This window comes from Apus apus, chromosome 12 (assembly GCF_020740795.1).
Source record: "Apus apus isolate bApuApu2 chromosome 12, bApuApu2.pri.cur, whole genome shotgun sequence".
Classification (NCBI taxonomy): Eukaryota; Metazoa; Chordata; class Aves; order Apodiformes; family Apodidae; genus Apus; species Apus apus.
In genome coordinates, this window is record NC_067293.1 from 6,852,759 (window position 1) to 7,429,474 (window position 576,716).

The window sequence follows — 576,716 nt, forward strand, 5'->3', positions numbered from 1 at the left end:
CAACTTTGGTGATTCCCTCTGGACCCATGTCCATGATTCTGGCTTTTGCACATTCTTTCCAACACCAAAAAACAGTTTGGTTGAAAATGTCATAGACAGCTCTAGTGTCATCCCCTACATGTATGTTCACACAACTTGCAGATGGCATGTTTCCTTATTCTAATCATGAGTGTTGGTATATATATATATATTTATATATATATACACACATATATATATACAAGGAAAGTCTGGCTCTGCTTTCTGAAAAGTGGGGACATAGCTGTTTTCAAGTGGTTTTTATTTCAAGACAGAGAATCAGAAGACAGAACTGGGTTTCAGCTGTTTTTATAAAGCCTGCTACAGATAAATGGTTTATGGTAGCGAAGGAATGGCATCTTTGTCCTGCTGAGAGAAAGTGATCACAAATAGTCTCTATGGTGAAACGGATTCTAAAAACCTTTTCCCACTCTCCCCCTTCCCTTGTACCCTCCCCCCGGATTTAAGTCCGAAAACCTCATAGAAATTAAAGACAGCAATGATGTCCATGCAGGTCAGATCATGTTCAGCCCTCTCTGGAGAGTTCTTGTCCTCATGTTTGCCTGATGAGTTTAGGAGTTTGGTTACCTTAAAAAAATAAAAATAAAAAATAAATCTGCTCTTGAAAGGTTATGTTACTTATGCTGAACTAAGCATTAGTTACACTGAATGAGTTATATTGAATTAAGCCAATTTAGGCAGGTTTTTTTATTGAGCTTCTGGATGTCTCTGCTCATTTATAGGGAACGTACTGTAATTCTCAGCCTTGGTTTCTGGTGACTTTTGAACAGTTCATCTGCACTAATGTAGTCAGTCATACAAGGTCTTGGCTTTAAGCCCTTCTTCAGTGATGATTAACTGTTCTGTTGTGAAGCTTTTGCAAGATCTCTTATCAACACTTTAGTGTAAGTGAGAATTGTGGCTTGTTCTGTGTGCTTCCTGGGTTGTTTGTCTTGTCATGCTCCTCAATGCAAAGTTTATTACTTCACCTTAAGGACAGTTGAGAGCCTAGTGTTACAGAATTTGTATACAGCAAAAAATACCTATGAACTGGTAACTTTTTCTTTTAACTGTGATCCAGATTCATTCTGCAGGTAGGAAACTTTTCTATTTCTACCAGTAATACTACTGGTATTCCAAGTTAGAATCCACATTAAGCTTCATATTGAAGATAAGTATTCAGGAGAAAAAGTAGAGGGACATTTTTTTATTATTATTCTTTTTATTTTCAGATCTTAACTTGTAGGTGACCAGTTTTGAGAATACTGATGGATGCTTAGATGGGAGAGATTGAAAGAAAAGAATTTAATTGCACCTAAATGTATGTTATAAGCAACGGCTTACAATTTATTCTTTTGTCTGAAGGAATGGCCAAGAGTCAATCCTAATCACAGGAGAAAGGATATTTGACTTGGACAGAGTAGTAGACTCAAGCACATTTTTGCTAAAGTTTTACAGGATCTTAGTTTGCAAACTCCTTACTACTAATTTTTTTAGATCTATGAAGAATATGCAGAAGAAACTCAACTTAGGTAAAAAATGATTTTACTTTTCTGAAATATCTATGGATATTAAAACATTATGAATACAAGTACTGGTGCATAAATACCATCTCCTAAAAGCTGATCGACAGGCCTTCCCTTCATGAATCGATAAAAATCCTTCTATGATCATGTCCTTTAAAAAAGTTCCAAGGAAAAAAAAAGCATCAACAAATTAACCAGTTGTTTTCCTTCCCTCTGCCCTCTGTTGCTAGGTTGTACCTCTTAGTGCTTGTGAGACATCCAGACCTGGAACGGAAATAACAAAGGGAATGGCAGGCACTGCAGCTCCAGGGACTGGTGTTTCACAGCAGGCCTGCCCCCCACAGCCAGCTTTACAGACAAGATCGGTAGGTTTTCAACTGCATAGTGTGATGTTATCAAATATTTTGAACTGTAATCTTGCAATTACTATTAATGTTGCATTAAAAGATTATTTAATGAAGGAGATCATGCAGAGAACAAGCAATATAATGGCTCCAAGCAGCTTGCCTCCCACATACCTGGAAAAATTCCCTACTGCTACAGAGAGAGGAAGAACAGTTAGTGCCAGTTCTAAACAATAGGTTTCACACTGTATCTGTTAAGACCTGTTGCTTTTGGCAACAAAAACTGACTCAAAGGCACGAATTTAAATTTTAAAAAGTGGTGCTCAGTGATTAAAGACAAACACGGAACATTCTAGGTTCTGGTGTGAATTGTTTAGTATTCAAAGGCAGTTGTGGAGGTGTTGGCTGGCTGGGAGCTCCTTTCCACCGTGTATTGTTCAGCTTCTCTAGGCATTTCAGGACTGGATCGTATCCTGACAAAAAATGTGGGTAATTCTGAAGCAGATGCAGTTGCTCTGGTGTAAAACTTGTTGGAGTAAAAGTAGAGCTAAGGCTTTAATTCTGCCTTAGAACTGAAATGTATTTCATGTTGTACATTTATGTGTCTGTTGCTTTAGTGCTCGGTTGGCAGGACCCGAATGTAACGTATCTCGCTTTGGTATCTATGACGATGGCTGCCTGGTGTGTCCTTAAGCCTTCCCTTCATCTATCTGGTTTTCTCTTTGCAGCACACTGAAAACTGAGTAAAGTGTGATGATGTTAATGAGTGACTAAATCCAGGCAAGCCAGCAGTTGCACAGGGTGTTCTAGATTACAGCTGCTCTCAGAAATTGGTCCACATTAAAAGACATGTGAAAACAAGCACCTTATAAACAAAGTAACGCTCCTGCACCAATTAATAAAATAATAATAAAAATTAAAAGTTAGTAGATCTGGTAAAATTACAGCTATGAAGGTCAAATAACACAGGCAGGGCAAGCTTTGTAGGAAGATGACTCTTTCTTTGTTTTAAAATATTTTTTTTTTAATCCTCCAGTAGAGCAAAGCTGGACAAATTCTCCATGCCAACTCTTTCTTGTGTCATGCTTTGTGGATGTACTTAAGGAAAATGCTCCGTGCAGTTCCCTCCTCCAATGAAACGGGTGTTAAAGCACGACACTGTTTCTGGCTGAGCAGTAGACTTACAGAGGCTTGCACTGAAACAGTGTCGTGCTCTAACACCAGGTGTCAGGTTTTTTTTCCTGTAACCTGAAAGAACATCACCAGGCTGTGACAATGTGAACGTTTTCAGATATTGATTGAATTCCTACTGTCTTGATTGTCAGTACCTCACTGATGTTTTACATCAGGTAGGTTTTGGGTAATTAATATCTGGAGTTTCTCCAGATACGGCTCCAACTCAAGATGGAGTTTCTCCATCTTGACAATTTAGGTTACTCTGTCCTGACTTTGTCTTTTCCTTACATCATGGAATCTAGGCACAGGATGTCTGAAAAAATGCATTTCAATCTATAGACAGGAAAAGCCAGGGATTTAACTAGCCTTTACTTCTTCACATAGAGGGAAGCTGGACCTGCTCTCCTGGTGCTCAAATACCCGGTAGTAGTTGTAACCCAAGACCTGAATTTCACCCTCACAGATCTCAGTGGGGTTGCTGGTGAGCACTCGTCCTTTAGTTAGTAGGAAAACTCAGTTCAGTTAATAGGAAAACTCAATAAAAATATGAGCTACTTCACATCTATTTTTCACAGTATTTTTTTTTCTTGTATTCTGCTCACTGTGAATCCAGACACTGTGTGTAAAGCTATTTACACAAATTTACTACGAAGCAAAAGAAAATCCTACCTCTGACAAAAATCTAATTGTTAGACTGAAGATATGAGTGTTTATATCAGTTTCTCTACATATTTTAAGTTCAGTGTTCCCATCCAATTCATTAAACATTAAGCCTGCTTTCCTCTCATCTTTATTTGTGATTGCATTTACACACCATGAATAATTAGAAATAATATTTGAAACAAAGGCCTTTGGGTCTATATTAATCAAGTGTTACTCATGAAATTTATGGGATAAGCACAACTATCAATAGAAGATTATTCCTGCTGTACTCTTCTCTTTTTCTAGGACTCCTAGTCACATTAGAAATGCAATATTTTCAGGAAAAGTACAATATTTTCTCAATGCATGATGTATTTTTAAAATGAAAATAAAATTGTGTTTAACCTCACAATGCCTTTGGGGGAAAGACTGGATTAATTTAACCCCTTTTACATATGAGAAAATTGCCTAAGTGATTTTCAGGGCATATGGCCTAGAAATGGAACTGCATGTCTTGAATGAGTTCCAGCAAATTTCATGTGCTCTTCTTTCACTGCATCTTTGTTGATACAGAGGACAAATGAATTCAGTCTTCCAAGTAAGTAACCCTGAGCAGATTGAGAGGGTGTCTGTTTCTTCCTCTATAGTAATGATTTGCTGTGATATCTGTGTTCCATGGAGCATTGAAATCTTAAAAAATAACCATAAATTCATGAGTACTTGAGGGAGTTTTTATAAGAACTGGCCAAACCTTTGGAATACTTGCTAGAGGGAAAAAAACACTGCTGGCCATGTGTTGTCTCTCCTCAATCCTTCCCTCACCTTTCTAGGCTAAACAAATGGAACAGGAGAAATAAGTGGAAGAGAGCAGCACACTGTAGAAAAAAAACCACCATAGAAATATGTAGAAAAGATTGCAGAAGAAACCTGTTGCAAAATGGGTTGCACCATGTGTTTTATCAGTTCTTAAACTTAAGTGGAACACAAAGTACATAGCAAAGAGCAGAGTAGTCCATTGTGGGAGGTGCTACAGAACTTACTCAACATCCTCTTTCTTTTCTTCACCAGCTTTGGAAGGTAGCTTTTGGGTTTACAGACCTATAACAATTGAGCTTTATGAGTCTATGATCCAGCAGTATTTCTTTCTCTTATCAACTCAACTAGGAGGAAGAGTTGGGCTTTTAAAATTACTGTCTACAATGCATTCAGCTTCCAGACACTGATCTGTTTTTCCTTTGTTTCTAAGCACCATCCAGTCTCTTAAATGCTTTTACAAACTCAGCTGAATGCTAGCATTCACTGTTACCTGAAGTGCAACTTATTATTTCTAACCATCCCTCCTCCTCTTTGAAATGCCACTCATCTTCTCTTTACTGCAACTGTTAAATATAGCTAAACAAAAATAAATGAGAAGACTATTTTCTATGCATGCCTTGACAAATTTATCAGTTATAATTCAATAATTTTTCGGTTGGTAATGAAATACTCATCACTGTTTTCTTTATGGTACTGTGCTGTATTTTGTGATGAAACTTCAGGAAGTTTCTTTTAACACTGCTGGTGGTGATGTTGCTGGGACTCTGTTAACTAATGAATGTTATATTTATAATGGTTTCTAAGCAATCTAAACATTTGTGGGAAATAGTGCCTCCTGAAACTTTATGGCTATAATTGCAGGTATATTAGTAATTTGTAATTATGTATTCACTGAGTAGACAAAAGTAATGGAAGTCTTGATACTAGTTCTTAATGGAGTGATATTTGTTAAAAACATCACTTAAAAAAAAAACAAACTAATTGTGATATAGATATTATTTTTTCCATCAGTGTTCAACAGAAATCCTGCTTCATAGTGAAGTGTCACTCATCCAAATTCAAAAGAAGCGAAACAACCTTTCTTCCCTTCCTTAAAAAAAATATGCTAATCATATGTTAAATAATTGCATTAAAAATTAAGAAGAAATATGCAATTATAGTACACACAGGTACAAAATTATTAACCAAAATTTCAGTACAACTTGCAAACTGAACCTCTCATCATTATTTATTATTGGCAACCATGTGCTACTTGGATGCTTACAGTTTGCTTAATGTAGTAATGAATAAGGAAAAGCTTTACATTCTGTTGCTAGTCTAATCACTTGTCTTTATCTTAATCTGTGATCTGGCTGTGTCTTCTGTTTTACACAGAGGTTTTGTTGTCAATTTTTATTCTCCAGAGTTGTGGAGCTGAGATGCATAACTTCCAGCTATTACTGAGAAGCATAGCTTGGAAAGTGGGTTTCTCAATGTCCTGCACAGTGTTGTTGTGTCAAAAGCAAATATTTAGCACCATTTCAGTTCAGGCACCGTTCAGCAGGAATCTGATAGTTGTACAGGAGTTTGCATATACAGATTCAATGGATGCTGCTCTCACCTCTACATTGAGATTAAATGTGAGCAGCACAAATGCTACACTCAGATTACCAGTCTAACAGTGAGATGGTTTGGAGTAGGAAAGTTTTATGAATGATATAAAACCTAAGAGCCAGTGAAGTTTAGGTACACATGTTGTCATTTTTGCCCTCTCCCCGTGTCTATAGAGGATTTAAGTAGGTAAGAGGACCTGAATGGCATAGAAAGCTATGCAGTTTCATCACCTTCTTACTTGCTTTTAGCATTCTCTGAAATCCACAGATAGGGTTCTTTTGCAAACAGTTGGAATTAATTCAGGTAGAGTCATTAAAAATAATGACTGTAAAACAGGTTTGTGCCAAAAAACAAGTCTACTGGAACTCAGACTGGTCTTGCCATAGCAAGTTATGTTATTTCTTCAGGTTCTGAGGATTTTGTACTCAGGCAGCAGAGTGGAGAATCAAGCTTGTTTTTCTTGGCTTAGCATGTCTTGCACCTTTCTGTGAAAGAGTATCTGGACAATTGCTGGCTCTAAGCATGGGGAAGTTTGCAAATGTGCATGTTTAAACTGCAAGCTGAAACTTTTGTTTCTTCCAATATGACTTTTGGGAAGATTTACACACTTCTAAGTGGAGTTTCTTGTAATCTTTGTTTTGGTAGAGCCATTGCTTTTCCCTTTGTGAAGGGGTCAATAGCTGGAATGGTCAGGCACTCCTGCTCGTGGCTCCTTTTTCCATTGGAATGCTCTGTGCAGCTTTTGCTCTCTGTGGACTCTTGCAACCTTTCCTGTCAGTATTTGAGGTTTACAGGAGGGAGTACAGATCTGAGTGCTGTCCAACCACAGTCCCCTCTAAATAGACTTTTGGTATGAAATATTTTGTTTTCCAGAGAAAGTGAGTTAAATTTTGCATGAAAATAGTTGTTACAATATCAGCCTAAAACTGGGCTTTGGCATCTTCTCACTGGTCCTAGAGGAAACTGTTAATGCAGTTTATGCTTTTGGAAACACCATTGACCAGTCTGTTTGCTGGTGTTTAACCCATTGCCTTACTCCTCCCAAACCTGAGGTCTGCAAGGTGTCTGTGCTTTCTGATCTGCCTTGTTATGTCTGTCATAAAACATTAAAAGCTGCTTTTTTGCCCCTCTTGCAGCTCACTTGTAGGATTTATGTTTCTCCTACTACTTCGCATTACTTCAGTAGTCTAAGGTGCATGTAATTGCAACTTAAGTAACTTGCATTCCACTTGCATACACTGAAGAGTAAACTCTGAATGATTGGACATAACTAGTACTTGCCACATTAAATAGCATATTAATCTCTTCCACAGTCAGTTTCGTACTGTGCAACTTTTCTGCTTTTGGAAATGTCACCATTTAAATCGTGTCATGATTTTCCCATGAGGACACACTGAAAAGGCCTTTCCTGAAACAGCTTGGAAATGTAACCTGCATGTTATATTTAAACCAATTTAATAGCACTCACAAAATGGATTAACACATACAGTGACCATATAGTACAGACAGTGTACTTTTTTGTTTTAGTTTATCCCCTAGGAACTGGTCTTGGGTTTAATGAGTTTCTTCGGTTTTGAATTTGATTTTTATTTTGAAGTTTCTTGCCTGTTTCGTGTGAACATTTTTCTATTATTAGACTTCACAACTGCAGAAGTGGTTTCTGTCAGTTATTTCTCTTAGGTGATCTGCATCACAGCAGAAACTGCACATATCTTTTCCTAGCCTGGAACAAAATGGCACCAAAACTGTTCTGTAGTTCAGCAGTTTCTTGGATCATGACTATGCAGGAGAAAACTCTTCTTTTACTGGTGAAAAGTGGTGGATTTTTCTTAGGAAGAACTCAGTGAATATGGAAAAAGGGGAAAAAGAATAATTACATTTAATCTGAAGTGTGTTTGAGGTATTTGTTTCAGTTCTTACATGTACCACAGAGCAATATGTCTGCAGGTAGACACGTGCACTGTCATACCAGCAGAGATGTCCTGAAAAGCTTCCTTCCATTCTTAGAGCAGTATTTCATAAATTCCAGAGAAACTGCTGGAAAGAGTTTTGCAAAACTCACCAGAAGGAAAAAAAAATAAAATAAATAAAAATTAATTAATTAAAAAGCACAGATTGAATTAAAAATACGGATTGGACAATTTCTGTCAGCTTCAACTGTAGCCATTAGAAGGATCAGCACCAGACTCCCCAGCACAGCCACTGCCTTTCCTCGGGGATGCCTGGGGATAAGCTGGCACAGCTTGGACAAGACATGACAGCCACTGCCAAGTTAGGCCAGCAGGGGGTTTCTCTTGAAATGCCTAGTGAATGTCAGATCATGACAATAAAGAATTTCTGTCCAGAACTACCCGTCATATGCAATGATTTTTTATGCGTTTGAGTATATTTCTCCTGTGTAATTAAATACAGAAAGTACACACTTTTCAATCATTTTTGTTTGTAAATAATGGAATTAAGCTACCATATTATTTTTATATAACACTAAAATGGAGGACTGATCCTGCTTTCTCTGTGGTAGTTATAAACTTTCAACTAGATTAATGGCTAGCAAGCAATTGTTGCACACAAGTATGACTCACTTTGAACTGATGTGTCAGCTTCTTGGTTTGGGTTCTGGTTTGGTTTGGGGGGAAGGTGTCAGACAAAGGAGAAGTGTTATTTTATAAAACCATATATGAAGTTGCTGTTGTTCTGTATTTGAAGATGAGTAATTGTGTTACACACAAGCAAGAAGGAAACAAATTGTGCACTTGTATTGTGTATAAACTACAAAAGCATGGTTAAATAAGTGATGGTCTTTTATTAAGGAGAAGTTCTACCTAACATTTGGAGACATGCAAAGGACAAGACTTGTTTGTATGTTGTTTAGATTAACAGTATTTCTAAACTGCTGCAGGTCAATATGCTAAAAGTGTCTGCTGGCTTGTACCTCTGAACCCAGCGCTGCACAGGGAAGGCAGCACTGATGCAGGGCTGTGAGCTGGGGACACTGAAAGACCCTTTCAGTCCCTGAAAGACCACCACAGTGTCACCTGGGGGTGTAGTTTGCATCATGCCACGTGCAGGGTGATTTGTGTCCCTGGACAGGGGCTGGCTTGGCTAGAGGAGAGCCAGGCTGCAGCACTCTGCATCTGCTGGAGCCAGCTCTTTTGCCTGTTTGCTTGGGCAGCTTGGAGTCCTTCACACTTGAACTCTGATGTTAAGTTTCTATCTCCTCGGTTAAACCCAGGAAGAAGTCAGATTAATGACTTTTGCTTGTTTGTCCATTTTTACAGGAAGCAATTATAGCTGGTGAATAATACGTGGTGTCCTATGTGTGCTTTTACTCTGTGTTTATGGTAACCAAAGGACATTTCCTCTCAGCACACTTCCTTTCACTAAAGGAAGAACAATCTGATGTGCAGTTAGTCCTTGCTGGTTTAGTCATTTAACCACTGCAATATAGCACTTATTCATTCTACCTGGATTTATTTCTTCTCTCCTTTGTGCCGATAGCTCCAGTTTTGTGGTTATGTGGTTCTGTTTCATTAACCTGAGTTCAAACTGTTAGTGTTCATGGCTTTAATGGAGAATCCAGTACTGAAAACAAGGAAGCCTATGATCTCCTTAGGAGCCTGGGGCTGGGAGAATTCAGAAGTAGCAATGAGCTTCGAGAAGGAATTTGTAGGATTTGTTGTCAAGTCACAGGGTTGTCAGCAGGTCTGTACTCCCATGAAGCAGAAATTAGGGAATGAGATTCCAGAAATACTAAATCCTAGTCAAAGAAAAAGATATGTGTACTTTTAAGAGTGCCATGAAAACCGTGTGGTTATTGCCAGCATGACACTGAATCACTGTGCTTTGGGCTGACACTGTACACCCACAGCTCTACTGCTTCTAAGCACCCATGAGTGGTTTGTCTGCGAGGGATTGTGATGATGCATGGTGTGTTGTCTTGCACCCTTGGGAATCCTACAATCTTAAAATTTCTTGTAAAGTCCACAGAAACTTTGCAACCCAACATTTCCAAAGATTCCTAAAACTGCCAAAGCCTCCATCTCAGAGAACAGGCAGTCCAAGGAGAAGAGGTTGGCACTGTATTAATTTTGGTTATTAACCACAGTACTCACCCAATAATGTCAATAAACATCTTAGAAACAGACAGCCCAGCCAGAGTTTCAGCAACACCATCAGTAGCTCTAATCTAAGCAACAGGCTCAACTCCTTCAGTCTCCACTGTAGTTTTGTTTCTCTGCCTATCCATGGGTCATCTAACGTGTGATACAAGTAGTAACTTCTTAATTAAAATTACTTTTTCCCCCACTGTCTTGCCTGAATGCTATCAACAGTGCTGGAAACAGTGAGTTCTAGTTTACTCTGGTTGCAAATCCACTTCTGAAAATTACTGGGAGTCTTTAAACAGAAAAAACAACATTACTCCTAAGAGTAATGTGCTCTTGGGCGACAGAAAGAAAGAGGGTGGGAACATACGGGCCTGATTCTGCTTTCAGTGTCACCCTTAGCAAAATCTCTGTGACAAAATACTAAAGGAGCTTGATGCCAACAGCCTGCAGAAAGTGCAAAGTGTTTCAAGCAATTGAGTTAATGTTTGAGGCTCTGACAATTGGAAAAGTAGATTGGCATAATTATATTAAGATATCTCAGAGTGTCATGTACTTTGCAAGACTGAATTTTAAACTGTTGATTTAAATTAATAAAGATTCAAGAGTTTATAATTTGTTTATTTATTGAAATCAAATGCAGTCCATGTTTCTAACTAATTGAAAAGTATACTTATGATAGAGAAAGTATTTAATTTGGGCAGGCAAGCTACCAGACTTCCAAATAAAGATGATGAATTGCAAATTCTCAATCTTAATCCCTGTAGGCTGACAGTTACCCCTTTAAAAGCAGCATTTGAGTGATATACTATAGCTGGTAATAGCACACAGCTGCAGAGTAGGAAATCCCATTGCTATTTTGAAAAGCTTTTATTTTGCCTCATTTATTTTTCAAAATGATACTTATTTAGAATAAAAAACTTCTTGCCAGTGCGAGTGGCCAGGACCTTTAACAAACAATTGCTCATTTGTTTACTATATGTAAAAATGCCTGGAGATCAATTCAAAATTTACTTCACATGCATGTAGCTTTTTCATGAGAATAAATCATTCTGTGATTTTGCAACCTCTTCCCCCTGCAAGTGTAAAGATCACATTTCTGTTCTGTATCCTAACAGTCAGCATACAAGATCAAATGCAAAGAGCTTTTTTTCTGTCTTTATATATAAAGCATGTGTCCAACAACAGCAACAAAATCGGTGCCAGAAGAAGCAGTCCATAGGGAAGCAGTAATTTGTGTGTCTGCACATTATTCTGTGTCTATGCACATATTAACCTTGGTATACAGTAAATTGTGTTACCATGGCAGCCCTCACATGGAAAGTTATATACTGGTAGGGTATCTCTAACAACCACCAACAGGGAATACGCATGTTCTGGCAAAAGCAGGAGGGTGTAGGGTTTTTTTCTGGGAGGAAACAATGCACTATAATTAAGGATGGGAAAAAACTGGTTGCAGAAAGCAATAGACAACTCAGTATTTGCCCCAAATGTAGGAGGAGAAAAAAAACCTTCTGAACTCCCTCTCTCCCTTTTCCCATGCATCAGCACCACCATGACTCCCAAGGGCTGGAATGCTGTTGCCTTTATTCAGACAAAGCTGCCATTAAAATCCTGTCTTATGGTTTTCATTCTCTATGGTTTTCATTGAGGCTTTTACAGGCACTTTGCTTACATTAGCTTTTGTGTCCAATTTTGAGATTGAACTTCTTTCTTTATGATGAAGCTAGCTTGTCAAGGGTGAGCTGTTATCAGTGATGCTTACAGTTCCTCAACGCTGCATGTTATCATATGCTGTGTTATATTTATAGTTGTATATACAACTTTGCCAAACTTCAGCTCAAGGGCTGACATTTTGAAATAGATGCTATTTGCCCGAGTTATTTCTCTCTTTTTATGTTTAAACAAAAAAGGTTCAACCATTCAGAGGAAAAAATATTTTTTAACCCCATTAGGAATTTTTTTGACAGTTCTCCTGGAATGTTTAGCACCTGCTGGTTTGAATTGGAGCCTTAACATCAGTGATACAGAAGATATAGCATCACTCAAAGAGAAAGTACAATAGAAATGAGTGACCATGTCAGTGCTTTACAATGCAAAACCCAACACAGAGCAGAGTGAATTCAGAGTCAGCACTTTGGGTGAGTCATCAGTGCTTTAGAAAGAAGAAGAAAAGAAAAAAGATATGACAAGATAGACACTCCCAAGAGCTACAGGCTTGTTGTATTGGCTGAAGTTTAATGGAAAAGCTGTACTCCTGTCAGCTGGTGCTCTACATAATAATGTTAACACCATTACAAACAGGTTGTGGTTTATTGCTTCAATTTCTTATGTACTGGCAAGAAAATTAACAAGATTGATGCATTAGGATCTTAGATCTCAGTCAAATTAGGTGACTAAGAGGGTGATGAAAAAAATGCTTGTTCTTTGAAGGAGCACAACTCCATCAGAAACTTGTTACATCCTAGCATCAGACCATTTGATGAGCTGCTGATTTAACAGCACACTTAGCAGGCAGTAGTTACATTGATAGGGGCAACTACTTAATCAGTGCTTTAAAGATATTATGTTCAGAGTGATTTAAAGGGATATTGTGCTTTAGCAAGTGTGCCGTGAGTATGAATATGTTCTGCATGAAGCGAATACAAAAATGAGGTTGCAAGTGTCATTTATACTGTCAGCTTCTTTATTTGGGCATATGTTAAAAAAAGAACAAGCCAATAAATATAAAACAAATACTAGCATTTTTAAAATGTTATTTACTGGAAGCAAAAAATGACTCGTGAAGGAGAACAGGGAAAGAAAATAGCACCTATCACATTCTATGGATTCGCAGTGTAGAAAAAGAGAAAATAATGAAGTGCTGTAAAATATAAGAGAGGAGATTTTTGAAGATGCAACAGTGAGTAAAGTGCTTGATTTTCACCATCTGCCTTCTATGACTTGGAGGGTTTCCCTCATCATCATGAATATATCCAGGAGTGCTGACTGTGTTTTAATACCTGCCTTGTATAGCAAGTGGCTGAAGGAATAAATCTTGCACGCCTTACTAAACAAGGGCAAACCAGCTTGGGATGGAGGGATCTGTCAGTGCTTGTAATCTGGTGCTACGTTTTGTATCTGATAAATATCTGTGGAGAATCAGCACGAGAATTTTTTCCTCAAGTCTCATAGGCAACATTTAAAATAACAAACAGCAAAAAAAGTGAGGAGGCAGTGTAAGGGTATTTGAAAACTCTGATGCTGGATGATGGCAGAGGTAGAGGGTGTTTTATGACAAGTCACTGATCCAAGTCTGACATAGCTGTAGCTCTTTCATGGTCTTTGTCTTTAGTTTTGGGCTGGTCACTGTACTCTGTAGTTCACCTGCTTCAGTTTACAGGGGTCTACATATTACACCCCTCTTTGCCCTGGGGTCCACGTGTCTGATGTTCTGCTTAAAATCCCCCTGACATGCTGAAATTAGGCAAAGGAGCCAGAAATTAGTCACCTTCATGCTGGCTATTCTTCCCAGTAATATCCAGTTATTGCTGGGGCAATGCAGAGCAGGCAGCTGAGCTGGAGCCCAGCACTAGGGTCCTGTGGAGTTGCAGCATCCCAGACTGATGGTGTGGAGCTTTTCCTCAGCACTGAATTAATTAATTTTTGAAAATGGTCTGAACTGTAGGGTCCATCACAGCAAGCACAAAAATAAAGGAGGGAAAATAAAAACAGGCTTTGCTCAGGGCAGGGGAGCTATTCGTTTTGTTGAGGAGAAAATGAGGCAAGGCAGAGTCATTAGGAGGGCTCCTTGTGAAAGCAGGAGTTGCTTGGGAAATTACAGTGCCATTGACTAGAATACATTGAGTACAAAAGGGAGATATAATAAGAGGAAAGCAGTTATGCACCTAAGCCCTGAAATGTAGCATTACATCCATTCTGAGAGGTAATCATTCCTGTCATTACTAAGCTGTAAGATCACTCAGTCCTAGCATGGTAGAAATCCAAGAGCTCAACACATTAGTCAGGTAGCTTTTCATAGCCCTCTGCTTCTGTAGCTCAGATGAAGTTAAAAAAACCCAACACATAGTGCCAGTCATTTTTGTTGTTGCTAGCAAACATTGTAAGTAATAACTCATAAGCCTATTTAATTGAAATACATTAAATTTTCTCTTAATTACTGCCTTGCAGAGTCATTTGAAAGTGCAGTGGTTCTTGATCAGGAACTGATCCATTGGTATTTGCAATTGTGGCTTTTTTTTTTTGGGATGAATGATACATGTTATAAGGGGTTTCCATCTTATAAGTCACCACTGGTGTTACCCTTATTTGCTACAGTTGTGATTTGTTTGTGTATAGGATTTGTATCACATAACTGAACAGAAGTGGCAGGTATCACTACCAGGATTGTGCTAAAAGTAGCCAGGGGTGGTGGCTGGCTGAGCAGGGCACAGAGATGTGACACTGTCTACACTAGACACTGGCAGTACAATAGAAATCCTGAGCACAGAGCAACTGTTCGACCACCATACTACCTGTGTGCAGCCACTAATGACTTTACCACTCTTACTCATTGAAATTATGTCTTGTTGAGTGCCATAGAAACCGTTCAGATTGTTCCTGGGACTGCCTTACAGATCCAGGACATGATATACTGGCTTGGGGAAAAGGTCCTGCACTCTATCTGTGAAGCAGCCAGAGAAAGAGGAAAGTAAATGTTTGAGTAACTTACCACGAAGTTTGACAAAATACAGAACCTTTTGACATCCTTAGAGAATAAAAAACTCTTAAGATCCCTGCCAAAAAGACAGTCTTGGAGAACGAGATGGAAAATCATATGTTTCATAGAAAGATTCGAAGTAAAACTGTGACAGAAAAAATGCTGCATAGTGGTGGAAATAATTGAGGATTTCTCCTAGAAAATGCATGGGTTCTTAAAAACAGCTTGAACCATTCTAATTACCTTAAGACTACCAGCAGCAGAGTCATAGACTTGCCCCCATTCATTCAGAGTCCAGTCTTTGCTCTCAAATGTCCCGAGAGCATATCCCAGAGAACAGACATTCTCTATTTAAATAATTTAAGAGCTGAGGAATTCATTCCATTGTGCATACATAGTCGTATCACTCCATCGTTGTCACTATTTATTAAAAAAAAATAATAAAAGCTTCTTTCCTCACTACATAAAAAATATGGTTTCTCTAATGCCTCTCTCCTAACAAACACCATGAGTGAATCACCCATTGACTTTCTCTGGAATAACCTAAATAGCCGGAGTTTCTGGAGTCTTCAACTGCATGATGGGTTCAGCATTCTTGAAATCTCTGCAAAAGTGTCCTGGATAATTTCCAGCTTGTCAACAAGCTCCTAAAATGTGTGGATTTAATACGTAGGACTTAATGCTGTGTCAGAGGACAATTTACCAATTTCCTATTTTAAGTCTTATTCTCAGGGTGAGCATTAATGAATATCCTGGCTGTATCTGTCCTTATCTGCAGGAATGCAGACAGTATAGTTCAGTTTCCCACTCAACAGAACATACAAATCAAGCAGTCATCTGCTCAAAATGTGTTGGAGTTTCTGTTCAGTCAGTGCATCCCAAAGCACCCATACTAGGGAACCAGACCTTCCTGTACATCTGGTGAGAGACACACAGTGCCTCTTGTTTTTGAGTGAGACACCTGTCCATCTTATGCCACAAGCTAGGGAGAGAGAGCATCTTCATTTTGTTTTCTGCTTTGTAGACTGAAAACACTAAAAGGACTGCTCACCTGCAGAAGGAAACCATAATGAAGCTTAGCTCTATCAATGGTGTCAGTCTTGGATACTTGTCATCACTGCACCTAGATATTATGGGTCTGACTATGTGAAAGTTGTGAACCTGAGTTAAAGGCTTTGAACTGTTTTGTATGGACAAAGACAGGCACCTCAAAGGGGTGTTCAGTGAACAAATGCTACCTATGTCAGCCCTCAACCAAGCCTGTGAATAATTTGTCTTGTTTCCACAAGGTGATGGGAAGCACTTGGTTCATCAAGCAAGTCCTATATAATTTTTTCTCTATCTTCTCCAAAGATTATCAAATGTAGAATGTATGAAAAATTTGGGAGTGAAGACTAAAGGCTCTACCCCACTTTGGGGTATCTAAGTCATGCATGTTGTAGTTTTCTTCCTCTGGAACAGGGAACTGAAAATGTTTTCCAACACAGGGCTGTGACTCCACTTCTAAGAGTGAAGAGTCCAGAGCTCAGAAGACCAACTGGTACAAGATGGGAGAGAGGGTTTCCTGAAAGGCTGTTTAGCCCAGACCTCCTACATACCAAGCAAAGCCAGTAGAGAGGAGGAGGACTCCACCTCCCAGCTGAAGGAAAGCTGCCCTCACTGCTATGCTTCTGTCTCCAGCTCATTCACACGCTAAGCTTGGTTTGGGTGGTGGCTCTGGCCCCTGCAGGGATCTGAACTGTGGTTTGACAAATTGAAGAGCCCCTGAGCAGGTGAGGCACTAAGTTTGTGTGCTGTTCTGGGAGGGCAACACTTATTGACAGGCAAGTTAAATGCCTATAGACTTCAGAAATGCAAATTCAGATATCTTTGGACTCCAGCTAGTTTTTATGTAGGACATTTTAGGAATTATGCTCTTCTACATTAAGCACTTAAATTCCACCCATATTCCACTTCAGACTTATTAGTCTCTCTGTGGATTTAGGCCTGGGAAAATAAAAGGCTGAAGGCAAGAACCACTAGACTATACTTAATAATGAATCTCTGAACAGAAAACACACAGGCTTTGGTTTGATGCCCAGCCAAAACTGGAGTCAAATAAGAAGTGAAAACACATCTTTGGGGATTGCAGATCAGTAAATTGGTGCTGAACAGAAAGAGAGCAATAGAAGAAGAAGCTGAGAGGGAAGAGAAACCTGGGACTTCAAGAAATTTTTCCATTACCTCAAAAATATTGCCAACATTTTCTACAACTGTGGGCTATTGAAATAAACACACACGAAGATGCTCTGTTTGGTTTGGTAGCCATCTCAAAATTGCAAATTTTATGCATGATGAATGCTGAGTTAGAAACTGCCATATAACATGGAAGTCTTTCACACCTGAATTTCATGGATATTTCTTTACACAGCTTATTTTCACCAAAATGGCTAATGAGGTGAAAACTTTGAACCTTCTCTCAGGTTAGTTTTATATTGTGCTAGGAAGAGAGGTTCCCACTTCAATGGAAAGAGCAGGCCCTGGTCACAGTAAGGGCACAGGCAATGTTAACCAACTGGTTTGGGCATGAAGCACATATAGGCCAACCACAGATGCCCAGCTGCAGTTTTGCAGCTGGAAATTACTATCCAGGGTGTACTTCTACCCACCTTCTACTACTTCTGGACACTGCTGCCACCAATTATGGCAGTAGCCTGTTTGTGCTGAATTGGGGCTGGGAACATCTCGATCGAGAGTGATCTTCCCACCAGTCCCCATCTCCTTTAGCCTTTTTAATCTAATGAAAAATAATAACAATAACAATATTATTAATAATGTAATCATCAAACTAAGAACTCTGTTCATCACCACATGGAAGTTCAGACTGATGTTCTAGTTCACACTGAACAATGCTTTAAACTACAAATGAACTCGAATGAGGGTAATTGTACAGAAAGCGATTACTCAGACTGTAAACCCTGAGGGACAGCCACCATCTCTGTTCTGTGTTTGCATAACACTTAGATGCACCAGTGTCCACGAGTCCTCTGGGGGAATCACCATCTGTGCTGAGATAAACTCTAACTAATCTCTGAGGCTCTGTGCCATCAGCACTATAGAGTCTGTTTTCTCTCTTGATTTCTCCTCCATCATTTATTCAAAGACCTTAACCAGAAGAAGTAAGAGTAAAAAGCATATAAGGTTATGCAGAAGAACTCTAGGTTTTTTGAAGGGGGCTGACTCAAAAAGGGGAACCATTTTTAGGACTATGTTTTCCATCCTCATTGACTTCCTTTTGCTGGCAGAAACCCAAGAGAACTTAGGATAGCTGGGCAACTCTTTCCCTCCATGACTTTGAAACTAAACAGATCAGTAAAAAATATTGGAGAAATCATTTCATAGCTAAGTTCTTAAAAACAAGCAGAAATGTCAAAAGTGTTTCAGGAAATAAAATGTTAATTGTCTTGGTCACTGGAGAGTAGTTTAAAATCTATTCTGTTTTATGATGGCTGACTGTCATACGTTTTTCAGTGACTGAAAGAATGACTGTGAGAAAGACTGCATTTTTTTCCGACAACATTGCCATATTTTATTCCATTTAACCAAAGAAGAGGAGTATGGATATTGGAGTTTTTGGTGTCCTTCTACTTTTTGCTTTGGAACTCTTCTATTATGGTCATAGATACATGCCATAATGCCAGGATACTGTGGAATTCAAATTCATAGCAGTTTCCCAGTTGTCCTCATAAATCCGAGTTATGGCAGCGTGTACATGTTCTGGGGAGAATTGGAACTAAATTGCTCTGGGTGCTGAACAAACATAAGAAAGGTGATTCCTCATCCTCAGGATGAGTCTATCTAAAGAGGGGACAGAAATACCTTCCAATGATTAAAATGACCAATGGACCAACAGAGTTTAAATCTCAGATATTATGTTTTGCATCTGATCCTCACAATAAAAGAATGTAAACAAGTTAATATATATACAAATTGTCAAGTTAATTTAATTGAATAATTGGAGAAAATCACAACCTGTTTATATATACTCTGTGAACAGAAAGTGAAGCTATATTAAATCATGTAAATTATTCTCTGTGAACTGTTTACTCTTTTCCAGTAATGATGTTATTTGTCACCTCAAGCCCCTGTATGAGGATGTAAACCAAAGCACACGCTAGGAAAAAGAAATAACTATTATACAACAGGAGCTTTTTCTCTCTAGAGAAGTCTAGTGCTGCCCATTTACATTGTGGCCTTAATTAAGCAGGGATTGATGCTTATTTGGAAAGCTAAAGATAATGACTGGCTATCCATTTGATGTTGGTAGTTTAGCCAAAGAATGCTGTGGGGACTACAGTTCTTTTTAATGCAAAACAAAAAGAGCTCTTTTCTGCTCTTTTGTTTGGGAAGTTTTGCTCCTCAGAGCAAGACTCCTTCACCTTGCCAGATGGGATTCCTGGTTTCTATGAGACACAACAGGAGGAAAAGGTGCTTCAGAATGATACCTCCTTAAGATCTGCGCTAGAGCCTGCTCCCCTTTCAAGGAAGGAGAGAAGGAACATTCAAGTTATTGCCTTTTGCTTCTGCCATGTGTTCAGGTGGTTACAGGGGCAGAGACTGCCCATGTAATTTCTTCACAAGTGGCTTTCAAATTTTATAATAGTTAGAACATCGTCACCATTTCATTCAAAGGAATCTTGAAAAGCCTCTTTACCATTGCTGGATTTTTTCCTTTGCATTAATACACAATCATGTTAATGGCCCAATTTTATGGCTAAAAGGAATGAGGAAAAGTTTTAGAGCAGGCTTTCTGCCATTCTTTGTTCATCTCTTTGCTTGCTGTCATCAAGGAAGCAAACTCCTCCCAAATGCATGCTTTTCCTTTTTCTTCATCCTCTTCCTTGGTTGTTTTCCATGTTGACATGATGTGAGACCCTACAATGGCAGTCTTCAAACCTGTTGAGCTCCCCCCAGCTTATCTTGATCTGCATTCCATGCAGCCAGGTGGGCTTTATTTTAAAACAGCCATCTGGAGAGATTTCCCCACCTCCAGCAGGCTTCATGCTTCACATAAAATATGGCAGATACCTGGGCCAATGATCTGATGACACATTTTATCATTCCAATGGGGATTTCCCATTCTGATAACAACAGCTTCACAGGTGCCTTCATGCCACTGAGACTGAAGAAAAAATTAATTTCCATTCTGCCCAAGACAATGGATGGGGTTTTTGTACAACAAGCTATAAGCAGGTTAATTGACTTCTGGGTATCTTACAGAGACAAGAGAAATTTTTGTGCTGGGTATTTTACCCCAGTGTGCGGTTTGCACGCTCCTCTCCACAGCAGCACCTGCTTGCTCTTCTGAAGTGCTGCACTGGCAACCTAAGAAAAACACCTCCTTTCAAAACCACCTTGGGAGATCTCAAATGGTGTGATAAAACAACTGTGTGATAGAAATTAGAAATCATACAGTAAGTACTCAACTGGGGGTGTTTAAAAAGCCATGAAAGTGTGTGTGTATGTATATGGCACCATCAGGAACTGAGTCCCTTTCTGATTTTCCTAATATTGTTTTAAAGTTCCACATTCCTCCTTGTATTCCTGAAACAAACAAATGGGAGCAAGCACAGCATCCCATCCACAGTGAGGGAAATACCAGTTGTGGCCCCATCTCATGTAAGTAGAGGATGGCAATTGCATTTTACAAGCAATTAGAGAAACTTCTGGAGTTTCCACATGCACTTTGTGATTTGGCAGCATGGCAGAATCAGAGAGATTTTAATGTTAGTGCTGAAAGATTGTAAAATCATGCCTTGCAATGTAGAAAATGGAAGTTCCTTTGAAAGCTGCATTAATGAGCTCATTCTACTAAACTTCATTAAACCAGCCATATAATCTGTGCAAACTTAGTCTGCTTCTCAATTACATGGAAATGGAGTGTGCTCTGATGAGTCAGGAGCCAGTGGCCATTACTGATTGTGTCATGCCAGGAAGACTAAACTATTGCAGATGTCTTCCTTTGTGATTTTTTGAAGCTCTAGGTGAAGAAGAATTTGGCTGAGAAATGCAGCACATGGCTGTGTGTTGGTAAAAGACCTGTGGGACATAGGTTTGTTGGGCATATGGGCTGTGGAGACACCTCCCACTAGACCAGGTTGCTCCAAGCCCCATACAACCAGGTCTTGAACACTTCCAGAGGTGGGACATCCACAACTTCTCTGGGCAACCTGTGCCAGTCTCACCACCCTCACATTAAAGAATTTTTCCTTAATGTCCAATCTAAATCTCCTCTCTTCCAGTTTAAATCCATTATCCCTTGTCCTATCACTACAAGCCCTTGTATAAAGTCCCTCTCCAGCTTTCCTGTTGGCCCCCTCCAGGTACTGGAAGGCTGCTAAGAGGTCTCCCAGGAGCCTTCTCTTTCCAGGCTGACTCTACTATTGTCTCCTGTTGTGTTGGACAGGGATGGGGCAGTTCCTGTGCTGTGTATTCCTATGCAGGAGAATTGTGTTCCAGAGAGACACTTTTCTCTGCTTTGTGGGAGACTGTATGGTATAGGTGTTTTCCATAAAGTGTTTTGTTTCATTTCACATCCTCGAGAGATGTCAGTTGCTCAAATCCAAAACGTTTTGGAAAGAAATTCAGTTTTCTGAAATTTTGGAACTCAGAACATTCCTGTCAAAAATAAGGTCTTTTCCTCTGCTTCTAAGGATCTTCTATTGGAAAATCTGGGGGATTAACTTAACCTTAGAAGTTGAATGGAGGAAAGGAAAAGAAAGGACCGAAATCAAAGTGTTGAATTAACCTGAACCAGCTTCATGGATTTCTGTTTTCAGTTAGCAAACAATTATGTCAATTTAACGTTTTATCCCATTTCAGTGATATATTTGAAGCCAGTGACATGGAAAACATTGGAAAGAAAACATTGGAAAGATCAGATGCCTTATGATGTATTGCAGCCCTGTCCCCTTGTATGAGGCAGACTAAATTTGTGCCTTGCACCTTCTGATGGACTTTTGTTTAATTGTCTGTTTATTCAAACTCTATTCCAAACCTACAGTATCTGAGTTGCTACTCATAAGAGTCCAGTTGTCAATAGCAGATGTAGCTCACTTGCCTCTTTCCCTTTTATTGTATCAACCTGTCCTTCAAGTGTCCTGGTGTTTTTCTTTTCATTATGAACCAGTTGTGCCATATTCTGTCTTGTGGGACACAATTTGCTCTAACAAGACCAGAACATTCAAGCTGACTCAGCTTTTACTGATGAGGGGAAAGTATAGTAAGAGGTAAAGCAGCACATCAAGGATACTACAGTCCTCCCCCAACCACAGCCAGTGAAACCAGAGGATATAAAGGAGAGCTGGCAACTTGGTCTTTTTCTCAATGTTTTTTTTAATGTGACTCAAATAAAAAAAAAAAAATCTGATACAATTGCTTCAAAATATATACAGATTTTAAAATTGCACAATGTGTGTAAACCACCTATTGGTTTATAGATCCTAACCTGAGACACCCAAAAGGAAGGCATTTCTCAGAAAGTGTTAAGTATCTGTCCATCAAGAAACTTGCTGTCACTACAGTGCTGGAAGGATTTGTGCCCTGACTGTGGTTAGAAACACTGAAGAGCAGCAGAGGCTTCACAGTACTGGTGGCCACTGCTCCACCAACCCGTGGGCAGATTTACCAGAACGCCACCAGCCAAAACAAAATACATCTTTGAACTGGCCATGGTACCTGGATAATGTATTTAGAACCACCCTATTAAGACTTGTAGTTCCTATGCTGTGTATGGTCCTCATTATATCATAAAAACATGTAGCAAATGCAGTTTGATCTGATGCAAACATCTGAAAGAGGCTTTTGATGAGGTTATGTAGATGAACTGGCTCTGCCTGTTTTGCCTGCATGTGGGATGGTTGGCTCAGGGCATTGCTATTTCCAGAGGAAAGGTCATATCTTACAGAAAGTCTGCAAGCAAGGATGTGTTTCAGGCCTATCTGCAAAATTCTGTGTGTTGTTCCACAAGCCCAGGAGATGCATAATATTATAGTTTGATGTTGTGGCATTAATGACAATATTAACGTCGGGAGAGTGACAGCAAAACCGACTTTGGGAACAACATGGAGCTTCCCAGGACAAGAGAAACCACATAACGTATGGAAAGGACCATTTTCAAATCCTTATTGAACTGGGTTCTTGCATGAGGCTCTGTGCACAGAGGAGGTTTAGGAAGACTGTTTTGGGAAAGAGGTGGAACAGAAAGCCTAGAGCAGCTCTCAGGGTAGGGTGGCAGAAATGAGGCAATAGCGACTCTTCCCTAAATCATTCCAAGGTTTGCTCTGGGCCTGGCACAGACTGGTGTGTGAAATGGGGAAACTGTAACTGGTGGCTGCTATTCCCTCAGGCCTCCAGGCTGAGCAGATCCTGCTCAGAAAAGGTTCTCATTGAAGGCAGTAATTATCTGGTAATTAAATTATGCTGTTTCATATGGTAGTTTTCCAAAGTGGGATTGCCCTGGATTAATACAAGCCCGCATATGAAGATGGTGAGCAAAAGCTTGCCCTAAGACTTCTCTTATTTTTTTTTATTGTGTGCTTTCTGTAACATAAAGAATATAAATGAAACTATAAATTGAAACTATCAGCTATTTGGCAGTGGTTCAGGCAAGAAATACTTTTTAAAAACAAATTATAAGCATGAAACATCTTTTCGGAGTGGCTGTGTTCAAGGAAAAGCAATAGTTGTAAAGCTAATAGCAATTGTGTAAGAGGCAGAACAGCATGTACAGCTAAGGGTTCAGGGTGAGTAAACTTTGGAAGCTGATATGCTAGGTCTAGTTGTTGAGGAGTGTTAATAAGATATTGAGAACCATCAGAAACTACTTCTCCATCTGTAATTCTCCCATTGCCTTCCTGGAATAATTTATTTTTTTTCCCAGCAGCACTTGCACAGGTTGGTCTGCAGACCAAGACATGTTAAGATTCAGGCTAGCAATTATTTTTGAACACAGAATGTGAATTTTCTCAAGGCAGTGGGATGTTCAAAGGCTGGCCAAAACCTGCCATTAGTGCATCTTTGGGTGGTTTCTAATTTTTACTTATTGTAGCAAGCAAGTAAAATTTACATTAAGGATCCATATTATGTCTCCTTTTGTGTCCTTTTTGTATAAATAGTGCACCTAATTAAATCTTCCAAAAATTCCTTTTTATAAAAAAAAAAAACAAAACATTTTTGTCTATGGTTCTTTCGTCACCCTGAAATAATGACAGGATTTCCATCACTGTTGGATCATTTTTTTATCTTTGACAAAATCTGCGTGTACAGTGGGGGGCAGGATGTGATCAGGAGATTTAAAGTACTATCCTGGTGGGGTCTGAATCAGTGTGTGGAGAATTCTGTCCCAGTCCAAAGATTTGGGTGAAATGTTTTCCCTGAGACCAGAAGCTTTTCAGTGGTGGGTCAGTTCAAAGATGAGTCACTGGGGCTGAGAAAAGGCTGACCAAGGAGCAGCCAAATCACACTGCTGATTCAAAAGTGATGACAATTTGGGTTAAGAAATGAAGAAGAAATTTTTCTTCGATCCAATTTTATTCCCAAAAAGCTACACTAAAAATAAAGCAAAGATCTCTCGAGAGATTTATTCTGCTGTTCCTATCCAAAACAAAGTAGATATGTTGCTACTGAATAAACCCTCTCTTTTTCCTACATTCTCCAGTGCAGTTTTAGTTTCCTAATCACTACAGCCCACATTCAGAAAAGGTATCTTTTCTTCAGGTGTTGGCCATAGTTGCTTTGTTCCTTATCATCTGTGGAGCACAATCCTACTTCAAAGAGACAAAAACAGTCCTCTGCAAGCCATGGGGTGCATTCCTGCAGTTTCCTCTCTGTTGTCATGCAGAATTTATGAAGGCCTGGTTTTTTGTACTCTGATGTGATAGGATATGGAATATAGCCATGTCTTCAGATTATTCTGCCCATGCCCCTCAGTCTGTGAGGTGCCTGTTGATGATCCATGTTGGCTGCACCAAAGGGGAAATGAGGTGAGAGCAGGAGGAGGCCTGAGCTCTCTTCCCTAGTCACAACAAAACTCTAAAATCAAATTAAATACATCTCCAGTTTATATTCAAATTGTTATTCACTTGGATTGCAATGGCAATTGATTGGTTCTCACTGAAAGCCTTCATTTCACTCAACCTTCTTGTTAAAAGTCAAAATGCCTGTCTTATGCTTCAGGAAAGCTTGAAGCTGGAGACTCACCAAAGCATACCTGTACAGCTCTGGTAGGAGCAGAGGTCAGAGGACTCCAGAAGTGCTTCCCTGACCTTCCAGAGGGGTGGATAGGAGAGGGTGGGTTGTGGATTTTAAAGAGGAGGGAGGAGTGAGTTGTGTTCAACCCTCTGTCAGGAAAATGATAGTTTCCCTGGAGATTAAGGAAAATGAATTAAACTCTCTGTATTCTGAACTCAATTTTAAATCTGCTTCCTGATAGTCTATTTTTGCTTGAAGAGTGAATCTGTACAATTAATTCTGGTGCAATATTTTTTGTTGGTCTATTTTCACTAGTGTAGCTTAAAAATCTAGCCCTGTAATAAATAACAGCTCAGTAGGCCCTGAGCTCCCTGTCAGTGAATCTCTTTTAGTGCCATCTGATTCATTTCTAAGGCTCCAGTTTCTCATTGTGGCTTATTATTACATTGTACTGTTCTGAAAGATGATGTAGGTAATTGCACTGATCCCCTAGCTAACTATAGATTCTTTTTAGTTTCTTAATAATAATGAAATTGCCTTAGATGCCTTATAATATTTTTCTTCAGAAATAAACATTTAAGTAGAGGTTCACACAACGTAATCTTGGGCTGCCCTGTGGCAACAATTATAATTAAAATATAACTGTTTGATTATATAATTTAAATTACTTCCATTTGATTAGCTCGGATCCTTTCCATGGCCATACCCTTCTTTTTTAATAACTTGGCCTTTGTACTCTGTGCTACAGGAACATTAATGCAGATGCAGCCATGGGCTGAAAAATACCTGCCTGTTTCAGTCCGCAAGTAAAGAAAACACCTGACTGTTAATGCTGACTCAAAAAAATCTGGTTTGTGTGTAATTAGATGGCTCCACATTCCTGCCAGAAACATGGGGCTAGTGCTTAAAAAATCCAAACCAGACACTGAAGAGCAGAGCTCAAGTCTCTCTGCTCCACTAATGATCAGTCTAACAACACGCTCATGGAGCCACGCTCAGCCTTGCTCACGGGTGTTTTTTACTCTTGTGCATATTGATCATCAAAATAGGTCTGGTGATGATCCTGAAAGCTCATCTTGTCCATTACTCTGTCCAAATGGCAGAAAACGTGGGCTGCCTCGATTTCTTTCAGTACAGCATGGGATGGCATGGGATGACATGGGGTGTGCTCTGTAAGGTCGTCAGAGGCAGACATCTGCTTTGTGCACCCCAGGGAGATGTAGGGGTGAGAGAAACACAAACATATTCACTTTGAGGAAGGCTGAGGCCTTGCTGACAGTGGAGTGCTTTCCTGCTGAAGGCCAAGTGGACTTTTTGCTCCTCCTCAACAGTTATGTGGTGAAATGTGGTGGGGAAAGCACATAAGTTTCAGATATAGGTACCTGAAATGGCAATTTGGCACATATAACTCACCCAAAATCTTCCCTTGGAATAGCACCAAAGGGTAATTGGTTTCTTTTACCATGATACAAGTGAGCTCAGAAGCCGTGAAAGGGAATGACATGTAGAGACTAATTGTTTATTTAATTTACACAGTTTGCAATCAAGTTGGGTTTATCTGGTAACGAAAACATGAAGTAGCTCTAAATATTGCTCAAAATGCCAGAAGAAGTAAAATAAATGTGACAGTATAATTGTAGCTTCCTTTTATGATTCCTTCAACAACATTTAAGTGCACATGAACCTTTGCTTTTACAAAAAAGCTTCATGAAAATCCCAAATTGTAATGAAATTTGGGAGAACAAGGAAAAAAAAGTCAAATTCCATGTTTTGATTGTTTTATAGTGAATCTACACAGAGCCAAAATGCAGTGTACTGCATACAAAGCATGACATTCAATTACAGTGTTGGTTAATGATTTCTTCATTTAGTGACAATCATGTAAACAGCAAAGTTGGAACATAATAAATTAAGAAAAGGACTGTGGAATAAATTTCAATTTGGGTTGAACACTAATGAATTGAAATGTCAAGTCAATCATTTAAAAAATTAGAATTCAATAGTTTAAAATAATTCAATCATTTTTATAATTATTTTGTGACATGGAAGGAGCAAAGGGTCAGAATACAAAACTGCAAGCATATTTTGGCTAATGTGACTGTTGGAATGAATGGTTTAGTTGCATTTCACCTGGAGTACATTAGCAACTTTCACAATGATTATTTTTCTTGCTTTCAAGGAAATTAAATAATCAACCAGCCAAGACAGTTCTAAAATAAGCAATTGACCTGTCACAGGCTAGAGGGATTGATTGTTCTATAGTCTTCATTTCACTTTACTAAATACACATCAGAACAGACTTTCAGAGATGTCTAACTGTTAGCTCAGCCATTTCGAGCCCCAGCCTCAAGGCTGTGAGCATATTCAGTTCCCACTGAACTTTATAAAAGCGAACCATGGTTGATTAAGCATCAACCCTTAATCACCTTCAGACAGTGGATGCTGTGTAGCACAGCTGTCTGTGTTGAGGTGGGATGGGAAGAATATGTCAGGAGCACTCAAGTCCTTTGCTTTAGAAACACAAATATTAACAGTTTACAGCCATGCTGTGAGGCACGAAGATGCTGAACTCCTACAAGAGTCACTGGGATGCTTATTTCATGGTCACTGTCTTCTAAATACGACAGGTGACTAATGGAGGAATGAAAGGGTTGGCTAATCTTCAGTGCGAGAGTATGGGAGAACCACCATGTCAGCAGGTTGAACAATGATAACATGATGATGGTTTCCTGATGGTATGCTCAGTAAGAGCTGAAGCTCTATTTTTAGAGAGAACATTGATACCACTGCAAAACTTCTAGAAGCTTATTTGTGCTTTGTCAAAAGCACGGGGAGAATTTATTTTTGGTAGGTGCCTCTACAAGAAGAGAAGGTCAGCCACAGTGGGATTTGCTTGGGCTGTGCTCTGTATGCCAGACTTCCAGGGAATCCAGAGGGAGCTCTGGGAGGGGCTGATTGTCCAGCTGAGCTTTTTCCCTGTTAGGGCTGTCTGTGTCCTACAATATTCACAGAATAAACACCAGAGAACATCTAAACCATGCTTTGGTTTTGTTCTGTTTGGCTTTTTTAGGAAAAAGAAAATGAGATTGTTTTCTAAGTAATATGATTTCTGACTACAGTATTTAGTGCTGGTGGTGATACTGGGATTTTGTTAATAGTGGACAGCAGGGAAGAGTCAGCTTGCTTCCTGGCTACTGTATCATATAATTAAGGATATAACCACACAAAATAATTGTCCTTTAGGACAACTGGGTAAAGCTAGACTGGTAGCAGCAGTACCCAAGCATGGGAAAGCAGAAATGACCACCTGAGACAGCAAATAAGATAAACAAACTGAATAAGTCTGTCAGATATTACTCCACGTGCCATCCCTCAGCTCAAGACAGTCTCCAGTGTCCCTGAAGAAAATTAAAATCTATTACACAAACCCTCACTGACCAATAGTCCTAGAATGGTTTGTATTTGTCTTGCTGTGGTCAGCTTTTGGTAATTCACGTATCTTCCACAAATGCTTGTGACATGTGACAGTCTACAGACAGCACCCAGGAATGACAGGAATTACAGATGGAAAGAAACTGCTAACATTGGCCCCATGGGACTGCTCTGCACTTCATATTTTAATGCAATGTGCAATTGGCCCATTCCAGATGATCTGATATAGATGTTACTGTCACTTTCTCTCTTAGTCAAAAGAGCTCATCAGTGACAATGGAATAGATTATGTTGCTGCCAATAGGAGAAATGCCTGCTGAAAATCTGAGCCACAACTCTATAGGTTCTTTTGAAGGAAAACGACTTAATTATAAGGCTAGAAAATTACCATGGAATAATTAATATGCTTGGTATTTACACTTAGGAAAGTGATTGTAACGCATAAAATACAGATTAAATTGGAATTAGCTACACTTATTTCAGTTACTAATATAGTCGCCCTCCACACCACCTCTTGTGGGACCTCTCCAACATCTGTTTGAAAAAATGAAACCAAATCAGCCCATGGTTTCTGCATGATCTAATTGTAAATCTCCAGTAACTTCTTGGGCTCTATTCAAAACAACATGAGTTCAAATTTTTCCAGCTTTTCCTTATGCTGGGAAGTCAACCACCCATATTATTACTGGGAAACATGACCCTGTGTTATGTTCCCTCACTGAGGTCCTTGAGTCAATAATCCCAGCAGTTCCTCAGCTTTTTTAAAAGTCCTGTTCTCTTCTTTCAACATGCTTTACTCTCAACACAGTGCCAAATGTTACAACAAGTTTGTAGAGGTGCCACAGTTATGATAATTAATGCTAAGAGAGTTGTAGAAAAGATGTAAAAGCTCATACCTCAGGGTTTCAAACACTTTCCTGCTCTTAGAGATTAAGATTAACCCCTCAAGGAAGGTAGATTACCTCCCTTTTGCCAAAACTGAGATTTCTTGTGCTTTGGTCCAAGGCATCTGGTTCTGGCTACTATTTGCCAGTTCAGATGCTGGAAACAAAAAGGGGGACAGGTTTGTGATTTTTATATACACTAGCACAGAGATGACCCTGGCAGCTGCTTCCATGGAAAGGAAACAGGGCAGAGCAGGGCTACCAGGCCATCGAGATTTCCAAATCGAAACTTTTGGTTTCACTTCAAAGTGTGCAGACCAGTACTTCTAAATTCCTGTTTTAGCCACACATTTTGCATGTTTAAAAAGTTTCACTCAAAAGACAGCAACCAGAAGTAATTCTGTGAGAAAATAAACCCCGGCTGGATTTTGCACAAGATCCTGTACTCCTTTTCCTCACTGTAGCCATGATGCTCTTTTTCTGAAACCCTGGTGCCTGTCTGCACACGAGTCAGGGCAATATTCTCTCCCCAGCTGTTTGTGGCCTTCAGAAACAGAGGTAACACACATTTCTTCTTTGCATTTTCACTGTCTGTCTGGCCCCAGAGCAGGTCCTGGTGAGAAATGTGGCCCTTCACAGGGTTTTGATGAGGAAGCATCCAAAAGTGCCAGGCTGCCCAGCCCACTCTCACCCCAGCCCGGGCAGTATGCAGGGACTCTCTGTTGTGGGCCAGCGGGGGGTTAATCTCTTTGGAAGACTTTCATTTTTATTAGAGGGTGAGTTCCAACAGTTTTTCAGCATTGAGAAAGAGGTTGTGACCCTCTGACAAAATTTTGGCTGCAAAATGAAATTTCCTTTCCATGCAGGAAACCACTGGAGAGAATATTTCTATAATACTTCCATTCAAATAAACCCAGGTATTCCAGTAATTGTATGGTCTCCAGTAAAAATATCAAATAAACCTGTCAGAGTCTTTTCTCTCAGATGCTTAGATACTGTCTCCTTTGACTGCTTACCCATGTAACAGCCTGGAACGCTAACGGACATCCAAGGTTACGCTCCTGCGGTTCAGGCTCGGTGGCTTGTCCTGGAAGGAGACAATGGTTTCACTATGCTCTGGGGTCTGTGGCTCAGCAGTGCTCCTCCTTGCCCAGTAAATGAGGTCAGAGCAGTGCTCTCTGCTAATATCTTGGGTAACACAACCACTCGGCAAGAGCAGTTTGAACATGATGCAATCAAAGCTCGTAACTATATAATTTATTAACTTGCTTTGTAAGGGAAAAGTGGCATGGCACAGCAAAGATGTACTCTGTGAGGAACACACAGCAGCCACAACTGTGTAACTGTCTAATAAAATGTTTGTGCTGTTGGAAAGGTTTGCTGCAGAGGAAGATAAAAGACCAAGATCAATAAAACGTAAAAACCTTTACTTGGAAACCTTCTGCCTTAAGAGGAGACAGCTCTGCTTAGTTAGGCTATGTGAGGAGGTGTCCTCATGGCTGCCTCTGTACTGAGCATCAGATCTCACTGCTTCTGCTCCCTTCAGGTATGCAAAAGCTTGTCTTCACCCATGCCAAGGCCTTCCAGTGCTACCCCTTGACAGAGCTGTCTTTTGATGCAGAGACATTTAAACAACTGTTGGTCACCTCCCCACTTTGCTGCCACAGCAGAGCTCCCCGCTCCGCCGCCCAGCTCCAGAAAGGTACTTTCAGCCCTTTGCATGCAGCTCACAGCCTCAGCACAGCACCAGAGACTCAAGCCCCCTGAACATTTTAAACAAACCAGAGATGAAACACTAACACAAGTAGTAAATCTCAAAGACAGCTCAGTGATAGCATGTGCTGCTTTAGCTATGACATACAGTAGCTTAAAAAATTAGAATTAGTTATGAATAGTAGATTTCTCACACTGCCAGACTGTATCATTTATCTTACATAATTTACTATATCATTTTGTCTTATAAACAGCTCAGAAGCCCAAGACTCGGTTAAAAACAAAACAAAACAAAAACCAGAAATGGATTTAATATTTAACTGTTCCCAGGAGACCAGACTTGTTCCTGGTAGAAGTGAATGAGTTTGACCCACTCTGGGCAATTCCCATCAGCTTTAATAGACTTTCCTCAGGGCTGGGCTCCACCCAATCTGATTTTTAGCTCTTCTCTGGTTGACACTCTATTAAAATTAGAGTACCTTGACCTCCACTGGCAAGAGACAAAAGCCCAATGTATTTTTCTTACTAATTGCCACATCCATAATGACTTTCATTTCAATGCAAGCACTTTGGAAATATGAATTGACGGGTAGTAAAGTTCATTGATTAGAGCCTGTGTACTGGCACCTTCCCTCCTGGTATGGTTTTTGCACATAATCACTCACTGGTAGCCAGCACTCGCTTATCAAACAGAAATCCAGAAATGTAGGGCTGCACATCTACATGCAGGAAACATTTATCCAACCACATACTTGAGCATTAATTTTACATACAGGAAGAGGAATTTCCCTTTTGATGGTGATAGTTCCTGTAACAAAGAGATGGAATGATCTGAATAGTTTATACTATTTATTATTAAGAAATGGGCAGGAGAAATTGAGTGACCTTCTGGGTTAATAAGAATTTTGAGCAATGGTTTCATTGAGATATAATTCAGTGTTCAGGAGGCATAAGTCTTATATCTCAATTAATAATATATAGATATTTTAAAATAACATTTTAGGAGTATTAAATCTATTATCACAATAAGGCACTTCAGTGTGTGAAATAGTGTGAATTAATTCACACCTAGTTGTATGGATGGCTCTTAGCCCTTTGGCCCCATACTTGACAATATGCTAGGCTTGAATTAATGCACTGTAATTCACAGCTTGTCATGTCTTACTGCTGAAGCATATCCCTGAAGTGGTTTCACCAATGTATAGGCTGCCTTCACACTTTCTCATAGAAGAATGGCTTCAGCTCTTCCCAGTCACAGCCACTCTCCAGCACTGTGACCTCTGAGAAAGGTGTCACACCTCCCACTGCCAGCAGCTGCCGTTCCCCGTTCACAGAACTATTACTACTACCTGTTCTGGTTTTGCTGGGACAGAATTATAAAGTAATTTTTCTGTTCAGAGAAACTGTTGTTTTAAGAGGCTGCAGAATCCAATTCTGTGAGAACAAAGGAGATCAGATGCATTGTTCCATTTATCTCCAGCTCCAGGGTGGGGGTTCCCATAGTGACCAAGGTCAAGGGTAGCTCTGAACCGTGCAGGTGCAGTTGGCCAGGAGGGGCAAAGCCCAGAGCAGCTGACACAAGCTGGCCAACTGAAGAATTCCATGCCATAAATGTCACTTTAGCCACATATTGGGAACTTTAGGAGATTTCTTTTTCTTCTACTATGGCTGCCTCCCTGAGAGGATCCTGTCCTTGCTGGCTGTCCCTCGTCCTCTCTTTGCTGTGGACCATCACATTCTCACTGCTAGTGTCATGCTTGCAGGGTTGGGCATTCAGCCTCCACTGCTAGAAGCTTGCACCTAAGTAGCTGGAGCCAACTGCAACTTGGTCTCTTATAGTTAGTATTGGGGTTAATGTTATTCATAATTATGATTCTACTAAACCTGTCTTTATTTCAACCCATGGGTCTCCTTTCCTCTTCCCAATTCCCCTTCTTGGGTAGGGTCAGGTGATAGAACAACTGTCCAAACTTAGACACTACCTTTATAGCCTCCATGCCTGATGTGCAACACACAGCTCAGAAGCAGAACTTCCTGCAAAATACTCACATAGTGTAGAGAATAAGATTTCTCCTCCATTCTTGCTGAAGAGAAATAATTCTGAATAAACCATCTAAGGCAGACAGTGACTCACCCACTGTAGGAATTGCTCAAGAGAACTTCATTTCAGTGTGTGGGAAAATACTACCCCTGTAATATTGCTACAGACTGCATCATCTTGATTTATTCCCATTCTAGAAGTGCAAGCATTATTTGTTGCATCCACCTGGATGGTGGCCTCACATAACCTGCTTAGTTTTTCGCTTGTTCATTTGTTTGGTCAGCTGGCTGGTTGTTTGTCAGATGCATTTGATCCCATTTGACATTCCTGATTTGGAGCTTTATGTCAGAATACCAGAGCTGCTCCAGCACTGCAACAGGGTAGAGAGAGCCCCAGTTTCATAGTGAGCCTTCTGAAAAACAGTGGAGGTGATGAAGTTAGGGAAGTAAAAAAAAAACACCAAAAAACCAAAAACAAACCCAAACATGTAAAAGCTAAGAGCTTGATAGGTGTGGTGATACATCTGAATAAATAAATGAGAGTTGCTGCAAGACACGGAGGTAGCAGTTTTGCTGAGCTATGTTGGATGAAAGCCCTGATTGTGTGCCAAAGCAGAAGAGCAGCTGTGAAAGGCTGGGTGTGGGTACTCAGCAGTAATCTGCTTTAACCCTGTACATAATGATACAATGCAATGTCCAGCCCATGCTCAGTAAGTGATAAAACACACTAAGTAGGTGCCACACAGGCATAAAATATGCATAACCTGTTTCTTTTGTTCTGCAATAATCCACATGAAGACAGTACTCATTCTCCTGTCCTTCTCAGGAACCATGAAAACATGAGGTTACAGCCTTGGTGTGATCAAAACCTCTCTCCAGACCAGGGCACTGGGATGTATTCTTTCCTGGTGTCATCTCAGTGCTCTTCTCAACATTTCCCTTGCATGAATCACCAAAGCTACCCTTCAGTGTCAGAGTGAAGACTGCTAGAAAGTTGTAAAATACAACAACAACAACAACAGAATTTATTGAGCTGCAAATTCTACTGAAAAAAAAAATAAAAAAATCTCAGTGGAATTATTCAAGTACAAGGGCATTCTAAAGTTTGTCAGCTCTGGGTTTTTTTCCCAGTTGTTATGATCTGTTTTCAAGTGGAAATCCACAAAATAATTTATAGGAACCTTAATATTGGTAGCATTTTTTTACCTCACCTGCAATAGATGCTGCCTATTGAGAAAACAAAGACTATTTTGTTAACAAAATTTAAAACATATTTAGGAAGGTGGTATCAAGTATTTTATTTTGAAAATGTTGTCAACATTGTTTTTGTTTCAAGGCACACCCCTGGTAATACAGCATGCATATACAAAAGCTGGTAAGTGCCTATATGCATCATGTCTGAATATATACAGAAGTTCAATATTTCTATTTACAGGATAAAGTAATGGAGTTCGTCTGATCTGAGAGAGGTTCTGCATGCAATTTGAGGGAATCTATGTTTAATTTAATAGGTCATGTATCTGTCTCAAGTGGGGATTACACTATCTGGTTTAAAGTGATCTACAGTATCAGGCTTATTATGTAGCTTTTATTTTTAGCAAGAAATGGATTTAACAGTTGACACTCCTACTTAAGTATGAAATACATTAAATTTACAATCCAGGCCAGCCTGCTGGCTGTACTAGACATACCAGTTTACAGACAACCTTGGGAGTTCCGCTCATTGGGTAGTTAGGGGCAGTGTGAAGTGGCAGGTTGGAGGCATAAAATCCTCATGATCCTGCAGCAACCTGGGCTGATCTACGGAGCAGTATTCTTGAGGAGTTTGTAAAGCTGATTAGAGCACGGCTTGATCACTGCACTGGGAAAAGTTATGGAGCAAAACAGGATAGAGGGAATCCAAAGTGAAGAATAGTTCATGCTTGAATGCCCTGAAAACTTGTATCGCACACTCTGCCTTGTACTTGGTGGGTGCTAATACAGCCAGACGGTGGGACCAGCAGAACTAGTCTGCAGTGAAGGAGAGAAAAACTAACAAGCAACAAAGAAATAACACAAGCATAATATTTCTGAGGGCTGGAGGGGAATATATAAATGGTTGCAATGCACTCTGAAGACAGAATGAGGGTTTTCATGTGATACTGTTGTTGCCGGTTTCAATGTTTAAATGATTTGGATACAGCAAGAGATCAAAAGATTATCCTATTTCCTGTGGTGATCGGTAGCTCCCTTCATCTCTCCTTGTCTGTACCTGCCTGTTCTTCACTACATCCATCACTGTAGCTGGTTTCCAGCTAGAAACCAGTAGCAGGAAGCTGAGTGCTGGTACCGTTTCTAGCATAATGAGATGACTTTCATTTCACTTGTGTAATAAGAGTGGCAAAACAGAGGTAAGTCATAAAGAGCTTATCTGTATTCTAATTAACTCAACTTTTGCTTCTGGCCTGGTCTGTAGGTTTTCTTGGCACAGGAATGAATCCTCTCAGGTGCAGAGAAAGAGGAGTGTAATATCTAGTCATCATAATTGCACCAGTGAAAGCTGCTATATAAACAGAATTATTCTGCTAAAATTGCACTTCTCCTAGGAAGCCTATTCTGCTTCTGCTAGTGGCTTTATTGAAGTGATACAAAACTTTCCTTGTATGGCCTGGCTACGCAAAGACTGCTGTGCCAAGATTAAGCAATACTAGCATGCCTATATGAGCAAAAGGCTTCTATAGCAGACATCACCTCGGTCACTAAGATAAAGCTTAGGATTTCCCCCCCCTTTATTTTAACTCATATCTAGCTGTAAAATCAATATTTCCTGATCAGAAGTAGAGCTATAGAAATTTCAATAAATCCATTTTCAAGTGCAAGTTTTGCTCCTGAAAAAGATGCTGTAACAGACTCATCACACAATTCCATGTCCACCACTGAACAAATCTGATTAATTTGCATTTAAAAGTCAGCTTTTCTAATTTCCAGCTCCAGTAGCTCTCTACCTGAGCTCTGGCAGCCCAGCTAGGGTCAGCCTTCCTCACAAATCCTCACCAGCCACAGTGACTTTGCAAGCTGTTTGCCCTGCCCAGCACTGGATTCTCACATGAGTGCATTGAAACAGCAAGAATGGATAGGGACATAACTTCACCTATAACTTAGTTTTGTAAAAAAGGGAGGGAATCTGGTTCAGGTGACAGAACATGTTGAGTTCACTTCTCTGTCCTTTAAGGTTTATTCACTTAAATACTTAATTGGGCACAGTCTCTCCCTTGCATTGACTCTTTGGGATAGCACAAACAAGGAGGCCAGGCTATTTCCACAGGGTGATAATTTTGAAACAACTTCTTGTCTTCCTCATCTGCTCTCCTAAAGGATAGAGCCCTGAAGGAAACTCAACTTTCCCAGTCACTGCACTGCACTAGCTATTACTGTAGGCAAGGTGGCAGGTTAGTGGCAGGAGGACACTGCCAAGCAGATGATGTCCAGGAAACTTTAATTGGCTCCCCACAGGTCCCATATTTCCAATATCATTTTGTAATAAATCCAAAACGTCACTTGTTAAATAACCCAAGACCTTTCTTGTAATCACACAGGGTTACATTAGATCATTAAATCAGACATAATTGGACTGTCCCATTTAGACATAATTTTAAGGTTAAAAAAAAAATTAAAAAATTAGACAGTAGTGTATTATATGTAATGAGGAATTTATTGGAATTCCAAAAATATCTTCACTGAAAGTAAAAAAGAATTTAAGGGATATATTTTTTTTCCTGAATATAGAAAGGACTAACTAGTGTGTTTTAATCTGCAGCCACTGAAGTAAGCACTCTTTCTGACACAAAGGGTTTGCTTTTACTAACAGTAATTAGATCTTTAGTCACCTATAGAAGGAAATATTCAAATGTTCTGCTCTTCACTGGTCTTATCTCTTCAAATTACACTTCCTACTTGCTCTTGAAATAGCGTCAACGTAACTTCATTGGCTTGGATATTTTGACATATAATCAGCCTCAAAACTGATTTCTCATATGAAGGGCTTAGAATTAAACTGGAGTCTGTTGAACAGAGATGTATAAAAATATTCATTTCCTTTCTCTAGAGTTTATTATTATTTATAGTTAGATTTATTCACTATCAGAATGCTTTGCTGCAAGAGAGGTTGAGAAAAGGCAGAACTACTACCAGCATTGCCACTTTCCTGGAAATTTATGTTCTGCAGGTTATTTATGTTCAGAGAAGTTTTTTACAGAGATTTCCCACCCCAGAAAGTGAGGAAAATTATCAGGCAGCAGGAAAACACCCTGGCTGCAGAGATGTCCTGCCCACAGGGCAACCTCCGCGGCCCACGTGTGCTCGCACAGGACATGAGTGAGCAAAGAAACACCCACAGGATGCACGCAGCCCCCTCACACCAGGGATGCCTCGTCACACCAGGGATACCTCCTTGCAAGGCTGGTAGGAAGTAGCAAAGCTCTCCTCTGCCACACAGCCTGGCGTCAGAGCTGGGTGGGCAACAGGTTCCCGAGGTGGCTCACGCTCCTTCCCAGCATGTCTCTGTGCCCTGCTGTGGTTATGCCTTTTTACAGCTGTAAAACTAATGCATGTGCAGGAGGTTTTGCTTAAGATCTGATGGAAATTAAACACAATCTTGGCATTTTTGTATATTGGCCAGTCTCTGCCTTTGAACAATTTTGTGCTAATATTACTCTCAGAGAAAATGTGCTCAGGAAGGGTTCAGTCTTTATTTCTCATGCTCTTTTTGGTGTGCTTTGCACGTGTTTTAAATGAGATGGTTTGAAACTTAGGGATGGTGTGCTTCCATCTGTGTTTTATAGTCTTAAGGTTCCTAAATGCATACATTTCATATTTATACCACAGAGCACTCTAATAACCTTGTGTTATTATCATTTATTTCAGTTTGACATAAATCAGGAGCCAAACGAAAGGGAGGACAGGTTTTTCTGTGTTTAACTAGGTTGCTTCATGTTGCTTGACATTCTCCATGACTTTATTTAAAAGCTTCCCTCCAGGTTCATTAAACCACCTTTGACAGGCAGCAGCTTAATATACATGTGCACACACACATATGTATATATGTATTCATCTGAATTTAAGCTCTTTCCCTCTAGTCTCTGGTAATTATGATTTGTGTCTGGAGGGATGAACTGTCTAAAAAACAATAAATAAGAGGCCATAAGAACTGAAAGCCAGTGTTCAGGTTCATCTAGAAAGAAATTAAGCAAATCAAGTTCAGGTTTGGAAAGAGAAGCAAATTACCCTGGGGTCTCCACACACTGGATCAGAACTGACTCGACATATTTAATTATATTGCAGGTTCCTGCCCTTCTAAAGAAAATTGCAGCACTTTTACTACAGCCACCTAGGGAGGTGACAACGAGGTTATCAGGCAGCCTAGAACTGCTGCAACAGCTCCTTAAATACACCCAGCCAGGGAGGGCTCCTGGTGCTAATGACACCTCCTTATACCAACACATTAATGCCCAGCTGGCCACTAATCACCACATGGGCTGACCCAAAGCTTTGGCCCTTCCAGCTGTGGGTGGGAGGAAACTGCTTCCTAAGGAGATAAAGGAGGAGGAGCTGGCTGGGAAACAAGTTGTTGATCATACAAAATGTACCTTTGAAGTATCTGTGAAGGCTACCTCTGCTGGGTGGCAGCAGTTGCTGGAGTTGCAGCACTGCTGGTGGCTGCAGCTTCTGGTATGCTGAGAAGGCTGTGCCACAGAGGTATGCAGGAGAGATGACTCAATGCCACTCCAACCATGATCCTACAAGCAGCTTGGGGATTTGGTCTTGATGGTGAGCTGATTATTATTTTATCTCTTACCAAACCACGTAATTCACAGCAGTCTGATGTTTGCATGTTTTCTTTGTAAGCCACTCTTGCTATTTCATTAGTAGCTGTTTAAAAGAGAAAAAATGCCTTTCCCCCATAAAACTACTTGCTCTTTTTCATGCAGGCCATTCCCAGCCTTTCTACCTCTCCACAGAACCCTGAGCCCACTTGAAGGGCTGTATTTTTGTAATGACCAAACAATCAATTTAAGCTGGAAGCAGAAAACCATCTTTGATTTCAATTTCCCCTCAAGTGATTTCACCAGGCTCCTGGTTGAGAACAGACTTTGAAATGGGTCTGGAGTGGTTTCTGAATTCAGCCAGATGAGTGAGCCAAATTTCTAGATGTTTGAGTGTGAACAGTGCATCCTTGCACACCTGCAGCCACTGGTTGCAAGGAACAGTTGGTTGCCAGCCTGTGCACATGTGTGAGGCTGCTGGGGGCTCGGGGGTTCTGCAGTGTCTCCACCACCCACTGCTGAGGTTTTTACCTTGCTTTGCCAACCACTTGACCAAAGTAAATACATAAGTAAATATGTAAGTTATTGATACACTAGGCTTTTGCACAGTTATGTGGAGTGAAGTCCAGATTCTGATTACTTAAGGCTTTGATACTTTTTAGATTTTTTGGTGGTATTCTCAAATTATGAGCTAATGTGTTACTTGAAACAATGCAAATATGGCTACTCAGCTAATGACTATCTTGTCTAGCCTCAAGAAGAGGAAAGGGTCAGACAAGGTATGAACCTGCATATTCTTAGGCCTTCTGGGCTGTCTTATTGTGGTTCTCCTTCCTTAAGTTAGCGATTCTGCTAATCTGATGACACCTTCTTTAGGTTGTGAATGTCCACATTGATAAATAGTAAGTAAATGGCAATAACTGGTAGTTGTTTTGGCAGTGTTTACAAGCAGGCTCCATCACTGAACAGAAGCTGCCTTCAGCTCAGGGCTTGGGTCTTGGAGAGCTATGCGGTTTGCTGTTGAGCTCAACTGAAGGCTGTGGTTTGAAGAAACTACCCCAAGTGTGCAGAGTGAGGCTGCACAGGTGCAACAGGCTCAAAAAATCTTGAGCAGGAACACCAGATCAGCCAACCTGCATACAAGAGGATGAATAAATAGATTCAATAGGGATAATCACTTTAGGCTGTAAACACAAGGTGCAGCAAAACCAGGAATCTTGGCCTACAGAACATATCTCATTATTATTAATGATAACCCATTATACTGGTAGTGTTGGAGCACTCATACCTTTGGAAGTATGAACAGATGCCTCTACAGATTAATCTAGAAACGTGAGTTTATGTTGCCTCCACAACCCTTGCAGTCTATTCCTGTGGCAACATGCAGCCCCAAAGATGGTTCCCACAATGGGGCAATGAATGAAACAACAAAGTACTAAGCAGTAGGTGATACTGATGGTGTCTTGGATAAGAGGTTGGAGGGAAAAAGGAAAGGGGAGAACTCTGCTTGAGTGGAGCTTATATGATGTGGTCCTGAGGAGAGGCCAAATCCTGCTTACCCTCATCCTGTGATTAAAAGCAATAAGTGCCAGCAGAGGAAAAGGCTTAGCCTGGTATGTGTTGCTTTCTTAATGGGAACATAATTTGGCTGAATGACACTCAGCTGCTACCAAAGGATTTGGAAAGCAATGCTGTGAATGCACCAAATGCCAGGGAGAGGGGAAGTGGGAAGCTCCTTCTGAAAACTGGCCTGCTCTTCTTCTGTTCCCTTATAAAATGTTTTGCAGGGTTTTTTGTTTTGAACATTGCACATTTTTGCATCCCCAGCTTTTGACAGTTACTAGGCATTCCTGTCTTACTAACAAACAAGACTTTCACTTTCAAAATCTTTACCAAACTGTGCAATACACATTGTTTATGAGAGTTAGCATTTAAAAAAATAAATTCTGGCAGTGAAAATACTGTTATAGTTATGTGAAAAAAATTCAGACTGGAAGGAAATAGCTCACAAAAGCATGAATTAAACATCTAATTAAAAGTGTTAAGTCTAATTTTAATTTTCTTTAAAACACCAAAGACAGAAGAGCAGCTGTGCGCCCAAGGAATGCAGTATGATAGGATCCAGTTGAGTGTGAACATAGAACTGATACAGAGAGCTCAAGGAAACATATTTATGGAAAATGTGAATTTTTGGCATCCACAGGGACATGATTTATCTTAGAGTAGGTGTTTGTAAGAACTGCCTATAAAATGGGATCTGAACGGGGAGTGGCAGAATGTTTTTTCCTAATTTGTGCTGAGAAAATATATGTTCAATTAGTTTTGTTTTTTCAATTAGCAGACAATACTCCTACAAGTAACCTTGCACTATGTCTGGTTTTGGACTAATGGGTTCACAGGGGTCTGACATAAATGGGGTCATATTTTTAAGTGACTGCTTCGAAGATACACAGTTGTCTCAGCTCAGGGTTGCAGTGTCCTGCAAACTGTGGCTTGAAAATATTAAGAAATAATTTGGCTCCTTCTCCAGCTAGAATTACAATTCTAAGCCAGAGAAATTTTATACAAAAAGACCCTGTAATTTTAGAAGAATGCCTTTTTAGTCTTTGATATTACATATCTACTTAAAAGCAACACACAGTGTGACCTAGGATTGCTATATATTGTTCAATAATGTAACTGGACAGTCTAATATTTGCTCTATGAATATGAAAATTGGAAAGCTAAATTGCTTGGGCCATTTTATGTGATTATGGGGAATAAAGCTCCTTGCCTAATTACAATTGTAATTCAAAATGTATTTTAAAATATTAAAAAGTTATCTGTACTTGAAAAACTCAATCTAACCAGAAAGAAAAGTGTTGTACTTGTATCCCTCCCTGTGGGCTGTATTGTCTCAGATACTGTGTGGAGAAGTCAGGTTCAGACAGATGAGCAGTGGAACTCTGGCAAATGTAACTTTTCTTGTTTCAGCTTCAAGCCTTGCAAAAAGCCTACCTGCCCAGCCAGAGCCCAGGTGCTTCTGTAAGTTGAAGGACTAGACTTGGATCTTCCCTCTCAATTAGAGTGTTTTTTACACTGGAGCAATTGGAATGGAGCTCCTGATTCATATCAGTTGCCAAGAGTTAAGAAATGGGCTTTTGGAATCAAAGCACTTTTCTTTCTAAGTCTGCCCTGATGTTGGGATGGCCCCTGTGCAGAGCTTCCTGCTGAAATCACTGATGCTTCTGAGGAAGCAACACCAGCACAGGGCTCTGCGCCGCTGCGGTGAGAGCCAAACTATGTGTGCAGACTTACATGGGTGCTGCTGCAGTTGTGTGCGGTGTTCCTGTGCGGTGGGAAGTTTCTTCTTATGATTTGAAAATGCTCGTGTTTTGCTGTGTCTGTTCTTAGAGAGACTATAGAAGCTTGTCACTAACATGCTGGGCAGGTTGTTGGGCACATCTGGGGGATGCAGGTTGATCTCAGCTTGGAAGGACGCAACAGCTTAATTTGCTTTTATATGATGAGAAATGATAAGGCTTTGTTTTATCTTCAGAAAATATCTGAGGTCCGACTAAATGCACGTAAATCGGTACACAAGTACCACGGTAGCTCTAGGTGTGTTTTATTCTGGGTTTGAATGGCACTGAAACCCAAGGGGTGAGGTTCCTGTGTTTATGCCTTGCATGTATGAAAAGCTGCAACCAAGAGTGAAACCACACAGTGGAACAGTTCTGCCCCAGTTCTTCCCAAGACAGGGATGCAGCAGCCTATGGCTGAGTGTTCCTGCCTGCGGCTTGGGGAATCAAGCAGAGCAATACATGAATTTCAATCAGAAAGCCCCCTCTCCATGTACAGTCCCACATGCCTTTCTCAATTTTGTTTCTGGACGGAACAATTAGTTTGCAGGGGCTGTGTGAAGCCATGGGCAGCTACAATGTGGGTGTAATTTAGCACTGCAGAGTCAGTACTTGCAGATAGATGTGTTGAGCAGAGAGAGGCAAATTCAGTTCTTTCATTACAAAGTTCCTGGGCTCTAGTCTATACACGTAGAATTTGTGTGTTAAAACGTGTTTAACTTGGTTGTGGGGCTTTCTTTATAAATACTCTGATCAAGTCTAGATCTATAAAAAAATGCCTTATGGAACAGCCAGGAATCATTGAACACACCTTGGATTGAGAGGAGGGAGTTAGGACAGTGTTCCAAGAAAAATCCATGAAATATTTAAGCAGAAAAAAGTAATTTTGTTTCTTTGATTTCATCTGCTAGCAACTGAAAATACATTTTTAGGAGCCTTTGAAGGATATATAATTTTTCATTCACTGCCAGAAAAAAAGAAATTTATCTAGTTATTCATAAATATAAGAACAGTGTGAAGTGGTTACTCATATATTCAATATATTACTGCACAGCCGTGTTCAAAAGTAAGACATTTAAAGGGGTTGGAAATACAAAGCATTGAAGCATAACAATTGTAGTATTAATTTGCAGATAGCAGCTGTAGATGACTGTAACAACAGAAAGACTGGACAGAGGGAAAAGGTTGTATAACAAGATCAGGAACCCAAATTGAACATTCCTCACCCTGCCTCCCCAAATAAAACCAAACCAAAACCACCAACAAAACAAAGAAATTGGAGGACTATATAAAATCAATCAAAATATCAAACCATAACCAGGAGAGGGGTGGGAGAGGAGAATTGGCTGTCATAACTGGAGAAAGGGAGATGAGCTCCGAGACAGCGGCTGGAACTCTGCAGTGGGAAGAGCTTTCAGACTAAGATGGAGTTGCAGTCACTAAAAGACTCAAGCCTCCAGCCTAAAACTGAGAAATATTTCTCTGCGTAGAGAAGGATACTTGTGTGCACATGCTGCATCCTCTGCCCACACAAGATACTCACAAAGCTTTGTTGACTACTGCAGCTGGTGCTGAGGACCTGGGCTGTGTTGCCTGGGCTTCAGATGAGCTCTAGCCTGGTCAGGCTTCATGCCTTGGCTTGCACTGTGGAGCCAGCCTGGACTAGGCCAACAGGCTTGCTTTTGGTGGAAACTAAACTGAGATGTGGCCCAATTTGATCCAGAGTCACTTCAAAAGAGGTGTCTTGACCTGAGCTGCCAGCACAGAGACCTCCAGCTCTGGAGCATGGGTGCATTACAGAAGCTCTTCTGCCCAGTTGTAGTTGTTTGAGGTTTTGGCACTTGTAAGTTTGTCCACAGTTGTTCAATAAGACCAGTGCTTGCTTCTGATGTGAGTTCTGCACATCTTGTGTTTTGAGTCATGCTTATTTTGATCAGAATGATCCTCTACTGCCTCTCCCCCTCTCTATCCACAACACAAATAAAGGGCTGATCAACATGAGATTGCTGCAGCAGTTCATAAACTGATGATTGCTGATGACTGCTTGTACTTGACGGGGAGTTTACCTGTATATTTTTATGTTGATGAAGTTGCATGACCCGGATAATCCTGTCTTACCTGCCCATGTTTATACAAAGAGCAGTGACTATTCCCAGTTATTAAATACCACACGGTTGACAACAGAACTGATTTTAGACCAATCTGCTTTAACTTGTGCATCTGTACCTCTGTGTTTTGTCTTGGTCAGGAGTACAGTACTCATAAATGGCATGGCATTTGTGAGCAAGGTATTCGTTTTGTTAAGAGTTGCATCAGAATTTTAATTTGTTCTGTTTAAAATCCCATTTGTGATTGAGAAAAACAGAAGCAAACCAAAATGTACTGGAAATGGTTAGTATCAGTGCATTTAATATTGTATACAAAACACCCGGATCTTTATAGTGCTCTTCAGGCACTTTATCTCTGTTCAGAAAAGGCAGCATAGGAGTCTATGTACCATTTGGCACTCTTTGTATGTAAATAAGCACAGCTGAGGACTGTGGCTATTAATATATTTTTAATTGAGAATTCATTGGCTAGGCAAGAAGAGAGGTGTTTACTCTACAGAAATGCTACTGGCAGTCTTCTTTCTACAGAGCATCAACCAGAGGAAAAAAAATATGTTGGCATAATGGTTTTGTAACTTACAGATACGTTTTGAAGTAGACAATAAAATTCAGGGCAGGATAATAGAAGAAAAAGTTCCTATTGCATTGTCTTGCTCAAGCTGTCCCAAAGAGAATAGTGTAGACTTTGGCCTGGCATGGAGAGCAAAGGTGCCCAGAAGAATATCCCAGCACTCCAAAGGACTTACTCCCATTTCCACCAGTAAAAACACCAGCACTATGAGGCTGTGCTGGAAGAGTGCTTTATCCAGCCATCAAACCTTGGTCAGTGTGGCTGAGCCACCTCACACACGTGGCCAGACCCACAGGGTCTGGCTTCCTTGAGCCGGTCTGGGCTCCTTTGCTTTGCCAAGTGTATCATGGCACATGTACATCTGAGGTCAGGCTTCATGACTGTGGATAAAATTGAGAAGGGTAGTAGGTTTTCCCTGTCTCAGGTGGGTAGGGAGCAGATTGCTAGTGGAAAGCGTTCTACAAGATCTGCAAGTGTAAGCACAGAAGTACTCTCATTTTCCATTGAACAATTAGGCTTCAAGTGTGGAAAGAAAGGGTAAGTGCTCATAAGCTTCAAGGACACCATTTGACAGGTACACTGCAGGAGCTTAGAAAACAATAGAAATCAGGACTAAAAAAAATAAGTTTATCTTTAAAAATGTATTATGTTTATTCCTGAAACCTCCCACAATGCTACTAGGGCAATCCTATCTTGGTTTAGATCCCTAGATGGATAGACTTTTTGTTCCAGATAATATAGTGACAAAATCCATTTCAAACTAGAGGTGCTCCTGTGATCCTTGGGAGATGAAACTACCTACAATGCAAATGAGGCCCTGTACTAAACCTCTGTGTACATGAAAAACCCTCCTGCCTTCAAAATGTTTCAAGTTTTGGGCACAGTTTGATCTAGGAAATGAGTGCTAACTCTGTAGGAGGAGACAAGGGTAGTAAATCAGACCATATAATTCTTCTAAAGAAAGTGTTTATCTGATGATGCTGGAGACGTGTTGAGCTACCTACAAAGCAGTACAGGACAGAGTGTTTGGTACAATGTTCAACACTGAATATCTGATAAAACTGGAAACTAATGCTTTGCTATGAATCACGTGGCCCAAAATTAAAGTAGCATGAAATAGTGGTACTCAAGGGATACTGAAGTGGGACTTGAAGGAAGTAAAAAACTCCAGCAATGGAATAAAATATTATCAAGTAGGAGAGTTTTTGCATCAATGTAAGAATAATTTATAAATTGCCACAATATTTTATTTAAGTGATAACAGGCCCATTTAAACAAGGGAAGAAAAAAATCCTGAGTTGGACAATTCCCAAACTGTGGGATTTTTAAGAGGGGGAGGGGGGATGGGGCAAAGAAAAAGGACCAAACTTGAAGGAGGGAGTGGGATAAAGAAGGAAAGTATTTCAACCATTCTGGGACTGTTCTGTATCTACAGCAGAAGATTAGTCTCAGTTTTAAATAATTTGTCATTTGTTGTCTGGTTGGAGGTGGTTTAAAATATGGTTATATTTGCACTTCTTTGGTCTTTTATAAAGTGCTGTCATTTCAGTTTGCACTTTGGTTTTTAAAAAAGTCTTGTTATTTTTTTCTCAGTTACAACCCTTAGTACTCCTGAAACTCCTGTCCCCTTTGATTCTGTTATTGTCAGCAATGAGTTTCCTGTGTATCTTTTGTGGCCTTTACCTTTGGGTTAATCTGCCTTCTTACAGGTTAGGTTACCCAAACCAGTTCCCAGGGAGCAGAAGGCCCTGTTGGGGTGAGCCCCCCTCGGGGCTCTGCTGGCAGGAGGTGTGTTGGCAGCGCTGGTGAGGGGCTCTCCTGAGGGACACGGGAGCTCACGGCAGCACCGCTGCCCTGCTCACCCCGCTGACTCTCCTAGTGAGATGCATCCCCATGCACTGTCACCCATCATCACCACAGGTATTTTAACTACATTCTGGTCTAAACTGGCAGAAGGCAAGGTAAATGAGTTGTTAATTTTATCCAGTGTTATGTGGCTGTGCAGATAAAGAAATTATTCACTGGAGATGCCATGAGCTAAAGGTCCTTTTTGGCTTGTTCTTTCCCATGAGCTGAACTTTAACACTCTGCTCAGTTTGTGGTTCTGGATAAGGCTGTATGGGGAGAAGCCATTTGCAATTAAAAAGGGTTCAAGATGTTGAATAGGCTGTGATGGAATCAAGTTGCCTTGTAAAGGACTGGTTCTCTTCCACATCATTCCAATCTGGAAAACATTACCTGGGATTGATTTTCATATATTTATCCTCTATTTTTAAAGGGAATCATTTCCTGAAGCCAAAAACGGTAATTACAATTAAAAATAGGAACAAAGGAAATGACCTGGCAGTGCTTGTCTGAATGGTTAAATGGAATTTGGCATCCCTGATGTGTACCTTATGACATATAAAAAAGTAAGCATGACATGAGGAAAACAATAAGCTGATTTGCACTTTGTCACAAAAGCTTTTTGAGTAGTAGTAGTAAAGCATCTCAAAAGTATAGTGGAATTATGTAAACTACTCGCTTCATACAGTGAAAATGGTCACTGTGACTTTGCAGTAGCACCAGTCATGTCAGTAGCTTCATGTCCCTAGAAACAAAGAATTAAGTCAAGAAGCAAGATACTTGAAAAGTCAAAATGAAGAAATTACAAATCAATCAATAATATAAAAAAGTCTTCTTATGACCTCAGATACTTGTTTAAGCATAAACAAGATAATCAGCTAAATTTCCTGTCTAGAAATAAGATCATTGCCAATTAACTTAGGATTTAATTAACTCTCTAAGGTACTGAACTTTAGATGTATCATAGACTGTCTCAGCATTATTATTAGTTATTGCAGTGACTCTACTGCATTCTTGATTTATTGTTATTATAACTATTACATTTACACTTATGATGCTATTAAAAACAAAGCCCTCAATATTACATTAAAGTTAATGCCACATAAAGGACAGAGGCATTAAATAAAAGGAGAATTAAACAGACAATAAAAGTTTACATTGGAAACTCACCAGTCCAGCTTCTGTTCTTTGCTGGTAGGCATCAGCAAAAGAGTTTATACATTTAGAGGTATCAATTTTCCATTGCCCAGCTATAATTGCTCTTTATTTCTGGTCATGAGCTATTGGATTTGCCAGCCCTTTGGCAGCTCAGTGAAGTCACAGTATAACACTGTAATGTAATCCCTGCCTTCTTTTGAAGATCCTGCTCGACTCTTCTATAACAAAACTCAGAACAATCTAGATTTATTTTATTTTTCCCTTTTCCTTCTCTCATGACATCCCAGCAATTTCTTGTTTTTCCTGACACATCAGTGACCCAGTTTTCTTCTTTTGCTTCTCTTTCTGTTTTAATAACTACAAGCTGCTCTTTTTCCAAGACTGAGAAGAATTTTTTCTGTGTTTGCCAGGAATAAACAGTCCAGCAGAACAAGTGTTCTGTCTGCTGAACAGAGGAGTGAAGAGAGAAAAAGTTGGATCAGTGCAGACATGTAATGCTGTTCCTTTGCTCAAAGTGGATGTTAGTGTTAGTTGCTTGGTGGCATATGATAAATGCCTCCAGAACACCAAGTGTCTGGAAATAAACCTACACTATAAGTAATATGCAAGTGCAGCTATTGCCTTGCGAGCTGGCAGTAACAACCCCAGCACACAGCTTTTGTAAATGGGTATTTTGTCTCTTTTTACAACACTAAAAAAGTCACTGGGAAAAGTATTCCAATCTTTTACTTCAGAAATACTCTCACCTTGTCTATAAGTCAGATCTTTTTGGGTGCCTTTGTGTGCCCTTTCCAGCAGCAGGTAGAACCGTGCAATCTAGTCTTCACCTTTGGCTTTACCACAGTTTTAGCTGGCATCTGGGCTTTGGCTTCTTTACCATTTTATGACTGAGCTGGACAAATGGGGCTAGGAAACCTGATGTACCTTTTTGGCACTGATTATATTTACAGCAAGAGTGGGCTAATAGCAATATTTTGTTTAATGAAAGAATCGTTTCAGCTTTAAGAAAAGCTCATAGCTCCCATGTGTGTCATCTTGTGGTTTTGGGTTTGTTTTGGGTTTTATTTTTGTTTGTTTACTATGTCCAAATTTAGGAAGTAAAACAATGTGGTATCTGCTTCAAATCTGGCAACGTAGACATAGGTGGATTTAGGATTTGTAGGGCTTGTTTTGAGAAAGAAACAGGTTCACAGATAACCCTTTAATAGGACTGACCCCATACTTTACTGTGTCTGAAGATTGGGAGCTTCCTTGTCCAAAACACTCCTGGGCATCAGTTTTGCGACCAACTTGATAATGACATTTGCATATGCATGGTGGTCTTGCTACAAGCTAAAGTGAAGCTTCTACACCTCTTCAACCACTGGTCCTAGGTTGAGACTGCAGTTAAGATCTCCAACTCCACATCATCTCTGACAGGTGCTATATACAATCAGTAGTTCATGCACGTATTTTCTTCCAATTCATGTCTAGATTGCACACATAACATGTTACCCGAATCTTAGAAGAAGTCCCTTACAATAAAGACAGTGTCTATCCAAGGAGGTGGATTTGGCAGAGTCTGTCAAATGTAACATGAGCTATTTTTTTTTTAAAAAGGCTAAGGATAAAGCCCCATGAGGGCTCACCCCTTTCTGTTTTCTTGTGGACTTTTTCCTTCAAAGCAGTCAACACAAAAACCTAGTGTTACATACAGATATGTGCTTGGTTGTCTTAGCATGTAATTTTTTTCTCAGTTGCAGCTGGATTTGCTTATGAACACTGTTTCACAAAACTTCTGGTGTTATCCAAATTAATTTCTTGAGCGCATTTCCTACTGAAGCCATGTTATTTCTTTGTGGGAAAAGGGCAAGCAATGAAGAATGCCTCCTTCCAGATGTAATCCTGGCTGCCAAGAATATATGGCTAATTAGAGTAATGTTATCATAGGACAAATGGATTGCTTCTTGCATAGGTGTCTGCCTTCATTTGTGTGCATGGGCTTGCTAGCAGAGACGGGGCTGGGAGGAGATAGAAGAGAACTCCTGCAGACTCATTTCTTCAGTATTATGACTTGCTCTGGTGCCTTGCTTCTAGGTTCTTTGCCCCTTCCTTGCCATTCTTCATTTCTCAGGGTAAAACCAAATTAACTCTGGTGTAACTGTGGCCATTGCTAATATCAGGGATCACGTCAGGCTCTGTTCTTGTGCCCTGTAGTTCAGCTGCTGCTTTACCCCTGCTTGGTCCCAGAGCTGCTTCTGCAGTGCACTTCTGCAGGTTGGCCTGTCAGTGGCTTCCGATGAACAAGGAGAAAATGATGTTATTGCTATTGCTGGGTAGTGCAGAAGGACTAATATCTTTACAGACATTAAAGAATTGAGTTATGCCTGGGCATTTGCTAGTTATATACTTGCTCACAGTCATGCAAAGAGCCTGTTCAGAGATGGAATAGGGCACATCTACTCTGTCTCCCTTTCCTGTGATTTAAAGGACACTCCTAATCACAGCTTTATTATGCCTGCCACATACTGCTTATATTTCTGAAAGGAGTTTGACTGAGAGTACTGACATTTCTTAATGATATTTTGATCATTTCCCTGCAAATTATACTGTTAGGAAATGTGCCGTGAGGAATAGAGGAAGCAATGGAAAATTTTACTTTTATCTAGACTCAGATGAGTAAACCTTGCCACAGCCCTGGGTGCTCAAGGTCTTTCTAAGATGCACTTAGGATATTAGGGGTCACATTTGAAACTTTTACTGCATTTAAATAGGCTTTGGTTAGACCCTTGAACACTTAACAATTTTTTATATGTATACAGAATGTCACCATACTGCTTTTGTAGTCTTCAGCTCATCAAGTCCTTACAGCCTGATGAGCAAAAGAGTGTTGCTCAGGAGTGATTATTGCACGGGTACAGCAGCACAGAGTTAGGAGATTAACCTGCCCATGCTGAGGGGGAGGGTGGAGGGAACCTGTGACGGGAGGTCAAGCTGGTGGCAGTTAATGGCCTTTTCATCATATTCAAGTACATTGCTCTGTTCTGGTAGCTGGTGGCTTAGGCAAGAGAGATTAAACTTCTGGGAGATAAAATACAAAGGAGGTAAAAGGAAAAGGGAGGAAAAGTGAGGTGTGTGACACATTGCAATGATGCAGTTATCTTGGCAGTTCACGAGTGACACAGCAAATCCCAGACACTACAAACAGCGCTAGTTCTGCGGCTGCGCTACAGACTCCTCATGTTCAGCCTACCCAAATCAGAGGATCTGTCATTGGTAATTGTCACAGACAGAAGCCTGTGCTGTTAGAAGCAATCTGATGTCAATGGCAGGTGGGACTGGAGCTTGCAGCAGCTTTGGAAGGTTTTTTTTAGTTATGTTTTATTCCATGATGTGTGGCACTGTGCATGGACCAGAACCTGGGGGTCCATTCACAGTTTACCACCTCCCTTACCCAGAAGTCTTTAATCCTGGTGCAAAGGGGCTTCTCATCTAGAAGGGAGACAAATCCCCGCTGACAAAAACGACACTGCATATTGGAGGGCAAGAGCTAAGAGGGTTCGTTATCAGTAACATGTCCAGGTTGTTAGCAAAACCACGAGCCTATCTGAAATAAGTCAAGATAATCTTTTCCAAAACCTCCTTGAGCATCACCCTGAGATTGGGATTTTATTGTTAAGTGAAAATGGTATTTTGTTTTCATTACAAGATTTACAGGACAGATGGCACAAGCTCACTGGGCTTTTGGTTACAGCCTGCATGGCCAAGTTTTCATTGCTTCCAGCCCTTGAGTAACCAGGCCAAATCTGATCAAACTTGTTGACCCAGACTGCACTTCTGATTACACTATGGGTCAGCACTTAGAGTATGAAATTGTTTGTTTTACCTGGTGAATTCTTAAGAGAAGCAGCAACAACTTCAACCTTGACATTTCAGTTCTACTTCCAGATGCTTCTGTAGAAACAACCAGGCCAGGCAACCCTCTGAAGGTCGTGTCCAGTAAATGGCATTTAATTCAGTCACTCTGTGTTGGGTTTTTTTTTCCTTCCAAAAGCAAGCACTAAAGCTCTCTGTTTCTTCCATAAGCATGTTCTTGCAGAGCTCAATTCTGAACCACAAAAAGCTACAGACAACTGCAAATCTATGAAGCAGCTGGAAAATACAAAATGGAACTTCCCAGCTTGGTAATGGATAACGTAAGAATGTCACACCTGTGATTGCTTCATTTCTAGCCAATGTACCTATTGCCATCCGCAAGTAGTAGTTTAGCCCTTCTGCTTCAATGTTCTTCATTCAAGCAGGCCATGCACTCATATGTTGAGGCTATCTGAAACAAATATTGCCTCTCCATTTTTTCCTCTCTAAAATCTTTAAAGATTCTACACACATGTAAAAGAGATCTTAGCAGAATACGTTCTGTTATTGGTGACTAGAGCCAAGCAATCAATCTTAGAATCATCCCTGGAGTGCACTAGCATTTTCTTGCACATGGGTGCTTTCAGAAAGCAAGTAAATTACCTGTTTAGAGAGATTAAGTGAGTTGGTGTATTAACCTGCAAACTATAATTTAAGGAGTCTAAAGCCTTTCTCTCCCCACCCCCTTCCACAAAAATTAACAACTCCAGTAGCATAATGTTTTTTTGTACTGCCGCGCTCTCTACAGTAAAATATACTTTATTACTATTTGGAGGCTTTATCCCTTTATGACAACCAGTATCAAGAGTAATATTACACCAATAACTTGGTTTGATAAGTATTAATACAAGGGAAATTATGCTAAGAGCACTGTGTGAGTTTAATTGCAATTCACACTTTAATATTTTGATGCAGCTGTAAAAATGTAGAATGAGAAACATTACAATTCTATTAGATACTAATAAATTGTGTTGTGGAGGAGGATATGAGCTGTACTTGCCATAATGAAGCACATTCTACTTCCCATCTCTGTTTTGATCTTGCATATGTACAATTTCATAGAAAGGTTCAGCAAAGGTGCTAGAGAACAAGTAAGAAATGAATACAGGGTTATATTTTTTATTTAAAATAATCAGAAACAAAGTGAAAATAAATCATGTAAATCATCTTGCTCATGAAGTGTTTATGTCAAACACTTCGTTTTCTTTATGTAAAATGGGATATTGTTTAGAATGGATCCTATCGTGTTTAATTACTTTTTTCTAGGCTTAAGCTTTCCAGGTTTGGATGCATCTAATAAAATGGCAATCTGAGAAATATGCAGAGATTCATCCCCTTTTATTTTCTCCTAATAGAAATGAAATTTTCAAACTGCTATGCTTTTCTCTGCTATTTCTATCCATAAATGAGAGATGCACTGTGGCAGCAATGCTTTCACGGAGCCAAATCTTGCTGGCCTGCTCAGTTAGTCCTGTTGCATTTCTCTAGATAACCATTTGCTGAAGACAAATATATATTTGGCCCTGGACTAGTAACTTCAGTGCATAGTATCTGAGGCTGTCCTGTAAGAGCCCTCAGAAGGAAAATGTAATCTGTGGTGCATATAGCACAAAATTACATGCAAACTGTTTGAGCTGTTGTCCCACTTATGGTGTTTCCAAGTACCTCTTTTTGGCTTTGTGTGTGTGTGTGTGACAGTAACTAGTTATGCTTCTGTAACTCGCTTGCTTTTAATCAGCTGTCTGTGTCCTGGATCAGTTGCTACAAAAGACACTAGTTCTCATGGTCAGTAATTACAGCTCTCTGAGAATACAGCCAGGAACAAGGACTCTAATGCTGGACACTGTAGATAGCTACACAAAGATATGGGGTAAAGACTGAAGGTAAAGATCTTTCAGGTAAGGCAAGTAAATGACTGAAGAAGGTAGACTGCTCTCAACAGTCCCCAACTTCCATGTCTGGTGTGTTCTGAAGTAAGTTGTGGGTGTTAAAAGCATAAATCCTGTGGGGTTCTTTGATACCAGTAGCAACTGAAAGGAGACTCAGCTAACAGTTTATGATCTGACATCCACACTAAAATACATAGAACTGTGTGACTTCAGGCATATCACTCAAGCTCTTCTTGGCTTCAGTTTCAGTACTTGGGAAGCAGAAAGAAAAATGTCTCTCTCCATCCCCAGTGTATTTTTCTGATTAAATAAAAATGTTACTTGCATCTATTTTCCTCTTAGATTACTCTGTTGTCAGAGAAGTGCATGTACAGGTGGGAATGACCTCACTTCTATGCTGCTGATACAGAGGAAACAGTGTCCTCTAGGAACACCTTCCTTAATTTATCAGTAACAAGGAAAAGATTAGCCACAAAATATTTCGGTATCAGTGCTTTGGTGTCACACTACTGACAGCAACACACGACTTCATAGAAAAGCTGATAAAGACCCATCTCACATCCTCAGGGAGGACAGCAGAGCACCACTTGAACAGATCTGCTGACCCTCTACATGTAGCTGATATTAAATAGTGGTTTACTGTAATTTTTCCTTTGAATGTATGTGAATCACTGTGTGCAGGTTGGGGATGATGCAAGATTGCTGGTTAGTTTGTTCTCCTTTATAAAGCAGATACTTGGAGTGAAACTAAGACTTGTAATAGCAACATTTTCCTTATCTTATCAGGCTTGATTCTCTAAGGTCAGTGTAGTTTTCCACTACTATTAGTGGATTTTTTTGGGGGTGAGAATGATTTAGGTGAACAGGTGTTTGTACACCAAATTGCGAGCCCAGGTATTCTCCCAGCAAGTTATATCCTCCTGTCTCCAAGCCTGTAACACCTTGCCTTTTCCCCTTTCAGTCCTTCTGCCCCTCCTGATCTGGGTATTTTGTTGTATCTGGTTCTCTGCCTTCTGCCTGCTCTCTCAGACTGAGCACAGCCCACTGCACGTTTCTCTCGTTCCCAAGTCTAAACCCATCCATGTGTCTTGAATGAGCAACTTACACAGGGCTCTTCTCAATTAAAATGTTCACGGAGTCATTAAACTAACTAATGGTGGAAACTTCAGTAGAAATAAAGCTATAATGAGACAAGCTTTCATCATCTTTCTGAGGAAAACATATTTCACTTGATTCAAATAAATTATATGCCCTACATATTATGATCAATATTTTAGCAAGACTTAGCATTTAACTATGTCATTTTTGAGTAATGAATAATCACATTGAGTATATGAAAAATGAGTAATGACAGATATCACTGGACTGGTACGTTTTCTACTTCTCAAAATGATGTTTAAATTTTTACAGAAATGTTGTATAAAGGATTCAATGACTCAAAGTTGTTCCTTCTAATGGGTATCTATCATTTAATACTGTGACTGCTTTCGAAGCACAAGTTAACACAACTAATTCTAAATTACACTCAAATAGTTCTGTATTTTGACCAAGGAAAATGGAAGCCAGTTGTAAGGAAATGTATGAGATAAAACTGGATTTTGGAAATTGAAGGCCTGAGCAGACCACTAAAATTACCCTCTCATGTTGCATAATGGCAGTAGTACTTAGTAGTTCATGGCTTTGATAATCTAGGAAATGTGAGAGGTGTAAAGTACTTTTATCAGAAAGAATGTCTAAAAATAATAATTTTAGAATAACATGCGAAAAACTACAGCAGCCATCCTGACCTAGGCACACTTTGTGTATTTAATTATCTCTGCTTACTGTATTACATTTCTCTTGTGTACAGCTTTCCCAAAGGCTCCTCCCCTGATCTTTAAAATGTTTATGCTTGAAACTACATTCTTAAAAGCACAAACCAGGACCAAAGGAATTGTTTTGATTTTCCTCTAAAAATGCCAATGCAATTTCAAGCACCTACTTAAGAAAATCTTTGCCTCTTCTAAGGCCTGTTGAATGAACCATCAGTAAATGCATGCAGGACTTAGAAAGATCAGGAAGCATTTGTCACTGTAATCCAAAAATAAATCTCTCTATGCATAGGATACTAATTTTTTCTTAGTAAAGTAATCAGTCACTTGATTACATTGATCTGTGGTTGACTTTTTTCCTTCCAACAACTTATCTGTCATGCAGTTTTAAGGCTGCAATTTGGGTGATAGATATTGTTCTATATTTTCAACATCCTTAGGCTGTAGTTAGCAGTTTTGCTGTTGATTGACTTCTTTTTTTTATGATGTCTAGCAGGTGTCTAAAACTAATTTGCAAGTACAACCACTGACATGGTGTCTTGCTCTTTAGTGGTGCAGTATTTTACTTCTCCCTTTACAAATAAATAAATATGGTATTAATGAGTATATCATATTTCAATTGCATTTAGGAGGAGCATCATTGACTTCAATTGTCACTTCTGGACCTCTTAAAAACAGAGTGAACAAGCAACAGAAGGCTCCAAGATCGATTAGGTCAACACTTGCATCAAGCACCTCCACATGGAGGTTTGCACTGTTGTCTATAACAAGCACCATTTGGTTTTAGTCACCTATAATGTACAAAGAGGTTTCTATTCCTAACAGAGTGGAAAAAAGGCTTTTCAGGTGTCCCCTCAACATAGCTGGCTGTACGGTTTCCTTTCAATATTTAGTTATTTTAGTGTAGTTCAGATAAATGTCCAATGTTTCTGTCATTTTATGGAAGAATAACATAAAGGAGATCAGCTATAATCTCATTATATTTACACAAATACTACTCTGCTTTTAAACTCCTTGCCAAGTGTGGCTTTTTCACTCAAAGTTAAATTCTCCCTTTGTCAATATCAGTGTTTTCCTTAGGGATGAAACAGCTAATAATGTATACTGTATAACAGGAAAATTCACATTAATACTATCACAAGGATGATGATTACTGACTCTTACAGGACTAGTTTTCTACAGTGACAAAAAGGCATTTTAAAATGCATTTTCATAAATTAGGTCATATAAATCAGTTCAATATGTAAGTCACGGTAGCAGATTTTTCATTTGGCAGCTCTTCATTATGTAGCTTGGATTAATTCTGATTTAAGAATTCTTTTCAGTTACTAACTTTCTTCCTTGAAAAATTCATTTTCAGTAAATGTGGTGACATCACAAAAATGGTGTAACATCATTTAGTGTCACCTGCCTTGTCTAGCTTTGGAGATGACTTCACAAGGCACAGTTACTGTAAATGGTAGAATCACAAATGAACCCAATAAGGGACAAGGCAGCAGTTTTTCACTGGGGATAAAAAAAGAAAGTGTGAGCAGAATTGCACCCCAGGCCCAATGATGGGAGTAAATGGAATTCATACTACTTGATTTTTGGAAATAGAATTTAAGAGCATAAGTCATTTAACTACTTTTAAAGAATTTAGTCTGAGTAGAGCTGTACAGACACATGGTAAAAGTCCATGCCCCAGTGAGCTTAACAGCCCTCTTGGTTTCCCCCTGGCAATGCCATTATGCTCTGACCCTCTTGTGTAGGATGAAGGCCTCTGCCTCCTCCTCCTAATTATTTTAACAGACCTCTGGTTAGCACACAGAGCAAACCCTCTAGACTTTGCTGTCAGCACTACAATCTTTTCAAAGCTCACCTGGCAGGTTTCCCAGAAAAGCAAGACACAGTCGTTTAAGTTGGTTGCCAGGAAAAGGCTGAATAATGCTCATTCTAGCTATTTGTTTGGGATACTGGTTCTCACTTTATGAAATAAATATGCCAGACATTCATCTCTTGAATGAAAAGAAATTGCTGTAATGGTCTTGCACTGTTGTCGGCACAACCTTTCTGAGACCTCTCAAAGACCTTTGATGGACCATCTCAGATGCTCTAATCCTCATGCTATTTTTCCACGGACCATCAGTGTCGCTTGGTCTTCCAGGACTCAAAAGGAGGCATCTCTATCACTGTCTTGTAGGTGGGCCTAGATACCTTTTTCTGAAGGCAAAACTGTTTTCTGTTTCTTGTAAAAAGCTGAAGGGGTGGGAACACTCAAACCCACTAAGGTTCATGCAGTATTCTGTGCTTGCCAAAGAATGGCTGTGTGGGCTGGGGCTCTGAAGGTATATTGTGTATCATAGCATTTGTTACACCACAGCAGACTAGGATGTAATAAGCTTATAGGATCCACCCATGAATGGCCAAAGTGTCTGGATGATTTGCTGTGTCTGCCCACGGAAAACAGATGCTTCTGTTTTTGTCACAAGGCAGCCAGGAAGAAGCCTACTGACTCAAGTCTATCAGCCTCCCCTTTTACCAACAAAATGCTCCCCAAATCCAGTGAAATTAATCAAATTTGTGAACAAAAACTCCAGGTACCTTCAGCTGGGTACGCATTTGTGAAAATAGTGATCCTGCAGTTAAGTTGGCATAATTTATTAATGTTTTTTACGAGAAGAGAAAAAAATTGTCCCTCTTTATCAATCTCCTCTTGGGGGAGGTTGTCCTCTGACCTCTTCATTGCATATATGGAATATCTCATATATGTGGACACTATTTGCACTTTTTCATGCTTTGCATTTATCATCAAATTCCTTCGTTTGGTACTGGACATGTAGACAAATTCTCAAGCTGTTGCTTGGATTATATTTTCTTGGAATTAATCCGGAATGGCTACAAGATCTGCTCTCAACATACTTGTTAGAGATACCATGCTTGGATATTTGCAGATGACAGGAAAGACTGTTTTCCTAACATAGGTTGACCAGACAGTTGAGTTTGAAAGGGATGAACATAACAGAGTGATCTTGTAAGAATAACAAAAGAAAGGGGGAGAAAGAGAGAAGGAAGAAGAGTTCAACTCTTCTTGTCTGATGTTCCACCTCTGTGCTAATGCTACCTGCCATGTATTATTCTTTTTGTTTCCTTCATAAAAAGGAAGCTTTGCCTAGTCCTACATTTCTGCAAAGTGCATTAGAGAATATCATCATAAAAATCCCTGAAGAAAAGGCAGTACTTCAGCAGCTTATATATAGACATCATTGCTGTAAAGTGCCTCTGTCTTTTGAAAGCATCATGGCAGAGAGAAAGAAACTTGATGTGAAAGGCCTTTTTACCATGCTTTTGCACTTCAGTTTTCTGGCTGTGTTTGTGTTTCAAAGTTGGCATGGTAGTTTTGTTTTACACTGTGCATTTAGCTTTGGTTCCACTCATAAGGAACATAGATATTGTCATGCAATTGGTTAAAAAGCTACTACAGGGATTGCTTCTGTGTGCCAGGCTAGGAGAGGGGATGAGCCACGCTAAGGCTGTAAGCCTGGTTTGGTTAAAGGAAAGGGATTGCAACAGGTGGCCTCCTCTTTACCTGCTCACTTTGGCCCATCGTTTACAATCAGTTGGTAAGGAGGAAATAAAATTTTGTTCCTTAAATCTTAGAAAAAGATAGCCAGCTGCTCAAAGACCTGTAAAACAAAGTATTGGTCATAAACTTTAAAATGAGGAGGAAAAAAAAAAAAGAGGGGGAAAAAAAGGGAGGCTGATGGGATAAGAGCAAATGGTGATGATTCTAATTAATTAATTAAACATCTATTTGAATGTAAAATATTTTTTGTTCTTCATAGAGTCTTTGTACTTTTGATCACTGATGCTCTCCAAATTCCTAGCTGAGTGACCCTCCTTCTTGCTTTTTGCAATTGATTTGTGTCTGTTCTCTAATAGATCTCCTTTGATTACTTGTTTCTGAAAAGTGACTTTCATGGCTCTTGAATCTGGTGTCTGTCTTGCCTAGTTTTGGAGACATTTGGATATTTGATAGTGTTTCAAGAGTTGCATGGCTAATGTGCAGAGTGGCAGTAATAAATAGGCATCTCATTGTTATTGCCTTTTTTTACCTTGTGGGGGTTTTGTGTGTGTGTGTGTTTTCTGACAACAGCAAAACACGATGGTCAAGCTGTGCCTGGGTCAGGTCGGGTGGAGCAGTGTCACAGACTAAGCACTGCAACACTTCTAACATGATTGCTGGGTTAGCTGCCTTCTTCTCCTGAAATCATTAGTTTGTAACGTGTGTTAGGGAGGACTTTCTCACCACCCAAATAGCAGCCCTGGGGTGTTTGCTGACCTGTGGTGAGCACAGGGAGAGGTGCCAAGAGAGGGAGCTGGAATCCCCCATGACCAATCCACATCTGACTGTTGTGGACCCTTATGACAACCACTGGGAATCTTATATGAGCAGACTGTGATTGAACGTGGTGTGTCCGTGCAAGTAGCTGTGGACATGTGCTAACATGATATGTAAGAGCCTTGCCATTGTCAACTCTGATATAAAAAAAATACCAAATTACCATGTTAGCTAAAGAAGTCTAGAAGGACCTACTGAAGGCAGGATTACTCGGGAGTATGTGAAAACACTTTCCCTTCTCACAGGAAGAAAAATTTATCAATATATTTGAAAAAGTTATTATGGCATTAAATTATTCTTGTTTCATAAAATAGGAGTAACAACACTAATGAGAGAATAGCTCTGCACAGTTAAATAAATCACTCAGGCAGCACAGAGATGATAATTATAATTAAGATGGCAGGAAAATAAAGATTACCTATACATATGCACTTGAAACTGAGTAACAACATACTTTCAGCAACTAAAATTCTTAGGTAATTCCAAATGGAAAATTTATATGCACATTTCAATGGTGACTTTCTTCTGATACAGCAGCTTTAGGATACATAAGATTTATGTACTAATGCCCATGGCCTGTTCTCTTGGAGTTGTGCTAAATGTTTTTGTGTTACCTTCAAACAGATGCTAATGCTAACTTAATTTTCAATGTATTAATGTAATCTGTGGGCTTTATCTAGGGTTTGTTCTTTATACATGTTTAGTGTGGTATGAATGAGACACAGAAAGAAAAATCAATCATTGCTTCACAGAGAAATATGAACTCTGTTAGCTTCATTTTTCACACTGTGAAAATGACTTGACCTTCCTTTCCTCAGAAATCCAAACATCTCCAATCTGTATTCAACAGCATAGCTGGGCAAAAATTTTCCATTAACATTTTCTGGATAGAAAACTGTGATTTCTTTCTTGTTGTTTTGTGGAAAAATAGGGTTTTCTTTGGATCAAATGAAGTATTCTCAGCATAAAAGGTTTCAGTGCTGTCTCAAGGGTTGCAGTTAGTCACTTTTTGCTTCTGCAGCTATGCACTGCTGGCCTCAGTCTCTCTTGGCTTACCCACCATGGCCACTGTCCTGTCACTTCTCCTTCAGGAACAGGGACAACAGGGAGGCATGTGGTGACTGCACCTAGCTGCTGAGCCCTGCAGAGCACTGAAAGGGCCCTCATTTCCACTTCTTCACATCTTCCTCGCTGCCTTTGTGTCTTGCTTTCTGTATATGGCACATGTGTGCAAAGCCCTTAGGTAACAAAGCATGGGATGTATGTAGGTTTGAAAAGATGAGGCTAAGATGCCCCTTCCCTGCTTCAAACTTTGTACCCAGCCGTTTGCTGCTGAACTTGAATGAGCAGGTGGGAAATGCAACCCTTTTGGTGCAACCTCAGCAGCTCCCTTGGTGGTTCAGCCTTGTGCTTCCACCCATGGCTGCTCAGTCTCGACCGCAGCTGCAGCACCTGCCCCAGGGGGCCAGAGGCATTTGTGCCCTCATCAGAGGGGCACTGTGGCAGGCAGCCTCTTTCTCTAACCCTAAACAGCGACAACTGCCAAAGCCACCCACCAAGAACATCTGGCCAGAAAGCCACCTCTGGGGTTGTAGAGCAGGATGGGCAGGGAAAGGGCTGGCTGGCAGAGGGCGGGGGTGGGTAAAATGGCAACAGGACTCGTAGCCTGCAGCCTCGTCGGCAAAACTGGAGCCTGACTCGTGCTGAGCCAGCGTTCCCCTTTGTAGCAGGCTGTGGGGCCAGGCAGTGGTGAACAGGGCCAGGAGGCCTTGCTGATCTTGTTATCCCCGTCCTGAGCTGTTGCAGGTGCTGGGAACGGCAGTTGTATTTTCCACTGTAACTGCAAAACAGGTCACACCGAGGGCAGCTGAACTTTCTGTTCTGGCAGTTCGGGTAAATGAACCCTTTGCTATTTGAAGCCAGAGCTAGGACAGTCTCATGCTTGCACTTGCCCTTGAGCTGGATGTTTGCAGGGGCTGCTTGCTGCTGGCAGCCACGGGCTCGTACGGCCCGACGTGCTCCCCACAGCCCTCCCATCCTGTAGTCCCGGGCAGCTGGTAGCAGGCAGGGAGCTCAGCCAGCTCTTGCTCCAGCTAGTGTGCATTGGGGCCGTTTGGGGCCAAACGTGGCTGCTGACAGTGGCATGTCCTGCATCCCTGGGGACATGGGTGGGGAAGGCCCCCTCCCGCCAGCCCCCATGGCAGCTGACAGTGTGTCCAGGGCTGGGCCCCGATGGAGCCTTGGCTGGGTGTCTGCAGCTGTGTCTCTCAGGAGTGTTCTTGGTCATTTTGACACCTGACTGCAAAAAGCCAGTTCATGCAAAAAACTTTCTCATGCAGCTGAGGGCATGGGGGTTTGGGGAGAGCTCCAGGTGCCAAACATGTAACTTCTGAAGAGAGGGATGGTTGCTACTACTGCCTTTCATGGGAACAGCAGGTTTGCTGGCTCATACAGGATCTCCCACCCCTTATCTTTGCTAGAATGAGCTCTGTAAACCTTTTCAGGAACCATCTTGTGCAGTTTTGTTAATTAGTGAAGAACTGAAGAGTTTGCTTTAAGAGGAGCTTAGGCACTAATACATGGGGAGTGATTTTTCATTTTTTCTGCTGGGCAAGAGCAACTGCTGTTGCAGATGCTTTTGGTGCTGGGCTGGCCGGCTGGTGGCCACCAGACCTCACTCTGGAAACAGGAGAAGCAGAACTGCCAGCTCCTGCAAGTCCCAGCACAGAGTACTGTTAGTATGTTGTTAGTTGAGTTTAATGGGTCAAGCTCAAGATACCTAAAACAGGTGAGTTACTGAATGTAAGTGATTAGGTGACAGGCTAGGCTTTATTAATAGTAATTTAAAGAAAAAACAACCTCTGTACCTATTTCTGGAGAAAAGTTCTGAAAATGTGATCCCACCTCTCATGTTGGTTACAAGCATTGGCCACAAACTGTGATTTTGAAAGGGGCTTTTAAAGCCAACAACAACACGAAAATAACAAACAAGAGAGAGAGGGACCTGACTCACAGTATTTTAAAGCTTGAGGCCCAGTGCGTTTTGAATCTGCTTGTGGAGAAAACAGATGCTGGGGAGGAAATGCTGCGTGCACCTGCCTGCCCGCACCTGCCCGCCCGCACGGGCGCGGAGCGGCGGGGTCTGCCGGTGCCAGAGCAGCCCGGCCTGGGCCCCCTCCCTCCTGGGGGCCCACAAGACACACGATGCAAATGCAAATCTTGCAGTGGAGCCCAAGCTTAGATGAAGTCTGTCACGTTTGACTTGCGCTGGTAACGGTTTTACAGTTTTTCCTCAGGAATATTTTTAACCCAGTAGCATTTAGAAACCACTGTGTACTTCTTAGGAAGGAAAAAAAACGTGGCTTACATTAGCTGCTCTGCCACCGATCTACTTTATACTCTTGGATTTGTCTCTTAATTTTTAGGAATCTCTTAAAGATGCTTCTTTAGAGGGTTCACTGGAGCCTGGTTTCTGTGGTGGCAGACCTGGCTGCTGTGACCAGCTGCATGATGGGGCACGGCTGTAGAGATGGGACCTCAACAAAGCAAGGGTTGTTTCCATCTTCACCAACAAGTCCCTGAGATCCGATGTCGAGCAGGGAATTTCAGGGCGACTGGTCCTGTGGAAAACTCGAGTAAAAATTAACATAGCTTTGGTCTCGCCTTTGCGTTACTGGTGTCCACACTTGTTTGCTGAGAGGGTATGTGTATTTGGAAGTTTATATTTATAAAATGGATGTCCGTGCCCTGTCTCCGTGTCAGTGGGAGTCAGGTGTGTTCACGCGCAGGAGCTGGCTTTAGCAATTAAATTGTAGGTGCCTATTTTTTTTTCCCTACGCCCATCTCCTTCTCCCCATCCCCGAGCCCAACCAGGACGCTCTCAGATCACCCCGGGGCGCGGAGCCGCGCTGCCCCCCGCCCCATCCCCGCCGTTCCTCCTTTTTGGCAAAACTTCCCCGCGCACCCCCGGCGGGGGCCGCGAGGCTCCGCCGGATCCCGGCGCTGCTGCCGCGGCGGCTCCATGCCGCGGCTTCGGGCCGCCCCGGCTCCTCCCCTCGCGGTGTGCGAGTGTGTGTGTGAGTGTGTGTGCGTGCAGGGCCGCCGCCGCCGCCGTGCCCGCCTCTCCCAGCCAGGCAGCCGCGCCGCGCTGCTGGCGGCGGCCGGAGCGGGCGGCGGCGGCGGCGCTGGGCGAGCCCCGGGCGGCTCCGCGCGGCCCCGCGGCGGCCGCCGCTCCCCGCCGCTCCCCGCCGCTGCCCGTGCCGGCCGGGCAGCCCTCGCCGCGCCGGCTCGGCTCGGCTCTCCTCGGCTCGGCGCGGGGCGGGGAGGGGGCACCACTTCTCTGAGTCTCCCCACCAGATCGTTATGGACCTATTCGACTTTTTCAGGGACTGGGACTTAGAGCAGCAGTGGTAGGTTTTTTTGGGTGATGGGTTGTTTTTTTTTTTTTGGTTTGTTTGTTTTGGGTATTTTTTTCCCCCCTTGTCTCTCCACCCCTCTCCTAACAGCTGCCTCGTTCCTCTCCTCCCTGCTCGCTCCGCCGGTGCTTTAGCCTTTGTTGCGGGGCGAAGCGCCCGGTGCCCGCCGGGCGCCGCAGCCGGGGCGGCTCGGGCCACGCTCCGCGGCCGCGCTGCGGGCTCCGGCTGGCGGGGAGCACCCCGCGCTCCGCCGGCTGCGGGGGGCGAAGTTGGCCGGAGGGGGAGGAGAGGCAGGGGAAACGCTGAAATGTGCCGGGGTGCCGGCTGAAATAGCAAGAGCAAGCCTCCCTCCCCGAGCAGGGAAGCGGTGCGGAGAGGCGATGTGTTCCCCGGGATCGCGGCTTTGCTAATGTTGTGTTTACTGCTGTCACTGACAATATTCCTTTCACGGGGGGAAACGCAACTATAGTTTTGCTGTGTGGCACAGTTCAGCTGTAGCTCTGTTCGGTGCGGGGGCTTCTCTTGCTGTTTTCACTGGTTTCCAATTCTGGATGAAGCTTTATTGAAGTTAGTTTTGAAAGTGGGACGATCAGTCCCCTTGATACTGTAACAAGTCTTTTCCTCTCTGTTTCTTTCTTCCTTTTTTTGTGAGTAGGATTTTAGGTTTATGTTGCTCTGCAAATAGGTGCACACCTTAAAAAGGTCGGTGCATCCGTTTAAGTGTATTATAAACTTGTTACCAAAGTAAATGTTAAGGAATTTTCGGTGGATGACAAGTAGCTGGGAAAGTTAGATTTGGATAGGTATTAAGTAACTTCCCCGGCTGGTTAACGACCTTATGCTTATTCTTTGACTATTTCTATTCTGTGTTGTTTGTTTTTTTTTTTTTCTTTAATTTTCAACTTACCAAATAGAGTCACAATTCTTTAACTCTGCACGATGAAATTCAGTGGTTGGTTAATGCTTTGTTAAATGCTTTTAGTCTGGAACGCACTTTGCCAAGAAAGAAAAAGACTAAAATACTGTATTTTGTGATACTAATCTCTAAATGTCACATAGATGATATGTGTGTGTGCATGTGCGTTTGGACCTCGCGTTTTGCAAAGGGTTCACTGTACTTTGTTGATAATACAAAGGCATGTCTACCAAACAGATAATGTATTTAGTTAATAACTATAATTTTGCTAAACGGGGTCTAACAGCTATGGTTGCAAATCCAAGATAACCAGAATCAAATACCTGTCATGTTCTATTTTACAGCAATTTGGAGTAAATCCTTGGAACTGTAAATTACACGATATCAATATTAATCTCTAAGCAGGCGTTTTGGATCCTGTGCGTTCTTTATCAGCTCTGCATAAACCATCCTATTACATCTTTGAATAACAATGCTGTTGTTATTTAAAAGTAATAATCTCAATAAAATTAGTGCTCAATTAAATATTATGCTTCTACCACGCTATCTTTACTCTGCTACACTAATTTATTTTGCAGACAGCTGATAACCACCGTATTGCTAATCAAATAATATTTGCATACAATTTGCCTAATTTATAGTGTGGGTAACATCATTAGTTTAAAAAAAAGCTCTTAGAACCCAGTATGTGGGTGCAGTTCAAATACTAAGCACACTATAGGTATTGAGTTCTAATATTTGCTTAATAACTTACTTTCATTTGACTCTGGTTTAATGTGCATTTAGAAGTGTGCATCAGAAAGAAGGAAACTCTTGTGCCTCTGTTTTTCCATAAAATATGGACATATTGCTACTTGTTCTAGAAATTCCATTTGCTTGCCTTTGTACAGTGAAATTTGTTGGTTCTAGTGTTTTCAGGGTCCCTGACAAAAGAAGATACTTTGGCAGTTTCAAAGTGTTTGATACCTACACAAACTCTCTACATGGCATAGGCGTTCACACGCAATTGCTTATTGCAGAGGTCATGTTAGATATAGCTTTTAAGAATCAATTTAGTATATGCAAGTGCACATATATATATAATGTAGGTACATAATCTGTATGCATACACAAACATTGTATGTGTTTTACTGTACCTGTGAAGATTTCTGTCTCTGACAAGTTGTTGTGTTGCTTAAGGAGAGCTGAATTTAGCTCATCTTTCTATAAAAACTTGCACGTGTATGTATGAAATATTTTATACATGCATCATCTCTACCGACCCAGAAGTATGCAGGCTCACCCATTAGGATTTGTTAATTTTGGTCCATGTATACAATCTGGTATGGTTATGTCATATTATTTATCTGTAAGTATGTATATAACATGATGCGTGAGTTGCTGCTTCTTATTTTCAAACTGTCCTTCCTTCCGTCTATAAGCTGGCCTTTGTAAAACGTGTTTCACAAGCATTTATAGGGCAATTAGAGACCCTCTTCTGCATTCCTTGCAAACCCCAAACTTCTGCTAATCTGTGCTGCAATCATCAAGAAGGCAAGCTCAGGCCTACAGCGTCTGTGTGGGTGTTTGTATGTATTATCTGTGTGCAAAGTACAACAGAAACATAGCTGGAGAAACATACATATAAAAATAGTTATAGCTTGGGCAGAGATTGTTTATTTTTTTAGCTGACAAAAAGGTAGCACTTTCCTTGCATTGGCATTATGTCAGGAAATGGCTCCACAAAAGTCTTGGGCTAATGGGAAGGATACAGTTAATTTTATCTCTCCTCCAATGGAGATACGTCTGTGTCAACTTGAAACTTATTTTGTCAAGAACTGTCAGAGTTACAGCATGTGTTGCCACTACATGTGATCTTAAATTCTCACCTGGTGTTCTGGATGATTAGTGGGGGCTTTGTCTTGATAGAAATTGGAGAATCAGCCCTTTAGCTTCTCATATTAGGGGATATCACAGTGATATAAGAATGAGGTGTTTCACTGAGCCTTCATCAACAGTATGATTGGGAGGGTAGCTGAGGGTTGGTGTGGGAATTTTTGTTAGCGCTGGGGAAAATGTGTAAAATAAGGCCACAGATATCCTAGTGGCTGTTTTGCCAGACTTGAAAATCTGAAAAAACCCCACTCATACAATTTAAATGAATCTAAACTCTGGCTGAGGTGACAGGGCCAAAGCTAAAGTCTGCTATGATTCCTGGATGAATAAAAAACGTTCACCTGGGTTTGCATTTGATATGAGCTATTCTATGAGGAAAAAAGGAAGGGAGATGGATATAATGAAAAGCTTGAATGCCTGTGTGCACCAAGGGGACCACTTGCTGTTAAAAATCAAATTTCATCTTTTAAATCACTTTCCACGCTTGTCTGTGGTAACCAAGTAAATGAAATCTTGAAGTGTCCTGGGACCATGTGGCTAGATTTGAACCTGCTTACAGAGTAAGGTGGTGCCATTAATCAGCAGCTAGGAAACAACAAAACCCAACAGAAACTCAACCACCCCAGAACACACAGCTCTTCACTAACACAAAGGTGGAGAGAGATTAATTGTTTATGTTACATTTATTGTTGTTGGTATTGATAGCTTTTAAGACCTGCAATCTTTAAAAAAGTGGAAGTCGAGAAAATGCTTAGCAGGAAACTGCATATTGAGGCTTACAAGATAAAACCTGGCAGAGGGAAGCAAGATCAGCAGGTAAGAGTATTGTTGTAGCTGTGTGGTTGAGGTGGGGAAGACTGCTCGCTGCAGAGAAACCAGCCTCTTGGGTTTTTTTATTTTTTTATACTATGTATCACAAGTAGCCTAATTACAGCAAAACCAGCAAACAGCCAGTTATACAGGAAGAGGCTTAAACTCACTAAACTGTTATATAAATAGAAAGTTCAAAGGTCTGTTTGTGGCTGACAGAGCTGAGAACAGGCCATCTGTGGGCCAGGTTCCTCTCCTGTGTGAATGCAAAAGCACACTATGTGCCACAGCAGCATGTTCTTTCCCTGTAGTCCTCAACCTGGAGGGAGTGATCCTGCTCTCCAGACAAAGGTGAACTGTTTCAGTTCCAGCCTTGGGTATTTGCACCCCTTCACCCACCTTCCCCCTTCCCTCTTTGCCTTTGTGCCTCTGCTGAAGACCTCAGTCACTGTTCTTTCACCAAGATCTGTAATAGCTTGCTAAATGAAAAGTCTTCTGAATGTGGAAGCAGTGTTGTTTCTGATGGGAACGTGTTAAATAGAGTAGATAGGCTCTTTGGGAATTAGATTGATTTTGTTTTGTTTGTTTTGTGGGGTTTTTTGATGGTGAGAACATTAGTGTAGGAGAAAGTCACATCTTGAATGGATTTCTGTAAGATTTTTCTCCCGCTCCCTTTCTTTTCCTGAAGAAATATTACAGTTGAATTGCAGTTACTTTTTGGATTTATATTACAGGCATCCCCGAGTAATTATTTGAAAACGTTTCATTTTCAATTTGCTTTGAAAGTGTAAATGGATGGATTGTGTGGCTGCTGGTGGGTGGGTGAGAGGGATTAGACGTTGTCAAAACAAGCAGCTGAATGTGACCAAAAATAGTCTTGGGCCAAAACCTGTACTTGAAGAACATCCTGATTTAGTAATTCCTCCCTGGCTGATATTGAACTCCATGGAGTGTAAATCTTAAAAGAATTTGGCCATTTGCAAACATTAAGCTCACATCTATCCTGTGAGGCAAAATTACTATCAGTTTAACAGCATTCAAATTGTTTTCCTAATGATTCATTCAAGAATTTAATGACTTTTAAAATATACAAATTGGGATGAAGAGTAGATACTTCAGATACTGTTCAGCTGTTCTGAACCCAGGCAGAACTTCAGAGCATTTAAGCACTTTGTATGTGGATGCCAATTACATTGTTTGGAATTTTCTTTTTCAGTAAAAAATGGTGTTATGTTGCAGGTTCTTCAGTCAAACAGAATTATTTCTTTTGTCTGACAAGACTGTCACTGCAACCTGGAATTTGACTAAATAAGGGGAAAATGTCACTCTCTATAAAGTGTTAAGTTAAATAAATATACTAAATTATCTGTGAAAAAAATGGATGGACACCCCTGGTCTTTTTGAGCTTTTTAGGACTGAGATCGTATGCTTTGCTGTTGTGGGAGGTGTGTTGTGATTCTGCTTGTGTTATGAGCACCAAATTCTGTTTTTAACCAAGTTAAGCAAAAATTCCCATCAAGCAAGATGGGGCGAAATTGGCTTTAAGACTTAGAAAAAGCATGTGGGCCTTAATATAGCAGGGCTAATAGGCAGGTATGTAGTTTTAAGCACACAAGCAGCCCTATTGAATCAACTTGGATTTCAAGTTAATTTTTTTTGAACTGGGTTCTTGATCACTCTGAAAATGCTCAGTGTATTTTACTGATGACTAAACCCCAGTTCTCCATGTATTTGGTAATGGAAACTGATGTTATTTCTGACTGTGTAGCACACACCATTTGCCTGAAATCCATCAGCAGTTTTACACAATTGCACAAATAACTGGGCAGCCAGAAAGAATGCAAATATTAAATCTCATTAAAAAAACTAAATCTAGAAGAATTGCAGGAAGCATTTAATACACCGAACCCATGAAGTATGTGGAATAAGCATGTAAACAGATAGATCCCATCCTGTATTTCTCTGATGCTTTTAGTCTGAGTTAATGGAGTTTTTCTTGTGTAGAGGACTTGAAGGATTGGGCTCCTGAATGCTTGTTAAATGTATGTAATCAATAAATGCCATAAAGTACCTCTGAAAGTCTTCCTCCAGCTTGGACCTGAGCCACTAGCCAGTGATGTCAGTGGAGGTGCTCCCAATTGACTTCAGAGACTACTGAATTTGACCGTGTTTTGGCCAAAACAGTCTTCATGAAACGTGAAGCAACTCTCTAATGACCAGGATCAGCAAGGTACTTTGGACACACCTATTACTGTGCATGTGGAAGAACTCCACAGAACCCAGTTCTGAACCTAATTCAAATTTACTGCCTTTCTTTTGACAAGAAAGACAAGAAAAATGGAGAGGAAAGCTTGAATCTTTTATCTTGGTTGCAGTTAACAGAATGGACTTTATAAAGCCATCAAACAACTACTAACACTGAAAACTGAAATTGTGCCACAACTTTGGGTTTTGCAATGTTATGAATTCTTCCTTAAGCCTTGAAAAAGAAGACAGTAAATCCAGTAATATGTCAAGTTAGTATAACCTTCCAGGCCACTCATAAGATAATGTAGTCAGGAAGTCACAACAGTGACTCCAAATTACAGCTCTTTCTTCCGTTTATTGTTACTCAATGTTCTATATCGATGCTTTGTAATCAAAATATTTGTTTAAGTTGCTCTAATAGCTTTGGTCAGAGGTCAAAAGGTGCCTTACTCCAGACTAATAGACAACTGTAGAGATAAAAAATGAGAGTAAGGATGACAATGTGCATGTCAGTAGCTTTCAAACTCCATTTTAAATAATTTCGAATGATACAGTTGTTTGACCAAAGATCCTCACACAGAGCATGTGATACTTAATCTGCATTTGTGAGTGAAGATTTTTGGGAAAATGAGCTGGGGATTTTGTTTTCAATAACTCTGTACTGGAGCCAAGTCTCTCAAAACTTGAAAATAATTGCATATTGCTTCTGATTTTCAAAACTGCTGTTGAATGTGGTCAGTGCATTGGGTTTACAAGGTTGGGCTTGTAGTGCTGAAAAAATAAGATGAAACTAGAGATCTGAGGTAAGAGAATAAATCAAAACTTCCTGCTGTAAACTTCCCAGCTGTTACAAGCTGTTTTATCATGAAAGGACAGTTTTTCAACTTGTACGTAGCAGATCCACACCATAAATTATTATGACTTTTAAACAAAGGTCTACTCTAGTCAGTAGTCTCTTCTTCTGTAAAACTTTATATCACATTTTAATGACATTTTATGAATGTGTTCAAATGAAGTCACCAAGAGAAAAAACCTTTTGCTTATGTAATTTTTCCTTTATGTGACCTTAACAGTTACTGTGTCTTTTTAGTGGAGATTATCCGTGAGTCCTTATTCCAGATGATTTGAGATGGTTAGGTTTAAGGGGAGTTGGAGATGATACCACAACTGGAAGCTGATTTTCCTTGTAGGTGACAGAGTGTGGGGGAGTGCCATTTACTACGTACAATGCGTAAGTCTTGTTTAGTGAGGAGCTGTAGTCAGCAGTTCAGTTTCCTGACTCAGATGGTGCTACCAGTTATAGTAAGACATGAATAGCCCACTCATAATTCTATGTTTTTATAGGGATGGGGTATTAACAACCAGCAAAGAAGAAAACGAGAGAGCACCAAGTTAAAAATCTCTCAGTTGTTCCTTTGACAAGTATTGTAATAGCTATTTTTGTATCTCTGTGGGTGTACTTGGTGGTGTGGATTAAGTAAATTCTGTAGCTCTGCATAGCTTTCAGTGCCTGGGGCTCAAACCTGCAGATGTCTTAGTACTGAAACTAGTGCTTTTTCCTCATGGTACTTTTTATAGACTGTCAGGATAAACTACAGTCAGGATTTGACTGTAGTTTAAAGGTTTTCTTCGTGGTCATTCAAGTGTAGGCTCTTACGGATAAGTGATAGTATCTGCATCCTACAAAGCAGTAGACACCTAAAAGTAAGATGAGGTAAAAATGGAGCAGTACTTGGTGGCATGAGATCTGTGCTGAGAAGCTTGCTTCACAACAGAATGTTTTTAATTTTAAAATATTTTTAGGCCTGAAGGTAACAATCCATTATGTAAGTCTGCTTGTTCTTTTTTCATCCTTTACTGTATCACTGGTTTAGGTCAAGATTTCACTTGTGAGGGGAAAAAAGCAAACAACTGTCAGTAGAGAAAGCAAATGCAAAGCTTTAAATATAAAATCAGGAAATATGAAAGGTCATTATGTTTGCCAGTTCCCATTTATCTTCAGCCTCATATCTTGAGGGAAGCTGTGGTCCTGCAGTAATACTGTGCTTAGGTGAGTCTGTTTCTCTGCTGCTGTCAGTTGCTATGCTTATGTTTGAGAATGTAATGTTAGACTTGGAAAAATATATACCTGTTGTTTATGGACCTCTTTGCATAGATGCCAGTGTGAGAGATTATTTCAGGGGGCTTAGTTTCAGAAGGTTGCCCACTTTTTCAGTCACTGTCCTGAACTCCCAGGTGAGACATCCATAGCTTGGGGTAGCCAATTCATGTATAAAAACTTGGAGCTGCTCTTTCAAATGTGTGGGTGATTTTTCTTCCAGTTTCTTTCCTGTAGAACAATAGAGTGACATTCTTCCTGGTGTTTTCTATGAAGAGTAATGATGAGGAATTATCTTCTCTGTCTACAAGTGTTTAAAAACTCATTAGTTAGGGTCTATGAAAGAATTCCAATAGAAGTCACTGGGTGTGGTGAAGTTGATTGTAATGGGAAGCGGACTGGGCCTTGGGGCTGGTGGTCAGCAGGGAGGCAGAGCTGTAAAGAATGCTGTGCATATGCTATAGTAAGCATTTTCATAGATGATCTCTGTGGGAGAGGACAATGGCTTTGGAGCTCATATTTACTCAAAAAGCAGCCCTTTGATTTTCATGGCTTTATGCTTCATTTGACATTGGAAGGCCCATTTGTCTTCACCAAGCCTTTGAAGAGGGATAGGTGAAGGGATTGAGGCATTGGCCAGTGGCTGAGGGTAGCAGTTGCTTGGAGAAGAAGCTAAGTTGCCTTGCTTTTTGGGGTAATGCTTGGCAGAGTTGCTGCCATCCTTTTAAGTTTGCTGAGTCAAGGTGCATATATATTTAGGAATAGAGCATGGATTCTCTTACTGGCTCTGCCACTGGCTGCTTTACTGCCTTTGGAAAGCCACTGTGTGTTAGAGTGGGATAATGATATGTACGTCTTTGATAATTTACCTTTTTTTTTTTTCCTCTCAAGTGGAGATCATGAGACAGAGGGCCAGCTGGGTAGTTACCTTTAGCTGGTGTTTCTGTTCAAATTTTTGTACTCCTAGGGGTCAGCTGGGTACTGCTTTTGACATTTTCTCTGCTCTGAACTTCAGTCTAGCTATATAGTTCTCCACTAGCTTGCTTGCACTGCATTACCTACAGGAAGGGCAGAGCTGACGCAGATGGTCTGTGGCATAGTTTAGGCATCGAGATCCTGTGTTGGATGCACCTTTTGTTCTGATGATATCAGACACGTTTAGAAAAATAGGGTGATATTTCTGGCCACAGACCTTATCAAGCAACGCTGATTTATGTCTCTCTGCTTTACTACCTTTTGTAAAGTGAGAAGAATAACATCTCAACATTTTTATTGGTAGACTGAGGCGTTTTGCAAAGAGGTAATTGTCATTACCCCTTCTCATACACAGCGGAACAGGAGAGGAGCAGAGTGACTTGCAGAAGGACTTGGTGTTGGTCAGGACTGCTGGCAGCTGAGTTCCAGTTCACTGCTTGCCCACTCTGATGGGTATATTTTCCTATTCCACAGGGGTGTGATGAGGTTAAATCCTGTAATGTTTATGAATGTTTATGGTGATAGAGCAAGACAGGAACCTCGGCAGATATATTAGTAGGGGAAAGGCAAGCCCATAAAGCAAAATGGTAGGATTTGGGCAGAACGTATCTGCAAGAAAAGGTGATCAAAGCAGAGAAACTCTTTCCAAGGGGAGAGTTTATTTACAGTGTGCATATTTGATATAATTTACAGCAGTACAGTGATGGCCATGGACCCTTTGGAGAAAGAATCGTCTTGTTACTCCAGAAGACTTGTCATTCCCTGGGTCTCACAGCAAAGCTTTGTAGCTTTTTTAAGCTGTAGCTTAAGTAAGTGTCACGTCTCGGATGCTTCACTGAATAGTACATCCACACTTTTTCAGAAGAATTGTTGCTCTTTGAGCCAGCTGCCTTTGTTTCTAGCAGACCACTGCTTTGTTGGTTAACCCTGGGCATGAGTTTTCTTCCCATATGTTATTAGACCGAACATATTTTCTGTTTATACCACTTGAGGATACAAATTACTGCACTGGGTTTAGCAAGCACTGGGAAGAGTGCATCTTTGTCATGTTAAAAAAAAAATAAAATAGAGGCCAGATTTTATTTGAAGGTCCTTTCTTTCAAGGTTCAAAAAGAAAAAAAAAAGCAAAAAATGTGTTGGCTCAAATGTGGTTTACTCTAGATTATGTTGGAATTTGGTTCTGAAATTAACAATTTGCTTTTGAAGAAGGGAATAAATTTTGATGAAGTACTGTGTATAATTTTAAGGCAATGAGGGAGATTATTAGTAGCATCCATACCTAGAAATACTGTCTTTGTGACTTTGGTAGTTGTCTGTGGTCCAGTGAAGTTGCGCTAGAGGGCTGAGCCAAAGGCTACTGCAGCTGGTTGAAGCTTTTAATTGCCTTAGTAAACTCTAAAACATACTTAACCAGAACATCCTTTGCTTTCTCACTCAATTTCTGGAGAAGATGACCTTTACCTACTCAGTGGTAGAGTGCCAGAAACGTTATGCAATCTGTTGGAATATTTTTGTTACTGCTCAGTCTTTCCTTCTCTTTAAAGAGCCCTTGCCCAAACTCACTGTTCTTTAATGTGCACATGGAGGGGTCACAAGCAAGGGAACATAATTAAAGAGGGTTTTGATATTTGTGTAGGAAAACACCTGTGTGCTTGTTCAAAATCATACAGCCCCATCAAAAGGACATTGGGCACATTTGGATTGTAGACCATGACTAGGTGTTACCCTCATCAGGGTAATAAATAATACACTTTCCTGTCACTTCACTCTGCCTGGTTCTTTCCCCATTATCCAAGTCAAGCTGTTGTGTGAGAATTTTGCCTGGTTGTTGACTGCTCATGAATCTTGCAGCACATGACATGCAGACATGTAACAAACATGACTAGAAACTGCATAAAATACACAGAGAGAACACAGAAGTCATATGTTTGAAACCATATGAGAGCCTCACACATAACCTGATATCTAGAAGGCTTTCTTTTATCCTGCATGTGCTTAACCAAGGGTATTCTGCTAGCTCCAGTTGAACCAGATCAGGGTTATTTTAGATTTTGTAATGGTTCCTTCTTGTGTAAACTCGCACAATCTGCCTGCAAATTCAACTGCAGTGATAAAAAGTCTCATCAAAAAACAGAGGCAGACGATAATGTTTGGCTAAGATTTAGTATCTTTCTAACTAATTATAACACAGTGTCAATATATTCTCTAATATCTGTTGAAAGAAAAGGAACATAAATTATACAGTTTCATTGTACCAGGTCTTTTGTAAACAATTAATGGGTTAGGTGGATGTCTGAAGGCAAGGGCAAGAGAATTTATAAACCTATTCCAAAGGGCTTGAAAAGTTGAAGTGAATTCTAAATGTAGATTAGGAGCAAATGATGACAGCCAAGCCAGCATTACCTCAGTTGATTAATTTATAAGGATACTGGTCAATGATTTTAACCAACAGCTATGCATAGTAGAATCCTAATGGGATCTGTCTGTTAAGATTACATAAAATAGAGCATTTGATTTATTTCATAGCTTTCCAACGCTCCACTTTAACTTCATACAAATAATGCATTAGTCACACTGGATAAAATGGCGTATTGAATAAAGTTGTGATTTTGTCTGCTCCTTATAATCTGATTTTTATAAAGGATTAAATCTGTTTTAGTAGTTTATTCATATCATAAAAGAGATTGTCAGTTGAATGAAATCTTTACATCTGCCACTTTCTATCTCATTAGGAAAGACAGTAACATAAAGTTCCTCATTTCCTCCCAGTCTGTTTTATCCCCTAGTGTGTCTGAGTGTGTATATCTTCTCTACATGTTTGTATATTATAATGTCAGTGTGTTTTCAAAGTTGTGGTTAAGACTTTGTCACAGCTTTGGGGGGTAATACCAGGGGTTATAAATGTTCTGGCAAAGAAAATACCCAGCCAGGAACAAATGGGAGAAGTGTCAAGGGGTTACTGTCAAAAATCTGAAAATGATGGCTTTTAGCAGCGTGGCATGTGTGTGCATTGCCAGCTTCAGCAAGGTAGTTAAGTACACATAGTTCCTTGCTGTGCCTACGTCAGGGGAAGCAAGTGCCTGCTTAATGATAAGCACATGTTGACTTACGGCTGATTTAAGAAGACATGAAGGTTGGACATTCCTCTGAACTTAAAGGTGAATTGTCTGTTGTGATCAAACTGTCCACTGTCATTCATCTGTCACCATTCCAGTGATTTTTAAAACATTCTTCTAGTTCAACGCATGATGGTGTTGGTTTTTTTAAGCTAAATATTTAATGCAAAATTACAAATTTAGGTGTTTTTAGAATGTTGGCTTATTGTTTGTTTTATTCTCTTTGTTTAAATGTATGTCATTGACAGGATGCTGCTGTTAAAACTGGCAGTTGTTTTCACGTAGACCTTTGAAGTCAGAGCAGCAGATGATCTTTCCATAGATGTTTTCTTATTTGAATTTAAGGTTCTTGACATTTCTATTAAATCACATTAAGTTTTTAGGGCTAAACTGGGTGGTCTTATAATGATGTTATCTTGGTTTCTGATGTTGAGCAAAGACTTAGTATCCAGCTCTTTTATTTGGCTTTTTAGCCAGAAAAGCAGATTCTGGGGACCTCTGTTCTCACTTCTGAGGACTTACTGAGGATGAAGCTTCTTCATTCACGTTTTCAGTTGTTGATACATGTTGCCGTTTTTACTGGCTCTGGCATTTCAGTTTTGGCTCCTTTTCCCATGTGCTATGAATCAGTAGGAGTATTTTGATATAAAATGTGTAGTGAGCCTCTTCATTAGAGCAGGGAGCCAGCCGCTTGCAGGCTTCGGTTGCAAATGTAGTGGGAGCAGCTGTAGGGCTGGGTGGGCAGGGAGGCTTGTGCTGGGTTTTGCCCTTGCAGAGTGCCTTGGTTTGCCAAAGCTCTAGTCCAGGGTTCTGCCCATTTGTCTCCCAGCACAGGATTCAGCAAGCTTCTTGAACAAGACTTAAAGAATTGCATATAATTCATGAGCCCACTTTGTTTCAGGAGGAATGACAGTGGGACATAACTTTTTGCTCTGCTGCAGCCATGTTCTCTGCAGCAGGTGGTGCACTCACTGGCCTTGCAGTCATAGCTGAGTCATTTTTTGCTTAAATTGCATTCATTACTGAAATTGAGGGGGAAAAAAAAACCAAGCTTGTCATGAAGATGGTTTTGCTCGTGAGTACATTCCCATGATGCAGAATGCCCCTCAAAAGGGCAATAAAGTTTGCTGAGGTGGAGAGATACCCCCCTGTGTTGTAGTTTTCAGGACCAAGTCCAGGGAGTCTGTACAGGTTTGTTTGCTAAGGGCAAGTGGTTTCCATCTAGTGTTGCTGAATGAAGGGTGCACTCTTTCTCAGCTAAATCTCAGTATCCTCTGCAGCAGTGTTACCTACAGGTAGATGAAATAAGCAGACCCAGCTCCTATGCTCTGGTGTGTGGCTCCAGTGGCACTGGGGCAAGTGGGGATTGCAAGTGTCTTGGGAGCCTTCCCCAGCAAACCTGTCCTTTTAGAGGGGTCATCCTGGAGCTGCAGGTGGCTGGAGCACACGTTCATCATTGTTATTGGAGAATGTCCAAACCTGACACCTCCTGTATGCACAATTCTTTACATGGAAGTATTTGTCAGCTTTCTCATATATGTAGTAGCATAATTTCAGGGGTGGAAAACACGTGCTGGGTACATGTGGTTTTAGTTGCTATTCAAGAACTTGAGCTGGACCCACAGTTTCATAATACACTGCAACCTTCCAGCGCTCAGTTAACATCCTGATGGTTACAGCAATAAGACACAGCATAAGTATTTAAATATGAAAGAGCAGTGCCACAGTATTTGTTTTCTTTGAGGAGTACTGACTATGTCTCTGAATAAACAGACGAGCCTTTGGTGGGATATTTTTGTTGTATTTTATTTGGCAGCTGTCTGTCTTAATAGGAATTCTTCAATAGTATTTATTGTATTTTGTGCTGGTAGGGGGGAGAGCCAAAGCAGAATCTGAGCAGTTTTACTTGCTTGTGAACAATAAGAAAATATTGCTGTATTAATTACTGTTGTGCTTTATTGGCAAAAATAAAGAGATCCTATAATATGAAATTGCTAATATAAGAAAGGCTTTGATTTTCTCATTAGCACGGGATAGTTTGCATCTGTTCTGGTTCACGAGTGCATTGTCGGCGCTTAAATAATAATAATGACTCAGTAATGAATAAGAATAACGACAAATAGGCATGTGAGTATGCAGGCAGTCAGGCACCCTCCGGTGTTTATCAGTAGGTTGGTTTTGGAGGTCTTGCAAAATGAGCTGTTCCCATATGCCCATTCAGATTTTCTTAGATCATTGCACAACCCGGAGATTCATTTAACTGCTGGCATAGCTGGGTTATATACGAGCACTTTTTTTCATTTTGTGTCAGGAATGAAGTGTTAAAGTTCTCACTTGAGATACAAAATGTGTATTTCTTCCACTTAGAAACATTTCAGTCTCAATTTTTCTTCTGTTCTATTTTTTTCTTTTTCCGTGAATAAAGTCTTAAGTACTCATTGTTTTGAATTTGTGAAAATATCAGAGCTCTGGATTGTTCTGCCAGTCTTTCAAGTATGTTTTTTAAAATGTAGCCTGGAAACCCTTCACTGTAATTCAACTCAGTTTGTATCAAATTGTCCCAGCGCCTGTAGTAACTACTACAAAACCAGAAAATGTTAAACTAGCGTTAGCAGCCTGTCTTTATCACTGAAAAGCCGAGGAATATAAAATATTAATATCCAAATTCTGATTTGACTCTTAGTTTACAGCAGTGTCTCACCAATTATGGTAACCTGCCTGCCTGTATAAAATGCCACACAGTACAATTTATGGATTTCATTTTTTTCCAGGTCTTATCTAATGCTGAGTAGTTAAGATAAGTGAAGGATAGCACAAAACTCCCTTTATTGTTAAATCAGTGGCTAATTTAATCAAATAATGTTAGCTTTTTAGGCTTATTCTTAAAATAGTTTGGACTAATTATGTGATTTAATGGTTCTGAGTTTAAGAGGAAGGGACAATGCTTAGTTCAAATTGTGCAAATAAATCAGCAATTATATTTCTATTTCCTTAAAACATTACTCTGCATTTTAAATTATATCCTTATGACCCTGCAGCTCAAGGGAAAGTCACAAAAAAGTGTGTGTGTGTGTATAAACAGTGATCTGGAATTCGACAATTCTGGTCAAAATACTCAAAGTTCTGGGCTGTCAGGGTGTCTCATATGAAGAATCTAAATTGTGCCTGCCATATAATGCCATAAAAGATTACCAAAAATTGGCCTTATTGATTGCTCCAAGTGATGCTTTCTTTAAGAAATCTGTGTGTTAATGTGCACTTTAACAATATCTGTGAAGCAAATAATAATAATAGCTGGAAAGCAAAATTGGATATTTTTTTTTCCTTATTGATAAATTTTTTTGCCCAACAGCCCTAAACTCTAATTCCCCAATTACAATACGTGCATGTTTACAATAAAACGGCAAGGGATGAATAAAATAAAAAAGAAACACACAAAAAAACCCAACCTTCCCCTCCAAGTAAAACAGTTTAGCCCTGGATAAGCCAAAAGAAATTGGTAAAGCAAGTAGTTTATCAGTACATGACCTGTAAAGTACTTAAAGTGATCTGTGAATGGAAGCTACCCTTAGCCTGCTTCTTGTCACAGTAATTTGTCTGGCTTAAGGGCAAAGTAAGTGGGTCTCCTTGGCAGTACAAGAGCAAGTAGATCACCGGGTAAGATCAGATAGGAGTCTCTGGTGGTAACAAGAGAACGACAACAAAGCTTTTCTTTTGACACCATTTTTGCTGCTGCTACTGCTGTTAATAAGTGTGCTAATTATAATGAACCTGATAAAGCTTATATTAATTGACTGAACTAAATGTAAATTCTGGCTAAATAGAGAATAGTTTCAGTAGACTTCACAGGTGCTGGTTTGCTTAGCTACTGTGTTCAGAGTAAAAGCATGTTTCAGAACAAAATAAAATATATCTGAATATTAACCGTTAGATTTGAGGAGGCTTAAAATACTCAGATTTGACTCCTAAAATAGAGAAGCTTAAGGTTTTCAGAATGTCTTCTGCCCTTCTCCCCTGTCCTGTCATGCTTCATGCAAGACCAATTAATTCTTACTTTTTTTTGTATTGCAGTAAAGTCCCTATTTAATAATTTGTCACGTATTTGTACAGCACAGAGTAGTGTGGCCTGTTTAGTCTCTAGAGACTTTTACAGTAGTAAATGTTGAATAATAAATAGCAACAACAGCCCATCTGATGGCCATAGACTGGAAGTGGAGTTCCAGTTAGAGGACACTGTATTGGGCTTTAGGGCAGATTCTCTCTCTCTCTCTACCTCACCCTGCATGTTTGCAGAATGGACACTGTACTAAACACTTGGCTTTGCAGGCAGCTTAGGGCATGCCTAGTTGTGAAGACACTTTGGTCTTTCAAATGTCTTTAATATGTCCCTGAAAAACAGTGTAAATATTGAAGCACTCTTGCCTGGGAGGAGGACATTTCTTCACTTTGAGAAATTTTTAAGTGTTCGCTACTGTAAGTGCAGACATGGAAAAGCAAAAAATGATACTTCTGGTGGTAAATGTCACAGACATTCTTTGGGAACGCTGAAGTTTTTGTAGGTATATTTTATGTACTCCATTATGAAGCATTGCCATTAGTGCACACAACCTCTTCATTTTCATTGTCAGGAGAGATGTCACACCCTAACACATGCTGCAAGAGCAGTCAGCTTTTATCATTTCTCGGCTACAATTTATTATTTTTTAAAATGTTCTAATTCTTCCCGCTATCCCCTTCTCCCTCGAGTAAACAAAATGTTCATGTGTAAGGCAGACAACTCTGGAAACCGGTGTCCTCTGCCTCTCAAGAGGCCTTGGCAGAATGAGGTTCTTCCTCTGTGCACAGGTTGGCCACTTCCAGAAGGAGGGAGGTTATTTCAGTCTCCCTTGTTCCTGTACTTGATGCCCACTGTAATCTGAATCATGCTTGCGAAGGGTTGACTTTTGTATTCATTCTTGCTGTGTAATACTCTCCCTCAGAAAACATTCCCAAAGCAATGGGATAAAGGCAAACCTGTTGTGATGCTTGTTGCAGAGTTTCAAGACTCTAATCTCACTGTGAATGGGGCTGGAGTGATACCTCAGAGTTAGTTTTGATGCACGCAGGATAAAAATAGCTGTGCTTTCTGTCCTATGCAAGCCACCTGTTCCAGTGAAAAGGGGAAGCTGTAGTTGCTTATAACAGTCAAGAAACTAGATGCATTTTACTGAGACATACAGGTGCAAATAACCCTCTATTTTAAAATATATAAGGTAATAAATTGGCAGTTGAGAGATTAGAATGCAGCTGAACTCATTTGCAGGGTGAGGGTGGCTTATTACTCTGGCTGCACCCTTTTCTATCCATGCCTGGTAATTACCAGACATTACGCTTTATTTTGGATTACAAGATCATCACATGCTTTTACTTTATGCAGTGCTTTATTGAAGCTATCCTGCATTATGTCTGCAAAGTTAAAAAAAAAAAGAAAATGAAAAAGGAAAAAATTACAATTACTTCCTGCCTGAGGAACATGCTGCAGGGCTTTTTTTTTTTGCTTTTTTTTTTGAGTTTTGTATTCACTAATTTACTGTTTGTTCTGGAGCAGCAGTGAGTGGGAGTTAAACTTTAAGTGCACATTTGGCTCTTTAAAAAGACATTTGGTGTACAATTACTGCTGTTTACCATCTTATAATTGTTGTGTGTTTAGGCTTAGTCAGGCTTAGGAAGATGGGTATCTGTAATCTTTGAGGGCTACAACACCCTGTCCTAGTTTTTACAAAAGAGAAAGTAATTATTGATATTGAGATAGCTACAGAGATAACACAACACTCTGTGCTGTGATGTTTTAGTGATTAGTATAAAATAAACACACAGACAAAGAGAGAGGTTGTGGTAAAAGAAGCTGTATGTGGCTACAGTTTCAATGATACTCAATGTGATGCCCAAAACGGATCCGTGTGTCAAGGCTCCTCTTCCTGAACTCCTCAGATTTGCTGGTCTGTTGTAACACAGGTGCACAGTTTGCAAAACACTGGGTTTAAGTAAGGGGCTGTATTTGTAGTAACAACTACATGTTACACATCAGAGTAAAAGTGACCAACGGCAGTTGGACCTCAGTTGGCAGCCTTATGAACAGGGTTGTCAGCACACCCAGTGACATAGAGTAGAAATGTCTCCTTGAACCTGTTTTGGTGGACATCCTTGTTGGATAGGACATAGTAGAAAGGTGGATGAGTAGGTATTTGGAAACACCCAGATCTGTATCAGGATCTGGACAGTCTTGTAGTGCTGTTTATGGTAGCTACCAAAGGTTGGAAGCTGCAGGTTTCCCAGTTTGAGGTCCTTCAGAGGAAAAGGACAATTGCATATTCCAACCTGCCGTGGAGCCTGTTGCTCAGTAGAACCTTTTGTCTTTTCAATAATGCATGGACAAAGCACTTGAGAAATATGACTCAATCCAAGTGCAAACTACATAGTGGTATTTCTGTTTTACAGGCACTGAAATGTGGTCTTTGCGATGACAAATATTATTCTACTAATCTGTGTTGTCTGGGTTTTCTTCACAAAGGAAGCCGATCTCTCAGGAAGGACTGAGACTGGGATGTGATGTCTACAGTGAAAATGTAAATTAAGTTGTATGGGTTGCTTTTGCTTTGAACTTGGGTTGAAGAGATGATTGTGTGAAAACAAAATGTAACAAAGATGTAACTGAAAATGCCATAGTACTTGAAAGGTATGAGGATAGCTAGTTAAAAGGCATTGTTAGCTAAAAATGTATTTTCTTCCTTTAATTCAGTTTTATGAGCCACTGTAATTGGGAGACATAGCTCCACTGTTTTTCTTTAGATAGGAGAATATTACTGGATTTCAGGCCAGTCATCTGAAAGTTTTCACTTATAAACATAATGAATGCTTTCAGTTGTATTTATAAGAAATGTTTTTGGATTACAGCTGCTTTGGAGAAGCAAATCTGAGGGCTATTTCTTAACTGAAAGCCTTTGAGAAAATGCTCCTATCATTCAAAAAAGATCTGAAGCTCTTGAGTATCTATTGTGGCTGTCATACTGACTTTCATACTCAGAATGCAAAGGACAACTAATCCTTCCCTCCTTGGTAGGAGTCATGTGCTGCTTTTTAGCTTTTTTCACCATGTTTTATTTTTAACGTAATTTTAATGAAAAGGTGGATCTGTCGTTATAAAGTGGTTGTTTGTATCTTTTCTTGGGATGTCACATTGATAGGAGTTCCAGCAGTGTTTCTTTTTTTTGGAATAATATTATATATATTCTGCATTTAAACTTTGATCTTGCGTTTAGTCCTACGGGTTGAAATCCATGGCACTTTCTTCAGGCTTTATCTGTAGCCTTTTAAAATCAACTGATATTTTTTTAAGAGGCTGTAATAGTCTCTGGATTGAAACCATAGAGCTTGAGTATTTGGGTGTTAACAAAGGTGGAATATGGGGAGTGAGGTGGTGAAGATCAAATCCACCCTCCTATTTAAAGGGTGGAAATAAAGCCTGATATACTACCCCACCTCTCCTTGATACAGCTGCTCTGTCTGTGTTAATGCTGTTCCTCCTCGCCGTGGTGAACTTCACCCACTGACATTAAATCCTCTCTCATAAGTGATTGGTGTACAAGACTACTCTGTGATTTCCAGGCGTGTCAAGGGATTTAGCTGTACAAGCTTTTTCTTGTATTTGAAATGCAACTTTTGATAATAAGAGGAAGCATGGATCAAAATGTGTGATTCATCCTTTTTTTGTACCCATAAAATGTTGTAACAATAGCCATGCTAATTAATATAGTTAATTAATTTGTTCAGACTACTAAATAGTAGATGAAAAAAAACACCCACCACAAACCAGGGATTCTAAAGCCTATCTACTTTAAAAGAGAAAAAAAAAAGCTTATTTAAATGTGAATTCCAATTTATTATTTTTTTTTTTAAGACCCAACTTTTATGTAGGAAAATATATTTTCCCATAAAGTATAAAATTTCAGAAATTTTATGTCGGCATTGGCGGAAAAAAATTTAATTTAGAAAAGGAGTGGAGGAGGAAAATTGTTTTGCTCTAAGAAATAAATCTGAGCTTCTCTTAATAAACACTAGCATTACTGTGTTTTTTATCTGTATGTGCTTTCATAAAAGGTTCTTTTTAGTGCAATACACATTTGGTTAAATCCTGCAATACCTTAATGCCTTTCATGCTAGTGCATCCCAAGGCACTTTACAATCTGTAAAGTTAGCATTAGAAATGCAGCACATAAAATTCTCTAAGACAATCCTTTTTAAAATGCTGAATAAAACATCTAAACTGTTAAGTTTGGATTAAATGACCCAGCAGTTGGTGCATTTTTTCTTTCTGTGGAAAATATGTTTGAAACAAATGACTGAAATGAATAAAGGCTCCGTAAATAATATGACTTCAAATGATATTCATGAAGGCCAAAATCTGCCATTCTGCAGGAGGAAGTCTAGACATGTACAAAGTTCAGCTCTGTTAATTAAGAGGGAGCAATACGCTGCAGTGAGTCAGAGCAATTTTATAATCCAAATGCTGCTAAAAGGGACTCTTGTCAACCTCAAAATCCTAGTTGTTTTGTAATCACTGGGTAAGGAGACTTGCTGGCTGAGGAGATGCGTGTGGCTCTTCAGTTTGAATACAATCCAGCCTGGTAGTGACCAAAAGCTGTTACCATCTGATAACTGTTTGTTAGGCTGTGCAAAATAAGTGTAGTCTCCAAACAGTTCCCGATGTACACGTCAAAAAAAACCCCACCCCCACGCTTGGCACTAATTATTACCCTCACTGGCAGCCCCAGCGAGGAGGCCAAGGTTTGACTGTTATTTCCCCTTTCAGTGCTTGCAGTGGTCCTGCTGAGAGTATGTGTCTGGTTTGTGGTTAAACGGTGTGTGCTCTGTTCTCTGCAGGGCTGTCAGCCTGGCATCTTCTGTAAGTACTGATTTTTATCATTAAGAAAACAAGACCCTCCATCATTTTCTCACTCCACCTTTAGGTTTGCCGAGAGCTGATTTTTTTACATTGTAGTTTTTAAAAATAAACCCAACAAACCAGCAGAACAAAACGAAAGCAGTGGCAGGTATGAGGCCAGAAAGAATCGGTGCTTTTAAAGGTTTTGGTTTGTTGTTTTTTTTTTTCAAATTTAAAGAAATAAAATGTATGCTGAAAAATCAAACCAAGAAAAACAGCCAGCTGATAGCAGTGGAATACATAAGAGGAAAAAAAACAAACCAGGATTATGCAGCCTTGGAAAGAGCCAACAGATGTTCAGGGCGGGTTAGAAAAACAACATGATCAACGGTATGAAAGCTGCAACAGATCTAAACAAAACCCCAAAATAGATGCAATTCTAGAATAAGCCTGAAAAAGAAAATCATTATAGGCTTTCCTCAGCACAGCCGCTGGTCTCTGATAAAACAAGATTGAAACTTCTCAAAAAGGAAATTTATACCGATGTGTGTTTGCAACTTCATTGCTAGAGACTTCTCTTGTGCTTCTGCCAGCAGGTAAATTGGAAACAGGATAAAAAATGAGCAGTCTGTTCCTCAGGCAGGAAAGGTACCTGAAGTAAAGGCTAATTGCTGACCCTGTAACGGAGTGCACTTTCTTAGGAATTGGGAGTGTAGTTGTTATGTCACTTAAAATATTTTTTTTCATTTTACTGGACAATTTGAGCTGGAAGGAAGTCCACACAGACCACATGGTTGTATAAAATCACCTCTCTCCTCCTTGATGCGGTGGTGTGTGTTCCCATAAAACGCAGGAAATGTGAAGTGTGGTTGAAATCCCGTCAGCGTGTGGCAGTGTCAGGGATGCTGGTGCGGACCGTGGCTGCTGTGCCAAGGCTCAGGTCAGCGCTATTGCCAGACTTAACTGTCCTCCCTCAGCACTGGAGAAATGGCTTGTTGGAGCAAACGTGAGGGAAAGGCCATTTCAGGGAGTTCGGGTGGTATGAGCCTGGTTGTGCTCTTGTTGAGGTCCATAGCAGCTTTTCCTCAGACACTGGCAAGACTTTAAATTGGTCCTCGCCTGAAGTGCCTCGGATGTTCAGGAGGAGTAAAGCCAGAGACGTCTGCCAGTGCCTTGGAGAAGCGGGGACGCCTGGCTGGGGCAGGAGGGCGCAGGCCAGGGCAGTTGCCTGCGGCCCTGCAGGCGTGACGGGGCCTCGTGGATTAGGGGCTTGGAGCAGACCTTGGCCCAGCACCACAGCGAGGAGCTGAACTTGGGGGCGAACTTGGAGACTTGAGTGGCTTTTTTTTCCAGGAAACCTCCTTTATTGTAGTGTTGTCTGCTGCTTACCCCAAAGTGAGACCGCAACAGCTGGAACCAGCCCAGGCCTCTTAGCTGTGACTAAAAAGTTCAGTTTGAAAAGGCAAGTATGTCCATACCTGGTTAAGTTACTCTAAATTTTAATAAGACAGAATATTGCTCTGTTTTTATCATAACATTGGAGAAGCACAAGGATGAAATATCTTGACTTGGAGTTACGGGAAGGGTGTGATGCCCAGGTGGGTGCCTGCTGCCCGGCTCCCAAGGCATGGGTGTCATGTTAGACAAGGTGTGCTCGGGCTGCTGGGCTCACACCAGCTTTCTCTGGGCTCCAGGAAACCTCAAAATGCTAATTATTGAGTCTCCATTAATTTGTATAAATTACGGCAACCAACTAGCATTTGTGCACTGCTGTTGTTTAGGTGGGTCTAGTGCTGTGCTTACAACTTCACACAGGAGTGACAGGTTTTATTCACTACAATAAGTGGCTTTCTTTAGAATGTTTGGAAAGCAGCTGGTAGTGGTAATTGGTTGTAGGTGACACTGGTGCACTTCCTTAAGGTTTATTTAATAATATTTAATGGAGAAATCCAGAAGGTCAATGAGCTTAACTTACTGATGTACATAGTTCGAACCCGCCATTTTGTTGTAGGGGGGATGTTTGTGGAAGCATTAAAGTGATCGTGTGCTCTATTAAAAACAGGTAATTTATTTGTTCTGTCTCAGGTTTAGGAAACTGTGAAATTAGCTTTGAATTGTATAGAAGTGGGGCAGTTTTCAGTAGTTGCCTTTGAACCTTGATTTTCAGTGTTTCCTTACTCTGCAGCCCTGTGGCACTGGCTGCTCTCCCCTCTTGTCGTCTGGTGACATCCAGTCTTCCTGCAGCAGCATGGTGAGCAGAGCTCTGGGCATGCGTTTCCAGAAGGAATCCAGCTCTAGCTTTTCAGATTAAAAGGTTAAAGACTTTGACATGAGATAATTATAAAAGGAAAATGAATCTTTTCTTGGATCAAAATTATTGTGTAAAAGAGTGTGTAAATTATCACGTGCAAGTTAAGTAATGGCTTTTATACTGAAATCTGGAATTACTGTGACGAAGGAGATGGTGTCAAACTGTGGTAATTTATTTCATTCTGGTTTCTCAGATCTGCAATGAATTTTGGAAATACAAATTTATGGCAAGTGGGGCTTTGTAAGCATTTCTCTGCAAGAATGAGGATACTTTATGGAACTTCCATCGGGGTCATATTCATATGATTATTCTAGCTAGGACTTCCAGTTAGAAAGTTCCTACATATGATTAGTTCCACTGGCTTCTGTAAGTGGATTTTTCAAACTTTAAACGTTATTTCCATTTTCTCATTTAACTTGTATCGCTGCTCTTCGGTGTTTGAAAAGGGATATGGTGATGTGCATAATGCAGTATTTTGCTAATGAACCATAAAACCTTCCAAGCACTGTTTACCTTTTGGTGGATTTTTTTTAATTATTTTTTGTCCTGAAAGGTTTGGAAGTTGGTGGATTTCAAACCATGCATAAATGTAGTTTTTGTTATTACACTAGAGTGCTGAGCACCTGGTTTGAGATTTCCTTGGAAAGAAAATTAAAGTTCTTAAAGTTGTATATTTGAGAGATTAAGTCAGGTTAACTCAATCTTATTCCCAATTGGAGGATGGTTATGAATGGATCAGAAGCATAATTCACCTTTGATGCTGCACTTCACACAGAAAAGTATTGTTGATGCTGCAGAGCACATAGTCTGCCTTGCACTAAATCAAAACCCAGGGTAGAGAGTCTTTCTGTGTGTGTTTAAAGAAAGAAATAAGCAAGCTATATATCCTCTGTATCTAAACTGCGCTCTTTTGTAAACAGAATAGCTCTTTACCTCTAGCAGTGTGTTCCTGGTGAAGGGCTAATGCAGATGGATCCTTGCATGCACACAGGTGGGCACCCATGTTTGTCACTCGGTGTGTATCGTTTGTTTAACTGGCAATTCTTTTGTGGTGTCAGTATAATTTCCTAGCAAAATTGGCTAAAGGAATTGTTGCAAACACAAAAGATATTTTGAACTCGCCTAATTACTTGCTCAGCAGCCAATAACTTTGGGAATTACTTTCTGTGTGCATTCTAGATACAAATTGGGATATCTTTCCATTTATTTGAAAAAGATTAGGCCAATAGGAGAAAAAAGGATCTTCACTCATTTTCACTGAGCAGTGAAGTTTGAGTATACAGCTTGGAATTGAAACTTATTTTTTCCGAAAGCCTTTGAGGGCTGTTTCTCAGTCTAGTGTAAACAATTTGTTGTTAAAGTCCTAGAATATTTGCATTTTAATTAAAGACATTTTTAATTAAATACAAAACTTTAATCAGAAAGGCAGAGTTTAGGCAGATAGTGTAGTTGCATGCTAAGCAAGCTTACTCTGAGGGGACTTGGACTCTATGTAAAACTCGTTTGTGTGGTAGTTTAAGCGGAAGAGTTGTAAATGCATCTTTCTTGCCTAACTTACCTACAAACAGTAATGTCCCTCCTGCATCTTCTACATTGCAATAAGGTATCCTTCCTACAGGCAATTAAGTGAAAGAAGATGGAGAAACCTTAAAAGGGCAGTAAGCAGAAAAAAGTTTACTTTGAACTCAAAACGATGCCTATAAAAGTAAATGTTAAATTTACTGTTGCATTTTTAAATGCTCCATTTCAATGATTTGTTCAAAGTTTTACGAAAACTTTTTACAATTTTAAAAGTTTTAAAAGTTTGTGTTTTTTTTTGTTTTTGTTTTGTTGTTTTTTTTTTTTAAACCACAGGCAGTACTGTGACCATTTGATGTAAAAAAATAAATGTCACATCTGGATTTGTCTGTGCTTGGTAATGCTATAAGGCAGATGCTCAAACAGCATCTGCTATTATGAACTGTTGGTTTTATCCTATTTGTAGATGCAATTCTCTGTGCCTAGCCATAGAATTAATTAGGGCCCTAATGGGCACATGTGTAATAGAAAGTTGGGGTCTGCCATGATTTTCTTCAAGTAAATTCTGAGGTCTAACAGGCAAATGTATTTGTGGAGCTTTCCTCCTTCATTCTGATGGGAATTTGCTTAGGCCAAGATTGCATACCTGGACATTAGGAGCTAGTGTTCTGAGAAATACAATGGTAGCCCAACTCTGAGATGTTTTGATCTGTGGTTGTTACATGAGTTTATTTTTAAATGTAAGGTTTTAGTGCCCTTTCTATATGTTTGTTGGAATGGACTTAATCCTTTGTAAAATAACAGCTAAGAACTAAAATTCTAAACAGTCATAATGTGAAAGGAGAATATTTCATGTTTACCCATAGCTGTGTATTTTGAAAGCACTGCTTCTCATTAAGGTCTCATAATTGACAAACTGCTCATAAAAATTAGAATGGAGGCGTCAATCAAGATCTGTTTAAGACTGAGACTTCAGCTGTGATTTAATATAATATCAGAATTGTGTTTTAATTCACAATGGATATATAGCATGTATACAAAAAATATTTTCTCTTAGGTCTAAAGTTCCTTGTGGTAATGGCAAAGCAGTTAATATACTACCTTTGCTAACAGGAAAAGTGCTGCATATAAATATTTTTAGTCAATAATGTATTTTTAAAAAGGTTTCTCAGTGGGATTAGATTTATGTTGTCAGAAAAATTTATTCAGCTGACAAGTGCAGATGCCCGGCATGTCATGTATTCTAAGATTTACAAAGCAGTTTCTTCCTGGACGTCAGTTGGATGTGGTTATGTGAGGGTTATGTAGAGACCAGGGAAATCAGTCCAGGAAGCCTTTTGTGCAAAATCCTGCCTTAGATTGGTATGATCCAGTAAATCTCTGCCTCTGCATGTCCGTAGCAGCTTCTGGTAGCGTTAGATACTCAGGTCAAGAAGGGGCAGAGCACTGGAGTCAGAATCTGTGGTATGGATCTGAGAACAGAATTTTGCCTGAAGCATTTCAGATTTTTCCTTCTGTATTAAATGGGCCATTTTCTTTCCTGTATTGCTGGTGTGTTGCTGCCAGCTGCAGTTCAGCTAGGTAAAAGTTGGAGCTTGTTCCTTTTGTTTCCACAGATAAAAAGTAGAGGATAATAATAGTGCCTGTGCATTAGATTTTGCCAAGTGTGCATGTTTCAACCACTGTTGTTAATGAGCTTGAATATTGTTTGTTGTACAAAATATGTATGTAACAAGAAAAATATGCTTGAATAGAGATTTCATGTTGCATAGAGTAGCTGAACTGTTGAAGTGAAACAGAACAATGCTGCTTAGATCCATTTAAAAACTAATAATCACAAAATAATTAAAAGTCAACTCCTTTGAAAATAAAAAGCTTTTAAAGTATTTAAAAAGTTGTAATTCTTATTTGTTTTTATGGTTCTAAGATCAGTTTGTGAACTTGTTTATCCATCTTCATACCTTTTGATGGTACTATATTCAGTTAGATTGAATTTGTTCCAAAAATTCTAATTGATTGAATGGAATCTCTTCTCCCAAGATAGAGGTATCTAAAACAAAGGAGGTTTTTAGCTGCTTAATTAGCCTGATTTATGCAATGATTGGGTATAGGGGATGTCAGGAAGAATGTGACATCATCTATACTGACTTTGAGGTAATCCATCAATTTTCTCAAATAAAGAACTGGAATTTTGGGGTTTTGTTTGGTCAATAGGTATAAAGTATGTGGATTTTTTCTCCTTCGTTGTATGTCCTTTCTAAGCAATTCTATTTATCTGATCAGCATAAAATTTGCACATCAGTTAAATAGCAATGTATGATTATACCTGAAGATACACTTCTTTTAAAAAAGAAAAAGAATTTAATAGCAGGATTCTGTATCGATTGTGCTGCTAATTTTGCCTCCTAGCACAGACTGGCAGAAGGCAGGTAGCTGAATTGTATTTAACGGTTTTATTGTGATGTGACTAAGATGGATGTGACATGGTCCTCTATTATTCGTTTGAGAGTGTGGACACTAATGAAGCCATTAGCTGAGCTAAGGCAAGTGAAGAAAATAGGGAAATTACCATTATTCTGAAGCCATTAAGTTGTAATCTGCCACTTTCTCTCCTTACTCAAAAAGGCATCTTCTTTTTAAGGCCTCCCTGACTGTCCTTTAAAGATTCATTAATTCATTAACTTTCCAAAGGAGATGGAGGAAACACAATTGAAATTTTAATCAGCTCAGCATGTCATATTATTAACATTTTGAGTGTATCTGTATTCAATGTTGCACCACATCAGGTTAAGGTTAAATAAACGACATTATAGCAAATAATGTTCTGTTTCATACTGTAAAACATAAAATGTTGAAGGCAGAAATTGGTTTCATGGTTAAATTAAATTACGATACAGAGCTCATATTATAAATTATGTTATTCAAATGTATGTTCTTTGGAGGAAATGCAATACTACCTCCGAGTTACCAACATTATTATTTTCAAAATATTCACCATTAATCTGTTCTGTGTGAAAGGATATAGAAAGCACTACAAAACTTTTTTTTGTACATGTCTGCTTTTAGTATATACTCACTTGTGATCGATTTTTTAAATTTTATTTTATCTTCCATAAACTTCAGTGTCTCTCTTCTAGTGGGTCAGTCAGCCATATACAAATACAGCTGCAAAGTTTTCTCTTTTACTACTTCTGTTAAGATATTATGGAGTGCTATTTTTATCTTTATAAACTTTCTGATTAAAAAAATTCCCTTTCACCTCAATTGTACTGGAGCGTCCTGGAGCACAGGAAATAGCTTTTGTCCCGTGCTGCTGGAACTGGTGGAGAAACAACTCAAAATGGATGAACCCTCTTTCTTAACAATTAAAATACTCCAGATGTTCAGAGGGGGTGACCTCACACCCGAGTAGAGGAACATTCGACGTGATTCATATGACTATGGTTTCAGGTAACCAACAGAAATTTTTTTTTTTTTTGAGGGTGGAGGGGGAAAGCCTGTGTAATGTTGGGCTTTCTAAGAGTGGTTTTATTAAGGTCTCAATTAAAAGAAGCCCAAGGTTGAGATGCTTTCTGGAAGGTGCATGTTTTAAGGGCTTGCCTGAAATCCTTTGAAACTGTTCCAGGGATAAGGCTTCCATATGCACAAGGGTATGATGGAAAAAAAGGTGTAGAAACAATGAGTACAGAGGGTGCTGACAGCCTGTGCTAGTTTGAGGGAAGATGAGGCACAAAGTTGAAGAGAGAGTAATGGAGGCCTGAATGTGCTGTTGCTTCTGTGAACTTAAAGTTCTTTTCCAGGTTCATCAGATTTCTTTCTTTTTCTGCTATAATTTTATGTTGGGAGTACTTTCTGTTTGCTTCTGGACTCTTTTGCCCTTGTGCTGTGTCACAGAACTTTAAAGCAGTGATATAACAAAGCCTGCATACCTTGATGTTAGTATTTATGCTAGACAGGCAAGCCTGGTATAAATCTAAGGTGCTTTTCTTTCTTTTTTTTTTTTTTTTTTCTTTTTTTTTCCCTCCTTTTCCTAGCTGTGATAGTGTCAGTTTGATGTATCACCTTTCATGTTGTGTTTGTACTTGGGGTCAGGAAACTTCTGAGTTGTGTGTATCATCAGTGTTGTAAATACAAAGTAGCCTTTGGCACCTTAGTGTGGTGCCTTGCGGTGGATTTGTCAAAACAAACCAAAATCCCGTCTTTTGTTTTCCCCTGGAGTCAATTACACTTAAGATGGTGTGGTTAGTGACACCAAGGATAGCAGTTGAAGCATTACAGGTTAACCTGCTTATCAGAAGGGCTGGCATCTGGTATTGTCTAGTATCACTGGCTGGCTTTACTGGCTCATTGAGAACTTCTGCCTTCAGCAAACTTGCAGAACTCACTAAAACTTATTTGCAGGCTTTTGAGCTCCCAAAAAGTACTCTCCAAAATAAACCAATTCTCTGTGTCAGTAGTTGCAGTCTTTCAGGGCAGGACCTTATGCCTAGAAACAAACCCTTTGTGCCTTCCAGTCGTGTCCTGCATGCCCTGCTGCAGGGACAGGGAGATAATGTGCCAGCCCTGCTGCCCTGTGCTGCTTAATAGCTTTGGGCACATACCAGCTCTACCACTGTTGAGGGCGTTTTGCACATTTAGCTGGCATACACCATCTATAAACAAGTCCTGAGCACATGCTAGGGAGAGGCCTCAGGCTCTAGAAAACTCATAGCTGTGCATATGTGTATGCACCTCTGTAGGTGCCAGAATTGTTTATATGCTATATGATAATACAGGTTATGTATATGTGCATTATGTATACATTATTCATGATGTGTGGCGTGGATATTATAATGTGTGTACAGTGTACCTGTGTGTTCTTGAGAAGCTTCTCTGCAGTTTAACACAGGATAATGTACTTGCAGCTGGTTTCTCCACACACACTTGGAAAATGGGCTGGTGAGCTGTGGTTTTCCTAGGTTCAGCACAGCCAAAGCATAGTAATTTAACAGCAATTGGTTTACTGTGTCTTGGATTTCAAAATGCTCTCTCCTGTGGTTAAGTATATATAACTTTAAAATATGCGATAATCTAAACGGACCTATTTCTGAACAAAGCTTTTGCTATTGTGCAGGAAAAGTTTGTTTTGACTCCCTTCTCAGATAGGTCAGCTCATTAATTTTGGTGCAGCTGCAATGGCATGGTAAATGTGCCTCAGGTGTTCCCATATCACTGTTGCATGTCAAATACAAGCTGGCTTTTCGAAGTGGTTTCCATATGTAGGATTAGATTTTAGCAATGTTTTGAAAAGAAAAAAGGAATTTAAGATCCAAGGCAGTAAAATAACTGTTTGCCTCAGAAGCAGCAGAATGTAAATCATGTATTGTTGTTTTGATTATGATCAGTAGCTGTTCATTACACATGAGCAGATTAAGAAACTCCTGTTGGTTTGGGATGGGGTTTCCAGATCTGTCTGCTGACAAGTAAGGCTTGGGGCCCAGTCACATCTGCTGTGATGTTCTTTGCTTGAGCAGAGTTTTCTTCCCATCTCCTTTTGCTGGCTGGAGATTAGCATAATATATTTGAGTACAGTAAAAGGTCCAGATATCCTGGCCAACAGCCAAAATATGCTCTATACTTAATACTGCCTGAGATTTCTCATAAATGGTCTGTGGTTATTCCAGTCACAAATAACATAGGGAGGCTTTGAGATAGACTTGGTCATATGGCTGTGAGCTCTTTTGTAAATAAAGTGAATCCTCAGGAGTGAGCATGAGTAATGGTTGATCCTGAAAAATAAGGAATAGGACTGTTTTGAAGCTGGGTGAAAAAACCCACATGTTGTAATTTATTTATTTACTTCCATTACTTTGCACTTCTCCCAAGCACTGAAACACAACCAGAACATAAGAACTTATTGCAGATCTGCAAAGTCCTGCACAGCGGGGACTGCTCTTAGTTATTGCTATCAGCAGCGATAAATGTAATAAACATAAACCTCTCCTGACAGCCTCATGCATCCCTCAGTCTGCGACTTCCCCAGTGGCTGAAAAATGGATGAACTTTGCAGATGGCCTGAAAAGAGTTATCAGCAAGCCCTGGGTCTGCAGACTTGAGGAAAAGATCAGGTTTCGGTGTCCCATGTTCTTCATGGAAAATAACTCTGTCATCTAAATTTTGTGGGTACTTCAGTTATAAGTTTTGCCATCTTTCATATGCGGAGCAGGAGACTTTTTACTAGGCAAAATCCAAACTAGTGGGAGTGTTAGGAACTATAAAAGGTACTGCATGAAAATTAGCCAGCCACCCATATACGGACTTTGAAGAACCAGTGGCACGTGTGAAGTGGGATTTACAGAACTAGGTAGTCCCAGGAGTGTACACAAGTATCTTATTTTAAGGTGAAAAACACAAAGCAAGGCAGAATCTGAAAAAAAACACCACTGTTCAAGTTTTTCTGAGTCTCTCCAAAAATTCTTATGAAAAACTAGACCCTGCTTATCTTCAAGTGTGCATGTCCCTGGTGATCCCACCATTCCTGACTATACTTCAACATCCTTTGATAAAAGAGAGGTTCTTGGGTTTGGTTTTGTTTCCCCTCCCTTAAGTGTGTGTAGACAGGGATCTCAGTGCTGTGAAGCATTATCTGAGTATACTGAACTTAGGAAATGCACTCCTTGTGAGCTTGGTTTGAGATGGAAATATATGTGAATAAACAATGTGTATGATTCAGTTCTCCCTCTCGTGGTGATAAGGTCCTTCTCACAGCCTTCAAGTACAGACATATTAAATGCTTCTGTTGTTTGATGTAACCTGCACCTTTTGGAAGACTCCCATGTTTGAAGTACAACCAGGATTTAGTTCTTGAAATACATATATTGACTTTTTGCCACACTGTGAGTGGACAGATTGGAGATCTGAACTGAATTGCAACATTCCTTAGAATTGTATTAACCTTACTTACACACACCTCCCTTAAGTATTTCTAATTTGTCTCTGTTTAGGTGTTAAAGTACTACTGAAATATAGCTCTGTTTATCGTGCTCCTGGCACTCCTTGACTCCAGTGGGTGATACAGTATAAGCTCTGTTGCTTTTAAAGGATGTTGCAGTGTCGTAGACTTTGATAGAAGAACTCCTAAATAAGGAGAGTAGAATTTGCCTCTCTGTTATAAATACCACTGTTTGGTAAGAAAAGTCCTGAGGATTTTGTTCAATGATATTTAAGTCTCCCCAGAAGCAAAAATAAAAGCTAGGCACCAACTTAAAAAAGTTGCACAAATGTGCAGGATTAAGCATTCAAAAATCAATTCTTAATTACTGTTTAATTGATTTCCAATATAAAAAGGGGAAAAAAAAACCAAAACAAACCAAGAAAATTTTCCAAGATATTCTTTACAGAGGGCTTAACAGCCATTTTCTGTCAAAGTGGATGTTAGCACAATACCAAAATTCTGTCATGGACAAATCTACTCTACACCCGTGTGCCTTTTGTTCAGTTTTATCACTGGGGATCCGAATTTTTACTTTATTAGTTTTTCTGTTTTATTTCAGAAGTATTTTCTGTTGTACACATACTTTCTAAGTGCTAGTAACAATTACTTTTCATCCGCTAATGTGAGAAAGTATTTGCCACTGTTAAATTCAGAAGCAAAAAGTTCAATTGCTTATTATGTATTTCTAAGTAGTTAGTTTCCTCTATGAATTGGCTAAAGATTTTTCTCACACAGATCATGACTTGAAGATTGTCCTTTAGCTAGAAAATATTGATTTGCTTTTGTTTGGCCCCTGTGGAGACCACCTTATCTCTAAGACTGGGTTTTGTTACGATGAGAGTTGACAGAATTCAGATTTAGCCAGGTGAATTCTGTCACAGTCAGTAAAAATGTAAAAGAATCACAGCAATAAAATTATATTAATCTTGGTGTGCATTTTTTTTAATAATACAGAGATGTTGGGGAGTTTGGGCTTATTGAAGTCGTTCATGCTAATTGTCTCATCTGCTTAGTACATAATTTTTCTTCTATGAATATCAATGCCTACATTAATAAAAATAATTAATATCCAAACAATTACGAGAGAGCGATTCCGAATTAAAAAGAACTTTAAAAGATGTTTAAATATATTAATGATTGTTAAGACAGAAGCTAAATATTGCATTACATTTAAAATTATTTTATCAGAACAACTAATAAAGAAATCGCATGTGTCTTTTTGTTATGCATGCCAGTATTATTCTTTTCTGAGCAAGTAGATTGTGTCAGGTCAGACTTCTGTACCAGAGTTGAGGCATTGTGCAAGCTTAGTAAAAGGGTACTGCCATAGATGGACAGCTGAGGCTATTTAAGAGGGCTGCCTAGCTGATGTAAGCAGGGAGATAGGTGCCTTTGAAGAGTGATTCAGCAGCTCTCAGTGCTGACTAATCACTAGATTTAGCCACTAGCAAATGCAGGATCCACAGTGATGTCTGAGCTCCTGCCTTTTAGGGCTGGCATAAGGCTCTGACTCAGGGTAGTGTCTACCCACCAATGATCCAGTGCCTACAGCCCTCTTCTGATGCTAGATATCTGAGCCCATCTTGTTTCCTTAAAATTAGCAAAACCCTCAACAAAATGTGTCTGCTTTAGTAGTACTTTGATGCTTTTGTGTAATAATGTAGTGTCAGAGATAGCATGGTGCTGGGGCTCTCGGCACCCTCAGGGGGCAGAGCTTGCTGCCCTTGCCTGGGAGAGGATATCCTGGAGGAACTGGCCTCTATGCACCCATCTGGAGATGAGCTACAACACAACTGAAAATGCAGCAGTCACAGCACCAAAAGTAAGTCTGATCGTGTTGTCTTGGGGCCTGGGATTCACCTGAAGGGGGGTGGTTGGGTCTTCAGTCTGAAGCGTTAGTGTTTTCTAGCACGTAGGAACTGGACAAAATAACCAGGACTGCTGCTTCAAGTCTTAGCTGACAGATCTGAGCTGCTGTTGTAACATGGGAGTGTAAGCATTGCCTGTGAGGTTCAGTGGGACCTCTGTTACCATGACTTTCACACCACAATGGATTGCTTTGCGTCTGAAGCGCTAGTTGCTTCCCAGTGTCGTTTGCTGCTTTTGATTTTAGCAGATCTTTCATGCTGCTGAGGAAAGGATGTTAAAAATGTGAAGGTGGATCAAGCAGATGTGGAAGCAGTAGCTGAGAACCTGTTTCTGGCTCCCAAAACTTGCTGTGTTCATCTTTGTTCTCAGGCATACTTGTGACATGGTGATGTGGAGGGTTAGCCAGGTGTGGCTGGCGGTGGAATATGACCTGCCACACAATTTAACTGCCTTGTCTTTTAGTGTTGACATCTTTCTTAAGTTAACTGGGAGCAGTGCACCCTTGATCACCTATTTTCTGAATGTTTTAGGGCATTGGCCTCAGATGTTCTTCCACAGCAGCTTTCTGGCTGCCGCTATACTACGGGGAATTATCCCACCAAGCAAACTGGTGGACTCTGTGAGCATGTTCTGTGGATGTTATTTATTTTCCTTACTGCAGATATGCCTACGGGTTATAACAGAGCTGGGTAGTTTGGCCATTCCAGTTCTACAGCAACAGCCTGATGTGCTACTGCTGCCTGACACAGAGGACATGATGTTGTTGGTTGGTTACAGTGATGCATTTTATATGTGGTTATCTGAGCCAGAGGTAGTTTAGATTTCCAAAGGTGAGAGTTGGAAAGCTTGAAAGGATAATGAGAGGATAATGAACCTGGGATGTTTTTTTAGGCATCTGTAAAATATTCTCAGCCAAGACACTGTCAGTTGAAGGTGTGTTTCTTCATTCACTTTAATGAATGACACATGCAGGCTACCAGGACGAATGCTGTCCTGCCTTTCAGTCTTACTCCAGTTGTGCCTTTGTTCCCTCTTCCTTGTGCTGGTACTGACTTTTAGGATGTCATGTTGTGAGTCAGATCAAGCAAATGATCCTGCTGAAAGCATTCTCTCAATTTTTTGAGGGGAGGGTGAGGTGGGGATGGGAGGGAGGGAAATTACTTTGCAGCCAGATTAATTTCCTGGTTTATCTGCCTGTGCAGTTGCGTGAATGCCACTGCCAACACAAGGAAGGGAGCAAAATAACAGCTAAATTAAAATGTTTCTGGACTGCCATGTTTAGATATGAAAGAATAAGTATGATTACTTTGTTAATATTACTTTGCTCTAGGTTTTGACACACTGTAGGCTAGGACCGTATGTCTGTAGTCTTTTTTCACTCTCGAAATGTAGCGTAGTCATCAGGCATGTGTTGTGGCTTCTCTGAGCATATATGTGTATGTATGTGTAATGTGGTATTCTTTACTCAATTAAATACATTTATTGGTGGAAAAACTTGACTTTGCACCACAATAGCCTTAGCATGAATCATTATGCTGCATCAACTTGCTGGTGTTAGTGTCTTTCAAGCACATGTTGTACTGAAGATGTTTTATCTAGTTCTCACTGTTTCAAGTCTGCTGTCTGCAAAGGGTGAAGGTGTTTAATTATCCAGTGGTCTGTACTCTCCTGGTGGCCATGGTTTCTAATCTTGCCATTGACCTTTACTATGTATTTTTTTCACTTTCTGTGTATGAATTTACCCAGCATTATACTAAAGAGTCTAATCGTTGTACAAAGGAATTTACATTCATATAGCATAACCATTCTGTGTTAATGTTGCTGTTATAGAAATCCTATTGTAGAATTCCAATTGGTCTTTAATCAATGACCTGTGTATCAAAAGTAATGAATGAGTAATTTGGCTATATATGTCTATATCTATGTATTCTGTAAACATAATCACAGTAGCTTGATCATACAGTTCCTGAAGCTTCAAATACAGTTTATGTTGAAACAAAGTGAATATGTTCTGGATAGATGTCTGTCCATTATAAATTAGCAGCTTCAGATAGATATGGGAGTGGTATGAATTCAAGTATTTCACTATATATTCTTAGTACATTAAGGTGCTGTGACTTTAATGGATGTGAGAGGCAGCCGGGAAAATGTATTTAAAAGTATTAATTCACAAAGTACTTAATAACTTTGTAAATGTAGTTAGTGTTTTATATGCAAGACTCTACTACTTTCCCTTTTTTAAACCTTTTACACAGAATTCACTCCGTTTACATATGTCTCTTTGTATAAATACCAATAACGCTTTAATTTATGGGTGTTTGCTGTTGGGCTTTGTTTAAATGAGTTCCATCCAAAAGGAATCAGAGCCTTCTATTCTTGCAGAAATTAATAAACCACATGAGGTGAATTTTCATACAACCCATTTCAAACCTGGAGTTTTCAGGGTATAATTTAGATATTGCATTGGTGGTTTATGACCATAGAAAGTGTAGGTGTGTAGGTAGGAGGTTAGATAGATGTACTTGTAAATGGCTAGAAGCAAGGAGGCTGAGTATGGTCTCCAGCAGTGCGTATTTCAGCTCACAGTTTCACATCTCTGTCCTAAGGCATTAGGTGTTACTAATTCTCCAAAAGCCAAAGATTTGTTTTACAGAAGAAAATTCTGATTTGATTAAGATACTGCTTCAAGACCTAATGTTCCTTTAGCAAATCATGCCACGACTGGAAATGTACATGATTAGAAATAAACTGCATGTTATTTGAGAAACACAGAAAGTGCCTCATGATTTGGAATGATCCTGCAGAAGCAGTGTTTGGTGTAATGATGGTACACTTAGATTAATTATAGCACTGCTTGCAGGCGCCACTACACACTTACTGTGGTGTCAGCACTTTTGCTGTTAACCCTGTGTTGCAAAAGTTTAGAATTTGGCTCTAAAAATGAATAAATCTTCTGGCTTGAATTCAGGCTTTGTGCTGCATGCACAGAATCAACTTTTAGCTAAGGCCTGGATTTTATTTTTGCACTCTGCCCTTCAGAGTGTATAGCTGGAGAAATAATAGTATCTCTTTAATATTATGTTTTCTGCTCTGCCCACTTTTGATGGAAAATTTAATTTCAGTAAATGCCTAGGCTGTGTTGTGATCACTTCACATGGTCTGAAATGAAGCTGAGATATTTGACCTTGAAACTGGGAGGTGTAAGTAGGAAGCCACCATTTTTCTACTCAGAACATGAGTTAAATTTGGCTTAATATGTATTTATATGATTAGCTGCAATGACTCTGAAGGATTGTTAGTCTGAAATAAGCCTTGAAAATGACTTAAAGGGCTGTTTACACAAAAAATTGGAGATACTCTAAAGAAGCTATTATAATTAGTCTTGTAAACACTAGAGTGGTTTTTAAAATAAATGCTGAAAATATAGTATAATTATAGAAGTGACAGTGAAATTAAGTAACTTTTTGACTAAGTCATCAGAACACTTTATCCTCATTTTACTGTTGATGAGACAGTAATAAATGCTGAGCAAATAAACTTGCTTGTACCTAGAACATCTCATCCTGCAAATGAGGAATCTCTGCACATTTTTCTAGAAGTTCATAGTCTCTTTTCCTCTCTTCTTTCTAATTTCCACTGCTAGGTTGTATTTTAGTTTTCTTCTGAGTAGTGCTGGCAAGTGGCTCTTATCAAGAACAAATGATGCTATAAATCAGGACCAAAATCAATGATACTGTGGGGCTGTAATAGCAAGATGTGGTTATGTGGGCCTGAGTGTTTTACCTGCCTCTGAAGCCAAGAGTGAGGCCCTGGGTCCTATTCCAACCATTGGCTTCTAATTTACTGACAAGTATATATATACAGCTGTTCTGTCTTGGACTTAGAAGATATTAATATTAAATTCCTGTTTTAATATGCCTTTCCTTGTGATGCAGAAAGCAAAGGGCAAGTGGACGTTCATATTCAAGTAGAATTGCATAGAGACACAGAAAACACTTAATCCCTCCACCATTAATACTACTAATGTAGGATTTAGGACTGGCAGGACTGCCTGAGATGCTGCAGCATATTGTCTCACTTCTTTTTCTTTTGAGCATGGGTTCTCTGTAAGTGCAAAGGATACTTGGGTGTTCAAAGGATACTTCTACCGTAAGAGCCATTCCTTCAGTTAGAGGGAGGTTTATTTGCCCAAAGCAACAGGGTTCTTAACATCATGACTGGCCATTTTTGGCTGTAGTTACTGCTCTTCTCTGTGATAGGAGGTAGTATAAACAAGGAATGATTTGTGCCACTGGAATAAGGCCATGTGTGTTATGCCAAATATAAAATGAGAGGGCTGATATGAGTGCCTCTTGGACATGTCTTTCATTACTCTTTACGCTTCTCTTTCCTAATAGAATTTGGAGGAACCAAACACATGCTGTATGCTGGGTTTTATTAGAGTGCTTTGCCTCGGGCCCTTAACTCCTTTAGCTGGTCATTACCTGACCAGTAAAGACCTCTAAACGGGTCATTAATGCTTAAGTAATAAACTGTTTCACAAGACTGTCTAGTACAGAACCTCCTCTATCATTTTTACAGTTGCTGTTTTATAGATAAATCAATGACCAACAACTGGATATTCTTGTTTTGCTACATAATCTTGTAATAGCATCCACAGCAAATAGGCAGTGGGTTCAGTTAACTGTTCAGGAAAGCTGGAGGTGGCCACACACAAGTGGGAACTACAGTTATATATAGGATAAACCAGGAATAAGGTAAAGAACGTGAAGGCATGTTCTGCTGTTAGCAAAATAAAAATATCTGCTTGTAAAGGTGGGGTTTTTTTGTTTCCGTTCCAGCAGTTGTATAGTTTCACTAATACGGCTTTTCTTCCCCTACTGCCATATTATGGCCTCAAAACAGTCTAATGTTGGTAGAGAGAGATCTACTTTCAGAGCTTTTCTGCACTAACAGTTAGTTAGATCTTAGTTGACTTGAGTTTGGCATATATTAAAAGCTTTCTAGATACACCAGTAAAAGTTAGCCATGGCACACATTTTTCTCACACATTTTTCTCCTGGTTCCCAACATGAAATTTTTAAGCCCCCACCTTGACCAGCATATCCCTTAAAATAGATTTCTTTCCATCAAGCCATACAGAGCTCTTTCTCCCTGGAGACACAGGAGAAAAAGTGAAATAGGAACCATACAATTCTTTGGCACATCACCAGGCATTCAGTATTTCCATCCTTGTTAATATCATTAGTATCCATAGCATCATTCCAGCTGAGTGCTGGAATAAGCAATCTGGGTATATACATCTTTTCTCATGTTAGCCATTGAGGAGTCCCAGTCTGTGCTGGGACTCTTAGGATTTTTTTATTTGAATTTTAGCTTTGTTTTGTTGGGGTTTTTTTGTGTTGGTGGGTTTTTGTGTGGTGTTTTTTTGTTTTGTTTTGTTTTTTGTTCATAATGCATGGATGTTCCAAAGTGGAATAAAATTTTATGCTGAAAACGACACTTTGTAGACACATTTTTCTTCTATCGTAAAATGTAACAAAACCTCTGCAAATTGATGACTTGTAGTCTGATTAGTGCCCACAGAGAAATACTTAGTAATTGTTTTTATAAGAAATTGAAAATATGTAAGTTATGGAGCAAGTTATCTCTGGCAATGTAAAACAAAGAATATTGGGCAGCTGTTTCTGTGATGGAGCTAACTGTTTTGCAAAAAATATTGCATTGCCATGTTTCTCTATTCAGTTCTACACTGAATTAGTTTTGCATTTGGAGCTGCCATCTTGAATGAAGAAAATATTTTAAAATATCAGACAAGTAATTTATTGAAAGAAATGATACAATAAGTGTTTTTTCTAATTATTATTTTCCTAATATTTTTGAGAAAAAAAAAAGATTTTTGAGGAAGGGCCTTAACCAGACCCACCAAGGGCTTTGAGGTCATTTCAGTCCTGCACGTCAATGTGCTCTATCCTCAAAGATTATGCTGAAAGTCATAACATCATATATAGCGATACAAGAATTGTGTGATGACTTACATTGTAAGTAGGGATGAATCTGACACAGCACTTTGTTCAGTTTACAACTCTTATAATATTCTTAGCACCTGCAGAAGGATTTTAATCATTTAAAGTAAAAATGCACCAAAGCTAACACGGGACTAGAAAACAACAAACATTGCCTAGCTTGCAACTCCACGATTGTCCCATTGTCATCTTTGTACTGAATGTTCATCAGGCTGGCTGGACAGAAGCTGTCCTGTGTGTCACTTTGCTGTGTTAGAACTTCATCAGGAATCAGTTTGGTCCCATCTGCAATTGCCTAATATAATCAACCTCTATTCTGTTTAGTTCAGCTCAGTCCCTACAGTAAGTGATTTCTGTGTGCATGAATATTAAACTTTCCAAGTAAACATGTGAGTAAATATGAGATGACTATGAAAGAAAGTTATTTATGTGCACTGAAAACGAGTGCCTATTATTGTTTTTATAAAAAAGCATTACATTGCATCATCATGGTGTGAATAATGACTGTTGCTTCCTTTTTCTCTGGTAGGAAAACAGTAGATCCCAAATAACATCTTTGTATTACTGCTTTCACTTCTGACTGGTGTAGTGTCTGTTAGTCTATTTGTTGTAAAGATTTTCTTCTCTAGTTTTCTGAAATCAAACCTCTGTTGGAGAAATTTTTCATGGCTCAACAGTCCTTATTTTTTTTTTGTATGACTGAGTGCAAGTATATTTGCCTAGTGATTACAACAAGGCAGATACAATATTTACAAGCCTTAGCAATTCCCGTGCAAATGCAGTCTCTGGAGAAGGGCACAATAACAAAGCAAGCAAAACATCACAGTTATCTAAATAATTCGAAGTTGCAGGCATTGGGATGGTGACTCACAATCTGGATGGGAACCCTGGAGTTTTGGAGTAATTTATGGGGTTGCTGAAGAGACGGATTTCATTTAAATACAGTAACTGCTGAAATATTTCTAAGTTAAAAAGTCAACTAGTGGTTAAGTAAATATCCTCTTGACCCCTTTTAACTCTTGTGATGTACCGTTGTTTTAAAGTATTTACTTTGAAATGCTTGAGTCATAAAATGACCCAGGAGAAATGGCTTGACAACAGACAGTTAATGCATAGGATTGAGTTGCTTAGAATTTAAACCCCATGCCCATTTTTTTATCTAATCTATTGTTCTTTAATTGGTTAAATGAGGTTATAAATGGAGGGCTGTGGAGTCTAAAAAAAAACAACCCAACTAACAGAAAAAAAAGATATTTTCATAGAGTACTGCAAAAAGCATTAGGGGAAAAAATTTAGAGAACAGAGATTCCTTCTTGTTTCTATAGAAACCAATAGTGATCAGGATGGGAGAGGATTTCTTTCAAGTGTACATTTTAGCGAGGCTCGCTCAGCAGCTCAGCGCACTGGTGGGCCAGTGGAAAAAAAAAAAACAAAAAAAACAAACAACAACCCTCTAGTGGCTTGCGATGCGGTGTTCCTGCCCCTGGGATACCAGGTGGAATGAGGATAACACATCACTGGGAGTTCCTGGTTCGAACTGCTGTGGGTGAAGGGAGCTCTTCGCACTGCCACGTCCCCCGGGGAGTGCAGCCTGGCAGGAGGGCTCCCTGCAGCTGAGCGCCGAGGAGACGGGAAATCAGCCGCAATGGGAACTTGCACAAATCGGAGGTTAAAAAGGGGGGAGAGGACAAAAGATGGGGGAGAAATACTGGAGAAGTATGCTGTCCAGTGTCAAAATTAACGATGCTAATTGCTTTGAAGCAATAATCTCCTTTGGTTTTATTATGACAGAATCATGGCCACTGAAATACTGTGTGTCAAAATGATTACAGTCAGGACTCAGTAGCTTTTGAATCATGATCATCTTCCTAGTAAGCTTCATAATACGTAATCCTCTCCACAACAGAATTATATTCTTAATTATGTTCCGTTTCCCTAGTATCACCTAAGTATTGCAATAAAGAGCAGCTCATGAAAACATTTGAAAACCAAATTATAAAGCAAATCTAAGTCTTAATACTGTACCTTTAAAATAATTGCAGGATTCCTCTAAATGAAGTTGAGGTCAAATGCAATGTCAAAAATAAGGCAGTTTCAATTTGCTGCAACCTGACAGATCCAAGAAGTGACTGAGGAATATCTAGTAACTGGCAAAGACACCTCTGTTTGACATTTACTTTTACATGTAAACAATGGAGCACTGTTTATTGGCATCTGAATGTATTAGCTGGTAGTGATCCAAACCCTGGTATGAATTTAGATGGCTTTCCTTTCTGTTTATAATACATAGTCTTGATAACAAGGGAACATTTACTGCAATCTTGCTCTGCAGTTGTCAGAGCAGAATGAATCATTTTGAATCATAAACCTCCTCAGATCTGAAAAATATCAAGAAAAACATAAAACATAAGGGAAAAGGATTATAAAATACAAATAAAAAAGATTCTTAACGTATTTAGAGGCCTATGGGCTGTAAAAGCTGTAGATTATCATTAATGAAACTCTCTGCCAAGTACACAAACCACAGTTCAGTAGCAGCTGTTAAGCAAGCATTGTTCAAAGCTGGGTAATCCCTTGAACATTATACATCATGGCTCTGTACCTCTTCTTATTAGTAATCAGATAATTTCCTTGCATTTTCTGTTGCATGTTTTTCTTTTAAAATTCATTTTCATTCCTCTTTATGTCAAAAGGCTTTATCTTGCAATAATCACTTAGGCAAAAATCCCGCAGAGGTCAGCAGACAGGGCTGCGGTCTCCTTTATTTTCTAGAAATCTGGTGTAGTACAATTCAGTCCTGTGATGTTGCTTTGGCTTTACAGTAGTAATACAGAGAAGAATCCTACTCTACAAACAAGGTGCTTGAATTATATTGTAGCTTAGTTAACGGTTTTTCCTTTAAAATGAGTTCTTCTAAATAATTTAGGAATTAATTAAAATACTTTCTGCCACTGTTTATTAGTTTTAACAGTAAGTTTGCTGTTAGATGTTGGGGGGAAGGCGGGGGACTTCCTGATTCCATTTGTCTAAAAGTTAGATCTCATAGAAGGGCTTCCCAGGACATGGTATGTAAGTAACTTGCAGAAAGAAATTTGGAAATAATGGGAACTATCTTTTCCAGCATTAAAATATCTAAAGTCATAAAAACACTGAAATAGTGAGCCATGGCCCTGGCAATTGTGAGTTCCCTTGAGCTCCGTTGGCTATTAGGGTTGAACAGAGAGAGTAGCTTATCTTGCACTTCTGGAATTTCTCATAACCCTACAACAAAGCACTATTGATTCTTCTCAGCCAGGCAGGAGGGAAGTAGGGACTGAAGAAGGTCGTATGTAAATGTGCTAAGCTTGATAAACAGCTGGACCAAATATTACTTAGTCTAGAGCCTCACCTATGCTAAGTAAATCCTTTTTATAAACCCTGAATTATGCATTTGCTGTTTCCTCTCAATTAGCACATTGTGTCTCTGCATTGGAGTGCTCAGCCTGACAATACTTTCTGACATGGGCCATTCAGTTTAAAACTACCACATCTTTTTGATGGGCACTTTCTTCACAAGCTGTTGGCATCAACTTTCTTAGTCCAAGATCTGGTTCCAACCCCAAAAATCAAAGCAGAAGGAGACGTAATTCAGAGAGCAGAAAATATGATTCATCCTTAAACCTGCAGGGTTGCTGGAACCGTTTCTATCTGGTACTTAAGTTATTTTACATCACATGGCATAAGCAGAGGTTTGAGAGATGGTGTTATACCCTTCCATGGACAAGGCATAATGGATATTTTTAGCTAACATATCTCTGTACACTTGTAAGAAGAAGAAATTGCTTTTTTGAAAAAAAAGGCAACATTTTGTTTTCAAGAGAATCTAATGCTTTGTTCACTGCAGAAAGACAAAAACAAATGCATTTCCCCCCATTTTCCAAAAAAATAAATTACCAATGAAGCAGGAGCTGTCTTTAGGCAAGGTTTCATGAGGCAGATTAGATAGCAAAACCATTTTCTTGTTCTAGCATGAGGCAGTTTTCATTGAAGACAGGAATTTAGGAGTATTTCTAAGGGAAAAGGTCTTGCAGCAAAACTGCAAATTGGGCAGCGCTGTGCATAAAGCAGCTATCTCACTGATCCTCCTAGTGAAGTAGTGCCAATTAAAAAAGCATCTGTAACCAACAAGGTACAAGTATACTCATCTCAGTTGCTGTGAAAGGAAGATATGTATGAAATAATATTATTCTGAAGTGCAACTAAAAGGTTTGGATAGTGTTCCTCATTGCTTTGTTGTAAGAAGCCCCACTCCAGAGTGTCTGCTGACCAAATTTTTCCAGCAAATGCATTAATTTCTAGGGTATTTGAGAAAAAAGAACTCTGCGGAGATTCAAACTTTTGGATGAATTTACTTACATTAGAATGTTAATCTTGTACATTTCCAACAAAGTACATTGATCTCTGTAAAAAGGTGGTGACAGTAGCAGTTTCTGTACCCTGTTTAGATACAGCTATGAGGGGCTTCTTGGGTTGATTGTGGGCTTCAGCTGAAAGATTTTCTTGCCCTTCCTTTACAGTTGCATACAACTCTTGCATTGTCTTGGAAGTTGTGTGTTGGTTTGGATTTCTTTAGAATACAGAATGTGTCAGAATCTGCCAAACTGTCCCAGCAGCACTGCTGCCCAGGAAGGCTAGACAGTCTGTGATGAGCTCCCCATTTACAGAGGGTTTAGGGTGCCAGTGATACCCAGGGGTTGGGGAAGTTTGCAGGTAGCTCTTGAGTACAGAACAACAGCTCCAGTGCTGAACATGAATTTCTGTTTTATTGTTAGAGATAACGCTGGCTAACTGCAAGGGTTGTCTGGTCTGATGCTCTCATTTTAACTTACAAGAGCACATTGGTCATAGATGGTCCTTAAAGTTCAGATAGATTGAAACTTTTGAGGAATGTTAGTCTTCAGGAATTGGGCATGAATATGAAAATATACCACATTGCTTCCATACTACCATATTGGTGTTTTGACTTTCATACAAGTGCAAATGGAAGTGAAGGTATGGAAAACAGGGAAGGGAGAAGCTGGAATAGAGTCAGATCCCACAACTAATCCTGCTGTAGTTTTCAGAGAATTTCCAAAGCAATTAAGTAGAGCTAAGGGTTGAACCGTGGTTTCCACCCTCCACCCCCTCTTTACCTGACTATATTCTGGGATAAAATATTGTTTCTCAGAAGTCTGAAACACAGCTGACCTGGTTGCTAGGTGAACAGAGAGTCTGAGACTTTTCTTATATTTTAAAAGAAAACAAACCCCAAATGTTCACAGTTTCCCTCTAGTGAAATCCAGGAATTCCTACAGCATTTGACTCCAGATGATGGGAGACTCAAAGCTTCAACTAGAACCTAGTCAGCTGCCATTAGTGATTTGGGCAGTCTATTTTGGGTGAAATGAAAGGACTGAAAATCTTCATCTTACTTGAGGGGAAAAAACCCCACTGTTCTTGTTATTGTCCAAATATGGGGACTTTGAGTATAGAATTCTTAACAAAGGATTATTAAAATAAGATAAACAAAATGCTCTGTCTTTCCCACTGGAGAAAATTTGCAAAAGCAAATAGCTGTCACTGAATCAAGAACATATACTTTAGAAATAAAAGTGGAGAAGAGCCACAGTAAAATTAAGATAATGTTGTAGTAACATGCAATTATTAAAAAAACCCAAAACAACAACAAAAAATGGAAAAAAACCCCAAACCTTAAAGGAAATGTGAGAGGGAAAGCAAGTACTTTCCTACTAATTTACCCCCTTCATTCCGTGTTTAATTGAGTAAAGCAGTCATAAACCTTGCTAAACAGTCAAAAAATTAAATGTTGCTGTATAATTTATGGTGGTTACAGGATACATGAGAGTGCACTTTAATTAGCAAATTGCATGTTTATTTTATTTGCTTAGCATATAATTTAGATTGGATAAGTGTGCTTTGACTGGCTATGGCACCTTGGTATCCTCATTTGGTATAATTTTTAATCACATTGTTTTCAAATTTTATTGCAACATTATACAGTTGATATAACAGTGCACAATTAAGTATGCTCAGTTCATACCTTGCTCTTGAGGAAATTACTTTTTATCTGTATTTGGATGGAGCACTTTGTATGGCAAGTGAGAACTCGGGAGCAATAAAGAATGTGCACTGTGGGCGCTAGAGCTGCTATCTGAATAGTAAATAATAATAATAATAGTAATGATGGTGCCCTGTTAGTGGAATGTGTTTGGGAAGATTTTTTAAAAACTCTCAAACAAAGCCTGGAAATCAGCAATTGGAAATTATTGCATATAATAGTGTATTACTTGCATTATAACAATATCTTGATGTTCAGCTAAACTGAGGGAGGATGAGGATGATGCTAGGTGCTGTACATCATCAGAGGGGGAGAGATTTTCATCCAGCAAACACTGGGAGAGCAGGTAGATCTGAAGAGAGGGTGTCTAGGTGTTGCAGGATATGGGAGATTATCAAACCAAACTGCCATCTCAGTCCTGGGTCCTATGCCAGGATGTAGACCAACATGTAAAATGTGATGAGTATGAGGAGTACCATAAAGAGACAGTGCACTGGAGGAGGCATGCACAGGCATGGGGTGCCCTCCCATGATTCTGAAACTTAAAAATATTTCTGCACTATTGGTTTTTTTACTACTGTGTATTTGATCATGGCCAAAGAGTGTTAGTCTGGAATCTGTTCATGGTATTTTGGCTTCAGTAGGCTTTGAACATGAAGCTCTGCTTTCCCTGTTCTTCATTTGGCTTTTCTATATGGTGACAGGACTAAAAGAGTGTTGTATCCATGCTTTGGGGAAATTCAGATTCACCTTACCAACTGCACTTAAGTCTCTGCTTTATATAAAAGGTCAGCAGCATATTCCGGTATTCTGCAGATGTTACTGGAGCTTCTAATAGGGCAGCAACTTGGAGGATCTGCAAATAATAAATAAATATATATTTTTAAACAAAAAAATACTCCCTAATTGTGTATACGTTAATAATCATTAATAGAGAATATTGTTTTTGCAGCTAAAATATGGAAGAGATACAGGGCATTTAATTGAGACCTAGAATATAGCTCAGCAGTGGCATTTTATATGGTGGTTTGACTTAAAAGTTCTGCAGAAAAGCTGTCATTTTCCCTTACGTTCTATGGGGTTTTTTCTGTAAGGGCTGCCTGAGTGTTCCACGTATGCCAGTCTAAGATCCCCAGCTACTCTTCTGTCGGGAAGATTGATGCTGGGCCAGATTATGCTTTCAGTCACGCAGGTATAAATCTGGGGTAACTCTATTGTTTTGTTCCCACTGAGGAGAGGATCTGGCCCGCTTTCCTTTCTTCTCTGCCTCTTGAGTAATTGGCCCCTAATGCGCCCGTGCTGCTCCCCTGTGATTGGCACTGATCGGTTCGCTGTGACAGGACCTCTGTGTTGGTATGTACTGCTTGAACACTGACATTCCTTACTTTGTTACTGTGTGTTTTGATAATGTTATCTGTAAAGAATGTTCCTTGCGCTGATTATAATTATTAAAACATACAGAGATCAACAGATATGGCAAACAGCTGCTTAGTCACAGCTGATGTGAGAAATCTGATTTAATCTAAGTTTCGCAATTTGAAACTATTCTCTAGAAAAACACAGGCGATTAATCCTGACTGCGTGCAAGTTAGGTGACTTTGTTTAAAATAGGATTATATCAGAATGATAAACAGACTAGAATTAAAGCACCTTTTGAAGATTGTTAAAATACAGGAAAAAAAATAAGCAGAGTTTTTCTGTTATGGGGCTTTTGTTGGGGTTTTTTTGTGGGTGTTTTTTTTTTTCTTATGTACTGAACTGTTTAAATAATATTTATGGGACCTATCATGCATATGTCATAGTGCTGTAAGAAAATATCTGTAGTATTTAGAGCCAGTGATGCAGTTCTTTTAAATATCTGTATTGCTCTATAAAGGCAGACAGTACTTCCCAGCATTCCTTATGGAACACAGGGAGAATGGCATGGACCTCTTGAATAATTAATATGGTTTTCAGAGCAGTAGTCATGGAAACCCAGACAGTGTCACATATATGGATTTTAGGAATTAGGCATGTCTTGAATTGCACATTTAGCCAAAAAAGAGCATGTTATTAGTCCTGAAGATCAGAAGCATTTTCTCAGTGAGTCTCTTGTTTACATTGACAAATACATGTATTTTACATATTTTTGGATTTAAATAATATTCGGAAACCTAAAAATTTACATGGTAGCTATCTAAAGGGCTCTTAAATACACCAACTTCCCTAAGTCATAGATGTCTTAATCTTTTTTTTTTTTTCCTCCTTTCCTCTTCTTTCTTCCTCCCAGACCCCTGAAGATATTAGGATGTAGGGTTTAAACTGTATAGCCGATTGCTATTCACTTAAAGGGCTGCAGCTTTACCACTAAGTTCCTAGACCCTTTCTATTAGTTCAGTTGTGTGGCTTTTTTATCTGTCTCAAAAAATGTTTCTTCAGGATCAATATCGTTATTACCTTGGGTGTGTATGTGGAAGAAGTCAACCAGGCAGCAGTGAAAGCTATCATCCAGTCCTCAGTAATATTGTACGTGTAAAGAATAAAAATACATGGAAGTTATTTATAGACCATAAACCCTCTGGTTTCATAAACCATTTTATACTATTATTTGTCCAAGTCTACAGAGTCTCTGCTGAGTTCACGGCTCACTCAAAAGCCTCTGTTCTTTATTTCTGGCTGTTTGAATTGGGAAATTAATTAGAAATACACTTAGCAATTTATGGACATGAAAAAGCAATTTGGCCCAGTAAGCCTGCTTTCTTTTACCTTATTTCATCCTCGTTTTGTCGCTCTCTTTCAATCTGCTCTCTACTAATAAAAATATCAATCTGTTTCATAAACTCATTGAGACTTTGTGGCAATAATATTACTTGGTAGTGTAATATGGCGTATTCATTACTCTCTAAGCAAAATGATTTTTCTTAACATTTTGTGATCCAGATTCCTTAATTAGATGCACACTTGCAGCTTTCATTGAAGTCAATGAGAGTTTTATAGCTGTCACTGATTGCAGATACTGGCTCTTTCTTTCCAAATGTGAAATGATGCCCACAATTTTATTTTGCTTTTGTGTTTTTTTTTTTCTTTTTTGAAATGAAATATTTCTGTTCGGTCATTTCAAAGTTATCTCTTTCCTAGCAAGAATAAATTTAGTCATATTGGCCTGTCTTGACAAAAAATCTTTAAGTATCCAAGGTGGTTCAAGGTTTTTTAAAGTTCCACCCCTCTACAGTAAAACCAACTAACCTGTGGGATGCTTAAAACTGTGGACAGAATTCCAGTTGTAAAATAGTTATTAGAGAAATAATCTGCCTTCCTATGATTTGTATTGCAGCCCTTTGTTGATGCATCTGTGTCCTTGTTGCTTTTTTTTTTTGCTGCAGCCATGTGCAGAACAAATGGCTTCGGAGGTTTTCCTACTCTAAGCTCTAAATACCTTCCCAGTTGCTCCGAGAACTATTTGGCTGTTCCTTTTCATATGTATTCCTTCTTTCCTTGCTTATAACAGTACAGCACTAGTATCCAAGTTGTCCATCTGTAGACCTTTAAAAAAATCTGTGTTAGTGATGGCAATAGTAATAAAGTTAAGACAACTAACTCAGAAAGATGGGTAAATATTACTGCCTATTGGAAACATATCATGATTACCCAAGGACTTTAAGGACTCAGCTCCAGAAATCCCATGCAGTTTATAATCTTCTCAACTGTAGTGTTTTCTGGGAAGAGTCGCAGGGAGTTAATTAAAATGCTGAGTGTCCTTCAGACTTTTTGAGGGATTAGAGAAGTTAAAGAGGGACAAGAATATAGTCAAAGACTGTAGCTGCATACGAGACAATTTACTAATGAGCCAAACTGACATTCCCACTAAAGCAGCTTGGGTGACACAGGAATTATAACCAAGTAAAGATCTTGATTTCTGGGCATGTTGACTCTTCTCATTTTCTGCTGCCTTCAGGTAGGACTCCAGTGTGTAAGTGCTACATATCTTCCTTCTTCCATTGTGAACTGATACATTAAGGATAACAGAACTATCCTAAACTCATTCTCACTTGGTGTTGTTATGGTTCCCTAGTTATAGAAGAAGTCTTCTTATTGACAACTTTTGCAAAAATCAGTTGTCTCCCAGTTTTAATGCAGAAAGTTATTTAACAGTTTAGTGTCCTTCTCACAGAGCTATACATTTATATACAGAGGCACACACAAACGCTATTACAGTCTCAAACAATTGATGCTGCTGTCATATTTGCAAGTAATCTGCAGTACCATCATTGCTGCAACCTTTCAGGCTGCCGAATGTAAATCAGATTCTTACCCTCTGGTGGTCTCTGTGGCAAACTAAAATTACTCTCAGATTGTGTTTGAACAGTGCCTATCAAGTCAGATGACAATCCAAGCAACATATCATCATTCTGGTTGCACTGGCCTATTTCCAACGCTCTGCCAACTGCAGGGTTTTACAGTGCAGTCTGTGGCTTGCCGAGGCAAGTGTGTGTGCACCTCTGTTAGCTGTCACATGCTTGCTCATAACCCTGACTTCTACCCCCTACTGATGGAAATCTCTATTTGTTTTCTTGAGCTATCAAATCTCTGAAAACATTATTGGCTTTGTGGATTTGGGCTTTTTAGGTTGACATGTTTACAATAACAGCATTTTGAGGTAGTCTGTGGAAGTTACTTCACCCACCATATTTGCCAATTTTGTGTCTCTTTTACAGAGATGTTTTGAAGTCCAGACAGGTGCTTTAGCATGTGGAAATTTTATGTAGGGTGCAGTGCCAGGCCCCTGAGAATAAGCCAGGATGAAAAGCAGCAAGTGTAGGGTAGCAAGGTAGTAATGGAAATTTTCCTTAAGGGCTATTAAAATCATAATCTCCTGGCATGATCCCATGGAAAGATGTGTGTAGGTTAGATTCTCTCCAGGAGAATTCAAAGTGACCAGGATCACAAGTTTCATTCATTGCTAAAGAAAAGTGATTATTAGACTGAGGGAATAAGAAGATCAATAAGTATGATTTTCACAGAAATTGGTAGGTAGATGAATGAAGAGCACTGTTTCTTAGTTCATCCACTGGTGCTTCACATGTGACTGTAACGGCAGCAGTCTTATAATACATGTCCTTTGTTAGATCTTTTGACTTTATAATTTGTCAGTTTTCACCAAAAGGTCAAACAAGCAGGGAAAATATTTGTGTAAGCCAATCCAGTTTTTGACCTCTAGAGCCTTGATTCTGAAAGCACTCACTTGATGCTTGAACTGTAATTCTTATAACAGCGTTCACAGCATTGGGCTTTCTCTGGGATCCCCCTCTCGTCTCAGGTACATAGTAGAGAAAATCAAGTGGGAGACTGATAGTCCATCCTTTTTGTCCATCTCTGATATTCTGTGTTTAAATGCCTGCAGGAATATCAAAATTTAACACACTTATTTCTGACTTAAGAAAAAAATGTGTTTGTTTGGATATCTTGGTGTTCATAGCCTATTTTCATCATTGGTTCAGGATTGTAAAAAGGGCTGGTATGAAGCTAGATTAAAGAGGCTCAAAGCACAACTGATCTACCTTTTAATACATTGTCAGTAGAAGAGACTGAATGCTGCAGTGGGCCTTAGATCTTGGTTCCATCAGCTCACAGTGGAGATCAGGTGAATGACTGTACCTTATAGAGAGACAGAAACTAAAATCATGGATCTTTGCCACAAAGCTATGTGGCACGTGGCCAGTCAAGAGCTGAAATACGTTGGTATTAGTGGTAGGGAAGTCTGAAAATGCTCTAATCATACCTATCCCAGCAGGGCTCTTAGTGCAATGATAGGACAATCGTCTTGGCAGATTTTGAGAACTTTCTTCTTTAAACACGTACAAAATGGGGTGTGTGTGTATGTGAAAAGGGGAGGAGGGAAAGGGGAAGACAGAAAAAGCTCTAACTCTGCTGATGTGGCTTCTTTAATTTGCTGTCAGTGATGCCACCGGTGTTAATTCTGGCAGGGTTAATTATGAGAAATTAAAAAGCTGCTCAGAACAGACTGTACCCTTCGTACTCCAATAAAGAGGCAGCTCTGGCGTGAGAAAATTTCTTCATTAATATACATCCCCAAAGGGCCACTGCGTACAGCTTTCTGAATATGAATCATAAACTCCCAGGGACCCTGCAGGAAGCAGGGGAGATAGGATTCAGAGGAGATTGACTGTGTTACTTTTGCTGCTTCAGGAGAATGACACTCAGGCTGGCAGGAAATCACCATGCCGGTGACATTTGGAAAGAAGAATTTATTAATTTGCATGTTGGCGTGTTACAAGCCTTCAAATATGGTTTTAAATATGTTCTGTAGAGACACTGCTGTATCAATGTTTGGTGTGTCAGTCTGTAATACATACAGCTGTTAACATGGAGCTTAGCATAAGCATTGTAATTGTTTACCATTTAGTATTTTGTAAAAATGGCTTTAGGGCATGCATTTATTTCTCAGGAAAATTTCACTGCCTTCTCACAAACTAGGCACTATATATCCTTAACCTAATACATTATACTAAATGGCAATGTGGTTATACCAGATACATTGTAGAAAGTACACTGAGAAGGATACCACATACAAATTGTGCAGCTCTAAAATATAAGCTGAACAAAAAGTCTGTCCCAAAACAATAATCTGTAATTTATATTAGTATAACTTGGCAAAGTCACATTGCTCACCAAATGCAAGTAGAAAGGGAGCTAGATAAAAGTGAAATACCTCAGTGATACTAACTTTCAGAGGAAATAAAGTCCTATTGTTAAAAAATTATGCACTTAGACCATTTGCGGTGTAACTCTCTGATGCTGATAGGGTGTTCCAGAGTGCTCGTGGAATTTTGAAATCTCTTCACAGGAAAGGTATTACAGTCTGTAAGTCATTACTGAAAAAAAAAAAAAAAGGCTGTTAAAGTTAACTTACAACATAGAAGTCTAAAAGGAGACCAGATAATTAATTTTCAAAAGAAAACATGTCTTTTTCTCCTCTAATATACAGTGAAGGACCAATATACAGAGTGCAACCTTTCATTCAAGAATCTCAACAGTCTTCAGAAACATTAGTTAACCTTAGTAGCAGCTATAGTCTGTGAGAATTATTTTGAAACTGATTGTAAATGGTCATTCAGAGGTCTGATAAAAATCAGTTGAGATGGACCTCTAAGAAAAACGAAGCAGTTGAGAGTACTTGAGGGCAACCTCTTAGGAGAAGAAGTTATTTAAGCAAATTGCTTTTTCAGGCCAGTTACATTGTACATTACAATTGCCATTAGCAGTGAAACTTTGGGCAGGAACAGTCTGGAATGTGATGTTAGGACTTGTTGGAAACTTCTGTGCATCTGCAGTTATAGTGTGCTGGGATCTCTGTTTTGAAAGGTCTTTGTATACCAAGGTAACCCTGCTTATCAATTTAATTTTATTTTTCTAATTGCTTTATTAACACGGAGCTAGAGGTACAGGCACGCACAAGGCCACAACACAACGTGCCACAGTACCACTGTGACTGAGGAACAAAGTCAGAAAACCTGATGTTCTTTGTTCTAACACTGGAATCCCACTTTCTACCTATATATAACTAAGCATCTGCTATCAAAACTAAGGGAAAGATTAGGTATGTGCTATAAAAATGGCATTTCCTTTGCCACTGAAAAATGACTTTAACATTTCCAGCAATAAAGACCTCCTTTGTTTTCTTCGATTCTAATCCCTGTCTCCAATTTCACCTTAGAAGTGTGTGTCCCTCCCAAACCCTGAATCCCTGCTGTCACCAGCTGTGCATTTCTTGGCAGAAACCCACTTATCAATGTTAAGGATGAACTTTGAGGCTCATTGAATCATTCATTGTACTCCTCACCTAACAAACATAACATTTCAGCAAGATTTCTAATTACCTTTTGACTGGTTTTTTCATCATGCCCTGTTGCTGTTGGAATGGCTCTCATGGCATACACAGAAATAACATTAGACTGTAAATCTATCGACTGGAGCAGCGGTAGGAAGAAAAAATGCAGAAGGGGAGAAGGTCATTTTTATAATTAGTGTAATATATCAACGTGCTGTGATGCTGAAATGGAAGAAGTTGTTAGAAATAGAAATTGGACTGAAAGTGAAAGTTCATCTGTGAGTCTCTTCTTCCCCACTTCCCTTCTGTTACCTTACTCTCCAAAGCAACCCTTGTGACAGCTCCTGGGTATACTGTTCTCCTAGCATGAAATCTGCAACCCAATACACGGGCAGGGTTAGCTGCTGCTGCCCTCCTAGAGGACAACTGCTCTAAAATATTCAGGTAGTAGAAATGGACACTGTTCTCAAATGACTCCAAACCACTGCTTCCAAAGCCCTGAGGCAGAATAAAGTCGCAGACCAGTGCTGAATTGGGTTATGCAGCTGTGTTTTCACTGCTTCCAGTTCAGGTCTGTATAGATCAATTAGAAAGCCCTGTTTGTGCCATGACCTTGCTACTTGGTGGCCACTGGACACCCAGTAGTTCCCACCATTAAAGGGCAGAATAGCAGCCTGTACGAGTCTGAGATCGATGGAGAGGATGGTCAAAGTCTAGTTGGATGAGATAAGCTTTAGGTATTGGTACAGGTGATATCAGTTGTGAATCACTATATGGGCTGCTGTGATTGGGAATGACTGCCCTAAAACCATTCCAAAATCTTTTGATTTTTAAGTCTTTCCCAGACAGCAGCATATTATTTAGGCAAGGATCATGAAAACTGCTTTGTTTTCAACTGGATTTTTTCATCTAAAATGCAGCTCACTCACAACTTGTTACTGTCTAAAGAGAATGCTAACACTGCCACATTTCCTCATTAGCTTTGCATAAGACAGACTCCTGTGTCACAGCTGATGGAGCCTTTATGAGCCTTTTAGCCAAATGACTGATGTTTCCCTCGTTATGTCAGATCTGAGGGCACTGCTGGCATCTTTCTTTATTCGCTGTCTAACACCATCAATCGAGCAGCTGCCATGCACCCGTGATCAGGCTGATTATTAAAATGTGCTCAGGAGGCTGCCGACACCAATTTTCTTTCATCTGAAGAGGCCAATATACACTGGCTCAAGCCGACAGTTATGTACATGGAATATTTAGTGCAGGAACCAGCAGGTAAGACTGAGGGTGATTCCTTATAATCTGGATCTATTCCATAGGGATTGTCTTTAAGATGTTTTAGAAACAATGTTGATATTTGTTTTGGTTTTCTCCATTCCTTTTTTAGAAGAGCAAAGTTTTTTTTTTTTGGGGAGCACTTTCTCTAAAACATAGTCCTTCCCCTTCTGCCTAGATGTCCCTGCTGATGAGGGATCACAGCCACTGTAGAGCTCATTAAACTTGATTCCTGCTAAAAATGAACTTTTGCAGGGTTGCTCACTCCTAAGGTTTATAATACTGGCTTTGCTCTGCTGTCTGTTCATTCACTGATCTGCCAGTCTCAAAGAGAGACAGCCCTTGCCTTCTTTCTGATGCTAATAGTAAAAAAAGCCTTCTGCAAACAGTGTAGTTCAGAGCCATGGGCTGACCCATCATATCAGACATTGATCAGGAGCTCAAGCTCACCTAGAGTTTCCCTGCCAACAGCAAACACAACAGCTTGACCACATGTTCAGGTGTGCAGCTAGGAACGTTCCTGTTAACGGGCTTCTTTTTTGGGGGTGTCTAGTCTTGAATGTCTTTATCTCCAAATAGTAAGTTCAAATCTTTTTTTCTAGTGCATTTGTCATTTTGATATTTAAGGATGACCTCTGACAGTTTGTTTTTTAACCCCAGGGCCATATGTTTTTTAAAGGAATATTTAAGTTTAATGGTTATCAGATGTGGTTTTGTCTTAGTACCTCAATGTGGTTGTGACTAAAAGGAATAGCCGAATGCATGTAGCAGTTTTATACACAGGTTCATTAACATATTATGAGTAGAGTATAGTATAAGAGAGGAGGAGAGGATATCTCTGTAAATGTCTGGACAAACCAGGCTACAGAGCAAGGGGGGCCATCATTGTTTTTCACCAAGTTCTTGTTGGAAAAAATGAGGCAGAAGTCTTATTCTCAGATGTAGTGGATACCCTCCTAGTACCCTTGTCCTGCCTAGTCTGTTAATGTGTCCAGGCCTTCCTTTCTCTGTGTTGTCTTGGAAGTAGACCAGTATGCTTCAGAAATGGTTTCTGCTTTTGTGAGACTATTAATTCTCTCCAGTTACTGCAGTGTTTAGACTAAATTATACATTCGTTGAAGAGGAATTCTAGGAGCTGTGCTGCTCCCTCAGATTAAGTAATGGTGTACTGTCTACTCTAGTCCTACAGGAAGTGCAAACCTAAGCTATATCCTACTATATAAATGCACACCTTTTTCCATAACTCAGCTTTAATTCTTCACCCCCCCCCAAATAAAAAAAAAAAAAAAGGTATTAAGCTGCTTGTGTTCTGTGGGAGTCAGATCACCCTTAGACTCCATGGTAAAAAAAACAACCCCTCAACTCTTAGTACTGCTGATTAGCTACATAGGACTGCTAAGCAGTTAACACTTTGTCTCTCTCAAGTTCACACCCAAGATGTAATTTCTCTTGAAGAAAGCCCTCTCCTTAGGGAGAGACTAGAAAGGACCAGATGTGAGTCACTGAATTATCAAGGTTCTGAGAGTGAAGCCCGCATCTGAAACCTGTTTTGTTCTTCATGTACCAGTAGGAGGGTTTTCTACAAAAGCTGGTGTAAGGACTTGACATAAAACAATTGCAAAAAGGAACGTTGAATATGGTCATAAGTCTCCAAACAGCTGTGTGTCTGTGTGTCTTTTGCATGGCTGAGTGTGCATGTGTGTGTTGAAAATTCAAAGGCCATGGTCCTGTGCAGTTTTTAAACTCTTATTATGTGAATCAACACACAATCTAATAGCATGATATTCTGTGGTGTTAAGTGAATACGTTTTTCATGGCCCACCTGCTAGTGTAACTAATTAACAGCCATTCTCATTAATTACATTGATCAGGATCATAAAATAATTTCAAATTGCAGAACACGATCAACAGGAGTAAAATGGTTTCACTTTAATCCCTTAATGATTTTTTCATGATTGATCAAATAAAATATATGTAGTTATTTGATCCATTTTTTCTTCTTGGAACTGCAACTCAGGGCAATTAGAGTAGACATAAAGTTGGTGAAAACAGAACTACATTTCATCTGGTAGCTAATTAAGCAGTAAGGCACAATAGGATTGGGGGGTGTGAGTGTTGAGAGAAAATCACCCCCCTGAGGATTAAAAAAAAAAAAAAAGATTGCACATGAGGACCTCTGCTCCCCCAGGAATTGTTTTATCTTTATATAACCACATACCCTGCAACTGCCTTCTTGCTAGCAGGAAGTTTTTCAAGATTTTAAATGAAACTGAGTTAGAGGGGGAAAAAAATCTTGCCAGAGTCTCATCAGAGAAACGGTGAGTTAGTCTCAGTGTCTAACTGGGAGGCTCACCAAATCAGATGTAGTTTACAACTCATAAATAACCAGTCACCAGCTTTTCTGGATAAAAACAGAGTTTACTGCCAGTTCTTTGAATGTTGCCTAGATCTGTCTTTGATAGTATGTAGCTCTTTTTTGATGTGCAAACAAATATGGCCTTTGTTTGCATTAGCTTCAGACAATTGATAAACCCTGAACTCAGGCTGTTGAACTGAAATGCTAAATATTGGTGGTTACACTATAAAGAAGCTTTGGTTTATGTATGTGCACAAAATAGCGTATGAATCCAAAAAAGGTCTATGGTGATGTTTGTCATAATTTATTATACTGTTATTACTCCTCATTATCCCAAATTATGGAGACATTATCAGTGCTTTGCATGGTCACAGAGCAAGACTGTTTTATAGCTGTGCTGAGATACCAGCATGTTTCTGTACATGGTAATTAATAGATCCTAAATATGTATAAATTTAAAAAAACCCTAAACCCTGCATAATTTCTGGTCATTATGTGCACGTGCATGGAGTTGCCCAGACTTAGAGACCATAATGCTCAGGTACATTCTAAAGAATAAAGGTTAGCATCTACTCTCAAGGGAAACGTGCCTGGCATCTACCAGTCCTGGCTGTATCTGCAGCAGATGCAGTTGGCTGCTATCATGCTCTCCAAGAAAGAGAGCTTGAAAAACCATGTGGTTAGAGCACCTTGTGCCCCAGCTGCCCTCTCCAGCTGGGGACATGGCAGTCAGACATGGGAGCAGCCCTTTGACCATCTGAGCACAGAGGATAAAGGGTGTGTGATGGACAACATTGTTACTGGACCCAAACAACCAGGCAAATTCAGTCATTTGTTTCTGTGAAAACTTTACCAGGGAAACATTTTGTACTGAAGGCTTGGAGATTTTTTCCTCATTTGATAGCTTGCGGTTGGCCTTACTGTGGCTTACCCAGCAACAGAAATACAATAGCATAGTTTGTCATGATAATGTTTTCTGTGTGGTCATAAAGATCCACGGTGTTTAACCTAGTTTTGCATGAAATAACTACATTTAGATCAATCACAGTCTTTTTGTAGAAGAGAGAGAGAATATTAAGTTGGTCTTGAAATGTGATTAATTCCAATTTGCTGTTTTCAAAGATAAGTGATGCTCAAAATCCTGTTAATTAAAAAAATTGGAGTTTTCCATTTTGCTTCATGTGCTATTTTTAATGAAATAAGTTTGTCTTTTTGCTTCTTATTATGACTGATGCCTGACATAACATGCCACAGGCTTCCTGAAGGAAAAGTAGTGTGTACTTGTTGTGACCCTATGAAATGAAGATAAATGGTCTCATGTGAGATACATTATGGGCTTTATGACATGCATAAATATACAGTAGATTGTATCCTTTCCATAAAAATGTTCTGAGATTTCTGATACTGTATTTTAATGCAGTTTTGTTAACAGGATGACAAATAGTAAAAATATGTAGGTATTAAAATAGGATCCCAGATTTGTGTGCTGTTCATTGAACTGTCAGCAGTTTCTGTTTCTCAAAGAGCAGTCTGACTTTGACCTTGCTCAATATTCATTTCATGTCTTCACCATTGCTTGATTAAGTCAGGCAACTTTCTGTGTAGCTGTGCTTGGCATGAGTCTGACTGCCATGTGGAAACACTTTTGGTCAAGGTTAGGAATGAGCAAGACCTCGTTAAAAACTAAACAAGTACAGGAATTAGAAGATTTGCATGATCTAGAAACACTGGTTTCTTATGAGAACTACTGGTTTCACATCTTATCTTGAGTGCACAGCAGTTGTCAGGCCTGCATTATATATTAAGAAGAGGAAATGTCAGTTATCAACGTACTGTAAGTGGCCTAGCTAGGAATGTAAAATGACCTTTAAACTAAAAACTGCAAAAAAGGGAGGTGAAATAAAACACAGATTTACTTTATAATTGGCTTTAGGGATTTTATTCAGAATGCTTGGCATTTGGAGTTTGCATCTTGCTTATGATGCTGAACTCAGCTATTATTAAAAGTGATTACAAAACTAATAAGTGTCCTTAAAAAAGTTTCACTGAGCTGTGAGTTTATACGGGGGGTGTGTGTGTGTGTGTGCAGTGTGTTTTCTGTCTGCACCAACATTTCTCAGCCATTACCTCTAAAGCTCTAACTGAAAACCACTGTTGCTAACAAGCTGTGATGTGCTGAAGCCTAAGTCACCCATAATTGACAGGCTGTGGGACAGATTGAGTATGCAGAAAGTTGCCCATCAAGTACTCCACAGTCCTCAGTTGAGTCATGTTATTTGATGTAAACTTAATGTCTGATCCTGTGTCTTATTTGGAAAATAAATCTTAGAGAAAATTGTGTGTTGTTAAAATTGGATTGTCTAATTATTGTTGTCATTCAAGAAGGCAACAGGGTGTAAGAGTGTTAATACCTGTAAATATCCAGGTGTTTTGCTCTTTTGAAGTAAGCAGCAGAGTTGATAAATGTCTTGGCTGGAATTTAGCAACACAGTGAACCTCTGTATAGATATCCCACTTTGTATCTGTTGAAGCTCCATTTAAGACCTAATTGTTGGCCCATACAAGGAGAGGAAAGCTTGGCTAGACAGATGGAAAGAGCTGCTTTAAGAAGGGATCAGAAAAGGCATTGCTACTCGGCTGGCCTAAATCCACTAATCTGATGTTATTATTAGCGATAAGGAGCAGCGACCAGGATAAAATCTCATTCTCTGCAAATGTCATTTAAATAGGACGCTGATATTTTCCAGTCAAGTAGACAGGCTTTAGTCAAATAGTGAGCACTTTATTTGTAAATGCAGGAGGAAAAGAAAAGCTTTAGTTCAGCAAGTTCTTAAGATGTCAGCTTACCAGTATTGATTAATCGTTCAGCAGTGGCAGCTGCTTCTTTATTAAAAGCGTAGCTCTCCATACAAAAGATATCAGATGTAGGAAATGTTTGTTGACAATTTACCTTTTCTCACAACGTGGCAAGAGCTTAGTCTGCTACACATTCCCGTGCTTCCTGGCCCTGCAACTCAGATAATACCCATGAAGAAATGTATTAGTCCATCTGCACGTGGTAGATTGTAGCAGCTGGACTCTGCTGGACGCATCGCTCTGTTTGAAACAGAGCTGCAGCACTGGTTCCCAGCATGGGAATTAATTCATGGAGAGCCAGTGCTGGTTAGGTAAAACCTTTGGTATGGATATGTTAGGAGTATACACAAAAATATATCTTGATGAAGCCAGAGCAAAAAATGAGATGAATATCTGAATTTCACACAATGAGGGATATGACCTAAGGTGCATAATTGTTCATTTGCATTTTGAACGTTTTAAAATCTTTGATTTCACCCACTGCTGTATCAGTGGCTGGTCTAGTAATACCTCACACCACACAGGCAGCTGGAGGTGTATGGACATGGGGACTTGTGCAGCTATGCAGAGGAAGATGTTCCCAGATGACTATTTTCTTCTCTCTCTTAGAATATGTTTCTCTTTAGGCTGGGACATGGCTCCCCTTGCTGAGTTTTGAATGTCTGATCATGTGAACTCCCTCCATAGGCAATTATAAGCATTTCAGGCTGAAATGGTTCACCTTTGGAGTCCTCCCTTTGCTATTTAGTATGGGAAAAGTCTATGTGTATAGTGTTGACCTCTGTCACCTCATTACTTGAGTGTATTTCTAGAAGTAATAAAATTGAATCCCAGTATTAACTGATTGTGGAACAATGGAAGCAAATATTGCACAGTGTACTAGGAACACAAGCCAGACTTATCCCATTTCTTATATCTTCTTTTCTTGCAAATGCTAGCTGAAGAAAGAGTTGCTTTTCCAATGGATTAGAAGGGATCTTAAGTCACATCAGCATACATAATGTATTTTCTTATAAGAACAGCTAATAACCAAATATTATTCTGGAAATATGAGTAGTTTCTTCGCTGTACACCACCCTTGACTGAATCTCGTTTCCTCTTTTGGCTTCCCATTTCAGTCTGAACTCTCCTGTCATGTTCCTTAGAAGTAAAGCAGTTTGACTGATACCCTCTGAATTTGGCCTCAGCTTTCATAGAAGCAGGGCAATTAAAATGGATTAAAACCCACAAACCTTTGTCTCACCTTCAGCAAATATATAACTAGAGAAAGAAAAAAAAAAAAAGATGCTTTTTAATCCTTGTAATTATTGAATGCTGAGCACTCGTATTCTTGCATTCATGTGCAGGGTTTTTTTGTGTGTCAGATACATCTCCTGCTTGATGAGAATGTGTCTGGCAGAGCCGGTCATTTTAAGTGGACTTGAAACTATTTGGTGTCTGAACTATGGCTGAATAAACCAATTAAGGACTTACCCAAATCTTCATTGTCATCCTGAAGTCCTTGGGACACAATAAATTATTTGATACTCTGTCCTTTTCATTTATATGGTTTTGTGTTACACAGCAAGCTGGCCTAAACTGTTTTGCAGTACGTGGTAAAATATTCATTATTAGTTCCTGATTCAGTAACTGCAAATTTTCATAAAGATTCTGTGATAGTATTTATACTCTCAAGGTTTCAAAAAATGAAGTGTCTGCATCAAACCCTCAAGCAGACCGTATTTCACTTGTCTTCTCCTATTACTGAGACTGTGACATTCTGTTTGTCTCAAATGCCTGTAGGTGTAGTTTGGGTTTTAGGTGTTCAGAATTAGTAATTTATGGAGTCATCCAGCAGTAAATTCACCCATTGACCTTTGTTCGTGCTGTCCGACTATTTATTGCTAAGAACCCAACTGGAGCAATCTAGTGGATAACTTGTTTCTGTGGGTATTTGTTTTCATTTAGAAATCAAGATTAATTTGTAAATGGTCTTTGGAAAAGGCATCTTCTACACTTAGTAGCTCCACTTACTATCCTGTTGTACAGAGAGTAGTAGACGACTGTACCATATGCTTTTGTCCAGCATTTGTATTCAAAAAAAGAAAAATAATATTTATCAAAATGTCAATAAAACTGTTCACTATTGATATTATACTAAATTGAATAAGCAGTTCCCTAGAGTTGACATTTCTTTACTTCTTACAGTAATTCTTTGAAAGCATACATAGACTCATGGAATCCAGGGTTTGCTATAACTTGATACAGATATGGCTAAACATTGACAAGATGAATTTCCTACTTGTCTTGCAAATACTGTTGCTGCTCTGTTAGCTGCTTTGAGCAGAAACTGCTATTAGATCTCTGTAGTGGACACACAATATTGCCAGTCATAGTAGGGCAGCCCTACTATGACTCTAGAGAGTAGAGTGCACTTTCACTTGTGATTTGCCATCTCTAGCCAGGGTAAAGCTCCAGACTTGCCACATAAAACCACATTTCACTTAGCTTCACTGGACTGTTCTTATAATCCTTATTAAAAGCAAAACAAAACAAACACCCAAAACCCAACAGCAACAAAACAGAAACCCAAAAAACCAAAGCCCCAAATGAACAAAACCCCCTGAAACCTCCTAAAGCCCCTAACTAATCTAAAACCAAACACCATCACCCTCCAAAGAAACAAACCTACAGTGACTTCTTTAAAATGCCAGTGCTAGAAGAATCAAAGTTGCTGTAAATTCCCATCTGTAAGTCAGAATGAGGTGAAAGATCTAATTGTGACTTTGAAGGGAAGTCAGGGGGATTTTAGGGCATTCGGTAGTATTTGAATGGTGTGATGGAGGAAATAAACTAATAATTTGCTCAGGACAATAACATTTAGGCTAGATTTCTATTCCCTGGTATACATGAGAGCCTTTTGTTGCTAGCAAGATTTGCCCATAGGTGACTGAGGGCAGCATGTGGTCTGCTGTTCTAGTAAGACTTAGATATAATTTAGCTTGATATCCATCTGCCCTCTCTAAATTTAACTCCTAATACAAATTAATAGTTTTAAATTGTTAAGAACAGTTACATCTGACACCAGTTATGTGACAACAAAATATTTGTCCATCATTTTTGTGGCACCCCCAAATACCATGTGAGAGCTCACCTTTAGTAATTGTCTGTGGAGTCAGGAATTACTACAGTGTGGGGAACCTTCTTTTCCTTTTAATTAAGAAACCGTGTTTAAAATATACAGTGTTAGGATCATGGTTTTTACTGGCTTGGCCACAGTCTGGCAAATACTTTGTCAGCAATGCTACTTTTTAATGGGAGGTGCTCTACAGTGTCCAGTAGGAAATGACTGCAGGCTGGGACTGATGCAGAACCCAGGGATCCTTTGCAACCCATGCTGCTGTATTTTAAAAACACAATTTTGTTATTATTTTTTAAAGCACATTTAGAACATAAGATGGTTTTGGTGCTAGCTCCTAGGGATGACAGGAATGCAAATTGAGAGTGCTGTATTTATAAAATAAAAATAGGTGCTGGTCTGAAGCTGTCTGCTAGAGTAGAAATGAATTTTAAATTACATGTGCCTGAGGCTTTACCTTACTTGCCGTGGGCAAGGCAGATCCTCCAGCCATGGGCACTGTATGCACAATTATGCTACTAACAAAACACTGCTTTGGGAATAACTGAACCTATACATCTTGTAAAGCTTTTCCTTCTGCTGAAAAAATATTACCAGATGATTTTTTTTGCCATCCTTCCTGCATTTTTACTCTGTCATGCTCAAGTTAATGCAGAGTTAAACACAAGGCTGAACTTGTACCCTGGCTGAAAGCAGTGTTCTGCTAATGCCATCTATGAATCTGAAGCTGTGAGCCAGATTAATGGAAATGAGATGTTCCACTTTTCCACCAGCCCTAAAAGTGATTCTCTGCCTGGTGGGATGAGTGCAGAGAAGACTTGCTTTCTGCTTAGTGTAATTATAAAATCTAACCAGACCAGCAGCACTTGAAAATATCAGCTTCCAGAATCAGCAGAATCAAAAGATCAGCCCAGTCTTGCACATCCTACATTTTATTTGGACTCCATGGTGATGCTTGGAATTTTGAGAGGCAGATTAAAAAGTTTTCATATGCTAATTACATAGGTTTTTAATCAGTACATATGTGGAAGTATGTAAACAGAAAAAAAGCACAAATCTTTGGTTTCTTTTTGTTCTTGCTTTCATGCTTTTCAGTGCCTGGTAAGAAGTATCTGCGCTTAAGTGGAAAGATGCTGCAGCTGCTGAGTAGAGCTGTTGGCTTAAGTAGGATTGCTCATGTGAGCAAGGGCAAGTTCAGGCCTATTTTGTTACTTCTGCCTGTGCTTCCTAGGAATATCAAATGTCTTTTGGCAATGGTAATATCAAATGATGAAACTAACACTGGAGAGTTTAGTATTTACAAAAACTCAGTAAAATAAAGAGCTCTAGAGATTTGATTCCTAACTCCTGAAAGCAAGTATAAAAACCTCCCACATCCATGAATGTATGTTGAGCAGAAATGAAACATTTAGATTTTGCTTCTCTATTTGTGCCTTTAGGGGGCTGTAGCAGAAATAGAATACATAATGTATTGACAGGAGATATATATTCCACTTGTGAGTAAGACTCTGAATCCTCTTGGCTTTGCTGTTTCTGAATCATCATGTCTTCCCTCAGTGGAGAGATAAATATGGCACTCACTTCAACCCATTTAGCCCATTATTCATTTATATAAAGCAGGACCAATTAAGACATTCTTTTGTGTATTTGCACATTCTACATATGGAACAAAAGGGAGTTAAAAATATCTGTTGCAGCAAATGTGACAGGATGCTCTCTGAATACTGAACATGTTACTCCTGCAGCTCCTCTTAGCAGCAAACTGACATTCGGGAACTGCTAAAATATAAACATAGACACTTGTTTGGTTTTGTGTTTGCTCAGTTTCTGATGTATAAGATTCATAGTCACCCACTCACCTAAAAAAGTATATTTGTTTCAACTTTCACAGCTGCCTACTCTTGAGTAGACAGCATATAGGCACAGCTCTTCAGCCATGGACAGAGGCAGAAGTGACCAAATAGTTTCTAAGGCAGGTATTTGTATTCCAGGAGGGATCCCTATTAGGTAGCACTAGTGTATCAGACTGAATTATTTTATTGGTATTGCTGCTTTCTTTCAGAACATGTGTTTCGACTATTGTGCAATCTCTGGGAGCTTGAGAAGAGAATGAAGTTAAAAATAAAATAATAAAAAGCCTAAGAAATTCCTGCTATTGCAGGCTTAAGGAAATAAGCCAAAATATACATTTTCAATTCCAACAGCATTTCAGAATGGTATAAGTCTCTGTTGGCCTAAGTGTTTCTTGGCATAAAATGCTGGTTATATATGTCTCAAGGAGACAATCAGCATGTTCATACAAAAGTCTCAATCCCTAAACTCAGTAACATGTGGTTGCCTCTAAAGATTTGCTGTCAAAATAGATATGAAAAGTTCTTCTGGATTATGATATGTGGGGCTTTACATTGAAAATCTTTGTTTTGCATTAAAAGGTAGTTTGTGGCATTGTGAAGTGATGAAATTGTATACAGCATAATACAGTTTGAATGGAAAGGAAACGCAGTAAGATATAAACTTGTTTGATGGTGTTTTCCCTGGCAACTCAGTATTATTTAAGTATTGCATTACTGCCTGAAGCAAGTCAGTCCCGTCTTTACTGAGGAAGATGGGGTGGAATGCAAAGCTTTTGCCCCAAGACCTCATGTATAGACACTGTGGTCCAGTCACAGATGGGCAACTGCTGCTTTTGCAGAAGGGGCTGTCTGGGTGAAGGCAGTGGAATGGCCCAGTATATTTTAGTGGGTCAGAATGTATGTGAGTAACTCCTGTCTTGTGGACGAATATAGCAATGATGGATTCAGGTGCATCACTTTGTATCTTTTGTCTGCTAGGCTGTTTGTTTTTCACCTAAGATCCTTTCCAAATCTCTCTCAGTATTGTGGCTTAGAACTTCATCATCTGTCTGTGCGCAAGCTTGTGAATGTCAGTGTGAACATGTGCTGGGAACTTCTGGTCATGCAGTCTTGTTGTGTTCCTGCGATGAGTGTCATGGGGTTGGAAGAGGCCATTTATAAACAGTTCCACCTTTCTCAGCAGCTCAGGCCCCAGAAGTGCACCCACACGGCCTTGAGTGAGGAACCCACCTGCTGGGCCGTGGAGGGCAAAGGCAAGGAAGAGCTGTGCTGATTGACTACAGAAGGCTTCGTTTCATCCTTCCCACCAGTGTCTGTGCCAAACCCCTTGTGCTGGAGTGTGTGCTTAAGAAAGACTTGCAATGCCTGTTTAAAAACTGCAAATGGCAGTGAATTCCCTGCTTTTGTAGTTAAGTTGTTAAAATAGTTATTTTGTTATCGTTGAAAATTGATGCTGCATAAACTGGTTTGAATTTGACTGGCTTCAGCTTCCAAGCAATGGATCTTGTTATGCCTTTTTCTGCTAGATTAAATATCCATCTGCTCTCAGCAATCTCTTTCCTGTGTGAGTATTCATAGTCTGTGATCAGGTTGCCTCTTAACCTTCTCCTTTATGAACTAAATAGACTGAGCTGTAGTCTCTCCTTGTAAGGCAAATTTTTCCAGGCACTCTAATCGCTCTTGTAGCTTGTCTGAATCCTTTCCAAGTGTTAGAGGAGGTAGGGAATAAACCAGCTAAGCAGGGGAGGCCCACTTTTGTTTGATTGAGCAGTTTGGTATCAGGAATTGTTCATTCCTATTGAGAAGAATGAGAAGTACATAATGTTGAAGAAGAAAAACAAAGCAGTGTGTTTCATCTGGCAAATGGAGGAAAATTTGTATGTCTGTGTCAAGCATCACTTTTCTAAAAAGCCCTCTGTTTTCAGTCATTGGCAGAAATTCAAACTTAGCCTGTAGTTGCATTTCCTCCTTGGTCCTTCTGTCATGTATTTCCCAATGTGTCCCAGTGTTGACCTGTGTGGATCAGATCTCATGACCTCAGATCCTACTCAATGTCTGGGGTAAAGTTTCTATATTTGTGTTATATTAACGCCAAAATAAGCATTAAAACATAAAAGTCTTCCAGTAGAAACACCTTGATAGTTGCATGATTTTAATTATTTTAAGGATTATTTTAAAATAAAATACTATTTGTTACTTTAAATATATGTAATGGACCAGTGATTTACTTCTGCAAAACAAGGCACCTGTATGCACAGCTTAGCTGACCTATTAGTCTTGCTTTTTTGGCCAACTTAGGGCACAAGGCAATCATAGTTTATTTTTTGATACAGCAGTAAGACAGTAAGTTAAGAGGGAGCTTTTCTCTCTTTCTGTTTCTCATTCTTTAAATAGCAAAATAGCTACCTAAAGCCAGACGTGACTATATCCTTATGCTGTACAATTAAATAAGGTTTATTGTATTGAGATTCTATTTAGTATAAACAACAAATGTGAATAATTTAAGATCTTGCTGAGTTCTTCATATTGATTGTATTGCCAGTGGTTGGTTTGTGCTGAGCATTTGGGATTCAATAGAAATACGTTGTAGATATGTTCTGCATTAATGCTGCTCACATTTAAACATGGTACATTATAGGATGAAGCTTGAATTATTGAAGAATCAGAACAACTAATCCTTGAAAAAATCAGAATGCTTTAAAAAGTTTAAGCGAATCCTTTGTCCTTCAGGTTATATGACCTGAAAATGAAAGTATGCAAAAGCATTTAATAAAACATAGGCTACCCTGTGTGGGAACTCTCTCAAGGCCTTTCAAGGAGTAAATGGTTACCATTACCAGAGGTAATGTACTTCATTTGCTTTCCTAAGAAGCTACTTTGATATTAAGAGAAACTCCTGAGCTAGGATTGGAATTTAAACTCCTGTAGGGTGTTTCATCTTGCACCCTAACAGATCAGCAGCTTGTTTGATGCTGAAGTCAACTGTATTACTGGGCATCAGACTGGCTTTAATAATTTCAGTGTTACTTCTCAATTTATTTTAATTTTTTGTAGTTTGTGCAGTTTCAGTAACAAGTTTTCAGCTCTTATGTGCTGTGATTATAGAGTATCTGATGATGGCTCTATTCAGAGTTTCTCATTAAAAATATCCTACATATATGAATAATATTTTTATCTCTCACCAGTTATGCATTTGAAGTGCAAACATTTTTTTTGTGTAAATGTGAAACCATACATGTTTATTTTAACACAGCTGTAGTTGGCTTCCTTGAGTACTTCTCTGAGCTGTTCCCCAGTGAAATAGTAGCACATGAGTGCTTTGAGGGGAAGAGATTCCCCCCTTCCCTTTCTTAATAATGTTTCTAGTGGAAATATATATATGTAAAGAAGGTACTATATATGTGTGTGTATGTATGTTTACAAATAATTTATGCTTGTTTGTTGCATTATGTATTTCAGTGTGATTTTGGTAAATACTATCTGTTTACAAAGCAGAGACATCATTTGATTGCACTAGGGCCATATTTAGTGTCCTGTGAGGTCAGCAGAGAACTTTTGAAGGGATTTGGTTTTGGTGTACAACGAGGGAAAGCTGATCCACAGAACTGTTGAGCTGTGCTGGGGATAGAAAGAATAGAAACTGCACGCTGGAATGTGGCACTTGCCTCTAGGCACCTGGAGGAGATGATGACCCAGTGGAACTAGAAACAAATGTATTCTTGCTGGTTTTGCAATTTCAATTTCCCTGTTTTATGAGAAAATTGTAGGCTATTAAACTCATTGCTTCATCTGTGAGCCACTTTTCCTCTCCTTGCTTTAAAATGCTGCGATAGTTTCAACACTAAAGATACCTGTTTGCCTCCTGTGTTTCTCAAGCACTTACATGTATGATTTTTACATGATATGTTTCTTTTCAATTAGCCCCTCTGGTAGCCCAGATGATGGGAAATGTAAGCTGGGGACATTTAAGAAACTGGTGTGGCATAAATGCATCTACATATATCTGCCTGCTCTGAAATCTGGCTCGATTTAACAAACCAAAACCCCAAACAAACAAACAAAAAAACCAAACGAAAACAAAACCCAGTGAAAAACGGAAACCAAATCCTCAGCAAAGATGTCCTCTTTGGTGTATAACACTGGAGCCTTGTGTTGACAAGTGAAGGTATGAACACTAAACATAAACATTACCTCTCCTCCCCTTGCTTATGGCTCTAAGAAATGCCATGGCTTTAATGTATACGATACTTAATGTTTGGCATGGCAGATGAGTTTCATTTTGAGGCAGAAATATGGCTGCTTTTTTGTTGTAGGCATACACTGATTGCATTGGTTTGTAAGAGTAGAGCAGAGATTGGAATTTCATCAGGTACCATACCCCCTTGGGTTTGTTTAATTGGACTTCCTGGATGCAAAGGACTGGCAGGTAAATGCATGAAGTGTTCATTTTGGACACTGGTTTGTTTGATAAAAGCAAACTATTTGAGTCTCAGTTTATTGTGGTAAGTAATTTATATGAAAACTTCATTTTAGTTGGTGAGTGAGGGATTATATTCTGAGCTGCCTCTTAGTTGATGCTTCTCAGTTACTTAGCTGACAATAGATGTGCTCAGATATTTCATATTCTATGCTACTGCGCAAATAATACTAGTATTTCCAGTTCTCAAAAATTATGATTAGTACCCAGCTGCTGCTCATTGTTCTGCTTTCCTCGTCTTTTCCCTGGAAAGCTCCTTTTGCTGCCAGAGTTCTCTGCACGCTTCCCCACAATCCTGCTGCTCTCCAGTACGGTTCTGTCGCTGTTAGCTGGATTAGCAGGATAATTTGCTTTCCTGGCATGTTTTGTCTGTCCATAGGGACAGGCTGCTCAAAAGGAGAGAGACCTAACCTGGTGCATCAAGATGCAGAAACTAGTAACTATCATTAGTTCTGAATTCGAACCTCCTGGCGCTGAACTGCACGGTCTTCAAGAATAGTGAGATTGATGTGTCTGTTGCTAGTTTAACATGCCAGCCTAGCCTGCTTCCAAACTGAGTTGTAGCATTTTTATCCTTCGGTGGCAGATATGCGCAGTGATGGTGATCTTTGACCTGCATAAAATAAGTCAAAGGAACAAAGAAAAACTTCAAAGAACATGAGTGTGCCCAGCACTTTCAAGCTTAGGAGAACAATAAACTGTTAGTGTCAGTATTACAAAGATTTAATAATTTCATCTGTACCTTAGCACGTTTTTGTAATTAGGAATCAGGCAATCTTTTTAGTTTTAGAACTAGACTTTTTCTATCATTTCTCTTTGTTTTTCTCAGAAATCAATCCTATGCTTTGATTTTTGTTTTAACATTTTGCACATCACATACTCTGATTTATCACAAAAATGTATATATGTGTATATATGTGGTCAATGGGACAGAATCTAGTTGGAAGTCTGTGACTAGTGGAATCCCTCAGGGGTCGGTACTGGGACTGGTACTATTCAGTATTTTCATCAACGACCTGGATGAGGGAACAGAGTGTGCCCTCCGCAAGTTTGCTGCTGACACTAAACTGGGAGGAGTGGCTGACACACCAGAAGGCTGTGCTGCCGTTCAGTGAGACCTAGACAGGCTGCAGAGTTGGGCGGGGAGAAACTTGATGAAATTCAACAAGGGCAAGTGTAAAGTCTTGCATCTGGGGAAGAACAACCCCATGTACCAGTACAGGTTGGGGGCTGACGTGCTGGAGAGCAGTGTAGGAGAGAGGGACCTGGGGGTCCTGGTAGACAGGAGGATGACCATGAGCCAGCAATGTGCCCTTGTGGCCAAGAAGGCCAATGGCATCCTGGGGTGCATTAGAAAGGGTGTGGTTAGTAGGTCAAGAGGGGTTCTTCTCCCCGTCTATTCTGCCTTGGTGAGGCCACATCTGGAGTATTGTGTCCAGTTCTGGGCCCCTCATTTCAAGAAGAACAGGGAACTGCTTGAAAGAGTCGAGCACAGAGCCACAAAGATGATTAAGGGAGTGGAGCATCTTCCTTATGAGGAAAGGCTGAGGGAGCTGGGTCTCTTTAGCTTGGAGAAGAAGAGACTGAGGGGCAACCTCATCAATGTTTACAAATATGTAAAGGGTAGCTGTCAGGAGGACGGAGCCAGGCTTTTTTCAGTGATGTCAGGTGATAGGACAAGGGGCAATGGGTGCAAACTGGAGCATAGGAGGTTCCATGTGAATATCAGGAAGAACTTCTTTACTGTGAGAGTGACAGAGCACTGGAACAGGCTGCCCAGACAGGTTGTGGAGTCTCCTTCCCTGGAGACATTCAAACCCCAGCTGGACACGTTCCTGTGTGATATGCTCTAGATGACCCTGCTCTGGCAGGGGGGTTGGACTAGCTGATCTTTTGAGGTCCCTTCTAATCCCTAAGATTCTGTGATTCTGTGGTTACATACACAACTAGTAAGGAGCACTTATGGTTCTGTTTTTGACAGAACAAGTCATTTGAGCCAGCTGCAGTAAAATTTTCCTGATTCAGGCTAATGATCAGGAGAGTGATTGCAAATTCCAGAATATTCTGATGTAGGGAGCCAGCAAACAGCTATAAAACCCAGAACAAATGCATCCTATAATGTACTTTGTTCATTTATTTCATACCATAAGGATAGTTTTGTTTTAATTATTTATGATAATAAACTTCTGAGTAAAGGCATTCTGCTGTATTTTGTAACGATAATGAAACTTGAGTGATGCGGGGCCTCTCCACAGCATCCTGATGCTAAACGTGTCTTGCAAACAAAATAAGTTGATCATATGCTCTTTTAGGGTTGGGGTTTTTTTTGCTATTCAGGTGTTGAAAGCTTGTTTTCTCCTTCTCTCCAGTCTTTCCTTTCCCCTCAAGATAAAACAGGGCTTTAATGCTGTTTCATGTATCAGAAATTCACACTGTTAAAAAGAAGCTCTTAATTAAGGCTCAGTATCCTGCACTTTGTAATGTATCAGAGCTCATGGAAAGCATCTTAAAGAACATTTCCAAACATTTTCTGCAAGCTTAAAAAGAGCATCACAGATTTTGTCCACTGACTGCCTTTATTATCATGCTAAGGGAAAAAAGGTGTCAGAAGTACAATTTAAAAGGCTTTTGCAAGTCACCTGTAAGGTCTTTATGTGCAAATTATGGCAGATGTGACTCAAAGGCTCTACAATAGTACATTTCTAGTAGTTTGATTTTTTTTTTTTTTTTTCTCTCACTGGTGAACTACTGAAGCTAAAGGCATTTCCTGGAGAATTAATAATTAGATGGGGGGAGCTGGTAACCTAAAGCATCTATCCCAGCCCATCATTAGACTCCAGAAAATACCTTGTAGTGAGGTTACTGATTTGCTGAATTTCTTACCGATTTGCTGGTTGTTGTTGTTTGTTGTTTTTTTTTTTTAAGATAAAGATGGAAGAGCAGTACCACATCTGCTGTCTGCATTTTTAATGATACTCAAATATTGTGCTTATATTTAATCTGTTTTCACCTGGTAGATTGATAGGATGACATACTATGCAGTACTTAAGAAGTTGATAAATGCTCCATACATTATTATTTATCAAGAATTAATGCCTCTCTACTAGCCAGTTAGAGTACTTTAACATTTGTTAGTTTTTTATTAATTTGACAATTATTGGCCTCTGGAGTGCAAAAATTGAAGTTTTACTTTTCTGGTGGTGGCTGTGGCAGTGTAACAACTAGAAAGAGACAAACACTATAAATGGAGAGTTATTGGTAGCATTCAGTTTAGGTTTTAGCCCTTAAAATTTGGGGGGTGTATTTTTTGGTAGGTAGTGGAAATAGACATGCTGTAATTGTAGCTCCTTGCCATTTAAAAGGGTGGTTAATAGAGTTGTGGGTAACAGGACTATGACATGGGCAATTGAAAGTTATTCCACTCCCACAGTTGCCACTGGTTTATCCTGTGGCCATGAGCAAGTCCTGTAGTCTTTCCTTTCCTCAGTTTCTCAATTTGGAATGCATGTTATTAATGGCAATTAGCTGTTTAACTGCTGTTCGCACATTGTTCTGAATTACTAGCTGTCAGGAGAGCCTTTGTACCTTGTTGCTGTTGTTTGTAAATATTAACAATGGGGAAAAGAAAGTGCTATTTATCTGATGAATCACAGGTTCTCATTGTTAGGTATGGCAGGCAGTCCCACCTTTTCCTATTGCCTGATGATTTCTGTCATCATTATGAGATGGAGGCCTGTAAAATGTTAAGTCTTCTAGATCTGATCTGGCCACAAAATCCTATTTAGACTAATGCTCTGATGTGCTTGTGCTGTAATCCAGTGAATTAACAGGATGCTTTTAAAAAGTGGGCAAAGTTTATTTTTTCAAGGAAATACTTAGCCAGAATCTATGCAGAACTAAGGAATGTAGTTGGTAGTGGTACAGTTTCCTCAGGAGGGGTCATCCTTGATGAGTTGACTTCGCAGAAACCCCTGAGATCACTAAGTATTGGCAGATTGGCTCTCCATAAGGGCAAGCTGAGGTATGGAGGGGCCAAGACTGTTTCTGTTCAGGTAGTGGAACACTGACACAGATGAGAAAAGAACCTCAGGAGTCATATAAGGAGATGGGTTTATATTCGTAGAGTATAGCCATGCTGATATTAATTTGGTACAATACCAGTTAAAAGAACATCAAGCTGTAGTTCTATTTTCTGACTGCTGCTTAATGGTTTTAATACCTGGCCTGCCATGGTGAAGACCTCCATATGGCTGTGGCCAGATGACCTGCTCGAAGGTGAAATAATTAATTAACATGTTTAAATCATCAAAATAAGTAAAGGGAGATATGAAATTTGGCTATACATGCACAGTCATGGGGCTCATAGCTAAGATGCAATTGGTGTTAACGTGAGGTGTTGAAGAGCCACATTTGGCCATGGCCAGCTGATCCAAGGGGGCTGGGGAGCGGCTTCTGGGGCACAGGGAGGCAGCCTCAATGGGACCTCCTTTTCTGAGGGGTTGGGTTGTTCTGGCCAGGGAGATGAGCTACCTTAGAGAAAAGATTGACTCTTCCAGTGGGAACTTTCTGCTTGGTGTTTACCTTAATGTTAGGCTTGGTTCATTTTGCTCCTACCATCAGCTCTTTGAAGGTATCTTGTCTGATGTGGGCATTTGTAGCTCAGGAGGCCAGGCTAGATCTGTTAAGGCCCTTCTCAAGCTTGTCTTAACCCTAGATGGGTGTTATGTGGCTATAAAATGCACTGTGTAGGACTATTCGCTTGAACAGATGTTATATTGGCTTTTAAGCTGTAATTATTCTTTATTTATGTCTCGTTGCTTGAAACTGGCATTTAAAGAAAGATAGGTTCTGGGGTAATAGAGAAATGTGGGGAGGTTTGAATTACATACGGTATGTTAAGTTAATGTGAGAAGAATAAGCCACATTTTAAAAATCAGAAGATTTGTCCTAGAGTGACAGTAATATACACTTGTTTTTTTAGGTTTTCAGTGTAGCAATGCAAGACTTTGAAGTGTAAAATTGTTAATTTACTATAATGAATTGAAATGTGAAAAAACAAATACTTAGTTAATTGCCTCATAAATCTGTCTGTTACTATCAGTGGAATAAAATTGATAAACTGTTCTTTAAAATTAATTTCCACATGGCGATGTGCAGAATTTATCTTATTCAAACCCCATTAGGTATTTGTATGGAAGAAAACATAAATTTGTATTTCTGTCACATTAAAGAGCATGTGTGAAAAACCACACATTTCCTGTGGTCGTTACTGAGGTTTTAATACATTTGGCATAATCATGAGAGTTCAGCGTTAGTTATTGTCAAAGGCAATACCAGCTGAAAAGTGGAAGTACATTGTACTTTCATGATTGTATTATGTCACTTTACTGTAAATACAGCTTAACTCGGTCCTTTTGGTGTTGAGGTCAGAGGATTGTGGACATGATGCATGAAGGTCACCTGTGGTTTTGGGCTTATTTCTGGTCACTGCCAGGATAGGAGTTCCTGGTGAAAGGAGGAGGTCAGTGTTTTATGTTACAGGTACTGTATTGTCTCTGCAGCCACTTTTCCCAGTTTTGAGCCTGCTACTCTAGCATTTGCAGGCCCTTGGTGTGAAGGGAGGTGGGAAGCTGAGCACTCTTGTACTTTAATCACCTAATGACATTATGCCCTGTGCAGTATCAGTTTGTCAAAGTAAGTGGGACTCTACACAAAATTAAATAATTTGATACACTCCATCCTTCCAGTGAAGGTAATAAGAACATCCTTGCTGACCTCTCCCAGTGACAGTCAGCAGGGGAAAACTTGTCTCACAGTGTATGACCCAATGTTCTGGAAACGCACATAAAGATAATTCCTTCTTGCTGAATGGTATTGATAGATAGTCTTAAATTTCAACTCAATGGTTGTCACCTCAGTGTTTAGTGGTGGATGAATGGTTGCAGGTTACAGCTGTTCTTACATTGAAGTTTAACATCTGAGAGGTCAGGACCTCTCAGCTTTCTTCCCACAGCCATCTCTTACTACTTGAATGACCGTCATCCACTCACTTAAACTTTCATTCTCTCAGTTGTTATTCTTGACTGTAGTTGCTCCTTCCCAGAGCAGTAATCGGGCATGACTTGCTCTGATTTGTAAAGAGCTTTGAGTTCCCCCAACCAAGACAGCTAGAGTGACAAAATATTAGCGGTAACGGTAACCAGTAAGACTTCACAAAAAGGAGACTGCAAACGCATTTTTATTTAGCTTTAATAATACTTTAATAATCAAAAGAGGAAATGAATGTTTAATATTTGAACAAATTTGCATTCACTTTCTACTCATCTTAAGTATTAAAGCAGGATAGAAGGTAGTTTACATATTTTTACATTAGACTATTTTATTATTAAATACTGAGATGTGCTGGAGTTTTCCAGCTTCCAATGAATATGACTCAACTTACATTGCATTTTGATATTTGCATGCTACATAGTATAATATTTCTATTAGATAAGTGGTGGATGGTAGGAAATTTTTAAAAAGTGTGGTTTTATTAAGTAATACATTGTGTTCATGTTATGAAAATAAGTGATACTCATTTGCTGACTGACAGCAGAATGGACAAAAATATAAAGGGCTTGGAGTCTAAATAACTATTATTCAGGATGCAGGAATCCCTGTGTCTGGTTTTGAAAATGCATGGTATAGTGGGATGTGTGCCTGAGGTTCTCCAGAGACTGAAGAGCTCAGAAGCTTCCTGTCTGTTTGCCTGTAACAAGTGTAGGTGCACACACACAAAAAAAGCATGTGAATTCTCCTCTCACATATATTCAATAAAATACAAACCATCTTCTTAAATCAGTCAGGTTTTCAGACCTATATGAGTGGTATACCTAGTCTGAGATAAGGCAATAGTTTATAGACAAGTTGGGGAATATACTCCTTGCCACGGAGTCTATTCTGTTTGAGGGCACTCTTTGGAGAAAAGTCTTCTAGAGAAGGTAAATACAAAGATACCGGATCCTTTGTATTCAACACACAGCTTCATCAGCAAAACCTTTCTCAGGGCAATGTCAGTATTTTGGGGAGCATTTTGCTCTGTTCCTAGAGCATTTACTGGTCATTTGCTGCTGGCTGTTGTCAGAGACAGGATGAGTTAAGTGGAGCTTTGGTCCTGCTTTCTTATGGGAATTTGGACTTAAAATAGCCATGTTTTCTTCATTGTGCTATTTCTGTCATTCATGAAGTTGGGTATATACATGTGAGATTTCAAAAACATTGAAAGCATGATTGGGGAAACATACAATTTCTGTTTGGCTCGGTAAACTGTAGTACTGGGATAACCTTTTGCATCACACCCACCTTAAAAATTGAAATAATTTCAGACATGAGTTGTGGTTTTGACCAGTCTAAATAAGATTGTGTTATGATTTTGCTCTATCTAAAGAAGCAAATTATTTTACAGTTTTTTGAAGTGTTCATTTTTAGCTTTCAAATGCCAGGGGATGTTTGAGACTTGTCAGTAGCACCTACATGGCATGTTCCTGAAAGCACAATATCCCCATGTTGAGTTAAATTTAAGGGTGTTGGTTCTTTAGGGAGCACGTTATGTTTGCTGTACTTTTTCTCAGTGACTAGATGTCATCTTTTGCCTGCTCTGTGTGTGTGTGTACTGTGTGTCAGTGCTTACTGTGGGATAGTGGCAAATTTGATTAGTCCCCAGTCAGTTGGTTGAGATGGCATGTATAAAATCTAGAACATGACCAAAATAACCCTTTGCTTTACCTCAAAGTGATAATGGCCTGTGGGGTCGATTGGGAAGCTTATTTTTTGAAAGAAATTCCTAAATTTATTTAATTGGCATTTGTTAACCAGGAAATCTATGCAGTCGATATCTGTTGTAAATAATGACCATAGAAGCTCTGTAGCTCTGGCATGTGTTGGTTTGTACTTAAGACTTTTTAAACTCTTGGCAGTGGATAAAAAAATTCTGTTAACATGAGCAATGTAACACAAAACTACTTTATCCTAATAAGTTATTGCTGCTTAGAGCTGGCTGTCTTATGAGACCTGGCTCTTCTGTCATTACTAAATGGCTTGGTCCCATCCAAACTTCATTGAATTCACTGGGAAGATTGCCAGTAGCATCAGTTGAAGTTGAACTATGACCTTAGAGAGGATGTAAACCTCAGCAATGCTGATGAACTTTGTGCCACTTTGTTTAAATTATTTTGTCATAATTTATACTCTGTTTATAAATGAGGAACAAACTTTGTATGTTTGCTAAAGACATGAACAGTATTTGGTACAGATTATCTTTTGTACTAGAAGCCAATGATGATGATAATCCATTGATTCTGTTTAGGAAAAAGAACTACAAAATACTTATTCTTTCTTCAGTTGTGTGTAACGGGCACCTTGCTGCTATGAGGCTTTTTAAGGTCTAGTGGGAGAAGTCTTAGAATTTGGAGTTTGAAACATTCTAGGTTATTTCCTAGATGGTGACCATTACATCTCATGAAGCTACAAAATCATTGCATCTCCTGCAATTTGCTAATGCCTGAGATGGGCAATAGTTTTCACAACAGAGTGAAAAGGGGATGAATATTTACTTGAATTTGAAATGAGAGCACCTTGTATTTATTTTATCATCTCTCTCCTTTCCAGAAGATATTGCTACAACAAATGGAGGAAATTATATAGGATTTTAACTGAGAGAAGAATAATTTATTTAGAAGATAATTTCTCTAGCCAAACAGTGTCCTAAATAATAATAATTAAATTTTATTAGGCTTACAGTACTCTTTTTCACTAGGGTCTCTGAATCAGCCAGTGTGTGTGCACTGCATGCAGAGAGACCTGCGTGCACTTCTCCTTCAATCTTAAATTGATAAATGAAATAATAATCCTACTGAATTCGTAATTTTCCTGTTGTGGTATTGCTCAGCACACATTAAGTTTAAAAACATGTGGTTGAAGAGCTGCACAGCGTGTGAAAATGCTCTAGGGAGCAGAGGTGCCTGTTAGTAAATGAATGCATTTATTAGAGCTGTAGGAGTAGGACGGAAGCATTTCTGTGATAAAATACTCAAGCAGTTGAGTCTGCTGATTCATCTGTCTCCAAAAGGTTGTGTTAATCAATAATTGTTTTATAACTTTTTTTTAAAAGGCTAGATTTAATGCTGAACTACTGTCTATTACATATCATTGCCAATATTTGAAGAAAATACAAATGTGTGGACTCCATTTTTAAGGATACATCCTACAAGAGCCCAGGAAAGTTTTGAGTAGCAACACCGAAGAAAAATTATAATTACATATACGGAAAAATTAAAGACAAAAGTAGAATTCCAAAATGGTGTTCAGCTCACATGTAAGAATGTAATCTGTGCACATTAAGTGATAATAAAGATGTTGTGTTTCCGTATATTTGTACCTGTACAAAAAGCAATTTGGGCATTTTCAAGAAATTTTTCATAATTTGAGGTATCCAGGTGAAGGCAAAATAGACTGTAATAATCATTTTCAGAAGATCTTTAATTGCATGAAATTAGTGTTATTCCTCAGGAGTGATATATGTAGGAATATACACTTTGTAGCGGTACTGCACCATGTTTGCTGTTGTTGTGTATAAATAATAAAAATCTAAACACAACTATATTCATCTGTAAGTCATTAATAGGTAGAATGCTGGTGCTGGTGTGCGTGTGAAGAATGATGGCAGCTTGGAAGCTGTTAGATGTGCTGCGAAATACGTTTGAATTACAGTGGCAAAGACTTAAAGGCTTCATTGCCATCACTGAATTATTAGGAAACTTCAAAAACTAGGAGACATAAACAGAATTTTTAAAAAGTAATTAAAAAAATAAGAAACTGTCATATCCAGTTAAACTCATAAAGGCAATGAAATTTGGAATTTAGGTTGAACCTCCTTCCCTATTCAGCTCCCTTGTAATAATCATAGTCCCCTTACAGTCACACTGCATTACCCATCTAATAAAGCTTCCTAATCTAGATCCTGTGTCTTGAATGTAATTAATTTGATGCCAAAAATGCCCATAAATTTCACATTTGTGTAAGTTTGTTACAGATATAATTGGTTTAGTGTAAAACAAAACTAGAAAACTGGATTCCAGGTGTTTCTGGGAAGTTGTTATCAATGCCTTAATGTGCATTCATTTATTAAAAGAAAAATATGTCAGCAATAATAACCCCAGAATGTTATCTTAAGTAGCTCTTTTATTTATCTGTCAGGTGTTTACTCTTAATGTTGGAATGTTTACTCTTCAAATGTTGGAAAGCTATTTTATGTAACTGATGTTCTAATGGCTGTTTGTCTTTTAATGTCCTTTTGGAAGTGTGGCTGTAGCCATTTTTCTGTTTAGTTTTCTTCTCCACACCCCACACCACACCCCCCCCATTTTTTTTTTTCTTCACTTTTACTTTGGTTTCTCATACTGCAAATTTGAGCTGACAAGATGGCTGTAATAGGACTCCAAAACATACCTTGAACACACATTGTTAACCAAATGCTTACACGTGCTTACACGTGTTGCCTTTCAAAGGATGAACATGTCCATTTAATTTGCTTTTGAAATATCTATAGCTGTGTCCCCAAGCATTTTAATGAAACAGAAACAGTTAATTATTGCCAAATAAGGATATCCACATATAGTGGTCTGCAGCTTGCTTTTAAATACATCTGACAGCACTTCTCTTTTGAAGAGGAAATTGTATAAATTGCCAGTTATTCTAATTTTTAATAAATAAATCTTATCTTGACTCTGTTTCTCCCTTTCTTTCCCACCCCTCTGTAATACTGCTCAACAACCATCCTTTCAGTGGGACCATTTCTATTACAGGGTGATTGAGCTCTGATTTACACATCAATTACCCAACTTCATGGAGATTTTCATGCTCCCCTAGCTGACATCAATGAAGCATAACTGCGTAAGCACTTTATTTCATCCCAGTTTTTGATAACTCAGGCTGATAACTAATCATATTGAAAGACAATGTGCTATGATACAGGAAACAATAAATGCTCCCCTTTGAAACCTCATCCATTCCTTATACACTTACTATTCAGGAGCTTATCTCTGTCATCCATTCCCCCAGAATCGTTCCTTCCAAATTCACATTAAGGAAAGGTTTGGGGCTGCATAATACCAAAAAGAGGAGAAAATTGAGTGAAAATAACATTTTCAAGGTACTTGGTGGGGAGGGGGAATAACTAAAAAGAGTGAAGAATATGTCAAATGTAAACCAAACCCTTAGCCACCTACCTTAAATTTCCATAAATTGCCCAGGGGTCTCTTGGGTGTTATTTTGTTCAGACACTTTAATCTTCTGTATTCTCTACCAGATGTGCTACAGGAATGGCATTGTTTTTAATGCATATTGCCAAGAGATTTGGCTCATGTGGATAGGTAACCAGTGACCATCTTAAGTGTTTCTCTGCAGAACTGTTGAACATCAAAACCAGAATATTCTATATTTTTAAATAAATCATTTATCTTGAAGTGCAGTGATAGATATGTTCTGTGCTAGACACTTTCAGTAACTTCATGCTATGAAGAACACAACATTAAAGGAAATGTTAAGTATGAAAGACAGAAGTAGTAAAGTGATTCTATCATGCCTTGATTAGTCTCTGTCAGGTATTATAATTATCAGGACAAAGGTGCAACTTCCATGGTGATAAACAGAGGAAAAGGAGTTACGTTGTTTTCCGTGTGGTTCTACTTATGATGTTGATCATGAAGTACAACAAAAACTTCAGATGAACAGGGAAGATGCATTAAGTTGGCTATATTTCTGCTTAAAGATCAGGTTTTGAAATTCCCCTAATTTACTGAATACAGTTGAAGACCTTCAATGAAATTTAAGTCCTGAAGCTGGTTTGTTGTGGTTTCATCCCCTTTTCCACCTCCCCCTCCTTTCTTTTTTCCCTTCCCATTTGGAATAAACGTATTGAAATACCAGTTTGTATACTGGGAGAAAGAGTATACCAAGGAAGCCTGTCTCCTTCCCTTGTACCATATTGTGCTTTTACATGAAATTGATGGAATTATGGTGAGATAAATCTGGAGTTATGTAGAGGAGAATTTCCATTGTAATGTATTTGCTAGAAGGAGTCTTATATCTAGTTTGATTATCAGGTAAAATGCTTTTTGCTGTACATTTTTGCTTTCATAGAAAAAATAAATGTCCTGGTATGGAAAAGCGCCCGAGTTGGGTTTCTCATGTAAGTCCAGTATGTTCGTGCGTGGTTTTTGTTTTGGGACGTTTAATACTTTGTGCAGGCTTATGAATGAGTTTTAGAGGAAGCCCTGCTTCTGAGTTTACTTCACTAGCTTCCTGAGTGCTTGTGGCAGAGCAACGTTTCTGTCTCAAAGTCAGAACTATGAAGAAATAACCTTGGGAAAGGACTTTTTGGTTCTCATATCTGTAACGTTTTATATCCACTCTGTCTTAGTTCAGATGCTTATGTTTATTTCTGGTTTCCATAAATGACAAACATTTCAGTTTGAGAACTTCTTTCATCATTTAGATATATCCAATATTTTAATGGGGGTGGAACTAGTACAAGAGGGTATTTGATTTGATCATAATGTGCATTTTTTGGGAAGTCAGACATGTTATTGAGAACAGCAGCTCCTTTTTCCCTAACTTGTGGATAAATACTGCTTCTTGAGTGTTGTTTGTTTATCCCTGTGTGTGAAATCTGTCGCTACTATAAAACCTCTGCTCCAGCTTTTTTATTGATTCTTTCCCTATTGTTTTTTTGTTGTTGTTGTTTTGACTGAATCAACAAAGCAGTGTTCTGTTCTCATTCATGATTTTTCTGCAGTATCAGGTGTTTGGCAATTTTTTTCCACTTGTTTTTTCTTCATATGACAGTGACTACTCCTTCAAACTTCTTTGGTCTGACTCCTTTCTTCTCTTTCTCTTATCTTTCAGGCTCTTCTATCAGGCTTACTCTTCCGTGCTTTAGGAGACTACATCTTGAGTTAACGCGTCTTTGAAAATAAACCCTAAATGCTAGATCTCACCCTTTAGCTGTTGGTCTTAGTTCTTCAGCTTTCTCTCTTCACTCTAACCTCTTGCTCTGTTGCATTCTATCCAAAAGGGTTTGGCTTTTTAACCTTTCAGATCTTTCACACCACATCCTCTCACTTTCACCACAGATGATTGCACTATCCTTTTCAGTGCCCCAAATTTTATATACTATTACTTCTTCTTTTTGTAGACACTGCATGTGTGACTTCCATCTCTTATTGCCAGATCTACGTTTTTAGATTCCAATCCAAACCTAAGTGCATGCCTTTTATCCTATATAACCTCCTCCTGCCTCAGCCACCTTCTCCCCTTTTCCATTCTTTTCTTGCTCTGGATTGTCCCTGTAGCCATCATTGGCTGCAGCGGGTGTGAAGGATGCAGCTCCACAAGCCTTCCTGACACTGCAGGGTGAGACAGGCTGAGCACCTGCCCTGTCACAATGCATCAGCTCCCCGGTGTCCCTTAGGGTGACCATAGCTGAGAAGAATAACAAATAAATGGATGCTGTACAGACTTCCCCATTCAAATTCAATTATTAATCTAATAAATGGTAACAAAACAATGAAGCTCATATATTTAAGCTACACTGTCATATAATACTTGTGTCTGGGGAACTGGCCCTCTTGGATACAGTGAGTATCTGGGCCTGCAGCTGTTTTCTTCCAAATTGCTTTTTTAAAAATGTTTGCAAAAGTTTGTATTTGTGATTTCCTATTCTTCTGGCTTTAGAGGAATCATGAAGTCATTTCTCATACTAATGAGACAGACTGAACTCTTGTGTTCCTCATGGTATCTGACTATAGCTTTCACTGGCACCTTCACCACTAATCACATATCTGTATTTCACAGAACATTAGTTAAACTAAATATTAAACATAAGTCCCAGAGATTGCATTGTGAGTTTCTGGAGAGCATCCCATTACGTTCTCTGAGCACTGCAGCCTTAAGATCTAATAAGCATCCCTCTTTGGACTACCAAAGAACCCAAAGAAGTCATTATCCTAATCTGTGTATGATCTTATTATATTTGACTTTCCGTATCCACAATCAGCGCCCTGTCAAACATTCCCATAGCAAAAGTACATCTGTAGAGAAATAAGCCAAGTAATTGACCTGACAGGATGAGCAACCACTTCCTTTTCAATAGATGCTTAGTACACTTAAGGCTATGGTGTGACTGTGTGAGTGGAAAGTTCAAAACGAACCTTTACATTTTTATTTATTTATTTATTTTTCTTATGTTCTCAGTAGAGAATACATGATGATGGATGCAGAGGTAGCAATTCACTTAAGGCTTTGCTTGTATTGTAAAATGGATGTTCACAGTTTGGTAGACTGTAAACATTGCTGGGGTCCAGGACATGAGATGCACCTTTTTGCTCACCTCTTGGGTGCATTGAATAAATATATTTTGTAAACACAAGCACTAAAAGAGAAATACTTCAATATGTTAGAAATATTTTTTTTCAACCTATGCTGTTAACATTGTAAATATTGTCTTAGTTAATGTCTTTAAAAGTGATGATGCCATTTTAAATTACTGTTGTTTTGATTTTTGAAGTTGTGGCTTTGTAATGTGTCACAAAATATACCTAAATAGTCTTTGAACCTTTGCTCCTTTCCATCAGATAGGATATGGCATAATGCCTCACTTGGTTCCCAAAATACTTTGCATGCTTGAGACCAGAGCCAACTTTTAGTTAACAAAGTGCTGGAACCTGACATGAAGGGTCAGATGTGTTCTGTAACCTGTGATTCTGTGAGCTATGTGTTCAGTGGCCAGATTCAGTTTGAATGGGCCCAAGATTTCACCCTGAAACTCCAGTCCAGGGCTGCCATTGGGAAGCTGTGAAACACAGCTCTGACTTTCATGAGTAATTCTTTCTGAAGTGAATGCTGGCAGTGCCTGGGATAGAACTGCTCCCATAAGTAAAGATTACTTATGCAGGATATAAAATCCTGCTTACACTGGAAAGATCTCACATGAGAGGGCTGAATACAGTGTGTTCCTACTGCTCCTGGTCTAAACCAGCCCCGTGCTCCAGAACTGTGGGGAGAGATGGAGTCAACATTGTCCTCATCTTTGTGTACCAATTCAGGAAACAGTTTGTACTTATTTATTCCTGTACCTGTGGATTTCAGTCTTGAACGAGGACATGACAGGAAGGGAGACTTGTGGCCCCCTTCACCTTCTAGTGAACTGGTTAGCTGTGGTTTGCAGTATTGTGTCAGCAATATGCTCACGTATAATACAGTAAAGTGACTGATACTGTGACTGTTGTTTACAACAGTTTCCCTTCCATCTCCCTCAGGAAACCAGCAAATAGTTGTATAACTTCTGCAAAAATACCAGGAATGGTTCTAACAACGTTCTGGAGCTTGATGTTGGTACCAGTGATGTCGCTACATCAGGAGATGTTGTAAATGAAAAAATATAATGTGGCATTTTTTCAGCCTTCTAACTTGTAGGAAAAAAACGTGGAAATGGAAATCATTCAGCTTAGCCTATGTGGGTGGCTTTGCATTCTGTTTACAAGCCCTACTTAAGCCTTATTCAATCCAAGCCTGAGTGAGCTTGAATTGCTTAAACTAGTTATTAATTCTTTTTTTTTTTTTAATGTAGGGACCTCATTTTGGCATTAGTGTTTCTTTTTTTCCCTTCCTTCTCAGTACACAAACAAGTATAAGTGTGTAAGGGTACATGCAGTCATCAGGCAGCACACACATGCTTTCCTGTGCTCTCTGCAGGGCTTGCAGGTTCAAACACAACCTGCCTGAATCATAAGAACTTTAATTGAGTAGATAAAGAGGTCCTCATAATTATAAACTGCAGTAGGTGTAACAAGAGGCTAAATACATAGCTGTGGTTTTAATTAGCTGGTGCTTCAAATTAGTAATTGTAGTTTCACTCAGAAATCAGTGACTTTATACACTGTTAAAGCCTCATCACTGTGCAGTTCATTCCTCATTATATCTCTCGGTGTGAAGCTTTCAATACAACATCATGCTGAGCTAAAAAGGCAAAAGTTGTAGGTATTTGGTTATCTTCCAAGTGCAGTGGAGCTCTATGGAGATTTAATTCATTCTCACCAGAGATAAGAGAATTAACTGCTCATTGTTACAAATGTAATATGTATGTTTGTATGCATTTGTACATAGAGGGTGTGCATGGGTGTATGCATGTATGTCCAGAACCTTTTGGGGAAATACTGCTTCCAACAGATAACATCAGCGCATACACTGAATCGGCTATTCAAATTGTCGCCTGGAATTTGGTAGCTAATTATCTGACACAAAGCAGAGCCAAAAGCCTCATAACAAATCAAATATGGGTTGAAAACACAGAAGTGTCCCTTAATGCTTGTCACATGAGAAGCTGTCAGTGCAAGTTAAAGCATGCATCTCTTCTTTTCCTCTTTCCTTTCCTATTTTTCTCTCTCCATCAGGGTTTTAATTATATCTTTTTCCTCAGAGGAGCAGGAGGTAGTTTGCAAAGCCAAGAGACTAAAGTACTTCAGAGCTATTCAAGGGAGAAGTGAATGTGGTCTCTCAGCTTGTCATCTATGTCTGGCATGTGCACAAAGGAAGCTGACATACAGATAAGTGCCACTCACCATTGCTACACTCAGGCACTAGATCCTCTTCTGTTTGTGTGTAGAATCATCTGATACTGGAGTCAACTATTCTAAAATCTTTTCCGGGAGACTGCTTCAGAAAAGCTTTTTAAAACCCCCTTGACACCAACAATGAAGATGTACATAAATTTTAACAAGTACATGGGACAGAATTAGGTGGTCTGAATCACATGAGGCTGAACTGTAACATTGGGTTGGATAGAGAGAAGTGTACCTGGTTAAATGGATTTGAAGATGTTGCTGTGCCTCCTTGACTTCACCTTTGCTTTCTCTGCACAGACACATTCCTCATGGGCACATGTGCGTGTGTTTGTGTATGTGCATGCACCTGTATCTTACAGACTGTTCATGCAAATGTGTAAAAATGTATTTTATTCTTCTGCATAATGCTCTGTTAATTTGAAAACAACATTTTTGTCTATTTTCACTTTAGAAGTGTACTGACTGTCCTACTGCCCAATGTCATATAGTATTTTTATTCCAAATTTACATTTGGGAAAATTCTTCAGTGGCTACTTCCTTCTTTCAGAATTTTCCTCAGGAGTTGCATTGTTTCTGATTTTTTGCTGCTCTTACTGATAATAATGAACATGTAAGTAAATTATGGGGAAAATAATGTGTTGCCTTTTTTCTCTTCTTCAGTCACTATGAGCAAGACCGGAGTGCACTTAAGCGAAAGGAGTGGGAGAGAAGAAACCAGGAGGTCCAGCAAGATGAAGATCTCTTTGCTTCAGGTTTTAACCTTTTTGGGGAACCCTACAAGGTAAATGGCATTGTTATGCTTTGCATTTTCAGAATGGTTTTTGCCGGAATGTATTTTACAGATGCAAATAAAGCTTCTCATCAACTGTAAGACAAGAAAGTATCCCATCTGACCTGGTACTTCTACTCTTGAATACACTGATTATCCAAATCAGCATATGGCAGCAGAACAGATGGAATGCTCTGCCCAACATTGCATGTTAGCATTAGCAGAATCAGGAAATTTGGTTACAATCCAGTTCAAGATTTCTTCTTGTAAACACACAGCAAAGTGCTGAAATAGAAGTATGTGCAGCTGGTATCTGTACAAGTGGGTTGCTACTTACAAAGCTAGCACTTAGGACTTTTTCTTTTTAAGAAGAAAATACACCTGAGTTGTTAAAACCAATGTTCTTTCTATAGATAATGAGTCCATAAGTATTCTAGTGCAATCATAACTATCCAAAGAATTCTTCTGGGAGACTGAGTCTTTGAGGACCATAACAAGGGTATGAAAGGGACTCGTGACAAGTCTTATTCTCTCTAAGGAGCTTTGCTGCCTGAGATTTTCATCACCAAAGGATGTCTCCCTTTATGATTTCTGCTGCTTTGATTTTTAGGAAGACATTCCCTGAAGAATTTATCAGAATGTAAATTTCCATATCTGTTTCTCCTCCCAATCAGCGACATCCATTGAAAGGCCACCACTTCACCTTTCCATTTTACATTGTTAGCAGCTGTAGGGAGGATGAGGGTGCTTTGAAAATTGCCTGAAAAGGAAGAGGAAATACTGGCATTATTATCAAATGGTGTCTAATAATTATAGACTGGTAGAGTGTGGCAGATACACTTGACTCCTAGCTGTACTTTGGTTCAGGATGACTAAGGAGCAATAGATTCACATCCTTGAGGTGAAATCACAAGCTGTAAAGCCCCTGGCGCACATACAAGGGAGTGAAAGTGTCTTGAAAAATATTTCAAAATGTGGTTTTGAAACCCAAAAGTATAAGCTAATTGAAGTACAGGACAAGATAGCAGAGCTAAAATGAAGACATCTCTCTTGTCTGTATTACTGACTAGCAGCCAATTACTTCACCCTATAAATATTCCTGTCAGAATGGGTCCAATTTGAGAACTTCCTGAATTGCAGCTGGACTGCATGCCAGGTAAGTCTCGCCTTGAGCAGGGACGCATCTCAAGGGTAGAGATTCCTTACCTGAGACTAAGAGATCCTTCCTCACCCAAGGTGTACAAGTCCTTTACCTGTGACAGATGCTTGGTAAGTGACTTATAGCTTGCTGAAGTAATACTATGAAACAAAACTAATCCGTGTAGCTGTTCAATATTATTGTGAATATTGTATGAATAATTCCATTAGACATTAACGATTGACCAAGTCTGAGACTAAGATTGGATTCAGTTGCACTTAAGCTCCAAAAGGAGTTTAGAAATCAAGGGGTTACACTCTGAACCTCATGACTTAATGGAAAGGTCCTTCTTACTCTTTGTGTCTCTGTTCTCTGTGAATCATTTGAACTTGTTTCAAACTCAGTTTTACTTTGTATGTTTCTTCCATGCAGTAATTAATAAGGTGAACTTTTCCATCAAACCTACTGAACCTTTTCAAACCACTGTTAAACTGTGTTAAATTGCATTACATTTATTGAACTCGGTAAAATTATTTTACTTCAGTAAAACATACTGGTGCTTTTCTCTTTTGAGTGAGGTGCATTCCACTCATCCATGACAAAGACTTATTCAACCAAGTAAAGACTGTGCACTAGGACAGTTTGTGGGGTTGTTGTTTTTTTTTTTAATAACAATTTAATTAATTCACTGTCTGCATTGGGCCACATTTTAGCACCTCTTATGGGAATAATAATTTAGTATTAATTGATTTTGAGACTTTCTGCAGGTGGTGCAAATGTTTTTGTTCATATAAGTGGTCATTTGGATTTCAGTAGGTAGATCCATATGCAAATCACTGCAAAATTTTGTGACAAAACTAAAAAATAAAACGTTCCCCCCCATATCTATTTACCGTAAGAATTATAATATATGATTTTACATCTGTTTAGTGTGCATGTATTTCCACCAAGCATACACAGAGCATATGTTTTGTCAAAAACTGAACAATTAAAAATGAAAAAATTACCCTGATTATTTTCCTGAGCAGTTTTTTTAAATTGGTTTTCACCTGCTTGGCAGAGAAGTTTGTAAGATCTGTGAGACTGAGCAAAACAGAATGTATTAGTATTCTAAAAAAATTGTCATTATACATTGTGAAAGATAGAAATTATGCAGAAATTGCATGAAAAAATAGTCTTAAATGTGCAAAACAAAGAGAACCAAGATTGAGTAGGAAATCTAGGTCTTGCCTACATTTTACACTGTGGGGGGAAAAAAAGACAAAATGATGGACTAATATTTTCTTTGGAAGTTCTGCATTGCTAAGAACCAGCCACAGTACAGTTTTTTTAGGTACTAACAAAAGCTGGGTCTAACTCTTAGTGGATATCTAGTGACTTGTATTCTTAAGGAAGTGAAAAACTAAATTCAGAGGTTTGTTCATGTTTCTTTTAAAATAAAAGGAAGGGGACAAATGTGCTGTATGTTCAATTTGAATTTATTTCCCATTTTGAGATGAACAGATATTTCTGTGTGGATGAGACTCAAAGCCTGGCGCACACAACAAGCTGCACCCTTCTTGTATCTTCTGGTTGCTCTCACTGTAAGCAGAATGGGAGAAAACACTGCCCAGCAAAGTCAACTGCTGTGCACCAGGTCCACATCCTTAGTTGGACTAGCTCTTACTAATGAGCATCAGCTAAAGGGATGGCTGGTACATTTCTAAAAGATCTGGGGAAGCAAGGCAAGGTGGACATTACAGTGACAAAGGGAAGGTTGCAAAGAAGGTTGGAAGGTCTCTGGAAGGTCTCAGGAAATAGAAAACCAATGTCCTTACTTCTTTATCATTCCTTCTTCATTTGCTTCAACAGTAACACAGACAAGGGACTGCTGGGGTAGGGAATACCACCCCTGCTGTTTTGATGTTTTAAAGACTAACAGCTGGCAGCCGTTTCAAGAGCACTCCAGAGTTGGGGATATTAAAACCTGGTCAAAGAAAGGAGCCCAAATTTTCTCATGGAGCTTTCTGACATTGTGTATCATGAGATACGTGGAGTATCTGCCTCCATCTGTCATCTCTGCTCTAATTGTTAGGGCATCTTTCTTTCTGTCGCTCTGTCAAATAAAATTTAAGTGATCATTAGAATTTTGGACAAGTGAGTGTTTCTACATTGATTTGTTGTAGTATGTGTACGCATACATGAAAAGAGATTTATTTCTCTGTGTGTGTAAATTACATTTGTACATGCTTATTACAAGCTAAAAGTCTTGTTTTGAAGCTCTGCTATCTCATCTGGGAAAACAACCCTTTTGACAACATTATTTTGAGAAGGTTGGGCAGCAAGGACTGTGTTGCTGTTCAATGCAAGTGGGATTGCAGCAGGTCTTGCGTTTGAACTCTGGTGTGACCTGCTAATGCTTGATTTTGCAGAAGTGATCAGAGAAGAGCCTGCAGTGTTATGACAACAGACATTTGAAAAAGCAATGTCAGGGTTTTCCTGAGAGAAGCTGCAATTTTACTACTGAATTGTTGATACCTTTAAATGTTTTGAATTAGTCAAGAGCTTCAGAGATTAGTATTTTAGAGAAAACAGTGGGAGTATTTTTTTGTTAGTTTTCAGTGGAGTTGTCTCGGAGAGAACCCAATGGGCAGCCTTTCCATGGGGGAGTCTTTGATGAATGTTAAATCATTTATCTTTTTCAGATGAAGCCCTTCCATGCTATTCAAGCCTAGCATAAAAAAGATCTCGGCTTCTAATCCATGGATATTAGTTTAACTGTGAGCCATGGGAAAGTGAATGAATTATGAAACCTCAAGTTTCATACAAATTTTCACAAAACCCTTGTAAATTGGGCCTATAAGTTTGAGTGCATTAGTTCTTTTCTTTGTAAAACCATAATGCAATAGCCAGCTAGCAAATTAGTCTTCCAATAGGATTCTATTACAGATCTTTTTTGAAAGCAATTGAAGCAAATGTAGGAAGGTGTGCATTTCCTAAATTAACAAGAGCCTAGAATGAGGGGGAAGGCTGCTAGCCATGAGTCACAAACCAGATGTATAATTTATGCCTCGGAATACTCAGAAAATGCTGCGTTTCCTTGATAGTGGCAAAATTGTGATTCAACATGCTGTTCAGAAAATAATATGTACAGACGTTTTTTTTGATAAATCAGCCTATTATCCAGAATATGAAGGTAGAAATTGTCCTCAATCTGGAAGTAACAAAGAGCAGCCAGAAATTATGACTGGATTTTGTGTTTGCTGTGCTGGTATCCAGACTTGTAAAGAATACTCTGCTTCTCACAAGAGCCCTGAATTTGTTGAGGAATTAAAATCATTAATGTTATGCTTTATATCTTAAATTCAGGTAGTACACTGCACTACATACCTAAGCTTGTTCAGGTTGTGATGAACAAATCTGGTCTTAGTTGTGTGCTCTAGTTTTATTTAAGCATAAGCCAAATAACCACTCACGTTTACCGTTTTTTATTTTGCTTTAACATCTAGTCCAAAAGCCATTGAAAAGAGTAATATTCCTTCCATTGACTTAAATAACTATTGGATGTGAGCTTTAGTACATATGCTAAGGATATTTAAATTAGTTTAATCTCTATGCTTTTCGGAAAATATATTTTTATTAATGGTCCCAGTAAATGGCTACAAATAATACCTAACATTTATACAGTGTCTTTTATCCCCATAATGTGAACATTCTGCATAAAAAAGTTAATATCAAGAAAAATTGCATTTATCATTATGTGACATGTAAAAGAAAATAAGTTGAGAGATTCAGATACTTCCAACATAGAAATTGAAAAGCTCTACATTCAAATTAAAATATTGATTCCCGCTGTGAGGATCTAGACAAGAGACATTTAATGTGCTGTGATGTTGAAGTGTTACAGTGATGACATTACTTTTTTTTTTTTTTTTTTTTTTTTTTTTACTTCTGCTTTCTGGAAAGTAAGTTAAATGCACCCTTGGAAGTGTATCTTGAACATGAGTTGAAGCTTGGTGGTCAGGCTTTTTTCGATACTTGGTTGTTTCCCGTGCACTATCCCATAAGGAGTTAAAGTGTTTGGGGAAGGAGGAAACAGAACAAGTATGTAAGTGTTTAGACTTCGCATCATAATTCCTGCTGGGACCTTAAGCACAATGGAATCTCCTTGTTTTAAATTTGGGGGTTGAACAGAGAGAGCCTGGTTTTGGCTGCTGCCCAAAAAGCTCATTGTGCAACTCAGTTGAAGGAGACTGCTCATATACAAAGGGCTTATTCTTGGTTTAGCTGGAATATAATTTTTTCCACTAAAATGACCAACCTAGGGACTTAAAGAATAAAAGTGATTCGTGGTTCTCCACAACTGCGATTATTAACTGTGTCAGTTAGGAGCACTGGCAAAATGTATGTAGATGAGAACAACACTCAACAGTTAATTTTTAAATCACTGCCTCACTGCAGTGGTAATATGTGTTACAATCCCTGAGAATGAGCAAAAGGAAATTCTTTTTTGACATTTTTTATGGCACGTGCAGTACTAAAGGAAAAAAAAAAATTCTGCAATGTTCTCAACTCCTGACTAATGCAGCAGTGGGTAACATAAGCAGGTAGTTCAGGAGAAATCCATGCATCCATTTTTTTCATCACTCAAACTTCTGTTTAATACTTATGGAAAATGGGATGAGTGGCATGGTAGGATCCTTGTTGAGGAATGAAGTGCATCCCTCTAAACAAATACAAGGTCATAGTGCTGCCTGTCTGCATCTTCATAGCCTGGTGTTAAGGCATTTTGGGACGCAAACATAAGTAAAAGTATAGTTGGCCATATCCTGAAGTATCTTACATACACTGTAACTTTGTCATTTAATTCCAGACTGTAGAAATTACAGGAACTATAGTTTTGTTTTGTTTTTATTGTTTGTATCTTGTAATAAGCATGAGGAATAAAATTTTTTAGTTCTTCACTGGTCATCTCAATGGAACATCAAGGTCAGTATGAAGGCTTGTTCTTCAGGTGAGTTAGAAGAGGAAAAGAGAGGAAATTAGCTAACTATTAGTTATAGCTTCTAGCTTATTTGTCCAGCTCTTTACAAGTGAAAGGGAAAAGGAGAAAGAACCAAAACCCCCCACTTTATACTTCAGAATAAAGCAGTGAAACACAGATGAGTCAGTATTTAATAATTACTGAAATTCAAAGAAAAGCATGATTCACAAATACAGCCAGCCCACAGACAACAGAAGAATCCCAATTCCTGAGAATGAGGCAATCATGTCTATTTATGTTCTATAAGAAAATATTTTTGAATATATTTTTTTTTATTTTTTTTTTTTTTTTTTTAAATTTGAAGCTACTGTCGCATTTGAGTGGGTAGAAGCTTTTAAATTTCTGGATTCAGATGGTAGATACCTTAGGTCAAACTGAACCCTCTATAGAAAAGTAATTTAAGTTACACTGGAGCAAAGAGTTTGGCACTATACATTTATTACACAGACTACCCGGATTCTCTTTATGGCAGAACTGTGGGTCAAGGGGCTGATAGAGCAATAACATTCTTAAACTGTGTGATAGCAATTCAAATGCTCAGTAGCCAGTAATTGCACGTTCATGTTTTGCACGATATGAAATGTGCAAGCCCCACATCTCTTGACATAAAACCAGCTTATTTTGCTCCGAACATCCGTAACTGATGTAATTTAAACACTTCTCTGAGAGCATATTTAAGAAAATGGGAAGCATTATACAAGTATTACTCATGCAAGCCTGTTTCAAGAGATTCTTTGAACACAGTTATTGATAGGTTTCTCTGACATAACATATGCAAAATGTAATTGAAATTAAATGTCAGCATAACACCATTAAACATGTAACATTTGCCATCTTCTAAAACAACTATTCTGAGCAGTAACTTCATAATCAGGAATTGACTCACTCTTTTGTTTTTTTATTCTTTTAGACAAATAAAGGTGATGCCCTTGCAAACCGTGTTCAGAACACATTGGGAAATTATGATGAGATGAAGGACCTGTTAACCAACCATTGCAACCAGAGCCACCTTGTAGGAATCCCAAAGAGTTCTGTCCCACAGACACCCATTGACAAAAATGAACAGAACTTTTTCCCAGAACCAAGAAACAGGATGATCCCATCTCATCAGATCAGTGGCCACTCATCGACATCAATGCCTCCACCTTCTTCATTGTCATCTAATTCTACTTTACTACACAGTCACCAGAGCAGCAGGAAGTCGAGAACAGACTGGTCACGTGGTGGTCACAACTCTAGTGGGGCCCAGCCAAGCCAGTCCAGTAGTCAGCAGAGTCGGACAAAGCATAGCACTTCCCATGACCAGCCACAGGGCAGGTATGAAGACCTCTATAATTGTCAGAGTGAGCAGCATAAAAGTGGAGGAACTGAGGAAGCCAATTCTGTTGCAGCATCTTCACATTCAAGGAGGCATACTCATTCAAAGTCAGCACCTGGAGAACATACTTACAAAGAAAACAGTCATTCAAAGTCACCCACAGAGCTGGAGTTTGTAGGTCATGGTCCTGGATCTCCACTTCCTTCCACTTCTTTGCTGTCTGCTAACAGTGGTCTTTCGACCCAGAATTTCCCACCTGGACTTCACTGTAAAAACAGCATGGTCCAGCAGAAGCCTACAGCATATGTCAGGCCTATGGATGGTCAAGACCAGGTACCCAATGACTCACCTGAACTGAAACCTCCGATAGAAATTGAGAATGGATATGGAAATCAGTCCTTTGGAACACTGCTGGAAGGAAAAGTGAACACACCTAGCTCAAAGAACAAAGTACCAAAGCTCACCATTCCTCCTGTTAGTGAAGTAAGTAGTTTAAATCATCTCTCTCTTGAGTACTTCCTGCACTGAATATTTTTCTCGGCAAATATGCAGTTCCATTTCATGGAATTACAGTATAAAATGTTTCTTTTTTCTAGAATCTGCATGACTACTTTTGTTTGTTGTGACAGTCCCAGTAGCAATATTTAATGAAGTTTTAAAAGCACAGTTTGGAATACCAACATTGCTTGTTTCAATATTAAAAGTCTAGTTCTCTGTTGGGTGTAATATATTTATACCAACTAGAATTCTGGACAGAGAACTCTAATATCTCAGTTCATCTGCAGTTTTCTCTCTTCCATTTTCAGTTAGGAGCTTGTTTGACAGAAAGATTGCTGTTTTAAACTCTTAAGGAAAAATGGCAGTGTTCAAATTTCAGTGGTACCAAATAGTTCTACCAGTAAGGAGTTTATTTGCAGAGTCTGCTAAATTCCTATTGCTTTTAATGGAATTAATGTGGCTTAAGATCTGAGTAATGCTTATGAAAATGTGTCCCATTAAAGCTTTTATGCATTTTGAAGAGCTCTTAATACTGGGATCCAGTCCCAATCTCTGCTACCAACAGTTTAAGCTGTTGAATTTCCTACTGCTGGTCAGTCCAGTAGTCCTGTGAGGAGCATTTCAGATGGTTCACATTCGGGTCTGTTCCAAGCACAGATGTATAATAAGGATACCAATTGAACTATTTATACTCTATATACTTTTCTCTTATTCTGGGTTTCTCTAAAGCAGTAACCTTTGCAAGGTCAGTTTATAAGTGTACGTATAAGCAAAATTGCAATATGTTTTTTTTCATAGCTTTCTCTTTTACCCAAAATATTTCCCTGCTTGGTAATATTTTTATACTAGAAATGAGAACCAATGCATTCTTAAACCACTTTATTGCAAAAGGTCAGATTTTTCTATTGGAATAATTGTTTCAAGCCAATAATTTGTTTGACTATTTAAAAAACTTGATGTTATTTATTAACATTCCAGGCAGCAACAAAGACTGATGTGTTTTGCAGTAGAGCTTGGAATAATTTTCTGGGAACTGCATCTGAAAACAGTAAAAGGCCTATTTATATCAAGTGGAAGCTGAGGGTTGCTTGCAGATGGTGTTTTATTAGAAAATGTATTTGTTAATAAACGTAGCTTTGTACAAGATTACTTTACAGATGTTTCTGTTTATTTTTACCTTAGGATAAAAATCTGCTGATGTAGATGGCTTCATAGTCTGTTGCCATTTGTCACTAGCATTGTTTGGCAAGTAAATAATTACATACAAAGGAAATAATGATGTTGCAAAAGCAAATACATTTTTTCACTTTTGCCATCTATTAACACTATGAGTCAATAGAGCCACTTCCAAGTGCAGCATTAATACAAAGTATTTTTGGAAATAAAATGTACCTTTTGCAACTTGTATCGACTATTAAGAATGCATTTTTTCCTTTAATTTTAATTTTTCTTTAATTTAGATCCTGTCACTGTTGAAATCAATTGAGTTGTTAGCAATGTTTTTGGGAGCAAGATTTCACTCACAGTCTTTTTGACTAGCTCTAAGAACCTCTGATTTGAGATGTTGTTTTTGGAAAGATTTTTAGTCACACAGATGAAAAATTACATTGTGAATTTGTTGCCATAGCTGCTTTAGTTTATATTCTGTGTAGTGAAAAGTATAAGTGTTTAATTAATTTCACTTATGATCAGATAAATGGTAAACTCTAGGCACTTTGGAAATGAATGCAGATAATAATCTAAAACACTCCGAATTATAAGAGTGAACAATAATTTGAAGAGGGGAAAAAACCCCAAAGCTCTGTTTAAAGTGATGAATAACTTTCCTTTCTGATGCACAACATAAGACAATAGCCAGACTGATGGATCTTTTAGACTAAAGCACATCTTCTGAGTTCAGAGTGTTAGATTTTTTTTGCCTGTGTCAGGACTGTGAACTTTGGCCCTCAGTGTTTTTCCACATATGTGCATCCTGAATTTGATTTACCCTGCGTTCAGCAATAAAACTCCTTCCAATCCAATGTTATAGATAACTGGTTTAGTTTAAGCTTAATCAGAACTGACAGTGCACACCTGTGAAACCCATAACCTTTTCAGAATGACTGCAGCGAGTGGCTCTGTTGTAATCTTTACACAATTGATGTGGAGGCTTATGATCCTTCGGTGGTGCTTATCAATTTATGAACCTTCCCTAGCCGCCTTGAGCCATAGTGATCTGTTGAAACAATTTTGCTTCTGCTCCATAGGTTGCCATCCTAACACTGTTCCAGGTGGTGGTGGTGGCGATCTTCTTAAACTAGCAGTAGGGAAGTCACTTTTTGGGGGCATTTCTCTGTAATTTGTTCTGTGGATCTCCTGTATCTTCGCATCCATTTTTTCAGGTGGCTGAGTTTACACATAGAGATTGCATACCAAACACTTCTCAGTGAATTCCCTCAAAAATTTGCACACTCTTAAGATGAGGAATTCTGTGAAGAAATAAAATTCTAGGTGGTGGTCCTGCAATAATGGCATCTATTAAAATGTGCAGAGTTGGAGAAAAAAAAAGACAGGTTTTGCTACCTTAAGGAGACAAACGGGAATAAGTAACCAAATATTTGAACAAGCAGATTTAAAGGATGAGTTCAGACTTATGTGGAAATATGGTCTCATTTATCATGGCTTAATGGAATAGGACATTGAGTGCCCTGGAAGCATTCTGCCATGTGTAAGGAAGTAATCAATTTTATAACATAATTTGTGTCACTTGAGGTGTTGCTCTAAGAATCTTTGCTCGTTTGCTGGGCCCAATTCTGCCCTCAGAGGTGCCCATCCATCTTTCAGCTCCTCTGGGTGGACAACGTTGTTAATGCCTTGCTGCTGGCATGTCTCCATTGTGCATTGGATTGTGGCTTAGTGATTCCTGAGTTTGTAGAGATTCATAGTAAGTTCACACAGACTTCCCAGACTGGATCCAGATGTAATGTTAGCAGCACTTAGGTACTCAGGGACTAATCCTTGCTTCTGAGTGGATGCTGTTGTGTGATTTCCAGACCTTGACTCATCCACACAGAGCTAGTTGAGACCTGTCTGCACCATGCTTGGTCATTTCTGGTAGAGAAACAGAAACAGCAGAGCCTCTGTAGACTTTTACTTATGTCTTGTAAGTGTTTCTTTCTGATTTTGTGATCCTTTTGATTTCTTTTACCTTTTTTCCTTCATTTTACTTATCAATATTACTTTCTAAGGGTGAAGGTAAAAAAATTTATGGTTTGGTGTCTTGAACAAAATTCAGTGTAACCACTAGATCCCAGGCTTTTGAGCCTATGAGATGGTGAGATTGTGAAGCAGACCTTCATAACTGGGAGGCCATAAGGCCATAGTGTTACTTTAGGGAGACATGCAGAAATGCACCAGATATCATGACATAGAATTGATAATAATGGCCCTGGAGCTAAATCTGATAGAAAAATTGATCCACAGGCTCAATCTATAAACATTATTTCCCGTTCTTTATTCAATCTCATCACTTTAGTCTGTATTTATGTACATGCTTACATATATATATTAATATTGAGCTTGCATTTAACATTTGGTGAATTGTGGCAAGTCTGGAACATTGCAGAGAGCTTTTGTATTATGTAGAATTCTACATGCTTAAATTATATGATGGCAGATGATTGTTACTTGCCATTCAGAGAACTGCATAGTTAAATCCTATGCAATTCTTAACAAAAAATGGAGGTTAGAGATCACAATAACAGCTGATCCTCTCTCTGCTGGATTAAAATCCAGAATCTTGATACATGTATGTATATTTAAACCTCTAGGAATCAGTTGCTTACAATTTATTTCAGATTGACAAGCTCAGCAGGAGATAGCTGAAAGAAAGCCTGTGCTTTTCAGATTGGGCTAAAACAATTACTGAGAGTACTGAGTAAAGTGAAGGGTTGTAAGGTCTGTGCGAACATCAGAAGATGTGTTCCTGGAATATCTTATGCACAGTTCTCCAGAACAATGCATGGATTTCCAATAAATGTTTAGGGACAGGAAATCAAGGGCAATTGAGATAATGTTTGATTCTCAAGGCAGAGTTTTTAAATCTTGCTGCAGAATTGGTGTCATGCTTCTACAAAGCAGCAAATGCTCACGTAGCAAATTTTCCCAAAAATACAAAGCTAGGAACAAATCCAAAAGGCCTACAACATCTATGTCACCACCCACTTAAGTAATAAAAAATGGAGAACTTCTATTTCATGTTAGTTCTAGGAAAATATTTTGACGGGTTCAGTATCCCGCGAAGTGAGAAGCTTCTGGTACATGTTTCCAATCATTCTGCCATCTCTGCGTGTATTGATTAGCTTAGTACTTTCTGAGCTAGCTGTAAAAAAGGCTGCTCTCTTTCTGCATTAAAGAGCAAGAAAAATTGACAGGTAGATAACCATATTGATTGAACCTAAATAGTAAATGCAAGAGGCTTATATATGACTTATAAAACTCTTTATAGGAACCAAAGCCAGTTTAATGTATCTTTTTTTTTTTTTTTAATTAAATGGAAAGTAGATTTCTTCAATTAACCACCCCCACACCTTTTTATATATACGCTACTTTAGTTGCCAGCTATAGTACATTACCTTAGCCGTGAGCAAATCACTTTTTTCAGATACAAGCTCTAGCTGGCCCCCAGACTTTGAGCTCTCAAGAAGAATGGACTGAATCATGCATTAAACTGAAATCCCTTTGCTTGGTTCATATTTCAAAAGTCTGAGGCCAAAAACAAACCCAAAAAGCAGTATTTCTTGCAGTATTACAGGTTGCAGACATATGCTTTTCATTTGTAAATACTGTGAGAAGTAATGTTCTTGTGATACTTCTAAATGAAGAACATACGACACCACTCAACTGAAGACCTCTCATTATGGCCTTTTTAAGGCTACTGTCCAATTGCTTGGACAATTGCTAGTAAAGCTGTTTTCAAGGTTAGCAAGAGGACAGCTTGCCTACTTTACATCAAACATAAATAAGCATATTTAGAACGTGATTTTGAGCCACTTTGACCAACGAGAACTTCGCATTTCCCATCAGGCTGCAGAACGGGCACTTCAAGCCAGTTAAAGGAACTGGCCATGGATATTTGGTTTGGGGAAGGAAGGATTAAATAGCTTCTTTCCAATTGTGCATTTGTTAGTGTGGTTTTCATTTTTAACCTACTTCTAATGTTTTCTTTCTGGGATGGAAAAAAAATAAATCTCAGTGAAATTAGAGTGCCTCTGTTGGTGAAGAGGCAGTCTCATGGTGTCCTGAAAACTGATATTCTTATTTAACTTTTTTTTTAAATTCCCAATTCCAAAGTAACTGCTTATGCGTGGCTTATTATTGGTGCAAGTTAAGTATAAGGAATACTGCTACTCCATTGGTGTTAAATGAAATGTCACAAAGTAAATGACCTCAAAAGCTTTGGGGAGAGCAGTAGTAGAATTTGTATATACCTAGTAGAATTTATATATATATATATTTTTATATATATATATATATATATATATATATATAAAATATATACACATGTATAAACATTTTACATATATACATATACACACATATATATACATATATATAGATTGTATATACCTAGTAGAATTTGTATATACTTTTGGGTATTTTGTATGCTTAGTTCATTGACATGCAGAATTATACTCAGATTTTAAAACTATTTTAGATCAATACCAAATGAATCATATTTATAACACACCTTCAAAGTGTGAAAATCAGAGGAGGGTCTTACATGAGCATTTCTGGCTTTATGGCAAGAGCCACCCCATTATAAGGTAGTAGTCTCTGATTCAAGTATGGAAAAGCATTTAGGAGTTGCAGGTGAAAACATCATATGGGAATACTTTAATAAGAAAAAAAACAACCAGAGTGAAAGAAAGTTGAACATTTAACTTGGCAACTCTCCATGAACTGCAGATATAGGTTAAAGTTATTTAGTTGGCAGGCGATTGCTAGTGTATTAGCAATGTTAGGAGGGGAAAAAAAAATCTAATTTCTGTATTTTGGCTTGTGCAGTAAAGAAATTCCTCCCACATAAGTATGTTCATTTCACCTTCTGGGAAGTAAAGAAAGGAAACTGTAGATGCAGTCTGTTATTTAATCTTCCTGAAATTAGCATTTGGTGCTCAGGAAGATTGAAAGATTTAATGCCAATGCCTTCCTCAAAAGAAAGAAATGACATACCACATATGTTTTAGCACTGGTTAGACTGTTAAATGGAATTAATCAAAATCCATGTTAAAATATTTCCATGTGTTAATTAGCAACAGTTTGGAACATTAAAATACATATTGGCTTGGGAATAAATTAGTGAAGAAACATCAAATTGAGTTTGTGGGCTTTTAATTGCAACATAATATACTATGTGTTTTAGAAAGGTAAATGTAAATACATTCCTACAAAATGCTATGACAATGTGCATTTAAAAATTGTGTAATAAAAACCTAAAACAGGCTTTCATTATGGCAGAGAGAGTGATCCATTTCCCATTTTAAAAGAAACATGAAATTGTTCCTTCATAATAAAGTGAGAGAAAGGCAGTTTAAAAATGCTGAGAGTTTCATCTCAGGCCAAAGGAAGTTTTAAAATTTCTCCTTTGAAAATCATGAGGATGTAGCAAGTACCAACACCATGTCTCCTGTTGTGAGCAGAATAATTCACTTTTGCCTTTCTATTCCTGCTGGGTCACTGCAAAGTTTGTTTCCCATTCCCTCATGCTGAGTTTTGCGAGCAGCAGAATAGCATAAATTTAGTTAAGTATGCAAATGAGACTGAACAAATGGGCATGTTCATACTCATAAATTAATACACACAAGGTAGGTAGCAATATCTATCATAACATTATAGATACCTGCCTCCTAACTGAGGATAGAGACCATGGTTGGCCCATAGAGTAGAGAAACCCCATTTCTCTTCCTAGGGAGGGAGTGACCATTCTTTTCCATGACAAAAAAAAATATGTAGAAACCTCCTCCAAGAGTTTTCTGAAGTTGCATCCCAGGGTTGAGCTTCTGCAGTCACATTGGTGGGGATGATTTTGTGTATATCTGGTGTGGGGAACTGCAGAAGAAGGTAGGTGTTGATTTTAATTTTTCCTGTGGTTGCTGTTCAAGTAGCCATTGAGCATAAGAAAAAGTTTGGGAAGCAGAGAGAGGAAGAGGCAAGGAAAGTACAGATTCAGTCACTTTCCAGGCTAATGAGCCTATTTTCATTTGGATTTGCAGAGATCTCTTGAGAAGAGTCAGTGATCATGGGTGGAAGTCTCAATCCCCATTAATACTGCCAATTAATACTGCCAGTCTAGGCATATTTCAGTTAATATATGCTGCTTTCCCTTGCATGCTTCCTCAGAACAATTTCACATTGTTATATCCCCAGATGTGTAAACTTGTTGCGTAATATCTCATTGAGCTTCAAGCTGTGACACTTCAATCCACAAGGCAAGTTGGCAGTTGCTGCTGCTGTTCGTAAATATCCAGACACCCATTTACATTTGCCAGTATTTTAAATATAAACATTGAGTTAATTCCTTCTTAAATATGGTAAACCACTGACATGTACAATTTGTAAACGTAGAAAACCTAAGGTCACCTAGAGGAGTCAGGATTTGGATTTTATTACTTAGAGTTTACCCTGGGTGAAGGTGTCATGTCCTGGTCAGTATTGTGTGTCTGCCGGGTTTAATCTTTTTTGATGCCATGAAACCCTAACTTCCCTGTCATCAGAAACTAAACCCTTAAAAACAAGTGATGTCTACTAGCACATCCTAGTGACACTGGAGTATGCTTAATTTTGAACATCCAGGAGTAGCTGCTTTAAGTGGCTTCCTTGTGAAGCAAAACCTCACAGTATATTTTGCATTGAGGAAAAAAGAGATTGTAACATCTTCTCTTCCCACCAACACATGCAGTTACACATTAACATGAAATATGGCACAAATTTAGCTAGGGAAATATTAAAATGTAATTTTTATTCAAAGCAATTATCCTAGCAACCACATCATTTGCTGCCCAATACAATGATCACAAAGGTCAACATTTAACATGGTTTTATGGCAAGGACCGTGCACTGTGGTGTTATGGACCACAAATGGTTTGCAGATCCAAGTTTGGAAATCAGGGATTTAGGGCTTTGCAAAACTTTAGAATTAAATTTTTTTTAAGGTCTGTGGAGTCAAAAAAAGCCAATGAGGGGATATGCACTGTCTGTGCCAATCGTTGACTCTTCTTCATTCCCATTAGTTGTTTCTTCCACCACCAGATAGAAAATGACTGTGCAGAGTGGAATGGAGGTGGGGCTGTGTTCAAAAAGTTTCTGCATGTGAATACAAATAAATACATTTAAATCCCACTAAATTTGTAGTGAAAACTGCTATTGTTTTTCCCCCTCCATGTAGTGATAAACTAGTTCTTTCCAGTTTCTTCAAACATAAAGTACCCCACTTGCTGTACTCCAGATGAATAAAATAAACCAGACTGAGGAGCAGACCCTTCTGTAAGGGGTGTAGAGGTTATTGTAAAGTACTGCCAGGTGAGACCTTTTTTACCCTTGGGTGTTGGCGTTGCTGTCCAAGTAATCCCACTGCTTCCACATGAGGACTAAGGCTTTCTGATTTTGAATAGAAGCAGCAAAACTGGGCCATGAATGATCAGTCTGAATAGGACTTATTTAGGACTAACAGCAGGAATAGGATGTAGCAGGGGTATAAAGAATGATTGCTCTTCAGAGCAAGAGAAAAATTGAATTTTTCAAATGCTTTTTCCGTAAACACATTTTATTAAGATGTAACTGCACCTGCATTTCATCAAGAAAATTGTTTGATACAGTTTTTAATATATTTTGATGTATCGAATGGATTTGATTTATTTTGATAATAATTCTTCTGCTTTTATTAGTACGCTTCATATTTTATGTCCCTGGTCCCAAGTATCAGATCTTGTGAGAGATGGCCTGTTTACTTAAAATTCTCATCCCACTTTCTATGAGCCAGTGTATTAGCTGTCATGAAGCCTTCAGATAAGCAACTGTATTTCGGATGTTTGGCTAAATCAGGAATAGCGTGTTACCGTTGACTTTGGTTACAAGAGCCAGGCACTAGAAAGAAAAAGGGTGCATTTTGTTAGCATTTTAGTTTATCTTAGGAGCACACTTTGGAGAACAAATCTGATCTTCCTGAGTTGCTGTTCTTTGTTTCATTGGGAAGTGGTCTCAGGGTATGTGAACTAAAGTTCCTTAGGTTGAAAGGAAAACAAGAGAAGCTCTGCAGGGTTGCCTGTAACGTGCTCCACTAAGATGCTCTCTAGTGCTCAGGAGAAGTCAGACTAGTACCACAGAGCCCGTTCCATCACCTCCTTTCCTTCAAGACATACACTGTGTTCAGTGGCCTCTTGACACCAACTTTCTCCCCACAGATCAACTCCTATTGTGCTGCACTTACTACTGTAGGTACAGCTTAATTCTCTCACACTAGGACAGGTTGTGGCCTGGGATAAAATTAACTGTCATGGTGTTATAAAAAGGGTGACTGACTTCTATAGCTTGCCTGTAAGAACTATTAACACCTATATGAGCAGCTGGCAAGAATGGAAAGGACTCTGCCGCCTTCTCCCCACGGGCTGCACCTCTACAGGGAGAGCCTAAGTCTAGCTCTTTCAGAAGGGAAAACTTCTGTAAGTGATGGAGGGAACTTCCATAACTAAGCATGTTAAAAGGGAGCTGTTTTTTACAGCCTAGTGTGGGAGATTTTCCATGATAAATCTTGCATGCGGTTTCAGAAGTAGGAGCCCAGAACAATTCTCCTTGTTCTTGGCTGCTCCAGTCATTTTGGTTTCTAGGGTGAGGCACATGTCAGGTCACTGAAGGACAAAAAGGAACAGAGACATGAACAGAGAGAGGGATTTCCCCTTTCATTAGCCACAATAAATATGTTTGTTCAAGAACAAATAGCTGGAATAAGAAGACATGCAGCTCTGCCGAAGAAAAGGCTATTTGTGTCAAATACATAGGAAATACTGTTTACAGATAAATCATTGTGAGGATTGTCCTTTAACAAGGCCAAGTTCACTTGGGATGTTGACTATGTAAAGGCCCTGTATTTCATTCTTTTTCCCATTCTCTGACATGGGGCACTGCCCCATGTAAAGATGTGATTGCAGTGAGCTGAGCTTTAAACTTTCATCTTATTTGCCTTTCTCTAGGTACCTGGTTCTTCAAAGTACTGGAAATAAAGTTGACTTCTGCACTGTGTTTGTGAAGTTGAGCTTTTGGATACTTCATAGATGATTGTTTTTCTGGCAGTGATATCATGGGTTTGTTCTCTCTGTGCATATGTACAAATCCAGATGCAAAATTATAGATAAGCAGTACATAGTCATATGACCACTTAGCCCTACACACACACTTGCAATTCAGAGGCTGAAAAGGCTTTCCCTGGCACAGTGCTGTGGTTTCACAACAGATCACACATGACAAAGTCGAAAGGAATTAAGACATTTTGTTGCCTCCTCTCCTCTGACATAAAGCCACGTGGAGATCTTCACTACATCTGGTTTCTGATTTTGGCCCTGAATACAGACAAATATCACAGGCCCTAACAATTGTCATTTCTGGTCCCTCCTCTAGAAGTGAGACCCAAGGGAATTAGTTTTCCACTGAAAGTTCTCTGTTCTGTTCAATGCCTAAATTTACTGGCATTGCTTGTTTGTGTCTTGCTGAGTGGGTTCATACAACTACTTCTTAAATTCTTCTTTGTTCCCACAGCTACTTTCACACTTAGTCCCCCTCCAAACAAAGCAAGATAAGCTTTGCCCACAGTACTGGTGTCCCATGGCTGCCAGAACTCACTGGTTCGCCTGCTGTGGGGAAGGGTGCGGGTCTGTGGTGTGGGAGCCAGAGGGAGGAAGGAGGAGGGAATTTTGGCTTGTTGCCTATGGTGTAGGGAGCAGAGCTGTGTGCTTCAGGAGCTGGAGGAGATGGAGACGGTGCAATCCTGAGGTAGAAAGGCAGCAGGATGGCCACCTGGACAAACATAAAACCTGGAGGATATTCTCTTTGCTGACTTCTCAGTTGTCTCAGCCTCTTCCTGTGACTTGTCTGCACCATTTACAGGGAAGTAGCAGTGTCAGCAATAATGTGTTTTTAGATCAGATCACTAATACATCCACTCTAAGGACAGGTAAGCTGTGCATGAGACTTCTGCCCAACTCCAGTTTCCTCTTATATACCATCAGATGCATGTTGCAGATAGCTGTGGCTGTGATATCAGCACAGCCTGTACTCTGTTGTAATAGAAAAGCCTGAACATTTTAAGTGAATGCTTGGTACGTGAGAAACAATCCAGTATCTTTTGTTTGGAAGCTTTAAGTTAGCAAGCTGCTCTTAAACCTTGAGCTGATTGTGGCACACAAGTGTAAGGTGTAGAGCCAAAGCCTCTGTATTTGTGTATGTGTATAAGAGAAGGTATTAAAATGCCTTGTTGCCAAATTTTAATTGTATTTTTATGGTGGTGACGGCTGGACCTCGCATATGGATTATTTTATTCCTGCACCATTGTGGCAAGGTCTCACCTTGGATTGGGTGTCATATTGGACAGAGAATATAACAGGTATTTTGGAACAGAGTTTTCCTTTGTGAAATGATTGCTTTCTCTCTCCTCTGAGGAAGGAAAAAAGGCCACAGGACTGCAGTTACCACAGCTCTGTGTCTGAGCTAATAAACTGTGCTGAGAGCTTCACCTCAGGCTTACAGTTGTTTTTTTTTCCAGCCTGAAACACAGGAGGCTGAAATAACTCAGGTCTGCCCACAATAGGCAGGACAAGTATTCCTTGAAAGGGTTCCAAAAGTTTCAAGGCCTGGATAGCTGTGGCAAGAGTTTGTATGTGTGTATAAAAATACAGACCATATACGATGTCTATAAAGCCATTTGAAAATCAAGCAAAATGTGCACACAGCTCTATTGAGGTTGCTCTTGCAAAAAAGCATTTGGAAAATTACAGAGTTCCCTTTTTAAAATAAACAACAAACAAACAAAAAAAACCAAAACACCACCAAAAAGCCAACAGTGGCATTTTTGCATGTGGGTGTTACGCAAGTCTCCTTAGGGGTTACCTTTGACAATGGGCTCTTAAAGTTGCAGCATTTTGCATAACATGCTTGCACAACAAACACTGCTCTTCATAGGCAGCAGGTTTAGACCCAAGGCAGTAAGCAGCCATCTCTGCCACTGACATTGTCTGCCATGTTTTGTGAGAATGTTCTGAACCATTCTGAAAAATAGGGGTAGAAAATGGAGAAAACTCTTGGGAAAAAGAAAAAAAATAAATACCTGTAGCACATCAGTCTTGCACATTTGGCTTTAAGTAAAAGAGATGTAAACAATTGTTTCAAAATCTGGTATCTACACTTTTGAGATTATTTACTAAAAAGGAAAAATTGAGGTATTCATAGAAACATAGAATCGTAGAATGGTTAAGGTTGGAAGGGACCTTAAAGATCATCAGGTTCCAACCTCCCTGCTATGAACAGGGACACCCCATACTAGACCAGGCTGCACAACACCTCATCCAACCTGGCCTTAAACACCTCCAGGGACAGGGGCATCCACACCTCCCTAGATTGTCCAGGAGGATCAATGTGTACTTCTGCCAAAGTCAGTGAAATTGTTATTTTTGGCTTCAACTGAAACAAGTTCTGGCCCTTTATAATTAAGGTTAATAGACTAAAGGTGTTCTCCATTTTTCCCCCTCTCAAATGTCTGTACCTACTTCATAATACGTGAAACGGTGAGGACCCAGATATGAACCTACTCTTCTGCAGAGATTTTATTTTTAAGGACTGAATTCCAAACCTACTGTTGCTTACAGAAAACTTCTCCTTGACTCCAGTAGTGTTTGGATCAAGACCCATAAAAATACATTTAGAAGGAACCACTTTAAAATTACCACGTACAGATGATGACTGCATTATAGATTGAATTGGACTGAGTATTTGTGCTATCCTCTTATGTACTCCTTCAAAACACCACAACTTTCACTGAAACAAGCTCTTGGGAAAATAAATGGAGAAGTTTCCAAACACTATAGCTGCTTTAGTATTCATACAAAATAAACCCAGCTTCTGTAAATAACTCATTTTATCTGTCAAACATTGTAGGCACATATGCCACATTAACTGTCACTGGGGTCGTAAATAAACAATGTATCTGTCTACACATTACTTATGTCTGGGGGGAAATGAACAAGTACACAAGAAAAATAGTAAGGAACGTATTTTAAATGTAAAATAAAACATTGGTGGTGCTATTGCTAATTATTTTAAATACATCTGAACTTAAAAATAGAGTTCATAATTCAATGCAAGATGCAAAAGGGTAATACTCAAACAAAATTGAGTTAATAAGGCATCTAGTATGTATTACTTAAATGCCTAGAATCATAGAATCCTAGAATGCCAGGTTGGAAGGGACCTCAAGGATCATTTGGTTGAACCTTTGTATGTTATACTATAGTTTATAAGAGGTGGCTTAGCACCCTGTCACTTAAAACTGTCCAATGTGGGGGAATTTACCACTTCCCTTGGGAAATCATTCCAATGTTTGACTGTCCTCATGGTGAAAAATTTACCTCTTCTGTCCAATTGGAATCTCTCCAGGAGCAACTTGTGCCCATTACCCCTTGTCTTTTCCATGTGACCCCTTGTAAACAGGGAGTCTCGATCTTCTTGGTAGCCACCCTTTAAGTACAGGGAAATTGTAACAGGGTTTCCCTGAAGCCTTCTCAAGGCTGAACAAACCCAGTTTTCTCAGCCTCTCCTCATATGGCAGGTTCTCCAGTCCTCTCATCATCCCTTTGCCCGTTCTCTGGACCCTCTCCAGCCTCTCCTGCATGATTTCTGCTTGGCAGTCTTAGAGTAATTTGTTTCTTGATGTATGTTTGAAAACAAATCCAAACCCAACAAACCCACAGATTTCCTTCAGCTCCTTCTAACTTTTTTGTGGTTTTGGTGGAAAAAAGCCCCAAGTTTATCAACCAGCTCGGTTAACAGGTTTGATTTATGATACAGTAAAATTAAGTTGAGCCAAAGTGTTTGCAGGTCTTTCATTTATATTCTTAGATGATATAATCATTATTAATTATATAACTAATAATATTTAGTTTCTGTACTAACAACTAATACTGCAAGAGAGACACTGTTTTAAAACAAAACAAAAGCCTTTTCAATTCTGTTGATTGGCTAAAATACACCTTTTATACTAATAGTCTTTTACCTTAGCTAATGAGCCAGAAGATTAAGATTTAAGACATTAGTGCTATTAATGTAATAGCTAATGATGATGAAATTCAGCCTTTATATATTTCCATGGATCTCCTGGTAACTTATGAATGGGTAGACTTTGACCCTACATGCTTCGCTAAAACATCAAAATACCATAATAAAGGACTAAGGTACATTTAATCTTGGAATGATTAAGTACCAAGCTAGCTATGTGTTTGAAAAGAAACTTATTACTTCTGCTTGGCATGAATATAGCAAGAATCTATTGTGTGCATCCATGTTATTTTCCTTTGACATTGTTAAATATCTGATAAGTTGTTTTCTCCCATGCACAGCATGCTGGAAAGCATCTGCCATCTATAAGGAACTCTTGTTGCTGGATTTAAGCAGCATAGCTATGAGAAGAATTCCTGTGCACACATCTCTTGTTAACAGCCCTTCCATAGGTGCTTAAGTTCAAATTAACAGTTCTGAAATCCAAATTAGAGTCAAATCTGATGTGAGCCAATTTGCTCTGCCCAACAATCATGTTCTGCTAGATTGCTGTTCAAATCAGATGGCTGTAGCTCCCTCAGTGGGAAAGCAGTGCAGAATAACAATGGCCAGTGGCTAAATGTAATTTAATTATTGGGTTTACATATTGGTTAGTTCTTACATTGTTTAAAAAGAAACGTTTTCCACCCAGGTGTACAATGTCTGGCCAGTGTTAGCAATCATTATAAAAAGCTGGAGGAATAATAGACTGATGATCTAACACATTTAAATTAAACAAGATCTGATTGTTGAATGTTGAAGGGTGGTGAGTTCGTTTCCATTGAGGGCTGACATTTTGTCCTTTTTGTATATTGCATTGTTAGGGGTATAATGCATATAGAAATACAATGATGAAAAGCCTGAAGACTCAGAGTTTGAAAATAAAGCTTCCTTAGGGTTGAAGTATCTGTTGTTTCACACAGCAGCTTTTCTGGTTAAAATCACATGGTAAAATTGAGACCCTCCATTTAATATTTACAAACCAGAGGAGAAGACAACTAATAAGATGTCAGTCTGTCTTCATCTTTCATCTGTCTGTTAGACTTTCTCATAACTCTCCATGTTGCTGAATGTAAGGTGATGTAGGGCATTCTTGTTCTAGTACTGCACTTCTTTTTCTCCAAGTTCCTTTTTTTTTGTATCATAGCAGCAAAATTCCTATCACATCGTTGTTTGATATGAAATTGCTTGATAGGGTGTGATGACACATTCATATTATGTTAGTAGCATAATTTAACTGCTCCATTTTTTTAAACCATTTGCAAAAGTGCCTGAAATATGTGCATTATAAAATAGGGTCATTACAGCTATGGTTGAATTGGCATTTCAGTAATAAACCCTTTGTAGAGGGCTAGATGTTAATGCAAATCTTTTATCATTATAAATATGAATCAGTCAGCAACAATATGGAATGACTTCGATAAATGGACACTGGAAAACCTGATTTGTTGAATGCTGATATTGCCACTGTCAAAACCCTGACATCATGCCACCAAAATGTTTGCCAGGGGGGTACATGCCCAGAATGCAGTTTGTTGGTTGTCCAAGGGAGGAATGCTACTTGGGGAGCAGCCAGCACCATAGGTCAGGAGCGGCTGGCATCTACTGTGTTGGGAAAGAAGGTTGGAATGGATTGCCATCTTCTAAATACAGCCTCAGTTTGTGCCTGTATTTCATACAGGCACCAAAGTCTATCTCAATATATATCTCTGTGGCATCATGAATCCAGCCCTCTCTCTTTACTCAAGTGGTCTACTGTGCAGGTGGAATGGAGAAAGAGGTTGACTGTGGATCCTTCCTACAAAGGGTGATAAATAACAAAGATCAATCCACATTGGTACAAATGCTCTCTCTATTAAACAGTAGTATCACGTATATATTATTATATATGTATATTATTATACATGTATATTATTATACAATTTATGTTAACACTTAGAATATGGGGCTCCTTTTCTATCCTGTTTTATACTCTGCCTGTGATACCAGTTAGTTAACTCAGAAAAGTGTGGGTTGACTGCTGAACTTTTTCTGTATACTGCTTTATCAGTTAGTAGTGTGCCTTGTAATCCCTGACATATTCTTCTGTCTTCCTTAGTACGGTCCCATAGCACTGTGGTAAGACACATGGGACAAAATAGGAATCTCTTCAGTAGAGGCCTTGACAGTTCACAGGTTTAATGATTTTCTGCATCTTCATCAGACTATGGTGTTACCTCCAGTTGAAAAACGATCAGTAAACATGACTTTTTACTGTTAAAAAATTTAATGTCACGTAGTATGTAGGGTCTAGAGAGGACATTTATGAAAGAAGCAAAGTCCATTCCCTCCTATATGTCCCTTATAGAATGAAATTATATAATTTGGTTTGTTTATACAGGCTATGATTTATATAAATTTTAACTTTGAGATATCTATGTTTTGTTGCTGAAAATGCTATTGTAGTGGAAGCACAGAGTATACCAGGTTAAAATGCAAATGAAATTTCTCAATTTCAGTTCATTTACTTTAAATTTAGAATAGAGTTGGATAGCTTTTCTAATGTTTTTTTCACTCAACAGGCACATAACAGTCATATCTGCCTGCATGGTCTATTTACTTTTTAGGTCAGATTTGACACATATGTGTTATTTCAGGAGCGTAATCACTCAACTTGTTGCTGGTTTCAGGGAATTCTTTTATATTCAGGTCCTTGTGAATCAAATTAAATGGCTAAAAGGCTAATTTGTTGTGAAAAATAAATAGATTGATGGATATTATGCCTCTAATTAAACAGTGTGAACCAGAGAGATGGTTCTTTGTTTTATTTCTGTCTGGAAGGCCAAATGTTGTAAGGGTTTAAACGAGCCCTGCTGTCTTAAATTTTCAGAAGCTGAAAGTAGTAAGGTCCTTCTGCTGCTGGTGGAAATCTGCCTGACCTCAGAGATATTTGCTGTTTGTGAGTCAGTATTATTGAAACCTGTAGCTTAAATGCAGTAATTTTCCATGTTGAAAAGGAGCAGAGCATTTCTAAAATTGTAACATAGTAGTATGTATATGCAAAATCTATAGGTGTTCTTGATGAATAACAATGCACTCTGACAGCAAAGAATCAACACAGAAAAATTAGGTCACAGCAGCTTGCTTGCTCTTTACACTGTTATGGTTGATTGGTTATTCTCATCACCCTTTGTTTAAAATCATTTCAGAATTAATTGGCGTTCATTAACGCAAGTCTTTGTAGCAGAATTGCAGAAACAGTCATTAATGTAGCTAATAAACATAAAAAAGAAAAAAGGATCCTATTACCAGGTCCCTACAGGCTTTTAACTAACATTTTGAATAAGAATACATAAACATAAATTAAACATTTTTACAAACTGCTAAGGATGTGGGAATTTAGCATGGTGGTCTGTAGTAATGCTTTGAACCAATTTGTTATAATATGTCGATTTTTTAAGGTTTCTGCTATAAAGATAGTGGTCCTGATTAGCTTAGATTTTTGCTGCAGTCATGCAAGTTTCCTATGAGTTCTGTCTGCCTCTGTGAGCTACTAGAGATGAGGCTCTGATCCTTCTCCCCTGAGTTCAGTGAATGTTTTTCTTGAAGAGTGTAGAGGTTTGGGTTCCTTTTGTGGTGTTTTGAGAAGAAATGGAGCAAACTTAGAAGCAAAAACTTAGAAAAACAAACTCATAACGCCCAACAGCAAATACTGACTGGTGCAAGTACCACCTCCCTCATTTTTATGGGCGAAGTTTGGTCACTAACTTTATCCGAGTGCTCTGCCATCTGTTTTTCATGGTAGCTTGAGTTAGACCAACTCAGTAAAATGAGCTCTCAGATTTTCTGTGTGTTAATTACAAGATTTCCCTCATGTGGGCTATTGCCCTGATTTGATGGAATATGCAATTTAGAAGGCACTGCTATTTAGAAGCCATTTTTTCTAATAGAAATGTTAAGTCCCAAGGTTAAGGGTCATTAGTGGTCAAGTACAAGACACCTATGAAAGTCATCTCTGCTGCATACCCTGCATGTGTAGGAGGAGTGGGGCATATGAGGCTTCATGGGCACCTCTGGGTCTTGAAACATGTTTCTGCCTGACCCCTTGCAGTTCAGTGGGGATGCAGCAGATCCCAGTGCTGTGGCACAGGGTCTGGCTTGAGCTGTTTGAGAAGGAGAGGCTCCTTCTTCTCACAAGTACTTGTTTTACCCACAATAGAGCAAGATGGTGCTTCTGCCTGCATCTACATGGAAGGAAACTGTGGCTTTTCAAAGGGTGATAAAAGCAACCACAGTGTTGGGCATGCAGCAGAAGCTCCTAGTGCAAGCTCTGGCCGGCTCTTCAGGAACTCCTCCCAGCCACCCACATGCTGCCCACCCTTGCCCTGCTCACCTGTTGGCTACAGCAGGAGGTGGAGGTGGAAGAGGTGCCCAGACCCTCCGCCTTCACCCGGCTTTTCTGCACCTGCACTGGGCTGGCACAGCTGTCTGGTGGGCACTGTTCTGCCTTGTGGGCACTGCTCTGCCCCCCTGAGAGTTTGTAGGACACCTGAGTCCCCGATTTGTAGGCGTGAGGTGCCTATACAGCCAAGTGAGCATGGCTGAGGAACAAGTGAATAGAAATGCCAAATTATTTATCCTGAAATGTTGCAGGCATTAAAATGGAGCCCTAGTGAGGAGCAATTGGAAAATGTGTCCCCTACTATTTAATTTTCAAATGTCTTTGCTACAGCTTACTGAATGTAAAGAGGGTAATTTGCAGGCAAACCACCTAATGTATTTAGTTGTTCTATTTTGAGGGCACTATAATATCTGAGCAGCACTGACTGATGCACTTTTAACTTTGGTTAAATGCAGAATCTCCATGCAAATGCAGTCTTGGCATACACAGTAAGTTACAAAAGCATTTCAAATACAAAATCAACTAGACAAGTATATTGCTTTGTATGTCTGATTCTTGATACACGGTGTCTGTATACATTCTGACATATGCAGAGACACACGAAGGCTTGCCAGCAATCCATATACATTACTTTTTATAGCATACAATTTGAAACAATTCAAGCCTTAAGTAGGATAGAATTGGTAAAGGGACAAAGAAATATATATACCCCTACAATTAAAATATAATAACAGAAAGTCTAAAAATTGTTTTAGTCTAACTTTTGTTTATTGACTAGAACATATAAATGGCTTTAGGCACTACTAAACAATAAAAAAAATGTGGCTCACTATTGGGTCTTTTATCCATTTTAATTTATTTTGATGCTGCATGCAGTTTCTGAATATCTTTTGTGGGCTGTAATAAAATAGCCGCAGTGCAATTTTGCATGTATGTCAAGCGGTGCGTGACCTGATATGCAAATTTAATACCAAGGTGCCAAAACTGAATTCATAATGTTTCACATCTACAGAGCTGTTTAAGGCAGTTTAGAAATCAATGAATATGTAATATGAAGGTGATAAGACCTAAATAAAAACCCTATTTATCTACTATGAAAAGTATTTATACACAGAATATTTAGCACAAGCAGAAAATGGACAGAGTTTCCAATTATATGGTTTGCATAAACAAATGTTGAACCATGTGCTTAGAATAGATAATAACATAGCTAGTTCCTTTAGGTTATACTTTAGAAATGTTTACAGATGTCTCTCTCTTAGTGTATATATAAACCGAAACACTAAACTGAAGCAGCTTTTGAAGAAAACCTCTTTGAGGTCTCTTATTTATTTTTAATTTACAGTATATGGGGTGCTTCATTATAGGTTTCTGTTACTGGTTTCAGGTTATTAAAGATCAGTGAAATAAGATACACTTTTGTGAAGTTTATGGTGAAATAAGGGACATAAATTTAACTGGTAATAAATAAAAATCAAATGTTTTCCATCTGCTTACCTTTAAAAGCAGAGAAGATCTAATTTTGGAAGCATTTTGACTTTTGAGATATTTTCCTGAATTGGTGAACTGATTATTTCTATTGTGTTGTCCAAAAAGTTAATCTAATAAAGTTTCAGGAGTTTACCAAATGATAGTCGTGAATTAGATTGGCCTTTCGCTCAGCATACTTATCTGTGGAGATGGACTGAGAATCCAAGTCTTGATTGATGGCAATCAGTCCCAGCTATACCACTGAAAATATAAACTGTCTCCCCACAGAGGAACAGAGGGTATCTGTGCTCGATTGGCTGCCTGCATTGTTTTACAGCACCCTGCCAGCCAGTGCAGAGAGACATTTTTATCTCTTGGCTTGAAGTAAGTTGCTACAGTAATGACTACCAATGCGTTGAGCAATCAAGAAAAATGTAGGGGTGCAGTAGGTTTTGAAAAATGTCCATCATGCCATATGCGTACTGCTGGTATTTGGAAGAGATTTTGCAACCATCTTGCTAGAGGCCAAGGTCCATCATAGAAAAAGTCAGAGCATTAGGCTGACAGATGAAATAATCATTTGAAATAGATGGTAATTAATCTTTGTTCTTGGGTAAGAAACTAGAGAAAACTCAAACCCAAGAAGCATACAACCTTATCACACCTGACCTTAATCCAGTTCAGGTGTAGTTTTCCACTGTTGGCCAACAGCCTGTTGAATGTCTTGAACCTCAACAAGGGTTTCAAGGTAACATTAAATCTGAACACCTTTTTTTGTCTGCTGAGATACAGATGAACAGAACTGGGAGGTAGGTAAGAATGACGAAGATGTTAGTTTTTGTCCCTTGTGTGGCTACCACCCTGTGAAATGGCTGCCTCCCTCTGAGAAATTAATGTTCGGGTCAGTTTTTGTTTCTGCATGAGGGATTGACTCTGTTTCTTCAGCGAGTGCTAGAACCATTCATTTTTATGAAGTTTTCTTTGGCTTGTGCCACTACTTATTAGTAAGAGATTGTATAAAAAGAACACTAGCCAGCATACTGTGAGTGTTGTACTTTCCTGGGCCTCAGTTATGTGCAAAACCCTCAGGTTAATTCTCTGTACCAAACAGGCTGCATCAGCTTTCCTCAACTGGGGGGATATCGCCACATTCCTTGGAGAGGAGGGCATCCAAGTTTCCCTTGCTCAGAGCTGCCCCCTGAAAGGTTTGCTTTGAAAGGATCCATATGGATCCTTCTATATAGAAATGGAAGATACCTGATGTTGCCCTCACAAAATTGTCTTTGCATTGTCTTCATGATTCTGAGGGGTGCTGAGCTGTCATAGAAGATAATGTCCTTTCCAGTCCTAAAAGAAACTTGCAGTAAAGGACCACATGCAGATCAACTCTGGAATTGTACTGTGGGAAGATTTACCTTCCTCCTCCACTGGGACAGTGTACTTGTTGGAACTGTGCTGTTGTGTTCTGCTTTGGTTGTTCATGCATAACCTCTGAAGGGACTGAAAGGCCAGAACTTAAGAACTAATATAGTAAATAACTGAACTTAAATATACATGGTTTAGTAAATCAGTGAGACCACCACTTTCCTCTCTGCAAATTCTGGATTCCCACCAGAGTCTCTGGGCTGTGATAGAGACTTGAGCTTTAAGTGTTTGTTCCCAGGTTCAGTTTTGAGGTTCCACCCTCACACCAAAACAGTGGTTTTGCATTGAGCTGAGCTACTTAACCTTTCTTTATGCAAACTCTAAAGCAGCTGTATTATTATGTGTGGCTTTGAATTTTTCATAAATTTTGGACAAGCAGTTGGACATAGACCTACAATGACTGGTTAGTCGATGTCTCTGAAAGTAAATGGGAAATCTTAGTCTAGCAGTGAGAACTGGGACCTTATTACGAGACAGTAGGCTTCCCTTGGGATTTCTTCTTGTGCAGAAAGGAGTAATGCAACTTTATACTTAAGTTAGCATAAAGATTCAAGCCACCAGTTCAGGGAGGCCTATACTCAGAAAATACATTTCTGTGAAGTTCATTTTGTCATCCTGGGTTGTTATCCGCTTCATTATTCAGGGGTTATCTAAACTAAGAATTAGGAAGACTGATCTCCTTTGGAAAATATTCCTAAAATTGGGAGTATTTTTGTGTTGCAGATTTGTTTTAGTGACAGTTTTGCTGCATTGGAGTATATCCATCCAGGAGACTATTAACAAAGAAAGCATCTGGTACTTAAAAACCTAATTTTCTTGGCAGCTTAAATGTCTTTATTTGTTATTTTTCTGTCCATGTCTTTTAATCAGTGTCATGCTGTGAAATCTGCCATTTTTGCCATGACCAACCCATGAAATTAGTCATTGCTGTTTCTGTGATTTGCATGGGGCTTGCTTTATGATTAGCAAGTGAAGTTCACAGGAGTGTGTTTTATATGCATAGATCTCTCTGCTCTCCTAAAAGACCCATGGCCTTCTAGACTGGCCCCAAACTAGACTGTAACCCAAGGCTTAGTATTTCTAATATTAAGGGATAGTCAGGTGGTAGTTATGCTCCTTTCTTAAAGTGGCTATTTGGTTAGGCAACATGGTGCTGTCAGTGAAGCTTACCTGAAATGCTTGGGTTCATCACCTTTGTTTTGCAGCTTGCTCGTATTTACTCAGTTGGACATACAGGCAGGCAACACCAGCTTTATGCAGAAAAGAATTCAGATGCTCTAAGAGTGTGTTGTGCAGCAAAGCAGATTACCCTGACAGGCTCAGCTAAGTCTTGAATCCCCCATTTGAGTGTAAAATCTATAGCAGAAAGTGAGGCTCTTACTATTTGATATATAGTAATTATATAGTGAATTATAATTTTAACTCTGAAGCACTGTTTTATTAATCTTTTGGTTCAGCAAAAGATAGTATGTTTAGTTTAATAATGAGATGATATTTTGACATTTATTTTTAAAAAATATTAGGTTTGGCTTTAAGTGTGTGGTCAGAATGAATTCATTTGCTCTTACTGGAAGAATACTTATCATAATGGATTCATGTGCTTGTCACATGTTCTTTTTTATACACATCCCTCTAATTCCATTTCATTGCCACTTTGATTTAGCATTAGTTAATGGACTCCACATAAAGGTTGCTAATTTTTTATCTGGATTCTCTAACTAAATTTCTGATATTTAAAACTGCTAAGCTGGAGAGGAGAGCACTAAATATTGATAGCTGCACTAAAAAATTTACAGAATTGTCTTCCTTTTTGTCTGTTGATTCCCTTTTACTCCTTTACAAATTAAAAACCAAAACAGTAAGGGGCTAGAAATTAGAAATGAAAAACGCGGTATGTTGTTGGAAAAAAATGTGCAGCTTACCTACACACACCAGTCATCAAAGACTCTTGGACAGCATGGGAAGATGTGGAGATCACCACTGGTGGGCATGGTAGAACAAGAGTGAATAGAGTCAACAGTTCAACAGAGGAAAGGTGCTTATATGAGGAGCCCACCTGTATGTGCTTGCTGTAACTGACAAAAGTAACCACTTGCTGAGGCTGAATTAGGAACCTAACTGCCCAAATTATATGATCTCATTTCTGGAGACTCCTGCTTATCTTGACACCCACCTAAAGCTAAAGTGGGTGGTGGGAATACCTCCTAATACATAACATCCACAGAAGTCCATGGGAGCTATGCAGCTCAATTTAGTTGTAATCTAGGTTTCACCCAGACACTGAAAACCTAAAATTTTTGAGAAGTTTTTCCATTGACCTCCCTGCGATTTGACTTGGGTTGGATGGACACACACTGTGGTGTGAGACAGCCCTACACAAGCCAAGGTAGAAAAGATCCATTATGATAGCCAGTCAGGAAAAGAAAATACTTAAATTACTAAATTGGCTCCAGTTGTTTATTATATATTATTTATTATCCCATAAAAAGTCTTTATCCAATAAGACTGCAGCTGAATTTTCATAGGGCTTTTTAAACAAAAGTGGCTTCATGTCAAATTTATGCTAGAAAGGTCAATGTTGGTTTACATCAAAGGCTTGGGTTGTTGAGAAACAATAACATAAGGTCATAATTTCAGCTTGTTTGAAAAGCTGCAATGAGCTGTTTGCCAGAGATTCGATCTCTGGTAAACAGGCCCCTCTAGGCTCACTTGGAAAAGCTTGCAAATGCACTGACACTCTTTGCCCGTTAGGTTCAGGATGAAAAGCAAGCCTGAAAGCTGCTAGTGTCTATATACAGAATTTGGTTTTCTTTTCTCTCTTTCTTTTCTCTCTGTCTTTGCTCTCTTTCTTTTCTCTCTTTTCTCTCTCTCCTCCTTTCTCTTCTCTCTTTTCTCTTTTCTCTCTCTCCTCCTTTCTCTTCTCTCTTTTCTCTCTCTCCTCTCTCCTTTCTTCTCTCCTTTAAAATGTAAGAGTGAAATCACTTAGAGAAAAACAAAAAATGATGGAAGGTGGAAAGAAGGGAAGTAGGTAAGAGGAAAGGGTCATGGTGTTTAGACTGCAACTTAATCTAGTTTTACAAGTGAATGGTGCAACTGAAAGTTGTAATAAAACTTGTTGATCCTAAGGGGCCTTTTAAAAAATATGTTATAAACTTCAGGCCAAAGTGCTGTTACATCAGTTTGAGAATGGGTCAGAACTGAAAGCTTCCCCCCGTGAGGGAGGAGGAAGCACTTGCTCAGCTGAGGGACAGCTCTCTGAAGTGCCAGGCCAGCACCTCTTCCCAAAGCTGGAAAGTGCAAGTTTGGTCTTTTCAAAGGCTGCCTGTGGCTGGTTCTTGGGGCTGCTGTACCCTGGCCTGCTCTAATGCTTTCTTCAGATGGTGGAGTGCACATGTTTTGCTGCAGATTGGCCTGTGTGCTGCAATTGCTCAAGGGCTGGTGGAATGGGTGACCTGAGTGTTCAGGGAGGAGCAGGTGAAGTCACTGCCCCTTTTTCACATGGTCAAGGCCTCTTTCCATCCCCTGAAGCGTAACATTTTCCTCCCCTCTGATCACCTCTCAAAATGCACCATCCAACTGCTTGGAGACCATTGAAATGTTAAAAGGAACTTGTCTAACACAAATACTGCAGCTGTTTGTCAGCCTTCAGGAATCCATGTGTCCTTGCACATTCAGTTATTGGAATGATGTAACTTCCATGCTTTCACACACATGGAAACTATAATATCTTATTACAGATGTAGGAGTCCAGTGATTAACATACAAAGGAAGATTGTCTTAATTCCATGCAGTTTAAGAACCACCTTTGAAAACAAAAAGCAAGAACAATAGAGTTACGCTGCTGTCTTTAACTCTGAGTGAACTTTGTGAGCCTCATTTATTGGGGTGGAATATTTGGCTTCTGGGGCTTGTTGAAGCCCTAGAGTCCCTTAGGATCCAGTGACAGACCTTATATTGGGACTATCCAGTAATTACCCAAATCCTCTGAGTACTGTTGCTCACAGTTCTGATTTTTACTCTAATATTGCTAGTGGTACTAATTTTTAAGTTCTTCACAGTCTTCTATTCATTACCCCTCAGTGATGTGCTAATTAGAGCAGCCAAATGCTACAAATGAGTCTGTGTTTGTGATTTTTCAAGGACTGGAGTCTAATCATTTTCTCCACCACTATAAAGATGTCATGAGGTAATGTGTAAAGTTATGCAGTGGGAAACCAGAGAGAGAGGGAGATAAAGCATTCAAGGGTGTCTGATTTAACTCCTCTGGATAGTCGAGCTCATGCATTCTGGGTTGGAATAGCTGGTGTATACAGGGTGCTCTGCAGCCTTACACTTTCAGTTGCATCAGTGTTTCCTCCCTCATAGGAAAGAGACATAGTTTAATACTCATAAACATTTATTTAATCATTTGAGTCTAGAAAGGGGCACCTCCAGAAAGGCTCCACTTAAATGTCTGTTCTGCAGAACAGGCAATAAACAAAGTCTGCTGTTAGTCTGCCAAAACCCAAGATCCACCTAACTAGACAAAAATCTATGAATAGGGAAATGCCCAAAGAAAATAAATGGGTTCAGCCTCTCTTTCCCTAAAATACCTTCCACATTAAAGCAGTAACAATCTGTTTTCTTTTACAAACAAGCGCTCCAAAGCAGATACACTTTTCTTGCAAGCCTGGTACTGCTGTTTTGAAGCAGCTGAGCACAGTATGGCAGCTCTGTGACACGTGGTGATTCCGTCACACTTGGGAAAGCATAGGATAAGGAGACTCTGCTATGTGTAGTTCGATTTAAGTCCTTGATGTGTGCTTCATCCAGATTTTGGTTACTTAAAATGTAAGGCATTTCAACCAAGACTCGATTGTCTTCAGGTGACATGAGAAGGTCAGGGATCTCACCTCCCTTGTCAGTCTACCCTAAAACTACATTTCAATGTAAATTGACCTAGTACTATACCTTCCAGTAAAAGTTGAAGGTTTCAGGTGTGTTTGCCCATTGGAAGGGGCATCTTCTTCCAACACATGCAGTTACCCGTTCTACATGAAGGGTGGCAGGACCTGGCCCCCAGAAGTCCAGCACTAACACTTTTTTAGTGGGGTTTACCTGTGGATAACCTAATAGCATAGATCAGCTTCATATACATATTAAATTTTGAAATTTGTAGCAGATAAATGATCCACTGCCTCAATACAGCATACGTAAGTATCATACCTAATGCACAACAGGGACAAAAGTAAAAGTATTTGCTCATCCACTCAAGGACTGAACAAAACCATTCTGAAAAGAGCCATCCTGCTTTTCTTGAACATAGTCACAAAAATTGCTCTCTTAGTTTAGGATTGAAAACTCTCCTCTCCGCTGCCCTGTTTTGTTGTGTTCCTTGATGCTTTATAGAAGGGTTCAAAAATCTGCTCTGTAACACTGTTTGACTAGATCTATGATGATGTATGCCAGAACATGTCAAAATAATTGTGTGGTGACTATTCTGGGTTAAGGAGAATCATATTTAATGTTACTAATTTTCACATTATTTCACCCATAAAAATCTTTCTAGCAGCAAAAGTTTTATTGCACTGTATTTCATAGTCTCTAATTTATTCATGGGATAAATGTTTCATATAATGAATTTTCTAGTAAATGTATTCTGAAATTCATGCAGAAGCAGGACCACTCTAAAACTGCACGTGGTTGTGCTGAAAGAGGTGGATTTCTCCCACTGGAAAGTTTGGAGGGCAAATCTTGTAGCTCTCTGCCCTTAGAGCCCTAGTTTCTTCTTTTATTAAGGTTTTGCAGAGCTTTAACAGCTTTGTTGTAAAAATGTTACTGCCACATAATATGCCAGTTACTTTCTCAGTTGGTTTATATATACAGTCCTTTGTACTAACTATTATTAAGCAAAATTTTTTCTTGATCATGATGCTTAACCATATTTTTAGTGTTTATACTGAATAGTCTTTGTTCCTGTTTCACATCTTGGCACTCTCAGGTAGGGAGCAAGAGGTCTTGAAAGCTCATATTATTTTTGCTAGAATAAGGCACCCTGCTATAGACATGCTGCATAGTGTTTTAAGCAGAGACAGAGATGAGCTCTGTGGAAAGAGATTCTACAGTCTTTTGCTGTTGTCTTGTTTTTCTTATGCTAAAAATGGCACCTATATGAAGTAACATGTACAGAGCAGCACAGAGGTCATAAGGAGATAACCACAAACAATATCTTAGTGACCTTTGGTTTCTCTCTGAGTCAGTGTAAAGTCGTTTGGCTGTAAACTGTCTCATTCTGCATACACCATGTACCAAACCCTATATTTCTAGCAATCTCTGAACCTCGCAGCCCTACAGCAGAGAAGTAAGCAACAGATGTTCCTCAAATGCCTCACCCTTTGACACCAGAAAAAATTTATTACCTTAGAGATTAAGCATCTCAGGTGTTAGTAAAAAGGCAGCTCTTCCCATGTTGTGCTGCATTGGTGAAAAATGTGTGGATAAAACTGGTCTTGAATAATAAAATTGTCACAGGGGCACTTATTCTCAAGCTGTGTAAGTTTCAGGGACACATTCACTGCTAATCAAATGGTTCTTAACAACTTGCAGAAAAGCAGATCTACCCTACTGCTATGTCATATAAAATAAACCCAGTGATCAACACTGACATAGTCATTAGCTATAGTTACCTCTCCATACAGAAGTAACACCCGTGTATTTCTCACTACAGGTATGAGAAAATACTGCAGTGGCACTATAAATATTGTCTATTTAAAAAGGATCAAAATAATAAAATAAGACAATAGTTCACTTTATGAAAAAGTCTACAGTCTACTGTTCCTAATTAGTTACAGTGCTGCACCATAATCTTCAGTATGGGCAAGGCAAACATTTAGCAGTAATCAGGAAGAAGTATTTGCTGTCTTTGGTGAATGGAGTGAAGGTGTGTAATCTGAATGGGTATAGTCTCCTGATGTCATTTCTTTAAGGTTGCTTCTTAAATAAATGAGGTAACCGTTGCCCATTCCAGAGCTTGTTTTAATATTCTTCCCAGGGTATGGAAATCTTAGAATATGAATCTCTGAGTGACCAGATGCATAGGAGGAGGTATTAAACTGCTACAATCTAATTGATATATGCTGCCATCAGTTCTGACCCAGGTAATAGCAGAGCTAAAACAATTTCTAGTGGGTCGAAACATCCCTGGAGTACTTACTGCAGTGATATAAAAATCGTGAAGCAATGTGTCTTAAGTCCCGTAAATCATGTTAGACTTAATGAAACCTTCTGCAAGAGTATTCTGTATCTGTGGTGTGTTCAGCTGCAGTCTGTTGACATTTTGTATCTGGTTTTAAGAATTATGTAAACTTTTGATGATAATGTACTGTAGCTGATAGGATTGGAAAATAAGTATTGCTTTTTAATGGTTCATTTTTGTGGAGATCCTAATAATTGCAAAGGAAATTCCTGAGATCCAGTGTATTTCATCCTAATGTTTTGATTTCTTTTGCCCAGAGGAATTTTTCCTTATGAAAACCTTGAAACCAGAGCTGTGTCTGTTGTGTACACAATATCTGTTTCAGCTGGTTTGATTCAGTTGAGTCAGACCAACTTCATACTCATGTTGCTTTAGTACATAAAATTTATCTGCCTTCTATTTACCTGTAAGCTATAAATGTTGTCCTTTGGAAGTTGCTAGAGAAAGACAAGAGAAAGATAACAGGTGAGACTGCAAACACATAGGCATATGTTCTTCCCTCTGTGTGCACATGTAAATCCTTTTGACATCAATGAGGACAACATGCATGTAGTGAAAAGCAGGCAAGAGTCCATAATAAAAATTATGCAATGTGAAGCACTTAAACAGCCATATCAGACTCTCTGTTTTCAAATATTTTCTTATAATTATTACTGTGCTTTACATATGCAAAAGTCTTTGTGTCTTAAAAATTATGGTGGTGCTGGGGTTTTTCCCAATTTATCCTTCAATAGTGTTTTCTATTGGTAGAATTACTGCTGGAAGAGTAGCAAATTCTGCTCAGTTATTCCAGAGCAGACCTGAAATAGATGAACTTAGCAATTCCAGGGGTCTTTGTTATATTCAGAGTTTCAGAGCTGTGTGGCTGAGAGCTGTACTCCACTCTGTGCATGCTTCTGTCAAGTGGATTGAGGTACACTGAACAATCTCAAATGCTTATTTTAGGAGGGAGTGGAACAAGCTAAGGGACCCTAAAAAAGAGCCTGAGCTTTACAGAAAACATTCAGCAATTTTGAAATTCAAGTTGGACTTCCTCTAATTAAACCACACAGACCAATAATAATTTTGGAAAATGTGGTTTGTTATGCTAAAAGTCCTAGCCTGAATTTACAACCAGCCATTTATCAAACTCAGTGTTGTCATCCACAAGAACTTAAAGAAAAAAAGAGAAAAAAAAATACAGAGAGAGGGACAGACAAAGGTTCTTTCTCAAAAAAATCATGAGATTGGCATAGTTATCATGACATTTAAAAAAGTAATAAGGTCTTATGTGCTTTTATTTGCTTTCTGGTTTCCAAATGAATAAGGGTAACATTCTGAAGCTTTTCTCTGGGACTGTGTAAGCTAGAAAGCTCTTAAATAAATTGAAACTAAGTTCTTTGTGTGAATAAATGATGTAGTAGCTTAGGCTTTAAGGAAAGCACCAAATGTCTCGGTACTGTATATAAATCTGGTGGCCTAGCACTGTTTCTTCGTAGTTGGTAGATTTATTCTAATGCTTGTTAGGTAAAGGTGAATACCTTTTAAAAAAATAATGTTGTTTGTATAGTAAAAATGTAATGGTCCCTTATTTCTGTAGTTGGTCTGATATCAAACAGGTACTGCTTGATTCCATAAATAGGATGTTTGTTTCATAAAGGGTCTCAGAACACGTTTTCTTCTGTAATTACCTTCATCTTAGTGAGCATAGTGCTGTGTTACTTCGCAACCCAAACCCTGTAAGCTGTGCTGTTCTGAAAGGAACTGGCATGCATGTACTGAGTGGACTTTGGTGGGCAAGGTATGGAAAGAAGCTGCCGTTTAATAGAAACAAACATTCTAAGTATGAAGCTTTCCAGTCCTGTAAGTATTAAGCTTCATAAAAACAGAGCCCATACTTTGTTCTTCAGTGTCTTACTGAATTGTGTCTTTTTAAACCCTTTAGAAACATTAAACCAGTAGTCCACATAACTCCCGACTTCTTGTCAGGAGAAGTTTTTCTCTTGAGTTCAGCTCATGGCCTTTAAAAACAGAGCCCTGGCTTTGCCTGGTTGAATATGGAAAGGCCAGAAGAGGGAAGCAGAAGCAGCAGAGCCCTCTCTGTTGTAATTCATGAGGGAGCACGCTGCAGAGACCCACCAAACTTGTTGGTAAGACTGTAAGAAATGCTGATGGCTCCCACTGCTCCCTACTGTCTGGAATGCCTCCTCTGTGTAGACTTTGTTGTCATACTGCTTTCATTATTGTTGTTAATAGAGTTGGTATATTATTAGAAGTTTGGAGCTACCAGTATTGTACCAGGTAAGTCAGACAGAAAAAAGGTCACTTTAGTTTTCCTGGGTCACTAGAGAGCTGAGCTCTTCTTGGTTTCTCTCTTGCACTCCCCTTGCACTTGTGGCCAGAGCCTGGCTCAGGCTCTGAGTCTTTTCTCATCCTTCGGCAGGGCAGTTGCTGTTCTTCATCTGGTGGCTCTCCTGAGGTGACATCCTGCAGTGCTCTGGCTCATGCAGTGAGTTTGGCATGTAATGATGCTTGTTTGGCATTGTGGGGGAGTTAAGGCACCAGGTCTTCTACTCTGGGTCTGTGCCCAGCTTTGACGCTAGTAAAGAGGCAGCCTTTATTTGGAAACAAGTGTACATTTTGCTTTAATAGTATGCGAAAATGCTTAGAAAGAGAGGTTTAGAACAATCCACATGCATTTCCATCTCACCACAGGGCTTATTATCCCCTTGGAGCAATCCAGGCTGGCCTAATTCCTTTAGTCACCTTCTGTATATGTAAAAGTCGATAGAGAAATCTGATTCCCCTGGGCAGTTCCCACTCTGAAGAGAAAGCCTCTCTCTAAGCAGCAATGGTTTTATGTGCTTGACCATTCTGGGGCAAGCCTGTCAAGTATACTTAGAAGAGATAAAACTGTTGGCTCTCAGCACATCAGCGCACTGCTGCCATGGCCAACCTTGAGCATTTTGCTTTCTTCTTCACTTCTCCTCTGTCTTGGCATCATCTTTCAAAACTTGAATCAGCATGATCACACCGTAAAAACTGCAGCTGAATAATCTACTCAACTTATAATATCCTTTACATTTCCTTAGGTTTAGGTACTCAATAGATGTTCTTGGGTGATCAGTTTTTTTTGAAAATCTGACCAGACTTCCCCAGTGAAATTTGCTGATACTGAAAATCTGACCTTTACAAGAAATTAACTGGCCACAGAGTAGTAATACTCTGTGATACGGTGTTGATGTAGTGAGTAGTTTCTTTTGCTGTCCAGACCACCAGGTCACACTGTGAGCACAGGTGTAACTCAATGTCCTATGGGACACTTGGTTAGCATGGTTAGCTAAGGTTGTTCTTTAGACTTTTCTTGTGTAAGGCAGCTGTACCATTAATTAATAGACAGGATTTGCAAGTCCTTCAGTCACTCCCTTCTCAGCACTGCTCCCTATCTGCAGAACATCCCTTCTGTCTTGTCAAGCCCCTGTCACATTTGCAGTGAGGCAATGCAGTGGGCACCATTTAGCACAGGTGGAAACAACCAAAATCTCACTCCTGATAGATGCAGGAAAATGCTTTCAACATGTTTGTGCTAGGAGCTGTACCTGTCTCAAAACAGAGTAATGCTGTGCTCTCTTCCCTCACTTGGGACATCCTGTAGAATATTATCACCAACTGAAACAGTAAATCTTCCCTGAAGCCCATTCCAGAGGAAATCTGTCACACTCAGACACTGTAAACACTAACCTCCTTATCCCAGCCCTCCTTATAATACCCCCTTCATATCTCTGTCTTCTTCTCCACTTACGATATCCATTTTTATCTTTTCTGTTACATCACTCCCACCACACTGTATTAATCATCTGGCCACTATCACATTACACTTAATAAATGAGCAAGATCTAATACAAAAATCCCTCCAAACCAGATGACTTAATACTCTTTTATGCTTAACTCTTTATTTTATTCCACAGATGTGTTGCAAACAGTCATGAGTGTTCTGTAGTAGATGAAAAGCTTTTAACAAAGATAATTTAAAATATATGTAATTTATATAAGCTATTTTAAATACTGCTGTTCTTTTCTGTTTGATGGAGTATTGTACATCCTGTTTTCATTTCAGAAAGAGAAAAATGCTATTTTTGTGTGCTAGAAAGGACAAACCCCACAAAGTTTTAAGCCTAGTTTAACATGTGGCTTTAAGGTTAGAAGGCACTCTCAGAGTGGTCCATGTCAGAGCTGGAACAGGCCCTGCTAATCACAGCCACAATATTCCCTTCTAACTGAAATACCTTGTTCTCAGGGGCAAAATGAATCACCTTCAGGAGCACAAGTTCAGCTCTGCAGGGAGCCACCAGCCCCTGACTGAGCCTCTGTTCTGTCTGCTTTCATGTTCCCTGATGCAGCATCATCTTCTCATTTGTGTTTTGTACCTCATGCAAAGTTGAATTTGCTTTTGGTATTTCTTGGGCATGAAGAGCTCCTGTGCCCAGATGAGGTTGCCATCCCCAAAGCTCATGGCTTTGATAGACGGATCTGCTATCTCATTCCCCCTGTGGGATCTTGCAGTTGGGCTCTGAAACCCCTTTCTGACCTGTTTTCTTGCCATACTGCCCAAGATGTTCATGCACATTCCCAACGCTTGCTCTCTGATGAACACTCTGATTTATAATTTTTCTTTCCACAAGTGCCGCCAGGTGAGTGGGACACCTTGGAGGCACATCTATGCATCCCAGTGCAGTACATCAGCTGGCTGTGCATGCCCTGGGAGGCAGCAGAGGTGCTGTGTGCCTGGGCTGATGTGCCCCATTGTTCCAACGAGCCGATTCATACAAGAGGCGTTGGCAGGTATCTCATCCTGCCACATCAGTACCACAGGTGCTTTTCAGTGTTAATTCCAACTCATAACCCCTTGCAGTTTCATCCCAAAATAGGTGTAGAAAGAAGCCTGATATGATAGAGCTTTTGATCTGAACAGGATACACAAAGGAAGACCCAAATACCTAAAGTACTAACAAGCCCTGTGCAGACATGTTCTGTGGGTTGTAACACATCACCTGTGCTATGGGAAAGAAGCTGTTAATAAGGGGATGTCTAGGAGAGAGAAGTAATAAGGTTTTCTTAGTAGGATTTTGATAGGGTTATAATAGATGACTAACAGACCCTCCAATAATCCCCTTTATTCACTCACAGAAGTATATTTACTTTGATTTTCAAGAAAGAGGATGATCTTTTAAGTGATGCTCACAAATTTTCACTGTCTTGGGTTTGCCTGGGATGTCCTTATATTTCACTGTCATTTGCTGAGAGAGACATGAATTTTTAACTTTCAGATTGCAATTTGTTCACCCAAAAACATTCTACAGAACACATTAGGTTTCTAAATTGAAATAGTAATGACCCTTGTATGACTGTGAAAGATTAAGCTCTGGACTTTGAACACACATCAGAGGCTTAAAAACACTGGTAAGTGGGTGTAGTGTTAGGTGATTAAGAGAAGGAGGTTGAACTTTGCATCTGGTGTAGCTACCATAAAGCTTTCCTGGAAAATGTAAACCAAATTACCCGGGTACTAGAAAATTGCATTTGAAAATAATAATGGTTTCATTTATTTTTATCATGCAGACTGACAGCTGGAGGAGACTCGCTCTGTTGCCGAACCCCCAAATCAACAAGTTTTGTCTCTTGACACACATGGGGGTGGGAGAAGCTGCTCATTTAAGACCAGTAAACAGCCACTGCTGTGAATTTCTAATCCTTTCATTAAATCTTGCTCTCTGTGATTGCTGGATGCGTTCACTTTCCTTTATTTTAATTCACTATCTACTATATTATAATAATTGAAAACACATTATGACCAAGAAGGGGAATGGAAAAAGCTACATAGACAATCACCTTGTAAACATCTTGTGATGGTGATGGCTATTAAACAGGAACGTTCAGTACCAACTGAGGCACAGGCGAGCTTATCCAAGCAAATCAATGCAAGTTAATCTTTCAGTGTCAGCTGGCTGAGTTTTGGACTAGTGATGAATGCCTTGACTGGAAAGATGAAATGCTGGAATGCCAGGCACTGCTCTGACAGCTACAGATGGTGCCAATTACTGCCAGTAGAGCCTGTCCTGCTGTGAGCCCAAGATGTCTGATTTGTGGTCACAGAAAAATGAAAAAGAGGTTTCCCAGCTGGGCCTGTCACCTGTCCTATATTGCTCCATAGCAAAAATGGTATTCATGTTCTAAAATCAAATTTCTTTGTATATTTATGCTAATGATCCCACCATGCTAATTACTAGACATATGCCTTGGAAAGATGCAGACAGTATTAGAAAATAGAATTTTCTTTTCCCTTGATTAAAATAAACCTCAGAAATTACACAAAAGTTAGAATAAAATGCAGTGTTGAAATAAAGGGGAAGGAGGAGGAACAAGTAATTCAATAGTGCAGGCAGACATTCTGTGCTTAATTTTTCTCCATGCAGTTGAAAGGGATTTGCAGGCTGTAAATCAGAACAGAATCTAGCCCATGGTCTCCAGCATTACCATACTGAGCTTGAATGTTAATATAAGCCTTTTTTTTCCCCTTGGTATGTTTGAGCCTTTTTGTGTTTGTTTTTCATGTGCCGTCTTATTCCACCACTACCCAAGCTATACAAATTGTCATTTATTGCACTTTCACATTATTTCCTGCCTCTGTGATATTTAAAAGGATTAGTCTAGACATCTGTGATCTGTAATTGGCTTTTTCCATGAAAGAGGATCAGCTGTAAGAACTTAAGCAACCCAGACTTATTTTACTTGTGATATTTGAAAGCCTTCTGGACAGAGCACCTTTGCTGCAATGATTTAACACCAGGTTACTCAGTGTGCAAATGCAGCTTCAGCCAGCCCTTTGCCATTGAATCCACTGTGATTTCATCCACCTGAAACTAGCCCATGTGTTTTAATTAAAATACATTTTGAAATAACTGGTTCCAGGTTTGGCTTGCTACAGCGTTGTGCTGTGGAAGGGGACCTGACAGAATACTCCAACTCTGAAATATATTTTCATCCTGCTTTTATTTATATATTAAATTAACAACAGTGTAGTAGTTACTGTTATTGGAGCATGAAATACAAATCTGCCTCTTTTTCCCTGTCCTTGGAACTCCTTTACCACGATTTGCCTAATTGTTAAGAGCTAGTCGATGGGGGTTGGGGTCAGACAACTTACTTCCATTTTATTAGACTCAACCTTTGCTAGTGAAGCTATTTTCCCCTCAACTTCAAACACCAATATTTAAGCAAATTTTAGAATTCATTTACCATTAGTAGTAAATCAGTTAACAAACTGTACTATAAAAATAACTCTTACAGCAGCTGTGGAGTAGAGTGGGCCAAACTACCTTTAGGTCTTGGCTTGAATCACAGACTGTTTGGTGCTCAGTTGCCAGTTGCAATTCCACCATGTAACTTGGGAGAACTGACACTGTGAGTTCCCGATAGCCATGAGTGATAAATGGTAAGCTTTCAGGTCGTTGTTGCTTTAAGTATTTGAGATTTAAACAGTGATGATAAAATGAAAGAAGGGAAGAAACCACAACTTCTCTTAATATTTCTTTTCACCTTTTGTCAAGTGATGAAGAGGGTTAAGACATCTTGGAAGTTTGGGAAGACTTTCAGTATATCCATAAATTGCTGTACCTTTCACGTGCCTGTTGTCTGAGAATGAAATTAGGTTGTAATATTTTGTTACTGGGCTCACTTTCTCTATCCTGTAGTTATTTAACAGGTAAAGCCAAATATGCAGGTTTTGCTGCCAAAGGTCTCAGCTGTATGTAGATTATCTTGTTTTAGCACACACCAGTGAAATCACTTGCTTTTACTGGTTCCTTTATTCTCTGTAGGGTGCTCGTATTTAAAGACATCATCATTAATACAAATGCAAAAGAGAATTTGCTGGACTAGTAGTGGAAAGAATCACATGAAAAGCTGTTACGAGAGTGGGTAAGATCCATAGGCTCATTCTCAGGTACAGCTATGGAAATTACTGGTTTGATAAAATAAAGAAGTCTCTCAAGATCCTTTTTTATCAGCAAAGCAAAGGTGGTAAAATTGAGAAATATTGCATTCAAGGCTTAATCCTGCAGCTACTCAGCTTACAAAGTGGTGCTATTGGCCCCTTGCGGGGCAGTGTGGCCATCGAAGGATGCCCAGAGCTGTGGGCCAGTGGAATGAGGCCAGGGCAGCTTTCATGAGTCTGCTGTCAGAGTGCCATTAGGCTGCAACCTCTTATGTGTTACCAAGTTTTCTTTCCCCTACCCCTAATTATCTAACAGTTAAACCCAGATATAGAGGTTTTGCTGCCAAGGGTCTCGGTTTCTCATAGAAAAATATTTCGGTTGTCTTCTGAACCACTTTTTCATTTCCTGACTGCTGGGAGAAGAAGGATAAAACGAGTAAAAGCCACAGCGGTGGGCCCCCCGAGTACAGTGTTTTTGGGGGCAGATACGCTGTTTTCTGTAACATTAAACCTGGGGAGATACTTAACCACTTTGCCTCAGTTCAGCGTGTCTAATACTTGGCACAAATCAGCGTATTCGTGTTTCATTCAGCTTGGCTAACAGCCAGCATAGAGACTCTATTTTCATTTTTGAATTTCACTTGGCAGATCCTTAAAAGTCACTGGAGAACTTTGCCTGGGTAATAAAAAGCAACTTTTTTATTGAAAACTAATTATTTTTTCAGCTCCATGTGCCAGCTGTTTAAAAATGTTGTGGTCACGTTAGCGCATACTTTAATTACAGAGTTCTAGAAAAATGCAGAACCTATTGTGAAATGTTCCTCCCAGCAGTTAATAAACCACTTATTTTCAGCCACGTCCAAACTGTTAAAACATACAGATAGATTTTTTCGGCTATAATTAAGTATCAATTCACACTAAATGCACAAATATCAGGATAAAGCATCTGCCTAGTTTGGGTAGAAAACTGTGAGTTTAAGGCTAGAAGACCAAGCTTTTGCCTGTGTGTGAGGATGTGGATAATACTGAGTGAGATTTTCAGAAATGCTCGGGATTTTCCCAGCCACTAGGAACACCAGACTCAAGGTACTTTTGAATTTTCTTCTATTCCTAAGGCAAAATCCCTTTAGGCATCCCTATGCATCCTTAGGCACATAAATGCTTTTGAAAATCAGGCATGAAGACTCCTGGGATCCTGTAATAGTCTCTGCTAGCTCAGGACACAGCATTTGGCTTGGGAGGAGCTGGGCCATTTGGTGCAGCAACACAGGCCACAGCACCAGAGACACATTTTCTTGGCAGTTGTATCCCTGAGTTGGATGGAGCTTAGGTCTCAGGAAAAGAATAGGGGTGAGAATAAAAGGATCCGCAGGGAGGACAAGCGCTACATGAACTGAAGCAGGAGGTCTTTTCTCCTTTGAAGTGAGCACCACAGGGATGGTGGGAGTTGGGTCCCTCTGTGCAGCTGCAGCTTGCAGTGTTCCTATATTCACCCTTCCTGTGCGACACAGCTTCCTCCACGGAGGAAGCGTTTCTTCCAACACACTGTGTCACATGAAACTTCATCTTTCATAGTGCCAGCATTTGCAGAGCATTTGGCCTGCCAGATGCTGCTTCAAATTAAGGATGGGTCTGAGCCAAAATCTTGGGTTCAAACACCTTCAAACTTTGGGAAAGTTTGCATCCCAGTTTTATGGTTTTGCTCTATCCCTGCTTCATTTCAGTCTTACCTAGTTATAGTTTTTATATTCTCCTGCAATCAGAAGCTGCAAAGAAACATAACGGGAACAGAGTGGGTGGATGTTCCATGGGAGAATAGTAAAACTGCGCCTGGCTGGAGGCATGCTCTCTTTCCTTGGTCAATTTATTGAATGTATAAAAGGGATTATTCAATCGACAAGAACAGTCCTGCATCCCTACCTTTTATACACTCTATTTTTGGTCGTACCTTTCCTATAAAATAAAGTACCTTTTGCCTGTAATATTTGATTTGTTCCCGTAAAATCTAATGTGTTGCATATATGTAAGCAGAATTTTTATGTAAGTATGTAAACACTAAGGGAAAATGGCAAAACAGATGGCCAGTAATAAAGCCGTTTAAAGGTATTGCAGGACATGCAATACTAGACATGTATGTTTCTTCTCTAGAACAATTTAAATTACTCCTTGAATTTGTTTAGAGTGCACCTGACATAATTTTTCCTCTCATTGCTTTGAAACAGATTGAAGACCCATTTCGCCTATATTCCCACATTTTAAATATAGGCATGTTGTAGTAGAATATGTTAACACAGCAAGCTGTGTAGGTACAGTATTTGTAGTAGGAAGTTATATCTAATTTGTGTCATTAGAGACACAACTGTAGCTGTTGCTGTTATAAGTAGCCTGTTCTAGAAATAAAATAAAATGGAGATTTTAAATCATTCTGAAAATGTGAATTTCAAAACCATTTCTCTGACCATGGAATGTGTCAGAATAATGCAGATAAGGATGTATTTAAAAACTGAAAAACCCAAACTAGAGTGGCTGTTTTGCTACTGTGCAGTTTGGCATTTTCTGCCAGGAAACAGTGAAAACCAAGGAGTTGAACCAGTCTAAGGTGAAGAGGGAAAAAGCAAAAAGTACATTTTAATGAGATATTTACAAATTGTTCAGCACAGAGAGAGGCACATTATGCTAGCACTTTGTCATTGTAAATATTGCAGATGTCGTTCCTCTGAGTTTGTCCTAGAGCGTTATTAGAACAAAACATACAAGCATGTGGCCAAATCTTTTTGTGTTGATATTAATGCCTTTGACTCAGTCAGGCTTGTGCATGGAATCCAGATCTGCCCCACAATCAAATAGTCATTAGGGCCCAAGACTAATTGCTAGGATAATTAATTCCATGCAGACACCACTATTGGTGTGATAGGTGTTTGGCTGTTGATGGGTTTGCCTGCAACATAGGGCACAAAAAGCAAAATCCTGGTGGAGCCATGACCTGCGTTAGGTGCTGTCTGTGGATCTCCCATGTGCTTCACCCAGGTTGGTATGCTGTAAGTAGCAGGGGAAGCCAGGGGTACACTAAGGCCTTCCCCAAGAGCCCTTCCAGGGGGATAGGCTGATCTGAACTCTCTGGCTGAGGGGTGGCCTAAGGGTGACCAGCCAGGGACAGCCACACTCCTACCTGCACAGCACCATTGTCTCTCATGCCCCTGGGACTGGCTACTACTCCAGTTGCACAGCTCTGTTGATCTTGTCCAAAAGGAAGTTTTCATCTACTGCTTGTCAAACGACCCTGTCACTGCTCACAGACAAAGCATCTGAGCTAACCAGGCAAGGTGCGTGGCTGCCAGTGGGATCCACTGGGCTAGCTGTAGGAAGGAAGCTTGGCAGGCAGGGGGATTAAATTAGAAAGTAAGAGACTTGCATGGGATCTAACAAAAAAGAGAACAAAAGAGAATTGGCTCAAGCAAGCCCTCGGGTACATCAGATAAAGGGTCCTTCTTGCTGGGGAACAGATCTTTACAAACACGTCTGTGTGTCTTTAGCATCCCAGTGCTCAGAAAACAGATCAGTGCCTTACACGCCCTGTGTTCATTACTTTGTTTATTTCACTGTCCTTCCACACTTTATTACCAGATCTTTTACCAGATATTGTAGTTAAACAGAAGGAGCCTAACAGATTTTATTGTTGTTCCTGTCACCCTGGAACTACTAGTCCCCTTTGCCTTTTTATTTCATGGGTGTACTGGTTCAACTGGATTCAAGTGATGTTGAAAGATGTGCAGGTGGAGGCATAAGCAGGCAGCCAGGAGCAAGGATGGATGATCTGCTGTTTTGTCGCTTCTGGTTGCTTGGCTAGCTGCATGTGACATGACTTAAGTGCTCTTAAATGTGGTATAGGGAAGCACACTTGCTTTGGGGTGAGCTTCTGTCTGAACTTACTCAGGTGGTGCTTGTCTGTGAGGTCCTGCAGGCAGATGTCCCGCAGGCAGCGTCACTGGTTTTACTCCATGGTAGGTGGCAAAGCTCTATCTGAGTTTTACATGGGTGAGAAGGGTCTCCAAGAGGAAAACATAATGTTTTTTTTGTGTTCCTTCTTATCAGACACTGATTGTTTCAGTGAGAGCTGTCAAAGCCAAAGCATTCCTGGATGTTTCAAAAGCTGTATTTCCCTCTTCAGATTTTGCCAGGAAGCACAGTTATTTTTCTTCATGCTATATTTAAAAAATTCAGTTGAGCAAAAAGTTCATATTTTCTTTAAACACGATCATTCTTTATAAATTACTAATGTTTAATTTTTTTTGGCTGCTAGGCTTTTTTGGAAAGCTGCCATCTGCTTAATGTATCTGTGTGTATGTATGCACTCCCTACCACTAGTGAATGTAATTAATGTTTGAAAATTGTGGCTTTCGGTCTCAGAAGCATAAAGAAATGTTTTAATTTGACAGTATGGCTGACAAAAAACTGATTTGTTTGAGGACAGACCCTCACCTAGTTGCATGGATACAAGCGTGAATAGGAAGCAAAGCCTTTGCAGGGTTTCCAGCAGGAGTAAATACAAGATTGGATCCTGTGTTAGGAAACAGCCACATCTATTATAGTTACACATTTGTAATATTATCAGTTTCCAGTACTATAATCTGATAAACAGTTGTGGTGCAATTAACTGTTAGGGAAGAAAACTAAAATTAAGAACAGCCTTTGAGAAGTGTTACCTTATTTTATTTAAGACAATTCATTGTGCCTGTGAAAAATAAATGTATATTCCATTTATAGGACAATCAACTAAGGTAGAAAGGCTATGTAAGTGCAAACAGAGAAAAATACAAATTTTATGAATAAGATATGATGGACTACTTTCAGGAGTCAAGGTAATTGTGAAAGATCTATCTTGGCTGATGTGTCTGCTTTGTATTTTTGTCATGCCTTTGTAACACTGGAGATCATTAGGAACTGTCTCCAGGGAAAGGGACCTGTGTCTAAAATCAGTTTGGGCCCATTATCTTCGGTAAGAGACTGTCTATACCCCAGGCATCCTGAATCCTCTATTTACTAGGGGAGGAAGCACATTATATAATGGATATTAATACAGTGGGACCCCACATTTCTTGAGCTCATTAATCTGAATGACTTGGAGAGCTGAATATCAGTCTGTTACCGGCTCTGCTGTGCCTGCTGCTCAGAGGGTTTTTTGTGTTTCCTGCCCTCACTTTCGTTACTGTTTCTTCTGTTTTGTTTTGTCCTGTAATACTAATTTGCCAAGAAAAATCTTTAGTATGCAATGTAAAGGAGGTGTAGTGGGACAAGCAGGCACCATGGGAGGAACTTTGGCGACAGTGTCCCCAGGTTTTGCCGTTAATGAGGTTCTTCTGCTGTTGTACGTGTGACACAGAGGGGAGGCTGAAGCCGGTAAAGGCACATGCCTTCCTGATGTGGCCAGCCAGCCAGCTTGTTTAGGCATTGAATTTGAGGTTTCCAGCACCGTAGTTTGTTATGTGTTCATGGGGCCAAGCTTCCTCCTTTGCTGTCCTTAGACACAGTATTTTTAAGCTGTTCCTCTAAACACAGTGGTAATGTGGAAATAATGTAGCACACGTATACTCTAATGTAATCTAAAGTAAAATATGTCTATAAGGTACTTGCAGAAATGTAAAATTAACATTTTTTAAGTATTGGTTTGAAAAATCAAAACACACATGCTTTTCATGTCCCTTAAAATACAATTTAGAGATGCAAACAAACAAAAGGTAGAGGTGACTGTTAAAGATCTGACTTTTTGACTATCTGTTAGAAATCTCATGGTTTTCAAACAGCTGAGAATGTCTTCTGCTTTTCTTTTGAGGCTGAAAACACGATGAATTACCAAGTAAAATAGTTATTAGTCCCCTGCTCACTAATCAAAATCTGTAAGAATTGGCACAGTGTTATAGAATCAACATTTAAAAAACAAACTTCGAAAGACTTTTTTAACAATCTAAGTGTATTTCTTCTTTATATGTCTCTAAACAGTTTTTAATAGCTGTGGAAATAGACCTTTAAATGTCACAACGTCTTTAAAAATTGCAGGTTACATCATCTGGCACATTACACAAAGGTGTAGATAACATTAAACATACGAGCTTTATAATGACTATACAAACATGTACAAATGATACAACTTGAGATCACACAGAAATTATATGTATAAGCAGTAGATAGATGTTATCGCTAGTCCAAAAATTAGTCTAAATCTGGTTAAACAGTTATTTGCCAGAAGTACAATAAATAACTCCTGGGTTTATCTGTTACAAAGATCTCTTCTGAGGTCATCTGTACAGATGTCTGTGCTTTCTCTTGTAATTTGATGACTGCATCTCCACAGGCAGAGTCCTGGGAAGTCTTCAGTGCCCTTCTGACAGGTGCTGAAGAATTGCAAGTTCAGTGAAGCTGCAGTAAATTGGTGATGTTGCTAAATTCACTTGTCCCCTAAATAAAAAGAAATTATAAAGCTTACAAGTATAGAAGTATGCCCGTAGATCATTTCAATGCTGGAATGTGCTTCCACGTGATCATATTTCTTTGTTTCTTTAATTCCTCATCCAAAGATAGTGGCAAAACAAGAAAACAAAACAAAAACCCACACACAAAAAAAACCAACCAAACACCAAAAAAAACCAAAACCAAACCAGATGTATGTGTTCAGATGATGGGCAGACAGGCATGTTTTTGTCCTTCTGTGATTTTTAACCTTTTAGTTAAACTAGTAAAGGTGACAGATATGTGAGGGTGTTCAGCTAAGTCATGGGGCACAGTACAGCAAGTATCTCAGTTGTGGTTTGTCAGCACCCAAGCTGCTGTATTAGATCCCACCCAGTTTATGGATTATTGAGCTAGTCTGCTCTAGCAAATGTGTAGTGAAAGAACAAGCAGCTAAAAAGGACATTTTTATTTCAGTAACATTTTAGTTCTGGTAGCTCCTACCCTGTACATACCTATCAGAAATGTGAAGTTGGATCTTTAAAATTCAGTGCTCCGAGCTGGTTCCTTTTCTGCTCTAAGAAAGCAGGACTTAGTGACTTACATTTCTCTTTCTTAGCTTTCAGTTCAAGTCTAAATAAAACTCAAAACTGATCTCTGTGGACCTATTCCATGCTACAGACCTCATGTCCATCTGCTCACATACCCTGTCCCAGCATGGCCACCTCTCTGTGACAGTTCTCCTTCTTGGTATATTAGCTGGTGCACTGAAGAGGTGATTTTTCCTCGAGATACCCTTCAAGTATGGAGTATGGTCCACCCACCCCTTTCAACTTTAGGAGATCTTTTATTGAAACACCATCTGAATTTTCTTTTTGTTTACAGCCATTTCTGCTTTTCCTTACTTACTTTCTCTAGCATGTCTGTGAGACTGGGTCTTCTGAATACTATATATAATATAAAGTGTGTTGTATTGTAATGTCATAATGAGAGCTGCTGCTTGAATGAGGTGCTTCCCAAGGAGTAACAGTATTTGTTGAGCAGATGTTATTCTATTCTGAATAATGGAAACCATTTGGTGTCCTTCAAAATCATCATGAGGGCAGTAGACAGGAATAAAAAAGATTCAGCAGAGACGTAACAGCTGGAGAATTTCTTCCCCCCTCCCTCCGTACCATGAATAGTAGCTATTGCAGATGTTTCAAAATGGCTGAGGTGCTGTTCAGGAGAAAAGCTCCACCGCTTTCTGCACCATGTGAAGCCATGCAACTGGCTCCTGCACCCTGCTGAGCTATTCAGTAGAAAGCTCAGCTGGGTCATGGAGTTCCTGCCAAGGGGCCAGAGGGCAGTTCCTGTAGAGAGCATCAAAATCAGGGCAGGAAACTCTATTCCCTGCACTCCTCTGAGTCTAATGCAAAATGTCCCACAATGGGCAGTTTTGTTTTTATTAGGCAGAAATTGTTCTCCATGCCAGGAGATCATCAGTTAGGTAATTTAGCAGGTATGGTTACACTTCGTTTACCAAGCTTATTAAAGGGGGGAGGAAAAAAAAAAAAAAAAGTTTTGTTCCCTGCTGTAGAGCAGAGGAAATGCAATTTCCCTTATTTTTACTTTAAGAAACTCTTAATATATTTAAAACTGCAGAGCTGATTGGCAGCTTTCTGCCTGCCAGAAACTTGCATGCTTTCCTGAACAGGTATTTATTTGTGAAATCTGGAACCACTGGACTATTTTTCTAAGACATACTCTGAGGCTCTGTGGTTGTGTCTGGCTCTATCTGATGGAGAGAGATCAGCAAATGCTGTAAAATAAGCTGAGGCTGGTAGTTGGAGTGATTTATATCAGGAATCCTGTAAGAATGGTTGGATCTGGTTACCCTCAGTGTTCACACAGCGGCTGAATTTGCAAAGATTAATTTGGTTGAGTATAATAAGCAATATATTTGTGAACCAACTTCATACCCACTGCCTTCTGTCCAGCAGTTTGACATATGTATGTAGAAAGAAATCATAATACAAATTTGTGAAACCAGCTGTCGTTTGGGGACCTTCTGGTCTCTTGCAGCTGAGTTGTCTGAAGAATCTCCAGGCTGTAATGAAGTGCCTCAATTTTAGCAAAATCTTTTATATTATAGGACAGTACTGAGCTAACACACATTAGCACACCCCTAACTGCAGGATCACAAAGTATCTCCTCAATTAAGAAGTGGTAGATTAGCAATAACATAAGAAATATCAATCTTTAGGAGATAGTGTCAGAATAAATGGCTGCCTTATTAGCAAAAGTTTGATAATACTACAGCTACTCAAGTAGAATATTCATCTACTTTACATCTATTCTTAATTGATTCCCGAATCCTTGACGGGCTTTTTCATTTAAAATTCTGTGTTGCCCCTTGTTTCTGCCTTGGTACTTCATTTTCTTACAACTCAGCCTAACCTTCCTTTTCAAGCCTTTTTCTTTTTTGAATGAATACTTTATATCATCAGACTCTCACACAAAACTTTCAATGTGGTTTGAAAGAAAAATAAGCAGCTGATGTTGCATTACAGCAGAGAACAGCTCTTCTGACAGTTTGTTTCATTGTATCAGCCAGTCTAGACTAGGTCTAGGTAATTTTCATATTGGGAAAAAAACTTGAAGCCTGGACAAGTGTGATTATTTTACAGAGTCTTTGAGAATTCCATTTCCCATTGATGGGGGAAGAACCAGTTTAGGTAGGATCAAAAATGTGCCTAACCTGATGTTTTTGATGGCTGAAGAAACTAAAGATATTTTTGCTTCGCTTTCATAAGGGAGGGATAAGGCACTTTTGGATGCTGTGGAAAGTCCAACCGACTGGAGCAGTTCAGTGATGTCTTTGGTAGCATGTATTTAGTATTAAGCAGCTGACCTATGTTTATGTAGCTCCAGCACAGTCTCTGGGCAGTACTGTATGTGCCCTGTCTGGCCAGGAGGAGTGTGGAGGTACTGGACCAAGGGCCATAAACCTAGCCCTTGGTATTTCCACAGCTTTCTGATTGAAAAAAAAAAAAAAAAGGAAAAAAAAAAAAAAGAAATGGAACAATGGAAGGACACTGTTTTCTGTCTTGTGTCTCTGTTCACATGTACATACATGACTTCTTTCTGTTTCCAAGGCAGTCTGTCCCTCACTGTAAATTCAGAGTTCCCAACCTAATGTGGTGGGCAGCTGGGGGAAGGGACATTCACAGTGGCTAAATTAGGAAGCGAGTCTCCTTGGCTGCCAGAGGTTAGTATCAACAGGGACGGGCATCTCTGCAGTGTGAGTTGGAGCAGCTAATTCAACTCTTGATCCAAATTCGTCCCTAGAGGGACCTCTCCCTACAACTCTATAGGGAAGGCAGGGAGGACAGCATCAAACCAAGGCACCAAAGTATGTTCTTTAGGGACACTTAAGATGAACACTCCCACACTGTCCTAGCACCCCGATGTTACACTACAGCCAGGCACATGGCTCCCTGTGCTTTTAATATAGCTACATGTGCACAGAGTGGGTGAAGTCGCCCTTTGGAGGGGAAATGATAAGCAGTGCCTATTTGTAGGTGTAGAAGAGCTGCATCATCAGGACTTTTGAGAAGGCTCTGTTCTCAGTCACATCCCAACTTCAGCCCTAAACCAGCAAAATTCCGATAACATGGCCCCAGGTTAAGCTCCATGTGTTTGTTCAGAATGAACGTGTTTGACTTGGAATCCTAAAAGGTGACTGTTTGATTTTCTGATTTGTTCTTCCAAAACCAGGGAAATTTCCCTAATAATTCTTACCCAGTCTCTCAGCTTGTTGTTTATGGCTTTTGCTGTCATTTTCATTAACAGCAAATTGTTCAATATGATGCTAAACTGAGCTATATTAGATCAGCTAGAAATCTTTGTAGGCTCTCAAAGCATGGGCATTACATATTCAAAACAGGACCTAATGTTTCAGAGATTCATATTCTACTATAATTATATGGTTCAATGCAAGTGATTATATCTCTTCTTCAGTATCGGACTGAAAAGTTTTGGTTTGCTGGCTTCCTCATAATTTACTGCCGAGGCATAATAGGCCAGTCTTGCGGAAAAAAAGATGATAAATGACGCTGGCAATGATTCATAGATTTATTAAATTTCTATCAAACAGTGCAACAAAAAAAATCTGCTTAAGTTAGAAATGGGCTCAAATTTTTTAATCAAAATTCATGAGTCCCGATGCTTGGTTCAGTAGGTCCAAGGAAGGCTTGAATTGAGGACTGATTAAAGAAAATAAAAGGCTTATTTGAAGTAATTTTTCAATGACGGCTTTTAATTGGATGTTAAATCAAATTCTTATCTGCTTTTCTGCAGATAGCACATTATATAAAATACAGTTAGTGGCACTACCACTGTAACTGATACACTGAATAACAATTGACTTCTTACTTTACACCAAGAGGATAGAAGGACTGCAGTTGTCAACCTGTCAGAAATTAAGTATGTAAATTAATGCTTAAGTATATGAATATGAATATGATTTACAAGAGGCTCTGAGTGCTGTCAGTATAAATACCGATTTCTTCCCCCTCCAAGGTTAACAATTACTCGCTGACCTTTACAGATTTGACTGTATTTTTCCCTTTTCCTTTTTTTTTTTTCCAAGCATGAGGTTCCAGAGATCTCAATAATTCTGAAATAATCTGAAGTAATCTGTCATGTACAAAGAGGAGTATCTTACTAATACCTATTATATTTCATGTGCATAAGGCAATACCTTGCTAAAGAAAATAGACTTATTATTTAGTTCAGTGGTTACAGTGTCTGTGAAATTTGTTGCTTTCTTTCTTTGTAGGCTGAGTTGTAGGGTAGCACTATTTATGATGAGGATGTATTCTTAATAGGCTATCCATTAATTTTGTAATGTTTCGCTGCTGAGAATACCACCTGATTTCTTGGGTTTAGGAAAAAAAACCTTCTATCTCACATGGACTAACCAAGACCTATAAAGAAGAATAAAATATGGTGTAGAATTTATGCAGTACAGAGTGGGGGAGAACCAGCAAGGTTTAAGCTTTAATGTTACACTTTTTCTTCAGTAGGAGAAATGCATATGTGTGGGTTTTCTCTGCAGGAGTTTGCATCATGCATAGTATAATCACTGTTCTGAACATTATGATTATTTGTACCACTGGAATTTGCATCTAGTTCTTATATATTCCCCTGCCTGTTCCTCCACAGAAGTGTTCCCACAGGAAATAACACTCCATACTAGGAGATCCTCCATGAGATTTGATTTTAAATTCAGAGAAACTATCCTCCAAAACCATATCAGAAGCTTCTCTGAACAATTAAACTTTACAACGTATAACAGCATTTTTCCACATAGAGGCAGTATCGAACACAAGGTAGTGACTCTGAATTGCAGGATTCCCAGGTCCAGAATGGAAAACTAGAGTCTTTTCATGGTTTCCTTGTGGTTTCTCATGTTTCCCCCATCTCAGATACCCAGCACACTGGGATCCCTAACTTCTGTGGCTGGGGCAACAGCACTGACAAAGAAGGGAAAGCACACTGTAAAATTATTGCATGCTAAAATGAGGTTAAGCAATAGCAACTTCTCCCAGTGCCTTGTAAAACAGACCCCCTGAGCAGAGACAAACCATCTTCAAAAGATTCTGAAATTTGGTTCAGGTAATTGTCAAGAAATTCAGCTTTTCCAAAGCTTTGAAGTCCATTATTAGTCATGCCCCAGAGCACACGGAGGTTCAATGGCTTGTGGGCTTCTATAGGTACTTCACACATCGTGTAATTGCAGAGTGCCACTGTGCTCGGGGCAGCTCCGGGGTTGTTCTGCCATTGTTGGTTGGGAAAGGAGAATCCAGCTCATTTCCATCAGAGATGACCACGGGTGGCTACCGTCTGCTCTCTGTCAGCACCAGCCCCTCTCATGTCAGCCTGCAGGAGACTACTGAGAGGAGCAGGTAGACTAGTCCTCTCCCAGTGCTGACACTGTTTACCAATTTGGAAATCCCCGATTTCCTTACTTGCTCAACCACGTGTTTAACTCTTAAACATCATGCTGAAGCAGGGCTTCACTGCTTCTCAAAGAGAGAGGTTTGTCATGAAAGTAATTTGCATTTGATTTTAGATATTTTTCTTAGTTGTCTTCCTAAATCATTAAAATCTTCTGTTTGAAGCCTGTCTTTACTAATTAGGAAGTGTAAGCTTCATTTTTGAGGCAAATTCTTTTAATTTTACTACTTCCATGGTTTCTGCATCATAATACGTTATATGGATGCCTTGTTTCATTGTCTATAGATGAAATTTGGGCTTCTTGTAGCACTTCTGGCAGGTTTCCCATGTTCTACTTTAAATTCTATACTGATTATCAACTGGTGCAAATTAAGCTGTATGGGCTTGAAACTGCCCAGAACTCTGACACCTCAGCTGGAGCAGGCATAATCAGAAGGGGGACCTCAAGACACTGTCCCTGTAAAATAACATAAATGTATGGATATGTAAGTCAAGTTATTTGTAGGAGGTAAATTAGTATCATAGAAAAATCTTTCAAGGTTCAAAGATGTCTGCAATTTTTCACTTAATCTTTATAGTAGCAAAATTAATCTTCTTGCTAAATCTGTATTATTTGGTAAATACCCTGACAGACACCGGCAACAGTTCATGGAGAATTTTTCTTCTAACAGCCTGGAAGACAAATAGTATGTTGCTCAACCAGATATGGTTCTAATTATAGCGTTTGCATTATACTGTTTTAATTGTCCTCTTAAATGCAGTTTTTGACATCCTGCCAAGAACTTCTCAATGATTTCTTCATTGAATAGAGGACTTCAGTCATCCACTGTATTTCTTAAGGCCATAATTTTCAACACCATTAAAATCCACTTTTTCTTCCTTGCCTTGTGCTGCAGTTAATATCATTCATCTCAAGAACAATTGTCCTGTCACCCAAATACCTGAGAAGCAGAGTCTCCTTTTTTTATTTTATTAATCCACAAAAGGTAGGGATTGAGTAATTAAGGGAATGATTAGTTCTGCCATCTTGCTTGGCTTGCATCATAGAGGTGGTGGTGATGCAGCTTTTTGCTTCATGGATAACAAGGATTTAATAAGAAAGAAATCAACAAAATTCATTCATGTCCACATTTTTCATACTAAGCATTTTTAATTACATTTTTTTTTATGCAGAAGTCATGGAAGATACTCTTCTTGTTTCATAAAAAGGAGCTGCCTTAGGGTGACATTATTTTAAAATTGCCAGGAGAAACTGAATAGAAACTATTTCACTAGTTGTTCTAGCTCTTTGGCTGCTTTGTAGTTCATGTTTTTTGCACAGAAAATTACACACTATGGGGTAAATTTTAAGTGCGGTTATAAATTGCCCAGGAGACTTCTGCTGCAAATAATAAGAATGAATTTAAGAGGCAACTCAGTAGTTCAGAGCAGGAGGGCAACGCTGTAGAACTAGGAAGAGGCATTTAAGGTCATTCAGAAGCCATAAACCTTCCTCAGTCCTAGATACTTGTGTTGTGTTTTGGTTTTAGTTGTGTGGGTTTGTTTGTTTGTTTTTTTCCCCTCAAAATATATTTGGAGAGTAGGAGCAACATATCAGTGTTATTCTCATTCCATTTGTATCAGTCCAGAGGTACTCTTCTGAATGGAAGTTGAATTACAGGTTTACAGAGGGCTCTAGAGAAGACTGGATTTTATCTTTTCATACAAATTGACTAACACATTTGCTAAAGTTTTAATTAATAATTATCTATTCTTGTCCTCAAAAAACAAATGTTTGCAAAATGAAAAAAATAAACAATAGACCCCTCTCCAATCAAACACTTGACATAAATGCTTAACTTTGACTGTTTAAGTTGTTGAATTGAACTCAAGCAAACTATATTTTTGTTAAAAGTTTAAAAGTACTTCCCAAATCAGGGTCCTAACACAGACACTACATCTATTTTGAAGAGCACTCAAGCCAGTGTTTAAAAGCTTTCCTGAATCAAGATCTCATTTTCAAAGAATATGTTTTCTAACAGATAAACCCCAACAAACTTTAATGGCCATTCTGATTGGCAAGAGCTCAGGCAATCAGGTCTGCAGGAGAAGGCAGGAAGTATCCTGAAGTTGCTCCTACTGTTCATTTTTTAATGATGTTTATAGTGATTGAGAGATATTTCAGTTTAAAAATGTACATTATACATTTATGGTCGACATTTTTACTAATGTGTTTCATTTAATCACAGTTCAGTCTTTTTATTGCATGCTCTCCACAAAAGCACGTGCAGCCAATATTCATCTGCAGATGGATGTAGTCCAACCCGTTTCAATAATTCATTAATTTATTAGGAGTGTTTTGACTTGTAGGTAAAACCTTACAATATATATCCCTTCTGTCTCCCCAGTCTGCAGATGTTTTTCTGGTAGCAGTAAGAATCTGACTGGTTTTAAAAGATTAACCAAAGCCAAATTGGTACATTTACCTTTGACTCCCAAGTGTTGCTGCAGTTCCTCTTACTGTCTGTTGGTGTTTGATAACTGAAGTACTGCTGCAATGATCTTATAAAGTGTTTGTCTGCATACACACATCTCCAGCTGGATTATTTCAGCAATGAACAATTAATTGGAGTTTGATCACTGAAATTCGTTAATTGCAGCTTAATTTGCCACTAGTGAAAGCTGGCAGAGATCTGTGAGATCAGCATAGTTCTGGCAGTTTATACTAAGAGTGAATTTGACCCATTATCTTTTGTTGTTAAAGCTTTATTTCTTTTGAAGTAGTTGTGTCCTTTGTCCATAGTTAATTATGATATTAAATTGCAGAGGAATGTTTCCATTTTCTTCAACTGCCTAATCTGAGTCTTTGGTCTGACACATCAGATTAGTTGAGATTTAAACCAATGACCTCCTGACTCTGGATAATGTCATGTTGGTTCCTATACAAAATAACAGGGCTGTCCCTGTTCAGGTTACACTAAATCACAAGCTGATGAGAGGTGACGGGTTCTGCAGCAACTCTGAATCACATGTTGTTTGAAATCTGCCTCTCTGGGCCAAATTCCTCCAGATAAAAGGTATAGAAGGTCATCCTCTGTCCAGAAATACTGGGCTGAGATCACAGCAATATTCCAGCAGTGTATTTTTGTTTTTCAAGTTAAACAGCAATGTTCTTGTCAATGAAAAAAATTGAAAAACTGTTTACAACAGCACTAATCCAAACAGTGCTGTTGTGTGTATCCCATCTTTCATTTATAAATAGTGGAATGAAGTGATGAGATATTGTGTAAAAACACTTTTAGGCTTAGTTTTTCTTAGCGCCATAGAATAGTCAGAAGATGCTGTCAATACATTCTGGAGGCAGGGGCCAGTCACAAGTACTTACATGCCAGCTGGCAGCCTTGATATGCTCACAAGTCAGGATCTAAGACAGCAGTTGGCACAGATCAAGTTGGAAGTCTAAATGTCAGTGAGTAGTAAGTGTCTAAATCTTGATCTCTCAAGTCATTAGGTTGTTTATTTGAGTGGTTGACCCCAGAGGTGAACAGAAATGTCAGGAAAAAACTGTTCAGAGAGATGTTGCACCACTGAACTATTGGAGTGTAGTTACCCTTCTTGAGTCTTGATTGTGACTGTGAAGTTGCCATAATCATTTTTAAATTCTATTTTTTTAGTATTAAAAGAATACTTTGTTTTGTTTTCTAATGAGCCCTAGATTATGAAAGTCAGGTGCAATAATTTGTTCTTTGTGAGTCTTACAGCACATATGTGTGTGTGGTTGTTCCTGTGGAGAGAGGGAAGGGAAATGAGGTCTAGGAAAAGATACCAGCTGAGAGGATGAGCTAGAAACAGACTCTGAATGGAAAGCCAGACTTCTGCAACTGCAGTAAAGAAACTGCCACAACATCTGCATGCTTTAATGAAGCCTTCGAAGTTTCAAGCCTTATTGGTCAAACATCTTTGAAAAAGGAGAGGGCTTCATGGATGTGGTTGCATCCATATGTATAACGGCTTTTGGGTTTGTTGGGCAATTTCAAGCAAACGTCAGTGAAGCTGTTGAATACTGTTAAAGTTGCTTAAGTTTTGTGGAAGCAGTGGGATAAGACTGTTTACCAGCCCTACTAGCAATAGAGCTGAAGTATGAACTTGGTTAGACTTAGGAGGAACGCCTGTGAGCTGTGCCTGGAGATCTGACTTGTGCTAGCCCTCACTTGACATGGTTGTGGTGGAAAATTATGTTGTTCCAGGATGCAAATGCAAGGAGAGTTAAAGACAGTGATACTGGCAATATTTGAATCATGCCTCTGCCAAATCTTGTTCTCTTGCTACTTCCAGAAGAGCTTTGTCAGAAGACATGACCGGTGGGTCACATCCCATTTTGGTCAAAGCCAGCACTAGCCTATGATCTTGAAGTTTTTCCCTGTAGTGCAGGCCCTGCAAGACTCATAATTTAAGTAGTTTGAGGTGCCTGTAATTTGAGACTCCACTCAAAGTCTGGACAAATAAAGCAGAATTACCCACCCACTATTTCTATCTCACTTTCTTCCTGGAATGCCCAGACAGTGTTGATGTGCTCAGTGACTGGAATCTCTCTAGACTATCCCCAAAACTTTGGCTTCCTAACAGGAAAATATCAGGGAGATATGTTCCATGTTAGTCACAGATAAAATTATCTTTCTCTCCATGTTCAATCTCCTATTCCGCCTATGGGATCTTGCTCAGTATTTTCAGTGTGCTCAGGTTCAAAACCCGTAAAGGTCATGTTTCCTTAGGAGTAAAGGCAGTAATTAGGGCAACAAGTTTTATTTCACTTGATAAAAGTTCACATACTTTAATATTCAAGTAATAATTACAGTAATCCTTAAATTAGTCAGCTAAAATATTAATTCATTTGGCACAGTCCTAGTGTACACTGTCATAACAGTGCCTGACAGGACTAGCTGAAATCCTGTAGTTACCTTTTTAAATGCCACAAAATTTCATCATTGTTGTGATAAAATACAGATGTGGCTTTGAACGAAACTTGCATGGTGAGCAGAAATAGAATATATAATTAGAACAAAGAGGGCTTAAATCAAATTAATCTTTATCTGACAGGAACATTTACATTTACATCATGGAGTGCAAAGTCATAGCCAAAATTGAAATTAGAAACAGATAATTATGATAAGAGAGGACACTTGTGCTGACTTTTCTCATGCATAATTGGAAAGCACACAAAATGCATTGCTTGTTATAATTAGAGTTAGTGTTAAAAATATGCCAGTTCTGATGAGTGCTGGTTTGTTGCAATAAAAAGTTACCTAAATACTTGTCTGGTAGAAGCACGAGTTGGTTGTGATTAGAAGATCATAAAGAGGGCAGATGGTTTAATAGCTTTTTAAAAACAGTAAAAATAGAAATGGACTCAGTATCATTTTGTCTAGTGTGTTCCAGAGCTTTGAAAGCTTAGATTTTTTGATGCAGGACCTAAGTCCATGCCCATAATTACTGTCATTTAAAAACTGTAAGTGTGCATTATGAGTGGTTCACCAGGCACTGAGCAAAGCATTTGCCACACCAGGATTTGAACTTGAGAGGAGCAAGCCTCACTTCTGTCAACCTAGAGCAGCAAATGAAAGGTGCCGGGCTCCTGGGAGGATGGTGCCTGTCTACTACCCATGCAACCTACTTCTAGTTTACTTTTCAGTACATGTAGCTTGAAAGCATTTTAGATCCACAAAGCTCTCCCCTTTGTGAGGAAGGTGCTGCTCACTTGGCTTACAGGGAGTTACTTCCCAGCTTCACTGTGAGTGCAGGATTCAGTCATCCACAAGTCCCAGGGAAGTAAACATGTATTATTATGAGGCTGCTGTAGGAAAGAATGAGCTTGAAACTGTAGAGAGTGTCAGCATCAGGACAAAAGTCAACATTGAAAATTTTAGTTCATTGCTTCTCAACTATATCCTTGCTCTGTAGATCACTCATCCATTTACTTATGGTTGAGACTTGGAGATTCACAGCTGCTGTAAATCCAGTACAACTGACTTGACATAGTCAAATTTGACTGATTTACCAGCCAGCTGAGGATCAGAGCCTGTCTATATATAATGTTATGGATACACACACATTCTAGTGTTTGGGAACAGCACTGTAATTGCCCCCAGCTGTAAAAAAATCCAGATGTTTTTGGATTTCAAAAGAAGTATAGCTGGAACTCTAATGATGTTTGTCTACTTAAAGCCTGCTTGGCATAAGGGAAAGCCATGACGTTAAGGCTGATAGGAAGAACTGGGATGTGAAGTTCAGTCTTTGGGTGGATTCTCACAGGCTGTGAGCAGTTCTTCCTTTGGCTTTCACTTGCAACTTTTATTAATGAAATAGATCCAGAGGGTCTCTGGGAATTCACCACCACAATAGTTTAGCATGCTGTCAGAAAGTAGCTTGTCAGATGGTTCTGTTGTACTCGGATGTGATTTTAGTAACATGTAGGATTAGGGAAGTGATTCATGTATTGTGCACTGTTGAAAAGGAGGGTAATTTGAGGTAGCAGAAAGGATTTTCAATGCCAAAACAATAATGATAATTCATCCTGTGGTAAGGAATTGTTATGACACGTTTTCTATTATTAATCTGGTTAGAGGGTCTAGGTTAAATGACTGCAGTCGATTAAAAGATATATAGATAGAAAAGCTTAAAGTATTTATTACCTGCTTAAAGAAAAAGAAATTTATCTGAGAAAATTACAACATGAAGAGTGCACAACTGTGATTTAATGAGCTGCCTTTACATGAACATCTGGAATTATTATTATTATTAATAATAATTATTATTATTTTTTAATAAAAACAAATACAACTATGAACGAGAAGTGAATTTTTTGTTAGCTGTAACGAAAATAACCAGTGTGGTTATTTTCTAAATCTAAACTGCAGCATTTCTATGGACCCTGTGCTGCTCAAACTGCTGTAAATTAGTGCTTTTTCTCCTGGGGAGTGTCCCACTTAAATCAGAGTGCAAAAGGCACTTGGTGCAGAGTTGGTACAATGTAGTCCCTAAATGATAAATACGAGCTGCTGTAATTTTGAAGAAAGTATTGCTAAAGGAAATAATTCAGCAAGCAGGAAATTCATTCAGCCTTAGGATGGTTTGTTCAGGGAGATTAGTTTACAGTATACACAATGTATTATTATACACAATGGTATTAACTCACCTAAAGTCTGGCTTTTGTCAGGGACAGTGAAGGATAGTTCTGGTACTGCTGTTCTGCATAAAACCAAAATTCACTCTTGCATACATATGCATTCACCCAAAGCCTAGAAATGGCCACATGTAAACATACACAGTTCCTTGAAGAAGGGCTCTTCTTTTTTTTTTTTTTTTTCTTTCCTTTTCTTTTTTTTTTTGTAGGTGAAAGGGACCTGGGGGTCCTGGTAGACAGGAGGATGACCATGAGCCAGCAATGTGCCCTTGTGGCTAAGAAGGCCAATGGCATCCTGGGGTGCATTAGAAAGGGGGTGGTTAGTAGGTCAAGAGAGGTTCTCCTCCCCCTCTATTCTGCATTGGTGAGGCCGCATCTGGAGTATTGTGTCCAGTTCTGGGCCCCTCAGTTCAAGAAGGACAGGGAACTGCTTGAAAGAGTCCAGCGCAGAGCCACAAAGATGATTAAGGGAGTGGATCATCTCCCTTATGAGGAAAGGCTGAGGGAGCTGGGTCTCTTTAGCTTGGAGAAAAGGAGACTGAGGGGTGACCTCATCAATGTTTACAAATATGTAAGGGGTGAGTGTCAGGGAGATGGAGTTAGGTGTTTCTCAGTGTTGACCAGTGATAGGACAAGGGGTAATGGGATCAAATTGGAGCATAGGAGGTTCAAGGTGAATATTCGAAAAAATTTTTTTACTGTGAGAGTGACAGAGCACTGGAACAGGCTGCCCAGAGAGGTTGTGGAGTCTCCTTCTCTGGAGACATTCAAAACCCACCTGGATGCGTTCCTGTGTGATGTGCTCTAGATGACCCTGCTCTGGCAGGGGGGTTGGACTAGCTGATCTTTTGAGGTCCCTTCCAACCCCTAGGATTCTATGATTCTATGATTCTTTCAGTTAATGTCCATTTCCATATATTTTCCTCCCAAATACAGAACTTAACGGTTGCTGTAAAACCTACGTCTATATCTCTGTATACTTGTTTGTGAGACTCATCAGTTTATTCTCAGTGCCTTTTATTGTTGAGTTATATAGAGGAGTTTAATCATAAGATTGAGAGTGATTCTGAAGTAATTAATGTAGTACAGAACTGGAGAGACAACGGAGTACTTCTGATTAAACAGTTGTCTTGCAATTTTCTAAAGCATAAGCCAAGTTACAAATGATACCTGAAATGTATATCTCCTTTGCCAGCAAAAGAACTAATTGGTCAGAATGGCCTGTTAAGTACCTACTTTTCTTAAAAGAGAACTCTGAAGTTTGTTGACTCTTTAAATTAACCTGGCTAGCAGGCCATATTTTTTAGGAGTTCTAAAAAGAGCTGAGGAAGATAAGGCAAATCTAAATGAAACATGGCTAAAGTAAATATGAATGTTAAACCAGAGCCTCCTTCTCTTCCTGCATTTGATGGCTTTGCCAAGTATATTGTGAAAATGTTTCTTTTCAGTTGGAAAACAGGGCAAACATCCATTTGGTTAATTCAATATTCAATGAATATCCCTTAAGGAAAAATTATATGAATCTTTGTTACAGTATTTCACAAATCAAATTAGCGACTCAACATTAATAGATTTTGATTGACACATCTGATATTAATCATAAGTGTCTCTATGGACTTTAGCTCTTCCTCATTAAGTGAATTATGAAATCTAAAATTCTGCCTCTTGATCGGAAGAAGAGGCTGTTTTGTCTTCTTTGAATAGAACCAAAGGCAGATCTTCAGCTGACATTAATCAGCCCACCTTCATTGAAGCTGACTTAGGTACTCCAGTTTACATCTGCCTCACCAATAAACTCTTTATTCCTGATGTAATTTGTTTTGCGGGACAGAACTTCCTGATAGCATAAGTGAATTTCTTGGGATTAAAGTCTACATTTACAGGTAGAATTGTGGCAAACAAAGGTGGTGTGACCCTAGGGATCACACTCCTCTGGCCAGTTCTGACCATCCAGTCTCAGGCTCGAAACTTCAGCCACCGATGCCACTTTGGTGTTCTGCATCAGCAAAATGACAGTGACCTGTTTGAAGGAATTAATTGAACAGAATCACTTGTGGTGTGGATGGCAAAGTTTTGTGCTCCTGCTCTCCTGAACTCAACTCAGGGGTTTGAATTTTAATCTGTCCTATACCTCCGCTATGTTATAAGCACCAGGGTGGGCTTGTGCAAGCCTCTTTTTGCTGAGTGTGCTGGAACCACTCTTCTCTGTGCAGGATCATGAAATTTCAGCTAGGGCTGGAAGTCTGAAATCAGTTGCTTAACTTGTAGGAGGCTATGTTATCATCATTGAATGGTTTGATGTGAATGTGAAGGAGCAACCCTCTTAGCTTTGTCCTGTGAAACTTGAAAATGTTTAATTCCCAGCTTCTCCAAAAAGGCATTTAAAAAATATTTTGAAGGGAAAAAAAACCAATCAAACCACAACAAAAAAAACCAAAACCACACAAAAAACCCCCAACAAAACACAAAAAACAACCAACACAAAAACACCCACAAAAAAACCCCACAGCAAGCAGAAGAATTAATAGCAATCAGGGCTCCTTTCAGAAAAGTGAATCTTGTTTAGATGCTACCTACTGGTTTGTAGAGCTAAAGCCTGAAAGCCGTGAATCTTTTAAAGTGAAAAGATGACATAGGTAGGGAGAGAATCAATACCTAATTTCTTCTCTGGAATTGCTTAGGAAAAAGAAGGAACACAGAGAATAGTGTTGCTATCATCATAACCATATTAAGTGTGTTTTTCTTAAAAACCATGTATGCAGATATAGATATGCACAGGAAAGCAAACAACAGATACTGCATTTGCTAAGCCATCATTTGTTTGGCTTCTGTGTTACACAAATCGTGTTTCCTTGAAGAAAATTATTTTTTCTTTTGATTTAGTTATTGTTTGCTCAACATTCTTACCTCTGTGATGATTATGAAGGTGACTTACTCCATTAGGAATAATGTCTTATATGACACCTGAATGTCTTACAAATTAAGGTAGATAAGTGGGCAATTTATCTCCACAGATACCTCTGCAGAATCATTTTACTTTACTGACCAATACTTTAAACTTCTCCTGCACTGGGTGGGAGGCTTCTCAATTTCTTTTGCTGTGAGCAGCATACCAGTTAACCCAAAACAAATGTGTATGATAAATGAGACTAATTCTACAAAAAGGAGATTGGCCTCACACCTGCTGCAGACAGGTTTGTGGCCAACCTTCCTTGACAGAGCTGGTGTGAATTCAGATTCAACAGAGACTTGAACATCTCTGTGCCTCCGTTAATGACTGTTATTTTTAGAACAGTTAAAAGCCATCTCTGCTGCTGTGAAGAATATAAAGGAGTATGGAGTGTTTTAGATAAGGAAGGAAGCAGAGATGGGGCTTTGTGTTACTTGCAAAGCTGCCTAGTTCAGGGTGAAAGCATATAAATATATATGTGTGTGTGTGTGTATGTTTTTCTTAGAGTATGAGCTCTTTCCCTGATGGAAAAGTTGATCAGGTCATATTTTTCATAATGTAAATGCATTTAAAAATTAAATGCTTTGACCCTGGTTCTTTACCTAAGTGTCTGGATTTTACACCATTTAACTCTGGTGACTTAGCATGACTTTCTTATTATTTATTCCTATGTTGCTTAGATTGCAGTTTATTTCTGTGTGCCCTTCAAGAGTGACACCCTTCTCAGTGGTCATCTGGCCTGGCTCTGTTTTAGTGATTGGAGTTAGGACCATGGACACTGCAGCTCCATACATCAGAACTGCATCTGCTTCCCACGCTAACACTTCTAGTCCTCAACACCATCGTGAGGAGCACCATGGTGTTTATAAGCCATCAGTGTTTCTGCCTCAATTCTGTACACCTGTATTAATACAATACTTACAGTTAAAATTTGCAAGTTTAATTACAGGCTCAATTCTACTGGGATTGCCATGAAAAAACTCTGGTGACTTCCATTTATTTTCTTCTAATTGGACTTGTGGTGCAAGTGAAAGCAGAATCAAGCCCAGTATAACCCAGAAGGTTATTCTGAGTGATCCCAAAGGAGGAACAAAGAAGAGGCATTCTGAGAAGTTTCAATAATGCATAAATATTTCAGCATGTGTCATAAAGCAAATTTTTTTCAATCTATTTGTTTCACCGAGTACAAATGAGGCAAAATATAATCTAAAGTGGTTAAATGAAGACCTTCAAATATTAGAGGTGCTTACTGGAAATAAAGTGGTTTAAATAAATCAAAAGGAACATCACTCAGAAATTAATCACTGCCAAGCAAAGTTGCAAGCCAATATATATATATATTAATAACTTCAAGTTAGTGTTAGAAAATTTCACAGAACAAGAATTTCAGGACATTTAAAATATTTTTATCAGAGTTCATAGGCATCTGGTTCAGATCTTGAGTTGGATCATTGACCCTGATGCAGATTTACCCTACTAAGGGCAGGGTACTTAGTGTAAGATGACAGAAAGACTAATAATGTTATGAAATGTCCAGTAAAGCAGCAGGGTAATGGTGCTCTTTGTGGGTTTTCTCTTGCTTATCTTCTGTGTCTTATTTGCTTTTTAACCATTCATACATGGTGTGTTCTTCTGCGTAATTTTGAAGAGACATTTGTGTGTGTCATTTGTATATATAAGTGTCAAGTAAACAACATGTATGGAAGTTAGAAGGCAGGAACATTGTAGGAATGAAAAGGATAGATTTCATGTTTATTTGTAAAAGACACCTGCAGAATTCATGCTAGACTGGCCATTGCCATGAGCCTGTTGGCCCTACAAATGTGTTTTTTGACCCATAATAGGTTACAGCTTGATTTAATAGGTCACATTTCACTGCCTTTATGGACACCTTTACATCTTCTTTTCAGGGTAATTATCTTTACACACATCTGATGTGGCAACGTAATTGACTCCTGCTTTTGTACAGCTATAGGTTAATGAACCAAACTGATAATTTTTTTAAAGAGAATAAATCACATGTGTATTGTTTTTGAAAGGAGAGAGAAGCTTTTGATTCAGCAAGAACAATTTGCAGAGAGGCAGCCACCATCTGGGGCTTCATGCTGCATGGTGCACAATGCACAGAAGTCTCCTGGACTGGTACTTCTCTCTCCAGTGGGCTCGACCCTGCAGAGACTTGATACCTTGAAAGCTGATCTGCAGTAAATAAAGATATTTCAGTTTGCATCCACACAGGTGCTAACCTAAAGACTGGATGGGAAAAAATTCTAAAAATCAGGAATCTATTTTTAAGAATAAGAATAATGCCTCTGTTATTTCAAAGCCAACATTTGTCCTCAAAATGTGCACCAATGTGAGTTCAGTCATTTTTCAGTTCCTCATGTAGTAAAGTGTGTGTAGATGGCAGTTCACCATTTTTGATGCTGGTTTATTTTCATACAATTTGAAAGGAGTCTTTGATTTAATGTAAGTAATTTGGCATGGTTTCCTAGCTATTTTTAAAATCTGTTTGAACAGTGGAAGCACTAGAGCAGGAAAAGCCAAGTTTGCAGGTGCCGTTAGCACCTTTCAGGATTTTAAGGGGCACTTTCCCGCCCCCCCCCCCCCCCCCCCCCCCCCCCCCCAGTCTGAACAGAATCCAGGAAATCCTATTTGTTGGTTTTTGTTATAAGGGGAAGGATTTATTTATAAAGGGGGCAAGGGGAAGCATGCTCTGATATGAAATCTTCCTGTTTTCTGAGAATGGGCAGGAGTCCCAAAGCATGGGTGAAGTCCATGTATGTTTTATTGTTTAACTTGCAAAGTTTCCCCACATAGTTTTACTTGTACATTACTGCTCCTCCTCTGTGGTTTAAGGCTCAATTCTGCATCAAGCATCAGCCACAATCTGTGCAGAAGGTGTCAGGCAGCCATTTAAAATAGCTTTACTGAATATTTTCTGCAGAATTATTAGTACCTCTACTTCTGCTTCAAAGCATTTTTGGGGTTTTGATTTTTGCAGAGGAGCTGAAAACGAGGGATTTGAGGCTAGAACATGCTTTTACAAATGTTACTCACATGAATGGGCCTATTAACTTTAGACTACCTGTGTGAGAAAAGACAGCTCATGTGAGCAAGGAGCCTGCTGAGGGCCCTAATTAGTTAATGTGTGGATGCAGAGAGTGTGCTCCAGGAGCCCGTTCTTGTTACTATTCAGGACATGTTGGTCTGTTGTAGTAAAGATGTCACTTCCACTTTACTATGTCTGATTTACTTTATTACTGATTAATAAATATCTGATAGATGAATTGTACATAGAGTACCAGAGTTTGTCTGGTCTTTGATCCTTTTGTGTCAGAAAGAAGATGCAAAAGGATCATATACCCAGCAGAGGAAGTGTGCTTTACATGGGGATGCAGTGAAGTTGCCTGATGGTATTTAGTACCTTAGGAGCAAGGGGCTCCTTAGGGAGCAAGAGGCATTAAAGGGTTTTGAGCTTCCCTGAGGATGAAAATGAATGGAATAAAAAATGGCTCATTTACACCTCTCCCAGCTGCTTACTGAGGCATAGCTGAAGACATGGACACCAATGAGTTCAGTCTGCTCAACATCCCATTCTTAAATCCTGCATATAGCTGAGTCAACAAATTCCCACTCCCTGCTGGTAGGAATGGGGATTATGTAATCTGGATGGATCTCAGTGTGGTTTTTTGCCCACTCAAGTAGTTCTTGACCAATTTCCACCACATTTGGAAGAGATGGTAGCACTTTCAAAGGTGAAAGTTTTGAGAAAACAAGCAGACAGCTAGGAAAGAGACAGCTTAGTGAGGCTGCGGTCGTGAAAAAGGACAGCATGAGCCCAACTCTCATCAGACATTACAGAATCCAGTCCCAGAAGAGAGGCCAGAGAGATGCACACACAGAGCTATAGGAAATCAGCCTTACTTGCACAGATCAAAGAACCACTTGCATAACTCTTTGCATAAGCTCTTCGACCTTCATTTTTGTACAGTGGGATATCTTTACATCTGAGATTTAGGAAGGGTGCACTGTAAAACTTTGGTACTTAGTATTTTGGAACGTAAAACTTGGAAAATATTCTCCACAAAAAGTGTCCAAATGCAAATCCAAACACTTTCTGCAGTCCTCCCTCATGCCCTGGTCCATGTTACAATTCAGCTCTCTGAGCAGACTCAGCAGCAAGCCAACAGCAAGCCAACAGCTTCATGTACAAGAACAGACCTGCTGAGTTCAAAGGAGCTGGGGATATATATGTAAATGTTTGCAGGATCAGGATTCTAGATATTGCATGGAATTTGGCCGGGCTTTCTGCTTCCCTGTAGGAATTGACCTATTGTTTTTAAACACCACCATAATCGCTGCATTTTAATATTGCTGTGATGTTATCCTGAAAGGCAACTGGGAATTAGCATACTGTATTTCATTATTTCATGACTTTTTATATATTCATATTTAGACTGAGCAGTGTTAAAAAGAATATTTTATTTCATTATGCAATTTTTAGTGAGCTTATTATCAGTAATATGTTTAGCATAAAATTTATTAGTGACATGCCCTTTAATTTAGCCTGTCTAATTGGTGCTAATTTAGTTAGATTGCATTAAATTACACCCTTTAATGTAGCTGTGTGTGGGTCAAGAAATCCATTCCAACAGGTTAGGTAATTTTTCATGCAGCTGAACAGTAAAAATGGTATTAAGGTAGCTGAAAAATGCAATCATGTTCCAAAATAATAGTTTTCCTGGATATGATTATCGGGGAAACAGGATTTCTGTTATAAGTGCTCTTCCTTTGGAGACTTACAGGGTTCATCTTCCATCTAAACTCATGTCCCCAGTCTCCACAACAAAGACAAAGGATGGGAATTAAGATCATTACTCTTACGTGAGGGGGAATTATTAAGAATTATCTTTATTTCAGCCTTCATTCCTTCTTTATCATGCTTGGCACAAAGATAACAGTGAAAAATATGTTGTCTCTTCTTTTATCTGAATTTCTGCTTTCTGCTCTATTAGAATTACTTTGGTCAGATGGTTGAAGTGGAAAGTAATTGATTTGATCTCAGCAGTGTACAAAGAAGCAATCTAAGCCTGACAAAACAAAACAAAAAATCTGACCTGTAAGAGTCATCGATCTCTAGCAGTAAGAGCAGAGGGCAGCAAGGCAGGACTCCTGGGGGCAGGTCTTCAGCTGGTGTAAATTGTTGTAGCTGTTATGAGTCAATGGTGTTTGAAGTCACTTGTAATTTTGCCAGTGGAGGTGTCAAACCCTGGGTTCAATTCCCAGTTTCCTGTACAACCTCCAGAAAACTCCTGGTCCTCTCTGGTCCTTGGGTGTGTTGCTGTCCCCACTGTGGATCAGTGGTTGCCGCTTTCCCTCTGTCCTGACTTCTCTGCTGGGAGTCTAGTCCAAGCACAAGGCAAAGTTCTTCAATTTTTGGAAGTGTTTTAATATGTGATTTCTGGGCATTAGGAAGCTCCATCACATCTTGGTGTGCTGTCTGTAGCAACAGTTGCAAGGAAATTTGGGGGAGAAAAAAAGACATCTTTCTCTTCATGAAATTAAGTGTCAGGGATGGATGGCTTGGTGTTATTGTCATGGGAGATCAATAAATAATCTAATAATCTCCTCCAAAGTCCTTTTTTTTTTAGCCAGAGAGCTTGATTCCTGTATAAAAGGATCTGACAGGTTTTGAGCATGCTTCTAGGGATGGCCCTTCTAGAATAATGGTTCACCAACCTGGTTTTGCATTTTTTTGCTGAGGTTAAGGTGTGGTGTTGTCATCATTGCTGAAGGATTTATGTTGTTAAACTGCACTTTCCAGTTTTATTGTCATCATCTTGTTCTTGTGGAGCTTAGTTTTGCTATAGAGTGCCCGAATAAATAGTAACACTTGCTGTCTTTTTCCTCATAACCCCTTCCTGACATAGCAGTATTTGTAAAGGTTTCGGGTTATAGTCTCAGATTACCCATATCCTTGGAGAGCATCTATACAGGCCAATATATGGGAGCTGAGTGAGAAGGAGCACTGGTAGAAGCTTAGATGCAGGGAACCACTAGGGAGGAAGAACAGGAGTATGTGCTGTTGTTTTACCTTTACCAGCACATATGATGTTATTGCAGCTGAGTTGCACGTTATTGGTATTTTGCAGGTAACTGGCAGGATAGACTCTGTAGCAATTTTCTCTTCCTGCTAAGTGCTAATCCATAGGGTATCTCCTTGGCAAAAAAGAGCTGGTTATACCAAAATATCAACCTGAGTTTCTTAACACAGCCAACTGAGCACTGAGGATAAAGCTAAATGCCTGTTAGGTCTGATCCAGAAGGCTTTTTAATTCTTGGAAAAGGCTCCCATTCAGATGCTAGAGCAGTTGTCAGGGATTTAGCCCCCAGAAGGCACAGGAAGAGCCCATTTTTGAGATCTGTTGTCTGGGCTAGGATGATACCTGGTTGTCTTTTGGAAAGATGCAAGATCAACTTTGCCTAACAACCCAGCTGCAAGACTGGCATAAAAAGAATGCAGCAGCAGCTCAGTTACAAACATCACACTGAGTATTATGTTTTGGGTAAATAAATATAAAAAAGAATAAGTGGAAATCTTCCTCTAATAGGAAAATACATCAATGATACTCTAATTAGAACCAACATTATTCAAGTAGAATAAAGTATTTATTTTACTGTGATTACTTGTTTATTTTTGGGAGCTATATCCAGAAGCAGAATATCCAGACTGGAAGGGATACAGCAGCTGCCTAAAACAAGTTTCTTAAATCTGTGTTTAGCAGCTCAGTTGATACTTATCAGTAGAGCCTCAAGACATCAGACTGGACAAATACACCAAATCCATCTGGGTCACAACATGGTTACTACCCTGTGCCTTGGAGTGTGCACCTGGATTTTCATGAAACTGCAGCTCAAGCAGTATGGAGGGAACAGGCAGAAGCACAGTACAGCTACACAAGAAATTAGTCTGTTAAGACCTGCTGCAGTCCTACAATGCATGCATTGATGTAGACAGATTTTATCCCAGAAACAAAACTTAACAGTCTGGATAAGTTTTCAGGGCTTTAAGGAAAAGAGTGGATTTTTAAAAAGATGTGTGTTTATATATTGGCTTTCGATTTAGGACAATAAACACTCTATGCACACTAGTGCTGAGCATCCTTCCAGCTATTTAAACGTTCCCAAACTAAACACACAGTTCCATCCACTCCTCTGCTCTGTCAACAGGAGAAAATTATCAGCTCCAGCAGCAAAGCCAAATTTACAGCCAGACTTAAGGGGCTGGTCGCAGGCAACTTGCTGCATCCTGCTCAGTAGCCTATTCTGGAAGACAGCTGCTGAGGAGGACATAGCAGCTGGACAGACCGTCTGGGTCAGGGGATCTCCAGTGAGGAAGTGAGAGAGCAAGTATCTCTGTTTCATGGACTCCTGCCTGCAGTCTGGAGGCCCTGATAATCCCCAATGATTCAAAATATTCAGAAACATCACCAGGATATTGTATTTAAATTAACTGCATAATAAAATGTTGTAGCTTAATTCTGAGGTTTCATGTTGAAATTAGCTCTTCAGCTCTCCCTGTGTCCTCCCCCTCTGTCCTGCTGCAGGGCAGAGAATGATTGGCTGGTCACTCCAGGCCTTGTTCTTTGTGTTCAAAGCAAAAAGAGAAGCGGTGCCAGCCCTGCCTGTTGTTCTGATAAATGCAGAGTGTGCTGGATCTGGTGCCAGTGCTGTTCTTGCCAGCACTTAACTGCATAAACGGGGACACTGGCATCACTGGCAGGGGATGCAGGGTTGTGCTGGGATACTTCTGCTACAGAAATCTAGGCCATCAGTAGTGTTCTTGATCTTGTGTGACGTATTAGAGCTGTAGCTTTTGGTTTCTTGCTGTAAATCCAAAGCGCTCACTAGGAAATGCTCTATGGCTGGCTGTGTGCCTGCAGCTGAGGTGCTGGTGTAGGGAATAGTGAAATGGCTTCCCCCCATGAGGTGTGATGTGGTCTTACCAGAGTCTCTGTGATAACATCCTGGCCTTCAAGTAGAGGCTGAGGGTCAGCATGAGAGTGTGGTCTCCCTGGGCTTCCATGAGAGGTATCTGGCAGAGCACAAGACTGAACTGAGGTCTTCCAAGAAGCTCTTGTTTCACGCCACAGCCATTTTGGCAATGACTCAGGCTTTGGGGAAAGATGCAACTTGTCCTGAATTGGTTCCCATTGCCTGCAAGTAGCAGGCACCAGCTCTGGCATTTGCTCATTGTTTTGAGTGCTGTTAGGTGGGATGCTGCCGGCGGGATGCAAGCCAGTACTTTGTCTGGTAATATTTAGAAAGAGATAAGAAGAACCTGCTTTTTATCTGTTCTCATTCTTCCCTGCCAGCCTGTGCTTGCTTTCAGCTCAGGAGACTGAAATCTTCTGTTCTCTTGTACAAAGAAGTCACTCTGTGAGCAGAGGAGCTAATGAAGCCTGGCTTGTAATGTCTCTCTCTCATGCGGATCCTCTGATACCTTACAAAGGGTGAGCTTTATTAGCTTTTCCTGTAATGGCACAGCAGTAGGGTCCCTCTCCTCTCCCCCACTGCCTTCTTTTCAAACTCAGAAGAGTTTCTGTATCTTTTGACCTTGATGCTGGACTGCAGGGGTGAGCTGTACACCCTTTTTTTATGAGAGCACAAACATATGCATTATTTCAGACTCCTGTGACTATAACCTGTGGGTGTCTCATTTCTGTCAAGAATCAGGCTAAAAATGAAACAAACATGTCCCCTGAAATTAAAAAGAAGCATCAGTGTTCAAATGACTTTATTGTGTAAACTGGGGAGTCATCTAAAAAAATCCAAAATAAGGGCTATACTGGCTAAGCTGAAATCCACCCACTCGTAGCAGCAGGAGTTGATACTTTATTAGAAGAGTGGGATGTTGCTCCCAAACTTATATTCTGTTTGTTAACATATACACAAGACAGCCCCATCATGTGGCTTCTCTTTTTAGTCCACGAGTCAGCTTTCCATTTTCTTACTATTAGAATTGGTGAGGCAGGAAGAGAATGGTTCATCCCTGCCACTAACAGGCAGAGGGAGACAAGAGCAGATGAATGGGTTAAAATCAGTACTGAAGTCAAACATGAGATTTTCCTTGTCAGTTTGTCACAAATGCAACCATATTTAAATTCAGCTGCTCGGGTAACACCCAAAAGTTATCATTGCACTAATGCCATTATGATAGTGCATCAATTGCTGTAAATCACAAAGCAATAGATAGGGTGTAGCTGTCATGTTCTTTGTGATTAAAAGATGTAGAATCTCTAATCACTGCAATGAGGAAAGCTGTCATTGATAAAGGGAATCGGGAGCAGGAGAGCAGTATTGATCTTGCCAAGGAATTTGGAAACTCTTATTTCTCAGGTTTTGCAGACTTTGAACAGCCTTTCAAGACACCCCATCAGCTTCACACATACACCCCCTGCAGGGCTGGGGTAATAAATGAATAGGTTAACATCTGCCTTGCTCAGCTTCTCTAGCAAAAGGATGTTCAGAATATGCTATTTTTTTTTTAGCAATTTCTTGTCATAAAGGACAAGCTATTTGGTAGATCAAAATCAGAAATGCACGCTGTAGTGCCACCTGGGAGGGAGGAATGGCTGAGTGTAGTCTCACATCATGCAGGTGACAGGGGTCTTGGCCCTCCCACTTGCGTTGGTGCCAAAACCAGTGTGAGCTCCGTGCAGCCGACAGAGGCCAACTGCAGAGCCAGGGGCATGGCCCCTGTGCTGAGCCCAGCCCCAGCACAAGCCAGCATTTTGTCCATTGTGACTAAATACCTCCTTGAACTTGATTGCAAATGACACAACTTCTCTGCTTGTAACTGAGAATCAAGCTTTCCCTTGCTCCAATAAGATTGGCAGTGCTTATCATCTGTGTTCCTCTTGTTAAAAAAAAAACACAACAAAAAAACCCCAGCAAACAAAAAAACCCAACCACAACAAAATGCCCAAAATAATTTATTGCCAATATTAATAAATTATTTACATCAAAACCCTGCAATTGTAGGCAAAAATTGGTATAAAATTGCGAAGTATGATAAAAATGGAAGGATAGGGCTGGATTGTCAGGCTATTTGGTCATTTTTCATACATTTGACTGTTATTTTGCTTTTCCCTCAATAATACCCATGGATCAACATACAAGGAATTTGTGTGATTTTTTTAAATTAATATGTAGCAAATGGCTTGAAAGCTTTTATACATGTATAGCTTTCATTTACAATTACATAGTTCGTTGTATCGGTGTGTCTGCATATAAATGTGTGTATGTACACAATATCTGTATGTACATGTGTTTAAACTAATATTCTTTGTATAGAAATACCATACCCTCGTGTTGCAGTTTCACTGGTTTTCACCACTCTCTTCTTTATGCTTGGGTGGTCATATTTTGAAATTTCCCCAGGACCAGTTTTTCATGCAGTCACGTTTCTCATCACATCTGAAGGATGTTGTGCTTCGCATGGTAATTAGGTCCTCTTTGTTTCATCTGCTGAACTGCTCTGTTACTTCCTGCAGCACACTCACGACTGGAGGCTATTGCTGAAATGTTAGAGCAGTGGAGATTCTCTAGGAGTAAACAGCTTCACGTTAACTTGCTTTTATTTTTTTAATGCTGATTTATATCCTGTTTAAACCTTGTGCAATTATATTTATCCTTGTTGCCTTCTTAGAGTAATGCCATTTATTAGAATAATTTATTATTGCATTGTGTGGCTGGTGGGTGTGTATGGAAATTGTTTGAGTATTTACAAATATATAGGACTTTATATATAAAACCACACAAATATCTGTCTATCTCCCTAAGGCTTGAAAATGCTATGGTTTAGCTGGGAGTGGAAGTTGCTGTCAGGCTTACAGAATTTAAGCTTTCATGGCTTAAAAGACAGCTCTGATTGTTAGGTTTTTTGGGCCCCCCATGAAGGGAGGCAGAGGGTGGCTTCAGCCTGTGTTTGGTGTTTGTGGGGCCAAGCAGTGGCTGGATTGAGGGGACAGTCTGCTCCCAGAGCCCCTCTTGCAGATCCTGGGGCAGGGACCCATGCATGGCACAGCAGGGACCAACATCCAGTGCTCCTGCAAGCCTGGCCGGGCCACTCCCTAAGAAGGGAGTTTCTTCCAGCACAGTTTCATATTTCCCTTGTAGCTGTCAGGTTATAATGGAGAATCAAGCCCTATGTTTTTAGCCTTTGTTGTTTAGAAGAAGACTTTCCAAACCTGCACAACACCCTTTGCTGGTGCAGCCAGCTCCTGCGCCAGGTCACTCACGCTGGAGCCAAAGGGCAGCTGGTGGGAGGCGAATCACCTTGTCCTGCTGAGCTTGCCAGCCCTGGTGGTGCTGGGGAAGGCAACAGGAACCAGGTCAGGTTTGCCCGAAGGCTGCTGGGGAACCCCTGCCTGGGGTGCCTACAGAGAGAGCTTCAGGGCAGGACCACTGAAAATGCCTGCAGTCATCTCAAGAAATGGGAAGCGATCTAGTAGCTGACCCTGAATTCCCTTTCATTCGGTACAAAGCTGTGGCATGACTTTTTAAAACATAAGCCAGTGTTGTTACAGTGGGGACCATGACACTGAAATTCCTGCCTGCTGGAGGCCAGCAGGAGGGGTGGCCAGGCAGGAGCTCCCCAGCAGCTTGTGTTGGCAGGGCAGGGGGGGCAGCAGGGAGATTTTTCACCCTGATAGATTGACTCATGCCCCCAGGCTGATACAGTCCGGGTGTGCTGCCAGCCCAGGTGGTGCACACATATACGTGGGCATCGGGGAGGGAGAGATGTGAATGCTGATGATAGACAGCAAATGCTTTTGCCAGCACGTGGAATTCCTACTGGTTGTTTATAATTTTTTCCCTCTTGTAATTAATAAATCCATGATTACTCTGATTAGCATGATTGCATATCCCTTTAAGTAGTATCTAGATTGAGGTTTACATGGCATTTTTTCCTTGTCTGTGTGTTCTGCAAACATATTAAGAAAGTCTCTAAAATATTACCAAACGTCAAGTAAAATCCTGTCTCCTGAAGGGCTGATGAGATCATATGCCTATGACTGAGTGTTATCTTGCCCTGACACATGGAACTAAGTCTTGGACTGCTCTCACCTAAGAAGGCATCATTCTGCCAGCATTTTCTCTCTTCTGGCCATTTCAGATACGACAGCTTTTTTCCCTTCAGCCAATTAAAGTGGGGCTGCTCTCTGTAAAAACCAAGGAGAAAAATTTGGCAGTTTGATAATTCCTGAGAGTTTCTTAATTTCATTTTATTGAGCTTACTTGTAACATGCAAACAAAGGCATTTGGTAAAAAAAAACAACCCAGCCAATTCTGTGATTTTAATGAATTGAGTTGTATGTGGAAGGGAAATGGCATTTTCTATTATCCCTGTAGCAAAGCTGTGGGTGAGGGAAGCCTGAATTCAGCCATACAGCTCTGCAACTTGGGGGGGACAGTTTCTACAATGAATGATCAAAATTGGAAGTACTGCCATTTCTATATTTTTTTTAATTTTATTGCTCTTTACAGATTCTAGTAAATTGTGAAAATCAGAAGAAATGTAAGAATTTCCCTAACTGGCATGTCAATATTTTTTTTTTAAAACACATTGTATTTTGTTTCTTTTTGGAGCTCCTGCCATTGTTTTGTTTTGTTTTCTTAATGAAATAATTTTACCAGCTTGGAGAAAGTAGGAGACACCTCCATTTTTGTCACAGGGAAGTTTTTTTTTAATCAACACAAAGTGAACAATTTAAAAGTTTCATCTTTCTTAAAAGCTTTAAAAATGGGGTTTTTTTTAAGTCCAAATAAAACTAACTCCCCTTCTTCCCTCCAATTCAAAATTATCATTAGACAACAAATTGCTCCTTGCTAGCTTGACAAGAGCGGTTGGCTCTTGGTCTTGCATTTGGATCCCCAAGCCTGTCTGGTGGGGAATTTTTTCCCCATCTGTTTCCATTTCTACACTGCAGGTTCAGCCTGACGCATGAGCTGCAGTGCAGTTGTGCGTTTTGTGATCCATATTTAATTCACCTAACTTTCAGTCTTTAGCTGAGATGCCCCGATTAAGCAGTGATGACCCTGGTGCCTCTGTGTAGTGTGCAGAAGTGGGTTCATCCAGAAGGTGACTTTTCCCATGGAAGATCTCAATTAAATGCCTAAAGAATAACTTCTCTAAGATCAAGCTGCTATGCGCTTTAAGCAGGACCACTAAAAGAAAACGTGTTGGCTTCTAGAGACATGCTGATAATGGGCTCATTGGCTTGTTAGGTCAGCCAGAAAAGAGATGCTGGGAGGTCCTTGGGGCTTAAGTACCAAGACAGCATTGTATTTCTGGGGAGATCATTGCATTTCAAGGGTGTGATGTGAGACCTGAGACTGCAAAGTCATCCCCAAGCGGCATTTATTCCCCTGAAATGTTCAGTGTGTCAGACCTGATTTCAGTAATAAAATGGAAATAATAGATAAAAAAGGTCAAACCATTTATTGAGGATTGACATTTACAGCAGTCAAGAATTTCCAGTTGTATACAGCTTTGTGTATATATGTCACTCCTATATGACACCATCCTGCTGAGGATCTCCAAACCACTGCTTTCCTGCTAGAGCATGGCTAGTTCTATGTTGCCTATTGTGTTACTGTGTTTATACAGATGCACTGAGAAACCCAGAAGTTAATTAACTTGCCCAAAGTTGCAGTAAACTTCTTGGAAAATGAAAATATAAACTCCCAACTCCTCTCTGTCTCTATTGTTTGAAAATTATTTGATTTTTTAATTTTAATAATTTTATCAGAATATTTACTGTAAAGTTTGTAAAATAAAACTGAAATTAATTTTCTATGAAAGGTGACTGTTAAAGGGCTTGTGTCCTTGATCCCACTGCAGGCAATGGCAGCTGTGCATGGGGATCATTGACAGGGCCTGGGGACTGACTGCAGTGCAGCAAGCTGTAGATTGAGGTAACAGTCCAGACAGGGACCCAAAGAGCTATCACTGCCTGTGCTGCATCAGGACCTGGGCACATAGGTCATCCTGTGTGTGTGAAATAACACTAGCAGCAGTCCATAGAGCAGTAGATTGTCTTTGCCAGTAAGATCTAAGTAGGAAGAAAGGGAAGGAGAAATATGTAGAGACTCAGGAGCACAGTCACCCTGTGCACATACAGACATGCAGAGCAGGAGACAGACATCTCAGATAGGGCTGGTAACGGCAAAGTAATTAAGGGTACTGAAGCAGTAAGTGCCAAGACACTCTCTCCAAGGGTACAGAAGGTTTGCTAATGCCACTGTTAAAGTCCCTAAGGTATCATATAATTCTGGTATGTCTCAGATGCCCTTCTGTGAGATTTGCATTGCCTGGGAGCTGATCTGTTTCCTCCTTGCCTTAATGTTGTGACTTTGAGAGGTAACCCTTGAAATTGCCAAGCCTCAAGGAGACCCAACATGCGCCCAGTTAATGTGGTCTTCAGGTCTTGTTTTCCTCCCATTGCTCATGCATTGCTGCAGCATTGTTTCTCAGTGCTTTGAATTAAGGGGCTAATATACTGGCACTAGGTATTTACAAGACCTTGTGCAGATGTAGACAGTATAATTTATGGAACAAATACAATAGTAGTCTTGAAAACATTGATAAAATCACCTATCATTGCATAATAGGTATCAGATCTCATTTTCCCTGTTCCCCATTCCTGCTCCCAAGGCAGGAACATTTTTAGTCTCTGGATAAGATGCCAAGAATTACTAGGCAGCCCCAAGTGTGAAAATGAAGAAAAAAGACATTTAGGTTTTAATGAAACTTATCTTCTAAGTTCATTTAAATGCTTGTTTAGATAGCTTTTGAGATTAGTCTAAGAATAATAAACTGTTATTTATAGGGGACTTCCTGGCCAAAGACCTCTGGGCAGCTCCAAAATACCAGAACAAAGGATTTACAGCTTACTGAGCACTTAAAATGGTGATGTTATTTTCAAATTCAAAGGTTCTTTTTCCCTTATGACAACCTGTTGGTGAAGAGGAAAAGCTGCCTACCAACCCTTCAGACTCTGAAGGAACTCTTGATAGTATAATACACATTGGTCAGTTTATTTAGCTTGAGTTGGGAGCTTTTACAGATCTGCATTATGTCTTCTGTGCAGATTTGCTTTTTATTCATAAAAAATGGAGGGATGGGGTCTGCCCTGGCTGCTGTAGGAAATTTCCCTGAAGTGTCCCCCAGTCTCTTAATAAGTATCTTTTCTAGTCCATTTCTGATGGGATCCAGCAGCAGGTCAGCAGCATCTTCAGGTAAAGAAAGGCTTCCTGAAATGAGCAGCAGTCACAGAAAGTAAATTAATGGAAGCCAGCATCTGCTGATCTCATTGACAATAAGGAATTTCATTGCCAACATGTAGAAGCCATTGGAAATGGTCTCCATTGGAAACCTGATTTCGACTTTCTGCCCTGGGCTGCCAGAAGTATTTCAGCATAAAATGCTAAAGTAAGTTGAACTTTCAATTATAATTTCAATGACTGTCTAGTGAAATGGATTAATGCTCTGGCACTGCACCTTTGAGGCTTTGGCTCAAATCTTGTAGGATAAAAATCTGTCTGCTTTGACAGTTGAAAAGGTCAGAAGTGAAATAACGTCAGGTGGTCTTAGCCCAATTCAATGTCTCGATTAAGAAGTAGATGTAAAAAGTTGTTGATGTAGGGTATCATGTCAGATCCTTCGCAAAAATATAAATAATTTTTTATTTACATGTTATCAGCAGAATTAGATGCAGACAGCTGCATTCTGGAGAGGTGGAACTTAGTTCACAGTTCAGGAACACTGTATTTTACAGTGAGCAAAATATGGGTTACAGTATGTGGTATCTTAAGCTCAAAAGCTCATATCCATCCAGAAACTGATTTTCTGATACTTGACTATGTCAAGCATAGTTCTTACTTAAGCAATTTTTAAAGTTTAAAATTAGAATTGTTATTAGCTGAGAGGTAGAGAAAGAACATGTTTTTCTCACTGTTGAGGCAAGACAAGGGGTCTCTTAAATTTATTTTTTGAAACTGCTGCAATTTAATGCCTAAGCTTATTAATCAGGATTGTGATTAAGGAGGAAAATGCGGGTATTTGCATAATGCATTTTTCTCTTATTTGAATACATTTTTTAATAATTTTATATGACAATATATAAATATAAATTGCTTCTCCAGACTCCCCTGAGGAAAGGTCACTATGGCAAAAAATTCTAGCAATAGTAACAGGAATTTCTGTTGAGAAAAAGGACTGAATAAGGGTTTGGGGCTGTGTGAGTCAGTGGGGACAGTTGGTGGCACAGAGCTGCGAAGCACTTTCACTGCCCTTGATTTGTCCCAACCTCACTATGCTCCAGCCCTCCTCATGTGTCAGGCAGCCTTGCACTGCTCTTCTGAGTGAGGCTGCAGATTTTCTTTGCTTATTTCAATAAGAAACACACGTACAAGATAGTGCAAATTGGAAATCAGCTATCATGGTATGCTACATAAATGGTCTGGTTCTTGTTGGTAATCTATTGCAGACAATTAAATCAGTGAGCAATTATGTCCTTTTCAGTGCTGGTAGGCATCTAGGCATCTTTGTTTTATTTAATTTCCCTTTCTCTGTGTGTGTGTATGTGGTGTGTCATGGGGTTTTTTCAAGTTGTGTTTCTATCTTAAGGCAAAGAAACCGCAGTCTCCATGTGATCATGATTCAAGGGTCATTTGAGTGGGGTGTTGGTGGATATGGTTTAGGGGAGAACTTTGTGGAGTAGAGATGATGGTTGGACTCGGCGATCCCTAGGGTCTTTTCCAACCTGAAGAGTTCTATGATTCTGTGATTCAATGCAACAGCTGATGGAACTGTACATACGTTGTAAAGATTAATTGGCATTCAGTTAGGCCCCATAAAGCATGACATGCCAGGAGTTATCTTCTATTTTGCCTTCAGTTTACAGGGCGGTTCAGTTCATATAGTGGGCACAGACTGAAAAAAAGTGTATTTTTGAACTCTTAAATGTGTACTTTGTAGTAGGCTAGTCTTCCCAGTGACAACACATTAGCAGAACTTTGGAGATCCAGATACACATTACTTGTGGGGCAGTCGTAACATGGTCTTGCTTTTCTCTGCTGAGATCCATTAAGTGGGGCTCAGGGGACCATTGAAACCACAGAACTATCTTTATTTGCTCTATAGATTTTTCTGACAAAAAAAATAAAGGTAGCACATTGCTATCCTCATACTTAAAAGACTTTTAAAAAGGAGTTTAGCTGGGGTGCAAAGGCAGGAGCCTGTGGGGCAGGGCCCAGGGTGCCAGGGGTTGCCCACTGCTGGTGGGTGCAGTGCTGCCCTGGCCAGGCTGCAGGGCACAGCAGAGGCCGAGCACCCTGATTGCAAACCCCTGTTTATAACAGAACAAAGTGGTAATTTTGCAACTATCACAGCTCAAATACGGGACCGTTTCCCTAGTAATAAAACTATTACTCTGTAGCTGTTTACTTATCAGGAGACCATTATGTGATTGATGACCTGAAAATGGAGGTTATCTTTCAATTCATTTGAAATGCAAACTGACTAGAAAATCTATAGTTATTGCGGCATATTTTTAAGCAAAATCAGGCACCTACATTGACCTCCTATTTACATTTCTTTGAGAAGAAAAATCACATAAAAGCTATCAAGAAACACATTTCACAGCAGGCAAATTAATTGGTTTTACTGTATTTGAATGGAGGGTTTGTCAAATAAAACATGCCATGACAGTTAATAGTGTCATTTAGAGGCAGAAAATTATTGGCTTATTTGTTATTGGATAAAAGGAAGGCAAACACTTTGTATTAGGAAGTTTTAATGTGTTTAAAATCCTCATTAGGGATTTATGGACATTCTTGCTTAGCATAGCGCCTCATTAATTTGAGGCTAAACAGTTACTTCTGTGTTTCAATTCCAATTTTTTTTCCCTTTTCTTTAATTAGATCTCGCATTAGAGTTTGGTCTCTACACCGCTGGAGATGTAGAATTAATTAATGTGATTTATAAATCTAATGGAAGTGAGTTATTCTTAGATATCTTTTCATTTTAGTGAGCAGTTTAACTGCACGCAGCATAAGTGCACACAAATCTAAGAGATTTTGGGAGCTCAGGAAAAGTATGTGACTTCTGCATTGAATACATTTAGCAGTGTCCCTTGGCATTAATAGATCAAAGCATTTTAATTAGAAATGTAACTAAAAGAAAGACCATAAGGATCCCATTCAAAATCAGATTTTCTTTGCTCTAAGTTTGGTACTGTCCAAAAAGTATTCTTTTAGCTTCCCTTTTCTAGGATAACCATGACATGCAGTGGCAGTGGGATAATAGTGGTTCTTACTATTCAATGAGGATAATAACTGCCTCTTAGTGTAGTTGGAATTTTGATCCAATCGCAATAAAGACATAATCATTAATTGTGCTATTTTGTTATTCTTAATAGAAGGAAAATAGGGTTTATTTCATGTAGGAATTTCATTTATTTGATGGACTTTTATGTCAAAGTATTTGTGTGGACTAGTTATACTAACAGGTAGTGCTGGTATTTAAACCCTAAGATATTTCAAAATGCATTTGTTTTGTTTCCTCCTGGCCAAGACCATGTCCTTTCCCTTTGAATTCTGGCCCTCTGTTTTGAAGAGAGTCTGAGGCAAGTTGTGACTGTGGTGGAGGGATGTATGAAAATGACTAATTTGCAAACAAGCTCTGAGCAATTAATTTGGGTCCCAGCATTTGCCTTGCAGCTGTGCAAACTACTGTACAAATTAAACCCGGGAGTACATATTTCAGTGAGGACAGTCCTGTCTGCTTTAAAAAGTGGAACAGATAACCCATCCAGTCACCTGCTGTATTACTGTAGCTACAGTAAAGGTGTTGTCAGATATAAATAGATGCTTTAAGAGGTTCCTCCTTAAAACCTCAAAAAAAAAATGTTGGTCTGAATTCATGAGGTCAAATCATGCTTCAGGTTACCCTGATACAACTTCATTGACATCAGCAGAGTTTTATTCATGTCACTAAGGCCACAGTCTGACCTGGTGCCTTTGCAGCTTTTTCAGCAGGAAGTTACACAGCCCCTGCCTGAGGCTGCTTACTCTTGGGCTGGCATGTCCTGGGGACAGGCACCACGTTCCACTAGTGAAATAGATTTAAAGGGGATCCAATTCCAAGTTGTATTGAATTTAGACAGCTATGTCTGTATAGTAAAGGGATTTTTAATTATTTCCAAGAGGTTTTTCACCAAAGGTTACACTGAGAATAAATATGACCTCTAATTTGCATCCCCCTAAACTGACAGTGAATAGACTTGGAAGTCCAACTCCCTTCACACTCCTTTTATACTTAAACAGCTTCATTGTCTTCTGAGGAGTTAGATTTCACTCACACTGCTAAAAGTAAGACAAGAAACAGACACTTGATCTTTATTTCTGCCACACCATATATCTCACTGCAGCAGAGCATTGCAGTCTGTTAGTCAGGCTTTGATGTTTCAAGTGGGCAAGTGCATGGTGGCATTTTAGGTCAGGGTGCCTTTTATAATCAATTTAATGGAAATGTATAAGGTAACCTCCTCCAGAATAAGGTGAAAATACCAAAAGCAGATAAGAAAATGTACTTATTTTATAAAAGTAAATTAGGAATTGCAGTCATTGGATAAGGAGGGAGAGAGAGGAAGGAAGGAGTAAAGGGAAAAAGAAAACAAGAAGATGTGAAGTTTGCTCTTTGCAAATAATAAGTGATTGCAACAGCCTTTATGCCAAGCCAGTGTTTTGGTCACAAATTAAGTACTGCAAATGTCAGTTATGTTGGGGTCTGACTGAATACTGACATTACCATGTACTTTGGTATTATCATCATGGTGAGATTGTAACATACTACATTCAGAATCTTCCATAAGTAAAATGTGCAGCCTTACCTACATTAAAAAACTCCCGGGAGACCTTGAAGTGAGAGATCACTTTATCAGGCTTCGCTTTCTAATAGAGTTTGGCAATTTACTGCATGAAAATAATGGAGAACCATTGAGTTTAAATTGAACATCAGCATATTGTGCTTTCATGGAGACTATTTCATGCTGATCAACATTGAAATGGTATTGTTAAAAGAAAATATCAAAGAAATGAAAAAGAAAAAATGGACTAAATGCAGCATGAACTGAGAAGAACAAGAAAAAATATAATTGTCACATCCAGGTCAGTCTGGTTTAAAAGTTGCTGTAGCAGAACTAAATGCCAGTGAAAAAAAATGTTGTCCTTGCAGTTGGGGTTGCTCTGACTGGGAGGTCATAAGCTGAGTACTTTCTAGGGAAATCAAACTATAATTCCTTCTGATTTCTAGGCTACTGCCCAGTCACTCCAGCCTGGTGTAACTGCACTGTTTTGTTTAGCTCTCAGGTAACTAGAGAGGAGGATATTAGAGTAGTAGGCTTTTGTATTAAACTGAAGGTACTAGAGACCTTTTTGGAAGTTCACTGAAGTCAGCAGGAGTCCAATTCAGTCATGTTTTTGGCAACACTAGTAAGTTATTTTTCCTAGCTAATGTGCTTTACTTGAGGGAAGAGGCATAAACTTCTCCATCCACCACTGGAAGAGCAGCAGTGACTGCAGGCCAGGCTGTCTTAGCTTAACAACTTAATTAACTTGGTCCAGTCCCTAAAACTTTTTCTCATTTTCAGGTTTTCCAGTAAATGCATATTTGACTTGACTGCTTCTGCAGTATTTGTAATAAGGGGTAGCAGAGAAGCAGCTCTCTGTGTTTTGTTTTAGACAATAGTTTTTCTCTCTTAATTTAAAAAAAATATATATACACTATATATTTTCACAGACCTTTTAGTAAGCCCCAGGAGATATTTTGGGGGTTGAAATAATGGGAAATGTAGTCTTCTCATGGTATTTTAGTTTCAGAGTGGTGGAGGTACTAAAAGAAAATATTTTATATACATTATTCGAGACCCACAAATGGGTCCCTTGAGAATTAATAACCCTGTGAAAAACACATATATGTATTTGAATACCAAGGGAATAATTTTATTTTGATTTTTTTTTTTTAATACCACCATGTTTCACTTCATTCAGTTTCCTCCAGAGCCCAGACACATATTCCTAATATATGTTGGTGATAACCTCATGAATATCAGATACACCAGAAAAAAAACACCACTCAGGTTGCAGTAGTAATTCCTTGCTCTTATGCTGCTCCCATTCTTACCCGTTTGTAAGGAAGAGCCAAGATACTTCCAGCTAGTGAAATTAGTTTGACATCTATTTCAGGTGTTTTTAGCATGAATGACCCTTTTGGGACCAAATATTAGTGAGATAGGAAAAAGACAAGACCATGAACTGTGAAACAGCCCAAGAAGGTTTGAACCCTGGGTTCTGAGCAGTGGTGTAAAGTTTACCTCAAGTAAATATGGAACAGTCATCTTCTGGAGAAGTGTGTAGTCAGATGGTAGCTGAGGGGAAGTCTTCAAGAGGGCAAGTCCAGAAGAGATATAGGGGATAACTGAAGAAGAGAAATGAAGCCTGAGCATGCAAGGAGATACTGATAGCAATCAAAGGAAAGCTGGTGTTGGAAAAGCATGGTTGTATACTCCATTCAAGTGCAGGTGAAGTATGGCATCTTCTTAGATTTGCAAAAATTGAATCGCAGGTTCATAGGAGTTGGAAGGATGTTCAAAGGTCATTTAGTCAAGTGTCTTTTATCTGAAATCCCTGCTATTCTTAGTACTGCCCGATCATTTCTCACTTGTATTAATCAAAAAAAAGAAGCACTCTGTGCAAACAGGAAGCCTGGCAGAAGCCGAAGGCATTCGTAGGACAAGGTTTCTGCTGACAGTCCTGTTTTTGCTGTTTCTGTTTTTCTGAGTGTTTGCCTCTTATCACTGTGTAGTGCACACTGGAAATGATCAATCAAGGCTTGTGCACAGGGTCTGTTCATGCTAGCAAGTGAAAAATCAATTTGTGTTTGAAGGAGTAAACAGTAGTATGAGCTTCATCTCCCGAGTCAAAATGGGTTCCTTGATAAAGGAGATGACAATGAAAGCTGAACTCTTGATGTATAAGCGCGTAGGTGCTCATATGGAGGAAATAAGAGTGGATTCCTACATTCATTTAGCATGCTACATTTATCTTTCCAATAAAACAAAGATAGAAAGAAGAGATTACTTGTTGAATGCCAGTTGTGCATCAGTAAAGCCAGAGGGATTGTTCACAAACAGCTTATCCAGATGAAAATGTAGTCCGTCAGTTCTGGCAAAGACATTACTCATTGTGTGTTTCTGCTTCCTGGTACTGCATTTGAATTTTCAGAACTATTCTGACAAGTCTGTTGGAAGATTTTGTTGCTAACATTTCTGAGAAATGCCTGATGTTATCTGTCAATTACAAGGAAAAGAGACTTTATATGATTCTGTGCTGCAAAAAACCAAAATCTGCTCTCCTACAGGTTATAAATTGTCCAGGAGGTAAGACTGGTCAAAAAACTATTGGATGAATAAATGGAAGGTTAGATCAACATGATATCAGATATTGTAACCATTCACCCAAAGTAATTTGATCTGCCAAACATTAAAGGCTACTATTCCCTCACTCTTAGATTTCTGCCCTCCTTCCCTCCCTTTAAAGTTTAGCACTGAGCCATCCAAGCCATGCATTAAACCTTTGGTTCCACATAATTGAAGTTCTGATCTCTGTTTTATGAGACCAAAATATGAAGAGCCTTACAATACTCACTTGTATTAGGTGGAATGTTTGACCATCTCACCTTTCATGTTTTCTTGCTTTTTTTTTTTTTTTTTTTTTTTTGCAAGCAATGTTTGAAAGTAAACACAAAGCATTTTGATGGAAAAGGGTTTTGCCTGATTAAAATGAAATTGGAAGACCAGTTCAGTGTAACATGGAACTGTTGTGAAATCTGTTTGTTTTGTTGGGAGTTTTATTATGTCAGGATGTCTGCCTGCAGCTTATGTAATATTCACTGTTCTTCAGTCCGGGGTTCACAAAAGTGCTGCCGGCTGGAAGAAGAGCTCATGATTTGAAATGCAACGACTCAGTCTTATGGAAGCCAAATTCCTGGAATCTGCCCTTTCAGCTGAGTTAGACCATGCTGCTCACAATGGAAGTAACACACCAGGAAGTGTGCACCAATGCAGGCTGTGCCCTCCTTTTAAGAATCTTACTACTGAAGAGGAGGGGGGGTGGAGAATCACATCATGGGTCCTAAACTACTTGACTTTTATTAGATTAGGCAAGTAGTAGTATGGGATGGATGTCTAATCTTGACTAAACTAGAGGAAAAATGTGGCATATTGTATTAATAGCAATTCTAATAACAATTTGTTATGGCACTAGAACTCAAGAAGGTGATGAATATTGTATCTGCTCTGTTTCATTCTGTCCTGATGAATCTGTGCTTGGATGCCATGGTGTGCCATGTGGGCCTGCTTGCACTTGTTACCTGAATGCAAGTGTTCATGGGCAATTACAGCTGCAATTTTTTATTCACTTTTTGAAAGGCTGAGAGGCTTTTTTTGGGGGGGATTTTTTGTTTCGTTGATGTTTTGTGTTTTTTTGGTTGGTTGGCTTTTTGTTTGTTTGTTTGTTTTCTCCAGGATAGACTTAAGTTTCTAATAGATCTGTGCCTTTCAAGTGTCTTAGAATGTACAACTGTAGCATGAATTTAGAAAAATGGTCTCATTTCTTATGAATCCATTAATAGTAATGTACTGGAAGACTGTTACATTGATCTTCTCTCTGATAGCCATGTTGTAATAATTATTCTTTTAATGTTTGCATCAATCTAAATGTTTTCCTCTTTGTGCAAGCTCCTACTTGGATCTCCCTATATGACAATCACAGCACTTTGACATCTTGCATTACTTTAATACCAGTGATTCAAAACAAAGCAATGCCAAAGGGAACAAAAGTTCTGTCAAGCCATTAAAATCTTCTTTGTCATTAACACAATTAAATTCATGCATGAGTATTTAAAGTTATTAGCGAGTGCTGCCAGCAGAAGCTGATTGTGATTGCATGATATATAGTGGGCTTTATTAAAGTAAAATGGTATGTTTATTGTTATCATCATTAGTTCTGAAGTAACATAAACTTACATGGCACTGTGAATTGAGAGAGGACTGTGAAACAAGTAAGAACATGTTCTGCCTTGTGTTAATAGTCAGGGACACAATTATCACAATTAAGGCATTTCTAAACAAATATGGTATCTCAGCTAACCATTGAAAATGACGTGTAATGGCAGAGAGGGGTGTTAAATAAAGAGAAGACTTCTGTATCTCTGCTGTACTCAGTCTTCCCAGTCTGAGTCACTCATCTGGATTTTGGGCTGCTACTGTTACTGCTGTGAGAGATTTTTTGGTTGGTGTGTACACTGCAAGCTTACTGGGGGAGTATTGTTTTGTTTTCTTGTATTCTGACATCCTGATTTTTCAATGAAAAAAATCAAGAGTGTGTTAGAGACACATGTATCCCACTGCACAGTGCAGTAATACCCATGCTTGCTAATCTTTTTCTTAAAGTTAGCTATATTCCTTGCTGAATGGAGACTTGGTATGAGGTATGGAAAACACAGATTAACAAAGAGGGGAAAGATTACTAATAATCACAGATTATTGAGAGGGGAAATAGTTATTTCAGTGAAAAGTAAGAGGATGAAGGAAGGCCAGTGAAGTGCTGGAATATCAAGTCATGCTGTATGAGGGTGGATTGCATGCCTGTTGCACTCACTGCTGACTATCCACTGGAAGGTCTCAGCCTAGGTTTGTTAGGTAGAATTTGAGCTGAATAGAAATGGAGGTAAAAGGTAAGGCTCTTTTTTTGATCAGTTGGATGTTTTTAAGTGATAACATGGAAAATTATAATCTAGAGTTGCTGAAATAGATAAAAATCACTAATATCCCTGCAGTGTAGTCATATTCACTTGAGTACTTACCAAGATATTGATGAACTACTGGAAATTCAGAGAAGAGTGATGAAATAAACCAAAGGAATGGCAAATCTTGCTTATCAGGAAAGAAGGTAAAAGGTGAACATACAACATTTGAGAAAAGAAGATTATAATTCTGCATGTGTGCGCATGATTTAAGTGTGAAGGGAAGTAATTAATTACTTAGACTAGTGGGAAGAGCTCTACAGAAAGATGGGGGTGATACCAAAAGCAAAATTTTAACAGTTACCACCAAAAAAGGGCAGACCAAATAGTTTACAACACTGCTCCTGGGAGACCCATTTTCCCACAGGTTTTGGGTCAGAGTAGCTGCAATTCTAGAAGATGCGGGGGAAATGTGCTACATTAGCAGAGCATGAACTTGGTGATCTAGTAGGTCTTTCTGGTTTTTTGCTTCTGTAGCCGTGTGGATTTATTCTTGAAGCTCTGTGCTGGCTGAATTATAGGAGGAAAGGCATGGTCAGTGCATTTGGTCAAGCAGGTTAGGATGACAGGGATTAAGTTTAATCATGAGTCTGTTTTACCAAAGTAGTTACCAAAGGCAATAAGGTAGAAGTGTCGGGCAGAAAAGCCTCACTGAATAGTTATGGTATGAAGTACTCACCTGTGTGGTACCTTCCAGAATATTGTCTCTTTGGCTGTACCCCCATGAGAAGGACCCATCATAACTACCTGCAAGTGCTACAAAATGGTTGTATCTACAGGTCATGTCTGCCTGTTTAGGTCGTTATTTGCGGTATTTAGAGACTTTGTGCTCTTTCATGACCTTGGAATGAGGAATTGTTGTAAATGCTACAAATATTTAAATTAGTGTTTTAAATTGGAAGACATTAAGGGCACTACTGTATGTGTAGGGGTTATGGTAGTGTGTATGGGTACATCACATCTTTCTAAGGGGAGAAGGAATATCTGTCAAGCCTCTCGAGGTGAATTCCTGTGTGCTCTTCAATCTTCAGAAGATACTTAACCTGCAACAGGTGGGTGAAGTGAGGGACAATAAAATCAGCAGCCACCCTTATAGTCCAACCAGTATTTTACTACAGTGTATGTTTAAGTTTTAAGAGCTGTCTTGGCTGTTAGCCTATTAAGCTGTAGGATAAGATAGTTGATGATAACAGCTTTCTCCTAACTGTTATCACCTCTGTCCTTCGCTGCAGCAGGCAGCAAGTTAAACCAAACCTCGCCTTCTCTCTGAAGGCTGTTGATAGGAGTAACAGTGGGATCTTCTTCAATTACAGAAGTTTCAGGCAATTCTAGTGCCAGTTCTCAACTGTGAGGAAATCAGAGTACTTTATTGCTTCAAAAATGTTGTTAGTAGCACAAAGCAGCACGGAAGAAAAAAACAACTTTTGACAAAATGGGTCCTGCTGATGATTTATGTTGATCTGAACTGGAAAATTTGGTAGGCAGCAAATGTGGATATAGCACTCATCAGAGGCAGTTGCTTGTTAGCTGTTCACCTGTGTGGTTGTAGTTGCTGAACTTTGCATCCAGCACCTGACTAAACATTTCTGTTTTTCTTTAAACCTAGGTTACCCTTCCCAATGACTCCAGCTGTGTGGAAGAAATATTACGGGTGAGTAATACCCCTTGCTTTTATATCTTTTGTATAATGGCAGTGCTGCCGTTTCATCTTTCATGGAGAAGGGTTATATAGCTGTCTTTAACACTGTAGGTAAACAGCATATTAGTGGGTCTGTATTAAAGAGACACAGGGAAGTGGTAGGCCCAGGGCTCTTCTTAGTGAGTAAGGTCAGTTCACCTAATACTCTGCGTCTGTCAGCCTGTCTCGATGAGGATTCACACACATTCCTGTTCTTTTTTTAAGCTCTCAGTCTCTGTGAGTCTCTCCAGGACACATTTCTCTCCTCCCCTGAGATGGAGTCACCTTATTTTTTCCACTCACAGACTGACCTATAGTCTTCCTTCTTTTTCCTCCAGACTACAGTTGCTCATCTTTCACGGTTTTGTTAAAGACCTACAGACATTTTTTTCTGGTAGTTTTGGTCTGTGGTTGAATACAGAAAATTAAAACAACCACTGCAAACTGAGCATAGTTTAATTTCAGCAAGATCATGTAACAAGAAAATGGGGAGTGTGCACAAGTTGTCTATGTGTACATCTGCCTTACTCTAAGTGTAAGATGGGTTTTTCTTCAGACAACCCAATTTTGGTGTAGCAGTGAGATTTGTTTGGGAGTAGTTTTACAACCCACCAGACCCTGTTTGGAATTTAGATTTTTATCCCTGTGGGTTGAGTTTCCCATCTGTCACAGCTACCTCCCTGGGATTGCCAGCCAACCTGCTGGTTCTTGGTGTAGAGGGGATAAAATTTCAGTGGGAATTTTTACCAGCCATGTCCTTATCACTAGGAACAACTGGTGCAAACTAATCTAGACCTGAAATAATGTATATCAATCAGGCCATCTTGCTTGCAAAGGCATGGAGTTATTCTTATTTATAAAATAGACTTCTCAGTATTCATTGCAATCCAGAGTTAAATAGTTTAGGAAACTTGTTCCTGTCTTGGGATGTTATCAGTGTCCTTTTGGGTTGGCAGTGTTGCTGCAGAAGTATGTTGAACCAGCAGGCAAGAGTGCACATGCAGACCTGCAGTAACAGAGGGGTGTGCATCTGCATGTGCACCCAGCAGCAGTGAATGGAAGGAAATAAATAACATTTAGTTTCAACCTTCAAAGTGAGCAGGGGTTTATTACCCATTAAACACTAAGGGAGCAAAAGCAAAGAAAATGTTGAAAGGCTGTGTGAAATACCTGGCACATTTAAAATGTCTTCTTTCCCTGTTTATATATTTCAATTAGCTTCATTACTATAGTTAGAATGAATTACTTGTTAGCTGGGGAAAGCAGTTGTTTTCGGTAAACAGCATCAAAAGGAAATGTGATGTAGCAAATTTCAGGGATCAATCATCCAGGTGACAGTTTTAATGTGGGAACAGTGCATATAAATCAGAAGTAGCAGAAATGTCTTTTTTCTAATCAAGAAGAGGTGATCCTATTTCCTACTCCATGACTGTAATTTGAGTCAATAAACAAAGGCAGAATGTCCCGGGCTTCCTTCTGAAATCTGCTGAGAATGGTGCATGACTATCTCTTGTCTTCAGAGGATGGGGATGAACTGCAGAGTCCCTGCAGCCACAGCAGCATCTCCTGCCACCACTCAGCTGTTAAAACTGGGGAGACTCTTGGGCTAGACAGAGCAGGGATCCAGCAGGTTTCCATGTCTCTGGGGATCTGGCTCACAAGAGCATATAATGGGCACCCAAAAAAGGGATGTAAGCCAACAGATCTTTCTTGACTGCTGGGTGCAGGTGCCTGGAGGCAACCCCCATGTCCAGCCTTGCCATCCAGCTCTGGGGCAAACCTGTCAGCTATAGCCACAGGCATAGCCAGAAACCTTCTGAGTGTATGAAACCACCTGTGCTCAGCACGCTGCAGGTGAGCATGGAACCTAAGCCATTATTTGTTTGGGGTGCACACTTCCTCCCCACATGTGCAGCTGGGTAGATTAGAGTGCTTATACGATGAGGGTGGCTTAGTATGCCTCTGGTGTGGTGTTAGGCAGTGCTGGGAGCTGACAGGCTGTCTGCAGCCTTCTTGTAACCTGTCTGCAAGCAGGTTGTTGGCTGCCATCAAGACCCTGAGTCTGTGAAAGCAGCAGATCACAGAGTGGCTTCTAGAACTGCCCATCAAAAGCCAAGCAAGCCTCAGTCCCAACTGGTTGCCTTCAGTGGCAGCATTTTAGTCTTTCAACTTCATATAGTGCTGAAGCATGTGTGGACGTTGAAGTACTTGAGTTTTGTCAATGACATTCTCAAATTTACAATGTTGAATAAGATAGGAGGAAATGTGTTTTGAATGCATGTAGAGTATCATATTTTATTTGATAGGCAATGGAGAGAAAATAAGTAAGAGCTTGTGATGTCAATCAGTGGTCAAAATCAAGTCTTAGGGCTCCCTATGGAAGCCCTATGTCAGGGCATTCAGGCCCTCTGTTCCAGAGGAAAGGATGACCCTTGTTTTCAACAGTCATTTGTAATTGGAGAATCTAGATTAAGATCCCAGCCCTGGCAGATACTTTCAGACTTCCATTCAGACTTCCATTCGGACCCCTGAGTCTTCAGAGACAAAATTTCACAATCCTTCAGATTTCCTGAAACACTTAGCCACTTATGTCATCATGTGTAAATGCTTTAAGGACTGTTCCTGATACTACAGACAAAGGTTAATGGCAGACCAGTCTCCTGTTGGTTTTGCTTTTCTAACCAGGATGGCTGTGAGAAGGGTGTTAAAAATATTAATAATTAAAAAATCACTTCAACTAAGGCCAAGCTGTAAAGGTGGTACACGAGATTTGCATTTAATACAGATTGATAATACTAAAGTGAAAGATGAATACACTGGTGGTCAGTACACCTTTTTATGTTCCAAAATGTGGTTCATTTTGTTTAAGCCAACATAATGGCTTGGAAAGTGTGGATAACGTGGAAGACAAGCAATCAACACTGTGTGTGTGTCTAATTCACATTTTATTAGCATGGATTTAAATTAATTTATCGCTTGCTATGAGCAGCCATTGAAAAATGAGTTCATTGAAACGTTGTGATGCAAAGTGCAGACAAGGTGGGAGAACTGACGTTTAAAACCTGTACTCTGAAGCTGTTTGCACTGGCACCAGTGCTTTACATCAGCGTGTGTTGCTGTCATTGCAGGTTATGAGAACTGTCATGCTGGCACAGGGGTGTGTGTAGGTGTGACACAGGGTGTGTGTAGGTGTGACAAGGGGTGTGAACTAGCAGCAATCCTTTTTCTGCCTATAGAGCATTGGTTTACCTCTGGGTAAAGAGGTGATAAGCATGCAGCATTACATGAGAAAAAAAAGGAATTTTATTTAACTACATTTTTCTTGAGGACTTGTAGTGTGTATTCAAACTTTGGGCAATCAATTAGACATAATCCTGCAGAAGTGAGACTCTAGTCTGTACACATAAAACTTTTGTGTGTGTTGCTAACCATCTGGGCAGGCACTTCTGTCTAAAAAATGTCCCTGCTTAGAGGAACAAAAGAATTCCTGTAGGTGCATATTCTCTGTAGCAAGGTATCAAGTAACTACATGGACTTTGGATGTTATGTGGACAGCTATGATATTAGTTTAAAGCTTTCTAGTCTGGAAGAAAAACATATCATAAATATAATTCAGATTGTAATTAGTATAAAAATGAGTGGAGTTAAATGAGCAAAGTCTATAATTTGTGTGGTCTTCTGTTCTTCTGATGACAAGCTCACGTTTAATGACATTGGAGAATATGTAAATTGATCAGCAGGTGAAAATGCCCTTGACTGGACAAATTATGTGTAGTATTACCTTCCTCATGCCAATTGAAAGCACTAACAGATTGAATATGTATCATCCATAGCTGAGGTGAGTTGTTCACAGAGCAAAATTGGACTATAACAGATAGAGCCCATTATTTGCCCCTCAGTAATTGTTTTTCTCTCCTAAAATACAAACCAACATTGAAGAATGGTGCTAAACCTAATTATAATAATTGTAATTTGAAAAATACAGGTACGCTGTCCAGTGTGGTTACAAATGCACTTAGTAGCTGACAGGCACTTTAAATATTTTTCATGTGGAATCTGGGGACTTGCTGGGGAGGACATGATGTGAATTTAAAATGATTATCCAGACGTCATTGAACAAGTGAATAACGAGCCGACTGGCCTAGTAAATCATGTGAACCTGTCAAATGTGGGAACACGTTGGGGAGGAGATGATGTCAAGTAACAGTAACTTAGCAACCTGGCATTTAGCTGTCCAGAGAATGAGTAAGAGTAGCCACTTTTAAATAGCTGAGTAAATAAATGAATCCCTATATGTCTTAGGTGTGCTATAAAAATAGCCTGGCACCGTATGTTTTGTGTCAAGCTGCTTCTTTCTCCAGGATAAGGTGATTTATTATTTCTATTGAAATGAAAAAATGGATTGAAAAGTTAACCCGCTTGTAAATGTGTATCTGTGGCCTTTGTCCCTTGTCTGGCATGCAGCCTTTGGAAGCGTGTAAAGAGCAGGTAATAGCTTGCTTTGAAAAAGGCAGTGTGTTACAACTGCAGGATTTTTTGTTCTTTAGACTTTGCTTGTATACATGAAGATTTGGATGGATAAAACCAATTAATTTCTTAACAATTTCCAAGCCGTTGCATTTTCAGCTTTTTATCAGCATTTTCTCAATGGAGGCAGAAACAGTTTCTTCTCTCACATCAAAATAAATCAAAGGGTAATTCCACTGACCTCTGATCTCATTTCAGTTCATTGAATTCTTCTTCCTCCCACACTCGTATAAATTGGCAGCAGCTCCACTTCCATTGCTGCCGCTGTTATTAAATAAAAAGGAGTTACCCTTGAGTCACTTCAGGTACACATGAAAGCATCAACTAGTCCTTTGCTCTGATGACTTTCTAGATGTAGTCTACTCCAGAAAATGGATTTGCTGAGTAGTTCTTTGACAACAGTCCATTCCTGCTTTGGTAGGTGATCAGCTCAGTTCTCTTCTCAGTACCACCACGATCATTCAGCAATAATTCCAGGAAAGTTAATAGAAGCGATTTCCCAGCATTCTGTACATGCAGACATGGTGAGATCAATGGTTGGAGTATTGATGACAGCCTGATGTAGGCTTGAAGTGCAAAAGGCTCTTTGGGAGTTGAAGAATGCAGCCTTAGGTCTTCCCAGTGTAGAGCAGACCCTTAACACAGAGGCTTACCTTGGCCGCTGTGAGTTACACCTGGATGCAGCAGAAAAGGATGATTCAAGGTTTTAGCCATTCAGCTTTCAGTGACAACATTGTGGTGCCACCCATGAGCAAGGCACCTCAGGAACATTATCCCAAAGTGGTCTATATTAACTTGAAGGTACATAAGGTAGAAAACTCAGAGCTAACTTTAGGCTGGGTGAGTAGGAGATTGGCATGAGTCAAAGCTCAAGTACTTAACTTATGTGGTTGGTTTTGTGGGCCACTGTTGCACTGCTGGCATGACACAGGTTAGGTATGAGAGGAATTCACTTGTGATCTAGATTATATACTATAAATCTGCTTTGTGCTGCCAGATCAACGCAAAGCAGACTTCATGCTGTTGGGGAGGTGCTGGGGAGAAAAGGCTGACTGTCTGATCTGACAGATGTGTGTGGGTGTACAGTGTTTCCTGTATTCAAAAGGTGGGGGTTTGCACCTGCCTGTTACAGGGATAAATGCCTCTTCAAGATGTAAGGCAGCAAAAGATTAGACCTTTGTCAGGACAGACAAGCAAGGTCTGATTCCAGCCTGCAAGTACATTTATAGAATAAAGCTTTTATTTTCATAGCAGTATTAAAGAAATTATTTAGCAAAGAACTTGAAAATGTAAAATCTGATCATTATGTGGGTCTATTGCAGCCTGTCTACACTGTAACAATAAAAAAAGATTACAAAAGGTATTCAGGAAAAGAAAGAGAGATTGCAGTGCACCTATTTTGAAACCACTATTCAATTCTGTTTTCTTATCTCCTTAACCACATTATTTTAGCATATATGTTTGTACTGCCAAATTGAATTATTGCTGATTTCAGTAGTATTATATAATTCTGCTATCATTGCCAGATTTACCATTGCTACTAAAATTACTGTAAAGTGAGCTGACATCTCAAGGGTTTGAACACATATTACTGCTTCTGAGAATGAAAGCACTCTCATGAGAAATTAATGACTGAATGAAAAAATGTTAGTTCTTATCTGTTTTCCAAGCTCTTCAGCATCTCTTTTGCACCAAAACCAGGCACTTTAAGTTTCTCTTCTTCATTGACAGTCACCTCAGAAATGATCCACTATGTACTGCAGTGTGTTACATACTAGCATCCTCACTCTTGATTCAGTACTGTGTTATGATAAAAATCATGCTATATTATGACGATATAGAAAACAATTTTTTCAAAGCCACTTGAAAGAAGAAAGTAGTTCAAGCAAAGTCATTGTCTTGGAGGAAAAGATAGGTTTTGCAGCTTCTGCGGAAGATCAGGTGCAGCACTTGAAAGCTTTGGTCACTTCACATGCTGCTTTTTCAAATACCTCTAAGTTTCATAGTTCCAGAAATAACTGGAAGTGAAAGTGGAAAAGGTGGGAAAATGCATTGATGATGTCTTGTAGTTGAGTATCACAAAAGCCTAAGACTCCTACTCCTGATTTGCAGACCCATGGGACCTGACTTCCTGTCCCTTTTCATCATTGTAAACAAAGACTAACTCCCTTATCTCTGAGTGAAAGTGCGAGAGAAAACAGACCCAAGGAATCTGGGATGTCAGATCAACTTTGACCTTTTGTATGCTCCCGTGAACAAAAAAGGCCCCAAGTGCTGAACTCGATGGAATATTTTAAACACTTCTACGCTGTTTTCATGTCTGGCCTTAGCTGTACCAGGTATCCTCCCTTAAGGATCTCATAGGCTGAACAAACTTATGTTGTATAAAAACATGATGAGGCACTTCAAAGCTTGTTGTGTGCCTGTCCTGGAGTACTGCTGCTCACTCCAAAATGACTGGTAAGAACAACCACTGACACAGTATGCTGGGCAGTCAAGCAGAAAAGCCAGCTGAAGCTCCTGTAATCCACTTACATCTTACTGCCAAAGTATTAAGCCAAAATATCTAGTCCTATTTTGAAATATAGGTAGCAGAATATTCCTCTGGTCTCAGATTAATAATTTCTGTTATTTCATTGTGTCCTGTCAAAATGAAACATGGTTAAGTATGGGCATTGAGTGTTTAAACTGCTAGCAATGTTACCTTTCATTTAAATAGATTACTAATGTGTACTCTACATAACAAATTGCTTTAGGCACAGACTGAAAACTCTGAAAACATTAAAATCGAGTTAGGCTTTCTGAAATGAATGCATGCTTTGGAAACAATTCTGGTTTGAAATTATGAAGACTGTAGCGTCTTCTGTGGCTCTTTATCTTGGGAAAGGGAAGGGCTCTGTTTTTGCAGCCCTGAGGGCATGTCTTGTGAGTTTTAAGTTCTGGTAGGAAGCCTCCTCATAAGTCAGCACTGCTGAAGAAGCTGGTGGGACTGTGAAGGATAATTTGGTCATATGTTTAGTCAGTGGAGTCCTTTCTGAAGGTGTCTTCCTTCTTACCTGTTGAGATTGTTTCAGCTGTCAAAGTTCAGAATACACCACTTCACACCTGCCAGCAAAAGACTGATACGGTCCATTTTGCCATCTCTTTGAATAAATGTTTGAATACATAAACCATCCTACCTTTAATCTTCCTGTGTAACCTTGAGATGCCCCTTCAGTCCACAGCGTCCCCTGCTATGAAATGGGGAAATTGAACCTCACCCATACTGCCATCATGGCAGGAAGATAAATTAGTTGCTGGCAAAATGCATTGAGGTCCTTAGCTGGAATTACTGGTGTTAGAATTATGCAAAAGCAAGGTTCAATCAGATATTTAAAATTATACTACATACTGTGGCTTATCCATTTCTATGGAGGATTTCTAACATTTCTTTAAAGAAAGTGTGTCATTGAATTTAATGTGCTGAGAAACCTTATGAACTTCCCATCTATTTTAGCTATATATTTCAAAATGTGCTTATGATTGTGTTTTTTATTGAATACATAAGTTCCTTTCAATTTCTTAATATAGAACATGAGTTTTAATACACATTTGAGGAGAATGCACATTGTGTATTGGAGGAGCTTTTGAGCATTTTCAAATTGTCACAGTAAAATTGTCACATTTGTTTAATTAGCCTGTAGATCCTGCAATGTTAATTTATGTCAGCTGTGTAACAATTTGTTTGGGTAGCTAGAAAATCTAACCAAAATGATATTTTTTTGCCAAGGAATTTCTCACATTTCCTTTTGATTTAAAAGCAGTCTTACAGGCACCTGGCCTTGCAGAAATCAGCTGAAGAACATTTCAGGCTGTAGCATTGAAAAGGAAGATTGTTTTATTAGTTCAAGGTGTTGAGGTGTTTGTTGACCATTGTTCAGAGACAAGAGATAAAAACTGACTACAGACATGAATCTGAAGTTCAGACCTAAGTGCCTGGATTTATGTTTGTTCATTCTACCTGCAGCAAGTGTTTCTGTATTGCCTTCCAGGGCTCCTAGGGCAAGGGCTCTGGTGTGGATGTCACTAGAAACCCTGTTCTAAACAGTTGACAGCTCTTGTAATATTTCCTGTATTCCAAATTTCTGTGCAATGCCTAAACTAGTAGGGAGGTGGAAATAACACCTACTACCACTTTGCATGGTGAAACAGGAAGAACATGGACTTAGGAGATTTGCATGGGTTGCTAATCAGAAAAAAACCCCACAAAATAAAACAAACCAAAACCAACAAATGGGCATGGTAGTGTTTATGGCATTTGCTGCTGATTGAGTGGTAGATTTAAGGCATGGACCAAATTTCATCTCTGGAGCCAAGCTGGAAAATGGGGGGTACTGGCCTCTTGTTAGGAATGCTTTGAGATCTTCTGATAAGATTTATTGCATGTGCACTGAGTGTTAAAGGCCCCTTTGGGCTTTGTAGTCCATTAATTTCTTTGCCATGAGTACATCCTGCTAAAGAATACATTGTTTGTATACCCCAAGGTACAGTAACCTTTAAAATATTCTTCTGAGCCTCAGAAAAAAAAACAAACCACAAACTTGGTGTTCGGTTTGTAGAAGAACATTCACAGTAGTGATTTTACTTTTTTTTTTTTTTTTTTTTTTATCAAGTCAATTAATCCCTTCCCACTTATTCCAGTATTTTATAATTTCTAACCTCTTGAGTCCCTAATCTTTTCAATAAGACGTCTGAGCTGCCAGTTTATCTGAAAAGGGAGTGCTGTACCAATCAAATGAAAACTGGTGCTCAGATTTTTTTTTGACAGTCCCTTGTCATTCCTAAGTTCAGACAAAAACAAAGAACACAGCTTCAAGAGTGAGGTGTTCACTGGAGGCTTCTTTCCATGAAAATAGTACTCCTTTTTTTCTAGGCAATTGAGTCATTGTTGCTTTTAAAATAAATTGTCATGATCTCCTCATTACCATTTTTCTTAATACGGTGAGTGTAAACTACAAGAAAGCTATCACGTTTTAAAGGATACAGGAACCCTAAGGAATGTTACACTAACTGCTTGTGCTCTTTAAAAAGGCTTAGACTGGGAATTTGACTAAATGTATTATCCTGTCTTCTTTTGCAGCAATATTGTCATTTTATAGTGTCTTTCACTTACAACACAAGTTACCCTTCAAAAAGAATGCTGCATTACTGTATCTAGCCTGTGTATCTCTCCAGCAAAGTGAGATCAACAACTCCTTTTGGTAATTGCTTGAACATGATGCTACATCTACATTGCACTTTGTACGGGGGAAAGAAAAAAAAAAAAAGTATTCTTTGGCAGGTTTATTCCAGTTTGTCTTCCTATGGTAACTGGTAATTGTCAGTGTTTGACACCAGCTGGAGTTGCAAATAGCACTAACTGCTCAGAGCTAGCTAGCAACCATGGATCTACTGGGTGGTCTTTTCTTGGACTTGCTCCAAGTGTGTTCCAGATTGCTCATACGACCCCTGATAAACTATTACTAATGAACAGTTTGCTATTCCTTTTTAGCCATCTAGAAGCAGCAAAGGCAATACGTGTCATTGTCTCTTCATGTAGATAACAAATTTTTAAATGCTGGAGCACCAAAGTTACTGCATTTTAGTGCTTTGGCTTTTGTGTCCTATTCACTGGTTTTCCTGTGGGAAAAAAAGTAGTGTCGTGTTTGGAGACAGGAAGGTTATGGACTTTGCCCTCTTTCAGCTCTGTTTTTAGGAGTTAGTTTCTTGTCAGAATATTTTAAAAAATGCAGGCATGGGAGGAGGTTCTATTAATCTGTTGTGTAGTCTGAGCATGCTGATTTCAGACATTTAGGACTGCTCTGTGTGGGACTGAGAATCCTCAGCTGCCATGCATCTCAGTGGCAGTTCGGAGTATGTAATGTTTCCAACCTCAGATTTACCAGCTTTGTAAGAAAGAACGAGCTAGGAACCAAATGCCTGCATGTGACAGTGGGAATCTGTCTACCAGAAATATTCTGAAGCCTCCATACCTTAAGGGAGATCAAAAAAAGACCTCCGCATATTTTGGCTTCAGTTTTCTTTACTCTTTAAGCTAGCTTATTTGGGTAAGACTGACATGCCAAAGAAGTATATGTTGTATCAAAACATCTTCTATAACATACATCCATTTTTTCTACACCTGCTAGTTTAGCAGGAGTGGATCAAAGGAGAGTGTTGGCATGATTTACAGGACACACAGATGCAGGAACAGACCTGCTTCAAGGCACAAGTGAGGAAAAGAAAATCCAGATTTAAGTGTTTGTTCTTTTCCAAAGGCTAAAATAATAGATGCCAGGTTGCATGATAGGGTTTCAGGTGGCTGCTTAGCTCTTTCTGTAAGAGAAGAGGATTAAAGGGTTGAGTGTGAGAGGCACGATGTACTCTCCCTTTTTGTTACAAGCCAGACAGAACCCATAGTATATTTTTTGGCAAACATGCTAAGTTTTTAAACTTATAAAAAACCAGGCTCCCAAATTAAAGGATCCAATGATCAGGCTTCAGTTTAAAGTTTTCTGTCCATCCAGGGCTCACTGAATGCTGATCAGGCTGGTTATATTGTCCACCCAGGATTTTCCAGCCAGTATTCACTGTTCCCAGTTTCCAGCCAATACTCAGAAGTTCCACCAGTGCCCTAGGCATTGTGTAAGACAAAAAATGAGACAGTCCTTGCCCTCAAAGCATTTACAGTCTCTGATATAGCACTGAGAAGATAATCATACTCAGCAGGGATGAGCGCACTCTTCATACACTAAGGGAGAAGCAAGTTTTCGAGTGGGATGTGTGTAGGGAGGGCATCACACAGATGAAGCAAAGAAAGTGGAGAAAAAGGAAAACTTCTGTAAGGGCAGGTTTGAGCTTTTCTAGGTTCTCACTGTGTCTTCACTTCAGCCTCAGATTACTGTTTTAATGGCATTACAGTTGAGGTGCTGATGAGACCATGTAAGAGGAAACACTCAACATTGAAAAGAAATGCTACCTTGGCACAGCCACTCAGGAAAACCCATGCAGCATTACTGCTTGTGTGGTAAGCAGAATAAAAGAGATCTGGCAGAGTCCTGGTTTTGAAGGCAAAAAAACCCAGCTTTTGTGAAACATTTCAATGTGTATTGTACAGCAGTGTGTGGTGGCTTCATTTCTTTGTATTTGACAAGAAACAACTTGGAGGCCAATTTTAATAAAAACAAATAATGGCTTACACCAAAGAATTCAGCTTTAAACTCCAACAAGTTGCCTAACCTGGTTTCTTATTTTCCCCTATGTGCTATTTCAGATAATTGATGCTCCTGTATTAAGACTGAAGTGGGTATCTTCTGGTACAAGTTGCTGCTTTCAAATTCCTGATGTTTTTAGACTCAGTTTCATAATTTTGTCAGGATATGGATTATATGCTGGTTACATGGGCATAAAATTTAGTGCACAGTGTAAAGCTTGCACAGTTTCTGTGCTAAGCTTACAGAATGAGAAGTTTGGTAGTTCAGTAATTTAATTTTGCCTGCTATTGAATTTGGAGATTTTCTTTTTCCATGACATTGGCATAAGTGGCTCCAGAAATTAAATGTGTTTTGTAATAAATTACATGGATAAGGTCTTGTCATGTGACTGCATAATTCCCTCTTGTATTTTCTATGAAAAAAAAAAGATGAATTGATTACATCTGGCAACGTAAAGGAGATGGTGTAATGTATTGCATAAATGTGCACAGTGGAGTGCCTCAGGGTTGGTGCAGTCTTGTTTTGTAACTGTAAATTATAGTTCTGCTCTCCTCTTGGTGTGAACCCTAAGTTTCAGAGAAGAAAACAGGCAACTCAAGACATGCTTTTTTGCTTGTGAAGCTCAGGATGGATGGAACAAATTACCAGATTTCCTTAAACAAGTGCCAGCAGTGAATAGTTTCAAAACACAGTTGCTTATTTACTTGGATAAATGTTGCCAATGTTTTTAAAATTGCAGAGATGAAATTATATGTTTGTATTAGTAACTTTTGAAAAAATTAGCTTTTTATTACTTATTGTGCCTTTGTTTATATTATACTGTTTTACTGCCAGGATGTTATGTTGTATTTAACAGTTCAATGCATACTTCCTATGTCTTGAGGCTCTCATGAAAATTAGATGTGCCATCCCTGGAGATGGTTACCAACAAGTATTGATTTGAATAAATAAAATGGGGTATGGCTGTGCATCTCAGTGAGGATGAGGAGCTGCCAAGAACAGAAGGCATTGCGTTGGCCATACTGTTCCCAGCAAGACTCTGTATATTGGGCAACAAAGTCATTAGTTTAGTTACAAAGAGTGAGAAATGAAGGATGCCTGGCTTTCTGGATGTAGGTTTAGTACACCTGACAAATTCCTCAATATCTGTGAGTGTATCGTTAACTTTTAGGCCTCTGAAACTGATGTTAGATGGCGTTAACTGAATGTCCAGTTCTGGATGCAGTATTAAATGGATAGGATCTCAGCACAGCAGAGAATCATCAATTATGGAGGATCAGGATTTTACCCCCATGATTGCTTTGGTGCTCCTGAAGGGCTCTGTGAAAGACACAGCACTGACCACTATCTGCCAGCATCCCATATGAGCAGGTCCTGCAGTCTGACCATTTCTGGCATTTCCCTGTTCCTGACCCATGAGTAGGTCTGTCCAGAAAAACAGTTCTATGGAAATAGGAATATCTCATACAGCCCAGCATCTCACATGTGCTTGGCAAAACTTCCAAGCTTTGATCATGCTCTCCTTGCATGCAACCATTATGGCCTAACCTTAACAAACCAAACATGCTCTTCACATATAGAAGATGCCTCCTTCCTCTCTCATATGGGAAGGGGAATTACTTCAGTGCCATTACTGCTGATCAGTACATGCCTGTCTTTGGGCTCTCTGAAGACTCATGGCTTGTCAGAAAGACAACACTGGCTCCTGCTCATCTCTCAGACTTTCACTAAAAACTTAGGGAATGGTCTAAGACAAAGACAGTGTGGGTCAGAGAGGCAATCATCACTCAGGATGCATCTGCCTTTGATTTCATGATTTCTTAGGCCTTCCTTTTCCATAGAACTCTTAATTCTGTCTCATCATATAAAACTTGTCGAGAGAGCTCTCCCATGTCCTTCCTGTAAGCTCCTGTTTTAATATTTTTACACTGTGTGATTCTACTTTGCTGATTATGTTCTGTGAAACATAATGAAACATTATGTCCTTCCCACACTTTTGTACAGGTAGCCTAAGCCTGACAAGAGTAGAGATCCAGCAGCTAGAGACCTCTTGTTTTATTGCAGTTCACTGTATGATGCTTCTATAGTAGAAACATAAGGGGGTTGTGCTGCATGTTGCCGAACATACCAAGAACCTGTGAGAAGGTGCTCAAGGGCACAAAACGTGCATGGGATCGAATTGAAGGACTGGCCTGGGCAGTGTGAGCCACACTCAGGACAGTTTTTTGTCTGTATAATCTTCCTGAGGTGGACCCTGAGGAAAATTACCCCAATCCACCTTGTAGAGAAGTATCCAACTTGTTTCACAAAGGAGCTTTGGGAATGAACTGTATGCACAGTGGGGACCATCTGGGGCCCAGGACTCAGCAGGGAACTAAACTATTTGACAGTGTAGACACACTATTGGATAGGCTGTGGTTACTTTTAGGATTGTGTCGGAGATGTTAAATTGGAAATCCAGTGGTGGGTTCACGTGTTGTAGCTTCATTATTCTCCCCCTAAAACAACCTTTTGAGCTGACACACCTCTGACTGTAATAGAGCATTGTTTTTCTTCACATACACAAGATTGTTTAGAACAGTAAGTACATCAGTCATGATTTGCTATTTTTTTATTGTCTTCTAAATGCTCTAAGCAAAGAATATGAGTATTATTAGTTATAAAAGTTCCAGAATGAGAAAAAATATATTGAAAAGTGTAAGGTATACAGGAGTCAGAGAGTATTGAGAAGCTCAACAGAAAAAGAAAATGTCCATATTGCTATCACTTTTTGTGGATTTCCAAATGTTAACAATGTAGGAAAGGAAAACATATATTGTAAAATTTATAGGCAGCTCCTATTGGCTTCTAAAGCAATTTCTGTATTCATTTTCACTGAGTATAATTTTTGTCTATCCTTCCCCTTCTTGTTAATAAGGAAAGGAATATTAATTTACCATGGGAGGATGTGGAATACATCCCACTCCCCATTTGGGCAAAGAGAACTTATTTTTTGTCTTTGCTAAAACCCACAAGGTTCACAAGGTGAACGCTGTGTTTTTAGATTATGGTCAGGGAGATGGTTTCTTTTTGTAGAATGAACTCTAGCTTTTCAATAGTAAACTCATGCATGTACACTCTGTATTTCCAAGTGGCTTTCTGGTAGTTTTTGGTACAGCAGCAAGATAAATTATAGTATGACAAAGGCATCATTGCAGATGCAGCCACAGTGTTCCTCCAAAAATATGTATTGGGCACTAGCCACTGGTAATAAATTTGCTAAAACATTCATGTGAGTAGAAGATTTCCTGCCTTAACATTCATACCAGGAAATCTGACAGGAAAACTGACTTTTTTTGGAAGCCATCAGGCCATCACTGAAATCTTCTTTTTCCCCTTAGAGGAAAAAAAGCTGCAGTAACCCTTTGATTCTGAGAACTTTTTTTAAGTGGTGAAACATGATCATGAAATGCATATCCATTAATTTATCTGTCATGTATATTGTCAGTACTGACAATATATTGAAATCTCTCTCTCAGGAAGCCTTGGTCACAGTATAAAACAGGCCAGATTACTGGTCAGGATATTCCCAACTGCTCGTGCAAATTTTCCATTCCTTCATAAGGAATATGAATAAAAAACAACCTGTAGGTTTATTGCCTTTGTGTTCCTTTAGGCTTTATAGTCATTTGCTTGTACATGCATAAGTATATATCTATATATTCATTCTCTCCTTAGCCTTTTCCTCAAAGATGAAACGGGTAAAGATGTTTTCTAATTCAGTGTGCATCACACACAAAATGTGGCTGCCCCTCATGCATTACTGACTTCCTAGATGAGAGAGTTTGATCAGGTTTGTATAAATGCAGAAACTAGAAAGATACTGTGAAGCAAGACATCCTTTTTATTAAGGTTGCCTTGATAAATAGTTAATAAAACATTAATAAATCATTAATAGAGGCTTTAATAAATGGTAAATCACTTGGTTATCTTTATTCTGTCAAGGCAGTAGGTTGCTTAGCATCACCAGCTGTAACATTAAGTTTGTAATAACCTTAGAACATCTATTCATCATATATTATTTTTTTTCTGAATGTAACTTTAACATACCATGTAACCAAAAATTGGAGAAATTTTACAGTAGCAGATTTAGCTAAGAGTTAAAATGACTGAGAGGGGCAGTTGACAGAGAAAATACCACAGATAATGTCTCTTTAGCAGCAGTGACCTCAGATTGCATTTGTTGCTGGCAGTGTGCACAGAGCTGCTCCTCCTCCTGCACCTCTGGCTGCCCTCTAATGATGTGGGCAAAGAGTAGGTCCCAAAAGTGCCTTTGTGGACTCTAATGTCACAGAAGAAAAAGACCAGGATTATTGCTTTCATCTTCTGTCTTTTTGTGGATCAGCTGTCCCCAAGAGAGGCAGTAAGGGCAGCAGTTGGCCAACTGAGATCTAACTAACTACAGAACATGAAAAAGACATGGGAAGGTCTTAGAAATCTCATCATCTACTGTGCGTCCCCATCTCAATGCAGGAATCAATTCTGCTTAAGCCATTCCTGACTGCTGTGTGCTTACTCAGTTTTAAGTGTGTTCCTCCAAAGATGGAGTCTGTGTAGATCTCTGAGCAATCTGTTTCAGTGCTGCACAGTCTTTACCATTAGAGGGCTTATGTCTAACTGGAATCTTTCTGGCTGCAATTTAAGTTCAGATCCACTATAAAACTGGAGAACAGATTATTCTGTCCTTTAGCAACAACTCTTTCTGTAATTGAAGACTGTTCTCATGTCTCCCCTCAGTTCTCCCGAGGGAAGCAGCATGAGCCCTGTATCTTGGGAGACTTCAAATTAGATCAGGCTAAGCAGTTTAGAACACACAGTAGCAAGGGAAGCTGCCTCCATAGAGAGACAGAGTAAACAGGCTAGCTACTCTTTTCCAGAATGACCTCTCAGAACCTGGCTCAATTCTTTTATCTGTGCTTAAAAACATTGCACACTTTATTTTGAACAAGACGGAAATGATGGAAAACTGAAATACAGAGAAAGGAAGTAAGTCTTGAAGGCAGCTATTAATTTTAGGGGCTGATTTTGTAAAGCTATTTACCATCTGCCCCACATCCCCTGTACTCAGTTCTCTCAAGCTGACCTTTTCCGTAGAAACTTGCGAGCTTAAATCCTTCCCCAGTCCTCTCCTTCCATTTAAATAGTGATTTGGCCTTGTACCTCTGCAGACCTTAAAAATTTGCTTGAACTGTTTGTGTTTTCGGTGATTCATTAGATTGCATCTGCATGTGTCCTTCTTAGTTACTTACCTGAGGGCTTGTACAGCTGAAAAAAACAGACTTAGCTGAAGAGAGGAGCATGCCTAGCTCTAATAAATAAAGCACATGGAGTCAATTAAAACAATGTTTAAATAATTTTCAGAAAGGGGGATGCTTGATCTTACTACGTCAGAAGACCACAGTGACTTTTAAGCCAACAAACTGTGCAGGTTTACTTTCTTATTTAATCTCCAGGCCTATAAAAATGCCAGCTTCCATAGCAGTCATGCACCCACTCCAACAGTTAACATGATTTTGGAATTATTTTAAGTCCGAACCATGTGAAAATAAATCCTAACTCAATTTTGCGGGATTACTTTGTTTCCATTAAGTTCCTCTTTAAAGCATTTCATATGCTTGGTTTTATTATTGTTACTTCCAGGAATTTCTAAATACTTCCAAATTTGGATTGATTAAAGTTTTTAAACTTTTTCTGGAAAAAAAAGATGAGTGCAATTACTTGCCTACTTTCCCAGGTATTTGCAAACCAAGATGTTTATATATACACCTTAATGGATGCATACACAACACACGCTGTCAGGGTAGTTCTTTATAGTCGTAACATATTAGAAGGCAGACTTACCAGATTTCACGAATTAGACAAAATAAAGCTTAGTGAGTACTTAAAGATGAGGGACCTCCAAAAGAAATTGGGGCATAGCAACGTATGGTGAAGTCATGTGGATGATTAAACAAATGACATCCTCTCTTCTGATTCTCCAAAGCACAGTGCATGTGCTTAAGGAACAGAGCAGGAGAGAGTTAAGCAGAGGGTCACATCTCTCTGCAGGATGTGGGGTTGGGGTTTTGACCCTTCACTGTAAACAGTACTGTGCCATTTTTGCATGTCATTCTGTAGCTCAGTAGTGCTCTGCATGAGTATAATACACAGTTGTGTGGTGGTCAGTGTGGGGCTGCTGCCCTTACATTTGGAAGTGACATTTTTCAGATGAGCAAACTCAAAACTTTTATGATCACTCAGGGTTCTTTGGTCAACAGTGCTGTGGCACTTATCTGTAGTTAGAGGTAGGTATGTTTCTTTAAGTAACTATATACTTCCTCGCCACTTCTACACCAAGTGAAGGCTTTAAATACTTGTGTATGTGCTGAGCTTTAAATACTGGTCTTGTTTGGCATGTGTGATCCTATCTAGAATTTTCTATCCAATATTTTTTATTACAGGGATAATTGAAGTGAAATGCCTCTATGTAGGTAGCTTGTACCTTTGTAATAGACTTTGATGCTCACAAGGTCACTCTGTAAACACTTAGATTGGATAGTCCTAACCTCACTGGAGTTGACTTTTGCCTTTGACCTCAGTGGAGTCAGGATTTCTTACCTTGTAATTGAATTTCCTCAAATAACAGCAGACTCATTTTTCCCTTTCCCACTGTTTTATAATCAGGTGTCCCCTAACAGGGAGATGACTAGATTTGCTTACACTTCAGCCTACTGAGTTGGTACACAGTGGACACTAGATGCATTTTGACAGTGAATATTCTGAAATAATTGCATCACCTTCCCATGAATCCTAGGCTCTCTGTCCAGGCTTTTATGTGTGGGCAGGAAGAGACTGAGGTCAACCCTATAATTGCAGTTCTAGAATATGTTTCATTTCTGCCTTCAATCAAGGCTGTCTGTCCCTCTCTTAATTATGTGATACAGTCTCTGTTTCATCGTTTTGCTATGAAGAGATTTGCCACAAAGTGACCTCTATGGCAAAGGATTTGGCAGAGGCATGCAAGTTTTGGATTATATTATCTCACAGAGAAGTCCACTGGATGCTCAAATCTTTTCCTGCTTTCCTCTCTGCAGAGGTCAAACAACCAGTACACTATGCTAGTCTACTTCTCATCATTGCACTGAGCTGCTGCAGCCTCACCCACCAGGAGGGACGAGTTGTTCATGAGCTGCCTCTTGCCTCCTCATTGCCACCATTTGGGCTTTGTGCAATGAAAACAGGTCCTGGGCTAAGGGTGAAAATTTGATGGGCTTCAATAAAATAGCCTCTTAATATTTATTAAATTAAAAACATAGCAAATGGAGCAGCATCTACCATAAAACACACTCTTTAGGAGGGCATTTGCATTGACATACCATACCACGTAGAGTGCCCATAGCCAGTACTATAAGAAGACACTTGTTGAACAGGACAATGTCCCCACCCACTTCTACACCAGACGTTTGTACTGCATTCCAGCCTTTTCTAGATGTGCTTCTGGTTTATTTTGCCACTAAGCTCTCTTGAATAGGCTTGTATTTTGTCACCATGTGATCCTCTATATGGTTACGTCCAGTGCGATACAGGAGGGATCCCCTTCCTGTTTGGGCTTTGCAGGTAAACTCCTTTTCTATGCATATGATGGCTTCACTCATTCAGCTTGACAGGCTGACTATGGAGGTGTAGTCAGCTGCCACCTGATGAAAGCACAGATGGTCAAAATTTTCAAGAGTAAAAGCTGTCCTTGTGCTGCCTGTTGGGTAGTTAAGGTGCTTAGCTGCCACGTAAGGATGGGTGGTGATGCTTCCTTAGGCAATTGCATCTCCAGGCTCAAGGAAGAGTACACGATAATTTTTTCCTCTCTTTCACCTTTATGAACATGAATGTGTTTTCAAAAACATGTTTTTTTCCTTCCCTAGGAGATGACCCATTCCTGGCCTCCTCCTCTTACTGCTATTCACACTCCTGGCAAGGCTGAGCAGACCAAGTTTTCTATCCCAAGCAAGGTACAAATAGTCTATTACCAGTGACCTGATTAACATTCTGTTCTGTTGAGTGTCCTTTGTTGGAGAGTTAATTTTTTGTAATTTGTTCCATTTTCAAAAATTTTTAAAACTATTTTTAATTACAAATTCCCAGTCTGACTGTTGTTATTAGTGGACCTCCTTATTTAAAGCTGCAGAAGTTACAAGAGTCTTTCTACATCAAGTACAATATACATTTATTTATTTTTTCTTCAATTATTATTTGTGCAATGCGATGGCTAAAACAGTCCTTTTTATAAGGGCATAAGAAGGCAAGGGGTAATGATTTAAACTGGAAAAAGGGAGATGTAGGTTAAACACTGTGAGAGTGGTGAGACACTGGTACAGGTTGCCCAGAGAAGCTATGGATGTCTCATCCCTGGAAGTGTTCAAGGCCAGGTTGGATGGGACTCAGAGCAACCTGGTCTAGTGGGAGGTGTCCCTGCCCATGGCAGAGAAGTTGGTACTAAATGATCTTTAAGGTCCCTTCCAACCCAAACCATTCTGTGACTAATTCCCTCTTAGTGATTGAATGCGTGATGAGGTTAGGCTGCATGGTCAAATTATGGTGACTGAAAATGTTTCTGCCTGTGAACAGTGCTGTGGCATCTGCCTGTGTGCACACTCCAAGGGCACACCAAGTTGCTCGATACCATCCTCAGTGTTGCCCTTGTTAAAAGCACACACTCGACACTTGGCACAACAAAAGCATATGCCTGAAGAGCACCTGCATATCACCTAACGTGTAGTGAATTATTAAGTTGTATGACTTGTACATGCCTTTGGCCCAAGTTCTTGTTGCCTTGTAGCTATGGTTCTGGTAGCACTGTTAGAGAGGAAGCTCATTCCCAAGGCAATTATTGCTGGAAGTGTCTTATGCTAGCCCCTGAACAACTGTGAGCTGATGATGTTTAGGGAAGGGGAGAACTGCCCCAGAGTGGGAAATCTCCACCAGTCTGACATGGACCTAAAGTAAAGTTGAGTTTCTTTCTAAAGGCATGGCCTTGGAAATTAGCTCATAAAACTGGTACTGCTTGACATTATGGTTCAACAAAATCGTATCCTTATTTTCCTCTTACTGGTTTTATCCTTTTGGCGGATATTCCCATGTCTGAAATACAGCCACCGTACTTAATTGGGCGTTGTATAACATTATCAGTATCTGTGGCTCCTTAAAAAAATGAAGCCAGTGCCCAGAATGCCTTATTTTAAAGGATGCGATTGTTACTGCTCTAGCACTGCCATTGTCACTGCAGTTAACTGCTGCAGCACTCAGCACCAGAAGGCAGAATCATACAAGAGTATAATCCTCATTGCAAATTGGGCTAAAGTCAATTGAATCTATTTAGGTGAAAGTGGAGTCCGACCTGTGTGAATATAGTAAGGGTAGAGGTACAGTATTTTACAAATTTGTACCATCTCTTAATTTACTGCTCCGGTTTAGATGGGTCCTATACAAACTGGTTGAAGTCTTGCAAACTGCCACTATCTCCATTGGCAGCAGTATAAGCAATAGAAGTTCAGAGAAGCCATAATTTTCTTTTGCTTTTCTGTTTCTATTAAGTTTTGCTTTGAACTTTTAAGATCCACATCAAAGTTAATTTCTGGCCGTGCTACAACTTGATGCTAAAATTCTTGACCATAACAGTCCAATACAAAATACAAATAAGATTTTTTAAAAAATGTTTTTTTGAGCTAGCATTTCAGGAAATAGGCACATAAATGTTTCCAAGTTTGCTAGTTTTACTTAAAAAATATAACAGAAACATCTCTTCAGAACATCACACTAAATCAATTATAGCTAGCTGAATTATAGAACTTAGACATAATGTTGCTAGATTGTGCAACCCTATAAACCAGAGACAGGCACTATTAGAAGTTCTCAATTTAACTATTTGAAAAAAGTATCCTCACGAGAAATGTATATTAAAAAGTGTAATAAAAAAGGCGGAACTTATCAGAACAGTTTATCCCTTTGACATTCGAATTGAAAGTGCCATGTTTACTCTTAGGGCATGATTTACTTCACAAGGGAATGACTGACAGCACAGTATAATACTAGGAACTAATAATGCCCTAAGAGGAAGTGCAGTGAGGGCTTTAATGACTTTAACATCTTACAGAACTAACACTTCCAGCAAAGTAGTGCCTGGCTGTAAGATGGGCTTGTAAATAACACCTTAATTTCAAATTATCAAACCCTGCTTGAAAGGAAAGCTGATTACAATCGCTGTGAACTATAAAGCTTAGAGAAAAACTAAGCAAGAAAATACTGTGACATTAAGGAAGCAGCTTAGTTATTGTGAGCCAGCAAGAACCCTGGCATTCTCATACTCAGTGTTACAAACCAGATTCTTTGCTTGTTTCAAGTTGTTTTACTTTCATTGATTTCTTTGGATTTGGACCAATTTCCATCAGGTGAAGATCTGCTTCCTTGCATCTTTATCAAATCCTGTGTGTCACAGTCCAAATAAAAACGCTATCAATAAAAGGTTACTGTATTTCCAAACAATGAGATCAGAAAAAGAAAGGCAGTGGTGCTGAATTTAATGCATAGTTGTATTGATGCTGCTGTCTAAATAGTACATCATAGATGGCTCATACACACATCCATGGCCAAGCCTGGAAAAGGCTGGGACCACTGCACATAGAAGTCTGTGCAGTGTCTCCCTAAAATGGGTATGTAGATTTACAGCAGCTGAGGACAAGCTCTTGTCTGAACTGTGAAAGAGCCTCAGTGAGGCTCTGTCTCCAGAGCTGATGTTTTTTTTAAACTAATGTCACTGGTGCTGCCCTATCAATCCTGTACCATCTTCTTCCCTGCTTGTGTAATGCCAGAGCCCTTAATCTAGCAAGCTAAGATGTGTCTTACCTTCTTCATCTCATTTAACTAATGCTGACATTATGTGTGTTCTCCTTTGTAGGACTCCCAACATCTGACCTCAGGATACAATGTACAAAGTAGGTCTTTATCATCCCAGTCCTAACAGGGTTGGTTTGGGTTTTTTTTCCCTGCTTAATATCATTAAAACAAAGGCTAAAAAAAAAATAATATCCATGGTGTTAAAGCAGATCAGTTCCATTTTTTATTACATGTTATGCATTGTGGCATGTTGTGAAACCAAGTATAATTAGATGGGCTGACAGCTTTGGGTGCATTTTAATTCTACAGTAATCTTTTGACATTTGAAAATGTGTTTCCTTTGTTTGCAGAGTGGAGTGATCCAGCAGGGAAAGTTGCAACTAAGTCAGTGCCACAAAAGTCGTAAGTATTTTTATTTCCAGTCATAAGTATTATTATTTCCAGCTTTAAATCTCATTTTAAATTTATTATAAAGAATGAGCTTATTTCTCCAAAGGTAACTAAAATCTAGCTCTGCTCATAATCTTGTCCTGGTGTTCAGGTGTTCTCAGTAGTCCTTAAAAATTAGCCATAAACCAGTTTTATGTTTTCAGTGCTTATTACTGTTTCTTCTTTTTAAGCATTAGCTAACAGAGATATGTGTGAAAGATGAGTTTATTAAGCAGAAATAATGCTGATTTTAGTTGTACAGCTTGCCAAAATTAAATCACTTTTATGCTTCTCTCATCAGATACTAAGCCTCTTACAATAGAAAATGCAGCCCAATGAACAGATGATGCAGGAATTTTAACATTCATACAGTGAGAGGGAGTAAAACATATCATACGGACTGATTCTACTGGCTGGTGTTGAAAAGCTGGTCTTGAGTTTCATACACTTTGAAACAGCTGAAAATCACAGCTGATCTATAAGTATGACAGTTGAAAGTTGTGGAAGAGGTAATTCTTCATTGTGTTAAACCATTTTTCTTTGGTGCTTCTGTGGTGTAAGGCTGCAATAGTGCAGCAGTGAGTTGAGACTGAATTGTTTTTTTATTTTTACCCCAGGATCACCAAGTAATTTATAAACAGGGATTAAAGAATAACTTTGAAAAGTAGGTTGTTGATTTTATACTTCTGAAAATGGGTTTGATTTCAGTTTGGAGATGCTTTTTTTTTTTTTTTTTTTTTTTTTTTTGTGTTCAAGTAGGCTAGAGGTGGGTGCTGAATCCGTTGATGGCCTCACCAGGGTCTGGAGGTCCAGTTCTTTACTCATAACCTCAACTCATGGAAGTTGTTCAAATAACATTTGCTGAGTAAAGCTTTACAAAATTATGGTTAAACGACTAATTCATTTTAAAAATGAAAATGAAAAAATGAAATGTTTTTTTTTTTCTTCTTCGGAATGGATAAGAATTGGATAGGAATGCTAATGATAAATAGATAAATTTGCATAAACAGCATTTATTTGTGAAGCTTGGTAACAAATTAGCTTTGCCCTTTGCTATTTGATTTCCAGCAACAGCTCCTTTTTTTTAAAGAATCTAGCCAACTATACACACTGTTCTTGGTAACAGAATGGGTACATTCATGTTTCATAACATCTAAGTGATCCAAGCCTAACATCAAGCACATTCCATAGTAACAAAAAAAAAAAAGAAAGAAAAAAAAATATTATTACATCTTAAAATTATTTTTCTCCTAAAGCAAGTGTATTTGGATTCCACTGTGAAAAATATTTTAGTGAGTATACCATAAAATACAATATTTCAATAGTTTGTAACCAACAGTAATAGGCTTGTCAATCATGGTTTATAGTTATAAGCTGAATTTCAAAAGAACAGTGCTTCAGAGCTCAGTGGTATATAGTGCATTTAATGGGACCAAAGCTCTCTATAGGAAGCCTGATATAAAACCCGAAGATACTCAGTACATTTTATGAACCAGTTGCTCTCTGTTCTGCTGCTTGATCTAAAGTTCCAGTACTATCAATCAGATTTCTGCTGCAATGAACTGCCTTCTTATGGTAGGTGATAGATTTTACACATGAGAGATCAGAGCTGCAATAAAGCTACTTTTATTTTTAGCTTCCAAATGAAGATCAGCTAACCCATTACTATCACTTTTTCTATTTTACTGCAGAAAAATTGTTAAGGCAGCTTCTAGGAATTTCCACAGGGCTTTGGCAGGTTAGAAGGCAGTGCACTGTGAGACTTGGTATTATGAGGCCAATTTGTTTCCTTAGATCTGCATGTGGTGGGAATCCCACCACCTTCACTGGGAATTACGGCACTTGAGGACTTAATTAAGTTAAAGCAGAGAGTGGGGCAGAAGGATGTAATTGTATCATGGAGAGCTGGAGAGTGGGATCCAAATAAACACTGATAGATCGACAGCTCCTGCAATCATTGTGTATTTTAATAATATTGTGTTTATCAGATTGTAGTTGTATTAAGGATTTAATCTAACATTGGTTAGTTTCAGGGATATTTGGAGTGAAATTACAGTCCAGCTAACCCTCAGTAACATTTGTTGCTGCACTCTCAACCAAGTAGCATGGTCTTACTGTCTTCAGAATTGTATTTCCTAGCAATTCCTTATATATGTTGTCAGTGAGATCTGTTATCTGTGTTTCAGCTTGATCATGTCAGACTGAATTTGAGTTTGTTGGTCTGTATGCTTTGTACAGGCCTTTTAACCTGGACATGTTTCTAGAATTTTTTTAAGTTTACATGCAATTCAAGTGAAACTTAAGTTATATTTTCCATTTGCATTGGTCCTAGTGACAGTCTTTCAGATTCCATTGGCTTTGTTAGAAATTTGGTAGCAATGTGTTTGCATTCACCATATCATTGAGTTATACCATGACTAGTTGTGTGATATGTGCAGGACACAGATAGTTTACCTTCCTGATGCTGTATTCTGCTCCAGCAGCCAAGCTGCCTGGATGTCATTACAGAATTCAGGTGTAGAAACATTGGCATGATGGAAAATCAGACCAAAGGGATGCTTGATCTTTGCAAGATAACCTTTCAGGTGTGTGCTTCTAGGGGGAAGAATGGAGGCAACATATTGCAAGGTAGATTATTGACCAACATCTTGCTTTTGTAGGGGGATGCAAGACGCATGACTTTTGTCTAAGTAAAGCTTTCTGAAATAGGAATTTCATCCTTTTTATACTATTTCAGTGTACTTTATTACATCCGCATGCTGGAGAAACCAAATCCCCAATGCTTTGCAGCTTGTAAAATAGAAGGTAGAGTCCTTGGAATTGTGTCCATGTTCTGCACCTGTGTTGTACATGAGTACATGTACGTGTACCTAACCTCAGATCCTAATTTCTACTCCAAGGTCTTGAAAATGAAGTTCAGAATACTGGTGTGTGGGTGTGTGTATTTCATGGTGAATTAAGTGGAAATCAGGCTATGTAGAACTACAGCACTTGGCTTCCCTTTCTTTACATTTCAAATTCACTGTAAATCTCCACTGGGTGTTGTGCAGTCAGTTTTCAGCCAGTCTACTCTGATTAGTTTATTATGAAGCATTTTAAGCAGGAACAGATAAGGTGCAGCCAATTGCACTGAAAAGGATTTTCTGTCAACTTCCATGAATTTCAGGATACGAACTCAGCTTGCGACTTAGGTTTCTGTTATATAATTACCACTGCAAGTATGTCATCCTCAAACATCCAGTCCTTTTGTTCTGTTTTGGTTGTTAGCATTTGGCCTCTGTCCAGCTGGAAGCTACCCAGAAGCTTTTTAATCAAGCACATCCTGTGTTTCGAGATCATACTGCAGAGTAGTCTTGGGTAGTTTCCATAAAAGCCTAGCTAAAAAGAAGAATGTAATCATAATGGTGTTCTTCCCCTGTCATAAAATTGCTTCCTATACTTACTGTATTAATACAGTATTAAAAGGCCCTTTGCACAGGCTCAATGAACCACCGGAAACCATTAAAAATTTAGAGCAGCAAATTTTTATGGATCAGACAAAACCAACTTACTTAAGAATTTTTGCTATTCATCATATTTAATGATATACAACCTGTGTGGGGGCTAGAGAACACCTAAATACAGTGGGCTCAAAAACAAAACAAGAAGCTGAAACTCTTTATGTGCCATTTCCTCAAGGATTTCTCAAAGGGGGCTCACCACTGGTTTCAGTTGGGGCAGGATTTCGGTTTATGGTTCTTAAAAAAAAATCAGTAATACCAGTACTTTTCTAATCCCAAGGATTATTGTAATACTTGATGGAAACCTGATTGAAAATGAAAATGTGCTTCTTGATACCGAACTACTTCTCATAAGTATCTAATGGCTTTTTGGAAGTTCTCCACTGTGTCAGGGACAGCCACCTGGGAGCATGGAAAACAAAATTTGGCAGCATGTTCAAGCTATGAATTAAAGGTAATTCACAGTTTGAAATGAATCAGCATGAGGTCCTTATGAAGAGTAATCAGACATCAAGAGGATTTTACACGAAGGGTTGTATATTGGATAATGCGACAACAAGTAATGTTGTTACTCAGAACACTCAAATCAAGAAGCACTGATGAATTCTTAACTTTATCAGTTTTAAAAAACTGAGATTCCTTCAACATTGATGCATCATTTCCAGTTCAATCAGTTGAACAAAAATTTAAAATTAATCTCCAACTGGAATAGGAAGAATGTTTTTGTTTATTTATCCAACTCTGTATCCAAGTTCCCTTCACAATCCATCCCAGGTGTAATACACTGAAGAAGCTGAAATCTTAGTATTTCTGATTACAGTTTTTAATTGATTGTATTAAAGCATAAGAGCAGCAATTGATCCCACAGTGTTGATTGCCTGCTTTCTTTTATAGCATAAGTTCATTTTCACTTAGTGAGTGTGACAGGCTTTAATCATTAGACTAAGTACTGCCTGTTTGTTAGAAGTAGGAAGTTCCAAAGATATTCCCTCTGGGTAAGCTGGGAAAGTCATGAATACGAGGGACTTGCACTGCCATGCACAAATTATGATAAGTGAACAACAATGGCATGTAATTGGAACTCCATGAATCTTTAGAGAGCTCCAGTGCACCATATTAAAGGCACAAATAGCAAATGTTTTGATAAGGTGTATTTCATCTTTCACATTTACTGTTTTGTTTTGTTAGTTAGAAGTTTGCTTTGCATCCTTTTGCCTCATAGGTTCTTGGGTTTGGAGCTATGATAGTCAGTCAAGATTGTATAATTCTGTAACTCGCTGCTGCAGGCTTTTCCTTTTCAGCAAAGTACTAAGTAAATGAGAAGAAAGCATACAAGCATTTCCTATGGACAGTGGCCTATAGAAGCAAATTTGCAAAATATTTCAGCTGCTATGAAATACATTAAAATCCTGTGTCATAATTAAAAGCCCTGTATCCTTGAAGATAAGCCCATTATTCAAAATAATTTCTAAATTAGACTTTTAATTTGTTTTCATCATTCAGCTGGCTCACATATAGTTTAACCTCCCTGTCAAAATAAAGTTATTTCCTAATACATTCTTTTCTATGATCTTTTTCTCCTGACATGTTTATAAATCAGTTTAAAAGATTGTGGGAAGAGAACTAAATTAATTCTCTTGTATTTTGCTGATCCATGTTGAATAATTTTTCTTGACTATCAGAGACTTAAATAATTACTGCATTTAAGACTGCCTGAAACAAGCTAACCAGCTGCATTCTTGCCAGCATTGCTGATTGCAACTTTAGTCAGCAGTGAACCATTTGAATTTTCTTGTACTGCATAACCCCCCATTAAAAATTCAACATTTATTTGCTCTAACTAACAAGTAGCAGTTGAAATACTTGGTTCTCAGGTAGGATACATGACTGCATCACTGCCACATGTATGCATCCACTGCACTGTGACTCTTCAAGTGTCACTATTAATAGAGACTGGTAAACAACACACACTAACATGTTTGGATTTGGGATGTATTTTCCTGTCCACTATGTATCAGTTCCCATTTTGGAAACTGGTGAGACACTAAATCTGCCGCATGTTTCCCTGTGGAGCTTCTCCACAGGGAGCAGCATATCTTGTGCCTTCATGGCTTGAGGCCAGTCTCAAACTGACCTCCCAACTGACAGTTCTGTGAGATGGAATCACTTCTGAACTTCAGTGCAACCTCAAACGTTCATTTTGAAAAAGGTACGCTGTAAATCTGAACATGTAAATCAGGATGGAGCAGAGGAAGCCACCACACTCGGTACCTCTCCCACCCATTTGTTTTGTGAGCAGCACTCTTGCTGATAAGAAGCGTATAAGCTAACTTCTTGCTTGGCTTTCTGGCCGCTGTAGTTTGGACCTTACCCTGCACCCTTGTGTCTCTGACCTGTCAGTAAATTTCAGGTTCAGAGCCAAGCCATTTCTCTTTGTCACTTTTCCTTCCTGATGCTCTTTACCCCAGTCCATTTCGTTCCTACTGTCGTATCATAGAATCATTAAGGTTGGAAGGGACCTTAAAGATCATCAAGTTCCAATGCCCCTGCCATGAGCAGGGAACCACTAGATCAGGTTGCACAAAACCTCGTCCAACCTGGCCTTAAAAACCTTCAGGGATGGGGCATCAACAACCTCCCTGGGTAAGCCATTCCAGTTCCTCACCACCCTTATAGTGAAGAATTTCTTCCTAATATCTAACCTAAATCTCCCCTCTCTCAGTTTAAAATCATTACCCCTTGTCCTATCACTATCTTCTCTGATGAAAAGCCCCTCCCCAGCTTTCCTGTAGCCCCTTTCAAGTACTGGAAAGGCTGCTATAAGGTCTCCCCAGAGCCTTCTCTTCTCTAGGCTGAACAGCCCCGATTCTCTCAGCATGTCTTCATAGCAGAGGTGCTCCAGACCTTTGATCATCTTGGTGGCCCTTCTCTGGACCCTTATCTTACTGGCTTTGCAAAATTCAGTAGCCTGAGACAAACTGAGAAAACTGTCCCCCACATTCATCTGCACTGTGCTGCAAAATAGTCAAATGGAAATGGGTGATAAGCTTGAAAGAAGAATGGATTTTGCCAGGAAGCTTGGCATTCATAATACTAGAGTGGGCTTGAAACTCCCAATTTGTGTTCTAAATATCCTAGGTAAGACTAACAGACACTTTTCCCAATATCAGAACTTAATCCTTTGCATCTTTTCCTCTGAATCCCTCTGACAACTCCAGTAATCCACCACATTTTTCTCAGATTTACACTCTCCATCCAGAGGAACTTATATTGCTACCATTATGCTTTGGGCTGAGGGCTCAGCAGGGCTTCAAAGCCTATCAATTTTCTGGCCAGAGGGCTTATTTTTTATGAAGTGAAGTTCTCACAACACCCCATGGGGCTAGGCCACGCTCACTGCATTATGCTCTGTCTTGGATAGCCCTTGGAGCCACAAGATTCAGAGTAGCTTTACCTTACAAATAGATCCTCCCAAATGGAGAAAAAGGAAAATATTCCCTGCTGCTGGGCTAATTGCTGTTCTACATTCTTGGAGGAAGAACTGCTTCCCTCATTTATGTCCATGCATCTCAGAAAAATGCATTTTGAGACTTTCCTAATGCTGTAACTGCAGCTTCCCAAGAAAATTATGTAGCCCCAGAGGAGGAGGGAGGTGTCTGTAGCCTTACTGCAGTAGGTACAAACCAATTGTTTAATTAAAATCCATGTTACAGAACACACAGAAGGGGGCCTAGAAAATTGGCAAATAAGAGGTTATTTCCAAATTTCCACAGGAGTTTTTTTATCCTTCAAGATAAAAATAGTAAACAAAATCTGAAGATAGCTTAGCTTTCAGAAAATTGCCCCTTACTAGAAAGTCTTGTTTAGTCAAAATGCTTCACAGAAAAAAAAAAAGAGATTTACAGGTTTTGAAAGGAAGATGTTGGCTCATCTACCTTATATTGACAAAGAAGGTTTACATGCAGCTGTCAGGCTCATCTGAGTCTGCAAAAGTAGTAAATATCTCCAGTAATGAGGGGATTGCTTTCACAGCTATTTACCTGTTAGACTCTACTAAAGCATTTGCTTGTTGGGTATCCCTGATAAGTCACATGCACAGAACTGTGTTTGAAGGACATAGATGTGCTTTTCTGCAGGGAGAGAGGAATGCGAATCAGGGCTGCCCATATTCAATTTAGCATGAATTTCAATAGTTCCAGACAAATTTGAAAGCCTATACAAATCATATAGCTTCAAGTCTGGCTGTGTGCTAGACTGGAATTTTTTGTTAGGTCAGACCTTTATCTCAGCTTCTTTTTGTGGCTCTTCATGGGGAGATTGAAGAGGAACTGAAACTGGTGACCTGTCTTGACCTTTAGTACTGGATTAAAATTCCAACTTGCTGCCATGGCAACGGGGCCTTGAAAATTAGATCCGGACAGAAGCAGGGAGAAACTTAAAACTGCAACTGCTGCACTGAAGAAAGGTTGCTTACAATTGTCAGTGACAGGCTCTTAATTGAAATAATCTGCCTTTCCCTGTACTGCAAGAAAATGAGAGAGAAATTAGAATACCACAAAAAACCCCAAGAAAACGGTGTCTTGGTTAATTTTTTAGGCAAAAATCAGTTGCAATTCAAAGTAGAGCACATACTGCATAATGTAGCACAGACTCAGAGGTGGCAGCAGATGAACCTGCACGGTGAGAAGGGAACCAGATAGGCACTTGCAAAGGTCTGAACCACCCAGACAAGACTGGTAGCAGGAGCCAGACAGTGGCCAGTGTTAAATCACAGGTTAAATTTCTGTTTTTTTCTCCTTTAACCTGACACCAGGGATCAAAAGAGACATCACAGTGTCATGTCTGACTCCCAAGATCCATGCTTCTGTAAATGTAAAGGGATAAACATAAGTGAGGTAGTGCAATTTCAGATCAAGTGTGATAAAAGTTACTCATTTTCCGATCTAATCAATGCAACAGTCAGAGGGAGATAATATTGCAAGTCACTCACTTGCTAAAGGAGCTTGTTTTTTTCCTTACGGAGAGCAGAATACAGTTGTAACCTGAGGGAGAAGGTGCTGAAGGTTACTAAAGGATTTCCTGCTCTTTTCCACTTAGTCAGGAATCCCTCCCTCCCCTGTCTCAAAATCAAATAACCTTGAAGATCAGGTTGCGTGTTAACCTGTGGCTTTCCCCAAACACCCAAAGGTCCTGAGTGTGCTCTGAGGGTGCTGCTCCAATTCCCAAGAGGAGGGAAGACCCGATGACCCCCCCCCCATAACACAGGGGAATGCTGCCTCCTAGCAGCTGCTAGCCTTTCTTTCTAAAAAAGTTCCTGTAGGGATTGCTGTCTTCTTCACCAAAACAAAACAAAATGAAACATAAAAATGTTTTACATATCAGAGAGAGGGTGTTTCTTAATGGACAAAAAGATACCGCCGAATTGGATTAGATGCTCTGTACAGCTAGATATCTGTTACAGAATCAGATTGGGTTGTAGGTACTATGTGTAGCTAGATGAAAGTTTAATGACTGTAGGTAGATGCATTAACTTTTTGAAATAGATAGTTTTGTCAAAGCTTAATGTCCAAACTTACTGCAAAATCCTAAGACTGTGTTTGGAGTCTTGAGTTCTAGCAGGAGGCACGCACAGAAAAATGCTTCCTTTAGTTTTCTTTAGGCTGTATTAGCAAAGTATTGAATTTGTTATGTATTGTATAAATACATTATCAGAAGAAGTATTACACATGTTTGCAAACAAACAATTCTGAGTAATGTGTTTTGTATCATTCCCTTCATGGTTTAAAGATAGTGCTTATCTCTAATACTGTCCATTTTCAAGGGCAGGTAAGCATTAAGCAAGTGCAGGTTTAGTTGAAATAATCATCTTAACAAAACATTGATTTCTGGAGAAGACTGTTGACTTGATACACGGCAGAAAGTGGGTGAGTATACAAGCAGTTTTCTAACATAGGAAAACAAAATCCACTTAACATTTCTCAGGCTCTAACTTGTGGGCTTCAGTGATATCAGACGGTTAAAAATAGAGGCCGTTATTTGAAATTCAAGTGTGAAATTAATTCCTAGAGTAAGTTAGCTATTTCAGAGGAGTTGCTGTCAGAGATGAATTTGGCCCATCCTGTTGTACACTTGACACTGTTCCCGTTTCCTGCAAAGCACCACTAATTCTGTCTTAATTACTGTCAGACTGGACTAGGGAGCCCTGGAGTATCTGGCAATAAACTCCTGTTTTGCTGGGAGGGAAGGTAAAGAAACGTTTAAATAGGTTTTTAAAATAAGCATGCAGTCTCTGAAGATGTACTGCTGTATTGCATGCTGTATATCAAAATATATAAGCATCTAGTTGTAACAATGACTTTGTAAACACATTACTGAGCAAACTATGAAAAGTAATCCACCAAGGGGCTGTTTCCCTAACTCATAAGCACTAAGTTAAGAGACCAGTGCCATAAAGTAGACATGTGCTGTTAAAAAACACTTCCTTTTATGTGAGATTTTGTGTTAAGCCAAATAGATTATTCTTTTTTTATTTTTAGATATGTGTCATTTAATGCATTGAAATGTGTTTTAAGGCAAAAGCCAGCTGTCCTCTGAAAAGCCATGAATAATTCATTAATATGTGAACACAGGGCAGATGATGCTTAAAGGTGGCATGAAAGTGCCCACATGCACCTCAGATGGGTGGAGTGCAGCAGTGTCATGCAGTCCCCTACTACAGCTACCGTGGAATTACAGTTGGGTGAGGTATAATGAGAAGAGCCTTCAACACTGTTGTTCCTTTGAGCAGCCTGCAGGCATGGCCTGAGGGGTGGTTGGAGCCCAACTCCCAGGCAGGCAGAGCCTCCTCGCTCCCCAGCTCTCATTGAGCTTTCAGCTGCTCCAGGGCAGCTGCATCGTAGTAGGGCTGTAGGCTGCTTACCCAGAGGAACACAATGGCTTATAGCCATTCTGGAGTTTCCAGTTAATCTTGGCACAGCTGTCAGTCACATATCTCTTGCTCCCGTGTCCACACCCCAAACCAGTTCAGAGCAGCCTGCTGCAAAATAGAAAAGTCATGAGGTAAACCATGCCATGGTATGAATAGCTCTGATCTCTTGTTGGCAGCTTGCCTTGTGCCTAGCTGAGGAGCCTTCCCACAAGCAATGTTCATGTATGGTGTCAAAAAGGAAAGGGAGATCACAACCAGAGGATGATCTGAATTCAGGGTTGATAAGCTTTTCTGCATTTACTCATCATGTCTTATTTCAAAGGAAACAGCAGTGTTCCTGGTGACTACAAGGGGAGTTTGTTCAGTCAGTGTGCAGCTCACTCTCAGAAGGGTTTTATGCAGGAAATTGCAAAACTTGAGTAAGAAAAGGTGTTAAGTGAATTATGTACAAACTGGACATGGAATTAAGATGCCATGGCCAAAACCCAGTAAAAGCTCATGTGTTGCCAATTGCTGACATTTTCTGCAGTTTTGGAAATTGTGCAGCTATACAAACACTGAGCTAAAAATCCGGTATCACCTTCCTTCTCCAAAATACAAAACTTCCTGTTGCTATTTCACTTTAGCCAAAGGGTTAGATACTATTCTTCTTATTATTAATTGACTCATGAAGTAAAAAAAAAAACTGCAGAAGGATTTATATCAATTGGATCCTTGGTAATATATGGTACATGGCTCAGACTGATTAATACCAGTGAGAGACCATTCATTGATTTTGTTTGCTTTGTCTCAACCAGTAGAAAAAAAAAGCCTATTTAGGGGATTGGAGAAAATTTATATAATTGAAATCTCAGATATGACTGATCATGGTGCTGTTCTTAAAAGTAATGGGAGATTGAGACTTTTTGGAAGACAGAGCAATGTGCTTGGTTATGAAGATTTTGCAGGACTCGTTTATTAGTATAACAATGTGTGTTTCACATTTATGTCTTTTTAAAAACAGAAGGCTTTAATAAATGGCTGTTATTCATTTGCAGTAACTTTTTTAGAAGTCCAGTTAGGTAAAATCAGTTCACAGGACATGCAACATGCATTGTATTAAAAAAAGAATAAAGCTAACACAATGAATCTGTTAAATCGTAATGACTCCCAATCGTGACAAATTCGCAGATTAAAGCTCACTGAATACATATTTAAATGATAAATGATAATGGCTTGGAAAGAGCCATTATGATCTATATCATCAATAATCCACATTTTTTGCCTTGTAACTACACCAAGTATGAACATAATGGATACTGCTTGATGAAAAAAATATTTTGTTTATGAAAGTGAATCAGAGAAAAGAAATTCTCAGATTAACAAATTTAAGTGGTTGTTACTGTTTGTTTATAGTTTATCCATGACAGATTTTTCCCATTATTATTATTAATAATTTACAGCTCCATAGCTTGTACTGAGAAAAAAAGCATGTTTAGTCCTAGTATCCCTCAAACTGCAGTACATTTCACTGGGTTTTGGAAAGTGTAAGCAAGCAGAATGGAGAAGGAATGCAGAATTTAACATTCAAGGTTTTCAACTGCAGATTGTTTAATACTCATGAGCACCCAGTCCCACAAAGGTTGTGAGCTGCATTCAGTGGATTTGTCACAGCTCTTGGTTGTAGTCTTATATGCATGTCATCTCATGCCTCATTGGGTTGGGACTTCAGTGGCAAGTGCCTTTAGGACTGAGTTCCTGAAGGCCATTTGTAAAGCAGAAGTGAAACTCTGTGTGGTATGAGGGGTGACAAAGTACATCTTTGTGGGATATTCCAGGTGGAAATTAACAGTTATTTTGTAGCTGAAATTTTTGAAATTGTGTATTTTCATATGTGACACCCAAAGCTAAATCTGCTGTAAGCATAAAGTGTGGTGGATTAATTTGCTTTACTATGTTGCTGGGTAAATTGAATGAGTGAACAGTGGAGTGGGATCCCAGTGCGCTTAGTCATGAAAGGAATCTCAGTTAAGTTACTAGAGTCATGCATCTGAAGGATGTGAAAGTACTTTTTAAGAACCACATTTACCAAGTATTCTGGGCATTTTCTGTTTTCTAGTAACATACCGTTGCAAATTAGCACCATGGAGCCATTTAAGAATAAACAAGACTGGTGGAATGTCATCTGAGAAAAGAGCAAGACCTGGTTCAAGAACCTAGATAGCCCTCTTAAAAACAGCCATGATTTAGGTAGTTCCCTTGGTAGCTCCCACCCTTCACCTTAACTATTTTCACCGAAACACTTCAAGTGGTTTTCATCTCAGCTAGTCAGTATCTGTAGAAATTCAGCTTTAATAGCATCCTGTACTAACATAACGTTTTGAGCTATAGTAGGGAGAGTGGAGGGCTTTTAACTTGGAACACACGCTTTATGTAAATACTGAAGTAAAACATAAGCTTGCATTGAATTTTTGTAGCCCTTCTCCTGAAGGCTGTGTGCCAAGATATCCCGAATGCCTGTGGCTGAATCTTGAGGCTGGGTGACATTCAGAAGTGCCTGCAAGGGTGAGAGCCATGGGGACAGCTGTGGTGTCACCCTGCAGCAGAGCTCCCCAAGCCAGTGCCGAGGAGCTGGCAGCCGCTCGGCCGGCAGCAGCCTCAGGCAGCAGCGCTGCGGCCTCGCTGCAGCCATGGAGTGCTGGATGAAGTGGGGTGAAGCGCTGTGCTGCCTCTGCACTGGCACCAGTTTGCTCAGCGTGAGGTAAAGATCCCCTTGCAGCACACAGTGACACACTGGAGATGTGGCCTTAATTCTACAGAGGTGTGAAGACAAGACAGGGCGAGGCCAGTTTCTCCTCTTTCCCTGCTGCCAGGCGAGTGCTGGTCTCAGCAGCCTCTGGCCAGCGCAGCGCAGCGCTGGGCCCTGTGTTTTCATAACCTGGTCACTCTGTGTGTGGCCTGCTCCGGCCTCCCAAATCCCTGCAGTCATGTGAAGTGCTGTTATGGCCAGGCTAATGACTTAAAAACTTCTCGTTAAATATTCCTCCTGGCAAAGTTTGGTTCATAGGTGCATTGCAGGGGGAGGTCAGTCCTGAGTGTTAAAAATACAGCTCTATTTTTAGGCCTTTTTCCATAGTAAGATTTTCTCAAATGAATTGCTGCAATAAATGGGTCTTTTTAAATTTGAAAAGTTCAGTTCTAAGTTCAGGGGTAGCCCTCGGGCACTGTGGTGGAAGATCCTTGTACATATTACAGAGTGATTATTGACAGAGTTTAACTTTATTGACCCTGCTCTCCTAATTCCTAACAAATTTTCTAAATGTGCTCTTTAAAATCCGTACAGAGCACTGCAGACTTTGGGTAATTCCAGAGCTGCATCTGGGATTATTGCTTTATTACCCTCCTTTTTGTCCCCTTCCCCAGACTGACTGATTCTCTGACATTTCTTTTTTAATATATTCTAAGCAGAGTATGTGTGTTTGTCCTTCCTATAGCCTTCTGCTTAGCATTTATCCAGTACATCTGATCGATTCTGTTGATTTCCAGTCCTGCTCTAACCCATTTTCAGCAAGGTACTTTCCTATGCTAAAAAAAACATAAAAATTGAAAAACCACAGCCCTTTTTTTTCCCCCCCAAGCAATTTCATGGCTTTGCCAATGGATTCAATGAAAACAAATTACATGTTTATTTCTGCATTGACAATTGAGAATGGTCTGAAAGTCTGTAAACTTTCTACCTGTCTGACTTCCCTGAGCAGACTTGCATCTCTCCCCTTCCCAGCAACCCACAATGAGGCAGAGTTTCATGCTGAAAGGTTGACTTGACTCCTGATTTTCCCCACTCTAAAACTTGCATAATTGAGGGATAAAAATCGTACTTAAATTAGTAAAGAAAAAGCAAGTATTAATTCCTGCACAGGATTCTGGGTTTGATAACTTACAGCTACTCATCTTATAAATGAAATACGGTTTGTGCTTAAGTGCTTTTTTATTAGACACTGCTGAGATTGTTAATAGCAGGTACATTCCTTGGATTTTAGAGAAAGTTCCTTTCTCTGAAGTGATTGAAAATTGAGTGATATCTCTATCTTTAGGTAGGAAATAATTCTGAAAATGAGAAGGACAATGTGTTCTTCCTTATTTAACATTTCCACCTACCTTGGAAAGAAGTATATTGCATTAGTATTCAATATGCCTCAAAATTCACCAGAGCATTTTCTTAATCTCACTTTTTTGCTATGATGGCAAATTAGGTGCTTCTTTTAAGGGTTAACCTTAATTCATCCCAAGTTTTAGAGTTCTCTCATATGTGAGTTAATAGAACAATATTGTCTGTAAAACATTGCCTAGCATTTTAATTTTCGTCATAAATTTTCACAGAATGTTCACTTGAAAATTGAGAGGAAATACTTACTTGAAGAAATAAATTAGGTACTTCGGGTATCTCTGGAAAATCAGCTTAACTCTGCCCATTCAGCATCAGCTCTTTTCCTGTTTCTGTTGCAGCTTTCTCTGTGGGGCTTAGGAATTGCCTGAGACTTTTCAGGGGGTGATTGGTGACGTCCATTGTGCAAAACTTAAATGTCACTTGACACACTTAGTGCATGGCCTGATAAGCTTACTCATACTCCTCATGAGTTGGCTTGTCCAGGTGTGCAGTTTGTGTGTATGATGCTTTTAAGTCAAGACAGGTGCTAATCATGTCACTTATGGTACTGAGGAGAGATCTTAAAATGGTACAGGGATGAGCATGGAATACCGTAGAAGAAGCAAAACACAGCTGTTGAAGAAGATTAATTTGTTAAGGCACTGGCTTGATGCTCAGGAGAATTTGATTTTAATTCCAGCTCTAACAGGGACTTCTTGTATGACCTTTTGGAAACTGTGTGTCAGTTCTCAGCCTGTAAATAGGAATAATGGCTTTTCCCATTTCCCGTCTTTTCGATTTAAATGATACAGTTGCTAGAGCAAGGACTCTTTACACTGTGTTCTTGTACTGACAAGGGACCATGTTCTCTCTGGGTGCAGACACATGCCTGATAGGACACAAAGACTGGTTTGAGATAGGAAGGGAAAAACGTTAAACTGCAGAGTGGATATACATGTCACTGGGTAAGAACTTTTGGAATTCAATACAGGATGCTTGGGATGAACCTAATGAAAACATTGCCTATTATAGACTAAGATTTTTATTATATCTGTGAACCTTGGTACTATAAGAGGCTTCTGTAAAAAAACCTGTTAGTTTAGTCTCTGTTGAACTCTAATAGGGCTTTTTACATGCTGGTTTTTAGCGTGCATTTGGGATGAGGGCATTACCCATGAGTAGTGAACTCACAAGTGAGTTATGCGGGTAAGCCCAAACGAGTGCCAATAAAACTTTTAGAAGACATAGCATCATTATGGAATTTGTCTATGCCACATATTTTTACAGGGGAAAAAAACACTGTTTTGGTTATGTATTAGAGAGTTTATAATTATTTTTTTTTACTGGTGCTGTTTTTCACATCGCTCTGCCTCTGAAGCTGGGCCAAGTGAATACCAGCAATCCTAGAAGGAAGGGAAAATTAGAACAAACATATGTTTGAAATCTCTCTGAAAACAAAACAAGGGCCAGATTCTAATCTCCTTACTCATACCAAACACTACCTTACTCCCTGAATAGCCCGATAGATGTCTTTGAGACCATTTGTCAAGTGAAGTGCTATTTGACATATGTGGCAATACCCAGAATTGGCTCAATCTAAACTAGCTTTTTCCATTTAAGCCCTCCAAAGCTTGCTGTCTTCAGTGGTTAGAAACACATATTTATGGGGTTTTATCGCATCAAAAAGAATTCTCACGCTGCTTAGAGGGCCTGTTTCAGCCTCTTTTTAACAAACTTGGGTGATGTGAAGCAGAATCCCAGCCCTGTTAGAAAGGCGGTACAGAGAAAAACCCTCCTAAATGGATGGCTGGCAGAGGGAGCACACTGCTTCCCACCCCATTCCATAGGTCATAGCCAAGCTGGAGGAATCTGGGCCTTCCACTTTTACCAGCTGGAATCAGCAGCTTTCCAAACCCCACCTCATACCACTGTTCCAACAGATGTAAACCTTTTGTTTTTCTGCTGCTGTGTTCATTTTATTGTCAAGGTCATAGATCCAGAACAAGTAGGCATAAGTCAACAGAAGAACTTGACTTTATTGAATGCGGGATCAGGCCATAAATGTCCTGTATTTGTTCTTTTGTCTCACATAAAATAACTCCACCAATAAAATGCCCTATCTGATGATGGCTAATCAAGAATTGCTGCTTAAAATTCCACACGTAACCTAGCTATCTCCACATTAACCTCCTCCTTTCATTTCCTTGGCTATGTTGACTAGAGAACAGTTATTGAACTGCAGTTATGTTCATAGAAACCATTTGATTAATTGACTGTGTTGTGAATTATTGTGACCCAAGGCTGAAATATAGCTCCGACACAAGTGACAGAAGCCCAGAGATGGTACAAGGCTATGAAAGAGCACCAGTAAACTGTCTGTGGGCAGTCCACATTCATGTTCATGTTTATCCTTGTGGAACTTGCTAAAAGTAAAGACAGATGTCCAGCTTACCTCATGGAGTCAATAGCAATAATATGTAAGGGTGCTACTCACTGTGAGTCAAGCCTTCTTCTGCTGTCACTCTGTCTTTATGCATCCACAGGGAGAAAACCTGGAAGACAAGGAAATAAAAAGGAAAGTATTGCCAGAAATCCCTGTAGGCTATCTGAGAAGGAGCGGATGTGTAAAGCATTTCTTTCTGCATAAACATTTAGAAATCAAGCTCTCATAAGTCAGGGATCCACCAAATGTGGTGTGAAGAGGCAGATGAAGCCTGCCTTCTGGCATGCCAGCATTTGCTGATTGATTTGGAATGCAGAAGGGCCCTTTTTATTTTTATTTTAAAACTTAAACCACATCTTAATACAGATCAGGTGAAAAAGAAATTGAAAAATAGCAAGCCTGAGATTTCAGATGTGCCAGTTTCATATTGTTCAGTTTAGCTGAGGTCATAGTCAAACCCATCAAGTTCACATCGTTTAGTGTATGGCCGCTGAGGTAATATTCAAACAAAAGAAAAGCAGTCAGAATACTGATAGGCTCCTACTTTGCCAGCTGGCCTCATCCAGCAGTACAAAGCACACTGGCTTCAGCTATGTAAGGAACTCTTAAATCAGTAAGGAATACAGGTTTTTAAAAGGATATTCGGTTCCAAACAGCCCCTTCATGCTCAAGCTCTCTGACTTTAGATCAGCCATAAATAGGAAATACCTCTCCTAATATGCAGTTTCATATTCTCAAATTTAAAATGTAAGAGCTATGCTAATGATGATACAGTTAATTTAGAAAGAGGAATTCTTCAGTCAGGGACATTTGTATTCTGATCAGTGGTTTAGAAAGAACTGGAATTTCCTAGAAAGCCTACAAGTAGAATTACTGGCATCCGTTCCTCCTCCGTACTGGTGATGTTACCATTCTGGTTCCCTGAACACAGGTATAGATTTATGTAGATTAATTTGGTATAGTACAGTGAATTGCCACTATGATATATATTTTAGAATGACTTCCTAGCACAGCCTAATGGCTGGAATCAAATAAAACATAAAAGTAGATTTATATAGATTGCTGTATAAATCAGATAAAGCTTTATGTTACCTAGCATTGGTAATGGAAGCTTTTCCTGCAAATAATATAGAAGTTGTTCATGTAATATTTTCATTATTTCTGTGAGAGTAAAGCAACAAAAAAGAAGAAAAGAAATAAACACATCTGTCAGGCTTAGCCACCATTAAACATCATTAAGTACAATTTTACCTGACAAGTTCTCTCATCTGGTGATGGGTGAAGTGGTAGAAAAGTAGACTTAGCAACTGCATAAACCCAAATGAAATATGCCCTTGTATTCTAAATGTGCACCGTTCAGTCAGTTAAAATAGAGCAATTTATTATACTTCTGCATCTTGAGATTAATCTGGTTTTAAATAGACCTTTTTTTTTTTTTTTCTTTTAACTTCTTCCTAAGATTTAGCTGGTTTGAGAAGACATTTGACATAGTGCTACACAGTCTCTTGCTTGCTCTCTCACTAGTTTACTTTGAAATATATTTATAGAGAGAGTACTGGTGATGAAAATAACTCACAGGAAATGCAGATGAGCCCTTAAACAACAGTGAATATATGTTTTGTTTGAAATTAGTGGATAAAGGCTTAATGAAAAATACAAGAATACAGAGTAATGAGAAACAGGCAGAGTGCTCAGCAGCACCCTTTGATTAGGGGACTCACCCAGGTGGAGGTGCATGCCACAGAGCATCCCCTTTTCATAAGTTTCTCAAAGTTAATAGCTCTCAGCATTTTGGGAACAGTCTATCAAAACTTTTACTGGCCAGTTTTTATATCAAACTGCTACTGTGAACCAGCTTGAAACACTTTACCATATTGGCCACTCATTGTCAAAATGTGTTGGGAATGTTTATCAAAATATCCTCCTATATTAGAGGCAGAGCTCTCCCCTGCCTGCATTCAAAGTGTGCTGTGCTGTTCCTCAAGGTGGGAAATACATGACCTTTGCCTAGTGGGATATTTTGAATGTAGATATTTTTTTTTTATATTATGCTGTGGTTTCCTACTTATCCATTAGATCTCTCAGTTGTTGGGAGTTTTCACGGGTAATTCTGTAATTACACAAGCTGTGATTAATATTTTCTTGAAATCTTACTTGGAGAAATTTGGCTCAGTCCCTTTGCATCTGGAAGGAAGTAATGATCGTACTTGATGTTTGCACTGTTGATTGATATGAGCAGCCGTGGCAGATGCATGGATAATTACTTGTGCTTTTCTATTTACATACCACAGAAATGGAAGAGGGAAGTTGTTTTCAGAAGATTTTGTGTGTCTGTTTATGAAGGCAAAAAGTTCAGCAACCAAATGACACCAAGTTCTTCTTTTAACTTGGAAAGGGACCCTGGCAGGCATGCACTAACAGTAGGATGATGGACCATTTCACCTTCAGATTACCAGTTCAAATTCAAAGCAAATTTGTAGTGAACAAAAGCCATTGCACTCTCAGAGCTATTCAGTGGCCTGGGGGAAATGAATCAAAGGTGTCTCAATCAGACTCTAGTGGACATGTGTCCAAATCCAGAAGTTATAATCCTAATTGTTGATAGTGGCATCAAAGACTGCTGAGGCCAGACGTTGAATCCTCTGTTCAGTTTTGGCATCCTCACTACAAGAAGGATGTTGAGGTGCTGGAGCATATCCAAAGAAGGACAGCTTAGGGAACCCGGGTTGCTTAGTCTGGAGAAAAGGAGGATGAGGGGAGATCTTATTGCTCTCTACAATAACCTGAAAGGAGGTTGTGGCGAGGTGGGGCTTGGTCTCTTCTCCCAAGTAACAAGGGATAGAGTGAGATGAAATGCCCTTAAGTTGTGCCAAGAGAGATTTAGATTGGATATTAGGATAAATTTCTTTACTTGAAGGGTTGTCAGGCACTGGAACAGGCTGTCCAGGAAGTGGTGCAGTCACAATCCCTGGAGGTATTTAAAAGATGTGTAGATGTTGATGCTGAGGGACATTGTCTAGTGGTAGACTTGGCAATGTTGGGTTAACAGTTGGACTTTAGGAACTTAAAGGTCTTTTCCAACCAAAATGATTCTGTGATTCTATGGCTGAGTGGTCATACAGATTTAATTTGCTGGCCTTGACAGACCTGGGTTGAAGACCAGTAGAGTAGATCATAGGATGTCTGTGTTACTGCTGCACATGATACGGATGTTTTCTGGATAGAGAAGGAACTTCAAACTTCAAAAGCATTCACAGAGTCCTAAGTCTCCTAAAAAGCCCTAAGCTAACTTAAAAAATGACTAGCAATGTTTGTTGAGCTGGCTGAAGCTTTGAGGTGTCTTAACTAAAAAAGTAAGAAAAAAAAAAAATTAATTACAAGTCAGAGAATACCAGGAAAATCAGTAGAGAGACTCTGTGCAGTGTTCCTTCTTATGAATGACTTTTTAAACAGAACCAGATTCTCTGGTCTTTAAAATGTGTTTTCCTAGAAGAAATTTACGGTTTCCTAATAAAAAGGAAAAAGAATAGCCCTAAAAAAAAAAAAAAAAGAATATGCCCCCAACTGGCTGCCTGAAGCAGCTGTATGACCATGCGTATGTATTGTGATCAGAGACTGTATTTTGCTAAAACTCCTTGATGGAATGAGTTTTAATTTGGTTTACAGAAAGCTTTAGGGGATATGACTCTACAAATTAGACCACAGGAGTTATAAAATGAAGGATGTCCTCCCTAATTAGAAACAGTGGAGCAGCCTGGTGTTCTGTCTAGTTATAGCCTTGTGGGTACTCTCTTACAAGTGAACTCTGGGCAATAGATGCTTCTCTAGTAGCCGTTATCTGTCATTTTACTAGAGTTTTATCTGTTAGCCAATCGTCTGTCTCCAGTTCTGAACATGCCTTTCTACAGAGCTGTGGTGAACTCTTAACTGAAGTTAACTGCTTCAAAACAAAAATTCATATGTTGCTCAATGAGAAACCACCACTACCAGAGCAGCTGTTTTAAAAACTAGAAAATGGTTCTCAAACTTGGGTGAGCATGGCAGTCAGTATAGGGGGTTTCTTTTCCAGTGTGCAACTCTGTGTTCTCATCTCTTCTGGAGAAGGTAACTAGAGCTCTGAAGAGAGAATTATAGATAGATGGAAATAAACTGTGCTCTATGGTAATCAAATTCCATTTTCTAGACACATTTTTTAACAATAAAGTGTTTGACAAACTAGGATCCAGGGCTTTGGAAAAGGAAATAATACAGATATTTAACTGTGGCTAGAAAAAAATGGTGCCTGTGAATCTAGTGGTGGGATGTCTACAGCTTGTCATTTGTGCCAAATGATAAAACCAAATTTAACCATAATTGCCAACAACCGTTAGGCATAAATGCACAACAGTAAGACATCAGCTACAAGTGTATTTCCAGACTGCATGTGACTGGAAAGCTGAGTGTGGAGCTGAGCTGGGAAGTATTCTGAGGCTGTGCTTAGGCAGCTGTAATTTGACTTTTTAAATTGTCAGTAAGGGAGGACATCCAGGCTCTTAATTTATCAACATCTTTTCATGTAGACTTATATGGAGTAAGACCAGTGACTGATCCAATGAAAGCTTTAATTTTCCTGTGACATATTGTTTCCACCTGGAGTTGTTGTAGATCAATCTGAGAACAATTAGTAGGTGAATAAAAGGGAGAAGAAAAAAGTCAAGCATTGTTCTGGAATATAAGCAAAAAATGGAAATTTAAAATCAGTCAAAATATTTATTTTGCTGCCCAGCACAAGGGATTACAGACAGGAAAGGGCTGTATTTTTAAGTGTGATTGCTGTTTAGATTTTACCAGAATATATAACTGAACATGTCTCATGACCGTCTTATTTTCGTGTAGTATTTCATCCTGTGGCTTTGTGGGGGAACTTTATGCCAAGAGAACTCACTGGAGACTGAGTGACAGATCAGGCTGTTGTCCCACATTCCCTTTCTACTAAATCACAGTTTTCTTTAGATGGAAGGTGGCTATTGTGAAGCTGTCAAACTGAGGAAAGTTAAATGGGCTGAAGTGAAGGCTGTGTTAACAATAGCAGCTATCTCTGTCAAATGAAAGCTCAGCAGACAGTTACAAGGCAATTCGGCACTGATGGGTGGTCGATTAAAAACAACAAAAGGCAAGACGAATGAAAGGGGAAAATCCCTATTACTTTGTGGTAGGAGCAAGGGGAAAACCAAAAATAAAATAAAAAGCCCACCTCACCCAACCCCGTAGCAATTGGAACAGACTTGTAGTTAGCATGACCTTCATCATCTCAGATATGGCACAATAAAACTGACAAGATTATTTTCTCTTCAAGCAGTGCCGAGGTATTTTTCTTGGCAAAATTCTGGAAAAGTAAAATAAATGCAGAGTTCAAGGCAATTGAAGAATTCTTGAATCTGATAACAGCTGGAGCATAGTGCCACCAGGAAAAATAGCTAGGTTTTGTGCTAAAAAAATTATGACTTGATCATTTTTTTACAGTGTCATATCTGAGAGTTTGAAGGTTACACTATAGACAACCAGAAGAGGATTAGAGAGAAATTATCTTGGAGCTCAAGGGAGCACCAATTTAAATTGGATTTGAGATATAACTTTTGCATTACCTTAGGAGATGAAAGGTAGTGGTGTGCCCTGATAGTTACCAAACTACCCAACCATATGTATGAACTGGATTAATGTGTAGATTAACAGCTCCCACTCCAAGTGCCAGGTGTATCATGCAATTTCCTTTTTGTGGGGCTCATCCTGTTTCCATCGAACTAACATCAAAACTCAGCAAAAGTGGTGAGGGCTTTGCAGCTTGCATGTCAGACATAAGCCAAATATACATGCTTGTTCCTCAGAAGATAATTGTCACTAAGACTTGCTACAGCAGCTGTATACAGTGAGAAAGTACACAAGTAACAGTATATGGGTAAAGATGCATTATGTCCGTGTAACCACCCTGATAGGAAATCAAGTTTTGAAACCCTAGTGAAATTTAAGCAGAGGCAAGCACCTAAATCTGCTCAGATCCTATAAAATTCCCATTCCTTTTCTCACCATTTTAGTGCTAGGAAACATTTAGTGAAATTCAGAAAGCCAAGAACAACAAATCGGTTATTACATAGCAAACGATTAGGACTCAGGTTGCTGCCAACAGTGGAGCCAGGGTTCAAAAAGATTCCGGAAAAGGCTGGAATTAAGAATTTAGGAGACATATGTGCTTCATGAACATAATGGACCACTGTCTCATTCCAGTTATATTAGGAAAAATAATTTGGTACTAACAAATTGTTCTGTTGAACATTCTCCTGTGACAAGATGCAGAACTAGATGTACCACAGACCTGATCCAGTCTGACAATTTTGACATATTATTTTACTATTATTTGTCTTTCTAAAGTCATGACGTCATTAGACTTTAGCAATGAAACGAACTTTAATCTTCATCAACCTTAGGTTTTGCCCTTTGAAGAAAAGATTTATTATGCATTTATCAAATTTATGTACTAATATTGTTGTTTATTTATCTGATAATAATCAGGTATTCTAGTCATGGACAAAGAAACCAAGTACCAGGCCTGGTATAAATGTACAAAGAGAGAATGAGAAAGAGAGGCAAAAAATTGATATTCTGGAGTTTTCTGTTCTGAAATGTTTTTAGCAATGAGGACCATGCGATTATTTTTTCAATGGTAATATACATTTCATTCTCATAAGTGAATGAATTTGGGAGTATGAAAATATTAAAATACCTCCTAGAGAATCATCCACAATTTTCCTGAAAGGCTTTGTGTTAAAGGAAGACCACAGTTGTTTCATGATGACTTTGGGAAAGAGACAGTGAAGCAGGGAGCTGCTAAAGGAGGTGGTCGTTCTCCTGATCTTGGAAATCAGTGTCCCTGTATGTCATGTTCTCACTAGGATCAGAACCATGACAGTGACTTGCAGGATATGCTCTCAGTAATTAAGCATAAACAGTGTCTGTGGGTAGCTCTACCGTAACCTTTTAAACCAAAAACTGAGTATTCCATTCTTGGTTTCTCACAGCTTCATTCTTCTAACATTGAAGAGGGCTCAGCATTAGCAGATAGCTCAAAAGTAACCTAGGCTTCCTAGGGAATATAAAGAATGGAGAGTATTTGTACATGGGGTGTGCATGACTGTGGGGAAATTATACCTTTTCCGGAGTGACACCATTTGCAGTGATACTGAAAAAAAATAACCTCTGCAGATTTCAGGCCAAAGTGTGGTTTAACTATGTGGCATAATTTATAGGGAAAACAAACTTTCAGTAAGAGCTAACTATATCAGAAAACTTGTTTAACAGGCACAGAAGGCAGTGTTAAATTATTTCAGTGCCATAATTCAAAATGCTGAGGAAAATTCTCCTGTATTACAGCCAGTGCAAGATTGGATCTGCAGCCAAGTACATCAACATAAATGTTCAGCTGTCTGGGGAAATACAAGTCTTACACTGTTACTTAGGGGGAAATGTGCACAGACATAGTGGAGCCCCTTATGAAACAAGCCTCGTTTTGTTAAACAATAGGATCAAATTTTCAATCAGGTTATCAAGCATATTGCATTCTTCAAGCTTGCCAAACAAAAAGAAGTATCAGCATGAAGACGGATATATTTTTACAGAATTAATGATGTATGAAATCTGGAAGTGGAAACATACATTTTCATTTTATCCTCTAATTTTTCTTTTTACATTAGAAGTGAAGGGAAGTGCTTGGAAGTATTTACAGTTATTCATATCTGTTTATCTTAGAGTGATTATCAGAGCAAACAGTGTCAGGCATTGTGTTTGGATCTGAGCCTGAAAAATAGTGCTTGCAGGAGCAAGGATTACTTGCATGAGTCAGTGTTTTCAGGACTCTGCTTGGTACTTGATTTCTTTCATGCATATTCAGTAACTTATAAATCATCCAGATTCAGAAATCATTTAACTATTTTATGCATTTATGCCCTGTATTTTTATTAGTTTTAGTCTTGCTTGGTTTTATCCCCTCTATTTATATTAGTTTTCATACTGGTTGGATAAATCTGTTTTTACATTTTTTAAATTGATCCACAGAATCTTCATTTAAGTATAGAAGTGAACTGTATTACTGAAGATTGATTTCTCTTTCCAAAATAGGTATCAGATCTGTGGGGTAGGTATGGATTCTCAATGAAAAATTTTGTAGCTATGGGAGAAGCAGGTTTAAAAACTGATCAGAAGTTTAGTGCAGTGAAAATGAAGCTCACCTTCCCTAAGATCACCTTATATTTGCTTTCTATGGGGATTTTTGCTGATTGATCAGCCCTGAACTGCCTTGTGTAGCAGGCATGGTCCAGCTGTCTATTTCATAAAGGTGTAAAGCCTTTGCAGTACTGAAAACCCCAGTCACTTCTGTCATGCACATGTAAGCCCCTGGTACTTGCTCATCTTCTCTATGGCTGACCCTGCTCTTACTGAGCATGTACCATCAGCAGGCCAGTACGTGAGACTTGCACCCCCTCTCGTAATCCTGCTTTGGTAATGCTCACCCCTGAAAATATCTTTAAGTAAAGTGCTAAGCTTAAGGCATTCTTTAAAAATCTGGCTTGTGACAAATTTCACTTCTCTCCCTATGAATAAACACTGTTTCTGCAGCTAAAGCTCCTGTTCTCCATGGCCTAACACATCACTGAAAACCATGGCATGGCTGCCTTGTGTTGCCTTTTCAGTATCTGCCGCTGGAAGACCTCCCCCTTCCCAGTCCTTATTAAACATCTTGAGTCTTCCTTTTGAACAAATAAATAGATACTTTGCAGTTTTATGAAGTTATTGTTCATTTGCACTGAAATGAAGCAGCCAGACCCCTTTATTGGGTTACAGGAGAGTAACTTGCAACAATTCATTCTTGATGACAAATTGACCCCAGGGATTCAAAAACCTCTCAACTTGTGATGACTGTCAGAGTGCCTTTGTTGCCATTCCTCTACTTACCTAATTAATTGGGGTTCACTCACACTGAACTATTTAAAATACTAGGACATTGGTCACACTACAGTTTTTTTAGAGACTAGTGTTGTGGAAGAAACAGGCAGACTTTATCTTTATCTTGCTTCTTGCCAAATACTTTTATCCTTTCTGTGAAGAGATGAGCAGATCCCAGCAGTACCTGAGCTTTTGAGCATCTCTTGAGCTCATTTTAGGATTTTGCCAATTTCCTTAAATTAGAAAATACTATAAATTAAGTAAACTTCATCTAATGGTCAGTTTAAAAATGGTGCTTCTACTAAAGGAAAATCTGCTTTGTATCAGGAAGAAGAGACTATGTATTTACTCCTTTCCTATCCCTTCCATTCTTCCTCCAAAGCAAGACTGACAAGTGCAGATTTTGCAAAAGCACAGTGAGATACTTGGTTTTAGTTTGCCTTTGGCATTTTCTTCCTCCTTTTTTTTCCTCTCTGCCTTCTCTTTTCCAGTTTTCCATTACTACTTATTGTGGGATTTTCATAGAATCAGTTCTTTCTCTGTCTTGTTGTGTTCTTTTTATCCCTGTCTCCTTCACCAAAACATGACCCTAGTAACATCCATGTTTGAGCTGGAAAACTCTGATGAGCCTTATTCTAGATAGAAATAGTTTTTACTAGATGAAATAGTATTTGCTTTCTATGTGTGGTTAAGCTATGAAAACTGAGTTAAAAGCTCCCATGTCATATGATTAGTTCTGTGAACCCATAGGAGACATGTCTGTACTAGAGAAACATTAACTGAGTGTTACCTTTTTACAGACCTGGGTTTGGTTTTGGGGCATAAATATGTAGAGGCTGTGAACACTGTTTAAATACTTTGTTAGGAATGGAGGCCATGGAGGGAAATAGTTTTGAAGTTAGTTGTAGTCAAGAAGTTGTTGGGCCTTGTTATGGCTAAAGGAGTTTACAGTAGGTTTGTAAACTGGGGATAAATTGTCTTCACCCATTGCCTTCACTGGGAACTGTAAAAGGGCTGTGGTTGGGAGGGAATGGGCACTAGTTTCAGCATCACACACAGCTGGTGTGGAAGGACTCCGGGTGCTGTTGCAGCTCACAGACTGGAACAAACCAGCGCTCCTGGAGAGCTGCCGTGCAGCCTTACCCCATAGGAGGTGCTGAACAAGTTTCTCTTCCTCATCACACCACTGTCCAGCTCCACACAGACCTAATAGCTATGCCAGGGAGCAGCAGGATTCAGCTCAGTCTGTACTGCCTCTGTAAAGCACCTTGAGGACTCGGCATCATCACTGACACTGAAGTGCAGTCTCTCTTCATGACGCTGCTCTTTGCAGACAGCAGTTTGTAATTAGAGGCAAATAGTTCTAATGGCAGAAAGAGCCATGGATATGCATTAATATAAAGGGTGTCATGAACAAAAAAGCTGCTTCCACTGCAGACTATGTTACTGAAGCTTAAGATGTACCACAAGCAACTCCTTTCCAATCTGCAGAAAGAAAAGAACTCCGCTCTTCAGAGATGAGATTAGTCTATGTAAGGGGAAAACAGTGCACAAAGAAATATTTGCAAATGTCACGTTGGTACTGACAGCTCATCAAACAGCTCCTTGAAGGACTCACTTTGCTACCAGATTAAAAAAGGAATAAAATAAAAGATAAAAGAATTTAATCAATGAAAAAAATTAATGTCCTTCCATATGCGCTGTAGAACATCATATAGATGAACCAGTCCTGTGTTACTTATTCCCTGTTGAACAGTCCTTTTTTATATATTTTCTGATATAATTTTTTTAAGTCACCTTTGCAAGTTGCGGTAGAATTATCAATCATTGTTTAACTGTGTGCTAAGTTCCCAAAGCCTTTGTGTGTAAATATGCCAACTGAGGGCTTGTTTACCAGAGAAAATACTGGTGCTCTGACTAGGAGACAGTTTTAATCAAATATGGTTGCAGTAAGGGGGTGTTTTTCATGTGGAATGTATTGGAAATGAGTATGTATCACAGAAATGGCTCTTGGACTATATATTGCTCTTGATAAATAGTAGAGCCCAAAATTTTATCAGCCGTTGCAGTTGATCAAAGGGAAAATAGTATAAGCTTTGTGTGTGCTGGCAGACCTTGGTATGCTGAAAAAGGTGGGGTCCTCATTTTTCTTCTTAAAAAATGTGAAGAATACAAGTTTTAGACTGATGTTTTTAGAAACTAGTATTAGTCCCTCCCTGTATTTTTCCTGAACCCCTACTTTGTTCTTCTGTCTTCTTTCTCTCTCTTTTTTTGTCCTGTTTGCTTCAATGCTACATTATTCTCATGCCTTGCCAAGCAGAGAAGTATGTTGTACTGAGGAGTCATTGGATAGTAGGTTTCTCCCTCAAAGTTCTTGTCTTAGCTCTAATGAAAAACAAAATGCCTGTCAACAGAGCAGTAGCTATAATGCACTTAGTAGCAACTTAATAGTTTTGTTACCTTAAAGAGTTTCTTCTATACATAGAGATTAATGGAGGGATTGATAAAGAAATTCTTCTACGGAATGAATTAATTTTGCTTAAACCTTTTGAAATTTTGATACTGAGAGATGAGTAATGAAGTGCACTCTCTGATTGTGTACCTAATAGATAACCACAGGGGTTACTTCTCTCTCACTAGCTGTAATTACACTAATTACTGATACGGTGCCAGGAACAGTAAGGCAGGCTGAGTGTGACAATACAAAATGGAGTGTTTCTTAGCAAGCCATCTTTGTCCATCAGCTGTGCCAGAGGAAGGGTGACTGTGTTTTAAGGCTAATGTGTGGCTTCTCCTGCGGGAGGGAAGAGACCAGGTACCTCTGTTGCTCACAGGCATTTATGTGGTGAAGGCACAAAACTTGACTGCAGTTCTTTCTACGGAGACACAATTTCAGGCCAGAGGCTGAGGACTCGTTCTATACCTTATGCAAGTAAGTCCTATCCAGGCCACTGAAACTGCTCAAACAAGTGGAAGTTACTCCTGTGAGTAAGAGTTTTCCAGACTGGCCTCAGCATTGACAAGAACGTAATGAAAGAATATGGTGGATGAGAAGGAAAAAATAATAAACTATATTTAAGTATGTAGAAAATTGCTGGACAAGTGTTCCTGACTATTAAGGTAAATGGTGCTTGTGAATTCTATTTAATCTTCAGAGATTTTCTTTTACTGTAACTCTTACAATATCTCAGAGGGTGGATTTTAAAGATGACTTGCACATTTCGGCAAAAGAATGAATATCAGGTTTCAAGATTTATTGATGGGATGTTTTAAAACAAAAGATCATCCTTTTTTCTTTGGAATTACTCTACCATTTATTTTCATTTCCCCAGTTTTTTTGTCCACTGTATTATGAACTTCTCTGGGGAAATCTATTGTTAGATGTTTTCAAACACATAGGCCCCTTTCTTCCCCCTTGATAAATGATAAAATTGTGCTCCAGTGTGTGCAACACATTCTCGAAATACATCTGAATTCCATTATGCAGTTTGTCATTTGCATGATACCTTTTGAGTTGCCACTCTTAAGAGAAGCCTGATATACTACAGAGGAATGCACTAGGAAAATGAAAAGCAAGTTTGGAATGAAGTCCATAGAGTAAATCAGCATAGATTGTGTTGAACTGATGGCCTTATTTTCATGCAAGTTCAGGGGTAGAGACGGTTGCATCTTAATGCTAGTTACTATTGGCATGGACAGTGTTCCCTCCACATAGGTATTGCTGCAAACAAGAGTGTAGCATAGCTTGGGATGGTGACATACTACTTTTTTCACCTCAAAGACATTTGATTCCTGCATGTTCTGGATTTATGTCTTATTAAGTATCACAAATGAAATTTGCTACAACTTTGTCTTTACTATAAAACAGAATAGCTAGTTGTAGCACATGCTACTCCAATCTAAATCACACAAGCCTCCATTTAATACTATCCTTTTGTATCAGTGTAAGGTTGAAGCAGAAGGGAACTCTTTTCTTGAAAAGCATCCACATCCCCTTTATGATTCCCATACCAGCCTCTGCTGATATCCCCTTACCAGTGCATTGCTGTTTATTTTGTGTCAGTAGGCACAGTTTCATCCTTACCTTTTCTTTCCAGCCATATTTAAGCAATACATCCTACCCTCCTAAGGGAGCAGAATGTTGCAGATTTAGAAGGACAATATTACAGATTTACAAAAACAAATGGGCTAAATATTTTGAGAAGAGGGAATCTTAGAAATACATTCCAGTTTTACCAAAGACAAACATGGCAAGAAAAGAATGACATGTCTGTATATCTGCTTAACACCATTGCCTGTCCTCCTTCCTGCAGAAGCAACACTTGTGTTTGTTGTGATATGACCCAGATGGGATATGCATTTTGTACAAATGTGATTTGACAAGAGTGAGTTAATTTCCTGGGCAGCTCAGTATTGGGGAATTGCCCTGTGTTCCCTTCGCTGTCTGTTTGCTCCTTCCTCTTCCCTTTTCTCCATCCCTTTCATTCCCACAAGGCTTTTTTTTAACATCTGATTGGAGCTTCAGTACAGTGGTGAACTGATCCCAGAGCAAATTAGAAATGCAGAACTTCATCCCTTTTAGGCTGCCTTTTAAGTGCCTCCTCTGTTGGTGAAGCTGTCTCATCTAACCCATAATATCTTATAAACACAGTGTATTCACATCACAGCCCTACCTATCCAGAGCAGGAAGAAATGCAAAGGATTCTCAGAAGTTTCCTGCCAATCTGGAACTTACTCACTTGTAAAAAGCGTTTGAATACATTAAGGACCCTTTGCTTGTCCCAGCACTCATGGATGGGAGTGACCCCAAAAGTCTCATTAAGTTTAGGTCATCTTGCTCTGCAGCTTTGGCCTCTCACTATTTAACTTTGCTGAAGCAGTTAAAAAAAATGTGTCCAGACTCACATTTTAACTGAGTAACTTAGGCTGTAGCAGCTCTTGGGAGCTGCTAGAGGGACTCCCTGGCTCATTCAAGCTGAAAACAGGCAGGAAAAAGGTATAAAACAGAGTCTGTCCCACTGAGAAACGGAAGCCGTAATGGGACTTGCATAGTCTTTTGACTTTGTCTAAGAGAACAGATACTGAGAGGTTTCTGCTTATGTTTAAACTGGTTTATTTTTATGGCATATTTTTGTAATTATATTTTTTTGAAAATGTATGAAAAGTCAAAGGGAGAAGGTAAAAATTTATCTTGCTATTACAAAATAATCATAAACTGTTAGAAACTGATGAACTGATCTTTTGAGGTCCCTTCCAGCCCCTAAGATTCTGTGATTCTGTGATAAAAATAGCTCATTTTGATTTTGCTTCATCTCATCATCTTCTGAGGCCTGGTACAAGTCAAAGGCTCCTAAAAATAATATTTTGTTGTTACTATTTTTAGTGAGACTTTTACAGAACTCATCCTAATAAAGCCCTCATTCAGTCATTTGTCTAGTTAAATTAAATTTGTAATGTAGCAACAATCTGCTTTGGGAGTCAATGCATCCCTTGAGGAGGTGGGTATTGTAGTCAGTCAGTAAGATTTCCCCTACTTACACCACAAATAAATCTGTTGCTTTGCCCCAACATTCCTGCTTTGCGATAATTTCACATTCCAAATTATAAACCTCTGAAAATTGTAGATTATAATAAATGTGCTCACACAACTTCAACTATTAGAGTAAATGACATTGCTCATTGCTCTAATAATGAAGTAAAAAAATCCTACTTAATCCCATTCTTTCTCTAAAGTGGTGTTTTGCATTAGCTATGGATGAAAAGACAAACACATACATGTGTATTCAAAAATAATGTCAGCTGGGTCAGAGAAGTATAGGAAATAAAATTAATTTATAACAACTCTGAAGATAGCTTTCTGATACAGGCAGTTGTCTCTTTGATTTGCCCTCATTTACAGTATTCATTGTAAGTTTAACATAGCCACCAAACTGGCCTTTATTAATAGCTGGCCTGATCTTCATAACAAACACATTCTTTCATTTCCAGTCTGGGTGTTTCTGAGGTTAACAATTGCATACAGCAGAATAGATCATATGTGTATTTAAAGGGATCTTTCACTCAAGAGGGACAAATTTCATGTTCAAACCATCCAGACAGTATTTGAGAGAACTGTAGATACGGAGCTCATCTGTCTCAGGGTTTTGAAACTGAAATGGGTTACCTCTCTAGATATGATAGTGAAATGGTAACCTTGGATTAAGGTAGCTGGCAATCTTAAAAAACCCTTATTGGGCTTTGAGTGTGATCGGATGCTACTTGCTTATAAATGAGAGTTAATAGAAACATTAAACAGAACAAGCTACTGTGACCCATGTCTTCAGAATATTAAGCACATTTTTAAATTGTGGAAAACCATCCAGTCCTCTGCTCTCTGTAAAATATTACCTCTTCTAACCAATATCCTCTGGGAGCAGGTTATTTGAACTCTTCAGCATTCTACTTTCATTTGCACATACTATGTATTTTTAATTTATTCCCTCAGTTCTCTGGCTACCATATATTTATTGTTGATACCATACTTGGTTTCTCTTTAATTATTCCATCTGCCATGAGATTGTGATGCATTTTAGAAGCTGTGTGGTTTAGTTGTTTAACCTTTGAGTTTTGTAACTGAATGGGTTGACATATTCTGCATTTAGCAGAACAGGCTAAGAAGAATTATATACTCCAAGTGATAAGCTTGGAACTGCTAAAGAAATACCAAAATCCAATTTTTTTCCTCTCTCTAGTCGTCTAAACATCCATTAGTCTCTGGAAGGGAACTCATAAATCCTGCAAATTTAGTTTATCTGAAACCAACTCCTAACAGTTGTCCTTCCTACTAATCATGTTTTATATCCATTTTATATTTTTCAATATTCAATAAACATGTCTTGCTCTTACTGTACTTGTTAGAAAGTGTCTGCAGTGTAAGCTGTATGAGGACAGTTATTCATCAGCCATTTCAGATGGCTGTTTGGTTAGTTTAGTAAGTGTATTCATTTATCTTTTTCATGTTTTCTTCTTTGTTCTTTCCATTTATTCAATATGGAATTTCCTTTGTCCTTTTTGGTCGATTTCTAGCAGGATCTATCAACAAGGAATTTAGCATGTAATAAATGAAAAATAACAAACCAAAACCAAAACCAACCAAACAAAAAACCCCAAACAAACAAAAATAGCTGGAAAGAGGAAAAAAAAAAACAAACAACAAAAACCCCACCATCCTTTGGGCTTCATTCATTAAAAAATCCTTTGCATTATGTCCTCTTAGATCTGCATTAAAAATAATAATAGAGTATATTATCTAGCAGTGCTTCTTTAAAGTGGGTAATTTACACATTAAAGTGAGATGTAGGTTTAAAAGTAAGAGTGTAGAATTGGAGTGAAGTGTCAGAAGGATATAGTCCTTAATGAATATGGTCTCTGTTTCTTGGGGTTATTGTCCTTCTGGAGTGTAATGAGACTTGCAGATAACAATCTGGGGCCATGGATAGATAGATGGAGGTGCATTGAGAAAGGCACAGCAATAATGACACTGCAGAAACAAATGGATGGGTCTGCTAGATAACATTAAAAGTTCCTGTTCATCACCAAAGTCCAGGCCTCAAAAGATTAATATTTTCTGAGAAATTCTGCACTGGGTTTGCATGGCAAGGTTTGGCGGGGGGGTGACATGGACTGACATGACAACACTGCAGTGGTGGCTTTTGTGAGAAGATGCCAGAAATTTCCCCCATGCCCAACAGAGCCCATGCCAGTCAGCTCCAAGATGGACTCGCTGCTGGCCAAGAGTGAGCCCATTAGTGACGGTGGTAGCACCTCTGGGATAACACACTGGACAAGGGGAAAAAACTACTGCACAACAGAGCCAGAAGAGAGGAGTGACAGAAACAGTGAAGAAGGAGGAGGAGATGATCTGGGCACCAGAGCAGAGATGCCCCTGCAGCCCTTGCTGAAGACCATGGTTAGCCCTTGGAAGACCACACAGCAGAGCAGGTGCATATACCTGAAGGAGACTGTGACCCTGTGGACATTCCACACGAGCAGGTCTTCCAGCAGGACATGTGACCCCTTGGAAAGAGGAGTCCACACTGGATCAGATTTGCTAGCTGGACTTTGTGACCCTGCAGGCGGACCTGTGCTGGAGTCTGTTCCTGAAGAACTGCAAGCCATGGGAAGAACCTATGTTGGAGAAGTTTGTAAAGGACTGTCTCCCATGGGAGGGACCCAGCATTGGAACAGCAGAAGAGTGTGAGGAGGAAGGAACAGCAGAGACACTGTGTGATAAACTGACCACAACCCCCATTCCCCATCCCCCTGTGCCACTCAGAGGGAGGAGGTAGAGATAATCATGAGCCTGGAAAGAAGGGAGGGGTAGAGGCATGGTGTTTTAAATTTTGGTTTTATTTCTCATTTCCCTACTCTGATTTGATTGGTAAAGAATTTAAAATTAATTTCCCCAAGTCTGTTTTACTTGTGACAGTAACTGCCAAGTGATTTCCCTGTCCTTATCTTGACCATGAGCCTTTGTTATATTTTCTCTCCCCTGTCCTTCTGAGGAGGGGAGTGACAAGAGCTGTATGGTGGGCACCTGGCATCCAGCCAAGGTTAACCCACCACATATTCTTATTTTTAGAAGATTCTCTGTCCGTGCTACAGTCTTACTTTTATGGGTTCACATATTACAGGGAGGCATCTGCCATTTATCAAGACATTAATCACTAGTAGTTATGTGTCCAGATACTTTGTAACCACTGAGCTGCCCGACAACTGAGGTCACCAAAAGACAGATGACTTACAAACCAGTTTAAAGATCTCTTTGCACTTTCTCTTTTTAAGAGCACCAGCAGGACTTTGAACCTTTTGATATTTCCACATTGGGATTACTGTCCCCTCTTTAAAATTCCTTATACCAGGAGGCTTCCATGATTTACTTGTAGTCTTCAAACAAAAAAAACAACAACACCTACCTAACAGAACATCCATTGATTGCTACAGTTATTTAAAGGCTAACAATAAAAAATCATAGACCTCAGTCTCCATCAAGGCAGAAAGGAAACAGTAATTGCAATTTGCGAGCCTCCTGCCGTGGGTAAAGGAGCTCAGGCAGGGAGAAAGGAAGCTTGGCAATTTTAGTGGCTGTCATATTGGATCTGGGTGAGATGTGGTGATTCATTCATATGTCATCCCATGATAAGAGAATTTGTCAAGGTGAAAAGATGGGTGTGAGGTAGAACTGTGCCCAGAAGAATTGAAGCTCTGAGGGGGACCACCAGATAAAAGCGTGAACATATAGGAAGCTGTATGGGAGTGTATTTGGTGACTGCTAGTCACGTCTCTTTAGGTAGACCTTGAAAGAAGAGGCCTTTTCTGCAAAGATGTAACAGCAAATATTGTGGTTCTTACTCTGTGTGTTTTGTCATACCCAAGTCTTGGATTGAAAGAAAGAAAAAAAAAAGAATATGAATGTTAATATAGTAATGTGCATTATTCAGCTCCTTCTGCCAAAGGAAAGGCAGGAGGCATTGGGACAGTCACATCTTTTAGGAGTTTCCTTCCACTTTAACCAAGAGCAGGGAACAGTGATGTGAGATTTCCCTGTATTAAATATATATATATAATATTTTAAAATGGGGATATGATTTAGTGGATTGCTGTCTTGGAAAATGTTTGCTCTGCATTCAGATATTAGCAACTGTGACATCCCATCAAAGCTCAACCAATCTCCTCCTCTTCTTGCTATTCTCAGTTTGATAAGGTGGGAATTGGCACCAACCTCAAAGAAGATGAGTGATGCCCTAGATCAGGAATGAAACATGGAGAAACTTTCCTCAGTTTTTAACAATCTCAGAGTTTACTCTCCCTTCCACCTTCTGATGTAGAAGACAATACACAAAGACATATATGGACTAATCACTGTCAGACAGTGTGCAAATAAAAGAGAACATGAAAGAGGAGTTAACTTTATGATGGATGAGTCCAGAAGTAATTTGTTCTTACCCAGCATCACAAAGAAGGACTAATTCATACCTACATGGACTATTAATCAGTTTACTTATCACCGATCAGATTTTGTTGTTGTTGAATTGAAAGAGAGTTGTTCCTCTGACTTTGCTGAAGGTTAGATTCAGCCCATTGTATATCAATTTAATTCATTAAAAGTAATTCCGTATTGTCTCTTTTTTTTCAGAATGCTTGAGGATGATCTGAAACTCAGCAGTGATGAAGATGACAATGAACAGGTAACTACATCTGATACAAGTGCATAGACTATATAATCTGACAAAGTTGTTTCATCAGTTGTGGGTGATTGCAAGTTGGTTTGCTGTGTTTGCACCAAGAGCACTTTGAGGTGCAGCAGAATCCCATAGCTTAAATGTTGCTTGCATGTAGAACCTCTGTGGGAGGAAACTTATTTTTAAATAGGAATGCATTTTGTCAGATTTGCTGAATTAACCTTGTGAAGTAGATTAAACTAAACCAAAACATGACTTACTAGCCTTGGAATAGGGGACCACACATGGGAGCACCCAGGAATAGCTAACATGCTCTGAGTTCCTATCCTCCATTGTACCAAACTAACTGTGGAATTTCCTCCACTTGTTTTGCACTCAGTTTCTTAAATAGATGACCATTTTGGAAGTGTATGTAAAATGACCACATCAGACCACCAACACAACTGCAGAGTCACTTTGCACTTTGCAGTTTGTTTGTACATTTGCACCTGAGAAGACTGGGTCTGTAAAGTTTGTTCCAGTGAGAGACTAAAAGGTTGGGAGTCCATAGTCAGTAATTCAGTGATTCTCATTTGTGAGAGGGAAAATCTTCAGTGTGTAGCTGTAAATCAATACTCAAATTCTCTCAACCACCTGCTTGGGACCTTAATGAAGAATCACTTTCAGAAAACTGTCTCATGTCATTCTCTATCCTTCCCACTTCATAAATATTTATGGATTATGCTGGGAAATAAAGCTGATGAAATTCACGTTCTCAAAATTCTTATCAGAAGAAAACCCAACAAAACACAGTAGACTTTGGGTTAAATTCATCCTTCATGTTACTTTATGTATGCAATAGGCTCAAATGTTTAAATCCCTGCATTAAAGATGAAGATAACGCTATAATTCAACATAAGATCATCTCTTCAGCCTGGGAATTGTAATTATAAATTGATCTTTCTTATTTATTTTTAAACCACCTAACTGCTCTCCTTCAACCTACCTAATGCATCCTTTAGGGTCATGCCAGGAAAGATCTACCTTCTGATGTCAGTTGACCTCTTAGTCATACAAGTCAGTATTTTTTAGCTGAGATGCCCAAAATATAGAAATGGAAACGTATCATGAGGTAGGAGTTACTTTAGTTTTTCTACAGTAGTAGTTTTCTAGTGACAAGTAGAATTATTCCAAATTTACACAACTGACACTGCCAAGATGAAGTTATGTATCATTGCTGAATGGAACAGCAAATGCCTGGACCAGTGTTTGCTGACATCAGTCAAAAAGCCTTCACTGACTTGAATAGGTGTCGTCTCTGATGTTAATCCCAAGCAGGAGAGACATGGCTATGTCTGCATTGCCCAATGGAGTATTGGCAGCTCCCAGAACATCACTGCTGTGGTGTTGTACACATGTACCTCTTACCCAAAGGCAGCGTCAGGCATGTGAACAGTGGTATGTTGCTCCCAGTGTGCTTGTGTGGTGGTGATGTGCCTGAGCTGTAGGAGGCCTCAGACTGTGCCAAAACTCCATGTGGTTTCCCCAGGAATACCATTCACAGCGTAAGCTGCAGACAAACAAGAAAGCACAATAAAGACCGTTCATGTAGTTTCTCAAAATTTTACAGTACGTAAAAAATGTTTTGCCTTTTGGCAGTGTGAGTTTCATCTCACTCTGAGTAATTAAAATTGATTCAAATCTCCTAAGCTTTCCTAAATATCTTCTTTAAAAGCAGATTATGTTCTGTATATTTAGGGATGCCAAACGTGAATGCTTCCCGTCATGTACAAAAAAAATTAGCTGTCTGGACAAGAAGAGTGCTGAGCATATTTCTTAAATGCCCTGCACTTCACCTTTCCTATGTTCCCCACATGTGTATGGTTGCATCTCTTCATTAGTGTTGCAAATAGAGGGTATAGACAAAGTTACCCACATTATAGGAAAGAATCTCATAGCCTTTTAGGTTTCCAGAATGAATTACTGTATGTGTCTGTCCTTTAGATTTTTGTCACACACTGCATCCCAGAGTAAGGCCTTGCACAGCTGAGCAACATGGCTCTGCTGCATCACTCAGGCATTACACTGGCAGTGCCTTCACACTTTAGCAGCTTCTGCCACATCTTTTTAAAGAGAGGGGGTTGGAAACAGAAATAAATTTTGGTCTGGGCCAGTGGTTAGACACGTAAACATCAACAGAGTAACTGCAATGTTTTTTGACTGCAAAATATTTTTTTCCAAAAGATATATAAAATATTCATTCATGAGGGACAGACCAAGGCAATTACAAAGGGTGAATTTTAAAATTATGAATATTCAGATGTGGAGCCCAAGGTTAGACAAAAACTTTTGTATTTTTAACACAGAGATTTTGCAGTCAAATGACCATTGTAATTCAGCTGTACAGATGTGCATTCTGACAGGGAGAGAAAAGATTAAAACTCTTAGGTCAAAACTACTGTTTATGCAACTTTTCTATAAAGAAATTGAATTGTCTTTACAATCTTTCTAAGTTGTTTGTTTTGGTTTGTTTGGTGTTTTTATTGCTATAGGCTTGCAGCCAATGTGAAGCATGAGCTGGCATTTACTCATCTTTATTAGTAAAAACACAGTATGTAAAAATCAAGTTTGATATTTTAATCTCATATTTCAAGGGAATTGAAATCCTTTGAGAGCAGTGGTCAGTAGGGAGCCTTAGGATCTGTCCTTTGTGAATTGCTAGGGACCCTTCAACCTTTACATGGCAAAGGCAGTAGTGACACATCCATAAGTGAACCTTGATTTCAACTTTTAGTGAATGTCTGTAGTATGTGGAGAGAGTCTGATCAATCAGGCTGTCTTCTGAGACTACCAGTAGTCCATTTGTCATGGTGGAAGACTGTTAGAAGCTTGTCTGCAATAAACAAAGCTCTTCTGTCTTACTCTCTCACTCCTATGAATGAGCACACTTACTTCTAATCTGTATTGCATTTATTTAGGGGTCCAAGGACCTTGTGCTCTTTCAGGTGTTAAACATCTTCCTTTTCTCTGCACTGCTGAGGAGAATCCTGACACACATGATAGCTCCAGTCAGTCATATAATTTAAGAAGTTGAGCCTGATTTTTTAATAAGATGAGAACAACCAGGTTGAAGTCAGTGGAAGGTTTTTATTCTATAGATATAGGGCTGTTACTGCACGTGCTGACCACTTTCCAAACAGGATTTTAAAAAACTGGAATTTGTTCCTATGAGTTATGCACATGATCTGGAGACCCCTCCCTACTATACGTGCTAGATCATTTTTGGTTCAGCCAAAAACAGCTAGAGCATGTATGATGGTGGCCTAGTAACATATCACCAAGAAACAGATTTGTGAAATGAGGCTATACACTTCAGTTTCATTCCAGAGGGCTTTAGAGGCTTCAGCAAATCCAAACTACTTGTGCCAGAATGCTGAAAATTACATGGAAACCTTGTGGTCTCCTTCTGCTTTTAGACTTCTGGCAGTTGTGTGCTTCATGTACAAGTTGTCAAGTGAATTTCCTTGGGCTGTGACATCAAGGAGGTCCAATGAGGTGTTCTTTGCAGGTCCCTTCAAACTTCAGATCTGTAAAGCTTTGGACAATATTGATCTTTGCAATAGAGTGTGAGGCAAGTTACAAGTCATTCCACTTCAGCTGCAAATTCCTGTCATCACTTCTTGGGCCTTGCATGGAGATTCTGTAGTTATCACCTACATCTAACACATGTAAACACACTCCACTGTATCTTCAGTGTAGGCACTTTGGAGCTGGCCATATGACACATGCTTTGTCCCATAGACAAAATGCTGATTCTTACATCTCATTGCTGGTGACTTGGGATTAAAGACACACATAAAAGACGGGTTAGATCTGGAATCAATTTTCATTTACAGCTGAGAAGCAGTTATTGATGCTGTGCTCACAGTTCAATAAAAGATCTAAAGATATAGACCTTGTGTTTCTCTTTCCATATAAGCAGCATAATCAGTCTCAAATGTTTTTACAAAGAAAATTGTATTGACAGTTTTATTAAAATTGCTGTCTTTAAAGTTTTAAGTTATCCACAGTTTCACCTACTTGAATGATTTTTAATATGCACACTGACCAACCCAATAGATTTTTATGTCACATATTTATAATACCAGGTACACATCTGTTTAATGTATTATTTGAGAGATATTGTTACATTTAAGTGTTGCCTGAATTCTAAATTCTTGTAGTATTGTCACCGAGAGGAACGCTGGCACAGGCATCAGTATTGCATTCAGAAATGCTACTGTACAATATTTTTAGATCAGCTACAAGAGATTAAGTCAAGGCAGATGACAGATGTGTTATTAGCAAAGCCATTAGATGACAAGGCATTTCAGAGATGCTAATGTTAACACTCTTCTGTGAGGAAGGACAGAGCTTTTAGATGGCTTTATTACTCTGTTAAAAAATACAGGAGAAACTAGGAAAAGTAGTGAAGATTTTTAATTACTAGCTTGGTTCAGCTAAAAGAGCTTAGATAAAACAAAGGTTAGTATTTCTTTGCTTTAAAACACCTCAGTATAATTCAAATTAGCTTTGAGCTCAAAGCCATCCAAATGAGTTGTGCCTGGATACAGTATTTTAAGTAGCTGTAGTGTACCCAATTTGCTTTAACCAGCTCCTCTTTGTTCTTCTGCCTAAGGAATAGTCCTGTTAACCTTTGAAACGTGTAGTTAATTTAAAGCACATTGCTAGAGTTCTGTGTGTTTTTGATCCAAAGAAACTTTGATACTAGTTACAGACCCACTCATTTTCAGTATTTTATGTATATAGTGTTTGGGGCAGAACAAATCAATAAGATGTTATTCTTTTCTATTTGATTTTTTTTCTTCCTTCCCTTAATGATTGCCACTTTATTGCCACTTCTCTGATAACCATACAAACGCATGACACCCTTATAATCCTTGGCCCTGCTCTGTCGTCCATATTTGACACAAACAGCATTCTTTTTCACTAGGTTAGTATTAGGTAATTGCATACAAAATATTTGACTTTGTAGCTGAGTCTAAAAAGGTGAGAAGGTAAGCTTTGAATTCATACAATGCATAATGAGCTTTCCAAGCCTTTATTCAAGATACACTTTTTAAAAGTTTATGAAATTCTAAGAGGCAATATGCCTTCATCATATCATGTAAACACCTTTTAAAGTGGAACAGTGACCACTTTCCTTGTAACAACAGATAGCCTTTCCTTTTGTAATTTTCCCTGGTTTTTAGCTGGATCTGTTTACCTCCCCAAGGTTTCTCTACATTTCCATTTACTTTGTTATCAGCAGAAAGGCTGAAGAACAGCTCTTCAGTAATGACATCAATACTGCACACACAGTGAGAGAGGTCATCTTATCAAAGCTATAGAAAAAATCAGATGGATTAGGATGAAACTAGGTGCAAAATAACTTTGATAGAGTCTTTTAATGTAAACGGTTTATCTGTCATTGCGTTCCATTGAAATTGCAGAGCGATGCAGCATCAGTTGTAGCCACAGCAGCATGTGTTTTGATAAAGAAGCCACGTTCCAGTGTTGAAGATCTATAATCATGTTTTATAATTGTAGGGAAATGTTTTCATTAAGCCATTAATGAATACAGGAGCTATTAGGATAACACAGTCATTCACCAACCTTGTCAGTCTATAGCCATGAAAAAACCTTTTGTGAAATTAAGTTTCTTCGTGAAACCTCAGTCCATTTTAATTGATATTTAAATTATTTTATTCTGCACAACCCTAGTTGAAACAGCCATATATCATCAACCGTGTAAAATTAATACTCCAGCTTACATTAGACAAATCTTTGGCATGAAGAGATTTGATAGCAGACATGTCTAAGGTCATAATTCACATGGCAGTGGCATAGACTCATATCATACATTTGTTTATTATCAGCAGAAGCTTTCAGTAACCACTCTGAGATCAGGGCTGAGCTTGCTGCAGCTATGAGTGAAAAACATGACACACCACTAAAATACACAGTGTTATCAAAGGCTTTTAACTTGTTCAAATTCACAGAATCTCGTGGAATTGTTTACACACGTGTTGTTATTGTGGAGGTCATCCATCAGTAAGGAAGGGGATTAATACAACCCTCAGGACAAATGCTCATGATAGAGTGCACAGTGCTACAGATCAACAGCAACAAGTTGGGCCCTGTAGGATGCAGCCATGCTCTTACCTGGGCTCTGGACCAGCAGCTGCCTGGACCAACACAGGAGCTGGAGGAGTCCAAACCCTCCACCTCAGTAGAGAAAATAATAAAGGAAAAGACAATGCTGGCAGGCAGGCAGGCGTAACAGTGGGGGAATGAAATGCCTTAGTTGAAAAGGTGGGTTAATAAAGCAGTCACATCATAGCCTCTCAGTGCTCTCTTAAAGAGATGCTTCTCCTGGATTTAGTTTTTCATGACACCAGTCTGAAGCAGCCAGGCTCTGTCAGCTGTCCCATAAGGCATCATTCATCTGAAGGAGAAGCTTTAAAAAGACCTCTTGCCTCCATCACTAATTACATAGAGGTGGAAAGGCCAGTTGTTCCTCAGTACAGCTGTAATGACCAGATGCCGGAGATCTGCCAGCCCTTTTGGGGTGGGAGGGAGGAGGGAGATGAAGCTTTCAGTCCACAGGATGGGTCAGGTACTCTTTGTGTGTACATGCTTGTGCACACTTTTTTTTTTGTAAAGGAGTATTTATTATAAGCATGGAGGAAAAATATATTTGCCCCGAGCCTCTTGAGATGTATGCTACTTATGCAAAAGCCAGGTACTGTTTTGGCAGCAAGCAGAGGCAGCAGCAGGTGAGATAACTGATTGACAGCAGCATTGCTGTTGTTAAGAGAAAAGCCAGGCTTGAACATACTGTTCTATAAAAATAAATCTGACGTCTGTGATATCTGTGGGCCATCTCAGTGCTCAACACTCACTAATCTGACCACATAGGAAACATTTCTCTTTTTTTTTCTCCTCAAAAGGAGAGTGTGATTTTTGTCATGCATGCCTTGTGAAGCATTTTGGTAAAGAAAGTGTCTGACTTTCTTACGCTGGCCATCTGCAGCGTCGCTCTTTTGCAAAAGCCCAAGCAAACGTCTGTGAACTTCAAAATCTAAATTCTTGGGAGTTTTTCACACCAGAGGATAGTGCTAGTGCTGGGTTTGAGACTGGAGGGGTTTGCAAAAGTCTGAATGGAGGGACTTGTAGGTGTCCAGAACAAGTGTGAAGTAGGTGATGAAAAGGGCATGATAAATCCAGTAATTAGCTTCTGTCAGCCAGAATAAGGGGAGCAGAAGTGAAAGTTGATCTTCCCTGGAGGTATTCCAGAAGGAGAACAGCAATGAGAACTAAACACCTTAATTTTTCTTACAATTAATGCATCTGCCACTGCAAGGTTTGCTGGGGTTGGAGGTGCTCCATTCTGTGCCAGCAGGATGAATCTTCCCAGAGCAACCCTTCTGCCCTCTTGGAGGGACAGGTCAGGACCACGGAATGACAGTGCAATTGATTTGGGCAAGGTGTGTTCACAGAGAGTGTGCCTGCTTTGCAGAATTACTGATTCCATGGCAATGCTATTAGGTATTATTTTTGGACATGTGGAATTTAGTAATTGGCTAAGTCATCTGAGCAATGTACTAAACCAGACCAAGGTCAGCAAAGAGTTATTTCGTGTGTGTTTACCTCTGTTACCTCTGCTGCCTGTTTGTAGTGGACTTAACATTCAATACAGATATAAAGTTCAGTATAAATTAAAATCCTGAAAGTCTTAAGTCCTGCACAGGAAATAAATGGGCAGTGTGAACAACAGCAATATCAATTCACATCTTCCCAGCACTGCCACTGCTGGTACTCTTTGCCCTTTTGCTTCCGAAGTCTGGAGACTTTTCATTGATTTGGAGTAGGGAAGAGACTAAAGATAGCTTGGACTCCCAAAGAATGAGAAAAAGGCCTTTGCCGCGAAAGAAAATCTAAGGGCATAAACTGCAAATGAGCAGGGGTGCAAGGGGCTGTGTCTGAGATGTCTGCCTGTGCTCCTGGCCATTTTGACATAGCAAGTTATAACTGGTGTGGTTGCTGCAAAAGTAACAATCACACATTGCACACTAAAAGTACAACTTACTGTTCGACCTCAAAATACCAGCACTGTTCAGGTAAGTTTCAGGGATGAAGATAGAAAGAATAACTCTCCTTCTGCTAGAACTGGGGAATACACAGGTTATGGAGACTGCAGCTGTACAGTGAGGTCACAGGAAGTTCTTTGAGTCCAGCCTTTTGCTGCTTATTTCTTGAGGGAATTTTAGAGAAGAGTTTTTGCTTCTCTTACAAATGTTTCTGGACCTTTTCTGTTTCTTTTGCCTCAAGATTTTTAATCATGTGATTAACATGTTGAAATGCACCTATCAAGTAAACCAAACAAATAATGGAATTTTTTTATTTATAAGCCATTTGGAAGGGTTGAACCAAGCACACATTTTAGAAAAATCATCAGGAATTGCGATGATGACAAATACAGAGTTTTGTTCCTAGCTTGATGTTTTATATTTTCACAATAGGATTGTCATCTGCTAAGCCTAGGTCATTTGTAATGAATCTATAACAGATTATTTGCTAGGAAGCAATGAATCAAATGAGAATTTTTTGTTTAAACATGGAACATTCAATAAAATTTTCCCAGCTGTTTCTGTCACTAGGCCTTTATATTCATTTTTCAAATAAAGCAGTTCTTAGGAATAATCAGGCCTAGCTCTAGCCAGGAGTGCTGTTCTCTGCCACAGAACTCTGCAATGACCAAGTCAGTTGGTATTGTAAAATTCAGCAAAGACACAGAAAACTGAAGCCTGTGCCCCAAACCCACATTGTCCATAGTACCCACACTAGCTAATTTAAAACCACCTCAGGTATGTCTACACAAATAACAAGCACTCCTCAGAGTAGTATGCACTCTGTTAGCTCTCTTCTCTGTTTCTTAAAATACATGGGAAGTGTCCTTCAGGAATGGGAAATGGCCATGTTTTACATTGCATACTTCCTTAGTTTGGTTTCCACAGCTGGCCTGATGGAAACATTGGGATTTGGGAAAAAATGCCTATATAAGACCAAATATATTTGTTGTTATGTTCCATTAAAAGCTGTTTGCTTGTATTAGGGATAAAGGTGACTTTTAGCCCACAGACAGGCTGTTTTAGCTGTTGGTCACTTGAACTCTGTTTTTCATTTTATCCACCCTGCACTGCACCAACTGAAATTAAATCTCCAGTATTTCAAGTATACTTGAGCATCTCTCTGTGAAGCCATGCAGGTTACTGCATTGCTCAGAGCAATGATGAGAAGCTCTCTGTGGTTCATACAAAGCAAGAGTTCAGTGAACTGTTCTGATTTGTAGATTACACATGCTTGGCGACTTGGTATTTCAGAAAATGGATCTTAGCTGATCCATCCCACATGTTTGGCTTCTGAAGAAAAATACTTTTTTAAAATTAAGGCGAGTATCTTCTCCATTGGTTTTGGTCCTAGATACAGCAACACTGGGCTTTTTGTCCTCGAGGTGGGACTGACCCAGAACGTCACACACAGAATCTCAAAGAGAAGGTTGCCAGCTTCATGTCAAAGGCAATTAGCAAGAAAGAAATACAGTATTCTCTGTTGAGATTCAGGGACAGGTAGAGGAGAGTGCAACCAATGAAGTAAAGAGAAAAAAAAAAATGACATATTTTTGCTCGTATTGTCACATACTGATCCTTCAACCCTTGGGCCTGGGCTTTCTGATTCGCAGCACAAGTCTGGATGGTTTGTTTGCAACATTCTTCTCTTCCACAGGAAGTTGTATTTAGCACCAAATGTATCATTACAGAGTCAGAGCACAATGCAGTGCAGTTGATAAGTAGTGGTTTTTCTTTGGTTATTTAGGATCACAGGCATTCTGTATAAATGGTGTAACTTCCAAGGCAAATTATAATGAACAAATATATAAAACTACATATGTAACTCAACTAATATGGAAAGTTTCTCTATTTTTATTGGACTGTTGAACTGGGTCTCCAAGGAGTCCCTTCTGTACCTACAGGACAGGAAAACAGCATGGTGGGTTGTAAACTTACTTGTGTGTTGTCACTTAGATATTCAACCAAGCATACAGAACTGGTTAGAAACTAGGAGATTAATTAAAGTTAGATTTGGAGCAGCTCATGGAAAAAAGTTAAAGCATGGAGGCCTTCCTGCTTCTGCCAACATGTTTGATGCCATGAAGTGCCATCTGTCTCACCCTGGGAGACTATTTGAGGGTCAGCAATTACTGCTTTAGATGGCTGATCAGTGCTTCTGAGTCAAGAGGGTGAGGAAGTGTTCTTGAATAATACTTTTTCTTGAATCTCGTTTCTCAAAATCAAATACAGTTCCTTGATAATCCTGGGTTTTCAGTTATGCAATGGAAAATATATTTTTTCTTTGGATAGCATACACTTTCCCTGTAACATTGACCAAAAATGCAATTTGCCTTCTGCAGATGCCAGTTGTTTTGTTGATACTTTTGAGCCAACCTCTTGTCAGTTCTCCTCAGGTCTTTCTAATGTAGGAAGCTTTTACAGACTGAAGCAGTTTTCTGGTTCTTTCTATCAAAAAGCCCAACCAGTGGTTGATATTGATGAAGAAAACCAACATTTTTTATATTTTGAGATCCTTGTGCACAATCTAGAAGCAGTTTGTGTTTATTCTCATGTGTAACGTCTTGTGTAATAGTTAAATACCTGCTAACAAAATAAGTTTAAGGATCTGTCTGCTCTGCAGATGAAATAAAGCACAGTGCAGGTGGTTCTTGAATGAATGCTAAAAAAGCTATCACCAAAATCAGGTGTAATGCAACATAAAAGGTGGGAGTCATTCACAGTTAGAAAAGTCATGGGAAAACATCCCTAGGCAAATACTCTCTGATGGTCTCTGTCTTACTGCTTTTCATGTATTCTTCATCTTCGTTTTTATTCAACACTGGAGTCAGCTGTTGAAATAAGGTCTTAGGGATCAGAGGCACAATTATGAAAAGGCCATAATTGTAAAGAAAAAAAAAAAAAAGAAATCAGAAGGAAATTACAAATTAAAGTGGAATGATTGTCTAGTTCACTCTGACTTCCACCTTCTAATCATCCTAAATTATTTTAATGCATGTTTTCACTCATGAATTCTATAAAGATGAAGTGAACCTATGCAGGGTGAAAATTAGGACAGCCAAAGCACAGCTAGAGCTCACACTAGCTACAGCTGTTAGGGATAATAAAAAATGCTTCTATAAGTTCATTAACAGCAAAAGGAGGATTAGGGAAAATCTCCATTCTTTATTGGATGCAAAGGGAGTCTTAGTAACAAAGGATGAGGAAAAGGCTGAGGTGCTCAACACCTACTTTGCCTTAGTCTTTTGCAGTGGAACTAGCTGTTCCATGGATATACAGCTACATGAGCTAGGAGACAGGGAGGGGTGCAGAATGAGGTCATCACAGTTAAAGAGGAAGTGGTCAGAGACCTACTACACCACTTAGATGCACACAAGTCTATGGGACCAGGTGGGCTACATCCAAGGGTGCTGAAAGAGTTGGGAGATGTGATCACCAGGCCACTTTCCATTCTTTACCTGAAGTCCTGGCTAACTGGGGAGGTCCCAGTGGACTGGAGGGTAAGAGCAATGGTTTAGGGGAGAACTTTGTAGAGTAGGGATGATGGCTGGACTCGGTGATCCCAAGGGTTTTTTCCAACCTGAATAGTTCTATGATTCTATAATTCTATGATTTTCAAGCTCAAAATTAACAAAGGTCCCATGATGTAATTCTCCTAACACCCATTGAATATTATATTGTACCAGTGCGATTTCATTCCAATATTTTGCAGCTTCATCTCCCACTCAGGGCACGTGTATCATGGTTTAGGGGTGTCCTACCTGCTCTGTTTATCTACAGTACTTCTAGTATAGTACTTTTTAATAACATGAAATTTAGGAATCATGGAGTTAAAACCATTTTCTTATTTGTAAAGGCCTAGGAATATAAGATTAAAAAATAACTCTTAAAACATATTTGTCTTTGAAATACCTTAAATTAATAATCAAAAGCTCACATCAAGTCTAAAACAAATCAAACCCAGTCATGAAGATGAGAAACAGGAATTATTAACTGAGTAGCAAGGCTGATGGAGGCTCAATGAGATCATTTTGTTCAAAGATTAAAGGCGATGAAAACTGAAATAGTCGAGGAGGTTGGCTACGAACACATCTGACTAGAGCTGCTAAATTCAGTAATGATCAAAAGTTAATTATCAAAGCAGAGAGAACTACTCAACGCAGACAATTTGAGTCAATAGCTAAGCAGCCTAGGAAAAAAAAAGGTAATTTGGAAGTATTTTCCTATAATGAAGTTATATAAAAGACGCACATTTCAAAGAAACCTGCCTAAAACAAGATTGCATTCTTCCTGATCAGAGGAAAATAATTAGCTCTAATTGACAGACCTGCTGCACACCAAATATTTTCAAATAATATGTTTCTGCATCAAAGCTTAACGTATAGAGTTGCTCAGTGTCACTTTGATTTTGCCTTTCTTTATCTTCTGCCACTGGGCATGCTCATGATATTGAAACAAATACACTTTGAAAAATGAATGAGCAACACCTACAAGATGAATAAAAGCAGAAGGCCAGATCCTGCATTTCTTTCTCAGATGGGATCCCTGACATGTAGTCTGTGACCATCTGTGACCATCGTGGTCCTACTCAGAGGCAAACTGAATCATTTGTAATAGGAACTGACTGGTTGCTTGTTCATCCAACATTAAACTAGGCTGGCATGTAGATTAACCTGAGAGTTTCTGGTATTTGTTTAAAATTCTCTATGAGTGAGCACATGTGTGAAGGACGTTGTCTCTCCAGCCTGTGCCTCTTCTTAGGAGTTAGTAAACTACTTCTCCCGGTAACAAAAGGAAAAAAGAATGTGGAAATTCTCCATGTAAAAATCTAAGGAAAGTGATGTGCTGGAATGTTCATGGTGCAAGAAAATAAAATATGTCTATAATTCTTTGACCCTAAAGTTACAACATTTCTTTAAGGGTGAACAGTTGCAATCTGTAGCTATAGCTAAGTAGTCAAAAATCAAACATCTAGTTTTTATTCAATGACTTTGACATTGCCAGTTCTTTCTCCCTGCAATATCTTAATCTTCTTTAATTTTTCATGTAAACAGTTTGGCTCACACCATCCCACACATGGTCTCCAGAATATCTTCTGCTTTACTTTGTATTCAAATTGACTGAATTATTATATACTTGTGATCCTAGACACTCTCTATGCTTCTGTTTGCTTTCTCTGTATTTTGATGTCAGGTTTTGTGTAGTGACTTGAATAATTCGGGGGGGGGAAAACTGATTTAGATGCAAGTTTCACATGCTTGAACTCAGAATTGTTGTGGTCCAGCTACTTGATATACAGAAGGGTCAAGCAAAACTGTACAGTCAAAAAAACTACTGCCATAGTGGAAGACTGTTCATGAACTTTAAAAATAATTCTAGTTCTCTGCAAGATGGGGCTGAAACTTGGCATTTGGTGGGAGGCTTGGAAAACAGAAATGCCATTTTTTATGATGTTTTACTCCATTTTAAGTGAAGCATTTGTTTGTTGTTACATGTATTTTAAAACTCAGAAAGATTTCTTAATAACATGCTTTTGACTCTGCATTTACATGAGTCAGCTGAAAAAGGGAAATTTGGAAGAGTATCATTGGAAAGAGGCACAACTCACATTATTTCACTAATGAGCAGAGACCCCATTTCATCACAGCCTTGTTTGAGAGGACATAATTGGGTTTGGGTCTGTTACATGTACTTGTGCAATCATAAGTTTAGCATTTCCTGAGGTTTAAGTGTTTTATTTAGCAACCCTACTGTACAATTAATATAATTGTTTCCTATCATGTATTCATTGATTTATTCTTTAGATGGAAATAAAATCCAAATGAAATAAACACATTTTTCTTTTCACACTGGGAGCCAGCCCAGAGAATTGCAGTCACCCATCTCAGCTCTCAAGCTCTAATTCTTCCTCCCAAATTTTAAACTCACTGTTAGGGATTTCCATGGATTTAAACACAGATTTTATCTTTGTTATGATTGGAGGCAAAAGTGCCAAAAGAGCAGGTATTTTGAAAAACTAGCACCATTGACATCTGGCAAAATTTGGAGCTCAGGTGTGTAGGTCCCAGAGGTTTCAAAAGGTAGTCACTTTTCATGAAGAATTTAATTCCTCAAGGGCTTTTGTGAACATTTTTCAGGACTAACATTAGCAGTTCCTGTGTGGGAACCATTTTATTCCAGTCCCTAAACATAGGAGGTTCCTCTCCAAAACCCTTCCCTTCAATTTTGGTAGGCTTTATGAAAATATCTCTGAAGGTGATTAGGCACTAAAATTTCCCTTACTATAATTAGTTTATGGATCAGTTATCTTCATTCTGCCTTTCACCACTGTCTGTGCTTGTAATCTTACTAACCATCTGACCACTTCCCACATTCAGATCTATTACAGTCTGGTTCTGCAAACACTAGGAGGAATTCTCTGAAATGATATGACAACATTAGTTTATCTGAAGGTGATTTTTCAAGCTGTCTTGCATTAAACCATTATTTACCTACTCTGGAAAAAAAAATAAAAATCAGAGGGGGTATGCAAGGTTGGTTCAGATGACATAATTATGCCACAGAAGCATTAAAAAGAAATAAAAAATCTCCACTAAAATCTCAAGCAGCTTAACCAGTATGACAGACTGGAGCAGCTCTGCCATCAGTGCCCCCAGCTGTGTTGCTTAGCAACATTTTAATTCAAGAAGAATCGAAGGAGATGAAATCCCTGTGGAGAGGGAAACAGAAATAAGAGGGCCGTTGACAGATGATCTGAGTTGTTTCTTCTAATATACTGTGAAGATCACTGGCTCTTTTCATGAATGATAAATGGACTGTACACAGATCAATGGGTTCAGCAATAAACTGGAACCAGGCTCCATGTCTGAGGTGGTGCAGGCCGAGAGGCCCAAAGATTTACTCATTTAGATGATTTGGAATGTGTTTTCTCAAAGGTTTCACAAGAAGAAATTGATCTGAACATTTGGTCATCCCTTGCCCTTTTCTGTTGTTGGTGAATAAAAACTGTTCTGGAGATGGAGTCCATTCTTCCCTTTATTTTTTCCTGTTGTTGTTCTTGTTCCAGATATGGACAGATAGCTTGTGACAAAGGGGCCAGACCTCAGAGTGGGAAGTGGTCACCCTGAATGAGCAGTTCCTAAACATTTGTGGCCATTAAAGATAAACAAACCACACTGATAGCACAAACTGGGGCAGAAGTATTTAAAACCTGTAATGCTGTGTCTCTGAAAGGGTCCAGCTCCTGAAACCCTCTGCCCTGGCTGGAGCAGGCTGGGTGTGCATTTCTGAAGAGCATCTGCAGGTTGATGTTTGCTTGTGGCCTCATTGTGCTTTGGTGTGTTACTTAATTGTTTGTTCCCCCCACCCCTCTTCTCTTTACAGGCTGCTGAAAAGACAAAATTGAGAAACATTCCTGTAAAGTAAGTTATTTTTATATCTGTTTGAAAGTGCAACTTTAACAAAGTTGTTGTATGCAATCACTAAAAGGAGCAGGACAGTAAGAAGGGTGATGAAAGAAATAACAGAGTTCAATTTGCCCCTAATCATAGCTATAAAAAGGTCAGTATCATTGAGGAAAGCTTTTGATTTTTCATGTGTCCCTAATGATTGCACTCCCTAATTTTTATCCAGTTTCCATAAATGAATGTGTTGTCTATGAATAGCTGCCAAATAATATCACAATCATACTCAATACATAGTGCTCCTAGCCTTGGGGAGGTTTGCACATGCTAAAAAGATTATGATTTTTAATTGCAATCCTTGAGAAGGTCTGACAGGGGGGAAATAACTAGGAATGTGCCAAATGATTTCTAAACACATGGGAATATTTTGCACCATGTTTCAAGGCTTTGCCATCCTGTTGATTAAGAGCTCTTTCTCACTCCATGTGTGTGTCTCTCTCACACTACAGACACACTTATGTTTCTGCTCTTTACAGTAGGGCTCTGTGAAGGATGAGCAAGCTACCAGGGAGCAATTTCCAGGGCATTTTATGAGAAGTTCTTAAATCTTAGGGCACTAGCAGCAACACTCAACCATATATCATTAAATTAAGAAAGTTGCTTTATAGATGTCCTGGCTCTTTGAGAAAAGGCATTTTCAGTTCAAACTACCAGCAATCAGTGATTCTGTTTGAATAATGAATACTCCAGGCCTAATGGGCACTTATGTACCAGTAAAATACATATTTTTAGCTTCAGTAGGTGATCATTGCAGTTTAACTAAGTCCCAGTAACTGCATATTCCTGTTACAGACCCAGAAAATGTTACTTTTATAGTAGTTTGCTGATCATCTTGAATTTTGGACTGGTGTGGGTTTGTATTTTTAAGAGTGTGCACTGACAGGACTCACAAATCATTGTGGTTTAGCACACGAAAGAACACAGTTCTACTTCTCACTTGGCTTCCATCATGTATAGTCATTTACACCTTATAAAGTGAATGCAAAATGTATATGAACACTCCTTAGAGTGATTAAGCAAGATGCAAGATAGTCATAAATCCCTCTTTCTTTATGTTTCATTCAATCTGATAAAATTAGAAATAGGATCCAGCAGGGACCTGATAGCACATGAAACTTCTAATAAGACAAGAGACCTTTCTTGCCTAGAGGGCTAGTTCAAATTCAGTGCAAGCTGAATTAAAGTCATTGTTAGCTGGTGGTTGTTTAATAGAGAGTGTGAAATGAGCTGTGCTTGCATGTCACATTCTAGAGGATGCAGGAGTTGGAAGGTGATGAGAGTCCTGGGGAACAACACCAAAACAATAATTGATCATTCATTTACTTATTTTTTAATGTTTTGAGCCAAATTCTCAAGAATGGCTCAGCTGAATTGACTTTTCCAACATGTGACAGATGTTGAGAGTTGCAGTCATTAAACAGCATGTATGTAACACTGATGCCCAATTAATCCCCTGGAAAGATTTGGGAGTGGGGGAAAAGGGTGAGTTAGGTTAAATAATTTTTTCATGGGACTTGAGTAAGTGTAGCATTTTGGAATGGAAGAAGGCCAGATGGGGAGTCTCAGTCTTTCCACCTACCTACATGTGCACATTTCACCCTGTCATGTTTCTCCCAACTGGTTGTTTAACTTCTCTTTGACTATGTTCATGGTGGCAGCTTCAATTGGTACCCTAGGGAATCCATTATACATATTAATTACACTCTGCATAACAAAACAGCTGAAAAACCTGCCTAGTATTTTTCAATGACATGTAACTATTTAACGTACCTGTATACAATTAAGATTGCATGCTAAAATTCTTCCTTTCAGGGCAAAAGTAAGAATATTATGTTTAAGATAGCAGCAGTAGATATGGTTTGCATTTATAAAAGTGTCACAGCCACACAGTGCAGTTCTGTCTTGTCTGGCTTTTAGTCATTGCTTTTCTAGCTCTCAAATGTCAAAGAGAATTTCACTTGAATTTTAATGTTCTTCAGCTATGCAAAATAAAGTTAGTAGCTTCCATTGTCATAAGGGCTGAAAGCTGTACAGATTCCTTCTACCATATGTGACTTATCACATACATTTTTAAAAACACATTTCTGTTATTAAGACATATGTGATAGTACACTTCTGAAAATGTGAATTGCTTTTGGCTAAAAGCCATGCACTAGTAAGTTGAGTTGAATCTAACTGCATTTGACATCTGTTACAATACATATATATTTTTACATATAAAAATATATATATAAAATATTTGCAGTTGTCATTAGCATAAAAAATTTCCTTGTTTTTGTGTTGTGCTGATATAGTTTTGTGTCCCAAAACTGGAATCAGAAATCACTCCCTTTAAAAACTGTGGTTTATATAGAGTCCTTTGACAGAGCCTAATAGTGCCTTTATTTAGCATGTTAGTTTAGGAGCATGATGATTTCTGCAGAAATGGTCAATTTTCTTTTCATTGCTCAGTTTATTAATGTTGCTGGTTTAATGTTCAGGAGGAAGTTTACTGTTCTTTTTTGTTCTGTTTAATCCCTCTAGCACTTAACACTTCTGGAGGAAAAAAACTAAGGAATTTTTCTTGCTACAGCTCAGTAAGGCAGCCAGGCAGCTGGTCTCTTAATGCCCAAGTGTCTGTAGGTGCTTAGCCTAACTGGTGTGACCTTTCTGGTGGCCAAGGTAGATGCAGGTGGCATTTGGCATCTTCAGAAGACTTAGTCTCAATTCCATCTTGCTTGTAGCACTGCAAGACACAACACATCCACAGGAACTCATCTTTATGTATTGGTAGCATCATCTGACATCATAGATAATATTACTGTAAATAAACTCACAGAAAATAGTGAAGAAATCTCTTTGTCTGCAGAACTGAATTTTTTTAAGTTTGTTGTGTTGGGGTTTTTTTGTGGAAATACTACAGTTACTTTTCCAAAAACATAAAACCCTTCTCTGTCTGTTCTGTCTGTATGTGGCACCTGTGTGGCCCCCATAACTGCAGAATCCATTACACTTAACTCATTTATCCTCTCCTGCCCTTGCCATACCAGGGGTATTTGCTTTCTCCCATTGGATTTATCTGTATTTACATTGCGAGTCTGTAGTAGAAAATTTATTTCCTGGTTCCAAAGTCCTAGACTCTTTCTTACTTATCTGCTGATCCTATCCCTGAGTCTGAAAGAGGCAACATGACTTAAACAAGTTTACCTTGTGGAGGCTTTACCATTTCTAAAAAACTTTTACATGAAAAATGTTTTTTAATTAGGACACATCCAGAGGAAATAATCTTCTATTATACCCTGTGATTTGATGGAGGAGGGGGAGAACAGCAATATAATTAAAATTCAGTAGTGGCTTTGTTATGAAACACAACTCATGATTGCTATTCCCAGATTTTTTTCCCAGACTTTGGCAGGCAATGGGAGTCCACACCAACATAGAGCCTGGAGGAATCAGGCATGTTGACTTGGAGCACATCACTTGTCTTTTACCAGTGGATTGAGCTGCGGGATCCCCTCAGATCCAGGCACAGTCAGGGTTAGGCATCAGTCTCAAGTACAAATACACTTGGCTTGGCAGCCTGTCCATTAATGTAGACTGAAGCTCAATCAACCCAATGCTTTGTTTCTGGCAGTGGCAGAAGGTGGGGGAAGAAGAGCAGTTACAGAGGCATCTTCCCACCATCCCGTGCACAGCTTTTTACACTTCTGTAACCACATGTCCTGTGTTAAGGAGGTGCCAATGAGTTTCTCAATGTGAAATCTCTTTTGAAATCTGTATATGCTTCTTGTCCCCACAACATCCTGGGGCACTGAGCACCATAGTGCATGAAAAATACTGTCTTTTGCTTGTTTTAAACATTTCCTCGTATATTCAGTGGAATGCGTGCAAGTCATTATTCTTAGCATGAAAGAGGAAATGAATACACACTGTTCTTCATTCTTGATATTGCATATCTCTGTTGTATACATCAAGGAGGCTTCCTACTCAAAATCCACTAATAATACTGTTACCCTCTAAATGTGTGAGGCTACCAATGAGCTAATCTAGACACAAGGCAAGTCTCTGTGCAGTTGGGAAAGGAAGGCTGTGTGTATATTAATCAGGCAAAGACAGTGGTTAGGAAGATAACTTGTTTCTTTTCACTCTTTTCCATATTAAAGTGATGAGTTCTTTGCATGGCAATGACTTTCTGACTAAGGACTAGATATAATGAGACTCTATCAAAAATGCCTCAAATTGCAGTCCTTTATGAACATGGCCAAATAGGTTCCATGGTAAAATGCGGGTAGGTGAAAGAATGATTTGGCTAAAACATGATGTCATCCAACACTACAAAATAGCAGTTTTGTAAGAGAGGAGTTAATTTTCTTAAATGGAAAATGAATGCTTCAAGAGTGGTCCTCGTAGTACATGAACTGCTGTAAAACTGTGAGAATAATGGAATTTACTTCTTGCTTCAGGGGAGAAAACATTGCCTTCCTTGAGTGTCCTTTATACTCTCCTATTTTATAGTCCCTTTTAAAATCTTCAATAGAAAGCAATGGCATTTTCCCCAAACACCTGCATATGCTTCTATTTCCTGTAGTTTTAATGACTTCCAGATACATGTTTGGGATTATGGCTTGCATTAAAATCCTGCTGCTTTTTATATTTTCTAAATATGTTTGTTTCACATCAGCCACAAGTTTGTTAATGAGAAAGACTTCTGGTGTTTGTTGTCTTTTCCTGCCATGAAACTCGTCTTCTCCTCAGAAGGGCATCTGACCTGACTTCATATGGTTTTCCATCCCAACCATCATTGGAAATGCAATCCATTAACATTTGATATCTTGACATTTCAATTGACCTCTCATTTGCAAAGCGCAGTGGTATTTTTCGTGGCCTTTTCATCCTTGATTATACATGGAATAGGAGTGACTGTTTCTACTGACTGCACTTTAAAAATATCTTTGTTTTACCAGCTGGAGTGGCACCTTGTTTCTCCCTCCCTGGATAGACCTTATTGTGCATAGAAGGTCTGAGGTCTAAGCAAGTCATGCAGAGCCAGAGGATTTTCTTATTGACTTAGTAAGCGGGAGGGCAAGCAAGTCAGGCTCTGAGGGTCAGTTAATGTATGCTGAAATAGCAGTAACCATAAACAGATCTTCTGCTCCCTTTGGCAAAACTGCATGCCAGTGGTTCAGTCTGAAGGTTGATTTGTCTTTAACCAGTCAAATCAGGCACTTTTAACCCGAAGAGGTACGGAAGGGGCCGCGTGCCGTTGGTAACCGAGCTCAGCTCTTCCACTGCGGGGCATCTCCTGTCCTGTATTTTAAAAAAAGAAGAAAAAAATGTGTCATGTCTAGGTTGAAAAAGCCTCCCATTCGTGGTTAATAGTATGGTAGGACGTCTATATATCCATCTGTGTATGTATATATATGTATCTACATGTATACATAGGCACCTATGGTGCCTATAGATATTTGTGTATGGGTACCTGAAGGACGTGTCCTAAAGTATTTAAACCACTTTTAAAGAAACAGAAAGCCCAAACCTCCTAAAAATGTCATTCTCATCAAAACTCCCAAGCAATTTCTACACCACCACCTGTTAGTCTCTGCTTCTAAACCTTCCTTCCTCTTGTTTGTCCTCAGACTATTTCTGTGAATTACTAAATCAGCCAGCACCGATTCAATTAGTTCTAAAAATCCATTACAACACAGGGCCTAAACTGCCTGCCCGTATGCATTTCTCAAAGAAACCCATTCATATTTATGTGTTAATACTTTAAGTCTAGCATGCAAAAGCACTCAAATCCCCAGTAGAAATCCAGGGAAAAGCCTGCTTACACACAATTATAGGCAATGTTCTTTAGCCCCTGATCCTCCTTGTCTGTCCACTTAGGCATCTACACAGGTGCAGACTTCAGTCAGTGGGATCAGTTTGTTGTACCAGCAGTAAAGTCCCTCCAAAAATTCACAGAAACCCCAAATGCCACTGATTCTGCAAGGTGGGGACCGTGGTAGGGTCTGTGTAGACATGCAATGCAGCAGGTACAGCATGGCACCTGCAGCATTACTGTGAAAACCAATACTCCTACACTACTGCTGGTTTCCAGTGAGTTTTATTTAGGGAGACTACATTTCCTCAGCAGAATTTGAACTCTAGAAATGTTGCAGAGGATTATTTTCCTCTTACAAGTTAAAGGTTAGTGTTGGCAATGGATTATAGAACTGCCGCTTTTAAACGTTTGCAAAGAAACGCACATATTAAATCCTTTTTGATTATATCACATTAATCCCTAAATACTGATTTTTATGTAAATTTTGACTCTTGCAAAGCTCTGATGATTCAGCTATCCCCATGTGGTTTTTATCAGAGCTCAATTGCTCCTTTAGATCTTTTTTTCTTTTTTTGCAGTACCTTTTGCTTTATTCCAAAGTCATCACGGCAGCTGAAAGATGTAGTACTTTAGACACAAAATAATAAGTCTATTTAATATTTTACCTTTGCTTTCTGAATTTGTTCCTCTGACACATCTTGTTAGATATATTTTTATCAGCCCAAAGGATAACCACAGTAGGGCTATTTTTATTTCTAGGGAAATGATGCATGATAACTACTGGCAGGGCCCAAAACAGTAAATCAGTCCTGTTCCAACCACAGAATGTATTAAAAGTCTGTAGCCTGTGGTAATAAGTTATACTTTAGTTGACTAGCAGTTTGTTTGGACTTAAACCTGTACAAATGAGTCACATTGGCTAAGTCCTGAAGTATAAAATAGTTTGTGCTTTATTAAGGTTTTCAGCTACCACCACAACAGGTACCTAGAGAGAACATATTTTTTAAATGGACACAATACATTTTTATAGTGAAACGCTTCCGACTTGATTGTAAAATTTATAGTAGACGGTTAAATTACCACATGTCCTATGTAGAGCACAATGTGTGCTTACAAGACAATGAGATGAACAGACTCTGAGAGCTCATTCATCTAATCTTGTACAAATCTGAGCATGCAGCACCAATACCAAGCACCGCTGGGTGTAGTCAGCTATGAGGAGCCCCTCATCTGCCCAGCCAGGCATGTTACTCAGTAGCCATCACAAAGTTTCAGACACCTGGAGAAACCTTCTCTTTTGAGTATTTTTTATTTAGAGACATGTATATGCCAGTTGACCAAAGCTAATAAAGCATTAGCTTAAAATTTACCAGGAGCCTTGCAGCTGGACGAAAATAAGTATTTTCATTTTAACTGGGTCATTTGTCAAGATTAAATTTAGGTCAGTTTTTTAAAGTTGTGAAAAAGTGAAAGTTTGAGCCAAACAAAACCTTTTCTTTTGCCTGATTCCTACGTTCGACAGGGGAAAAAAAAAAAAATAGGTAGGGTCAGGGTTGGTTTTTTTCCAGTTTTAGCATGTATCTACTGTTGAGTACCATTCTTCTCACTCATGCTGTGGTTTTGATAATTTTAAATTTTCTGGTTATTATTTCTAATTGTAAGTTAACTTAGCATTTATTCAAACAATTATTCTAAGTGTTTCCTTTTGGAATTGTGTTAAGTAACAGCTATTTTCTAACTACCTGTGATCTTTGTAAATTAATGCTTCAAAAATCTGCTTCTGAGCCATTAAGATATTGCAGCCAAGCAACAAATGCTAGCAAAATTGAAGAAAAGCTTGATCCTGATATAAACAGGAGTACCTGTTCTTCTGGTTTCAGTACAGCTGGGTGCATCCAGCATAGGAGCCAGCCACTGAATTTCACTGTTCTGGTTTTGTGCTGCTGGGACATAAATAACCAGAGCAAAACTTGGAAGTAGTGTTAGTGTATGTATATGACTATAAGGTTTTTTTAGGTTCTAGCATGTACTAGACACCCTCCAGATGAAGATCCCTGCCTTGAAGAGCCTGGTAAGAGGCAGTAGATAAAGAGGTTTCTCCTGACTTGCAAGGTCATGAAAATAGAGCAGAACAGAGGTGGTCCTTCTTGCTGTCATGTTTTACATATCTAAAAAAAAAAGTGCCTGCCATACAGCAAACAGTCCTTTACTTTGGCAGTGATAAAGTGAAAGGAGAGAAAAGAAAAACAGGTGTCTTTCAGACATTTATTTTTTAAAAAATACAAGTACAAGAAAATAATGATCTTATGCTAAGTGAGGGAATTAGGAAAAAAACGCAGTCATTTAGGATAGATGAATATGAAAGAAAGGCAAAAGCTAGATAATGTGTCAGGAAATAACACTGCTACAAGGTTAATTTTGCCTAGTACAACATTTCCTAGTATTGAATTGCCTGATATACTCCCTTAGGGATTGCTCCTGCGCTTGCAATAATCGAGGCTGATTTTATTGGAAAATCACCTCTGGATGAGAGACATACTCTAGAGAGAACTTTGCATGGGTACAAATAGGTTTTTGGTGCCAGTGCCATGTTGCCCAGGCCAGCACAGTTATAGTTCCCAATCTGTCTGTGCATTCAAGCAGCAAATTCATTAGCAACCCTTCTGGCAGGATAGAAAAATAGACGTATTAGGGAAATTTACTTTGAATTGTTTTCGGGATTTGTTGGATAACAGTTCAGTAATCAAATTGCGCCTCCTAACAAGAGCATTAAATATTTTTATGAATAGTGGCAGGGAAGCTGCAGATATTCCTTTAAGTGCAGAACACTTTACCATAACGCTGTGACTCGCAAAGATCATGGATGAAAGAAGAGATTAGCATCATTGGAGTGGGGGTGCTTGTAATGTCTGAGCTGATTTGTGTTTTGTGCTGGGTGTCGAGGCCGTGTTGAGTCGTGTAACTCTCACATTACAGATGTGATGTATGTTCAAGTATCCGCTCCTCCATCCAACCCTGCCAGTTTGCTGGCTCTTTAATTGTAGAAGTGGGCCATATCTTGACAGCGCTGAGCTCTCTCTAACTGTGGGACCCACGTTCAGATATATGGAACAGCTTCCAGGCCTTGTCAAGTGGAAACTAAGCATATTGTAAACAGAGTGTGTTTCGCCTCCAGCTGGGAGGAGGGACACGTGGAGCACCCACATACCAGGGCCTTCCACTGACCTTGGAGGGACTTTCAGTATGGGGAGGCAGGGGTAGTGCTGGGAAAAGGCTGATTCAGAGAGACAGATGAGTGAGGAAGAAAAATCAAGGAGATTGGCACAAGGACGATGGAAGAAAATCTTCCTAAAGAAAGAAAGCAAGAAAAATTTTTCACTCAAGGCCATCACTGAGCCCTCATAATCAGGCTTGTCTGGCCACACACCAACAGTCGTGAGAGAAAAAAACACTGAATGCAGCTTGCAAGCTAAGGTCTGTGCAAAAGCTGGTGGTCTGCTTGGGGGAAAAAAGAGCATGGACTAAATTTATTAAAGAGTAAGTTACATTAAGCTCCAGGAACCAACAGGGTTAAAAACTAGGATTGTAAAAAATAATCTGTGTACTCTGTTGCCTAATTCCTGTTGTCTTCTTGATTGTTTCACTGTGAAGAGGAGAGCCACCCTCAGTATCAATCATAGTAAGCTATTTAGACACAGAAATAAGTGGCATATGGCTTAGCGCTTTTGGGTCTAGCAATCAAGTAGCAACCTTCTGCAATACAACTGTAGCTCGGTTCCCAATGGGCTTCACTTTGATGATTAGATATATTGAGTTCCCTGTGTCATTCAGAGACAGCAGAATTTTATACAAGTTGGTGTTCGCTTCCTCTCACTTCATTTCAATTTTCAATAACCAGTGTCATCACATGTAACAGTTTCTTCGTAATGAAACTTCATGTCGAATCAGATTTGTCTTTCAAGTGAAAGAACACTGTGAAAAGTCTTCTGAAATACTGATCTCTGGAAAATTCTTACCACAGTGAAAATAGGGAGAGATTATTTATTTCTCGTAAAGACTTTCTGTTGCCTGATCTTTCAGGGATACTCAGAAAAAAAGCTTTAGTCTTGCATTTGGGGATGGTATTGGCATTCTTTACAGGACTTAACTCAGCTGCTTGCTGAAGTCATTACTGTGGTAAGTAAACAGAAAATACTTGTTCAATCATATTTGAAACTGAAACTATGATATTTAAAGCAAAGTTCTGTGTAAGGGGAGTTATATCAGAGGAGAATTTGGACTTCAGATATTAATTGATCTCTCTGTATTTCAGCACAGCAGCTGTTAAATACTAATGTGATTTGCTGACACAGAACTGCTTTCCTGGTACTTACCTTCTCTTCATCAGCTCAACCCTGTCCCTGGGCAGTGGAGAGGCATCTGTGCAGGCTGTTGGAGTGAGCCAAATGCTTTGCCTGCTGGAGGAGAAAGGCATGGGCCCTCCTGGAGGTCAGGGTACAGGAAAGGGAGGAAAGAAATTCAAAGAGTAAACATCCCAGAACATGTATCGTGGTGAGCATAAGCCTGCAAGCCAAGTGTCTGCCACTTGTGTCAGGGTTATATCTGGAGGAATCTGGAGAAACTTCCACTCATGCTGGTGCTTGAAGCTATATCCTCCCCAATGGGCTGAGATCTTAGCTCTCCTTGGCGCCCCTTCTCCATAAGATTTCCAAAATTGAGGAAGTCTTTGGAGGTCCACCTGTGTCACACAACCTGTACATTGAGATTCACCTGGAAGCTTGCCATATAGACCTCCCGCAGATACCGATTGTGCCAGATAGTGTAATAGCACAAGCAGTGTTTTGAAAAACTAAATTCTGGATCACACATTCACAATGAAGCACTTGCTCTGATTGACAATTTGTCTTAATATGTTGCAAGAAGAGCATCTGCAGACAAATGTCTCACAGTGTTATAAGCCTGACATTTCCCAAGCAGCAAGAGCAATACTGCTGTCTGCAATACATATCCAGGACTGCCCATCCCATAGTTTTATTTCTTGGCAGTTTCCTACAATTTTGTTAAATCTTTTTTTTATGTGACAAAGTCACTTCAATTATGCAGTCATTATAAGTTTTGCCAAGGTTGACTATGTATCGTTTTGTGTTCATTAGAGCACAAAATTAGGATTTTCATTGCAGCAACTGTAAACAGTATTGGCTCAAAGGAGTCAAGCTTTTTTCCCTCCATAAAATCTTGGATAAGCTATAACTGAGGAGTTCCATGCTTTCTGACAGATTCTAATTTTTAAAAAAACTTACTTCTGGGTTGCTGGATTTTTATTTCTTCTTCTTTTTAGCCTCTTGGTATATATGTTTAACTGAATAACCAGTTCTCTTCAAAATGATGACATTGCCACTCAGTGCATGAACAAGCAGGTGCAGTCAGCGGGTCTCTAAGGCTGTGAATATATTATTTCTTCCGCTTCTTAAACGTTATAGCTTGGTGCTTGTCACTTTAGACACAGTCAGGGTTGTAAAAGCCATAAATGGTCTTCAGAAAATAACCCGGTTTCATCATCTGCTGAAGTCCCACTAAGCCACATTAAGCTTTCACTTAAGCAATCTTTGAGTTTATTACTTAAGTAGTAATTAAAGTTTCTATTTAATATTCTCATGAATTTATGGATATATATGAGTTTGCTTGTCATGCTGATATAAAGAAATTGCATCAAAACATATCATTTTATATATGCAAAAATTAAGCAAATAGGAAATAAATCCAGCACAGAGTGTTTCAAGCAATGGAGAAGAAACATTTCTAGTAATTTCCAGGCTTTCAAAAGCTGTCTGAAACAGATAAAGAAGAGGACCACCTCGTCTCATCTGTATTTAGGAAAATAAGGTCCAGAAAAGCATCTTGAGAAGAAGGAGGCTACATGTTTCAGTTTATTTTTGTAGTAATTTCTTTTAAGTTAATTTAACCTTCTTCTTGCTGATTTAGCTCACTAGGGGCAATAGCGTATTGAGTCATAGGAGACTGCTTAGTAGAAAATATAATCAAAATGTCTTATCTGCTAGTGTTTGGGGCTGAAGGTGACCCTATGCTGCTCTACCTTCCTTCTCTGTCTCTTAAGATTAGGGAGTTGGTACTGCTTCTCACTTGTGCTTCACTTGGAGGAATTTCCAGACTTTGTTTTTAACCTAATGTTTATTTACAAGGAAGGAGAGGTGGCAGAGACAATTAAGAAAGTAGCAAAAACCTTCAGCAGACATCCCTGTCAGAGCTTGCACAGCAGCAATCCTCTGCCTTGCTCCATGGAATATGTGCTTCTCTTGGCATGTGGCATGCTCATGTCTTGCCAATGGGATGCTCAGTCCTTAGCAATTTTTTTATTTAGATATAATAAGCCATGATACTATCATTCAGGTCAAGATATGTCAGCAAATGCACCAACAAGCTTTATCAGCTTATACCTCTCAGCAAAACCTAGAGCTACAGCAGACATACAGCAAAGGCATATCTCTTCCTCTTATAAAGAAATGTGTTTAACAAGATTATGTACTATTTGCATTTCAGATTTGCAATTAGAACCCCATGAACATACAATGAAATAACCCAAGTGGTAGGTAATGAGTTAGACATATGTAGTTAAACTTTTGTAGATTAAACACACTATGAGATATGTGGTAGCACAGCTACAGTCATACATTTTATAGAAATCAATGTAATCTGACTAATGTGAGAGCTCATTGAAATACAGTTCTCTTATTAAACCTGTGAAGTATGTATGTTTGTGAATGCATGTGTGTGCATGCAGGAAAGCAAATTACTAAGTGGAAAGATTAGCAAATTGTGGATTGTGGAAGTCTTATTGTATAGAGTAGAAAATTTTCCTTCAAAGCACATATAAAGGTTTGATTCTGCAACTTTATTCTAAACCCTATAATTTTACACTATCTAGCATGAATTAGCAAACCAGAAGTCTAAATATATGTGTCTGACATGCCTCTCAAAAGAAATAAGTTGAATGCACACAGTGAAACAGGAGTAGTATGTGTGAAATATCTCTGCTTCTCTGCACATAGGCTACATTGAAGTCAGGGAAAGGAAAGAAAAATCCTTCAACTGCAGTTTATCTGTGTTGTTTGTAGTCTGGAGTTCTCTAAACATATTTCATTTTAACTTCAAGGACTTTCAGACTGTAAAGAAACTGGCAATGCCAAGCATTGCTCCTCTACCGAATGTGATAATTTCTGATCCAGACAGTGGCTTACTTGCATTAATGTGCTCAGTGGTCTGGTGGGAATCAGTAAAATGATGAGGCGCAGTGAAGGGGGGAGGCGGGCCTTCCATGTTTATTTATTCTGGAGAAATGGTGCCCATTAATCTATCTGAAAAATATGGAATTAGCAGGGAAGAAACCACAGTTGCAAATTTGGCAGTTGCTAACATGCACAGATGGTCTTTCAGTGTTATAAGATTTTCCAGTCTTTTGGTATTGATACCAACATTGAAAAGTAGCCTGTGTATTGCTAATGTTTATCTATCATGGCTATAGAAAAACAACATTGTATTTTTTTGATTGTTCAGTCTCCTCCAAGATTATTTGCATAAAGTTTTTAATTTTAAGTGTAAGCTTTTTATGCTTTGTTTGTCTTTGGTTATTTTAAAAAGCATAATTGGAAAAGTACTTCCTAAAATAAGACTGACAGCCAGTATAATCAGACAAAGGCATTAGGAAGAAAGAGACTCTTACATGTGAATTATGTTGGACAAAGTTTGCAGGTGGGTAGTGCAAATTGCTTTCCTCCTGTTACAGATAACACACGTCTGTAAAATGGTGTTCTCAAATCAGGATGTTGAGTCCCTCCTAGAGAGGGTGTTGTTTATTCTTATTCTGCTGACAAGCACTGATTTTCAGGCACTGTAACTCCACTGAAGCTGGGAATCTGACCCTGGCAATGTCTCCATTCGATGTTTTAGGGCATGAAGTCAAGAGGGAAGGATAATGTCATCTGCTTAATTTGCTTTGGGAATGTTTGGTTGAGTCTTTAAAGACCTTGTTGAAATATTTCACAGAGGAAATCACAGAATCATTCTTGCCAACTTTACTTGGAGTTTATTCCCTGCTGACCCAGAGGATACAGTACCTTAATGACTGTTCTGAAATGTGCCTTCTGCAGCACTGTAGTTTGAATCATAGAATCACAGAACTCTTCAGGTTGGAAAAGACCCTTGGTGTACTTCCCAACTTTGTTGCTTATAGCCAGATTTCATGTACCCCCTCAGAAACAGAACTTGGTGTTGTTTTACAGGCAAAGGTCCAAAATGTAGTTTTATTTCCCAGTTTGCCAACAGCTGTCTTGGGTAAAGAGATACTTTAGCGTATGCCGTGCCTGTCATACAGGGCAGAAGAGTTATGCCATATATTTTGCAAGCTAGACTTCTATTTATTCATCCCAAGAGAATGCTTGCCTTTTCCACAATGACAAGATTCCATTGAGTGATGTTCAGTGTGTAATCTGTTATAAACAGCTGATCTATCTTTTTCTAGAAAATGACCTCACTGGTCATTCTCTACCTTGTATTTTTTGCTGTTGACAATTCCTGATAAGCTGTAGTATCTTGCACTTACCCACACTGAATTTTATCCTGTTTTTCCAGATTTTATCCCCACTTGATCAGAATAATTCTGTGTTCTGACCCGTCCTCCAAAATACATGCACACCTTCCAACATGGGTGTTATTTGCTCATTTAACAAGCATGCTCCCTGGTATCTCATCCAGACTGCTCCTGATATTCTAAAATGTCCATGTCTATTATATAGCTACTGAGACAGTTGTCAGGCTTTAGTATTGACAGATGTATAGTAAAAATGAGATATAATTCTGATGAGGACTTGGGCAGTTTGTATGATCTGTAATGGGTAGCTTCCCAGAATGGCTCAACCCTTTAAAAGCTTGAAATGGCTGCACATCTTGCAGGACTTCTTAGGGAATTCTGAAGAACCTGGAGCATGTGAACTTTTCAGCTTTTTGCACATATGAAGCTTTCATTTAGCAAGCCACAAAAATGCAAAAATCCTCCCTGTAACACATTTCAAAGTTCCTCACCAGCAATTAAAAGCTCTACAGCTCTGATTGTCTGTTTGCCTTCTGTCAATGTTCTTGCAGCACTGGCATTTCTTTAGTTTTATATGTTCTTATTTTGTCATCAAAATTGTCTTGAGGAAAATCTCAAATTTCTTTCTAGTTTGTGAGACATTTGAGAGAGTAGTGTAGATCCTACACCACTGAGGGACAGAGATGCAAAATCAAAGCAAAAAAATGGAAGGGACTTGAAGCAGAGAGAAGTAAGTCAGACATCAGGCTAGACTTAGAAATTAGCATGGAAGATTGTTGTTGTGCAGGCAACAACAGTCAGTCTCCTACTTTAGCACCATCCAGCAGGAGAGGAGTTCACTAGCATTTGGGAGACACTACCACAGTCATGTTCACTTGGGTGTATGTACAATGCTGTTCATATTTATAGCATTGGTCTTGCTAAACAAAATTGGACTTCTAAACAAAATGTCATGAAACTCAGCTCCCCAAGCTCTGTCAGGTCAGTCCCCTGCTCTTTCAGTGTTCCTCACTGCATTGATGCATACCTGATTGTTTTATTTTGCTTTGACTGCGTTACCTGAGTCCATCATAACATTTCATAACTTTTGGCAAAGTAAAGACAGAGCCACGGACTTGTGATTTGGCCTAATAGAATAATTCATTCTCTGCATAAAAGCATTTCTGATTCATTTTTATGCTATAACTGCATCAAAGATTATTTTTGCTTGGCCCATAACTATTATAGAATGATCAGTCTTTTAAAGAAAAGTGCATATCTCCCACACTGAAGCCCAAATAAGTTAGTTTTGCTGTCAGCTTTCTAGTGTGCCCAGGAGAAAATCTATCCTTTGCCATCCTCGCAACTGAGAACTCAGGGAACAATCTCACAGCCATTTTTCCATTTAGGTTCCCAAGTGCCTTTGTGTATTTGCTCTGACCTTATATTGGGAAGAGTTACAAGTTACTAGCAGTCATCTTCTCCATATTTTTTCTGTGACCATAATTCAGTGTAGTGGAAACATTCCAACACAATTAGAAATGCAGTCCATATATAGCAACCTGCGCTCAAAAATTCAGTATAAAACACCAACCTTCTTTAAAGAGGCAAAGCCCATCAAGAAGTTGGGGTTATTGAAAGTCCTGAATCTGTTCTTCATAAGCTTTACACTTTGTTCATATACTAGACTGCATCTTAAATATAAGCCTATCATCAGGTTTAGCAAATCAATACAGTAAGAGTGTGAAATGGTCCCCAGAAATCTCCAGAATGCCATTTCACAGTAAAAGCAATTGAAAAAGAAGCTGCAGTGGAATATCTTATGAGATAGCCATTTAGATCACAAAAGGATCATAAAAGTCAGAAGCAGTTTGTTTGAAGCAAGGTTCATAATATAACCATACAGGGCTTGCTGGGAAGAAGGGGAAAATTGCAAACCAATTTGTAGTTATCGCTTTTTCTGTCAATTCCACAGGGATTTAAAACTTGTAAAAGGTGCAACTTCTGCCATCTTACATTGCTCAACTAGAAAGAGATAGCTGTTATAATAGTAGCTAAACAAAGACCAATTATTGAAAGGCAATATAGTCTTTATTAACTTCAAAGCAATTAGCACTTCTTCAGCTCATTTACTACTGAGCAAGGTGGTGTCAGACAGTGGCATTTGTCAGTAATACTCTGAGCATCTTTGGAGGCTTGGCTTCATAGGCTCTCATAAGATTATGTCAGTCAAGTTTTGGTACTTTATGTGCAATAAAGGCACTAACAAAAGCATTAAAAGGAATGTTTCTGTGAGCAAATGCCACCTGAGCATGACACCCTATTTCAAATGTTTTGTATCACATAACTACCTATTTCTTAAAAGATGATTGTGTCCCAGTGCAGGATAATAGGACCAGAGAATTCTGGTTGAAGCCATGTGACACAAAGCAAAAAAAACACCATAAATAAATAAACCCACTCATTTTATCATGGCCATTTAATTCTACAAGTGTCTTGTACACACCTTTTGAATTAATAAGTAATCTTTGTTCTACAGTAAGAGCTAACAGATGCCCTGGCTGACTAGAATGGCTCAGGTCAGATTTAAACAAATCCCTCCAGTGGTGGGAAATTTAATTAGTTTGCAGTTACAAGTCCTTTAGTATTTTTTAAAGAAATTTTTATGATTCATGGTTGATTAGAAACTAATATGGAGCCAGTCTACCTTCTTCTTTGCTTCCTTTTTTAAAAAACATCTAGACAATAAAAAGAGTTTCTGTTTTGTCTTCTGCTAACATTTCTTTTAAAGAGTGGCCCTGCTTTAATAAAGATATAGGAAATGAAATTTCAGCTATGTTACACTCAATCAGATTACTTTGGAGAAATGAAAAGTAATACTGCCTCCTTTAATACCATTAGAAGAACTGATATTGCAGAATCCTTTTCAGATCACAGTGCACTGACGATTACAGGCCTGATGCCATTTACCCTTTGGTGACACTTGTGTGCTGTGTCCCTGGGAAATGTCTCAGTGGTGAGCTGTGGAGACAGGAGGTGGAGGGCCAACGTGCTGCCACACACTGGGAGCCTTCCCATTTTTCTTCCCACTGCCATCACAAAAGAGTCTAAAGCCCAGACAAGGAGCACAGCCAGGGCTGGGGCAGAGCAAAGGGACTGTGTATTTTTGTAGCTCTCATGCCTAAGGATTCTCTCCACAGTATGAGGTATGAACTGGGACACAGCCTTGACCCTCTTGCACCTCTCCAAGGTCCAGGGGATTACGCAGGATTATTCAGTTACGGTATATTTGTGTGATGGTTGTCTTAAAGGGTTCACATCTGTATAACAGAGTGAAAACATGTAGGCTGCATTTTTTCTTCTACATTCCTGCTCTGGCAGGAGGGTTGGACTAGATGATCTTTCAAGGTGCCTTGCATCCCCCTAAGACTCTGTGATTCTAGGTGGCTGACCCTGGCCAATTGCAAGGAAGCCAAGCTAGCCAGCTCTGGGAGGACAGTGTGGCAGTCTGGTGGTGGCAGCACAACAGGGTTTTGCTGCCTACCTCTGTGTAGTATGGCCAGAGAGTCCCTTCTTCATGCAGATTCACAGTCGCTGTCCCTCTGGGGCTCCTTTGGGCATCAGGCATGAAGCAGAACAGGCTTCTGGCAGCTCTGCAGTGGGACATGCCATTGCCCCAGGATCAGGCTAACATCAAGTTATGCTCTTGAGTTCCTAAGATATTTCTGTTCACTCCTTAGCAGTTCAAGTACTGGACTGCAGAGCACTAAATATGTGCCTGAAGTGATTAGGCATTATTTATCTACATTTATGAACAATGCATTTCATTCATGTCATCATTTACTTCACATATTGGCAAAGTTATTGGGCACTTTGGGCGATTTCTGTTCCAGGAAGTGTGTGGCATTTTTTCGTCTTACATAACCCTCCATTTCTCTCCCAGAGCCTGCTTTCTGGATCACCACGGGTTTTTTTCAGTTTTGCACATATTCTTGTGATGGAAACAATGAGAAAGAGTGCCCATTAAAACATCTGTTATAATCCATTTTTCAGAGATGGACAATTACAAATAGCATTTTAGCAATTAATTAATAACCTTATTCATTGTCTAAACTCAAATCATGCTAAGGCAGCTTCTTTTCCTTTGCATGATTTGCACCATTTTTATCATCTTTAGTGACTAACGCTGCTGAAATAAATTTCTCAACATGGCTCAGAAAGACAAAGGCAAATTATCTCTTTCCCCAAGTGAGTGTTAATGAGCAGGAGGCTGGTGTGCATCATCTCTACCACTTCTGGCAGCGTCCCTTGTTGCAGTCTGGAAAAAAAAGAAATCTTAATTATTAAATGCCACTAGAAAATCCTTTGTCCCAGTTTGTGGGTAGTCAGAGCACTCTCCTAGCACAAGGCCATTGGTCTCTGTTAGCCACATCAGGAACAAGGTCAATGCAGTGCTGCAGCTGGCAGCTGACTGGGCTAACCAGCATGTGAGAGAAGTTCACAGTGTTTAATAACAGCGGCAAACACTCTTGACAACTTAAAATCATCTGCAGGCTGGAAGCAGAGGGACACAGATGCCACTGATAGCCAGTCTGTCATTACAGATGTAATGCACAGCCCTCAACTAGTGTAAAGCAGCGTATCTCCATTTTTCTCACTAGATTAGCATCATTTTATACCAGTGAAGGGTTTGTCCCATGAATCAAAACCTCTTCTGGCACATCTCTATTGATTTCTTTGGATTTACCCCAGCAGAGAGTTTTGCTCCAAAGAATTGCAGAAATAGAGAAAGCTGACAAGATGAGAAGAAGGGCTAACAGCTGAAGCCATGAGGTATGAGACATAGAGAGAAGACAGACAGTTTGGTGCTTTGGGGTAAGCAAGCTAATTCTCAAGATGAAAGATTTTTATTCTTTTTTTATCCTACTTATGTAGTAGAATGTAAAAAAAGGCTTGTCTTACATAGCTAAGCTTGTCATAGCATTAGACTACCTGAGTAGGGCCAGGAGTCACAGTGGCCTACATCCAAAACAATTCAAATTTAATGAACAAATATCTGTTACTTTTTAAAAAAATTGTTTCTAGTTCAGTGTTAGGGCTTTTATTCAAAACAGACTTCTTATTACTAATATTTGCTTTAAAAAAACTGTCAGCAAGGATAAGTGGGACTAAGGGACTATGTCAGTGACATGCAGCCCTTGCTCCTGTTTTGAAGTGAATTTCAGCCACTTGACAGCCACGAGAAGGATTTGGGGAGATCTTACATAAAGCTGTGAATACTTTCAGTAAAACTGAACTGAAAGGAGGAAGAAGAGCACGATGCTTTCCTATGAAGTTCTGTATGCTAGGTGTTTTTTCATTACTTTATTGTACTTCAGAGCAGTAGCACTTTGCGGGTTTGGTTTAGGATCAGCTCCAACTCTCAGTCAAGTTAACGTGAGCTGGATCGGTTTCTCCACAACATGCAGTTGTAGTTGAGTTCTGTGTGGAAGCAAGGAAATGTGAACACATGCCTACACTCAACACGTGTCCCAGGCAGCTACGGAGGGACCTTCACACTTCTTGTTCTGCAAAATGCAGCTCTTCAGCCAGCATTTTAAAAAAGGCTTTAAAATGTGAAGCAAGTGTAACTGATACAGAAGTGTCTGGCTTGTGGACAGCCTGAAACTACTTTTCTCTGAGATGCAAATGATACTGTTCAGTGCAGTGGGGGCTGATACAGATGATGACAGGGATGCTTCAAGGATAAACATCTGTTACCCAAACAGGCAGCACAGCCAGAAAGGAGGGAACATCTCTCAAGGAGACACAGTGTGGGCGTTTCTAGGGTGAATTCTCCCTGTGCTGTGGGAAGTGAATCTGTGACAAACTATCAGTATGGAAGATGTATGTGGGAGAGTTACATATGAACACATGCAGGTGTTTAAAAAGATATAAAGTGGTATCCTGGATGTTCCTGGTTGAATTTTCCTGCAGCAGTGTTCTGCATTTAGAAAGCAGGAGAAAATGCTCTGGTAAAGTTCAGTCCAGTGGTCTAAAAACAGGATTTGAAATAGGAATCCTAGTTTCCCATGCTTGCCATTTTCCCCCAAAATCTCTGTGGTATTGGTCAGAGAATTTAGAAGTTTCCAGCCTGTGTGCCAAGATTTAGACATCTTAAGAATCCTTACAGAAACAAGAATTACTATTAAGTTTTGCTTGGGATTTGGTTAATTGTTGTGGAAAATGCACAGAAATTTGGAACGAGACTTTGTTGAAGACTTTATATATTGAATAAATTGATTAGATTTTCTCATATGTGTGTAATATATACATCCTAGATGGCATGCCAGTGTGCAGAAGAAAATTGCTCTAATAGTTGTATCACTGCAAAGCCTAGAGAAGAACCTGGAAACTCTTAGAAGATTCTTCAAGGTCTTTTTGTGAAAGTGTGTGAAAAACCAGATAGCTGTTGGTTGTGCGTAAGAATGAGGAAAATTCTAGTGTAGTCTGAAAAGCTGACCATTTTTTACAGAAAATAAACGAAATAATCTGATTTGAGCTATATTGACTGCTTTTTCATACGTATCTCCAATCAAATAAAATATTTTGACAGTCTTGAAAACAACATAATTCTTTTAAATTGATTGAAAGGTTCCATTGGTTTTGCCTTGCACTGCATAAGGCATCCCTCATAGACAGGATTCAGCCAACTTAAAGCTCTCAGCAGGGACTGCACTCTGGGCTTAACTGATTACATAAAACATTTCAAGTCAGTTTAATGAAACAAAATATTTAATTGTGGATGAAATTAACTCAAAATACTTTATTTGAATTTTTCCAATAGAAATGTGTTACTTTGGAGGGGAGTTTGAAACTTTCTTGCAAGTAGTAATGCCAATTTTAATGAGAATTTGTTTTTGTTAGGTCTTCCCAGGGGAAAATTTATAAGAGCTCTGCTGTTTCCCATAGAAGAGCTAATTAGGTTGTACTTCTCAAGTCCTGCTGGGGGGAAGGATCTGTGGTACAACCTTCTGCATCACCAGTGGAGCACCAGACCCTCCAAATAAGTTATGATAGATTGCAGTACCCTACCTGACTGAAAGACAGGATCAGGCCATGGGCCTCTGCGGACTTGTCCTTAGAGCAGCACCTTTAGGTGGTTTTGCTTTGCCAGCAGTGGAGGAATGAAGAGCACTGCAGATGCTCAGCTGCTGTTCAGCAAAATCAGCTGTAGCTGATGTGACTGAACAAAGAGGATTTCTTTCAAGCCCAGGGTTATTACTGAGCACTACAATCAGGGTCTTTTTTTTTGTGTCTAAGTTTGATTGCCCTCACATGAGACTGGAAGGCAGAGAGAGGGCTCTGGCAGTACAGGTTCCTATGATCTCCTCTTGCCATGTAATCAGAAGAGCTCTGCAATTGAATATTTCACAATAATCACTGCATTTTCAATGGGGATGATATAAAAGCAAATATCAAGGCCTCTGGCTGACAAAAGCAGAATACAGAGGGAAAATATGAAAATAGCAACTTACTTCAGCAATAAAGGGAGTATATTTTATACTGCAGTTTTTCTTTTTGTTAAATCATGACTTTCTAGTAAATGACATCCCAGAAGATATTTATCAAAGCAGGAAAGCACTAGAAAGGAGCACCCTGCATTCACTTTAATATTTCTCCTTTTCTTCTGACATTTTCTTGCCTAGAGATCTAATTCCATTAAATATGTACATTTTTGACTGGAAGACTTCTTCATGTATCTTTCAGATGAATCTTAAAAGTACATAAGGTCTGTAGGGCAGGTTTTTTTAAGTGCAAATGAGGCACAGAGTAGAATATTGTCTATGAGGGTTTTCAAATTATTTATATTCCTGCAGTGCTTTACCTTTCTCTTTCTGTGATAATGATAAGGAAGAAGTGAGACTCCAATGCACCTTCTGTGGAACACTGTCAAATGCCATTAGTCATATTTAATATCTGACATGCAGGAACTTACTTTGGTTATCTCCATTTTTATTGCATTTATTAGACGTTATCGTGTCTGTAACTTTCTCTGATCCCGTAGCACATCCAAGTGCTAAAACCTGTTAGGCCCATGATTGGTCAGTGCTAGAGCCCTCTTATGCTCTTGTGAACGGATATAAATTAACATTCCCTCATTAAGCCTACTTTGCAGTACATGTGAATCTGCTGTAGGAATAATGACAGCTAAATGCTCTGTTGGCCCCCAGCCATGCCCACTTGTGCCATTCTCCAACATTCTGAAGCTGAGTAGAGCTGGGCCATGACAGAGCTTGCAAAGACACACACTCCAGGTCACTTGGGTGCTGTAGAAGGTGGTGTGAGGGATGACCAGGTGGCTGTTTTCCCTGCACCACCTTTGAAACAACGACCGTATGTTGTGTTAGAGGCCACCATGCTGTAAGAGGTGCTGCCTCAGATTTGGTATAAAGCAAAGGTCCTGGACATTTGCAGTCATTAAAGATTTCATTGCTTTCTCATAAGAATTTGAGTTGGGGTGTTAATCCCGGTGTCCCAGCCAAGTTGCTACTTAAGTAATTATAATCTGCCTAAATGTCTGCCGGTACTGCTCTCTGTTCTTCAAATGATGAGCAGCTCTCCCACGGTGAGCAGCAGCTACTAAAGTGAGCAGTGTCTTTCTTCTGGGCCTCTCTTATTGTTGTACAGAAGTGTAAGTGCCTGTGGCGATGGCTGCACTAAGTGCGTATATACAAGTTGAATAAAATATAGCAAAACTCAGGGCAGTATGTAGTCCCAGAGACTAGAAGTATTTCTCTCAGAGCTGATACGTAGCCTTTTCCAGGAATTTAGTTGACTGCTTACAAGGTGCAGAATATAAATAAACCTAACTTATGGTCACCACTGAGAAAGCCTAAACCCCAAATAATTAGACACCAGTGTATTAAAACAGGCAGACTCCCAGTGAAAGGCAGTACCTATATGTGAACTCTTCAGCTTTGTAGTTGCTCTTGGAGTTCAGCTCTGTGTTAGACTTGGTGCTTGGTAGCCTGGCCTTGTTTTTGGTCTCTCTTCCCCAACAAAAATTCTTCTGTTTCTCATCCTTGTGTATCTTGTTTTGCTGTTGAACTTCATTCAACATGTAATCTGCTATGATAATATTGCCTTCACCTTAAGTTCCTGAAGTGTTTTTTGGACGGCTGAGTGCTCTCATCTTCCTTCTCATTCTCCTTCACTTTTTTTCCTTTTCCTCTTCTTCCTTTTCTTCTTTGCTTTTCCTGTTTTCCTTCTCCTTCTCCTCTTCCTTTTCTGCTATGTAACTAATTGGTCACACATCTGGGAGGAAATACCCTCCTCTGCTCAGATTCCTTCTGGTTCCTTAGCTGAAGGAGGGAACTGCCGTTCATCATTGAAGGCAGACACTGGGAATAGGATCCCTCACAGCCAGCTAAATGTCCTTTAGAAGTCTGGGGGCTTATCCTGTGTAAATATGGTCCTCTCTAGTGTTGTCAGCCATTCTGTAAGGTAGTAAAACCCTCAGCCCTGCAACCCACTGAGATCCCAAGCCTTCTTTCTTCTAGGCCTTTTTTCCCTGAAGTTCAGGAGAGGGGTGGCCTTTCTTTAACTGTTGGTTTGTTCTTTTCACCAGTCTTGACTTTCAGGTGGCTCTAAGGTCTGCTGTTGTAATTGCACACAGCTTTTGACAGGGGTCAATTCAAATAATAAGTCATCTAATTTTGTTTGCTGCAAGTTTTGAAAAATCTTAGTGCTGATGTTGAATTATATCTGAATCTTTTACCTTCTCAAGGAGTTCTTGTGCCTGCTGACTCCTGCAAGGTGTTGTCTGATAGCACCTCCCATCAGCTCAATAAATTCCCAGAAGTCCTTGAACTGTGGCAGTTTTAGTTGCACTGTAATCAGTGTCAGGAGAAAAAAAAAATAAAAATACATTTCATTTTAACTCTGAGACTGCAAGAACTTCCCTCCATGGTTCCTTCCTTTGGGCTGCCTGGCTGCCGCTCTCCACATGCGCACTCCATCCCCAGATGTTTTGATAACATCTCTGTTGATAAGTACTAGCAATACATCAACAAATAAAAGTGCAAAGTAAATAATCACTGTCAGCAGAAGTATATCGTCAAGACAGCACATTTCGAAATACGCAGAGGTGAGAGTCTGTGATCCCTTGAAGAGCCAGGACCCACATACCTGCTGCCATATGGCTGCAGGCACCTATGGGATCCAGTAAGAAAACTGTCAGCAGTTTTTCATTAGTACTCACGTAGCAGGATGCAAGGTGCATGCATCTCTTCATGTCTTCCATGTAAAACATCTAAAGACAATGGGTGAGGCATTAGCAAGATAAATATATGGCCAAGCCCCAAAGAGAGAAGACAGATTGGTGCTAGGAGAAAAAAATTAAATTATACTTGATGCTTAACAGCCTACTGCAGGAAACTGGTTGAGAGAGGGAATGATGAGAAGCAGTTCCTTCTTTTCTCACAAGGTGTTCCCTGCCTGAATCTCATCAAGCCAAAAAGAACCTCTCTAAGACTTCTTGTCCCCACTATGTTAGATAATTGTAATACTCTTGCATTGTTTTGTTCCTGTTTTTGCCACTGATGGCGGCCTAAGGGAAGAGGGATGAGGAAATATGTTCCTTCTGCAAAATCCTTGTAGGAAGAATAGCCAGAACATAAATGATACTGTTTTGGCTTCAAAAGGGTAAGCAGGTGTCTTAGGAGTCCCAGAAGAGCAATGTGCAAGCTTGTACAAACAACTCCCGAATCACGCCTGTTTGTTATTCACACAAACAGAGTAGAAAGTGTCTGAATTCCTCAGTTCCCAGAATTCATATGGTGCACAATGGCCCGTAATGAACAGCACCTGCACTTACCTCAATCACCACACAGAGCCCAACAACAGCAAGAAGGGCTTTCAAGAATATTTTTTCAATAATAGATTTAGTTATGTCTTTCATAATTGGATTCAAAAGCTAAAATTTCATTTTGCAACTTGTTCATGAAATTTGTATGAAAAAGTCTGGCATTTATTCAAAAGAAATACTCTATGAACAAGAAATTGCAAAACAGCCAACTGCTGGTAACTAAGCAGCCAAATTATAGTCCAGGCACTTGGCAAATACACTGTCTTTTTTATTATTTCAGTAATTGAATTTCTGTTAAAGTGTGGAGCATAATTTAACATCAGGAATTTATTTATAATACAATAGTGTTTCAGTAATAAATGCATTATTATTGTCACTTTTAATGGAGTCTTATGTATTCCCTCAGAGACTATGTGGCAGACTCTGAGACAACCACTGCATCAGTGTTGTTTGTAGACAATTGAATTAATTGGAGACAGGGTCATTAACTCGACCTGAATACCTCTGATTGCTTCTGTAAATAAGGTTAGAGAGCAAATGGCTAATCTTTGTTGTCATTATAGATTCTTTTTACATTTTCACACTGCCTTGTATATTAAGATCATTTTGCTAAGCAGCTTTTCAGGCTGTCGTTGTGTTTACAGTATTGTCTTGCATGGCATACAACCCTAATTGTATCAGACTTACATTTCATTTCCCATATCTGTATAAAACATGATCCTAGAGAGAGACCTATTCTGAATTGCAGCACATAAAAACCATTGGACCAACAAATTAATAAACCAAAATGAATAAGCTGTAGCATTAAAAAATAATCAAATCACAAAACAAAAGTTGATTTTGTTTGCTTTTGTTTGAAAATTCCAACCAGTGAGACTTGCCAGGCATAATAGAGTGAGTCCATTACTCAGTTGGGAACATGACCTGCAAGGCCAGCTCTGTGTATACCAGCCTGGGAGTTAAATGTTATCCGGACTTTTGGCAGGGGTTTTCTTGGAAAACGAGCAGCAGGCTGTCATTTAAGCACAGATAGAACACAGATATTTTTCAAGGAGACATCCAAAAAAAGGTTGTGAGCACACTGTTCCATTTCTCAACAAACTTAATAAAGAATGTAGCCTGAGAGGCCTAGGAAGGCATGTGTCAGGAACAAGAGACACCCTAAACGTGAGAATGAGGTCAGGTTCACATTGAACTCAAGGATACCAGCTTGTCATCACTCCCATATTCCACCATCTACTTAAAAAAACACATTGCTTTCTCAGAAACGATCTTGTAAGTAGAAGAAAACATCTGGCAGTGTCTTATAATATGCCTGGTATTTGCATGTATTTCTTTCATTCTAAATTTATATTCAAGATGGGCTTGAACCCAAACCCCAGATATGCAGTGTGAGCTATCCAAACTCTGGAGCCAAGTGTGGGATCCTGAGTCCATCTGTAACCTAGGCGATAAGTGATGTTTTATGAATTCAGATTCAAAAATAACAGCTTCACCACTTCAAAACTAGCAAGTACAGCTTTCAGCTTCAAAACTCTGCCCATGTCAAACTCCCATTGACAGCCTGTTGGGGCAGGAATGCAGCCTGGCTTGAGCGTGGTGGGAGGAACATGCTGCCACACTGTGTTTTCTCTCAGCAGCCTCTGCACAACTCACTTATAAGAACATTTAGGGATGTTTCATTTAAAAAGCAGAGGGGGAAACAAAACATTAAATAGATGCTAAATTGTTCCAGTGTGTTGAAGGCATCATCTGAAGTTATAGACTGGGCTTGTAGGTTTTGCTCTGCAAAAGAGAGAGAGGTCAGCCACACAGTGTTGTTATTGAGGGGATCCAGCTTAATACTGATCTGAAATTCAGATTTCAGATAGGGTGAGCCTTTCATATCTGGGCCACAGTGTCTCTGTCCTTTCCTGCACATTTGCAGGAGATGCAAGCACTGGTGTTGACCTTGGAGTCCTGTTGCAGAAGCCATCAGTCTTCTTTAGCCCCTTTGATTATTCATGGTCTCTTCTGCTGTAGGGGCTGGGTTTTGAGGTCTGTCCTTTGTTAATTTAGCTTTATTGTCCTTTATGTCCCAAATACTGCAGGCAAAATTAGAAAAAAAAAAGGGGGGGGGGGGGTCTATTCTAATGTAGAAAATAAGTCAATATTTCTCTGCTTCCCTGCTAGCAGAGTGACATCTCACTACTGATTTTTGTCATTTAACGAGCAAGAAAGCTTCAGGTCTCATATAACAGGCAACCACCATGCCACACTAGAACATTAGGAGATTGAGGCAGATGTGTGAAGAACACATTTTCACCTCACTAAATGAGTAATTATCAAGTTGGAAACAATTAAAAGTTCAAGGGAGATCAAGCTTTGCCTATTCAAGCCAGTATCTATGAGGGGTTTGGATCTTCCTGACCTTTGCTTGTTGGCAGACCTTCAACAAATCAGTGCTGATAAAATAACCCCTTCAGCAGTCTGAAGAAAAATGGATGGTAGAAAAGTTACATGTCTTGTAACTCAGGAACATAAGTGTCCAGAATGAAAGTTTCTTAGCTGGAGGATTTTTAAGAAGAAATAATTTAACTAATCCTAAAGATCTGAATTATTTTGTACTTACTGAAAAAAACAGACTCCTGCAGAGCTGTGTCCTGAAGGTGCTGGGCAGCACCAGCTCCCTCTGGAAGACATGGTAACTCTGTTTGCCCACAAGATCTCAGCAATAAGTGTGGAAGCTAATAGGATCTTTTTTTTATTTTGGCGTTGATGAAAAAGGCTGGAAGGCAAGATTTTCAGCCAGATAAGGTTAAAGAATTACGATTCTCTGTTTCCTTTCACTGTCAGTCAAAATAGCAAGCATAGAAAATTCTGTTTAAAATAGCTGAGTCTTTTGACTTAAAGGGTTTTCATGTCGAAGATTTAAGATGTCAGGTTTAAACATGACACTGATAGTATTAGGCAAAGTATGAGAGCAGATACTTGTAGTAGCTGTCATTTTTTCTGACTGTTTATTAATGGCCTTTTGTGATTTATAGTGAATGTTGTGAAGGATCTTCATGTCCATTTATCACTTAGAGAAGCACCTTTTTTTCCTTAATACCTACGTATGTCATAATTAAGGGTGGATGCTGCTAGAGATTTAGCTCTGTTCTTCAGTATGATATTTAAACCTAATACCTTTTTTTTTTTTTTTTTTCTGTAAAGCAGTGTATTATGTGACTGGCAAAAATCAACAGCATTAAAAGGAGCTCATGTTAGACAGAAGGTTTAGATTTTCACTCCAAGTGGATTTTTTCACCTCATTTTTAAATACATTGTAAGGAAGACACCCATGTTTCAGCATTCAGCTTTATGAATATTTTACTAGACAGGTTTATCCTTGTTCAAAAAACAAGTCATGTGTGCTGAAGTACATCTTTATATCCATGAAAGGCTCTGGTGGTGTGCCATAAATTCATCATGTGCCTTTAGGAATACTTCTTTAAAAACTATTTCAGAGTAATTGCCCATTATTAATAACGATTAATCCTTTTTACTATTATGGCACTAGCAGTGAAACTGTCTACTTGTGGTTTTCATTAGTGTCTGTGTGTTTTTGTGGGCCCTCTTATCCTGCAGCCTAAATCTCACGAATGTAAAGATGTTTGAAGTCTCTCAATACTCTCTGTACTCAGGGAAGAAGTGCCAGGAATTGAATTGTTTTGCCCATGAAATCCCAGAGAGACACAGGAATCAAACCAGTTTTCTAAAGGGTCAGCCCGGTGTTGTAACCACAGGGTTGTCTGTCTTTACAAAGCTGCAGCAGTCATCTCCATAAAGGTGGATTATTTGTGCCTTAATCATTTGAGTACATGCCTATGAGCCACACCATGCCTCTAGCACCAGTCCTGCTGTTTCATGCTTTGTAAAGTCTATAATGTACGGAGATTGCTACCAGTTTGTGAGCAGCTGAAGCTCATTTACTAAAATTCTACCTGATTTGATCTGATTGTACTCAGTTTTTATCTCTGCCCTTTTCTGTATTGCTTGTTTTGCTCCTTGTGCTCCTGACAATAGCCACAGTTGGTGGAGTCTTGGGCCTCTTCTAAATGGGAGTGGCCTTAACAGACTGCAACAGGCTGTTTTCCCATCTCTGGCTTTCAGAGACCCCTGTTTTCAGTTGATCCTCTTTGCTTTGGTCTGGAAGTGGTTATGCTGCTGATCTGCTCCCAAGGATTTCCCCTGGAATCCTCAGACGGTTTCCTGAGCTGACACTGTGCCACTTGTACATAGTGTGTAGGTGAGAGTGACTGCATGTGTGCTGCAAAGCTCTGGAAAATCAGGATATGCCTTTTGGTGCCTTTTCAAGCTCAGAGGTGTTGTCTTACATGGGGAAAGAGAAAAAGTCCTACTTTCTCATTTTTTCTGACTGCTTGTTTGCTCAGGATAGTAAAATTAGCTTTCCTCAGCAGATAAGATTGGAAATGTTGAGGATTTGGAGGTGTCATGTGGATCCATCTGCATCACTGTAGTCTGGCCCCACAGCTCCCAGTTGTCTTTCCACTGGGCTCTGTAGGCTGGATTCTGTCTTCAGGTAGAACTGAAGTAGAACTGAGTTAGAACAAATGGGGTAGTTAATTTACAAAGTTATGTGTCCAGACTTCTGCCACATGCAAGTGAGAAAAAAGCCAACACTTCGGTTTCAGAGGTTCACTTTGGACTTTTTTTTATCATCACCACACTTGGACTTTCTGCTGGAATAAGGAAAATCAAAGTTTAAGTAAATGACTTACCAGCAGAGAATACATACTTCTAAACTTTCACAGAAGATTCACAAGACATACTGAAAGATGCAGTATTCCACATTTCCTTTGTGGAAAATAAATAAGTTTCTATATATCAATACTCCTATCTAGCTTGATTCAGTGGGGTAATATTGATGTAATAAAATGGTTCCATTTTCATCAAATGAGGCCCTTCAGAGTCTCACAGTAAGAGATAGTATTCTTGTTCTTCCAGATGCCAAACAAACAGTAGCACATCAGGGCATAGTACAAATAATGCTCTCTGACACTTGAATCCATTCACTAAAATATTGTAGATCAAAAAGTCTACATACATTGCATTCCCTGAATAATATCATGCTCACAAAATTGTTTCCAAACTCTGAGGTGAGCAGAGTGATACATGCACAAATCACGGATACAAAATTGCTTTTAATATGCAAAATCCCCTTTTCGTCCATGTCAAGTGTGTATAAGACTGCTGTGAAATTGGAAAGAGAGCAATTACCATACCAATAGTTCAGAACGTTTTTTTTTATGTGTACTGTTAGGGTTGTGCCATTAAAATTCTTCCTCTTCTGTTTGTTTTTTATAATTTCACAGACATGTTTGATATGTTACACCCATTCTTTATTGCAGTGATAAAGAGCCAGAATGTACTGTTGTCCAGGAATAAAATCAGGAAAAGGGTCAGAATAGGACAGTAGAAACAGTACCATGGTTAAAGTCACATTGCAGATGTATATACACAGTTCCACCTAGGATTTGTGGCTAATGTAATTCTTTATTGGAAGGCTTTGACCTTGTTACAGATTCTTGGCAGCTTTTCCCCACTCTATTCATTACTAATGCAAGCTGTCAATCATTTTAGTTCTGCTTTGACATAGATTGTGGCTCATAGGAGTTAGCTCTGTCATTCTTTTTATTTCTTTCATCTTTACTATCCTTTTTTATGGTCTTTAAAGCTGGAAGTATAAAAGAGTTTTATTTGTATGAAAAAAAAATCTGTTTCAGTAATTCTATCAACCTTGTTATAAACAGTCTTTGATTAAAACAGTTAGTTCTGAAAACAGCAAAATGAGAATGTGGCTTTGTACATACAACATCTTGTAAATTACCCTCCCCCTCAAAATAAATCAGAACTCCTATTTGCATTACAGTGTTCAGGATTGATACAGGCAGATCAGCTGCCACATCCTGAATAACATACCAGAGAGGTTTTCCCTTTCCATGTGTTTTGACATGAGGGAGCCATCATAAGTGATGTCTTACTATGCGTGCTAATGTTAGCTGAAGTAACAATTTCCACACCTTATTTCATTTCATTGACCTGGATGCTGATTAATATTTTAAAAGCGCTTGATACAGGTTTTCAGTTCCTGTGTCAACCCAGTCTTTGAACATTTAGATTTGAATCCTACCAGCCTGATGATAAATAATTTAATACTAACCAATGGAAAGGCAGTGAACAAATCATTCAGAGCAATCCTTTTCTTTAAAAAGCAATCTAATGGCAGTCATATATAAGTTTGAAGATATAGATATGAACAATTCATTATAAAAAAATGGCAGCTCCCTTTCAAATTAGAAGAGAATATTACTTCCTGATAATGGTATAAGAATAGAAGAGAAATAAAACTTCGTTATTGAACAGTTATGGTATTAAATTCTGTCACTAAATATTAATCTGATAGGTGCTGCCCTATTATTATCTGCTAGAATAATGAAGCAGCCTTTTTTGAACATTCATACAGAATTCAGTGAGCCCAGTAACCTCCTAGTAATGCCCCTCAGGTTCAGCTTTTCTGTAGTAATAGACTCTGGAGGAGAGATTGGGCTACTTTCTGAAAACCTGGAGCCATCTCTTCTCTCAAAATGAAGTGTAGTGAGTGGGAGAACAGCAGTATCCCTCCAAAAGGGAGTGTTACCATCCACTCTGGGAGATGCTGTAGTGTGGCTGTAGTGCACAAAGATTTAACTCAGAGCTGGGTGCCCACTTTTCAGTGCCCGACGCAATCAGAGTCTTTGTTCTGAAGAATTTGCATTTTAAATAGACAAGCCAGATTAAGGATAGGCAACACAGTCTCTGTTTTACTCAGCAGGAACTGGTGCACAGACATATTTTCTTCTCAGTCACAAAGCAAAATTCATCCAAGTTCCACTCCAGTACCTCAACAGGAAGATCAACCACTCTGTCAAGTCTGTAGTCACTCTTCCAGCCATAGCCCTTCTCTTTTCCAGATTTCAGTGGTGGCATTTTCCCTAAAAATAGGCCTGTGCAGTAAATCAACCTCTGTAGAGTGCTGCTTCTTGTGGAATACTCTGCCAGCATTGATATACTGTTGACTCACTGGTCAGTTCCCATCTACATGTTCCCACTGCCCAGCAGCACTCTGCTTTCTCAAAGCTTACATTTTGATTTCTGGGTAGAGCAATGGAACAAGTGGCCAATTCATCATGACCCTAAAAAGGAAGGGTTGGAATGAATAAACCAATTGTTCCAGTGAACTGTCTGTTTGCCAAATTCTCTTCACAGCAATTAACATAAGTACATCTAATTGGTGAAAAGTTCAGGGAGATAGCTAAGGACTTGTTAGGAATTTTTGTTCCTTGATGTTTTGGTGCAGTAGTCTTAATTATATGACTTTATTATACATATGTATTTACAGGGTAAAAAGTTTATTATTTTTAGAGGTTAACGAGTTTTAGTATTTCAGATTTCTTTGTTGTAAATACCAGGTTTAATCTTGAAAACAGTTTATTACAACAGCAGAGTAAATGATGTGTTGAAAATAATATGATAATAGTCTAGATGACAACAACAACAACAACAAAGTGTAAGACACATGTTGGGCCTTCAGTTCTCTAGGCAGAATAATGATCCAGACACAGTAGTGCCAGATCTGCTGTAACTGGCTTTGGAAAAATAACCCATGAGTTTAAAAACAGACAAGCTGCAGGGAGACATCAATTTAGGCTGATCACCTGTACCAGTGAACCACAGTCAAAGAAGGAGGGTTGGTGTGTGATGAGGTTGATGCAGTTCCTCACCAGAAGCCACCAGCAGCCAGCTCCAGTGGTGTTCTTGACAGATGCCACAAACTTACCTGCAAATATCAGCTGTTCTGCAGTTATGTTTGAGCTGAACAAGTGCTGAAAACCATGTCAGGTACTGAAGACACTGGTGTGTGTCCCCCCCTTCAAGACATTCCTCATGTCATACTTTGTGCCCACACTGTGTCATGCTGCCAAGCAGCAAGGGACAGGGTAGATGCCTTGTGCTGCAAAAGCAGATGAAGGGAGATAGGTGAAAAGGCTGCAGAAGAGCTTCCTTCCAAATTGCTTCCAGATGTGCAGGTCTCTGTGTCTGCTTCATCATCTGAGCAGGTAGGAGACCAACTTATCAGTCTGCAGGCAACTAGAGACATCATCATGATGGTCTTTGCAAAAGATGGAGATCTGGTTCTCCTCCTACCCATGGTATGCATGTCACTCATCTCCATGACATAGGAGAAGCTCCTTTGGAGGGGGGTAAGCAGACACTGATCCATCTGGCCTCAGTAACAGGGATCCTTGCTGCTGAGTGTATTTTTCCTCCCAGATAGCAGACCCATGGTCAGATCTCAGGGTCAGGGCAGAGCATGTCTGACTACCCTGCAGGATTCAGCTCAAGTGCTGAGCACAGGGCTTGGAAAATGGGGAGAACAAACTGAAAAGGGGGGTGAAACTCATATTTCAATTAACTGGAAGGAAGCCTCACACTTAGGGAATGTGACAGGGCTGCACTGAGTGTGAGGATGATTGTAATACCTTTGATGTTTGCTCTGTGTGTTTGGATTGCAAGCTCTTTGGCCCAAGGACTGTCTCTCATCATGTATTTACACAGATCCCAGCACAGCAGGTCAGTGGTCTCAGTAGAGGCCTCCAATCTCAAGTGATAATAATGAACTGGCTTTCTTCTAAGTGTTATTTACCCAAACAAACGGTGTTGCATTGTGCAGCATTGTTTTTATTAATATTTTTTTCAGTTCAAATGAAATAAAGAACATTGTCCACCCAAGCACTGAGGAACAATATGACTGTTCATCTCCTGCTGGGAAATAAAAATTCAAGACTTTGAAATACCAGTGCTTCCTGCCCCTTTTAGTCACTTTGAGGACTTGAGTCTGATGATAAAATGCTTTAAAGCCATTTTAAACCTTGTCCGGACTGGCATTCCTTGTCTAGATCTTAGCAACACAACAAAGCTTGCTTTGAAAATCTCTTAGAGAGGCAACCTCTAGTTCATGTAGTTGATGCTTATGTGAAGAAATCCAATTTATTTGTATAGCATCTGCTTGAATGCACATTTGCAGAATCTATCCCAGCATCCTTTAAAACATGTGGTTTAATTTTAATGCTGAAGAAGTCTTTGAGAAGAGTGCAAACCAACCTGTTCTTTTGAACTAAACCACATTTTATTTAAGGAAAAAAACCCAAAAGACAAACCAAAATCTCTCCACTGAACTCATTTTATTGGAAGCAAAGATTTATTTTTTTTTCATGCACTTGTATGTGAAAGGTCTGTATATTTTCTTTTGTTCTGCTGAGCAGCATCATTAGAAGTCAATTGTGCATGTGCAAGATCTCTGTAGTTTGGTGAGATGCTAGGAAAGGCATTTTGGGTCTTATCTGAGTGTTTTGCAAAGCATATAGAGTTACTCTCAACCTAAACTACATGATGAAAAGTGAATGCTTCTACTTTAAAAATGTAGATCAGCAATGATGTCTTCAGCATGAAACTGCCCGATGTAGCCAAGGCCTGATTTTATTATCCCAGATGAAAGACAAATATGACCTCATTGTGTTTTGTATGAAAAACATTATTTTGAGTCTGTCTGGTTCCTGCAAGCTTGCTGAGCTGTGTTATTCAGTAATGTTTGGCATATGATTATACTTTTTCTGAGACTGGTGTGCAGAAAGAAAGAAAATAAGGCCAAGTTGGAGCTTCCATCTCTTTCCATGGTTTTATTCTTGCCCTTTGAGTTCTCTGTCAGTCTGCAGCAGTACAACTCCAGTTGTTTTGTGTAAGTGCATCCCAGCCACAGTGTCAGTTCCCTTCCAGAGTGCTTGAAGACACAGGTTGTATTTAAAGGCTAGAGAGGTCTGGCCTGAGCTGCTGGGACACTGGCTTTTCCTTCTTTGATCTATTTTAACTGGTGATATTCTTTAAATTTCTTATCTTAATGAGAGCAAACTTGCCAGCACTGACAACAGGGCAGATCTTCAGCACATCTGCACAGAAGTGTGAGCAGTCCCACACACATCCTTCTGTACAGGGTTGCCTAGGCATAAACCGCCCCAGGCAAGGAGCTTTGTCACTGAAAGGATCTGCTGCAGGTTTATATTCCCTGCTGCAAAGGTGCATTAATTCCCTGCAGCAACTGAGGTGTAAGGGAGGTGGCTGATGCCCCACCAGCTCGGTGCAGCCGGGGGCCCTGCTGCTCTCTGCAGGACCAGCATGTGCCAGGGAGCCAAATGCCCGGCCCTGAGCTTCTGGGGAGGCTTGAACCCTCTTGGAGGGTTAAACTTCTCCTTGCCTTTATGGCCAGCTCCCCACTAGAGTTGTGGGAACTGGTTTTCAGCTAGGATGAAGTATTAATATTGCCATGGTCACTTCCATTTTGGGGTGAAAACAGAAAATAGAAGTGAAACAGATGAAGCTCACAGTTTTAGGGAAAAGGTTGTTTCTAAATTCCAATTTAATTCTTCTGATAAGTCCATTAAAAAAAAATATTAAGTTTCAAAGCTGGTGTTCATGTTGGTATTTTCGAATGGAATTGTCTTGTTTGCCTCCTCAGTTTGTGAATGGTTGAAGTTTTCTCTATTTTTGTACTTAGTCTTTCTTCTTGGAAGTAGTTGAGGAAGTAGGAAAATTCGATTTTCATCTGCTTTTACTGTTTTCTCAATAGAAAATGTAAGAGCAAAATTACGAGATACGGAATTGAAAGGCAGACTCCCCACAAACACATTCACACTTTCTCTGCTCTTCTGTTTTCTGAATTAGTGTAAAAAAGAAGTGAAAAATGTATTTCCCTACACTTTCTTGAGCTTCACTGAAAAGGAAGGATAAAGAAAGAAAAACCAATTTCATAAATTGTTTCCAAAAATGACATTAAATACGAAGTGTAAGTGTTTTTTATTTCAGCAGTGTTAGTTTTCCATAATACTTTTGGAAATGCCCATATCTTTAATCAGATGCTATGAATCAAAATTTATCTGTTACTTCCAGTTGAGATTTCTTTGAGTAGCTCTACTTGAGTCAGTTGAGTGAAGAGCTTCTAGAAGAGGAAAAAAAAGTATGTAAACTTAATGAGCAACAAAGTTAGCGATCTGTAGCAATTACCCAAGTGAGTAATTTTGTTTCATTAATGCACCCTAAAGCACCAAGCTGTTCTGTCAACGGGCACTGCAGGGCCTTTGCAGTGCTCAGAGAGGCAGTGATGTTACCACGCACAGCGTAAGGGACAGACAGGTTTACCAACAAGGAGGGAGAGAGAAAGTAGCTGAGCCTAAGAAGAAAATTAAAGACCATCTATTATTGTCATGGAAGCCGATGGCAATCCTTGTAAAGACTCTTAATGGAGAAGGGTCACACATCAGTTTTTTCTGGCTCTTCCAACTTTCAGTTTGTTGGTTACTATGTTTTTCAAGAGGGCATCTTGATGTACATAGCAACTCTTGAAAAGGGAAGGAGGGCATGAATCTTTCTCAGAGGAAAGTGGAAAAGCAGTGGAAATTAAGTCAAAGCTGTATTATAACTTCTAGGCATTTCTGGATCACTCTGTGTGTGACACACACAGCATATGATGTATTAAGGTGAAATATTGAATATCCATAAAGGAGAACTAGCAAATGGTGTCAATTTTCAAACACTTTGCTTTGTCAGCTTCACAAATTTAAAATCAATCATCAAAAAGTCTCTGTATAGATCAGCTGAACAGACATAAAACCTCATGGTTATCTGCCTGACAAAAAATGTTGACATTAAAGAAGAGTTTATAAAGATGGAGACTTGGAAGAATTCTGTAGTGCCAAAAACTGGGTTCGTCCAACCTCTCAGTTGAGAAATAAATGCTGAGGAAAAACAATGACACACAGTGCACTGCTAATAAATACATCTTGGAGGATAGTTGAACATGCAGAAAAACAGATTTCACAAAGAGGCTTATTTTCAGCATGAATGCCATTTTCTCACTGCATTATCATAAACATGAAAGAAAGAACAGCTATAAATGAAAAACTCTTGGACAGTCCCTGGAGCCTTGTCAAAAATATGTAGTTTTGTACACCACAGTATAAAAGTATTCATTAAAATTAATTTTTAAAATACCCTGTCCAATATTAGTTGCCTGGTGTCCTTCCTTTGATCATAAATTATAAATGAACCAGAAAAAAATGAAGAAACCATGATTCCATTAATGAATTATTTAAGTGTGATTGTTAGTTTTCGCAATCATTGGATTAATAAGCTCAGACTGAGATGTTTCTTATTTGAGGGTGATGATGATGGTAACGGTAACACCATTACCAGTGTATCCCATGAAGCATAAAACCAACCAGCTCCCTTGAGGGCTACATGGTGGCAGGGCCGCTGGAGCTTTCTTGGATGTGTGCTGCAGGAGAGGAAGTAGACACTGAGGAAAGCTGGTGTGAACAGGGTTCACTGGCTGGTTCCCCCCAAAGCACCACTTTAAAAAACACAGGCATCATACTGACATGAGTGGATCTTCTCCCCACAGCAGTCTGCCTGTGCCGGGGGCACACGCAGCTGGCTTGGCGCATTCCAGCGGCGGCTCTGGAAGCTCCAGCGAGTCCGAGAGCAGCTCTGAGTCCGACTCGGACAGCGAGAGCAGCTCCAGTGACAGCGAGTGCAACGGGGAGTCACGCAGTGCCACGCCAGAGGTAAAGCCACATCTCAGCTCCTCCCCAGTGGGAGCTCAGAGGGGAAGTGTGGAAGAGAATGAAATCCCACTCCCTCTTAGGAGAATGTTGAAATGTTGGAGTTCTGTGCTGTTTGACTCTGTTGACTTTTTTCTCCCTTTACAGTTGTACATGTATGACCCACATACTCATTCTAGCTTTTGGAAGAATCCTTCTGGCCTACATTTGAATAGCTTTAAAGAAATATTTAGATTTTTGCCAGTAGCTAGAGAAGATTTTATTGACACAGTATTCAGTTGGGACTAAGGAAAGGCAACATGACAAAACTATGTCTTCAGGGACTAGCTAAACTTTTTAGTTGTATTAAATTTCTCCAGGGCCACGTTGTAAACCAGATAAGGAAGCCTAATTAACCACAAATACTCCATAAATACGCCCATAAAGCTAGCAGTCACCACTAGTTGACTGAAATAAAAATGTTCTCATTTAAAGGGAAAAATATTTCTGCTGTCTGAGATTTGTTCCTTGTTCTTCAAACTGCAGCCTGAACCTCCCTCAACAAACAAATGGCAGCTGGATAAATGGCTAAATAAAGTGAACCCCCACAACAAGACCATCATCAACAATCAGAATGAGCCTCACAGTGAGACTAGCTCCCAGGCCCAGAGCAACCAGCAGGTGGAAGGGCCAAACAAAGGGAAGCTCAACAGCAGCCTGCCCCCAACTGATTCCAAAGACCGGGCGATTCTTAGTCCCATCCGAGAAAAAGCCAAACCGCGAGTTGCCCAGAAAACCCCCGAGGCAAAAAGCTCCAAGCAGAAGTCACCAGCTCATAATGAGCCAACTTCACAAAGGACTACTGGGAAAAAGCAACCCAAAAAGGTAGAAAGGACTTCCAGTGTAGAAGAGTATAACTGGCCCAAACCAAATAATACCAGCAACACTCCCAAAGAAAAAGACACACAGGAACCCCCCGAGCAGCCAAAGGTTCGAACTAAAGCAGCAGTTGGGAAGACAGCTCCAAGGAAAGAACCACGAACAAGCACAGGTCTCACTTCGGAGAAGAAAAAATACAGAGGCCCTAGCAAAATTGTCCCTAAGTCCCGGGAATTCATTGAAACTGATTCATCTACTTCTGACTCAAACACAGACCAGGAGGAGAGCTTGCAGGCTAAGGTATTGCCAGCTTGTACTGGGCCTGGCAATGGTGTCAAAGTGAAGGACTCTGGCAGTAACATCCTCAGTGTAAGTAGTTTAACTAGCAATGGCAGCAACACATCCATTGACCAGACCAGCAATGACTTGGAGGAGCAGCTCTTTTCTCCTATCCCAATCGTACAAAATGAACTTCTGTCCCCACTGAGAGAATATGAAGAGCTCAAAACTCTGTGGGTGAAAATAGACCTTAGTTTACTCTCTAGGATACCTGGACAAGAGCCTTTTGAGACCACATCTGTGAAAAGTGAACCAAAAGAGGCAACTGTGAAACACAGGCGACCATCTCAAGAGTCCCCTACCCCAGCAACTGAAAAACCATCCACAAAATCCAAAAGGAAACACAAGGTAAGTTGTTTTCATCTTTTGGAGGAAAACACTGATATTCTGTGCTTCCTTGAGGTCAGGACTGCAGTCTATGGTTCCTCAGAATGCACCTGCAGCAGGGCTGCAAGGGTGCTGAGGCTTTGCTGTTTTTACAGAGGACATATATTTACAAGGGCATTACAAATTAACATCAGAAACCCATGAAAAAAAAAAAACTCCAGCTGACAAAATCAATGAACAATGTATTTTTCTGGAGATTTATCTTACAAGATTTTCACTGTATTTGCTCACTTACCCATTAATTTCCAGTGTTCTGTAATCTGCAGAAAGATTCCCAGTGATGAGTTCATATTACTATGGGTCCAGACATAGCAAGAAAATGTGACTTCTATTAGGAAGGCAGGGTTTTATTGTCTGCAGGATTAAGGCATTCTCACCACTGGCTTAAACAGGCATAGCTTCATTAAAGTCAATGGAATGGTGCTTGCTTATGCTCCTGGTGAATTAGGTCTTTATGTTTTGTTGCATAAACAAATGTGATTCATAGAAACATCATTTGCTTAACTAGCTGCTTTCTCTACACAGCTACCTGAAAAAGCAAATATATTTTGACTTAAGGCATTATGTTTTATCATGTGTTTTATGTTATTTATGCCCAAGGGTATCCTATCTTATGGGATATGACAATGCACTTCAAACTAAATGTGTTTTATGAAAAGAAACTGAAGGTTTATATCATAAATGAATTTCTGTAGTCAGTTTTTCCAGCTGAAATTGTGTGCTCTGGTCTGTCTGTGAGAAGGCATCCTAGTGTATTTGTTTTATATGCCGAATTTTATAAATTGTTGTGAATGTGACTTCAGCTGTGTGTTCTAGTGGACTTCTTGAAATCCTGAGTTTGAGAAGTCCAGTAGTACGAGAGAGTTAATACAAGACAAAGACAGACAATGCCAGGCAGACACAGGGTCTGCACCCCTGCTTTCATGAGTCACTGCACTGGCTCCTTCCCTGTAGAATTAAGTGGAAATAATCACAAGAGTAAACTCAGGGTTTTTTTTATTAAATTTAAATTCTAGCTGTACACTAAATGCAGAGATGTAAGAAGGAAGGAGAAAAGAAGAAAGAGAAGGGGATGTGTAAATGCCCATGCTTATGTGTATGCTTAAGTACACCACGATGGATATTAATTATATATAAAAAAACAACAACCCTTCTTACTAGGTAACTTAGTGGAGAGTCAGTATGATGGAGAAGGACTGTTGGCTAAAACATGAGTATAGTATTGGCAACTAAACCAGAGGCTCCCAGAAAAGGTTATATGAAAGTTGGAATGTTGTAATTTCATTAGCTGGGACTTTGAATCAGAAAGCAACAAAATGAGGAATCTCACTTTGGGATTGTACAAACATAAGCTGTGCTCTCAAATAGCCTGTTCAGTTGCTGTATGATTGTTCACTGCTACCCAAGGGGAAACAAACCAATTAGGATGACTTGAGGGTATATCAACAGTTAAAACAGGGTAGGGAGAGCCTGATTTGTGTTTCTTAACTGTGCTATTGAAAGATTTATTTTAGCCATCTACTAGTGGGCCTAAAGGCTGATATGAAGGTTCCAGTGACAGAGCAGTAATCAGCTTTGCTTGTATCGTCCTAGTTCAGACACAAAAGTCATGCATCAGGGAATCTTTCAAAGCAAATTTTAAACCAGCTATCGCTGTTGATGACTAGCCCAGCTCAGTCCTATAGTCTCCTAGTCCTGTGAGGAATACTTACTTGGGGAAGTTTTTCCATCAACTTCCATTAAGTCAACAAGTAAAAGCTATTTACTTGAGTAAGATTTGGTGCTATCAAGTCATTCTATCTGAATTATTAATTACATTCCAGTGCAGTTCAGAAGATAACTATAGCACATGAGGCATTTTGCTTCCTAATTAGCTGGCTCTGTCACTTGTTATATAACTTCATGTCATGTGTTTGGAGCACGTTTAGCCCTGATTTCAGGTGACTTTCACTTCTCTTAGTCCAGTATTTTAGCTGCTACTACTGTAAAGGAAATACATTGAGATTCCTGAGCTCCTCTTAATGGCAAGTGAAATTGTGCATAGATGCTGGATCTTTCAAGCTTTGCCCTTGTTGTTAAAGCAGACAGAAAGCCTGGATACCTTTGTTGAAAGCAAGAAGCAGCGTCTGGAGGACCCTTCAGCTTCATGCCTGCTCCCACCTTGTATCTCTCCAATACCGAATCACAGATTAACCAGCACTAAAGAGTAAGTCCTTTTTTTTCACATAACATTCATGGGGGATTTTGTGGTACTGTTCTACAAATGTCTTTGCTGTAGAACCAGATGAGTTTTACAGCCCATAAGCCCAAATGACCCGGCATTGCTATTTCCATCCATCAGGAAGAGGATCCACATGGTTTTGGATGAGATTCATTCATCCTTCTGATGGACTGCAGGAATTCAGGGTGCCACCACAGTCCTGGTGTACTCTCCTACCCCCAGACTGCAACCTTTCAATGTTCTTTTCTTGCCCCTATCATCTTTAACTTCTATAGCCAGAGAATCATACTAAAAGTGGGCTTTATTTGATGGGTTGGAATTTATTTTTTAAAATAATTTTCTTAAGAGACAGTTCTCAGTTTTATTGAACGAAGTAGTGACTTCGCCATTCACTTCAGCAGCTCTTATTCTTTAGCTGCCAGGGGTGACCACCCTAAATATTTCAGACATACATGCTCTGTATTTCAGCAGACATAAGCAAATAGTTTGTGCCTTTCAGAGTGTCTTTGAGAGATAGTTATAATGCTTGAGCAAACAGGCACCACATAAATAATGATTCTGATTAGTATAATCACAAGATTAACATTCTATAAATAACCAAAGAGTGCAATTCCCTTCTGTCATCAATTTTGTGCTTTTTCTATTTTGAGTTGAGGCACTTCTTCCTGCTTCACAGTAGGACAAGCAAGGAATCAAACCCACAATGTGCTTCTGAAAACAATTTGATTGTGGTATTATTTAAATTTAGATAACGTTCAAAAATCATGTGTGAAATAGCAAACAAATTTTAAAATCCATTAAGACAGTTAAGCATAATTTTATTTATACTGGTGTAATTATAGAGTAACTGCAGTCTTTGAATTAACCCCTTGTTCTACCACAGAGAAAACCAGAGTTGGAGTCTGGAAAAAGGCGAATGAGTTGAAAGTTACAACATGATCTGTAACATGTTGCACATTGAATGAACATCATGATGGGTGTTGCCTGATTGTCATTGCTGCAAATACAAAGAGCAGAGATAGATTGCAGAGGGTATCAAGGATTATTCATCCCCAACACCTCCACAATCCATTAGAAAAATCTTTCTATTCTTGTCGCCAGCAAGCCCTAAGGATCCACCCCCAACCTGATGTTTCTTAATTTGAGCTTGTTTTCCAGGTCATTAATTTGATTCCTCAGAGCTTTTAAGCCTTTGGGTTTCTCTGTTAAAATATAATTGTGTCCACTGATAGTTTTTTTCATATCTTAGCTTTTCCTTTTGTCTGCCTCAAGTTTTGAAACAAAATTTTCTGACTTTTCCTCTGCAGTGATTGAGACCTGGATCTCAGTGCATTTGTTATTATTATCTTCTGAGTTCACTTGACACAAATGCAATATTGTTTGATAATTCAGATCTTCAACTCCCAAAGAAGTGCAACTGAATGTAGATCGATGTATTTCCCAAAAGATTAGGGAGCTGACTGACTGTGTGACAACACATTTCTGGAGAGCTGCAGATTGGTTTTAAGCAGTCAAGAGTGGTTCTGTTCTCCAGAGGGTGAAGCATAGTTTTAAGGGGAGGCAGAAGAGAGAGGAAGCTGAAAGTACACTGTTCAAGGGCATTGGGAAAATAGCACTACAGTGGAAAAAGGTTTAAAGACAGGCTTTGCCATTTACTCCTCTGTTCCCAAAGGTTCTGTATTTTCTTTCAGAACTCCTAAGTCTCTAGGTAAGGGCTTTGAGAAATGAGGGAGATTCAGGTATGGATGTGATGATGATGTTAATCTATTAAGAAGGTGTTGCGTATCATGGTGGATGGTCTCACTTGGGAGGAACCATAGGTCTCCCATTAGAACTTGGTCTTTGTGCCAACAAGCCAAGTTCACAAAAGCAGATTTCAGAGACTTTCTCTGGGCTATTTTATAGATACAAGGATGTTTTGACATTTGAATACGTATCTCTCATAATCTTTCCCTAACTATATGGGCTCAATAAAGCAAGCAAAGATGCATGATTAATTTTAAAGGGTACATGTCTAGTATGAGCAGTTATATGCCTAATTTCCACAAGTTTCTATGACTGCATGTACAATTTGAGTGTAGAAATTTCAAATGGTCAGTTGTGAACTTAAAAGCCATTTGCACAACCAAAGAAATGGTTTGTATTGTGTAGTCATTGCATAAGCAACTAGTTATCTCTGTTCCTTCACTCAAACACTTTGTATCTGCTGCCTTTTTCCTAAATCTGATGAGACACTTAAAATACAATTATTCAAACTATTGCCACTGTATTTTCCCTTATTTCTGATATTTCATAGCAAATGAAAGAATAGATGATACTGTGTTTTGTCCAACTAATTCATAGTAATACCTTGAAACACTGCTGCGAGGCCAAATTTTTGTCAGATCAGCTGCCCACTTTGCAGCAGCAGATTATTTATGTGTTTACTTGCTTGCCAGATCAGTTTTAATTCAAGCATTAATTGTATGTACTGCTGAATACCGTTTATGTCTGAATACCTGATTGGTGGACCTAGTCCAGACAGAGCACTATTTGGCAGTTTGTAACAACATGGAGACTTATTTGTTGATGCAAACTGCGAGTCTGAATTTCAAACTAGACTCCTACCAGTTAAATAGGCCTGCCATTTAGCAGGCATGCTAGAAGTCTGTCTGAGGCAAACATTTCAGCCTGTTTTTCAAGATTTCCTGTTCCCTTTTTTTACCTTTAGTTATAGATACACCTGTACTTGGCAACAAATATTAGCCAATCCCTTGGGTAGTCACAACAGCGTTCATTTGGTTCCTTCATGGCAGAGGCAGCCTTCTACATCTATGACAATGACTTCAGCTTCATTCTGTTGCTGCCACATGGTCCAAGCTAATGCAGGAGTGACCTTTCCCTGTTAACCTTCTGCAGAAAATCAGATCCACTGTCAGTGTGTGGCATTTCATTGTGGTCATGGAGAGTAGAGGCAAAGGAAAGCCAAGTGATTGGTAGAGACAATGGCTTTGTCTCACTAATAGACCAGAGATACCACTGCATACTAGGAGGAGCAGATAAAGAGAGTGCAGAGAAAGGCAGCTTGAAATGTGAGAGTAGATGGAAATTCTCTTTCCTTCACACATTGACCTCTTGTTGCCTTCTTGCTTGCTTTCTGCCCTAAAAGAAACCAGGCTGGAAAAAAAAAGCAGATGGGAAGCCTTCCTCTTCCTTGATAATTGGCCTTTTCAGACACAAAGATTAAAGCCTGCAGCCACAAGACCATCAGTTCAGCTTGTATTTTTTCCTTGCTCTTTTATTGTGTTTCTCCCTAGATTTTAAATATAGTTTAACTAACAGTCATGTCAGCAAATTAAACCATTGAGTCTCAGTAATTATTGCAATAAATTTGTTCAAAATTAGTGATTACTGCAATCAAAGACCAGTTCCTTAGCCCATTAACAGCCCAAAGCAAAGTGACAATCTGGTTAACTGCTGGTAACAACCTATTTCATGGAGGTTTTTGTTAACATAAATGCTTTAGCATAAATCTGAGGGAGGTAACATAGCTAAATAAATTATTAGCTTAATTCCTGTGAAAACTCATAGGATTAAGTGGGCAAGGAGGGAAAAAAAAAAAAAACAGAATTGTGACTGTAAAGTATTGTTGTTGGTTTTGTTGTGTTGGGTTTTTTAAATGTTAATTATGTAGGAAAAAAATGTTCTGTGCATTTTCCTTTGTGGTTGAGACTTCCCCCCCACAGAATTACTTGTGTGCCAGAGCTGAAATGCTGTGCCTGTATCTTGGTTTGCCCCATCTTATATTTGAGCCCAAAGATTAAGTGAACCGGTGGTTTAAGGTAGCAAAGATTTAACCACACTTTTGAGATAGGTCTGCCAGACTTGCTTGCTTTTGCCTTTGCGAAGCTGTACCAGGGAGAAAGAAGAGCTCCACACACCTCCATGCTCACTTTTCTCTGTGCTCTGTGCCCATGTATGTTCAGGGTTCCCTGTGTAGGACACTCATTTGGAGGCAGAGGGTTTTGTATTTCATAAACTGTGTCTGCTTTGCCTCTCTACAGTGCAGTAACACATGCACGCTTTCTTGGGGCAGTGCTTGCCCTGCTTTGGAAAACTTTCCTCTGGAAAAAGTTCAGAGAAGTATTGTGCTATAGCTATGGTAACTTGTCTGAGTTCCAAAATGCCCTTTGGGGGTAAGAAATCTAACAGATGGGGCTTTGAGTTAGAACTTTTTGGAGGACATGTTGCAGGACCACATGTGCATAGATCAGTCTCCTCAAAAAACTGCCAGTCTCTTCCAAGCTGCTTGCTTTCCTTTGATCTTCTTCAGGCCCCTGTGTTTTCAGAGCAGGACAGCATCTGTACCAGTCCTTCTGTAAGGCAATGTGAATTCTGTGCTCTTTTTATTTCTTCAGTCTGACGATCTTTAATATCAGAAAGCTTCAAATAAGATATTTTTAATTCTGCTTCAGTCCGATTAAAATAGTTTTGAGTAGAAGAGCTGAAGAAGAAGAACCTAAAAAGTGGGGAGCTAGTTTGATTTCACTCTGTGATTTCAAGGATAGGCTTTTTGTATCTCCAAAGGTTTAAGTAGGGGAATGACCAAAGCATTTGCAGATATTGATACTGTTGGTGAAACTATAGAAGAGGCCAGACTGGAATAAGAGAGCACTCCAGAATGAGGATTAAGGAAATTTAGGTTGCCTTCTCCTCTTTCCCTGGTTACTTTAAAGCAAAGTAGATCTATAATTCCTGACACTGACTGAAAGTGCCTGGGAATGAAATATAAATTCTTGTTGACTTAATTAATTACTGAAATTTTAGTCAATAATAATGATAAGTAAATGATTGTGTAGTGCAATATTAGAAGTCTAACAAAAGATTAAAATTCAGGTTATCTTCATTGACTGAGCTAGGACAGTACCTAAAATAAAAATCTATGAGTAGATTAACATGTTAAACAGTCAGTTTGGGGTGTTGAGGTTTGTTGTTTTCTTTCTTGATGGATTTGAGGGGAGAAAAGTCTAGCAGGTTTGTTGATTTCTTTGCTGTGTATCACAGCTGCCATTTCTAGCAAGCTAACAATTTCTGTACATAAAACAGACAATAGATTATCATATTACTGGAGCTTTCATGTCAAAACCACATTCATTTTCTGAATCACGTTCAATTCATCAACCAGTATTTGCTCAAGGGCTTTTTCCAGCTACAATGTATCATTTTAATATAGTGTTGAACATTGGTTTTCGTCTAGAGGTCAAATTATTATTATCTTGTTATTGTTATGGTTATCATTTTGTAGTTGGTATAAATTATTTTGTTGGTTCACATGCCAGGTGCTGTTACATTTTTTGCAAAGGTTGCCTGTGTGTCTCTACCTCTTAAAAAGATGCTTAATGTTGAACACATAAGTAGTCATATTGATGTCAAAGGAACAAACCCCATGCATAAAACTTTCCAGCACTTTGCTGATTCAGAACCTCTATGACCTCTCAAATGAAGACTGACTCAAATTAGCATTTAAATTGGATGCAATTTGTACTAATGCACTGGAGATTGTCCTCCAAAGCAGGAGGTTTCTGTGGCCATTGAAAAAGCAGAGGTAGCTCTTCTGTTTTCACTGCCTCTCCCCTTTTGACTTAGCTCCTAGGACATAGAACTGCAGAACACATTTGATGGTAGAGCTTGGATTAACCAAGGGTCTTGAAATGCAGCTGACTCTTATCTGTGTCCCAGGAGCAGTGGTAGCTCGGTGAAGAAGGTGGCAAAGAAAAGAGAAGAGAAGCTGTTCCCTCCTCCATTATCTCCCCTCTTGGATGAGCCTGTGCACCGGCGGCACAGCAGTGACAACAGCTCCTTCAGCCAAGAGACAAACATCACAAACACCTCTCAGACCAGCAGCTCTTCCTCCTCTGTTTCTAAACACAGAAAGAATGAAAATAAATCTTCTACTAACCCCAAAGGAATCTGTGTAAGTAACCAACCTCACTTGCTGGAAGTGAACAAGACAAAACATACTTAGCTTTGTTCTGTTTACTTTTTTTTCCTCAGTGTCTACTTTTAAATGCTTATGTAGCCCCACTCAAGAGCAGAAAGGAGCGGATCTTTTGTGGGCATACACAACTCTTGCAAGTTCCGTTTTTAGGTCAGGATTAGACATCTACTTTACATTGTGTATCACTCCCTGAAACACCCAGTCCCTGAGCCTTAGATGGGAGCCTTTGCAGCCACCAATTAACTGCAATTCGTCTTAACTCTGTGGCTAGAACACACACATTTTGAAAGTAAAACTTCAATAATTTTATTATGCATCACCTGAATAATTGCCCCAAAATCTCAGCCAGAATTAAGCTCTGTAGTTATGCTGCATATTGCACTCTAAACTAAGCAGGCAATAAGAATCTAACAAAAAGGTACCTGCCCTTAGCATACTCCACATAGAAATACCTTCACTCTGTTTTGCAGGCTCCCAGGTTTCAGCAGTAAGGTTTATTTACACCTAATCTGCATTAATGACATATATAAGCTTTTAGATACCATGTAAATAGGGGGTGTTCACCTAAAAAAAATAAATTAAAAATTCTGTTAAGACCATCTCCTCATCAAATGTTTTCACATAGACAATTCTAGCTTCTTTGCTTTTGACCAGATTCAGATTTTTTTTACTGAAAATACATTAAAAACAGCTAAAACTAGAAGCTGCACAGTAAATTCACTAAAAAATTTCACATCACTTGGTCATCCTCTTTTAGGTTAACAAGGGAAATTTCAGGGGTTTGGTCCATTGTAGAAAACAGTCCTTCCTCTAGCATTTCAAGCATACCAGTCAGTATCAAACTGTATCTTAGCATCACTGTCAAAATTAAAAGACAAGAAGAAAATTCTGCTACAGAGAGGGCCATGCACAGCCCCTTTTTCACTGTTGGCCGCTTTGTGAGAGGTTGTTACTGTGCACTGTAATAGTAAACCTCACAAGTTGCATTGGCTCGTAGGTGACAAATCACTTCACCTTATTCATTCATCCCTGTTGCTTTCTGATATGGTTGTGTCACTTCAAGCTGTGAGAGTAATACACCCGCCTTCAGCTGAAATCAATGGAAAATGAACTGCATATGTCAGCAAATAAACAATGCTATGTAAACATCAGGGCCACTTCCTCTCACTCCCAGCATCTCTAGTCAGATTTATTCCTGGTTTATCTATTAACCTGATACATGAAATATTTGTCTTATAAAACATGTTAGACTTCTTTCCCTAGTTCATTGGTTCATCTGTAATTTAGTTTATCTGGTTGTGGACCTCGCTTGCAAGTTGCAATTGCCTGATTTCAATGCTTCTGGTTTGCTTCTGGTTTTAATCAATGCAAAGTCACAACTCCTGACTTCTGCTTTCCATTCTTCTCTCTGCTGTGTGCAGCAAGGGTGAAGAAACTGTTCCTTGCTGAAATCTGAGCAGACTTTTCAAACACCTTACAGTTAGCTAATAATAATTTAGAAAAAAAAGGTTATATTAGTGTGCTACACCTTAAATGACACTGCATTTACATCCAGCCTTTCTGCATTAGATTTCCCCACCCTTGCTTTAACCAATGTCTCTAGTCAGTAATATTGTGGTATCCAGCCTGACTTCACCTAAGGGTGTGAGTTAATGAGTTCAGGTGAGGGGTCATATTGCCTAATTAACCTGATGGGCTTAAAAGGGATGGAAGGTTTTGTGAAGTAGCCTGGGTGTTGTTGGGTATATGTGAGTGCTACTTTGTACTTTAAGCTTTTGTTTGCTGGGGTTGTGTTTGGGTTTTTTTGCATGTGGCTGGGGTGGGGAGTGTGGATGTGACCACTCCTGTTGCTGGAGGGTGTTTGTGCTATGAAGAGTTAATAGCAGTCCCTTTTTTCTAGGAGGAAGAATCTCACAATACACTAACAGCCAACACCCTTCTTGACACTAGCCATCTAGAATCAGACATCTGGTCTGCAATGCCAACACTTTCCAATGGGAATTCTGAGCCCAGAAGACCCAAAATTACATTTGATGATGTGTAAGTATTATTTGATCTCAGTGCTAGCTGCATGTTATGTAGTTGGGATTTTCCTGCAAGCAGAGCTCCTGGAGAAAGAGTCTTACAGTGCTAGTGCTGGGCACCTGTGTGCTTAGTGCTGCACAAAGGCACACACAGTTTTAATCTTTACAAATGAACTGTTGTCATTGATTAATGAAGACTCTGTTGATAAATCGTGAATGTTGGTTCACAGTAATTCTTCTTCATTTTTTTATTTTAGCTCCTCTGATGGAAACTTCTTCTACTTAATTAGTTTAAAATATTTTTCCTTTTCCTCTGTTCAGCACACATTAATGGGTCCTTTGGGTGGCCAGTTTCTACAGCTAGTTATTTTACATTCTGGTCACCCATTGTATCTTTGCATACAGCAGCTTCAGATTAATATCAGGTTAAGGTTTATAGAGATAAGTGGGTGTATATGTCAAAATTGTTCTTGGAATCAGTCAGCAATTTTCTCAAACATTGTTCCTCCAAATGTATGGAAGCAAAGAGTTGAATTAATTAATTTTGTCTCTTTAGGCTTCACAATGCGGATTATTACATGCAAGAGGCTAAGAAGCTAAAGCATAAAGCAGATGCATTGGTATGTTATCACAGTGGGGATTTTTTTGTCTCTTTCCACTATGGAGCTGGGTGTTAAAAAATTCTGAATGTCATCTAAAGTCTCAGAAAGCAAAAGGAACTCTGCTATTGACTAAGGTATACTTCAGATTGTGTGCCATAAACACAGCATCCACAAGTCAAACCCTGAGCACCATTCCTAGCCTTTAACAAGTCATTCCCTCTGAAAAAAAGAAGCTCCTAACAATAGCTGGTATCTCATCTGAGGAGGAACAACAGTTATGCTGTTTATGGAGGATGTAAGATAGTTGCATGAAAGATGATGTGCTTTTGAAATTTGTTTTCCTATTCACTTTGAGCCTAAAACAAAAGTGTTGAAATACTCTATAACAGAAAGTTAAGAAAGGCAAATCACCCTTCACCCCATTATCATGTGGTGAAACTCTTTAATGATTTTCCATCCAATTGTTAAAAATTTGCAACAATTGATTTTTAAATAGTATATTCATTTTTATTGCATGCTTTGAGGCTGATAAATAAAGACTCAAAACACTTCTTCCCCCCAAAACACTTCCAATGAGGTGGTTCAGTGCTGGGAAAGCTTTTTCTCTCACTTTAGCCCAGCTACAATTCCAGTAAGACTGATGCAGCCTTGCCAAGTGTTTTGATTTTGATAAACCTACTTAATCTGACAGATTATACTGTATCATAGTTTGTTCAATCCAAGCTATTGCTAGCCCTAAGGCACCTTTAATAGCTCCTTGTTTCCTAGGCAGGGACTCTACACAGAGTACAGAACAGCAGTTCATTGAGGCAGGGTTAGTGGGACTTGGCTCCTCTATTTATTTAAGCTGTCTAAAATGGGGTGTGGCTGTTCACTTTGCCCCTCAAAATCACATCTGAAAAATAACTGGGTGATTATTCACCTTTCACTTTATTATTTATGGGGTTTTATTCATGCATATTGTATCACTCCACATCAGAGATTTTGTGCTTGGAAATAAGTGTTTGTCCAAAAAAAAAAAAAAAAGCCCAAAATATTTGCATGCTATGTTTTTTAAAAAATGTATAAAAAATCGGTTTTCCCCTGTGCTGTCAGTAAGCTGAAGGAAAGGTGACATGTCAAGCTGTCTACTTCAGCTCCTCAAGCTCCCTTTAGACTTGGGGCACAGTGTTACCAGGTGTTTTCTGTGAAAGGTGGGTGCAGGCTTTTGGCAACCTGCCACGGGTGTCAGTAAGGCAGTAGCTGTCCCTCCTGACCTGCCCAGTTCCAGGAGGTGACCCGCACTGCTTCCTGCAGCCCAGCTCAGCAGAGCACAGAGCCCTGGCATCTGCTGGTGGGAAGGGCTGGCAGCAGCAGACTGACACCACCTCCCACAGCCACTTGACCTTTAAAGAAAATACATGTGGTTCTGGCACGGGGACGCCTGCTCCACACTGGCAAATATTTACCAGGCTCAGGCTCCTGATGATCTCAACGTGCTATGTGAGCCCACTTTCCTCCACAGCCTGATTCACTCAGAAAGTGTTGACCTGTCTCCTTTTCTCTTACCTTTGACTGTCCCCTGCGGAATCAGGAGTGTTTCTCAAGCAGAACTAAGAGGAACAGGCACAGCACATCATGCTGTTGCCTGCAGGCAGGCCTTGCCTGTCACATGCAGTTTGGCACCCCGAGTGCTCTTGTGGGAATGTGAGGCCATCCACTAGGACACAACTTGTTGGCAGACATAAATACCCGTGAACAAAGTATCTGCTTTTTCTTTCTGCTATTTAGGTCTCAACTTTTTTTTCCCACCCAATACAGCTGCACACAAATTATCTCCATGTTACACATTTGCTGTGCAATCCCATAGTATTAGTTGTCCTGTGGAAACAATTGCTTCTGGTTCCTCGGTGCTGACATGACAAAGCACACACAGCACTGAAAGATGTGTTGCAGTTGCTAGAAAGATAATGCATATGACCTCAAAATGTGTCAGCAAATGTTAATGAGATTTGTGGTAATGCTGTTTGTGAGCTTGTACGGAAAATCGATTTCTGGTGAAGGGCAGGGCGTTCTGCATCTTATGGGAGCAAGCCCAGGAAAACCCATCCTGGGACAGCAGTAAGGAATCTGCTCATTTGGATGGGCTGCTGCAGTGGAAGCATATGGAAGAGATCTTGGAGACCCTGCTGTACTCATGACTGAGCTGGAGTAATTCCACCAGTCAGCGTGGAGCGAAGGGCAGGATTGAATCCCATTTCTGGCTCAAACTGTGTGCCTGCACTAAATCTGCTTGCAGCTTTATTCCTTTTTTTTTTCATAACACAAAAAGTTATCTTTGGAAGACTTGAAGCAAGGAGTTTGAAGAACATGCTGAGAAGTGGCCATTGGAATAGAGAGAAAACATTTGAAAATACTTCCCCTGTTGTGATCATTCAGGTCATACCTGTTGATTATACAAAGGCTTTGTATGTTATCAATGCACAGGTACAGAACTTGAAATTAAGGGCATGTAGAGGGAACTGGTTATAAGGATTGCTTACATGTAGCAACAAAGGCAAATACACAGTTACCTTGACCCAATACTAGATGTTCTGCTTAGTATGTTGCTAGGGTAGGCTTCCAGTTTGTGAATGGCAAACATAAGCAGATGCATCAAAAATATTTTGATAGAGACATGCAAAGAAATTTTTCAAAAATATTTTTATAGAGACATGCAAAGAAATTTTTAAATTATTTCAAGTACATTAGATCTTATATCAAACGTCACATTAGTAGAATTCTTACATCCAGCTATCAAAAATTGAAAATGTTAAATACTGTTATAAAATACTTACTATAAAAGTGTCATATATAGTATTCATTACACATAAAATAAGAAATCAGTATGTCTAAGTCAGTTTAATCACAACCATTAAGAGAGCTAAAACCTTTTGCAATAAAATCCTGATAAAATAAAATATTTAGCAGTGCTATATTTTTTCCTTTTTTTTTCTGCTCTTTCAGTCATCACCTAAGTGATGAGATTTTTTTTTTTGGTCAACAGTTAACACAGAATGTGACATCTGACAAATGGCCTGGAGTTGTTACTTAACCCTTGCATAGTGACATTCAAATTCAGTTCATATATCGAGGAACAATATGGATTTGTTCAAATGAGCTCAGTGTCCCTCATTGCCTGGGTAAATCCATAAATCTGGTATCTAAAAATGGACATACAGTGACTTTCCTTTATGGAGCATCTGGCTTGATACTACCTGAAAAGATTTGATAAAAACCTAGAACCTGCCTTAATGACTGTATGAATTAATTCTTAACTATCAGCGTCACTTTGCTTTCATCCTAATGCTCATATTGCTTTGTATGATGATCTGTCTACCTAGAAATTAGAGCTGAAGGATTTTCTTGACGGTGTCATTCCTCTTTCAGCTGGAGAAGTTTGGCAAAGCAGTGAATTATGCTGATGCTGCCCTCTCCTTCATCGAGTGTGGGAATGCTATGGAGCGAGATCCTTTAGAAGCTAAATCTCCATACACCATGTACTCAGAGACTGTGGAACTCATCAGGTTAATGTCCTTTCTGTGATCATTTTCATAATCTCATTTCAGTCATAATTAGAACCTGCTATGTTTTAAAAAATACCATTTCAACGTATTAATGATTTGTCCAAGGCATCTTCATCTCAGAAGTCATCATAATTAGTTCTTGCCATTTTATTAATGTCATGGAAAATTTATAATTGATGGACACTGCTTTTATAAATTATCCCCTTTAGAGGTTATAATGCGAGGTTATAATTTGCAATATTCATAAAATTAAAATTGAAATGTAGTGGGTGGAAGTAAAGTATAGTAATTTCACTGTTTGGCAATGACACTTGTCTTTTAAAAGGTGTAGTTTTATAATTCAAAACATTAAGTGAGTCTATCAGGATTTCTATTACAAACCCTGTTTTTAGAGGTTTATAACTTGGCTGTTGAAAAAAAAACCAGTGAAACTTGGCACAGATCATAGGCAGAGAGGAAGCTTTCCATGTATATTGCATTTAAAAAAGTATAATTCTTAATATTAAAGAAATGTGAACCAGCTGAATTAGGTTTAATACAGTTTTGTAGACTTGTAGGCTACAATATGGATGAGAGCACCTTTACTTACTAATAAAATGTCTGAATTATTATTTTAAAATCCACTACTGTTTCCTATAACTATTCCATAGTGTTGGCTCTGTAGCAATAATGGTCTCCTGAGAAACTAAGGGCTTGTTTGCTTTACTTGCACAAATTATCAGAGTGAAATCAAGTAGGATTAAATCTTACCTGTAAGTAGAACAGGATTTTTCCTCTTCACTGTGATGCAGCTTTGCTTTCCCCAGTGTATGCTGGGAATAACACCATTAATGTCAGTGTAATTACTGGCAGTTTACACAAGAGAAAGTAAAGGAGGCAAATCACACCCTAAATGTTTGGTTTTCAATATGATAAAGGTGGGTTTTTTTGTAACGTGCAGGATTTTAACATGCCAGATTAGCTATTTGGGACTGCCAAAAATAATGCATGTTTTACATTTTTAATGAGTAGGTATTTACATAATACAACTTATCAAATCTTTAGAAGTTCTTAGTCTCAGGTAAATTATATGCCTGTTAAATATTTAAAAACATGGGTTTACATTCTACACTTCATAAAAAAGAAAATCTAAAGAGATTAGTCAACAAAAAAGTTATGTTCACTCAACACTTAAAATCCAAGTTAAGCCCTCGAGAGCAGAGGGCTTGAGAAAAGGAGCTGATTACCTCTGCCCCATGGTGCTGAACCTCTTCCTGCACTGACAATGGCCCGTTCAGTACTTTGTGTCCTGTGATACACAATTACAGTTGTAGGGCAGGATACATTGTAGCTAAGGAAATATTCTTTAAAGAAACGAGGGCTTCTTTAAAGGAGCCCACATTTATTTTTATTTCTCAAGACAAGCACATGGACAGTTGAAAGTCCCTTTTAATTGCTGTCAGTGGTCAGGCAGGGAAGAAAGGGGATTGCCCAGGTGAGCAGCAGGCTGGTACAGGTTCAGTAAAATCCATGATCAAACAGACAATTCTTGTGGGCTACAGAGGGTGCTGAATGCACAAACTAACTCTGCAGCTAAGTACACACACTTTCTCAGTGTGGCTCCTAATGTTAACAAAGATTTTTATTGTGAGGTAAGAAATAGAAGGAGATTTTTCTCACTTTTACTCCTCCCTTCATCAGAGGCACCATCTTCCCCTTCTGCATTAGCTGTGTCTGTCCTGAGTATCTGCATCAGACACCTATTTGTGAGAGCAAGTGGAGTATCAAAGACACGGGGAATATCAGATCTGACTGTCAAAGATGTTTTCAGTTGATGGTAATGGTAAAATCCCTAATGTAACACTGAGCCGTGAATCTGGTTTTGATCAGATTTATTCAGTGGGACTGGAACAACAGTACCAAAGAGTAGGCGAGGCAGGACATGGAGGAAGCACATCAGGAGTGTGCTCCAGCTGAGGGCTGAGGATGGGGGTGGTGGGAGGGAGGAAGGCAGAGGGAGAGCAGCACTGCCTGCCTGCACTCCATTACCTCCTTGTAAATGAGAACTCATCAAGACTGCCTGGATACCTTAAAACTTTCTTACGCAACGCTGAACCCTATTACTTATTCTAACACAAGTACCTGTGAAATTGCATTAGGGCTCAGAACAATGATTTTATGCGATGAATTGATTTTCAGGAGACTAAATGCATGGAATGGAGTGTGCTCAGTTAAAGGAAAAAAAAAAGAAAAAATAGAGAGGAGGTAGGAATACTCGATCTTTGATCATCCAAATGCTGGACAGCAGCAATTAAATGGAGTAGGGAGGCCAACTACACAAGGCTCATAAATTAATGGACCCAGGAATTAAAAAAGCTATGAACATGACCTTTATTTTATTTCAAAGAATTTTCTACATACAATATTTCTAAAGCTTTGAAGAAGCATTTACGAGGATTTTGAAGGTATTATTTAAATAGCCCAATTATTTAATAAGCCCAAGGTATTATATGCAAAACTTTATTATATATTACTGTACTTTTCAGTACATACAGGGCCAAGAGCTTATGTTTCCAGCCAACACTCATCACAAATATTTGCAGGACTCAGCCTAGATGGCTGGATATAATATCATGAATATGCCCAAGAATAGTTCACCTCATTGGCCCAGAAAATGGGTTGGTGATTTACTTCAGCCCTCCAGATTTTAAGTGATGCTTTCTGTTGAATTTTACATCGATCTCTTCATTACAGAACAATGTGAATATTAACTGTTGCTGTCAGAGAAGAATATTTATGTATGGCTGTTATTTTTCAGAGTGTCACTAGTATTCCAGGAAACATCTTAACTCTCAATTTCTTCTCACCTTTCTGACAAGGTATGCAATGAGACTCAAGAATTTCACAGGCTCTTCTGCCACAGAAGGGGACAAGAAATTAGCAGTTTTATGGTAAGTCCCATTGCGACAATGAGAGAAGCAGCTAAAATCTTAAGGAGGACTTTAAAAGTACTGAATTACTTAAGCAGCTTAAAGAAGATCATTATTCTTGTTTTCCATTAAACTATTAAAGGATAACTAATGGATTTCTTCAGCAGCTGACTAAACATTTATTCTTCTAATTTATACTGTTATCAAGATGGGATTTTAATGCTTTTGACCATTTTTTTTTTATTTCTCCATTTGCTTATGTTTCAAAATCTAACCTTAGAACAGAAACTACAAAATATAGGTCAGCATTTGGGTTTTTTTACAGTTTATAGGTTTCATTAAGCAATGGCATTAACATAATCCTTTCCTAATTACCACAGCTACCGATGCTTATCACTTCTCTACTTGAGAATGTTTAAACTAAAGAAGGACCATGCTATGAAGTACTCCAGATCTCTGATGGAATATTTTAAGGTAATTTTTATTCTGTTTAATTTACAGATATGAAATGAAATCCATACCAGCACTGAGAGCTCTCACAAGTATAACTGCATGACTTAAAATTCCCACATTTAACCTTTCCTCTGGGAAGTGCAGGCAGGGTGGCTTCCAGGGAGTGAGGACAGAAGTGATTTGGGGGATTTCTGGATTAGTCACTTGATTCAAAGGAACATACTCAACAAGTCTACTAAAATAACATTATTCTCAACACCGTGTAATGTTTATGCAAGTTTCTGAAAAGGAAACGGATTCTTTCAAGATTTCAATGTGCAAGTGATTATGAGCTGACCCCCAATGAACCATAATAAAGCAATTCTTTAGGCTTTAGCTAGTTAAATTTAGATTTTAAATTCAGTGAGATTTGCTGAAGCTTATTGGACACTTGGAGATTTCTCTTTTTATTTCTGTGGAACTTCAAATTGCCTTATCTACATCTTGAAAGTTTGCCTTTACCTTGGATCAAGTGGAGAGCAGCTGATTGTCGTGACTTGGTGATGTTTACCTTGTCAAATGCTGTTTACCCAGTGTAAGAATGACAAGTACTCGCCATTCCTCAATAAAGAGAGAAACAATCTTTCTTCAGCTCTGCCAAGGTTTTGATATTTATGGTTTACTGGTTAATGCTTTTTGAAGCATACATTAATTCTTGTACTTTATTACTATATATTATTCTATAATTATGTAATTATACTGGTGTGTCAGCCCATCAGTCTTTTTTGGTTGCTTTGGGTTTTTTTCAGCCTCTGTAAATTTGTTCCACGCTTTGACATATTAGTACTGCAAACCAATACAACTTTTAACACTGCAGTTTTCATATTTCTATGTAAATGGTGATTAAATGGTCCTTCCTCTATAAAACTCCAGTACTATTATGGTAGCAACCACCACTTGGTCCTGACTTCCCTGAGGTCCTCTGTGTGTGTCTATCTCTGTAACTTCAATAATGTTACTCCTGATCTTCTGCTTAAATTGAGGCTCTTGAAGTCATTAGAAGGGCCTCTGTTGTACTCAGATTTCAATCAGGGGTTGGCACAAGAAATTAAATTAGAACTGGACACATTGATAACCTCAGCATTTTCATTAAATGTATTCCATCCATTTCAGATTTCATCCAGGGTGAATGTAGATTGTCTCTTAAAAAAAAAGGTTATGAGACAAATAATTTTATACACTTTTCCTGCAGAAAGTAACGATTTCTTAAAAAAAGTAGAAGGGGATGGGGGGGTTCTCTCTTCCCTCTAAGCCACTTTACTTTCTCTAGCTGTGCAAATAGGTATAATGAGGAACATATTACTGCTCCCAGTATAAGACCATTTTACTGCATCCACAGACAGAAAATGTCTTTTAATGTAAATGAAAAGAAGAAAAAAATGTAAAACATAATACAATAGACCAATCAGGAATTTAGGCATCGAGATGAAACTTGAGTATTCCAGCTAGTGTTTCTGTGTGTATGCTATGGGCACTGTAACTCAGGGCTGGAAGCAGTGTTGGAGTGTACACAGATTATATGGTCAGGATCTTTTTGTAGTAAAGGCATAGGAGAGGAGAAGAAAGGGAGCTGTTAGCTATGAATTAGTTTTGTATTGCTGCACAGTGTTCTCTGTTCACTAGCAAGAATCCATAATACAAATGGAATAGATTAACTATTTGATTAGAGTTGTATTCAGAATTTTGCACAATTTTAACTATGAAAAGCAGCCCCCTGTTTACAGCAGAGCTGGAGAGGAATTTTTCAGCTAAATTGTTTTTCTTATTTTTCCTCACGAATGCCACTTTGTCCAAATTGAAACCATTTGTGGACAGAACTGGTTCTGATTAATTTCCAATTAAATTTTGATTTATTTTTTTTTGACATTTCAAAACAGAAAATAACCAATTAATCACAAAAGTACTTTTGAAATTTTGAGACAACTGGAGTAAAATATAACTAAAATTATAAATTAAAAAATTTAAAATAGAAATCAAGCTTTTTAAGATGAGCTAAAGTGGCATCCTTTGATGTATTTCACCTAAAAGTTTGAGGACAGTTTTTATGATTTTGAAAATGTGTTGTCAATAGTCACTGGCAAAAGTATTTCAAATATATTCATTGTCAAATAACTACCTTCAGATATAGTCTTATTCTTAATGATCGAGTATTTGTCTCCAGATACTGTCAGGAACAATCCCCAGGCAGTAGAAACTAACATCAAAGCTGTGTCTTCATCCCTGAAGACTTTCCAGAGGTGTTTAGGATCTTACAGATGAGTGGGTGGCAAATACAGACACTACACATACTCTGTCCTGCAGAACAGTCCATTTCATGCTCACAGCTTTCATGAACCACAGTGACACGCTGTGCAGGAACATGCAAGGCCAGTATTGTGGTTTGGGCAGCGTTACTGCTTTGGCAAGTTTAACTGTTTTAAAAGGCAAGAGTGGGATTTTGCTCCCAGAGTTAGACCTTGAGCCATGCCCTGAGCTGCTCTGTGCTCCGCTCAGTCTCTGTGCCTCACATGCAAAATAGCAATTGCAGTAACCGGAAGAATCCTGTAATAATGTCAGTAATACTTTGCAGAGAACTTGTAAAATTTGATTGAATTTTCACTGTGGTTGCTGACTTCTTTGCAAGGGAGCTCAGAGTGATTGTTTTCAGAAAGCACACAAAGATAGCTTCAGCACTGATACTACTGCTTTTTATGGGAACTAAGATGCCACCCAGCCTGAGCAAGACTGGAAAAATCTGAGCTTTATTGTTGCTGGGCAATCTTTTTGTACAGGGTTGTACAAGGTGCTACACAGACGTGAAAGGCAGAATGAGTAAGCAGGTAAGGAAAGTCAATTTGTGCAAATAAAATACATAAAAACAAGGGCATTAAAGCAGATCCTTACTAGAAATTTTATTTCTACTACTCTCTGAATCCCAAACCACTTTCCCTTGCAACTTGGGAGGGATTAATTTCATTAAGGCACCAGCCCAAATTATTTTTGTTTCTTATTAAAAGATTGCAGGTCCCCCTAAAGATAAGAAGTCATTTGCACTCTGAAGAACTTTGTAGAGTAAGTTTCAGTAGTAATTAAACCACTTCTTTGTGAACTACCTCTGCTTTTACTGGAACTTTACTCTTTCATCAAGTGACTTTCAAGCTAGTGGTTGGAACCTGCCCGTCATCCACCAGCCATTTAATTATGAGACTGATGTGCAGAGCTATTCTGCTACATGCACTGTAGCTCTTGCAAGAGAACAGGGAGTGTTGAGCCTTGTGTCATCAGTATTCATGTGTGTGTGACATCTTTATTTATCCTTTTGTTTTGTACTTGCAGAATTCTTCAAAAGCCTCACAGGCCCCCTCACCTTGGGGCGGCAATGGAAAGTGAGTATTTTCTGCTGATTACTTCTGTCTGGGAACAAGTGGTTCTAAGATGGGGGGGAAATGTTTTGGTGCCACTAAAGGCAAAGGACAGGCCATAACTTAGTGGTTTGGGAGCTACAGGTATGTTTCAAATATGTAGCAGGTAAAAATGCTCTTCTGGGCTACAGAACTGGTCTTAGGGCTGCCAGGTACCCATGTGAGCCATCGAGTGTGGGTGGAAGGAAGAGCTGAAACACCTTATCTTTGTGCAAAGTCCTCAAAAGTCTAAAATCAGCCATGGTGCGTCTGTGCTGAATTCTTTGACAGTTTGTTTTGTAAGCCAAATGAAGGCCATAAAAATATCTGTTAATTAGCAAGCAAGTACCATGTCATTTCAGGAAGCCAAAGTAAAGTTAACCTTCATTGCAATGATTTTTCAATGATTCGTTCAGTAATGAAGGACCAATGAATATTTTATTGATATATGGTAAGTGCTGTTAAATGAAACTGAAGGCATAATAGTGGTGAAAATGTGAAGGCACTTAGTCAACCAATTATCAGTGGCTTTATTCTAACATTAAAACACCCTTGCTGAGATATGAAGTCAGGGTAATGCAGCTATGATCTGCTGTCCTGCTCGTTTCTCCTGGCCATGCATACAGATACAGTAAAACTAAGGAGAAGGACTTTACCTTTCTTTCCTTATTTATTTGACTTTGCTGAATTCTAGATGAAAACAATTATTTTTAGTGGTTCATAAGAATAAATTACTGCTAGACACTCCAAGGAAACTAAGTAATAAAACTGTCAAAGGTGTTGAAGTTTAGCACACAAAGAATTGAAGTTTTCAAACAGATTTTGTTCTGAATCACTCCAAAACCAAAAAAAATCCAACATTTTGCTCAAAGGAAAATATTGGCATAGATAATGCAAATGTTTTGGGATAGATAGATATACACACACTCCCAATACACAAGATTATTCTCAATATGGTTGTATATAGATATTTAAGTATAGATTGTGACACAAACCGAAGTGATGAAATAAAAAAAATCACTTAAAGAAAAACAAAAAGGTATTTTAACATTGGAAGAGCAACTACTAAATTAAATTATTCGATATGGTCCAGTTTTTCAAGGCATTTATATGTCAATGAAACTTCGTATTGCAATAAAAATGCAGTAAGGTTTACATAAAGTTTTAGTACTGAAATAGACCACTGGAGCATTACACGTCATTTGTTCCTTAAAAAGTGACTTATACCTAAAAAGTTGATGGAGCAGAAGTTATCCTTTTATTCCTGTCCTATAATAGACCCCCAGGAAGTGTGTGCTCTGCAGGTGATGATTTCTCCCTTGCTATTTAAAGGAGCTGATTAGTACCCAGGATTTAGGATCAGTCGGTTTTGACTGGAGGAGAAAATTCTTGCCACATGGTAGGCAGCAGTAACCCAGCATTCAGGTCAGCATCACTTCTAACATAACACCCAGCTGGTCAGTCTCTTCCCACTACTTTTGGAGATAAGGAAGCAAAGCTCTGAAAGTGCACATCTCTGTCTTGTAGTCAGAGAAGGAAGCACTTGACATGTAAGAATAACTGAATGTGACATGGCCTTGTTGTCACAGTGTTACTCTGACACCTGTGACCTAGGATACAAAGACCACAGTCCACACTCAGGTCTTCTGTCCGGAGTCTCAGAAGAAAAGCTCTCCAGCTGGCTCAGCATTGCTATGTATCTCAGGTGTCTCTTGACCCAAGGATGGTCACGGGCCTGGTGCTGCCACTGGCAGCATGTGCCTTCCCCAGGGCTACTCTGTCTACAGTTTCCCCTTATTCCTCTGCAAATTTGTGCTGGATGGGAAGAGAAGTCGCACACTACAGAGGAGACACCAAACACCATCAGCGTATGGCACTACTGGAGATGGATCACAGCCTCGTTCAGAGTGAGGAGACAGCAGGGTATTCTTCAATATTTTTTTTTAACAAAGTAAAACTTTTCCAGTGCCATGAAGTGTATTCTGCTTGGGATCTCAAACCATCAAAAATCTCAGCTTGGTTTACTGGAATTTCTGGCCACTTTTGTTTGAAAGGGTTGTGAACCTTGACAAAGTTGGCCTGTGTTCCAGGCTGGCAATGAAACAAATTTTCCCTGGTTTCATTACAGAAATGTTTCCCACCTCTAGCGACAGAAAGCACAAAATAGAGGGATTTAATAGACTCACCACAGTAATAATGGCTGTGCACAACAGGGTAAATCCAATGAACAATGTGCTTTATTTGGTAGAAGTGCGTCAGCTTCTTGTAAGTGGCTCTAACAAAATACTCCTGATCTCCTCAGATACTTATGATTTTTAACTGCTTCCAGACCTAATCTAGTATAGTTCAGCTCTTCTGTGCATTAAAGACACTGTGGCATATCAAGTAACCAGGATGTTTAAAGACTTTAAAATAAAACATTTGTGCCATAGGACGTGTTTAAACCGTAACACATAAGCTGTGTAAAAAGCTACTAGCTGCTAAATTAATGTGGCCTCTACCTCTGGAAAAAGAATATATCACAGGAGCCTGTTGTTGAGCACAGGTAGTATCAGGGCACTGCTGGAAAATCCGCAGCAAAAGCTGTTGCCATAAACACCTTCCAGCCCAAGGCTGTGTCGTGGTGGCAGCCTGTCCTACAGCACCTGCAAGGTGTCAGCACAGCAGGTCTGTGCCCACACTTCATGTTCAGGACCATTGACGGTGGCTTGTAAAGCCAAGAGGAAGAGCCTTTCTATCCTGGGGTTTGGATCAGGCCCATAATCAGTCTGAGTGAGCTTGATGCTGTTGCACAGCATGAAGCATCAGTGGCTGCCTGTCAAGGGCGGGTTTGCAACATCCCCATCCAGAGAGTTTTGGTGTCTTTGCTTCATGCAGAGAGCGCCGGGAGCGCCTCAGCCCTGCGTTTCAAGTGTGTTCCACAGCAAATTGAATGCATTTGTTTAGGTAAGTGGTTCCAAATGGGGGCAAAAGAAGAAATTTTTGGAACCCTTAATCGTGCTCACTGAAACAAATTTTCAAAGAGAATAGCTGTATGTGAGTGTTCAGCACTGCACAGCTCTAAACATGAGCCTGCTGTGCTGACCTCTGCACTGCCTGCAGCCAGGAGGTGATTCCTAATTGCTGGTGTTAGAATTAAAGGAAAATCTATATTAGAACATTAGTGCTGCACTAAGTAGGTAAGTTAAAACACTGCTCTCTACAAAACTGTGCGGATAAACTGGAGGCAATTAGAAACAAATCTCCATAGCCAGTCTTGAAGAATCCTACAGAGATATTCATAATCCTACAGTACCCTCAGCTCCTAATACTACTCTGCAGGGTGCTTTTAAGACTTGCACTTTACTTATTGTGGTGACTGTATTTGCAGCAAACTGTCATTGTGGTTTCCACAAAATGCTTTGATAATAAGCCAATATTGCATATTGAGTGTTTTCTAACTGCCATTGCAGCTTCTGGCAGCAGGTAGAAAAATCATTACAGCTATGAGATACTTCTTTATCTGAAAGATTGCTCTATTTTTATGATAGTTGTTTTGTTTTTTTTAAATAACAGGTTCATTTGTAGGGAGAATTAAATCCCTTTTTATTTTCAGTCATTCACAGTTTATAAGCTCTCCTTTCTCACTAAACCAGGAGATAATACTGCACATTTTCCCCTGACTGGGGTGCGGAGTTAATTTTTCAAGTGTATTTAGGATGGCAACAAAGTGGTGTGTGTAAGAGGGACTCACTCTCCCTTTACCTCTTGCAGGAGCACAGAAACACCATCACCCATGTCCCTGAGCCCATCTCCCATCAGTTCTGCTGGAAGCAGCGTGGGCACCACCAGCTCCTCCTCGGCGGGGACCATCACCATCCCTCAGCGCATCCACCACATGGCTGCCAGCCACGTCAACATCACCAACAACGTCCTGCGGAGCTACGAGCACTGGGACATGGCTGACAAGCTGACTAAGGAGAACAAAGGTGCCCACTCGGCTTCTTCCTTGTCCCCTTTGACTCATCAGCTTTAGCTTTCTTTCTGTTCTCGTAGGCATTGTTGGGCATTTGACCCAGAACCGCCGTATCTAAGAGCACAACTGTGACAGCTTGAGCAAGCAGACCAAATCTGCTTGCTGGCCACTGTAGCCAAAGCCTATATTCTCTTGTCAAGCACAGAGGGGGGAGTGTAACCACTCTGAACATGAGGTTATCAGAGCAGCTGGCAAATAATTTAGTGAACATGAGCCCCAAGTGATGAGAGCTTTTGAGTCTGTGAATTCGTTCACAGTTTCAGTTTCTCATAGAGCACTGAGGTTATTTTCATACTGCTCTGTCAACTGGTTTAAGACTATTAAAATGCTAGCTAGCATTATAAGCAAACAGTAGATGTTGTGTTTATGCAGGGAGTACGATTAGGAGATGTCCACTGAAAGCCATGACCTTGACTCTTCTATGATTGGATTTCAAATCTGCTTGTTTATTCCTAACAACAGCATGTCAGTCTTTACCGCAGTCGTTTCAAAGGAGTTTTGGCAAGCAGTTTGTGACTGGGTTATATTGTGTATAGTGGAGTGGCTGAGATGTAACTAAAGGACAAATTTGGCCTTTTGTTGGCCAGCTGTGAACTGCCCCATGATAATGTAATTATTCAGATTCCAGCTTTGGGCTTACACAAATCATTAACAAAACTCTCTTTGACACCAGAGGTGCAGAGCCTAACTGGGAAATACGCTCATCGTGAATTGGCTCATTCTCTTAAATTATACTGAGATTTCAGATGGCTGACTCTTCCTGACAAATGTGCTCACTGTATGCAGTTTGATCTTACTCCCATTAATGTCAGTGGCAAATTTCCACTGATTTAGAGAAGCTAAGCTTGAGATTTATAGAGTTTTATGTCTGAATGGTGGGTCGTAATGATCTATCCCTGGATGAGGAACAATAATAGAAGTTCTGTCCAGTCCTCCCCTCTGCTTCTTGTCTTTGTTCACATTGGTTAATTTAGTAGCACTGCAGTCATTTTGGATTTTTTCCATAGCTGCATCCATTTTCACAAAATGTGAAACTGATTCCCTGTCAAATGCACTGCAGAATGTTACAGCAGGAATGCAGAAGGATGCTCTGATAGGAGAAAGAGATGGCGATAATCTTGTAATTAGCCCTGTGTGTTGTGGAGTTGTTAAATGTTCTACTTGGTATTGAATCAAAATAGCTCAGGCAGTCAGCCAGCAGACAGAAAATGTACCCAGGCACTGCTGTTATCAGTCCTAGAGCTTGATGAGAAAAAACCTGCTGACTCTCTTACTGCATTTTTTTCCCCCTACACTCTTCATTGTTCTCATTTTGATTTACGATCAAATAAACCCAGTTCTGCAAAGCCATATAGGAATAATCTTTATTCAGATGAGCAGTCCCTTTGACTTGAGTGGGACTGGATGCATGAATAAGGGTTTCTCACAGGAGGGAGACATCTAAAGTTGTGCCCTGTTCTTCCATATCTTGTTTCACAAACTGGAGCTCTGTTACAGGGAATGGAAAGTTCAAGTTACTTCAAATTTCATAAACGGTTGGAGAGAGATCAGAGTTTCATACATGCTGTAGTGTGTCTGTCTTTATGTTTTGTCTGGAAAAACATCTAATTTCTAATTAAATACTCAATTTGAAGTTGCATGCTTGAGAACAATTAACCTGCAATCCGAAAAATGAATGGCATCACAAAGGAAATATATAAGAGCTGTGGTGCTCTGCAGGTCTTTGTCATATCTTTGTCTGTAAATTGATTCCATTTACAGAAGGATATATTTAAGATGCTTTGACATGAGAAATGTTAGAATGTTTCATGAAACCTAGCTCTAATTATTTTAGTAGTTGTCACCTGCAACTCTTAAATCATTCATAACACCTGTATCTTGCTAGCTGGGACAGGACCCTTGTTCCCCACAGCTGTTTCTAATCCACCTTTGCCAGCTCAACCGGCCCTTGCAGTGCCAGAGCTCTGCCATGTGCACTGTGAGTTCAAAAATGCTCCATGGCAGCAAACAGGACAGGTCCAAACCCCAGCCTCTGCCTTGAATCCCAGGTAAAGGGCAGATCTCTTGGCCTCTCTCTCTCAGGGGTTTGGGCAGTCAGTTAATCATAAAAAACTGAATTTTCTTTTTCCCCTCTTGAAATAAGAATGGTCTCAACAAAAAAAAAAAACCCAAACAAACACAAACCCACAAGTAAACATGTGTTTAGGATAAAAATGCATTTTCTTTTTTTAAAAAAAGCACAACTAAACAAACAAACAAAACCAGATCCAGTCACTTTTTCTTTTTTTTTTTTTTTTTTCTTTTTTGTGTGTGATCGATCCCATTGTTCCTGTGGTCTTCTGAATCACAGTTCTTGCCCAAGAACTTGTCCCTGATGAGCTAATAGAGATGGTCATAAAAATGCGGCCCCATCCTTGTAGTGTCTAATAGCCTTTACCTCTGGGTCTTGCTGCTGTCATAGATGTTTCTTAGGTCATGCTCATGCAGACACGAGAGATTTCTTCCACGTTGTAGGAGCTGTGCAGTCTCCCCTTCTCCACGGCTGTCAGCTTAGGTTCTGTGCTCCTGTAAGTATGCCTGCACACTCCCAGTTTGAACTTGACTGATGTCCAGCTGGCTCAGAGCAGGAGACAGAAGCCCTTCTTGTCAGCCTGACAAAAGATGTGCCATTAAAATGAAAAGGCACAGCAAGAGGGAGAACAGCAGAGCTGTGACCTGCCAAGCTGATCTGGTTTGAAAAGGAAGGCGGGAACACGCTGCCACGTACCCCTGGTTGAATTGCCCCTGGTCAGTAGAGTTTAGAGTGTGTGGGAGAATAGAGGGAGTTTGTCATAAATTCTGCACCTAGCAGGCCAGGCTAAACTGAAGACTTCCCAAATCCAACCCATAGGCTGATTTGTTTTGGATCACCTAGAGAGTTGTTCACTATTTATGGCATCAAACTCTCAGCTGACTTTAAAATATCAGATAATTTTTTAAAGCTTCCAAAGATAGTAGCATTTTTCTCTACAGCAGAAAACTCTCAGCTCTGTAGTGACAAAGGTCAGTTCACATATAAATTTCATAAGTGGCTTCAGTGGTTGTAGCACTGAAATAAGGCTCTAAGGTGAATTCTCAGTGTTTAACACAACTATTATTTAGTTGAGCCTAGAATGAGATCACTAGAATGCAAGTGAGACACTGCATTATTTCACTTCTAAACGTATTGATTTCACACTGGAGGAGGGGAATGGCAGACAGAGGAAAGGAAGATTAGAAGTAACTGCTGCCTGCAGCACCCTAAAGCAACTGGTGATAGCCCTAAGCTTTTGTTATGCTTGCCTCCAGCCAAATCACTTTATGCTGTGATACTGCTGCAGCTCCCAAGCTGGCCAGGGTCAGGCTGTCAGTACTTGGATAGAAGACCTCAAAACAGTACTTACTTGCTGAAGAAAGTGCTGATAATGATTTTGTACCCAGCACCTGCTCTCCGCAGCCAATGCAGCACCCGCTGACTGAGCACCGCGCGCTGGGCTTTAGATAGGGTAAGAATGCAAGGGCTCAGCCACCAGTTATTGTGGCTGTTGGTTGTTATCTGAGCTCTGAGGGGTTTTTAACTGAGAGTGGGCTCCCATTTGCCTAAATATAGTATGTGTTGTATATGTGGGAATGCCTGTGCCCCAGTGAGCTAAAAAACAAGCTATGGCAGAATAGAGGACACAATCCAGTCACCCATAGAAAGCAGTTAGGAAAGGTCTGTTGGCCCTAACAGGATTAGTCTTTCACCCAGAGATCATCTAACACATGGCATAAAGTAAACTGGTGTGTGGCTTCCAATCTATGGCTCTCTGTTTAGTGACCTCCTATTAACCCTTTCCAGCACCAAATCCCAGTGGCCTTACCTATCTTTTCTTTCCCGTCATAGGTTCCTGTCTCCTACGAGCTCTTTGCCTGCTGTGCTCCCTCTGTCTGCTTCCTTCTTCTCCCCCACCCTACACACATCTTCTGGGGCCTGTAGCTGCAGCAGGATAAGCAAAGGGCCAAAACTGATGCAAAGGCAGTTACAGAAACTAAAGGGTGGGGAAAAGAGCAAGAAAGGTGTTCTGCAAGACCCAGAGTAGCTCTTCATGCCCAGAAGAGGCTACAGCTGGAAAAGGAAATGCCACAGTTTGTTGCCAGCTATTTAAATCATGCAGTTAGCAAACATAGGCTTGAAAAACTGAAAGTGAAGATCATCAGAGCTAAAGGAAGACTCGTGGCAACCACTCATACATACCATGTTGTGACTGACTTCCAGCATGGATCATCTAATTGGATCTGTTTAAATACACTGTTGCCTTTGTTTAAATTCTTTCCTATTTCTGCACCATTGCCTGAAACAATGACTTCTATTTCTTGTGTATTGCAGAATTCTTTGTAGACCTGGACTCAGTGATGGGACCCTTAACACAACACAGCAGTATGACCAATCTGGTTCGTTACGTTCGCCAAGGACTCCACTGGCTCCGCATTGAGGCTCATTTGTTGTAGTGACTGCTGCCCTGTTCATGCCATCCCCATTCTTCTACCTCTACCAGCGCAGAGACGATCACTGGTGGAACTCCACTCATTTCTGGAAGTTTATTCATGTAACTTCATTTTTATTGCCTTTTTTAATATCCTATCTATTGGAAGTAGAAGTCACCATAAATGGAACTTATGACTCAAGAGCAGTATGTGTTGTACCATCTAATAATTTTCGACAATTTTCTATGCCTTGTGTCTCCTGGATCCTGCCCTCCTGATGTGCTTTATAAAACGGTACATTCCCTGCAGTATTGTTTTAAGTCCATGCTGCCTTCAAGTGAAAACAAAAAAAGCACTTTGAGAAGATATGGATTCCTGAGAAACAGTACAAAGCGTCTTAAATATTTGAGGGTATATATGAGAAGTCCCTTCTGAAATAAATTAGTAGAAGTTATAGCTACTCATTCCAAATTGTCTTCTGAACCTGAACCAAGCTTTTTGACGCTTAATTCCGGCATCATTACCCGAAACAGTACATTCCTAATATCTCATACTTCCTGTAGGTTTAATCTCTAAAAGAGAACTTTGAATATCTTACAGGTACATAATGTAAGATCACCAAAGGTGTTAAGAGGTAAAAGGTTGAAGGAATGCCTCATTAAAGAATGATGACACACTATGCAATGAGGTTTTGATAATTCCATTCTTCCTGTTTATTGTTGGCTTAATAATTTCAGTAGGCAGCAGAATTTATTGCAGTTTTTAGGCAATTTGAAATATTAGCTTCCATAGTCTCATCTACCATTCCTGTAATTCTGTGAATTTTCTTTCAGTTTTACTGCTTATTCTCAAAAAAATACTCATCCAAGATTTTTCTTCATAGAACAATCTCTCCTTGCATAGTGACTCAGTGAAAGCAGATTTTAACAGGACCGCTACACTCTAAGCATTGATATTGTATGTAAAAGTCCATTAATAAGTGTATGAAGATTCTTCATGAAACTCTCTAGAAGTTTAACTAACCAGCTACTGTTGAAACATTATAATTCCATGTGGCATCAATTTTCACCTGTTTTGTTCATTTCAGAGCATTAGAAACGAACAGTATTATCTTGCTATCTTGAAAACAATGTCAAATTAAATAAAATCACCAGATTTATCCAAAAAGCAATATAACATTTGTCTAATAATGGCCATGAATACTTCAGTCAGATTACCTATTTTCCAAGCTCTGCATCTGTTTACCCATGCTGTCATGTTTTGGACCATTCCTCTAATGCGTGAATAATAATGAGACAATTCAGATAGAATTTCAAAGCAATTGTGAATAAATTACACCATTTCACATTTGCTCTTTCCTCTTCTTTTTTTTCCCCCTGTTATAAACTGCACTGCTCTTCTGGTGCCACTGCAAGAAGCGCTGGTGCATGAAACAAAGCAAAATGAATTTATATCAATAATTCACAAGACTTTAAATGGTCTCATCTCATTCTTGATCTAACGCCTGCATACCTTACTGAACTGTCAATTCCATTTCTATAAACAGAAAATGCTCATAGCAAAGTAAATATTATTCTGTCTCATCTCACTGAAATAATACAATATGCGTCTTAAATGCCATCCAGATATTAGTTAATTGCAATTACTTTCTGCTATATAATCCAGTATATCCTTTAATCTAGTGAGTTATTGGATTCTACTCACTGGGTTGTGACCAGATAAATAGGACAAATTTGCATTTTAAAGGTTCAGGCTGTTAGGATTTTTAGAGCAGGCCTTGGATATTTGCAAAACGAGCAGTTTAAGGACTCTGCCCAATACACACTTTAGACAAACACTGCTGTAGCAGTTGTGTATTAGCTCCCTGCAGTACCACCTTTTCTTATAAATCAGTAATTCCTAATTTATTTATTTTTTTCCACAAGACTGTGTTGTAAATGTAGCCAAGGTACATCATTAGAGAGATCATCCAGTTTAGGGTTGTCTGCAAAGGAATTTTGCAGAACATGCACATATTGTAGTATCTGCACATCCTTGTTCCTGAAGTGGTCGATAACATCCTTATCAGTTCTCTGAGGGTTTCAGTAACATGGCTGAAACATGGATCTGACAGCATTTGTCACACTGATTCTGGCCCCTGGAGCTAATTAATAAAACCACAACAGTGAAAACTACTCTGAAATACAGATGAAAGATGGTGCTCGGGTTGTTTTAGAGAAAAAGAAAACAAAACACTTGTAATACTTTAATTTTTTTAACAGGAAGAGCACTCGAGGTGAAGTAGTGTTGAGGTGGTTTTGTCATGAGGCAGCGTTTTCCATTCTTTTTGCAAGATCTCACTAATGAGATTCGGTAACTATTTAGTCTAATTAAGTGCATTGTCGTCACTTGTTCCTTTAATGTAGAGTGTAACCCTAGACTCCCATGCATTTATGAAGGATAGGTAAGTCTTGAAATACAATCTTCAGACACAAGACTGTTCAAAGAGTTAGCTGATTAAAACAGCATATTATCTTACCCCTGTTGCTTGCAGTTAACAGACTCCTATCTCTAAATTTACCTCATGTTCACAATTCTTTGCTTAAACAGCTTAAGGAATTAACCCACCTGATTTTGTACCCCGTGACTTAGCTTGAAATGTATGCTGAATCAATGGCATGATTATAATAAGTCCAGCAGTCAAGCCTAGGATCACAAGCCAACTTACTATTTAGCGTCTTGTTTTGAAAGCAGCTTAGAAACAAATTAAATATGGAGAGTGAATTACCATCTTATCCGTGGGGATGATGCTTCTTTTGGGTTAGTTATTAAGGATTATTGCACTTTTACAGGCACTGCATTCATCTCGTTTCAAATGCCAACATGTCGTCTTTGTAGAATCATTTTACCCCTTAAAATATTACTTCCAGCGGAGTTAATCAAATGAGATTGTTTGTTTGTTGCAATCCATGGGGAAGCAGCATGTGTTTGCTTGGGCATTTGCTCTGTCTGAAGTCATGAACCAAGCTTCAAAAATTACAACATTGGCTTCAAATCATGGTGTTTTTTTTAATAAACTTTTTGGTTCCTGTATGGTCTTCTGGATACTGAGCTTGGAGACTGATTTCATGACATGTTTTCAGGCATTTTTCAAGCATGCTGAGGGCCAGAAATGTCACATTTGTTTTTAATAGTGATAAACTGGGACAGTGATGTAATCTTTTGATTTCTGCAGCTAGGATTTAAGAAGGACACCAAGCTTCATAAAAAATTGCCAGAGCTGACAAGACTGTCATTTGTGTCCCATGCTTCAGGAGATTTGGAGCAATATCAATAGTTCAGCAGTGAAAGGAGCATGTGAAGGGCTAAACACAAGCATTTGGGAGCTCCATCGGTACAAGATCCAAGGGCAGCAAAGTCCTAAGTGCTCAAGCGAGGCATTTACATAGCACTTAACCTCCATGTCAAGAGCTGCAGCAAGTCTGAAGTGAAGTATTTGACAACATGCAGGCAGAATATCCTGCTCAGAGTGCTGTGAGTATCTCTAGCCATGTGCTGTGTGTTGGGAAACCACGGCCCTTGAGAGCAGGGATCGAAGGGGAAGCCTGAGATGATGTATCCCATATGGGCCATGTTCCCCAGACCATGGTCACTGATCTCAGCAATGCTCCTTTGCCTCCTTTCAAATGAGAAATTGCCCTTCCCTCTCTTAGCAAACTAACAGAGTAAACGGTTCATGCTGAGTTTGGCTACCCAGGTTTGGCACAGTATTTGTGCTTTTTATTTTATTTCATCTTATTTTTTTTTTTAGTCATTCTGGTTTAGCTTACAGCCTTTGTGTTGATAGTGTTGGTGGCCATCTTCCCAGCTTCTTTTAACTTCACTTTTTCTTACATGGTCTTTGGACTTTTCATCATTTAAATAATTTTTCTGTGAATATATTTTCTTTACATAGATGACCTCTTTGGAAAGATAGGGACGAGTCAGTTGATTTCAGTGTGGGGTTTTTAAGAATAAAGATTGAGATCTTCATTCCTCCTAAAGAAACAAAATCTGTGAAATTTAATCTGGACCTTAATTTTGATGGGTTTTGTTATTTCATAGATTTTTATGATGTTCTTCCATTCTGATAGTTTAGATTCACTGACACATTTCTAGGTACTTTGGAAGAAATGTTTTCATGCTATTTTTATCAGTATTTAGTGCTGCATCAATTCAATGATTAGGTTTGTAAGTGCAAGTTAAAAGATTGCAAAAATGGGGCTGGTAACAAATTTTGACTTAGATATTAATATACTTCTTTGCTTGGAGTTCAGCAGAAACTCTACTACACAGAGTATTGAAGCAGGCATGTCAGTGTGAGAGTGTGTGTGTGTAGGCATGTAAGGATTTAGATGTGGATTTGCAACAAAAAGTCCATATTAATTACTTCATAGCACAGGAAAAAATGCAGTAGCCTTAAAGAGTAAACTCTTAGCACTGCTGAGTGCAGAACTATTGAAGTGTTCCTCTGTAGTATGTAAATAGTCCTGTTTGCATCTGTTGTCCCCTTGCAGACAATGAAGGTATGACAGAAAGTGCAAATCTGTCACCTGGTCCTGTGGTCTCTGAAGTCAAAACTGCAAGTGCTGTCAGTGTATGGTTTTTCAGAAGGTTACCTTGTTTGCAATAGACCAGTGTCTTGGAATTCTAAGAAAAGCAAAACATTTCACAGGTCAACAAAGAAAACTGTCTTTTTGAACCAAGTGTAGAAATGTCCTGCCCATGGGCAAGCCCACAGACCGAGGTGTCATTGCAAAGGGCCTTTGCCTCTTGCAGTGTCTCCCCAGCCTCCCCGGAGTGCACTGGAAGTGAGGCAAAGGGGGTGAAGATGAGAAACCAGTCCAATGTCTTTATGACGTCTTCCAGCTTTACTTTATGTGCTATTTTATAAATACAAATGAAACGAGTCCTGTTAACGTTGCCAGGGCTCGATTCCTCTAATACTCCTCCTGTACTTCCATGCACAGTGTGTAGGCTTCTGTGCTCATGAGAGAAATATATATATAAAAATCACAGATCTAGTGACATATTGTAGATATACCACTTGATATTTTATAGCCTATATGTATAGGTTACAAGCTCATTTAGGCTCTCCTTCACTATCAAAACCTCCCTGCCACTGAATACAGGATGTTCCTGCCTGACTTCCAGAGTAGCCCTCTTCTTCACAGTGCCCTGGTTAGACATGCCTTGCCCATGGAGTCGGTAGCTTCACTTTACCCATTCTGTTTCTAAGATGTTTTGTCTATTTATTTTGTCTTCCAAGATAAGTGATTCTGATCATCTCATGCCAGTTTAAATCCATGGTGGTAGCTGCTAAAGTCAGAAGAGATTGAGTTCAGATCTTGTGTGCAGCCAGGGGCATCCCAGGGCTCTACAGATAGAAGTGAGAGCAAATTCAGGTGCAGATGAGTTACTACATAAAATTGGTGTCAGATGAGAAATCTGGCCAGATCAGAAGGCACTTCAGCAGAAATACTGTGAAGATAAGCTGTGCCCAGAACCACAGGGTACCTACCAACATCTCAGGCAGCTTGTTGACACTGTAATCACATTAGGTAAAGGTGTGAAGAGAAACGGGGGCAAGTTGGTGTCTGGCATTATCCATTTAACCTGTGTGTGCTTCTTGGGAAGGGGGAGACATTACTGTTGCTATGTCCTGCAGAATAACACCTCTACCGTGGTATCCTACAAAATCTGAATATGGCACCATCCCCTCCAATTCCTTAATCCACCTCAGGGTGCCACCACATGTCACAAAGAGCAATGCTTGTCACTGCCCTGAAGTCACCATAGTGTTAAACCATTTTTCCCTTACAACTGCAGCATGGACCAAACCCAGGGACCCAGCAGCCAGCTCAAGCAGCCTGTGTGTGCTCAGTGCTTTGGAGAGAGGCTGCAGAAAGTACCTGACCTTGCCTATCACAGGCTGTGGAGCTGCACAGAGCTCCCTGAGCCCTCCAGCCTGCTCAGTGTTGGACTACTACAGGTCTGCACAGTGGGGATCCCCACACAGCCCCGGCCACAGTGTTGGTGTGCAGGAGACATGGTAGGGGACCAGTGCCCAACAGAACTGAGCGACTCCCACCTTCTGCTTGGGTGCAACAGAGCTGGGCTCTGCACTGCTGTTAGGTGTTGGTCCCCTGTGGCTGCAGATGGGACTTGGATTTGAGCTCTCACTTGCACTCACACTGCAGCTGGGAAGGCCAAAGGAGCTGCCAGATGGGGTGCATGCAGCACCTTCAGAGAACTCAGGCAATAGGCTCTGTGCAGGACTGCTGTTGGAATCGTAGTGTCCACGGGAGTGCTGGTGCTTACAGGACTCAAGCTGAGGCCCACTGACACCAGTGGTAAAAGCCATGTGATGTGTGGGTGATTTGGATGTTTGAGACTTGTTTTCTTCCTTGATTTTAACTGAGTTCCCTTTATGCAAGTTCTGTAAGCTCTCTGTGCTGGTTATAAGGTTACTCACAGATGTGTGAGGTAACACTTGTAATTCCATTGAAAAACCCATGGAGGAGAGACAGCTCTCATTTCTACTCAGTTACTTCCTGCTGTGAGTTAGAAGTAAAGTCAGGTTCTGAACTGAATGTCACTGTTTTAATGGACAACAGTAATGACAATGCACCAAACTTTGAGCTAAGCAAATACAAAGTAACTTGGCTCAGTTTGTGGAATTTATGGGACCAAATTCTGCTGTCATACAGCAATCGGGCAAGTCTTACAGAGCTTGCTGAGCACCATTTATCAAAGGAGAAGCTGGCTACTAAAATGGCATAACATTACAGGAGTTAAGTTTATTGGGCCAGAATTTCAGTTGCATTCACCCAATTAATTCAATGGAATTACACCCTTTTTTGTTCTGGCTTAGCACTCACCCCACTGAAATGAGTTCAAGGCCTCTGGACTAGTCCTGGAATAACTGCAAGCAGACTTGCTCTTCAACCAGACCTTATGTTGACTCAGCCCTTGCTCAGGGAAACCACCATTGACTTCAGTGACAAACAACGTGGAGTTACAGATATGAAGAAGCTTTGACCCACTGGCAGGAGGCATTTACACTTCAATTTATGAATGAACTGAATAGTGGGTAACACCACACATGCTTTATTTATGGCAGAGGTAGAGTACAAGTTCCTCAACTGGTGTAAACTGGTTTAGGAGTATTGATTTCAGTGGAGTTAATCCAATATGCACACACTGAGGAGCAAACCCTTTATCCCCAGCCTAATTTTTGCCCGTATATCTCTATGCAGATAAACTCCCAAAGCTTTTATCATCATGCCTTTTTTACTGATCATGCCAATGAAATGATTAATGTACTATAATCCTTGCCTGCAAGGAAATATTGTACTTTGCAAAGCTATGCAGTCTAGAGCACATCATAAAACTGCTTTAGACCACACAGTCTGGAAAAGCATTATCAGAAACTAGACTAACAGAGCAGCTTTTTATCTGATGTCGATTACGCTCTCACTCTGCACTTCCACCACTGAGATTTCTGCATATGGAGTGAGTGATGGGTGCATGTTCCTGATGACTGTGGGCCAAAGCTTCAGCTGATGTGCCTCTAAGTAGCTCCGTAGATGTCAGTGCTGATTTACACCAGCTGAAAAACTAGTCCTCTCCCTTTTCACACTGTGCTGTATGCCCTCATGCAGCTTTATAAATATATACTGAAGCTGATTGTATGTTGAACTATTCTGATTCAGCACCCGATAATCCCTGCTAAAAGAATTGGAGGGTAATTTCTGCCTGCTCTCTAGGCTTGCCTATGTGTTGGTTTTAACTAAAAGGCATGTTGCAATTTCATTACCTCTGAGTTTAAATATTTACTGGCATCAGCATTACCTTGCATAGAAAAATGGCAAATAAATTCAAACATGTCATAAATGCTCTCAGACTAGAGATGGAATCTGTTACTTTAGTTCAAAGACATTGCAACAGGCTAAAGTGGTTTTTCCTAAGCCAAATGGGTTTTTTACATTTGAAAGTCATGGCAAATATTTATCTAGGCCCAGTTCTGCCATTCTGCCCTGAGCATCCGAATCAGCAGGTTGCTCCACTGAAGTCCCCAGGAATAACAGTATAAATTAGTGCTCAGCATACAGACTGCAGAATGAGGCACTGAGGATGTGAGGTTGATGCCATCAGGAGTTTAATTTTAGCCACATGTATCATTTGAGGACACTTAAAAAATATGTACATTTTATCCAAGCTGACAGTCCTTGTAATTCCATCAAATAGTATATAATTTATTCCTGTCTGTATTTTTGACATCCCTGGATTGCATATCTTCTACTGAATCTTAAATGCTGTTTTTAAAACCCACATTCAAAAGGTCTAGAACATGCCATCACAGAGTATGAAAACAAGACAAAAGATCTCATTATTTTTTGCTTTGGTTTTGAGCTCTCCTTTGGTTTGTGTTTTGTCTTTGGCTGTAGCACTCTCAGTCCTCAAATCAATGCAAGTTGCTTCCTGTCTTCTGGAAAAAAAATAAAGAAAGCAAAATACAACTAAGGTTCAGGAAAAGTAATTCTGGAAAACTCAATGGATGTTTTCTCTTTCTGGGTGTCTTGGTTTTTAAACCAAGCCATGATAGGAGCAGTCTACTTCCTGCGTGCGTTCTCTTGCTCACCTCTTCTGGCTGTTGTGGCAAATACTGTTTATTCCTCTTTTTTTCTTTCTTTTTTCTTTTGTGTGTGTGTGTGCATGTATAAGCAACCCAAATATCAGGAAAATTTATATATGCTTTCTTCTGGTTCCTGGAAACAAGCAACATTATGACCTTTCGGTCTTCCAGCAAAAGTCAGATTTAATTTCTGCATTGCAGTGCAACTTAATTAGCTACTGGAACTAGATTTCAGTTTACTAAATGGTCCTTTAGCTTACTTTTTTTTATTTACTATTGAAGTAGCCTTTTTTTCCTCATGTGTGCAAATATCATATCAATAATCATTGCAATTCCACAAAGTGTCTTTGTTCTGAACAAGCATGTTATCCTTGTAAAGTTTTAAGTATAAGTTAAGATGTTTTGTACAGACCAAGGTAACTGTTAAAATGTCAAGCAATTACTGAAATGTTGTATAGTTTAAAAAGTTTTGATTTATTTTGCTTTATATGTATAAAATTGTATCTTGCTTGTTTTGCTTTGTATTTCCAACGTGTTGCACAATTATACATTTTGTTTACATTTGTTCCTTTTTCAGAAAAAAAAACAACAAACAGTAATACTTTATGTACAAACATTTTAAATGTACTTTTGTTGTTTTTAAACACAATGTCTCTGTATAAATAATATTGGTTGAACTGGTACATTTGTGTCTCTCATAGAGGGATTAATTATACTGCCAGTGCATTGAATTATTTAAAAAAAAAAGTAAAATAAAATTTTTATGAAAATGTAACCCATTTTATCACTATAAATTATTCTGTCTTCTGCTATTTTCTCATTCCCCTCCCAGGATACAATAAGTATGGTACAGTAAGTACTGTTGGTGGGAGAGCTGTCATTGGTTTTAATTTTTAATCAATGTGTTTGTGTCATTGCAGCAACTTTACAATGACTTGATGTTAGAAAGTAACGTAGTGCTGATACCAGCCGTGAGGTAAAGGGATCAATTGTGTGTTTTCCGCAGCCCTGAGGGGCCTCAGCTGCACAACAGCAGCCTGAAATCCTGTCTGTCCCAAACCCAACCTCAAGAGCAAAGCAGCCTGGCTTCCCAGGCAGGAGTTTCTTGGTTGCTGACAAGCAGCCCCAGGCTGCAGCGTGGCCGCGGTGCTGCAGCTCCGCGTGCTGACCCCTGCGTGGGGGGTTTCTCCCCAGGGGCTTCCCAGGATGACAAAACTAGAACCGCCAGGTTTTATATCATCATTGCAGAAATAGCTCCCAGTGCCAGTGCCAAGAATACCAGCTCAAAAGAGATGTCAAAAGCTCCCGAGAGATGCTCAGCAGCATGTGACGTAGCTGCCCAGCACAAGGCTGAACACTCGGTGCAAGCGAGGTCGAGCTGCCCGCCGGGGAGGGACAAGCTCCCCACGCAAAGACCATCTCAGGCCACTGTCTCCAAGCAAAAGCAGCTGTCACTGTGACCTGCTAAAGGGCCCCTCACCCTTACAGTCCTGAGTAAAATCTCTTCATCTCAGTCTGGAGAATTGCGTGCTCAGGAGGTGCTGCAGGAAGGCACGGCAGAGGTGACAGCACAGCCACCACCTCCCACTTAGGCAGTGTCAGGGGAGGACAAGAGCCCAGAATACAGATGGTGTTGCAGAAGGATGCCTTGAGAGGCAGCACCAGTAGGTGTTAGTCTAGATTTGAGGCTGACTACTTATTGTCGTGTCCTGCTTAAAACAAAGGGCCAGTTGCTGATACCCTCCAGCTTCTCTGCAGCACTCTGATCATGTGAAGCAGCTCAAAGCTGCTGGGTTTGTCCAGGCTTTGGCTTTTCCAGTATTCCTCATCACACTTAAGTGAATGGTTACATGTAAAGAAGAAGCTAGAGTTCCAGTCCTCTTAACAACAGGTGCCTTCAGAAAAAAAAATCTGGAATGGGGTATTTGGAGCTGCCTTTGTATGGCAGATGCCCATTTTGCGTTCAAGGAGCCAGAAAACATCCTTTCTGAATATCTCAGAGAGAGATGTCTTTCAGGTCAGTGGGAGGGAGGGCAGGGATGGTGCTGTCTGTGCCAGTCCTTGGCATCCTCTGCATGTGCCCAGAAACCAGCTTGAAGCTTGACTTCAGAGAGGCAGCTCATGTCATTCCCTGCATGTGTAACCTTGTAATCGGCTGTGAAGTGTTCTGTGATCCCAGCTATGAATGATGAATGGCTCCACACACACCTGTGCTGTACAGCACTGTGAGTGCCACTGCACCATGCAGAGAAAAGCTCTCTGAAGGAAGGTGAAAAAAAAGAAAAATAAAAATTAAAAAAGGATAATTATTAATCTAGCCAGTAGATGGGATTGCCACAGTGGCAGGCTGGCCTGCTGACTGGAGGGAGAAGCACCCCCACCAAACACAGCAATGATGGTGAAATAGAAAATGGGTGTTTGAATGCTCATTTTCATACACAATTTCACAGCAACCTCAGGCAAGGCACTGAGTACCCGTTTCCCCAGCCATGGAGACATCTTCCCTGGCTCCCTGGTGTTGTGAGGCTGAGACAGCAGAGTAGGATGTTGGTAAGAGCTATGCAAAGCTCGAGAGACAGAAGCACTACAGTTTCCCAGCCAGCTAAGATGATTTATCTGCACAACTCTCTCAGGCATTAATTTGGCCCATGACAAGCTGCTCTAGACCATGGGATGTTTCGTTGCCAGCACAAAAGAAGTAGAAGTTGTGAAGCCTTATTTATATCTGAAATGTCTGGCTGGAGCTTCCCGTGACCCGTGGAGCTTAGGAGTAGGAAATGCAGCCCAAATCCTTTCACTGAAAGCCTGGGACTCTCTTCAGCCCCTCCTACCCTGCCCAAAAGGAAAGCAGTGCAGCATCAGCTCCATGTAATAAAGGGGAATTTCTCTTACCAGCTGCATTTCAAAGTGAATTTTGATATCCTTTTATCCCTTTGATTGAAAAAGGCACATGTGCATGGGGAGTTTCAGGGGATTTTTCCCTCCATACTGTGTCCATGCGGTTGGAAGGACTTTATCATAGCTTATGTAAATATGTTCAGCACACAAACCACATCTGAAGCTAACGTTAAGCAGAAGTGTGTGGTCATCTGAGCTACAGGGAAGTCCCTGTTGATATTTTTAGGCCTGTATGCAGACCGGCCTTCTGAAAATGAGATGTGGTCTCCCCTCTTTTGGGAACCTGCACGTCTATGAGAACATGAAAACAGCTGAACACAAGGGATGAGTCAGTTGGTCAGACCTCAGGAACTGACAGCAGAAGAAAAGCTATTACCTGACCTTGTTGGCCTTCCTCAGCCAGGAATACGTGGCAAACCAAGTCAGGTATCATTAATCTGTGAAACTAATTTTGGAGCTGTTCTCAGCTGCTTCTTGTTACGTTTCTCACACTGGAGTTTGTCCACTGCCCTGGGCACCTTGTGTGTTTTGCTGGACTCAGCAGTAGTTTGCAGCTGCTGGTGTGCAGCTCCCTGAATTGTGGCTGCTGGTATTTGTAGGATTGCATGAAGCTTTACTCAAGAGTTCACATTTTGAAAGGAAAGTTTGAGGGAAAAAGTAAAAACCAAAACCAGCTACCACCACTACCACCAGCATTCACTCCCCATTCTTCATCCAGCTCCAGGCAGACAGTGTTCATCCTCCTGGCTGGGGGTACTATAAGAAATGTGTGTGGTTGGACACGATGAAGCTACATGAAAATGCTCCATTTCTGTGCTTTCTAAAAGAGCCAGTCTTCCTGCCTGGATTCCAGCTTCCCCATGCCCTGCCACCCTGGGTGAAACCTCAGTGCCAGCTGCTCCCATTCAGCATGCCAGCTCTCATCTGCTGTAAGAATGAAGCTCCCAGGTGTTTGCAGAGTTTGAGGGCTGATTCCCACCTGCCACAGGGGGCTGCTGGAAAACTCAGCATGCCCCAAGTATCCCTTATTGCTCATCCCAGGCTTTGAGCAGCCTTGTTTAACTCTCCATCCCAAGGAATTTTAGCCTCCCAGTGGTGTTAACAGGGAGCAAATTCTGCAGCACTTTTTTTTTTTTTTTTTTTTTTTGGCAAGTCTGCATTTGCTGCCTATCAAGCAGAAACTAAATAAAAAGGCTGTTATTGTGCTTCAAGCCATCAATTTAAGAGCAATCACCTATGTGTTCGGGATGTGCTGGCAGGGAATTATCTGCAATGAGAAGCTGCTTGCCAATCAGCCTTGTAAAAGCCCCTTGGCTTTAGCTGTGCCTAGAAGTGGCTGCAACTCGTTCAGTGAAGTGCAGCACTCAGATCTCTAATGCTCTCTGATGTCTGGGAGCTGATGAGCCAAGGGCACCCTCCTTCAGATGGGTGTCCAGGGCACCCTGGTGCCCCAGCCCCCTGCCCAAGGCTGTGGGGGGTCCAGCCTGGCAACCCGCAGCTGCACTGAGGCAGCAGATCTGCCATGAGGGAACACAAGACATGCAAAATCTCAACTGGGCCAGGAGGCATCAGGGGAGCAATGTGCCTGGGAAGCTCTGCCATTGGCATTGAGGAGCCACAGGGTATGGTAAAGAAAATACATTCATATGACATGTTCCACAGCCAAGATGTGGAACAAGATGACGTGATGTCTGAAGCTTGGACCAGGCCCTGTCAGGGAACCTCTCCCAGCCCCAGGGTGAGTTTCTCCCTAATGGCTCTTATGACTGAAGGCCTTTTAAGTGCCTGGAGACTGGATACAGACATTTAGGCAGCAAACTCTTTTCCACACTACTCAAAAAAATAAATTCCTTCTTGGTTCCATAGAGCTGGTGTTGGTTCAAGGGCAGACCCACATTCTCCAGGCTGCCCCAAGGGCCTCACAGAACATCTAATGAGCTCTGCTGCAGGCAGGAGTGGCCTCCACCACTGCTCAGCTCAGCTGGTTTTCTCCCTCCTCTAGAAGCAGCATCCTTGTCTCTGGTGACATTGGGATTTCAGCTCCCCCCACAGGGCTGCCCATTGGGTCTGTGGTTATCCCAGCAGCTGCTTTCCTGCTAAAGAACAGCCTTGTTCAGCCAGGGAAGGTACCCTTGAACCAGGACGTACCAGGTGACCTTTAGGGGCCTTTTGGTTTTCAGGAGATTAAAGCAGATGACCACCATGGCTAAAAAATCAATCAGTTTATTAATCAGGTCATCTGCTCTCACCATAGTGTGTTCTGGAGAAGAGCCTAAGCCTAATTCCAGGTTATTTCACACTGACTTAACATGTCAAATGCCAGTGTAAGTGAAATCAGGTTCAAGCCTTCAGATTTGTGACACCAGCATGAAAGACAGTGCAGCTACATTGGCTACTCAGAGCTTACACAGGCCTAACTATCATTTCCCTGTCAAAACTGGCATCTCCTGTGGTGAACACTGGACTCTCTCGGCCTATGGAAATGTGACCTCCATGTCTCAAGGAGGCATTTCAATCTCAATCATCTCTGAATCAATCAATGAAAATAGCACATCTATTTTAATAAGGAAGCACCATGGGCCAGCACTCAAAGCTCCTGGTGTCTGGCACTGGGGCTGCCAGTTTGCTGCCAGCCCATGGCTCCCATCCCAGCTCTCTGATCGCCTCCACCAGCTCTATCTGCCCCCCAAAGCTGCTGTTCCTGTGTGATTCCAGGAGGGTAATTTATTACCCTGAAGAGCCTGACTCTTCTCTCCCATCTATCTATATCTCCATGTTACATTGTTTATGTTAGCATAATCATTTCTCACAAAGAATGTCAATAAATGCTGGAGACTAAAGCAACACCAACACCATCAACAACAAAAAGCCCAACTGCTAAATAATTCCTAGAATGAGTTGTCAGAAACCTTTTATTTACTGATTCCGTGCATTTCATTTATTCCTGGCAGCAGGCCAACCTTTCTGACAGTTAAGATTTATTGATTTAATTGCCTAGGGTAACCATGCAATAAAATCATCTCAAAGATAAATTTTCATGGCACTGTGCAGCATTGAAGTAATTTTTCAAGTGCTATGGCTATATTTCTGCAGGTTACAGGTGCAAAATTTGCTTAAAGCAGAAATGTCTCATTATTGTAACCCCAGCACATCAGTGTGGTCCCTTCTGTGAAACTCATTTCTTCTTTTCTTTTTCCCTTCTCTATTCTTTCCCTTCCTTTCTCTCTGTCACTGGCTCTTTCTCCATCTCCTTTTTTTTTTTTTTAAGGGGGACAGCACAGGTCTCTCAGAAAAGAAATTATATTTTCTTAATTGGTTCATATATTCAATGCCCAGGAGAAGCAAAGCTTCAGTTTAATTAGTAGTGGGCTTAGAGGTTATTTACAATGTTATACAGAAGCATTTGTTCCCAGCTGTGTGATGCTTTTTAACACAGAGGCCTCACATGGCAGATGATTGCCATTTGTGACATTATAGTTCATTGAATCTTTAGATCTTTTTATTTACACTGTTAAAAGGCTCATTATGGTCCAAAACAAGGAGCAAATGAAAAATCTCTGATTAATTCCCAGGTTAATGGTAACATGTCTGAAGTCAGAGACAGTATAAACTTTTAACAATGTGAAATGTTTTCTTCTCTCTTACAAATGGTTTGGGGTGGAGGAAGTTGTTTGGTTTCAGTGTGGGATTTAATGGCCTATTGCTCCAGCAGCCTTGGTGGCTTCCCTGGCCAGATCTGAAGGCTTAAGTTCACTCCCCTGCCCCACTGAGGACACTTGGCCAAAGGCAGCTCCGAGGCGCCACCAGATCGAGGGCACCTCCAGTCCTGGGGTGGGAAGGCCTGGGCCCCTGCGGCCTCCACAAGCCCTGCCAGAGCCCAAACATCAGAAAATAAACCAGGAACCAAAGAAGGGGTTTTGCTCTGCCAACCTAGCACAGCAAGGTAGTGAGGACAGAAGATAACTGTGGTGTGAAGAGGAGGATGCGTGGCTGGCTCCCAGGCACCTCCTCAGGGTGACATTGTCACTTAAGAGCTGCTGTCCCTTCAGACCCGTGCTGCTGTGGGCCAGCTGAGCTTCCCCAACACCTTCTTGTTTTCAAAATCATACAATTGGAGATGGGCAGATTATGGTCTATATTATCACTGCTAACCCATGAGTAGCTGAGATGGAGGGTTTTGTAAAACAAGCTTATTTAAATTCAAATTATTAGTAATGATATGTGAAATTGGCTTTACGTCTTTTTCTGGTGGAAAAGAGAGCTTGGGCTTAGATTTCCTTCACTGACAAACCTGTGGGTCCCACTTAGCAAACACTGACTTTAAAGCCCAGGACCTTTCCACTTGCAGTTTAACCTCTTCGACCTCTACCCCTCTGACTTCAGCCTGTCATTAGGTGAAATACAAAGGCAGGTTGGATACATTAAAAAGTATTAGTGAGAAGAGAGGCAGTTGAATCAATAATGTCAGTAAAGGTAGACCTATTTATAGAGAAACAATGTCAGCATATGATAAACCTGTGAGTCAATTGGCTGAAAGCCCAGAGCTTTGTACTGGTTTGGAGAGCTGGAAGAGGTCTGAGCAGCAGCAAGCATGGCCAGTAATCCTGGGGCTCAGAAATGTCAGCCATCACAACTGGAGATCAGAAAAACCAAAAAAAGTGTCCTGGGGTGGGAGAGGAAGGATGGAAGGAAGAAAGGAAGAGAGGAAATGGGGATAGTTTCAAGCACTGTCAAAGGGAAATGCCAAGTCCTTAAGGCTGGGCAGCAATGGTGAAAGTTGATGTCGTGTTTCGTCTCTAAAACAGGGAGCTGAGCAGGCTGTGAGCCATGCAGACCTCCCACCCTGGAACCACACATAAGACTCCAGGCACCTACAACCAATAGGCACCTCCAAATTCAAAACACAACCTGTCCAGGTATTCAGAAAAACATCCCACACACACTGATCATAGACACAAGACCCTTCATTGATCACCAAGGGAAGAAACTTGGCAACTTCAGAGAACCTGGTTCACCCTAACCAATCTGATTCTTGGGTTTAGCTTTTTTAAAATGTAATAGAGCACTGTAAACAATCTGAATACAGTCTGGAGTCTATACTCAAGTCTATAAATAACTAACATGGAGTAACATCCTATTTCTTTTCATTGACTCTCTAGAAAGTCAAGGGATGTGAGCTTTATTAGCATGAAGTTGATATTATAGCCACAAATCCTAAGGGTCATTGGGACCCACCATGAAGAGTCACATTTTTGTACATACTCTTGGCAATTAGCATTAAACAGCATTTCTATTTTATGTGAACATCTGAACAATTCTTATTCTAGTTCCAAAGCAAAATAATTTTTTTCCCCAATTGTCAACATTTTCTTTCTCTGCACCCTGACCCCAAAAATTCCAAGTTTGGGGTAACTCCTCTATGTTCTTCCCACTCAGAAAACTTCATTTTATGTTATTAGCCTGAGTTACTAAGTGTCCTCTGTTTGGTTTTCTCTCCTTAGGTTCTGAGATGGCTTCAGTGAAGTAGGACACAGCAGATGATGGGGGTGGTTACCATTCTGCTTAACTAACTTTTTCTGTTCCTTTTTTCCTTTCACAATTCACTGCTGCTATGGGCAGGCTGACAACCCAGGAATGTAAGAGTGCATGAAACATGATGAAACACAAACTCATGTTTGTGAAGGGGAGTTCAGAAATAGCAAACAAACCAAGAAGCCTTCAAGTGGATAAAAACCCATTTAGAAACACAACCGTTGAGATCAAGCCTCTGCCAAGAGTCGTAGATGTGTAGAGCCAGAAATGTACCATATAAATGTGTGGCCAAGCTGTATGTTCCCAATAAACAAACACAGGAGGAGATAGGCCTACATCAGAGTACAAAATAACTTGAGCCTTACCAAAAATCCACAGTATTGAGCCCTCCCAGGAGATCTCAGTCATCCTCACTGGAAGAAGTGATCACAACAGTGGAAGTCTACCAGGTTTAGAAGGCCTTGGGAGTGGTGGTGTCTGAGAGCCCCATCTGAAAGCATGGCAGGGCTGTGGGTTTTGCTGCAGTACACCCAGTGTTCAGTCTGGAGCCACATTAGCCCAATTCTGGTCACAGAGTGTGTGCTAGGTGTCCCAAACAGAACATAAATAAAAAGGGAAAGGGCTATCGATCATGTTAAGACCCCTGCTGACACATATTGTGCTCACACACATAGCACAAACAGCTCTAAAAGGCTCATTTTTAAAGAACTAGAGTTTCAAAACCCCTGCACTTTATTAACATTGAGAATGTGTCCTTTGATATAAACTCATCTAGAAATGATTCACATGAATTAGCACAGGAAAATCTTGCTGAGTTGGAAAGCACTGAATCGGAAGCAGAGCAGTCAGTGAATAATGAAAGTAAACCATCATTCTGAAGTATGACTAATGGTGACATGGTCTGTCTAGAAGAACAAATAACCAAAAGACATACTACTTGGCCCCAAAACTAGGCTGAACATTTTTTGAAATTACTTCACTGCCGTATGAAGACCATTAACAAAACAGGAAGCCCTGCCAACTTGTGGACTACAAGTCCAATGAGGGAGAATTTCACTTGTCCAGGGGAGAGACAGATGATTCACTTTGTAAAAGAGTGAGACTTACTACTCTTAGAGGCAATATTAATAGATCCATCCAGAATTGCCCACAGAACAATCTATTGACTGTGCCAAGATCCTCAGCTGAAAAATGTGCAGAGAAAGTTGAATCTGCAATGTAGAATGCTGCAGTGAATTGATTACATTTTGTGGCACCTAAAATGCTTTTATCAAAGGATGACTTGACAAGACATCAAGATAGCTAAATGTTTAGGACTGAGTGTCAATCAAAACCTTTTATGTATTATTCAAGGTGCAGACTGAGCTTCAACTGGGCAAAAGGAAAACACTAAACAGAGGCTTATGCAGAGAGTGCTTGGGAATAGATAGGAGAGAGCTTTTATATTCTAAGTATACTCATGCTGCTTCTTGGGCTAGATGCATCAGGTGTGACATCACCAATTGCATGAGGAATGAATTTGACCCATAGTACCTCATTTAGGAGATGGCAGAAATATACTATCTAGGCAAGATGCGGTTCCAGGACCCAGAGAGGGCTGCAGAGATCTGCAGTTCAGTGCTGATAGTCCAGCAGCTAATGGCTGCCAGTTGTAGTAAGCAATAACAGAAATAACTGCCACCAAGAAAATGTCTTTTCTTTCCAACAAGATGTCAAGAACAACTGAGTTACCATTCAGATTTAGCACTGTGATCCAGCACTTGCATGCTGCCACCCTTAAGAATACTCTCCACCAGTAGGAAGGTACCTCCTGTCCAATATTTTAAAGCCCTAACACAAACTGAAAGCACCATAACTTACCCAATCAGCTTCTCAGTACATGTCCCAAACTTCAGTTTCTCTGGGATGGCCAGGAAAGAGCCCACATTTTCAATGGTCAGTCCTGCAGAACACCAGAAAGACAATCAGTCTTTAGCTTAAACAGCAAAAACAGTCTTCCCACAACAAATAAGCAAAGAGAAGAGACAATCAAGGTATCTCACATGTGCACATAAACACACTTGCTAATTACATCAGTGTCCCAGGGGTTATATGGCAAAGAAGCCAGGGAGATACCATTATACAGTCCAAGACTGGCCTTTATAAAAACCCCAGTCATTCCATTACAGACCTCTCTTAGCAGCTGACAGGAAGCTATTAATTTTACTATGGAAGTGATAAAAATAGTGGCAAAATGATGTAACAAAGAATCAAGTAAGGAATCAATGGCAGCACAGAGTCCAAGCTTGGGAATAACCCACCACTGGTCACACAAAGAGGAGGAACACATACTTTCCTTACCTTTGTGTGGCCCTTCTGAAACATGGGGCATCATCTGAGAAAAGAGGAGGTTGAATTATTGCACTATTAAAACCAGGACTGAAACAAAGGTAAACACAGCCTCATGCGTGATCTGCCATCTCCTTGCAATGGCCTAATTGCCTTCCATGTCTAAAGGGTTTGCAAGGCAAGAGTGGGAGCAGAATGAAAGAGAACTGCCTTAAAGATGTTAAATATACCTACTAAGGGGGAAAAAGCAAATTTTCCTATAGGGCACAGATATCAGTTAAACCTTTCAAGGGGGAGGCTTCCCTTGTGCTCCCAGTATTAGCACTGGCTACGTTACACAACTGAATTTACACCTTTAGTTAACATGAAGGAGCAGTTACCATAGCAATTATTACATTTTATGATGTACATAAAGTTCCTGACACAGTTCAGAGATATGGTCAGTGTTTAAGCTTAGCTCAGCATTTAGCAAGCTTTCCTTCCTAGATGTTTTGATTACTTAGGAAAGCCTTAACCTCTACAACATAATGAAAGACTGGAAAGTTGCAGGGTAATTTGTAGGAGAAAGGGTGTGCACGAGGATATATGCGCTATTATAAAGTTCAATAAATAGCCACATGATGTCACTGGCATTTAGGACCCTCCAGAGGGGAGCTTTCCCAGCTGGCTCCTGATCCCTCATACCCTGACTAATTCCAGATTAAATCCACTGATTCTGTGGAAGTGTACGTGACATCAGAAACCCACCGTGTATTTCCAAAATGTGCAGTAATTGGCTCCAGACAGCGGCAAGAGTGTAGAACGTGGCTACGACCGTAGGGCTCCAGCTCCTCCATTCCCTGTGTGGCTGCAGTGCTCAAATGGCCAGAGCTGTGGGAATGATGTAAGATGTCTTCCACTTGCATTTTATTGAGAGAGCCCATAAAATTCCAAATCCAGCTATGCAAGTTGGTTCAGTCTGCCTATTAAATGGCGGCATTTTCTCATGCCTATGATTGATATGGTTTTAGGCACATCTGGGTACTCACTTAACCCCCTTCCCTCCACCCTCTCCATCTCAAGCCACTGCATAGACATGAAAAGTGGGAATTTGTCTTTTGTACGTGAGGGTATAAAAGGCTTCTTGACTTCCACTGAAGGACAATAAGTGGTGGTTCACTTTGATTCCCTCTCGATGCAAATTTTACATTAGTTTTACCCAGAGAAAACACAGAAGCCCAGCACCCGGGTAGTCAGCTCTTTTTCTTTCTTAACCTCTAAGGGGTAGGAAAGGGACAGATTGGTAAAGGGACCCAGACACATGTTACAATATATAATCAATGGCTCTAGTAAGATGCACACGAAAGCATTTCAAGCCCATGTTTCAGTAAACATTCTCCAGAATCTGTGGCTATTTATCAAATATGAATGCGCTTTTCAGGATGAGGATCTCATTTCCCCCTGGTGTTTTTGTTCCAAAAATAATTGGAAGTGACAATACAGAGAAAGATGATGTTTCAACTTCATGTTTAAAATAAATATAAGGCTGTCATCAGAGCTGAGCTATCTTGTGAAGATCCCTCTCACAGGAGTCAACAGGCAGCTCTACTGATAGAGAATCTTGTTCCATTATTGATTAGCTTTTAAGTTCTTGTTACATATTAGATTAGGATCACTGTGTGCATAGGGAATGAATAGCACAATTACAGTCTAAAGTAGCTCATCTCAAAGTGGTTTAGGATTTTGATATTATAGAAAGAATTATAAGGAAATCACAGGGTTTATCAAGAAAGCCTTCAAGGCACATATTTACACTTTTCTTGCATGGCTTTTCAGGATGGGATGGCAAAATATTCCCCCTGTATTACATACAAGGCTGGTTTCAGCTCCCTCCCAATTAGCTTTTAAAACTTTGGGAGTGCCACTTAATCTGCTTTAATGTTTCCAACTTCTATAAGACTGGAGCAATTCTAAGGATTTATGCTTAATTAAAAAAAAAAAAAGTAATTTAATTTTTTTTTCTAAAATCTGGCTACCTCGAGGCCAAGAAATTTTCAAGGCTAGCATAAGCAAAGCCATAGCTCTTAAAAATCATTTTCATAGTTGTCCAAAACATAGTCATCTTTATTTTCACAACAAAATATGATTTTGAACTTGAAGGAATGGGGTAGAGAAGCCCAAACTCAAACCTCAGCTCCCAGTATTCACTTATCACAGTGCAAACCATGTTGCAATTCTCTGTGTTCATTCCATATAACCACCCTGAATATCTTGGTATAGAAAAGAACTGCTCTTTTTTTCTACAGAGAATTTCCAGCCTTCAGCAAGGTGGAACAGTTTTAAAAATTGATCTGACTTTCCCTCAAATTTGCCTAATTATTAATTCCCTTCATAGGTTAATCTCCCATATGAGACCAGCGTTGACCACATCTTCAACAAAGCATGGAAAAAGTCACCAGAAATAGATTTCCAAGGCCTTGAAGGGACTCTGTGGGAAAATTCTTGCCACTATCCAACACTGCAAAAGTGTGATTGAAGTTAAAAGGGAGAACCAGGTGGGAGAGTCGCATGACCCCAGGATCCTTGCCAGTGAAAAACCGCAGCAAAAATATTTAGGAAATATTCCAGACCTACTGACTCACTCTTTTTGAAAGGTAATACATGGAACTTTTAGAGAAAAGTTCTGCTCAAGATGTACAGCACTGATAGACTCATAATTTTCATATTAGTCTGCCATAAAAGTAGCCCAAGTTCCCTTACTTTGTCATGATTGCAAGCAGTGTAAACACCCAGGAGGCTTTCCTTCACAATGAAAGTCCAAGTCCTCATGTGTGCACACAAGGTCACACTAGCTGCTCAGGTTAAAGCACTCTCTCACCCCTCCTGAACTATATGCTAAGGCATCCCACATTAATTTACGATGTCTTTCCATATAAGGACCAATTCTGAGAGGTGCTGAGTACAGTAGTTTAATCCAGGAAAGTAATTTTCTAACTGAGACTACTCACATGTGTTTAAAATTAAAGAGGCTCAGGACAAATCGCCTTATGCCCCGCAGATGAACATTTGCTGGCTGTGAAATCCAAGATAGAGTCTTGTCTGCTCCACTTTGTGCACATCTGCAATCTAACAGTGAAATCCATAGCTTCATGCAGGAAAAGTATAGTTAAAAAGAAAACAGGTTGGCCTGAGCCCATGCAGCTGTTTTTTGAACCTGGGGACGTTCCTTTCTCAAGCACATGAGAACGGCTGCAGACCCTAATGAATGAGTGGTGGTCAGGCCAGAAAGAGTAAGCATAAATTACATGGGCTAAATGAGAGATTAATAGCTGGATCAACCACTTGTTCTCAAATTCTGTAAGTTCTGAGTGATACTTGGCCCAGGTCACCGTGTTAGGAAATGCCTTCAGAAGTGCACTGGGTTTTCATCCTGCTTCTACAAGCAAATGGACCAAGCTGACAATTATGTAATGGATGTGCTGAACTCTCATTAGAGCATCTTCAACAGCCTACATGGTCCATCATCTACATTAAATAACTTTAGTTAAACACATGCAAAAATACTTAACCTGTCCAAGGCGAGACAGTACTTTGCTTCTAATTGCACATTTGGCAGCCTTTAAGCAAGACCAGAGTGTTCTCTTTAAAAAGACATCCTTCTTCTTATTATTAACATTATCATTATTCTTATTTTTATTATTATTATTGCTATCACTATTACCACCTTATGCTTAGAAACATTTCTTTGCTTTCCTTTACCTCATTAAGCAAACATGATTTTGTAGCTTCATCCATTTCTCTAAAGGACTATGAAAAAATGCTGCTTTCAAGAAAAAAAAATGTTAATTTTTTACAAATATATAAAACAAAATACTCAAGGCATTTTTGAGAGGCATTCCCACATATTGCTGAAATTACACACAATGTGTGAAAATTTGCATAACAAATGTGACAAGATGGTTACTTAAGGGACTGAAACAGAAGGAATAAAATATATATTAGATACCTCAGCTCTCATTAATTATTATTCTGAATGAGAAATAATGCCAGGAGCAAGAGGGGTGCCAGAAGAAGCAATGGGGAAATATATTATCATGTATTTAAAAACCTTTAAAAGGTATAATAATAATTAGGAAATTATTGCACTACTGATCTTTTTTAGTAGCTGAGCAACCACCTGTTCACACTTTTATTAATCGCTTGCTCACCTCTTCCTTAAAGATGATCTGTGAAGATCATTAAAGGAAAACCTACCTGAGTAGAAAGAAGGAGAAAGAATTCATGAGGAATTCATATTGTGGAGGGGGGAAGTCCCTATAAAATTCATAACTTTAATTAAGAGTCACAAGTGAAAAGGCTGTACTATTTTAAAATCGGTTTATGGTGAAACATAATTTGGCTGCAAGCAACAGCAATGGAAGAGAGTGAGTGTTATTGCTATCGATTTTGTTAATCTGCTCCAAACGCCCTGCCTTACCCAGCCTTGCCTTCCCAGCCCTTCTAGAACACGGCTGGTGCTGTGGTTAGGGCAGCTGGGTGGGACCTTGCAGGGCCGGGTCCCCTCCAGCAGCAGCACATGGCCTCAGACAACCCACCCCTCTCCCCCGCGAAACTGTTGCTAAGCTGGGAAACGGCAGCCTTCCTATTTCGGGAGATAATGTCAGTTAATGTGTGCTTGTTACCAGCCACACATTCATCACCTGAATTACACTGCTACGTGCTCCTGAGTGTTGCACAGGCCCCCAGGGCTCATCTCCCTGCGGGTGGAGAGGACAGGGCAGAGGGGTGCTATTCCTGGAGTGATCTCATCCCAGCTCCTGCAGAAAGGTGCACACCACAGAAGGATCACTGTGGGTGTTTGAGCACACCACGCTCCATAGTTGTGGCAAGCAATTTTGCAAGCATTTCTCATTCTTCCCTCCTTTAGGCTTTGAAACATTTATGCTTTATCTGTCCATAAACAGAGAAATTCATTTTTTGTATCAACCCCTTTGCTTTGTGCCTCCCATGGAAGCAGCACAGAATTTGTTCCTTGCTGCAGCCATATCTTGCCCTGGGTTTCCCCAGAGGTTTTAGCTTGCCCTTCCACTGGAATCACTGTCTCCCACAGACAGCAGCTCACTTGCATGCAAAAGCCCATGGCCATTTCCCCCCTTAATCTCCCTTGTGTTTCTTTTTTTCTCTTCCTTCTCTTAAACCATTTCTCTCCCATCCTCACATCATGGAGACTATTCCTCACAGTCTGGCCTTGGGGAGCACTTTGGAGAGTTGCTCCTCTGCCTGTGGCCTCTATCCAAGAGCTTCTGAACTCAAACATGAGTCCAGTGGGTGACAGTGTAGGCAGCTCCACTGGTCCCATACCACACTCCTAGTTGCATGGGAGACAGATAAATTAAGCTCAGTATGAGCAGAAAAATGGAAGAGAGAGAAACCTGCAGTGCAGTGACATCCCTACCTTGTCAAATACCATTCTCATCTTCCTGGAAGTAACTCCATTCCCTGCCATCTCTTTCCCCTTTAAAGCCTGACAGCTGGGGCAAGTGGGGAGGGAGACAAAACACTGCAAACTTTGCAAAAGGCAGAAGGGTGCTAGTTCATGGTGCCATTGTGTGACCCCACCCTGAGAGGACCCGTGCCTTCTCTGGGGACAGCTGTCCACCCTCACCTCCCGCCTCTTGCACCCACAGGAATCACAGGTCCCTGGCAGGGCAGAGGTTTGCAGGCTGCAGGACGGGAGCCACACAACTCCCTGCATCCACCTCCCGTGCTGTACATGAGTGCAGCAGCCAGTAAAAGCTAAATCCATTAAAAATAATTTTAAAAGGGAAAATAAGGCCTTTTCTGCAGATATTATTTCTAAGTCATGTTTTACTCTGCCATTAATATACTTTTGGAATGCATGAGAGCTCCTTGCACCCAAGGCAGGTAATAATGGTCTATTAAAAGACACCATCTCTGTTTCCTAATGCTCTATCAAAGGTTCATTGATGAAAATAGCCATCTGACTGCTCTCATCAGCTTTAAGGAATTCCATAAAAGAATGAAATATGCTTTCCTCCTAATTGCTTTTGTATAAGATTTATGACAATGTGAGTAAGGGATAAACTGGGCACTTGCTGAACAAGACTCAGATTTAAGATGTGCTGATGTAAATGAGAAAGTGTTCAACTAAGGGATGCCTTTCTTGGGAGAAATTTGAAACTGCTTGCAAGGACCATAAGTTTCCACATACACCTGGCTACCTTTGCTGCTGGTGTAAACACACAGCTCCAGTGAGGCCAAAGATACTGTATCCACCTGTTCTAGCAGGAAGTTTGGGTCTTAGGAAGAGAAGAGGACCTTGACAGCATCTGGAAGATGTTCTGGGTATACCTATACAGCTGATTAAGCAGTAGCATGATATTTTTGCTCCTTGCACCTGATGTATGTACAAAGAATATCACATGGTTGGAGGAAAAAAAGAAGTCCCTTAATGCCTGGCAGCACTGTTCATGCTCCTGCCAACAGTAAAGGTAGCATCAGTGGGAATGGACTGTGTGATTAGTGTGGTGGGATAATTAAATCCCATTTGCTAGTTATTCATCTGGCTTAAACAGTGCAATGGTCATCACTGCACAATGGTCATCACTGTGCCTCTTTACCATCACATCAATAATATGGCCTTATGAGCTTTTGGCTCCAGGATTACCCAAAGCACAGGACTGACACTAAGGAGAGTCTTTATCTATTTCCCACTCTGGTATCAGTTTCTGGTGCCACTTCACTTTTTTTTTTTCCCCCTCAACTTTTCCACCTCCAAAACAGGAATAATGATTCCTTGCCCAATTTCATTGCCTTAGGAGGTAATCAGATACTACAGATGTAAGTGCCACTTAAATACTTGTAAACATGCCTATGTCACCCTATATGGTAAGGCAATCACTGCTCTCTCACTCAACACAAATAAACTATTCACTCACATACAGCAAGGGTCTGAAATTGTTCATGTATGCACATTTCTGAGGCTGCTTCACTTCTGTGAGCTTTTGACATACCCACCTGTGTGTCCAGAGGAAGTTCAGGGGTAGCCCAGTCCCACACAGAGGTTGAGAGGAGGCAGTGGGCATCAGCTGGTCACTGCTAGAAGATGTGAGTGATGTCAAGTTAGATGCTTTTTTAGCTTTTGAAATTGAAAAAATTTTAATCTGCCAAAATCTGAGTCTCTACAGATGTGCATGCTCTGTTGAGTACTGTCTCTCTGGCTTCACATGCGCACACACACATTCTAAGATTTTCAGCATGCCCACCTTTGGGTATTATTTTCACTCAGAAAAGTCAATAACCAGCATCCAAAATTTTATACCAAAGATCTAATGCTTGTTGGAGCCATAAGTGAGAGCAGAACATAAGAGGGGAAGAGCCAGCCATTTTGGTAAGAGTCAGTACTACAGCCATACTTTTAACACCCTAGTTATTCATTCAACTTCTCTGCTGGTTTGTTATTTTTTTGGGGTTTTTTGTGGTTTTTTTTTTCCCAGCTAATTACACCAATAAGACTTTAAGAAAACTGTTGCCAAATGTTTAAAATAAGAACAGTTCAGCCATTATTTCAGTGCTGGGTTACGATGGTAAATTGTGCATGTTCACCTCGTGCATTCATTTGTGAACGATTGACATATCAGTGATTAATTAATATTAATGGAAGAAATCACTTCCAACTTGCTTTATGCTAGAAATCACACACAATCCTGGCTCTAATCACTCAGCACATAAAGAAACTTTAATTGATAACCCAGCTTTAATATCCATCAGGAATGGATTCTGTAGGAGGAACAGAGCAATGTTCCCTGTAATCATCCTGGAGGAGATAGAAAGCTTGTTCTACCAACATCAAAGAAGATTAGGCAGCAGAAGCCTGATAGTAAAGTAGTAATTATGGAGGTTTTTTTTTTAATTCTGTGCACCTGCTTCATCAAAATAATAGGCATCTTTTAGCAAAATAACCTGAAACTCAGTTCACTGACTTTCAATTATCTGATGCTGGGAAATGCATCTGGAGAGACATGAAGAAAGTGATAGACACACAGAGAAATAAAGAGATGGGGGAAATTAGAATGAGGGAAAATATGAAGGCCTAGGTAAGTGGGTATTATAAATATCCTGTGCTTCAGGGTGATTATAGGAAGGGAATATTTTTGCTGAGTTAGGATCATGGCATCATGCACATTTGAGCAAATCAGTGGCTGGCGAAGTGCCTTTGAATACAGTTTGCACCAGGGGTGGATTTGGATCATTACTTTTAAGGGGAATTTTAGGTATCAAACCTTAATGCAGGCAAGATACGCACACAGTAACTTTCCACAAACATTTCAGGCTGTGTAACTCAAAGCACAAATTACTGACCTCAGATTCCCCCACATCAGGTGGTCTCACTGCGCCAAGCTCAGAATGACCACATAATTTTGTTTCAAAAGATGAGTCTAAAGTTAGACCAGGGTCAATCTTTACTGGAGGCAGGAAGGGGAAGACAGCCCAGATGCAGTCTTGGCTTTACTTCAGGGACTCCAACCACATTTCTGGAAAAGCATAGGCAGACACTCAGAGCCAGACTTAAGAAGCCTGCTTGGGGCCTAGCACTATTCCTTGTTAGGCTCTTTGGATATTGTGGGGTTTTTAATCCCAGTCTTGTCTGAAAACACTTTTTCAGAGGAGAGTGGGCAATTCACTTAAACATTTCATGATCTGCAGCCCTGGAACCTCCACAGGCAGAACACAGCAGAGGTCTTCTCAGCGAAAAGCCACTTTACCAGCCCCATTACTGGGTAGAGTTCTTGCCAGGTTCAGGACAAAATTGAGGACAGTACTTTTGCTTTTGTTTGCTTTTTTCCAGCTTTACATCCTTGAATTCACTGTGCCCTCTCATGCACATCTCAATCCCTCCTCAGTTACATACAATCATCCCCATCTCATTCTAACTCAGAAATTATCCCTACACCAATGCTGGACAGGAGAGCACCTCCTCCATATTTTATCTCCTGAGCCCTTGCAGCTCACGTATGAGCTCCCATCTCCCTGCAGGAAACCCAAGGCAGAGGGAACTTACCGCCACACTCTCCTCTGCACACCTCTTCTGGGCTCTGCAGGTCCTTCTCTTTGATCACAGCTCTGTCTAAAAGTCTGTGTGGCCTTCTGGATGAACACAGGCTCGGGGTGAGTGCAGGGAAAGGGCAGGGCTGTGTGTGGGGCAGAGCAGCTGTGCCCCCTTCAGCCACGCTGCATCCTGGCCCGTCGTCCCTCCAGCAGATACCAGTCTGTATGCTGGAAGGTGAAGCACAGAGGATGGTGAACCACCAGCCATGCTCAGCAGAGTCTGATCCTTCAGCAAGAATCACCACCACATCCCACCTCATGCAAATGAGGTAGAAGTAATTCCTTGTAATTAAGTAGGAATTTTTTTGTGTGAATTCCAAATGAACCTTTGTAACATTATCATTAATTCTCAATACATCTCTTATTTTACCTCATTAGAATTATTGGTAATAAATGGTGGTAACTGGATTGTAATTAAATAGGAATTAAAATATGACTTCCTAATGAACTACAGCAAAGCAATCACTATTTCAATATACATTAATTGTTGTTCTGTTAGGAATACAGGCAACTTATCTTTAACGAATTGCTACAAATTACTATGAATATATGGCCTGAGCCTACAAAATAGTCTCACATCAATAAGTGTCCCGGGTAGATGTCAGCCAGATGTGCTGTGAGCAGATCTACCCAAGAAACCTGGGACTTGCAGCATGCTGATGCCAGCAGAGAACACACTGAGGTATGGCATTTCCACAAGAAACTTTTTTTTTCCAGAAGACTGCAATTGATTTACAAAAAGGCTGGACAAGATGGCATTTGGGGTGCCATCAGGGAAGGGGACTAAAAGGTGTGTGAACCCAATGGCAATAATATAAGAGTACTGTATTTTTACATTATTTGTTCCTATTTGATTATAATAAATATGCCTTGTAATATGTCCCTGGGTAGTAAACTGCATATAGAAACCCCCATTTTATTATTTATACATGCTCCCTCTGTATATAGAGATATATATAATACATGTATGAATAAAATTTCACTTCTATGACTGGTCCAGATTTAAAAGCCATGGAGAGTGTTTGCTTCTTTGTATTACTATAGAGAATGTAACAGGCGCTTGGTAGATGAGGGGCATTTTTGTAACAGGGAGTCCTGACTCTCTAGTAGAGATTCTGTATCCACATTCAGGATGGGTTTATTCTGGTTTGATGGGGTGGTGGTGAAACTGCTGAAAAATCAGCTTTCTGCTTTCAGTTGGAAAGCTGGCAGTATGCCTCCCACCAAGTAGCCTCTCAGATACACACCCCAGTTACCTTCTGCCTGTGGCTGACTGAATTCCCCAGGCTTTCACAGTGTTAAGTTCCCCCCATTAACTGCTGAGGTTTTTTTTCCATCCAGGCTCCTTGTTTCTGGCCCACCCTCATTATCTCATGCTGTTGATTCCCAGGGGACAGCAGCAGTTGGCCACCTCCAACATGGGACAGCAGGTTCCCTTGAGCACAGCATGAGCCATCCATGCTGGTGTGATCACAAGGCCAGTTTCAACGTGGTTCTGCATGGCCTAAAATATCTCCACTGATTCACCATTGCTATCATTTTTCCTCTCACGATACTTCAAAGGCAGTGGCTGACTCTGACATTTCCAATCCTTTGGATTTCCAGACCCCAAAGGGGAAACTCAGTCAGGCTCCAGACATGGACTGCAAGAGCCACAGTCACATGTGTGGGCTCAGGAGAGGACCACTCACTGCTGAAGCATCTTTGTTATACCCAAATTTAAATCACAAAGATTGAACAGGGCAAGCAAACTCACTTTTTCAATTTTGTTACCTAATCAAAACTCTGCAGCTTTCTAGTGCTGAAGAGTGTTCACATATCATCCACTTTCCATACCCAATGCTGACAAAACAATAAGGCAGGAATAACATAAGTCGTGAGAAAACTACTCTGCCTCATAAATCTTCACAGGAAAGTGGCTGCTGTTTTATGTTATTGCAGTTTGTTGTTTCCAATGAAGTGATTACTGTTAGATGTATTTTTAAATTGCTTTTGGTATTTTTAAAAATACATGACTTTGAGAGTGATAGAAATGAAATTGAGTGGCGGTAGACAGTGCCTACAATATCATTAACTTTTTCCCAGACCAGCTACTTCTGAAATTAAGGTTACCAACACAGCTATTGTCAACTTTCCCTTGTCTGAAAAGGGCTCATTGGAGGCTGTGAAATTATCCCACGGCCCACCTAAACCCTCCCCATGGGCTTGCATTCTTTGATTAACAATCACTAGTCGTTATTTTAAAGTGTGAATGTGCATGTTAATGCACTAAAGCTCTGCAACACAGAGCCTCAGCTTACATCCCATTGTGGCTGAGAAGTTGTGGTTTCTGTCCATGGAGGGGAGGAACAGTTCTGTGTGTTAACAGCTTTAACCCAGGCACACAGGCTTCCAAAAAAGGCTGAGCTACACTTGAGATAAAGTTCATTTGGAAGACATTCAAGGCAATAAATATCAAGTGAGAGATTTTCTCAGGGCTTTACAAGTCATTAAAACTCCAGGTATTTTTACCTACCAAAGGTTTCACTTGTGGCTTCCTGAGCTCACCTGGTCCTTTTCCTGCCTATCATCATATCCCTTCCAGCAGCTAACGAAGCCTGTAACCACCCCAGGGCTGACCTGCGGGTTGCTGTGAGCTGCACAGACCTGGCAGTACAGGGTTAAGCTTTACCCAGACAAAAGGAGACTCAATCAGAGGCAAAAGGAAACTGAATTAGAGGAAAATCAACAGGCAGCGAAGGAAAAACTAAATTACATTTCATGTACACACATGCACTCTTTTGGCTGGAGGGGCAGAAAATGTAGCCAAAACCGGGCTGTTTTTATTCTAAACAGTGTATCAATCCATTGATTAATTTTACACTTTGTTCCTTATGAACCTGGGCTGGGGCCATGAATGCTGCTATGAAAAGAAGAATATAGCCAAAAAGGAACTCTTAAAAAGTTGGCAGCCGTTTCAAGGCAATGTGTCTGGCCAGCAGGAAGGAGATGGCTCCTCCAGGGAAGTGTATGGAGCTGTAAAACCATTTGTGAACCGGCCCTGCTCAGTTTATAAGGTGTGTGACTGACTTAAAGTCAAGTTTCTTGCACAAATTTGTGACTTGTAAATTGAATGATAAAAGTAGTCTTAAGTATCGTTTTTCCAAAAGAGCATTACAAGATTGGTTAAGAATGACTGTATTTCCTCACTAATACCATTAACTTCAGAATTGTTTCCATCCATTACTGAGTCAAATAAGGAGGGTTTACTGTAAATTGCTACATGCTGCATGGTTCAGCTGGTCAGCCTCATGATATAGGAAGCAGAAATAAAACAAAATCAAATAAAAGAATACAATAAAACACCGTGGATCAACTTCAGTCTTGGTGTAATCAAATGCAAATAGAAATTAATGGAGCTGCACTCACTCACACCAAGGCTGACACATCCCTTGGCCACAGAGCAAAGGGAAGCAGCTAACCTCATCTCTCCATGTTGCTTCCCAGGAACAGCTATGGTGAACAGGAGCAGGCTACTAGCTCATCATTTTCCACTTACCTGCTATCTGTTGCCTAAATGTTTCCTGAAAAGCTTAATTTACCTCAGGATTTCCCTTCAATAAGTGTGTATTCCTTTCAGCAAGTTAGGAGGTTAAAGCCTCATTTGGGAAATACCCTGAAAATCTCTCCAAGATAAGCCAAGAGTGACTTGAAGTAGGTGGAGGTCTGTGTAAGATCTCAAGAAAGCGGAACAGAATGAGGGGAGAATTCTGCCTGTGATATATCTTACTCCTTGTTCAGGCCATGTTGCTTAGTGAGGGATAGGGCTGGGAGCATCCATGTACAGGAGGTTAAACAATGCTGTGATACTGCTTATTTTATCTCATCAGGCAAGAGATAGCAGGAATCCCACTTACAGATGGAGAAACTCACCTTTGGTAGAAGATTAAAACCAAGCCAGGGCACCACTTAAATGCCTTAGAAGAGGGATCTGCAGAGGCTCAGGGCAGCATGACTTCACACTGGCACTCTGGACACTCCCCTGGTGAACACACAGCATTCCATGGTCAAAACAGCTCCTGGCATTGGCCTAAGGGACAAGTTCGGATCCACGGGGAATTTGACTACATGTTCGAATCTGGCAACTGCAATGAAAAAATAAAATAAAATTAGGTGAGTTTCTAAACCATTGCTCATCTGAGCCACAAAGTTGCTCCTGCTCAGGTTGTTTGACCACTCAACTTTCAGACCTAAGTGCCCACAAGCTCAGCATAAACCCTGCTGAGCAAACAGGGCTTCAAAAATTCTCTGCACAGAACCAACTCTTTTCCTTCTCGCTGCATTTCAATATTGCTAATTAATCACAGACTTTACACAGCCTCCCTCTTGCCCAAGTTTTATGGTTGAAGTTTTGTTTTAACCACATTTCACCCAGCTGAACAGTGCTTGAGGGTCAACAGAGCTATGCAATGTGCTGTGAAAAGTGATGCGTCTTTTAAGAGGCCTTGCTATTGAAATAACTTTTGAGCTAATGCTTGGAAATAACTTTGAAATGAGGACTTGCACAGATTTGTTTTCTTAGTGCAGCAATTAGCCTCATGAGCTGGCTGCACTACCTTCTGCCATGTCTGACACATTAAGTAAATTATTCACCCTTAGTTCATTAGTTGGAGACACAGTTTGTAATACCTGCCGAGTTACAGGACACGCAGCAAAGACACAGCTCATCCCACACAGAAAAATTAACTCAGGTTTTACTGCTCCCACATAAACAAGAAGAGGAATGGAGAAAAGGTAAGGAAGATACTTTTTCCTACCACGTGGCTCAATCAGTTTCTTCCAGAAAACTGCCCCTCTGCCTTGTTCCCTTTTAACGATTAGATGACAGCTCTCTCCTTCCCACCAAGCTGGACTGCCTCAGCAGAAACTTCCATTGCCGCTGGTGGAAATATCCTCAGCGTTGGTTACTTTTTAATAAAAGTACAATGTCACAGCCTCAAGAAACAGATTATTATTTGTTCTGCCAGGCCATCTCACTGCTGCAAGCAGGATCCTTGCAAAGGCATCTATTTGCCAGGCTTTACCTGGGCAGGCAAAAGAAACCAGACACCTCTGTGGAAAGGTGGAAGCTGGGGCAAGGGTAAGCACGGGTTGTTCGTTCTTGCTGGAGAGACTCACAGCACCAGCTGCTCCCTTGGGAGATGGGATGAGCTATGGAGACAGCAGCTGTTGATCTAACAACTTTTCATCCACCACACCTGTACAGAAACAGGCCCAAGGCTGGATTTGCATTTGTGAAGTGTGGGTGGAGACACAGCTATTGCTGGTTTGAACTGCTGGCACCCAGAGATAACCCTTGAGGAGCTCAGCCTGGATGAAGAAGGTGGAGCTGGACCCAGCTGGAGCACTGGGGCTTTTCATGAGTGGATGGGTAGAGGCTGCAAAGGGCTACCCAGACATGCAGGTCTTCCACCTCCATCATCATCTAGCAGGCCATGCAGTCAAGGTCCTGACCTGGGATGATGCAACATCTAGGATCTTAACATGCAGGGCAGGATATTTAAATAGAGAAGGGGACTTTTAAATACCAGTTAGCAGTGGAGCTTCACTAGTGATGGCAGGGCAGGAGGATGAGGAGATATTTAGAGACTTACTTTGCTCTTCTATCCTCATCATTCAAACAGCCCTAAAAACAAAGCCCAGATCCAGCCAACTTCAGCTGCACCCTTCAGTTCAAAATTTCCTCAGCCAAAGGGAGTCCTCACTTCTTCAAAGGCACTGGAGCCAGTCACTAACAGTCACTAGTCAGGAAGCACCATGCAATGAAATTAGTGGGATTGAAGCTAGAAAGCTGGGATGCATTTTACAGAGACAAGTGCCTGTAATTAAGCTTCTAAATATATATTCAAGCATCAAAATGGGGGACATGATTTTCCAGAAGTGCTAAACAGTGATGGAAGTGAAGGCCCCAAGGTGGACCTCAGTACAAGTGGCAACAATGCAGTCACCTCCAGCAGAGCTGCCACCCTGAAGCAGGCCTTGCATGACTTATTCCTTTATTTTGTTCAGCCAGGCTCCCCAATCAGAATTAAAAGCTTCAGCAACAGCCATTCAGCTGCACTCTTCCCAGTCACATACTGTGGGTGACACAGGTCTGCAATGCAAAAAAATGTGTTGTGCAAAGAAGAGGACAAGGGAGAGAAAAAAATCTAATAAATACCCCATTATTTCCAGCCTATATTATGCAAAATTTGGCATGAAATCTTTATATCATATAAACATGAATGTCATTTATTTGTTCATTAAATTCTCCTCAGTCTACATCATTATGCTCATAGTTTTTCTTATACTTAATGTAGTAAGGGCCTGCCAAACTCATTAGACATCAGCTGATAAATGGATTTGAACTCACAATCTGTTAAAAATCACAAAGGCACATTAGAGCAATATTTCCATGGCTTAGAGACCATATACATTTAAATCTTCCCAGAGAGCATTTTGAGCCTTCTTGATCCAGTGTAGCAGACTCAACACATAATTCAAGTTTGCTTGGTGTAAAAATTTACAGGCTGGGATCTCAGTATCACTAGTCATAAATCAAAGCTGCACATTTAATAATGTGGCAGTGGCAAAGCTGTTGGTTAGGGTGTAAACATCATCAAGCTCATTGTCATGCAGCACTTGTATTGGAATAATAGGGGGAGATATTGTTAAACGTTGCATATATTTCCTCTCTTCTGGCAGGATTTGTACATGTAACATATAACTGTGTAATTTCCAGCCTGGGCAAATCTCTGGATGCAGAAGAGCTTCTGAAGAAGCTGGCCTGGATTCTCTCCTTAGTGCCATGGCTTCAAATAATCTTTTACAGGAAATGTGGACAGAGAACATGGGGCATGTTTATGCCATAGTTTATGTTTCACTTACTCATTGCTCTTTATTGTAATCTTCCCCAATTGATGACTAAATGCTTCTAAAGTATTGGGCTGATAATTTGCAGGCTCTCCTGCTGCTCTGTTTGTTATAAAGCTACTCATGTCTCCAGGAGAGTCCTTCTTCCTTCTGGATTTATGAACCTAATGAACCACAGTTATTCTCCATCACTGGAGCCAGTGATGCTATGACATTATAGCAGGAAGATTTGAAAACTTATGGGAAAGCACTTGAAACAAACCACTGCTCTTAATAAGTGCCTCTTGTCTTCAGTGTGGTCTGAGGAAGATCTAAGCAAACTAATGAATGAAAAAACAAGCAGAGTCCTACACTAACCCTGCCAGCTCCACTGCAGAGTAAGCAGAGCTAGTGAGACAAATCCTCTGCTGGGATGAACAGTATTTATCAGTGGCAGGATGCTGATACACAGCTCCACCAAAGGGCCCACTCAGCAAACAAGGAGCCTGAGTCCTCAGGACAGCTTTTTTTTTTTTTTTTTTTTTTTTTTTAATTTTCCAGATCAGGGTTGTTGGATGTATGAGGCTGAATACAATTAAATTGAACTACAATTCAATTTAACTTCTACCTCATTGAAGGGTCTTTCCCTGGAGCACAGCTGGCTGACTAGACAGCCCTTTGTCCCCTAAGCACTCTAGATTCACTTAAACACCATCTTTTTCTGGGGCCATTCTTGACAGTCACCAGAGATAATTTCAAACAAATTATAATAGAGGTAATTTCAAAAGTGGAGGTGGGGGAGAAGGGACCGCTTCCTGAAGGCTAGCTACAGATTGCTGATTACCTTGTTATTTCCATAAAGGAGCACATTGCTGCCTACCATGGCAGGACAGAACAAAGAGAAAGGCAGTACCATGGCTAGGCCAGCCCAAGGCTGCTTGGGAAGTTATAGGTCATAACCCACACCTTCATCTCCACCTGGAGACCACTAAGAAGCTTGCACAAAGTCTGGAGCACATGGTTCATCAGCTCCCAGTGAGATGCCCAGAGTTAAAAGCACATCCTGTTCAGAGTCCCACTGTGCAAGCTCTTGGTGTCAAAGAGACAGTTCTTCGATGCAAAAATGGACTTCAACTATAAAGCATGGAGAGCAAAACAGAAGAGAGCTGCCCGGCATTAAGCAACAAGCCAACAGGGGTGCTAGGCGTAGAACCCAGGTGCCTTGGCTGAAGCACAGGCAAGACACCAGGATGTTCTGGCAATGTTTCTGCTGCCTTTGGCTGTAGTGCTGGATTCCCAGAGGCCAGTGGGTTGAGCCAGTTGAGCCATGCTGCCTGTTGGGGCAGAACTTGAGACAATGCCAGTCCCTTTCCACCCTAAATGTCCCTGGCTGCCAAGGCAGCTGGCTCCCTGCAGGCTCAGAGTGCCAGACAACATCTCTAGAGTGTGGCTGGTCCAGGAGCTTACCTGTAGGGTAACCCTGAGCCAGGGTCTTCTGTGATGGTCCTGACATACCCCTTGTTGTCCAGGGGAGATGCTAGAGGTGGCTGGAAGCTAAGTTTGAAGGTGAGCACTCCTGCCAAAATGATGAGACCTCCCACCACACATGATGCTTAAGCCTGCTGTCAACTCTGTATTATTCATAAAAGCTCTGCTGTCTCCAGTTAATCTGTAATCATCACATCTTTCATCATGGCACATATATTTCAGCAATTGTACTCATTACAAAACCACTATGGCATAATAGGAAACAATGACATGTTCTTTCTTTTCTCTGTGATACAGTGGGATTGGGAACTCAGTGCAATACAGGTCATTTAGCCAGCAAAATATTAGTGGAAGATGTATGGTGACATGCCAATCAGTGCTTTGAAAAGCTCAACCTAGGTGACTCTGTTTGTTAAAAAGTATTCAAAAGCCCCAATTACAATCAGTTAAAAGCAATAAGCATGCAAATTATTTTAAAACAAACTTTAATTAATTTCAGCATATGTTTCACTTAGGCTGATTAGTCAAATCTGACTTTCTGAAAAGAAACAATAAACATCTGCTAATGGTGATTTACATATCACTGCTCACATGGCCTGCAGTGTGTTCTGTGCTGAGGGAGGTTCTGCACAGCACAGGGGAGGGAGGTGGGGCTGTGCCAGCTCCCCCCAGCCTGCAGCCACCAGGTACAGGGAGTAACAAAAATAATTATTTGCTAAAAGAGCTAGACATGCCTTAAAAGAACATGAGGGTGTTTGTATTAACAACTGTCCCAGTAATGTCTTTCCTTTTCATTAAGCGCTCTTTGGGTGAGAAACAGGTAAAGAAGCCTGAAACCTGAACTTACAGGACCCCAGGCTGAAGCTCTCCACAGCCTGACCTTGGTACAGACCCATACTCCAAGATGCCAAGTGAGAAGCTATTCAGGCAGCTTCAATCAGAATAACAAGAAAGGCTTAACTTATTTTTCAGACACCCCTTCCCTCTAAAATCAGTGGAGAAAAAAGTATCATTTGCTATAACTTAGCCAGTACAATCACTTATTTTCTCTGTTCATTATATAGGGAGACAGGATGTGATAATCCTCCATAATCAGGAGCCTAAATCCTTCTTTACATCCAAGACTCTATCTTGGGAGGCCTGAATACAGCCCCCTCATACCTTTGGGCCTGTAGCTCACACTAATGTAAATATTTAAAAGTCCATAGCATTTTCTATTCACGAGGCTGATAATAGAGTAGCTTTAATATCCTCACTATGCCAAATCCAGATTAGCACGATAATAGTGGCTCCCAAGCACTTTATTAGCACTGATACTCAACATGTAGTAACCCGAGAGGGGGGAAAAAGAAGTCCTGCCAATGTACACTGCACACCAAGCTTCAGGATGTTGTATTCCAAGAGTTATTTCAGTTGTAGAAACCATGTGGCACCATTACTTGGCATGAAGAGACGATAAAGAGAGAACGGTCTATGACAGGTGTTGCTTTAAATATTTTGAAGATATGCATCAGGAATAGTTCATAAAATGCTTCCAAAGTAGCTCTTACACCCACTGGGCTTGGCAGTCCTCACTCTTAAAAAACATGAACTTGGCACAGTAGTCTCCTAAATCTTTTTAACCAGCTTAATCCTCCCAATAATGAAACGTGCACTCAGCTAGATGGGTGCATTTATCTGAAACTCACTTATTTACGAGCAACTAAAACATGAAATTAGCTGGTCCTGGAAGGCAGCTTTGTACTTCCCAACTCTTCTGCTGTCATAAATCAACCCATTCAAGAGGGTGCTGCATTTGTTTTTTCCATTCTCACATTCTCTATGAACAATCATTCCCCATTTAATGCCAAAGATGATCCTCTGGAGATGTCTCTGCATGCTTCTGTGATTTCTGGCTTCTGTGGGACTAAAAGTGTGTGTTGGCAGACATCAGGAGGTTTGCAAAATCTGGAGCTCTGGGAATGTTTCAAAAGAGGTTCCTTTACCAAACAGTGCTTCTACTGTGTGGGCATCCAATGTGAGTGGTAACAGTAGGATCACCACCTCTCCAGCAGTTAGCTCTCTGCAGAGCAGTCCAGCAAGCAGGAAACAGAGCTGTACTTCAGCTGCTTACTCCTTTCATGCCCACCGTGCTGGGCAGGCACCAGTGCCCAAGCAGACAGTTAGATGCTCTCTTCACAACCACTCAGTGCTGTCTAGTCATCCTGGTTCTACAGAACGTTTTTATGTCTCCTCCATGGGAGGAAGAGAACCCTCGATTTATTAGATGCAAATAATTCCCTGCCCAACCTTCTGCCCAGTCCAGTGAAATAAAGGATTTTCCAGGATTCCTCACCAGCATATTTGCTTGAATGTCTTTGCTCCATTGTGCTATTTCTGTGTAACAAAGCATTCAGTGGTCAAGTAACACCAATATATAAGATATTTTCAGCTTGAGGATTCAAAATTGGTATAGAATCTTCTCTGGGAAAATCCTTCCAGAAATCACACTCCCCCAGCAGAGATCACTGGGTCATGACTGCAGGGTAAAACACACTTTGGAAGGCAGAAACACCAGAGCAACAGGAGATCAAGGCTCACAACTGGTAGCTGAAAACACCATCACTAAGCCAGCCAGGCCCTGGGCAATCACAGAGCTTCCCCATGCTTCACCTCTGACTGGAAGATAATGCCAATTGGCCAATTGGCCAAGCAGCTCTTGCCAGGTGAAAATATTTCATGCAAAGTGATCCCAAGATCAGAATTTGCCTTTTATTGTTCTTCTATAATGTGGCACATAAGTAAAAAATAAATAAATAAATAAATAAATAAAAGGGTGCTTTTCTCACTTGCCTGAGAGAATGGCATATTCATAAATACACCTTCATTTGCCTTTTAACACCAAATTATCACCTGTCACCTGATCATTTCATCTGTACAACTACTACAAGAATTTCCCTTTATTCTGGGACATTTTAAAGTACTAGATTTAAAATATCATGAAGAATAATACCAGGCTTAAGAATGCAATCAGGAGCACAGAAATAGGAAAGAAAGTTTCCACAAAAACTTTTAGAAAAGAAACAGCAGCTCTTCCTTCATTCCTGTATCCTCTTTGGGGTCTGGAGTAGAGATTTGCTGGGAAAATCAGTTACATGTGTATATACCAAATGATGAGTCAGAAAACCTCTGGGCAAGAATTCAGCAAACCTCAGTTTTACCAGTGTTCATATGTTGCTAAAACAAGATCCCAAGGAGCTTGTTGTCAGGCATAAGAAAAACTGGGCACAGTTTCTGTGGCTTTTGTCAGCCACCAAACAGGATATGTGAGAGATGGAGGTGACTTCTCAAAAATTCACATCTCCCCTAAAGACAGGGGCCCCCAAATGTTGTTGCCCTGAGGATAATTTTGAACAAAAAACCCCTTTCTTCTAGAATCTCAGGCTTTTCTCATCTTGTCTGCATCAATTCAAACATCTTAATTCCCTGATGATACAGGCAACACTGGAGGGTCTCAAAGGCAAGGCAAGAAGCCAGCGTTGTAAGGGATGGGCTCCTTTCTGACAAGTATCAAAGAACACCCCCAACCTCCTCTGGAAAAAGTGGAAGAGGGGAACAGAATAAAATATACAATGTGATAGCAAAGCTCCTTGTCTTTGAGAGCAAAACTCCCATCCTGTGCAAAGAATATGAAGGAAACAGATGTTCCCATGTGGAGTTTAATCGCCAGATTGTTAAGGGGGTAACATAATTCATCCTATCTGCATGTGCCTTGCACAGACTAGTATGGCAAAAACTTTTTCCTCCTGACATAATGATTCTTGATGAAGGACCAGATTCTGACCAGTTCCAAGGTAAATGAGCAGAAATACCCTAATGGCACTTCCTTCATAATCACTCTGCATTAGAAGCTGAAAAATTAGCCCATGTGCCCAGGGGAGCACAGATACCTTCCTCTGTATGTTTCTGGAAATAGGCATTTCTTGATAGGAATAATCCTACCAAGGACAGGACAGAGGTGAGGGGGTTTCTGGGCAGCCTTGCCTCCCAGATAGCTATATTTTAGGGTCCACAAGCTCACATTAGCTGCAAACCCCAGTTACGCAATTGAGTTTCCACCAAACTGATGTTGAAGTGTCCTGACCACAGACAGAGTTTCAGCCCTCAGCTCTGGGAGGCAACCAAGACCACAAGAGAAGGGTGCACAGCACTAAACCCTCTGTGCTGTGCCTCCTCAGTAACCTTGATGCATTAATGGACAGAATTTATCCTCTAGAAGGTCACAATTGAGATTTTCCTGCCAGACCATACACCTCTGATTTTCACTTTAGATTTTGTGCAATTCTATTGGGTATTTTTTAGGTCAGCTCCTTTACTTTCATGTTTAACCCGATTTCTATTTACAAATAAAAACAGAGAACAGCAAGTACTTTACTGGGAAAGTCAGTAGTTAAGGATCACCTACATAACCATGTTATGTCTGTGAGAGCTCCTAGGAAAAAGGTCACCACGTATTTATCCGGCTGCACGCTCGGTAGGAAGTGTGCTCTATAAGAAGTGCTTTTAGCAACAGTTAACATTTCCAAGACAATATGTCAGCTAATGGTAACCTTTGAGAGGAGGGTTCAAAGAAAGGTTAAGGGAAGTTAACCTAAATAGCTTAGAGAAATAGAGAGAAGTGTTGGAGGTAATTAATACTTGAGAGGAAATAATGTAAAGGAGAAGAAAGACTTATTTAAGGTTGGCCAAGTGCAATGTACTACAAGAGGTAATGGCTTTAAATTAAAGAAGGGCAAGTTCAGATTAGATAACAAAAAAACCCCTTCCCAACAGGAACAGTAATTCAACAGCGTAGCAGTCTGAAGAGAGAAGCAGCAAGCGTTATCAACAGACACATTCCAGCCGACGCCAACTAGCACTCTCAGAGGGAAAATATCTGGGATAAACTGCAAGAGATCCTGGTGATTTGACTCACCAATCTATAAAGACCATTCCAAACCAAACATCTATGATCCTGTGATTAACACACACATCACCTATTAATCTTACATGTTCCAGTGGCTACCACTTCCCATTTAAAGCGTACCCACCTGACATAGACAGATGGTGGATTGTAGAACCATAATTTAGCCCTACAATGGATTATTGGTCTGATCCTCCCCTCAGCCATGCATCACATCTCACCTCATATATGTTACATTACAGTAAATTTTCAGAGACTGGCTCCCTCCCCCAGAAAAGCCAGATGCAAGAACCAAGTTGGGGAAGTGAAGAAGTGTTTGAGGTATTGATTTAGCAGCGTGTTTAGCTGACCACGGTTTGTAAATGTGCTGAAATGTTTCAAAACAAAAATGACTGGATCTTCTAACAACATGGCACCAGCTCCTATTTTATGTATTTGCCATGATCTTTATAATTCTGAAAGGTTTGTATCTCCTTCCTCAATCTCATAATTTTCCCTCAGCCTACAGTACCATCTGTTAACCTCTGCTTTGTTTGCAAGAGCAGTTGTTCAACTGAATTTCAAAAAGATCTGATGGCTTTTTGCAGGGGACAGAAGATACAAGGTATTGCATAGCCTGCAATAAGGCACAGCATAGGATCTCATCTGTCTCACAGTGTACCACATAATTAGCAGAAGCATTGTTTCACTTGGATTAAAACCATATTCCTCACAGCACAGTTGCTCTGCTGTGCATGTCTCTAAACCCAGACACTCCCCAAAGATTAAAACTTCTCAGAAAACTGGTTCCAAAAGTACAGTGGTTTTTCTCAGTGAGGGTGTCACTGGGGCAAAGAACTGCAGGATTAGGGCCAGATCAGCTGTGATATTTATGTGCTTCACCACCACTGAAACCTGAGAGCCCATGCTGGGCTGGAAAGACACAGTCAGAAACACAGATACAAAATTAGGGCTCCCAGGTTTTCTCCCCAGCTTCACCATCAGCTACTCATAAGATTGTGTGCATGATAACAATTCAGTGCAGGCTTGCAGGGGTTAATTTATGGACACTGAACCATTTGAAAAAGCTAGGTCACACCTCCCCTGCAGCTGGGAGAATGAAGCCTTAAAGGGCTGGCCTGGAGGACTTTGGAGCAAGACTTGCAGTCTTGGCTCTCAGCTGAGGGCTCAAACCCTAGGGCTCAAACCCAAGCTAGTTCTGGAATCACAACATTTCTAACAGGTTAATACAATCTGCTGAAAGTGGAGGTTGGATTTCTGAAGGAGACCATGACAAAAACATCAGCTAGTAACAAGAAATAGCTACACGAACTAGCAACAAGCTAGTAACAGGAACAAGCCACCCATCCTCAGATGCTTTCTTGGTGGTTGCATAAGTCATCACACAGACAGTCTGTGTCACGTCTTTCTCCTCACAGGTATGGGTATGGGTATGGATTCTCTCCTTTCAGGTGACGTTCTGTGACAGGGCAGAGAGCTCTGCCTCAGACTGAGCTCTGCTGGAAAGAGTTACACTTTTCTTTACAAGAAAAATTCTGCTTAAAAAGTTAACAATACCAAAAAATTCATATTGCCAGAAAATCAAGCAAAAATATGCTTTACTACTATTGCATTTCCCTGGGCAACTTTAACTTTGCTTGTCATTGTGCATGCATTAGTATGCTGTCTCACATGAATGGCCTCACAGATACAACTAGCTATACATGGCCTACAAATCCATATCCATCCCAAGTCTAGGGTGGATAAAGAAACAAGACTGGACATTCAAGCAATGGACATTAAATTGGGCAAGGAAAGATTATTATCTCTGTAACTGTACATATGGAAGTTTTCTACGTAACGTTCTGTTATTATGTACAGATACAAGAAGCTTGGAGGGTAAGTGGTCAAATGTAATTCTACTATTTTGCAGCCACAGTATTCTCAACGCAGGTTTTAGAGGTGACATCTATAAATTTTGCATATCCTCACAATGTTGCCAAATACATGGTCAAATAAAGTTCTTTCTCATGTATTTATCACCCGGTGTTCTCTGCTTACCAGGTCTAGATATGACTTCCATCCCTGAAAGATTTGGGTAGTATATCTAGCTATGTTAGTCAGATGAAAAGATTGGTGGCAGAAAATTGTCTAGGGTTCAACAGCAGCATTTAATCTTAGAGCTGCAGTGTAAGGTTCTCCCATCTCTCCTCTCAGCAGGTTAACTCATGAAGGCTTATTGATGGCAACAGTGACTGTGGGCTCAGAAGAGGCAGTACAATAAAAAAGGAACTCTAAAGAGGAACTTCAGGAGAAAAGGAAAAGCTTTGATTTATTATGCAGATCCTCAGATAGACTTAGGTTAGATTAATAACATCCAGATTGCAAAAAACACCCCACAAAAAACAAGCTGAATAAAGTTGACTAAAAAGTAAGTTTCATTTCTGCAGAGAAACTCATAGACCACTAGTACCTGCAGAGACTGCCTCAACACAGCACCTTATCACACCTCTCTGCTAAAGACATTGTTCCTTTTACAACTTTTATTGCCTTAGAACAGGTGTCACATTCTGCCCCAGCGCTGTCACTCTCTGCGAAGTATTTCACATGCTCCTGTTCATCCTTGGTGCAACTAAAAGCCTTCACAGGAAAATGAAAAAGAAAAACCCACTGCTCCAAGTTCCCATGGCAGGACAGACACACTCCCACTCTGATCAGGCAATCAGAAATTAGTGCTAAAGTATAAGATTCTCTCTGTAAGTTAAATCACTTTTCCTCTGAGGAAAAAGAGCTGCACAGTCACATTAAATATGGTTGTCTTCAAAGATCACATCACCATACATTTGCCAAAAGTTTAATAGAGTTAAGTTGGCTATGATGTATGAGCTGGATATTTCAAGGGATTTCAGCTCCTCAAAGGAATAAGATATTTAGAACAGCTGTCTGACAGGGACAAGAAACCAAACCCACTTTAAGGTGGAGTTTAGTAAATGAATTAGAGAAATTGCAGGATTGACTTACCTGCAACAAGATCATTTGGGAAATGAAGTGTTCTTGTAAGTCATCGATTTTTTCCTGGCATCAGTTTCATTGATGTCCAGCAAAGTTACAAGGTGATCCACCATTTCTCTAAGTGCCACCGTGCTCAGGTTAAAGGTTACAGATAACACAGTCTTCCAGAATAAAGGCTGTATTTGTGGTTATAATCCACTTAGACTTTGCCTATTTTTTTTAATTTTTTTTTTATGTACTTCTTGTTCCATCGTCTATCTCTGATACCAAACGCCTCGCACTGCACAAATGAAAGGTAAGAGTCACACCAGCATTAGTTGATGACATTTCAGGTTTCTTCACCAACTCTCCCAGCACCCACAGCCTACACACTGTACCTCAGATCTCCAGCCATCCACCCCACACTTTCCTACATCCATGCCCACCGACAACAGTGTTAACCCCACTGCTCCTGACTGACTGTGGCTAACGCTGGTGAGGCACTTTCTCCATGGCTGTGGTAGCCACTGGCTTGTGCTCCTTCTTCCCAGGAAGAGGGTGGAAGTGACATGACTGATCTGGCTGCTCTTCCCACAGCACAGCCTGGCTGCACCCGAAGCCTGGCAGAGCCCGGGTGCCCCAGGGGTGCGCCTGGCTGCCTGCAGGCCTCGAAGCAGGGCACTGCACTGCTCTACAGGGGAGCAGAACAACCAGCAAAACTCTTTTCTGCAGCTGTTGGCAGTGACTATACATCATACATCTACATGTATTATTTTTCTACAGGAGTGTGATACTTGGCCTGCACAGCCACATGGGCCCCTCCAGTCACGTCCCAGGGAACTGCTCGCCGGGGTCTGGAGATCAAAACTCACCCGCTGCGTTTAGTCCCTCACCAGACACCAAAGGCATTCACACTCCAGCACAGGCTTCTACGAGCCCTTTATTAATACTGCACATTTCTTGGGTGACTGAAATTACTCCGCTTCTAGCTTGCTGTCTTACAGTTCACAGGGGCTTATTATTAATGGCCCAGTAAAACAATATACAGCCTGTTGTATCTTAATTCAGTAGTCAGTAATGACCAACTTCGAGAAATCATTTTAGACCTATGGGTTTTCTAAGGCCTTTTGAAGGTAATGGCAGTAAAATATGCATATATTAATGTTACTTGCAGAAGGCAGAATATAGTGGCAGTATAAGCAATAATACAGCACAGTGTAATAAAAATTGAAAATTCTTTTCCCTAAGTGTAAATATAAAATACCTCTGGGGGACATATCTAAAGGAAGAGTGTTTCAATAACACATAGTTAAACTCAAAATTATATTTTTCAAAGCTATCCAAGTATAGTCTAATAAATAAACCATAAAATAAAACAACATTTTATGAGGAAGACTCATCCTGTATTTCAAGCTTTTTGCCACTCTTAAAATCATTATTTAATACGGACAGTTTTAGTCACAAAATTTCAAGAGTTTATTCAATATCTTTTATGTGCTTTACAAGGTTATTAGAGAATTTATTTTCTCTTTCCCTTACAGATTGGAAGGTGGGCAGTGATATATGAGCTTTCACATTTTATTTATTCACCAAACTGTTCCAGATGTGATCCCATCATTTATCCACTGACACATCAAACCTGCTGCGTGACCTTTACAGTGACCTCTTTACAACATTTGCTTTCATGCTCTTAAAGTTATAGCAGCTTAACAGTGCTTGCTTCAGTGGGAAGACAAGAGAACTGATATTTGGGGGAGTGGGGAGGCTACAATTTAAAAATAATAAAAAATTTAATTCCTCTCCTACAATACGAAAACTAAGTCCAGGTGGTAAACTAGCCAATGGAGTTATATTCCCAGAAATGCTTCAATCATATTTTACCCCAAACAGTATTTCACGCCATGGACTTGGAATGTACTGGATTTGCACCGGCTAAATTTAGCAGGCACTAAGTCTTTCTGCACTTCCCCTGACTTGTCACAGCAATTGGCATTGTTGGGGTGACAGGCCTTTCCTTACCATACATCAGCAAATAGAAGGAGGATCCATCTGCAGTTTTCCCTCTTAAGGGGAAAAACATTGCTTATAGTGCAACCAAAACTCCCATTAACTAAAAAATATCTATACCATGGCCTTAGTGTTCTGAAAAAAAACCAAAACAAAACAAACAACAACAAACCAACTTTGTTGTCCTGTCTTCAGGAGTCAGTGAGTACACGGAATCATTTCAGGTACAGATCATTCATTCTAGCCAGTTCCCAAAGCCCAGACCTGGCCAACTAGGACTTTCCAAGTCTGGTGAACTTTTCCTTAGTATTTTTTTGTTTTATGTACTTCCACATTTGGGCTGATACCAGCAGTGGACATGCCTCCCTTGTGGTTCACACAATATTTATGGCCCAAGAGGTAGCAGGGAGTATCAAGAAGCAAGCTCACATCCACACAGATGCAGACATACCTTCCCCCAGTCTGAACCCAGCAGAGCTCTAGCCAAGGGATGAAGCTTTGACAGCCTGAAAAAGATGCTCACGCCTTCTGATCAACTACTCCCTACACTTTAGTTTCACTTAGAAAAATTCCCACCGACTTAAACAGATGTGTACAAGTAATATGCAAGTAAGAAGTAAGTCAATCGGGGGAAAAACTGTAGTAAGAACTTCTGGATTTCCATGCTCTCCACTCTTTGCTCTACCCACACCCACTGCAGATTCATTTCACATGAAAGTCTGTTTTTTTTAATTCGTATCAAAGCAAAACCTGACTTGTGAGGCACAGAAGAACCCTCCAACCTTTTTTCTTGTCCTGTTCTCCCTTCTGTCCATCCAGACCACTGCAGGACAGGCATCTGACTAGTTCAAGGTACCAAGTTACCTCAGCTCACATTGCAGCTTTACCAGGTAAAAAAAAAGAGCAGAATAATCCTTGTACCTGCCTTTCAGCAAACCCTCTCTAGAGCTCTGTACAGACACTTATGGTTAACCCAAACACTGGTTTCTATCTCAGTGACTTTTAACACAGACCCAAACATTAAGCTGAAGCTCAGCCTGTAAGATTTACACTCAAAGTAGAAAATCAGATTCATTCCTGTCATGTTTTTCTGTCTAACCCAATGTTCTAAAACTGGGTTTTACTTTTTTCTTTTTTTTTCTTTTTTTTTTTTTTTAAGAAATAATGAGGTTTCAGAGCAAGATCTTAAACAGCCTTTTTTTGCAATATTAGTTCATCAATAATAGAAAAATGACATCAAAGCAAACACACTTGTTTCTTTAGGTGTAAATCAAAACACAAAGCAAAGCTGGTAGGAAAACAATGCATTAACCTCACGTGCTTTGAAAACAGATGAACAGGACAGATAGTAGCTGTGAAGATGCCAGCAGGAGAATATTATGAAGCTAACGGGAAGCACTGCTTCCAGGTTAAGTGATCACAGAAATACTGCAGTAACACACCACCACTAAGTGATTAATTCGCAGAAAAACAGAAAGGTGCAGCCCTGTTTTGATCACTTCTCCAGTTCACAGACTTAAATTTCAGCTGGAGTCATACTTTAAATAAACAGAGCTGAGATTTGAAACTTTTTAAATAACACTCAGAAATAAAATTCAGGCCAGCTCTCCTGCTCGCTTGCTATCGCTTATCCCTGCTGGCAAAGGAAATGCAACTGTTGGCTTTTGAAAGCCACAAATTTGCAAGGGTCTGGGGCGTGAGCTGGCAGGAGGCTCAGGCTCCTCAGTGTTTGTAATTGAAAAGGACATGAAGTAATGAAGTAATTTCCCTGTCCCTATTCTCCGTGTTTATCAGAGGCCTGTCTGCAGTGGAGGAAGGGTGACAGGGTAATCTGAGCCTCCACAGAAAACCTGCTTTTTCTCCAAAGTTATTTAGATTTCCATGAGTGCTGGCAGAATTTTGGAAGGAGTCCAGGCGAATGAAGGAATTTGGCTGCTCTGAAAATATCATACAGGAACTTTAAAAATTGAACTGATTTATGCCCTGTAATGTTTTCAATACTGTATAAATTAAGCTTGAGTTCCTAGCCTGGATTTTAAGAAGAAATTTTATATGTTATGAGCCATGAAAGAACTAGAGGAAAAAAAATCTTATTGTATGATAATTCCACCTCTCCTATAAGTGCTAGACTTTGCATATATAATATGTTCAAAGTAATAATATGGAAAATGCATTACTTTTTAGCATCAAAGGATGTTCCAGAATACCTTGAGGTCCTGACAGCTATTTGTAGTTTGCTAATATCACATAGCACTGTGAAATATATTAGTAAAATAAAGTTTCTATGTTCTGTTCACCACTGACTAACTGTAGAGCTGGGCTTGGGAAAACTGTAGGCTTCTAAAGTGTGGCACCTAAAAAATGTAACCTAATTGAAGGGAGAAAATTATCTCCTACAGAAGACTGCTTAAAGCCACCCTTAGTCTTTCATGTGCAGATGGCAACGTCTGGGCTCTTTTCCCTCATGGACATGTTAGCCTGTGTCAAACACACCAAGCAGCAACTTCCAGGGCATAGTCTTGGGAAGTCCTCTAGCGTCAATAAACAGCCATGTGCTTTCTGAGGCTTTATGATAAACTGTGAGGTTTTCAAAGGAACCACAATTTGCACATCTAACAAACATAAATATGTTTATCCGTGGTGCCTTGTCCTCAGTCAGAGGGAGATACAGCTGTAAATAGCTAAATATATTTCCCTCTTTTAATCAGCCATGGACACAACCTCAGCTGGGGATCTAAAGGTTGAGTCCCAGTTGATTCCTGATTTGATTAATCACTGGCTACCTCTGACGTTTGAGTCTTGTTTCTGGTTCAGAGGTCAGCATGTACAAAAGGCCATTACCAGTGAGCTGGCTACCCCCGTGCTAACGAATACACAGTGCAAACCACTGCCATGCCTGCAAGGCAGAGAGCTGCAGAACATGCAGCTTAGTGCCCAAGCTGCTTCCCAGCTTTGGATCCTGAGGAGGAGCACCAGGAAGCTCAGAAGAGGTAGCTGCCGTTCAGAAGTGTGAAAACAGCAGCTTAGGAGGAGATCACTTTCTCCTGGAGCCTGAAGGAATAATTGGGAAGTTTGCAGAAACTGACAGATTCACCAGGGAAGTGAAATGATAAAATTAAAGCTGTGTTGGCTGCCAAGCCCCGCTCTGATAACTTAGGAGAGCAACGCAGCTGAGAGGCCATTCACCAGGCAGCCAGGAAAGAAAAAGTTATTCATCAGGCAACTCTTTCATAAGCAGGCACGTGCCTTCAGCCTGTAGATACACACAGGGGTGTCACTGGTGTTTCCTACAGAGTGCAAGGGAACCAAATCTATTGGCTGGAATTCCTGTCACACACCACTGTTCTTCCATCCCTACACTTTGAGTCATCTTCTCAAAACAGAGATCTGCATTTGCTGGTTGCAATTGTCAGATCATGATTAGTTGTAACCAGTGTTATCACCTGGCACTTATTTATGTGCAAGCATCCAACTCCATGCCTCTCCACATGGGAATGAGACAACTGTTATACTGAAGCTTTCATACAAATGATTGTGCATGGGCAGATTAAAAGAATTAAAAAATAAAATTAACAAGAGCTATGTATTTCCAGGAGGGATGTTTCTCCCTCTCTCTACTTCGTGCCATTCATGGTGTTTAAGATATATATTGTCACACAGTCCTTTGAATCAAGACAACAACCCCCCTCTTCCTGTGTTTTGTGACATTAACAGCTTCAACCCCTCTTTGCCTGTTAGCACAGGCAATAACCCCATGATTTCAGCAAGCCATCACACCAAGAATGTACCTTTCTCTTTTCACAAAATGCACACTTTCTTCCCCGTTATAAGTCCATAACCTTGGCATGCCTCAAGTATGAACAGGAACTAACACTGGACCAAAACCACCTTTAATACCTGAGAAAATGAACCAGCCATAAAGCCCAAAGCTGTTCTTAGTTCTGCAGAGAAACCTAGACATGTAACCTATTGGGAATAGGTGTTTCCACAGAGACTTCCAGCAGAGTGCAGAAAGCTCCAGATTTACAGTGTAATTAAAATTACTCTTTTTTTGTTATATTTTCCACTGTGTGGCTTTTTTTTCCTCTGCTGTAGTATTCTGCAGGCCTTAAAGAAGTGTCCCTGTATCTTAGTACACAGAGGTCTTGGGATATTACTTGAAAACAGTACACCAAGAGGAAATTGTGCAATCAATTCCATGAGAATGCCTCCTTCAGCAATAAACATTGCCTGTGCCAAATAAATGGGTGATGTGCGTCATAAATTTCCTTTTCCTGTCAGAGCAGCCACAAGAAATGGATGAAGTTATGCACATTTGTATAAAAATAAAAATGTGTTATTTGCTCTACAGCACACTGTGGACAGGGCACTGGGAGCACAGAGGAGCTGCAGAGTCCCTGCTTGGGCTCCCAGCACTGAGCAGCCGAGGGCAGAGCTCCTCACACACAAAGGAAATCACATCCAGTTTTTCTCACAGTCTTATTAAGCAAGTTCCAGCCTAGGTGGTCACAAATGGTGAAGGAATGCCTTAATTTTTGCATTCAACTGAAGCTCTTATCAAAGACCTCGTGTTTTTCAAGCATTTGCCACCTGCTGCAAATCAGACCTAAGCACATAGGCTTGGCTGAACAGCCCAAGCTTGACAGTTCAAAACCACTAGCTGCTGGACTGAAAAGTCAGGATATTTTATTCTCTTTTTTTCCTAGGTATTATTTTCCCCACTGGCTGAGCCTACAGAGTGAGAAACTCGCTTTGCATTTATATCAAAAGGACGTACCCCACCAACCTTACACACTACATTCAGCTCCTCACCTAGTAAAAATAAGCACAGCTCATCAACTTTAATGCCAATCAGAAAGCTCACTCCAAATGAGGACTCAGACTATGGTAAGAACATAGTTTTAGACTATTTTAGTCTATTTATTCCAATACTCTGCACCCCATTCCAGTGGGGTTCCTGACTGCAGAAAGGTGTTACTCACTGTGATTAATGATGAGACCAGCTGACCCCGAGCTCCTCCATGTGCAGTGATGCCACCTGCATCCCCTTGCACATCTCCAAAGAATGTTCCTGCCCAGGGCACACTCTGACTGAAGTGGCTTTATCTCTGCCTCTCCATGGACTCTGATGCATCCCTCCTCAGGAAACCGCTCTTCTTTACCAGCCACTTCCATAGGGTTTCTGGCTCAACTGGGGAAAAGAGAGAGCTGTCAACACTGAAATACAATTCAAGCAGCCGCTATTTGTGTTTTATTTTTAGACTACTTTTTTTTTTCCCTCAGACTGATCTCAATTTCTATAATATTACTCTTTCTCTTAGGTCAAACAACATCTGTTGTATAAAAAGGAAAGTAAACTCATTTGCATTATCAAGTCCACAACTTGCCATTTATATTTTCCTATAGTTGCCTCAGTAGGAATTGCCCAGCTCTGCCTTCTGATACTCCATGAACTGCTGGGTCCACAAGAGGATCTTGGTGTGACTTTAGCATCAATAACCACTGCACAGGCCTTAACCTAATAGATCACAACTGCTTCACAGGTTGTGTCCATAATGCCCTGAGAGGCCATGAGTGCACCCTTCTCCCACCCTGCTATCTATGTGCACCAACAACCTCCTGCCCCTGCTCCTGGCCATGAAAGAGGTCACTGATGGCTGCCTTAAACAATGTAGGCACAACTATAATCTGTCAGAAAAACATAAGAGACATAACATCAACAGCTGTAAGCTAGCAGAACTGTCTCAAGTACACTATCAACTACCCCAGCTGGGTGTCTAGCCTTGGGCTGGGGGTAAGACTGGCACCCATGACCAAGGGTGCTCTGTCATGATACAGTTCCCAAACAAGGAACCAAACCCAGTCAGAAAATAAAATTCAAGTTCCTACATCCAAACCTGATTTAGCCTAGCAATAGCAAAGCTATTCAAACTCATGGAGAGCTCTGCAGCTCTGGCTCTGTCCTCTGTGCCTGAGGACCACTGGCAGCACTCAATGCCTTTGTTTCACTCTTCTACTTCTCAAAGAATGAAGCCAGAGGGGAAAAAAAAAATCCTAGCTCTTTGGAGGCACAAGATGAAATCAATGCCATTGATCTGATCCCAGCTGACATTTCAGACTCTGAAACGCCAATCTCTCCCCCCTCCGAGTCAAAAGGAGCTGAGAGAGCAATCAGGACAGAGAAAGATAATCATGTTTGCCCAGATGTGTTCCTCACAAACAAAGATGTTATTCTCATGTTTGGTCACTTCTGAGAAGATAAATTGATTCAGCCATCAGAGGACAGATCCACACAAGAGACAATGAAGAAAGGATGCTCTGGCCTAGAAGGACAGGTAGGGGCCTCAGGAATCAAAAAATCTGATGAGCACCCTGAGCTGAGCACCCAGCCCTCTGCTCCACTATCAACTTCATCCCATCTCCAGACTGTCATCTCCAAAGTCACCCTCTGCCAAGACATCCCAGAAATTGAGGGGGGATGTTTCTGAAGGAGGTTGTGGACTTGCTTCTATAGCCTAGAATAATAGTGCTCCTGGTCTAGAAAAAAAACTGCTGGGAGTTGCGAAAGAGCAGGATTTTGTACAATGGTTTGAATAGTTGATGGTTCCAGCCTAGTCAAAAACCTCACAAGAGGGGCCTGATTTTGAAGCTTGAAGTATTTCTTTTCCCAAAGGGCACTAGGCTATGGAGAACCATGCCACAGTTTTTATGGTTAACTGAACATTTCAATCTCTGAAGGGGCTAGAGTTTGTTTGAATTGTGAATGATGGCTCATGTCCCAGCTCTGTGTGTGACATACTCCTCTAGGGATGAAGTTCACTCACTGAGCCTCAGTCAAGAATCCACACGTAGCCTGAAAGTTGCTGGCACCCACAGCGTATAATTAAGATCGTATGAGACTCGGCATTTCTTCCCCTTGCCCAGCTACATCCAAAAAAAGGGCCACATTACTCTCTTTGCCCTTAACATTTGGAAGGTAAATCCTATCATTTGGCTTTTCCTTATACGCCTTCATTTCTAGTTGTAATTTCTTTTTAAATGTTTCTTTACACTCTCCACACCAGCCATTGTCATGGTACATTATGGCATGACCATTTCCTGCAAGACAGCAAGGTGAGATTTTCAAGAGCAGCTAAAAGAGTTAAAAGTCAAAATCTTTCCAGAACGCATGGTCCTATGAGCAGGGAAGTCACATGAGCCACACAACGTGGATCCTCACCTCAATGGTGCCAAGAGAATATTTTGGCAAGTTACTTTAAAGACTTGAATTTAAAGAGAAATAGAACGGATAATTCCACAGATTTTACAGCAGTTGTCAATTCTGCTCCAGGGGATTTAAATGACAAGAATAATAACTAGTTCTCCTTTTCTTATTAGACACATATTTTATCATTTTGTGCATCAGCCTGTTGATTGTTGCATCAGCTAATGAAAAGAAGAAAAGCACCATTTTAGAGAAAAAATAATTTTTGTCAGTTAAGCTGCTATCATGATTGTGGCTTCTACTAACAGCTTAATGTACATAAAAACCTAAAACACTCAGCCTTCCTCCAGTGGTCAGGGCTGGTTAAGAGAGAAGCAGAAGAAATGGACATTGTGACAGTTTGTCAAGTGCATTTCTTACCTGGCAAAACTGTGTTGCATTGACTGGCTCTGGCCATTGATTGACAAGCTTACCATAACCCGAGGTAAAGCAAAATAAGATTGCCTCTTGTCCAGCTCAAATGAAATCAGCTGTCCTCTATAGCAGGGTAAATTCAGAGCAACTTGCTGAACTTGCTCTGAGTGTACACCAGTGAAAACAAAGGAAGATTTTGGTGTGGAATTTTTATGATTAGAAACAGCCGCACCATTGTGAACTCCTCTGTGTGTGGAAGGAAACCACATCTGAGAGCTTCGATGGTCAGTTTGTGTAATGTTCCATGCCCTGCCTCCTGCTTGATTGCTGAGCTGCTCCTCTTCCACAGCAACCACTTTGATTTCTTTTCATCCAAATCTATGGGGGGAAAAGTATTCTTCACCCTGCTGCACAGTCTGCAAAACTTGTACTCATTAAAGTAACAACCCCTTCATTGCAGATGGGGCTCCCTCAGGAGTCAGAAGAAGCAAGGTGACTAAACAGTCTCACTTCTCAGGCAGGGGTGGAAGCAATATATTAGGGAAAGACAAAACAACCGCCAGACTGGGAATAGGAGAGAAAAAGGGAAGAAAACAGGAAAAACTAGAAGAGAAAGAAGAGATGGAGGGAAGAGAGTAAGGGAAAGACAGAAATAAATAAATACTCAGTAGAAAAAATATAACTGACTTTAAAATTCCCAGCCTCTGTTAGAGCTTAAAGGAGAACTCTTTGTGCTCCTCAGATTTTCTCTTCAGATGATGAATGGATGGGCTAGGTGGAAGCCTGCAGAGGAAAACCCAGCATTCTCACCTTTGTTGGGTTCTGCAGGGCTGCTCTTTGTTTCCTCTTACTGCAGCACACTGGTACAGGGGCCAATATCGCTGACAATATTCCAGGTGGGATATAACGCTTTTTACAGCAACAGACATATCACCTCTTTTGCTTTTTATCCTGTCCCTCCATTAACACAACCTTGTCTCTTGCTTGCCCTTTTACTACAGCTGTGATCCAGGCAGATATTTTCAATTATTTTTCCAAAATAAACTAACCCCCATATACATCGAATCCCTCTCTTAATCCCTCTGCTGAATGCTTGTTCTGTTTAGCACACATTCCCCAGCCTGATTCCCTGCTTGCAGATTAATTCCTTTGCATTTCTCTGCACTGAACTCCTTTTTGCCATTTGTTAGCAGAGTCACTGAAGAGATTCTGGCTCTGGTGAATCTGCTTAGGTTGTGTCCAATCTCGAGGAGACCTTACACCAACTTATCTCTTTCCAATTATCTCTTTCCTCAGCCCACTGCAAAGCTGGAGTAATTTCTCAGACATCATCAGCTTCATATGTTCACAGTGCTTCTGAGGAGCAGGCTCCCTGTTTCAAAGCCCCACAAAAACACTGACTGCTCTGACCATGGCAGCAGAGCAGTGCTGGGAGCCCCTCACCATGGCCCCAGGGACACCAGTGACTCCAGACCAAGCTGACAACTGTTCCTACCCAACAAAGACATTAAAGGGCTCCTAGCTGATCAAGCTGTGAAGTCAGAAGGGGTCTAGCTAGGATGCTTTGCTCCTGGTGATGCTAAACCTGGGCTGCCTTAGTGACATGAGCATGGTGGGGCACCTTTGTGCTGTCTGGATTACACATTACAGAGGTCCTGAAACAGTCCCAGAACCAGCCTTCCGCCAGCTTGAAAAGTTTTCATCTGTGCTTATTGTCTCATACCTGCCCTTGAGCTGGTTTTGATCCAACAGCCTCTATTACCTCCTCTTCCTTTACCTTTTGCCTTAGCTATTAATCTCTGATGTGGAACTTTGTGAAATGCTCTTTGAAACTCTGAGCACACTGCTGAATTCCCCTTATCTAGCCTGGCAGTAATATCTTCAAAGAACTCCAGGAGGTTAGTTAAGTATGACCTCCTCTAGCTTCAAGCTCAGCTTCCCAGCAAGCCCTTCACTTCATTGCTGGAGATGAGAGGAAGAGGACAGGGAACTCTGGGACAAAGAGGCACATCACTGTTACAATAAAGCCAGCAGCAGGCACAGCACCACTCCTGCTGCCCATTTTTAAATTGCATTGGTGACACCACAGTCTCCAGCTGTACCTTCTGTTTCACAAGGACCCAGTGCAAACTGTGTCTCACAGGCAAGCTGCCACTACCCACACAGGGAAGGACTTTCAAAGGGGCACCAGGGTTTTCTGAAATAAAGCTAAGGACCCAGCTGCACATCCTTCCATTTCGGCTACTCCTTCAACCCCTTTACTGCCTGCCTGTTGTCACATTCTCATCTTTCTTGCTCCCCATACATGGAACCACTTTAGACCGATTTAATGCTACAGGAAATGTTTTCACCATGAAGGTGCACAAACACTGGAGCAAGCCTCCCAGAGAGGTACCTCCAAGGTTGGAGATATCTGAAAACCAGCCACGCAAAGGCCTGAGCAACACTGCCTACCTTCACATTTGCCCCCAATTTGAGCAGAAAGTGGACTGCAGGCTTATTGGTGATTTTTATCTTCCCTTTGGACCCAGCTCCATCTTACAGCTCTTAATTGGTGAGTCCAGAAACCCAAGCCTAATTGTAACCCATACACTTCCTGTCCAGAACATCAGCTGGGATTAGGTACATCTTGGTGAGCTTCCTACCTTCTGCATCAGCCCAAGCAGTATTTGAAGTTTCTCTCTGCAATTGAGTCCACATTTTAATTCCACCTGCGCTTGCAATGTGCTGAATTTCCCCTTGCACTGTGCTTCCTGCTCCCTCCTAGAGCACCTTGCTGTGTTTCCATTCACGTATCAACTCTTGCTGGTTTCTCATTTACATCATAATACCAGAGTTGCTGTTTACACTGAGCTGCACAAAGGTATGTTTTACATCTTACTGTGGTGTGATCATCAACATCACACTGCTGGCCCCAGGGAGTTTTATGACTGGATTCAGATCCATCTGTCCTGTGTTCCCAACAGGGGTTCCCCCTGCAGGCCTGAATATTTTGGCAGGAGACAATTCAAAATGTGCAAAACACTGCACATCAGGCAGAATGTGTTACCCTAAATGATGATCTATTATATGAATGCACTCGTGGTTTTGTATCTTACCTCTTTTAAGAGCAGCCTCTTCAGAAATCGTGGTGCAGTCCATGCTCCATCACAATAAAAGAGCTAGATATACCTGCAGGGAGCTAAACTCCCTTAACATTCTCAACTTAGAGATAAAATTCCCCCAAAAGAATAAAAAAAGACACAAGATAGATTTCCTTACAGCTGATAAAAGGTTAGCAGATTTGGGGGCATTCTCTTTATAGGTTTGCATCCCAAAGGTATACATAATGTTTCTACCACCTGTATCTGCATAGTCTGTCTGGAAACTAAAATAAAGACACACACAGTGATGCTTCAGACTTATCCCACAGAGTGACAGACTGATACAGCTCTGAGCATTAAGCATGGGGGTAACCAGGTGTTTCAAACATGCCAGCAGCCACAGTGTCCACAGGCAGTGGGATCCATGCAGGGGGAAGGAGACATCTGCTTTGGAAGTAAACATCAACCTAGAAACCTCAGTGAAAACAAGAGCTACAGAGAAAAATGAGGATGGTGACCATGTGTTTTCCTTATAGGATGTCCTGTAGAGGTTCTGTCATTTTGAGGGTTGGTTTCAGCAGGAGACAGTCCTTATTTATTTCTCCTCAGTTGTATTTACACCTAGGGCTTACTGCAGCTGCCCTTGAATTCGCTTCCACGGTGTCTGCCTGTTTACTTACCATTTGCTCCAGTACCTTAGATCAGATCCCTCAAGATTAGATTTTAAGGAACACGTGGATGGACAAAATGCAGCAATTTCTTACCTTCAAGTCTGAGAACGGAACTTGGCACACTTTCTGTCCTCTCTTCTGTCTTGGAGGGAAGAGACACTGGTGGAAAATGTCCCTTCAGCTTCGAGGACAAAGAATCATTCCTGGCACTTGGCACAGAGTAGGCTCAAAACTACAGCCTCAAAGTGGCTGGGTTCTGCGAAAGGAATGTGGAAAAAAAATATTACTAGAGGAATAATAAATTTGACAGAACTTATCCTAAACATAGCAATTTCTGTAGGCTTCTCAGAAGCTGCAAGGCACACACTTGGAAACAGAAGTGTCCTCAGGAGAGAACCTCAACACAAACTGGGCCTCTAGGCTGGCTTTGGGCTGCATCCTTTCATCTGTAATACACAGCTCAGGCTGACCTTTAACTAGGAAAAATTAAAAAGGGAGTTGACAGTTACTGAGTCACACAGAGGGGAAAAAATAAGGTATTAATTCAGATAGGGAAGGATGAAGAATATTTAGAAAATCCTGAGAGGCAGAGTATTTTGAGAATGCTTCTGGATGGAACAGACACACTAGTAGCACTGGTTTTGCTTTGGTACAGGTTTGCGACCGGATTTCCCTAGGTATTCTCAGGATAGATATCTGAAGTCTGAGATTTCAAAATCCACAGGCGCTTTTGAAAATCTTGGTTCCTTGTATGTTCCTGCAATGCTCCAATTAAGTGCTGCTACAAGGGCCAGCACAGGTATCTGGAAGTTGCTGGGTCCAAATCTGTCAGATTCAGGCCTCAGGATCTGGCAAGGAAACTCCATCTCACCATCTACCTCCCTCTACAGGTAACAAGCCCAAAGAGAAAGAGAGACTCCTCAGCATCTGCCCAATGCTCATAGATGAAAAAATAATTCCAAATCTCAGGATCATTCTTTTTCCTTCAGCATAGAGCTATAAAGTCAATATAATAGTGTTATAATATAATAGTTGCATAGATACTCAAACTGGCTTTAAACAAGCTGTGGTACCACCAGCAACACAGCAATTATGGTAGCACCTTATCCAGCAGAGGCTGGATAATAACTATCACAAGCCTATTCACTTTCCGGGGGGAGCTTTGCAATCAGCGGTGGCCACTGTCTATCTACCTTGCTCACCATATGCAGGGTAGGTGTCCTGCTGATGGTTCAGCTACACTTGTGTCTCCTTGTGCTTACACAAGGAACAGGAAAACCCTCCCAGCTGACTGACTTCCACACATACCAGCCACTTTACAAACTCAGACAGGGCTCTAGGATCCCTGTCCTTGCTTGCAGGCCCAAAGCTGCCTTTATTTGGAGCTGCAGGGGCAAGCCCAGAGGCTCCACCCACTGCAATGCAACTCATGCCAATCAAAAGGGTTGTGTGGAGCAATGTGAAGAAAAAAAAAAATCACCCAGAATTAATCAAGCCATCATCAGTGGCTCCAGGTGCAATAGCTGTACAAGAAAAACAAATAAATCAACTCATGGTTAAAAATAGCCCTTTTGATTACTGTCTTCAGTCTTCCTCCAAAGACAGCCTAACAACATAACATTCTCTCAGGAACTAACCCTTGTCCAATATTTTACTGCTCCTGCCCTTAGAACCAGTCAATACTTACAGAAGATAGAGAGGTAGATTGATTAGAGGGAAGAGATACCTGTACTGTGCATGTTTGTTCTTGCTGGGCCCAAGACAATGCTCACAGGGGTCACAGGAGGGATCCCCAGGACCCACAGAGCCTGGTGGCCATGCACAAACCTTCATGGCCAAAGAGCCACATCAAGAGAGCCCAACAGCCAACCAGCCAAAAGCAGCGAGTGCTGGTTTTGCACAACTGACCTCTCAGGAAATATCTATGTTGATATCTGTGTCTCACAACAGGAACAGCAACACTGCACCTCTAGGAACTCACACCTACCTATATCTGCAAATTAATGTCTACAAAATACATCTTCGACAAGCTGTATTGCCTCTGAGACAGCAGTTGCTCTGCTAATGCTCAGGTTCTAAGGGTATCCATAAAATAGGAGAAATATAAAATATATACAGCAGGAATACAAGTAATACATTGTTAATTTTATAGGTACTTCAGATTCCTTTTTAAATGTTACCATATGCATAAAAGTCACTTTCATGAGCATTATTACGTCTAGCAGATTCTCAACTAGGTTCTCCAGCTTAAATAGAAAAATCTAATGCTTGAAAACAAACCAACCAACCAGCTCTAGAAGCGTTTCCAACCCCGTTAGTGCAGTGGCGGGAACTGTTCGCGTTCGGCCCCAGGCTGAAGGACTTTCCGTGCTGTGAGAAGCCGGCTCCCCGCGCGGAGGGGCCTGAGGGGAGCCCCCGCTGCCCTCGCTCCCTGGGCCGCGCAGCCCTTCCCGCCAGCACAGACCTTAAACAAACAGCCCCGGCACTTCCCGAGCGGAGGCAGAGCGCTGGTAGCTGCCGGTGTTTCCCAGTGTCCACGTAAATGCCGAATCCTGTCTGGAATGCTGCAAAAGCTCATGGCCTCAATTAAATCTTGAGGCAATAAATGCAACAGGTTAATCATAGGGCTTGTTTCTGAAAACCCAAGTGGCCTCAGTTAATTTTAAGTGTGGCACCTTCCCATTTCAATATCGTCTTGAGAAAGGGCAAACAGGAGCAACCATGTCTGCTTTCATGCTATTCAATACTTTGATACAGGCTTTATTATATTCCCTTTATTAATCATCACAGTTATTAGTTAACCTGACTTTTCAGTCTCTCCTCACATTAAAGTTTTCCCCTGAATGCAGCTTGGGGATAATAAACCCCCACCTTATTACATGAAGTGTCCATCATATTTAACTCTCACTAGTGCCAGGGATCAGAGTGAGGTACTTCAGTCCCGCTGACCTAAACGTGTGCCCTGCCAGCCCTTAGGTTGCTGTGTGCTCAGCTCAGGTGGGCAGTCCTTCCTTGCCTGCTTTCATGCAATCATCATTGCACCATTACCCAGAACCACCTCAACTCCATTTTAACTGTAATGCAGGGCCACCTCCTCCTTCTGTTTAAAGAGAAAAATCACTCTGGTTACCCTCCTTTCTTGCAGTTTGTGTTTGGTTGCTCCAGCATTCATCTGCAGCTCAGTGTTTACATAGGATACACAACCTGTAAATCCAAGATTTGATTACACAGAAAGATGTTCCAGGAATTTTACACATAAATAGATGGCGTCAGTGCAGTCTGATTCACCCAGACTAATTTTTTAGACTTCTGACCTTACGTCATTTGCCCAAGAATGTTCCCATTTGTCCAAGTACCACCAACACTGACAGCAACAAGGCCTCATCACAAAATTATGTGCCCTTCTCCTGGCTCAAGGAATCTCAGACAATTATGAATGAGACCAGGAGCTTTTCTGAGTCTGCAGGGACGAGGTGCCTGGTCCCTACTGGAAAAGCCTGTAAGTGGGTAGCTCTTTTGAAATTATGCTCCAAAATAAATCTTCTGACTCACTATATAGTGAGTCACTGACCTAGCTCCACAGGAGAACTAGGAACCACAATCCTGCACTGCCCAGGCCTCCTGGAGTGGCTCAGCACGCCTCAGCCTCCCAACATTAGCAACCACAGCCAGCCACAAACTCACTGCTCAAAAGCCTCGTGATCCACCCAGTTTGGTCTCCTCCCTTACCTCAGGTGAGCCATGGTTATGGGTGGTGGTGGGCTTCCTCCCATCCTCCATCCATCAAGGACGGCATATCCCTCTGGCAAAAGTGCCAAGTTCAGTGCTAGGATAATGGAAGAAACTTAAGTAATACTTAGACATTTCCACAAGACAATAATCAGTAGTGATAGCATACCATGGTGACACAACAAACCCTGAGACTGGGCTGGAGCGTGTGCAAGTCTGGTTGCAAAACATCAGCTTTTAAACAAGCAGCAATAAACACACAGTTTGACCTGAGTATGACAACAAAGTCTTAATGTTCCTGAATTACTTCTTGCTTTTTAATCTATACAAATTAGTATAATGCAACTCTGCTGTACACATTCACCAGTATGGCATGTCCCCTCTGTTTGTGGGATTGACATCTCTTCATACTTCCACTGTTGAAGTAAAGATAGGAAGGGAAGGTTTTTGGAAACATGACTTGAAAACTACTGGGCAAAAGATAGAAGGTGACATTTCCAGAAATAGATATATGACACAGAAGGGTAGGAGTTAAACCAACAAAAGGACATAGCTCAGATCTTTTGTGTTCGTCTGGATGGCTTTTGTGTCATTTCATGGGCCACACACTGTCCACAAGCCCATTCTCACAAGCCTTCAGTAGCTTTTATCTTTTCTCTATTTTAAATTAAGACTTAAGTCATCCATCTCCTGAAGGACCTGACTGGTGCGCAGGCTGAGGAACCACCATCTTCCCACTTCTGGAGACAAGTGACTGCAGAAAAACAGCCCCACCAGCCTTTGCCAAGCTGATGCATTTCTTGCAGCAGTCTTCCATTGCCTGGCTTATCTGTTACACCTACAGCAATACGCTGTTTCTAATGAGATTTTCTTCTGTCTTCCTCAAATTCACAGAACTTTGCTCCATCAGAGAGAGCTGAAGCATAGTGATTAATTATCTCAACTGGCAGTTAATTTCTTCTAACAAAGGCCTGCTCGCTCCATGTGGTGTCCATCTGTGGGTGGCACAGTGGCCTTGAAATGCTGGAATGTTGCTACCCAAGAGTGTGGGCCTCATTAAAAAGAATGGACCAACAGTTAGTAATGTAACCATAGCTTGGCAAAAGGCTAGTTCAAGCTTATGATCTGCTAAATATAGTCTGTGTAGTGTTGGGGAAGTCATTAAACTCCAGAGTTTTGATTTAATTAATGGTGCAGGTAAGTACCACCTGGAATTTGCAAAGGTATCAAGGTAGTTGTTAGAAAAAATCTCTCTCTTCTCAGTGACTGTGTTCTTTAATGGTAGAAATGAAGAGAAAGACCTCATCCCACCCCACAGGGCTGCTGTGGAGGGAAACTCACTGAAATCTGTGACACTATGATAATGGAGATTCTTTTCATTTGGGGCTATTTCCTTCACTGATGGGCTTATTCATGTAAAAAATATTCATGAAGGAAAGAAAATACAAATATTTATCAGTGTATTTCCATTAAAAATTCAGACTATCACCATTATTTCTAGCTATGCTAAAAACATGAATTTAAAAGTGGGATCACTTCTCCATCTTTATTAATAATTCCCTATTGTGAACAAGAAACGTATCATTTTCCTTAAAACCTTTAGGGAACAAACAATTTTCCCATTTTCTACGACACTAATATACTTTTAATGGCTGTAAATTGTGCACACATAAGAAGTGAAAGACTCCTATCATCTCAATCTACATGAAAGTTTCAGCTGCAGCATTTACCTTATTCTGACTCACTATTTTAAAATTACATGAATGCCCCCACAGATCTTCTGAATTCAAATAAGATACAGCTTCTGGTTGAAAGTGTGAAGCTGGCCTCCTGAGGTAGGCAAATTTATACTGTACAAATCCAGATTACACCATTTTTTCCACATTGAAACAAGCATTTCTTGAGAAAATTTGGGTGGCACTCACACTCCACATGGATCAAATTACCTGATCAGGAGCAGAACTTTAACTCATCACCGCATCAAGACAGGCAACAAATTTCCTTGTACCACATCAGGAGCAAGAGCAGGTGAAGCAGGAATGGAAGATGGGCTGAATGAACCCAATGATCAGCAGCACAGGAGAAAACAGCAGCTGTGATGAGATTCTAGGCTATAACAGTTTCTCTTCAGACCACTGATGCTGCAGTGTAAAATCCACACCCTTTGTCAAAATTTTTATTGCAGTCAGAGGCCAGTTTAGTGTTACCCTATTTGTGACAGTAGATCTACTTCTGCAGCCTACAATTCAGCATTAGCACATTTCTGTCTCTGCTGGCTGGCTGCGACCTCATAGTGAGACACCAACTGCTGCTAATCAAATTATTAGTAGCTGGAATAAATGCACAGGAATGGCTCATCCTAGAATTTTTGGGTTAGCAAGACCTGGTTGGAAAAAAGAACATGCAGCTGTGTGACCAATTACAACAGGGTGGACAGCATGTCACTACTGAGTTTCAAGCCTATGGTTTCCAAAACTTCTGCTAACACCTTCTTGCAGCCTTCACATTGTGGAGTAACACACACCCAAAATGAAGCAAACAAAAGCACAGGCTATTTGCACTCAATGCTCTAAGACTCTGCTTCTGCATTGAACCTGTGTCCTTTTATTAAAGGTCATTCATCAAGTGGAATGTCAAAACACAACTTGTCTTCTAACCTGGTGGTACAATATGTCCCAGCTGTACCTAGGAAACCTCCCAGTAACTAGAGGGGAAGAGCATATTCTGTTTTGTAGGGGCAAAATAAAAAAAGAGACGGAGACAGATGTCACCACACAGCAGATAAATTCAGAAGGTACGCCTTCTGGAGGAGAACAATACATTCATAGTACAATTATGGCAGAATGGGAAAAAGACTGATAAACTAAATAGCCTTAACTCACTCCCCAAGTTCTAAGTGGTGATGTGTTCACTGGTTTAACTTTCCACCAAGATTACAGCTGTGTGACATTGGAGTCTATGAATTTAGATAGCTCATTGGTTGTAGGAGACTAAACACGTACCCGTATCGAGTATGTTTTCAGATCCTTCAAACATGAGGAGAATTCAGGTAGAGTATCATGTGCTGCTGCCGCCTGGAGTCTCTGACAAGTCTGAATTTCTATTACAGCTTTTATACATAACTTTCAGACTTCATTAATTCTGGTGGAATTATGATTCGTCTTTCACTTTTTTTAAGGTTATGTGTGACAAAAAAATTATGCTTTCAATTTGTAAAACCAAATACCTACGTGGGACCTGGCACCACCAACAGAAGCTCCAAACAATCACACTGATGGGGTTAATTGGCATTTTAAAATAAATCACTGCCTCCAGATTGATTTAGTTGCCCCCCTCTCTTTACACATTACTGCATTTCTCTATAATTATTCAATGCTAAGTTCATGGGTTTGAAGCAGACGACTGCAGACTTAGGAAATGGTGTTTGATTTGTTGCCATGGAAACATCTCACTGTAGATGTACTCTAATCCCATGACAACTCTGTCTCTTAAGAACCATTTTTTCTGACATAATAAAAATCTGATCAAGGTCAGATTTAATAACAATCTCAGTTCCCAGACTTTTTTTCGTAAAGGTTTAGCAGAGTTATTTTTTTCCGAAGGGATTTTCTGGAAACTTTGTTTTCTTAGCTGGATTGGAATTTATTCCCTAAAATACATAAACCTGGTGTGGTGTCATGTTAATTTACAGTGCACCTTTTGTTATGGTATAATTGCATCATTAAAAGAAAGTTACTTATAATTGTTTATATTGTCTTGACAGATGTTAACATTTTACATAACATTGTTCCCACTAATACATACATTTGGGATATCAATAATGCTTATCGTTTCCTAACAACTGGTGTTTACATAGTAGCAAATGTCAGTGTAGCTTAACTTTCATTTCCTTCTATAATGTTTTTCTGAACTATTTATCACAGGCACATTCAAACCTGGAGGACAGAAGACAAGTGGCAATGCTTTATGTGTTCCACCAAAAAATAAACCAAACATATGTACAGGAGAGTCATGTTAACATAAAAAAGTGACTCAGCAATGAAGAACTTGCCAAGAACCCAGGTATCAGTTTGGGGAATTCTTTTCCCTCCTTGGCACAACTGTATTTGTCCTTTGGCAGTTAGGTACCCACTGAGGCCTTTGAACAGTAATAGCTCCAGAGGAAAAGAGACTCACCTCATGCAATTCAGATTTGCACTTGAGGTTGGACTTTCAAAAGACAGTTAGCTCCTGACAATGCTGGTAGGCAAACAGAGTTCAGAAACACCTTTTCATCAATTCCAAACCTCTGGGCAACTGAGTCCTTAGGATTATATGGTTCTGACAGGTAGAGATCTGCAAGTGGGGACTTCTCCACTTCTCCTACTTGTCCAGTAGGGCTTTATAGCCCCTAGAGAGAAAGATTTTACATGTTCATCTCACCCCAAGTCACATATCAAAAAGACATCAAATAAGTCACAGCCTAGAAAACAGACTTTCCATTTATTATGAACGAAATCCAAAGTAACTCAGAGGTAAAAGTCTCAGATCTTCTGTCCTAGAAGCACTGTCTGCAAATGAGGTTTGAGACAGTAGGGGGAACATCTGTGAAGAATACACCCTTCCTACAGCAAGAACTGATTTTCCCGCATCTCCTTATTCTTATGCCTATCAATGTTCTATCAAAGAAAATATACAATTAACTCATTCTGTCAACATGAATAGTGGTCCTGCAACTCCTCCATACATTGCATCATATTGTTTGCATCAGAACTACCCCCATTTATTCTTATTTCCCCCAGCAGAGCTTTACACATACAGATCTTTTTGTCTGCATCTTTTTTACTATCCAGTACTAGACTACGTGATCTGCTCGGGAAATGAGTGTCACATCCTTGTAACTGGCATTCACCAACCTGTATCACAGAACTGCTTCAGATCTGCTCTCAGGCCATGGTGGATTATGCAAGATATCCTGCAAGTTACATAGCATAAAGTCCTCACCTCAAAAGGATAGGTAATGGTCTCTGCCCAGTATGGTTTGTGGCAATCAAGTTCAACCAGTGAAGTATCACAACAAAGAATTTCTGGGACCACTGCAAAATAATGAGGACTTTATTCAGCAAATGTTTATATTGTCATGCAATGCTACCACCAAGATACATGAAGCCACTGAAACTGTCATTTAAAGTAAGGATTGTAACAAATTTTGTACATTATTAACTTGTTGAAAAACAACAGTTTTCCATACTGATTTTCAAGAGTCACACCACAGGAAGTACTTAATCCCTTCTTCTAGTCCAGAAAAAAACGGAGCTACATCTGTTCTTTGACATTACAGGTGATAAAGCATCACTTTGATGGCTCAGCTGAGATCAGAGCACATCCTAGGTACCACACAGGCACACACTAAGATACAGCATCTGCCCTGCAGAGCTTTCATTTTAAGTACCATAAGACAGAGAGAAAAAGGAATTATTCATGTTCCTGTACTACAGGTCAGGAAGCTGAACCCTGGGCTTTAAGTACAAGATTGTTCTTCTTTTTGCACTATCCGTATAAACAAGGATTATTGACAGTATTATTGTGACCAAATAAGAAAAGCTGAGACAGCTTCAGTGAAGATCATATAGTGGCATACAAATTATTTAAAGCATACATGTCTGGCCCGTAGGCACAGGGACTGAAAAGACTGATGTTACTGCTGTCAAACTTTAAGGTACCGATCGCAAACACCACCCCCTTTCTGCTGGATGTTGTAAACATGCATACATTGACACACACCAAAAATGGGTTCTGCTCTGGAAAGCAGAGGGACCCACGAGGATACAGCTGAGAGATCCATGCGTCAGTACATCCAATACAGCATCATTGTGCTGTCAGTCTTGCAGCATTCAATCGCCAGGTGAAAATGCAATATAGCAGAAAAGGCCACCCTGCAGGACAAGTCAGGCAGGCACTCTGCAGCAAAGGAAGGGTAAATCCCATTCACCCAGGCTGCCCTGTCACCTTCTTCAATAGAGTCAGCTAAAGGGTTTGAGCTCTTCTCCATGCTTACACTCAAGCCTAAAGAAAGAGGTTTTTAGTGACTTATCACAGCGTGTGGACCAATACTGTACAACAGGCAAGTGGTGCACAAAAGTAGAACAAAAGGACACTTGAAAACAAAGAGCTCAGAACTTGCTTCTGCATTAAAGATGATTGATTTCTATTATTCTTCTTCTGCATACTCCAAGCAGGCTCCCTAATCTGCCCTGTTAAACACTAGACCTTGATCACTAACTACCAAGTATAAGTTACAGACAAAAGGATCAATTCCAGATATTGGTTAATTTTCTATTATTTCCTCTTGGAAGGAATGTCAATCCTTGGCTATATTTCATTCAGTCATTTTCTATTGAAAAATAAATACAACCTTAACATTCTGAGGAGACTGGGGGGCTCTGGGGGGACGAGGGGTGGGTGGGAGAGAGAGAGATTTCAGAGCCCATATTTGGAGCACTAGTAAAAGCTAAGTTGCCTTGACAACTGTAGCCATCTTTACATAGTTGTTCTCTTTGCAGATTAAAAAGCTGGTTTAATTCCTCATTTTTCCTTTCTGTCTACAAGAAGATGCCCTCTCACTCCCAGGTAAGGTTCTGTCATGTATACACTTCCATATATTACTCCAATGCATACCCAGGGTACAGCCTGGTCTCATTGACTAAATCTGAAGGTTTAATAGATGTTATTTTACTTTTTAAAGCATTTAATATTAAAATTTTCAGATTTAATTGACAGATATTAAATTTCAAAGTCCTGCTCTCCTCTTCATAAATTGCTAATAGCATTTTATCCGAAACAGAGCTAACCTAATAAACAGATGAAACTTTGTTGTCATTTCAGCTGCTCAGAGCTCTGGGCTGTATATAATTGCTCTCTTCATTTTACAGTTCTTCTGCTTCAGATTAAACTTTTTCAGGATGTTGCAACGCCAAAACATGCATTCTAACAGGAAATCAGCATCAAAGGTAATGGGCTGACAGACATCTTTGATGCTTTGAAACCAGAGGAAGAGAAGTAACTGTTTAATTTACAACAGTTATTGCAGAGGCACAGAGGAGGGGAAGAAACAAAACAAAAAAAAAAGAAAAAAAAAAAAAAAAGAAAAAAAGAAAGGAGAAAAAAAAGCGACTAAGGGGTACAAAGGAGAATTTAGCGCTGCTCACCCGGTGCGTTTCTCACGGTCAGGACTCCCTCTAGTGCCGGCGGCGGCTGGGAAGGAAGGCAGTGAGTGGCCTTCTCTGTCTGGGATTCGGAATATTCCTCACACTGAATCAAACCAGTCAGTGAGAGGAATTCTTTTCCATAGCAAAACAAAAAGCATCCGTTATGATAAACATTTCTTCCTGCTGGAGGGGCTTCCAAGAAAGAACTGGAAAGTTTCAAGGAGACCAGACATTTTTCACCCGTCCTTTGCAGCAGCTTTCCATCCAGTAAACATGGTTTTCCTGGATTGTCTTTAAACAGCTCTAGATATAACTACAGGACCCCCACACCTTCATGCTCACCTTCACAGAAAGTATCATTTTATAAATGTATAGCAAAAAGAAGGTGTAAGTTTATTAAAATTATTTTATCAATTTATAACAAAAGAATTGTGGAGATGAATGTTAAACCATGGGGACTCCACCCTCCTGAAGGAACAAGTAGTGTCCTAAGGATGCCAGATTTGGTCACACATGCACACACAGATACATGCCTCAACCCAAAGCCACAGAGGTGCTGCATCACGAGAGGTGGGCACACACACACCCACCAACTTCCACCCGTTTCCTCCTCCAACTCCAACACCCGGTGGCAGCACTTCGAGAGCAAATTTGTACAAAATCTGGCCCTTAGCACCTCAACATGCAGAACTGGCAATTTTATTTCCTCTATTTAACGGCTTAAGGCAGACCCCTGTGGGTGTTAGTCAAATGAAGTAGGTGGCAAATATGGTTAGAAAGGATCTACCCACCGTAAGCAAGTGCAGGCATTGGCCACCTGGAGGCAGATTCACCCTGCAGGTACTGCTGGATGCCCACGAGCTGCTGGAAGAAAACTGCAGCAAAGGTTAGGAAGGAAGCCAGAGCAGCAGTGTGCATGTGGGTGTGCACATGTGTAAACACAGGCAGAAAAGCAAACACAATGATAAAGCACACAAACTTGAAATATAATTTTTAAAGATTAAAGAAGAATTGTAACGTCCTAATTACATGCCATTTTGGTTCAATGACTTGGTTCAATGACATATTTTACTGCCATCAGCTATTTCCACAGTGAAAAAACTCATGGGCAAACATTCCTGCTTTTCCATTTATAAAAACTGTAGATTATTTATTTACATTGACATTGTAATTGGTGAGTAGAACAAAAGTATACGTATATTTTGGTAACCTTTTTTTAACCACACTTACTTGCAATAAAGATGAAATCCTTCTCAATCAATAAGGACATCAAAATAACCTTTTCATTTAAAAAACAAAACAAACAAAAAAGCAACACACTTTTGTTTAGGGTCACTTATCTGTCAAGTGACAGCATAATCTATATGATGACCTAAGACATCATGATCTTCTGGAGTATCTACTATTGACTCCAATATGTTAAGTAATTTACTGCAAGGCACCTTTCACTCAGAGCCTCAGTTTCCCTTGTTGTAGAAGGATGCAACTCTCTTTCTTTAAAAAGCACTCTAAGGTCTGCAGATGAAGTAAATCACACAATAATTACCATCAATCTGAGCAGCATCCAAGCAACTAACAGCAAAACGTGGCTCATCTCTGAGGTAAGTATTTGGATAAACTTACATGGAAACAAATATTGAAAAGAGAATTCTCTTTTCTCAAAAAAGAAACCTATTTGCATAGGAATCACATGTAGTAATAGAATATTTGTTATAGTTTTTGGAGGATAAAAGAAAATAAACATGAGTGGACACACATCTAACTTCTCCTATGGAGTTGTATCTTGTTTGTAAAGTCAACTGGCCCCTATTCCTCATACTCAGAGGAATCTTTGATAATTCACATGTGAAATTAAAGGCATCTTATTTATTCAGTTATTTATTATTCTCTGTAAAATGAGTTAGGAATTTGTCCCTGTGAATAATGTTAGTCATAATAGTTAATTTACTCCTATTCATTGGCAGTAATAAAAATGTACAAGGGGATGCAGAAACATTATTATTTCTTGCTTGAAGTGCAATTTCATGTGGTGAGAAAAACATGCTAATATGCTGCAAAGTGCTACAGGAATTTAGTTCTCAAAGGAATGGCGGTATTAAATGTATTCTGACAAGAAGGGGCTTTGGAAGGGAAACATTTATCTTCATAAAGTCATTAAATTTACTGAGCAGCACTGCATTCTTACTGCAATCTGCTCACTCCATTAAAGGCAGAGCTGTGGAACGGTCTCTGCTGTATTAGGAGCATCTACATTTTTGAAAATTGTAATAATGGGGGGAAAGAAGACTCAAGGAGGGGGAAATAATATATCCCCTTTAAAAGAATCCTCTGCATTAAAAAAGAAAAAATCCACCAAACTCAGAAATCACCACTCAGAAAGAACAAGTTTCACTGCCTATCTCTGGAAAGAAACATATTAGAGGGGAATTTTGAAACATAAGATTTTAAGACATAGGACTAATAGCTTGGACAGGACGGGCAGCACAGAACTGGCAGCACAGAACTGGCATGTGGGATGCCTAGGGTAAGGGGTTGGGAAGAGCAGCTTTGCACATTTACATTTGGCCTGTAACTACTTTCTCATTTTCAAGCTTATGGCAATAAAATAGAATTAGGACAAGCAGGTAACTTTAAATTGGAAATGCTGTTCTCAGTGTCATTTCCCATGCAGTTGGTTGCTGTATTTCTCTTTATCATAGATAGCTAGGTAAGTTTTAAGTAACAAGATAAAAGCTCAGTGTGTATTATGGTGCTTTAGTAACATTTTGGGTGGTCTACCGTGCTAGTTCAGACAACCCAATCCAAGAGCGTGAGTCAAAGTCACACCATAGTGATCCATGTCACTGAAGAAGAAAGCCCTTCCTCCAGAGGAAGCAAGAGAACTTTTCCAGCAAGGATAAAACCAGCAAGGGTGTTTTTCATAGAGAATTTAGCACACTAGCTCCAACAAGAAAACAGTTCTGAACTAAGTCATGCTTTGGATGTGAAAATTTTTGCACAGAAGGCAGAAGAACCAGGACACAAATTGTTCTTTTCTAGTCCTACCATAACCTTTTTAATGACTCCTGATACACACACTGGAGAAGGAAACCACTTGGCTTGCTCTGATTACAGCACACATCAAGAACAGCAGTTAATTAAGTACCCATCAAATACAGCAGTAACACTGTAAAACCATATTTCTGAACAAGAGCCAGAGCCATCAACAACATCTTTACAGCATGCTTTTTATATCAGTATTACAGGGCACCAAAGCTCTCCAGGAACTCATTTCAGAAACAAGGCAGCAGAAAATCATAACATTAACAACACAAACCCACCTGCCCTCCTAACCACAAAACAATACAGCACACAGAAACATCCCTACACAGAGAACAACTACAGGAACATCAGAACCTGAACCTCACACTCAGCATGGTTCAACTGATCTAAAACAAAGGAAGAGCAATACTCCTAATGCCCCTATTCACTACAATAGGGAATATCATACCTCCTTTAATTGATTTTGTTATCATCACACCTACAGGCTCTCAAAAACTCAGAAACATTTTTGTCTGGCTCATGAAAGCAAAACAAGGTGTTGATAGAACTAATCGACCCCATTTTCACACAGGTTGAATGCAAAAGGTTTCAAGTGGTGCAAGTAAAGACCTCTTCAAGTTTTTCCTTTGTGAACAGAAAGTCACCACCAGGGCCCAGAAGACGTGGTATTCCCTGACTTCTGGATTTAGTAGGTCTGAAGAATGACTTTCTAACAGCTTTACACCACAAGTGCATCAGTTCTGTAGATTAGCGTTCTCCCACGCTTAACAACATCTGAGTTAAAAGGTCTGAACCTCCTGGCCTTGTTCTGTCTCTAAATGTGCCAGATAAATGCAGTGGGTAGAAGTTAGATAGCCTGCAGAACAACTGTACAATCATACCAGTTTCTAATATATTTGTAGCCAGTTGAACCTTGCTGTAACCCAGAAGGGAAAAAACCAAAAACCCTACATCAGGAAACCACAGACTTCCCTAATGGGTTACAGTGCATAATTGAGTATAAAGAATAGTTATTGCTTGAACTACAGTTGAACTGAGATTTCCAGCTTCCCTAGCAAATGTTCTGCTACTGCTGCTAAGCTATAGTAATAATTTCTAATTGTGTGGGTTTTAAGTGAAAACAGTAAGAAATGCTGTTCGATTGGTTACCGTAATCCATTCCTTTCAATGCTACCATGTCACTGAACAAGGTCTGGAAATCAGAGGTATTTTACTTCAACAACACTAGCAGAAGCTGGAAACTAATGAAGCAATGGTGCAGTAGCATCCCACCCATTAGACAATTAGAGGGACAGCATTGGACACCATGAGATTGTCACACACCTTGCTAATGAACCATGTTTTACACACACTTAATTAATTAATTATTGCTGAAGTCGTTCCCTGCTAGCCATCAACTGCTTTATTATACACAAACCTGACCACCTTACAAATACCACACTGGAGTGCTAATGAGCTATTAAGTGGGACTGCATGTTACCAGCAATTTTGTGGGAAATCAAGTAATAAGAGATCAAATATCAAATAAAAGAGCTTTTAATCCAAGTGAGATAATTAATTGCACCTCCTGTCTCACGGCTTTCCCAGTACTTTACAAGAAAAAAAGAGCTTTCTCATGAAGTTAATTTGATCCTATTGCCAAAATTAAAAAAAAAAAAACAACCTACTAGTGCTATTTAGCAAGTATGACAGGAGTTATTATTATTTACATAGCAGTTTCTGCTTGGAATTCCAATATGCCCCAAAACATCATTCAAACACCCAGGGAAGGAAGATCAATATGCCCAAAGAACTGAAGAGATGGATGAGGGAGGAAAGAGGGGAAGGTTACAGTTTTTGCATGGGAGCTAATAATACTCTACTACTTGCCCAGATCTCATTCTTCCCTCAGCCGTTCATCTGACTCTCAGAACCATGGAGAATATAAGCAGGGTGCAGAGAACATCCAATGCACTTTGCCAAAGGCTGAGAGAACTGCAGGCCTTGCACTTGAGGCAGGGAAGCAGGGCAAGAACCTGTTTCCCCAGCGTTAGGTCTTAGTGGGTGCTGCACAGAATGGTCTGCAACCACCTCCATGTCCTGAAGTCTTCCCTACATTATCACTGTGCTGTTGACCCCCAGGACCTGTTGCCCCTGCACATTCCCCCTGGAATAAGAAGGCATTTATGAACATATTTCCTCACGCACCAGTTGCATTTAAAAAGAAGCCACTGGCGACAGTATTCAATCTAATTTTAGGTGCTCCCAGACTAATAAGGTATGAACTTTACTCTGCCTTTATTTTTGCCTTTATCATAAGGATGATCATAAAACAGTACAGAAGATAACCAGAAAATCTAGGAACATTAAAGCAGGCTCGTTTTTTGGAGTCAGGGAAGTCAACAGCTGAGAAGGGCCCAGCTCAATTTTTGTAACCTAAATAGCATTCTTCTGTATGTATGTATGTTAAAGTGTTACAAAACCCTGGGGCTTTGATAAAGCTTTTTCTTCAACAGTTTCAGTTACACGTAGGTTGGCCACGACTTCCATAACCCCCAGAAAGTGTCTAAATTAATGTGATGAAAGCATACTTCATTTCTCCCTGGATCCAGAATTAAATGTTCACTATGCTTTAAAGTCTTACTGGTTTTAGTGTACTGGCTCATACCATCATCTCTGTTATCCAAGTATTTCCTTTCTGCATTATTTCTTTTCTCCTTAAACCTTCTAGTCTTTCAGCATTCTGTAGTCCATCATTAGTTAATTCCTGTTGACTTTTATCATTTGTACTCTCCCTAATTGGTTTGTCACATTCCTATTTCCTCTTCATTCCCTTTCCATTTTTAGTTTCCTACACTCTAACTACCTCCAATTTATTTTCCTCCTACATAAACTATGATTTTTATTGATGCTGAATACAGCCCCCTCTGGCTAAAAATAATAGTCAGTCCAAAACCAAGTGACCACAGTTCTTCAGCTTTTCACAGATTAATTTCAGAAAAGAGGTTCTATTTGGCTAAATTTTCTTTTCCATATTTCTAGCTACTGAAGAAGCTGCACATACAATAAATATTTAATAGGAAATCCCCTCCAGCTGAATTCAGGCCCCACAGCATCTCATTACCCTGTCTTGGAATAGCATCCTCATTGTCACTGGCTTAATTATGCTAAGAAAGAGTTCAATTGTGTGGCTGTTGGGATCAGAAAGTGATTAAATTCACTTGGCAAGACTTTGGATATCTCGTTATGATCCTCATTTAGCACTTCTAATTGAGTCCATTTTCAATTTTTAAAAAAAATTTTAGAATCATAATTTGGAAAAAATGTTTTCAACAACAGCAAATATTTCCTTGACTTTTTCCTTCTTTAAAACAGATTTCTGCCATGAAGAAGAATCATGTAAAGATTAAAAGCAATTTGATATCTTAGTGCACCACTAATCTTTTTGAATCACTGTCACCCTCACAGAAAATGAAACTGCAACTCTCTGGACTAGACACCTAATTTATGATGGAGTTCTCTTCCTAGGCACTAACACTTGCTGGGTGTATGGCCCTGTGTCTAGTGATCAAAACTGACAGCTTGTTCCCAAGCAATCCCTGTGACCATTCCTCTCCAGCAGTGTTTTGAGAGCTTGTCTCAAGTCAGGTGGCAACTCTGAAGGTGGAGGTGAGGATGCTGCGGGGAAGGGGAAGGTTTCTGCTTTCAGAGTTGTTACCTTGCTTGCAGGAAATTCACTTCTGTGAAGTAAACCAGCAGAAGAGCTCAGTATCATTTCAATCATAATTAACATGTCAGAAGATGACTCAAGTGATGCTCAAGTTCCAGATACCTGCACAGGGGGTTAATTTCATCTTAAGAAATCAGATGAGAAGAGAGTGCTCTATCAAAATCTACACACATACTGTTTACCAGCATAGATACAGTTCTCATATTAGTATTGGTAAAGCATCTTAATCATAAGACAAGCTCTGACAGCAATGGCTGTATACAGAAATAGAGAGGTTGTTCACACACTCTCATTTGTACAAAACTTGCCAAAAACAGCACCATAAAAATATACCTTCAACAAACCATGGGTAACATCGGTGCTAATTGAGTCCTGTCTCAGTGCAGAAACTCTGATGAAGGTCTCTTCCTCACAGTGAGATACAAATGACATACCTATCAGCTCTGAAAGTAACCATCATTAAAAAAAGGAAAGACTTCAAAGGGCATGTATAAGGACTGGGTAAGATAGGACTTCTCTCACAAAAATAAAACAAAATATTTCCTACAAACATCTTTAGCTGACTTTACTACCAACAGCCATGGCTGAACAGTGGTTGCTACATCTTCATTTTGTAGAGATGCAGGCAAATGAAGGAAGGTACTTTAAGAAACCCTGGAGCAATTCTGCTGCAAGGATAACAGAAAGAAGTAATAAGAAATCGGAAATCGTGAATCATCTCAGCATCCAATAAGGCATGCACATAAAAGATAACTTCTATTTTATAGATGCAAAAACAGAGATGGGAAAAGGTTATGTGACTTCACTGCAGCTTACATAAAAAGGCCACTATGACTTGAAAAACAGACCTTTAATGAAAACCTTGTCCTTTCAGAGCCCTGCTGGAAGATGTGTTCTGCCTCAGTACAGCACTGCTGCTTTTAGTCAGCTCCAATACCTGGCATGCTGAAATGGCCTAATACCCCTCCCAAGTCTCATCCACAGAAGCACATAAAGCAGAAGTACTTAATTTTCCAAAAGCTTGTCAGTTATTTCATATCCCAGTAGGATACTTTTTAATTTTTTTCTTTTTTTCTTTTTTTCAGAATTTCCCAAACATACATTCCCCTTTTTAAGAAATATATATATAAATTTTATATATATATAATTTAAGTCTTCCTTCTTTACAGGTGAGAACTTTTCCCTCTTTGCCAAGAGAGCCAAGGTCCATCCACCATAGCTGAGGATTTGACCCTTTACCTTCAGCACAATGACTGCCACAGAAAAGTTCCTCTCTAGGAGTTGCATAACAATGTCCTAACGATATCTTTAGTTTCTCCAAAGTCCAGGTTTTGCTGACTGGTATTACTTGATTTGTGAACTGCAAAATATTTGCAGGCATAAACATCTCTTCTACCAGTTCTTCAAAGTTTATTCAGAGAAACAAAGGAAAAAAAGAAATGTCAGAGAAAAACTGAAAGCCTCAAGGCCACCATCAGCCCAAGGATTTGTGGTTGTCCTGAGTGCATTTTTTTATTGTCTCTGTTCAAGCTGGTACAGGAGATTGACTTTTAAGGTTGATGGTATTGATCTAATTCACAGCCCTACACTCATTTATCATGATTCTTTAATCAATAGTCTAGCTACTTAGGATACTACAAGTTTGGGTCCTTATTTATCTAGATGACATTTTGATAGCACCTATCTCCTCAGGGGCTCTTGTCTTTTAGGTCAGCACTTCATTTCACCTCATCTTTCCCCAAGGTGTGTAAGCAGTGGAAAGACATTAATGTCTCTCACCCCAGTGTATGTTTGGGTGTGTCAACACCATGTTCTGGACTCCTCAGCAGGTTTTATCATCATAAAGGCAAACAGGTCCAGTGCTGAGCTGTGGAAAGCTGTTATTTTTTCAGCAAAGCATGAGCTCTCTCCTTCACAGTCCACGTATGCCCCTTTACTTCTAACACAAAAGGAGCTGTTGAAGCTTAACAAATGATCCCAAGTATCTTACTGTCTCAACTCTTCACCTTTTCCTCCCTTAGCATCAAGAGTAAGCTCTATCAAAAGACATACTGGCAATGAGTTTACACAAATTCACACTTGTGTATCTACGTGCAAGTTCCTGCTTCATGTATTCATTTTAGAGGCCATTCCTACATTCATGTTTTTGTCAGGATGGAGGGTTTTTTGCTTTCAATCCAGGAGGAGGCAAAGGTAAGCTGATATTTCACTTTCACTGCAAAAGCAATGCACCTACACTGCAAAAGACTGCTGAACTCTTCAGTAAATGCAAGCTAAGAGTAAACAGACACCAGCTGCTCCTTCATGCTGAAAAACAAACTGTCTCAAGCTTTGAGGTATCAAAGAGTTCTACTCTGCAGACCCAAACCTGACATAGAGCACTGTGTCTTCACCTGGTGTCAAGTCAGGGAACCTAATGCAGTTTCACAGCTGAACATCAGGTCCCCTGCACACAGGCCCTGCAGCACAGTAGCTGGATTTCTTTCTGCTGCTGTATTATGCTAGATAAACAACAAAAGGGAGAGAAGCTTTAGCCTTGAGAATGAACATGCTTGCATCATGAACCCCCTCAAAATTTACCTGTTCCAAAATTGAATTCAAGCATCTAATGTTTTGCAGGTCTCAGAGAAACCAAGAAACAAATATCTTGCTATTTTGAATACAGCTAGCCCCAACCTCACCAAGTGCTGCTTAAGCAATTTTCTCTGACTCATTTCATGCAGACAAACATCAACACTTCCTGATCTCAAGTCTTTTCTGGGACCAGCTGGGCACAGAACAGCTTCCCTTCCAAAAAAATAGGATCCATAAACTTCCAAAGAATGAAAAAATGCTGTAAGTTGCAGGGGGGGAGGTTCTGGAAGGAAGGTAGGAGTGCAGAGACAAAGTGCTTTCATGGCTCTCTGAAAATTCACTTTGTAATTTTTGCTACAAGAAAGCATTGCTCTAAAGAAGAATCCCAAAATTCTTAATGCTTACTGTGATTGGATACTAGTTAAATAATTTTCATTTACAAATGTAAACACATACACAAGGGATAAGGCAATTCTGGTGATGCTGCTGTCACACTGAACAGCTTTTTGTTCTGGAAGTCATTCTACCTGTTGCAGTGAGTCCTCAGGAAGCACAGTGCCATTGCAGCTACAGGATCTCCCCCCTTCTCCTGCTACAGACATCTTCTCACTCGAGTGTGGTGACTCTGCAGAGTCAATTCCTGTGTGGCTGCTACAGAGTTTTCAGCATGTCACTGTATTGGCTGCATGTCACTGCAAGGCTCACTCAGTGAAAGGGTCCTACATTATTCCCCTGTCACTACAAAGCCTAACTGTCCCATAAGCTTGCTTGCTCAGCATCACCATTAATTATCATCTCTTCTTACAATGCTAGAAGAAGAGAGATTATCTCCACCGAGGTCTATACAGTGACAGTGGCACAGAATGGTCACGCTGCATCCAGTCCTCATGTAACAATGAACATCAAGTCACTTGGATCTGAAAAATAAATATTTTCTACTGCTTAACAAAGAAGAGCCAATATAGTCTCTTCCCATGGACAGATTTTTCCTAAACCCACCATAACACTGTGGATGAAATCTATTCCTGTACACAAGGCCTTCATGTTCACTTCCACCTTTAAAACAGGTTTACCTAGGAGAGGAGTGGTGCTTGACCCTTCTGCTGAGCTTCTGTAGAGAGAGGTGAACTTCACCAGACCATTTACCCAAAGTCATTGCTTCCCAAATGAGTATAACAATTACAGCTGCTTCCTGACATACAGTGAAGTGTCATCTTTAAGAAGGTCTGCTGCAGCCTGTATCTCAAAGGCAAAATAAGTAATGTGGGGTGACAGATGCTTTCATAGCTGCTCTTGCACTGTAGAGCTTACACAGCACATACATAAATAAATCTACTACACGTGCAAGAAAGACTCTATTTACACATTTCTTTCTTGTCATATTTAATTCACACATGCAGACTCTCATTCTGCTGTGTTCCAACTTGGCCAAATCCTTGTTCACCAAACTATCTTCCCTTAGCACTGCAACATCCTAAAGGCACATGACTGAAAGAAGAGGGAAAGCCTACTGAGTGGTGAGGGTGCAGTGTTTATAAAAATGAAAATGTGTGCTGGGTGTTTGGGAAAGAATGAAAAAAAAAAATAATCAAGAGCTGCATTGAAGTATGCTGAATAATTTTAAAATATTAAATCAAGGCCTTAATTACTATGTCTCTAATCTCATACAGTCACACTCCACTTTGAGGCAATTTGTGATTAAATAATAATACTTTAAGGCAAATAACAACACTTGGCACTTTTATAGTGCCTTTTGCCTAATTAGTTTGGGATTAGTTCCTTTGCATTGGGTATGGGGCTTTGAAGATATAAAGTGCTAAGTATCATTATGACCTGAGGATCTCAAAGCATTTTACCCATATGCATTAATTAAGCCTCAGAGCACTCCTGTGAGGTAGGTATTTTTTTCTCCCTGTGTTTGGCAAGTGGAGAGCCAATTGGTCAGTGTTTTCAAACCTGCAGATACATTCTGCAAGCACTTGTGTGCACAAACTGCCTTCCAGGACTGAGCACTCCCATGGCCCCCAACCAGAAGAGTATCCATAAGAGCATCCTCACACTTAACCATGAGGCTCTGCAGTGATGGCTGGACATGCCCAGAACTGCTGGGAACTCAGGTCATTACTTAGCAAAAAGCCAGAAGGGTTTATTCCCACCTGCAGGAACCCCAGTGAGAAGGCTATGCTTATTTTCTTGGTCAAGGTCTTACAGACAGGAGTGAAACTGAAATATTCCAACAACTCAATTCCAAGGATTTATGCGATGGAGTCAGATATGAAGTCGCAGCCCCTTTTCAGGTTATACAGCCCTCAGACCTTTGTCAAAAGCTTAAGTTTCTTGTCTTTGGTTTGTTTCCTCCAAACACCAGAACTTGGAGGTAGCCTAGGGATCATGGGCTGTTACCAAAGCAAAGAAACTTCTTCCTTTTTAGTTCATCCATTATGAAAATATAAATCAGCAATAAGAAGCTAGAGAGTCTTCATTCTATTTATAATTAATATTGTACCTGAAGCAGTCACCTGCAGAAGAAAGAGGTATGAAAGGATTTCAACTTACTTTGATAATTAGGGGTATTTAGTGTCCTTTAAACATAAAGTTTAAAAAGGAGGAAATCTACAATCTGCCTGAATGTTCTTAGTTCAACAAAGTCTTTGAGTTGACAGCTAATAATTAATTAACAATGAACGGTGTCTTTCAGCCTGTCACCATGATTGACACTATCATCTTCTGAAAAGTGAAAGATTTGTTGATGTGGCAGACTACAGCCTGGGAAACACTAAAGCTGCACAATCCCTGCTGCTTTCAGCTAAGTGCTTGACATGACAGGTGAGCTCTCCTGAGAGGAGGAGGTGGGGAAAGGAACCACAGCCACCTCTGCCGTTGCAAGCATGGCTTTCCCTCCCAGCAGTGAGCTCTCTACAGATAGATGGGAGAAATTACGGATAAAAAGACCTGACTAGCTCTGAAAATCCAAATTGCTGGAAGCTGGGTAGCATTACATTGCACACCTGCACTGTGCTGCTGGCCATTCCTGGTCCCACTTTGCAGCAGGGTAGGAGCTGGGACGGAACCTGGGCAGGCCCCACTGAAAGGGCTGCTGCCATCACCCTTCCCTCCACTGGAATCACTTTGCTCAGCAGCCTGACTCCTGGTTTATCCCAGCATATTCACCAAATACATAGGAAGCAGCTGTCTAAGTCAGTAAGTGGGACCTCCTTTTCAATTACAAATATTTGTTGATTTTTTTTTTTTAATCATATTTTTACAGACACTGCCAAAAACTATAAAATATGTGTTTAAAGTTAAAATAACAGACTTAATTAAACTAATTAAGCAGCAGAGAAATACATTATTCTAGTAAACAAGAAGTCCTTCTATCTTGCCTGCTCAGTATTGCTACTGTCTACCATGGATCCGACTTCACATCAACCTTCCTCTCCGACTGACTCTTGGCTCTTCTTCAGCTTAAATCTCAATGATGGCAACTTCCATGCTGACGAGCCACCCGCATCCATGGCTCCCAATCTCCTTGGTCTCACTTTTGGAGGTCTGGATTGATTCACCTGCTGCAGAGCCCTCATTCTACAATTGCCTTTAGCAGCACTATCTGCTTTCCTCACCTCATTCCCACTCCATGTCTGTTAGCTTTTCCACAGCTCAATTGCATCAGGTGACTAGTACACAGGAAAAACTTTTATTTGCTTTCAGCCCCTCCTCAGTGACTTCCTTTCACTCTTCATTGGTTAGGTGTCTCTTGTCTTTTCACAATTTACAAGGTCTGATTTTCCAAGCTTCTATCACAGATCACCTCCATTTATACCACTTCAGCTCAGCCCACAGAGGAAAGCAGCTCCAGTGGAATTGTGGAGGCTAGAATTACTTCCTCCATGTTTCTCTGGCATCTCCCTAGCAAATTTTGCTTTTCTGATAAAAATAAATCCACCTCCACAATTCAGTCTGCTTTTTTTTTTATCCACACAGAATTTTATCACCTTTCTCCAAGAAAGGACACAAAACTTTTAGACATTTACACACCTTACTCTTCCTTCTGTCTTTTTCCCCCCTTCTTTTCCCATCAGACAAATTACTTTAGTTCTTCCAGCTCCTTTAGTTCCCCAGGAATTCTTCTCATCCTCATCCCATTTCCTATTTTCCTCTGTGTCTTAGTACATCCAGCATTACCATATTCTATGTCTGCCTGCTCAGGAAGTCCCCACACTGATTCTGCTGGCTTCTTCACCTGTTGATCCTTCCCTGCTTTGGTCTTCATATCCCCATTTTGATGATTCTGTCTCTATCATGTTTGTGGGGTCTTTTTCTCCTGTTGTTTCCCACAGAAACTGGTCAATTCTACAGTCACATCAACATTCTCCTCTCTGGCCTTCCTAACACAATCTTTCCTCAGTACCATTTCCCCCCATATCACGTTGTATATACCTTTTTCTTAGCTCATGTGTTGCTGTTTTTCCCCTTCCTCCTTTCTCCATTATTTATGGGTTGCTTGCCTTGAGTTTCGAGGCTGTTCATGACTTGCTGACACATCCCATTTCCTCTCATCTGCTCCCAAGATGTCAGTTCTTGCCTCCAATCAGTCCTTGGCACCAAACTGCTCCATTTGCTTCTTCATAAAACTAGGACTTTCTTGCTTTCTTTTCTTCCTTCCTGCCTTGTTGTCCCCTCACACAGGAAATGACCTAAAAATTAATTCATTCTGTTTTTCAAAAAATCTCCTTCCCATTAATAATCTACAAAGAAACTGAAAAAAGGTAAAGGTCATTTTTTGCTCAGAACACTTCACCTAAAATACTGTTTCCTTACACTGTTTACACTGCTGCCTACCAGGAATGGTCAAAAACCCTAAGTGGATTTTCTAGTTGCTATAGAAATATAAATACTAAATAACAAAAAGAACTTGGAACCAGAGTAGGCAAAGTACACACAATTTATACCATTTGCTCCTTGCAGAGACAACTCCAGAGAGCACCTGCAAGTAAGCTAACAGCCCCACATCCCTAGCAGGCTTACATGACAATATTGATGATGGAAGATACTCAAGCTCTATACACTAGCTTATCAGCCTCCTTCAGGTGCTGTTTTCATTCTTGTTTCAATGGAACACGTGCAGGGGAGAGAAGGGAGGAGATCATTACAGGACATCCCCCCTAATGTATAGTCTCTTGGAAGATGAAACTTGGGGAGCCTTGTATTAAATATGCTAAAAACACCACAAGCTAACAGATGCACAAGAGTACAACCACTTGACTTCTGTGGGACTCCTGCAAGCACAGTCTGCTTAGTAAAGGCCTTAATTAACAACTTTGCAAAGGACAATGAGATTATAACAATTATTCACTGCAGGCAGCCTGTTTTTTTCTCCTCCAGTCTCCAGTATTTGCTTTAGCCTGCATTCCAGATAAATATTTTATTCTGTACAAGCAGAAGGTTCATTATGTAAGTGACAAAGAAAAAGCATCAATTGCCATATACACAGATCCTAATGCACCTGGCTAATGTAGTTATAATATGTCACTGCAAAACATCTTGTCAGCATTTTGTAATTAAAAAAGAAAAGCTACTGCAATAATAAAGGCAATGTATTTAACAGAGAAAAATATCACATGTAAGATGATCTTTCAAAGCAAAAGTAGGCATTACCAAAGTAAAGTCTTGATAACCTTGCCTTACATACTTCAGTACCCTTGAATGCTCTTTGGCCCAATAAAGTACCCTTTTCCTCTCCACAATAGCACTATTCAGATAAGTAACACTGACCAATCTACAGGGCTGCAACATTTTTCAAAGGACAAAAAGCATTTATTTCCCATTGAGTCAGCAGGATATTTATTTCCTTGTAACAAAGAGTTTTCTGAACTGCTGAGAGATTTGTCAAAACAGAATCACGAGTGATACATTAAACAACCAGAGGAGAGAACTTCTTATGAGACATAAAAAGAGAAAGCATCAAGTTTACAAATAAGAATAGGACTCTGTACTTGACTCTATAAATTCTCAGTTAATGAGAAATCAAACATGAAAGGCAAACATTTAATCTAGAGTAAATTTAGTTACTTAAATCACAGCCACTCACAATCCTACTGTCTTATACTTCATAATACACAGTAAAGGGCAACTAGCAAGGCATAAACATGTGCCTGCTCAGTGCTCTGGAATATGCTGAGGTTATTAAAATATGAGTTATCAAACCACTAGAAGGAATTTCATGTTAACAAAACACCAGCTCCCTCCATGGCAATCTAGCCCATAATAAAAGGCAGTCCAGTGAACTGATCTCAGTGGTTTCTGGGACAAGACAGCACCTTGTCTTTTCCAAGGACGTGCCCTGCTCACAAGGTTGGAAAGTCTCATTCCTGCCCTTTGGCACAAAGAGCCCTGGGTGCTTAACTGCAAGTGCCCAGAGGCCACAGCACACTCCACAGTACTGGTCAAGAGTTAACTCAGGAATGAATGAAAGGTGGTTTTGCAATCCCACAGACCAACCACCCTACCAAATCTGCATGTCCTACACTCCAGATTTCAGCCATGGAGAGGGAAAGGAGGAAAGAGTAACTTTTGCTTCCTCCATCAGCCCAAGTATCAACTCCCATATTTTAGCAGGGACATACAGCAAAGACTCCTCACCTGTACACACTGGCCTGCCACTGATACTGTCTTGCTGCCACAGCTCCAAAGAAACAGGATTAAGATTTGCTCATTCTCAAGCTTTTCCCACTAGCTAAATGAAGTGATACCCTGCTCATCCAGCCCTCTGTCCAGAGTCCACTGGGAAGCATTTAACTTCTCCGGCACATCCTACAGCCCCGGGTTCCTGCTCACAGCAGTGGATCAGACCCTGGCACCAGGCATCTCAGCATCCAGTGCTTGCTCCCCTGTGATGATCCTGACGTTTCCTGCTGACAGCACAGGGCTGGCAAAGACCTCCTCAGTCATTAAGCTTACAAAATCATAGTCCTGGAAGACACCCCAGAGGACATTTAGTTTATCCTTCTATCCATGAGATCAACTGTAGACAGTATTTGCTCTTAAAGATCTCCAGTGGTGCAGACATCACAACTTCCCTGAGTCTCTCTCCAGCATTTGCTGTCCTTCCCATCAGCAAGGGTTCTTTTTCTTCATATCTAACTTAAATTTTTTGCTTCAGTTTAAGGCCATTACTGCTTATCCTGTCTCCATGGACAAAAAGTATCAGTAAAAGGAAAAGTGGCTTCATCCTGGCTCAAATCAGGACAAAGTCTAAAAACAACAGTGCACTTATATAGAGGAAACAGTCTGCATAAGCAAAAATCATTCACCTACCTGCTTCCAAAATTGACCTATTAATCTATAGCATTAAGAGAGGAGTATTTTAGCATGAAATCTCTGTTTTCATAACAAGGACTATGTGGCATGAAAGCATGACAAGGATCTGAGTGTTCTGTGAAATAGTTTTTCAGAGAGAAGAAAAGAAAGATTATTTAAACTTTGTCCTCATACTTGCTATTCATCTAACTAATGACATTAAGGAAATCCAAATGGACCTAAAGATGGTAAAGAGGCATGCATAGCTTAGGGATGGAGGAGGAGATCAGCAATAGCAGAACTGTTATGGTTCTTGATTTGAATAGTTTCTTTTATTCAACAGTAAAAAGGGACTCACCCCACCATTTCAGAGGTTCAGTCTCTGCAGTTGAACCATGTCCTCACCCAATTATCCTGCAAGCAGTCAAATACAAGCTTTCCTCTCCTTTCCTGTTCATCTCTCCTATACATCCATGAGTACACATGGTGTTCCTCTCTAATTTGGTATCCTCCTGCATAAGCAGTTCTTCATCCATTGCTGCAATCAAGGCTGATGCTGGAGGATAAAACAGATTAAAAACAGTTCTGGAAATCGAGAAGAATTGGGCTGTGCTGTGAACACATCTTGAATAACAGGAGGAATATAATGGCATTTATTCCAATTTGCCCATGGCTAGAACAGGTGAATGGTCCCTGTTACATGTATATTTTCAGTGTTTTACTACTTAAGGAAGAGCACTGATAAGAATACATAGATTATTTCCACCCAAAGATTCATCTAAAAGCATTAGGATGTGGCAGTTCAAAACATTTCCCTGCTAGGGACTCCCTCTGCCCTAGGTGCTTTTCTTGCTCCATTAACATTTCCTATAAGGAAACAATTGTTTTCTTCAGTCTTTTTTTCCCTTTTTTTCTTTTTTCTTTCTGGTTTGTGTTTTGGGGTTTTTTGTTGGTTTATTTTATTTTATTTTTAATCTAGCGTGTCTCCATAGCAGCAGAAAGTTAATCTTTAATTGATGAATGCAAAAGCTTAGACAAACCACAAACACACTATTCACCATGTCAGGCTTACAAAGGAAGTTCTGGTTCTATCAGGTTTCCACACCACATACAGCTGCAACGTTGGCTTATATTACTAATCACTTGCAGTATTTGTGTCTTGGGTTGTAACAGATGGTGTTTGTGAGGCATGCAAAAGCTTCAGATAGCCAAATGGTACAGCAGTTGAGATAAGGAAAGTCCTCAAAACAAAATACCCATCCCTACTGTGGAGGCTGGAATGTGAGCAGTGTTTAAATTATGCCTGGTCTCCGAAAGCACAGTGGATTTATAGACTCTTAACCCTAAATAGGACTAGATTCAATCTTTCATATTTCATTACCCCAGTAAATCCGCACAAAACCAGCTAACAGACATGAGGCACAGCAACACAAACCAAACCACAACACAGGAAAGTTATGTTCCTGATACTCTGAGGGGCCTGGCTTCCAGATTACACCAGTACAGCTCAGGCGTAGCTCACAGGTGCTTTGGTAACATCTCAGTTCTGATGGCAAAAAGCAGTACCCCATATGCTAGGGCACTTGAAAATCCAACACGATGCACCATTAATTCAATCCTGTCATCTGTAGAGAGTGTAGTAACCTGCTCTGGAGTGGCCCAGTAAGCTGTCATTCTGAGAGCTGTTGGATGGTAATTTTTAGGGGACTTCTATGAGTCTCCACCTCTGGAGAATCACTTTCAGCTACAGGCTGCCCAGACTTAATAGACATGGAATGGATGAAGGACATCATGCACATCTTCATACCAGCACTTAACTTACTGACTTCTCGGGAGACTGTAGCTGATACTGTATTTTTCTGGAAAACAAAAGCACCCCTCCCGGATTTCTATAATTCATTCTTTATCTTCCTCTTACATTAAAAACATAGGAAAAACAGGAAGATTCATTCATTCAATAAAATAGAATGCCTCAAAAATATTTTGGAACAAAGTCCTTTTGTATAAATACATTTTTTAGATGTACTCTGACCACTGCTAGATATCACAGTATCATAGAATTGCCTAAGCTGGAAAAAACTTTTAAGATCATCAAGTCCAACCATTAACCCAGCACTGCTAAGTCCAGCACTAAACCACATCTCTGAGTACAGCATCTACATGTCTTTTAAATCCCTCCAGGGATGGTGACTCCACCACTTCCCTGGACAGTCTGTTCCAGTGCCTGACAACACTTTCAGTGAAGAAGTTTTTCCTAATATCCAATCTAAAGCTTCCCTGGCACAACTTGAGACCATTTCCTTTCGTTCTATCACTTGTAACTTGGGAAAAGAGGCTGACACCCACCTCGCTCCAACCACCATTACGCAGACCTGACGAGCATTATATTGAACACAGCTGGGCTCATTTATTTCCCTATTTCAAGGGGTTGTTAGCACTGGAAAACCAACCTGTATTGCTTTTAAAACTCTCCCAACACACAGGCTTCAGATTCTCTCATCACCGGCTAGTATGCCTAATTTTACAGCGATATTCATGCTGCCTTTGCTTTTAAAGCTGCCTAGTTCTTTGGGTCTTCTTCATTACAGTAATATTGAAGCACAATGCCAGTCTGAACAGCCCTTACTACAGCTTTACATGACCTTGATATGCAGCAGCACTGACATTTATCACCAGTGATACCTGGATGATAGTTTTGATGTCTCACTATCAAATTTGGAACCACTGAAGAGAAAAAGATTTTACTATTACTCTTCAGTGAAGCAGGACTGGTTCTTTAAAGGGATGCCCAGAAACACCACTACGAAATCTTGTTACTGCAGAACACAGAGAATTAATACAGCATTAAAATACAGAAAAATGTGCTTGACTGGGCTACTTCAGATAATGCACAGGAGGAAGTGGAACACACCGTTCACTATTTACATAAGCACCCAACAAAACACACCTGACTGCATCTTGCCACAGTAGCAAAGCTACAGTCACCTGCCCCGATAATCAGAACTTGCCTTTCTTCCTCAGCATGTCAGGCTTACAAAGAAACCAGAGTGCTTTCAAAGGGCCTGATCCCAAAAGAAGTGGTGTTTCCTCACATGTTCTCTCAGAGAGGCCAGAAGAGGGTTGAGATAAACCTCAACACTGCACACAACAGGCACATGACACAGCTCTGTTTGCTTGTGCTGTACCGTAAAATTATGAGGAAATCAATGCAAGTGGAAAAAAATGGCTCAGCATATATAACCCACAGAGAGGCTCTCAAGAAACCCAGTACCTATTCCTAGTTGGTACCAGAGACCTTGTGGATAATTTCACAAAGGTCACCTCCTCTCTTCCTCACATCTTCAGTTTATCTTATTATAAAATGAAAGCACAAATTATCAACATGACTTATTTTTTTTTACTCATCACTAATATCACAGCACCTTACAGAGATCTACTTGCTCCCTCTCAATGCACAATACAGCCATGGGCAGAAAAAACAGGCATGCTCTGTCAGACACACAGAGAGGCCAGTGTAAATACCCCTGCAGTGAGCTTCACTGCATGCATTTAATTGACAATTCTCATATCTAGCACCTTCCCAACCTTTTTTGTTACCACAACAATCAAAATGCTTTGGTAGTTGATCAGGCAACATTTCTGTCAGTCACATTCTCTACTATTACCATTAGTGACCCAGTGAAAATATCTAAATTGGGTTGAAAAATCTCTCTACTTGTGGAGCTGAATGTGGAACTCACCTTCTGCTGTAGGAGTACACCAGAAATTGAAGTTGTTGGCACCAAAAGTGTAAGGTCTGAACTGAAGGTCTTCTTAGGTGGCAGCCATCTTGCAGTAGACAAATCAGCATTTTAGGTACACCAGACACTAGAGATGTGAAATCATATGGTGCAGTAATGCAAGCTATGTTTTCAATATTACTAGGCAAAATCCTGGATCACTGGATTTCTATTAATGGTTAAAGAACGAAACAGGCTCTCAGGGAGGCAATCAGTCTTGCTAAAGTACATGAGCACAAACCAAATACGAGCTTCAGAAACTCACTTTACATTTTATGTAAAAATAGAAAAAGTAATATATGCAATAGAGCCATTAAAATGCATGTGCATTTGTGTGCAAGTTCTCTTTCTTCTCTTCCTTTCCTCCCCAGCTTGGTAACTATATTGTTGATACGAATAAAATATCAGCCTTTACTTGTACACATACCCAAGATCTTGTAAGTCATTACAACGTGTTTTTGAGATTTGCCACTTCACTGCTCTATAAAAAGCTTCCTGAAAAAGTATTAACAGATGGCCTCTTACTCTCTGAGACTGTTCGCAATACACCAGATGGCAACCTGAAAGAGAAAATCCAACTTACATTTTCAAAACTGAAAGAAATGTGACAATATCCTCACAATAAATATACAGCATGAAGGTAGCAATAAATGATCTGTTTGAAGCAAACTGGCTTTCTTTATTTAAGCAGTGAATCCAGCCCTCATTTTATAACATATTGCAGAATGCTTCATAGCCAGCGCTGGAAGTAATTTCTGACGCAAGCAGAAAGTTTGCTTTAAATGAGCAACAGATTTATGAGAGACAAGGTTATTTGAAAGAGTGAAAAAATGGGCCAACAGCCTTGGGGGTTAAGACTTTGTATACTGGATCCTTGGTATTTGGTTTGTGGCTGAGAACTAGTCAGTAGGTTGCAGTGGTTTTGCTATTCATACTAGAAGTATCAAACCCACCTTGCCAGTCAGGCTCTTGCTAGGGGGAGGTAATAAAGCTCCAGATCTTCACTGCTTTCAAGCTCTCCAATTCACCTGCTAGACAGCAGCTTAGCTCAGCTCACAAGAACTGAAGAGTTTTGCTAGACACAATCAACCATTCTCAGTGAGACTATGACATAGATGGATCAGGATATCCTTCAGAGAGAGGGAGTAATCCCTAACCCACAAGTCCCACTAAAACACAAGGACCACTTACGGGATTAGAGATGTCTTCCAGCACACACCAGGAAACGTACAAAGAGGTCTTCACAGTTGTTCAGCATTGGCATGATCGGACTTCTTTTTTGAATAAAAGTTTGAGGTGTTGCTGCAATTACAGAAACATTAATCTAAGTTACGAACCTATCCCTAATGGCAAAGCCCAAGGGATTCTGAAGAGATTAAAGCAATTCTTAAGGGAGGACAGGAAACTTTTCAACAATGTCACGCCATGGATTCCTAGCCAGTTCACCTTTCACATGCAGGACACACCTGTAAAGTCCACCAGCTTCCAAAGAGGTACCTAGAGACTGGCAGTGAGAACACAAATGCCTACACCTGCCTTCATGGAAATACAGTTATCTGTTGTGCCATCAGGTTTTAAGCAGAACTCCCCACTGAAGTCAGTATGCCATAAGCAGAAAATTGCCCGTAGGACAAATTATAAAATTACAAACTAGACAGCTGTCTTACCATCACCCATAAAAGGAAACCATTTCTATAAAACTGCTATTTATTATTAATAAAATATTTATAATGAAACCAGCTGTATGAAAATTGTCACAGAGAGTTTCCCTCTGTGCTTTCTCAGTGGCAATAAGCCCATTTTCACAAGCTATAAACAACAACAGAAATAACTCTATGGAGATAAGACAACAATAGGACCAAAGCTGGGCTTTCTTGGAAGTGCACCACCATGCAGCTGAACCACCATGTTGTTAGTCCAAGACAGGAGACTGTGCCAGCAGACTGGATAGTTTCAGGAAAGAGGAGACGAAATGTGCAAAGTTCCAAACCTCTAAAGTCAACTGCAGCTTGCCCACAGATTTCACCTGCAGCTGGAACAATCCGTTCACCCTAAAACAAGCATTGTTTTAGTTGCCTGTTAATATCACACAGCTTTCTCATTTTTTTATTAGAGATCCAGACTTTTTTGAGTCTTTGACCAGACTATTCTCAGTGGTGTCCAGTGGCAGGACAAGGGGCAATAGTCACAAACTGAAACACAGGAGGTTCAACCTAAACATAAGGAAAAACTTCTTTACTGTGAGGGAAAAAGAGCCCTGGAACAGGCTGCCCAGAGGTTGTGGAGTCTCTATCTCTGGAGACATTCAGAACCCACCTGGACATGTTCCTATGTGACCTACTGTAGGTGATCCTGCTCTAGCAGGGAGGGTGGACAAGATCTTCAGAAGTCCCTGACAATTCTGTCATCCATAATGGCAAAAACTACACTGTACAAAATCAATCTTCAGAGAACACAGGATAAAGCAACATCTTAGTGTGATTATTATTTTTTTTTCCAGTAGCTATCCAAGTCACCAGTATGATGCTTAAGTAGCAGTGTTTAAATATTTTTCTGTATCTGACAAAAAAAGTCAGTATTTTAGGATCTTGATCTTGCCCAATTTGGAAAGTGATAGTATCAGATCCTCCTAGTTTTATTACTCATTAAACTGCTGTTCCTGATACGAGCTTGCCTCACCCAGTTCCCACCTGGTGCTCATTACTTTCTGGAACCAGGCCAGACTACCACCTTCACCCCTTGTGACAACACCCCAACGCATGTCTCCTCATTGCACTCCTGCCTCCATACAACTACTGCACTCCTTGCAAAGCCACTTGAAAAGTTCAGATACATTGCTAGGAAAGGGAATGGTAATTACATTGCTTTTATCTGTCTTCTTCCCCTAGCTGCTAAATTCTGCAAGGCAGGAGCCGTGTCTGAGGTCACACACACCTTCCTGCTCTGTCACTCAGTTCTTGGTGAGCTGAATCAACAGAAGGTTGGGGGGACAAAAACAAAAACAAAACAAAATTAAAATGGGTTTTTGTTGGGTTATCGAGCTGAACCAAATCCCAAGGAATCAGACATGCACCAACAGAAGTTTGAGGGCAGAGCCAGTCAGCTGTGAACTGCAGCAGGAAGAGGAACCATCCCTGCTCTTGGCAGCCAGCTCAGCCACAGCACAAAATCTTCCCCCTGCCATGGTTTGCAGTGTCTAGCATAACTTATCCAGTTGTCTAGCCCTCATCCAGTTAGAAACCCAACTGAGAACAGGAGACTTTAAATACTGAAGATCTTCTATATAAAAAGCCCTACACAGCACCACTTAACCTAGAAATCTACCTTTGCCATTTGAGCGAAACAATGCAAATCTGCTAATCCCAGTGGCCTTCATGCAGTCACACAAGCAGAGAGCTTGATTTACTTTGTGAGAGGGGCTAAAAAAAGGAAAAGGAGTTCTCGTTACATTTTTTTCCCCCCCTCTTCATTCAGTAATCAAATGCTTGGAAGTCCTCATTTGTACCCCACAAGGTTGGGTTTCCATTTTAAAACTGGCTGAACGACAGGGGATAACAGATGATGACAGCCTGTCACCATTCACTTCTGGAGCTGGCAGGCTGGAGTGGAGAGCTTTCCCAATGTACAAGCTCAAGAAGCAGAGATACTAGACCGTAAGAGGTGACTGCACTGGGCTTTTAAAAGCAGTTACACTGTTCAACCTCCAATCAGTGACTGCTGACAGCAAAGATCTTTTTGCCTTGCTGGTGCTAAAGAGGGAGGTGCTGGCATCACACCGAATGGGCCAGGGTTACTAGTCAGAGGTAGTAATCATGAAAGTGCAAGCTGACTACAGGAGTTAAACTGCTGTGCAGCCTGAAGACTTCCTGGAGAAGAGAACTGAGGGAAAGGACACTACTTTTCAGCCTGATCCCAGGTCAAAATATAACTATTATCCTCCTAACAAAACTAAATACCAACCCTCAAACTCATCCTCATTTTCCTGTCCATAACATTTCCAAGGCATAGTAATGTCTTAAAGACAGCCTCTTTTACACTAATGCATTTTGCTTCTCCAACACAAGAGGTCTCCTGTGTTTGCAGCTCACAACAGGAGCTCTACTGACCTGGTTTTGTATCTAAGTTTTCAGTTCAAATTAAAGTTTCTTAATGCAGACATGACTTAATATTCCTCCTATACAACAGGTTCCTATGAACTTGTCTGTACAGATAGTAACCAACCTGTGCTGAGAAAACATGTGTCTCAGAGACTTTGTTTTATTCTTTCTTATGCTTCTCCTGAATGTAAATGGAGGGGGGGGGGTGTTGCGGGCAGGTGTGTGGGATCTTGATATTCTTGATTAGAACTGTGCCATTCGTTATAGTTGTTAATATTTTAGATTTTAGAAATGCTAGGTCTGGTTCCACTTGTACTAAATCTGGCAGAAATCACAAGGTACCTTGCAAGTGCAAAACTGGTGTGCTGGAAGGAAACAGGACTTGTGTAAGAAGACTACTGAAATGCCTTAGTCTGGGTTTCTTTATGCAGGGGGAAAAAATAAGCTCAGCTGAGACAAGAATGCTGGGAAACAGTGATTTTTCCTTCATAAAGAGTTAGAGCACAGCTCTTAGGACTGCAGCATTCAAATAAGAATCAGCATTTTAGCTGGAAACAAATGCACTAATCACAGTGATGAACACAGCTGAACTAAGTGTCTCAGCAAAACCACTCAGTAATGGCATTAGTCATGATAAAGGAAATGAGTATTTTCAGGATAGGACAGACTCAGAGAATATAAACAGAATCCTTTGTGCCTGCTTCTATGGAGGAATGATTCAGAGTATGTATTTGAACAACTCGCTACTAAAATAGCAGCACAGTTCAAGACATCCTTTAAAGAAATGTGTCTGGAACAGAAGGAGCTGCTCCATCAATTGTTTTTTAATTGTCCAGATGACCAATTCCTCTATCATCAAGCAGGAACAGTTTAGCAGGAAAAGGAAAAAAAAATAAAGAAGAATAGAATGATTATAGGAACAATAAGGGTTATTTTTAAATTAAATTGAAACAAAAAAAAACACCCAAACCTCTCTTTTACCTTTAAGCATTCCTAAACTTGCCCTTTATTAAAAAGTGACTGATCTGTTCTATACTCTATGAAGCTGTAAGGACATGAAAAATAGGACTCTGAGCCTTTTTGTAAAGTAATCTCCTTTTCGCCACCTCTGCTTCACACAGTGGTCTTTTCTTTCTATCACTGTATGAAGAAAATGCCATTGCAACTGAAGAGATTGTATAAAGATTTAGCAGTAAAAATTCCTAGAAGTCAGATTTTTTTCTAAACCATCTATCACATGGAAATGTGGAACTTACTAAATATGAACAAATTATATTAAAAGGGTGATAATTTTTCTTATTGTTTAGAATTTGGAAGCACTACTTCCAACATGCTTCTAACTATTAAGACTGTCTATTAAGAAATAGACAGTAGAAGCATTCCACTACTCTCTGGTCACATATCTCGGGGACTTATAGCTGATGATGATTAACCATATCACAAGTCTTCATTTCAAATGCAAAATAAAGCATCTAGCCAATATCTCACAGTTTAAGATTTTCCGTCTCATGTTCTTTGATGTGTTACTGACCTCTAGTCGAGGAGCTCTGGAACTACAGGGCAGAGCCGCTCCCACATATGCAGATGACATCTGAAGAACTATTACAAAATCCTAACAAAGAAGGGAAAAGCTGGAGGACTTTTGCCTCCTTTCAGCTGTGGTCACGAAGAGGAGACAATGCCAAGTGTAGATAGGCACTGTCTGTGAAGCAGATGGGAGGTTTACAAGAGGTTTGTGAGATTTGATGTGGGAACATCATGTGTTTGCACTCCCTAGTTTTAAAGTTTAATATCTTGTGACTCATTTAAACCTCTCAAGGAAAATTAAATGTTGCTGATTTATAATTAAGGATACAAGAAACTTCAAGAAATCCAGATCTGGCTACTCTTTCAAAATAATAAATGTGGGAGAGAGTGAAGGGAGGGGCACAAGAGAGATGCGGGAGCCTTATGAAGCCTAAGGAGCATAGAAATTCCATCCTGTGCTACCAAAACCTTGCTATATAAACCAATATATTCCTGAAAAGTGAATAACTGACCTTAAAAGACAAAGCACCACAGTATTTTTTTCTAGTAGAAAATAAATCTCACCAATACTCAGTTACCTTCTCAGGCAGATCTCTCCAACTTCCTTTGGTAGCACCAGCATTGGGATCCATGTGCCACCAGCATCTGGCAGTGGTTCAGCAAAGCATTTTGAACACATACTTAGCTAACACACTTAAGTGTTTTATTGAATAGGACTTTACCTAAGTGCATGGCTTAGTGCTTTACTAGGTCAGGGCCTATCGGTATTTAATAAAGGTAAATGAAGACTAGCACTTATTTCTTTCACAAAGTGAATATTAAAAATTCTTGGACAAGCCATCACTTAGAAAGGCAGTAAAAAATTCTGATCTCATTTGCAGGCACTTACATCAGAAAGAACATAATTGCTTTAACTGAGCAACATGGAACAAATATAGAACATGCTTGAGGTGTTCCCACCAGGTATTATCTCAGAAGAGAATAACCACAGGCAGAGTAACAGTTACAGGAACAAGTAATTCTCAAAAGAAATGAGGGTTTGCAAATTCTTACAATATGAAGACCCATTTAAAGCAAACCCATCACAGCTTCTCTGCCCAGAATGCTGCAACTCCAAAATAAATAGCTTTAATCTGTGCTAATCTTATTTCAGCAAAGTAAAGCTAAAGCTGGCGACAAGAAAATGATTATACTATCAAGTTCAGTAAGCCAATCTATTTGTTTTTAACATCTCTGACCTTGATTTTGTTTAGTAAAACAAAGTATCCAAGTTTTCTAGCAGAGCAGATAAAGGAAAAAGATGAGTATCCCACAGCTGCATGTAATGAGGGTTCCCCAAGTAATGGAACACATCCTTCTCACTGGGAAATAGTTGAGAGGGCTCAAGTAAAGAGAATCATTTCCTTCAGCAAAAGATCAAACTCACTTTGAAAACATGAAAACATGGGAAGTATTAGGCTAAGCTGTGGGTTCAATCAAGGACAGATATTATACACTTCATACCTGCCAAGATTTGTCTTCAAGGAATTATATTCTAATTCTATTACCAAGAAAATATTTCTGAAAAGTCTCTGTTCTTAAAAGCTGGAATAGCAGCCACAGAGATCAAAACAAACTTTTTCCAGACATGTGATTAATACTTGCCCTTTTATAAAGCAATTTGTTGGGAGAAAAAGCCCTGCTTAAAACTCACTGCAGCTCCCTAGGGCAGGAGAAGCACCTCTTTGGCTCTGCAGTGGATGTGCATCCTGGCTTTCCAGGGAGGAGAAGAGGGAAGAGTGTCCTTCAGACAGCACCATCAGGGTAAGCCTTTGAGGCAGTACAACAAAGCTTGATGGTCGGGTGGAATTCAAGAGGAAATGGAAGAAAAAGCTGGTGCTTCATTTTTCAGAGAATTTCCACTACCCTAGTCCAGTTGGGCACCTCCTCTTTAGGGCAGCATCTCCTCACCGTGGGTTAAAAGCACCAGACAAGGGATCAATGTCCTTTTAGCTCCATGCCTGCTCTCAATTCTTGTCCAACCTTGAATAAAAATTCCAGCTCCCTAGGCTGGAATCCCCCCCTGTAAAAGAGCACAGTAGGCTTCCCTGACTGCCCCTCCCTCAGGAGGTCTGGGACACAGACACCAGCCTCTTTCTAGAGCACTGCAAACAGAAATTGCCTAAACCCAACTCCAGCCTTCAACACTGTGCTAATCTGAATAATCATTTGTGGAGCCAGATTAGAACTGGCATTTTTAATACCATGAGAAGCTGCACGGATTGGCATTTTTTCCATCACTTCCTTGTTGCCAATATTTTGAAGTTTTCCTGAAGACAAAAGTTACAAAAAATCGTGATTTAAAAACATGAACTGACACTTGTGAAATGAGCCATTTCATTTTGACAAAGGTGAACACTTTCTTTCTGAGGTCAACATTTTTCATTTACTTTATTTTCATAAAGTAATTGAGCTCTTATTTGTTATAAAATCCTTTCATATTATGTCAAAATTATGCATTATAATAAACATTGAAATATAATTGAAGCAAAAGTCCCTGATCTTATCAAAGCAAAAAATTTCAATAAAACTATCACAAAAGCAATCTCTATGTAACTTAATTTGATTTAATAAAATAAACATTTTCCTGACAAAATAAATGCTCTGGTCAGATGATACACAGCCAGCTCTTATAACCTCTACAAAACATAGGATCAAATGTACCCTGATGAAGGTTGCAAATGATACCAACCTGAGTGGGGAAACAGGCACTTTGGAAAGAGCAGGACACCCTGCAGGAAGACCTGGACAGGCTGGAAGACTGGGCTTACAAGAACCTTACAAAGTTCAAGGACAATGTAAGGTCTTGTGCCTCGGAAAACATAACTCAGGAGTGCAACTCAGGCTGGGATCTACCTGGCTGGAGCTCAGCTCTGTGGAATGTGATCTGAGGGTCCTGGTGGACAAGCAGCTCAAGATGAACAGTGTGTGCTGCTGCTGCAGCAAAGAAAGCCAACAGGATGCTGGGTTGCATCAACAAGAGCATCACCAGCAAAGATAAGAAAGTCATTATTCCAGTCTACTCAGCACTTGTCAGGCCACACCTGGAACCCTGTGTTCCATTTTGGTCTCTGCTATAGAAAAAAGATGTGCACAGGCTGAAGAGGGTCCAGAGAAGGGCCACAAAGATGAGGAAAGGACTGGGAAGCCATATGAAGAAAGGCTGAGAGAACTGGGCTTGCTCAACCCTGAGAAAAGAAGGCTTAGGTGAAACCTCATCACCATGTTCCAGTATTTAAAGGCCTGATACAAAGGTAAAGATTCCCTTTTTGCTAAGAGTCACATAGAAAAGACAGGGGGTAATGGATATTATTCCTAAGTAAATCCCAACTGGGAATAAGAGGGAAAATTTTCACAATGAGAGCAATAAAAATTATCTCCCCAGGAAAGTGGTGGATTCCCCAACATTGGACACTTAAGATTCAGTTGGACAGGGTGCTGGGCCACCTTGTCTAGACAGTGCTTTTGCCTTGAAAGGTGGACCAGATGATCTTTGAGGTCCCTTCCATTGATATTTTATGATGATGAGCAAGACTCTGTTTGTAAGACTTGAAGCTACACTTGCAGCCCAACATGGCCCTAAAACACGAACAGACTGTCTTCCTTTGTATCCACTTCACCAAGCAGCTTCAGAGCCTGAGTGGAATCCAGCCCAAAGATCTGCTCAACATTTAGCACAGGCGGGACAAAAAGCACGTTCCATCAGTGAGGAATATGTAACCTACAGGTAACTGCTCTTCAGTTACACAGTAAGGAGTAAACTAAGAATACTCAGCACAAGTGTAACATACTATAAATTAAAGACTGATTCTAATATGGTATCGGGACCAAAATAAAAAAGCAAGGGTTTTGAATACGTGGATAATGCCAAATTAAGTATACCTGGGACAAAGTCACAACATACTGTCCAGAAGTAGATTTTTCAGAAGTCCTCAGAGATAAATTCAAAGAAGTTGTGCAGTCAATCACAACATGTGCAAAGCTTACAGATCTTATAACTAAAAACATAAATAAATTAGAGCATAAACAGGAAGAACTAAGTTCCCCTAGATGTTTGCAGTGCCTAAATCCAGAGATAGAAAATATTTTTCTTCCCACTCTTGCTTTCTTTAGATTTCTGTTTTATCTTCTTGCTGGACCCTAATCTTTCAGATCATGATTTTATACCCAATTTCACTGCTCATTACATCTTGCTGCTCCTTTAGTCTATTACCCCCACTCTATGTCCAACCGCACCTACAGAAATACCATAAACTTTACAATTTCTCCTTGCTTACTCAAAGCTCCATTATTGTTGGGGCCTTCACATACTGCTGGGTAAGAATCTTCTACTACTACTCAGCATTGAGCCAAGTGTTAAAAGGGCATAAGGCTCTTTGCTGCTTCCTAGCATGGATCTTGACATTGGTAGTCTATTTTTTTTTATTTTTTTTTTTAAGAACTCCCACAGACTTTAAAAGGAGATCTATGCATGTAGGCAGAGAAGAACACTGGAGTCAAAATCCACCCATGCAGATCTGAAGATAATCTTCATTAGCTAGGATGTCAACTACAGAGGCATAAAAAGTTTTGACAGAGTAATCCTAACTTGGCTGAGAGTTCCTGATGTGAAGAGTAGGAAGGTCTATTGGCTAAAAAACTGTAAAGTGATGAAAAATCTAGTTACCAAGAGGGTAATTTCATTCTTTATGTAGCGTTTCACATTTGAATGCTAAGTAATCACTACGTGGGGGGGGGGCAGGGGGAAGAGTTCCACATTTAATAAAGGACCTGCGGCCACATGCGCCTCCCAAAAATAAGTCTAAAACTCTCTCTACCCTAAAGGTCTGAAACATAAGCTGAGCACAGTGCTCTGCGAAAGCTGGGTGTTGACATTATGGCCATTTTACCAACGGTGACATCTCTGCCTATCACAGAAAATACACATTAGCACTGGGAATTAGGAAACATCCCTGATGGCACCATCATTTCTGTATCCCAGCCTTCATGCTGTGGAGCACTCGTTCCAGCAGGGGACTCCACTTGACCAATGCAACACAGCAGCAAGTCACTAATACATAATTAACATGCACCAGTGATTAATTAGGTAACATCATAGCCAGGACACTCAGCTGCCTTTGCCTGTCTCACCACACAAACACATTCACAGCTCGCACAGACAGCTATTAATTCAAAACGTACCCCGTTTCCCCCAGCAAGAAGCACAGAGCACAGGCCAAAGGGGGAATTCCAATCTGTTGCACAGCACAGTATGGAGCTGCAGCACTTCCATACACTCCAGTGTGCACAGCATGCCTGAAATTAGACCCAAATCTTTCCTTTGCAAATAGCATGCTGTAAACATTCAAGTAAAGTGCTACAAAGTACACCCAAATACACAGCTGCCTCCCTGTTTTCTAGATTCCTATTGCTTCTGCTTTATACATGGCTTATTTTTTACTTTGCTTTAAAAACTTCTGTTCTAGGATGTTGTACATCCACACTTTGGGAACAATGTCACGAGTTATGATTGACTGATGTACAGCTGTTTAGGGACCAAAATTTTAATTCCATTGCTTAATCACTCCATACATTAGCTTATTACCAGAGGCCTGTTTATTGACTCTGCTTTGTGCCAAGTGCTTACGACGGCTACTCTGGGGTCCCCAGTGGAATCTCTCCATATATGTACCACAGGTAACAATTCCTGCTGATGCAGCATCATGCTGTTCCCCCAGCTGTTGTGGTGCCATCCTGAGAAATAAGGTCAGCACTGGCATCTCATTTATTTCCTGATGCTTGGCTTGCATCCTCTTCCCTCTAGAGAGAGCCTGTTCACAAGAGCACTTTACTTTTATTGCTCCTGTTAAGCTCTTTTGTTCTCCAGTGGAGGATGCTCAGCCTAGCAAAGCCCACAGCTCAGGCTCTCAGAAGCAGCATTTTTGTTTGTTTGAAAAAAAACACACATGCCTTTGTCTCCGCTGGTTTTGCATTTTGCTCAACCAATTCCGTAACGAAACTAACTCACATAGTACCTGTAAGAGCAACGCTTTTTTATTGCTACTCCTCAAAATGCCTGAACTTGCAGGCAGAAGGCAAGTGCTGGCCAGGTGCTAGGTGGATGCAGTCCTGCTCCGCCACTTGTGCAATTATTCAGCAATGTCCTTGCACTGAAACACGGGGGTACCAGTCTTGATTCACGGGCTGTCAGTGCCAATTCTGCTTCACGTCTCCCCAAAAGATTACTGGGTTTTGATTAAGAAAGGTCAAGGGCAGCTCTTCCCTTTCAGTATAAACAGAACAACTTGAGGAAAAAAATACTCATCACCTAGCACCAGGACTTTTATCTCCACTTGAAAAATTAAATTGCCTGAAGTGATAAGAGGCTTAGACAGGGTATGTACAAGAATGTTTTCATGCAAATAAATTCCTAAATAATTTAATCAACACTCTATGATTTTAAGTCCTCCCAAAAGAGTTTAGGCTTTTTCTTTTTTGGGTTTTTTTTGATTGGTTGGGTTTTGGTTTTTTACAAGTGCTTTAGCAGAACAAAATGCAAAGCTCAGGTACCCAAGTCTAGGATAATACTTATTTGCCAGATCAATTTTTATATTACTGATGTAGCAAACCAGAGAGTTGGATTAATCCTTAGCACTTCAATACATCCCTCCAAAATAACTTTCCCAATATTTGATTTTCCAGTGAAAAAAGTGTACCAGTTATAATTAGCTCTAGCTTCAGATTCCAAATCTCTGCCTGGCACCATTCTCAATAAAACACACCTTCGACCCATGTGAAATTGGTAGAGCTACAGTGAATCTGCTCCATACAACTGCAGTATTTCACATCAGCTGAGGACCTAAGTATAGATGCACAAGTGAGGGAAAAATGTTTTCATCAGGAATAATAATGCTGCAGAACACAGAGCATCCAGGGCTGAGTAAAACAAATGACAAGTTCATATGAAATATATTCTTCTAATTGAGTTTCAGGCACTAAATAACTGCTGCCTTCTCAAAGAGAATCAGATTCATGGTGGGTATCCCTACATTAATTAGGAATAAGACTGTCACATGGATTTTAATGAAATGAAGTTATGTCTGTGGCTTCTCTAGGATATTAAAGTCAATTTATCTGAAGAAGTAATGGCTTCCTTTTTCTTTTTGTAGGAGCTGTTCACTGAGGAATGCAGCAGGATCTTATCTGGTATGGTACAAACTCGAGGGCCTCAATTACCAAGATGGAATTGCAGAAATCCAGCAGGCTAACAGAACAGAAATTACTGCCATCACCCTACAGCAGTGTACCTTGTGGCCATGAGCGTAAGGTACAGAAAACACTTAAATACTCAGCAAAAACATTTTTTAGATACAAGCTCCAAACATTTACCTTAATGCATTTGGCCATATGGAAGTTTACTTACCAGCATAGCTTGGGTCAAGTAATGATCACCATTCTGTGCTGCTTAACACAACATCAGACTTAAAACTAAATGGGAGGCTTTTAGCTGTCCTAATCCAAAACCAAGATTGCCAAGCACCACTTAGCATCCAAGAATGCAAACATCCAACTTTCTGTCACTGGGTGCAACAACCCTCAAGTGCATGGAGGCAGCTCAGCAACTACAGCAACCAGCAAGCTACAACCACTAAAAGGCTTCCATGTCTTTTCACCTGTGGGGCCTCACTGAACCAATCCTCATGAAAAACCACGGAAGAGCATACTGGTGTTACCTTAACCCCTCAATCTTTAGTGTTCCTGTGATGAAAGCACTTGTTTCATAGATGTTAACAAAGAATTGAGATCCCTGCCATTATGATAAACATGAATCTACAAATGAAAGGTTTTAATTAAAATAATTACATTTTGAATGTAACATGAAGCCTCTCTTTTAGCTCTAGTCAGAGGTTAAGACTGACAACAGCAGACACCTCAGTCCCTCACCTCTATCAAATGTCTCCTTGGCCGCTCCAGCTAAAGTGGACTGGACCCATTCACTGACAAACATTCTCTGCACAGCCTTTCAAACACAGAAGTTCCTCTTTTTCCACCTTTCACACTACCAGTTTCAGCAGAAATAATGAATTTCAGCTCTTTGGTCACTACAGATCAGAAGACCAGAGATGTTTCACAGTATGGGCCTGCATACCCTCTATGGCCTTTTCAGAAGCACTGCATGCTTGTGTTTGAAAGCACAACTGCAGAAGTTCACTCTGACTACTTCAGTGGGATAAGGGCTGTAACAAGACAAAGGCAATAACTAGTGTTTTGATGCAAACAGGATTTTAATTTAATCCAAGCATTTTCTGTACAACAGAAAGCTTTTATACAGAAGGCAGTTTTACTTCAGCTGGAAGAACATGCATGAAGTTTCTGAACCCTAGGAAGCCAAGCATTTTTTTGTAAAAAGAACCATGTGAGGTATTGTTATAGATGTTATAATCCTGGTTTGGATCAGTCTCCACCATGTACAACTCTCCTGCATGGACATCCTCAAAGTCAGCACTGAAGTTGTTAGGATGAAAACGAACCCAGAGAGTAAACCTGTAGTCCACTGTACGCATGGAATAGCCCATGATTCTGATGTCTTTCAGCCTCGGCTTGTCAGAGTTCCACTGAGGAGTGTCTGCAGGCCGGGGATATTGGCTGAAAGCAAGTGGTTCTTCATTAAAACACCTGTAAGTACCATCACACCCATCCTCTTTCTCCACCTTCTCTTCAGAGGCATTAAAATACCGGACAATGCTTGCCCCCTCCGTGCACAGTGCAACATGAAACGAAGGCTCTGGGCACACAGGAGGAACTTGTAGGCCAGCAAGTTCAGCAAGTGTTGAAAACAGAGACACAAGCTCAACCACTTTTTTGCTTCGCCCTAGAAGAGACATCAGAATACAAGTTATGGAACATGATGTTTTGACAGACAAGTAGAACACTTCAGAAACTTAGTCTGACACCTAAATAGGTGTTTTATGGAAAGTGACTTGTGGGGTAACAAAATCATGTCAATTAAGGTGTGGCAGTTAGCTCTGAAGATGCCAGTTTATGCATTTATGATGTTCTTTTAACGAGAAAATTTCTGCACTTCTCAAATGTGCAGCCTTCACAACAATAATATTCATTACTTTGAAAAACAACTCTTCAGAAAGACAAAGAAAACTTCTGTCTCAATAGTTTAACACAACTGCCTCCATGAAAACAGTTTCCATTGCCACTATTTTAAGTACAAATGCTACACGAAGAATGTTTACTAATCACTGTTGAAAAGACATCAGCTGCCACTACAAAAGGTAGGTCAAGCAAACCACACAAAAATAAATCACCTTCTGACTTAACACAGACACCTGGCTGTTTGCACTAAAGCAGATCTAACCCAGGCAAAATCTTGTGTCCAAGGATTCCCTTCGCTATTTTTTTCCTAATCAGTACACAAATCACAGTCAATGACACTGACTCAAGCTGCCTGTAGGTGAAGTATCACTACATCATCACTTCTTTACATATACCCCCTGCAAACAAAAAAATAAATGCTGGAAATTTACCTTGAGGTACCAAGACTGAAGTACTACTAAAAGGGTCAAGGTAGGGGAAGACCCTCTCTCCTCGACTAACAGAGGATGTTGTCATTCCTGGTACATAAAACATCAGTGGCACACGGGTAGCAACATCAAAATTGCTGTATTTTGCCCATTCACCATGTTCTCCCAGGGACCATCCTAAATGAAAAAGAATACAATTCAGAGCAGATACCAGGTTGTAATTTTGTGGTCATTTATTTTTCACTGTTAATTGACTCTTGCTATTGAGGCCACTAGTCTCTTATCAAGGTTATTAAAAGACAAATAACAATCTGTGTTTAAATATAACAATGTTTTTCTCTAATGTAAAGGCTATTTCAACCATCCCCCTAAATCTTGCAAATTTATACTCTTATATTAAGGAAATATCACACCTTTCTTTATTTCCCCTACTCTACATTAGAATTAGGAAATCAGCATTAAAACAGCAGAACTGGGGTGTGTCACAGTGCCTGCAGAAGTCTCCAGATCAATTCCACAAAGCACCTGTTTAAATTGTGGGCAGCTGCCAGCTCTCCAATGTTTGTGTTAACACTGTAACTGAACATCCCTTGGAGCTAAAGCTGCTATCTATGCCAGGATGTTACCCCTGAGGAAGCACTAAAACTTTTTAGCTCTCTTCTTCCTCTTGGAAGAGATGCCAGCATTACTTCCTTCCAGGCAGAGTTATTGCCAACTTCACTTTGGTAGACAGACAAAGGAGCTCTACGACAGCTATGTTAACACATGCTTTTTTTTTTTGTTGCTTTGCTAGCCATGGTACTGGAAACTCCAACGGTTTACAGTTGACTACAACAAGGAATAGAAGAATTCAGTTTACAACAAAGTTAAAGTAGCAAGTCAGAGGGACCATCTAGAGTCACTTTAGTACCAGCAGTATTAATACCATTGCTCTATAACTCATAAGGGCTTGCTTATACACACACACTATCAGAAGTCAACCCAAATGAACTAAATATGCTACTTTAAATTTATTTAGTTAAGCCATATCCTAACTGTTTTAAGTCAGGTAAGCCATCCCCCAATTAAAGGGATCACCAGGGAATATTTTTAATGAATATTAGAGCACTGAAATAAACATTAAATGCCTGAGTTATTTGTCCCACAGCTCAAATGAAGTTTTTCACAACCAGGATCCAGAATGTGGAAGACCTCACTTATGAGGGGGAAGTCATATTGTTATCAGTTTAGATGCTCTGCAAGCAGCAAAGACAAGTGCAAGAGAACACACTTTAACAGTTAATGAGAAAGTCTGTCACCCACTGTATCAGATGGCTCTCTACAGATCATAAAGGGGGAGAAGTGGTTGCTATCCTTTCACAGCACTGTTCCAAGCAGAAGTCACTCCTTGGATAGGAGGTGGGAATACAGCAAGCTCAGTCCAGTGTCTTTGCAGACAACCTCATCACTCACTAGCAGATCTTCAACCTGATTAAAGAGAGGTGCCTGCATGGGGACAGAACTGTGAAGCCACAGAAGCCTAAGCCTGTGTCAGTCCATTCAGTTAAAGACAGACTAGCCAGATATGCAAGGTATGGTAGCTATGCTGTACATTACATAAACACGCACTTGATTAGTATGCCAGAACTGAGTTCCACAATTAAGTTAACAGAAAGCTGAAGAAAGATTTAAATGCTTACCATGATCAGCAGTAAAAACTACAATTGTGCTATCTGAGAGCCCCACATCATCCAAAGCATTCAGGAGCAGGCCAACTTGTGTATCCAGGTAAGAAACTGCTGCATAATAGCTCTGACGAATCTGACGCTGCAAGTTGAGAAAATGGGCCAAGGGGGGGGGAAAAAAAAAAGTGAGCTTTCCCCAAACACATACACAGGAGAACCAATGGGTGGCTGTAAGTTAAGGAACTAAAGGATTTGACTTGTAAGGCTTTATTTTTTAAGTGTCTGTAGCCTGACTGATGTCCCAGAAAAGGTAAAAAGGGAGGGTAAGTTAGAAAACTATCTCTCAGAAGTTCTTTCAAGCAAGATGTTGCAAACCAATCAGTTCTGTTTCTCTCAGGGTCTAGCCAGAGCACCTTATTTTGGCAAAGCACTGGAAAATCGAGGAAAATCTTGCAAAAGACAATACACTGAGTGGTGTCTTGAAACAAAGAGATTTGGGTAAGGAAAACACAGCATTGGTATCTGCTATGTACGTTCCCTTATAGACAAACCAGCAGCACATGCTACTATGACTAGTTGATGGCTGCTCTCTTCTCTCCCCACCCTCACTAGGCTGACTGCAGATACAGTGGTGTGCCTACACAGCTAGAGGTGACTATGCAAGGCAGGGAACTCAGCACTGGCAAACTGCCAGTTGCTCAATACCTGGGAACATCTAAGAGCAGCCAACTGCTCCACTGCATTTGAACAAGGCAGTTTGACTTCAATGCAATGTACTGGCAGCTTACCTGGAAGTCATCTGGAAGTGGTCCATAAGGGAAACTAACATTTAGTGCTTCCACATCATCCCTCTGTCTGATATCCATCCAGGGGTTGTATGCCACAGAAGGCAGTTTCTCAGGAACCCAGGGATCTGGGGCTAATGTGATGTTTTCCAAGGGGTACAACTTGAGAAATTCCTTTACAATACAAACACAGAGATTACTGTTACCTCTATGGTCTATTGTAAACTTTGTGTTGTAAAGCAGGAAGCTTCCCCTTACACAACCCTTTAATAATCTTACAGTTTTCAAGGTTTCACCCCCCCCCCCCAGAGTGTAAAAGGTAGCAATACTACATTAGTCAGCCCCAACCAATTCCTGAAAAATACTAAGTACCTACAACCAGCCTCCTGTACCTCGAAGCAACACTGAAATAAAGATCCAACATCACCTCCTCCGAAATGAGCAGGAGTGTTGCCACCAACTCAAACAAGGAATGGAGTATTAGATTGTGTAAGGCCTCATTATGCCATACTCCATCAAGCTGAACACTATCTCCACACAATAGCAGTCACTATTGTAGTGACAGAACCCTGGCTTTTGGCTGAGCAGTCACAACTCATTCTCTCATTAAACATTCTGAAATGCAACACATGTGACAGCTAATGTTACACCAGATAATGGTGGTTTTCTGCTTGCTTTCCAGAAACAATAGCAATAAAGCATTTGTGGAAACAGCTTTGCAAAGCAAAAGCAACACTTATCTTAGTTCCTTTCCCTGCAGGCTCCAGTGTCCTTACCTGTGGGTACCTCAGTGGGATATGTGGTTTGTGGTACCCAACAGCCAGGAAGAATTTTTGCTTGTTGGTTTTCATAACATTCAGCAAGTGTATGGCCTCTTCAGTACTCTGAATATCAGGCAGAGTACCACTGGGCATTTCTGTCACATCCACTGGGCACACCAAGTTTGCATAAAGTTTTCCATCTTTTCCCCTACAAGTCTTTAAAAAAAAATTAGTAGAGTAACGTAACTTCTGTAAAAGTAAAGAAGAAATCCTCTGTTCCATAACTTCCAAACCCATTTGTTTCTCAGTCCTTCTACTAACAAAAGACTGCAGATTGGACATGAAAAGGAATTTCACAATTTTTACAAATACAAAAGTTGTTGAGTACATTGATGACCGAGCTGACAGCTTCAGGAGCTGAAGAACACAACTTCCATGTCTATGGAAAAGCAGAATCCTCTCTAAAGCTGGGCCGAAGATTAAACATAGTCATACAGGAAAACACACAGATTCTATGATTAACAGAAATTCTGACTCACTGGCAAGGAGGCAGAATTTGGTTACACCATGTATGTGCATTTTTACTCCTGATCACAAGAGCTCATAGAAAGCTGCCTGGAAGGTACTGACTTAATTTCTGAGCAGACACCAGCAGTGGCTGATGTGTAATCAGTGAAGACAAACTAGACTAAATGGTTGCGAGGAAAAGGTGGCCCCAGCAGGGTGTTTGGGAGAGTTGCTAAATGAACATAAAAAAGTATGTCATGGATGCAAACACTGTTGCTGTTAAAAGCAAATCTTTTCAACAATAAATGCAGGAGCAAAGCATCACCAAGGCTGGCTGCAGCCTCATGGCTGGAGCTCCTAGCTTTGCAGTGTGGAGATTCCAGCACATGATGCTAAAGCAGTGTTTGTATAAACATAAAACATTATTTCAGGACACACTTATAAGTATCAAATATTCTAGAAAAGTAATTCAGACTATAAAGTTCAGATTATTTAAAGGTTATTTAATGACGACCTCCACCAGCTCAGCCCTGAGCTTGTTACTGAATTAAGTTCACCAAACCTATTGACAAGGTTTCATCACTTACCAAGCAGAGGAAGATTAGCGTGGAAGCTGACAACTGCACTTTTCAGATATAGGAATTCATGACCTGGACACAAATTAACATCACTCTTTCTTGCAAGCACTTCATATCTCAGTAACTTATGTTTCCAAATACTAAATTAGAAATATTTAGATATCTGCAGGATGGGCAAGTGAATTAACATGACACACAACTGAAGAGACAGGCCTTTCTTCAGAAGACTAAGAAACAGAACCTCAAACTGGTTATTTGTTTCCCTGCACAAGGTTGCAGACTCAAAAAACCCACACAATATATAGCCTGTACTTGACACAAAGAACTTCGTTATATCCTGAAAAACCTGCTTTGTTAGGGTCCCACAAATCATCCTTACCTTATCATTTTCATACTTTTCAGTTGAAGGATGAAATGGTGGAATGGACCAACTGTATGGATAGTCATCACTGTGATTGGATGACACTCCTGGAAAGGGTAAAGACATTAGAAATGCTCTAGTAGTCCACGGAAGCAGGAAGAGCTCAAAAACAAGTTTAACTTGTTTGCAGTTGTTAGGCTTTTAATATGCTAAATGAAGAAACATTTCAAATTATCTTTGACAACTAAAAAAAAAGGAAAACAAGAAATACAAGTTCAAAAGTTTAAGACAGACAGTTTTCCCTTAAACGCACTCCTTACTAGTGAGGGAGGCTCAGGCCTCTTCAAGTGCCTTACTTCAGGGAAACAGCAACAAAAACCCCACCAATAAAGCAGGATTAATAACAGCCTTCTGTACATCCTTAACTAGCTTTTCTATCAACTGAAAGTTCCTATATCCACACAAGCTTAGTTCCAGGGCAAAGAGCTACCAGAAGAGGGGATATATTCATTCCATAAGAGTCATCTAACTAAATTAATCTCTAATGCCTTACCACTTAAAATTCAAATTTAAAGACAACCTACAATCATTGTATAATCTGGCTCGTTATTATGAGTTAGGTTGTCAGTATAGGCAAGAATCACACAGTTGATACTTATATGTAAAGTCTGTGAAGATATACATGTTAAATGTATGTTAAGCAGAGGAGAACTCAAATCATACCAGGATGAAAAACCTTCCCCACAGATAGGGTCATGTAGCCATTCTCCTTGAAATATTGGGGCATCGTGGAATAGTTTCCTGCATGTACCCTCCAGTAGGAGTAGAAATCATAGAGTCTGGTAGTATCAGGTCTTCGTCCAGTAAGAAATGACACTCTACTGGGAGCACACACAGCTTGCTGAGGAGAGAGCCAGCCAAAGAGAGAAGCAACTCAGAGAACTGGCTTAGGTTTCTGTTTCTGATTGGCAAGAGCCAAGAGTTAGCACTTTAAAGTCCTAACCCCTAGTCAGAATTAGACTCAAACTTCTAATTTCTCAACACAAAGAAACTTGGGAATGTAGGCATCCTATGCAAACTATTCAAGCAAAGGCAAGCAGTGAGATTTTGAGTCCTGTATTTAAGAGTGATGCTTGCCACCCAAGCTGCCCCTTCATGAAAGTCTACAGAATAGACTTCCTCAAAAGTAGTAAGAAAATCATCTTTTGTACACAGAAGAAAAAAAAAATTCTCATTTACTAAAACAAAATTTCTAACAGCATTTTGCTGATAGAAGTGAAAATGTTTGCATGACATTACATTCCCCCAAGAGCTACACAAATATCATCACTTACATGTCCTGTTTTCATTTTTCACACCTTAGTAAAGACAGGTCCATACAGGACAGTTCAACCCAACCATATATTTTCTACTGGAAATACTTAGGGTTCATAAACCCTTGCTTTTTTCCAGTGGTCTACCTAACACCCACTGCAACAAAACCAGTTGTTATTTTGCACAGAGAAAACATTTTTATTAAGTTATTTCTCTCACCTGTGCATAAGCATTGCTGAACACAATACTTTGAGAAGCAAGTTGATCAATGTTTGGAGTTCTCACAAGTTTATCTCCATAACAGCCCAAAACAGGACGCAGATCATCCACCACTATAAACAGGATGTTCGTGCCATCTGAGAATCAACATAATTAGGGATGTATTCACTTAAGCTCAAGTAAGTAGAGGCTATTTTAGAAACATTTCTTTATCAGTTTTTAACCCTGAAGTACACTTATGAAGAAAAAAGAAAAACCAGCATGAACACTTAATGTCTTTTTAAGAAAATGCAAACAACGGGATTAATTCCTTCAACACCTAGAAATTCTGATTTGGCCCAGACAGAACTAGAGCAGTTTTCACTTCCCTTCCCATTTGGCTGCTTCTTCCCGTGGTGTTTTCTTCACTTGGTTACAGAAAGGTGATGTGACATCAGGGGGTATTTTACGGTTCCCCCCGCTGCTGGACTCTACTGCCTACAAGCCTTGAGAGAGGTTAAACCGCAGGTGAAGCGCAGGCAGCGTCCCGCTGCATCACCCCGCACCAAACAAGAAAACACTGTATAAAAGTGCCTTTCGTCTGTACTTATAAAACACGCTCTCCGGTGGAAAGCTACGTTACGGTTCAAACAGCCTACAGACTGCTGAAGGAACTGGAGGCCAACAGCCTCTCAAGGGGCTGACGGACCCTCCGCTACAGCCCGGGACCCCCCGCCAGGGCACCACCGGGCGCCCGGGGCCAGCGCACGGACCCGCCCGGACCCGCCCGGCCGCTTCCCCGCCACCCCGGGCCGCTGCGGGACGGGACGAAGCGGCCCCGGCCCCGGCCCCGCCCCTGCCCTGCCCCGAGAATGAGCCCCGGCCGCCGCACCTCCGGGCCCCGCCGCCCCCGAGACGAAGTCGAAGACCCGACGGGGAAGCCCCAGCAAGCAGAGGCAGAGCCAAGCGGCCGCACACCGAGCGGCGACCGCCGCCATTTCCGAAGGAGGCGGCGGGGCCGGGCCAGCCGGCTTGAACCCGCCCAGGCTGCCGGTGCGGGCTCCCCGCCCGCCTTTAACCCTTCCCGGGCCCACCGGGAAGCAGCCGCGGGTCGGCGGCCGCCGTTCCCCCGCGCAGCCACACGGTGGCGCCACGGCCCCGCAGGAGCCCGCTGAGGGGGCGGGGCGGGAGGAGGCACCGGGGGGGGGAGGAGGCACCGGGGGGGGCGAGAGGAGGCACCGGGGGGGGGAGGAGGCACCGGGGGCGGGAGGAGGCACCGGGGGGGGGAGGAGGCACCGGGGGCGGGAGGAGGCACCGGGGAGGGGCGGGAGGAGGCACCGGGGGCGGGAGGAGGCACCGGGGAGGGGCGGGAGGAGGCACCGGGGGGGGGGGGAGGAGGCACCGGGGCGGGGGGAGGCACCGGGGGCAGGACCGCGGTGTCTGGGTGCTGAGCCGCGTTCATTGCTTGCCGGAGTCTCTGGGCACCTCCCGCAGTAGCTCCCTGGGAGAAGGGATCCGTGGCGGCACTCTGGCATTTGTCTCCTTCTCATGCAGACAACGCCGGGGAATGAGGAAGTCAATATTTTATTTCTTGATAGAAGCTGTCGCAAAGTTGTACCTGAATCCGAACGGTACGGTTTCGTTCTTTAAACAACCCCTGTATTACCCGAGTCCCCTCAAGATGCAGCAGGGTCGGGCCCCCAGCACCCCTGTTTGCTGACGAGTTATCCCTGGGAGACCCGAGAGCCGGGGCTGCGACCTGGCCGGGCTCCCCCCTCCGCGGCTGTGGGGCAGGCAGGGACTTGCTTTAAAGACAAGTGACCTTTTTGTGTTGTTTTTTTCCAACGCGACTGCTGTGGTGGTCAAGAGACCAGAGGAGGACAGGGAAGTTCTGATTACTTTTCTGACCTGTCCTGCAAAGACCAGTCATGGCTTCAGCAAACAGAAAGGATGCATATTGTCCCCATAATATTAAAAGTTTCAGGAAGAACTAGTTTTATTAAAGGCTCTGAAGTTTTTCATGGTTTCTAACTTTACCTGTGGAAGAGAGAGTAGATTTATTGCCAGTATTCCTGTTAATTAAACAGATGCTTCTCAGTCTGCAACTTCAAGACTACCAAAGACCAAGATGGTATCATAAAGCTGTTCACAAGAAGATTATAAAAGACTTAAAAGACAGTAACTAGTGTTAAACATTTAACAAGCAGGTAAAGTGATGGAAATGTACCCATATTGAAAATATACAGCCAACTTTTCACCTGCATGTGAAAGCTACTATGAAACTGGTACCTGTGATGGCATGTGGATTTTTCTTTTTTAGCTCCTTTGACAGCAAATGGCAGATCAACAGTGAAATGTACTGGCAAATATCAATGTATTTAGGATCAGACTATTAAAAAAAACCCCACGACTAGGAAAAAAAGCCTCCATTCACAGAAAAGCAATGAATCTCTAATGGAATCTATAATTCTATTATTTCTCTGCTTCAGGACTGTATCAGTTGCTCTTTCTTATCAAAATTAAAATGTTGGTAGCATGAGTTCTGAGACAGAAATGCCATAATCCATCACTTTTTTTTTATACTGACAACTAGCATATGGAAAGAAAATCAATAGCCGAGTGTGAAAAGCTCAGATAGCAAAGCCTGCCTCATCAGAAGCAGGCAGGTAGGTGGATGAGTCCCTCTGCAGCTCGGACTGCAAACTGTGGTATTTCTGCAGCTTTGAAGTTATCTGCACTAATAGAAACTGCCACGAAAACAGTCTTACTGTCCAGACTTTCCTAGATGCTCCTTTTTTTTTTAATTTTATTTTATTCCCCATCTAGAAATGTTATTGAAAGGGAACATAAAGATTTCAAAGGCTTGTCTGGGATTTCTGTGTACCTTATCACTTACTGAGAAGCAGGGCATTAGATCTACCAGATAAATAGCACAAAGCACATCTGAGACTTGATGCCTTCTTGAGATGTTGGATGTATTGTGCATGTGCCCATCAACCAGAGAACACATTTGATAAGCCAAGCTCTTCTTGGGCAGGCTGGATCTCCTGCAGCTTGCTATGCTGATGGCTCACACAGAACCTCCAGTACCTGTAAAGCACAGCACACAGCACATCTGTGCAAGTTCTCTATACATGTACATGTGAGACAACCCAGGTAGGCCAGCCATGCTGCACCTGTATTAAACTACATGTGCAGTGAAAAACAGGAAGCAGAAATATAGGAACTTTATCCTAAAACCACCAATGTTTTTCTATAAATATCGCCCAAATTTGTGGCTTCTTTCTCTGGAGTGGCTAGTAATGCTTAAAGCAGAACTGCCTCAGAGTCAGAGCAGCTTTTTTCTCATTTCTGAAGTTGACAGAACTATGAAACTGAATTCAATCTAAAGAGTTTTGTAATGCAAGATTGCTATTTTGTTAAAATACCTATAGGAATACTTCAGAAGAGAGCAGATTTACTGGAAAAACTATAAAACCCAAGAACTGTAAGCCAGTTAAGAGAAACTTAGAATTAATCAGTTAAACATTTTCAGATGTTTGCAAACAGTACTGAATACCTTAAGTTCCTATAATTGGTTTGCTTTGCTAACTCTTTATGAGAATGGGATAGAAAATATCCTGTTTCTCTCTTCTATAAAGAAGTATAACTGACACTTAAAATATGCTGTGTATGGACTCCTAGAAAGCTTACCAGGAACACTGGCTAAAATGGTCTGTCACAGTCCTGTTGTTCAGTGGGATGTGTGGTTCCAAATCCAATACATGATGTGTGTGCATACACATTCAAGCACAAATACTTTCTCCAAACTATTACAGTAAAAAGGTTGGTTTTACATGGATCTTACACTTCCTTTCTACACACACTGGAAATGCTTGAATTAAATCAAGAAACCTGTTACTACAAATTCAGGTACTACAAAGTACACAACATGCAGCCAGCTCATGAATACTATTCAGTGCATTTGATGACTGCATTTTTTTTGAATTAATTTTGTGTATAAGCAGCATATCTCACAGGTATCAGCAACACTCTTAGCATAGATCAGCTGCTGGAAATTTATTGCACAGTGCATCCCCAAATGACACTTCTCTTCATTTTGGGACTTTTAATGGAAAAAGCCAAGGAATTATTTTGTTATTGCACATGCATTTAGTTTCCATAATGTTGGTCCCTCTCAAAAGCAGATATGGTAAATAGTACTTGAAAGGGATTTTCTGCTTTGCCTAACATGAGTACACAGCAGTCATCTAAGTTCAGTCCACTAGAGGAACAACTTACACATGAAAAAATATTTTTCTAACAGCACACAAGTTCTGATGATAAAAAGCAAATTGGGATGATGCCAGGTGAAGTACTGCAGACACTGCAATCACAGCCCTCATAGCATGTCTTTGACAAACTGGTCTCACAGCTCAGATGTCCACTCCACCCCGGATGTATCAGCATTCGAGCCACTTGTCATTCAGCTCCTGAACTAAACCACTGCTGCACTGGGTGTGATGAGTCAGGAATGTAATAGGAAAGGCTAAACCTAAACCTTGCCTGAACTGGAGATACTTTCTACAACAGTCCTCTGCCAGAAGTCCCAGAAGCCCTTATGAATGTCAGCCTGCTCCATCTGTCACCACCATTGAGTGACCATTTGATAGCTGAGCAATATGGTGAGGTTTGCGGGTCCACAGCAGTGCTCACACAAGTGTTAGTAATGTAGATGAGGCCACCAACGTAACAGCTAACATCTTAAATTCTTTTCTGTGAAAGACCCACATAAAGACATGGTAAAAATTCAGAGGCTTCTGCACAGACTTTGAGTTTGTTAACATTCTTATGATAAATGATACCACTGCAGTCTGTCCTTGTGGTCTAATCTGCAGAAAATACATTGTAGGCCTTAGATAATAATCTCCTAATCCAAAAATACTCATTATAAGCCTTCATTTCATAGAGGGTCATTTCTCTATGGCTGAAGTCATGCAGATATGCTCACCTGCAGCCGTCTCTCTCTCCCCCAAGTCCTACATTAGTGGTCTCACATAGTGGGTTTTCCCAATTCCCCGTAGTATCAGAGCTGTTTCTAAGATACTGTTTAGACATACTTCAGAGTACTGGGCAATAGGTAAGGCAGGTGCTGTTACCACCACTGAAAGCAATGAATCAAAGGCACACCTCAGTCACAGTTTCTCCCATTTCCTGTTTGGCCTCTAAACATGGCAAATTAGATAGTACAGCTCCATCTCTGATGTGCTGGCCAGAGATTAGATGGGTGGATTGAGGAACTGGAGTTCTTCCTGATCCTCCCTGCACCCATTTCAGGAAACGTGCCTACAATTTAGGTAATGCTTAATGAAATCACACTGTCCCAAGCACTTAGTGAGGGCAGGCAAGCACACTGCAGCATAGCCCCTAAGAAATAACTTTCATGCAGACAAGCATTGACACAGGCAATTTCAGAAGTTACGTAGTGAGTGCAAGAAAGAGATAATGCCTGCAAACAGGAAAGCCTTTGTAAAAAAACATGTCATGTAATACTACTGAGTTCTTTAATGTGGGTAGCTGCCAAGGACTGGTCTGTTATTTAAACATTTAAAAACTCATTTTAGTTTACTATTCTGAATTAATAGTTGCTGCAGATTTTGGAGGATATTTTGGATTACATCCTCAGTGTAGTTACAGAATACAGTTGTTCAAATAAAACAGAAATAATCTGACCCTCTTTTATTGTTAATAGTGAAATCTAATCGACCCTCCATTCCCCTTGTCACAACTGCCTTAGAGGGGAAGTGAATAAGCTCATCAGTATTCAGGTATTGCTATCAGGGAGGTCACCTTCTTCTGTGAAGCAGCTCTCAATTTCAAACACTAAAGCCTTGCAATTAGTAATTTGACAAGGACATCAAAGTACACACCTACTTTGCTTTGACTAAGATGATGTTTTCTTAGGGTCATTCTACTTCCAAAGCAGGAGAGGAGCAATTCCTGCGAAGATGCAGATCCTGCCTCCCATATACATGCAAACAGTGGGATGTAATGCAAGTGTCATGAAGGCAGAGGTTCAGGGGAGGATAAGCAGGGATCTGTCATTAGGCAGATCAAGGCAGAATTAAAAATTGCTCAAGGTTATGATAAAGCCTTTTAGAAATTAGCAAGGACTTGCTCCTCTTTAGGATTCTTTTAATGGCACTTTTTATCGTGCTTGACTATAACAGAACAGTAGTAAAACCAAGAAACATAGAACTAGCCATTGTAATAGTGAGTAATGTCTTTTGACAAGATCAAATTCTTCCTTTCTCTTATCTCCTCTCTTCACAGTTCACCTTTGGAAACAAATCTGTGAGGCAGAAGATTCAGAACTATGAAAGAAAATTTTGCTCTCAGCCACTGTATTCTTGCAGTGCTGAGTTTACTGTGTACACAGTAGGAGACTGGTTCTGTTCTCGGGAAAAAGGGACCAGTGAACAAACACAGGGTAAGATTCAATTGCCTTAAAAGAGAATGTCCTTTCTCTTCCTGAAATTCCTTGACTCCTTCACAGGACACCATTTACCCTCAGCAACAAAAGCATATACTAGGTGCTGCTCCACTAGTCAGCCCCAACTTCATGCAGGACTCCTGTGAGGAAAAAAAAATAGCATGTGATCATGTAATTGAAGATTGCTGTGTGAGAACACCAATGCTTTAAAATGCTTTTTTTTTTTTTTCTTGTAAGGTATAAATATTCACTGCAATGCAAGTTAAACAAATGCCTGTTAGACTTACGTAAAGCTGAAAGCCCAGGGAAGATAAATCACCTCGTGCTGCCCTCTTACTTAGTCATCCCGTGAGCTTGGATTTGGTAATCCTACAGTCCTCTTTGAACCAATGAGCTGGAACTTTCTGATTTTTCTCTTATGTTTAATTTGGACAGCTCTAAGTGATTCTGAAATGTGATCTTGCTAGATCTCAGACTGAAACCAAGAAAAAAAACAAAGCTCATCCCTCTGATCTTGTTACCTTCATTCCCTGTCTCCCATCTAATTTTGTTAACAATTGCCTTCTTGCTTCATGGCCAAAACATCAGAGATTTGAGTGAGTTTTATTATTTTTAGATATCTTTGTGTTTCTTTTCAATGTTGTGAGATACAGGTAGGTCCTGTCAAATAAAATGCAGCAAGTAGCTGGTTAGTGTTTTATCTCTGTAGAAGCTGTGTAAGTTTGCCACAATCCTATTGACATTTAACCTGATCCTTTTCCTTGAATACATTCTAGAAGGAACTATATTATATCTGATTAGTGATAAGTTGAAGCCTGATTTATCACTGTCCTGCATCACTGGCTGAAGTATATGTTCCACAGTGTTACTACATCAAGGTGCCAGTATTTTAATCCACACGCTGCAAATTATTACACTGCTGCAAGGCATGCTGAGCTGAACTCACCTCTTGTACACAAAATCTAAAAACTGTTATTTGAGTTGGTGGCATTTAAGCATTTACCTTGTGCTATCTGGCTTGACTTACAAAAGAAACCATGGAGGAGTCATGGACAGAAACCTCATTTGAAGACAGTATTACCCAGACATGCGGATCCTTGAGATTCTTGGAACACCTGACCTGTTTCAGTACTAAAGTGAATCTAAATAATGCTTTAGGTAAATTACTAGGTGCGTTTACTTCAGAAAGGAGGAGTGTAAATAGAAGCTTAGTGTTGTGTGCAGAACTCCCATCAATTTCCCTAGGAATAATGTAATAGGCACAATCAGTTCCTTTAACTCGCAGACTCTGTCCTTCTTGGAGAAAGATTCCATTCCTAGTGTGATTTCCTTACCTAAAATACCAATCCTTAGTGAAGATGAGAGCTCCTAATTTTCCTACCAGTTGACAAGTCAGTCTTTTCACATGAATTATGAGGTCAAGGTAAAGCTCAAATTGCCTTCCCTTCGTAACTTGCAGGACTGGTCAAGTAGAGGTGGAACGGAAGTTAACAAAAACCACAGCAAATTTAGAGAGGACACAAGCAGAATTGTACCGCAAGTTTTAAATTACTTGGATACTTCATGTTAAACACCTTTATATTTTTCAATTATAAAACCACAAATTGTAGAATCAAATTACTTTGTGTTGGACTAAGGTGATAGTAATGGACAACCACATAATGAATTTTACAGCAAAAACACGGGAATTTTATATCAAATATTCTACCTGTAAATCAGTCTTAGTTAACAGCATTAAAATTAACCGCAACATCTGAAGGTAAACCAGGGAAATACTGTCTTTCTATTACATAAACTACTTAATGCATTTTTCCAAATTGTAAATTTATACAATTTTTAATGCAAAAATAGTGAAAATTAAACATTCTCTTTTCTATTTATATAAGGACATTTCTGCTGCAGATACATTTTCTGGTAATGATAAACATGAAAAATTTTTAAAATAGCAGAGAAGTGTGATGCTTTGCTATTTTCTAAAAAAGTAATTTCTAAATTCTTCTTATAGAGTAAACAAATGCAGGGCAGAAAATCTGCACTGCAGTTGTGTTTAGAATTTTGATGACTATTACTTTTGGCAATTAAAAAAGAATGAAGTGTGAGCTGAAACAAAATATGAAAATCAGTACTGTGCTCACTTGAACGGACAAAGTTCAATAGCAAGTAAAAAAACAAAACTCTCCAAGGGATGTGACAAGAATATCAATGAAGATGTTACATAGTGACAGGGTTAGAGAAAGCCATTAAAGGAAGCAAAAAACAAATCTCATTCCTGGATCTGTTTACTTTTAATTAATGAAGAAAACATTACCTAAAATACTTGATGAATATGGCATACTGGTCAAACTAAAGAAATCCAAACCTGGTCAGGTTGACCTGTGTCCTCCAGTTAACACAAAACACACCTCACTGACTTCATTTGAGTCAGTAGGGATACCACCACCACTGATTTTTATAAGAGTTGTATTGGGCTCCTGCTTCAGTCACCATAAAGCATCAAGCTACTGTAGGGGCAGTTTGCTGGTCACTGGGTATTGAAATCTCCAATCCTGTAGTCCTTACAAATCACCTGGCACAGAAGTTATGCCAGAAGTTAGAAACACAAGAAGAGAAAACCATGCTACTTCAATGACAATTGAGATGTCACTGAAAGTAGCCATAATTCTAAACACTCATAACACTGGCAAATATATTAGCACCCCCAGCGCTGATTTGGTATGAGAGGAGCGCCTAGGAGACTTGCAGGTTGTTCTGACTGTTTTAAGGCTGACAGCATTGCTAACATCTCCCTGCACATATGATAGCAAAAATCTAGTTTATTCAGTTTTGTGCTTAGTTGGAGCTCTCTTAAACAGCCTTTGTCTTTTGGAACTAAATATTTCTCAGTTGATGTCTTCCTGAAGAGGTCACTCCTTTCTTTACTCAGAATTGTATCTCCACTTAGAAATTTATAGAACTTCCTTAAACAGTTATGGGTTCAGCTGGTCCAACTGGCCCGATAACACAAGAGGGTTGAAAGTTGAACAAGTAAGACTGGATTTATGTTTTTTAAGCAGAATAAGAACACAGAATAAGAATTTCTGTGCCCGCTGTGTCTCCCCTGCACAGCGCGGCTTCGTGGAGAAAAACGTCACCCAGCGTGTTTGTCAGACTCAACAACAGCTGCTGAGCAGCCAGATCTTAACTTTTCCACTGGAGGAAAGAAGAAGAGCTCACTGCCTTAGAGGGGGCTAAATTTGCTATGTAATTCTGTGGGCAAAAAAGCAGATCAATTGAGTGGAGGTTCTCTCAGCTCTGGCACCTGCAGGTTGGGCCCAACAGCAAAGAGCTCTTTTCTGTCTCTCTAGTTGTTTGTTTTTTTTTTAGCTTTGTCTCTATAATGTTTTCTGTAACTTGGTACTTCTTTCTTAGTTCTCTGCCCCTTGTAGGAACTATTTTTCTGCCTGGGCAGTCAGCCAAACATTGTAACTGCAGAATAAATATTTTCTGACTTACTCCTACAGTCCTTAATGAATATTCTTAGAAATGGCATGCTGCTTCATTACCCTTCTGAATTATTAACAGTTCTCAAGTTAAGATAATTCCTTGTTAATATTATTTCGACGTTGTTTTATGATTGCATCTGGCTGAGGATAATGCTTACAGGCACTGCCTTGCCTAGTACCTTCTTTATGTGTTGCAGTAGATGTATTTTATCTTGGATGAATACATTATACATAATTGTTCTCTTTTCCAAACTACAGAGGCTCAACTTTTGAAAAAAGCAGAATGAAAAGCAAGGGTTTAGTTTCCAATTTTTTAAGCTCGGCAGTTCTTTGGTTCCTTAGAAGCTCGTGTACTGTTCTGCCACAGGTCCTCTCATACGGCCACTTTTCATCTTACCAGTCTCTGGAGACTGCCTAGCCCTCATCCTTTCCTTCTTGTTTCTTCCATTATGTTTCCCTGCTTCTCTCTCAACCTGATTTCTAACCAATCTCCTCACACACTCTCCCCACTGCCATTACTTGTGCTGGAATGTCCTTGCTTTCCTGTAGCCTTTGACAAACCTTTGCCTTATCAGCTGAATATATAGTGCAGAAAGCTCCTGCTGTGGAAGTCTGTCAGCTATTTGTGCTGCTGCCAATGAAGTTAAAATTATATCTACAATTTTCCAGTGAATATCTGTAGATGAATCACATCTTTGAGTAGACCATATTAGCTAATGAATACTGTCAAAGGCTGCAAGTAGCTATGGCATTTAATAAGTCCCATTGCATGTAAGGCTAGCATACATCATATAAATTACCAGCACCGAATGAAGATTTAGACCATTTACTTTTCAGTCCTTTTTTCATCTTTCTGCAGAAGCTAGAGCTTAAGGTATTATAGAATTTGTCTTTTATTAGCATTTCCCTTGCAATGTAGTCTTGATTAGTGAGGAGGGACGGGGATCTTCAGTTGAGAAAGAGTCATCAGGTAACCTATCCCCATACACTCATCATATGATCTGTCCTACCTCCTATATAACTTCATACCCTTTGTTACAGTCAAGCTCATTGACTCAAGCTTGACTAGCATGTATCTTCCAGAGGTACCTGGATTTCACTTTAAAAATGAAAAATCTCCCATTTCTCAGGGTCATTTGTTCCAACAACTAATTACTTTCACTTAGAAAACAACAAAAGAAACCCCAACTGTCTCCTCTCTAACCCAAACCTGGCCACACTGATTCCCCAACACAAAGTTAACAGGTTTGGGATGGGGCTTTGTTGTTCGGTTGTTCTGAAACATCTATTTGAAACGTTCCCCGTCGAGCACTGGATTACCACACCTTGGAGCAGAACTGTTCCCTGAAGACCAAGCGCGGGCGCCCAAGGCCCCCGCACTCCACCCGCGGGGAGCTCTGTGCCTCGGCCCGGCTCCCCCCAGGCCCAGGAGGCCGCTGGCGGGACAGCCCGGCCCGCACAGGCCTCACGCCGCGGCGCGCGCCCCGCGCTGCCCTGACGGGCGGGGGCGGGACCAGCCTGGGCCGCGCCCTGCTCAAGCCCCGCCCAACTGCTGGCAGGGCCGCCGCCTTGCGCGGGAGGCATGCGCGTTTCGCTGAGGCGCATGCGCGGTGCGGGCCGTGAGGCCGGGCAGAGAGAGCAGCTGGTTTCCGGGCCAGGGAGCGCCGCCTGGGGGTCTGGCGGGATGCGCGCATGCGCGGGGCGGGCTGCCCGGTTCCGGCGGGGGCGGAGCGGCGGCGAGGCCAGGCCAGGCCCGGCTCCGGTAGCGGCTGCTGCACCATGTGTGCCTTGTAGACTGCGGCGGGGGCGGAGGGTCGAGCCGCAATGAACCTGCGCGGCTTGTTCCAGGACTTCAACCCCAGGTGAGGGCGGCCCGGCGCCTAACGGAGGGCCTCGGGCCGCGCCGCCTCGTCCCGGCCCGTTCGGCGGCCGTGAGGGTCAGCACGGCCGCGGGGCGGCATCTGTCTCGGTCTCGGTGCCCCCCTGCCCCGGCAGGGTGCTGCTGGTGGGCGGAGGCTCCGCTCCCCGCTCCGGTAGCGGGGCGCGCGGCGGCGGGGCCCGAGGGGCCGCTGGGCGAGGCGGGGCCCCGCACCGCCCGGCCCGGCACCGCGTTGCAGTGTGGCCCCTTTCAGAGCAATCAGCTCCGGGGGGCGGTTCTGCACGGCGGGGGAAGCGCTCCGGTACCGGCGGCCCGGGGGTCTTTCCTGACCCGTCTCCTTCCCGTGAGCGCCGCTCGGTGCGCCCGCCTCGGCCGGGGGCTGCGAGTGCGGGCAGCCGGCACCAGCCCCCAGCCACCTTCCTTGTGTTTTATCGTGTAACGTTCTCACGTTGTTCTGGCTCTCGTTCTGGTTTCTGAATTTTCCAGTTTAATGAGTTGGGGTGTCAGGAGTTAGGCTGGGAAGCCGCGTTCCCCTGTGCTCCAGCCCGGGCACTTGGTGTATGGGAAAGGCTCGTTTTGAGGGTGTGAAGGCATCACACCTAACAATCCTGGTCTAGACAGAGAGTTGGCTCGTGGAGATTCTTTGTGCTGGGCTCTTAAAATTAACAAGTCACTACAGCTTGGGCTTCTGCTGTCTTGCCAGGCAGGTACGGATACACATAACTTTTAAGGAAGCTGAGAGAATGAGTTGAATTTTACTGGTATTGCTGTTGCCAGGTATTTTAAGATCACAGAATAAAGCCTGCAAATAACTTGTGCAGGATGGTGTGAAATACTGAGAGCCCTGGAAAAACTCTTGCTTGTGGAAGAGGCCTTATGTGATTGCAGTTTAAAAAGCCGTGTTCAGTCAGTTGCTTAGACAAACAAGAGCGTAACCAGTGCTTCAGGAAACGCATTGTTGCCGAGGCTGAAATAAACAACTTAAATATGTGTGTTTGGCAGTAATAGAAAAGTAAGAACAGACGTTCCAGAAGCTTAGAAAGTTTTGTTATTGCTAAGAAATGCAGCTTATTTGGGTGCTGTCTGAATGACCAGTGGGCAAGCTGAATGTTGCACTTGTGCAGATAAACATCAGAACATCCAAGATTAAGTTACTGGAACACTCAGGGAGGATGGGTATTATACCACACAGCATTTGCTTCTGTATTTAATAAAGAACCAGGGAAAATGCACATTAAACAAATACTGAATATTGGAAAAGTAGGAATAGCCTGGGAAGCTGAGGGATCTATTTGTTGCTGTGAAGAGCGAGTGTTAGTTATATCTTCCTATCCTAAGGTAGTTCACCCATCAGGTGGGGAGGTGCTGACACAATAAAACTGCTTTCTTATTAAGGGGTAGCTGAGACACTTGTTCTGAATTGACACAAAGCAGTTTGATCTGTGAATGAGCCAATGTTGATCATTTGAGTGTTTGATTATTTGATGACAGTGAAAGTGAGTAGTTTGATTTGTGCTGTTGTGGCAAAAATAGTATTCCTGGCTATTGTTGCTTTACTCTGTGATTCTATAAGTATTTACTCTGTTCCGTAGGTTATCCATGTTTTAAAAGGCATATAATTACTCCAGTGGAGTGGTGTTCAAGCCTAGTTATGTGTTTTGTAAAGCAGTCTGGGATCCTCTGGTGTTGGGGAGGGCAACTTTTCCCTTTCCTGTAGTGTGAGGAAGTAAGGTACTGTGTAATTGTTCTGTCTCATTTTCAGTGGTACAAGCAGTTGCTGTGCCCCTGCTCTCAGGTATTCCAGATACATCTATTCATTCTTAGGTTGTCTAGTTTATAAAATATATCAATATAACTGTTTTAAACTTGTAAGCACCATCCTCCGAATTCCAGGTGGCAAACTTTGCTCTATAATCAGTTACTTTTAAAAAAGTTTAATCTGTTTTTTTGGGGTTTCTTTCATGTTATTATTTTTTTTATAACAGAATGTAAAAAATGTAAAAAATAAATATCTGTGGAGTCTGCCTTATTACAATATGGAAAAGTTTTTAATCTTTAGTTTAAAATACTGCGGATAAGATTACAGAAATTATGTATCTTAATTGTGAATGTCAAAAGGTATCTTGTTTGATTTGTATGAAAGAACACATTTCCTAAAAACATGTACAACTGGTATATTTCGGGGGCTCTAATAACACAGCTCCTGACTGGATCCTTGTGGGAGGGAACTATTTATAGATGTCTATTCATTAAGTTGGTAATGCAAGAATGCTTTTGATGTGTTCCCTTGAAGCAAGGGTCTTGTAAGTGAAAGAGATGACACATGCTTCATTTATGATTAAATACTTGACTCTTCAGAACTGATTTTCTTCTTTGCAAAGAAGTTTGACAGGCATGTTCTGTTAGGAAGTATTCTGATTAAATTTCAGCTATGACAGACTTTTTTTTTTTCTCCACAAAGTTCATATTAAGTTGCCTGCCTTAATTTCTGACTCTGTTTTTTGTTTGTTTAATAGCAAATTTCTGATTTATGCCTGCCTGCTGCTTTTTTCTGTGTTGCTCTCTCTGCGTTTGGATGACAAAATTCAATGGAGTTACTGGGCTGTGTTTGCTCCGATATGGCTCTGGAAGTTAATGGTGATTGTTGGTGCTTCAGTGGGAACAGGAGTATGGGCCCGAAACCCACAGTATCGGTAAGTTGAGGATCTTTCTTTTGCGAAGCAGAGGGAACAAAAAGTGATTCCTGTACTGAATCAAATTCATAAATAGTTCCCTTAACAATGTCAGGCACAGCATCCAGGAGGTTTGTTTTCAACATGTTGAAAATAATGATCATAACATATAGTGTATGCAAAAAGCTTTATGCAGATCTTAATCCTAGTTGCAACAGTTTATCATATTTTATATTTAATTGGATTATTTCCTAAATCAGTTTCCTGAAATGCATAGGTCAGCCTGAAGAATATTGGGCTGGTTTTTAATTTATTTATTTTTTCCTTTCTTGGTGTGCATCTAACCTCAGTGAACATATGGATGAGTATTCAGCTATTCTTGAATGTGTGGTGGACATAGAGATTTCTTTTCAGACTTTAGCTGTAGTTTTATAAGAAAAGTAATTTGATAAACTGATATATGCAAAGCCATAATGTTTGCAAGTAAGATGTTTGTGGGAACAAATTCTGTGGATTATTTTTAGTTTTTGTCCAAGTTGTTTGACATTGGTATTTTAATTGTCAGTCTAGGGTACAATAACTTCCAGATCTTTAAATACATCAGTGTTTGTACTTTTTTGGTAATCCAAGTAGGAGGTGAATTTGAACATGCTAGGGGAAAACTAAACTACCTTAAATGAAATGCAGTAAGTGAAAGCCTCTTTTCTATGCACGGAACTTCTGGGGAGAGATATTAATTCAATGAAAGCTGGTGCAGGAATCAAACAGATAACTTTAGACTTAGCTTATTTCCTAACAGCCTGCGTGACACCTGAGTATTTATGTACTAGCAGAGAAACCCTGTTTTATCTGCACAGCTATGGAATCCTTAGAAACTTTTCAAGTTGGAAAAATCCCACTGCCCCCTTTGAGTAAATACTTCAAATGTGTAGCTTTATGGGCAAGAAATCCTGTTCCATCATCAGGAGTATAGTTTTATAGTGGCTAGTTTGGTGTAATGTGTACATTTACTAAAAACAAGGTAAATATCTGAAACTTAACTGTTAACAACTGAAACTTGACAGTTGGGATGTTTGCAGGATACTGTGCTTTCTTACTGAGGAGTGAACTGAATGCCTCCTTATCCTCTCTTTAGAGCAGAAGGAGAAACCTGTGTGGAGTTCAAGGCTATGTTAATTGCTGTAGGCATCCACTTGCTACTGCTGATGTTCGAAGTTCTGGTGTGTGACAGGATCGAGAGAGGAACCCATTTCTGGCTGCTGGTCTTCATGCCATTGTTCTTTGTATCTCCAGTGTCAGTCGCAGCTTGTGTGTGGGGGTTCCGACATGACAGGTCTCTGGAGGTAAGGCTTCAGTGGTTAGGTGTGAAATTCCTGGCAGTGCAAGGCTCTGGCAGCTCCATTACAGTTCATCTCTCAGTAAGCAAGTTATGGATGGCTGCATCAGGTGAATTAATTGTTTGCACTGATCTGCTGGAGTAAAAAGTCAGGATGATGAATAATGTAAATTTTTTCTAATTATTTTTTTTCAGCTCCCAAATTGCAGCATATTTTAAAAATGCCTTTTTATTATTGTGTGTTAAAAGAACTCACCATGAACTCTGCAGTCTGGGCTGATACTCAACACTTAATTGGAAATTACTGAAGAAAATTCCACTGATAGTCAGTGCCATCTCTAGACAGAATTGAACTTTCAGAACCCTAAATAATCAGGGTTAAAATATTTTTACTATCCCAATCTGTGTGCTTAATCTTCAATTTGGGAATGCAGATGGTAGGCATAAAACAGTAGGCTTTTGTTTTCTGCCTCAGTCTTTCCTCTGTAACTCACTACTTTTGGGTTTGGAAGAAATTCGCAAGATCTTCCCAGGGTTGTGGCATTTTGCAATATATTTAGAGTTCTTATTGATTTTTTGTTTGTTTTTTTTTGCTATGTCCACAAACTACCCCATGACAATGAAAAATCTGGGTTTTATATGAGGTTCAGGTTTATTAATTTCAAGGAATTATTTCTCTAACATTGGCACAAGCCATGTTTCTCCCTAGAGAAAGATGTTTTTGGTAACTGATAGTTAGGATGACTAGTAGACTTATACTGTAAATTCTTGAATTAAAAATATTGCAAATAGAATTAGATTTTGCAGAGTTATATCCACAGTTAACCATTCCTAAAAGTAAAATTTGTCTAGAAGTATTTACCTTCTACTGGATAATGCTTGATTACCCATTCATTTACAGATGACTGCACAGCTGCTAAGTACTAGCAGAAAAAAATGGAATCCACTTATCCCTAAAAGGCAACAGCTGTCTCAAAGAAAATAAGTTATGCAACTGAACTGTCAACTCATTTTTTTACTATTTTGTCATCTTCCTTTAGTGCTGCTCTACTTCCTTTTCATTTGCTAGAAACATAAAATGGGCCTTTCTTTAATCCAGGATATTGTTTTTTGGCATGAGTAATCAAAGGAGTTGTTAATCTGTTGTTATTTTAATAATTAATCTGAAAATGCATTGTCTGCTTGTTCCTATTTTGAACTGATTAGGTGATCAGTAAGTATATAGTGGGGTTTTGTCTCCATGTCATGCTGGGCTCAGAAGAAGCTTTCTTTTATCCATTAAACTATTTTTACAGTCAATAAACCACCGTTTATTTAAAGCATATCGAATTAATTTAATTGTGAGCCTAGCCACTCCAGATATACTTGCACTTGCCATACTTAGCTCAAATAATTATTTTATTCTAAAAATTATTTATTGCAATTCATCCTCTGGTACTTTTTTCTCTGTATTTGCTCTTGCGGTTTTCAGGTTGCTTGTTTTATGCTTGAGTGTGAGTTTTTTTGGAGGTCTATTTTTTGAAAAAGCTAGTGGTACAAAATTATTTTAAATCTAGTTGTCCAGTCTTTTTAAAGTAAACTACCTCAACAGTGAAGACTTCAGTCCAGTCTCTGAAGTAGGCAGCTGCCTGCTGCCTGTTGGGTTTTGACTCCCTGAACTCTTAAGTTTCAAAGGCATTTGTCCAAGAGAGAGTACACTGACATACATGTTCATGAAAGTAGCATGTAGTGTCTGCTTTCCCAGATAGGGTACATTTCAAAGTACTTCCCTACATGTTTTTTTAATGGAAAATATTTCTAACTTAGACTCAACAGCTTCAGTTAGTCTTTTCAGATAGTAATTCTGTCTCTGATCTTTGAAATTCCCACCTGTGTAAGATTGCTCAAGAACTTCAGAAACAGAGTCTGGTGTTTCATTGTTTCACTTTGTGTAAGCTAAGTGCAAACTTGGGGTTTTTTTTAAGTATAATTTAGGGTTAGTTCTCATAATGGCAAACAGGACACACAAGAAGCTTAACATTTGTAGTGAGAAGTATTGCTTTTTTGCGTTGCCTCAAAACCCAGGTGTCTTCAGTGTCCTTTAAAATATCTCTCAGTTATACAGTAAATGGTTTAATTTGGATGTCATCTTCCACTATTCCATGTATTTATTTTTTCCCCCAGATAGAGCTGGGATTTTTAAGCTGAGTTGTTGTTGGTTAAATTCATGTAACTTTCATCTTTACATTACTGCAACTACTAAACTTTGAGGATAAATTTTGCTAATTTTAAATTGAAGGACTTTTTACTACTTGTTAATTCTAGCAGTATTTCTTATCTGCTGGAAATAGTTGTTTTCCAGTGCTTTGCTTTTTTCAGCTGGATTAGTTTGGCTTTTTTTATTTCTCTAATCACTCTAATAAAGTGTGGCAGGTAGTGCTTTTATTTTTTTTTAAATACAATAAGGTGTTTCCTCATGACACAGCTGCTTCTACAGTTACTCTATAGGGATCACATCTTCCCAAATTTAGGGATACTTTATAACATCTAATGTAAATGCAATTGATGTTCCATATTGCAGTGATAAGCAAGGAGTCAGAAGAGTCCTTTGTTAGTTCCTTTGGTTATCTTGGAAATAGCTTTATCATGCTAAAAATTAACTAATGTATTTTCTTTTTCTAGCTGGAAATCTTGTGTTCAGTCAATATTCTACAATTCATATTTATTGCACTCAGACTTGATGAGATCATCAGGTGGCCATGGCTTGTATGTAACAAGTATTTTCTTCTTATCCTTGCTTAAAATTCTGGATTTCAAAGATACTTACCTACAGGGATCAGTTAATGTATGATCAGGATCCATGATCACATTTTTGCTCTCTTAACAATCCTTCACTGAAGGTCTGGCATTTCACTCAGTGGTCATGGGGAACAGAGGCTGTTCTTTGGCATTTCATGCTTTCAGGGAGAGGGACATGCCATCAACTACAATTAATCTCAGTTCGTTGTTGAAAGAGAAATCCTAACCAGAAGTTTCCAGTGGGAACACTAAGCTAGCCATGAAAATTAGTGACTTAGGGAATGTGTTGGTAAATACAGTTTGGTAAATAACTTATTTGTTGTGTTACCATGCATGTAAATCCACTTACTATTCAAGAGATCACTGTCAAAACTGCTGAGATCACTTGTTCTCAAGTGCCTTCAGGACACAAGAGTGCTGTTTCTGTGTCTGGGTTTTTGTAAACTACCATAAAACTGGCAATCTGGCAAGATTAAGACCGTCCTTTCTATTTAAAAAAACAACTAGGAAACGGACCTAATTTAGAGACTGTTTCAAGTAAGGTGTCCAGTGTAGAAAATAGTTGCTAAAACAAATCTAAAATGCTGTTTGAGCCCACAGAAGATCACAGAATTCTTATGAAACTTGAGCTACATTGACTTAATTAAAAATTGTTTCAGCTTGATGGAATTTATAAAGCTGAGGAATCTCAAAGACCTGATAGTGCACGTGATTTGTGAAGCTTTTCTGCTAGAAATTATCTTAGTTAAAGGGTGTTAGACTTAAATTTGTTTTTTAGACTTTATATGTGTGCTGGCTTTGTTTGAAAAATCCACACCTGAAAAAAATCAAGCTGATAAAAATGTATCGCTGTCTGGGGGGAAAGCAGTTAATTTATTTTTCTTTCAGGTTGTTTGTGTTCCACTGTGGATCTTGATGTCCTTTCTGTGTCTAGTGGTGCTCTATTACATTGTCTGGTCTGTTCTGTTCTTGCGCTCTATGGATGTGATTGCTGAGCAGAGGAGGACACACATAACAATGGCTGTCAGCTGGATGACCATTGTGGTTCCACTGCTGACATTTGAGGTAGGAAGAAGCATGAGTTCCATGTATCTTGTTCTTTTCATCAGTGAGTGATGGATGTTGCTGTGTGTCTTTTTGAACTCACTAAAAGGAGAATGCTGCTTTTTGTTTTGCAATAAAATATTAAGAGCAAGTGTGAAAGAGAAACAAGAATTCTAGGTTTCTTTTAAGTGTTTTGGGTAAAATATGCACCATATTGGAACATATTATTGTGGAGGCCATTTTTCATCACAGATGGGTGAACTTAAAGATCTGAGATCAGCATATGTTTTATGAAGCTTGAAACTGGGTATTGTAACTAAACTGACATTGTATCTTTTTTTTTTTTTTTTTGCCATTTAGATCTTACTAGTACACAGATTGGACGGGCATAATTCTTTTTCATTTATACCCATATTTGTTCCTCTCTGGCTTTCACTGATAACTTTAATGGCAACAACATTTGGACAAAAAGGAGGAAATCACTGTAAGTATTTAATACATGGAAACAGCTTGCACCTCAAGACTGAAATGTGTTTCATTAAAATTTGTATTTTCAAAAAGGGCTTTTTGTTTATATTCTGTTGTTAAAGAAGGCATTTGTTACTATCATTTTCAGTGGTTATAGTGTCTCTTGCTTTTTTCTTTTATAAGCATGTCATCTGTTTGGACTCAACTTGAAATCTCAGTGGGATTTTAATTGCAACTTAACCTTTCATCCTTCCTTATTTCCATGGTTTTCATTCTCATGGGATGTGACTGGAGTTTTGTGCTCTGGGTTCTGAAAATAGCGCAGTGTCCACCCACCATTTAGTGAGTGTTTGTCCTAGCGGCCTGAACTGGTATTATCTTTCCTCTTTGGCCAAGCTCTGTGCTGCTGTCATAACTTGAGTTGCCTGAGTGGGCCAGTATAGAATTTACTAGGCATTTATCCCCACAACTAGTAGTGCCAAAAGGAGCATGTCTAATGTTACTGAACCAGTGCAGATAAGTCGCTCTTCGCATCCACATTGCAGTTCATGTTCCTTGTTGACAAGGCAGTAAAATCTGTTAGGATTTTTCAGAATTGAAAGGAACCTGCTGTGATGTTTGTTATATAAACTCACTTTGGTTTTGTTCCGATTGTGAAGTATACTGAGAATTTCTGTCTTTGGTTATAATTAAGTTTATCTCTGTATATTTAGTTTACTTTTACATTTTTACGGTATGGAAAATTGTTACTGGTGACTTATTTTTAAATGCCTGCCCTTGATAATTTATGACCAAATTAGTCTTTTGGAAAGCTCCATGTCGAATTTATCTTCTATATAGTTAGTATTTATGTAAACTTTGAAAAAAGACTTCACCTGAAGTGAGCCTCAGAAGACTTGCATGAAAATCCACCTTTAAAGTGCTAAGTGAAACACACCAGTTGGCCATGAAGTACAATCTTTTCAAAAAGACGTGTTGTATGGGATCTCCCTGACAAATGCTTCATAACTTGCTTTTGTCCAGTGTAAAATATCTGATGTGGGCAGGCTGTTCCCTGAACTTCGGCATTGGTTAATAGAGGACTGTCATCTGCTGAATTACAAGTGCTGCTGACTGAAACGCTCTCTTTCCAAGTCTTTGGATAGTGAAATACATGACAGACACAGAACGCGTACTACTTTCTAATCTAGTGCAAGTAATATCAAGGATACTCCTGTCATGACATCGTATTTAGCTAACAACAAATTATTTTGGAAAAACCAAACACATACTTTTACTAATCTCTGTCTGCCTTGTTCCATCATGTTCCTTCTGGTATTGTAACCTCTATGTATCAAACAACAGCAGGCATGAATGTCTTCCCACATGGCATTGATTGCTTGGATTGAGGTGCAAAGTCTTTTCTCTGTGTATTGGTGTGACCTGACACTGCTTAACATGAAACATGAAATGGATTCTTGCTGTGGTTGTGTAGCTGGAGTTTATCCCTATAAAATATGTATATACACAGAGACATGCATGTGCAAACATGCACATGTGTGTAAATATTATCTATTTATATCTGTGTGTGTATTATCTGAACTGTAATGTTATTACGTGGTAAGTAACACACCGAGAAGCAACACTAGCAAATTTTCTATTGTTTATATGCAAACAAATCAGGACAGCTTAAACAAGATTGTATAGTTTGCCTAGTTAAATTTTCATTCTGTTCTGCAATAATGTGAATTTTTTTTTTTTTTTCAGGGTGGTTTGGAATTCGTAAAGACTTTTGCCAGTTCCTGCTTGAAATTTTCCCATTCTTACGAGAATATGGAAATATTTCTTACGATCTTCATCATGAAGACAATGAGGAAGCAGAAGAAACACCACTGCCTGAACCACCAAAAATTGCACCAATGTTTCGAAAAAAGACTGGAGTGGTCATTACACAGAGTCCTGGAAAATATGTGATTCCACCTCCCAAGTTGAACATTGATATGCCAGATTAAGATGACAGCAGCGTATTAAACTGGAACTGGGAATCAGCAGACAAATGTATTTCATCTCATGCCTTGTCCCAATTAGTTTGAAATAGGTATTGTTGAATCAGTGGCTTGGATTACACAAATCAGAGATCTCGGAGATAATCAGAGAGCTTTTCCAGAAATACATCGTGGTCTAATTTGCAAACCTTCCTAATGGGTTGGTTGCACGCTTGCCTGTATAGTATTTATATGAACATTTTAGCAGTGTAATATATTGTTTAAAAGTCTTGTCCTGTACAGTATAAGTATTATCTAAAAGTATTTTTTTAAAAATCCTGTATGAAATACCTATGCTATCCTGGGTGTCTTTTAGGTCCTAAATACACATTTGATTTTCATGTCTGTTTTAAATGCTTTCAGAATGTCTTTGTATAGTACCTCTTTTACCTCTTTTTCTGTTCAGCCACAATCATCACCTTAACCACAGAGGCACAGGAGTGTTGCACTTCTCAGGCAAGACTGGAAAGTTTTTTTTTGGGGAAATAGAATGTATAGTGACTTACATGATGCTTTTGAATTAGCTATGTACATTTTCATGTAAGTGTCTCAACTTTTGCACTGGCTTGGGAGTTAACTGTTGCTTTTGTTGCTTTTCCAGTTTCATGTTTTATTCTTCAGAGGCAGCATGCACACCATTCTCCCATTGACTGGCTGTTTAATAAGCTGTTCCCTCTTGCATTGTGTGTGCAGTCTATGCTGGAAGCCATTAGTTGTAGGTTTTACAGCTGTTAGCTGGTATAAATATCATAGCTTGGTCTTCGTTACCAACCTTATGTTGGTGTAAATTATTAAACCTTTCAAGATAGGAACTTGTTGGTGTTGGCATAGCATTTTCTTCTTTGAAGAAAGACCTCCTTTGACAGGTTGTCTTGGACTTCCCGGTGCTTTTGAGAAATTTAGTCTTTGAAACGTATACTCCAGTAGCTTATAGCAGATGTTGAATACTCCCACATCCTTGCAGCTGCTCTTTCTGTTTAGGTGAACCCATAGTTTAGGTGGCTTAAATACCATGGATCATGTTTCCTCAGTGTTAGCACAATGAGATAAGAGCAAAGAGTGTTCGGACACTTCTGCATGTGTGAAAGGTGCACACCTGAAAGACTTCCAAGATGTGGTGCTTTCACTCTTAATGCTGCAGACCTCCCTATTCCTCCCTGTTGACCAGCTTGTCATGGTCTAACTCCAGCCAGCAACTAAGCACCATGCAGCTGCTCGCTCACCTTCCCCATTGAATAGGGAGAGAATTGGAAAAGCAAAAGTGAGAAAACTCATGGGTTGAGATAAATACAGTTTAATTGCAAAACCAAAAGCCACATGTACTAGCAAAACAAGGAAATAACTACGTTCTCATCAGGCACATGGTCATCCAGCTTACTGCCAAGCAGCGATAGTCAAGTTTTCTTTGCAGGGAGAAGATGACTGCCTGGAGTCTCATCACATTCCCTGCACAGCCGTCAGTTGCCAGAAGGGCAGGCAGGGCTCCCAGCCCACAGCCCCTGTGGCCCTGCAGAGTCCCCTGTGTCCTCTCTGCAGGTGATGCTGTCCTCAGCTGAGCAGGAGGCTGTGGGGACAGAGGCCAGGGCTCCTGTGAGCAGCCTCCTGCCCGAGGTCTGGGGGCACTTTTCTGGCAACACCAGCATCTCATTGACCCTGTGCTGCCCTGGCTGCGCCAGAAGCTGCAGGCGATCCATGAGGCAGAGTGGTGGCAGGTGATGTCAGTAGAAGGTGCGACCGTGCGTGGGCTGTGCTGCCACGGGCTGGACAAGGAGGCCTTGGTCCAACAGCTGCAGAATGGCCTCAGGGAAAACACAGAACCACTGGTCCATGGCCTCACCAGTTATCCGGCACCAGCACAGCAAGGAGGCCCAGAGGCTTCTGCAGTCCCAGGCTGCTGAGGAGGATGACAGCCTGGCCAGCTCCAGCAGCCCCAGCCCCATCAGCTTCCAGGTGAGGACATCTGACAACTGCCTGGCCTCCTCCAGCATTCCTGAAGGCATTGACCTGGAGGAAGAACCCACCAGGTGGGAGACTGCCCCCGGTGGGAGTCCTGGCTCTATTGCCTCTTCATTCAAGAGAAATAAACAAATTAACCCTGACACAGTCTCTGGGTGCTGCTTTCTCCCCCCTTTCCTGGGGTCTTTCCCTGCCCCCATGCTGCACTGTGAGTGCCACCAGCCTGCTGGGGGGCACGGCCATGGGCCCCAGAGCCCCAGGCCCGTGTTGGCATCACCTCCTCTCACAGGAAATCTTGCGGCAGAGCAGCAGCAGGGGCAGCTGGGCTTGTCACAGGTCTGATGCCCTCAGCTTCCATCTCCTAGTCCTCGGTAAAGTGATTCATATTTCTGGTAAGAGCTCCTCAATAGGGAAGCACAAGGTTTTCTTTGCATAAGAGGGGGGGACCAGAGGTATTGCCAACATTTTGTACAACATCCCAGAGCAGAGCTGCTTAATCAGAGCTGCATACCCTGTATCATATCCTTTTATTTACTTGTTTCAAACTGGCACACAATGTATCAACCTTGTCAAAAAAAGGGCATTTATTTAAAGTTATTTCTATAGAAAAAAATCTAGTAAATCATTAATAGTTTCCAATAATGGTCATAAAAATTACATCTTGTTTAATTTTTACTCAAAAGAGCAGCTCTTCATATGTATTTGCTATTTCAAACAATTTGTTTTGAAAGGTAAAATCCTAAATGACCCCCAGTATTTAAGATGCTGACTTGTGAGTTACAAGTGTGCATTCAGGTAGGAAAAATACTAGTGAGGTTCAACACCTACACTTCCAAAGGGATCAGTTCTTCAGGGATGTTCACCTGCCACACACCTCTTCTCCCTCTGGTTGGAATTGGTTCCAGGAGCCACCTTGGATTTGAAACAACAGTCAAATATTTCTCTTCTAGATTACTGAGGACAGCTTTGTTTTCCAGCTCCAGAATCTTTTCAGGAGGTAAGGTTTCTGTGTATAGTGATGTCTCTCCAATGTCAATTAATCCTGTATCATAAAATTAAAATACAAAATTAGTTGGCTCTTTGATCTCCTAGATAGAAGTTTTCCAAAAGTAAACCTTCTGGAGAACATACAAAACAGTTAACTTGTTACCAGAAGCACACAGGGAAGCAGGCAGCCCTCAAACCTGTGTCATTCCCTGCAGAAGATGGCCTGTGTGACTGAACAGAGGTTGATGAAGAACAGGTGACACATGCACTTATAGTATTCACAGTTCAATGATACATAGCTCTCTTAGAAGAAGCCTGCATTTGAGGATATAACAGCTGCCTCTAAAAATCATTACATTATATGGAAATTCCTGCTCTCTGGAACCCATTTAATGTCATGAAAGGAATTTTCTATATTGCTTAATGATGAAAAACATTAAAGATCAAAGAAACTTTGATACCTGCACCACAATTAGTGTGCAATTTATGTCAAGGTTACACATCTGCATATTTTGTAGTACACAATTTTCAGCACTGTAGAACTGGAACAAGTTTTTGCAGTATGTGGTAAAAGTTATTTGTTGGGCAGGAACAGATAAAAATATTCAAATGAGAATGCAAGATAGATGGTGTAACAAAAGACTACAAGAAAAGAGTGCAAAATGAGTGCTGGATAAAAACGTTGGAGACTAGAGTGCAACAACACATGCTGTATTTCAGAGTAACATAAGCAAAGAAACACCACACCATCCTCACTTTATGTTGCAAACACAAACTGCTTCACTGGCCAAATAACAAGTGATGGAGCATTTGTAAAACTGAAACTGAATTTATTTATGCAGTACTCTGATGTGCAAAACTCTGCAAGGTCATGACTCCTCTGCACTATAAGTACTGTAAAATGGTTTCAGCAACAGTTCCTAAGCTCAACATGCAAGAACTGTGGAACTGACATGCAACTGACTAATACGTAACCCATGTTACACTCTCCTACTGCGACAAGTAAGCACAAAACAATTTCATTGTACAGGCTTCAGAGTTGTAGCCTAAGGTTTTTAGTAAAGTGTTTTTTTAAAACTGAGGCCTGACCAAAATTCTTTATCCTAAAGATCAAAGTTACTTCACATTTCCAACACAATGGAAAAAAAAAAAAAAATTATTTACTACTTCCTTCATGGGCCTCAACTTACAGTGGTAAGGAACCAAAATAGCCCCCTACTCAAAACTCAGGCACCACTCCTTCACAGGAAGCATTAAAGCAATGTCACACTGAGCATAACTGCATCAAGTAGATGTGTATTTGACTGAAGGAAGTTAACAGATTAAAAGCTTGTTTGGATAACAGAACCCAGGGTTGCTCACCTGCAATAACTCCTCTGCCAAACTTTTCGCCTTTATCCAACAAATCTTGCACTTGTGTTGGTGTCATACCAAGCCTATCCAAAAGAATTGCTCTCCAGGATTCATCTTCCCAGTCCTTAACAGCTATATGGAGAGCAACGGTGCAGTTCTTGTAGCCTGCTAGCAGAGGAGTCCAGCGAGTCTCTACTGTTTTGACTTTGTTTAAAACTAACCCTGCATAGGGTTGTCGGAAGGAAAGGCAACCAAACGTCAGCATTTTCCTTGCCTCAGAACGCCTTTATTTCCTACAAAAAAAAAAAACAAAAACAAACCAAACACCCCGAGATGAGTCTTCAGAAACGTGTCTGTGCGGGTGACAAGCGACAGGCCGCCCCGCGCCCTCCGGACCCGCGGCAGGCGCGGGCTGGTCCCGCCGCCGGGGCCGCCGGAGCAGGGAGTTCCCGGGGCACCGCCCGCCCCGCAGGCCGCGCTCGGGAGCCAGCCGTTCCCGGGGCCGGAAGGGATGGACAGGCCCGCTCCTCCCGGGCAGCTCGGCCCCGGGTGCCCGGCCCCGCGCAGCACCGCCCGCCGGCAGGGCCCGCTCCAGCCGCAGCCGCCTCACAGCCCCGCAGGCCCCCGCGCCGCCGCCCACCTGGCGCCGACAGGTCCGCGCCCTTCCCTCCGCTCGCCCGGGGCCGGCGGGCCGCGCTGCCGCCCCGCTCGGTGCCGCGGCGGGAAGGTGCGTGACGGGGAGCGGAGAGGCGGGGCGGGGCTGCGGGGCGGGGCTGCGGGGCTGCGGGGCGGGGCTGCGGGGCTGCGGGGCTGCGGGGCTGCGGGGCTGCGGGGCTGCGGGGCTGCGGGGCTGCGGGGCCGGGCTGCGGGGCGGGGCTGCGGGCGCCCCCGGCGGTGAGGGAGCTGCCCGCGTGTTCCGAGCTGGGCTCCGCTGCTGAGGGAGCCGGCCCCGGCCCCGGCCCCGGCCCCGGCCCCGCCCCCGCCCTCGCCCTCGCCCCCGCGTGTTTTCTCGGTCTTTGTGTTTTGCTGCTTTTCCCACGGCGGGGGTGGGTGTCTCATCCCCAGCCTCCCTCCGGGAAGGGAGGGGGGTGAAGACACAGCGAACCTTTCCAGAGGAGCGTGGTCCCCGGCGTGTGCTTTGGTGGGAGCTGCCTGGCAGTGTTCAAGGGCAGGTTGGATGGGGCTCGGAGCAGCCTGGTGTAGTGGCAGGTGTTCCTGCCCATGCAGAGGGCTTGGAACTGGATGATTTTTCAGGTCCCTTCCAACCCAAACAGTTCTATGATTCTATGATCAAAGGTACCTGAGAGTAAAAAGACACCAGAAACTCTCCCAAGTGACCTTACCTGCTGCAGCAGGACCCTTGTATCCACAGCTGGAGGGGTGCACTGGGGATGCTGCACCTCCAGAAGTGACTGACATTTGACACAAAAACTCAGTGGTCTATCAACTCTGCTGTTTGTTTTGGTTTTTTTGGCCAATAGCTCTTTTTGGAGAGAATTTCCCAGTGTTTTCACTCAACCGTACTCCTTTAGGAGAATCTCATTTGTATCTGTTGTCATATGAAACGTGTTTCACATCAACGTCTTACCTTTCTAATACAAATGTTTCAAACAACACAGTCACTGTTTGACAACAAAGGTTTTATCTCTGCTAGTCTTGTGATCCTTGGTAGCCAACCCTGGCAACAGGGAACAGTATGTGAAGGCCTAGTGAACACAGTAAAAGCCAGAGACCTGACAGTAAATGATAATTTGAAGAAGAAGGAGCTTAAAGTAGCTACATGGTCCCACTGTATTTGTTGATTTTTAATCAGATAACCAATGTGTATCTTATGTTGGTGAACATGTGTTTCCACTGAGTTAATTTCCAACACAGACAAACAATCTATTAAGGCAGACACTACTGCTGAATAAGGAGAGGCTGTGGAAATGGTTACAGCTGCAGTGGGTTGAACAGATGAGATCCTGCCTGACTTTCTGCAGGTCTAGAAGATAAAAACCAGCAGATGCATCTCTATGCAAACAGAAATCACAGGAGTCATCTTTCCTGAAGAGCCACATCTATCAGTTGAGGGCTATAAATATGAGAAGTATTTGGGGAGCTTTTCCGTGCATGCAGCATTGTAGAAAAGAAAGCAGTGAGGAGAGAAAACAGGAGGGAACATTTTAAAAAAAGGGAATGAGTTAGTAATAGAAGTAGGGAGAGACAGGCAAAATGAATGAAGGAGGAATGCTGGGAGAAATGGAAAAGAAAAATCAGTGTTATTTACAGAGGGAAAAGAGACCATTCACCAACATCAAGTCCTGATTTTGAATACTGGTTTTAATGACATAGAATTTCTCCTGTGCTCTGTTGAACTGCATTTTTCAACCATGAGAAATGTCAACATTATTTTAACAATTGCAGGAACTCAGAGGTGGAAAGAGAAAAGTGATCTGCCAGAATTCCACTGAGAGGGAGATGGCAGAGGAACTTCATACAGCAAAAGGTAAGATTAAAGAGATATTTTTTTTTTTCTATGTCTATGAGTTTGTTAATAGCAGGTATTTGTCAGTAAAACTTTGTCTATAACCTTAGTATTCTGTAACTGCACTGGACAGCATGGTTAGATGATTCTTTTCTGATGATAAGCACTTCAGGTAGTTTTTATGATGGCTGCTTTTGATGTACCCTTCAAATATATGTTCAGTGAATGTTGTGTATTCTGAATTATTTTATGGCTGATAGATTTGAAGGGTTGAGACCAATTTTTTTTTTATTTTTATTTTTATTTTTTTTATTTGCTGAAATTCCTACTGTTCTCATTATCCTTTCCCCCCCTGGATATTTCCAATATCTTGTTCAAAATGTTCTATGTAGAGTAATTCCAGTCCTTTATACAATGCCATAATAACAAGAGAAAGTAAAGATGATGTGAATTTAAAGTCATTATAGTGTTTACAGGGTTATTATTTTAAATGTTCTTTGGCTTTAAGCTATTTTGTGCATGGCTAGTTGAAGAACCTGTTGACTCTGTTTAGAGTTGCAAGTATGTAAGGAGCTTTTGTGCTTTTTTTGATACTTTCTTGTGGTGTTTTTCCACTGTATAGTTACAGTTAATGTGAGGGTTACTTCTTTTGGGGAAAATACAGGCCAGATTTTTTTCCATGTTGTGTGAGTAAATGTTAGCTTTCTTTTATGATCTTGTAACTCATAGTAGGGTTTGTATTGTGTGTTTCATCGCATACATTTTTTTTCTTGATTGAAGCAAAAATATGCAGCATGCTTAAAATCTCAAGTCTAACAGGTTTACTTGGTATGTAAATAGTACAAACCTTGTGTGCTACTACTGACAGTGAATAAATATTATGTCAAAAATCTCCTGTCAGAAAACTACCTTTGTAGAAACTTTGTTCGAAATGATAGTCTTTGGAAGACATAAAGCAATTTATAGCAGCATCTAAATAATGCCCTGAAATTATCAAATATTGTGTATGTGTTCAGCCTTATGTATGGTAAACTGTCTTTAGCAGGTTTCCTCAGGATATAAGATAATAATCTGAAGTTTACGGCAGTGAATATAAAAAAGAAAATTCATTCTGGTCTTAGCAGGTGATCAGTTCATGCCTGACATCTTAGTTGCATGTAATTGTTTGGGGTTTCTGCTCACTGTATTTTTCACGTGCTACCACCAATCCCAAATTACCTAATCTTGGCACAGTATCTCACATGCTGATAATCTCAGCAACAGGAAATTCTACAAATTTGGGCCATACTTCTGTGAAGTATACTTCATTTCAGTGCCTCTAAATTAGCTTTCCTTAGGGTGTCCCTATTTTTACTTTTGATAAAATAAAGACTACATCATTACATTACAGAATGTGTTACTTACTGCTTTCTGTGGAGCTAAAACAATGCCTGACACATCATTTATAAGGACCTGGGTCTGATCTCATCTAGATAGTCAAGCCTTGCTGTGTTCCTTGTCAAAATTGCTCAGTAGCTGATTTTACATGACTCAGCCCAGCACCTACTGCTGTGCACTATCTTGGGTCGAAATCAGGTCAAGATACTTGGTCAGATAAAGTTCATTTCAGATGTGGGTAAAGATATGGTGCAGAATGTTCCAGGATATTGGAAGTCAGAACTGAAATTTCAGCTGTTAATAACCTGTGAAGTAAAATATAAATACCTGTACTGAGTGGTCACTAGTAATCAAAATTCAGGAGAAGCTGGAATACATTGAAATATGAACACCTATTGCATTTTCCTGCATTTTAGAACATCAGTCACTGTGAAGTGTGATGCTGTGACTCTATTCTTTTGGCAGCAATTTAATCTAAAGGCCTTCTACCCACCCTCTGCATTTTGCTCCCTTTTCCTTAATTTTGCTTTGTCTCTCTTTCTAATATTGTAGTTCACAAAGCCTAAGTACATGCTGGTAAAACCACCTTCGTATTTTTCTTATACCCAAATAAAGAACTTCTAATTTTTGGCTGAACTAAAATATTTACATTTTACCATGCTGTTCTATATTTCTTTGCACATATTGTGAGAAATTATGACTCTCTTAAGTGTTTTAGTAAACATATCTCCAGTTTCTTTAGTTAATTATTTTATTTCCGGATTTGTTGCAACACTGTTTTCTGGACAAGTCTCTGGGAATGTGAATCTGTGGTTCCCTCTTTTTTTTTTTTTTTTTTTTTCTTTAACACACACCTCACATACCCCACACACCCCCATGAGTAAAGTATGTTTCTGGTATGCAACATATCAGTGATATTACTACCCTTGTCAAAAGTGTTTGGATTCTAAATAATCAGTCGTCTGTGGGTTACTTAGAGCAGAGTTTTCCCATGTCTGAGAAATATTTTGCTCAGGTTTCTCAGTGTGGATAGCTTGGTGGTAAAAATGTGGTTGTATTTCAGGGTGCTGTTCAGGAATGAAGTGCATACATACTGAACTTGCTCTTATGCACGTTTCAGTATGTTTTCATACTAGATCATGTGTGTATGACAGATTTTATATGGATACATACACTGCTGTTCTTTTAAATTCTCAACATGAAAGCAGAAGGCTGAGTATGAGCATTTGCCTTTTAATATTTGTTTGCAGTCAAACAAATATACTGCCTTTTGTCATGGCATGTTGTAGTAACTGTACAGTGGCATGTAGTAATAAAATCTGATTTAGTGAATATAACTTCTTGTCCATATTATGGTTTCTACACAGAAAAATATCAGTGGAAAATTTTATCCTGTATTTATCAGTATTAATGGAGGTATTGTCATCTAAAAATTAAGTACGTTGCTGTGATGCAAGAAAGCCTTGCTTTCTTGATTTTTAGAATTAGCTCCATAAATCAAATTAAAATATTTTTTCTTTTGTACAGAAAAAAGTACAATTACTACGCAAAGAATACAAGGAAATTTCCTGGCATGTTTTCAACAAATTATGGGTGTCATCTATCTGAATTTCTGTAGAGCCTATGACATGGTTCCCCAAAACATCCTTCTCTCTAAATTTGAAACATATGGATTTGATGGGTAGGCTGTTGAGTGGATGAGGAATTGGTTGGATAGTTGCACCCAGAGGGTGGTAGTCAGCAGTGGAGACTGGTGACAAGATGCCTGTTCATCAACAATTATCCTGTTTAATATCCTCATCAATGACACAATGAGATTGAGTGCACTCTTGGCGATTTTATAGATGACACCAAGCTGAGTGGTGTGGTTGACATGCCTGAGGGAAGGGATGCCACCCTGATTTTCTTCCTTTCTGGGACAAGGAGGCCTACATTGTTGTTTTTCTCTAGAATATTTCATTCTGACTAAAGTTTTTCGAAGACTGATGTTATGATTTGGAGCTAATATGTAAGTAAGTGGGGCCCAAAGGTTTCTGATAGGCTAATGTCTTTGCTTCCTGCAGCTATGCTTATTTTTCTGTCTTACTTAAGGCAGCTAAATATATGTATATAAGATACCACTCTGTGCAGGTTTTTTTGAATGAAAGGTTCTTCTTAGTACTATACAGTGTATTAGACACCCATAGGCCCCCCACTCCCTCCCAAAATGTGCAGTGTCCTGCCTTGTCCTTTTTACATCAGATCTTGCTGCTGAATTTTTCATGTATTTGAACTGGGCATCAGTTGTGTGAACATGAGACAGGCCAGGTCTGCTGGTGGGTGTTACTTGCTTGGCAGTTTATTTCTAAAATTTAAGGTTGCTAATGTTTAGAGACCATCCTGGTCCTTCTGCTTTTCTGAAGGTTAAAAGAAGGTCATAACTGGAGGCTGAACACCAGGCTAGCTGATTGAGAAACATCTTGTGTAGCTCTCTGTAACAATCTTCTTTTGGTTGAGATCTGTGGCTTCGTGCTGAGGTAATCTGCAGGGGAAGGAGAGTTTGTGGTAATGAGCTCTCTCTCCCCTGCTGATAATTATGTCCAATCCACAGGCAACTCTGAATGCAGTATGTGGCTGCATAAAACATTTTTAAAGATAAGACTGATCAACACCTTTGTATGGTAATGGGCCCATGATCTAGGATGGTGCTCTCTAAAACACTGAAAACTTTTTAAATGGATCTGCACTCCTGCTGTACAGGGGGAAGGTATCCTTCATCTGATTGATGCTGGCCATCTAGTTTTATAATTATTCCAGTTCTTAATCTGTTTTCAGATACAAGGCATTACTGGGAGTTTTGAAAGAATATTTAGAGCTAATTTAATCATAGATCCTTTCATTAATAACTGGAAAGTTCACACTTCCTGCCACAGCTAAATTAGGAATTACTTCCTTTCTTTAGTAAGATCTACCTTATATGACACTTACAATTCTTAGGAATTCTTTAATAATTTCTGCTGGGTTTGGCTAAGTACCTTTTGATTCTCTCATCAGGAGACGCTTAAAGAAAGAGGGGAAAATGTATTGCCTCACCATTTTGAATTAATCACAAAAGATATTCCTCACAAGAACTGCAAGAAAAAAAATCATGGGCGGAAACAAATGCATTTTCAAACTGGTCCTGTGTGTATTTTTGGAACTAAATCATCAATTTTTGGCTATTGATACAACACTAATAAAAAATGGACAACCCTGTTTTCCTTTCTGAGTTCAAACTAGCAACTAAGTAACTAGCAAACACTAATCTTCCCTGAGGGCAGTGTCTCCATAACAAAGGTCAATCCATTTCTGATTCTTGGATTTGTTGGCTGGAGTTTTTTTGGTGGGACTTGTGTTGTGGGTTTGTTTGGGGTGTGAGTTTTTTGTTTGTTTTGGTTTAGTTTCGTTTGTTTGTTTTGTTTGGGTGGATTTTGTTTGGTTTGTTGTGTTTTGGATTGTTGGTGTCAATATAGGCTGTGTTAGAGAAGGCACCGATAAATGGGTTGTTGTATTACTGGGAAGGATGTTAATAAAGAATTTAGAAGAGATGTTGCTTCTAGCTGATACAGCTTGTTATTCTATTCTTACTATCTAAACATATTTGAGATAAAATGGAGACTTGTAAAACACATGTGGGTTCAGACGTGATGTTCCTGTTTATGATCATGCACTATCTCATACTTTATCTGCATTTTCTTTTATTTTCTGGAATTTTTCATATATGTTGGACTTAAATCTTCTCAATTGTCAGATACCTTGGTTTTCATTTTCCTGTTTTACTCCTTAGCAGATAATGTGTATTTTAATCATGCATGTTCACTTAGATGAAGTGTTACCTTTTCCTAGGCATGTCTGCAAAGATAAAGCAATATACAATCAGTTATTTTGACAGTGTTAATCTAAATGTACACTGGAGTACTCCATAATATGTTTTAATCATTAATCAAGATGTCAAATTAACCTCATTTATAATACATCAGCAAGAAGAAATTAAAATAGAGATTGGTTTTGTGCAAAATCTGAACATGTCTTAATTATCAAAGCAGTTTTTAATTGAAGGCTTTTATCCCCTTCATTGTAAACAAACTCTGTACAATATCTTGTATCCTGTCACAAAAATAGAGCTCAACATAACAGCTAAGCTGTTAAAAAAGAGATTGTTTTTCTCTTCAAAGTTTAATATGCATTCTTCATTTCTTATAGTTAAATGACCTGGACTAAACTTTTAAGACCGTTGTTTATTTAATGGTACTGTCTTCTCAGTACCTGTGTTTCCTAGTGTTTTTCAGCGTTCCCCTAGGTGGCACCGCGACCCACAGAACAGCTCCAGTAGATTTCAGAGCAAGTAATTTACAACTACAGATGTGGCTGCTGAGCGATACAAACAGTTGCAAACACTACTGGGTCATCTTTCTTTTAACCACTTGTACTGATTTTTGGAGACAACCAATGATGTCCCATAAGCAAGTGCAGTTTAAGGTCTGTTCACGCACACACTTTTGGTGTTTTTAATAGGTCTTCAATTGTCTAGTTACACTTCTGAAAAAGTAACAGTCCAGCTTCACAACAGTGAAGCAGTGTTGGCTCTTTGTGGAACCTAGGCTCTTTTGTTGGAGATGGAGACAGAATCTTCATCAATGACCTGGGGGAGGGAACAGCAAGTTTGCTGATGATACGCCACTGGGAGGATTGGCTGATTTTCAGGAAGGCTGTGTGGTCATTCATCAGGATTTGAACAGTGGAGAGCTGTCCAAAGAGGAACCTAATGAGGTTCTACAAGAATATGTGTAGAGTCCTCCACCTGGAAAGGAACAACAACATGCACTAGTACGGATTAGGAGCAGATCTGCCAGAAAGCAGCTCTGTGAAGAAGGACTTTAGAGTCCTGGTGGACAACAAGTTATCCATGGGACAGCCATGTGCCCTTGTGGCCAAGAAGGCCAGTAGTATCCTGGGGTGCATTAAGAGCGTGTCCAGCTGTGTGGCAGAAATTGTCAATGTGGAACAAGGTCAAGGTGCTCTTCTCTAATAGAGAATATGAGCTTTGATACCAGAACCCTACTGCCTGTAGTGCCCTGTGATTTTAGTTAATAGGGTTTCTATAAAATGTAAACTCAAGTGCTGCAGCATTAGTAAGCTCTGTATCTCTGCTTCCTTTATGGAATTTCTTTCCCTCCCCCCTCTTTTGTTACATATCCTGGCATTTCTTAAAGTTCATGGGTTTTTTGAGTATTAAGATTTTTTTCAACCCAAGTTAGTTTATATTTACAGTAATCATGTTTATACTAAAATTTAAACTTTGTGATTAATCTGTGCATGTTCCCTTTTCAATGCTCTATGAATAGTGATTTTGCTGTCATTTTTGTTTGGGGGGTTTTGCTAATAGTTCTATATTTTTACTTTTATGTAACAGCCAACATTTTACAGTGTAGGGGGTTTGGAAGTAGGTGACTTTTAAGGTCCCTTCCAACTCAAACCATTCTATGATTCCTTTCGCAAACATTAGTTAGAAGGAAGACCAGGATTTTAGAACATGGTTATGAAAGTTTAGCCTGTGAAAATCTGGACATTTTTAATTGATAAGCTCACTGCTGAGAATGCTAGTGATAATGATCAAAGCTACAATGACTGCAAGATGAAGTAATTGCAGAAATGTCAGTTCGTTACACAGCATCTTAAATGCCTTGCAGGTTTCAGAAACTTCCAAGTATCTGTGAGGGTAGTACTAGGAAAGGACCCTACCTTTTAAAAAAACTCCAAGTTATTCCATTATTCCTGTGTGGTGTTCCAAAGGCTGGCATTTGACAAGTAAAATTTTAGAAGAAAGCTTAAAGGAAATAAGCACAAGTTTGCTTATTCAATAAATAACTTTTATTGCACCTGCTCAACCCTAGTGTCGACTTCCTCTGTTACTTCTGTTCGTGCACTGAAGATTCAGCCTATTGTCACATGATCCAGCAAGATTATTTGATTTTATATTGATTCATCACAGTCCACAGACCCTGGTTTATTGAGAAAAATATAATAATTACAAAACCCATAACTGTGGAAAAATATTTGCCAAACTTTGTGATGTAGCTGAGCTAGAGCAAAGGATATCTATTTATATTTGTATGTGTGGGTAATTTTTGTTAGAGGTGCCTAGAAATCCAAAATTACAGCAGAGCCCCTGTTTAATAGCAGTGCATATGGAGATTTTGAGAACTATGTGGGTGGCTAGAAATACATCTAGGCTCCTTGCTCTGAATTGGTTGGATGCAAGCCAGGTAGTCAGACTAGGCTGGATGTCATGCTGTGCTGATGCAGTTACCCAGTTGTCTGAAATGCAGAGAAACTTGGGCTCATGTACTCTTGTTTGTGTAAGCATATTCCAAGCTCATCTATTTCCTCAAAAAAATCTTGTTGATTTCTGTTGGATATGTAGATATAAAGTTTCTAATCAGTTTTCTAAAATTCAGACAAACATCAGGAAGACAGTTTCTGCCCAAAACCGATACAGAGAAATGAAGCAGCAAAAGATACACATCATCTAATCAAGGTCACACAGGAAATCTATTGAAAAGCATTAAATAGGTCTAGAGATGCTGAGTTCTGGGTCAGTTTTTTAACCTTACATTCATTCTTTTTTAGGTACAAATGTTCATTTTTTTTCTAGCTGTCTTTTGACATTGTCAAAAGGCAATTATTACAACATTTAATCTGATCTCCATTTTCTACAGTGAGGTAGATATTATTACACTATAAAACACTGTCTGCACCTCTGATTTGCTATCAGAATGTTAGTTTGTTTGAAGAGTTTTGATCCATTAATGCTAACCAGAAAGGGACATAATTTTTCAGAACATTCAGAATAAGAACTGAGGCTTATGTAGATTTCTTGTATTATTATAAATTCAGAAAAAAAAAAAGTAGTTTTACAGAGCTTGATAGTCTCTTTTATGTAGCTGACTTGCTTTCAAGGAGTGGATAATGCCTTATACAGTCAGGGAGGTCAGCAAAGGGAGCCCCTGAAGGATCCTGTTCTAACAATGTTATACTACATCTTACAATCACCTACTCCTGCTTCTTTAAAAATGTTGATATTTACACTGTTTTAATGTGGGAACTGTCATGTCCTTTGCCTCTTTGTGGGTTTTTTTTTGTTTGTTTTGTTGTTTGTTTTTTTAAGATATTCTGCTAAGAGACTAGGCTGCTACAGTCAAGATGTATTGTAAAGAGAAGCATTCTGTACCTTTTTGAACAATCTTCCCTGGTCGATTATTTAGAAATTGAGTCAGAGTAATGAATTATTATCTAGACAGATTCAGAGTTGCTGTGCATCTTACGAACATATGTTAGACTCCAAAAAGGCTTATTGTGAGTCTTTGCAGAAAGCTGTTAGTAGTAATTACAGATTGCATTCCAAGAACCATGTATTTTTAACACAAGATTTGGTACAAGGGAACTATCATGTTTTTTGCTATCTTCCCCCCCCCCCCCCCCTTTTCAGCTCCGAATATGGCATTTATAAACACTATTTCTTTCTAACTTTATTTTTTCATTGCTTTTTGACATGCACCCTTTCTTCAACTCTTTAATGCCTTTGGCATATTTGGCCTTAGCCCGTATTCAGTTTTGCACAGCACAACAAGTCAATTATGTCAACATGACTTCAGAATAAAATTTGTTCTTCTGCTTCGTGTTCCCACTGAAACCTGGTTGAGGTGATCTTTTAAAATTTTTGTCATATAGACATCCATCTTGATAAATATCTGTGCTGTTCTAGTGAATCTTGGCTGTTTAATTCCTATCACAGGCCTTTATCTTACCTTTTATATGTGTTATTTGCCAACATGAAATACAGCAAGCTGAAAAATATGGTGTGTGTAAAGTTTGAGTTTTCTTAAATGCATTTTGCAAGTTTTAATTGGGTCAAGCATGTGATTCTAGCAGCTGAACTTTTTCTGTAAGCTGAAAAGGGAAGACTACCCAGTGGTCCCTCTGGGTGCTTCTTAGCTTTCTGTCTGTGACAGCTCTGAAGAAATCTTGAAATATTTTTAGTAATTTCTAAAGAAATTTTAGAAAGAAATCTTAGGGCATCTTAAGATTGCCTGTATGCTTTATGAATATCTGTCTTAAAGCTAAATTAGAAGCCATAACTTGCAGAAATCTAAACACTTGTTAATTCCTTGTAATTGCAACTTCCATGTTACAGTCTCTGTGCAAAGTTGTCATTTTAACACTTTCAGATTCATCTGGATAATTATTTGGCACAACATAATTGGCCTTGGGTTATCAGGGTTATTATTACTAGGGTTATTATTGAAAATGGAAAGAATGAGAAACCTGATAGCCATTAAAAGAAAGCTGCCAACAGAAGGTTTTAGAAGCACATCTCTTGTGTATCTACATATGTTTGTATCACAGCCTGTAAAACTGTTTATAAAATACTCAGTATGTCTAAGCCATCTGAGTCAGCTTTAGTGTGAACTGTTTGGTTACATTTCACATCATGCATCCACTATACCATGTAACAGTGATGGATGCTTTTTTAGAGATCCTGATGTACTATGCTGTCTCTGAAAGAAAGTACAAATTAAAGCAAAAAAAACCCTAATTGAACACTTTACAATTTTTTTTTATCCCACCCAATCATCATTATCACATCTTCTTATTTATTATGTATGCCCCTACTAAATACCCAATCAATGTATTAAACTAAACAACGCATGGAGCAGTTACCACACTATTCCTTCTGTAACTGAAGTCAAGCAAAGTGCAAAATAATAATTTTTAAAAAGGTATGTGAATAAGGGCTTCAATTAGGAAAAAATACTGCTGTTCAATATCCTAATGCTCTTTTATTTTGATTACAGTCCTGCAAAGGCTTAATCTATGTTTAGAATTCTGAATTTGAATGTTCTAAATTACAGGTTATTTGCAAAATAACACTTCTGCTATCTGAGCAGAGTATCTTTTATTGGTTTCATTTTTCAGATGGGAAAATTGACGTGCACAAAACTAGTGACTAGTCACAAAACACACAAAATATATTGCAAGTCACTTTTATCTGGAAACTGCTGTTTGTTTTGAAGGCTCATCTGTAAGTAAAAATATGCTTCTTTAAACAGCAAGCATAGATACTATGATGACAAACATGAGATGCATATTCTAAGAAAAACTCTCATTCCTGGAATTGTTGTGGGTTCTTTTAATATAGGCTGACTGTGATGCATGAAAATTATAGCTGGACCTAAAAAGGGTAGAATTTGGAGCTTAAGTTTTTAATTTTCACTGGCATTCTTGCATTTCTTGCATTTTGTTCTAAATGTAGTGAAGCTGGAAATCATGTTTAATCTTCTGGCAACGAGTTCAAGGTGTAGGTCTTACTCCTGTGAAGACTTAAGTGCTGTGATCACAAATTTTCTTGCTGCTGAATGGTGATTTCATTTTTTATAGTTACTGCCTGGGTAACAGAAATGTGCATTTCCTCATGGCTAGTCCTGTGGCTTCTAGATTGGAATGTGATGCCTGTAGGGCCTGATAGTAAGTTTTATGCTGCTGCAAACTATGAATCTAAGTACTAAGGGGAGAGGACTCCCAGGCCCTCTTACACACAGGTGTAAGAGCTGCACAGAGAATGCAAACTGAAGTACAAATTCTTTTGTACCTCCTCTGGAATTGTCATTAACACACTATTTTTTGCAAACTGAAAGAAGATGTAGTAAGATGCATGAAAAGCATGTTTTTCTTTTATGAATACTTGCATTTTTTCCATTCTAAGTATTTTCTAAAGTATTTTCTGCATTAAGCATATTTAATTTGAAGGATTTGAGGGGAGGAAAATCCAATGAATAGTTTCTTTGGAGATACATGAAAAATGTTGACAATTTTGAAATAAAGCACACAAGTTTCCTACTGAGATTCATACTTACTGCTGTGTGATCTGCTCTGTTATCTGTAGAAAATGTCTCTGTACATCAGAGAAACAAAAAGACCTTCAGCAGATTGTTTTATTGAACTCTTAATAGATATTAAGAAACAGAATGCCAGCACTTCTGCCACATTGCTGTCATTAAATAATAAATCATTGCTGTAGCTGCCTAATGGGATCTGTAGCAATGCTGATGGTGGCAGTGTAGACCTGAGCTGAAGTGGATTAATTTAAGACAGCAAAAGTAGTAGATAGCAGTGCTCAGCAGAACAGTTTTGGGGCTAGAACCTGGAAAAAACAAACAAAACAAAACAAAACACAAAAAGGAAGATAATAGAAATTAGATCTAATGAAAAAATGATAACTGTCCTTCACAGTCCTTAGTCTCCAACACCTAATTGTGAAACTATCATGTAAGCATTAATGAATGTATTTTCAACACTCTTATCTGTCTGAGATGTCCTGTCCTAACATACAGATACAAAGGGGGGCACTAGAAGGCAAGTGGCCTGTACCTGCCTCCTACAAGGAGGTCTGAGTGCACAGTGCCTTAGCAAATCAGTTCTTATGGTACTTATTCCTAATGCAGTGCCTTAGTCACATAAGCTTTGGGTTGTTTTTTTTTTGGTGTTGTTTGTTTGTGGTTTTGTTTGGTTGGTTTCTTGTGGGTTTTTTGGTAGTTAGGTGTGTTTCTAAGCAAGAAAAGCTATAGAGTTCTGTGCTTCTGCCTAGTGTCTAGCCAACTTAGAAAGTCCCACCTTTGGAGCTGAGATGTGAGGGTAACATACCCAGATGAGACCTACCTGCTGCTCAGGCACAGTCGGTCTGTCTGAGCTGACTACCTGAATTGATGCTCTCTTGAGACAACATCAGTTTGGCCTGTTATAGGTACAACTCATTAAGCAGAGCTGCATGGAGCTATCTACCAATATAGTTGTGTGTAGCATTTGTAACATTAAATGCTCTGTCAAATTACAAAGTTTATCAAGTTGTTAAAATTATTTACCAAATTATTAAAACCCATCTGTTCAAAGATGATAAGCTCTGAAAACAGGAAAAAGAAATTGTGAGGAGTTCAGCAGTAAAAAGCCAAGAAAACTGAAAACGGTTGTTCTGTCTGTGACTTCTGTTATTTGCTGTTTTTAGGAATCTGTTGAAATGGGCAAATGTTGATTTTGTGAAACTAATTAGCACATAAAAATCCAGCTGTAATAGTAATCAGAACTTGGTGGCTCAACAGACTATGAGGGTTTTTGTTCTAGTACCGACACATCCTGCACATATGGCCCTCAGTTGAAGATCTGGAGCTGCTCATGCCAGCAGGTTAGTATCAGGGGGTTTAGAAGCAAGTATTTATTGGTGGCAGTTGTGGAACCAACATGTGGTCTGACTCTGGTGCTTCCAACACTGTTTGTGTCTGTGAGGGGAAAAAAGGAAAAAGTGACTGGTGCTGCTCGTGTCTTCCTCATACTACATGAAACCCAGGTACAGTGTTTCAGTAGATTAGTTGGCCAAGTTTTCTGTAGGAGAGACCTTCATCTGATGAACTGTGGCCTTGCTAGGAGCTATAACTGCAGCAACAAGGAAATACTGTCAGTTTTCTACAAGTCACTGTTGAGACTTACTTGCTTATATTTGTTAATTTTAATATCTTGCTGGCATTTTCTTTATATTCTGTGTTTATGACAGCATCAAAGAATGAAGATTTTGTTTTACATCCTTTGGAAACATAAAACCCACTATTTAGGTTAGTTGTTTCACAAATCAAAACAAGCTATCTTGTAAAATGTACTTTAATAAAATCATTTCAAAACATCCCTTCCGTTCTGATTTGTAGAACATGAGTTGGTAAGTCACAGCATTTAAGTTACAAAATTAGAAATATTGAAGTTTTAATTGAAAGAGGAACAGAATCTATTTGGTATTGTCTTAATAAATTAGCTAAAGTAGCTACTGGATTACAGGTGGATAGGTACTTATAACTGACTAATAAGGCACTTCTAGTAGATAATTTATATATCAGACAACTTCTGGTAAGACGTTTTCCTTAATGTGAAAATATAGTGATTTTTGTCATGATGCAGCTACCTTTGATCTCTCTAAATGACTAGCAGTAAATTTTGAATGTCAGGGACTGACCAGGAGGATGTCCTAGGGAAGGCAAATGGATGTGATGTTACCTTGCAAAACCTGCAGGGCATTAATAGGGCTCATATTTTGGTGGGAATCTATGCAAGGCACTTGGTGGTACTTAGGCTACATATTTGTAAAAATACATATATTAAAGGACTCTTCTTCAAGATTGGGCAGCAAAATTAGTACTTTCACAGTGAATAAGGCAACCTAGACTCAGTGACTAATATGCTGATGCTGCATTCGCTCCTCTCCCTGTTTCACTTCAAAGTGGTAAGAATGGGTTTATTAGTACTTTTTATGGCATTTTTCTCTTAAGTTAAAGAATTCAGATTTTTTTGCTATGTTTAATCAAAATAAGATTGTCAGAAATAATTTGATAATTATTTAATTTGTGATGGCTTAAAATAACTGTGCATATTTTACCTTGTAACTGCATTGCCTTGTATTACATACTCCAGGTATTACTGGTGTTTTTTTCTTATATTGTGTTCCACTCCCTTCTTTTCATTCACTTAAATTCAGGACTTCATAGTTCTGCAACTTGTAAACTGGAATTCTTTGAGAATATATTTCATAGGAAAGCCTACACCATTAATGAAGAATATGTGAACCGTGGAAGAACTCTTTCAGTTTTAGGCATTTTAGCTGTTAATAGTGTTGATGTTTGATGATATTTTTTGAGCAAACCACATGCAAAAGAATAGCCAAAAAATATATTTCTAAATCTACTGTTTCTCTTTGTGTTTTTTCCCCAAATTTCATTTTCAAAATGAAGCTTGAGCTACACAGTCAGAATCCAAATATATTTGATTTACAACTATTCCATTTTTTCAGTTATTAAAAAAAAACCCCAAATCAACAAAAAACAAACAGAAAACCAACCTAGGCTATACAACTACTGCAAGTGAATCTATAAGCACAAAGTATGACGTGTAGTGACAAAGTCAGAGACTCAGGGGATTCTCTGTGTTGCAGGATTCTTCCCTTTGCCCTAGCATTTACTCAAAGCCTTGGTCATTATATGAATTTTATCACCTTGCAACAAGCTATTAATTTTATTACATTCTTTCCATTTGACAGTGTTTAGCTGCTTAGAAATTTAAAATTTCATTACAGAGCTAGGACAGATTTGCTTTAGAATATTCACTATTTCTTGTCTCTGTCTACAGTAGGTACTGAATATGTGTAGAAATAATGAGCCAAATCTTCCTTGATTTATTCTTGCAAATAGTCTAAAAGAGCAAGCTCTACAGTATTTAGTCCAATGCAACCTAAATTTATTTTGTTTATATGTATATCATAATCAAATTACTACCATTACAATGTTAAAAATATCCATATATATTACATATCCATGATGTTGAAGAGCTTGTAGGACAAATCCCTGTTTTGAAGAATATTGCTTGTCTTTTATAATGTGTACACAGGAACTTTCCACTCTAGGTCCTGTACTGTCTGAAAAAAGTATCTTCTAATGTTTTATATAGACGTGGCCCAAGTTTATACTGAAACTGTGACCTCCACTGTGATTGTGATCCATCAAAACATTTAAGAAAGTGCTTAACTCAAGTATGTGAGTAATCCCTTTGAAGATCAGTGGAACTACTCAAGTGCTTAGGGCTGTGTGTATGCCTTTGTATTTGGCTTCATTGTGGCAAAACTTCCTGCAACTGGTGGAGGAACACTCCACAGTTTTAACACTGTATTTCAACAGCCGAGCTGATGTTTTTATCTGATAAAAAATTAAACAGAGGGAATTTAAATCTGTGTTTTATAACAGTGTCCTCGCACTAAAGCAACTGCTCAAGTATATGTTTTCAGGAGGGTGGAATGAGTTTTATCCACTAGGGCTGTAAGTCATGAACTTCTCGTTGACCTCTAACACATGCAAGAATCAAAGAGGTGAAAAATGTTTCTGGTTGTTAAGGATAAGAACAAAAAACAACTAAACCCTACAAGTTGCAACAAGGAAGGTTCTTGTTAAACTTGCTGGAAAAACCCCAAAACTTCACAACAGGGAACTCCCTGGAACAGGTTGTCCAGATAAGTTGTGGCTTCTCTGCTCTTTTGAGTTATTAAAAGCTTACCTGGGCAGGCCCTGAGCAACCCAGCCTAGTCCTGTTTGGACTAGGTGTTCAGGGTGTTCAGACTTACTGACTTCTAAATGTTCTTTCCAACTCAAGGGGTTCCACAATTTAATAATTATTACTATGCTGTGAAAGGTTTGCTGTTTGACAGAAATTAAAAGCCATCAACAACGATCAGCAAAAAGCGTGTAGTTCTGATGGGTGGGATATTTTTGCCTTAGACCTCAAGTTCAAGGGTGGCTGTGCAATACTGTTGGCAACAAGGGTAACATTTCAACCACTGAAAGGAAGAAAAGACTAGAGGGAAAACAGGGATGCCAGATATTTTCTAACCAACAGCATCCTTTAAAAATGTTATCCTAAGCCTGGTAACAAAGTGATCTGAATGCTTGACTCACTGCCTATGTTTAGAGTACACACTTTGCTAAGTTTTGGCACCAATGGTGTCAGACTGGCTGTACACTGAGTGTAGGGCCTCTTTCACATGGATGGGCTGAAGCCTGGCTGTTTAGCAGTCTGAAACTTAATAGTTGGAGTTTCATAACAGAATTTTTCTCAATGACCCAGCAATGCAATTCCAACTGTTTTGTTTTTTTTTCTAAGCCAATATTTGTCTTAGTCCCTCCCATCAGATTAGTTCAGTCTTATGTGGGGGAAGAGAAGATGGACTGTTCCCCACAAGCCTCTAGTAACATTAAGGTGAAAGTGGAAAAATGTTTGGAATAATCAGTGTATAACAAGTATAGAGGACATTCCTGGTGCGCTAGGCAGCATTTATCCTTCCAGATATATACCTTCAGAACACCTCTCCAAAGTTTACAGTTGTTTGCCTTATTACTAAATGCTTCTTTAATTTAGGCAATCACTGCACCCTTTGTTGTAAAGCTGGAGTAGGAGAGACATTGCAGAAAACAACTGTGATAAATGTGTAATTTTCAGCTTCAGCTTTAGTCTTGCTCTTTCTTACTTACCTTTACTTATCAGGTTTTCATTTAACACAGTTGTTTTTATGCTTTTTGCCTTGCCTCTGGCAAGTTGAAATGCCACCCTTCCAGCATATGATTTATGTTGTTCTTCACATTGAACTTCATGATTATGTTCTTGAAGTTCATTGTTCTTTAACCTTCAAAATGCCCAGACTCATTTAAGAATGTGTGAAAACTGCTACAGATAGCATTAAAACTATTAAAGTTTTTATACAATTTGTCCTTGACATAAATTACATGCTTTGTTAATTTAATGTAATCTGTGCTTTCATTCTTAAAAATAAGTTCTTCCCTCAGGTATAGGTAAACAGCATTCATTTATACCAGTAGGGATTGCCTGTAGATAGCAAAGTGTGATGTAGAGTCTTTACCATAGTAGGTCACTACAGTGTTTTGTCTTTTTTACTACTACCCTGAAAATGTCAAATGTTGGTTTTCTTTTTGTCTTAGTTCCTTTCAAAGAATAAGCTCTCTTTAAATATTCTTGCTAATTGTTCTGCTTTCAGATTATGCAGGCTCACAAACTGCTAAATAATTCTAGTTGTGTTGATAGGAAATATCTAATTTCATTGGCCAGATCTCTTCAAACCAGAACTTTTGTAGGCTAGTAAGAGGCATTTTTGTCAGGAGTGAAATTTCTGATTTAAATATGAGTAGTACAACCTTTGAAAATGCACCCTCAAAATATAATTGGAGTAGGAAATTGACTAAGCTGAAAACTATAGTGGCCTTCAAGTACTTAAAGGGGGCTTATAAGAAAGATGGGGACAAACATTTTAACAAGGCCTGTTGGGATAGGACAAGGGGTAATGGTTTTACACTAAAAGAGGGGAGATTTAGACTAGCTATAAGGAAGAAATATTTTACAATGAAGGTGGTGAAACACTGTAACAGGTTGCCCAGAGAGGTGGCAGAATCCCTGTCCCTGGTAACATTTGAGGTCAGGTTGGATGGGGCTCTGAGCAACCTGATGTGGTTGAAGATGCCCCTGCTCACTGCAGGCAGATTGAACTAGATGGTCTTTGAAGGTCACTTCCAACCCAAACCATTTTGTGATTCTATGACTCAAGTGGGTGCTGTGGCTGTGTTCTATTGGTCTATTCTGGCACAGAATTTCCACTACTGGAAGTTATGTGGGTTTTAAAAGTGATTGATATAGTATTTGAATTAGGGGCTTGAATATGTTTCTCACATCAGGCAAATGTCCTAATCTATTGCTAATGTATCTGATCTATTGCTAGATGCTCTACAAGGAGGTTAGCTTAATCTGTGCTTTTGGGGGAAGGATTGAAATCATTGCAATGTAAAGTGGGAAAATAAATGAAATATTGATTGTTGTGAAACAGGAGCAACTGTTTTTCATTCAGATCTAGCTCTGTGCACCACACTCTGGGCCGTGGAATATCTGTGGTTCAGAGTTTAATGGTTTTGATATAGCTGGAGAATCAAATGCATTAAGCTGCAGTGAAATCCAGCCACGTGTATTTCTGTCTTTTCCAAACTGATGTTCAGATAATGGGATAATGCAAATAGAAGCTTTCAGAATGACAGCACAAGAGCTGTGCTTAGCTTGAATATCTTGGTAGCTGTTGGCATCCAGAGTGGAGTTTTCCACACGTCTCCTCTAATAAGTGAATGAGGCAAACACAGTTACTTTGAAGTCAAATGCAGCAGTAGAGATCATGCAGATAGTCTGTGCTATTCTACATGACTGGGGCAACATCTTAAAGATAATGTCTGCAGTGGGCTTTGGAAAAAGAATGGAGGACATAATGTGAAAGCAACCTTCTTTTAAGTGTGCATATTGACATAATCTGTATTACTTAGAGTATCTGAAACCAATGTTTTAGTTTACATCCTCTATAGAGCAAAATTCTATGAAGAACTAGACCATGTCTCCTGCTTTAATTCTAGCTTTCAGCAACTGTCTGAAGTAATTGAACATATATCACTTACCTCCAATATATTAAAGGGCAGGTTGTTATTTCTGGTTAACTTGAATTAATAATTTACTGAGGTTTTGCATTACCTAGTTAATCTTATATACTTGAGTAGTTACTCTTTGGAATTCTTGGATCTTATGGCTTCCAGCAACAATTTTTAGCTGAAGTACTGTCTTAGCCATTTATTATCAGTAAATAGTTTTATCCAAAATCATGGATAAAAAAGGACTATGCAACAATTCCTCTTTTACCCTAAGTTATTGTTGCCTTTCAGCAGAACTAGTGAGAAATCTCCTTCCTTCTTGTTCAGTGAGGCATTTACTTTTCCTTTGCTATGACTGCATAATGAGTGCCTGCTGAGACAGTGTGTGTGATGCATACTTGTAAGCACCAAAACCATGGGAGCTCAGACTTTAATCATAGGTCTCTGTTTACATGGAATAAAAAAAAGTTATGTGGGTGTTCCACTTATATTGTGGAATTCTCCTTGAGAGTTATGCATTTCATATAATATTTAAAATTAAGATGTTTTTTAAACTTGGTTTGAAAGCATTTTGGTATGTGACTCAACCCTGGAAAACACCTGGAAAATTAATATATTATTTATAAATACAAAATTATAATCCAGTATTCAGGAAAGGATTAATTTTCTGTTTTTAAAAAGCATTCATTCTTGATTGTGCTCAAGCTTTTTGTATTTGCTGTTTGGCTTTAGTCTCAAAACAGAAACAAGAAGCTTGAATTTGCTTGATGGTTAGCAGTTCTGCAGGGGCTCTGTGTATGGATGTTCTCTCCAAATTCTGTCCAACTGCCCAGGTGCAGATGGCTTCCAGATTCTGTAGTTCTATTCAACTAGGGTTGAGAACAGAAGATTTCAAAACCCAGTTCTACCATGTAACCTTACTCTTGCTATAAGTTATTTGTATTTGCTGTTTGGCTTTAATCCCAAAGCAGAAACAAGAAGCTTGATTTTGCTTGAGGCTTGGCTGTAGCAGTTCTTAGCTACATTTCATGCTTTCAAAAGCACAGATTCTGCATTTCAAAAATCCTGTGCTTATGTGAATTATTCGTATCCAGGGGATGTACAGTGCCCTGGCTCTGGACAGCTACTCCACTGAATGCTTTCTGAAAAGCTGAATAATGTCTGCAGGAAAGTAACTCCCACAATCAGCAAGCCTATGTAACAAAACTTAATTTATTTTAGTGTTTGTAAAAGCTTTTGATTACACAGCAGCTGCCAAGATCTAAACTCCCCCACCCACTTCAAGGCAGTTTTTCTAGTTACACATTTGGCAATGTGTGTACTTTGTCTTCCATTTCCCTAGGCCCAGTAAAACTCACACACAAACTTTGTGACATTTTTTGGGGGAGGAGGGGAGGAGCAGTGATACGGAATTGAGAGATACCTTTGCTAGGACAGACCCGAAGTATTATATGTACAGATAGGAAAATTCCCTTTTCTTTGCATACTGTGACAAGCAACTGTTTTGATCTCAATGGTGGCATCTCTTTGGAGATGCATGCTATGTCATGGGGTGGCTACAGAATAGGAGTGCTACTGACTGCCAGTTTAAATACTATTAAGCAACTGGACATTTCTAGGAATCTTTTTCCTAAATTAGTATCAAAATCCATATTACAAATATAAAAATTATGAATATATTAACTTGAAAAGCAATGACAGACCCTTTCACTCAAATTTTGAAATATGTTAGGCTTGAGCCTAACTTGAGCTCAAGCGTAACAGGCTCAAGCAAAACTTGAGCATAATTCTAGCTCAAGTTGTTCAAAAGAAGAATTAATTTGGTGCCTACTGCCCTATCCCATTACAGTTCAGACACTCATACGGGGACAATTCAATTAACCAAAAAAAGGATGTGGGTATAATCAACACTTTAAAAAAAAATATATATATTTTTAGTCAATGTCTTTCTCATCACTTCAGCTCAAACCAGGACAATAATCCATCTCAATTTTCACAAAAAATAGTTGCATACTATAATAAGGGATGAAATATATTTCTTACTGATAATAATCAGGAAAGGAAATTTTATTCAGACAGTGAATTATTCCTGTGATTTATTTTTCTTTCAGATTTAGAAACACTTATGTATTCCATGCCTGAGAGTTTCAGAAATTAATATAGCTATGACAGTCAAATACAAATAGTGGTTTATGGGGAGCAGGGGAAATTCTGTCACCTATATTCACAGGTTAAAAACACCTGAGTTCTGAGATCCACTGCCTGGAGCACTGCAATGGTAGACATTTAAGTTCATAGCACTGCAATATGGTTAAAAAAACCAGCAAAACACAAAACCACAAAAACCCAAGAAACAGCTCTTGAACATTTTAAAGCTGCATTTAGCTCTGCTCTGCTTTGGGGATTAAGGGGACATCATTATCATTTGTGCACAGCTCTGTGTTCATTGTGAAAAAGCTTACTTTGTAATTAATGCACTGTGATTTTGCAGGGGCACCCAATAGGGTTGCAATGTGCAAATGTGTTTTGATTACTTCTTAAGGAAAAAACTTAAAATGAATGTGACAGGATTTTTTTTTTAAGCCAACATGTAAGTTAATCATCTTTTGAGATGTTTCCTTGAAAATTTTAAGCCGTTTTAATACAAGGACCTTTTCTTCCATCTACAATGGATGAATGAACCCATTGTCAAAACTGCATTCAGTATGATAAGACATCCGTTAAATGTCTTTGTCATAAAATTAAGATCAAGTGCAAAAGACTAATGAATACATTCAGGACTGGAGTGTATTTTCCAAGGATGACATTTTCATTTCAATGGAGAAAAAAAAAAAATAGAGAACTGCACCCTAACACTGTGCCTCTCTATTTCTATATTTCTCTTTAGTAAGAAAATAACTTGTGGAATTTGGCAGGTTTTCCCTTAACTATGAGATAAAGACCATCCATAAACAATAATATCCTGTCGTACTTGGTACCAAATCTGCTGACTTCTGATGCCACTGAATAGAAATGTGTAGTGTGGCTGCTTTCAGGGTTCATGCTTGGAATTCCAGAATTAATAATGTTGAAGTAGACCACTTCAAAGGTGGCTATTCATCATCAGAAAACTTTTTGACTGTTTGCTGACTGTTGATCTTCACACTCTTCTACATTTATAGTTTCTCTGAAATCACAGAAGAGGCAGATGTTTTGTAAAGAAGTTATTCCATGCTTAGAGGGCGGGTGTGCTGACTAAGTCAGTATTCCATAATTAAGAATTACAGTTATTCATGGAAAATGTTGTTTACTTTAAATGTGGAGGGGGGATGGCTTCTGGTGTGTAAAGAGGAAGTATTATAGTAATATTTCACATCTTTGCTCATTGGTCTTTCTGTATCATGTAGTGCTTCTTAAGTAAATATTAACTTTTACAGAATAATGCATCTAGTACCTGCACTACTGGTTTTTAGTAATATTGCCACTGAATTCTCAGGAACCTCTGCAAAATAAATTTGTAATTAGTGTTAGTTTTGCAACGGTGTAAACTGAGACACACACACAAAAATAATTTTGTCCGAGTGGTGGAGCCCATGTGCATGTCTTTTGACCACATACTTTCCTATGGTAATAAACTGTTGTCACCTTTTGCTCTTTAGACAGCTATTTTAGTTGTTGAGCTACCTATGGTGTACCTCAACAGCCCATTTTAATTGTACTCCTTTTCACCCAGCTCCAGGAGTAATTACAGTGGCACCAATTGCTTTCCTCATTTTTATCACTTGAAAAGTTGTATTTCAGTTCATTTTCTTGGCTTTCTGTGAAGCGTAGGGTAATAGGGAAGTAAGGTCCTGAAAGGCTATTGAATATTGTAAAGCAGATGGAGCATGCTTGCTGGAGTCTGAGGGCTATGTTGAAGATATTGCATTAAGATTTGTGATTGAGTAAAAGCAAAAATGAAATATGTGATCATCAGTGGAGGGAAGCTGAGACAGACAGCTCAGACACCTGCTGCTTTGCATGGGAGATTGCAGAATCCTGCAGGGCTTTCCCTGCTGGTGGGTAATGGAGGATTTATATGGCTGTTTTCTCTGGGAAGTGGCACACTTGGGAATAATGATACGATTTGGTGAGTTGATGGCAATACCTGAAGTCTTCATATTTCTTTCATTCCTATCAGTCTGTAGGTGATGCAGACACTGTGCTAACCACAGCATAACAGTCAGTTCCCATCAGTGCTTGAGCACTATTCCCCTGGCACTGCCTTAGTCAGGCTGGGAAGTTTGTTTTGGAGCAGCTCTCTGTTTTGTTTTTTTTTTTGTGGAGACCATGCAGAGTTCCACTGAACAGATACACACCTGCTCTCAAAACTTGCTGTATGGATGACGTAAAACCACCTGTACCAGCCCTCCCTTTCTGTATGCATCCCTTAGGAACAGAAGAAATCGAGGGATAAGTGTTACAATATGCCCAGTAAACTGCTCACAACGATGTGTTCTTGTTAGTGTTGCTCTGCTACATGCAAAATGGATACTGGCTGGTATTTTAATGAGAAAGCTATCCCATCCTTTTGGAACAAATTAAGCTAATATAGAATAGCAGGTTGCCTTTTCCACTTACTTTTAGGCTATGTTTTAATGGCAGTCTTCATGCTGCACTTAGATCTGTACGAACTGAAATATAACAATGTTTCAGTTTAACAGTGCTTCCCTTGTGCTGTCTTTCCTTTAGCCTCTTTAGATCATGATGTTATTCTACTTACTTTTTGGGATTTTTTTAACACAAAGACCAGATGTTTCTAAATTAGATTGAATACATTGTGTTTTAAAACCCAAGAGCTTGGTATTTCTACAGAAGATCCTTGATTATCAAAAGCTTATATAAAATACTAGGAGAGATTGCAGTTAATCTTTCCATTTTAAGACTTATTTGTCTATCATGTTCTTTATTTCTTTAATACTTTACTCCTGCCCTACTTGGTCAGTCTTAAGATAAAGAATAAGCAGACACTGTAACCACAGTTTACCCATCCTTAACTTTTTTTTTTTTGCAGTTACCCTGTGGTGAGCAACCACTCTTACTTCTGCTTGCTTTTAAAGCCTTTGTTCTAAGGACTTGAGCTTTTTATAGATTACTTTTATTAACATGGGTTTTAGTTTCCCATTTATGAATTAACTTGCATAGAAAGGCTTGTGCACCTCTCCAATACTCAGTACGAAGAACGTGAAACAGGGAAATCGTATATTTGTTTTGCTGTGCATTTGAACATGGATTCCTTACTCAGAGACTATCTCTCTTTTTTTTTTTTAAAACATATATTAAATCCAGCTGTGCACCTCACTTGGTCTTTGAGAACAAAGTGGTATTCTCAAGGTGTGAGTAGGTTTCCTAACACAGGATGTGAAGCAGTCTGTATAGATGCTGTTCTAAAGCTCTTGTTTCTGTTATTTTGATGTCTCCAAAGCCTCTGTGTCCCTTTCCTCAGCTTTCTATGCCTTGTATTCTCCTGAGTACTATGAGAAATCAATATCTACTTTGTTTCCAACACAGCAAGATGCAAGCAAGAAATTAAAAGGTTTCTAAGAGAAAATATTCATGTTGGAGTTCTCTGTACTCAGGTGGTGTATTCTGTTAATATCAGCATGCCTAGTTATCCCAACCTTGCTCTGAGATGCAGCTGAAGAGAGAAATTAAATTGAGAAAGAACAATTAAAATTTAAGTCTTTTGTAACAAAAAGAGGACACTTTTTTCAATTTAAATATATGCATTTATACACATGCACACATAAAACATTTAAGCCAAAAATATCTAGCTGGTTTGATGGTGAAATTGTTTATTACAAGTTTCTTCTGGAACTATTTTATCACAATCTCTTTTTGCTAAAGACAGTTGAGTTGCAGGTATATTTTCCCATACCCATTAAACCTTTTCTTGGTTATATTTTTAATCACTCCTTAATTATTTTTTCTAAGTTAATTGTTTTGAATAATATGATGATGACCTGCAAAGTGTCAGATGACATATCTACGTGGTTCCCAATTCTGTGAAGAATGAGTTCTGTAAGAGAAATTCAGGTTTTGTTTGTCCTTTAAGTATTTCTTTATGAGCTTGTTATGAACATGTATTTATTTTAAAAGTCATCCTCATCTCAGTTACTGTCCAGCTCTCACAGGCAAGTCATGAAGACCTGATTTAGTTTCTGATATTTCTTAGGTAAAAAGTAAGTAAAGAAAAAAACCAATCATGACAAAACAAATGTTTTCATGCCTTTTGTAGCAAAACCACAAAGGTTGCACAAAGTTAATGTTTAAAAGCCCTTTGCAGCTTACAGTTAATTTATAAAAATGCCTCCTGAATTGTCACCTGGCAGTGAGCATCCCTGGGGCTGTGCCTCCCAGAGCAGGGAAGGTGGGACCTCTGCCTGCATCCCCCTGGGCCATTCCCCTGCTCCACCCAGCCCTCAGGCACCTGAAAGAGTGAGAGGATGTAACCCTCTGCTTAAGATACCTTCGACCTCTATTTCTTTTAATGTTTGTAGAATTAAACATACAAAACAGATCCATTTTTGTTTTCCTTCTAGGTAATGTTGGCAGCAGGTTCTTTGTTCTCTCATGTGAATGACTAATCCCTGACAAATGTCCACACTGCAATGACCCAGGCGAGTTTAAGTTGATCATGAGCAGCCAAAGAAGTGAACTTCCTTTCCCAGGTCTACCTCTCTACCAAGAGACTCCTACAGGGAGCAGTTATCCTTGTGTCTTCTTCCAAGCCTGCTCCTCTTCTTAGCTAAGCACTAATTAAGCAGGGCTCTTCCTTTTTTTGTTCCTCCTTTGAAGTCTGTCATTTGCCTCTGGGAGAGGCTGATTAGGTACCCAACAGCCCATTAGTTCCTTCCAGACTCATATAATGGAGTGTACAAACCCTGCACTATGCCACTGCAAAATCATCCCAATGGGAGTAAAAGGACAAAAAGGTTATGGAAAATAGATTCACAATCTCCTACCCCTTTCCAGTATTGCATACATAGAGTCATCTGTACAGTCTGTCAGGCTTCTACATAATCACCCCAGCACAAGAAGAGCAGAACCTTTTTGTAGTGCCTGATTATTAGAGCTGCTGATCACAGAAGAAATCCCACTGAAGTATGATTCAGAGCAGAGTGTGTAGGAGTGAAACATCACATAAGCAAAGTTTTCATGAATTTTAAGAACTATTTAAAGTGCTATAAGTGGCTTCTCAGTATATCTGAGTTAATGGTATGGCCTTTTTTATGCTTTTCTCCCCTGCTTGATCTGCTTTGCCAATAATGCCCCAGTAGAGTTAGTAGGTAATTTAGAGGTGAAGAAGTGTAGAATCATCTTAAGCAGACACCATAGTAATGTATCCAAGTTACTTTATGTATATATTACATAGAGGATTACCCCTTCTTCCTACATTCCTCAGTGATTAAAATGCAGAGTGAAAGAGCTGCTTGTTCAGTGAGGCTCTGGGCTGCTCAACAAAAATGGGTTACTGTCCTTTGTGCTGATTATTACACTGTCCTTAGAGTTCTGTTAAGAACTGTAGAAGTTAAACTAAAATATAGCAACTCTTATTTTGTTAAGATTGTCTTGCATGCAATGGAATGCTACTGAAAAAGTGTCCAAAAGTATCAGCTTCCCAGTATTTGTACTCCATTCTTTTCCCTCTTATGTTTTTCATCTAACAGTCATATATGATTTATTTACAAATAGATTTCAGCCCTAGTTCCAAGATTTTTGATTAATTAATGAGACTTTAAGACAAAACTTTGTAACCTCTTCCTAGATATGCAATGTAAAACTAATCAGAAACTAATTCCATTTAATCACTTCCTTGAATGTTACATAAACTGCTTGAAAATTAGACACTAGAAATAAGTCTTAAGAACCTGAAGTTGGTAAGCAGTGAATACACTCTGCCTTATTTTGTATTTTATTCAGTGGCAGTTGAGCTTTGATAGTTTCTGCAAGTCTTTCAGCTTTGTTGTATTCATTGTAGGATGTTAAATGTTAAATCCACCTAAATTAGCCCTAAGTCAAAACAGATAGACTGAAGAAATAGTGCTCGAGCTGTGAAGACTTGCTGTAAAGCATGGCTGTGCTAGCATCTGGCAGTAGCTGCCTACTCCCCTGCAAGGTCATCCAGCTGGAATAAAAAGGCAGAAGTTTGGCTTGTGTATGGGCCTCTGACTACCTGAAGCAGTGGAACTGAAACTCAATTCTGCTGTAAAGAGACTAATCACTGAAAATGCCCGACTTGTTCATATAACTTAAAGCTGGTATATAATACGTGCTTCCAGTTCAGCGTCAGTTTCAAACCATTCATCCACATTTGGTGCTAACTGATACAGTCATGTTTGTTAAAGTATAGTGGCAGAAGCTGAATGTTATTCTGATCCTTTGTTTCCTAGAAGGAAATTTCAGATAGTTGGTAGTTGCATGCACAGCCTGAGCTCTCAGAGTAAATCATGATCAGGGGAAGCTCTTGAGGTAGGAGTGGATGCATTTAGGAGAGTTGACTGTATTGGAAATAGTAGTGCTGGGTTGTAGCAAATCTTTGTCCTTTGCATGAGACACTCTTTGTCCGTACAGATAGGTGCAGTCCTCATAGCTCCTGGGACCTTGTGAGGATGCCATGGTATGGATTGATTAGATACATATTGAAGCACTTCAGTGGCACACAGAGAATCCTTCTTGTCAGAGTTGCCAGAACAACTGGCTTAAATCTGTGACAAGAGGAAGAACAGAGTGTTCTCCCTTATTTCTGAGCATGGTTCAGTGGCACCAGAAGAAAATAAGTCTGAAAAAATCTCTAGTTCCAAGAAAAAAAATTATCACTGGTTGTTTTCCTAAGAAAGGCCAGTACTAAATTGTGTGACCAAAGAGTGCTAACCGGGCTTGATTAAAGGTGTGATGGTTTTTCTCACCTACTAAAGTGAACTGGTTCATGAAAGAAACAGTTTTTCTGCTTGTCTATCTGCCTGCAGAGATTATTGTTGTTAAATAAAAGAAAACAGCTTTTCACTTAGCTATTGTCTTTGAACTAAAATGTTTTCCACACAGTTAAGTCTCAGAAGAAGCTTGTTGAAAAAAAGGACTTTGTCTTCATTTGTGTGGGTCTCTCAAGGCTTGTGAAGAAGATACTGTTTTGGTTATTTTCATGGCTGGTGAACTGGGGCACTGAGGAAGCTGAATCAGTTATAAAGCCAGTTAGCAAGTCAGGAGGGAGCAGCAAATAGATACTCAGAATCATGTACTCCAAATACCTCTCTAAACTGTGATTTCTTTTCAATGTGAACAGCAGTTTGCATTTTTCTGTCTCACTACTCAAGTCTTCAATAGGATGTGACATGTTTTTGAAGAACTAGGAAAAACAGAGATTATACCTGAAAGAGTAGAGTGGATAATATTTACAAAACCAGGTTGTTCAACCCCTGGATGAGGATTGTCCAGTCAGATGAACCTAATTTATGCAGAAAGTAAAGTGTGCTATTTGTTGAAAGTTCTGTTCTTTGCTATCAGGCTTGATGGATGGATTAAAGGAAAAGAGAGAATTTCATTAAAGGTGCATTTCAAAGTCAGCCTAGGGGACAATCTCTACAAGTATTTTCACTGAACAGGAGGCCACTGAGTCTGGTTCTGATGTCTGTTTTCTTTTATGTTTACAAAGATGGTAAATCTTTTTCCTTGACTTCAATGCTAGCCAGATATGCAAGTCATTGCCAAACGCTATTATTTCCTCTCATACAAAAAATACACTTACCCATTTATGCATTTACTTTTATTGCTCTGTACACTAATCCTAATCATTCTGAAAAGAAGTTTATTATCAGCCTTGTTTTTCTTGAATGACTTCAGTAGAATTTTGTCCTGTCTTCTAATACAAAGAATTACTACTCAAGCATGTTTGTTAGGGACTGATACCTGATTTACTATCTAAGACGAACAAAGATAGCTGAAATTCTTTTGTGACTGCTCCTTTCTCCCACTACTGTTTTTATACTCTTCTTTTACTGTGCCCTATTTTTGCACTCTGCATTCCATCCCCCTCTTTCTCAGCCATACAGGAGCACAGAAATAAGAGCTAGCCATGACAAACTATTTGGGGAATAGGTAGTACAGTGAGGAAAATTCAGATCTGGAGGAATGCAGTGGCTCTGTTGCTAGTCTCACAGGTTTTATTCTGTTTTTCTACTTTTAAACCTTTTTCTAGCTTCAGGATAATGCTGTCATGCAACTTTGTAGTGATGACACCTTTAGTTCCTTTGTGTCCTATTTTTTTAACAACCACATATCAGGCTGTTAAATTGCACCATTTTCTGTCATGTTATGTATCTGTGATTTGGGAAGGGAAAGGTATGTAAGGGCCAAACATACTGATATCAGCTTGATAAAAAGTTGAGAAATTTTTTCTCTTGCAGACTTGACTTGAAAAGAACCCGGGAACACGTACTTAACATTTTAAGAAAAGACAGCTAAAAAAGGCAGCTAAACCTCTAACAGGAGACCTTTTTTTTTTTTTTCTTGTGCGTATTTGTGTTTCCAATCTCAGAAAGACTAATAGGCAGACTCTCAGTGACAAGCACAATATGCTTTTTCAGGCACGGTTTTGTAAGTGTACCTAAAGCTGTCACCTGTAGCAGCTCTGTCCAGCTGAAGTGTTGAGCCACCCATGGTATCCCACCAGGAAGCTGTGCATGACCTGCAGCACTGGGATGTTCTGTGGAGAAAGAACTTTAAAAAAGCAGCATACAGTAAGTGGTCACAGTGCTGCTGTTTTCACAGAAGGAAAAAAAATATATATTCTGAGCTGTAGAAGGTTAATTTACATAGGAATAATGAGTTTCTCACCATAATTTAACTTTATTGAACAAAGCCATAGAGCACAGGGGAGTGAACTTAAAAAGCAGGAAGATGGTACTTTCTCTTCCTGCATCTCTGCTTATGTAGGACTTCAATGTTAAATAAGCAGTGTAGAAGCTCCAAGGTTTTGAACAGTTGTCAAACACAGTGGAATCTCTGCCTACAGAGATTGCAGCTTGAAAAAGTTTTTTTTACCTTCCTTTCTTTATTTACTGAAAGAGTATGATAAAAGTATCCAGGGCAGTGATGGGAAAAATTGATATGAATATTTGAAAATATAAAGCAAGATAAATTTTTGGAGATATCTTAAACTGTAACTGTAAAAACTACCGAAAGGCAACTTTGCCTTCAACAAAAAAGAAACTTTGTGGTTTCTTCCATGATTAACTAGACGATGTGTTTTTTATGCAGGTAAAGAATATAATTAATTTCTCAAAAAATCTTACTGTGGCCTAGGCTTTGTTTTGTATCCCTTTGTTTCAGTGTGATCCTTAAGCTGCTGCTCTTTATTCTTTGTGACGTTCTTCAGCCTGAACTGTCAATTTATGTTTCTTCAACTGTCTTTTCATTTATTGGCCCAATATGTATCTTTGGCAGTCTTTGGTTACATGTTTCTATAACCACTGGTAAAATGGTTTACCTTGTAAAGTAGTTTACCTTCTCTGTGTGGGGTTTCCAGCTGGAAAGAACTTGTTAATGCCTCAAGCTGTTGTTTCTGTTTCTTGCTTTTACAAATGTCCTTGTAAACAAGCTACGTCTACATTTAGATTTACATTTTACCACAGGGTTTTGGTATTACAATTGCAAGAGTCTGTAGTTACAACAGACCTCTGGATATACAATATAAATGCAAAGTTATATGATTCTGGGAGTATGTTTGTTTTTCCCACAGACAAATACTTCTAGTACACTATTTTTTTTTTTTTAAAGTTCTATGTTTGAATAATGTATCTACACTTACAATTAATTAATAACAGTATATGTCAGGCTGTCTCCTTTGTTAGGTTTTGGTTTGTTTTGGTTTTTTGTTTTTGTTGTTTTAATTTATTTCTGTGCGGCTTGTGGTATTCATTACACTGCTGTCCAAGAGACAGTGAGCATAACTGTTAAAAGTGCTGGACAGGAACAAAAGTGGTTCCCTCTTCATAGCTCAGGTTTCTGTGGGCTGGACAAACACATTAGTGCACCCCTGAAGCACAGACCTCAAAAATCGGTTTCAGGATCCAGTTTTACTAGAGGGATCTAATAGAAACGTATTATTATAGTGCTTTAGGCTTTGCCAAAACATATGGATTCACACACATCCTACTTCTTGGAACATGATTCAGAGCCACCTGCACTTCTGAACAGATTCACACAGTCACATAAAAGAGGAAGGCCAGATTATAGCTGAGTCAGCAAGTGCCTTTGCATCAGTATGTAAATAGGCTTCAAGCCAGCAGTAATCATAAAAATAACTGGTTATTTGTACATGAGTGGAACATGTGAAAGTCTATATGAAGGAAAAAGTAGCAAGGAGATCCTTTGAATGTATCTCTCTAAGGGATAAAAGAGAGAAGGTCTGGGGTATGTGTATTAATCAGGTCTATTTCTCTATAACTTGATTTTGTATTTTTGTTCACTCTTGTAAGTTTTATTTCTTAGACCTTTTGTAAAAACATATTTTCAGTATGTGAGAACAGTTGAATTAGTTTCTAAATATACCTTTAAATTGTTGCCGTTTTATTAATAGGGCTGCTTATGTAGACAAAAAAAATAAATCTGTGTAATATGGATTATAGCAGCTGTGACCAAATTCTGCTGTAGTGACTTGAAACATTTTCATTGTGTTTAATTTGTCTCCAGAGCTACTTAGTTAGTTCCATAATAAGTATTTAGTCTTTCCAGTAGCTCACTCCCTGGCTAGCCTCAGATATTATCCTAAATATTACGAGAGGGAACTTCTCTAAATCTTAAGAGATTTGGAGGGTAAGCACAAGATTTGGGGATGAATACAGACTAATTGTATATTGAGGTTTTTGGGTTTCATTTCAAAAGCAGCAACAAACATTTGAGGGACTCAAAGAACCACAGGATGGCTGAGGTGGGCAGGCACCTCTGGAGAAAAGCCAGTCCAACCCTGCCCATAGCAAGGGCAGCTGCAGCAAGATGCCCAAAGCTGTGTCTAGTTGGGTTTTGAGTATCTCTGAGAGTGGAAACTGCAGAGCCACTCAGGGAAACCTGTTCCTCTGATCATTCTCTCTTTTCTTAGGTTTAAGCTATGTTTTAACTGTGGTGATTGGAGTTGATGGAATGGTGAAGTCATGGAACCTTTTATATACAAGTTTTTTATTAGCATCTAAATGGCATTCATGTTCTTAATCTACACTTAATATTCAAATGAAGATTTCTGCCGATGTTGTAGCTATTCTGTGCATAAATGCTGGCCATTGCATCTCTTACTGGGAAATTTCTAAAACAATTATTCTCTCATGACAGTGCATACTTTTACTTGTTAATACACCTAAAGATGAATAAATCTTTGGCATGTTTACGTGGAGTTTGAATATTAGCATTTCCACACTTGTGATGAAAACAATTTTCACTCAAACTAGTGATCTGCTAAGCATATACAGTAAGTCACCAGCAGATGGGAATGCAATCTCAGAATCTTTATTCTCTTGCTTATCTCTAACTTGCTGACCAACAAAATCAAGACAGAAGTGGCCAATGAATTGTACAAAGTTGTGTCTTTCTGAGCATACTTTGCAAAAAAATGTAACATTACATGGTGTAAAATAACAGAAAATCAAGAGGTACTTTTTCGTGGCAAAAGTAATCCAAAACTAAGTTAAAAACTCTGAAAATACAGTATTCTGTTATTTGTGTGTATAGACAATGCTGCACTGCTCGTATACTCAAATTTTATTTGTGTTAAAGTACTTCTCTTGGAGCTAAAATATTCCCCCCGGTTTGAAAAGAATTTGCAGTTGCTGCTGCCACGTAGGTTTCCAGTCCAGATTTATAGTTTAAAGTTACATAATTTCCTCTTTTTTTGTTTGTTTGTCTTAGTTTTGTTTGTTTGTTTTTGTTGTTGTTGTTTTTGTATGTTTGGTTTGGTGTTTGAAGGGTTATTTCGCTGTTGGTTTGGTTTGGTATTTGTTTTGTTCTGCTGCTGTACGGCTGTGATGCATCGTGGGGCCGGTCAGCAAAATAATTACATGAGGGCAGTTCCTGCTGCGACCGCTTAGAGCTGTTGATTCAACTTCCTTGCAGTTAAAGCCAGAGCCGTTAGATGGTGCCATGCTGTAACCAGAATTTTCTCCTCTTACGCTTAAGAGCAGCTGTATGTTCTGTCTGGCACGATCTTAAATGACTGAACCTATTCTTCCAGCGCCTTGACTCGTATTGGTCAGCCTTAGTCATTATGCGCAAAACCCGGACAATAAATTAGATCTGTAGAAATTTTTTTTTTTATTTGTTTCAATGAAAAGACTGCACCATCCTGAAAATTTAACAAAAGGGAAGGCAATGGCAGGACAGATTTACTGCCCCTTTTTCACTTGAAAGCAGTGTGCAATCTAAATGATTTACTTGTTTGCTAGCCCTGCGTGATGCTGTCTCCTGGGTTATCATTCACCTAAATGGCCAATGTAGTACAATGAAAATGATAGTGCAGTTACAAATTCGCAGCAATTTACTGGTTGGATTCTGAAACTGGTAAATTATTTAATTTCCATGTTTTCAGTTACTTTTTGAAGGTTGAAAACTTAGGCATGGAATGTTAAAAAGCAGAAAAGAATTCAGCAGCTTTGGAAGCCCCGGTTGTAAAACTGTGGTGATAAAATGGTGAGCTTTGTTTTATATGTAGATGAAATATACTTAGGCTTTTGTACAGCAATTGATTTACTACTGTGTGACATTCTGATAAAAAATTAACACTCTACAATATCAGCAAAGCCCATCTTAAATGGATTAAGTGCCGGTTAACTGACAGATATCAAAAACTAGCTGTTAACGGGGCATCATCTTTTAAATGCAGTGGGTTTAGCATGTTTGTGTGGGATGCCTGCCTGCCTGCATTTCTGCATGTGAATGATAGATATAAAATCATTGCTAGTTTCTAAGGGTGATGCAAAAATTGTCAGGGTGGCAGGTCATGACCTGGTCAGGGCACCCATGAAGAGGACTTTGGGTTACTCTGTGACCTCAGCCTGTGCAAACAAATCTACCCATTCATTTTAGTTACTACAGACAAATGCAGAGTTATAAAGCTGGATAGATAGGAACAAGAAATGCAATCTATATGAAAATGGGGGCTGGATTCTGATAATGGAAAACTGAAAATAATCCATAGGTGAATTTTAATGGTGGTGTTAAGACAATGTAAGTTCTTGTTCTTGAAGGAAGATCTTCCCCTGCCATTTCCATTGGCATGTGGCCATGTGGTCACCCAAAGGAGGGCTAAGTATTTCTTTGGTAGGTCAGTTTTAAGCTGGATCAGTTCCCTTATCTGTCTGAATCTACGGCCTCATAAGCTTATGTGCTTGGCATAGCTGGGAGCTGGGGAATAACTGGATTGCCTTTTTCAGTGGTATTTGTAGTTGATTATGAAACCAAGCCCTGTCACCACAAAATTCAGCAGGAGCTCCACTAAGAAACCTTGAATAGTAACACTAATGCAAAGGAGCTAGGGAAAGGATTTTATTTATATACATATATAAATATATGTATAGCATAAAGGAGACCACTGTGATGATAGTTCTGGTGTCTGTAATGTTAAAAGATTTCTGTCTCAAGGGTGATTCAGTGATTGGAGAAAACCTTTGGAGGAAAGAGCCTTAAACATCAGTAATGTATCACCTGAAGAATGTCTAAGGAGAACTGTATTACAATGTGTAACAGCCCAACCAATAACAAGGTTTGTCACCCTGTGGTATGACACTTAGTAGTATGCTGGCTACATGTCCACCAGGACATACATAACAGTAGCTCAACTGCAGCAGGATGTGTTCATAGCAGCTGGACATTGTGCAAGTGCCTTCTGCAGGTGTCTCATCAAAATCCAGATCTTATCAATCTGGATGATCTAATGATCTCTGAACACTTGAATCAAGGTCTGGTGGAACTCTTGAAGCAAGTTCAGTTCAGCAACAGCCTCTCATGTGCTTGCAAGTTAATCCAGAAACAGGTATTAGTGTTTCCTCTAACAGAGAAATAACCTGTATATCATCAGTTATATAATCAGCTATCATAAGCTTATTTCTTGGAGTTCTCTTTGCATCTTCTTCTATGTGCATTGAAACAGTATGATAGACAGTTATTGCTATATTTTCTTTCTTGACATTTCATATCTTATGAGGGAGATAATAAATTAAGGTACCATTGTTAGGCAATAAGCAGAGAATAAATAAAAGGTACCACTGTTCGGCTTTGTTGCCTTTAAAACTCTAAAGACTTTGATAAACTGATCTCAATTTTATTTTTTTCCTGTTTGGATACTAAATGTTTTTCAAAAACAAAATTCCTTAGATAAATGAGCGTAACTAGCACTAATAAAGAGAGAAGCAAAAGAAAAGGAGGGAAGGAGTCAAGTTTTTGAACGAATATAGTAATTCATAACCTTCCACCCCTGGAGACCTTGCTTCAGAAACAGTTTAGAACAGGTGAAATAAGCTTGGTCTGCTCGATTCAATTCCAAGAAGACATTTGTCCAAATTAGAAAACCAAGCTGGAGTCTGGCCCAGTTTTCCATAACTGACAGGTTCTGCTCAGTAGAGGTTCAGGGCTGACCAGTGGGGATAATGGAAGTCAAGACTAAGCTGCTTGGGCAGGACTGTGGGGAAATCTGTTGCTGAGTGACAGGTGCATCTCTGAAGTTGGCAGGTTGGGCTATTTCTTTGTCTCAGCCAAAGCTGCCAAAAAATGCTGAGTTGTGACAGCCTTTTTCAAAATTTTTACTTTTATCCTCTTATGTAACCACAAAATTGTGGTGGCAAACTGACTCACACTGACAAAAAGAATTTCTAACAGGAGAAATTCACACTTTCACTTCATTTTATGGCTAGGCAGTGTGCACTACAGACAGTGAATTGTTCAGGTTCACGATGTGTGACTATCAGCTTAAATATTTCATCTTTTAAACTTTAAAGATACTTGATCAAATATAATTCTTTATGAATTCGAGGGCTTTTTCTTCCAGTGGTTCAACTGATCTAATTGCATTTAGTTTAAGTATTGCAGTGAATCCTGATGTTATCCCTCTGCAGCTCTAACAGATTATGTTCCCGTGTAAAAGCAAAAGAGAAGGATTAGATCACAGAGTTCTTGTCCTCAGAGTCTGCAAGATCTTAGAAATGCAGAGTGAGGAAGTGCACTGAATGCTCATATTACATGATTATTCAAACAAACATTTGTTTATGATAAGGTTGTCTTCACTGCTTAGATTCTGCTGGCTTGAGACAACAGCTAAGCATCTGGCAGTCCCTGCAAAATCCTACAAAATAAAGACTGAAATTTTACCTCAACTGACACCAATCAGTGAAGCAGATGCTGCAGAAACACTGAAGAGAATTTTAACACTGTTATAATTGTGTGTTAGAAGTCAAATTGTGTTCATCTCAGTGGAACAGTGAATTAGAGACAAGGAAAAAAAAATATTTCCCCCACCCCCCCCAGTTATTATTCTTATTATTTCTTAAATTTCTAAAATGCTGATAGATTGTTATGCCCAGTATAAGCACACAGGCTTTTCAGTCTGAAGTAGAGTTAGTATAAACATTCTCTTATTTGAATTTGAAACTTTGCTAAAAAATACTCCAGGTCCTGCAGATTTTCTTTCTGTATTTTACAACCCAGTAACTGAAAATTTTCAGCTGGCAGTAACGCTTGTTAGGAAGGTGGCTGAATTTTAAGGTGAGGTTTTTATCAGAGCAAATTATTTTTGTGACTGCGATGTCTGCGTGAGCGGTGAATTCTGATAGAAACTGATGACAACACCAAATATGGACTGTGAAGATGTATCAGATGCAGATACCCTTGCAATTAGATGAAAAAGGAAAATGCATTGCTGAAGAAAAAGCAGCGGAGTTCTCCATATTCCACTGCAGCCACTTCCTCTTCTCAGTGATCTCTCACACTGAAAGTTGTAACTGCAGAGAGGAATCTGCAGGGTTTGCAGATGAGTAATGCTTATGTCATCAGGAACCTCACATGTGTTCTGCTACTTCAGAGGCTGGATATTCCCAGAGACTTTGTCAAGATGCTTCTACTATTACAAGAAAGAGAAAGAGAGAGAGAGGGAGCAAAGCAGTGTGTCTTAATAACCAAAAAGAGAGAGATTGTGTTGCATTATGTCACTACATCCACTTGGATTTAGAGTGAAAAGATCCTATTTGTTTTTCTCAGCTCTTAAAGATTCTGTCAGGTGTGGTGGTGCAAATGAAGCTGTCATTCCTTCTGCTGTAGTGTACTTGCTGAAGTTATGAATAGAAATGACTAGGGATTACACTTTTATTGGCTATAAAAAATACACAAGGTGGGAAAGCATTATGTTCTGGTGCTGTCCAACAGAGTTGGAAGGAAAGTGAATTTAGGAAACAGTAATTGACTGAAGTTTTGATGACAATCATGTTTTTGTCATTTGTAAAATCCTGCTGTATTATAATAATCCAGTATGGTGGGGGGAAGCTGGACAATTACTCTGGTAAATAAGGTTGCTTATTTAATTGTTGCAGTAAAATGATGTATTGTGATATAACTTAAGAGCAAAACTTTTGTTTCTCCTCATGCGAGGAAGCAAGGAAGTATCTATAGGCATGTTGGAGAGAGTGGAGATAGTGACAGAAAAGAAAGTTCCACTGTCCAGATTGGTACCCAGAAGGTGTCTTCTCTGACAATTTGTTTACTAAGCATTAATTTTAGTTTTTTGTAGACTGTAAACTTTCTCTGAAGAAAGTTGTGGGTTGTTTTTGGTTGTTTTTTGTTTTTTTTTGGCGGGGTGCTGTTGTGGGGTTTTTTTGTTTGTTTTGTTTTTATCCTGCTGACTCAGCCCTTCAGTTTCCGTTTGGCTAGGCAGAAAATTCAAGGAAACATTCCAAGAAGACCACAGAGATACATGCCTCTTCTGAAATACTATTAAAAGAAATTAATCCATTATATGTTTAAAGTGAAAACCCACTAAAGAATGAGTAAATTGTGCTGTTACAGACTTTCTAGAAGAAGAGAATTCAACTGTATTAAACTGGATTACACATATAGAAAACAATTTGTTACAAAGAGTAAATAAATATGACCAGGCACATTGTGATGGAATAAAATTTCTTATACTCCACAGTAGGACAGATGTTTGGGTTTAGTGAAATAATATTTACAGATAGAAACTTATCTCTGCATACACATGTAAACACTTTCACAAGAAGTTTATTAATTTGCTTTTCACCAAGGATTTTACAGGCAAGTACCCAACACAGATTGAAGCCTGCAGATCAAAGCCCAAAAGTCACAATTCCCCAATACAGACTGTAGAATTTATTTCACATGAAAAATGTGTGTTGGGAAGTTCCTGAAACCAGAGAAGAAATGGGGCACATTACATAACTTTCTTCCACTTACCTGCTCTATTGCAACATGTGCACAGAAGATTTGTGTTCATAGCAGCCCTCATCTGAGTCTCTGAGAAGGGTGTATGATCCAATTAATTTCCATTTATAATTCAGTTGTCTTTTAGTGGCTATGCACAGTGCTCATTTATAAAACAATGTTTGGATTATTTTGCCACCAGAATATATGGTACCAGGGAATTAAACAGAACATTTGCCAGGAGGTGCTTAAAACGGTACAACATAAAGGAAACTTCTCTGCAGTTTTCCCCAAGAGTAAGAAAGTTGGGAGTGAGCTTGTTCTCAGTAATGCCTCCCTACAGAAGAAATCTGGACAAAGACAATTAGTGTAAGCATCAATATTTCTGGATCATGGAAATACATAAGTGCTGGATATGTGAAAAATGCAAGTGTTTTTGAACCATTTTATGCATGCTGAAGACAAAAACCTTGTGTGTTTATATGGTACAGCTGATTGTTGACAATGTCTTGGAAACATGTAAGTTGCAGCATCTGTCCCACTGTTGTTACACAAACAGCCATTACCCTACATCCTTAATTCACTAATGTTTATTGCTTAGTAATGGAAGAAGTTAGGATGTGGCCTGACTACAGGACTTCTTGCATGTGCTTGTGTGGAACACATTCTCCAGGTGGAAATAAGGAAGACCCCTAGAAGAGAATCATTGCCAACCCAAAAGAGGATACAAAGACACAGTACTCTGATGGACAGTGGTCCTTGCCAGCAGGATTTCAATTTCAACAGAAGACTCCTTTGAAAGATATTCCTCTTCTCCAGAGTATTGCAAATGCCCTATACATAAAATCCCACAAGCCCTGTTGTTATTTTGGGCAGCAATAAGAAAGATGAAATTTTGGTTTTTGGTTTGTTTTCTTACATTTTATTTTTCCTTTTTTTTTTTTTTTTTCCAGAAAGCGTAGATCACTCATCTAGGAGGCAGATGGTCATAGTGGTCATACTCCCTGCTTTGTAACTGGCACTTGATTTTGGCAGACTAATTATTTCTTTATCCCAAAAATAGCTTTATAGACAGGGTCAATTTTATTTTTGGATTGTACAATGTGTAGAGCAATTAGATGCACAAGGCAGTTGGTTTATAATGCAGTACACTCCTTCATATTTGGCACCTTTTTGGTATCCCATTTATAATGAAGGGATCTATCTTCACAATCAGTTCCTTGTATCAACATGCAAATACACTGGCTCCCCCCAGATAGTTTTACACACAGAGTCAATTATATTTTTGCATTGCAGGATGTGTGAACTAATTAGCTATGGAGAAATGGGCCACTTGGTCTTCAGATTTCAAGATCTTACTGCACTAAGTGATTTTGAGACACTTTTGAGGGCAGACCGGTAAGTAAAATTATTGAAGGAGATTGGACCTGCTCACCTCTCAGAATTTCTTTTGAATGAAAAATGAGACATTTTGTAGTTATGTTGTTCCATCCCCTTCACTGTTTAGATCACTCTGAAGTGGATAGGGTCATATTCCACACAGTTTTCTGCAGATCTAGGTGGAAATTGTGAATGTGTGTTTGGTCAGGTGAGAACCAATGTGGTTAATAATGTACTCCAGATTCAGGTTCAGATTGTAATGGCGATGTTATTAGTAATTGCTCACTGATTTATTAACTGTTTTGGTATCAACAACCACTGTTATTGACACAGAAGTTCTCATTTTTAATACAGAAATGTCTGAACTACTCAAGAGGACTAGATAAATGAGGGAGGAAATGTTTTCATGGGAGGTATGTAAGACAAGATTTGTCCTTAAAGTACTCCAAACAAAGCTGTAGGTCAGCTAAAAAAATATGCTAAATCCAGAGATTGATTTAGGCTGGTGTTTTATATAATTCTTGTTGAATGAAGAAACAGAAAATCGTGAATTTGCTGTGCTGTCTTTAGTCATTTTGACAGAAGGGTGATCTGTGAAACATTGGTCAATATACTTACTAGAAATACTTCTTGTTCCGAGGATGCTGAAAAATCATGTTGTACTGGATGTTAGCAAGTGGTTACTGAAATACTGGGGGCTAGGAGGTTTAGTTTTGGGTTCTAGTTAATGTTTTTAAAGTGAGGAATGCTTAATTCATGTGTTTTTTTAGTCATGTATTTATTTTACCTAATACCCTCTCATATGCTACTGGGGGAGCAGAGAGGAGATAAATAACAATGCCAGCAGGGAATAAGTGAAAATTATAGATTTGAAGTGACCTTAACAGGAAGGTTCCTGCTCTGGCCTATATTACAGGTTTGGAGACTAAATGATTGTATGTTCTTTTCACACCAAGGAAGAAAGTAACACATGCTCTTGATATCTAACAATGATACCACACAGTATGCACAGTCTGAAATCAAGCAGAGCAAAAAGATAGGTTTCCTGCTGCCCAAGGGGACTGTTGTGATTTATACTAATTTCTGAAATATAACTTTAAGAATGCATTCAAATGCTGGAATCATTTTAGAATACAACAGAATCTACAAAGTAGATGTTTCTGAAGCCTCAGCCAGTGCTGTCACTGGGTCTTGGCTTATGCTGTTTTTGCTGAAAGTATGTACTCATAAACTGCAGCCTGAGTTGGGAGAATTTTCATGTTCTTAAAAAAGGAAGTAGCATAAGAGCCTGTGAAGAAGAGAGACATTTTAATAGAAATGCTCTTAAGAAAAGCTTACACAGTTTATCTATTTTATTTCTTGATAATGCATGTGTACCACATGCTATGCATTCATACAATATATACATATAGGTATTACATGAGCTGCTGCTCCTGGGTGAGAGCAAAGTGAGAGGCAGTAGGTAGACTTACCTTGGCTGGCACTGTCATAGGCACTGCCACTGAGATTTGTCACTGCTGGAGACTAGTAGCATGTTAATATCTTTAAAATAGTACTGGTAGGACAGGACTAACAGCATGACAAATTAATGATTTGATTAACATATCACATGCACTAACTCTGAAAATAGTTGCAATTTGGAGGAGACAACATTTCTAATTTATTAAAGGATTAGGTGCATGCTACGTTTTGTCTCAGGTTCTGGTGACTCTGCTACTGATGTGCTTTCCATGTGACATTAAAAGTGATATGAAAATATCTTACCCAAGATTAGTTAGAAAAGTACTAGTCTTGTGTAGGTGTCTTGGGGATGGCAAATGGTCATGTCTTTGTATCAATGTTACAAATGAACATGCTGTTTATTTTTAGTGATGTCAATTTTAAAAAGCATATCCAGCTTCTCAGGGAAAATAAATATCTGAAGGATAGTTAGCTTGTAATACTGGGTAATAAATTTTAATTAAATTTTTATTTTATATAGAGATCTTTTAATAAGTAATTTCTGAATAAAATCCATGAGGTACCTACATGAATATAGTTCTGGAGCTAAGTATGAGATATTCTGTCATACATCTCACAGCAGAAAGGCCTTGTCTCCATGAATGTACACATATCTCTCTGCTCTTCAAATTAATTATATATATAAATGTATTAATCTATAGATATAGGTATATCAGTGCCTGATGGAAAGCAGCAGTCTCTCAAGGGCTAGTCCCACAGAAGGGCAATGGACTCCTAAGGCCTAGCCTACTACAAATTAAGACCAACTCTGGAGCTTTGTTGCTTACTGAAGTTTATGATGCTATTTTATTCCCTGGTGCCCAACATACTTATTAATTCTGTCTGTGTAGTGTTTCCCCCTGCTGTGAAAAGGAGTGTGCTCTTTATGTAGCCTAGCACCTGCCCCTTTCTCCAGAGATTAGCATCTCTGTTGCCCATTTTCAGCTCCCTAAAGCAAAAAGCTCTTAGACTAACTCACTTCTCTTTCTTTGGAAAGGTATTTCCCCCCCAGACTACTGAATATGCTACTAAAGCTACTTTATGTTCTCAAGCCATTGTACTACACACGATGAGCATCCTGGATATGAATGATCACTCTTGGCTTTAAAGATCTGTCCTCCAAAAGCAGCACTCCCTGCATCCTCACATGCTGTAACTGTGTGGTACAAATATTAAGCCACAGCAAGAAATAGTGGTTTTTATTCCAGAGTCATTCAGCTGTGCATCAGAATGAAGTTGTTTGTGGCTTGCTAACTAGGACATGTGAGGATGTGTGTTCATATCTGTTCAGATTAGTAGATACCACATTGTTTTAGCTGCAGCAGAAGCTCCAGACATGTTTATTTTGCTCATCCATATAATGTGCCTATGCATAGCATAAACCTTACTGCATTTGCTTACCAAATTGTCATTAAGATCGTATTAATAAAAGCCAAATATAAATGTAGGGCCAAAGCATGTTCTTTGTTTGCATCACTATCATTTGCAGCAGAATTTTACCCATCATTTTATATTCAACTGAGTGAAAACCATGTGGGAGGCTGCACTTACAGCAAAAATCAATACAAACCAACCCAAGGTTGTTAGCAATGGCTCAGCTGAAGGATCACAAAGATGGATCTCTAGTATAATTACCCAGCACAAGCCAGATTGTGTTGAAGTTTGTATCTACCTCTCAGGCATCAAATACAATTAATTATTATGCGAAATAACTTCCCCAGGAACTGCTTTCCTTTTGCTCAGGAAAAAAAATTGAAAACAGTTGGGTGTAAACTTCAGAGAAAGGTCATAGGTTAATAGACTTCGTAAATAGAACAGCAAGGGAATCTCATCTTTAATTACTATAATGTAAATTACCTTAGAGAGCCCACATTAGTGATCACTTAGCCTAGCCATTCCACCTTCCCAGTAGATTCTGCTCACTTTGGGGGTTTAACCCGAATTCCCTAAATTTCATCCAGACTGCTGAGTTTGTGAACCTTTTCACAGAATCATAGAAGTATTCAGGTTGGAAAAAACCCTTGGGATCACCAAGTCCAACCATCATCCCTACTCTACAAAGCTCTTCCCTAAACTGTATCTACCAACACCACATCCAAACAACCCTTAAACACATCCAGGGATGGTGACTCAACCACCTCCCTGGGCAGCCTATTCCAATGTTTAACCACTCTTTCTGTGAAAAAATTTCTCATAATGTCCAGTCTAAATCTCCCCTGTTGCAGCTTGAAGCCATTCCCTCTTGTTCTGTCGCTAATTACCTGTGAAAAGAGACCAGCACCAGCCTCTCTACATTGACCTTTCAGGTAGTTGTAGAGACTGATGAGGTCTCCCCTCAGCCTCCTCTTCCTCAAACTAAACATTCCCAGCTCCTTCAAACGTTCTTAATAAGATTTATTCTCTAGGTCCTTCACCAGCTTCATTGCCCTCCTCTGTACTCGCTCCAGCACCTTGATATCTCTCTTGAACTGAGGTGCCCACAACTGGATGCAATACCCCAGGTGTGGCCTGCATAGTTGCAGCTTCTTTTCCAGGAATTTTAGAATGTTTTTTTCCTTCCAAATCCCTTTCTGTCTCTTTAATGTAACTATTAACACAAGTGAATCACTGAAGTATCACTACATGCTAATGTTTGTCTTAAATAACATGTATAAAGAAAATTACAAAATCAAGTATGTTAACTCATTATGGGCAAAAATGCTGACGTACAGATGAGAAGTATATCAGGGCTGGGGTGGAGGGTTTGGCATCGCAGTTTGCATTCCTGAGCAGTAATTGTTCTGTGGAGTCTGTTTGCTTTTAATGACAGGCCTGAATCCATTAAAATTTACTATACAAATAAATGCATTTAACAAGTTGTATATCAACTAATACCTTCAATGCCTTTCAAATTTTCAATTCAGTGGCAAAGTGCAAGTTGAAACGCCCGTTTTGAATGATCACTCCAAATAGCAACATAAAAATGTTGTGTTCCTGCCATCAAGGCTGAACAGCCTGGCTGAATAGACACAGTGTGACAAGAGATGGGATAAAGGAAGAAGCTTTCTTTTATGTTTGCAATTAGTAAGTTTTTGCCGTATATTTAATAAGTGTCTGAGTTTCAAACATGGTCAAACCATTTTCCCCAGCAAATCTTAAATTATGCAAACAAATGCAAAATAAAAATGAAGCTTGACAAGATCTGTGAGGGTCCCTTGGCATTTTCTGTGAGATTTCCTACAAGACCGCTCTGTCAGTGATTATGTCCTACATAAAAAAAAATAAATCTATATAGATGACAAGATCTTCAGGACAAATGACTTAGAATGTATTTACAGTGTCCAGCATAGTATGATTTCAATTGAAATTGTATATTGTCAGTTTTACTGAAAGTTTATGTAATTATAATGGTAGTAGCAGTAGTAAAATTAGCAGAAAAAACCCCAGCAAACCAGATAATGAAAGACCCTTAGTAAGGAAATCTGTAAGTAGGGATGTTATGTTTTAATTCTAGCCTTACTGGTGTAGGAGACTGATGCTTAATTCTGTTAGTTCTGTAATCAAACATGTACAACAAAACCCTGCATAAGACTCCCGTGATAAAAATTGCCCTCTCCCAAGCAGCAGTGTTAAGATCTTATTTCTTGACCAAAGAGAGGATCCTTCCAGGAGAGGGAGCTGCTAAGCCTGCTGACTCAAGGCTTGCCTGCTCCAATTTTATTTGGCTTCCAGGATTTGAATTGCAACATGTTCTAAACTTACCCCTGCGCAGCAAACCTGCAGCTACTAGACTAAGCAGCGAATTTAGAGATATGTCAATTAAAATACTGCAGCCTCTCAGGAGCAAAGATACCACAATGTGTCCTAAATGGAGGTTATGATGCAGCCAGGCCAGTATGTGTTAGGAGTGCAAGGCAATACAGGGAAAGCAGATTCCAGGACTGTCTGGAAAGGATTCCTGATAGTCCTATGTGTGTTCTTTCCCTGGGCCATAGCTATGGAATGCTGCTGGGCATAAAGGGGAGTTAGTGAAGAGAGAGTGGGAAGTCAAGCAGGAGATGCCAGGGCTAACAGATCTTCAGAATGCTACCAAGAATTTCATCAAGGAAATTTGTTTTTCTAAATAAAGGCATGTGTATAAAAGTAACAAAAACAACAGTTGATTTGTTTTAAGCACAGGAAGAAAAAGCACTGAGTTATACAATGTATTCGCTGTATGTTATTGTACTTCCAGAATGTGGTCTGTCTGTCATAGCCAAGAAGTAGTGTCTTTGCATGGACCAGGAAAAAATGTCCAATATGCAATCAAGCTCTGTTGATCTGATCTGCTTCCAACCAGGGTAACGGAACATGACCTGTTATGGTAGTTTCACTTAATAGTGCCCTAAAATGTTAGCTGCTTTTTTCTTATTGTGGCCATGCTGGTGCTGCTTTGTGTTTAGAAAGGATGTTAATTATGGTCTTCTAGGGTAGAATGTGAGCATTTTACCTGATTCTTTGAAACTCCTCCATGGAATAATACTCTCCCTCAGGAGGCACATGCTGTTGGTCCTACTGAATCTGACATATGGGGTTGTCATTCTTGTGCTTAGCTAGCATTGATCTTTTCAGCATTGTTAATGGGGACTGTGTATCTCTACTCACAGTCCTGTGTTCTCTCTGTAACCGAAGCTGTGAAATCCGTATCTGGTACAAATACAGGGGTAGTATTTAGTATTGCATTTGTCATCATCAGAATCAAGAAGAGCTTGTTACTGTGCTTTGCATGGACAAACTCTGTTACTCTGCACTGCTCCCTCTCAGATCAAATGTAAAGATATGTTTGCTGTTGACCTCATTTAAAAGCCCTCTAGAGGAAAAGTCTGAAAAAGTTGATACAGTTTGGCATGGTTATTCATTATGCATGGCAAGTGCATAGCTTTATTTTCATTAATTTTACATAGAAATGAGATACAGCACAACATGCTTTTCTCATTTTTGGGAGCTTCACAAAGCTTGTGTTGTTATGTTTCACCGCACAGAACCACTTATAGACAGGCAAATCCAAAAGCATTCTCTATTCCCCAGCTCATCAATCCATCCTTAGACGATGGGATTGTCTTTGTGTTAAATTCTGTTATTTCTCCTGGTGTAATATTTTGTCTGAAGGCTGGTTCTGCAGAATGATGGGCACTGATGAAAAAAAATAATTCAGGTGTGCTAAAAATATAAAATATTCCTTTGCCATATAAATTAAAATAGCAACTAATCATCACCAAGTGAATGTGTAGGCTGTTGAAATACAAAGGTACAGAACTGAAGCTTTAGCTGTACTGGGCTAATGGTGCTGTTCACAAAACAGATTGCAGCTAAAATAGACTGATTGTCAAGTTTCACTTTTAGTAAGGACTGAGGATTCCTACACCACACCTTTTCATTAAACAACACCAAGTTTCATTCTGTCTATTTCTTTTTTTCTGTCTGAAAGAGATATAAGTAAAAGGTCAGCAAGTCAAATTTAGAATTATTTCTAGTAATTAGCTGAAAGACTGGCATATCATGTTATTGAAATGCATACTGTTTGTTATAAGAGTAGGCAACAAAAGCTCAGAGAAACCTTGAGGAACTTTTCACACAAATGTGATGATTTACATATTGGTGAAAACTTTAATGTAACTTTTTTCTAACCCCTTATAGAACAGAATAATACAAAGCATAGCATTGTTTAATGAATATAATAAATATTAAAGATATTTTAAACACTTTGAAGCTCAAACCTAATCACAGCATCCTTAGTTTCAGAGCTGATTGTGTTCCATGAACCCAAAAGACTGCAAAGATCTGCACGTGACGTGCAGTCACTTTTTCTGTTCTGCTTCCTGTCCCTCTCTGCAGCATCCAGCCTCTCTTATCCCAAACACCCTGATTTGATCCCTATGAAGGCCATTATTAATCAGTTCCTGTAGTTTTTGAACTTACAGGATGACTGCTTTTTCTTTACAGCATAAATTACATTAACTAAAATCCTAGCAATCATAAAATTATTTTTTCTGGCCCTAAAATCTTAGTTAAGATCTAGTGGTTTGGCCGCAAATTTAGGAACCAGAAACTTCCTTCTAATTCTGTAACCATTGCCACTTGTTTCACCCAAAGTAAGCAAGTCCTTAAAGCTGCTCATCATGGCAGCTCTTTGTATGTGATATGATGATAATACCTCTTGTCTCTTAGAAGTGTAATGGAAATTATTTAAAATCCATTATCCTGAAAGACCTACAGGTACTAAAGTATGTCATCTAGGTATAACTAGTCCTGATTATGGATTTTGTATTGTGTGAAATGATAAACATCTGGTTGTTTATGGTATTCTTTTCAGTTGGCTAATGCATTTACTAACACCAAATAAAATGTAACTAATCACTTCTCTAGTTACTAAAGGTACACATTCAGCCTCTGCTTACCCCTCTGTGGTCCTTTTGATTGTTTTGTGATTTACTTAGAGCTTAAGATAGGGTACAATTGGACCCAAAATTTTCACTTGTAATATAATTTAGGTTTTGGCATGAATAGAGATTTTGTTCCACACCTCTGCCTTGCAATACCTCATATGAATTCCATGCAAGGACTCAGAAAACCTAGTGTTCTAAGTGGAATGTCTGGTGTATGTTTTGCATAGCAGTTATTTCCATTATTGCATAACAAAAGTTATGGCAGAATAAGAGACAATTACTGACACTTCAGCTAATTCCTTAGCTCAGTATAGGGGTTGGTAACAGTCATATTATTTCTGTGTATGTATATTTAAAAAAAAAATAAGTAAAGCTCTTCCTCAGTTGAAGACACTGGCTCCTGTATTGCCTATTGTATCCAGT

General features: G+C 39.7%; 4 protein-coding genes across 7 annotated transcripts; 2 read left to right on the forward strand and 2 right to left on the reverse strand.

The window, feature by feature from the left end:
• The first annotated feature begins 64,317 nt into the window (after positions 1 to 64,317).
• Positions 64,318 to 398,843, forward strand: AFF2 (ALF transcription elongation factor 2). Of its 4 annotated transcripts, none has more exons than XM_051630068.1 (22): positions 64,318 to 64,424; positions 151,260 to 151,380; positions 158,440 to 159,330; positions 245,261 to 245,305; positions 265,029 to 265,115; positions 268,058 to 268,094; positions 268,347 to 268,398; positions 304,570 to 304,621; positions 320,149 to 320,186; positions 358,000 to 358,162; positions 358,685 to 359,704; positions 361,825 to 361,949; positions 367,683 to 367,917; positions 369,842 to 369,981; positions 370,522 to 370,585; positions 373,976 to 374,112; positions 376,971 to 377,042; positions 377,402 to 377,495; positions 380,285 to 380,332; positions 380,829 to 380,878; positions 384,647 to 384,861; positions 389,296 to 398,843. In XM_051630068.1, exons 1-22 carry the CDS (start codon positions 64,378 to 64,380, stop codon positions 389,415 to 389,417), a joined length of 3,855 nt encoding a protein of 1,284 aa, XP_051486028.1. In that variant the 5' UTR covers positions 64,318 to 64,377; the 3' UTR covers positions 389,418 to 398,843. The 4 variants fall into 4 exon arrangements, with proteins under 4 accessions (XP_051486028.1, XP_051486029.1, XP_051486030.1 ...); XM_051630069.1 differs by having other exon boundaries at positions 361,828 to 361,949; XM_051630070.1 differs by having other exon boundaries at positions 358,003 to 358,162.
• Positions 398,844 to 492,788: 93,945 nt separating this feature from the next.
• IDS (iduronate 2-sulfatase) lies at positions 492,789 to 501,234 on the reverse strand. Its single transcript, XM_051630528.1, has 9 exons — positions 501,119 to 501,234; positions 500,248 to 500,384; positions 499,438 to 499,615; positions 498,733 to 498,821; positions 497,284 to 497,484; positions 496,511 to 496,681; positions 495,738 to 495,864; positions 494,062 to 494,235; positions 492,789 to 493,394 (listed from the first exon to the last, which is right to left on the reverse strand). The coding sequence occupies exons 1-9, from the start codon at positions 501,222 to 501,224 to the stop codon at positions 492,847 to 492,849; spliced, it is 1,731 nt and encodes a 576-aa protein (XP_051486488.1). The 5' UTR covers positions 501,225 to 501,234; the 3' UTR covers positions 492,789 to 492,846.
• Positions 501,235 to 511,896: 10,662 nt separating this feature from the next.
• On the forward strand, positions 511,897 to 522,735 carry TMEM185A (transmembrane protein 185A). Its single transcript, XM_051630256.1, has 7 exons — positions 511,897 to 512,042; positions 514,576 to 514,752; positions 515,867 to 516,074; positions 518,729 to 518,812; positions 519,734 to 519,910; positions 520,250 to 520,373; positions 522,104 to 522,735. The coding sequence occupies exons 1-7, from the start codon at positions 512,005 to 512,007 to the stop codon at positions 522,346 to 522,348; spliced, it is 1,053 nt and encodes a 350-aa protein (XP_051486216.1). The 5' UTR covers positions 511,897 to 512,004; the 3' UTR covers positions 522,349 to 522,735.
• Positions 522,736 to 523,655: 920 nt separating this feature from the next.
• LOC127389600 (protein EOLA1-like) lies at positions 523,656 to 527,423 on the reverse strand. Its single transcript, XM_051630257.1, has 4 exons — positions 527,318 to 527,423; positions 526,687 to 526,970; positions 525,166 to 525,379; positions 523,656 to 524,385 (listed from the first exon to the last, which is right to left on the reverse strand). The coding sequence occupies exons 2-4, from the start codon at positions 526,940 to 526,942 to the stop codon at positions 524,100 to 524,102; spliced, it is 756 nt and encodes a 251-aa protein (XP_051486217.1). The 5' UTR covers positions 526,943 to 526,970; positions 527,318 to 527,423; the 3' UTR covers positions 523,656 to 524,099.
• Positions 527,424 to 576,716: the final 49,293 nt, after the last annotated feature.

What these genes read in the sequence shown, in the direction of transcription:
- AFF2 (XM_051630068.1), top strand. Translation starts at nt 64,378, where the DNA reads ATGGACCTATTCGACTTTTTCAGGGACTGGGACTTAGAGCAGCAGTG. An exon ending in TGGGACTTAGAGCAGCAGTG is followed by an intron (nt 64,425 to 151,259) that starts GTAGGTTTTTTT and finishes TCTCTTCTTCAG; the next exon opens with TCACTATGAGCAAGACCGGA. An exon ending in AGATTAACCAGCACTAAAGA is followed by an intron (nt 361,950 to 367,682) that starts GTAAGTCCTTTT and finishes TCTGTGTCCCAG; the next exon opens with GAGCAGTGGTAGCTCGGTGA.
- IDS (XM_051630528.1), bottom strand. Translation starts at nt 501,224, where the DNA reads ATGGCGGCGGTCGCCGCTCGGTGTGCGGCCGCTTGGCTCTGCCTCTGC. An exon ending in GGGGAAGGTTTTTCATCCTG is followed by an intron (nt 498,822 to 499,437) that starts GTATGATTTGAG and finishes TACCCTTTCCAG; the next exon opens with GAGTGTCATCCAATCACAGT. An exon ending in AAAAGTATGAAAATGATAAG is followed by an intron (nt 497,485 to 498,732) that starts GTAAGGATGATT and finishes TTTTTTTTAAAG; the next exon opens with ACTTGTAGGGGAAAAGATGG.
- TMEM185A (XM_051630256.1), top strand. Translation starts at nt 512,005, where the DNA reads ATGAACCTGCGCGGCTTGTTCCAGGACTTCAACCCCAG. An exon ending in GCCCGAAACCCACAGTATCG is followed by an intron (nt 514,753 to 515,866) that starts GTAAGTTGAGGA and finishes TCCTCTCTTTAG; the next exon opens with AGCAGAAGGAGAAACCTGTG. An exon ending in ACAAAAAGGAGGAAATCACT is followed by an intron (nt 520,374 to 522,103) that starts GTAAGTATTTAA and finishes TTTTTTTTTCAG; the next exon opens with GGTGGTTTGGAATTCGTAAA.
- LOC127389600 (XM_051630257.1), bottom strand. Translation starts at nt 526,942, where the DNA reads ATGCTGACGTTTGGTTGCCTTTCCTTCCGACAACCCTATGCAGGGTTA. An exon ending in TGGCAGAGGAGTTATTGCAG is followed by an intron (nt 525,380 to 526,686) that starts GTGAGCAACCCT and finishes TTTATGATACAG; the next exon opens with GATTAATTGACATTGGAGAG. An exon ending in GAACTGATCCCTTTGGAAGT is followed by an intron (nt 524,386 to 525,165) that starts GTAGGTGTTGAA and finishes TTCTTCCTCCAG; the next exon opens with GTCAATGCCTTCAGGAATGC.